The sequence below is a fragment of the Hyaena hyaena genome, unplaced genomic scaffold (assembly GCF_003009895.1).
Source record: "Hyaena hyaena isolate Hyena2069 unplaced genomic scaffold, ASM300989v1 scaffold_726, whole genome shotgun sequence".
In the NCBI taxonomy this organism is placed as follows: Eukaryota; Metazoa; Chordata; class Mammalia; order Carnivora; family Hyaenidae; genus Hyaena; species Hyaena hyaena.
The window spans coordinates 326,243-902,958 of record NW_024081358.1 but is presented as its reverse complement, the minus strand read 5'-3'; the positions used below and the strand labels follow the sequence as shown (position 1 = coordinate 902,958).

At 36.4% G+C, this 576,716-nt stretch overlaps 1 protein-coding gene, 1 long non-coding RNA gene and 1 other non-coding gene across 3 annotated transcripts; all 3 read left to right on the top strand.

Moving 5' to 3' along the window:
* Nucleotides 1–111,289: 111,289 nt before the first annotated feature.
* Nucleotides 111,290–111,362, top strand: TRNAE-CUC. The gene has a single exon. It is a non-coding gene; the product is annotated as a tRNA-Glu (tRNA).
* A 15,469-nt stretch (nt 111,363–126,831) lies between these two features.
* FER (FER tyrosine kinase) lies at nt 126,832–546,733 on the top strand. The gene is made up of 20 exons (XM_039217958.1): nt 126,832–126,861; nt 146,478–146,623; nt 169,838–170,104; nt 191,254–191,427; nt 199,122–199,221; nt 215,177–215,360; nt 218,776–218,913; nt 219,704–219,823; nt 234,970–235,092; nt 242,979–243,168; nt 303,086–303,178; nt 314,272–314,475; nt 323,135–323,257; nt 389,990–390,046; nt 395,528–395,643; nt 398,079–398,173; nt 440,555–440,678; nt 524,227–524,381; nt 544,986–545,108; nt 546,478–546,733. Exons 3-20 carry the CDS (start codon nt 169,898–169,900, stop codon nt 546,621–546,623), a joined length of 2,472 nt encoding a protein of 823 aa, XP_039073889.1. The 5' UTR covers nt 126,832–126,861; nt 146,478–146,623; nt 169,838–169,897; the 3' UTR covers nt 546,624–546,733.
* Nucleotides 247,420–266,178, top strand: LOC120220793. The gene is made up of 3 exons (XR_005525661.1): nt 247,420–247,475; nt 259,390–259,391; nt 266,164–266,178. It is a non-coding gene; the product is annotated as an uncharacterized LOC120220793 (long non-coding RNA).
* Nucleotides 546,734–576,716: the final 29,983 nt, after the last annotated feature.

Genomic DNA, 576,716 nt, shown 5'->3' with positions numbered 1-576,716 from the left:
GTTTAATAATGACATAAGTGAGCTAAGAAAGAAAAATAAACAATTCTACTACCATCCGTACTTACTTTAGTCCAATTTCCCATAGCTGGATTAAGGTAAACTGAAAAGAAAATTAAAGACAAAATTAATTTTAGGAATGAAGACATTTTAGTAAAGCACTTCTCAAACATATGACTAGCAAAAGAAGAATCTTCATTATGGATAATAGTATCCAAGTTTTAAAATCTAGCTTCTAGAAGCACACTCTTCTGCCAAAGCTAGGAGACTTAGAGAGCTGCTGTTTGGCTCCATCTTTTTTTTTTTAAATACCAGTCAGGACACAGGCTGTGTGATATCAGTGCTTTGATATCAGTTCTCTTTGATAGGATTCTGGTCCATGTTCAACCATATTACAGCCCCGATGGAAAAGTAAAATCTATAAATGTTAATTTTAATAACTTAATTGTAGGTCTTTCATATTTTTAGGTTTTTGTTTTCTCCAAAGAAAATATTCAGGTTTTGTCTAATCAAAAATCTGTTTGGGAATTCAATAAAAATAAATGGAAAAAAAATAGGCAAGTGGAGAGAATAATAATGCCTTTAAAAGTGTAACCATAGAAGACTGGTCAGATTTTGTTTTAGTTGCACAGTGAAGCACAATGTAGTCATTTAAAAAAAATTTTTTTTTTAATGTTTTTACTTATTTTTGAGAGACAGAGAGAGACAGCATGAGCAGGGGAGGGTCAGAGAAAGAGGGAGATACAGAATCTGAAGACAGGCTCCAGGCTCTGAGCTGTCAGCACAGAGCCCGAAGCGGGGCTCGAATCCACGAACCGTGTGGTCATGATCTGAGCTGAAGTCAGACGCTCAACTGACTGAGACACCCAGGCGCCACAATGTAGTCATTTTGAATGATCCATATAGAGGCATCTGGTGACTCAGTTTGTTCAGCATCCAACTCTTAATTTTGGCTCAGGTCATGATCCTAGGGTTGTGAGATGGAACCCCACACTGGGCTCTGCACTGAGTGTGGAACCTGCTTGAGATTCTTCTCACCCTCTGCCCCTGCTTGCACTCTCTCAAAAAAGAAAAAAATTTAAAAACCTATAAAAACAAAAAATTATCCTTATATATGTTTATTGAAATTAATTTTTCACACAATATCATGTTGGGCTCTGCATGAGTGTGGAGCTTGCCTAAGATTCTCTCTCTTTCTCCTTCTGCCCCCTCTCCTGCACTCACACTCTCTGTGTCTCTTTCTCTCTAAAATAAAAAATTTCAGGGCTCCTGGGTGGCTCCATTGGTTAAGTGTCTGACTTCAGCTTAGGTCATGATCTCGTGGTTTGTGAGTTTGAGCCCCACATCAGGCACTGTGTTGACAGCTCAGAGCCTGGAGTCTGCTTTGGATTCTGCATCTCCCTCTTTCTGCCCCTCCCCACTCACACTCTCTCTCAAAAATAAATAAACATTAAAAAACATTAAAAAGCTCATCACTATGAGTTACTCAGAATGATCGACTGTTCTGAGGGATCTTCTCAAGACACAAGACATTCAATTTAAAAACCAGGAGAATCAATGGCAAATGAGGATAAGCTGATCACCCTGTACCCATGAAAGAACTTAGGGGTTAAGTAAAATGGCTTGGCAAAATATACATATATACATATATAGACATAGATAAAACAAATGTAGTAAAGTGTTAACAATTATTGAATTTGGATGGTATATAATTACTGAATTTGGGTAGTGTGTGTATGATAATTATCACTCTACTCTTTCACCATTTGTGTATATTTGAAATCTTTTAGAATAAAATGTTGGGGAAAATAAGCTACATAACAAAAGGTAATGCAAATATGAAAACAGGATTGAGATTCTAATAGAACTATACTCATTTTTAAAAATACTAGAAACTGGAATGCCTGGGTGACTCAGTCAGTTAAGCGTCCAACTTCAGCTCAGGTCATGATCTCACAGTTCATGAGTTTGAACCCTGATTAGCACATAGACCACTTTGAATCCTCTGTCTCCCTCTCCCTCTGCTCCTCCCCTCCTCTCAAAAGTAAATAAACATTTAAAAAATATTAGAAACTGAAAACCTATTAAAAACTGAAAATATAGCAAAAGTGAATAGCTTAATAGAAGGATTGAAAGATAAAATTAAGGAACTATTCCAGAAAGTAGAGCAGAGGAGCAAAAAAATAGAAACTAAGAGAGGAGAAAATAAAAGCACATTAAGTTTAATATTCAAATAATTGGAATTCCAGAAAGAAGAAAGAAAAATAGAGAGGAAAAAATCATCAATGAAGTAATTGAGGAAGAAATTCTTAGAATTACACAACCTAATTTCTAGATTGAAAGGGTACAAGGGTACACCAAGTATATAGCACATGTGAATGAAAAGAACTATACTGAGTTTCATCACTGTGAAACTTTAGAACACAAGGCACAAAAAGAAACAAAGAGAAGGGGGAAAGTTGATCAAATACTAAAGAAGCCAGATTCAGAATCCTTCAGACTTGTCAACAGCAGCATTGGAAGCTAGAAGTTGATCGAATAGGGCCTCAAACAATCTGAAAGAAATTGGTCCCAATTTAGATTTCTGTTCCCAGCCAACAATGTGTTAGGTCAACATAAAGCATCTTCAGACATGCAGCTTCCTCAAAACATCACCTTCCATTTCTGTATTTTTAGGACTCTTGGAGATTAAGTCAAGAAAGAGAAAAACACAAGATGAATAGACCAGGAGAGCCAACTGATGGGGAGATCTCAGGATAAGAGCTCTCCATCAAATCTGGTGTGCTATTATTCCAGACTGGAAGAAGACAGAGGCTCTGTAAGGCCCTTTATTAGGAAGAGAAAATTGAGGTAATGCTAATAAATCTGATGGTCTTTTTTTTTTAATGTTTATTTATTTTTGAGAGACAGAGCACAAGCAGGGGAGGAGCAGAGAGAGGGATACACAGAATCCAAAGCAGACTCCAGGCTCTGAGCTGTCAGCACAGAGCCCAATGCGGGGCTCGAACCCATGGACCATGAGATCATGAACTGAGCTGAAGTCGGATGCTCAACTGACTGAGCCACCCAGGGAACCCTAAATCTGATGGTCTTGAGAGGAGCTTTTGACAACTGATGAGGAGTCAGGGGATGAATTAGTGAAAAGTAAATTAAAAAATCAAGAAAACAAAACAATCATTAATTCCAGAGAAAACAAAAAGTTATACAGGAAAGAATAAATCATCAGACTTTAGATTTTTTTCTCCTAGAGCTAACTTGTACATAATCATAATAAAATAAACTGACATTACTCTAATTAAAATTATGATATAATCATATCAGAAGGATAAGATAAAGGAAAGGTAATACATGTATGTTAGGAACATGGGAGGAAAAGGTGTAAAACTTTCATCTTCCATAATGGAAAGACATTGCATAATGTCTAAAATAAAAATCAATAGTAGAAATTCAAGTACATTATTTCAATTCATGGAGGTAAATACCAAAATACTAAGCTGAGATCAAATCTGTTGTCTCTTGGAGAGGTAAATTCTGGGGTGGGGATGGAAGAGTATTCCCTTTCATTACAAACGTAGAACTGTTTGATTCTAAAGTATATCCATTTAAACTTAGGTTTTATTAGTTAAAAATAGAGAAAAAGACAAAGAACTGGAAAATAATATAGTACAGAAAGATAAAACCAGTAATAAATGTACAGATGTATAAAAGGGAAGATATGGAACTGTTTTTGAAGTCTGGGGAAAAATATGAAAATTAACTCTTTTCAAAATGCAGTCTGAGAAAGTTATAAGACATTTATGTCATAAATCCAAAATGACAATGATGTGACATACATACAAGCATAAAAGGAACTAAATGGTGTTAAAGAAAAATACCAACTGGCCACTTCCATGGAGACTAGGGCATATTGCTAAAAACAAAGAGAGGAATATGGTAGGTGGAAAAATGAATATAAAACAAAACAGATGTGTAATCAGTTTTTAAGAAACAAGTGTGATTCAGGTCACTATCATCTGGTTGTTCTTATGTCAACAGATTAAAAAGTTATGGTGCAGCTATTGAAAGAGAAAAATTATAAACAAGTATAATAAACAAGTATAATAAAATTATAAACAAGACACAGCAGTGCTATGTCTAACATAAAGCTTAGATCTTTGGGGAGGGTACATCCTACCAAAAAAAACTCCTAAGGAGGAAAGAAGGAGAATGCTGCATAATTGATGGATGTAGGTGTCAATTGATCATTGTATGTGAGCCCTCCAAATTTTATTTGCAAAATTAATTTAAAACAGACTTGAATAAGAATCTAGTTATATTAAAAATGCTTGGGTGATTATAAACAGTGGGCAAATGATTAATGATAGCATAATTAACTCTAGGGCAATGTGTAGTCAGGTGTTGCAAGGGTCTGTGTTGGGTCTGGTCTAGTTTAATGCCTTTAATGATCTGGAAAAGGGAGTGAATAGAATTTATAGATGCTACTCAATTTTCCACTGAGTTCATGGCCCTAAATAGAATGTTTTCCTGGCATGGTATGGATGGCACTCAATCTGGCATAGAGAAGGATGGATTACAGTCTCTAGTCCTTCACCCTTGAATGCTTGTCTTGTATATTAAAATTAATATTCTTTTCACCTGGTCCATTTTGTAAGACTTAGCTTTTTCTGAAACATTTATCCCTCCGATTCCCTTTACTATACTTTCTGCTGAAAGAACATGTAAAACAGCTCTCCTTTGTCCTATATGTCAGTTACTATTACTCTCTCAGGGCTTGAATTTATGCTCTGGTCTCTTATATGCATTTAGCATACAATTCTACTGGAAATTTAGTTCAAATCTGACCGTCTTGTTCTGTGAGTTGGACAAGCAACTTTTGTATATATTTGTATACATTTATAAGTTGTATATGTTGTTTGATCTAAATACTTTTATGTCCCTTTGAAAACCTGATTCTTTGAAATCTTTCCCTTTAATCATGGGCTACACTATGCCACATTATCTGTTGATAAGACTTTGTAATCCAATTAGGAAACATCATTATTCTCTGAGAGGTTGTGCTATCCACTTCCATCTTAGTTCCCTAAGAGAGGTTATCAACTTGATTTCAACTTCTGTTTGCTTTTGATGGCTTATTGAATAGGCCTATTTTATCAAAATGTTCCAGTTATTTGAAGATTATGACAGTGCTTCTGTTTTCCACACATTGAGTATTCAGATTGGGGAGGAAATCTAATACTGCAGGGCCTTCATTTTAGGGAGAAATTTTAACCAAAATCAACTTTTTCCCACAGCGGGTGAATACAGAAGCAAAAGTGGTATTTGATTTACATAACTGTCTTCTCTCTGTTCTCTTTATTTAGGGAGCAAAGGAAGAAAGAACAAAAATTAGGAGAATGGAGGGATGGGAATAATAACTTGAGAATTAATGAAATCATCTGCTTGTAGACAGTTGACCCTAATTGCAAGAAATCTTGATGCAAAGTTAAAAGAATCAAAATAGAAATGAGAGCAAAATAGTGGAATGAGCACATGCATTTCCTTCTCTCTTCCTACCTCAAATCCCTTTTAGCAATAGAAAATATATTTTACTATGAATAAATCTTTAGCAGCACAAGAGAGCAAATCTACAAATGGTGCTATCAACATATAAAAAAAAAAGTGGGAAATTCCCAGAATGTAGAAAGCAGATAGGACAAAAATGGAGAAAAAAATAGCCTCAAACACACACACACACACACACACACACACACACACACACACCATCACCACCACTACCACCAGCAGCAGCAACAGCAACAACAACAACAACACAACTTTGAAAGTAAGGATACATCCAGAGAAACTTCAAGCACAGACTGAATAAATAGCAAGCTATGCTAAGTTTTTCAATGCATCCACCTATTGTGAAATCTAAGGGAAAAAATGGATGCCTCCAGGAAGAGAAGGTACAGGAGCACTGATTTGCCTGGGGCAAGACACAGAGGAACATGGGGTCACTCTACAAATGAGTTTACAATTTCAGATCAAAGCCTTAATGAATTGCTGAACATTGAGGGTGAGCAAACTTAAAACATGTGGCCTCTGGGCACCTCAAACATAAAGGCTGTCCTAGCACTTCCAGCCCGTCTCACAGATGTCATGGGTGTTTGCAGAGACCAGGAGCCTGGCTCTTCAAAAACACAAAAACAACCACAAAAAAAAAAACAAACAAACAAAAAACAAAACTGTACAACATTACTGAGATAAAGGAAAGTATGAATACTTAATTTGCATAAGACACTTAATTTTTAAAATATAAGAATAGAATTGTGGTTATGTGGTGCTTATGTGGTCATGTCCTTGTTCTTAGGATATACATGATGAAGAATTTATAAGTGAAAGGTAGACGTGTCTACAACTTACTCGTAACTAGTTCAGTTAAAATGAATATGTATGTGGGTGGACAGAAAGAGAGAGGAAGGGAGGAAGCAAATGTAAAATTTTAATAACTGGTGAACATAGGTCTACATTTTATGTGTGCTTACTGTATTAACAATCTTTCAACTTTTCTGTAGGTTATAGGAGAGAGTAAGGACCTGTTAACATTTAAGCTCAGATCTTACTTGATTTTTAAAACTTCTTACTGAAGTATAACAACTCTAACAGGTGTAAAACATTTATTACAGAGAAGTAAACAAATTGTAAGTGCACAGTTGCATGTGGTTTTACAAACGGAGCCCACATGGATAATAGCTGCTAGATAAAGAAACAGTGCATTACTAGAACCCCAGAAGCCCAGTCAGTTGAGCAGCTGACTCTTGATTTCAGCTCAGGTCATGATTCCAGGGACTGAGGCCCACATCTGGCTCTGTGCTGAGTGTGGAGCCTGCTTAAAATTCTCTCTCTGCCCTTCTCCTCTGCTCACTGTCTCTCTCTCTCTCTTAAAAAAAAAAAAAAAAAAAGGAAAACTCATACGTTTCACATTTGTATGTGCAGCCCTCTTAGAATTTTCTTTTTGTGTATGGTTGGGGAGGGATTATAGATTCTTTTTTTTTTCTTCTTCCATATGGATATCCAGTTTATCCAGCACCAGTTATTGAAAAGAGAATCTTTTCCTCCATCGCTCTGCAGTGTCACCATTGTGATGAATGAGCCCTTGAAATCTACTGTAGAACATGGTGACCATAGTTAACAATAGGCATTGTATACTTGAAATTTGCCTAAGTGTTCTCACCATTAATAAAAAGACAAGAAAAAGTATGGTAGCCATGTGAAGTGATGGATGTGTTACTTACCTTGATTGTGGTGATCATTTCACAATGTATACATATGTTAAAACATCAAGGAGTACACTTTCAATATATACAATTTTTGTCAGTTATCCTTCAATATATCCATTAAAATATATATAAGTATCCTATACAATAGATATTATTCAATGAAAACCCATTGATTCATACTAGTTCTAACAATTAACTATCTCACATCACAGGGTAGTCAAGGCAAATAATGGTGAGAAAATAGAAAGTAATTAGAGCTCAGAGTTCACATGAAACTTGCTAAAATCAGATATCTTTGCAATTCCAATTGATAGGTTTCACTTCGCTTTATTCTGCTCCTTTACACTCGTGTTGAAAGGAAACAAGAGTGCCTGGGTGGCTCAATTGGTTGAGCGTCCGACTTCAGCTCAGGTCACAATCTCACGGTTCATGGGTTCAAGCCCCGCATCAGGCTCTGTGCTGACAGCTAGCTAAGAGCCTGGAGCCTGCTTCTGATTCTGTGTCTCCCTCTCTCTTTAACCCTCCCGTGCTCACGCTGTCTCTCTCTCTCTCTCTCTCTCTCTCTCTCAGAAATAAATAAAACATTAAAAAAAGAAGAAGAAGAAGAAGAAGAAAGGAAACAAAAGTGGAGCCATGTCCCAGCATTATTGCTCCTTATGCAGGTCATTGCTGCTGTCAACATCTCCTCTAAGGAGCAGGCCCTCAGTCCCAGCTGTTCTGTGTTATCACGGTCTGTGTATCTTCACTGTCTTTCGTCCTAATTTTCACATTCCACTTGCTGTTCCTGAGTTTGCTCTGTATCATTTCAGTGTTGTCTCTCAGTGACATGTGAGTCTTGTAGTTACTCTCTTTTCATGAGAGTGGTAGACCAACACTAACGAAAAGCTGTACTATCTTTGTGAAACTGGTGGTAATACTGTCAAACCTATGGACACTTTCTTTAGACAAGGGAATAGAGAATATATCTTTGTCAACAGGCTTCTCTGTTCATTAGACTGAGAATTTCATGCCAGCCACATTTAAAGTCTTGTATGATATTAATACTAATCAGTATTTAATAACATTCAGATATGTTCACAACTGTTGTAGCAGCTGAGTGCCTGTAAGTTAAATTGATTTCAGTCCTTAGATACCCATTAACAGCACTGCTTCCCATTTCAGTAATGGAGTACAGTTGTTTGGGGGTGTTTATGAAATGACGTCTATTTGATTTATAAGTAACCTTGACTAGGAAGTCTCTGTGTGTTAGAATGTAAATGATCACCTCCCCCACTTTGATTGCCACTCTGCAGCTGTGCATTCCCATTTGCAAATCGTAAGAGGCCAAAAAAGATCTGCAAACACAACAAATATTAAGTTAGAAGAGTCTTTCAGCTTCAAGCAGATATAATAGAGGCGATAGCATTCAGAGTTGCTCTTAACCGGCCCAACTCCGAGTCCTCTGTAGGAGACTGTGTGGTGATGTAGTGAGGAGACCTCAGGACGTTTTCTGTATTCAAAAGAAGAAAATTTTGAATTCTGGCTCGATATGCTGGCACCCTGTTCTCAGGCACAGTTTAGTCCTAAAGAACTTTAGAGTGTGACTTGCACTGTATTGATTTGAAACCTTCTATCAAAGCCTGCTTCAGAGCTTTAGAGGGAAGAAAATACCACCCTCTTGATTTCTGCCTCAAATGGGACTTAGAGTTGGTGCAGAGACTGGCTGGAACCAACCTGATTGCAGAGCCCAGGGTCTCGAGACCTCTCTGGTGCTCTGATGAAGTGTGCACAGAGTGAAGAGAAGGATGGATGTACAGTCCCTCTCTTCAGTGATATTCCTTTCAGGGCACATGTATTTGAAGAATTTTTTCTTCATCTTGACAGAGCATGTGTGCATTGGCCAAGGAAAGATAGCTCCAAGTGATACTCTTCTCCAGGGAGAGGTGCAGAATCAGGCAAACACTTTGAGAGGGTTCGCATTCCAACCTGAGTCCACCTTTAGGTGGCAACAATCTACTTTTCAAGTTTTAACTTAAGAATTACATCAGTTTTGGGGTCCCTGAGTGGCTCAGTTGCTTAAGCATCCGACATCAGCTCAGATCTTGATCTGGGGGTTCCCGAGTTTGAGCCCCACATCGGGCTCTGCCCAGTCACCCACTGCCTGGGTGACTCAGCCAGTTAAGTGTCTGACTTTGGCTTAGGTCATGATCTCATGATTCGTGAGTTTGAGCGCCGCATCAGGCTCTGTGCTTACAGCTCAGAGCCTGGAGCCTGTTTCAGATTCTGTATCTCCCTCTTTCTCTGCCCCTCCCCCTGCTTATGCTTGTCTCTGTCTCTCAAACATAAACTTAAAAATAAGCTAAGTTTTTATTAAAAAAAGTAAGAATTGCATCAGCTTTATTTTGAGCATAACTGCAGACTCCACAATGTTTTGTATTTCAGTGTTTTATTATTCAGTGTTAAATCACAATGTTCCTTACGTAGGTGTTGAAAAACAAGTTTATAATAGTACTTACTTAACGTCTAAGGGGACTCTTTGTGTACTAGATTATTCTTTGTGTAACACTAAAATGGAATGTTCTTATAAGAGGACAGGTTTCCATGGGGTCCATGGCTGGAGAATTATCTCCATGCTGACATCCTGAGTGTCTCCAACTTGCTTTACAGGAAATAATGCACTGTTTCCACAGACTGTAAATTTTTTTTCAGGGAACTTTGTGAGTAGGAGGCAGAGGAATGATTGTACAACTAAGTAGAAAATGGAAAAGCATGCAAGTCACATTTGGAATAATGTAGATAATAGAAAACATGGCAAGAAAAGGAAGGTAAGAAAATATGTAAGACTGAAGTACAATGCCCTGTGTGCATTGGGAAGATTATCCTCACAGAAAGGAAAAGGACAAATGTATTCTCCAGGGGAAAGAATGGAGCTGTTAGTTGTTGAGATTGGGAAGTGCTGACCTAAGTTAATATGATAACAATAACAACAACAAAACCCACTTGTATTTTATGGATGATTTTTGTGAATTTCCATTTTAGGTACATGTCCTATCTAACACATACCACCCACCATACATGTGGTATACTTTACAATTGAGCCACCGCAAAGTGGAAAGGTTTACATATTCTTCAAAGCTTCATGGTGATCGTCCTCACTCTTTTTCCTTTAAGTTTATTTATTTATTTTGGGAGATACAGAGGCAGTGCGGGTGGTGGAGGGGCTGAGAGAGAGAGTGAGAGAATCTCAAGCAGGCTCCATGCTGCCAGTACAGAGCCTGACACAGGGCTTGAAGTCACGAAACCATGGGATCATGACCTAAGCCAAAACCAAGAGTGGGACGCTCCACCCACTGAGCCACCCAGGTGTCCCATGATCATCCTCACTCTTATTCTGTCCTCCTCACACATAGATCTCTGCTTCCACCAGATTCTAACCTCTTGGCTCTGTAATTTCAGCTTCAGTCCTACCTCTGACCCTGTCCTGCATTTCTCCTACAGAATGTTAGCTGGCTTCCCTTATCCCTTGGTGCTCTAAACTCTGGGCTCCCTCAGGATAAACCCTCAGATCCACCCCAGCAATTTGAGGAGTTGCTAAGTCAGCCAAACCACCATTTCCTTCCAATGTGAGCTCCTCAGTTTTCCATGAGGTCTCAGACGAAGGATTTCTTTCCATAAGGAGTTTACCAGGCAGGTTAGGAGACATAAGTAGAATTTTTCTTAGGGGTGTATATGTGTGTGTGTGTGTGTGTGTGTGTGTGTCTGTTCCTACCTATTGTTTTGTTTGCTTGTTTGTTTTCTATTTGTTTTTTGGAAAGGTCACTTCGATGAGGGAAAGAATTATATGGATTCTCCTGGGCAGCCACTTGTTTAGAGGAATATCATTACATTTCTCTTAGAATTACTGCTTTTGCTCTATTGTAAATCCCCATGCTTATGCAAATAGGAAAAGGAAAGAGAAGGTTTTAGAGGTGGGAAAACAGAAGAGAAAGTTTTATTATTTGAAGTATGAGTAATTTACTCCTCCCAAGCACAATATTCCCATATAGTACTTACTCTTAAAATTGATCAGGCCCACAGTGGGAAAGGTTTACTTACATCTACTTTCTTGAAGTCATATGCCTGAAATTGAAATATGTAATGAAAAGAGCATAGAGCTAGGCTGTCAAATTCTAGTTCACTCACTGTCTGTGTAGGAACTTGGGCAATTTAAATACTGTCAACTTCACTATTCTTACCTATAAAAATGGAAGTTATAATTCTTCTCTAACAGGGTTTTCTAGGACTATAGGAGATAGTGTATTTGAAAATCCTTTACACTGAGGCCTCACCCCAAATAGGCACACAAATATTTCCCTTCCTTTCACCATCTTTGTGGATGCCAACTAGTACACTTTGATTTATTGCTCCTATTCTTGTTGGAGCTAACAGTTACCTGAGCATATTACAATGAACTCGTTGTAGATCTCCATTGACTGTCCCTTGGCAGATGTCTTTAATAATTAACCCCTTTCCCTCCAGTCATGAGACTGTATAATATGGGTATTTTAAAACTAAAGTTGTGTCTAAACTGAATCGACTGAAAGGGAGGATCTTTAAAACATGTTCTGAATTTGCCTAAAGAACACTATCAAACAGAGAAGAGCAATAATCCCAAGGAAATATTTAGTCGGAATGAAGGAGTAGAAATCTGGTTGGAGCCAACTGACATGTTACCAAGCTTTGTGACCCCTCCCCTCTTAGGGCTCTCAGGCCATCCATGCCTTCACCTCACAGAGAATGTCACAATTGGAAGAGGTACTGTGTGTCCTCAGACCACACAGCAAGTCTCTGCTCTATGTGTGTTTCTGGCCCATACTCCAAGCTGGGTGTACTGGATTTCCCCAGTGCAGTCTGCTCTCTTGGGTGCTGTTGACAATTAAGATTTTACAGCCTGGAGTGATTTGTTTGAGGGAGGGAGCAGCAGCTTTGGGTGTCCTTTGCTGTGATTGGAGGAATGGGCTTTCAGCCTCCATAATAATGCACAACAGCTGCTGAAGGACATCTCATTCTAAGTGACACCACATTGGAAATGGAGAACCAGCCTCCACAGTCACTTGTACAGTCATTTGTATGATTGAATTTCCCATTTTGAGGGAGGCAGATGACATTTTTATCTAAAAACAATTTAGCTTTCTTTCTGTGTTGAGGAGGACTAGATCTACCAGCAGAATACAAAACAGGTTATAGACAGAGAGAGAAGGTCTTGATGGGAGGAAATGAAGCAAACCAAACAAAGCAATAAAGTGAGGAATTTGCATCCACCTGTTTTTGTGTACAATGATAACAAAATAACTATGTCTTCCCTTGAATGCTTATTCCCTTAAATTGGCTCCCCCCCATGTTCGTAATAAAGTTGGGAATAGCCAAAAGTTTAATTTGTATTTATCACATGGTTGAATTGCTGGGCATTTGAGCTGCTTGGGAGACAGGAGAGATATCTGGGAGAGGAGTGAGAGCTGTCCTGAGACATCGAGGGTGCTATACCACCGTAGCCTTGAGCCATTTAGATGGTTGTCCATTAACAGAACTCCAGCTCTACCCAACCCAGCAGGGGATGGACAGTCTTTAATCTATTGTCATGACCAAGGTGGTGTCAGACTGCATTCTGCTTGGTTTTAATCTCTAAATCAAGAAGGGCATTGTGATGGGGAAAGGCTGGGTTGTAAGACCTAACTCCATGTATGGTCTCAAATAATGGCATTTTGGGAGAGAACTGTGAACACGAAGCACCAAATATAATATTCTTTGCTGCAACTTCTGAGCTACTTGTGTTGTGTTTTCCAAATTTCCAGATTCCTTTCTGCTCTTTCTCTTTTAGAATTTATCAGAAATTCTCTTAAGAAGGAAAACGCATTTTCCCCTGACCTCCCTTAGGCCTTCTTTCATCCACCTCTATACATTTCAGAGACACAGAGTCAGAGGGTTGGACCCCTGCCTTGGGAGATTACTAAGTACCACTTTGACTACACCTTCCTCTAATCTGTTTTATTTCCTTTTAAGTTGAGCATGTGGTTGGATGTTTTAAGTAAACCCATATTACACATGAACGTCTAATACTTGAGTCTGCTCTTAAGGAAGTGGTTTGAATTCTATTTGAAAACCATAATATGTTTGTCTATGCCTTAGTGAAAAGGAATAGAGCAACAAGAGCTGATTCTAAAATTCAGCTGTGCTGCGTACAAAGTAGGGACCAGGGACCCTCTGCAGAGCTGGCATAGAGGTAAAGGAGCAGATCTCCTCACAGCAGCCAGATATCAAAATTCCAGGGTGTATGTGTAACGTGGCAACATCATCCCAAAGCTGTTTGTCCTTTAGGATGACTTGTTCCTCTTTCCATTGACACCTATTAGACCAGGAGTAGAGTCATAAAGGAATAAGTAGCATAATAGAGTGTTCTGCCCTGGGACAACTTTCTCCCAAAGGTTTTCCATTTTTACCAACCACTGTGTGTCCTCCTTGCTCTCACACATCAATTTGGAAATAAGAAAAACTGTCCTATTTGAGGGCAAGAAGAAAATTGAAATGGGTCTTAAAGTCTGGTAAGAGAATACCTGCTTAACATGAAGTATCCTGAAATAAAATGCTTGTGAAAACAGGTAAGTGGACTGAGATCTCCTATCTCCTTATTTGGTGAAGGGATTAGATTTTGTCTGAAGTGCCTGTTGAGTTAGTACAAGAACATGTGGAAACCATTAACTACAACCTAGTTGTGAACCAGAGCTTCTGTCTCTCTATCGTGTGACATAGGAGATGTGAAATTTAGAGAGAAATCTGTTATTTGTAAACAAGAAACATGTAGCCTTGGTAAGCACTTCACTACCATGAGAGAAGACAACATGAAGACCAAACTAACACAAGGAGAAGGGCAGAGCCAAACACCACAGAGAAATGGAGTCAGAACCCTGATCAAACCATACCTGAAGCCTACATTACCACCGAACCATCTATTACATGAGGCAATAATCACTTTTGGTGTTTAAGTCATTCTGCACGTTATAACTTCCAAACAAATTATATATATATACACACACACACACACATAAAATTATTACATTATTATATTATATATAAATGTATATGTATATAAATTATTATATTATATATATATAATTATTTTATATCTTTGATATAAAAGATATAAATGCCCGATGTGGGGCTCAAACTCACTAACAGTGAGATTGCAACTTAAGCCAAAATCAAGAGTTGGACACTTAACCAACTGAACCACCCAGACGCATCCCAACTAAATATATCTTAATGGAAACAGAATTTGTTCCCAGAGATAAGGTGTAGAAAATAACAGACTATGGGGGTGCCTGGGTGGCTCAGTTGGTTAAGCGTCCGACTTCGGCTCAGGTCATGATCTCACAATTTGTGGGTTCGAGTCCCGTGACAGGCTGTCTGTTCACAGCTGGCTCAGAGACTGGAGCCAGTTTCGAATTCTGTATATCCCTCTCTCTTTGATCCTGCCCTGCTCATGCTGTCTCTCTTTCTCTCAGAAATAAATAAAACACTTACCAAAAAAACAGACTATTAAAGGTGGGACTTGCTGAGTGGAAATTAGGTAGAAGGCGCTGAAGACATCATTAAAATTGGCAGTCATTGTCATGTAATAGCAAAAGCAATTAATTAAACACAGAAATTGTGACCATGTGCCTGCTGAGTCTATGGCATTAGAAAACCTGATAAGAAAAATTCAGTAGGTTAGGGGCGCCTGGGTGGCTCAGTCGGTTAAGCCTCCAACTTCGGCTTATGTCAAGATCTCGCGGTTTGTGGATTTGAGCCCTGCATCAGGTTCTGTGTGGACAGCTAAGAGCCTGGAGCCTGTTTTCAGATTCTGTGTCTCCCTCTCTCTCTGCCCCTCTCCCACTCATGCTCTTGACTTTCTGTCTCAAAAATAAACTACAAAAAAAATTTTTTTTTAAATTCAGTAGGTTAGAATGCCATGCAGTCTTCGATATGATTCTAAAATAAAAAGGCAAGCTTAGGCTTAAGAGGGCTTGTATAAAAACAAAGCAGAAAGTATATACTTCCTTTTTAAAGTTTATTTATTTATTTTGAGAGAGAGAGAGAATGAGTGGGGGAGGGACAGAGAGAGAGAGAGAGAGAGAGAGAGAGAGAGAACCCCAAGCAGGCTCCATGCGGTCAGCACAGAGCCCAACATGGGGCTCAATCTCACAACTGTGAGATGAGTGAGGAGAAGTTCCTAAGAGAAGGGGAGAGGGGAACAATCTCTTTAGTAGTGAAAGGAATGTGCATAGTAATATAATTGGTGATTTACATACAATAGATCCTCAAAAAATGCTACTGAATGGATGAACTGACTCTGTCTTGAGTTCTCCAGGCTTAGAAATGATTTTTACTCATTTCTCTTAGTGTGGGGATGTCTGTTTAACTTCTTTCTCACCCCTGTTCTTAGCGTGGGGTCCTTCTGCCTAACTTCTCAAGAAATCTTTTTGACTCTTTCAAAAGTAAAGCCACCAGTAGGTCAGGCATTTACTTCTCTCATCCCTTCTGCAAAGTGAAATCACTTCTCTTTCTTTGTCTTTAGTATCCCTCAGGCTCAACTCTTGGCTCCTCTTTGAACTTTCTGGTTTCTTCAGCCAGTCATGAGAATTTTTTAGAGGAATCATCCTGTCTTCCACATGCCATGCAAGATTTACTTAAGATATGTAAACCCCAATGGCAAAAGTGCAATCATACACATGGTCTATATTTGGGAACCTAGGCTACCATTCACATGGGAATGCCTCCATTTATTGTAAGTCTCTGATGTGTTAGTGCTGATAAGTACAGAATGAGTACTTCCTGAGTCCTATTTCTAACCAACAATAAACATGGAAAATCCTGAAGCCAGTTTTTGAGGGATTTCCTCATTGAACTGTCTTGCCAACTGACTGCCTTATTCCAACCAAACATGTGGAACACAGACAAAGTTCCGGAAGAGTGATCATTAGTTGACTATAAATAACTGGGAGACAAATGTCCACTGAAAGTACAGGGAAGATTAGCTTGGCAACTAATGTGACAAAGAAGAAATAGAAATGGATAACTGCTTCCTTCTTCCTGAGACAAATATAGAGAAATGGAATAGTTTCTCAATGTCTTAGAAATTTAAAAAATTCATTCTTCTAAACAATAAGGCAATAAAATCTTTGGGAGAAAAAGAGACTCAGAATCACACCATCTTGCAGCATAACTACAAATAAGAAACTCAGATAATTTCAAACAGAAACACATGGCGTCTAGTATTACCACTGTGAATCCTGCAGTCTGAAACCACACAAGAATTTAAAATATTGATTCTGGCAACACTTGTATGACTTTCCATCACAGCAAAGTTACTGAAATGGAAATGTGGACTGCGATTTTGCAAAAAGGATAATCTCAAAAATATGGCCATCTTGAGAACAAGAACACACAGACATGGGACTCTTTATTTCTTGTCTATTATTGCTGGATTTCTCAGAATTTACAAACACAAAACAAAATACTTCAGTAGCATTTACAACGATGGAAAAAAAATAAGAATCTTCTATCTGGCATGTCAGATTAGTCATTGAGAAAAATGCAAATTAAAACAGCTTGTGAGGAAAATGTGATATTCTGTGAATATATCTAACAGATTTAAAAAAGGAAAGTGATAGAGGATAAAAGGAAGTTTATAATATTAAGAATAGCTGATGTGAGTTGTTCAAAAATATCTATCAGGAACTTGTATGCTGAGAGATTCATAGCTAAGCATTGGAAAATGCCATAACCTCTTTTATTAAACAATGGTCATTTAAGGTTAATTCCAAATACTAAATGTTTTGTTACCTGTATTTTAAAGCAAAATATATTTCATGAGAAAATCATGAAAACTAAAAACTCAAGATAATTTCAAATGTCAAACCAATAAGTTCATAAACTATTTGTGAAATTAAGGATATTTTTTCCCAAGAAAGTCCTATTTTAAATGCATATATGCTATATTTCTCTTATGGTAAGAAATGAGTGTTAATGTCAAGATTTGTGTCTAGAAGATGGCATAAGTGAGTATTGGCATGTTCTCAGATAATTCCCAGTCCTCCAAAAAAATGTAGGCAGGGTAGGGGGTGAGGAGAATCAAAGTCAAAAGAAAGAAGTAAATGACTTTGAACTTCCAACAGTCAGGGAGAGAGAATGGTTGTGACCAAAGCTACAGCATTAATAGAAAGGCAGTGGCAGAAGGAGTGATATGTTGTGCAGGGGCTTTTTATCTGGTGCCCACCCACGCTGGTGGTGTAAAGGGAGATCACGAGTTGATTTCAGGAGTGTGTGAAATCATGGAACATTTGCCCTGGAAGAGACCTTTGATGAGCTCCCGCCCCGCATTTGACAGACAGGCAGAGCAAGCTGGGCTGGAAGGTTAACTCTGGGCCACAGAGTGTCTTCAGCTCCTGTTAGCTGATGACCATTTATAGGTGAGAGCGTCTTTGGTTCTCAGCACCACAGACACAAAATCTTTGAGGGCCCTGCCCCTGGGCAAGAAGCATAGGTTTAGTTTCATTTTCTAAATGTTCATTTTCTGTCTTTTAAAAAGCAGCGTCAAAACTGTACAATAGAAAATACGTACTTTGAAGAATTCTAAAGTAACCAAGATTTTTCCTGTGACTTGAATTTTGGATCCTCCCATGGGCCACAGTGAAATTTAGAGGTGAATTTTAGAATCGCAGAATATTTGCTTTTAAAAGGCCTTAGAGAACATTTAAAGCATATCTTTTTTAAAACTGGAAATGGCTGTTTTTACAGGAGGTCTCCCATGCCAGCATTTCTCAGGAAGCTAAGTGACTACAGCGCATAGAGTGGGGCTGTCTCTCCCGGCCTCCATTCTGACACTACTCCCTCTGTTCCCTGATTCCTCTCTGGCTCTTCTTTCTTCCTTAGCAAGAAAAGAAAAGAGAGAAATCTGAAATTCTCACAGTCACCTCTAAAAGTATTTGATTTTGCTACTATATAAAGCCTTTTAATTATCTGACATTTTTGCCAACCCGTCTGTAGTCACTGTTTGGGGAAGTCATTCTTCAGGCACCAAAATCACTAGTCTGGGCCTCTCATTTACAAACCCTTGTGCACAGACTGTTTTGGAACTGCACTTTAAGGACATCCGATGAAAAATGATTCTTTCATTCATGCATTCATTCAGCCAATGTTTATTGAGTACTTACTCTCTGCCAGAAACTGCTAGGTATGGAGAGAACAAAAAGTCAAAACACAAGCCCTTGCTCTGAGGGGCTTACAGTCTAGTGGGAAAGAAAGACATATGTCAAACATCAGTACTCTCCCATGCTATGGGTGATGTGCCTCAACAACTGTTGGTATGCCTCGACATCAACATGCACAGTGGTTAAACGTGCAGATACTTAACTCACACGGCCAGGGAGGCTTCTCACTTGTAGGCACTTCTTAAAAATTACTTAATCTCTTTAATTTCAATTTTCTCATTTTCATCCTGGAAACAAATAATAGTTCCTAGGGCATAAGATGTTATGAGAATTGAGTGCTATACAATTTGTAACATGACTAGCACATAGTAAATGCTCAGTAAATGTTAGCCATTATCATTATGGTTTCTATAGTAGAAGCACAAAGAAAAAGTGTCTGATTTGTGAGGGTCTAAAGATGCTTCATGGGAAGATTCTACTCTACCAAGTCTTGAAAACGTACCAAATTTCTGCCAGATAATTGTGGGGAGAAGTAGATTGTGGGCAAGAGGAGTTATATGAGTAGGATGCTACAAGTAAGACACAAGCTGACACACTGGAGAATCTTCAGGCCTTAGGGAGTAGCCAGTGCTCAGGATGGAGGCCTGGCTGTTCTATACATAAGACGCCAACAGGGACTCGGCACCAGAATGCTTACAAGAAGGACCTGGTTCTGTCCTACTCTCCATGCCCTATGCCAGCCACTCCAATGCTGTGGCCTTAGGTTACTTTTTGGGGAATTCAGGTGGTAAAACTAGATGATTTCTACTGTCCCCTAGCTCCAAATTCTATGGTATTAACTTAGCATCTAGTCAGGTCAAGCCAGAAGAGTTATCTTGCATTCTGGGCAAAACCAATGAGTGTTATGAGTTGGGATACTGATTAACAAAAGTATCAGTGCTTTAAGGAAGTCTTTGTGGGGAGGTGGGGAAATATGAGGAAAGGATGGAGGCAGACTCCTTAAAAGTCTCTTATGGTTTGCTTCCCTCTCTGTTTTTATCTTATTTTTCCTTCCCTTCCCCTATGTTCACCTGTTGAGTTTCTCAAATTCCATGTATAAGTGAAGTCCTCTGATATCTGTCTTTCTTTGATTTATTTCACTTAGCATAATACCCTCTAGTTCCATCCACATTGTTGCAAAAGGCAAGATTTCATTCTTTTTTATTGCTGAGTAGTATTCCATTGTATCTATATACCACATCTTCTTAATCCATTCATGGGACTTTTAGGATCTTTCTATAATTTGGCTATTGTTGATAGTGCTGCTGTAAACATTGGTGTGTTTGTACCCCATCAAATCAGCATTTGATAAATTCCAAGTAGCACAATTGCTGGGTCGTAGGACAGTTCTGTTTTTAATTTTTTGAGGAAACTCCACACTGTTTTCCAGACTGGCTGCACCAGTTTGCATTCCCACCAACAGTACAAAAGGTTCCCCTTTCTCCGCATCCTTGCCAACACCTGTTGTTGCCTAGGTGGTTACATTTAGCCATTCTGACCGGTGTGAGGTGGTATCTCATCGTGGTTTTGATTTGTATTTCGCTAATGATGAGTGATTTTTTTCATGTCTGTTAGCCATCTGGACGTCTTCTTTGGAAAAATGCCTATTCATGTCTTCTGCCCATTTCTTCACTGGATTATTTGGTTTTGGGGTATTGAGTTTGGTAACTTCTTTATAGATTTTTGGATACTAACCCTTTATTTGATATGTCATTTGCAAATATCTTCTCCCATTTCACCTGTTGCCTTTTAGTTTTGTTGATTGTTTCCTTTGCTGTATAGAAGGGTTTTTTTTTTTTTTTAATTTTAATGTAGTCCTAATAGTTTATTTTTACTTTTATATCCCTTGACTCAGGACATATCTAGAAAAATGTTTCAGCTGATGTCAGAGAAATTACTGCCTATCGAGTCTCCTAGAATTTTTATGGTCAGGTCTCATATTTAGGTCCTTGATTCATTTTAAGTTTATTTTTTTGTATGGTGTAAGAGAGTGGTCCAATTTCATTCTTTTGCATGTCACTGTCTAGTTTTTCCCGCACCATTTATGAAGAGACTTTTTCCCATTGCATATTCTTTCTTCTTTTCTCAAAGATTAATTGACCATATAACTGTGGGTTTATTTCTGGGTTTTCTATTCTGTTTCATTGATCTATGTGTCTATTTTTGTGTAGAACCATACTTAATAAAGCTTTGTAATATAGTTTAAAGTCTGGAATTGTAATACCTCCAGTTTTGTTTTTCTTTTTCAAGATTGCTTTGGCTATTTGGGGTCTTTTGTTGTTCCATACACATTTTAGGATTATTCGTTCTAGTTCTGTGAAAAATGCTGTTGGTATTTTGATAGAGATTGCATTAAATCTGTAGATTGCTTTGGGCAGTATGGACATTTTAACAATTTGTTCTTCCAATCCATGCTCATGGAATGTCTTTACATTTCTTTGTATTTTCTTCAATTTCTTTCATCAGTGTTTTATTGTTTTCAGAGTACATGTCTTTCACTTCTTTGGTTAAATGTGCTCCTAGATATCTTATTATTTTTATGCAATTTCAAATGGGATTGTTTTCTCAATTTCTTTTTCTGCTGCTTCATAATTAGTGTCTATTTCAGAATTCTTGCACTGAAGATGCTAATAATGTGAGAAGGATTATGGACTTTCTGTAATCAGTCCCCACCTCTGTGGTTTGGAAGCTCCCTAAAACACAATTTGCATAAAAAAGATTTGCATGGTAGAAATTACACCAGACTCTGATTGGTCCTACTTGGCACTGACTTCACATTTCAAAAGCCCAAGTGAGCTCCATGTTTAAAGATAGGATTCTTTCGTTGTGGAAACTGCCCTAGGAAGGCTGCTGAACATAGGTCAGAATCTCCAAAACAGTCTTTACCTTAATCCAAGGATATTATCCTCCCTACATTAGGCACATCTCAGAATATTCAGAGAAATGGTATTCTGGGATGTTCAGGCTCCAATATAAGAAATGCAGAGTGGTAGTTGGGGATTTGAGACTGGAAGGGACAAACGTGTGAAACTCACTTGTTAACTGGGGCTAAAGTGACATGCATCCTTCAGTCTGTGCACAGGGTTCAAACTATGAGCTGGAAAGTGGTTAGCATTAACAAAAGGCATTGTCTACTCCCACCACCCCCACCCACCTGTGGTCTTCTCACAGGTTAAGCAAGCGTTCTTCTCTTTTTGCCTGGTGACCTATCCTCTCAAGCAGATCCTTCTCATCTCCTGATCCCCCTATCCTTTACTCTGTACTAGGCAGAGCTGGATTGTGTTATGGGCAATGCTTACCTAGGAAAGCAAATTAGTTTGGTTCTGTGTATCGTCAGAGGATGGATTTAGAGCCATTTGAATGAATAGACCGAAATCAGCCTTGGCTCCCTAGTTGGATATTCACTTCTAGATCTCTAGAAGGTCAAATGGGGATCTAGATGACCACTGACTGGTTGTAGAGATTGCTGAGGAAAACATGGGCCTCTGGCTTTATCACCTTTCTTCCAATCCTAGTCCATGACTTAGTGATGTGTTTCTTTAATTTAAATCAGTTGAATACTAGATAAAACTTAGGAAATGCACATAAATAAGTTAAAAATAAGGCAATTATTGAGACTTTCTCATCAAATTTATTCCCTAAATGTATGCACAGCGACAGGAGAAAGTCTAGGCAACTCAGAAATAAAAGAAATTTCCAAAATACTGTGGTTGGAAAAAAAGTCCAGGGATTTGGAGAGAATTATCAGCATCTATTTAATGGAAGCACAGAAGGATGAGCACTGTTTGGCAGATACTCCCAGCATTGTCTAAAAATAAAAAACAAAACCAGAAACCATAAGCCCATCCTAATGATACATTTGTGACTATGTCATTCTTCTGAACTAGTGAACTCTAGAGGCCTGTGATTTGGTGTATGGGAACTTTGCTTAAATTATACAAAGATTTTATTATTACAATTTCCTCATCTTTATGGATTCTTCCTAGCAACCGCCCATCTTTGACAAGAATTTAATCAACAAATAAGTTCTTTTCTCTTCAAAAATCTCAATTGAGGTCAGCAGCAATTTTTTTTAGATTTGAAGAGGTTTTTTTCCCCTCATTTCTACTTATATAAATAATTCAAGAATTATTGTGAGTTTTGGTCTTGTTTTTTTCTTTCTTAGAAAAATCTTCTGTTTGTGGTCAGATGACTGAGGTCCTGGCTGTGTCTAAACTCTGAACCAACAATTTGGTGGAGTTCTCACTCTGAAGTCATCACAGCTTACATATTTGATAATCCACAATGTTTCATACTCTGAAATACAGAAACCACAGAAACAAATCTTGCTTTGGTGTTAACATCATATAGATGCTTCAGGGTAATAGGCAGCAAGTGTGTGCAGATTCCATTGCATTCTGGACTGTGTACTAGCTGCGGGGGAAGACATCATAAGTGAGATGTGGGGAAAAAACAGAACTCCCCATGATGACTAGCACTGCCACATAAAGAAAGCCAGAAAGTCCTGGAGTAAATGTGCCAGAAAGTGAGAAGATGGGTCTCAAGCAGACATACACAATTTGCATGCTTTATTTAACTTAATCTTTACCCTAACCTCTACTGTTTTATAAATGAGGAATCTCGTGTGTCCAGAGATGAAACAACTTTGCCAAAGAACTAAGAAGTGACAGTGCAAAGATTAAAGTCTTGCTATAATTTCAGGTTCACGAGAAAGAACTTACTGGGAGGAGAACAGGTTTATCCCACTACTGACTGGTGCACAAAATTTTGTTGTTTCAATTTAACAAACTTTATGTAGTAGTTTTCTAAATACATTCTTAAAATAACTTCTATTCTAAAACTTGTTCAGTGGCTCTGGAATGTTTTATTTTAGTTTTGTTCATAAAATCATGTTCTACTGTTGAAAAAAATGCATACGTTATATACCAATGCCTAGGAAAAATTAGTTGTTTAAATGATTACTGGTGAATTTCATAAGTAAATATAACACATTGTGACTTATGAAGAAAGGATTCTATTAAGAAAAAGACAATTTTTTGTTGCTGTGCCATTGGAATTCTGTCACCATCCCCTTTCTTCTTTTTAGCAATACTTATTGAAAGAATTAATATGGTTTGATTATATCTTCTGAACATGCTCTCTGCAACCCACACCAGTCAGGGTGCAATATCTGTCATGTCACCCAATCTAGTCTAGTCTGTCACTACTTTGTTGGCCAAATTGAGCTAGCCAAATTCAATGTCTTTTTTCTCTCTCTCATTATATGTGACCTCTTAGAAACATTCAGCATAGATGACAGCTCCATTCTGCAAACCCTTTCCTTCCTTATCTTTGAGGATAGTCCATTCGCCTGGTTTCCCTTTTGCTTCCCTAACACCTCTTTCTTTTTTTAAAAAATGTTTATTTATTTTTAAGACTGGGGGGAGGGGTGTCAGAGAATCTGAAGCAGGCTCCATGCTTACAGCAGAGAGCCTGAGGTGGGGCTTGAACTCACAAACTGTGAGATTGACCTGAGATGAAGGCGGACACGTAACGAACTGAGCCACCCAAGTGCCCCCCTAACATCTCTTTCTCAGTGCTTACTGGTGGATCTTCTGCCTCAGTGTAGCCCCTAAATATGGAGAGCTCAGCACTCTCCTCTCTGTTCCTCTTACCCACCCCCTCCAGTCCCATGGCCTTAAATATTATCTACATGCTCTATAACTGACCCCTACCTTTAGTTTCCAATTCACATATTCATGAATCTCCACATGAGAAGTCTACCAGGTCTTACATTTAATGTGCCCAAAATAAAATTCTTGATTTCTGCCCTCCAACCTATTAATTGCCTATTCAGTCCCATCTTGGTAAATGACTGCATTGTCTACCCATTTGCTCAGAGTGAAAACATGGGAGTCATCCTTGACTCCTTTTTCCTTTACTTCCTACAGCCAGTTTATCAGCAGTACTATTAACTTTATCTCCAAAACTTTTCCTGAGTCACTTCACCTCTCTCCAACCTTGTCACTAACAGTCTAGTCCAAATAACCATAATTTCTCCTTGGTTCCTGCCCTAGCCTTCTGCTTCCACTCTTCCCCCTTCCTGAATAATCTATTCTCCATACCATAGTTCAGGGGTTCTCAAACATAGCACCACTGATAATTTAGACTAACTGTTTGTTGTGGGGGCTGTCTTGAGCATTATGGGATATTGAGCAGCATCCCACTAGATGTCAGTAGCATTCACCGGTTGTGACGACCAAAAAGTATCTCCACACATCGACAAATGTTCCCTAGGGAGCAAGATCACCCATGTTGAGAACCACTGCTGTAGCCAGAATAATTTACATCTAAAAAATAAATCATGATTAATAATAATAATAGATAATAAAATAAAAAAAATGAAATTAAAACTGTGTCACTTCACTACTTTAAATCCTCAAGTGACTCCCCAAGTCCTTCATCATGTCAAGGAAGGCTCTGCATGATCTAGCCTGTGCCAGCATCAGCTTGACTTTAAGGTCCCTGTTAGCCTTATTTCAATTCTTTACATGAATTAAGCCCATTCTCGCCTCAGGGCATTGCACTTACTATTCTACCTAGGATGCCTCTTCTGTAACTTTCAAACTTCTTCATGGCTATTCTCTCCACATATTGGATTCAGCTTTTCAGCAAGTCATGCCCTTACCACCCACTTTACATTTCTAGGTTTGCTTTCTTCATGGCCTCTGTAGTTACTTGAAATTACTTTATCTATTTGTTTGATTCTCTGTCTCCCCAGCTACAACATAAATTCTGTAGACGAAGCCCCTGGTCTGTTGTATACCCCTATTACACCTCCAGCACCTACAACAGTATTGGGCACATAAGTCAAGTGCCCGAAATATATTCCTTGAGTTATAAAATTCTCCACGTCTTGGCTTAACATATTGATATGGTTATATGTGAAGCTTCACAGTCTAATGTTTGCAGGTGTTTTTAATAGAACAGGACACTAGTCACACAGAGCTCAAATGAATTGCTGTGTTTGATGAAAGTGTGGAGAGTACCCCTTTTGTAAGTGAAAGCTGCTCATGTGATTAGATTGTGATCGGTGCCCACATGCCAGTAAACAAAGTTTGGCAAAGTTAACACCACGAAATTCATCTTTTTCAAATGACCTAAGCCGTGTTGAAACTCATTCCCAGAGGTGAAAGCCTCATGAATCTATCTATTGTGCTATCGAGCCTTATGTTTGATACAAGCTTTGTCAGGGGAATGAGGTATTGACGTTTTAATGTCTGTGGATTATGGTAATGCGCTTAACTATATTGATCTGTTCAGCATTCTGTACTTGCTTTGGCTGCCATCCCAAAAACTCCGAGAAGGAAGTGTCCAGATGGCCATAACATGGGCTATGAAAAGGGATCAAAGAAGTAGCACATCAGTGTAATTCATAAAATAGAAGTCATCAAATTTTGACACCTCACTTAAGCCACAAGCCTAATGGGAAGGTGCTTAATGAGCTAAATTAATCCTACCAGTGACAAAATTGGTGTGTGTGTGTGACAAGAATGAGGACTTCTCAGCTGATCTGCAGTCTGGGAGCTACAGAGAAGTAACTTTCCATGGGTAAAACCTGGGGCTCTGCCATTCAGACAGGGACCTCAGGCGCAGAGCATTGGTGAGTCAAGGCTGGCCTGGCAACAGAACCAAGACAAGAGTTAGTGGAGTGAAAAGTACTGGATGTCCAAAGTTGGGTCGGCCTGGATTTACCCCCAAAGGTCTGCTGCTTACTAATAACTTATTTTTGCTTTACTACTAACTTCTTATCTCTATGCCTGCCCTACTTCGGTTATTTCCTTATACCTTGCTTTTTTTCATCTATAAAATTAGGGAAATAATATTTTTTCCCTCCTAAGATGGTAAGAGAATAAACTATGCTAATATAAAGTACCTGGACTGGAATAAGCATATAGGTCTCCTTTCCTTTGTTTTCTATTCCCTTCCAGGCTTTGCAGCATCTGCCCTAATAAAGACACTCTGCATTACCTACCTGACCTTGAAACAGCAAGGACCTTCAGAGAGGGAGCCCAGAGTCAATCTTCTGTTCTCAGCAGCTTTTGTCAACTGCCTCAGAGGAAAGATAAGCCTGTGTGAGTTGCTGACATTGAGTTACCCTCTGTTCTATAAAGGTGATCTAAGGTTTGGCAGGAGCTGTTGGGGAGGGAACGCTAGGGGACCATCTGTGCCCACCTGCCAGCCCACAGGAGAAGAGCAGGGAACAGTAGACCCCTGTCCTGCCAGGCTTATCCCCATCACAGATGCCACAGACACTTTACAGCCATTATAATAAAAGCTGAATCTGCCAGCCCTGGCTTCATGAGACGAGAGGATAAACAATAGCTAGCAGATTAAATAACACGGGACATTTTATATTCAAGTTTGAGAGTTTACTAGAAACTGAGAGCTTAATAAATAAAAAGGACTGCAATAGACTTTAATACAGCAAACAGACCAAGGAGTCATTCATTTACAATATGAAGGATTTGTTTTCCAGGGTAATCATGCAAAAAGGCTTAGCCTATCCTGCAGATGAAAAACTAGCCTGACCCTATCCTGCCCAGCTGAATGAACTCTACAAACAGGATTTTCAAAGTGCTCTTTTTCAATTAATGTTTTAATATTTTGAGCCTTTTCATGGAAATTATAGCTTTAGCTGTTCAAGATGACTTAGCGACTGCCTGATTTACAAATGCACCCAAGCAATGCCAATGGCCTTTGCAAATTAGATTTTTAAAATTAATTCACATGGTGGCTTTTTAATGTACTCGAGTGCTTCCCATATGCCGCCTTCCAGCCTCATTCTGAAGCACAGATTTTTCAGAGCCTCATTGCAACTCTTCTTTCATACTTTTCCCTCTCCCTTTCAGATAGCTCCAACACCGCTTTTATTTATCACATAATGAAAAGAGAATCACAGAGCTCAAGATGACAAGATGTTAACATTAAGGCTTCCTTCCCATTGAGTCTCAGATCATCACCAGATCTTCAACCCTGTCTCATCATTTTGCATTTATATTGTTGCTGTAGTGTCTTGCTGTTTTGATCCACTCTATATACTGTGACAAAAGTGTTCTTAAAACATTGTTCTTGCCACATCATTCTCTGCTCAAGAAATATAAGAGCACCTGCTGTTTCTGGTCCAAATTTTCAATTCCTCATACTGACTTATTTCCCCCACTTTTGAAAGAAGACTATTTTCTAGAGTCATTTCAGGACCACAGCAAAAATTCAGCAGGAATTATAGAGTTCCCATATACTCCTTGACTTCACACAGTCTCCCCCACTATCAACCTCCCTCACCGAAGTGGTGATTTGTTAAAATTGATGAGCGTACATTGATGCGTTATCACCCAAAGTCCATAGCTCAGTCACGATGATGCATGTTCTTTGGGTTTTGACAAACGTACAATGACTTACATCCACCATTGTGGTGACATATATTTATATGCTGCCCTAAAAAAGCTGCGTGCTCTGTCTCTTCACCCCCTGCTTCCTCTCCAATCCCTGGCCACCACTGATCCTTTTACTCTCTCCATAGTTTTGCCCTTTCCAGAATGTTGGAATCCTACATCATGCACCTTTTCCAAATCGGCTTTTTCCTCTTAGTAATGTGCATTTCAAGTCTCCTCCATGTCTTTTTGTCCTTTTTAGCACTGAATCCATTGTCTGAATGTACCAGAGTTTATTTATCCATTCAGCTACCAAGGGACATCTTGGTCACTTCCAGGTTTCCACAGCTATGAATAAAGCGGCTATAAACATCTGTGTGTAGGCTTTTGTACGGACGTAAATTTTCATCTCATTTGAGTACTTTCCAAGAAGCACAACTGCTGAAATGTGTGATAAGAATATGCTGAGGTTTCTTGTAAGAAATTGCCCGAATGTCTTCCAAAGTGGTTATTCCACTTTGCATTCCTACCAGCAATGAATGAGAGTTCCTGTCATTCCACATCCTCACCAGCATTTGGAGTTGTCAGTATTTGGGGTTTTCATCACTTTAATAGGTGGACAGCATGACTTTTAAATCCATCTTTTGGGATACCCAGGTGTCTCCATTGGTTAAGCATCTGACTCTTGATTTCAGCTCAGATTATAATCTCATGGTTTGTGAGTTCCACCCCACATCAGGCTCCACGCTGACATTGAGGAGCCTGCTTGGGATTCTCTCTCTCTCCTTCATTCTCTGCCCCTCCCCTGCTCCTGCTGATGTTCTCTCTCTCTCTCTCTCTCTCAAAAATAAATAAATAAACTTTAAAAAATCCTTCTTTCAATTCACTTTGTCTTTCCAAATGTGTTTTCACTCTTCTAAAAGAAGAGCATTAACTGTTGTCTAGCTTGTGTTCTGGGTCCCCACCAGCTCTGTCCCAGTTCTGTGCCTTTGCCCATGTTTATTCCCATATGAAAATCTACCCCCTCTGTGCCAAAATATCTTATGCCCTTCTTTGTGGGATCTTCTTCACTGTACCAGACATTATGCTTTTTCCCTTGCTATGAATTTCTCTAAGGATATGGTTCTCAGCCTTCAAGAACTTTAGTAATACTAATATCTGGGTCCCATCCCCAGAGATCCCTATGTTATTGAATTGGGTGCATGGACTTTTAAAGGTCCTCCAGGTGATTAAAAATATGCTACTAATGTTGAAAACAAGTACTAGGACTTGCAGTGCTCACCAGAGAAATTGTTTACCATATACTTAGTACATTATAATTAAATTCTCTGGAGGTAGGACTCAGCACTGTTTTTTTTTTTTTTTTAAGTTTATGTATTTATTTTGAGAGAGAGTAAGAGAGAGAGCAAGCTTGGGGAAGGAGAAGAGAGAGAGAGGGAGAGAAAGAGATTCCCAAGTAGGATCCACACCTTCAGCACAGAGCCCTACACAGGGCTCAAACTCATGAACCATGAGATCATGACTCAAGCTGAAGTTGGATGTTTCAGTGCCTGAGCCACCCAGGTGCCCCTAAGCACTGGTAGTTTTCAAAGCCTCCCACATGACTCCAATGAATAGTTAAGGCTGAGAACCACTGGCATTCTACCTTACAATTTGCTTCATATCTTATCTACTCAACTAGATTGTCAATAAATAAATGGTGTTTCTGCATTTTGATGTCTAATCCCATTCCACTCTTCCATCCTTAACACATGCCATAATACTGAACACACAATAGAAATTAGTAAATAAATATGTAAGTAGGTAAGTACTTTCTGGTGGACTTTGATTTTCCCCACATAGGGTCCATGGGTTAGAGGCAAGATCATGTATTTAAATCTCAAATGGGTCACTATCTTCACTCAGATTAAATTCCCATCCCACAGCCAAAGGCTAAATATTTACCCTTTGCTAATTGCCCTGAAATGTTTCCCATCTTTTAGAGCAGGAACCAGCTGAACAAGTATAAATAATTTTGTAAGGTTTATTACACCACTGAGGAAAAGAAGAATGTCAGTAAGAGATGGGGGAAGAAGCATTTACATTCATTACTATTGTTTTTGTTTTGAAGATTTTGCTGCTGCTTGCACTGTTATTGTGTTATAATGGCTTCAATACCAACTGATGACTTAAAAAAAAAAAGATAACAGTAAGATAGTTAAGAAGACAACAAATGCCCCTTGCTGGCCCACCTGAGCTGAGTTTCTAGGTTTTTCTTGCCCACTTCAGCCCATCCTGAAAATACGATTCAGCCTTCTAGAAATTAGTCTTCATTTCTTTCCCAAGTGCAAAGTAGATCAGGAAAAACCCACTGATGGTCAGTCACAGCAATGCAGCTAGGGGATGAATTCTTCCCTATATAGTGAGGCCACAAATTAACCTATTGACTCAGTTGTCCGCAGTAGTGTTTGGACTTTGCCTTTCCCAAAATTCACTGCTTTTCAAGTTCCCTGTTCATTATGATACCAGAGCAGTAAGAAGGGTTATTTTGTGAAAATATATTGTTTTCAAGGATGTAACTGATGTTGAAATGAACTAAGCTTATCAAAATGCAGAAGCCAGGTTCTGGTTCAGGAGGTTGACTGAAAACTTGTATTCATTTCTCCTTTCCAGTGTCCCAGAGAAGTGACAGTAAAAATATCTGAAGAGGGATAAACCCATAATAATATGTGAGACTCATCCTTTCTTTTCCTCTTTCAAAAAAAACTCCTTCAAGAATCCTTCACACATTTCTCTAAAAAGAGTTGATAACATTTACCAATACCACAAGGATGTAGAAATCCTCCCTCTCCTTCACCATTTATATGCTCTTCTAGGACATTTTGCTGATCACATATGTCAGCTCTACATGATGAGCTGGCTTGTCCTTGATGGGTCAAGCTTGGAATGTCTGCCATGCCTACAACCTTTTTCAGAGAGATCATCCCTAAAAGGGTCATGCTGGTGCATAATGCCCTAGGGGAATGAGGCAGGGTAGTCAGTCAATAAACCTCCTGACTGGAGACACTTTAGGGGGCCATCAGGTGAGCTTTGGCTAAATGGATCTTTCTTAAGGAGTTCTGGGCTTATGGCGTTAGAATGAACCGTTCATTTTGGGAACAAAGTGAAATGCACAAAGAGAGAAGGTAAGACACTGAAGTGGTGAATACTCAGAAGCAATAAGGGGCAATAGAAGCCACATAGTAGAGAGAAGGAAAGTAGAGAGAAGGTAGTGGGAAGCAGCAGGAACAGTAAAAGCAAAGATAACAAGTAAATGAATGAGCCAATAGCAGTTAGATGGGGCTTTGGGGAATCCTTTTAAAAGACAGCCTTGGTCAGCATGCTTCTTAGGCTTTAGCCTTTCATAAAAATGAAAGTTCTTTATACAAGAATATCAGTGCAGGAAGAGATAAGGAATCTGGTTCTTGTTTAAGTCACTGTAGTTGAGTTTTCCACTATCTAAAAATGAAAAGTTTCAGGTGATATGTTTTTCCTTTTCGTCTTTGTTGTCCTTTGTTGTTGTTGTTTTTTAATGTTTTATTTATTTTTGAGAGACAGAGAGAGAGACAGCGTGAGCAGGGCAGAGTCAGAGAGAGAGGGAGATACAGAATCCTAAGCACGCTCCAGGCTCTGAGCTGTCAGCACAGAGCCTGACGCAGGGCTCGAACCCACAAACCGTGAGATCATGACCTGAGCGGAAGTCGGACACTCAACTGGCTGAGGCATCCAGGCGCCCCTGTTTTCCTTTGTTTTTTAACTCTGGACTTCTGATGTACAGAATTGAATTCACCTTAAATCTTGGTTAATGGCACTACCATCACTGGCCCATTCATAGCCCTGTTTAATTTTCTTTTATTTCTTGGTAATAAACACCCACAAACTACCACACAATCCAAGGATTAGAACATTAACAATGATTTGATTCTCCCCATGTATTCCTCCCCATAGTATGCTCTTGCCTTTCTGCCAGAAATGACAAGTTTTCTAAAGTTGGGGTTTATCATTATCTCGCTTTTCTTAATCATTGTGTGAATGTGTGGTTAAACAAACTCTTCAATTAATTGTTTTTGAACTTTGCTAAAAGAGTAACAGGTTGTGCACAGTCTTCTAAGATTTGCTTTTCTCATTTAACAGCATGTTACAAGATTCATATATACTGTACGTGTAGTTATAATTTTCACTGTTTTATAATATTCAATAATTTGTACAAATTCCTTGCTTCTGGGTATTTTGGTTTTTTCCAGTTTTTGTGTATGTTTATTGCTGTTATAAGGCTGCTATCAACATTCTTGTATAGAACTCCTTGGTATATACTAAGGAGTATAGTTTCATGCTACAGGGTATGTGAATGCTTGACTATAAAAGATAATGCCAAATTACTTTCCAAAGTAGTTTAACCACTTTACACTCCTACTTGCAACATACAAAAGATGCTCTTTATCTACACCTTCTCCAATACATAGAACGTCAGGTTTCTTTAATTTTGCACATAGTTATAAAATGCCCATAAAGCAGTTAAATGGTATTTCATTGTGGCCTTGCTTTTTTAACAGTGAGTATGTATTGCTTGTAAAATCAGGTAGAAACAGTAAACATTTGAGTTCAGACACTCACCTCACATACATGTAAACCCCAAACTTACAAGTCCCCCATGTTTCAGTGTTGGTAAGAAAAACATTTCTCAATGATATTATGAGCTGAATATGGACAAGAGCATAGACTATCTAGAGTTTCTTTTCTAAGCTGCTTACCAAGACAAGCATAAATTGCCTGATTTTTTTTCCCCCCTGGCTTAACTGCAAGGCAGCTCTTCAAGGGGATGGAGCCTATGGCAGTGAGGAAAAGAAAGGCCTGGATTTCAGTCCTAGGATTTCTTTTGAATTCAAAGTCTGATTCCATAAGTTGTGTTTATATGACATTGAAGTAGCTATTTTGATTTAAGAGGCAAAATGTGTGTCTTCAGCATCATGTAGACAAGAGACTCAAGGCGTCGGATTGGATTTTTCATGTTTCACCAGCCCATTAGCATTTATAGAAAGAGCCCCTCTTCTGCCAGACTATAGTGTAGTTACTTTCCTCTTCCACAGAGGAGCTAAAAATCATTCATAAGCTCAACTGGCAGGTGTTCTACAAACACCAAATGCAACTAAAACATTCATTTCAAATAGTGCCATAGTAAAACCAACAAGGCTCAAACAATTGCAGTAGTCTAAAGTAGAAAGCAAATACAAAACCCTCAGAAATGCTAATATCATTTTTTAGTGAAATAAATCCACAATACTGAATTTGAGAAGAAAAATCCCAAACACCAAAACAATGATGACACGAACAAAAGAACAACAAAATCTCTATGTCAAAGGAAGCACCCAGTATTAAAGTAAAAAAAATGCCTTCCTGTAACCATAAGGACTGCAGCTTCCCACACGTTCAAACTAAAGTGCTTTTATGGGGGCGCCTGGGTGGCTCAGTCTGTTAGGCATCCAACCTCAGCTCAGGTTATGATCTCACAGTTTGTGGGTTCGAGCCCCACGTCGGGCTCTGTGCTGATACCTCAGAGCCTGGAGCCTGCTTCAGATTCTGTATCTCCCATTCTCTCTGACCCTCCCCTGCTCACGCTGTCTCTCTCTCTCTCAGAGGAAAAAAAAAAAAAACATTAACAAAATGTTTTTAATAAAATATAAAGTACTTTTATGCTGCAAAATTATAGTTTATAGAGGCATGTGTGGTGAAGGAAGTGGCAGTGAAAATGTCCATCTATCTGCTGGAAGAAACAAGAGCCAGGTATAATGTAGAAAGGATAAACTATTTCCTGTTGTTTTCCTCAGGACATAAAGTCAATTCAATCCAACAAGTGTTGGCTTCATTTCTATGTGTGAAGACCCCTCCTTTTTAGTCTGATATAATTCACATGAGTTTATTGAGCATCTAATATGGGTCACTGGTGATAGATGTTAAATCTTTAATGGCACAGAAGGTTCACTGGCAGTGGGACGAGTCATCTGGGGGCAACACCCTATGTGGCTGGAGGGCAGAAAAGACATCAGATGGGAGTTAACATCTGAAAGGGACCTTAAAGGATTGAGCTGGTGGAGATGGCTGCAGTGCTCCAAATAGAACGCACAAGCAAAAGCATAAATATGTAAAATCATTATACTTTGAGGCAAGAGCATAGTTTAGCATAGCTGTAGAAGGGGAGGTGGAGACATTCAAAAGGACAAGTGGAAGCTGCATTGGTCAGAATTCTTTAGACTGAAGGTCACTGCAGCACAAAACTGAACAAACTAAGAAAGACATGCACTGGCCCACTTAACTGGAAGGGCCAGGGAATGCTCTGGCTTCAGTCAAAGCTGGATCCAGGGACTCCCACCTTGCTCTCTAAATACCACTTCTTTTCCTTCTTTTGACTTCATTATCATGTAATACTTGTTAACTCCTGGCAGCTCCAATCCTTTTTCATTGTTACCCCTAGCAGTGTCAACATGAAATGAGTTTCTCCGTCTCCAATATTTAGGCAAAAGCCTCAGAATAGAGACTCATTGTTCCAATTTAAGTCATGTCTGCCTCTCCCAGAACCAATTATTGTGTTTTGGATGATAAGTCACATGTCCACTTTTAGAGCCAAGAAGAGGGATCAGTGCCAATCAATTATATGCATTAGAGAGGAGGGGGTCCCCACAAGGAACCTTAAAGGCATCTACCAAAAAAAACCTGCCTTCTGGGTAGGAAAAATTGCAGATGTCCCATCCTGGGGCCATATTTTGGGGGCTCTGAAACCAGTCTGAAGAGCATGCATCTGATTCAGTAATGAAGGGTCATTAAATGTTTTTATGCAGAAAAACACCAGAGTTAGAGCTGTTCCAGAATGAGCTGGTCACAGGATGGAGGACGAGGAAGAGTTGGGAGGAACCAGTTTGAAATGTCTGAAGAAAATAAGGGTATGAACTAGAAATGTGGCCCTGATGTTTGAAAGGCAGTGGATTAAAGAGACATTTTGTAAGTCGTTCAAATTGGTTATTGGCTGCATTCTGTGGAAGAGAAAATGAGGCATCAAAGATAATTGTTGTTTTCAAATCTAGTCAACTGGAGAAACAGGGATGTCAAGAGGAGAAGTTATTTGAGAATGAATCTAGTTTCGCTTGTCAGTGCTGAGTTTGAGGATAAGTGGTGCTCCCAAGTAGAGATTTTATCAGGCATCTGGGAAATGAAGTCTCAGTAAAATGCAGAAACAGAGCCAAGTGCACACAGTGAGAAGCACCAAGGTAATCCCAGGAGGCAGAAAGGAGGGGATAAGCAAGAGCATTTGTGAAGCAGGGAGTGAGCAGTCTGTCTGTTTTCTTGTGTTCATGGCCAGCAGTTGTGTGTAGGGTCCCTGCAGGTACTGAAGAGCAATCAAGAGCCTGGAGTTTTGCCCAAGTGGTCACTGTGGGATTGGTAACAGAGACAAGGCAAGAGTAGAGGACAGACTGTATGACCAGATGATTCTTTTCTTGAGGTCTCCCCTAACAACTGAAAGTTCTCATTTCTTCCACCGTCTTTTCATTCCTCATGTATGTTCTTTTTTTTTTTTTTTTTTTTAAGTTTATTTTGAGAAAGAGAGAGGGAAGGGCAAAGAGAAAGAGGAAGAGAGAGAATTCCAAGCAGGCTCTGTGCTGTCGGTGCAGAGTCCACCGCAGGGTGATGTAAGGCTAGAACTGAAGAACCATGAGATCTCATTACCTGAGCTGAAACCAAGAGTTGGACGCTTATCCAAATGAGCCACCCAGGCGCCCTGCCCTTCTGTGTGTTCTAATCCTGTGAGCCAGTCTGCAGAATCTTTCCATTCCCTGGTGTCTAGTTAGTGTCAAAATAGCTTCTCTATGGATGATCAGTTTGCCCATGCTTGCCCCATTCATTTAAGTAGCTCCTGAGAAGGAAGACATCCCAATGTGGGGACTAAGATCTTTGCTGTGGATCAGAGTTGCTGGGTGACTGTGGCCGAGTTATGAGCCTTTTGAAACCTCTATTTCCTCATCTGAAAACCCTACCTCATAGGGATGACCTGAAGATTAAGTAAAATACATATAGCGTACAAGCAATAGTGTTATGTTTAACTTGCCTGATTTTATGTCCTGGTGAATAACAATTAGCAAGGGAAGAGTTCAAAGCTGGAGAATATTCAGTTTTTCTGTTTTTGAATTTTTCACTTTACTCCTTATAGGACCCTCCTCCATCCCAGAATCAGAGGTACACAGTTTGAGAGTCTTATCGACAGTCTAGTTTTAATTTCCACAGGGTCATTGTGCCTGAACAGATGGAAGCATGAGATGCTTCCCCTTTTACTTTTATTGTGAGTGCAGTGAGGTTGTTGTCATGGGGAAGACCCTCATCAGACTCAGGGCGTGCAGAAGCAGAGGAAGTTAGGAGGACCTTCAAGCCCATGAGCTGTTATCTCTTTCTCTCAACCTTCATGAATAAATCAGAATATTATGTTAGCATTAGTTCTAACCAAGAACATGGAGGTGGGGGGGTAGGGGCCATATTGTCATTGGACATATTGTAGGAAGGAGTCTCTGGCATATAATAGAAAGGGGGATGGATGCAGAAGTGGAAGTCCCAGAGTACTGGGGAAGAGGGTTATGAGCTCAGGCGTACGGGGTAGCTGGGAAGACAGGTGATGGAAAGGAAATGGTGCCATCTGGGAGAGAGGCAAAAGGCAGGACTTTCTCCTCTGTCCATTTGCTGCAAATTAGTGTCAAAGTCTACTTCCTCATTCTCTTTTAAATGGTGTGGTACCTCACCAAAAGGAGTGAAGCAGCAGGATGTGGAGAGCCACCATAGGTGACCTTGCAGGGGACCAGGAGGTGTGCATATGCTACCAGTGGGGACCATGCACAGTAATGCAGGTTCCTCATTCCTACGGTGGGACCAGGCCAGCACCAAGTGCATGTATAGGAATGACTCTTTAATGAATCTTGCTGTTTTGAAAAGGCTGTTCATCTGTCAGGCTGACCAAAATAAATAGTAGGAAGCCCTAAAGAAAGCCCTTCTCTTTGGCACTCTGATTACAGCTGGAGCTGACATTCCACAGACTGTAATGATTTATTCAGCCAGCAGATGACTGGCTTCAGGGCAACAGGGGGATTTTCTTCTGCAAGAATTTCTGTCATGGCCTTTTTTGACCCTTCACCCTGGTGATTGAAATTTAAAAGTAAAATGAATGCCTTTGCCATGAGTTATTGAGTTTTCCTACCCTGCACTTAGCATAGCTTGCTGTTTGGGGGGAAATGGGATAAAGGGCTCTGTTCAGTCAAATGTCTGAATTAATGATCTCCCCAAGTGTCATGGATTTAGATGGTGGATTTGAGGATGTAGAGAACATGGGTATTTTGAATAAGGGATGCGGCTTTACTGGGGCTTGTTAGAGAAAGAGAAGTGTATTGGCAAAGTGGTCATGAAGCTTTAGTGAGGAAGGCATTTGCAGTTGGAAGGATGATTTTAGGCTGTTCCAGGGAACCAGACAACTGCAGTTTCCAACTCCCTCTGCTCGTGTTGACCTGGTTTCAGGAAACTGATTCACAGAAGCACCAGCCCTGACCTTGCCAAATGGGTGGTAGAAAGACAATGAATTGTACTAACCTTAGATTTGCCAAAACAAGTCTGGTGATTTAAATGAAAAAGAGTGAGTATCAATTAGATCATGGGGCAGATAAGGCCAAAAGGAACCATAAAGCAGTTCTTCATTTCCCTGAAATTGCTTTAGTGATCATTTTTAAATTTAAACCAAAATTTTTCAAGATTTTTTTCTAATGATAGTCATCTGATGCTACAGGAAAGGCCACATCAGGAAGTTGGAGAGAATAAATGTATATTGTAAAAAATAACCTGTAATGGACAAAAGCCTATGCACTGAGGACCCTGTGGTTGGCATTGTTTTTTTCTGGCTAGAAGTTTTTCCTGAAGCCACCAGCATCAGTGACAAGGCAACTTAAAGACAGTGAGGCTAGAAAATACCGATATCCACATTAAACAGTTGGGACAACCAGCAGAATTCATGGAACAGCATCTGATTGGAACTATGAACACCTTTTTATAAGATGGCTGTTTGAACAACAATTACCACAGCAGCCTCACCCTGGAAGGATAAAAAGAGAGCTGAGAGATTTCCTACAATTCTTCCATCTACTAAGCACACTTACTGTGTATCAACTGCCAAGGGACTGTACATAGAAGCCAGGCATTTAAGAGTTTAACAAGTGAAAAAAATACATATATAAATACTTATAGTATAACACTAATATTGTACATTTCATAAACATACACAATCTCACAGCTAGCTCTCTGAAAATCTTCAGGACCCACTGAGCTGATGAGTGACTTCCTGGCAAATCTAGATTTGACTAGAGTATGCAATAAACATTTATTTAGTAGTGCCCATTAGAAAGTAAACCCTATGAAGCAGGGCATTTTGCCTGTTTGGTACACTAATATTATCAGTTACAGTAAGGACAAAGACAGCAATAATAGGAGCTCCTCCTTATTGAGGGCCTATTATGGTCAGCACTGTGGTACAAAGTTTACAAATATTAGCTCATTTAATCTTTCGCCAGCTTTATGAAATAGGTATTATCCCCATTTCGTGGCTGAGGAAGTTGTGACTTGGGTTGGAAAATCAACTTCCCTCAAGTCACCCACAGCTGAAAGATAGAGAAGCAAAGATAAACGCTAGCCAGCGACTAAAGAACAGGTAAAAGGGCAGGAAGGTGGCTGAACAATAAGAAATATAGATGAAAGTACAAGATTAGCTTGATGCAAGTCACAGGGCAAGTCATGGTCGTCAGCCAAGTCCATATAAGAGAATCATAGGTAACAGAGAATGTTCCTGCTGGAGAGCATCTGGTCTAAAGCTTCTCACACTTTAACGTGTATACAAATCACGTGGGGATTATTTTAAAACGTAGACTCTGAATTCAGCAGTTCCAACAAGCTTCCAGATGATATGATGCCCCTGACCTAAGGCTTCAATTTGAATAGGAAGAGTCATCCATTGGTCTCAAATGCTGGTCTAAGAACCCACGCTGAACAGTGTATACAGTCCATGGTTAAATGAAAACAGTAAAGATAATAAACTGAATGTTATATAGTTAACTCTATTCAGTTTTTTTTCTTGTTATTTATTTTTACTTTATTTGCAACACAATACTATTAAAATAGACTATATGATTATCAGAATTAATCATAGACTAAAACTCTGGCAACCCTACGTCAGTCTTCAAATTTTTTTTTCCAAAACAAAACTGAGAGTCTTCTGGCCCTAAAAGGCAAAAGCTAAGGCTACAAAAGTAGGTACATTAAAACACACTGCAGACAGCATTATTTGTCACATTGAGAAACTTAGATTTAATCATACAGGCAAAGGCAAATTATTGAATATTTGGATAAGGGGAAGTGACATAGTGAAGATTATGAGTTAAGGCAACTGATCTGACAACAAAGTACAGCCTAGGTGCCTAGAGGCAAGGAGATGAATTCAGAATCTAATGCCTGATTACCTCCATTTATAAAATAGAATCTAAGGTGCCATCAGTTATAAGAAGCACTTACGTACCCCAAAGACAGGAAAATCCCTATCAATAAAATTGTAACAAAATGATTTATCATTTTGGAATTTTATCTTATGTGTATTTAACTGCTCTTATACGCTTATTTGGACAATTGTTTTCATTTTTATCATGTTACTCTTGAGCATTTATAAAAGTAAACTCTGAGCCAAATGGATTGGGTAAGGCCATGGTTCCCATAACATGTACCAAGCCACCTCAAGGAACTCACAGTATTGTGGGATTTTTTATATTTTCAGGGGAAACACAGTGATATTTGGACATCTGTTATACATAGTATCAACTACGAGCTTGAGATTACTAGCAGTTTCGTCGTTAAATCAGGCTACATTCCTTTTGATGACATTGTATTTTGTGACGGTGGGTTATTGCCAATCGCTGTGAGGAAAAAGTAAGTACTGAACTTTCAGTTATGAAATACATTAGTCATGGGGATACAATGTACATCGTGGTAACTATAGTTAATAATACTGTATTGCATATTTGGAAGTTTGCTAAGAGAGTAGACCTTATTAGTCCTCACTACAAGGAAAAAAATATAACTGTGGTGGTGGATATTGACTAGACTTATTGTGGTGATCATTTTGCAATAAATATATAAATATCAAATAACTATGCTGTACACCTGAAAATAATATAATATATGTCAATTATACTTACTTTAAAAAAAGCAAGTAATGCAAAAGTAATGTGGAACAGGAAATGAGGGTGGCAGTGTCCAGTCTAATTTTAAGGACTGATAGTTGTGCAATGTCCTAAAGCATTACCCCATTAGAAGGTAATTCTAGTTATTTAAGAATGAAACAAAAATATTATTTTTTAAAATTTTCAAATGTCTACTAAATTGTTGGACCTAAGCAATTAATAAATGTAACTATTGGCCTTGGCGTGCTTGAACAAGTACTGAGACCCTAGGCTGAGAACCAAGAAAGTTTGGGAATCTCTGGGTTAGGGTGTTCATAAAACTTCTTCACATTCACAGTGCAACTCTTCTGGATCAGTCTGATTCAGAGTAGTCTGCACCCATGTTTTCTCTACACATTATTAGCCTCTGTGCCAGTAGATACATTGGTGATGCATCATCTTCTAAAGAGTGCTCCACTCAAGTCTCTGCAAGTTTTTTTCAAGCCCCATTCATTCTCAAAATGTTGTTTCTGGAAGACATCTCAGAATGTTTAATAGAAGTATTTAGATAATAATCAAGACTCATATTCCTTTCTTAAACAATCTGTTAGGAGCTAGCAGTTGAGAACAGTGAGTTCCATTCATACCATCAGGAAAAATATGTCAGACTGAGCTAGCAAGTCAAGGACAAACCACACCACAACTGCCATCTGGCCAATAGCAATTGCTAGTTGCCAGAGTGTAAAACCTACTTCACTTGCAAATAGGTTAAAATGTGAAAAAAGATACATGTATCAACAAACCAACAAGATGTATTGATATCTATCTCACATTGCTATGGGAGTTGGGGTAATAATGTGAAAAGCTGATTTATAAACCATAAAGCTCTTTGGTAGAGTTGGAATAGTTTCTTGTGGGAATTTGTTCCAATGCCTAAAATTTTATTTAGAAAAGTTTCATGAACATTTAATAAACAGAAGCAAATGTGTATCTTATGCAAGATCTTTCCACCGTTTCCGTCTTCACTTCTTTGCCCTAGACTATGCCACCATCATGTTTTTTCCAACTCAGAATTCTTCTAACTGGAAATCTTGTTTCCACTCTTGACCCACTGGAATCTGTTCTCCACCCTCATTTCTAAATGTTCTTCCAATTCTGTCACTACTCAGGTTAAAATCCGTCCAACAGTTTCCAGTTTCAATGAGAATAAAATTCAGATTCAATACTTAGATTTTCCAAGTCTGACGTTCCACTTCACCTCCTACAACGTCACTTCTCTTCAGCCATGTCGATCTGCCTTGTTTCTTCAGTACACCAAGATTGTAAAGACTTGTATGTTCCCTGTGCATAGCACTTTTCACTCTGTGATATTTTTCTTGTTCCTTGGTTTATTTACTAGCCATGTTTTCTCCATCTACCCCCAGCCCATCCTTCAGAATGTAAACTCCATGACAGCAGACATTGTCTTGTCCTTTGCTATATATCCAGTGCCTAAAGCACTGCCTGGCACATACCAAGTGTTCTATAAATAATTGCTTAATCATAAATGAACATATACAAATTAAACATTAGCATAGTGTCATTATATATTTAGCCTTTGGGCTGTACATTTTTTAAGAGACAACATTCTATAAGCAGTAAATAACAGCATAGATTACAGTTTATATCTCGTAGTGAAGGATTGAAAGAATCCTGCCCAGGTATTGACAGACTGAATTTGCACAAATGATGTCTTATTGTCATTTCCTTTTGTTTTAAAAGTATTCAGTAACCAAGAGCTCTCTGTAGTATGTTCCCTTTTATATCTAGAAGGCCTTCTGTTTCGAGTTCCTGAAAGATTTCCTTGTCAGTTTATTTGAGCAATCAATACATCGCAAAGATTTACAAATTTCCATAGCAATTTGAATCCCTTATAGTTACTTGATTCTTCTAGTATTTAACAAATAAGCTATTCTAAGATACCAGACTAGGGACATCTGGGTGGCTCAGTTGGCTAAGCGTCCGACTTCAGCTCAGGTCATGATCTCACGGCTCGTGAGTTCAAGCCCCACGTGGGGCTCTGTGCTGACAGCTAGCTCAGAGCCTGGAGCCTGTTTCAGATCTGTGTCTCCCTCTCACTCTGACCCTCCCCTGCTCATGCTGTCTCTCTCTCTCAGAAATAAATTAAAAAAAACATAAAAAAAAATACCAGACTAGAGTGTGCTCTGAATAACCATCAAATGGAGGAGACATTTGTCTCTCTATGTATCTATACACATGGGGGAATCAATCTCTCTCTCTCTTTCATTTCTTCCATTAGTTGTTGGTAGAGAAATTTTCAATTTACAATAGAAATGTATGTTTTTGAATTCTTTACTCACAAAGCTGGCAAAAACTGTCAGCCAAATACATTCATTTGGGTATAAAGAACTAGTCTCTTTCAAGTATTCAGCAGTAACAGCTTAGAAATCTGTCTGCATAATAGTAGTTATTCAGGGAAAATCTGTAACTTAATTACTGGGAAAATACAGAAGAAGGAAATGGTCCTCAAATTCTGAATCCATGTGAAAAGATTCTATTTGACTTGTTGAAATTAAAATGTTTATTGAGATGCTTGGGTGGCTGTTGGCTCAGCGTCTGACTTCAACTTAGGTCATGATCTCTGGTTCACAAGCTCAAGCCCTAATTCAGGCTCTGTGCTGACAGCTAGATCCTGGAGCCTGCTTCAGATTCTGTGTCTCCCTGTCTCTCTCTTCCCCTCCCCCACTCCACACTCTGTCTTTCTCTCAAAAATAAACATTAAAAAAAATTTAATAAGGGGCACCTGGGTGGCTCAGTCGGTTAAGCGACCGACTTCGGCTCAGGTCATGATCTCACAGTTCGTGGGTTCGAGCCCCGCGTTGGGCTCTGTGCTAACAGCTCAGAGCCTGGAGCCTGTTTCGGATTCTGTGTCTCCCTCTCTCTCTGCCCCTCTCCCACTCATGCTCTGTCTCTCTCTGTCTCAAAAATAAATAAACTATAAAAAAATTTTAAAAACGTGTAAATGCTATAAAAAAATTTTAATAAATTAAAATGCTTATTGAACAACCAGTATTATTTTCCAGTTATAGGCAGTCAACAAGTCAGACTCCCAAGGTGGAAGAGTCTTGGGAACAGCATGTAAAATGTCAAGCATAAGACTAGACACAGGAAAGGTACTCAGCAAATATTGGCTTTCCCCTCAGTTTCTTGGTTCCTCCTGTGATTCTGGGGATGTGTCTTCAAAGGTGCTGTAACTCAACTCAGACATACAGTGAGGCCCATAAAGGTGGGGGCAGCAGCCCAGTTGGATAGTGTACTGTGCCCAGCATCAGGCAGGACATTTCACATACATAAAATCTCATTTCCATCTTTGTAGGTAGGTATTTTATTCCCATTTACCAAAATAGGAAATGGAGGCATCAAGAGATTAAATAGATTGCCCTATAATATGTGGAAGACACAGAATGCCAATTAAATTCTGGTCATTCATAGCCATATTCATTTCACTCAAAACACATGTATTGATCACCTTGAATCCCTGAGGCTGGGGATTCAAACAAACAGGACATGCTCCAAGTGCTCAAAGAGTTTTTACCTAATGTGGGATGAAACATAAAACAAGTTACTTTTAAAAAGTGAAAATATTATAACAGAGGTATGCTTGGTAGGACAAAAGAGAAGAAATGTATGACTTTGCAAGGGTGAAGTGAGGGTGAGTGATAGTGAAGATTTTCCCAGGATGTGATAACAGATGAATCTGAAAAAACTATAGAAGCACCCATAGAGCAATCTACAAGAGGAGGAGAATGAGGAGATGACACACTGTGGGAGTGAGAGGGGAGGAAGACAGTCTGCGCATTAGGAACTGCAAATGCTAGGTCCAGGGGGTTTTAAGGGCCAGCAAGTTTTCCCATTTGGTCTGGAATGAGAGTGTGTGGTGACCATGGCAGGAGATGAGCTTGAAGAAGGGAGGAGCTTCTTCTCTCTTGGCAGGAGGGGTTTGTGTCAGGATAAGGAGTTCAGATCTTACCTTTAGGTAATGGGGGCCCAATGAAAGATACCATTCATTCTCAGGATGGTATCACCTAAAGGTCCCCTATCAGCATATGGAAATAAGACTTGAAAGAGACGTATTCAAGGAGGCAAGGAAACCTGAGAAAAGGTACCTGTAGCTGTCCTGGCAAGAGAGACGGAAGGTTTGAATCAAAGGCTCAGTAATGCACCTCTCTGGGCACTTTCCACTGTCTCATCTAGCTTGGTGTGTTCTTTGATGAATCTGTGACCCCTTGAAAATGTTAACCAACTTCAAGGGACAGGAGACTCTGTTCATAGCCAGTGTCTGCCACTCACTAGTCTGTTGAGTCCTCCAGTTGGATTTTATGTAGCTTATTGTCCCAGTGATGTTGACCTCACAAGGGTCCTAAATTAGTCCATTAGTCACTCTTTGCTTTGAGCTAAGGGGACTCCTATTAAAGTATAGCAGATTCCCTGGAAGGAACGCAGCATTATCAGCCATTAATGCCTTGCCCTTAATTGCTTCATCAGATTAATTGGGTGACTCCCCAGCAGGGCCCTAATCAAAGGGCGCACAAAAGGTAAATGGTGATAAAGTGATGGACTAAATGAGATTCAAAGCATTTGGCAAAAGCTGGGGAGAAAGAACTGTGCTCAGCAAGTGGGCAGAAATGGAGCATCAAATACATGGAAGGAGAAATTCAGGAAAGAAGGAAGAGCAAAGAGCTTTAAATATGAAGGAGGCCAGATGGGCTCATCAGGCAAGGAACCTACTTAAGGTATCCCTTTCACCATCTATGACAGGTCACCTGTCCTAAAGAGAGGCCATCACCTGATGGTGAATATGACTAATCAATGTCATTTCTTCATTTCATCCAGCTCTTACAATGTGCTGACCAGAGTACTGAATGCTTTCTATGCATTTTCTCAGTCAGCATTTACTATCATGCTATGAGCTAGGCTTACTGTTTCCAAGTTTCCCAGGAGGAGACTGAGGCTCAGAGAGCTTAACTAATTGCCCACAGTCATTCAGCTGAGTACCAGAGTCAGAATTTGAGTCTAGATGTATCTGGTTCCAAAGTCTCAACCACTAACTCAACTGCTTTACCACTCCAGCAATCACGACCTTGACTCTTCTGAATGGTATGGGGTCAGCCTGTAGAGGTAGCCTGGCCTTTAGAAATCATTGGATGCATTTTAAAAGATTCCAAACCCAATCCAGCTCCCATTTACATTGACTCTAGGCACCTTAGTACATCCTTACCATAGCCCAGAGCTGTACTCTGTGGCTTACATTATCCCTACAGTTTGAATATTAACAGAAGAGTTAACATCCCCCCAGAATGCTGCTGGATTCTTGCAGCAGTAAATCATAGAGTTGGGATTACAATCCAGGTCTGTGTGACCTTAAAGCAAAGGCATGTCTATTTTATGACTCTCTCAGGAGAGGATGCTTGCACTGAACTTGAAGAATGGGTCATAGAGGTGAAGAGTGAAAGCTGTAGGCAGAGGCAATACCATAGGCAAAGGTGTGCAGTCATGATGCAGCAAAAAATGCTTAGAGAATGGTGAGAAGTTTAAGGTGCTTGGGGGTGGGAGAAGATGGATAGATAGCAGGAGATGAGAATGGAAAGGCCATTTGGGATGACGTTGGAAATGTGATGACCTGGGAAACACCCAGGGTAAAAAAATGCCCTTGTCAGTGAGATGACACAAAACCATCTGATAAATATTGAGAGGACAAAGACTATAGTGGAGTTGGCTGGTTATTACTAAGTTGTAGTGAAGACTTACAGAGGGATAATTAGAAATCCTAATAAGAGCTGTTAACAAACAGTTAAAAGCTAATGTAAGAGCTTACCTGAAGTTTACAACAACAGCAAAAACCAAAAAAACCCCTTATCTCCTGCTGTGTGGAAGAGCAATCACAGCTGAGGAGCAAAATCAACATCTGATAATTGAGTTTGCTGAACTCTAGTGATATTTAAATGCCCAAAGTAGGTCTTGTGTACTAGGGTAAGGGCTGAGATCTGGAAAAGCTGGAACCCTGAAACATGAAATGGAAACATCCTGAGTGAGTGTTTCTGTGGATCTTAACTCTGTACAACCCCCTGAAATCTCAGAGTTTGAAGATGTGGCCCACCTCTCTGGAGGAAGAGTTCCCAAGAGGGAATATTTTGCTGAGCTCTTTTCCTTATGAAGCAATAGATAACACCCTCAGGAGCTCATCTCACTTTCACTCCAGGCTGCCAGGCTAATTACTAGGATTAAATCCTCACATAACTTTGCTGGGAACATAGTGAGCCTGAGAAGGAGGAAAAGAGATTTCTGTTAAAGAAGTTGGAAGAATTAAGCAATTTGTATACCCATGGACTGGGAGAATAATCCTAGGATTGAATTTTGAGGATTCTTGATCAAAGGGTCAGAGCATAAAACTGGATAAGCAAAAAGTCAGCGACTGATGATGCTTTTTCAGGACAGAATTTACTACCCAGGCATGGATCCAAGGGGATGAGACAAACTTTCAACTTGGGTGACTTTTAGAAACCTCAAAGAAATGATGCTTTGTGCTAGACATTGGGAATACCTGAGCTTCCCTATATATGGCAGAGGAGGGGAATACAAAGGCTGTAGAAAGTGGGATGCTGGAGTAGATACATTATGTGAAACGAGAAGACGTCCTGCAGGATAACATAACATGGAGGGCCCAGAGGATATAGCATTCTCTAAGGCCATCAGGAATGTGCTGGTGAGAGGGACACCAGCAGCATTCAAAGGCTCAGTGGTGACCTACTATGCAGGCCAGAATGATGGTAAGAGAGCTGGTCACAGAGCTGGACTCATGATGGGAAGTGAAGTAAAGGAAGCCAAGCAGTGATGATCAGCTACTAAAAGCCAGCAGGGCACAACTATCATAGCAACCAACAAGGAGAGTGGGGCAGCCAAGGACGCTTGAGTTTAGGGAGTTGTGGAAAATTAATAGAGCAAAATTGGCCAGTTTGGCCTAATATCTATAATCAGAAGCAAGACCAGAGGGCACAAATAAGCTTCATGAGCAGGTAGTCTACCTACTCCTCCACCACAGCTGCCCCATAACCACTGTTCCAGATAACATCTATGACTATATGTGGAGCTGCTTATGACCAGCTATAGGTGGAGGCAAATGTCTAGGCTTGATCTGCATATGGATCAGCTTAGTATGTGGGTACGAGCTAAAAATGGATGGCAGCTGTATAGCCACATTCAGGGATGGCCTTAAAATACAGGGGAAAGGGAACATCTTCCCCATAAGCAGATTATATGTCTCATCATTTACTTTGTGTGCAAGAACAAGTGGCCCAAGGCAAGAGTATTGATTCTTGGGCAGTGACCCATAGCCTAACCAGATGGCCAGGGGCCTAGAAGAAAAAAACCACTAGAAGATCAAGCATAAAGAGTTCTAGGGTAAGAGCAAATGGATAGCATATGGTAGTGGGTACAAAGTATGAAGATTTTCACACATTAATACCCAGAAGACAGCATGTACTATGGAGGAGACCATGACCAACTAAACAGAAAAAATGACAGTTAACATTCACCAGTTGGCATTCACTTTCATCGCTGCCACCTCAGAAATGGAATGATGGGTATGTAATGAGAGTGGCCCAGTGGCAGAGATGGAGACTACACAAGAATCTAACAGCATGTATTGTCATTTGCTAACTGCCACTGCCTCTGAATGTCCAACCTGTGAGCAGCAGAGAACAATCAGTGTTGATCCACCAGTCTGACACTATTTCAGCAAACTGACTATCTTCTTGGTAGCAAGTGAATTACATTGAACCCCTTTAAAATGTTCACCCTCACAGGAATAGATACTTATTCTGGATATGAGTTTACTTTTCCTTTCCATATGTCCTCAGGCAGAATCACTATCTGGGAGCTTACAGGATGCTTTGTCCATAGGATAGAATCCACATAAGATAGCATCCAATCAGGGAAACCACTGCTCAGCAAAGACTCACTGCTTGCATCACCCATTGCACCTTCCAGATCTGCCAGCCTTATAGAGTACTAGAAGAACCTACTGAAGACACATCTGAATTAACATTCTTAGATGCAGTACTCTACAAGGATGGGGTGCCGACAGAGACCTCTAAATGGCCTCAGTATGAAGAATACATGGATCTGGGAACCAAGAGTAGATATAGAAATGGCCTCACTTACCATCATTCTCAATGACCCACTTGATATCTCTGTGTTTTTCATTCCTTCAACTCTGGACTCTGCAAGGTTGGAGGTCATGGTCACAAATGGAGTGCATTCTTGTAAGGAGACAGAATAAGGATCCCCATGAACTGTAAGTTATGACTACTGCCAGATCCCTATGGACCCTTTGTGCCCAAGTACTGACAGATAAGATATGGAGATACCATCTTGGCAGAAATAATTTAACCCAACCAGCAGGAAGAGGTAGGGCTTTGACAAAATGAGGGCAGGAAAGATGTATGGAACCAAGGTGGTTCTCTTAGGTGTTTCTTGATACTTTCTTGCCCAATGGTAATTGTGAATGGACATGTGCAGCAGCCACAGCCTGAGAAGTTTATGATTTCCGAGAGATCAGACCCCTCAGGAATGATTTTTTAGGTTATGACACTAGATAACCCAATACGGCTGGAAGAAGACAGCTTAGGATGAGAGGAAAGGTGGGGGATGATTATCATTGAGGCTTGAGATCGATGGTAGTCACAGGGGTGGTATATGGTAGTATATGTACCATATATGGTAGTATTCGGGCACTGCCCCTAATGACTGAACACAGCAGGGTCATAGAGCCAGCCTACTTCTGCTCAACAGGATTAGGATTCCTCTAACAGGAAACTTTTGCTCAGTGATGTCTCATCATCATCAAAGATGAGATTTTTCTTAGAGCTACACTGTGGTCTTTGGCTTTTCCTATCCAACCTTTCCTTCCTTCTCTCCTTTCACAGGTATCAGACCTTGCAATGACCAGTAAGACCAGTAAGACTAGTCTTACCTGAAAGACCGGTAAGATTAGGGGTTGAAGGTGACTAGAAAAAAAAAAAAAAAAAAGGATTGAAAGGGGCTTTTCTTGAATTAGAGAGACTTAGTCATAAAAGCTAAGGAAAAGTCAGTGAAGAGGAAAAGACTGAAGGTACTCCAGAAATAGGATAAAATTAAAGACATGAGGAACAGAGTGAAGATGAGGGCAAGGGAAGGGGTAGGAAGTTGAGCAACTGCCTTGGAGTCTACTTTTTCTAATGTTACAGGACAAAAGATCATCCACCGGGCGAGAGAATGCAGAGTGAGGGGTAGTAGAGACCAAGAGGGGACTATGAAATAGCCCCTGATGATGAATGGACACAAGAACATTCCAGGACATGTGGAAGGTTGAGGGGAGGGGCCTCTGGTGGGGCTGGAACCACGCATCTGTAAAATCAGCAGAGGGATTTTCTTCAACATCCCCTAGGGGCCCCTGTGTGGAACTGGAGATGTCAGACAACATGAGAATACAGGTTAGGAGAGTGGCAGGCTCTGATGGGTACTCTGAGGTGGAACAATGGTGAGCAAGGGGAGAATGTTGGTAACTTATTTAAAAGAGTGATTTCCCAGAATCCAGATTTGGAGGGAGAAGACCTAGTCCCACTTGATGGAACAATAAACTAACTACCTTTACTACTGCATCTTGTCTCATTGTACCACATGGAAGTATTTTTTACCCACAGATGAAGTCCTGGAGGCTCAGAGAGTTTTAAGGAACTTGCCCAAGTTCCCTCAACTTTTGTGTATGGAAAAACTCTTCCAGGTTCGGAACTGGGTGGATAAATCTCATCTAAATATTTTATACTTATTTTTAAGATTGTGTGCTTATTTGAGATTTTATACTTATTGTTAGGAATATTCAAGAAGGAAGCTATGACTTATTTGGTTAGAATCTAAGGTCATTAAATAAATTAAAAGTAACTACAGTCACTTTTTAAGAAGTGATGAACAAGTATTTAGGCTGAATTCCATTTTTTCCTCTCATTTAACAAATATTGAGGCTATTTTACATATAAATTAAAAAATATTTCTACCAAGCACATGGAAAGGGTTTTGCAGCTGGGTATGCCAATCTTTACCATGTATGGAATGAGACCCCATATTTTTATGGTGTGGTTGACAATCTATATGGATTTCAAATGTCTTCATCTGCACTTTTTAAGTAAGTTTATGGTTTTGACTGGTGTTCTCATTACATGTTAACTGTAACATATCATAGATAATAGCTAGGTCAAGGAGGTTTTTCTTAAAAGAGAACAGAAATAATTGCCCTGGCTTGTTCAAAATGGGCCCTGACAAGAATTTTAAGAAGTTTGGCAAATGAAATTGCTCTTGGAAACTTGTTTAGTCATTATGAGAACTCTCATCCATTATCTGATAAAGATAATTTGAGTCAAGTAAGGGGGAAGTTCAAAATGAAAGCAATAAAGGATTTATTTTCAAATCTGATGATGACTATGTTCCCATAAGCATTCTAGTGAATTTAGATTTATAGACATATGTGACTCTGCAACATGTCTTAAAATTATGGTGGATTCCCTGTGGTGCCATCTTTGACAGCTGGCCCCGTGCAAATGTGAGACTGGACTATTAACCACACACCATCAGAGACAAATGTGAGAAGCATGGTTCAGGCTGTCATTCTCTTTTTTTTATTTTTTAAGAAATTAACTAGAAGAAATGTGAGAAGATTCATTATACCCTAAAGAGGCAATGGAATTGCTTTCTTCATGTTTTTCCTGTTGGAACTCAAAAGAAAAAGTTTGCCAAATTACGTGTAATGAATAAGCACTTCTAGGAGGAGAAATAGTATTAAAACAATATTTTAAAAATCTAAAATGAATCAAATCTGCCAAAATGCTTGTGAATTTTTAAAAGAAAAAATAGCTCAATAACAGTGCCAGGAAGAATTTGTGCAGCAGGTTGATTCTGGACCCCTGTTAACGAGGTAAGACCCTCACATATGTAACACACAACTTACAGTGGGTATATGTGTCCATTTGTTTTGTAAATGGACAGTTCAGAGCTCAGGATACATCTTGCTAAAGATAAATAAGTGCCACAAAACCAGTGTGGGCCAGATTCATATCATGCATTCAAATTAGGAGTTTTAGACACCTAAGCCTTCAGACACCTAATCCCACAAGGCTGCCCATTTTCTAAGTGAGAATGGAGGCCCAGAGGCAACCTGCTTGGAAGTACTGTCAGGACTAGCGGTATCAGTCTGTGCTGTGTGTCCTGCGAGAAGCCCACGACACCCGAGAGGAAAGACGCGAAGCTCAGAGAAATTCTACCCAATTCTTAGTTCAGGGAACTGCCAAAATAAGATAGTGACTTCCACATGCAAATCTTTCCTTGTGGCCTAGCCCTCTACAAACCGTGGCATGGCAGCTCTGACACCTCCCAGCCTCCCTTCCAGAAAAGCTGAAGCTGTTTCTTGTCCAGGCTGGAACCCGATTCCCCGGCAGCCTCCCAAGGAGGAGAGTTCTAAATTTGTGAGTTCTAAAATAACACACACCTGTAAAGACTGATCAGAAACGGAACCCAACCCAACTTAACTTTAGTCCCCAGAGAGAGAGAGAATCAGGATTTGGAGAAGTGGGACCAAAACTGACAGTAAGAACGCTCTACAAAGAAGATGGGAAATGGAAGGGGAAGAAATTTCCAAGCCAGAAAGGTTTGCAGCAGCAGCCTAGTAGTTGTGGGTGACGCACAGAAGAAGGATAACCAAACTGAGAAAAAGCTGTTTCTTCTTTCCCTCCCTTCCTTCCTTCCTTCCTTCCTTCCTTCCTTCCTTCCTTCCTTCCTTCCTTCCTTTCTTCCTTCCTTCCTATAAACTCTTGGGGTGGTTTTTAGGTATATTCACAAGGTCGTTCACTCTCCTCTCATCAACTGGTGAAATCTGTGGAGTCTCCCTTGAATTTGAGTGAACGTTCGTGACTACCCACATGAACAGAATCCCCTGGAAGCAACAATGAGTCACTTCCAAGGCTAGATTAGAAAAGCCCATACAGCTAGTGCTGGTATCTCTTGGGATATTTGCTCTACTCACTCTGGGAGGCTTTGGCCACCTTTTAAAGATTCTGCTCCCCTAATGTTACCTGACACCACGTGGAGAGACCACGAAAGAGAAAGATCCCCAAGGAGTCCAAACTGTTCTAGCTCCAGCTGTTGGAGTTTTCCTGGTCCAGGCAATCGTTTTGCAAGTGAAAAAGCTTTCACGATGACGCCAGGCTCAGTCACCTTTTCACTGCAGCCACATGAGAGACCCCAAGTGAAAATTGCCTGAGTCCTGTCAACTCCATATTTGAATGCAAAGTAAAGAATTGCTGTTGTTTTGACTCAGATTGAGTTTCCTAGCAGTGGAAATCCTGAACAGAATATTTCTATAAAAGAAGCATTTACTTTTCCTTTCTCAAAAGGGCAAATATCCTTTGCTCAGGAGGAAGTTGAGAAGTTTTCGTTTTCAAAAGCCTGCCTTCTCCCTTTTTAACAGCAGTATTATCATACAGAGAGGGAGAACTCTGTTGACTGATCAAGAGAGAACCAAGCTATTAGAATGGATGCCCTCCAGAAATTAGAGAAATGGAGGGTTGGTGGAGCCTGGAGGCTGACAATTATGCCAGTGGCTAACTTGGCTGCAGAGGTAAGAGGTCGTCATGATTAGCAGAAAACCACATAAGCGCTGAGGATCTCAGTGCAGCTGTGATGAGCACAGCACCAGACTCTCCTCTCCACATTTCCTGAACAGCATAAGCTGCCTGGGGTTCTTACGTAATGCTAGATGGAGGAAGGCCTCCTACACATGACTGATACTGAATTTCCCACCATGTGATATCATTTTGAAAACTTAAGAAAAAATTCTATTCATTAAAAAAAATTGTTTTAATGTTTATTTTTGAGAGACAGAGTGGCAGTGGAAGAGGGGCAGAGAGAGAGGGAGACACAGAATCCGAAGACAGGCTCCAGGCTCTGAGCTGTCAGCATAGAGCCTGACGCAGGGCTCAAACCCATAGACTGTGAGATCATGACCTGAGCGGAAGTCAAACACTTAACCAACTGAGCCACCCAGGTGCCCCCCAAAAATCCTTTCTTGTGCCAAAAATTTGTTAAGGCAATCTCACCCAATTATATACAAACATATATAAATGCCACAGATTCCTTTCAGCATCCCAGATGTATTTGTTATCCTTGCAAGAGGCTTTGATGTTAATAAATTTAGTTAATTTCTCATTGAGGAGAATTTTAGACAATGAAAACAAATGAAAACCTAAGAATAATTAAGTCATGGAAAGATAGTTATCTGGGGCCTTGGAAGATCCATTAAGCTGCCCTTGCTCCTGAGGATCCCTGTTCCTCCGTTTCTGAAATGACAAGGTCTTTCAAAACTCCAAGATGGTTTGAGCTTTTAAAGCTCCAAGGTGATATTTGTTTATTTGTGGAGATGTCAAATGTGAAGTTCGTTTGACACAAAATGCCCAGCCACACATAGCTGTTGCGATGAATCATATCCTCTGTATACCGGGAAAGATATCTCAAACTGTTCCCATTTGATTTCCAGATAGCCTTTAAAATAACCAAGTGAGATTAGTCATTTAGATTTAAAGACCCAGAAACTGATTGTTGGAAGCCTTTAATCCTTAATGTTGCCTCCTCTTCCTTCCTGGTCTCCTTAACTAAAATATCTAGTCATTTGTCTTTGTCCATGAAATAAAATTAGATCCACTAAGGTCTCTTCTCAATATTTTTTTCTGTCTTAGCCATGTATGACAATTGACCAGAGTAATTAACAGCTATCCCATCTAGGTGGGAAGGTATTTTGATAACCTGACTACTGATCTGAATTCCAATTCCAGGAAGGAGACTTGGCAGAGTGTTGTTAGGGTGTTCAAATACATATGCACTGTTCAGAATCAAAGAGGGAAAAAATGTAATTCTCTTAAAGGTGGCCCAAGATAAAGGCATTGAATTCCTGTTCCTCAGAAGTGCTGAGGGGCTCTTTTCAAGGTGAGGTGTGCCCTTGCATGCAGACAGGACATAAAGGTATCAAAAGAATAAATAAACAGCATTGTGTTCTCAGAACGGCCAGGCCTGATTGTCTCAAATAAGAAGTAGAAATAGATCAAATCAAAGCATTTTTTAAGAGATGCCAGAGGTGGCTTTTTAAAGATAAACATCCTAAATGCCAGATGGCTAATGAAGGTCAGGCAGGTGACTTCTGTAATTTGTCAGTATGTGTTTAGTCATGTGCCTTTGTTAGGAAATGATGGATAACTTTCTCCTTAGCAACTGCTGGGAAGTATTTTTTCTATAATATGTAAAAAATTCAAAATATGACCACCAAGGTATAGCATGAAAGCAATTTAAAGTTGTTGTTGTTGCTTTCTTGTAGAGCTGAGGGGGCAAATGAGCCTCACAATAGCCACATTTATGCAGCCAAATGAGTTAATTGTTTGCTTACACCTGGAGGAGTCTTAGTGCATCTGAAACACATTTTTATTAACTTTTGACTTCAAGAACCAAAGTTGAAGAGGATGAAGCCGAAGCAAACACTGTTAAAATGGCTTTTGTAATACATATTTTGGAGACTAGAGGGCATAATTGTTTTAGCTGATCCAAGACGATGAAAAGCAAAATCTATTAATCTGTTTATTACACAGTGACCTAGAGGTTTTAAAATTTGGATCATGCATGCGAGCTTGTTTTTCATTAGAAATCCAAATCACTGTCTCCGGAAGCAGCAGCAGAATAAAATGTGCATTTTCTGTGGCTCTTGTGGATGTTTCAGCCGAGGCCCTGGGCTTGTCAGTGAAAATAGAACACACTTCAAGAGATCTTTTGCTTTAGCATATTTTCCTGTCTGAGATTTATCAAGCTGTCCACTCAGTCTTCACTTGAGCTTTTCCTCCCCCAAATCACAGCCTTCTTCCCTGCAAAGAAGATGTATGTATATATGTGCATATGGATGTATGTATACATTGTACTAGACAAGGATCTCAATAGTTAATTGAGTATTGTTATGAAATTAAAGGGTTGATTCTAGGTATTGAGATTATTTTTTATGAAAAAAATTTTTTTTTAATTTCTGAGAGAGAGAGAGAGAGAGAGACAGAGTGAGCAGGGGAGGGTCAGAGAGAGGGAGACACAAAATCTGAAGCAGGCTCCAGGTTCTGAGCTAGCTGTCAGCACAGAGCCCATGCGGGGCTCGAACCCATGAACCATGAGATCATGACCTGAGCTGAAGTCGGACATTTAACCGACTGAGCCACCCAGGCGCCCCATTTTTTTTTTTGTTTTTGTTTTTTTAATGTACACCCCACAATAAATTTTTGTTTCCAAAGAGGTTGGCTAGTTGATGACATTGTGTGGTCCTAATGCTGTTTTCACCTTCATTTGGCCTTTTCTTACTTAGAACTTCCTGGTAAAGACTTCTTTACTGTTTTAGCTTCTTTAACATGAAACACTTCTGGTTTCCCCTCCTCACATATTATATGTGACCCCAAGCCCCAGTTCACTGTCCTCTCCATTAATTTCTTCTGTTTCAGTTCATGCCGGTACACCCATACAGAAGGAGAACAGTGGAAAAGTGACTTACACACTTTCAAATTCCTGCTTAATTTCACCATGTCTTTGCCTCACAAACCACAGTTCTTATTACCACTGTTAAAAAAGCAAAATTCAACTAAATAAATTTAAAGATCCAGTTGGTTTTACTCAATGATTCATGAATTGAATACCATCCTATCTAACAAGTAGAAAGGAGCTCCTAGGAGCTGTTCAAAATGGAATGATTTGTAGAAGCAGAAATAGGGCAGGCCAAGGAGGTTATTAGCAAAAGAAAAGACAGGATTGTTTCAGACAGGGCCACATTCCCTTAGGGGCAAGGGCAAGGATAAGGGTCTTATTTTGCAGATTACCTCACTAGTGCTGATCAGGAAATTCCCGGCTGATTGGTTTTAAATCCACTCTTGGGAGAAGCTGAAACTGCAGTTCATTAGATATGAAGTCTTGCAGGGGCTTAGCAAAAGTGACTCCATTTGGGGTCTCTTATTTCTTTTTAACACCACATTCAAATTTTCCTTGAGTGATAGTTTGTCTTTCCTCTTTTTCTGCACATCGAAAGCCTTCAAGCAGGATATTTGTCAACTAATGAATGCAAATACTGAAGGAAAGGATGGGAGCCTTTAAGAAGTTTCTAGATAAGGGATAAACATCTCATTAGATAAAGGGGGGGGGGGGCGGATAGAGAATCCAAAGCAGGCTCTGTGCTGACAACAGAGAACCCGACATGGGGCTTGAACTCATGAACCGTGAGATCATGACCTGAGCTGAAGCTGGATGCTTAACCAACTGAGCCACCCACGTGCCCCTTAAATACTTTTTGAAACAAACTTTTTTCAAAAAAAATTTTTTTACGTTTATTTATTTTTTAGAGACAGAGTCAGACAGAGCGCAAGCAGGGGGATGGGCAGAGAGAAAAGAGACACAGAATCTGAAGCAGGCTCCAGGCTCTGAGCAAGCAGTCAGCACAGAGCCTGAAGCAGGGCTGAAACCCAGGAAACGTGAGATCATGACCTGAGCTGAAGTCAGACTCTGAAACGACTGAGATACCCAGGTGCCCCGAAACAAACTTTTTACCTCCACCTCCAAAGTATATTTTAAATCTGTCTATGGTAAGCAGAATTTTGTTCCCTATGTCCTCCCCACCCCAATTTTACTCTTGTGAATGTTACTTTCCATGACAGAATGGATTTTGCAGATGTAATTAAGGTTACTAATTAGATGACCTTCAATAAGATTAGCCCGGATTATGCAGTGTAATCACGTGAGCTCTTAAAAATGGCTATCTCTCCAACTGATAGTAGAAGATGAAATCAGACATTTGAAGCATGGGAAGGATTTCATATGCCATTGTTGGCTTAAAGATGAAGAGGCCATATCAAGGAAATGGGAGCCTAGTTTTGTAACCCTACCAACAACCTGATGGAGTTTGAAAGCAGAAGCTTCTTAAAGACCTCAAGATAAGAACCTAGTGCAGGTGATACTTTGATTTCAGTCTTGTGAGACCCTGAGTAGAAGACCCAGTTGAGAAACGCCGGGCCAGACTTCAAGGCCATGGAACTGTGTACTCATTATTTACAGCAACAGTAGAAAACTATTGTATCATTAATTTTTGTTACGTAGGACTTAAAAAGTCTTTACTGTTTAAGCTGTTTTCATTTCAGTTCTTCTGTTGTTTATAATTGAAAAGGAAAGTTTATACCTCCTTCTCTAGCTGTGAAAAATAAGTCCTTAAATTAGATTTTTTCTTTCCTTTTTATTTAAAATTTTTTAATGTTTGTTTATATATTTTTGAGAGAGAGAGAACAGAGCATGGGTCGAGGAGGGGCAGAGAGAGAAGGAGACACAGAATCCAAAGCAGGCTCCAGGGTCTGAGCTATCAGCACAGGGCCCAAAACGAGGCTTGAACTCACAAACCATGAGATCATGACATGAGTTGAAGAAAGGCTTAACTGACTGAGCCACCCAGGCACCTCTAGATCTTTTCCTTCTATACCAATGGGCTTTTGAATGTATTAACTTTGATGAAAGAATGCAACTCTCTTTGCATTGGCTGAATGGCTGTCAAAGGCTAGAGTTTGTAGTACTATTCAATATATAGATCTACTTTCATTCCTTGTAACAATGTTTATGTCCCACAAGGAAATATAAATGATCAAATTGGGAGAAAAATAGTAACCTTCTCTGATGATGAAGAACAAGAAACATTCTAAAAGGAAGTAGGCATATAAGGAAACAGTTTATTTTTGAATCTGACTCTAATATGCAAAATATCCAGGATTTCAGAAGCCAGCTACAGAGCAGAAGTATTTCTATTTTTAAGGCTTATGAATTTCAGGCCACAAACTGAATTGAATAAATAAAAAAAATTTTTAAGAGAGAGAAAGAGAGAGAGTGTGCACGGGAGTGGCAGAAAGAGAGGGCGAGAATCCCAAGCAGCCTCTGCACTACCAGCATGGAGCCCAATGTGGGACTCAAACCCACAGACCATGAGACCATGACCTGAGCTAAAATCAAGAGTCGGAAGCTTAACCAACTGAGCCACCCAGGCACCCTGAAAATTTAAATTTTATATGACAGCTTAATTGTTTACTTTTGAGTCCTATAAAAGAAAAATTGTGCCAGGCCAGTTAAACAGGCAAGGAAAGCTTTATTCAAGATTACTATTGCAAAAGAGGAGAGAGACCATTGCAAGAAAGGAGGGAAATTGAACTCCTGAGACAAAAGGTAGGATTTCTAAATGCTGGAGTGAGCTAATGGAAAAGTACTGGAGAACTTGAGAAGTTAGTCAATGAAATTAGACCATCTGTGTTTTTAGTGTCACTTATCAAAGTTAGGATCCTACTCTCCACCAAGACTGAGACAGGGGCTCTGTCTTTATGATTCCATTTCAAAAGGATGGCTCCCCTGTTCTCAAGAAAAACATTTTTTTGGTTGTAGAAAATGTACATTTCAAAGAGAAGGAGAAAGAATTACAATTGCAAGATTTCTAAAGTAAACCCCTAAGAGAAAAGCAGCTGGGGGCACGTGCCTGGCTCAGTTCCTGCAGCATGCAACTCTTTATCTACAGGTTGTGGGTTTGAGTCAGACGTTGAGGGTGGAAATTACTTTTAAAAAAGATAAAATCTGAAAGAAAGAAAGAAAGAAAGAAAGAAAGAAAGAAAAGAAAAGAGAAAAAGACCACGAGAAACCTGTAGTCAGGAAGAAGTTTGTCTAAAGTTTGGTCAAGTTAAAGGGAATGTTAGGGCCATCTTGGTCCGTCCCCATTTTACTTAGCTTTCAAAAAATTTAAACGTAGTTTTTTTGAAGAGTTTTATTTCTCAACTGCTGGACTCATCCCAACCCCTACCTACCTCCCACCAGTTATTTCATGGTCCCAGGCACCAAGGGCCAAGGGGGACTCCTCTGAGTATCAATTGTCCACGACCCAGTTTATGGCAGATTGGGCCACTGTGCTGGTTGACACAGCTCCTTGCAAAACCTGTAGCTGTCTGATGCTTCTGTGCCATATTTAGGGCACAGGACTTTTACTTATTAGTGGTCTATGAGCCAGTCTGCCTCGATAACCAGGATGGCTCTCTCTGACACATTCTTCATCTGATCAAACTAACATGCCTGAATGGGGCAAAAGCGGGTAGAAGAAATAAAAAAGAAAGATAAATAACTTCTCAAACACAGTTTCCTGCCACACATCCTAAAATGTAGGCTGATTCATTCAACAAACATGAAAGCATTAAGACGCTAGGGGAACCTGGGTGGCCCAGTCGGTTAAGCATCCGACTTTGGCTCAGGTCATGATCTAATGGTTCGTGAGTTCAAGCCCCGCGTTGGGCTCTGTGCTGACAGCTCAGAGCCTGGAGCCTGCTTTGGATTCTGTCTCTCCCTCTCTCTCTGTCCCTCCCCTGCTCACTCATACTCTCTCTCTCTCTATCTCTCTCAGAAGCAAACAAAACGTTTAAAAAAAAAAGCTAATGTGCGTTTATGTGCTAATTAAGGAAAACAAAGAAAATGTATCTTATTAGTCTAAAGTCATTAGAGTCTGAGTTTAACCATCCATATAGTTTATATATTATTTAAGGACTTACCTGAATTGAAGCAGAAAATTTAAATATTAAATATTTGTTTTTCTGAGCACCTATACTAGAAACCATAGTAATCATTCATTTTTTAAGTATGCTTTTACTCTCATATTCTTAAAAGTTTTGATTATAGGCTATTGCTAGCTGTATGGGGATTTTCATTTTTCAAGTTTTTGTCTTGACCTTTCTGATAATCACATTCAGTGAAAAAAGAAAAAGAGGGTAGTATATAATGTACCACACAGAATCCATCTATTTGTGTAACTCGGCAAAAAACAAAGTTTGGTTTTGCATGTAATCTCTGTGCATAGGAAGAGGCCTATGCCAAAATCCTGAGAGATCATTTATGTGTTGCATATGGCTCTGGTGTTCCTGTAAGGAATAAGCATACTAATAAGTCCATGAAATGATTTCTGAGGAGATTGAATGATAAAATATCAAGAGGTGTGTTTTTTTGGTTTTGTTTTGTTTTTAGAAAACCTTGCAGTTTTAAATAACGTAGCAGATATCAACAAACGTTAAGGTTGAACTACTCAATTCATGATGTTGCCATGACAACAGATTTTGAAAACTGAAAGTGAGGGTGAAGATGAATAAAATTTTGGGTTGTGGACCTTATCAAAGGATCAAATCCTTAATTTTTTTAAAAAAAGAAATTTTCTAATACACCAAGTTTCTGTAGATCCCTGGACAAACAGGCCCCCTTGCTACTGCATTTTACTTCTCTCTTTGCCGCCTGAGGGTTTCCTGATGCTGCCACTCCACCCAGCCTCTTGAGTCTTTCTGCTTCCCTTGACTCTTGACTGAAAAGTGGGGGGAAAAAAATTAAATTCCGTTACTTAGCAGTGCAACAGAAACAGACTGGAATGCTCCAAGGGAGATTTTAATAAGAAAACAGAGGAAAACAAAAATAATATTTTAGCCTCCCAAGTCATTTTTCAATGATTTCCAGGTGTGGCTCTCTTGGCTTGAGCAGTTTATGGAACTGTGACTGGGGAGACCAAGCCCTCCCAGCCTTCCCGGTCACTCCCCGGTTTTAGCACACAAGTTGGGAAATCTCTTGATTTTGGGAAACTGCGATGATTGGTCACCCTATCTGTCTGTGAGGGGAAATACCCTAAAACCTTCTTTCCCAGTTCTTGGACTTTTCCTATCCAACTCCTCTGGTATCTCTTTAAGGTAGACACAGATGATAAGAAGCTTGAATGAGCTGGTCTGTCTGATAATGAAAGGGTTCCACTTATTCAAATATGTTAGTGTGGCAAGAGCTAGTCAGAAGGCCATTGAACCATGGACTTATAAAGGAATATTTCACCACCTTTACCAGTATTCTTAGCAATAAATGTCCTCAAGCCCCCATCGTGGATAGCTTCCCAAAAGCTTATCACAAGTGTTGCAGGGGCTGATATCAAAGATAAACTAGATCTTTGGATAGTGTGAATAGTCCAACAACAGCTATTCAACTGAGTCCTGTGTAAACAGTCAAAACAAAGTATCTTTAAAGACCTCTTGATCTGGGGCACCTGGGTGCCTCAGTCGGTTAAGCGTCAGACTGGCTCAGTTCATGGGTTCGAGCCCCGCATTGGGCTCAGCTAGCTCAGAGCTTGGAGCCTGTTTCAGATTCTGTGTTTCCCTCTCTCTCTGACCCTCCCCTGCTCATGCTGTCTCTTTCTCTCTCTCAGGAGTAAAAAACAATATTAAGAAAAATTTTTTAAAAAGACCTCTTGATCAAATAATCCAGCGCACATGATCTATTGTAAACCCAACCTACAAGTATAGACAAAGAGAAACCCTCAAAAATGTTAAAATATCATATCCGGTGAGTAATTGGAGGTGAAGAATTAACTTTTCTAGAATTAGAGGTACGATTAACCTCAAATATGAGAGAAATTTTATAAATAACTTTTGTTCTTTTTAAAATTTTTTTGTTCTGTTTTAAGTTTATTTATTTGTTTTTAGAGAGAGACAGAGAGAAAGAGGTGGGTAGGGACAGAGAGAGAGACTGAGAGAATTCCAAGCAGGCTCTGCACCATCAGCATAGAGCCTGGTGTGGGCCTCAAACTCACCTACTGTGACATCATAACCCAAGCCAAAACCAAGATTTGGATGCTCAAATGACTGTGCCAGGCACCCCATTTAACTTGTATACTTTTTAATGTATATCCATCCATGTAGAAAGCAATGAGAAATACAGAAAAAAAATTGAGAAGACAATGAAAACCATCAATAATCTTATTACACAGAGATATCCACAGCTAATATTTTATCATTTTCTCTGATGTCTCTCTGTATATACCAACACATGTACATGTATGTATCATATAGCCATAATGTGTGTGTGCTTTCCTAATCTTTTTTTGATTTGATTGAACATTTATTTTGAACAGAACATTGTATCTCCCTCCAAATTCATATGTTGAAGCCCTAATCCCCAGTGTGATTCTATTTGGAGGTGAGGCCTTTCAAGATGATTAGGATTGAGGTCATGAGAGTAGGACCCTCCTGACAAAATTAGTACTCATATAAGAGGAGACAGCAGAGGCTTGTTATCTCTCTCTCTCACTCTCCCTAGCATGTGAGGACAAAGCAAGGAGGCAACCAGGAAGAGAGCTGTCAGCAGGAACTGAATCAGCCAGTACCTTTGGTCTTGAACTTAACAGCCTTCAGAACTATAATATAAAATTTCTGTTGTTTAGGCCACCCCTTCTATAGTATATTATTATGACATCATGAGCAGACTAAGAAAACATTATATAATAAAAAAGTTTTTCTATGTTAAGCATTCTTCAAACACAATGTTTATAATGGCCAGTCATCCATCATACAACACTAATGAGCTGTACTTATTCTACCAAACTGCTCATTTAATTCATTTAGATTTATAATATATACTTTGGTTGTCCTTTCTGCCTTCCAAAAAGAACAGCAATTTTGTTCAAGATTATATTGCTCCTCCATGTAACCATGCACCTCAAAGAGAAATAATTCTACTAGGAGCTCCAGGAGTGGCTCTCGTTGGTAAAAAGAATCCAATTCTTTTTCCCAGTGATTGGTTCAGAAATGGCATGTGGCCACTACTAGCCAATAAGATGTGAAAGGAAATTCTGATGAAGAGATTTGGGTTTTCTCACATCCAAGGCAGAGCCATCAGAAGAGATAGTCTCTCTTCTTGTAGACCTCGTGAATTGTGGATATACAGACATTTTACTTTCTGCTATCTCTGAAGATCACAGAGAGATGAATGAAACCTAGTTTGCTGATGGCATTGATGAACCACTGAATCACAACCTGAAGCCGAGCTCCTCTGTTCTTCCTGTTGTGTGGGATAACATTCCTTTGTGTTTTAAGTCAGCTTGTGTCATAGGATTTCTAGTACTTGTATTTGGACACAAAATATTTTATATATCTTTCTGTTACAGCCATCTTTGTGCATAAATCTTTGTCCACATCTCAGATTATTTCCCAGAATGGAATCTCTAAAGAGAAAACCCTGAGTCAAAGATAATGAACATATTTAATATTTTTCATAACTATTGCTAAGTTTATTCTGAGAAAGGCAGCATCAGTTTACACTGCTATCAGCAACACGTGAACAACTATTTCAGTGTACCTTTACTAGGATCAAATGTTATCTTTTTAAAACTTTTTATTAATGTGGTGGAGAAATAATGGCACCATGCTATGATTAGCCTGCATCTTTGTTGACGGGATTAAACATGTTTTCATATACAGTACTTATTAGTCACTTATAGTTAGTCATCTGTACACTGTCTATTCATGTCCCTGGCTACTTTTTCTTACTGTTTTCTTAAGTTAAATTTAAGGGTAAGTAGTCATTTTTAAAAGTTGGTCATAATGTACTTGTTATTTTGATATATTTCTGGTTTGGATGGAAAGACATATTATTGCAGGACAGAAAATGATGTTGGCTTTTTAGTTTATAAAATGAAAAAATAAAAAAAAATCATGAAACTCACTAGAGACACACACAAAAAGCTTCTCTTCTGTAAAAGATGTTCATATCTTTGGAGTTTGCATAAATTCATGAAAGAGTTTAATAGTTTTAACCCAAATTCACATGGAGTCTTCTAACTTTTTTGTTTCTCTAATCAGTACTCTTGGGCTATTTAACTGCTCATTTTAAAGCTTCATTTATGACCAGTTCAGCAATATTTAGGTTTTCCTCCACTGCTTTAATAACCCACTATGACTACCCTCATGCACCCTCTTGCTAAAAATTGTTTTATGTCAGGGTTGAGCAAATTTATGATCAGCAAGAGAGAAATATGGGTATGTGAAAGAAAAAAATGAGTTCTAATAATAATACATATTTGAGGTATAGGAGGCAACACTTGTTCATTTTTGTTCTGAAAGAGCCAGTTTTCAGCATTTCCGCAACCCTGGAAAATAGCATAATGCAGTCTTCATTATTAATGTGTTCGATTATACCTTTTTATTTAGCTTGGCATTAGCTAGGTACTCTCTTGAGAGAAAAGGGAGACATGATGAATGATACTCATTCCCTCATTGCCAAACTCTTCCCATAACTTTGGCTGGACTGTAAAGAAGAATATTACAAAGTACAGCAACCTGCTTTGCCCCACAGGAAAGTCTGTATCACTTTTGAGTCTGGCTTCCATGTAGAAAGAGTGGCAGCCTCTTCTGTGTGATTCAATAGGTCCCTGTTAGGCAGGAGAACAGGAGTTAGGAATCCCGAGTGGGTGGTCCTTGAGTTAGCTTAACCTTATCCTGGAAGTCAGGCAAAAGGGCTGCAGTCACTGAGGTTTGGGGGCAGGGCTTTAGAGACCCAGGAGCAGCTGGCAAGGGGAAGATGAGTCGCGGAATGGGAGAGCAAAGCAAATCCTAGAAACTGAAATACGCAGCGGTGGAAAGAGCTTCAGTCAGAGGACAACAGTTCTCTTCCAGATTTGACAGGCAGCAAAAGATACTTAGAAATGTGGGGTCCCAGGGGTTCACTCTGGAAAACCCAAATTCCAGGTCTGTTGAAGGGTCAGAAATCTCTATAAACTTGCTTTGGCAAGGAGAAGGATACGAAAGGGTATCATAGGACCCAAAGTCAGGAATTCAAGAAGAAATTGGAATCAAGAAGAGGAAAATCACCAGTAACTCAGACCATGATCTGCCATTTCTCTTTTCAATGTATATCTGATATATTCTTCTCTCTGCCTGTGCATAACTCATTGTGTCCACAATAGATGTGGCATCTCCCAGCCTCTGAGTTTACATATCATATTCTAGCCACACAGATTCTGATCTCTTTATTATCCTTAGTCTCTTGCAACTTTTTCTCTCTAGGAAGGTAGATAGATAGATAGATAGAGTCTATTTCAATTTCTATTCACTAATCAGCCCAGCTCTAGTCCACTCATTTGTGTTCATGACAGGTAGGGTCACAGTGAATAAACATGGGAACTCATGGGGATTAGAGTGAGAAAGGGGTAGCAGGATGGGCAGTTAAAGGGTTATGGTGAGCCATCTACTCAACATCTGAATTTCATTGGATTGGAGAGGAAGAATGGGGCTCTCAGTGTACTACCTGCTCCATATTGAGATTGGCTTTTGATATATGGACCCAGCTATTGTTGAGTTAAAGACAGCAAACTGAGTTAAGTTCAGTTAAGGACAGTCTTAAGAAAGTAACTGACACAGTCCCTACCTTAAGGAATACTTCTGAGGAGTGGTTATATAAGCACTTATAAATTCTTCTAGTAAGTAAGTACATATATTTAATATATTTTGTTTTTATGCTTTAATAATTACTGAAAACTATCTGCTATGATGGACTAATAAGGTATCAATTTGGCCTCCTACCTTCAACAGTTAAAAACTCAGATGAAATATCAAAAACAAATGGTTTTCAAACATGAGATAATGGATAGTCCCTGGACTGCAATCCATAGGAGAGGAAACCCATGATTACCTCAGTTTACTCCCTGGAGAGGCTACCACACAGATAAGGGAACCCAAACAGGGCCTGGAAGTTTCATGATTGAAAGTCCAGGGAGGCCAGAGTGGCTAGGATTTGTGGGACAAAGTAATGAAGAGAAGGCAGCTGCAAAGAGAGAGACCTCTGGAGATCTGCAAAGGCCTTTCATCAAATCTTCATCTGAGAAATGATCTGAGCAAGCGTGCATGTGAGGAAACTACCCAAGGCCAGGAATGAACCAACAAAAAGGAATAAGAACAAGCATAAACATCACTGGGATGAATGCATAGTTAGGAGTAAGTCGTGTTCACACCAGCCCAAATGAAGATTTCCTAATATGTGAGACATTGGGTAGTCCTCTCAAATGGCTATTGCCTTAGCGGTGGGGCCCAATTAGCTCTATGCCAAAGACTGTTCTGGATCAAAAGTTAAAAAGCAAACCTCTAAATGATCAAAACAAATCCCAAATGTCCCTAAACAAAGCCCAACAATAGTTAAATGAAGCAACAAAATATAACACTCAACAAAATAAAATTCAAAATGTCTGGCATCCAATAAGAAATTACCAGGCATGCAAAAAGCAGGACAATGAGACCCTTAGAGAGGAGAAAATCAATCACATATATTTTAGAATCAGCAGATAAAAACATTAAAACAGCTATTGTAAATATATTCCATATGTTCAAGAAAGTGGAAGAAATATGAACATGGTAAGAAGAGAAATTGAAGACTTAAGAAAGATTTAAATGGAACTTTTAGAGATGAAAATACAATATCTGAAATGAAATCTGAAAGCAATATCTAAAATGAGAAATACCTTGGATGGAATTAACAACAGATACACACTACAGAAACAAAGATCATTGGATTTAACGACTAGCAATAGAAATTATTAGCAGAGAGAAGAAAGACTGAAAAAAATTAATAGAGCATCAATGACCGGTGGAATCCTATCAAGCAGTCTCATGTACATGTATGGGAGTCACAAAAGGAAGAGTGGGCTGCAAAATGGGAAAACATTTTTTTTGAAAATGTATTTTCCCAAGTTTAATGAAACTTAAAACCCACAGATACAAGAAACTGAAAACACTTTAAGTTAAGAAATATATAAAAAACAAATACTTTGGTAGGCAGAATTGTGGTGGTTCTCCAAAGATATCCTTGTCTTAAATCCTGGAACTGTGAATATGTTACCGTATATCATTTACAAATTAAGGATCTTAACATGGGAGATGATATATCAACTATCTGGGAGGACCGAATACAAAGGCCTTGTGAGATCCAGGCAAGAGAGTCAGAGGGAATCAGATGTGACAACGGAAGCAGAGGTTGCAATGATGCAACAGCAGACCAAGGGCCCAGGAATGTAGGCAAGACACTGAAAAAGGCAAGGAATGGATTCTCTCCCAGAGCCCCTAAAAGAAGGCAGCCCTGCCACAACCTTGATTTTAGCTCCATAAGACTTATTTTTTTAAAATGTTTATTTATTTATTCTTGAGAGAGAGAGAGAGCATGCAAGCATAGGCGAGACAGAGAGAGAGGGGAACAGAGGATCAGAAGCAGGCTCTGTGTTGACAGTTGAAAGCCTCATGTGGGATTCAAACCTGTGATATCACAATCTGAGCCGAGGTCAGATGCTTAACCTACTGAGCCACTCAGGTGCCCTGCCATAGGACTGATTTTTAAACTTCTGACGTCTAGAACTGTAAGATGATAAATTTGTATTTTTTAAAATTGAAGTATAGTTGACACACAGGATTTGTATTCTAAGCCATTAAATTTGTCATCATTTGTTGCGGCAGCAATAGGAATCTAAAATGAATACCAAAGCACATCATAGAGAAATTACCAAAAATAAGTGACAAACAGAAAAATCTTAAAAGCAGTGAGAAAGGAGAAAGCAGCACATTGAATATTAAAGAAAAAAAAATCTTAAAAGGAACAGACCCATTCTGAACACCCCTGACTTAATGTTGGAGTTCACTCACTATGCTTCCAGTATATATTTCAGTTTGAATGTTGTCCCTTTATGAGTAGTAGTAATTACTCTCCTTTTTTTTTAAATTGTTAACGTTTATTTTATTTTTGAGAGAGAGAGAGAGAGACAGAGTATGAGTGGGGGGAGGGTCAGAGAGAGAGGGAAACAGAATCTGAAACAGGCTCCAGGCTCTGAGCTGTCAGCACAGAGCCCAATGCGGGGCTCGAACCCACGGACTGTGAGATCATGACCTGAGCCGAAGCCGGCCGCCTAACGGACTGAGCCACCCAGGTGCCCCTAATTACTCTCCTTCTAATGATCCCCTGGTAGAATCCAGGCTTTTTGGGTAGATTATTACTATCGTCAGCTAAACTAACCAGTGAGTTTGGACCCAAATGTAGGTGATTAGTAAATGAAGAGCAGGATTCAAATCCAGATCCTCTTGAGAGGATCTGCTCATCTCACCATGAACAGTTACTTTTCTCTCCTCAGGAAGAGCCCACACATCCTCCAAGCCTTACTTAAGTCCCATCTCTTCAGTGAAATGTTTTCCTCAACAATCCTAATCACAATAAATCTTATTGTCATCGAGCTATGGTAGGTTGTCTTTAAGGATTATGCTTTCCCCTTCCCCACCTCTGTGAACCAGACTCCTGCTATCAAGGTCCTGTGGAGCCCTCCCCTGGGATGACTCTAACTGGCTTTTGGCCAATAGAATGCCATGGAAATGGAATTGCATAACTTCCAAAGCTAAGTCATGAATAACCTAGTAGCTTCTCTCTGGGTCTCTGAAACGAGTCCCTCTTGGAATACTTGCTCTGAAGGAGGCCAGCCATCATGCAAAAATACCTGACTACCCTTACACCGCCAGGCTGTGACTACCACCAGGCCAAGGTGGTAGTTGCTTGAAGGGGAGTCAAATGTCTGACTAACCCCAAATGGTTCCAGCATCCCAATCCCAACTGAGACAAAAGAGCATGGTATCAAATGGAAATCTGAATGTGGGCAGAGAAATGGGGAGCATCAGAAATGGTAAATATGTCCAGAAATAAAAAATTACTATTCTTTTCTCATTTGAAAATCTTTAAAAAAAAATAGATAATTGACTTTAAGCAAACATAACAGCAGTATATTAGGAAGGTTATAACATATGTAGAAGTGAAATTTATGATAATATGACAACAGCACAAAGGAAGAGAGGCAAGAAATGAAAGCACACTGTTAGGCTCTAAAAAGATACTTTGAAGTGGTACAATAGTATTTAAAAGTTTACTGTGATAAATTAAGGATGTATATTGTAAACCCCAAAGCAGGAGTTGGCAAACAAAGGCCTGTGAGCCAAATTTGTTTTGCAAATAGTTTTATTGGAACACAGCCAACCCCATTTGTTTTCATATCTGTATGGCCGACAAAACCTAAAATATTTATTCTCTGAAATTTAGAGAAAAATTTGTCAACCCTGCCTTAAACAACCACTAAAACCCCCATAAAACAAAGAAGTATACTTAACAGGTCAATTGTGGAGAGAAAACAGAAACATAATAAAAATTCAATCTAAAGGCAGACAGTAAAAGAGAAAGTGATAATCTCCCCCACTAAATGCCACACAGTTGAGCATGCTAACCTTGAATTTTCTTCTCCCCTTCTGGTTGCTCCTTCTCAGTCTTCTCCCCCTCCCTCTGCTCTTCTCTTAAATGTTGCTCCCCTGCCCCCAACCTCACTAGCTTGTCTGCCATTTGCCACGTGCATCTTCTTTTCCACACACACAGAATCATCTTCAGTTCTAAATACTCCATGCTGTTTCATGCATCTGAGTCTTTGCCCAGGATGTTCCCTCTACAGGGGCCTCCGCACTCCTTCCAACCCCAGTTCTTACCTCTGCTACTGCCCAGTGCCCTTGCTGACTCTAGTTAACTCTCACTCAGGGGATTCACCTTAGACATGATCTCATCCATCCCGCAAGCCTTCGCTCATCCCACCCCACCCATGCCCAACCTGCTTTATGCTATGAAAGTACTTACTGCACTGAATCTTAATTATTTATTTCCTTGCTTGTCTTTTCCATGAGACTCTCGGATCCTTGAGGTCAGGACTAGTATCTTATTTGACTTTATTTTTTTAATCCCTGATACCTACATAGAGTGGGTGTTGAATAAATATTTGTTAAATAAATGAAAGAAGAAATGAATATCTATTTACAAAATGAAGATATAAAATAGTAACAGAACCTAACATTTGTTAAAGGACGCTTAGGTGTCAGACACTGTCCAATGTGCTTTACATGCATGGGCTTATTTAATTTTTATAACAACCCTGTTAGGTACGTTATTCTCATCTTCACTAATTGATAGATGAAGTAAGTTTCCTAAGGTGGTGAAGGTTTCAGACCGAGGCGTTCTGATGCCACAGCCTAAGTTCTGGAATGTTGGATCAAAAGAAACTGCAGAGACTGTGCGTCCTACCCCTCACTTTACTGATGGAGAAGCTGAGATTCACAGAGCTGGTGTGTCTTGAACTTCAAAAATGATAACTGAATATTCAGAAGTATTTATAAATTCTTTGTCTTAGTTTATAAACTTAGTATCTTCTAGCCATTGACACCTCTGGAAAATGGCACTGCGTGGGGGCCCCTGGGCAGCTCAGTTGGTTAAGCACCCGACTCTTGATACTGGTCAGGTCATGATCTCCCAGTTGTGAGATCAAGCCCTCTGCACTGAGCCTGGAGCTGGCTTGGGATTCTCTCTCTCTCTGTCTCTCTCTGCTCCTTCCCCTTCCCTTCCCTCCCCTCCCCTCTCTCTCTCAAAAATAAATAAATAAACATTTTTTAAAATCCAGCACTCTATGATTACAATTGGGTAATAGCTGCAGATACAGAAAGCTTCTTCTAGGAACTACCGTCTTAATGAAAGAGTGGAGTGTGCACAATGTAATAAATGTCTAGAAATCCTGGGAAGAAAGGGAGATGTTGCCAAAGACAGAGGAAGAAGCCTCATTCGAAGAGAACTGGTAGGTTAAAACACAGCTGCAGAAATGTTTGTGTTAACAATTGAGAGCAAAGGAGAATAGAGACAGAAATATAATAACTTTGTTATCTGTAAACAGACACTCATCACTGACACTTTATGAACCCTGTTTGTGCTTGTGTTTATGCAGATGTGATGTCCTAAAAGTCTATATGCTGGAGTCCTGCCTTCTGGCGCATTCTACTGTGTTTAGGTTTTGTGTTGTCGGCTTTGAAAATAATTAAGACAGACTCTGACATTGGCAATTTTTACCACCCCCTAAAGTAGAATTTAAAATTTTTATTGATGTTTTTGGAAATTATTATGTTCTATTATTTCTAGCAAAGCTTTTTTTTTTTTTCATCTCAAGTATTTATTAAGTATCTATATCTGGTTAGCAGATATTAATAGTAAAATAATTCTACATGATGATTCTAATGGTGAGATGGTTAATATTAGTTGTAAAGAAGTAGGATATGTTTTGTATTCCTGGTGTTCTAACATAAACAGATCATAAAAATAAGTGGCGACTGAGACCTAAGAAATCAATACAGACAAAGCAGACAAGCAGAAAATTTCTCAGGAGGAACCTCGTATTTACAGGGTACAAAGTCTGGTGGTTGTAGATTAAGTTTTTGCCTAACGAACTTGAAGCAGAAAGAGTCCGCAGATTCCCAAAGGGTAGGCTGCGTAGGTAGGTTCAAATACTGAAAGCTAAATTAGAAACATGATTGGCTTTGATTACGATGGAAATATATCTTCTGTGAAATATGTCTTCAATTATTTATTCTCAATTTATTATTAGGAGAGAGAATCCCAATTTATTATTCAGTCTAATTGTCACTGAGGTAGTTTTATAGATTTAAAGAAAATATCCATGGTGACAACCATATAGTAAATAAAAATTACATCCTAAAGCACATTTGGACCTTTTGTCCACTTTTATTATTAGAAAGCAAAGAAACAAAAACTAAAACAAAATTCCTTTGAATGAGCCCGCATTTCCCATCAACAAGTATAGTTTTCAACTTTCCAAACTCTGAGGACTTTTAGTCCTCTGGGACCCACTTCTGGATTAAACACCAATCTCTCTCCTTAAGGAGATAGGCTGTGGATGCTTTCTTTTTATGAGGCAATAACTGCAGTCTCTACTGAATAAACTCAGGGGCTGAGGTATTTGTAGGAAATAAACTCAAGGCTAAAAAGCTAAGGGTGTTTTTAGCCTAGGATATAATGATAATTGAGTATTTCCAGGAATGCACCCTTAGGTTAACTCTATTATACTCAACTGGCGTCTCCCTCTACCTTTCCATTTTTCGTCAAGCTCTTTATTGAGTCCCTACATTTAGAAGGCAGCTCAAAATTTTGTAATAAATTTCTCATTTTTACTATAACAAATGGTTTATTTTTAAACTGTCAGCCCTTAACCCCACTATGAACTCGCTAATTATTAGGTCATCACACAGCATTCGAAATGCAAAAACAAGGGCTAGGGTCTCCTTTTTCTCAGCGGTAAGAAGCACAGGGAAAACATTAGAACCAGCGTTTTTGTTTTGTTTTGTTTTGTTTTGTTTTTATTTTTATTTTTTTTTACAAATAGTTTATTGTCAAATTAGTTTCCACATAACACTCAGTGCTCATCCCCACAAGTGCCCTCCTTCATGCCCATCCCCCCCTCCCCCCCACATCCATCAGTCCTCAGTTTTTGTCAGCATTCAAGAGTCTCTCATGGTTTGCCTCTCTCCCTTTCCCCCACCATTTCCGCCCTTCTTCTCCCAAGGGATACAGAAATGCTGAGGCATAGGAGCACATGGACCCCAATGTTCATAGCAGCACTCTCCACAATAGCTAAAACATGGAAAGAGCCTAAGTGTCCATCAACAGATGAATGGATCAAGAAGATGTGGTTTATCTATACCATAGAACCAGCGTTTTAAAACCAATTAAAAACTACAGTCATAGGATAAGAAAACAAAGAAACAATTTTAAAACACCCTTAGGCTCTGTGCTTTAGGGAAATTGTGATTTGACTGTTTACTACCCTAGCTTAATTTCAGTTCTGAAATCCGGTTCATTACCTATATAAAATAAATTAGCTCTCTGTAAATAAAATGGAGTCTCTCTCTCTCTCTCTCTCTCTCTCTGCTTGCTTCACCGTGAAAAAAGTAGCTGAGCAGATCTCACCAAATTTGTAGGGTCTATTTCGGGTGGTCTGATACAAGCAAAAGAAAACAGAAAACAGAATTAGGTTCCAAGTATGCCCACACAATTCAAGCTGAAAAGTCACTAGAATGGCACTTTAAAGACAAGAAATCACTCTCTAGAATAACTGCAGGCTCTCTGATTTGCAAGGGTGATCTGATCCCATGTACACATATATTCTGTGCTCTTCATTTTAATCCTTAACCCCGTGCACTGTGGTGGTTAATTTTATGTGTCAATTTACCTAGGCCACAGCACCCAGGTATTTGGTCATAAATTATTCTAGACGTTTCTGTGAAAGCGGTTTTTAGATGAGATTCACATTTAAATCAGTAGATTTTTGAGTAAAGCAGATTAGCCTCTATTATGTGGGTGGGCCTCATCTAATCAGTTGAGGGCGTGGATAGAAAAAGGCTGAGCTCTCCAGAAGAAGAGGGGGATGAGGAATTCTGTCAGTGGACCGCCTTTGGACTTGAAATACAACACTGACTATTTTCCTGGGTCTCTAGCCTCCTAGGCTACCTCGCATATTTTTGGATTTGCCAGCCTCCATAATCGTGTGAGCTGACGCTTTAAACTAACCTATCTCTGTCTAAAATTTTCTGTTGGTTTTTTCTCTCATTAGAATACTGACTAATAAGATCTTCATGAAGTTTTAAGCACGTTCAAAATTTAGTGTTTTAGGAAAATGATATAATAAAAACCATCTTTGGATGACATTTAAGAACCTATTTACTAATATTTAATTGCTGAATAAAATTAACTTAATCCATTTAGAATAATATAAACATTTAAGACAATTATATTACACAGTAACATAGAAATTATTTTTTCTTAAGACTTTTTGATGAAAGTTAATGTTTCAGGGTCAGGAAGACACGTTATGTCGGTAATAAAAGCAACGTTTATTGTTTATTACTAGAAACACACAACCTGTAGATATATTTTGAACAATAAAGAAATAAAATGAATTTAAAAAATCACAACGTTGGATATCTGGGATGATCAAGGACACTTACAGAATCTTAACACGGGATGAGATCGCATGGGTCCCCCCTCACTGTAAAACGTGAATGAGAAACTTAGGCCTATAAGGGTCACTTAACTAGTAACGGGCGGTGCTTGAATTAGAACTCAACCTAATTCCGGGGCACCTGGGTGGCTTAGTCGGTTGAGCGTCCGACTTTCGCTTGGGTCATGATCTCGCGGTTCGTGGGTTCGAGCCCCGCGTCGGGGTCTGTGCTGACTGCCAGCTCAGAGCCTGGAGCCTGTTTCAGAGTCTGTGACTCCCTCTCTCTCTGACCCTCCCCTGCTCACGCTGTCTCTCTCTCTCTCTCCTAGAAATAAATAAAAAAGAAAAAAGAATTAAAAAAAAAAAAAGAACTCAACCTAATTCTTTTACTTCAACCTAACACCTCTCTGTAAAGCAGGGGGCACCCAAGGACCTGCCAGAGGTAGCCTGGAGCCCTTCCTCTTGCCACTCTTGTTCATAGCAAGGACCCAAGAATGTTCTTCAAGCCCTACCACCCACCACTGCCTTGGAGACCCTGCCACTCAGCACTGGCAAGCCCCTACCCCAAAGTTCCCGAACATCCTGTTCCTCTAGATTCTTGATGGCAAACAACAGCTACTGATTCTGGCTAATTTAGTCTAAAAACAAACAAAATGAATCTATTGCAAGGTTATTGAATAGCCCACGGAGCTGGCTGGGCAGCTGGAGTCTCGGCCGCTGGAATCCTGACCTGGAAAATAAACGGGAACCAAGAGGCTCAAGTTGCAGTCAAAATCACATCACGTAGCAGCCTGCTGCCGTCAGACACGCGTGGCCTCCGCCCGACTCCGCGTTCCTGGGCATTGGCGGCCGTGAGACAACCGTCACAGGCCTTCCCCTGACTCTTGCCTCAAATAGGAGTATCTGATTAGCCAAGACTGGTAAGGACCCCTCACCCTTCTTCCTCCCGAAGAGAATGACCTGCTGGGAGAGGGAATATTTGTCACTCTCGATGTTCAATCATGGGAGTTGGGGCCTTCTTTAATTTTTGTCATTTTTACGGGAACTTCTTACTAGTATATTTTGAAAAAAATCATTATTGGCTTTAGTAGAGACTAGAACTAAGATGAAAAATACCTGTAATTTTCATAGAGGTAAAATCGATCTGAGCATATAATAATGCATTGCTGGTTACTCCGGTTGTGCTCAGACCTTAATATATTCACTGTCAGAGTCACTTTATTATTTAAAAAAATTTTTTTTAATGCTTTCTTTATTTCTAGGAGAGAGAGAGAGAGAGAGAGAGAGACAGCGTGAGCAGGGGAGGGTCAGAGAGAGAGGGAGTCACAGACTCCGAAACAGGCTGCAGGCTCCGAGCTGGCAGTCAGCACAGAGCCCGACGCGGGGCTCGAATCCACGAACCGCGAGATCATGACCTAAGCGGAAGTCGGACGCTTAACCGACTAAGCCACCCAGGAGCCCCCACTGTCAGAATCACTTTATAGGTTTTTCCCCTATCATACGACCCACAGTGGTAGGTTAATAAAGTTACAAACTGTAACTTTGATAGGATTGTATGCAGGAACATACTTAAAATGATGTTAAAAAATTAAAGTGTAAAATATTTTTTGTGGTTTTTTTGATGTTTTTATTTCTATTTTTGAGAGACAGAGGGAGCGCACGTGCACGCACGCAGGGGAGGGGCAGAGAGAGAGAAAGATGGACGGAGGATCCAAAGCAGACTGCGCTGTCAGCAGAAAGCCTGATGCGGGGCTCGAACCCACCAACCGGTAGATCATTAGGAGCCAAAGTCGGATGCTCAACCGACTGAGCCACGCAGGTGCCCTAAAGTGTAAAAGTTTAAAATTTCATGGGATATTACAAAGATGCTGTGCTGTCTTTTACTGGAATTGCTATTCAGATGTTTGGTGTATAATTATCTATTCTCTACAAAGTGACTGCAAATTCCTTGAGAGCCTAAGGGAGGCTGCAGCTTGCATTGTTTTCTTAGTCCCCACAGACCTCCAGGACTCTGTGAATAGCAACCAGTTAATGAATGAATTACTAGCTGGCTGGCCAACTAAACCAATACATACATGTACTATGCATTGCTTTTCCAGCAGTAGATCTGTTATAATCTGCAGGTACTTCCTTGCTCGTCCTCATAATGAGAACCATTGGTCTGAGGTGGACTTTGTGGCTGTAGAACATGTAAATATTCCTGAGGCTGGGGTTCCATCATGTTTGGGTACAACAAATATTATTAGTTCCTTTGCCTCAGCCAGATTCTATTTCATGAATCCCCACTTAATCAGGGGAAATAGAACGAATTCCCACTCTAGGGGTGTGGCCTTGGCCGTAAGCAAATTCTTCACCTCACTAGGGATTATTTCCTCATTTCTACATAGGGATCATAAAGGTGCCTATTCCTCACAGGACCACCCTAAGCATTAAAAGAAAGAGTAGGGTCTGACCTGTGGCAAACACTCCAAGAATGCTAATCACTGATATTACTTCTGCCTGTGGGTGGTGTAGGTGGTAAGAATGCTTTCTGCCCTAATGGCCTAGTTAATTTTGCACTGAATTGTTGGCCACACCCTTTTTGGGCCGTCCTTAGGGCCGGATTGGTAAACACCATGAAACCACAGAGGAATGGAGATTTTGGTGAGAAGCAGGAACCTGTAGACCTAGCCCTACTGTAGGTGTTAATACAGGGGAAGAGGGTGTTTCTAAAACATTTCTGTACATCACAGGTGTAGGGGAGCAAATGGGAGTGTGGGGCATTCTTCTGTATGATTTAAATATTACATGATTCACATTTTAAAAATGTAAAAATCTACCCTCCATGACATAATTGAGCTAGAATGCCATTTTGTGTTTCAGCAGTGTGGCATGTGTGTTTTCTTTTCTTACTATGTAAAGATGTATACAGCCAACTGACATTGGCTGATACTATGTAAAGATGTATACACCACTAATTTTACTGCTTTGAATTTGTTGTATTCTCCAAGATACTCAAAGACATATTTAGACTGACATTTATTGTTTCAAAGTTTGTAATGCAAAATACTATAAGAGGCCTACCTTTCACACCCCTTCACACACACACACACACACACACACACACACACACAGAGCACAACCACAACGCAGATGGATTCTGTGGAACACTGTTGTTTATAGTCAATTAGCCCTCAGCATCCATTTCTACCCCTTTCTACATTCCTTCCCACAGGATAGAACTACTTTTCTCAAACTCTCTTGCAGCTGTGGTTCTGGATGAGCCTTTGCTTCCACCAATGAGAAGCACGTGAAGTTGGAGGTATGAGGGAGGCCTTCTTCATAGTTAGCTGTCAGCTCATCAATGTTTGCAGTCAGACTCAGCATTCCCATGTCGACTTACCAGCTTTGCCTTTGAAGGGCAGTGTCCCAGAGGCACCGGTCCCCACCTTCAGTGGGAACCGAGGAAGTTCAGCCTTCTAGCAGTGGAAAAGCAGCAACTTGCCGACCTCTGGATTAACGTGGTGTGCCCTTGAAATCAATATCTAGTAGCAGAACACTGTCTTCTACTCCTTGGACTCATCCCACAATTTTGTAAGTACCTAGTTTCTGGCCTCAAGTTCCTTTCTATCTGAAAAATACCTGGAGTGATTTCTCTTTCCTGTACTGTATCCTGACAGATTCTATATGGATATCAAGAAGAATTAATATCTGTATAGCTGTAGAACGATAAACTATGAGAGTAGAAAAATAAAAATAGAGACACATATATGCTTGTTTATGCATGAAAAAAATCAAGAAGATTTTAAAGAAAATTAAATTAGTAATTGTTTCTGGGAAAACAAAAATAGTCTGAGATAGAGGATAGATTTACGTTTCATTTATATACCCCTTAAATTGCTGACTTTTTTTTTTACCCTGCTCATGAAATACATTTTTTTCAATCAAAAGATTTTAAAATATAAGAAAATGTCAAGTTTCCAAAACAATTTGCAAACAGAAGAAAGCATTCATTAGCTCATCAATCTAACATAATATCATTTCTGTTCTTACATATTCCCTCTAAATCTTTGTTAATGGTTTACATTAAGTGAGATCTGTACACAGACAATGTTATAGTCATTTTGGGGGGTTGGGTCTTTTGTTTTTTCATTTTTTTGTTTCTTTTTTGCTTGTAACACTTAGGAAGTACCGACCTTGTGCCAGCCATCATTTTCTTGAATTGTATTTTATTGAAATCGAGCTAATATTGATTATAAGATGCACCATTATCTTAGAGATCATTAAGAAAGAACTTAAAAATACCTGCTCACTAAACTCACACAAGCAACACATAGGCTTTTCTCCTCTCAACTGAAGCTCACATCTCTAGAAGTTAAGCAACTTCTGTCTCAAGGCGATAGAACATTTCTGATACTACTCACACTTGACACTTTAATGATGGTTCCTCACAAGGCAAGAATTGGTTACACCAGCCTCTATTACTTTGAAATTTCTTTCATCTATTTCAAGGGGTTTCACAGTTCTCTTGCTTTCTATGGCTTTGCTAGTGTATGATAGGCTCATATTTCAGTCCCAAAATGTAACACAGCTTCCTCTTCAAGGTTGCTTTTCATGAATGTGTGGAATTGCAATCTCTTTCTCTGGGACAAGTAGTTGTTTGCTAATATCAAATCTAAGTCCTCTTACTTTGCTTCTGTGCCTTTGTCCTCATAAACACTAGCCTTCATTTCCATGCTGAATCACAATGTAGTTTTAAGGTATTTCAAACAGCAATTAAATTAAAATTATAGAGTACCACAATGTATATCATTCAGGTGATGTGACAACCACACGAACAGCAATGGTCAAGTTGACATGTGTGGGGAACGATAACTCTGTGATTGTAAGATACCATCAGTTGTCAATGACAGCCCAATACCAGAGATGTTAAAATGTAAAAAATTCTCCTTCGAATAGATAAAACATTGTCCACTTGATCCTGAAACAATCTTTTAAGTCCTCAAATGAGAAAACGGAAAAACAAATCATTTATCACGGTGCTTGGTTATGATGGAGCAGGTTTTTCTAAAATGCAGTCAGTCTGGTTTCAATGCTCACCATCCTAACCATTAAGTTCTGTTGTCTCTTTGTTGTTTTAAGACTTTTCCTTTATTGCTACATAGTATTTCATATTATAGCTGTTTAATATCCCATCAAAAGGACAAACCAGAACTTAATTAACCATTATCAAATATTAGATAATTAGATTGCTTCTAATTTTCCCATCATAAATTATGCAATTAACATAATTTATGCAATGCATAGCTTTTCACAACCCAAAGGGATACATTCTATTTTTTGATAAAAATACAATACTGACTCCAGAAGTTTTAGAAAATACAGAAATTATAAATAAGCAAACAATAGTTACTGTAATTTCATCATCTAGGGACAGTCATTGCCAACAAGGTGGTGAGTTTCTTTTCAAAAAATTTTCCATAGATCTTTTCATTTCACTGAGATTATAGTAGAAATGTCTTTCTGTGTTCTACTTTATTCTCCCGGAGTGTTGTGTTAGTTTATGGTGGCTGCCATAACAAATTAACACAAACTTTGTGACTTAACAACAACAAAAATTTATTGTTTCACAGTTTTGGAGGCCAGAAGTTCAAGATGTGGGTAGGGCCATTTTACTCCCTTATTTATGACTGATCAAAACCTGTTGCTTTTATGATGTTGTAAGATTATAATCATAAGTAAAGAGAATAATAACTGGTTGTGAATATTGGCGTCTCATTGCATTCTCTTTGGGAACTAGACACTCAAATTGAGGGAGACTAATTCTCTATCATTGGTAAATAACAGTTTTGTTGCTTTAAAGAAGGCTTGGAGAGATGACACATGAGGATGTGAGTCTTCGTCAAATTGACAGGCTCTGTGTATGCCACTCTCCTAAATGATACTAGATGTGTTCACTTCAGGTCACCGCTAAGAAGAAATGAGACTCTTCCAATGTCTTGGTGATTATCTTAGTAATAATGCTGCTTTATGGGAAGATGCAGAGGGTGGGAAGAAAAAATAATGTTCCTTTATGAGGAGACTGATTCAAGTGTGTTGGATTTATGAGGACAGCTGTCCTGTATATTCAGGTGGTTAATTTGAATGTAGAACTACCACTTTAATCTAGAGAACAGATCTGGTGGAAAGGCAGTGCCATATGGAAAAAGGCACTGATCTGAATCCAAATGCCAATTCTGACTGCTTTGTCTTCTGTAACATTGGGCAATTCAACTTACTTTTGAGATTAAAGGCCTTCTGTGGTAAAAGGAAGATTTTACAAAGATTATTTTAGACAGTTATGAAGATTAGAGATAGTGTATGTAAAAAATATTGTGCAGCCAAATTATCTTATACAGCAGATTATTCTTACAAAGAATAAGGCAATGCAATGGACAGCTAAAGTTCTTGTTCATTCCTGGGATGCCATTAGGCTTCACAATGAGTGCTATGTGCTACCTTAATGCTGTTGTTATTTGTTTTGCTTCAATAATATCAACCAGTTAAATCCATGGTGACTCATTTCCCTATAGAGAAAGAGTGTATTCTCTTTCTCCCCCTTGTAAAATAAAAACTTTCTGGAGTGAGACACAATCATGCAGTCTACATTTAAGGGTATATCTATACTTTAATGAATGATTCACTATTTGTAGCACATTAGAAAATTAACTTGACATGGATGCTATGACCTTTCAAATAAAGTAAATAAAATAATGAACAATAAATTGAAGTTTCTAGAACAGCACAGCTTAGTAGAGTAAATATAATTAGCAGACCAGCCTGTGGTACTTCAGTGCTGATAATCTTGATTCTAGGGTGATCTTGAAGTGACTTATCAGTGAATGAAGCATTAATGAAGACACGCTATTCTTTTTCATATTGTGAAATGAAATTATAATCCTGTTACATTAAAGGTCTTTTGATACGTTTATTATATGTTGCTTTAAATTTATAAAATTTTGTGGTATTTAGAGAAGTCTAACTGCTCATTTGGGAATTAAGCCAAAAAAAAAAAGCTTTGTCAAGGGGAAACCCCTGAGTTCTTCAGTCTGACAAGGGACTGACTTGAAGAGCAGCTGAGGGGTCATGGACCAGGGACTTCTGAAGGAACAGCAAGGACAGGATTTCTGAATGCAGAAGTTCAATACCCCAGAGTCATGAGTTCTTTGAGAGCAGAAATGTTGTCTTAGGTACATTTGTTCTTTATATAATCTGGAACGTAGCACAATGGGGATGGAACAGAGTCAGTGCTTCATAAATGTTTGTGAATGAACAGTCTAGCTAGTGAGACAGTTTTTCCACTGTGGGGCAGCATCACTGTTTGGGAAGTTTTTCACATATAGAACCTACAAAAGTAGTTATTTAAAAATATTTGCATTTTTATTCTCCTCCCCTAGCATTCTCCATGTGATGGTGATTCATTAGATAGAAAAGGGAAGCATATTAAACTTAGAATTAACCTTTTCTCTTGACATGTAATTAGCTAGGATTTATTAGATGCTAAAGGCTGAAGTGTCTGAGAAAAGGAGCATAAATAAGGATATTTTTGTTTTACTGAGCTTGGAATAATACAGCAATTTATTCTCATTGAAAAAGTATTTATCTTATATATTTTTACTTTAAAGTGGCTAATGATCTTCTGAACAACTTTAGAAATATTACTCGGTCCAATCCAGGAATAGAGATCTGATTTTAGCTTTCTCCACTAAAATTGAGGATCTGATAGGTCAAGTCTATGTAAAACATTGTCAAGTGTGAATTCATTTTTCATCCTCATTTTGTTAAGATAATTTTATTATTGTGCTTCTATTATAATTCAAAATTATATTGTCGATAGAGTAACGTTTTAGATGAACCAAATAAATATTAAAGGAATGATATATTAAAACTTACATTGAAGTAGAACTTGTAAGGGTTTGCAATGTTTTACACTATGTTGCAAACAAACTTACCAACTAATTAATTTTTAAGTTTGCTCCATTTTTTAGGAAGAAACATCTTTTCCCTCAATTATACCAGGCTACCTTAAAGAGAAAGAAGTGACTTGTAGTAAAGAAACATTACAAAGCATCTAATTTTTCCCTTATATGGAAAAAAATTTAATTGGCTTGTGAAATGAAATATGAGAGATTCTTAACTTTTGGAATCTTTCTCCTAAACTTAAAAATGGATCACATTCTCTGTGTTATCAAGAACCTAGACAACCAAACTCATCACCAAACTGTCTCTTACTTTATAGTTCTTAGGCTTCTTTTTCTTTCTTTCTTTTTTTTTTTTTTTTTTTGCTTGTTTTTTTTAAGTGGGCTCCATACTCAGTGTGAAGCCTAATGTGGGGCTTGAACTCTTGACCATGACTGACAGAGCCTAGACACCCCTGGGCTTCTCTTATGAAAACCTCTCTAACATCACTTAGATCACATATTTCCATATACTATACTTTGTCATGTCATCTAACTATGGAGGCTAAAACAAGTAACTGGACCCCTGGTTCAAAGCATCACTTTTCCTTATCCATACTATAGTAAATCACTCTTTTAAAAAAATCTTTTTGGGGTGCCTGCATGGCTCATTTGGTTAAGCACTGAGTCTTGATTTCAGCTCATGTTATGATCTCAGGGTCATGAGATGGAGCCCTGAATTGGGCTCTGGGCAGAGCATGGAGCCTGCTTAAGATTCTCTTTCTCCCTCTCCCTCTGCCTCTCCCCCTGTGTGTCTCTCTCTCTCAAAATAAAATAAAATAAAATAAAATAATAAAATAAAATAGAAAAGTCTTTTAAATTCACTTTCTTTTTTTAAAATATAATTTATTGTCAAATTGGCTTCCATACAACACCCAGTGTTCATCCTACCTAAATTCACTTTCTAAAGTTTAAACCATTAAAAGGAGACCTTTGTATTACACTTAACAGTCCTCTGTGGCTTTCTATTTATCTCAGTTCTCAAATAGGAGTTTTCCTATAATTATTGTCATTATGACCATAATTACTATTGTAATTATTACTATATTATTACTATTATCACTTGTATTTCATAAGTACAACTTATGTTCTGCTAATCCCCCCTCCCTTCTTGCTAGTTAAAGATAGGTGATCTTTTGCTAATAGGTTTTTATTGTAGTCTTCACAACCCTCCTTTTGCATATTTGCTTTTCCCAGTCATTTGAATAACATTTATTTATTGTTTTCCGTGATTTAACAATTGTTATTGCAATGACTTTTATAGTAGACTTTTTAATAAACATAGTTTAAAGGCATAAAATATGTGAGTTGAAGGAAGTAAAAATGCAATAAAAATAAAAAGGTATAGGGAAGAAAGAAGCAAAGTTTAGTTAGCTGAACTGTGGTCTCTTGCTGGAGAAGTTCCTTATCTTTCTTGAGACCTGCCGTAAGTCAAAGATAGGCTGATCTAGGTTCTTGATCTGTAATGAGTATTGGCAGGAAAAATGGCTTCTAATTACCTGTTCCATTACCTGGTCACCAAGAATCTAATCTGGGTATCAGTTTTCATTCTGTATTTTGAACACTATCCTTGGAAAATTTCCTGTTTTCTGTGACAGGAATGGTTTCTCTCTTTTAGAGTTGCTGCTCCAAGGTTAAAGCTAATTATTTCCCCAACCTTTTTATAAGTGTTTTTATTAAATGGCACCTGTCTGTGCTTATATATTAGGTACCAGAGCTATTAGGAAGGAAAGCCAAGAGGATGGCAGACATAAATATTTTTTTCTCTGCTGCCAGGACAAGGTGACCTAGAAGATAGTCGCTGTGTTAATGCTAATGAGGAAAAACAAGCCCTGCAACAAGACTCAGCTCACAGAGCCCCGGTCACCATGTTTAGTTCCAAACACACTAGGCTCTGTAGTCTGAATGTAGAGATGAATGAGATGCTCTGATCCCAAGAAGCTTGTGTAGCTTCTTATTTCCTGTGAGGTTGGGAAACCCCTATAGATCTGGGGCATCACTGTTGGAATAATCTAGTGAAACCCTTGGACAAAGCCAGTTGAGTGTATCTCAGGAGGAGAAAGGTCAGACTTTGTGTGGCATAAATTTTTAGAAAAGGATGGGACTTTTTGCAACTAATACTATCAATCTCCAGACTTTTAGTACTAGACTTACCAAAGAGCTGGTATGACACTGCCATCTTTATTTCCTCACCACTAAATTCCTTAACCTCATGAGATCATCTACCCTGATCACTCCTTGAAACTACATTCTGATCACTTAACTGAAACTCCATACTAAAAGGACATAATTTCCTGATTGTTAATTTAATGGTAAAATGTAGACAGACCAGCAAGGTAGTTAATAGAATGGGCTTGGAAGCAGGCAGACCTGCATTTAAATTCTGAGTCTACTGCTTACTAACTAGCTCTGTGACCTTGAGAAAGCACTTTAAAACTTCCTCTGTGAAATTGGGATAATAAAATCAATTTCATACCATTATTATAAGGATTAAGTGAGATAAAATATGTAAAGCACCTGGCACAGAGCAAGACACATAGTTGTTGTCCAATAATATCATGATTATTATTTTTCTTTCACAGTCTTTATTTGATCTGACATTTGTATAGCATGTGAAAAACATCGCCATTTCATACTCACTAAATTTTTTTCTTTCTTCATCTAGGCCCCAAACCTTAAATAATCTTTAATGTCCAATCCTTGGACTGCTATTCTTTATTTTATAAGAAGTTGTTATTGGTCTTTGCCCAAAGGAATGAAGGGAGAGACTTAGAAGGAGAGAAACTTGTACCACTTTGAGAGAGTAGCCGCTCTGTCAGTGAGACAGAGCTAACTCTAGGCAATCCTGCAGGAGCTGGAGAAGTCAATGATACCCTGACCTCACTCTTCTTTCTGCCCTCCACTTCTGGGCAGCTATTGACTGAATCCAACTGGGGCAGAGAGCATAAGGGGCTTGGATGTAGTCCTCAGAGGTCAGAGTCCCAGAATAGAAAGGAAAGTGGAGAAGAATAAGGAATAGACATGGAGGGCCAAATGGGAGATGCAGATACATAGAAATAAATTTAAAAATATGTGTAAGATGTTTATGAAAAAATAGAACAGTTTCTAAACAAAAACCCATGTTTATGGTTAAGTAGACTCAATATTCTGAAAATGTCAATTTTCCACAAATGAATTCATAAATTCAACGCAACTTGAAAAAATACCAAGAGTATTTGATAGAAGGTTTTTGTAATGTTTATTTCTTTATTTTGAGAGAGAAAGAGAGTACACACATAAGCAGTGGTGGGACAGAGAGAGAGGGAGAGAATCCCAAGCAGGCTCAGTGCTGTCAGTGTGTAGAGCCTGACATGGGGCTGGATCCCATCAACTGTGAGATCATGACCTGAGCTGAGTCATGAAGTCACAAGCTTAACTGACTGAGCCACCTAGGCACCCCAGAACTTTTTTTTTTTAAATTTTTTATTTAACTTCAAGTTAGTTGACATTCAGTGTAATATTGGTTTCAGGTGTACAATATAGCCATTCAACACTTAACATATAACACCTGGTGCTCCTCAGAGTAAGTGCTCTCTTTAATACCCATAACCTATTTCACCCATCCCCCCAACCCACCTCCCCTCTCTTAACCCTTTATCCTCTGTAGTTAAAAGTCTTTTTCTTAGTTTGCCTCTCCCTCTTTTTTCCCCTTTGTTCATTTTTTTTTTGTTTCTTAAATTCCACATATGAGTGAAATCATATCGTGTTTGTCTTTCTCTGATTTCTTTTCCTTAGCATAATACTCTCTAGTTCCTTGATGGAAGTTTTAAAGTTAAGTCTAAAATGTATATGGAAAAACCAGGGATGCCTGGCTGGCTTATTTGGTGGACCATGTGAGTCTTAATCTTGGGATTGTGAGTTTGAGTCACAAGTTGGGTGTAGAGATTAAAAAATATATATTAAAAAATATATAAAGATGGGGCACCTAGGTGGTCCAGTTGGTTGAGCTTCCCACTTTGGCTTAGGTCATGATCTCCTGGTTCCTGAGTTCAAGCCCTGCATCAGGCTCCCAACTGTCCACATGAAGCCCACTTTGGGTCCTCTGTCCTGTCTCTTTGCCGCTCTCTCTAAAAAGTAAGTAAACGTTAAAAAAATGTATAAGGAAAAACCAAACAAAACAAATGAACAAGACAATTTTGAAGAACAAACTTGACCTAGAACTCTCATGCCTAATTATAAACTTATGGCAATTAAGACATTACCAAAGCCCCCAAACAAGCCCACATATATACGGAAACTAATATATAACGAGGTCATATTATAGAACAGTGAGTAAAAGATGAGTGTTAATGGTGCCAAGAAAACTGATTATCCATGAGGACGGAAATTTTTTTTATTTCCTACCTCACAGAATATACAAAAATTATTTCAGGTTAAAGACCTAAATGTGAGAAAAATGTAAATATCTAATAAGTAAATATAGAAAAATATCCTTAGGATCTTGGTACAAGGAAGAATTTTTTAAAATCCTAAAAGTGTATCATGATCTTTGATAGAAAAAAATTCTGAAACAATTCACAAAATGTATAACCCATAAAGGAAAAGATTTATTTATATATTTGGTTACCTTAAAATTTAAGAACTTCTGTTTATTAGTAGACATGGTAAACATAATAAAAGACAAGTCATAAAGAAGGCAAATATTTCTAATACAAATACTGGCAAAGAACTTGTATACAAAATATGAGACTAACTACAAAACAATAGAAAAACATATGTAGCCCCCTAGGAAAATGGGCAGATGACTTGAGTAGGAAATTCACAAAAACTCAATGGCTAATTCAATTAAGAAAAGATGCTCAGTTTCATTAGTAATCAGGAAAAGGCAAATTTAAATAGCAAATCTGACAATACCAAATATTAGTGAACACTGGAAAACTCCTAATTCTATTAGTAGACTGTTAACTGGTACAATTCCCTTGGAACAATGTTTAGTAATACCTAGTAGAGTTGATTCTACTCATATTCTACCCCAAAGGAATTGTTCTGGGTAAGTGACTTAGAAGAATTCTTCCCCATGTGCACAAATAATTATATGTAATAACATTTATACCAGTTTGGTTTATAATATGTGAAAGCTGGAGATAACTAATGGATCCATTACCATGGAGTGAATAAACTGTGATATAGTCATATAACTGAATACCCTCCAGGAATGAAAATAGACCCTTAGCAACATGAGAGAATTTCACAAAATATTGTTGAGTGACAGAAGCAAGTAAAAACAAAATACACAAGATAGGATTCCATTATATGCAGTTCAAAAATCAACAGTATGTCACTAGAGATGCATATATAGGTTATAAAACTATAAAACAAAGCAAGAGAACATTATCATAAAAGTAAATGTGGAGGTTACATCTGGAGAGAGAGAAAAGGATATGTTGGGGCAAAAAGCACCAGGAGCTTCCAAGTATTGACAGTAGGTTTTTGTTTTGTTTTGTTTTGTTTTTTGTAACCTGAATAGTAGATACTCAGTGTTTACTTTATTATTTTTCTTTGAATTTTGTGTATACATTTTATACACTCTTATGTATATATACTTTACAATTAATAAAAAAACATACTTTCTCCCTTTGTTAAAATAGGCTTATGTATAATATTATACCATCAGCCCACTTAAATACATTTGGATGATTTTTTAAATTAAAAAAAGGAGAAAAATATATTTAATTTACATATATAATAGTTGTATATTACTTATGAAGGAAAGTATTGGTAAATCTAGTATAATAAAATTTTAAAAACTCATTGTTATTATCTGTATTATGTATTATGTATATCCTATATTTTTGTGGTTAGGAATAATACATAATAATATATAAAATTTGCTCAATTATGATTAATATTTGCATATATAATATATTTCTTTACAGATTATTTCTGATTCTTTAACAACCTGAAAGCTAGACATCATTATCCTTATTTTTATTTTTATTTTTTTTAAATGTTTTATTTATTTATTTCTAGGAGAGAGAGAGAGACAGTGTGAGCAGGGGAGGGTCAGAGAGAGAGGGAGTCACAGACTGAAACAGGCTCCAGGCTCTGAGCTGGCAGTCAGCACAGTGCCCGACGCGGGGTTCGAACCCACGAACCGCGAGATCATGACCTAAGCGAAAGTCGGACGCTTAACCGACTAAGCCACCCAGGCGCCCCTATCCTTATTTTTAAAACAAAGGCACTGAAGACCCAAGTTAACCAGATTGACACCAAATAACCTAGCCATTTGGCTGACAGCCCAGTCATACCAATAATGTCATTTGTATCTGATTTCTGAACTGCATTGTGTTCAATTATATTACAGGGTGGACCTGTTTTTCACTCTCCTGTGGTCTTTGGATATGTTTTTTCATAAGTGTAATCTGAGGAAGCTTTAGGACTTCCTAGGAAGAAATGATACCAAAGCTATGGACACTGGGATTAATTACTTATTCCAAAATTCACTTTCTTAATGTTCAAAATGAAGAGTCCAACAACAATTCCTTTTTCTTAAATTGATATATAATTGATAAGCTGTATAATATAACAAGATGTATAATAGTTTCTTTAAACATTAAAAGTCTATGTTATTTAATCATGAAAAAAACTGTCCTTCACTTTTAGGTTGATGGTGTCCCTTTTTTGGATAAGGATAGGAAACTGGAAAGTAGACTAAACTAGAAGAAAAGAACATAAATACAAGCCAGTTTCTCACATCAGAAAGCCATTTTTTAACACTTCTTTGTTAAGGTAACTTCTCTCTAAATCACCTTAATTATGAAACACCCAGGATAAATTTATGAAAAGTCTAAGTTATATGATATGCTTGACAAACTATCTTTTTTCCAAATTCAGTTCAGAATTATTTGATCAACGTAAAAGTACAATACCTAGTAGTTAAGTTGCCTTCATGGTCCAGATATGATGAATGATATGGAAAGATTTCCACTTAGTATATCAGTTGCTAAAGTTTAAATGGTCATTGAAAGTACTTAAGGATACTTTAAAAATTATATTCTTAATAATTAAAATAATACATAAGAATTTAAAAATTCTTCTCACCTATTTACTCTTCACTTGTTAAAAAAGAAAAGGCTTACTAAGTAAGCACTGACCTACTTCAACTTAGGCTCCATTTGAGTACTGGAAAATTTTTAGTTTGATGCAAATTAATACTTCCACTGATACTACTTTTAATATGCTCTGTAGGAAATGTATTTCTGATTTTATGAATGCCTGAGCATGGTATATAAAACAGATACAATTACAAATAATTACAGCAGTGATGAATGAATGATTCTATTAAAGAATCTGTTATTTTAAAATATTTTAATCTCCTATTTCTCACTGATAAATTTAACAGGTATATATAGTCCTCTAATGGTTCTCAAGCAGAACTGATTTTGCTCCCCAGAGGACAACTGGCAATGTCTGGAGACATTTGTATTTACTATGGTGGGTGGGGGTCAGTGCTAACAGTGGGGAGAAGCTAAGGATGCTTCTAGACCACCTGCAATGTACAGGCCAGTCCCTCGAAGTCAAAAATTATCTGGCCACAAACCAAAATAGCAATAGTGCTAGAACTGAAAAACCCTCCTCTAGGCCCAAACTAAAGGACTCACTACAGACTTTTGTCTCTAAAAGTTTAGGATATATAAAAAGATGAAATAGAAATTATATATACCTATATATGTATACATATATATACATACAATCTACATATACATATATATGTGTATATATGTGTATATATTCACACTGCATACAAATGTATGAGATGTGCTTATAAAGTAATGAGACCACTTTGTTAGCATGTGAAATTCATCGTTAATATTTAGATAATGGTTTGTTGTTTATAAGATATTCTCTTGACACTGTTTCCCAGGTAATATTATTGACCCATAGAGTCGATTTTCATCTCTATGATTATGACTTTCAAATATTTATCTCTAGTCCAGACTTCAGTATGTTACCACATCCTGCTGATTTTCTGTCTTCAATATTCCCTCCCTCCTGCCCTCTGCCCTCAGCACCACTGTATTGGTTTGGCCTCATTCTTATTTGTTTGGATTACTATGTGACTCTGTTGTCCACAGTCATACCATCTTGTGGTTAGAAAATAAGGAAATCCCTTTTTCTTAGTGCAAAAATTAGAATAGCTTCAATCCTGAGTAATTCACAGAAATCAGCTGTCATCAAATTACCTGCCAGCTGCTTCTACAATGTCCCAAGTTTCTGTCACGTGGTCTCCTGAGGAGGCCCACAGGGTCCTTGTGTCCACTAAGGCTGAAGGCAGCCGTGTCTGGCTGCAAGGTCTCACTGACTGCTCAGCCGGACATGGCTTTCTGCAAACTGTTACTAGCACATTAATCTCAAGGAGGAGGTGTACTGCTCTCACGTTTTCATCTCTTTTTGAAGCACAGGAGGAGCCCTTCCCAAATTCCCCACACTATAATTGAATCCAGACTATGACTTTTGACAAAACTTTGCTACAGGTTTAAGAATAAAAATAAAGGGTGTAGAATGAGGTAGTTATGCACAACGTGCACAGGCCCAGACCCATGCAGTGATTCCATACAGGGATCTCATTCTGAGCCAGTCTGCCCTGGCCAGGATGGCTTCTGGTCTAGAAATGCCCCAGGAATCTCCGTGACTTGGAATCCATTCCAAACGGATGCTGGTGCCATAAACAGATTTTCCTCTCACCTGCCTGAGAACTACTGGTTTCCATTCTCCATATGATTGGCAGAATTTAAATTCCTTGCAGACAAAGCTTCACCACCTCTCTAGGAGGGATATGACTCAGCCCCAAAGATAATCATATCAGAATATACTGGCCAATATCAGTTCGCTTCCTAAAGTCTGGATAATTCCATTTTAAATAATTTCTCCTGGGACCTCAATAACCCTGTGGAAGCTGGGCTGCATTAAGCTCAGTCTAGTTCATTTTCAGTCTCTCCTCATGAAGCTTTAAGGTCTTGGTGTGAGTCTCACAAAGAATCACGTTGTTATAACAGGTGACTTTCCAACTCATCTTCTTCCATTCTGGCCTCATCCTTGCTGCTGCCAGTGGTTCCATAAGGAATACACATCTGATCACTTGTTGCTGCTGCTGCTTTTCTTTCCAGTTCTATTAAAATTGTGCTAATCTGAATAGCAGTTCAGGAGTTTAAAAAACAGGAACCTGGGCAAAAGTTGTAGATATTGTTGATAAAGGGCCTCACCCTGACCCAAGAGTGACCATTTATTTCCAGGGCTTTGAAGACATGGTAGTGGTCTCCAAGTAATTTAATGGATGGGAATGTGGGCCCGGAGTAGACAACTGATAGGAATGGCGTAGAGAAAGAAATTCCCCAGGATGTCCCTCCTCCTCCCCCAGTGGGGGAGGGATTCAACAGGTTCACCCACAAGGTACACATAGACAGGAACTTGGTGTTGCTGTTACAGCCCTAAGTCAAGACCTGACATGTGCTAGCAGTCATTCAGCTTCTGAGCCGACCTTCAGCTGGCTGTACAATCATGGGAGGCATGAGAACATCAGGCAGGGCTCATCAGAGATCTGTCCTTAAGCCACCACCTGGGCCAGGCTGAGGAAGCTCCCCTGCCCACCTGCCTCTGCCTGCCCTTTGCTGTGCCCTGCTGTTCTGGAGCTCCTCTCACCACCTACTTGGTTTGACTTGTTGAGTTTTTAAATTTCAGTTAAGTGGGAACTTAATGCTGTATTCTCAACTAGTCTTTTCTTTCTGTAAGACTCCGCAATGGTTTGGGGCCCACGTCTGGTTCAGTTGGTTAATCATCAGACTCTTGATTTTGGCTCAGGTCACGATGTGTCAGCACAAAGCCAGATTGGAATTCTCTCTCTGCCCCTTTCCCGCTTGTGCTCTCTCTCTCTCTCTCTCACTCAAAATAAATAAAGTTAAAGACAAAAAATCTCCACAGTAGTTCCACATGGCCTTTCTGACTCCCCTCTTCTGTTTCTTCAGCCCCATCACTTCTCTTTTCCCCACCTACAGCCTATGTTCAAGTGCAGACATTCAGGACTACTACAAAACCCTACACTTGGATTCTCTCTCATGTCTCTGTCTTTGCTCTTGTGTACACCAGGGAATGCCTTTTACCCCATGATCAGTTTCCATCACCTCCAAGAATTCGTTCTTTGTCTCTTCCCCAAGCCTGGGTTAGGAACACCTTCTCTCTGGTCTAGAGCACATTGTACTTACCCCTGGCACACCTCTTAACATGCCAAAATTGTTTGTCTTTCCATGAGTCATGAGAGCTTGCTAAGGCAGAGGAAATGTTGTCTCTGTATTCTCAGGTATCTGGCACAGGGCCTGCATTAAACTAAATGCTCAGTTAAGTTTCATGAAGGTTGACTCAGTATTTTCATTTGATCCTCTTGAAAACCCTTGGAAGCTAGTGTTGTTTCCAACAGTGCTTGCAAGCATTGAATCCATTTAAGACTAAGATTAAAACAACCATGAAAATTATGGTTACAGATTAGAATGTAAGGCATATGGATCATGACAATGTAGAAACAATGTAACAAATAAAAGAGGAGAGGAGAAAGGGATGAAAAAGTAGGGTGTGTGGAAGATGCTGATTTTCTCTATAGTGCAGCCGAGGTTATAAAGTCAGGTTTTAAAGCTGACAGTTCAAGTCATAAATGTACAACCACCTTTCAAAATATAAAATTAAACATTAGAAAACATAGAAAAATAATGAGTTAATTAAACTCAGGTCTTAGAGGGCAGGAGTGGAAAGTGGGGCTATTATTCATGGCTGGGAATATGTATAAAGGAAAAAGAAATAGCAAATAAACTATATAAAGTTATAGTAAATTTTGGCCTAAAGACAACCTAGAATGCGATTTTATTTTACATTTTCAGAAGACACACACATGAAATATAAAATACAAACATAAAAATGCAGAGATCATAAACAGGAAAAGATAGAAACTAGAAAACATAAGGTTGTCTATTATATCAATAAATTTACCTATGGAACAAAATGACCCTCAAAAAGATTATGAAACAAAATCTAACTAAATGCTATACACAAGAGATATACCTAATACAAAGTACCTAGATAAGTTAAGAATTAAAAAGTGAAAAGTCACAGAGTGAAACAAACAGAAGTAACTCATTGAGAAAATATTTACTACTTTCCACTTTAAGAAAAAAGACTGAAGGAAAACGCAATAGAAAAGTGGGCAAGAAATTTGACCAGATACTATCAAAGACCACATTTTTCATAAATACATGGAAAGGTGCCCTACATCATTATTAATCAGGAAAATACAAATTAAAGTGTTTATAAACCCACCAGAATAGCTAAATATTAAAAAAGACTAAAAATACCAAGTGTTGGCAGAGACACTGAGAAATGAGAACTCTCACACACTGATGGTGGAGTATATAAATTGGTAGAACCACTTTGGAAAGCAATTTTGTGTCATGCCATAAAGTTGATGAATGTGTTCCCTATGATGTAGCAATTCAATTTCTACCTATATACTCAGCAGAAATGTGTGCATATGGTTACGAGCACATGTGCATAAGAATGATCATTGGCCAAAAGCCTGAAACAATTAAATGTTTGTCAAGTGTCATGATATATTCATACAGTGTAAAACAATACACCAAATGAAAACAAATGAATTCTAGTGGAAGGCATGACACAGATGAATCTTAGAAACATAATTGTTGAGCTAACAAGAAAAGTCTACACAGTGTTGATTCCACATATATAAATTTTATTTTTTTATGTCTTTATTTTATTTACACAGAGAGACAGAGACAGAGACAGTGTGAGCAGTGGCAGAGAGAGAGGGAGACATAGAATCTGAAGCAGGCTTCAGGCGCTGAGCTGTTAGCAGAGAGCCTGACGTGGGGCTCGAATCCATAGACTGTGAGATCATGACCTGAGCTAAAGTCAGATGCTTAACCAACTGAGCCACCCAGGCGCCCCCATGTATATAAATTTTAAAAACAAGTTAAACTCTAATGTAAACAAATGCATGCTTAGATGGTAAAAGAATAAAAAGAACAAGGAAGTAACTACATAATGTTTCTCATTAAGAAAGAGGAGAATGAGGAAAGAGAGAGAAGGGAGACGGAGGAAAAGGAAGAAGGGAGAGAGGACTCTGCAAATGGGAACGTGGGAATGGATGTGGAAGTAAGGGTGCCTCTTGAGCTTTATCAGTGATTTATTCCTTTACCTGAGTTGGTGATTACACGATGTTAACAGTAGTTTGTTCATTTAACCGCATGTTTACATTCATGCAATTTCTAGGTATGTGTTTTATTTAGCAATAAAACATTTTTTATGTAAAATATCACAAACTCTAAAAACTTCCCCTGAAATCTTTTAAAGGCTTTTGAGAGATGTTTTTGAATATTTGGTATAAGAATATCCTTACTGGGGCACCTGAGTGGCTCACTCTGTTGAGTGTCTGACTCAGTTTCAGCTCAGGTGATGATCTCATAGTTCGTGGGTTTGAGCCCCATGGTGGGCTCTCTGCATACGTTGCAGAGCTTGCTTGGAATTCTCTCTCCCTTCCTCTCTCTGCCCCACCCCCACTCACAGTATCCCAAAATAAATTAGTAAACTTTAAAAAAAGAATATCCTTATTTTAGAGGTCTTGAAAACTAAAATATAAAAGAGGCTATAATGATAAAAATAAATCTGTCAAATACATTATATGTGCGCATGGAAACTTTATCACTCATTTAGCAAATTCATTTCTCTCAAAGGCTATCAGTCTTCATGCTCTTATAATGCTACTAAGTCTTTGCTTTCAAATAATTTTTCCTTTGTTGACTCAAAATCAACTTTTAAATTTTAAACAGTAACAAATATACATGGGTCATCAAGAGGACATATTCTAAGATGATAAAAAAATTTCCCCGAGTCTGGTGGCATTACTTTAGTGTTTAACAAAAAGTGTTGGAGAAAAGAAGTTGGAATTGAACATGGGTCTTTGGTTTGAAAGAGAACTTTTCCAGCAAGTTTGTTGTTTATACAGTAGTCGCGCCCTTATCCTCTGTTTCACTTTGTGGTTTTACCTACCCATGATCAATTGTGGTCCAGAAGTAGATGTTCCTCCTATTGACTTATCAGGTTAGCAAGTAGCCTAATGCTATGTCACAATGCCTGTGTCACTCTCCTCACTTCTTGTCATTTGCCTCACTTCATCACATCGCATAGGTATCATCTCACATCATCACAAGGAAAAAGGGGAAAACAGGACAAGAAGGTATTCTGAGAGAGACCACATTCACCTGTTATTACAGTACATTGCTAGAATTGTTCTATTTTATTATTAGTTATTGTTAATCACTTAGTGTGACTAATTTATAAGTTAAGCTTTATCATAGGTAGGTATGTATAGGAAAAATCATATATATATGTATATATACATATATATATGTAAAGGGTTAGGAGGTTTCAGGCATCCACTGAGATCCTGGGCCTTATACAGGATAAGGAGGTGACTACTATATTTGATTTAGAAAGCAATAAGAAACCATAGATGATATACTATTTTTTTTCAGATTTTCAAAAATATTTATTTTGAACAAACTGGAGATAGGAAGAAACTGCATGGTACTTACTATAAGGAAACACCATTACAACCAAAATTAACTGCCAGCTTCACTGCCCTACTATAAGGCCACGGAAGATAATGGGCAGAGAACATTCTGGGTAGAGAGAGTCCCACTGTTGGTGCTAAGCAGATGCTGGAGTCCTCCGGCTTAAGTCCTCACACATTCTACTCCCTACGTCTAGATGACCATTTAAGGCTGGCTGATTACTCCTCATCGTTCAGTTGTCAGTTGAAATAAAACTTCCCCAGGAACATCTTCCGTTTTCTCCTCTTTCCCATCTCCATCACGTACCCATAGGTATCTCCCAGTAATAAACTTTCAACGTTGTAATTAAATAATGTGTTTGGTGGTTAATTAGTCAGTTCCCTCTTCCATGCTGCAATCAACCTCTCATCCTTAAATAAGCTTTAGAAGGGCAGAAGGGCGGGGACCCTGACAGTTTTTCTCATCTCCAGGGCCTTGCGGTATTGATATATGGTAAGTAATCAATAAGCATGTATCGAATGAATGGATACGCTTGTGTTAACTGTTTAACAACGGCAGGCTCATAGGAAGCACTCAACAAATAAACAGCATTTCCTGAAATAACACATTCATGATCTCATTCCATCTGCACAAAACCTGAGAAGTACTAAACCTGGCATGGCTGTCTAGAAAAAGTTAAGCAGCCCTCCTGAGGTCAGGCGACCCCACAGAAACGGCAGCGGGCCTGGGAGCCAGCCCTGTTCATTTCCCCGGCCGGGTCCTTCTCGGTTACCCCAGGCTGGCTCTCCGCGGCTCGGTCTTCCCCGCCGACCTGCCCCAGCAGTTCCTTTCCGCGATTCCACGGAGTCCCCAGGCGGGAAGCCGCGCCGTGGTCGCGCCGAAGACCTTGCAGGGCCCGCGGGGCAGGCGGGAAAGCCGCTCCTGGAAGGGAACCGTTTCGCCTGAGAGTCGCATCCCGGCGTGGGGACTCAGGTGAACAGAGGGCCCCGATGGCCAGAGGCTCCGCCACCTCGAAGACCAGGAACGGACTGCGGAACCCCGGCTCAAGGTTCCCCAACCCGCGACCCCGGCCCCACGCGTGCTCCCCGCGGCCGCTCTAGGACGCCGGAGGGGCCTCCTCTCTGTGGTTGAAACTGGGCCGACCGCCGGGAACCGCCCACCTTGAGTCCCGGGCGAGGCGCAGGCCCTGCGTTAAACCCCAGAGCCGCGAGCCGGATGGAGCAGAAGCTGTGAGAAGGCCGGGAGGCGAGGGGGAAGCTCTGGCTTCTGTACTGGGCTCCCTGCCCTGGCTGTCTCTGGAGTCTGTTTCTAAGTATCTCGAACAACGCGGTCAATTTTGCCCGAAATTGTACCTCTTTTGCTACGTGGCTGAAAGAAAACAACAACAACAAAACCCTAGCAATTTTTAGTTTGTCTTTACTATTTTCCAGTGATTTCTTGGGTGCACCTGGTTTTATTTCCAGTTGTTTTTCTAGGATCTTTGATGTGATGGAAGCATTAGAAAGTTACCCTTCTGCAGTTCCCTAAGCACTGTGCGGAGTATGGCACCTGGACTTCTTTCTACAAGCAGAGCTAACAGCCTTAGAGAAAGGATCAGCCGTTGCTCTACCACCTATACTGTGGCCAACTCGGCTACGTAATTAAGACGTTTTTTAAATACATAAGGACAGAGGAGAGGGTGAAAAAGGCTACACCATTAGAACGACAAACATTAAAGATGAGCAGGGCGTAGCGCCCAAAGCACAACACAAATGCAAACAGAAATAAATGGTAATGAAAATAGAGGTAAATGGAGGAAAAATGAACTGGTATGTGTATTTCTAAATGTGCAGTTATTGACTAAGAAAACCTTTCATGAGCTAGTATGTGTATTTCTAAGTGTACAGTTATTGGCTAACAAAACCCCTTTCATGACTAGGTTTGCTAAGAATTGGAGTGCCTGGCTGGCTCAGGAGAGCATATGACTCTTGATCTCCGGGTTATGACTTCCAGCCCCAGGGTGGGTGTAGAGATTACTTGAAAAAAATGTGTATTAATTGTTAATAATTCTTAAACGTTCTGCAGTGAGAGGACTTTCTGAGTTATGAAGGCAACGTAGATGAATTTAACAAGATGGGGACGCATGACTTCATATGTTTATTCTTTATTGGAAAGGCTTTTGTCAGTTCCCCAGGTCTTTAAGAAAAAGCCTAATTCCATTTATTTTCATAGTTGTACTCTGAGAAATACCAATCCAAAAATCAAATATTTCTTTATGTCTAGATAGATTGAGGTAGAAATATTCTTGCATGGGTCAGCAAAGAGATGCGGATAATTTAGCTAAACAGAAAAAAATAAAATTGATGCCCCTGACTAGTTAAAAGCCCCAAGGAATTCAGTTTCAGTTGGAAAGTCCTGGAGCTATTTCACAATACTTATTAACGAGCTTATTATATTATCCATTTTAGGAATCTGTCTTGGCAATCTTTTATTCTTAGTGGTTCCCTCTAATAACGTCCTCACTTTACTGCTGTGTGCATAATGATGTTCTTTAGTATATCCAAGAGAGTTTTTGATGTTGGAATATGCAATGACTCAAGTTTCACTCTAGCAGCTTGAAAGAGTGATAATGAGGTGCTCTCCTTTTCACATTTATACTCCCCTTCCAGGCGTATAATTTCATTTAAAAGTTGGTATTATTCTTCTAGATTTTCTATTCAATAATGAAATGCAAAGCAATGATTGTTCCCCTAAGAACAACTTTAAGTTTTCTGAAAGCTATGATAAGAACTTTGCAGCAAACTCTAAAGGTATCATTTGGGAATTTAACACAATGTGCTTCAAACCCAGATAAAAGGAAAGGTTCTAAATTAAAATGTGTGGATGAAGATCTATAATCTGGCACTAAATCAATGGAGATGTAGTGGGTGGCAAATAGAATTGCAGGAGCAAAGTGAAGATATCTGGTTGCCTGGAGCTTTTATTAGTAGGGCTCAAGTCCAGTTCAGCATTGCGGGAAAAATTACTTAGACCACAAACACTGAAGGAAAAAAGGGTGTGAGGGTGTGAAGCTCAATACTAAAAATAATAGTAACAGTGACTAGCATTTATGGAACATATATTAAATGCCAGGCACCATGATAAACATGTGCATTTGGCCATTTAATCCTCTCAACATCCCTATGAAGTTGGTACTCTTATTATCCTCACTAAGATTAGTTTAGTTTCGGGGCGCCTGGGTGGCTTAGTCGGTTAAGCGTCCGACTTTCGCTTAGGTCATGATCTCGCGGTTCGTGGGTTCGAGCCCCGCATCGGGCTCTGTGCTGCTCAGAGCCTGGAGCCTGTTTCAGTCTGTGACTCCCTCTCTCTCTGCCCCTCCCCTGCTCACGCTGTCTCTCTCTCTCTCTCTCTCCTAGGAAAAAAAAAAAAAGATTAGTTTCCTCAAGGTGGGAAATTGTGGAGCATGTCCTCAAATTTAGGTCTGTCTGGTTTTTAAAGCTACAAAGGGATTTTTATATCAGCTATGTTCTTTTTTACTTTAAAAGATTTGATCTCGGGGCACCTGGGTGGCTCAGTCAGTTAAGCGTCCGACTTCGGCTCAGCTCATGATCTCACCATTCATGGGTTCAAGCCCTGCATTGGGCTCTGTGCTGACACCCAGCTCAGAGCCTGGAGCCTGTTTTCAGATTTTGTATCTCCCTCTCTCTCTGACCCTCCTCTGCTCATGCTGTCTCTCTCTCTCTCTCTCAGAAATAAATAAAAAACATTTTAAAAATTAAAAAAAGATTTTATCTTCCTTACTGTTTCATCATTTTGCACACATGCTTCTTTCCTCTCAAAATCACTCCTTTTCTTCTGAATCAATAGGCCTAACTGGAAGGAAGGATGGTGACTAAGTGATTCTTGCATTATATCACCTGGATTCAAATCACAGTGCCCCTACTAACAAGCTGTGAGACCATGAATGGTGTATTTAACCTCTCGCTTTTTTTCACATCTGATAATATTAGTGCCTACCCCACAGGGTTTTAAATAACACTTTAGTGATACTGTGTATAAAAACGGTTGGTAAGTATCTGAGCACATAAGTACTCAGTTTATATTATTTTTACTAGAACCCAGTAGTGCATGTGATAGCATTCTCTAACAAGACCCTAGGAAGACTCAGAGGCGTAGCTGGCATTTTCTGTAGGAGAAGACATAAAACATTTACCTCTGTCTGCTTTTGGAACATGTGAGTGGTTCACTCAGGGTTGGGGAAGAGGAGATAAGTAAAAGTTTGTCTGGGACTAAATCTAATTTATAACTGCTATAGAAAAGGCAAATTCTGTGTATTGTATATGATTAGTGATGGACTAAGTACCTAAGAGTTCTTTCTAAATTTGGACACTCATTAACATCACTAAATACCCAGTAAAAGCTCAGGGTCACCCCCTAAAAAAAGATTTATAAAGAATGCCTTTGTCATATGAATCAAACCTGGCTTATTAAGGTTTCCTGTAGATCTTTCTTTTTGTATTTTTTTAATGTTTATTTATTTTTGAGAGAGAAAGAGAGAGAAAGACAGAGCACGAGTGGGGGAGGGTCAGAGAGAGGGAGACTCAGAATCTTAATCAGGCTCCAGGCTCTGAGCTGTCAGTACATAGCATGATGTGGGGCTTTAACTCACAAACTGTGAGATCATGACCTGAGTTAAGGCGGATGCTTAACTGACTAAGCCAGCCAAGTGCCCCACTGGTAGATCTTTCTTAACACACATAATATGGATGGTCATTATTGCCGCATTGTGGTTTGAATCATTCTATGAACATCCAGATTCAGAAAACAAATACATATGGATATGATTAGTCTAAGTTTATTTTTAAAAGGATTCACAACAGGATTTCTTTAAATATGTTTTATGTAACCTTTTTTAGGCATTGGCATTTCACTGTGAATCAAGAGTGCCACTGAAATAACAACAGCAAATGTTTAATGAACTCTTACCATTCTAAGCTTTTTATTACATATTACTGTATGTATTTTCAAAACCAAATAAATTTGAAGTTGTTTGTGTTATTATCTTCATATGACAGATTGGGAAACTGAAGTACACAGTTTAAATAATCTGAGTAAGATCACCCAGCTATGATTTCTCCGGGGCCGATTGTCTCCAGAAGCAGAGCTTTGACTCAACCAATTCTCCTTAGAAAAGTGTGCCTTATTGTACACAGCCATATACATTATCTTCCAATTTCTCATACAATTTTATGGCACATGGACTCTCAGAAGTCCAATTGGAAACCCTGTGATAAAACCTACTACACATAGTGATTATCTCTAATACACAAAGGCACACACACACATTCTAAAAATACAACTTATAGACAGTCTTTTAGGAAAAATTTAATTGGAGAAATGTTCTAATGTTCCAAAATGGAAAACACCATACAGAATCCCCACATTATCAGTCCTCTTAGTGAACCATGATTAGTCTTTCTGTAGCTGCTTGTAGTAGTATATGGTAGTGATTAGCTGTTCTTTGGAGAACAGCTTTGTCTACTTAAAGTGTGTGATTCCAGCAGAAGCTGCCATACACTAACCTTCTAAGGTTGTCAGATTTTAGCTTGTGTGTAATCTATTTCCTAATGACACATTATTATCCTTTGACATTGCCTATTGCAAGCACCATGCTGCTACAGCTTTGATTTTTTTATGGTACTTCTAAATATATCTCTCACATTCATTTGTCTATTTTATTTTTCTTTTTTCTTTTTTTCATTGTGTTAAATCTTAAAAGATTGTGTTTATTTTATATTGAAAATACTATTGAGCTGAAATTATGAGTGTGAGTCAATGCCTTGGCTTATGTATAAGTTTGCTAGGGCTGCCATGACCAAATACCACAGACTGTGTAGCTTAAATAGCAATAACTTACTTTCCTACAGTTCTGGAGACTAGAAGTTCAAGATCAAGTTGTTGGAAGGCTTGGTTTCTTCTGAGGCCTTTCTCTTTGGATTGCAGATGGCTGCCTTCTTGTTATGTCCTCACATGGTCTTTTCTTCTGTGGCTATGCGTCCAAATGGCCTCTTCTTATAAGGACTCCAAGTCAAATTGGATTAGGGGTCACCCTAATGGCCTCATTTTAATGTGATCACCTCTTTAAAGTCCTATCTCTTAATACAGTCATATTTTGAGGTACTCGGCTTCAACATGTACATCTAGGGGAGACACAAATTAGTCCATAACAGCATAACTTTTGGGTTTTTGCACATTGCAAAACCAAGTTTATTTTCTTTCCAGAGCATGCCATGGAGCTTCTCTCTAAAGATTGCTTAAGATAAATTACATATTAATTTTGTATATTGGACTCCAGGATTCCCGGTGACTATTTAGAATTCTGTGAATTTTCAGTGTACCCAAAAAAAAAGCACCTGAATCTCCTTACATGCCCATAGTTTGACAGTTGGAGAGAGAGAGAGAACAGAATTCAGACCTCTTTTCCTAAGGTTTTATTTCTTCTTTTAGAGACAGACTGAATAAAGTTATTTATTTTTATTTTTAAGTTTTTAATGGACTTTGTTTTTGGACAACTTTTAAAAATTGCCCTTTATTGGACATTATTTTATCACTACAGAGATTCCACAAATATCATACTTCTTCTTAAGCTTCTTGACAGCAGAAGTACTTTGTAAGGATTCATACAGCAGAAAACTAAGGACATGTTATATAATAAATCATTGTTGAATCAAGTTGAATTATATTTGTAATCTTTTTCAATAAAATTATCTTCAGTTATCTTAGAATCTATTATTTTACAATAATAATGTAATCTTAAAGATAACTTCTTTTTTTTTAAGTTTTTTTTTTTTTTAAATGTTTATTATTTTCGAGAGAGAGAGAGACAGAGACCAAGCAGGGGAAGGGCAGAGAGAGGGAGACACAGAATTCAAAGTAGGTTCCAGGCTCTGAGCTCTCAGCACAGAGCCTGACACAGAGTTCGAACTCACAGACTGCGAGATCATGACCCGAGCTGAAGTCGCCATTTCACCGACTGAGCCACCAGGCACCCCTTAAAGATACTTCTTAATACCTCCTTTGGTCTTTATGTGTTTTCCATCCTAATGTTACCAGGGTAATCCAAATCAACCACCATCACTGCTCCCTGGATCACCTCAGCAGTTTCCTTGTTCTGCTTCTTGCTCTTCTACAATTCAGTCTTCATGTAGCAGCATAAATGATCTTTTTTCAAAAAAGTAAAACTGATCATTATTAACTTGCTTTGAACTCTCTGTTGGCTTCTCATTGCAGTTAGAATAAAGTGTAAAGTCTTGTTCTTATAAAGCCATGCTCAATTTCCAGTGTATATACTTGCCTCCTTTCCGCTACGTTCGTTATGTTCCAGTCACTAGTCCTCTTTCTGTTCCTGAGACACTTTACATTGTTCCCATCTCACTCTGTGCTGACAGCTTGGAGCCTGGAGGCTGCTTCAGATTCTGTGTCTCCCTCCCTCTCTGCTCCTCCCACGGTCACACTCTGTCTCTTTCTCTCTCACTCAAAAATTAAACATTAAAAAAATGTTTTTAATTGTTCCCATCTCAGGGCCTTTACATAGGCTACACTTTGTAATCATTGTTAATCATTGTCTAGAACATTCTGTTTCCAGACCTTCTTATGGTTGGTTCCTTTTGTCCCTTCAGATCTCATTTCAAGTGTCACCTTCTCAGACTCTTTATCTAATATTAACAAGGACCATCTCTGCACCTAGTAACACATACTATTTGTCCTGTTACTTTGTGGCGTTTTCTGCATAATTTTAACACTAACTGAAAACAGTCTTATTTACTTAATTGTTTATTATCCTTCACCCACTATGGAAGGTTTACTACTGCTACACATTAGAAACTTAATAAAGTGTCACTTGGTAAAATAATAAACATAAAACGCAATATAGATTTCAAAGTATTTAAGAATGAAACTTCCACAAAGCTTTAGTAGTTAAAACAGTATGGTACTGGCATAAAAAGAAACACATAGACCAATGGAATGGAATAGAGATCCCAGAGATAAGCCCCCACATATGTGGTCAACTAATGTTTAACAAGGGAGCCAAGAACACTCATGGGGAAAGGGTAGTTCTTCAACAAATAGTGTTGGGAAAACTGGAGAAATGCATGCAGAACAATGAAATTGGACCACTATCTTATACCACTCACAAACATTAACTCAAAATGGATGAAAGACAAACATAAGACCTGATTCTGTAAACTTCCTAGAAGAAAACATAAAGAAGAATCTCCTTGACAAGAATGATTTTTTTTGGATGTGTCAATAAAAGCAAAAATCAACAAGTGGAACAATATCAAACCAAAAAGATTTTGCACAGAAAAAAAATTAAAAAATGAAAAAGTAACTTACTGAATGGGAGAGAGTATTTGTAAACCATATATTGGATAAGGGGTTAATATCCAAAATATATAAAGAACTCATACAACTTAATAACAAAAAGTTTAATTAAAAGATGGCAGAGGAACTAAATAGACATTTTTCCAAAGAAGATATTCAAATGGCCAACAGACACATGAAGAGATGCTCAATATCACCCATCATCGGGTAAATGTAACTCAAAAACACAATGAGGTATCACCTCATACCTGTTAGAATGGCTACAATCAAAAAGACAAGATAACAAGTGTTGGTAAGGATATGGAGAAAAGGGAACCCTTGCATACTATTGGTGGGAATGTAAATTGGTTTGGCCACTATGGAAAACAGTGTGAAAAGTTCCTCAAAAGTTAAAAATAGAACTGCTGTTGATCTACCAGTTCTATTTCTGGGGATATAACCAAAAGAAATGAAAACAGGATATTGAAAAGATATCCACATTCCCATGTTTATTGCATCATTATTTACAATAGCCAAGATATGGAAACAACCTAATAGTCTGGAAGTGGATCAATGGATAAAAATGTGATATATATAAAATATTATTCAAGCCATAAGAAAGAAGATCCTGCCACTTGTGACAACATAACCTACAGGACATAATGCAAAGTGAATAAAACAGAGAAAGGCAAATACTGTATGATATCACTTATATGTGGAATCTAAAAAAGCCAAATTTGTAAAAACAGAGTAGAGTGGTGGTTACCACAGTTTTGGGATGGGGAAATTGGGGAGATGTTGTTTAAGAGCAAAAAACTGAAATTAGTAAATAAGTAAGTTCTGGAGAGCTAACGTATAGCATTGTGATTACAGTCAACATTACTGAATGATAAACTTAAAAGTTGCTAAGAGACTAGATCTTGATTGTTCCTACCACAAAAAAGAAATGATAAAAATGTGATGTGATAGAGGTGTTAGCTAATCATATTTCAATGTATAAATGGATAGAGTCAACATGTATACTTCAGACATTCACAATGTTATATGTTAATTATAGCTCACTAAAATAAAAAAGGAAAATTCCATTAACTACAATCAAAAAGCACCTCTCTGGGGCGCCTGAGTGGCTCAGTTGGTTAGGCGTCCGACTTTGGCTTAGGTCATGGTCTCACGGTTTGTGGGTTCGGGCCCCACGTCGGGCTCTGTGCTGACAGCTAGCTCAGAGCCTGTTTCAGATTCTGTGTCTCCCTCCCTCTCTGACCCTCCCCTTCTCATGCTGTCTCTCAGAAATAAATAAAACATTAAAAAAAAAAAGCACCTCTCTCTGTAAATTAAACATAATGATTTCTGGGGGGCAAATTGCAGTTTTGGCAGGGGTGGGGAGGAAGGGATAGGCAGAATGCAATTTCGATAACTCAGGTTAATACTTTCTGATGAATTAAAATTTTGAATATGAGTTGTTTAAAGATATTCATTTTGCATCACTTACTCAATTTCTTCTTAGCAACAATCATGCTGTTACAGAGCAGACTATGTTTCCAGTAAGGACAAACTCAATTTTTTTCCTCAAAAATACCCCCAGAAATAAACAATGAAAAAATAATCCTATATTCCTTTTGATATTCAAGATATCCTACACTGAATGAGATGATGTAGATAAAATTAGAATCTCAATTTATTTCTTTTTAACTTAGAATTGGAAGTGCAATCAAACACAAGCTACTGAGATACACATTTCCCCTGCCCTCTGTGAGGCTTCTGTATCAATCCAAATTGTAAATTATGGCTATAAACTACATACCAGCACAGACAGAGTGGCTCAGGTTCTGTCAGTACCTTCTCTTTCTCAGTTAAGCTGATAGACCTGTCAATACCCCGCAGTATAAAATGAAATTCTCCCTTTACTCAAAAAGCAGGAAAAAAAGCTTCATAATGTTAAAATAAAAGGGTTTTTCTTTTCTTTTCTTCTTTAGCGTCTCTCTCTCTCTTTCTCTCTCTCTCTCAACTTGTAATGGTGGTTTTAATTTACTACGTAAAGAAAATCTTTAATTTTAAATTATTAGCATGACTTTTATTGCTCATCTTTCTATTGTATAATGCCAATTTTAATGCAAACGTAAGAACACTTGTATGTGAAATCACCAAAATTACAGAATTCATATTTTGTAGCTTGTATACGAATATGTGTTTCATTCCTACCAGGATAATGAAAACCACACAAAACTAACTCAACATTTTTATTTCATTTCTTGATGTATGTACATCTATCAACCCCGCTTAGCTTTCACTGATAAGTAAGAAAGGCCAGATGGGAAGTTAACTCTATGATACTTATCTTTCCTCTATGTCTTCATTTTAGTATGAGTGGTTGGCCAATACAGGAAGTGGCACAGTAAGAAAGAATATAATAGCATTCCTTGGGTGCTCACGTTTCTTAGAATGCCACTGCCTTCTTTCTGCGTTTGAAGCAAATTCTACTTTGAATGACAAGTATGGTCTCTCTTCGGATTGTGAGTGCCTCTGTTTATTCAGTCACAGACATAACACACTGAACCTTAGACTTGCTTCAAACTTGCTAAATCTCATGCATTGTGGGTCCACTGGAATGCTGTACTCATGAGGTGCTGAGAATACTAATGAGAATAGAATGGAGAGGAAGGTGGTCATACATACTGTGCACATCTTCGCTGTTTACTTCTGTGCTGTGTTGTCCCTTTAGACTTCATTTACAAAATGCAAGTTCAAAGATTAAATCATTACACATTTGAAGATGACGGGATGCCTGGCAGGCTCATCAGTGCAGCATACGATTCTTAATCTCGGGGTTGTAAATTCGATCCCCATGTTGGGTGTAGAGATTATGTAAAAATAAAATCTTAAAAAAATTCAAGATGGTGATCAAGAACAGGGCCTGAGTGCGGAGACCTGTACAAAGGCACTGTACTGGTGTTAACCTCTCTGAATGTTCCCACCTTTCCTTTAATGTATGTATGGGGAAACTGTGTATAGTAAACCTATTATCTTCAAATCTTTTGTTTTGTTTTGTTTTTTATTTATTTCTAGGAGAGAGAGAGACAGCGTGAGCAGGGGAGGGTCAGAGAGAGAGGGAGTCACAGACTGAAACAGGCTCCAGGCTCCGAGCTGGCAGTCAGCACAGAGCCCGACGCGGGCACGAACCCACGAACCGCGAGATCATGACCCAAGCGAAAGTCGGATGCTTAACCGACTAAGTCACCCAGGCGCCCCTATCTTCAAATCTTTGAGGGGAACATCAAGATTACATATTTTCCAGGGCTCCTGGAATACCACTGTCCAAGGTATTAATTTATTAAGAGCTCTTCTGTTGATCCTTAGTAAAAGAAGCTGCATTTAAATTTAGCAAATCAAGGTTTTTTGAAAAACAAGGTCAGAATAAATGGTCTCCACAAAGCCAAAGCTTTTGATTGTAAAAGAAAATAATAATGCAACCGTATATTTGGTAAGAGCTAAAACTGAGTGGGAGAGTTACTATTTCAACAAAATAAATGAAATATATGTTACATTTTTTCCATTTTTTAAAAATTTGTATAACTGTATATAGACAAATACATATTCACAGATCCATGCAAGACATTATACACAGTTAAAAATATATATCTTTTCAGCCTTGCCTTCATTAGATATAAACTTCCTAGAGCTAAGCAGTAACGAGCAATGGGGGTTCTGTAAGGCGAGCCCATCAATCCACGGTACTATTATCTATTTCCTGTCATTCCATGGTAACATACTGCAATGTGACAAGCATCTGCCAAATACATAGAAGGTTTTGGTCAAAAAGGGGACCAGAATATTAGTGTATGTTTATTAGAGTATATTTTATAGAAAAGTAATAATGGCTGAGAAATATTGATTCACTTACTAGTGGTCCAGACATGAATTCTACTTAATCTGATCATCGATGTTTTCATAGAGATGAAATTTGAGTTGAGCCTGAAAGAATGGAAAGTATTTCTTTAAAAGTAGATAGTTTTATACTGGCTACACGCCCTTTGTCATATGTGCGATTTGCAAGTATCTTCTCTGAAGCCAAGTTCATTTTCCTGCCAATATCTTTCACAGAGCAAAATTTTCTAGTTTTTTTAGGGGTGCCTTGGTGGCTAAGTAGTTAAGTGTCCAAATCTTGATTTCGGCTCAGGTCACCATTTCATCATTCATGGGTTTAGGCCCACATTGGGCTTTGCACTGACAGCACAGGCCTTGCTTGGGATTTTCTCTCCCTGTCTCTCTGCCCGCCTCTTGCTTATGTGCACACTGTCTCTCAAATTTTTTTTTTCTAATTTTTTTGTTGTTGAGTTATAGTTAACAAACTATGTTATATTAGTTCCAAGTGTATGACATTGTGATTTAACAATTCTAGACATTACTCAGAGCTCACTATGGTAAGTGCAGTCACCATACCATGTTATTATAATATTATTGAGTGTATTTCCTATACTGTACTTTTCACTTTCATGACTTATTTATTTTATAACTAGAAATTTATACCTCTTAATCCCCCTTATCTATTTCACCCAACACCCCCACCCATCTCCCCTCTGGCAACAGCCAGTTTGTTCTCTGCATTTAGGATTCTGGTAGTTTTTGTTTCTTCATATTTTAGATTCCACATGTAAATGAAATCATATTTGTCTTTGTCTGACTTATTTCACTTAGCATAATACCTTCTCGGTCCATCCATGTCATTACAAAAGACAAAATCTCATTCTTTTTTATGGCTGAGTAATATTCTATTATATATATATCACATCTTCTTTATCCATTCATCTACATGGATAATTGGTGGCTTCCATATCTTGGCTAGTATAAATAATGCTGCAATAAACATAGAAATGAATATATCTTTTTGAATTAGTATTTTCTCTTTCTTTGTGTGAATACCCAGCAGTGGAATTACTGGATCATATGGTATTTCTATTTTTAATTTAAAAAATTTTTTTAATGTTTTATTTATTTCTGAGAGAGAGAGAGAGAGAGCGAGCAGGGAAGGGTCAGAGAGAGAGGGAGACACAGAATCTGAAGCAGGTTCCAGGCTCTGAGCAGGCTGTCAGCACAGAGCCCAACGTGGGACTCAAACCCGCCAATGGTGAGATCATGACCTGAGCTGAAGTCGGCCGCTTAACCGACTGAGCCACCAGGCACCCCTCTATTTTTAATTTTTGAAGAACCTCCCTACTGTTTTCCACAGTGGTTGCACCACTCTACATTCCTACCAACAATGCACAAGAGTTCCCTTTTCTTCACATCCTTGCCAACAGTTAGTATTTCTTGTCTTTTTGATATTGGCAATTCTGATAGGTGTGAAGTGTTATCTCCATTGTGGTTTTGACTTGCATTTGCCTGATGATGAGGGATGCTGAGCATCTTTTCATGTGTCTGTTGGCCATCTGGATGTCTTCTTTGGAAGGATGTCTATTCATGTCCTCTTTTTTTTTTTTTTAATTCAAAACTGTCACTCTTATTATTTACATTCCCACTCAGAATATTCCCATTTGGTATTACCTTTGAAATTCTCTTCCCTTTTTTTTCCCCTTTTCATCTTTGATGTTTTTAAAATTAGTTTTTTAGTTTTAATTCCAGTATAGTTAACTTTTAGTGTTACATTAGTTTCAGGTATTCAAGACGGTGATTTGAAAATTCTGTACATCACTCAGTGCTCATCATGATAAGTGTACTCTTAACCCCCATCACCTATTTTACCCACCTCCCTACCCACCACCCCTCTGGTAACCATCAGTTTGTTCTCTATAGGTAAGAGTCTATTTCTTCGTTTCTGAGTGAGTATTTGTTTTGTTGATGTTCAGATGTATGAGTTTTTATATATTTTGGATATTAATCCCTTATGGGATATATAATTTGTAAATATCTTCTCCCATTCACTGGGTTGCCTTTTTGTTTTGCTGATAGTTTCCTTTGCTATGCAAAGCTTTTTATTTTCGTGCAGTCCCAATAATTTATGTTTACTTTTGTTTCCCTTGCTTGAGGAGACATATTCATAAATATGTTGCTAAGAGCAATGTCCAAGAGATTACTATCTATGTTTTCTTTCAGGAGTTTTATGGTTTCAGGTCTCCATTTAGGTCTTTTTTTTTTTTTTAATGTTTTATTTATTTCTAGGAGATAGAGAGAGACAGCATGAGCAGGGGAGAGTCAGAGAGAGAGGGAGTCACAGACTNTGTCTGATTATATACATCAACTTATTTCTTTTTAATTGGAAAAATCGACTTTATTCCAGTGTCTTTTTTCCTCCCTTCTACATTAATTTCACTTTTAATATTACAGGGTGAGATAACCACTATCTTATTATCTTACTGAATTTATTTATTTATTTATTTTAAATGTTTTTATTTCTTTCTAGGAGAGAGAGACAGCGTGAGCAGGGGAGGGTCAGAGAGAGAGGGAGTCACAGACTCTGAAACAGGCTCCAGGCTCTGAGCTGGCAGTCAGCACAGAGCCCGACGCGGGGCTTGAACCCACGAACCGCGAGATCATGACCTAAGCGAAAGTCGAACGCTTAACCGACTAAGCCACCCAGGCGCCCCTCCATTTAGGTCTTTAATCTATTTTGAGTTTGTGTTTGTGTATGGTGTAAGATAGTTGTCCAGTTTCATTCTTTTGCATGTAGCTGCCCAGCTTTCCCAACACCATTTCCCTCATTGTATGTTTTTGCCTCCTTTGTCAAAGATTAATTGACCATATAGGTGTGGGCTTATTCCTGGGCTGTCTATCTTGTTTCATTGGCTTATCTTTTCATTCTACTGCCAGTATCTTTTACAGAGAAAACTGTCGAATTTTGATCAAGTCTCATTTACCAATTTTTTCTTTTATGTTTTGTGTTTTTGATTTTTGTATCTAAGAAGTCTTTTCTTGAGTAAAGGTCACAAAGATTTGTCCTGTTTTCTTCTAAAAGTTTTATTGTTTTAAACTTTGTATTTAGGTCTAAGATTTATTTTGAGTTAGTTTTTATATACGGGGTGAAGTATGGGTCAAAGACAAGCCACAGAAGATAATTGCATATTAACATTTCAATTGTTCTGGCACTATTTGTTGAAAAGAACATTCTTTCTCCACAGAATTGCCTGTGCACCTTTGCCAATTATCAATTGACCATATTTACATGAGTGTATTTCTGGACTGTGGATTCTGTTCAGTTGATCTGTGTGTCTGTTTTCCCCAATACCCCAATCTCTTAATTACTATAGCTTTATAAGACTTAAAATCAGGTCATAGGAATCCTTAAACTTTGTTCTTTCTGTTCAAAATAACAACCCAGCTTTAAAAATGGGCAAAAACTTTGATCAAACCCTTTGCCAAAGAAGATTCATGGACTGGAGTGCCTGGCTGGCTCATTTGGTGGAGTGTGTGACTCTCAATCTCAAGGTCATGAGTTCAAGTCTCATGTTGGGCATGGAGCCTACTAAACCAAAAAAAAAAAAAAAAAGAAAGAAAGAAAGAATGAAAGAAAAAAGATATGTGAATTGGATTTGAAATAAGCACTTGCAAAGATGTTCAACATCATTAGTCATTAGGGAAATGTAAATTAAATACTGCTAGACATCTATCAGAATGACAAAGGAATCCCATCACTCCAAGTAAAATGAAAATTTATGTTTACACAATAAAACCTGTATGTGAATGTTTATGGCAACTTTATTCATAATTGCCAAAAACTGGAATAGAAATGTCTCTCAACTGAGAAATGGATAAACAGTGAAATACTACAATGCAACAACGTGGAAGAAGCTACTAATATACACAGTAAGAGATGAATCTCAGTTGCATTCTGTTAAGTGAATGAAGAATCAAAAGGATATATACTATGTTATTATATTTATGATGTTTTTGAAAAAGCAAAACTATAGAAATGAAGAATAGATAAGGATTCTGTTAATGGGTAGGGCTGACTACAAAGGGGTAATGTAAGGAGATTCTGTGTGTGTGTGTATGCATGTGTCAGGCACCCAGATTTGAAACTGTTCCACATCTTGATAGTGGTGCTGGTTATATGGCTATGCATTAGTCAAAACTCATAGAACTGCACACCAAAAAGAGTGAATTTTGCTGTAATGTAAGTTAAAAATGAACTACATGTAGAGGCACAAAGTATTCCATTGCTGGAGGGGAAGTGGGAAGGGTAAGAGTGAGGAGGAAAAAAAGTCCAGATAGTTATATTGCTTGTAGATTTCTAAAGGGCCCTGAAGCCAAGTTCAGATACTAGATTTACCTCTAAGCCAAAACTTGAATGTGAGAACATCAAAATGAAAACAATCATTAGGTGTCTGAATCTGTTGGCAATGTGCACCATAGAACCCTAAGGAAACAGGCAAAGAAACCAGTTAAGAATTGACAGGGGCTCCCCTAAGGGTAAAAATCTTATATATTAATAGGGATTTATAAATTGAAAATTCACTCATCTACTCCATTTAAATTAATCCTTGTAAGAACCAGTGAGGTTAGAAGTATTATCTGTGATTGATAGACCCAAAACTGGAGGCTCAGAAAGGTGATGGGATTTGCTGAAGTTCATACTACATAACTGTGAAGCTAAGACCTGAATCTTGGCCTTTTGATTTTTCCAGTTGTCTCTTTATTCACTCCTATCATTTTATTTCTTTCCTTCCTTGGATTTATAACAATCTGTAGATGTTTTGTTAATTTGTTTTCCTTGCTTACTGTCCCTATCTCCCTCTGGACTCCAGGGGAGGAGCCTTGACCCTGCACTTCCCTGTTATATACTCAGAACCTCTCACAGTGGTTGGTACATAATTGGTGCTCAACAAATTTATTGAATGAATAACCATCAGAGTTAGAAAGCAAAGATAGAGCATAATTATGTCTAGTATTATCCTTTTAAAGGTGTATGCTAGCACTTTCAACAATAGCCAAATTATGGAAAGAGACAAAATGTCCATCAACTGATGAATGGATAAAGAAGATGTGGTTTATATATACAATGGAATACTACTTGGCAATGAGAAAGAATGAAATCATGCCATTTGCAGCAATGTGGATGGAACTGGAAGGTATTTTGCTGAGTGAAATAAGTCAGTTAGAGAAAGACAGATATCCTATGTTTTCACTTATATGTGGATCTTGAGAAACTTAACAGAAGACCAAGAGGGAAGGGAGGGGGGCAAAAAAATAGTTACAAGGAGAGTGGGAGGGAGGCAAACCATAAGACTCTTAAATACAGAGAACAGTCTGAGGGTTGATGGGGAGGGGAGCAGGAAAATGGGAGATGGGCATTGAGGAGAGCACTTGTTGGGGATCAGCATTGGGTGTTGACATAAATGATGAACCATGGGAATCTACCCCCAAAACCAAGAGCAGACTTTACACACTGTATGTTAGCCAATTTGACAATAAATTGTATTTTTTAAAAAAGAAAAGAAATCCTTCTATAAATAATAAATTGACTGCATACTTTCAAAAAACCCCCACAAAACCACAGAGGTGTATGCTATCTGCAGTGATGGGGGACAGACGGTCGGTCCTTGCCCTGTCCTTTCACCCAGTAGTTCTCAAATCTGGCTGTACAACAGACAACAGATCTGTACCTACAGATCTTTTTAACTATTGATTCATTATTTAAAAAATTTTCTATTAAAACAGTACAAGTGAAATGACACCCTAAGATTTATAACAGAAAGGATCCCCCAGCCCTGCTACTTTTCAGTTCTCATCACCAGCCCCATAGTTGGACTCTCCTCTCAACACTCGTGTTTATCCTTCCTGTCATGAAGCATGCTTATAGTACTTTTTATTGATTTTTCAATATTAGGAATTATCTGCTGACTTCCTACTATGGAAAAAGTATACTTAACTCTCTCACATTACTTCCACTCAAAAGTTTCTCTCATCCTGTTCTTTAAAATATTGGAGTAACTACAATATTATAATATGGGACTAAATAGTCAGTGCTTAGATTAGGATGATTATGTAATTATTTTTTAAGATTGAGTCACATGTATACAATGATTACATTTTTGACATATAAAGTTACCTGTAATTTTTTCCTGTAGGTGAATAATTGTTTCATTTTCCATTTGCTTTATTTCTTAGATGTTTACCCTTTAGTCATCCCCAGATTGTGTTACAATGCTAATACATCTCTCTGTGTAGTGAAATACATTGATCCCACTTTTTTTTTCTCTTGGACACTTCAGTTCTGGAGAGTTTTGCTCTCTTGCCTCAGTCTGTAGTGGCTGCTTTTTGGGCCCATCATATAGTTGTAATCCTAGAAATTTTCTTCATCATCCTTCTGGGTATTCCCTTTTCCTTTCTCCTGTGTTGGTTCATGTCTTCATCTTTTTCTTTTTTTAAATTTTTTAATGTTTTTCATTTATTTTTTGAGAGTCAGAGAGAGAGAGCATGAGCGGGGGAAGGTCAGAGAAAGAGGGAGATACAGAATCCAAAGACAGGCTCCAGGCTCTGAGCTGTCAGCACAGAGCCTGATGCGGGTCTCGAACCCACAAACCCCGAGATCATGACCTGAGCTGAAGTCGGACGCTTAACCGACTGAGCCACCCAGGTGTCCCTGTCTTCATCTTTCTTAAATCCCCTTTTTTGGTGGAAAACATACCTTCCTGAGAAAAGATTCAATAGGAATAAAGCTTTTTGTAATCTTGCATGTCTGAGAACACCTTTATTTTATCTTAGACTGGATTGATTGGTTGTTTTTTTTTGGGAATTCTAGATAGTAAATACTCTCCCTTTGGAGTTTAAAGATATTTCTCCGTTTTCTTCTGGTTTACAGTATCATTATTGAAAAGTCCAATTTCATTCTTTGTTATCATGCCTAAACTTCTGTCTGCAATCTGTTATTCTATGTGAAGCATTTAGAGAATTTTATCTCTGCTGTTCTGCCATTTCAGGATTAAATGCCTTTCTGTGAGTCGTCTTTCTTCATTTTGCAAGGCACTTTCTAGATGGATTTCAATCTGGAAAAACACCTCTTTTACTTCCGGGAAAATGTCTTTCTTTGATAATTCCACCCCTTCCCCCACCCCCTCGTTTTGTTTTTGTTTTTTTTTGAACTCCTATGGGTTGGATGTTCAATCTGGATTGGGTTCTAAGGTAGTTTGCCATAAACATCTTTGTGGTAGACATCTTTGCTGTAAGCATTTTTGCCACAAACTTTTCCACTGCATAACTAATTGGCTCTGGGGCAATTTTGCCATAAAAGATAAAATTAAAAAACAAAACAAAACAAGGACACTTAAAAAGGTCATAAGAAAGCATGGAAATATTAATAAAATTAAATATTGATTTCTTCATTCATTGAGAGGCATCAGTTTTCCAAATACTAAGATGTAATATTTTTAACTGAGCTTTGTATTTCATTATGAAAGCCTTCTACACTATTGTTTGTTCTTGGCATATACTCACATGCTCCTTGATGGATGTTCTAAAGTTCCATGAAAATTGTGGAAAAGGGGCTCCTGGGTGGCTCAGTCGGTTAAGCATCCGACTTCAGCTCAGGTCACGAGCTCACTGCTCGTGGGTTCGAGCCCTGTATGGGCTCTGTGCTAACAGCTCAGTGCCTGGAGTCAGCCTCAGATTCTGTCTCCCTTGCTCTCTGCCCCTCCCCCACTTGTGTTCGCGGGCACTCGCTCTCTCTCTGTCTCTCTCTCTCTGTCTCAAATAAATAAAAAGTATTACAATTTTTTTGGGGCGGCTGGGTGGCTTAGTCGGTTAAGCGTCCGACTTTCGCTTAGGTCATGATCTCGCGGTTTGTGGGTTCGAGCCCCGCGTCGGGCTCTGTGCTAACTGCCAGCTCAGAGCCTGGAGCCTGTTTCAGAGTCTGTGTCTCCCTCTCTCTCTGACCCTCCCCTGCTCACGCTATCTCTCTCTCTCCTAGAAATAAATAAAATATTTAAAAAAAAAGTATTACAATTTTTTTAATTGTGGGAGAAATGTTAATGCTGTAATGCATTTATAACTGAGCTTTGTTATTATTGTAACTGATATGCTACCATTTTCTAGGATAGTATGTAATGTGGCTTTACACTTAACACTTCCAGTAAATTTTATCACCACATTTCCTATCACATAGATATATGTAGTTGTTATCATCCACTGTTTTAAGACCACCACGTCTACTGCATAAACCATTATGAGGGCTAGCTAAGATTTATATAATATGAATTATGGGAACTTTGTCACTAGAGAAATAAAAACAAACTGGCAAGTTGCTTCAATACATTAACTCTACAGAAGACCTCTGATTTGTCATGGAGAAATGGAACCAAACTTTCAGCCAGTTATTTTATCTTTTATGGCAAAATTGCCTTACAGCTTATCAGTTATGAGAGAAAATGCTTGCAGCAGTGATGGCTACAGCGAGATGTTTATGGTGATACCATAAACCAGACACACCTGGATTGAGCCTAAATTTTCTTTTCTCTCATGTTTTTCAAGTGTTTGTCTTTTTGTTCTTCTTTTGAGACTTCTTCACTTTGAGATAAACTTCACTTTATTATCTGCTCCTGAATTTAATAATTTGTTATTTTTTAATTTCCAAAAGATCATTTTTTCTTTGAAAGTTTCTTTTATTTTATTATTTTTTAAATATTTGTCTAAATTATTTATTTATTTATTTATTTTGAGAGAGAGAGAGAGAGAGCGAGAAAGAGCGCTGGAGGGAGAGAGAGAGAGAGAGAGAGAATCCCAAGCAGACTCCTCACTGTCTGTGCAGAGCCGGATGCGGGGCTTGAACTCATTTAATATGAGATCATGACGTGAGTTGAAACAAAGAGATGGATGTTTAACTGACTGAGTCACCCAGGCTTTCCAAAAATTTCTAAAAAAAAAAAAAAAAAAAGTCATCCTGTTTTCATCATGGATCTTTTCTTTGTTTAAGGATATCACCAATGGTTCTGATTTTTTTTTCCTTCTGCTATGGTTCCATTCAACTCCCTCCCCCTACCTCTGCAATTTTTGTTTGTTTGTCTTGTCTCATTTTCATGACTATGGGTTTCCTCAAAAGTGTGGTGATCCGAAGATGTCTATTCATATTTAAGAGTGAGAGAAGCTGCCTGCATGGTTGGAACTGATGGCTTGGTGGACCTCGTTTTGATGTGATTTGGCAGGTGATCACACTGCTGGAAACCACTCCCCCCAACAACACTATTCCCCCCAGTATCCATTAAAGTATTTTCCTTAGGCAAGTCAGTTTCCTTAAGAAGAAATCCTTTAAAATCCTCTCTGAGGGATACAAATCTGGAAAGGGCGGTGTAGGAGCTAAGTGGGAGAGGAACTTGCTTTGTTCCGTATGCAGACTTTCACTTGCTCCCTTCATCCCACTGTGCAGTAAGACACTTAATGCTATACTCAGTCAGCTATCTCCATGTCTTCAAGGCCAGAGCTTTTCTAGTTCACCCCCACCAGGGAGTCCATCTTACTGTCTCTGGATTGGGCTAGGGCAGTGTTGTTGGGGAAGTGAAATGAGGGTTTATCTACTCTTTATTGGATTATCAACCAATTCTGTTGTTTTCAGCCTCGCTTCTCACTTTATGTCTTCAGAGATCCCTGGTCCTTGAATCTGGTGATCTGTTTCTGTACCTATTCTTTGCCAGGGAGTTTGGGGAATGAGCAGTTATGAGTGTCTGTGTTCAATCCACCGTATTGACCAGATTCACTGTTCTCATTCCAAACAGACAGATTTTCGTAATTCCTCCCAGACCTTTCAAGTTGGCATCTTTGGGGGAAATATCTAGTAGTATGTATTTTTGAAAAGGTTCTCAGGTGATTCGGATGAAGCTATTGCATAAACCCACATTTGGAACTCATTACTCCAGCACTGTTCCCTCCCCCCCCAACTCCCCACCCCCACCCGACTAGCACACACTTGATGGTTATCCTTAAAGTTCCAATGAACTAAAAATAAGTAAGTGAGGGAAAAGACAGGTAAATTCTGACATAAAAAGGGACAGGCCTTGAGCGATCCAGGTTCATTTTGGAGAAGGCATGTCTTGATTGGGAATGTTGCTGGTAGTATTTCTCAGCGGTGAGCGGGTCAGGGAAGCAGAGGAAGAAGTATCAGAGTGCTTGGAGGACAGCCAGTTTGTTGCTAGGAGGGCTGGTTGTGAGATGTGTTAATAGACTTGGTATCTAGTTGGAAGACAGAATAGAAATTTTCCTCCTCCAACTCTACTTCACCTTTTTTTCTCCCCTCCTTTCCCTATTTTATTTTCCTTAAACACACTTATAAAATAAAGGAAACCACATAGCCATTTGGAAATTTGGAAAGCCAAAAAACAAAAACGAAACAAAAGAAAAACCAAAAAACCCAAAAAACAAATCCAAAAGAAAATCTCAAATGAATGTGACCACTAGTGACAGTATTTATTCAAGAGAACAGTTTTCAAAACCAAAGAAATTTGTAGTACTGAAAACAGACACTGCAGCATGTAAGACAGTTATGATTTCCATATTGGATGGATCATGATCTTGTTTTAAGAGTGGTTCATGGGGCGTCTGAGTAGCTCAGTCACTTGAGTGTTTGGCTCTTGATTTGGGCTCAGGTCATGATATCATGGTTTGTGAGATGAAGCCCCAGGGTGGATTCTGCACTGACAGCATGGAGCCTTCTTGGGATTCACTCTCTCCTTTGCGCGCTCTCTCTCTGCCCTTACCCCACTCATATGCATGTGTGTACACTCACGGTTTTTCAAAATCAATAAACAAACATTAAAAAAAAGAGCGTTTTGTGCTCGTGGTTAAGTAAGAATTGTGGATTAGAAAGAGCAGGGAGTCATAAAGCAAAGGAGCTGGCAAATATGAGGAAAAGAGAAGAACCATAGATTAAGGAAAAGAGGGAAGGGTAGGTGTGGTGACTGTTGAACCAGATGGCACATAGCCAAGGATTCTCTTGAAGCCAGTTATGAGAAATTGTTAAACAGGAAAATGGGAGTGGGAGGGGGAGATAGAGGGGAGGGGGCCTTGCGGGGTGGGTAATGGTGGAGAGAACTTTTAAAATAGTTTTTAATTAATTGTCCACCATTTGACATCCACATTGTTGTATTCATTTGTCCTGGTAAGTAATGCTATTAGAACAGACAAAAATTGTTATTTGGTAAAATAGAATATATACTGAAGACTTAAAAAATTTTTTTTTAAATGTTTATTTTTGAGAGAGAGAGATAGAGTGTGAGTTAGGGAGGAGCAGAGAGAGAGACACACACACAGAATCTGAAGCAGGCTCCAGGCTCTGAGCCGTCAGCACAGACCTGGATGTGGGGCTCAAACTCACGAACCTTGAGATCATATCCTGAGCTGAAGTTGGACACTTACGTGACTAAACCATCCAGGTGCCCTTATGCTGAAGACTTTTTGAAAATCTATAGCTAGGCAGTACTGTGGCATTTAAAAAGTCATGGTAGGGGCGCCTGGGTGGCTTAGTTGGTTAAGCGTCCGACTTTCGCTTAGGTCATGATCTCACGGTTCGTGGGTTCGAGCCCCGCGTCGGGCTCTGTGCTGACTGCCAGCTCGGAGCCTGGAGCCTGTTTCGGAGTCTGTGACTCCCTCTCTCTCTGACCCTCCCCTACTCATGCTGTCTCTCTCCTAGAAATAAATAAAACATTAAAAAAAAAAAAGTCATGGTAGTACTTGGTATTGATCTAAATTTTAATGATAGATGAGTGTCTTAAATCTTATGCTACCAACTTCAACTGAGATACATATCCCTCTAGGCCCTAGGGGGATGGCTAGTATTTTATAAAGTCTATGGATCATGTAGACAGGAAATTACTTTCTTTTATTCTTCCATACATTTTTCCTACATTTACAAGATGTAAGAAAAGTTACACAGTATTTTTGAAATCAGAAGAAATCAAGTGTTTATTAAATTTGTGGCAATGCAAAGTGATAATTAAAACAGATGGAAAATTTAACTGGATTTGCTGTAATTGCTTTTTTAAGCTTCACAAATACAGCATAGGTTTTTGCTACATTCATTTACTTCAAGTACATTCTCAAAACTGCTTTTCTTAGCACAGTGCTTGGCATATGGCAAGCACTTTTTAAGTTTCATGAGTGACTTGGTAAGAACCAAGAAAATTTTTGAAGAACTGGAAAGATTCTTATGTTTTCAGAGACTTGAGTTTATCATACGCATGTAATCACACACACACATATACACAATGTGAACCAAACAGTTCTAATTCACCATTAGACTTTTATCTGAAGCTACTTTCTGCAAATATGTAACAATTAATTTACCAGACACATCTTTCCTGATTTAGATTCCCTTTATATAAAGTTAGAGAAATTCTCAGGTTCTTGGAAAAGATAGGACTTGGCAGAACAATCCCCAAACTTGTATTTTGACTTTATCTAACCATTTACATTTTTTTTAATGTTTTATTTATTTCTGAGAGAGAGACACAGCATGAGCAGGGGAGGGTCTGAGAGAGAGGGAGACACAGAATCTGAAACAGGCTCCAGGCTCTGAGCTAGCTGTCAGCCTAGAGCCCGACGCGGGACTCGAACCCAGGAACAGTAAGATCATGAGCTGAGCCGAAGTCGACGCTTAACCGACTGAGCCACCCAGGCGCCCCTTTATCTAACCATTTGATCCACAAACATTCATGGATTTCATTCACATTGGCAAGATATAACATTTAATGTTCTTGGAAAATTGATTTCTATTTTAAGAGGTTAATTCACATATGCTTAGTTTGTGCAGTTAGCAGTTGCTACACAATACATACCAAACATTAAGCTTATTATCGTTTCTGATTCTATTAGAATGCTTTTTGTAGTTCAGCAATTAGGTATCATCTAATCTGAGATCATTTTTGAGAACAAATTAAAAACTAAAGTATAACGACTTAGCTTCATAGTCTCAATATTTTGGGCATAAGTATTTATGGGGAAATAGAATTTAAAACAAATCTTCTCCCAACTTAGAAATCCTCTCCTCAAAAGTAGTGAAGGAATAAAACACAGGATTAAACCAGAATGTGATGTGCATTATTACAGACAATTAGGAAAGAGATTGTAAAGACAGAAAGAAATCTCAGCCCTCAGGCAGGCAGACAGAACCCATTACATATGTTTTCAAGATAAACAGTAACAAGTTATCAAGAGGCCTTGACAGTACCACTTGCACACAAAATTCATCCTAATCTTATTTGGTAATTGGAGTGACCATCTGTGTTAGCTAATTAGTTTCATCCAAAGGAAAATGAAACTTCTATCTTTAAGACAGAAGGTAGTTTTGCAAGTTGGAGTGGTTTGTCTATTGAAGTTAGACTCTTAGTCTCCCATGGAAAGTGGGTGTTATCTCCCTTTACTTTTTATGGCAGTATAATTGACATATAATATTATATTAGTTTTAGGTGTACAACAAAATGATTTGATATTTGTATATATGGCAAAATCATCACCATTGTATGTCTAGTTCACAGCTAAAACCAAACGATGAGGACTCTTAACATATACTATCTTAGCTACTCAAATATAGTATTATTAACTATAGTCACCATGACATACATTACATCCCCATGGCATATCCATTTTGTAACTGGAAGTCTGTGTGCTTTGACCTCCTTCACCGATTTCAATCTCACTCTCCAGCCATCAATCTTTTCTTTGTATCTATGAGCTACCTTTCTTTCTTTTTTCGTTTTTTTTTTTCTTCTCAAGATTTGACTTTAAGTGAGATCATATGGTATTTGTCTTAACCTGCCTCACATTTCACTTTGCACAATGCCATTAAGGTCTATCCTCAGAGTTACAAGTGTCAAAATTTCATTCTTTTTTTATGGGTGAATTGTATTTCACACACACACACACTTTATCAATTTCTGGATGCTATGTCTGTCTCGTGATGTTCACATTTCAAAGCATTATCTCTCAAGTATTTAAAGACATTCCTGGGATGTAAAGCTGACAAAACTAGCTGACAGAGATCTAACTAGTTTTAGAAAGGATGTAGTTACACTTCAAAGAAATAAAGTTCTTAACAATTACAAGTTTTTTAAGGCAAATGTTCTGAGAAAGGGAAATCTCTTCCCACATCTTTTTTTTTTTAATGTTTTTATTTATTTCTAGGGGAGAGAGAGGGAGAGAGACAGCGTGAGCAGGGGAGGGTCAGAGAGAGAGGGAATCACAGACTCTGAAACAGGCTCCAGGCTCTGAGCTGGCAGTCAGCACACAGCCCGACGCGGGGCTCGAACCCACAAACGCGAGATCATGACCCAAGCGAAAGTCGGACGCTTAACCGACTAAGCCACCCAGCCGCCCCTCTTCCCACATCTTTAAGAGGAAGAATTAAGCCTCTTATTTAAAATTTTTATTTGTCTTTACAGCATGTTTTGCTTTCTTTGACTTTGAAATAGCAGACAAGTCCAATGTTAAGGTTTCTCACTGTGTAGGGCTATTGACTATAGTGAAACAACCCTGTTGAAAAAAATATTCACCATTCTTCTTTGGCTCCCATGTAATTCAAAAGTTTTAGAGGGGGAAAGTGGAGATGGCGTTGACGTTAATTTCCTCCAGGCAAAGAATGTGGTTCAACCAATGTACAAGATACAATGCCTTAAAAAGTCGGCTACAGGTACACACCCTCGAATAGTGACTAATAACACCTATCATACTGTTACAGATCACGTAGTGATCTTTGTTTTGGTCACATTAGTCATTTTCCACTAAATTCTTTTGGTGAAGGACGCTTCTGAAACAACCCTCCCTGGAAGAACCAATTTGGGTTCTTTGCGCATTCTAGACTCTGGAAGAGGTTAAGGGCTTATTATTACAGGGCATCCCTGCAACCTGCTGTACGCCTAACCGTATCCACCACAATTCCAGCATTGAGTGCCTAAGCCTTTTTTAAAAGACAGTCTCAGGCACTGGGAATTAATGAGAAAGACTCAGTTCCTGCTTTTGCTGAAAACCATTCCCAAAGTATCAGTGTTAAAACAGATGCAATTAAAAGGTACAGGAAAAGGTGACTGATTCCGAGGGTGAGGTGCGTACTGAGAGGTAGGGAATCCGCGACTCCAAAGCCGCTTCCGTTCCTGGAGATTTCAACTCCCGGGATCGCCTAGCACCCCGCGGGCACACTTAACATTTTAATCACGCCTCCGCCCCCACCCTCCGAATTCCTTTCCGGCTGCCTACCCGCCGGGTAGTTAGTCCCTTCCAGGCGGCCCCAGCTTATCACCCCCGGCCCGGCCACTTCCCGGTCGTAGCCAGGCGAGCCTCCCAAAGTTTCCTGTGACGCCGCAGTCCGCCTCCGGCCCCATCCCGCCCTCACTCCCACCCCCGCAGCCCTGGACTCCGGGTAGAGAGGAGCGGGTCACAGGAACGAGGAGGGGAGCGCGAACTGGAAGACCTCGGGACCCCCACCGCGCCGGAGGGCGGGCCCAGAGAGCGGCAGCCACAGCTCGACGCTTCCCTTCGCTGCGCCGGCAGCCGGGAGTCCGCGTGCGCCCACCCGTCCCGGAGCCTGAAGCCCACCCCTCCGGGTCCAGGGCCAATTGGCCGCGCCCCGCCTCCTGGGAGGTGGGGGAGGAGGGGGTTGGGGGCCGGGCGGCTGCGCCCGCCTTCGGCTCGTGTCCATTGGCTGGAGCCTCGAGGGTGCCCGAAGACCGGAGTGTAGTTTGATTGGCCGCAGAGGCTCGTGACAGCGGCGCCTATTGGTTGTGGTGGTCCCCGTGACGCGGGGTGGCGACTGGCTCCCGGGTCTGAGGGGCTCCTGCTTGTCAGGTTCTAGGTAGGTGAGTTTCGCGCCGCTGGCGGCTGGCGTTGTTGCCCGGGGCAACGCCGAGGGACGGGGGAAGAGGAGGGCAGCCAGCGGAGAAAGGGGGCAACACCCCCTGCCCGCAGGGGGGCGCCTGGGACTCAGCCCGGGCCAGCGGCGGCTGCGCCGAAGGCTTTTTCTCCGCCCTCGGCCACCCCCACTCCCGCCCCAGGCTGCAGGGTCTCCCTCCCGTCCTCCACCCGCGGCGGAGCATTCCTGGTTGGGGCTCGGGCCGGGCTGCACACCCGGCCCGGCGAGGCCGGCCCCTCCCACCACCCCGGGACTGGAGGCTGAGGGGGCGGGTGCCGGCGCGGAAGGGCTGAGGCGGGCTCGGCGGCCCCGCCCCATCGCCGGGTCGGTGGGCTGCAGGGTGTGGGGTGGGCTGTGGGCACCACCCAGCCCGTCCGCACCCCCTTCTCTCCGAGCACTCCTTTTCTGGTGCAGCCCTCCGGCTGGGGCGGCCACCCCCAGCCCCTAGGTGTTCCCTCAATCCCATCCTATCTCTGGGGCCCTGCAGTCCCCCTTGACCCTCGGAGCCCACCCGCAGCCCATCTCCGATGGATCCGCTTCCCCACCTCCCTCTTTTATCTCCCATCTTCGGTCGCTGCTCCTGTCTTGGCCAGAGGCGACTCCCGAGACATAGTCAAGAGTTAAATTGTTAAGTGTGAAGCTAATGCAGCCGAGGCAGTTTCTGCTCTGTACTCTCTTTGCCATTTAGGGTTGAGGAGGTGTTTGGAGGCACTTCTGGGGCTGCTTCAGAGTCTTCCTTAGTATCAATTTTCGGAAACGATAACTGGGTTGGTGTTGGTAGAGCCGGTGGGTACGTCGTGCACAAGTTGAGTTAATTGTGAAGTTGTCGTTTTTTACTCTGTACATTTGTCATTTTGATAAGTAGTGCTGTCAGTCCCCAATCCAGTAATTTATTAAGGCTGGTAGCCTTTCATTTTCGTTTGCCTTATGGTTGAGGAAAAAAAAAAACACCTTAATCTTTTTAATTCGTAAAAAGCTGCATATATTCATAGTGGTCTTACTATTACTTTGATACAAACTGTTCTAAAGGTGCAGTAGTACCATTTTCCTTTTTCTCGAGGCATTTTAAGATAAAACAATTTTTCTAGTGGAGTCACCATGTATAAAAGTGTTAAGGAAAATTAAATAAGAAAAAAAAACATTTTAGTGATTAAAGACTGGAAAACACTTAACCAGCGGAATGGAAATAGGATTAGAAGAAAACTTGCAAAATGTAATTATTTCATTGATATACCTTCATGGTTTTGAGAAAGAAATATTCAAGAAGAACCACATATTTATCAGAATGCAAAGGAAGGCTGAATGTAATCTTTGGGAATCCAGGAATCATTTTTGCTACTACTCTTGAATTGAGGGAACTATTCTTCCACAGATGTTGGGAATATATACAGAGTATATAGAGGTACTTGGAAACCTTTTCCCTCTTTTCTTCCCTGAAAGACATTTGCTCAAGACCTGTTTCTTTTCTGCACTGATGGTCAGCAGCATTAAATACATACCATATAAAATTATTTAGGGTGCAGTTAATGCAGGTTCTGTACTACTTTAAAGACTGATATCAGTAATCCAAAGTTCACACTTTTGGTAGACAAATCACTTTCATTTCATTATCAACTTTTACATAATTAGAACTCTGGTCAGTGAACATTTCAAGCTGCCATTTTCTCCTTTATTTTACTATGAAAAATTTCAAACAGTGAAGTAACTAGCCACCCACCTACACAGCAGTAACATTTCCAAGATAACTGTTACATGGTAAATATTAAGGAAAAGAACTGAAATGATCAAGTTTAAAACCATCAGAAGTCCATAACATACCAATATATTGTAAGGAGCTCTTTCTTTTTGCAGATAGAAATAGTGTTTATAAAAAACAATACTAAGTTAATTTCCATGACATTTACAAAGCAGTCTTGTGAGTGACTAGGAAGTCATCATGTTTGTAAATCAAGGCCCAGATGAGTAAGTTGCATTTTGGTAATAAAAAAAGAAATGAAATGAACTTGTACAAATACAAGTTTGTTTTAAACTTGGACTCCTGTATTAATAGATGACAGTTTTGTACTTGATTTTTAAATGACCGTTTTCTTTTGAAGACAGGTCCAAAGGAACATCAATTATTCAGTGTTTCAGTAACATACTTAATAAATTGGATCAATCATACGTATGTTGTTTTGGAATAAGCATATTTTTATAATGGAAAAAGAAAGCCTATGAATGGGAACTTTTTAAAGAACTCTTTCATGGCAAATGAAGTAATTGTCTAGAATCATCTAAGTCAGTATTTTGATAGGACTCAAAAGTATCTTGGGTGGTGTTTCATAGTGTTGCTAGCGGAGTATTTTTAGACAGACCTTCAGTTTATGGTAAAATAATAACAAATGGGTTTAAGTTCACATGTACATATTATATTTGGAATTTTACCATATTTAGGAAATCCCTGCATTCTTCTTTAGATATTTGAATCCTGCTTTTCAGTTTTAGTATACCCTAAATTTGTTTTTCTTACTTAACCTCATTTATATAACTAATTTCTTAAATATTAAAATTAAGAGCTATGTCTCAGAATTTATAGATCTCAGATTGCCTTGTTATTATTTCTCCATATCTCATTTGGCATGCTTATGTATGGTTAATTTACCACGTATCACACACAGAGAAATTAAAGAGAACATGCAGGGCATAGTTTTGGAACTTCAAAAAAATAAGATGTTTACATATGTTTTAGTTGAAGTTCCAGTTTTTTTTCTCTACCTCCTTCTGTCTTTTCTTCTTTCCTGTTTTTATTTTTATTATAAAAGTTAAATGCTTTAAAATCTTTTAAAAAGACTATAGAGAAGAAAAGTCCCCAATAATTCCATGATAGTTAATCTTTTGGAAAATAACTGAAACTTGTTTCTCCTGTAATGCTCTACCAGTTGTTGCAGTTCTGTGGTCTTTATTGCAATATATCTGCACCTGCACCTAAACCTGCAGTTCTTGAACTTGAGACTTGGTTACTCTAAATTAGAAGAGGCCTCCAAGATCTGGAAGAAAAATGGAAAAGAATAAATAGAAAATAGAGGGTAGATTAGAAGAACAACAACAACAATGAAAAACAGAGAAGCAATCTCCCACTTTTTCTTATTTTGTAAGTATAAATGTAATTAGTTGCCCATGTGAAACTTCAGTATGGCTGATAAAATATGGGACCTCCCAAGATTTTTCTTTATAATTCAAAGTATCTAGGTAAGAAGGAGTTTACTTAGTGTGTGTCTACAAAAATTTTCTAATTTCTCCATTTTGAAGGCTATTACATATTTAGCTTTATGAAATACAATATGGATGATATTATTTCTTAAATATTCATGTATACTTATCAAACTAGGAAGTATATAGATTTAGTCTGTATATCATCACATACTATAAACTTGGTATTGTCTGTCTCTTTTAAAGGTTCTAAGTAAAATGCTAAAATTTTTACTGTAGGTGTTTTTTGCCAGGTTGCAGGGTGTAGTGAAAGAGGATTCATTACTTTTGGAGCCAGATAATCTGGATTTCAGTCATAAATCAGAATTTTCTTCTGTGGAACTTTGGGCAAGTTACGCAATCTTTAAATCAGAGTTTCCTCATCTGTAGAATAAGGATAAGATTGCCTCACAAGGTTGTTATGAAAAAGAATGAGACAGTGTAGATAAAACACCTGAATTTAGGGGCACCTGGGTGGCTCAGTTGGTTAAGTGGCCGACTCTGGCTCAGGTCATGATTTCACAGTTCTGGGTTCGATCCCTGCGTCGGGCTCTGTGCTGACAGCTAGCTCAGAGCCTGGAGCCTGTTTCAGATTCTGTGTCTCCCTCTCTCTCTGACCCTCCCCCGCTCACGTTCTGTCTCTATCTCTTTCAAAACTAAATAAACATTAAAAAAAAAAAAACCCTGAATTTAGCAAGTCCTCAACTTTCATATTCAGTTCCTTACATGGTAGCTTTAATATTATCTCTCCTAGTATTACTTAATGTAAATTAAGTTTATATAAATTGAATGACATTTGTATTTGTACAAAGGAAATAATTATTAATATCTGATATTAGCTCTTCTGTGTTCTTTAAATTGCAGTGTCTCAGTAGGCGTACTTGGAAATTCACTTTAAATGCTTTTTACCTCAAAATATGTCTAGTTTGTCTGAATTCCTGAATTATTTTTCTTTCACCTTAGATTATCATCTGTTGGTAGATGGTTTCCCCAAATTCCTTTTATTTTGACCACAAATATTTGCTTAAAAGTGGTACAGAAAAGCTAAATGTTACTTCCTTAAATCTCTAACTAGTATTCTTCCCTTCCTTAAACCGCATTTACTTAATATGTTTAAAACTTGAACTTTATTCTCCCGGTGCCTGGGTGGCTCAGTCAGTTAAGGGTCCAACTTCGGCTCAGGTCATGACATCACAGGTCATGGGTTTGAGCCCCAGATTGGGCTTTGTGCTAACAGCTTGGAGCCTGGAGCCTGCTTTGGATTCTGCATCTCCTCTCTCTCTGTCCTTCCCCTGTTCATACTGTTTTCTTTCTGTCTCCCAAAAATAAATAAACATTTTAAAAAATTAAAAAAAAAACCACCTTATTATCAGATGTATTAGTACATAAAACTCTTACGTGAATGTTTTCCTTCTACTCCTGATATATATGATTATTTTTTAGGGAGCATTATTTTATAAATATCCACATTTTAAAATGTGTACTCTCTAAGTGTAAGATTCTAATTCAAAAAGCACACGCTTAAAACTTAAATGCAAAGCAGGCCATGAAGCAAGCAGTGAGCTGAATAGAGTTAGGAGTTGGACCACATAGTTTTTATGTCCTACACAGAAATAAAACAAAATTTTGTAATCTAAGTCAGTGATTCTCATTTTTTCCCCCATACTAGTGTAAGATATTTACATGTGTGACATATTCTAATGTGCGATTTCTTAGTATGCTGTCTGTAATTCTATCTCACCCTCTGTGACTCAAGAAAGCATATCAGGGATCCCTGGGGAGCTCAGTTCATTGAGCGTCCCACTCTTTATCTTGGCTCAGGTCATGATCTCATGAACCTGGAGATTGAGCTTTGTGTTGGGCTCTGTGCTGACAATGTGGAACCTGTTTGGGATTCTCTCTCTCCCTCTCCCACTGCCCTGCCCCCTTGCTTGCTCTTTTACTCTCTCTCTCTCAAAATAAATAAATTAAAAGAAGAAAGAAAGCATATCAGAATGCAAGTAATTGTGAGTGACATCATCGTGGGGATAAACTTGAATCTACTCTGATTTACCAAGGAAAGGGAGGCATTTAAAAATGTGTATAACTGCTACTAGGAACAAATCCTGAGACACAACCTTATATAGTACTATGATTGATACCCGAGTTACTTCCACATTTTCTGGAAATGAATGCCTCTTCATTTGTCAGTCTTGTAATGCTACTGAAGAAAAGATTACTGTATTAACTTTATGTAACTGATAATAAAGAATCTTAAATTTAAAAGAGTGACTGATAACGAACATTTAAAAATATGTGAGTGATATAACACCATGGTCTTTATTGTAAATAAAATAATACTAATTATTATTGAAAAATTGAAATTAGTTTTCCAGTAGAAATTATTTTGCTTGCCAAAAAAGTATTTCTGTAGTGGGACCAATGGTTTTAGGATAATGGGAAGCCCTTAATGCTAGAATATTTATATTCTAGATGTTTAGTATATAAAAATGCTCTTTACATTTGGCTCAGTCAGAAAAGTATCTTTAAAATTACACTGCTGTGAATGAGATTGCTTTTAAATAGCTCATCCTGTATGGATGTAGTATATATAATATACAGTTAGAAGTGAAGACTGAGCAAACCCATGTTCATTAGACCCTTGACATTAGCAAGTGGTATTTCTCCAAAACTTTGTGGATCTAGGATATAACTATGCACATAAAATACATTGAAACTTAATTGAAAATTTTAAGTGATCCCTTCAGGCCCTTAACAGTTCTACTGTTCAATAATTTTTTGTTTCTAAAATGAAGTTTGGATGATGTTGCCTTATATCATTTGTGTATTTTACAGCAAAGGTTCTTATTCTTGGTTTTTGTGACCTGGGCTTTGTAGAACAAAAGAGTGTTTCTGATTTGATCTCAAAGTCTGCTTCGATGTCACAAGGATGAAGAGTTAGTTCTTGGTCACTGTGATGCCTAATTCTTGCTGCTTTTTCTTGAATATGTTTTGTCCTTGGAATTGAATGCTTCTGTAGTGTGTACATCCTTTCTGCTCTTTGAATGTCCAGCTCGGGAGTATTTCCTAAGCTTCCCTTGTTACTTGGTTGGGACTTTTTTGTTAATTTCATATTCTACAAAGGAAAATGCATTTGACTCTTTTACTAATATTCAGTTTGTGTAATAACTGGGTCAGTAGTTACCCTAGAAGCACTACCGCCTCTTACTTCATGAAAATGTTTATACAGTGCCCTCATTTCCTCTTGAATTATATTCCTTCAGAATTAGATTCCTTCAGAATCATATACTTTCTATATACTTTCTTATACAGATTAACTGTCATTTCAAGTTTCACTGAGGTTTTAAAAATTTTGCTTTGCTCAGAGCAAAGGAAACATATTTAGGCATCACTTTTTTTTTCAGTATAGAATATGGTTTATGGTAGATTTTCTAATTATGCAGATCCAGTCACTGTCATATTTCATATCGATTCAGAATTTACTATGAATATATGTATTCTGGTTAAGTACCTTCACTTTGTCAGGCCTCTTAGCTTTCTATGTAATACATAGAATAAATTGGTAATAGTAAAGTTTAAAAATTAAAGAGACCTAAACAATGTAGTTGTCTCGGATAATTATTAATGACAACTTGTTAGATTATGATTCCAATTATTTTTAAACATTTATATTGGACAAAATATAGAATCTTTATCCAGATTTATATATATTAGAAAATTTTTACAAAGCAAGAATGATTTGTTTCTCTTACTGTTATATAAAATGTATTGTTATGTAACACAATATAACATGTTGTGTTATAATTATTCATATATATTACTTTTTTCTCCCTTCTTGAACATTTTTTAAAAAATTTGTATCCAAGTTAGTTAACATATAGTGTAATGATGATTTCAGGAATAGAAGTTAGTGATTCATCACTTAGTTATAACACCCAGTGATCATCCCAACAAGTGCCCTCCTTAATGCCCATCACCCATTTAGCTCATTACCCCGTCCAACACCTGCCAGCAACCCACAGTTTGTTCTTTATATTTAAGAGTCTCATGGTTTATCTTATTTTTGCTTTCTTTCCCCTATGTTCATTTGTTTTGTTTCTTAAGTAACACTTATGGGTGAAATCATACAATCTTTGTCTTTTTCTGACTGACTTATTTTGCTTAGCATAGTACATTATAGTTCCATCCACCTTGTTGCACATGGCAAGATTTCATTCCTTCTGATTTGCCTAGTAATACTCCATTGTATATATATACCACATCTTTATCCATTCATCAGTCGATGGATATTTGGGTCCTTTCCATAATTTGGCTATTGTGGATAGCACTGCTATAAACATCAGGTTGCATGTGCCCCTTCGAATCAGCCTTTTTGTATCCTTTGAAGAAATACCTAGTAGTGCAGTTGCTGGGTCATAGGGTAGTTCTATTTTTAATTTTTTGAGGAAACTTCATATTGTTTTCCAGAGTGCAGCACCAGTTTGCATTTCCACTAGCGGTGCAAAAGCATTCCCCACCCTCCCAACCCATCTGTTGTTGCCTGAGTTGTTAACTTTTAGCCATTCTGACAGGTGTGAGCTGGTATCTCATTGTGGTTTTGATTTGTATTTTCCTGATGATGAGTGAAGTTGAGCATCTTTTCATGTGTCTGTTAGCCATCTGTATATCTTCTTTGGAAAAGTATCTATTCATGTCTTTTGCCTGTTTCTTCACTGGATTATTTGTTTTTTGGGTGTTGAGTTTGATAACTTCTTTATAGGTTTTGGATACTAACCCTTTATCAGGTATGTCATTTGCAAACGTCTTCTATTCCTTCAGTTGCCTTTTTGTTTTGCTGACTGTTTCCTTTGCTTTTTATCTTGATGAAGTCTCAGTAGTGCATTTTTGCTTTTGTTTCCCTTACCTCATTGGACATGTTGAGTAATAATTTGCTGCAGCCAAAGTCAAAGAGGTTGTCGCCTATTTTCTTCTCTAGGATTTTGATGGCTTCTGTGTGACGTTTCGATCTTTCATCCATTTTAAGGTTATTTTTGTGTAGGGTGTAAGAAAGTGGTCCAGTTTCATTCTTCTGCATGTTGCTGTCCAGTTTTCCCAGCACCATTTGCTTAAGAGACTGTCTTTATTCCATTAAATATTCTTTCTTGCCTTGTCCAATGTTTGTTGGCCATAACATTTATGGGTCAATTTCTGGGTTCTCTATTCTGTTCCACTGATCTGTTTTTCCATTGATCTGTTCCACTATGTCTGTTTTTGTGCCAGTACCATACTGTCTTGATATTATAGCTTTGTAATACAGGTTAATGTCTGGAATTGTGATGCCTCTAGCTTTGGTTTTCTTTTTCAACATTATTTTGGCTATTCAGGGTCCTTTGTGGTTCCATACAAATTTTAGCATTGTTTGTTCTAGCTCTATGAAAAATGCTGGTGGTAATTGGATAGGGATTATCTTGAATGTAGATTGCTTTGGATGTAAAGACATTTTAACAATATTTGTTCTTCCAGTCCATGAGCATGGAATACTTTTCCATTTCTTTGTGTCTTCTTCAATTTCTTACATAACCTTTCTGTAGTTTTCAGTGTATAAATTTTTCACCTCCTTGGTTAGGTTTATTCCTAAGTATTTTTTGGTTTTTGGTGCAGTTCTATATGGGATCAACTTCTTGATTTCTCTTTCTTCCATTTCATTATTGGTGTACAGGAATGCAACCAATTTTTGTACATTAATATATATCCTCTGACTTTACTGAATTTATGGATCAGTTCTAGCAATTTTTTGGTGGAATGTTTTGTTTTTCACATACAATATTATGCCATCCATGAAGAGTGAAAGTTTGACTTCCTTCTTGCCGTTGGATGCCTTTTATTTGTTTTTGATGTCTGATTGCTGAGGCTAGGACTTCCAACACATTGTTGAATAGCAGTGGTGAAGATGGACATCCCTGTCGTGTTCTTGACCTTAAGGGAAAAGCTCTAAATTTTTCCCATTGAGGATGATGGAAAAGAGCTGTGCATTTTCATATAAGTCCTTTATGATCTTGAGCTATGTTTCTTCTTCCCCTACTTTCTTGATGGCTTTTATCAAGAAGCGATGCTGGCTTTTATCAAGAAGCGATGCTGTATTTTGTCAAATGCTTTTTCTACATTTTTTCAAAGAATCATGTAGTTATTATCCTTTCTTTTATTAATGTGATGTATCACATTGATTGACTTATGGGTATTGAATCAGACTAGCATCCCGGGAATAAATCCCACTTGATCATGGTGGATAATTCTTTTAATGTAATGTTGGATCTGGTTTGCTAGTATATTGTTGAGAAATTATACATTTATGTTCATCAGGCAAATTGGTCTATAGTTCTCTGTTTGAATGGGGTCTTTGTCTGGTTTTGGAATCAAGGTAATGCTGGTCTCATAGAATGAGTTTGGAAGTTTTCCTTCTATTTTTTGGAACAGCTTCAAAAGAATAGGTGTTAAGTTTTTTGTAAGTGTTTGGTAGAATTCCTCCTGGAAATCCATCCAGCCCTGGACTCTTGTGTTTTGGGAGAGTTTTGATTACTGACTTAGTTTCTTTACTGTTTATGTGTCTGTTCAAATTTTCTATATCTACCTGTTTCAGTTTTGGTAGTTTATATGTTTCTAGGAATTTGTTTATTGTGCCCAATTTGTTGGCATATAATTGCTCATAATATTCTCTTATTGTTTGTATTTCTTCAGTGTTGGTTGTGATCTTTCCTCTTTCATTCTTGAATTTATTTTTTCAGGTCCTTCCCTTTTTCTTTTTGTTCAGTTCGGTTAGGGGGTAATCAATTTTATTAATTCTTTCAAAGAACCAGCTTCTGGTTTCATTGATCTGTTCTATTGTTTTTTTTTGTTGTTGTTGTTGTTTTGTTTTGTTTTTTTACTTCGGTAAAATTGATTTCTAGTCTATTCTTATTATTTCTCTTCTTCTGCTGTTTTGGGGTTTTATTTGCTGTTCTTTTTCCAGTTCTTTAAAGTGTAAGATTAGGTTGTGTATTTGAGACCTTTATTCCTTCTTTAGGAAGGCCTGGAGTGCTATTTACTTCTCTCTTAATGATTACCTTTGCTGCATCCCAGAGGTTTTTAGACTGTCATGTTTTCGTTATCATTAGCTTCCATGTAGTTTTTAATTTCCTCTTTAATTTCTTGGTTAACCCATTCATTCTTTAATAAGATGTTCTTTAATCTCCAAGTATTCATGGTCTTTCCAAATTTTTTTTTGTGGTTGATTTCAAGTTTCATAGCGTCGGGATCTGAAAATATGCAAGATATGATCTTGATCTTTTTGTACTTGTTTAGGGCGATTTGTGACCCAGTATGTGATCTGTTCTGGAGAATGTTCCATGTGTACTTGAGAAGAATGTGTATTCTGCTGCTTTAGGATAAAATATTCTGAATATATCTGTTAAGTCCATCCAGACCAGTGTGTTATTCAAAGCCATTGTTTCCTTGTTGTGGGGTGTTGAAGGCTCCCAGTATTATGGTACTGTTATCAATGAGTTTCTTTACATCTGTGATTAGTTCACTTATATATTTGAGAGCTTCGTGTTCGGGGCATAAATATTTACAATTGTTAAATCTTGGTGGACCAACCCCTTAGTTATGATATAATGCCCTTCTTCATCTCTTGTTACAGTCTTTATTTTAAAATTTAGTTTGATATAAGTATGGCTACTCCAGCTTTCTTTTGATGACCGTTAGCATGATAGATGGTTGTCCATCCCCTTACTTTCAATCTGCAGATGTCTTTAGATCTAAAACGAGTCTCTTGTAAGCAGCATATAGATGGGTCTTGTTTTCTTATCCATTTTGATACCCTTTGTCTTTTTAAAAAAATATTCTATTTATTTCTGAGAGAGAGAGAGGGAGACAGACAGACAGCGTGAGCAGGGGAGGGTCAGAGAGAGAGAGAGGGAGATACAGAATCCAAAACAGGCTCCAGGCTCTGAGCTAGCTGTCAGCGCAGAGCCCGACGCAGGGCTTGAACCCAAGAACCATGAGATCATGACCTGAGCTGAAGTCAGATGCTTAACTGATTGAGCCACCCAGGTGCCCTACCCTTTGTCTTTTTGATACCCTTTTTGGAGATTTAGTCCATTTAAATTTAGAGTGAATACTGAAAGATATGAATTTAGTGCCATTGTGTTGTCTGTAGAGTTGGTGTTTCTGGTGATGTTCTCTGGTCCTTTCTAATCTTTTTGTTTTTGATCTTTTTTGTTTTGTTTTGTCTTTTCGTGAAGAGCCCCCCCTTAAAATTTCTTGCAGGGATGGTTTGGTGGTCACAAACTCCTTTAGTTTTTGTTTGTCTGAGAAACTCCTTACCTTTCCTTCTATTTTGAATAGCAACCTTCCTGGATAAAGAATTCTTAGCTGCATATTTTTCTGATTTAGTGCATAGAATACATTCTGCCACCCCTTTTGGCCTGCCAAGTTTCTGTGCCTAGGTCTGCTGCAAACCTGGTCTGTGTTCCCTTATAGGTTAAGGACTTTTTTCCTCTTGGCTCCTTTCATAATTCTTTCCTGATCTGTGTATGTTGTGAATATGACTATGATATGCCTTAGTAATGGTCAGTTTTTCTTGATCTAATGGGAGTTCTGTGTGCTTCCTGGATTTTTTTAATTACAATTTTTTAAATACTTATTCATTTTTTTGAGAGAGAGAGAGAGAGAGGGAGAAAGAATGAGTGGGGGAGGGGCAGAGAGAGAGAGGGAGACACAGAATATGAAGCAGGCTCCAGGCTCTGAGCTGTCAGCATAGAGCCCAATGTGGGGCCCAAACCCATGAACCATGACATCATGACCTGAGCCAAAGTTGGACACTTAACTGACTGAGCCACCCAGACAACGCTTGCTTCTTGGATTTTGATGTCTGTGTCCTTACCCAGATTAGGAAAGTTTTCTGGTATAATTTGCTAACGTAAACCTTTTGCCCCCTTTTTTCTGTATCCAAGAAACAGAAAGAAAAGAAAAGAAAGAAAAAAAGAGAACAATTTAAGTAAAAACAGAAACAAAGAAAATGAACAAATAAATGAACGGGCAAACAGAATGAAACCCCAATGAGTTTACATCCAGTTTCCCCTAGTAATGAAACTATGAAGCACTTTATAGCCCATATACATAAGCAGTTGGAGTGACTTGTCTTTGGGGGATGTGCTTGGTGGGCACTTTTGGGTGGAGTTGGTGTAATGACTTTGTTCTCCACTAGGTGGCACTACTTAGCTTCCTCTGGTGGCTCAGCATTTGTGCATGTGCAAACGCCTCTCCTGTGTGGGAGAGGTAGAAACGGCCTCACCCAGCTCCCTAGTCTCAGGTGCAGGAACTTTGTGCTCTTACTGACCTGCCATCAAGCACCCCTCCTTTGTCTCAGGCCTCCATCCACTCCCTGCCTCTATCCTGTTCATGTCTAAGCTGTTTGCCTGTCAGGTGGCACCTCCCTCCAGAGTTTTATCTCAGATGGGATTGTGTTTCAATCCTGTGGGAGGGTCCCTCTGAACAATGGGCAGGTTCTGGCTTGCCCCGGTTAATGTTTCTGTGATCACACAGTGGCAGAGGTTCAGAGATTATGGCAAATCACAACACACAGCTGGTGCAAGGGTTTACCACACTCTGGCATTTTTGTCCCAATACCAGCAAACATGGCTGCTCTCTGGGATCTGTTGGGCCCTATGCCTTTGCAGAGACTGTATGGCCTCTTACCAAATGTACTCCAGGCAGGGGAACCGCTTCTCCCTTTGTGTCACTTGGACTCAGACCCTGCTGCCTGCTCCTGGGGATTTGTCCTACTTCCTCAACAGAGCACCACCAGGCACTGAGCTACGGAACTTCACACTCTGTGCTCCACTGTTGATAGAATGCTAGTGGTATTGAAACCCTCTCCTTTCTTCCCATCAGTGGTTTTGTGGAACAGATTTCTTGTTCAGGCTCCTGTGAGTGTTTTCACTCTTTCTCTCCAGCTACTTTCTCAGGGAGTGAGTGCTTTTCTTGCACAATCCCAGTGTGCTGCAATCTCCCCCTTTCTCTTTCTCTCTCTGTCCTCTCTGTCTGCAAAAACGGCTGCCTACCCTCCACGGCTTTTCTCTCCCCCAGTTCACCTCTCCATACCATGTACAGCCAAGTTCTGTGGCTCACGTTATGCACATTGTTGTGTTAATCCTCAGATCAGTTTCCTAGGTGTTCAAAATGGTTTGGTCCTGATCTCACTGCATTTCAGGGTTGAGACAAGCTCTGGGTCACCTGAGGTGCTCCACCATCTTAATCCCTCTTTCCCCTCTTGAAAATTTTAACCTCCAAGGAAGAAACAATTTCTGTCAGGAAAAAGTTTTGGAGTAAATTACATGGATTCAGATACTGTTATAAGGGAGGGACATTAACGTTTGTTTGGTGGCTGCTGTGAGTGCTATACACTTTTTATGTACTTGTTTTGATTTTCTTGACAACTCTAAATTGGATAGCTTGTATATTCTTTTTGTGATCTGGAACCAATGTTGTGTCACATCCTTTATCCATGGAGAACCAGCTATAAAGTGTTAACTGGGGTTTGGACTTAGCTCTTTCATATGCTAAACTTGAAGTGAATGCAAATATTAAATGACTAAATATAATAAACTATTAGCAATCTTGGTCTTAACAGCAGTTTCAACTATCTGGGAGTGATTCTAAAGGTGCCTGTTGAGGGACGCTTTGGTGACTCAGGTGACTCAGTCGGTTGAGTGTCCGACTTCGGCTCAGGTCATGATCTCATGGTTCATGGGTTCGAGCCCTGTGTCGGGCTCTGCTGACAGCTCAGAGCCTAGAGCCTGTTTCGGATTCTGTGTCTCCCTCTCTCTCTGCCCCTCCCCCACTCATGCTGTGTTTCTCTCTGTCTCAATAATAATAAACATTAAAAAAAATTAGAAAAAACTAAAGGTGCATGTTGAAATATTTGCGGCTTTGCTGCAATAATTCTCATTGGAAGTGAGATTCTAAGATGTACGTGATTCTAGCTACCTACAAATGTTCACATCTTGTCTTGGCTTCATTTTCTGTTGGAGGTTGTCCTGTGTTAGAAGTTTTGTCAAGTGATGAAACATTGTTTCATTGTAAAAAAAAAAGTTTCTGAAAAAGAAATTCAGCTACTAGAAATGAAGAAAAAGTAAAGAAGTCTAAGAAAGTGGTGGATCTTAGCCAGAAAGTAATTATTTTTGAAAATGGAATAAAAATGAAATGTTAAATCCAGTGTCTTTTACCTGGTTGTGAGTCAATCCGCTACACCTTCTAGGGAAACAAAAGTTGACATGAAACTGAGTGTTCTGGTTGTCAGAAATTCTCCTAGTTTTGGGGATACCAGGGTGGCTCAGTTGAGTGTCTTACTTTCGATTTTGGCTCAGGTCATTTTCATTTTCCTGGGATTGAGCCCCGCATCAGGCTCTGCGCTGACAGTGGGGAGCCTGCTTGGAATTCTGTGTTTCCCTCTTACACTCTCTCTGCCCCTGCTATGCCTGCATGCGTTCTCTCTCTCAAAATATACATTTATAAAAATTCTCATAGTTTCCGACAGATTTCTTGAAAATATCAGGGATCTTATATTCATGAATCCTTTTCTACTTCCCTTCTGTCTCCCGCTTAATAATATTTGAAAGAGATTTGACTTTATAAATCACTGTTACTTTTGGAAGTTTGTGTAGTTGTTATAAATATCTTACTTAAAATATTAACACAGACAGCAGTCTCGTCACTTACAGGGTAATATAGGTGTCCTTTTCTGGGTTTCACAATTATTACATAATAGTAGCTAGACCTTGGTGATGGCCTCTTTCTAAACTTCTGATTTCCCATTTGTGTTTTGGAGCCTGATTTACCTTATGGCTGGAGCTGGCATTCTAGCATCAAAGTGACTTGGCTTAGAACCACTTGCTAGTTTATATAGTAATATAGTAGTTGGAGGAGGACGAAGGTGGTAAAGAAACAGACATGTCCTCGAGTTGGCCTACATTATAAAAAAAATTCTGGGATGTTCCGTGTAGCACAAGCGGTGAGTTGTGCAGGGATGGGTCAGAGAGCAGGAGGCCACATGACTCTTCCTTTTTTGGTCACACAACAAATGTTAATAGAATACTCACTCCAGGGACACCTGGGTGGCTCAGTTGGTTGAGCGTCTGGCTTCGGCTCAGGTCATGATCTCACAGTTCATGGGTTCGAGCCCCGCATCAGGCTCTGTGCTGACATTTAGCTCAGAGACTGAAGCCTGCTTCAGATTCTGTGTCTCCCTCTCTCTCTGACCCTCTCCTGCTCATGCTGTCTCTCTCTCTCAGAAGTAAATAAAGCCTTTAAAAAAAATTAAAAAAAAAAAAAAGAATACTCACTCCATAGGTATTCATGGCTCCATGATAATTATAAAGTAAGGAGAAATTTCAGACTGTTTTCCTGAAAGACAGTATGATGTAGTGGAAAGAGCTTGCATATTAGAACCAGATCTGCCTGGGGTTGAATCTATACTACCAGTAATTTGTTGTATGAATTTAGGCAAATCATTTAATTCTTATAGCTTTAGTTTTCTTCATTGGAAGACTGGATATCAGTTTCCTCTGATAACTGATAAAAATATTAAAGTTTTCAGTTGCTTTCAGTTGCATGAGTTCAAAACCCTACTCATTAGCTTAGCCACTGGCTCAAAAAGTAGAACACTAGTGTGCTTTCTTCAGATGCAGATGGATTCAGGGGCTCAAACACTGGCCTTAGGACATACTCAGTCGCTTGCTCTTGAATTACATGTATTTTCAGGTAGAATTGCTTTATGTGGAGCCCTCTGATAGATCCAGGCTTATATTCTTTTACTTTAGCAGGGCCAACATAAAAAGCATTTCTCTTATCACAGTTTTTGTATAGGTCCTGGGATTATATCTCATTGAATGAATTGGGTCCTGTTTCCGTCCTTGATCCTGTGGTCAGAGGGATAGCAGAGGCCAGATCTGGATCAGGTACTAACTATGGGAGTTGGGAATAGGAAGTATGGTCAGTCACATGATCTGAATCATGTGGACTGAGGTCACTGAAAGAAAAAGACTGCAGTGTGATCATGGGAAGGGGCAGTGGATAACCAAAAGATTCACTATAATCTTCCCAGTGTGCATACGTGTCCTTCTCTGTACCAATACAGCCTTGAAAAAATGGCCTCACCTGACTTAATGTAAAATTTTCACTTACAACTTCCACTACATTTACCACCTGCCTCCCAACAAAAGAAGGCAAGTCAGAAACTTATTTAAATACTGCATCTAAGTTTAGGTCTAAGATCTGTGGGTAATTCTCTCAGTTCTATTTGAACAGATAGCCTTAGGGTCTAGGAAATTATGGTTACATGATAAATATAACTAATTGTAATAAGGCTTGTGTGCAGTGGTAGAAGGAAAATAGCATAAAGACAATAAAAACTGTCAACTAAAAGAGAAAAAAGAGAAGCCACAGAAAATTTCCATTCCATACTGTGTGCATATTTCATTAGATAGGTATGGCAAGGACTTTTTGCCCTGGCAGTGGAATAAGATTTTTGATCAGGCAATATGGCTATCTCTGCTTCTACCACCCAGGAGGGTCTTTTTGTTTTCTTTCCTCCTACTTACAGCCAAGTTGAGTACTGAGAGAGATTCCTGTATGGGGGACTGTACTGCCTCAATAGCTTACTTTCTTTTGATGAGGTGTTTGGGTCCTAGGAACGATATTCGGGATTAAGCAGTAACAAATCTTTGTTGAGAGTTTCATAGGCAATAAAATTCTTTATAAACTTAGTGTTTTATTTATTTGCATTTGATCACCTTCTCCCAAATATCTAAAGTCTGAGCCTAGTCCATGAATCCGATCATTGGTGTACCTCTAAACAATTTCCCCATCACCGTAACTTAGTGGTTCTACAACATGGGGCAATTCTTAACCATAGGGAACATTTGGCAACATCTGGAGTTATCTTTGTTGTCATAATGAAAGGCTGGGACTTGGGGAAGTAGGCATTTGTTGCTAGCATCTAGTAGGTAGAGCCCAAGAATACTGTTAAACATGCTATAATAGATAGGATAGCCTCCAACAACAGAGAATTTCCAGTTCAAAATGCTGGTACTACTGGGGTTAAGAAACCATGCATATCCTAGACTTCTCAGTTTCCTGTTGGCTTCTCTTATAGCCATTGAGAGCAGCTTCTCCAGGTAATAGTGCAGAGCTAATTTGTCCCTGTTCCCTGGCTGTTTCACAGTACATAGTTCTTTATAATGGGTAAATATCTTTGCTGGGTTGCTGGAGCTTGGAGCATTAGGCTTCTCTCATATTTTGGGGCGCTTGGCTGGCCTAGTCAGTAGAGCATGTGACTCTTGATCTTGGGATTATGGTTCGAGCCTCATGCTGGGTATAGAGATTACTTAAAAATAAAAACTTTTTTTAAAAAAGGGCTTCTCTCATATTTTGTTTTTGTGTGGTTAAAGGCTCTAATTTTGTTTAGAGATACTTGATTTTCATCCCTGTAAATTATAAGATTATCAGCCATCTTGGATTTGTAATGAAAGACTGAAAAGATTTTCTTTTATTAAAATAGACTTCATTCAAAGTGTGCTGCTTTTTTGAATGAACTTACTGAAGACTGCTGCACAATTGGCAGTATGTTTTTTACTAAGTATCCTTTAGTTCCATCCTTAGTAGCTGCATAGTCGGATTTTACAAGAGGTGCCAATTTACCAGCTGCTTTTCTTATTAAGGATTGCTGACTTCTCATTCTACAATAGAGGGATACCAGATACCCTTCACTTTCTATTATTGACTTGGTTCCACATTTTAGGGCTGTCAGTTGTAGTGCCTGATTTCTGGCATACATTTTATATTTGTCAGGCTTCTTTTAGATTCCAGTGGTAGAAACCTACTAGTTAAAAAATTAATCCTTCCCATATCTCTAAGTGGCACCTCCATCCTTGTTTTTGCTCAGACCTCCAACCTTAACTCTTTTTCTTTTATTTCCCACCAACAAACTTTCAGCATATTCTGTTGGCTTCAAAATATATCTGAAATCTGAACAAGTGCTCACCACTTCTTTTTGGGGTTCACTTTGGTTCAACACCATCCTCTCTTTCCTTCTTTATAACTCTTAACAAGGCTCCCTGCTACTGCCTTGGCTTTCAGAATATTAGCCTCAGAATATTAATAAGAGGCTAATTAGTAATATTATACTAACATTAATATAATTTCTTTGCTCAGAATCTTGCAGTGGCTTCCCACGTAACTTCAGAGTAAGGCCCAAGTCCTCAAAGTGAGCTAGTTTTTGTGGTCCTGTTGTTCCTCCCTAATGCAGGATCTTTTCCTGAACTCAGATTTTTCTATTGTCTCTACTATGCAGGCCTCTTGCTCGTCCTTTAATAAGCGCTTTGCACTTACTGTTCCCCCGGCCTGGAATGCTCTTCTCCCGATGTCCGTATGACCCTTACTCCCTTAGGTCCTGGCTCAGATATCACTTCATGCTTAAAGTCTTTGATCAACCAACATCAGTTTAAAATCGCTTACCTGCCCCTATACTTCTAATTACCTTTTCCTACTTTTTCTTTATAACACATGTCAACACTTTATGCTCTGTGTTTTATGTGTTTATTTTGTATTTTATTTCTTCTGTAGAATACAATCTCCATGAGGGCAGGAATTTTTGTCCGAGATATTTTGGAGGAAAGTGCATGGCACGTAACTTAGTAGTCTGTCAGCAAATATTTGTTGAATGAATTAATAAATAAAAAAAAATAATTTGTTGCCTCATGTAACTGTTAAGTCTGAAACACTGGTGGGACTTTAATTACCCTACAGAGGGAGAGAGATGATTCATTAAGCAAATCTCTCTAGGGGAGAATGGGAAAGTGTCTTTAGGTTTAGTGTCCTAGAATATAAGTAAATATAAATTTAAAAAAAATAAGGTAACATAAGAAATAAAAGAAAAAAAGAATATAGGTAAATGTCTTCCAGGGAAAGGATGGAGAGAGCTTTATTTCTCCAAAGCTCACTGCAGCTCTTTATCTTTAGAGGGACATGATCTCTAGCTTCTAAGGCTGGCTATTGTGCAGTTATCTTTGTAGTTCCTTTTGCTCAGAAGCCTCTGATTGTGCAGGAACATGAGAAGTCCAGAGGGAACTGTTTTTCAATAGTAATTCTAAAGTTCTAGAAGCTACATCTATTCAGATCTGAATTCATCTGAACAAAGGTATAATTAGATCTAGGGACAAAATATTTTCAGAACTTTCATTCCCTTTCTGTCTCTTGGCTTTTGTTTTCTCTGGGATGGCTCTCTGATAAGTGGGTACTTACCGTGTTCTTTCAGCCAAAAGAGAACTTTCTAATTAGTTCTGGCAAAAATTTTGGGAATGAATTTTAGTTGTCTAATTGTGTCACATACCCATTCCTGAACTACTACTTGGGGAAGGAAATAGGCTGACTGTCCCGGCCTGGGTTATGCACATATTCTAGGAACTTTTTGCTTGTTTTAGGAACCTGACAGTGGGAATGATTAGTGTCATTCAGACTGCCTAGATTGAAAATAAGAGAAGAGTAGTTCAACAGAAGAAGATTGAGATGCTGCTACCAAATTAAGGGGAGTGAAAAACAACATAAGTCTGTCTCTTGTGTTGCATATGCAACTCAAACTCATTAAAAAAACAATTTAGAATCTTATCGCGTATAGGCATACTGACATATCTGTCTAGATGCCTGAGACACAAAATTTAAGATGGTACTGGCTTTCAGTGTCATGCAGCTAAAGGGTGGCACTTGTATGACCCTGAGAGTGAAGGTCTCCATTAATTGTGCACCCTAGGCACCCCTCCTACCTCCTGTAGTCTTAGTCATGAAGAGAAGCCTATTTAAGGAATAGAAACTATATTTTTACTCTGAATGTGAGTTAAAGATGGTAGCCTGTGTAGTTAAGAAAGTTGGTGAGGAAGATTAAGGTATACTACAAAGTAGTTATTATACATTTTCAACTTATCTATAGAAATCTTTTTTTTAAAGTTTATTTATTTTGAGAGAGAGAGAGAGAGTGAGAGCGAGCAACTGGGGGAGGGTCAGAGAGAGCAGGAAACAGAACCCCAAGCAGGTTCTGCGCTGTCAGCACAGAACCTGTTGTGGGGCTTGAACTCACAAACCATGAGATCATGACCTGAGCTGAAATCAAGAGTCAGACACTTAACCTACTTAGCCACCCAGGTGCCCCAAACTTGTCTATAGAAATCTTTGCTGAGTTCTGAAGAGGGTGATAATATCTTTGAGGTAACACAAGGAATATATTTTTTGTTCATAGGTTTATAATAAGTTTGAGGAAAGAAATGTTGCATTTAGAGATGCTACCAAGGAAGTTGTTATTTATTTTTGATCCAAATGATTTCAGTATCAAATGGAAAATAGGGTCTTCTTTTCATTGAAAGTAAAAATTATAGAAATGAGTTGAGTTGCAGAGTGACACACAAATAACACATAGATGCTTTGACTAGCTTCCTTGAACAGGACACTTGACACTGCTCAGTGTTGGCCATAACACCTTAGTTGAATAGTTATCCTTCTTGTTTTTATTTTTTTTAAATTTTTTTTAAATGTTTTATTTATTTCTAGGAGAGAGAGAGAGAGAGAGACAGCGTGAGCAGGGAGAGCAGCGTCAGAGAGAGAGGGAGTCACAGACTGAAACAGGCTGAGCTGGCAGTCAGCACAGAGCCGACGCGATGCTCGAACCCACGCACCGCGAGATCATGACCTAAGCGAAAGTCGGACGCTTAACTGACTAAGCCATCCAAGCGCCCCTATCCTTCTTGTTTTTAGATCTTTGAAAATAACTTTCTATACTATAGTGAAAGACCAGAACATGAAATTCTAGGTGATTCTCAGCTGTCTTTGCTGATTGATAAGTGGCTAAAAAAATTCAAATTAAATGGATTGTCTGATAATTTTATGGTCTGTCTCGGGAGTGGAATTTAGATAACACAGATAATATGTACATTTAAGTATACACTCATACATTTTGTTCTTTGGAAACTTTTATAAGTAACCCTGTTTACAGTATCTAAGGGGTTTAATTGAAGATATGCTATTGATAGCAGTAGAAAAGAGAAGCATGATTAAAATTTTCATTTGTCACTTGAAGTCATAAATTCTGTCATTTAATGTGGAAACTCTTATGAAAGCATTACTTTACACCAGAGTACAGAAATCAGGGAAAGCCATAGTTTACCTTGGAATTTCATTAATTCAGTACTCATTTGTTTGGTGGCTGTAGTGTTTCATGTATTATGTAGGATGCTGGCTATATTAGGATAATTATCCCTCTCCTCAATCATGTCACACTTTAATGGAGGAAGAGGGATGTGATAATACTCTCATCATATGTAGATTAGATTTCTACCAGTTATAGCTTTGAGAACCTTGCCCAATCTAGAGGAGAAGAAATACCTGTCCGGAGGACTAAGAAGGAACCCTTTGGGAATAAGAAAAAAAGCACAGAAGAGTAGGAGACTTGGAGGATACTCTGAGACTTGTTTGGTTTGGTCAGTTTGTTGACCAGAAGAAGTAATCTTATTACTACCCTCTTTGAAATGTTCTCTGATACTTGTGAAAGTCAAAGATGCAGGGGAAATGACAAGAAACAGAATAGGCAAACAAAAAAGAGGAGCTTGAAAGAAGGGGAGAGCTTCATTTATAACCTAGAAGTCAAGATTAGAGACACAAGAGCTTGAGTTTAAAAATAGCTCTGTGACAGAGCTATAAACAATATATATGGACATCAGTGATAAAGAAGAGGACCAGTGACCAAGAAACAGCTTAGAAATTCTTGTAGTTCAAGGATTGAGAGAACAGCTGATGGAAGAATCAGGATTTGGTGTACTCAGAGAAAATATGTGTTTACTAGGAGAATCTTTCCTAAACCTTCCCAGCCTTTTGGACGGTTTTTCTTACGTTGTTAATTAATTCTTTAAGCTGTAATAGTATATATTTTAAAATGTTTATTTTTGAGACAGGCAGGGGAGGGGCAAAGAGCTTGGGAGAGAGAGAATCCCAAGCAGGCTTTGTGCCGTCAGTGCAGAGTCTGACACGGGGCTCGATTTCATGAACCATGAAATCATGACCTGAGCTGAAATCAAGAGTTGGAAGCTCAACCGACTGAGCCACCCAGGTGCCCCTAAGTTGTAATAATATTTTAACAAATGTGCTTACTTGCTTCTTTTGATATGCTTCAAACCTGAAATTAGTTTTATGCTGTGAAAATGGAGAAAAACATGAATTGCCTATTCAAAACTGAGGGAATAGGTTAAAGGAGAAAGTAAGGTGTGTTACTCATTGAAAAAGTTATGGAAAGAAAGGGGAGAGGGTGAACTGGGTAGAGAAGCTAGGTAAGTATAGCATTCTTATTCTTAATGTGGTGACTCTGATACACTGTCACAATTAATTTCCAATAGTAGCCTACTATTTTATTTTACCTTTTTCTCTGTAGTTAACATTTCTGACTCCTTGAATTTCTTCTTGCAGCTCATGTTTTCTGGCCAGACTTATGGTCATTCCCGTGAGACTTCACTGCACATTTTCTCAAGTGTGTTCCTCATCCCTAATGTGTAATCCTTCAACATGGACCTGCTACTTTAGCTAAGATATGACCAGCAATGAATAGTAGTAAGGTAGGAGTTCTTTACTCTTCTCAGTGAATTGCTGAAAACTGAAACTGTGAAACAGTTGTGACTTGTCTAGGTCTTGTAGTATTTATGTTAGAGTATTCTGCCTAGGCAATCATTTTATAATTGTGTTGTTTTTGCGTGTCATTTTTCCTACAGAATTCTTTCCCATTTGTGATGTAATTATTATTTTTTTCAACTAACATTTACAATCAGCAGAATCCCAGTCTGTATCTCTTTGCAGCCTGTGTGTCCACTAGTCCTATATTTTCAAGCACCTGGCACCAAACTATATATATCTTATTTTCTTCTCAAACAGATGCTTCTTCTTCTGGTTTCTGTGTTTCCATTAATAGCATTATTAGTTCCATTGTTTAACACAGTCCTATTTTCATTTACTTTTTCATTCATTTGTTTGATATACATTGATAGGTAGGTTTCTGTTAAGTATCAGACAGGCTGTTGCTTCTGGGTATATGATGATGAAGAAGCTGCATATTCCATCCTTATAGCTTATGTTTTAAAGGAGGTGGGACAGGCTTAAAAATAAACTGACACAATAAAAATTAATTTGTAATAAACTTTTTTGAAGGAAAGCAAAAAAGCAGATAATTTGTAAATAAGGAAGTAGGAGCTACATTAGATAGGGTGGTCACAAAAGGAGTTGATATTTAAGATTAACCTATATATGAGAAGCTATTTCAAGAGTATGTGGTGAGTATGTATGTGTATGGTGTTTTTGATAGGGAAAGCATTCTCATGAGAAGGAGTAGTGAAGTGAAATAAGTCAGGCAGGGGAAGAAAATACCGTATATTCTCACTTATATGTGGAGTCTTAAAAAGCCTAACTCATAGAAATAGAGTAGAATGGTGGTTGCCGAGTGCTGAGGAATAGGGGAAATGGGGAGATGCTGGTCAAATGGTACAAACTCTCAGCTGTAAGATAAGTAAGATCTGGAGATGTAAAGCACAACGTGGTGACTATAATTAACAATACTGTATTATATGCTTGAAATTTGTAAGAGAGTTGATCTTAAATGTTATCACTACACACACAGACACACACACACACACACAGGATCATAATTATGTGAAGAGATGGAGACGTTAACTAACCTTATTGTGGTAATTATTTTGTAACATATACATGTATCTAATCATCATATCATATACCTTAAACTTACGTATGTTATGTGTTAGTAATATCTCAGCAGAGCTGGAGTTGATGGAGGGAATGCGCGATTATGCGTACAGAAATTGTGGAGCAGGAGAGTTGGTGGGTTTGAGGAACAGAAAAAAACCCAGTGTGGCTGACTTAGTGAGGAAGGCAGAGATGAGCAGGAAGAGGTTAAAGAAATATGCAGGGCTTTGAAGGGTTTGGAAAGAAGTTTGTATTTTATTCTAAATGATATCATCATTTGAGCTGCTGTGTGAGGAATGGACCAGCCTGGTGAAAGTGAAAGCTGGCAGGTTTAGTTGGTGAGGTGAAAAATAGTGGTGGCCTGATCAGGTGTTAGCAGCATGAGACAGAGAGATGGACGGATTTGAAATGGATCTGAATCAGAATTTATGGGATTTTGAATAGTCTGGGTGTGGAAACAGATCATTCTGAAGATGACTCCAAGATTTTTGGGTTTTGAGCAACTGGGTGGATGCAGGAAAATTGTCCAGAAACCTTTTAGTCAACTATCTCTCTTTCCCATCATGTCAAAGATTGGTTCTTTCACAGAAATGGAAATTAATAATAATGTTAGAAGTGATGTTAATGCTGGAAACAAATCATCTGGCAAATTTGTAATATGTACTGCTTAATACTTTGTTTTGCTTTTTTCCCTGATATTTAATTTATGTGAGTTTTTGTTTTTATTTTTATTTTACTTATTTCTTTTACTAGTAGTTCTGTATTTTTTGATAAAGAATTTTTATTATATTTTGAAATATATTACTATTTGTGTGTGTTTTATGTAACAGGCGTTTGGCTAGCTGTTTTAACTACTTTATTTTATCCTTATAAGAGTCCATTGAGTTTTTCCTCTTTGCATATGGGTTACCTTTTGTTCTAGAGCTGAGAAAAAGTAGTAGAATAAGAGAAATATGTAGATGGAAGTATCTTAAAGATCATTCACTTCCCCCTTTTTCATTTGAGAGCTAGAGAGGTTCGGTGACCTGCCCCAGGTCACACAGCTGGTTTTCACATTTGCTGAGACTAGTGCTGCTTATACTCCTTATGTTTCAGTCCAGCAGGCCTCCCCTCATGCCCTCTGTCTTTGTATTCCTTCAGCATTTCATTATGAAAATGTTCAGTGTGTAGAACAATGGAAAATGTAGGGCAGTGTGCACCCATATTACCTTTCATCTGTATTCACTCCCTGTTGAAATTTCACCACATTGTCTTTTTATATATTTATATATTTTTAAAATCATTTGAAACTCTACTGGATAGATTATAATATACAGTTTTTAGCATGTGTATCTTAAATAGGAACATGTATAATTTCCTGCATGTTCATAATATCAGTATCACAAATAAGGAAATTAACATTATTTAAGAATATGTTTACTATAATGGTCCTACAATTGTCCCTACAATTTTTTCTTGAGATTTTTGGATCTAGGCTTCAATCAGGTTTCATGCATTGCATTTGATTCTTTATTCTCTTTTAATTTTGAACAGTCCCTCTTTTTTGTTTTTCTTGATCAATATTTTCTTTAAGAGATACAGTGTGTGTATACTTAATGTCTCTCTAGGAATTGCCCGGTTGCTTAGAACATTATTCATCTAAAACTATTTGCAGTTTGCTTCTTTCCTTTCAGTTCTCTGAGGTTGCTGGAGATAAACTTGTTTATTCCAAGCTTTTTTTTTTTTTTTTTTTAACCATCATTCCAACCTTAAGTAGAGAAAGTAGGAAATTTACATTGTATTTGATCCAGTGGCCCTAGTCAGCAACTGAAATTCATTTAAAACAACAGAAGTCTGAAACAAGACAAAACAAAACAACAAATCATAATTCTGAAAGAGTTCTACTACTCACCATTGCCCACTTCCCCTTCTAACCAGCTGGTATAGGGATGTATATCTAGTCACCATGGACATTATCATGATACATTGTAAAGCAGTAGCGGGCTAAGATTTTGTCTTGGAAAAATGCACTTTCAAGTGGGAAGCAGATTAGAATGCAAAGGATAAATAAGCACATTAGTAGAGATGACCAGAGCTTGGCACAGTGAGAAAGGATTGAAGTACCTGCTCTGTCTGGTCTTTGTGTAGAGCTGGTATTCAGTGAGTGCTCTCCTTTCCTTGCTTGCTTTTCACTGTTACAGACTTGGTTGGTTTTCTTTATGTGTTATATGGCACTTAGGAACAAGTGGTATTGGGTGGGGGGGGGGGGCAGTGGGAGGTAAATTTTAAGCAATATTTTTAAAGAAGGGAGAGTGACATTTTACAGTTGAGAGGAAAGAACAAAGAGTCAGCGAGGAAGGTACTACTCAAAGTGGTTTAGGGAAGTCTCTGAAGTTTTTTCTTCATTTTGCTCCAGCCTGGCTTGGATTATACTTCTCTGCTTTTACTACACTTTGCACACAGATTCCTTTTGGTAACTATTGTTATTTGTTAGAACTGCTTTTCTACTAATAAGCTCCCTGAGGCTTATTAGAATTTTTTTTTCTTTTAAATCTATGTGTACCCAGGACCTCACTCAGTGCCTGGCATAGTATAGGCATTGAATAAATACTTACTGGGTGGATTAATGAGTAAGTGAATTAATGAAAGACTTTTACTAATACCTAGTGTAAAAGGAAAGATTCCTTTGTGGGGCAGCCACAGTAATGGTGGGATCTGGTGTGATTGATTCATTGTTGAGGTGTGCAGTTAGAGCAGGAATTGGTTTAGGTGTCTAGAAGAAGGACCATAGATGAAACCAGAGCATTCCATGAGTAGGAGTACAATTGGGTTACTTTTCGGAGAAGTAGCTAGCATGATGTAAGCATTGTTGTCATTTTCTAAATAAAATCAATATATTTGAAAGAGAAATATTTTTTAATATTAAGTATTTCATCCGTAAAATTTGATTTTTACCTTCTTAATATTCAGACTTAAAAAGTTTGTTGGGAAGTCTTTTCTTTTCCTTATATGTTTTTATATTATAAAATGAATATATGCTTATGATAAAAATACAAACTAGAAATACATAAAATAGAAAGTGACATTCCTTTTAGTTCCAGGTCTTACTCTTCAAAAGTAGCTAATGTTACCAGTTTGGTGTACATTAATTTGGACTTTCAAAAAATATGTATATTTTAAAGCACACATATTTATGTTTGTATCATTTTATTTATTTATTTATTTTTAATATTTTATTTATTTCTGAGAGAGAGAGAGAGACAGCATGAGTAGGGGAGAGCCAGAGAGAGAGGGAGATGCAGAATCTGTAACAGTCTCCAGGATCTGAGCTAGCTGCCAGCACAGAGCCCGATGCGGGGCTCGAACCCACGAGCTGAGAGATCATGACCTGATCCGAAGTTGGACTCCTAACCGACTGAGCCACCCAGGTGCCCCAATGTTTGTATAATTTTAAAAATAGAATCATTGAGGGGCGTCTGGGTGGCTTAGTCGGTTAAGTGCCCGACTTCAGCTCAGGTCATGATCACACGGTTCGTGGGTTTGAGCCCCGCATTGGGTTCTGTGCTGACAGCTAGCTCAGTGCCTGAAGCTTGCTTCAGATTCTGTGTCTCCCTCTCTCCCTGCCCTTCCTCTGGCTCATGCTCTGTCTCTCTCTGTCTCAAAAATAAATAAGCTATAAAAAAATAAAAAAAAAATAGAATCATTGATATCCATGTTCTGTTATTTGCTTTTCCTTTTTATCCTTTGATTTTTACCAATCCTCCACATAATTCCAGAAGTTATTGAATATATAGGAGGATGCAAACACTAGCAGAGAATAATAGCCTAAAATCAGAGTAATTGAATGTATAGGGAAGTTAAAATTTAGGGAGCTCAGAATAAGAAAAATACCTGTTAATTTATATTAGTATAATTGCTGTTAATTTAAAAGTAGTTTTTGACTTATTTAACCTATATGAAATCATAAAAGTGATCATTTTTCATATGCATTCTAGAATAAGCACATAAGAAAGTACAACTTTAAGATTTATTGAGTATATGAAGATATAATCCTGAATAGGACATATTGGCATTACTGAGTGCTGTGATAACAAAGAGCAGAGGCCAAGAAACCCGCCTGGAGGAGGCGATATGAGCACACTCCTGAAGTACTGGTAAGAGTTAGCTAACTAAGCTTTTTTGAAAAATGGCAAGAGGAAATGAAGAAGAATTGAGTCAGAGCTGAAGGCTGTTAGGACAAATGCAATAATAAGACAGAATGTCAGGGAAGTCATTTTGATTTAATATGTGTAGGGAAAGAAGTATGGGGGTTTCATGCCGTGGTGTTTGGGACAGTCCAAGTTTATATCTCTTGTCATGGAATAATAAAGAGTAGTATGCCATTTTACTCATAAATATACCCCAGTTATAGGTGATAAGCGGCATCACCCTAAAATGGAGAGAATATAAGGGGGTCCTAATAAATTTTTGGGAATATAGTTTCATCAGTGGGTGGCTAGAGATCTTTCTGAGATTGAAGAATAGGTATAGTAAGAGTTAATAGTACCAAAAAGATGATACATAGTAGTTTATGGCCTAATACTGGAATATTAAAATTTGCCATTGCAGAGATGAAACTGTTTTGTATTTAGGCTGTGGGCAATAGTGGTGGATGGTTGGAATGAATTCCGATTGAGTGGATCTTTGGAGAAGAGAAAGACTATAGAGTTTAGAATCTCCATGGATAAAGATAAAAGTTGGGTTAGAGGAGAACACTGGCGGCCAAGTGGAGACTGAAAGGAAGATTTGGAGACAATAAAGCTAGATGGGGTGGGATTTGGTAAAGCAGAATAAGGAGAAGAAAATTTTGAATGAGATTAGAAGAGCAGTAATTTGGAAATGGCACTAAGGAATCAGGATAATGTGACCCATCTTTCCATTACTGCCTTCTCCCACCCAGTTCCCATGGGTATGGATGGTAGAATGCAGGGAAGAGGTAGCCTCCACCTGTGAACACTGTTTTTTGGGGGAGTCAGATTTCAAATAGGGTAAACAATTGAAGTGTACAGATTTAAGAGTTTATTTACAAACTGAGTGGAATTCTAGAAGAACAATTTTGGAAGACATGACTATAGAGAAAGAATGGAGCAAGAGCGGGGATTGGGCCTTGCCTTTTGGGAAAAGACTAGATTATAAAAAGAAGCCAAGAATGGAATTGATTTCCCTCTGTGTTTGAAACAGTGGTGCAGGGTTTGCCTAACCTGGGTTCTATGAGAGGCTGCTTGGCTTTGGCTTAGCTCATTTAAATTATAACTGATGAAATGTTAATGAATGCCATTCTGCTACTGTATGCCTTTAATGAACCTATTTGAAAGTGCACATATGCATTTTGAAGTTTTTTTTGATTTCTCCCTGTATTGCTAATGTCTTTGAAGGGAAAAAGATTGTTTGGCTTTAATTTGAACACTGAGCTCTTTTATAATAATTGATCACATAATAAGAGTTAAAAGGTTAAGAGGTATCTAGATAATTGTTACACTTCTAGAATTTAGACCATGCAAGATAGTATGCACTGTGGCCATACTTAATTGTTTTAAGTTTATGTCTGTACATAATCTTTTAACCTGTTCCCTGTTTTCTTTCAGATTAGTAGCGCCTCATAAACCTGTCCTTCATTTTTCTACCTGTATAACCTTGCTTATGTGTAAACTTCTACTTGAAAAGTCACCCTCCTTCATCACCTGCTCCTCATGTTCTATCTTGTGGGGGTGCTCTCCTTCTTTCTCTCATGCTTATTAGTAACTACTTCTTAATAAGTCTTTCTAAAGCCAGGCACATTCTATACTTTATCTCATCTAACCTTCATAAACAACCCTGCAAAGTAGGTATTACTATCCCCATTTTACAGATAAGAATACTGAGTTTCTAGGTTAATTAAAATGCAGTTACACAGCTATTAAATGGTAACTGTTTTCAAAGCTGTCTCCTGCATACATTTTTGCAGATAGATAACATGTGTATGTGCTCTTTTCATATATATCCCTCAAGGCTTGTTGGAGATATTCTTTTGTTTTTAATTAAACATTTTTTACCAGCTTTCTTGAGGTATAATTGACATATAACATTGTCATTTAACTTAAGTGCACTATGTGATACATGTATATATATTGTGACATGATCTCTTCTTTTTTTTTTTTTTTGAGAAAAGTTTTTAAAAGTTTACTTATTTAAGAGAGAGAGAGAGCCTATAAGTGAGGAGGGACTAAGAGAGGAAGAGAGAATCCCAAGCAGGCTCTGCACTATCAGTGAGAAGCCACACACAGGGCTGGAACTCATGAAACCTTGAAATCATGACCTGAGCCAAAATTAAGTCAGAAGCTCAAATGACTGAACCCCCCAGGCGCCCCTTTTCTTCTCTTAATAAAGGCTTTTTCAGCTCTCTTACTCAGTTGTGCTCTTTCCTTCCCCTTTGTAGCACTTTATACCTTATGCTTTTGTATTGTGTGAAGCCTTCCTCCATGGCCTCTAGAAATGTGCATGCTTCCTCTGTATCCCCACTGAGTTCATAACCAATTTGTATTTGTGAACCTGTTGAATTATATGGATTTGTTAGTTTCCATGTTTGTCACCCTTAGTAAATTGTGAGCTTTTGAGACTAAGGTCTGTAATCTTATGGGTCTTGATATTCCTGGCACTGAGAAATATGCCTTTACACATAGATGCTCAATACATAAATTAATTTTGAATGAATTATATCATCATTACCTATGAAGTTATCTATTGATTCTTAATACACTGTAAATTGTTTGCAGGCAGTATTCCAGATTTTATTATCTTTGTACCCTAATAGTATCTCTTCCATGTTTATCCAATAAATACTTTTTGATTTATATTGATTCTTTAAAACAAAAAAATTTCTGTTAATAATTATGCTGTCCCCGAATAATTACTTCAAATACATTTTTTAAATTAAAAAAAGTTCTTTTAAAAGCAAACATATTATTTATTTGTTGATGGACATGCACAGTGTTCTTTTTCAGTGGAATGTTATCATCCATTAATGTTGTTCCAGTAGGCTGGCTGGACAATCCAGTGCTGTTTCTGGTGAATTAATTTTTATTTTCAATTAAGCTAAAAACAACACTTTCAAATAAAGCATAAGAGGAGTTTTAAATACTGACTCTGTAAGATGGCCAAGGTCAGCGTACATTAACTGGTAATGAATAATTTTGTCTTCATAGTTACACTTTGGTGCCTATTCATTCCTGCCTATTTAATGCTTATGAAAAAAAAACCTCTTTGTATTTATATGAGGTCATTTTTTTGCTTTTATAATCCTGTTTATTACTTGCAAAATTGGTGGCTTTTTGTGATTTTGTTTATGTCTTGCTGCAAGCAGCTTAATATTTTGTTCAAATGGAGTCACTGTTTCTGACTTCTGTCAGTATTGAAGATATGAAAGGTAAGAAATACCATTAGGTAGTTATATTTGTACTTTAATCAATGATTTTATAGTTTTTATCAATGAACAAACATTCTGATAAAAGAATTTGAACCATAAACTGATTTTGAGAGGTTTTGTTAGTCAAGGATTATAAATTCAAACACAATTGAATTTCTTGCCTACTTATGAAAATATCTCTTGGGGAAAGAATAAAATATTTCTCATTTCTATTACACAGTTATGTACTTATTTGCAGATTTTTAAAATTTATTTATTCATTTTGCATATTTTTAAAATTTGGCATACCTTCATGGTATACTTAAATTTGTCAATGTTAAAAGAAATAATTAAATAAATAGTTTTGACCATAAGACATCATCTCTATTAAAATTAGCCACCCTAACTTGAAGGAGAATATTCAATACAGATTAAACTTTGTGTATACTATATACAAACAATATTTCCATCCATATACTTGGAGAATGTAAACATTGCCGTTGTGGAGGCAAAAGTTGAAAAGCAGGAGATGTTTTAGAACAAATACTTGCATATACCCCTACACTTACAAGAAATAACTTAGGAATTCTGTTATCCTACTAAGGAAACTAGTTATCTGTTTTATATTTTGCTATTTAATAACTTCCATTTTTGTTTAAAAGTATGTATATATTTAATACAACATGAACTTCTAATATTTGAAAATACAGCAATTTTTAATAGTTGTTTTACTTACTTATTTAATGTTTTATTTCAGAGAGAGAGAGACAGCATGAGCAGGGGAGGGTCAGAGAGAGAGGGAGACACAGAATCTGAAACATGCTCTAGGCTCTGAGCTAGATGTCGGCACAGAGCCCGATGCGGGGCTCGAACCCATGAACCGTGAGATCATGACCTGAGCGAAGTCGGACGCTTAACCGACTTTAATAGTTGTTTTAAAGTTTTTAATAACAATGGTGAATTGAAAAGTCAACTTATCTCACTTGATTCTCAATAACAAGCCGAATAAGACAGATTTGAATAAACCTAGTCAATAGTTCATTAGTTTCATTACTTTCACTTTTAATTAAAAAATTTCTTTTAAATATTTATTTTTGAGAGAGAGAGAGAGTGAGCACTCATGCAAGCAGGGGAGGGGCAGAGAGAGGGAGACAGAGGATCTGACGCAGGCTCAAGCTGTGAGTGCAGAGCCTAATGTGGGGCTTGAACTCATAAACCTTGAGATCATGACCTAAGCCCAAATCAGGAGTTGGCCATTCAACCCTCTGAGCCACCCATGTGCCCCCGTTACTTTGTTTTTTAAAAGATGCTATTTAAAAGTAGACATCTTTGCTAATAACATGTACACACTTTTGTATAATATTCTGTTCCTGTCTGATTTGTACTTACTATCTAAGTTATAGATATTTTTATTTTGAAATTTCATTTACAAATCTAAAACATGGGTTCATTCTTGGAATTATTTGTAATGAATTGAATGCATACTGTATTCTTAAGTAACTTAAGCCCCAGTGATATAAAGATGAAAAATATGTTATATTCTTATTTCCATGTAGCTCATAATTTAATGGGAGAAATATATTTTAACAAATGGCTAACATATACCATGATAAGTGTTATATTCAACACAGATACATATATGACCCGTGAGATCTGAGAAAAGGAAACGGGTCAGCCTGGGTGATTGTGGTTGTGGTTGTGAGGATAGTCTGAAAAGGCTTCACAGAGAATGCTTTAAAGTTCAGTTGTTGATAATTCTCCAGGAAGACAAGGGAGGAAAAGCATTTATACGGAAGGAACGTCTGCAAAGGCACAGAGACATTTAAGGAATCATAAGTAATAAGAAGTTGTGGTGCTGTTGCTGGGGCCAGCAAAGATTGTCTGGGGCCAGCTTTGATTACCAGGCAGAGGAGTTTGAATTTGAACCTGTAGGTTAGGATTGTAAAATTAATACCTAATATTATTAAGTATCCTAAAGAATGAAGACTGCAAAGTACTGCAGAGTAGGGACTACCTTGTACAGTGCTGTGTAGCCTCAACCACCTAATTCTTTTAAGAGATTTTTATTGCAACTATATGCAAAGCACAGTTGTAAGCACTGGAGATACAGTGGGGGAACAGAGCAGAGTACTTCCCTGACTGATTGAAACTTACGTTACACATCAGTCTATAAAGTAACCACCTACCTGACCCCACCCTGTGTCTCTGTCTCTCTGTAATTTTTGGCTTCAGCCTAACTGTAGGCTTTCCTTTCGATTTTTTTCATTTTCCTCTGGGTTAACATAGACAGCTCTGCCTTATTCTGGAAGAATGTAGCTAAATGTGTGATGCCCTCTCCATCTTGTTCTTCCTCTGAGCTATAGTTTGAGATCTGGGCATTACTTTTTTAAAAATTGGAATTTCTGTTGAGGTAATTGTAGATTAACACGTAATTGTGTGAAATAATAATCCCTTGTATATTCTGTCCAGTTCCCCTAATGGTAACATTTTGCAAAACTATATAAAATGACAACCAGGGTATTAACATTGACATATTCCACTAATCTTATTCATAGGAATATGATTTTTCATTGTACTCAGTTTTAATTGTACTCATTTGTTGTGTGTATATTAAGTTCTATAAAATTTTATTACCAGTCTAGATTCATGCATCCATTACTACCATCAAAGTACCAAACAGTTCCAACATTAATAGATGTTGTGTTCCTGTTTTATAACCACACTCACTTCCCTCCTCTGTTCTCTAAGCCATAAACCCCAGCAACTATTTACTCTGTCCTTTTTCCAGAATTTTTTCATTTCAAGAATGTTAGATCAACATGTAACTTTTTGGGACTGGCTTTTTTCATTCAGCAGGATGCTTGGAGTTTCATCCAAGTGGTGGCCTATATGTATAGTTTTTACTGTGGGTAGTATTCCATGGTATATATTCACTTGTTGAAGGATCTCTGGGCTGATTGCAGTTTTTAGCTATTATAAATAGGTCTTCTGGAAATGTTTGTGTTCAAGTTTTCATGTGAAGATATGTCTTCATTTCTCTCCCATAAATGTCCAAGGGTGCAATTACTGGGTCATAATATAGTCGAGTGTTTAGTTTTCTCAGAGCCAGAGTTGGCTGTACCATTTTGTCTTCTGACCAGTAACAAATGAATGGTCCAGTTTTTCATATTCCCACAACCATTTGGTCTTGTCATTTTATTTTAGTCATTCTGATAAGTGTGTGGTCATATCTCATTGTAGTTAAAAAAATTTTGTTTATAAACATATATTATTTATAAACATAAAATATTTTATTAATATTTACATCAATAAAATATTAATATACACATTAAATATAAAAATATGAACATAATTTTATTTATAAAAATAAAATTATTTTTTAAAAAAGCTCCATGTCCAACATTAGGCTTGACCTCATGACCCTGATATCAAGAGCCACATGCTCTAACACTGAGCCAGCCATATACTCCTCCCATTGTAGTTTTAATTGCAGTTCACTGTTGGCTAATTATGTGCTTATTTGCCATTTTTATATCCTTTTCTGTGAAATGCTTGTATATGTCTTCTGTTCACTTTCTTTTTTTCCCTTAGTTTATTTATTTTGAGAGAGAGTGAGCATGTGGGAGGGGCAGAGAGAGAGGGAGAGAGAATCCCAAGCAGACTCTGTGCTGTCAGCACATGAGATCCATGAGATCATGGTTCATCCTGAGCTGAAATCCAGAGTTGGACACTTAACCAGCAGAGCTGGCCAGGTGCCCCTGTTCATTTCCTAAGTGGATTGTTGTTGACTGTTGAATTTGAGAGATCTTTATAGATTCTAGATACTAGTCTTCTGTTAGATATGTTGTTTGCAAATATTTTATCCCAGCCTGTGGCTTGTCTTCTCTCCTCTTCACGTGGGCTTTCACAAGCAAAAGTTTTTACCTTTGATGAGGCCCAATTTGTTGATTTTTCTTTTGTATGCATTGTTTTTTTAACAACAATTTTTAATGTTTTTATTTATTTCTGAGAGAGAGAGAGACAGTGTGAGCAGGGAAGGTCAGAGAGAGAGAGGGAGACACAGAATCTGAAGCAGGCTCCAGGCTCTGAGCTAGCTGTCAGCATGAACTGTGAGATCATGACCTGAGCTGAAGTCAGACACTTAACCGACTGAGCCACTCAGGTGCCCGTATGCATTGTGTTTTTTTGTGTGTGTGTGTGAGGTCTAAATACTGCCTAGCTTAGATCCTGAAGATTTTCAAAGATATCCTCCTTTTTTTTTTTTTTTTCTTTCAGTTTTTTAGTTTTATGTTTACATATAAGTTCATAATCCTTTTGAGTTAATTTTTGCGTAAGGTGTTAGGTCAAGGTTTTCTCTCTGTCTCTCTCTTTTTTTTTCTCGGATATCCAGCTGCTCCGTACCATTGAATTGTTTTTGGATCTTTGTCAAGAGCAGTTGATCATAATTGTGTGGGTCTTTTTCTGGGTTCTCTATTCTCTTCCGTTGATCCTGTACCATGATTACAATTGTCTTGATTTCTGTAACTCTGTATTCTCTCATTCTCCAAGATGGATATATTTGTTTGAATAATTTTTCAACCTCACTCTCTTTCTCCTCTCCTTCTAGAACTCAGATGATACAAATGTTGGATCTTTTACTGTCCCACAGGTCCTCAAGGCTTTATTCTTTTTTGTCCATCCATTTTCTCTCTGATTTTTGGATCAGTTGAATTCTCTTGCTCTGTGCTTACTTTCACTGATTGTACCTCTGTCATCTCCACTCTTCTCTTGAGTTTACTTAATGAGTTTTATATTCCTGTTTTTCATTTTTAGCTCTGTAATTTCTATCTGGTTATTTAATAACTTCTATTTCTTTGCCTAAATTTTCAATTTTTTACATTTGTTTTTAAGAGAATTTATAATTGATGAAGCATTTTTAAGATGGTTCACTTAAAACCCTTTTCAAATGATTCCAACATCTAGTTCATCTCAGTGTTGGCATTAGTTGATTGTCTTTTCTCATTCAAGTTGTAATTTTTTCTTGGTTCTTGGTATGAGAGGTGATTTTCAATTGAATCTTAGACATTTTATCTCTTATTTTAGGAGACTCCAGGGTCTGTGTTTTATTTTCACAGGAAGTCCCTGTTTAGGTTTAGCATGCAGGTCTTTTGGTCTATTTTTATGAGTTGTGGTTTCAATGACAGTTGATTTTCAGAGTCATTGTGCTGTTATTTTAGTTTGCTTTGTCTTATATCACTAGGGCTCCCACTGGTTCCAGCTGGTGCTGCTTGACAGAGTAGAAGATGTTTTTCTTAGGCTGAGCTACTAGAAGTCTATTGGTAGAAAAGGGCTAAGGTAGGATTTCCTTATTGTGCCCCCTAGCTGTCCCTCTGGGCAGGGGAAGAAAGTCTTGGAGAGTAGCCGCTTCAGCTGAGTTACTTTTGTTAGTTCTGCCATCCAGTTCTGGTGTCTCTGGCTGAGGAATGAGAGGCCCAGACCTCTGAGGACAAAGGTTTCCTGACCTGATATCTGGGTCTTGGTTGCTGGTTCTTCCTGCCTCATTCAGTTTCTCTTGGAAAAGGGGATTCTCAGGCCTAGCAGGTAAGGAGAGTGCTTGCCCTGGCTGTTTATTTTTGGTGAGGCTCATAAATGAGCCTCTTTTTGGGGGTTTCTGGCTCTCTGATTGTTGTCACGGGGACTCCTTTGGGATCCTTGGGGAGTTAGTCTGCAAATATGGGCGGTCTTTTGTTACTAGACTGGAGGTTGGGAAAAGTCGGGTCTGGGTGACTTTTTCTTTCTTGGGTGAGGAAAACATGAGACACTCTGCCTCTGTACTGTTCTTCTAGCCCTAGGGCCAAAGGAGGCTGCCTCCTTTCCTTTCCCTTCCCCTTCCCCTTCTCCTTCCCTTCCTCCCCTCCTCTCCCCCCTCCCATTCCCTCTTCCTTCCTTCTTTCCTTCCTTCTTTCCTTCCTTCCTTCCTTCCTTCCTTCCTTCCTTCCTTCCTTCCTCCCTCCCTCCCTCCCTCCCTCCCTCCTCCCTCCCTCCCTCCCTTCCTCCCTCCCTTCCTTCTTTTCTTTCTTTCTATTATTTTTAATTTAAATCTAAGTTAGTTAACATAGAATGTAATACTGGTTTTAGGAGTAGAATTTAGTGATTCATCACTTACATCTAACACCCAGTGCTCATCCTACAAGTGTCCTCCTTAATGCTCCTTGCCCATTTAACCCATACCCCCACCCCAACCCCCTCCAGCAACCCTCAGTTTTTTCTCTCTATTTAAGAGTCTCTTATGGTTTATCTGGCTCTCTGTTTTTATATTATTTTTGCTTCCCTTCTCTTATGTTCATTTGTTTTGTATCTTACATTCCACATATGAGTGAAATCTTATGATATTTGTCTTTCTCTGACTGACTTATTTTGTTTAGCATAAAACACTCTAGTTCTATCCACATTGTTGCAGATGGCAAGATTTCATTCTTTTTGACCTCTGAGTAATAGTCCATTGTTGTCTATACCACATCTTCTTTATCCATTCATCAGTAGATGGACATTTGGGCTGTTAACATACTTTGGCTATTGTTGATAGCGCTGCCATAAACATTGGGGTGCATGTGTAGGAGACTGCCTTCTATCCACTCTTTTCAGAGTTCTTCTTTGGTAGTCTCCTATGGTATTTCTAGTTTTTATACTGGTGTTTTGTGCAGTGAAGCTGAGAAAAATGATCTCTGCAATCTTATCTGTACCAGAAAGCTGGGTATTACTTTTAATTTTGGTTTCTTTGTTGTGTGAGCGTGGAGGTGGTACAGAGATATAGGCTGGGGCTGAGTTTGGCCTTGCTGGGGACCCGAGTTACATGTTCTCTTATGAAATTTCACTAAGTATCCTGTACTCCTGTGTTTAATTTCTTCAACAAGTTCTTCACAGAGCCCTGGAAAATGGCAAGCCAACACTGCCCTCTCTGCATTTTCTAAGGTCCTGTCTTGGTACAGGGAGGATTCTCTCTTTAGATATTTTCTTGATTTTCCTAGGTTGGCCTGTTCACTCTGCCTGCTCCTTTTCGTATTGGAGTATTCAATGTGTATTCTCAGGTTTCTGTTAACTCTCATTCCTTAGAATGTCTTCTGGAGATTAGGGTACATTGCCATAGTATCTAGAACATCGGAATTTTCTCTTTCTTTTCTTTGAAACCATGTTGTGAAAGTTGTGGCATACAGTTGGTAGTCCTTTATTTCCTGATTATAAGTTTAAATTTTTGCTTTTTCTTAAAAACAGTTTTTTGTTCTTTTTATTAGTTATTGGTTATAGAAACTTCTGAGGTACTGTTTCAGTATATTGTCTTTACTGCCAAATTCCAATAATGACTTTTTGCAATTTTCACATCTTCCTCTGCCTTTTGATGTTGCAAATTATCTTCTTTTTCATCTTGACATCTGTTACTCTGCAGACCTCTTTTATTTGTTTACTTAATCTCCGCCCTTTGACTTCTCTTCCTTCTTTGTCCTTTACTCTGCTTTTCTGTTGATGTTCAGTCCATGAGTTTTATCTAACACCTTTAAGCAATTGACTCTCAAATTTGTATCTTTAGCCTTAATATTTTACCTAAGCATTTATTTCCTCCTGAGATGAGGTATTTTCTTTAAAGTAGTTCCATATTCTCATTGTTCCTATTCTATCGGTATTGTCATCATATCTTAGTAAAGCCTTGAAATTGTCACTGGATCATCTGTCTCTCTTTTGTCCCCTAAATTTATTCACCACATCAAGGATCTTTCTTCTTAATTCTCACTGATATTGTCAATTATAGATTCTTGTTTTTCAAGTTACATATTGCTATGACTTATTAATTTGTCTTATGTCTCATGTCTCATCTTATGTTTTTTTTCTTCTCTCTTCAAGCTAATTTTATACCTAGCTTTCAGGTTAAAATCTATTGCTATGTCTCTCTTTCCATTTTTATTGCTATTACGTATAGATGGAAAAGTACATGATTCACAGGTGCTCAGCTTGGTGAAATTTCACAGACTGAACATACTTTTATGTAAGTAGCACCAGTAAATTAGTACCTTAAAAAATTGTATTTGTGGCCATGTTATTTTGCTCTAAAAAATGAATTCATTTAAGGAATTTGATCTGTATTAGTTTTCTGAACAGTAGAATAGCAGATAAATTGACATTGCATCTCCCTTTGCGTGCTGTATATAGCTTGGGTTTGGGAGGCATTTTATTCTTTACCTCATATTCACTTTTTATGTCCCTTAGGGCTCCTACTTCTTGAAATACATTTCCCCTTTGACTTTTTATACTCTAAATTATGGTCATTTTCCAGCCCTATCTCAAATCTTGCCATTTCTAGGAAACTTTTCTGGGCTTAGTCCAGCTTTAATTACTTTTTAAATTTCTCTTAAAAAATTCCTAAATTAATTTTTTGAATAGGTAATATCAGTACGTTTATTTAGCACAAAATTCAAATGTATAAGAGCATATATAACGAAAAGTCCTTCTCCTACTCAGAGCCCCAGCCACTATGTGTCTTTCTAGAAATTTTTTTGCACCTAAAAGGAAAATTAATTTCTATCATTCTTCTCCTTTTTATAGAACGTAAACATATCAAGTTCTTTATTTCACTTTTTTCATGTAGTAGCTTTTAATGATAGTTCCAGATCATTACACAAAAGATTTTCTCATTTTTTGTTAGGACTGAATGATATTCCACTGTTGGACACTGAACAGTTCACATAGACTCTGATTTGAATGGTACTCCCTAGAACTGTTGTTATTATCAGATGCAGCAGCCTTGATTGTAATTCACCTAGTCACTTCTTTTTGATGGATAGTTCTGGTTTCTTTTGTTGTAATCTCAAACAAAATTACTGAAATGAATAGTCTAATATTTATGTCATTTGACATCTATGGGAAAATTGTAGGATATCATTTCATTAATTCCTAAAGTATTTGTAATCTTTACCAACTTTACCATTAGACATAGTCTTAATTTATTATGGAACTTTTTTTTTTTTTTTTTTAATGTTTTATTTATTTCTAGGAGAGAGAGAGACAGCATGAGCAGGGGAGGATCAGAGAGAGAGGGAGTCACAGACTGAAACAGGCTCCAGGCTCTGAGCTGGCAGTCAGCACAGAGCCCGACGCGGGGCTCGAACCCACAAACCGCGAGATCATGACCTAAGCGAAAGTCGGACGCTTAACCGACTAAGCCACCCAGGCGCCCCTATTATGGAACTGTTTTTAAAATTTTTATCATTTGTCATTCCTTAAGGAGAGGTACCATAAATAAAATTGTTTTATATTCCTAGACCTAGAATACTGGTGTAAATAAATAAGCCCTTAGGATGGTCTGGAGTAGTTCTCAGGTAGCGGCCAGATTCTATTTCCCTTTTTGTTCTTTTGAGCTCTTTACAGTCTTTTGAAGTTCTTGATAATGAAAGAAAAAAAATTATCAAAGTTTAGATCAGAGCTAGATGTAGTTGGAAGTAGAAGTGATATTTACCCCAGTTAGGGGGTAAAATGAACCACAATCCTAGATATAGTTCAAAGGAAAGGGAAATGTTTCACATTTCTTTGGCCTCAAAAATGATTCCTGTTCTTCCATTGAAAACCTGAGATGAATCCAAAATCTATAAAGAACTTGTCAAACTCAACACCCAAAAACCAAATACTCCAATTAAGAAATGTACAGAAGATATGAATAGACATTGTCCCAAAGAAGACATACAGATGGCTGACACATGAAAAGATGCTCAACATAACTCATCAGGGAAATCCAAATCAAAACCATGATGAGATACCACCTCACACCTGTCAGGGTGACTAAAAGTAAAAATGCAGGCAATGGCAGATATTGGTGAGGATAAAGAGAAAGGGAAACCCTCATAGGCTGTTCATGGGAATCTAAACTGGTTCAATCACTCCGGAAAACAGTATGGAAGTTCCTCAAAAAGTTCAAAAATAGAACTCTCCATATCAACTGCTCTACTAGATATTTACCCAGGAGGATACAAAAATATTGATTCAAAGGGGCACATGCACCCCGATATGTATAGCAGCATTGTCAACAATAGGCAAATTAGGGAAAGAGCCCAGATGTCTGTTGACTGATGAATGGATAAAGAAGATGTGGCATCACTGAGATACCACCTCAGGCCAGTCAGAGTGGCTAAAATGAACAAATCAGAGGACTCTAGATGCTGGCAAGGATGTGGAGAAATGGACACCCTCCTACACTGTTGGTGGGAATGTAAACTGGTACGGCCCCTGTGGAAAATAGTGTGGAGGTCCCTCAAAAAATTAACACTAGAACTCCCCTATGACCCAGCAATAGCACTGCTAGGAATTTACCTAAGGGATATAGGAGTGCTGATGCATAGGAGCACATGTACCCCAATGTTCATAGCAGCACTCTGAACAACAGCCAAAACATGGAAAGAGCCTAAGTGTCCATCAGTGGACAAATGGATCAAGAAGATGTGGTTTATCTATGTGATGGAGTACTACATGGCAATGAGAAAGAATGAAATTTGACCATGTGTAGCAACCTGGATGGAACTTGAGGGTGTTATGCTGAGCCAAATAAGTCAGGCAGAGAAGGACGGCTACCATATGTTTGCACGTATAGGAGGATTAGGAGGAACTTAACAGAGGACCATGGGGGAGAAGAGGGAGAAAAGAGTGGGGGAGAGGGAGGGAGGCAAATCATGAGAGACTCTTGAATGCTGAGAACAAACTAAGGACTGACGGGTAGGGGGGGAGGGGAAGGGGGGTGACGGGCATGGAGGAGGGCACCTGTGGGGATGAGCACTGGGTGTTATATGGAAACCAACTTGACAATAAAGTATTTAAAAAAAAAAAGAGGATGTGGCATATATACAGTGGAATATTACTCAGCCATCAAAAGAATGAAATCTTGGGGCGCCTGGGTGGCTTAGTCGGTTAAGCGTCCGACTTTCGCTTAGGTCATGATCTCGCGGTTCGTGGGTTCGAGCCCCGCGTCGGGCTCTGTGCTGACTGCCAGCTCAGAGCCTGGAGCCTGTTTCAGTCTGTGACTCCCTCTCTCTCTGACCCTCCCCTGCTCACACTGTCTCTCTCTCTCCTAGAAATAAATAAAACATTAAAAAAAAAAAAAAAAAGAATGAAATCTTGCCATTAATAACAATGTAGATGGAGCTAGAGTGTATTATGCTAAGCAAAATAAGTCCATCAGAGAAAGACAGATACCATATGATTTCACTCATGTATAATTTAAGAAACAAAACAAGATGAACTTAGGGGAGGGTGAAAAAAAGAGGGGGAGGCAAATCATAAGAGATTTATAGTTAAGACTCTCTTAACTATAGAGAATAAACTGGGTTGCTGGAGAGAAGGTAGGTAGGAGATGGGGTGAGTGATAGATACTTGTGATGAGCACTGGTTATTATACATAAATGATGAATTATAAAAATTTATAAAAATTATAAAAATTATATATGTATCATCATACATATATAGTGATGAATCACTAAATTCTATTCCTGAAACCAATATTATACTATATGCTAACTAACTAGATTTTAAATAAAAACTTAAAAAAAAAAAAAGCAAGGGCACCTGGCTAGCTCAGTCAGTAGAGGATGCAACTCTGGATCTGAGGATTGTGAGATTCCATGCTGGGTGTAGAGATTACTTAAGAAGAAAACAGACATGAGATGATGAGGTAGAATGTATCTTCCACTGAGACTTAGATGAGTGGTAGGTAAAATAACAAGAAAATGTTCATTGTGAATTTTTGTGTTGTGTAAAGATATAGTGCATCAAAGTAAAAAAAATATTATTTATTTATTTATTTATTTTAAATTTTATTTATTTGAGAGAGAAAGAGATAGTGTGAGTGGGTGAGGGGCAGAGAAAGGGAGAGAAAATCCAAAGCATGCTCCACGCTACCAGCACAGAGCCTGACTAGGGCTTGAACTCACAAAACTGCAAGATCATGACGTAAGACGAAACCAAGAGTCAGATGCTCAACTGACTGAGCCATCCAGGTGCCCCTCAAAGTTACTACATCCAAAGTGAAAAAATTGGAATTATGCTACTCCATATTAAAGTGAGTAAGTCAATTACTTTGTATTGTAATTTTGTGTCCTGGTTGCTACTTTGGAAACTTTGATGAGGCATAGTTTTTCACAACCTTTTTTCTCCCCTCTGCTTATTTGATTGATCATGAAATTGGACAATTTTCACTTGGAGAAAAATTGTAATTTGTTCTCTACCTGGAAAACCTACGTTTTTATTATCTCTTTAGATGTTTTCTCTGGGGTTAGACACATAAATCTGTTCTCATTTTTCTGTCTAGCTTAGAGGATCTCAGCTGAATTAACAAGAAAGTGACTTCTGGTATGGATGAGCCAGAAGTGAAAATAAGAGGTGTGTTTCCTCATTTCTTCTAACTGGTCCTAGATGATTCACCTGAAGTTAGGAGTCTGGAGAGCAAAATAAATGCTATTATAGTTTTGGGGATTTATAGCAAACAAGCAGGATATTTGGGGGAGGTTTTGAGAACTGACCTTTAGATGATCACCAGTTATGCTGCAGTGATTTTTTCAAGCAATTTTATTGAGATAAAACTCACATGCTGAAGAATTCACCCACTTAAAGTGTATAGTTCAGTGGTTTTTATTTTGTTCACAGAGTTGTGCACCTATCACCACAGTCAGTTTTAGAACATTTTCAGCACCCCAGAATGAAAGCCAGTAGCCATCGGCAGTTGCTCCTCATTTCTTCCCAAATTTGTTAGTACAGGCAGCTACTAATCTACTCTCTGGATTTTGGACTTTTCATATAAAGAGACCATACAGTATGTCAGTCTTTTGTGTCTGGGTTTCTTTTACTTAGCATAATGTTTACAGGGTTCATCCATATTGTAGCTTCTATCAATACTTTGTTCCTTTTCATTGCTAGTAATATTTTGTTATATGTATGTATCATGTTTTATTTATCTGTTCATCAGCTGATGGACATTTGGATTATTTCCACTTTGTAACTATTGTGAATAATTATGCTTCAACATTCATGTGCAAGTTTTTGTGTGGGCCTAAGATTTCATTCCTCTTGAGTGTATACCTAAAAGTGGAATTTCTGGGTCATAGGATAGCTATATGGTTAACTTTGAGGAACTGCCCCATGTTACATTTATAATCAGCAGTGCATGAGGGTTCTAATTTCTTCACAGTCTCCCAACTCTTGGTATTATCTATCTTTTGTTTAAAGACACCCTGATGGTGTGATGTGGTATCTCATTATGGTTTTGATTGGTATTTTCCAAATGCCTAATGATACTGAGCATCTTTTCATCTGCTTATCGGACATTCATTTGGAAAAGTTTCTATGCAGATCCTTTGCCCATTTTTAATTTGTTTATTTGTATTTTTATTATTGAGTCTTAATAATTTGTTATATATTCCAGATAGAAGTCCCTTATCAGATAAGTATTTGCAAATATTTTCTCCCATTCTATGGTCTTTTCACTTTCTTAATGAAGACTTTTGAAGTACAGAAGTTATACATTTGATTAAATCTAATTTATTATTTAATTTTGTTGCTTATGCTTATGGTGTCTCATATCTAAGAAACTGTTTCCTGAGCCAAGGTCACAGAGATTTACTACTGTGTTTTCTTTTGAGAGTTTTATAGTTTTAGCTCTGATATTTAGACCCATTATCCCTTTAGAGTTAAATTTTTTTGTATCTGGCCTAAGGAAGGAATTCTGCTTCATTCTTTTGCATGTAGAAATTTAATTGTCCCACCACCATTAGTTGAAAGACTTTTTTTCTGAATGAATAGATAGACACTCTTATAGAAAATCAGATAACCACAAATGTGATGATTCACATCTGGACCCTGTCTTCTATTCCATTGATCTCTATGTCTGTCCATATGCCAGGACCACATTGTCCTGACTGTTGTAGCTATTCAGTAAGTTTTGAAATCAGGAAGTATGACTCTTTTAGGCTTGTTTTTCTTTTTCAAGAATTTTTAAAGATCATCATTCCAATTTCTGTGGAAAAAAAGCTAGCTTATATGTTAATATGGATTAAATTAAATCTGTAGGTCAAACTGGAGAATACTGCTTTCTTAACAGTATTAAGTCTTTTGGATCCATTAAAATGAGTATTTCCATTTATTTAGGTTTTCCTTAGTTTCTTTCAACAACATTTTATAGTTTTAAGAACACAAGTTTTAATTTATTTTATAAAATTTATTCCTAGACATTTTATTCTTGTTAATGCTGTTGTATATGAAATTGTTTTTTAATTTCATTTTTCAGATTGATCATTGCTAGTGTGTAGAAATACAATTGATTTTTGTCTGTTGATCTTATACCCTGTAATCTTACTGAGGTCATTTGTTAATTGTTAAACTTGTTTATAATTGCATTCAGTTTCACGTCCTCTTCAAATAAAGATGGTTTTAAGTCTTTCTTTTAAATTTCCATGGAAATCATTTCATTTATCTCATTGCACTGGCTGGATCCTCCAATACAATGTTCAGTACAAGTGGTGAGAGTGGACATCCTCATCTTGTTCCTGATATTTAGGTGAAAGCATTCAGTTGTAGTGATTTTTTTAAGTCTTAAAAAAATGGGCCACAACTTTGCCTTGAAAACAAATTTCCTTTTAACTTAAAAGGTGTTTTTTTCTTCTGTTTACATACACAGATATGTGCTGATTAGAAGGCTCACAGTGCAGTGTGGAGGACAAGACAGTGCCTTACAAAAATGGGGTTTGGGAGTGACTTGAAGAATTCACATGAAGCTGTGTTAAAATTGCAAGACTGGGAGTTACGATTACTGGAAACAGTGAAGAAATTTATGGCTCTGAGAATAAAAAGTGATAAAGAATATGCATCTACTTTACAGAACCTTTGTAATCAAGTTGATAAGGAAAGTACTGTTCAAATGAATTATGTCAGCAATGTATCCAAGGTAAGAAGGATAATTTCCTCACTTATTGTGTATAGCATTATAATTGTGCTTAGGGCAAATCATATTGTTGCATGAACATACACAAGTTAGCATTCTGGGGCAGTGGTTCAAAATCTTGCTGATTATCAAAATCTCATGGGAGAAAATGTCAAATATTATAAATTTTGGGCCCTACTTCCTCAATCTGAGTTAGTAGGTGTGAAAATTTTGAATTTTGAAATAAAAAAATAGATGTCTAAATTATTGTAATGATTTAGTTAGGTTTGACGGTGATTTTTTGTTTTTCGATTACCCTTCTTCCTTGGGTCTCTTGAGACCTGCTATTTTCTTTTGACACAAACTTTCATTATAACCCACATTCCCTAAATTCCTCTGTGAATCATTGATGTAGTGAATCACATGGAATATTTTAACATGTAGCTGTTCTTTGTGATCATTCATTACTAAAATACTCATGTAGTGATGAGTTAATCACACTCAAAAACTCTTTGGATAAGCAGTATGTTTTTTATGTCTAAGATTATAAAAATTTAATATAAAATTTAAAATTAAGAGCCCAAAAATAAAGCCAAAATTGTACCATTAATTGTTCTTTGAAGGTATTAAAGATGAAATATTACGTATCTTAATAGTTTTTCCTTTTGTTTTCTTCTGAATTGGGAGAAGAACATTTGGATGTTTGTGAGGGCTATGCAGTAGAAATGGGAGCTGTCTGGTCCTTAAAGACTTTGAATCAACTCTTCTGTTTCAGTATCATCTCCTCTTCCTTCATATAGGTTTCTCTAGTTCCTAAGCTTTACTGGAGTTATAGATATAACCCTATAAATTGGCCATTTTTTTTTAATTGAGAAAAAATTGACATACGTCACTGTATAAGCTTAAGGTATGCAGTATGATGTTTTGATTCACATATATTGTGAGATGATTACTACAGTAGGTTTAGTTAACATCTGTCATCTCATATAGATACAATAAAAAGAAAAGGAAAAAATCCCTTTTGTGATGAGAACTCTTAGGATCTACTCTTTTAATAAGTTTCCTATATATCATACAGCAGTGTTAATTATAGCCACCATGTTTTACATTACGCACCGAGTATTTACTGATCTTACAACTACAAATTTGTACCTTTTGACCACCTTCTTCCCTAAGTGGCCTTTTCTTCTTGACCTACCCTTTGCAGAACACTTCTGTTTCAACTGTTCTTGATATGCTAATCAGTTACCATTTACCTTACTTCATTTTCTTGTATTTTGTTGATGTGTCTTATCTGTGATTTTCTTCTTTTCTATTTTCTTTGTTATTGTGAATTTATACTTTAAATAGCTATATTATATTTAAGTGGGATTTTGGAAAGAAGTGGAGAAATAGGCATATGTTCTATTTACCATGTTCAACTGGAATTATTCTCTTTAGAAAAGTAAGGTAGTGAAAGGAACGAGAAATAGGATTAATAGAAGATTGAAGATTTATGAGGTCAGGCCAATAGAGGAATCATCATTGTAGACACTGAAGTGTTAAGTATTTTGGTTGGGGATAGTTGGAGACAAATGCTAAAATAATTAAGGAAGGCAGGAGGGTTTTTGAAATGGGAAAAGGGCCTAAGGAAAGGTGATAAAGATTGGGAGGGATGTTTAAATGGGCAGGACTGACTTTCAAAGAGGAATTGTTGAGCGGTTACAGTGGAAAAGAGTTGTAAACTCAAAAGAAAAACAAGGAATATGTCAACCTTTCCTCTTAACACCGAAAAGCCATCATTTATTCTACCTAATAAAAGTCCAGTATATCAATGTTTTTCATTAGACTGTTGTGTTTTGGTGTTACACTAAAAAAAAAAAAATTGTTGCCTGACCTAAAATTGGTGAGTTTTTCCTGTGTTTGGATCTGGAAGTTTTATAGTCTTGCTTTATATTTAGGTCTATGATCTAATTTTGGTTAATTTTTGTCTGCCAGGCAAGGTATGATCAAAGTTTGTGTTTTTGCAAACACATATCCTTTTGTTCTAGCAGCGTTTATTGAAAGAACAAGTAAGCTTTCTCCTTTGAATCTTTGTTGAATTCAATTGACCATAATTTGTAAGCCTATTTCTATATACTTTATTATGTCCCATTTTTGTTTTTGTCTACTCTGAAACCAGTAACACACTGTTTTGATTATTATTTCATAATAATCACAAAGTCAGTGGTGTAATTTTTCTGTTTTTTTTCTTTCAAAAATACTTTTGGCTATTTTATTTTTTTTTGTACTTCCATATGAATTTTAGAATTCGCTTGTCAATTTCTATTAAAAAAAAAGTCGACTGGATTTTGATTGGAATGCACTGACTATATAGATGAATTTGGGAAAAATGTATATATTGACACACTTGGGTCTTCCAGTCCATAAACCTGGCATATATCATCTTTAATTTTTTGGAATTGTACAATTTTAATTGTACATGTCTTTCAGATTTATGTGTATTTCATATTTTTTATGCTCTTGTAAATATTACTTTTTCTAAATTTTAGCTTCCCACTCTTCTTTGTTATGCATACTAATCTCATAACCTAAACTTTGCAAGACTTACTTATTTGTAGCTTTTTTGTAGATTCCATTGGATTTTCTACACAGGTGATTATGTCTTCTGCAAAGACAATTTTCCTTGTTTTCCATTTGGATGCCTTTTATTTGTTTTTCTTGCATTTTTGCACTGGCTGGAATCTCTAGCACAAACCTGAATGGAGGTATTGACAACAGACATCCATGTCTGATTGCTGATCTTAGGGGAAATGCATTTAGTCTTTCACCATTAAGTATAACGTTAACTGTGAGTTTTTTGTAGATATCTTTTTATAGGCTTGTGGAAGCTTCTACTCCTATTTAGCTGAGAGTTTTTTTCATATATTGATGTGGGGTTTTGTCAAGTCGTTTGTCATTTTCTGTTTCAATGTATTGTTTGTTCTTTTCAATTTGATAATATATTAAAATGTATCCCTTGATTTTAAATATTTCAAATGTTAAAACAATCATGTATTCCTGGATTAGACGCCACCTAGTTTTATATATTACCATTTTTTAATTTTAATTACTGATTCAATTTGGTAAAAAAAAGCTTTTCTTTGGAAATTCTTGCTCAATGTTACTGAGGTATATTGGTCTGCAGTTTTCTTGTAATGATTTGTGATTTTGGTATCAGAGTGATGCTGGCCTCATAGGACGAGTTGGGAAGTATTTCCTCTTCTCCAGTTTTCTGGAGAAGTTTGTGTAGAATTGGATTTATTTTTTACTTAGATGCTTAATAGAATTCACCAATGAAACTGTCAGGGCCTAAAGTTTTCTTTGGGGAAAAGGTTTTTAATTATACATTTAATGTTAAAAATAGAAGACTATTCAGATGGCCTTTTTCTTCTTGAGTGAACTTTCTTAGTTTGTGCTTTTCAAGGAATTAGTTCACTTTTGTCTAAGATATCAAATTTTTTATGTTGTTTTTTTATTTTGCATTATTATTCTTTTTAATATCTAGAGAGTCTATAGTGGTGTTACCTTTTTCATTCCTGATATTGTCAGTTTTTGTAGTCTCCCTCAGCTTTCACTGTCATTCATTGCATGATGTCCAGTGGCTTAGATGCTGTTGTTTCATATATTTTATCCAGTTTTTAATTGTTTTATGCAGATTGATAAAGCAATGACTGTTTCTCTCTCTTGACTGGAAGCAGAAGTCTTGTGTCTAGTGGTTTTTATGTATTTATTAAAAAAATTAAAACATCAGCAGATTTTCAAGAATAAAACAAAGATACTCCTGTAACCTCTATTCTGTTCATTCATTGTTAACATTTTGTCATATATACTCTATAGTTTGCTTTCTCTGTCCATACAATTATATATTATTTTTTTTCTAAGTGATTTGTGAGTTAGTTGAACACATCACATCCTTTTATTCTTAAATATTTATTTAAGTATTTTCTGAGACCATATCCACAATGTAATGAAATTTTAGAAATTTAACATTGTTACCGTGCTATTATGAAAAATATATTCCGTATTCAACTTTTGTCAGTTGTCCCAATAATGTCCCTTTTTGACATTTTTTTAAACTGTCATTCAAGATATAATCCAGAATAACTCGTTTTACTTAGTTGTTTTGTCTCTCAAGTTCCATCCATTAATGTAGAACATGAGTGTAAGAAATCATACTCCGTGTTTTGATAATTTCTTATTTTTACTTAAAGTTATTTTGAAGTATGTACCTTCTGTCCTTAATTCTGAGGGCATGGTTTTTGGGTGGTTTTATTTTTCTCTTTTTGTTTGTATTGTTTTGGGGAAATTTTGGAAGATCTCTGGACTGTTTTCTCATCATTCTTTGAACACTTCTTTACTTTCTGGCATACTAAGATATCCCAGACTCATTGTGAATGTTCCCTTTTCCGGTTCTGGAATAAACCCTTTCCCCTAGGAATCTTGCTTCCTTCTATTGCAGAGAATATTTACATATTCAACCAATTTACTGTGTGTAAAGTTTTATGTCTTCCAGTGTTTTGTAATCACAGATAATACTGCAACAAAATAACTTTGTTACTGATGTGTTTTTAGAAATTATGAGTATCTTCGGGGTAAATTTTTAGAAATGAGATTTCTCGGTCAAAGTGTAAATGTGCATGTCATTTTGTCATATATTTCCATTGGAATTCTGTATTTCATATGTAGATCTTACACAGTTTTGTATATCCACTACAAATATCTGAAAGTGCCAGTTTCTATTTAATTTGGGCAAAAGGGTATATTGCCAGACTTTTGAATTTGTGTTAGTCTGGTAGGTAAAAAATGATACCTAGTGTAGCTTTAGTTTATATTTCTCTAATTATGTGTAAAATTAAACATCTTTTCATGTGTTTAACAGCTATATTATTTTGAGGACCTTTAAGGTGAATTTTACTTTGTGTTTTCTTATTCATTTAAAATTATTCCTGTCAGAAATAAAAGATATTACAATGGGAAAGGAAGAAGTAAAATGGTCTTTGTTTGTAGATATTACAGTCTTATACATTGAAAACCCTAAAGGCTACACCACAAACCTGTTAGAACTAAAATTCAGTAAAGGATACAAAAGCAACATAAAAAATCAGTTGTGTTTCTATACACTGTTAATGAACTATTAGAAAAAGAAATAAAGGCAATAACCCAGTTTACAATAGCATCAAAAAAATAGTTAGAAATAATTTAACCAAGGAGGTGAAAGATCTGTACGCTGAAAAGTTGTAAAACATGGATGAAAGAAATTGAAGGAGACACAAATAAATGGAAAAATATTCTGTGCTTATGGGTCGGAGGAGTTAATGTTGTTGAAATGTCCTTAATCCCCAAAGCCGTCTATAGAGTCAAATTAGTCCCTATCAAAATTCCAATGGGAGTTTTCACAGAAACAGAACAAACAATCCTAAATTTGGATGGAACCACCAAGTCCCCAAATAGCCACAGTTGTCTTGAGAAAGAAGAACCAGGATGGATACATCAAATTCCTGATTGCAAACTTGACTGTAAAGGTAAAACAATCAAAACAGTATGGTATGGCATAAAACAGGCACGTAGACCAATAAAACAGAATTGAGAGCCCAGAAATAAACCTATGCATATATCATCAATTAACATTTGACAAGAGAGCCAAGAATAGTCTTTTCAGTAAATGGAATTGTGGGGCACCTGGTTGGCTCAGTTGGTTAAGTGTCCAACGCCAGTTCAGGTCATGATCTTATGGTTTGTGAGTTTGAGTCCCACATTGGACTCTGCACTGCCAGTGCATAGCCTGCTTGGGATTCTTGCTCTGCCTCTCCCTCAAAATAAATAAATAAACTTATAAAAAAATAATAAATGGTGCTAGGGAAGCTAGATATTCACATGCAAAAGAATGAAATTGGACCTTTCTCCTATACCACTCACAAAAGTTAATGCAACAAAAGTAAAAATAAAAAGATTCTGCATAGAAAGAAACATTCAACAAAATTAATGCGTAACCTTGGAATGGGAAAACATATTTGCAAACCATCTATCTATAGTATTCAAAATATAAGTAACCCATACAACTCAATAGCAAAAAAACAATCTAATAAAAAATGGGCAGAAGATCTGAGTACAGTTTTCCAAAGAAGGCATAACACATGGCCCACAGACACGTGAAAAGATTCTCAACATCACTAATCATCAAGAAAATGCAAATCAAAACCACAATGATATATTATTACTTCATACCTATTAGAATGGCTGTTATCAAAGAGACAAGAGATAACAAGTGTTGGCAAGGTTTTGCGAAAAAGAGAGTTCTTACATACTTTTGCTGTGAATGAACATTGGTACAGCTACTTTGAAAACCAGCGTGGAATTTCCTTAAAAAATTAAAAAAATAGAACTACCATATGATCCAGCAATCCCACATCTGGATATATATCTGAAGGAAATGAAATCATTATCTTGAAGAAATATCTGTACACTTGTGTTCATTGCAGCATTATTTACAATGGCCATGATTTGGAAATAACCTAAGGATCCATCAATGGGTGAATGGATAAAGAAAATTCCGTGTACATAATGGAATATTATTTGGTCATAAAAAAGAAGGAAATCCTCCCTTTTGTGACAACATGAGTGGACCTTGAGTGCATTATGCTAAGTGAAATAAGTCAGACAGAGAAAGACAAATACCATATGTTCTTACTTATATGTGGAATCTAAAATGGCCAACTCATAGAAATAGAGATTAGAATGGTGATTACCAGAAACTGGGAGGTGATGAGGGTGGGAGAGAAGCGAGGAGATGTTGATCAAAGGGTACAAACTTCCAGCCATGAGATGAATAATTTCTGGGGTGTCATGTATAGCATGTGAATATATTTAATAGTACCATGTTATATACTTGAAAGTTGTTAAGATAGTAGATCTTAAATGTTATCACCACAGGATAAAAAGGACCATGATGTGAGGGGATATGGAAGTGTTAACTGGCCTTATTGTGCTAATCACTCTGCGGTATGTACATGTATCAAATCATTATGTTGTACACCTTACACTTGCGTATATTATGTGTTACTAATATCCCAATACATCTGAAGAAAAATAAGTAAATATATAATTACACCTATCAGAATACAGTCAACTCTCTGCTGAAATAGTGTAGTGATACAGATAATTTTCAACACAACCTATTTGAAGGGACATACTGAACACGAAGTAGAATGAAATATTGGCTATATTATATATGCTACACAGGGATCAAAAGTAATGAAAAGTGTTTTTTTGTGAACCAGCCTTATTTAGTAGTCACATAATAAGCATACTGTAACTAGAACCTGTATAACTAGATTTTCAACTATATATATTTTAAGACAGTAATTCTTAAGTCTGAATGTAGAGTCAATCCTGCTATAAAGCTTGATTTAAAAACATGAATTTGTTCCAGTGCAACTGATATATTAGAGAACACTTTGAGCATAATGTGATTTTGTGTTTATGCACACGTCTGGAAGAAACACTTCCAAGAATGCTTAAAACTACCCAGATGAACAGAATTGCTTAGGAATATGTAAAACTCACATAGGCACACACACACTCACATAGTCATTTATATTAGCTACCTCTGTTCATGTCTTGTGTTATGAACCACACCCATCCACATGTGATATTGCAGCTTTCTGTCAGAATTCAGATAACTCTTTCTACCACTTTACAAAAACTTAACAATCTGCAGTTCTTCTGCCACCTACTTTTGATAAACAAACCTCCAGTCTTTTCAAGGTAAAGTGCCATATATATTATAGTACTTATATATTTTGTAACGATTTAATAAATCTAAAACCAAAGCAAAGCTTTTATTAGGTTTCTGTCTTTTTAAAAATGTGTCCCTGATAAATTTTTTGACTGTTGTGCATCTAACACCATTTTTTAAAATAAGCTCTGTGGTTTTTAATGTGTGATTTTGCATAGCCCAGTGATGATTGGGGACACAAATGTTTTGTTAGAGCAGAACTGGTATATTAGAATTACTTGGGAGCTTTGAGATACTGATGCTTGGACCGCATCCAAAACCTATTAAATCAGAATCTCTGGTCATGGGATTCAAGATTTGATATTTTTAAAAGGCTGCCAGGTGATTCTTATTGCAGGCAGAATTGTGAACCACTGACCTGGGCAAACTAGAAAGCTTTGAAGAAAATGTAGAGACAGGCTCTTGTGAATGAGAAGTTCTTTGCACTTGCAATTCAGTCTTTGAAATTCTCAATTTTAGGGAAATTTAATGACTTGTCTCCTGGATTTCTTTATCTCATAAGGACTCAAAAATTCCAAAAACATTCTTATGTAATAGACAGACTCTGAATAAAAACTGTTGTTTCAGATAACTATTTATTTTGAATTATTATGTGGCACAGAAACTATGCATTTTTCATGGAATTTTATTGTTGTGTCTTAAAAATATTCAGGCTGGAAAGAAAGCAAGTTGGAAGATACGATCTGTAGGGAAGGCCTATTTATAACAACTATTATTTAGGTATTTCTCAACCTTGAGTCATTTTGTTGATTATTTCCAATGCTTTACTGTAATTATAGCTACTATAGTGGTAGTAGTTTGTTCTTTGACTCGGTGTTCCAGGATAAATACTTTTTGGTACAATGAACTCAGAACTTTAAATTACTTCCTATTTATGTAATGCTGATTTACCTCACCGCACAACTGCTAGTTCAAAGGTGGAAAGCATGATTTGCTTTTCTAAAAGGTATAATTTTCCCCTATAAGTAGGGAAAATTCAAAACTCAAAATTTGAGTGTTTACTTTTTTAAAATATTGTATATTCATCCCAATATAGCTGGTAGTATTTACCTTTGTTGGTTTCCTAAGAGTCAAATAGACGTTTTAAGATTTATGCTAATTATTTTGGAAATGTGTGATGCTATGTCATGTATGCAGTGTAGCATATGATCACCCTCCTTTTTTTTTTTTTTTAGAGGGATATAGGAGAGAATAAAATTTCTGTAAATGGAATCATTATTCCTCTTTTTCATTGTGAAATATGAGATGCATTTATTTCTAGGAATAATTTTTGGACACAAAGTGACAATATAAAAATTAAATTTAGGAATATAGAAAATCCTTTGAAAAATACATTTCAGGTAAAAAACAGTATTTTATAATGTAATATTAATATCATTCAGTTTACACATTAGGATTCTGAAAAACGTTCTAAAACTAAAAGTCTCAAACTGGTAATTTTATTTCCTTGGGATGGGGAAATGTGTATTATATGTATGTTTATCTTAAAGTAGTGCTATTTCTAGTTATCCAGTGTGGTGCTGCTGTTGATTAGACAGACGATGATGATTTATTTCCTAATTGTTCTGCTTAAGGAGATTTTAAGTGTAGGTCATTATTTTAGTTAGAAAGCCAAATATTGTGTGAGGCCTCTTTTATTTTTACTTTCATATCAAGAATGACTCACTGGCCTAGAAGGACTTCTTCACTTTAGGTTACTCATCCTGCAAAGTAGGTTGCCTGAAGTGGTAGATGGGTTTTCCTTGTGGCTCTTGGCCTCTAATGATAAAGTTCCTAATAAAGATTAGGATTAATTAATTAATCATTAATTAATGATTACTGTGTAATATGTAACCAGTTTATAAAATACTCTCATTAGTTTAGCTTAGATAGTGATTCTTTAGATGCGTGTATTTTGGAGATCTAGGAAAAGATGAACATAGTCTTTTAGATGCAAGTGTCTTTAGATTCCCATACTTCTGCATCCTCCAGCATCTTAGGTTGTTTTGGATTTAGCACATTAAGAGGTAGATTTATTAGGTGTATGACCTTGACAGACTATTTAATCTGACATCATTTATAAGATGAAGATATTTGCCTCAGAGTGTTGATATAAGGAGTATATAAGATTAAGCCTGTAGTATAGAAGACGTAGGTAGTGTTCAAGAAGAGGAGCAGAGGGCCATCTAGACGAGCAAGGTTAGTTTTAATAGGGATGAAGTTTGGGAGAAGTAGGGGAGACCATAATTCCTCTTCTTGGTTTTGTGTTACACAGGTTGTGAGAGAAGAAAACCGCATTTATTTGACAGAGTTTCAGAGAGAGGGTCCTAAGTATGCAATCTGGTTCATAACTTCTGGGAGCAAATACAGAATTTTAACTTTTTTCCCCAGAAATTTATATGAGGGTTTTTTTTTTAAAAAAGATTAGATTGAGCAGTAGCTGGAAGTGTTGGTTGGATTTGGGGATGAAGAGGAAGTTAGCTTATACAGAAATGTCAAGCTGAAAGAGCCAGTCAAGGAGATTTTGGGGATACAGGAAATAGGGGATAAAAGAACAACTGCTTTGGGAACAGGAATGGGATGCAAGGGTTTGGATAACTGGAATATCACACCGAAGCCAGAGGGGAGTAGGCAAGCATTTCCAGAAGTCTTACTGTGATTTACTGTTTTCTTTAAAATGTCCAAATAGGTCAGCCCTGTATTAACAAAAAACCACTAGAGCTGGATCAGCAAAGTAATCTTCTATGGACATGAGCTATAAAACTCAAGGAGCTTATGAGGATGACGGTATAGAGCGAAGTAGCTGAGTAGAGAAAAATCAAATGATGCAAGGGCTGGAGGAGACTGCAGTGGTCTTGAACTCAGCACCTAACTTTTGGTAGGAGAAACTGCTGAGGTTATGTGATTTGCTTCTGAAGGGCAAAGGTGACTGTGGCCTGTTATCATTCTGGATCTTGTCCTGGAAGAACAAGAATTGTGGCTTTTAAGTTCGAGAACAAAAGCAGATGAAGGGTACTGAATCTAAGAAGCTGGAAGAAAAAGTAGTGAGAAAGAAAAGGTAATGTAGTTTCCTTCCTGGCCTGACCTGTGTCTAGATATCTAGACTTACTCTTTTTAGTAGCAATAGCAATAGCAGTATTTTGGTAGTCATGCGGTTTCTGGAAATGGCTATCTTCTAAGACTGGGCAATGAGTGAGCTGATGTAGCTCAGCCATCTTTTGGAACCCAACTATTGACTTTATTTATATTGATTATTTTGATTTTATTTTATCTTAATATTTATTTAATTATTTAATTATTTTTTGTTTACTTAGTATTTTTATTTGGGATTTGTTTTGGTTATTGCAGAATTTTTGACAGTCTTAGAATTTATAGTACTTGAAGTAACAGGGCTTGAAAGTTTTGACCCTTCCATTGTTAGAAAGGCTTTACTTAAATAGAGAAGCCGAAATTCCCCTGAGGTTGAAGGACATATTTACTGCAGATAATCCATCCTTCCCTGACTCACCAAATAACTTCAATTTTTGGTTCTTTAAAATCTCCCATCAGATGAGAACATACCTGCTGTTCTAGATACTGAGATAACCTATGCAGGGAAAGAGACTAGTGATTCCTCTTCCCTTTACAGGGGAGGAAATTTTAAATGCTATAAGAAAAAATCAGATATCCACGAACTCATGAAATCATTTATAAAATTGACTGGGCTTTGCATATATAACTAGCTTATTTTATGAAGATTATTATCATTATGAAATGTTTGAAATGTTCTGAAGCCATTTGCCTCAGATGTGGTACTGACAGTGTGGGTTTTTTTTTTTTTTCATGATTCTTGTTTGGATTCATTGAAGTTTTTGAATCTGGATTTTTTGGTTTTCATTGAGTTTTCAATATTTTCAGCTATTATTTCTTCAGACACTTTTCCTATCCCTCCTCTCTCCTTGGAAGTCCCTAATTACACATATATTAGATGTCTATAAAGTGTTCTGCAGCCCAGTGATACTCTGTTTATTTATTTGTACATTCTTTTTTCTCTCAGTTTCATTTTTGATAGTTTATATGGCTTTGTTTTGTTGATTTTTGTTAGGCACCACAGTTAAGTTAGTTGGAAAGAGTTTGATCCTTTTGGATCTTGATTTTAATTTCCTTAGGCAGGGTCAGAGCAGTGTTAACTCTGGGGCTAGTGACTCCTCACTACCAGAGCTCTAGCCAGTACCCATGAATTACAAGTTTTTGGCGGGTGGCTGGGGAGAATGCAGTAGCCCTGACGATATGTGAACAGCAGGTACTTTTCCTGTAATCTTTTCAGCTAGTTTTCCCCCAATTCATGTATTTCGTCATAGGCATGCATTGATCAGTTTTTGAATACCAGAGTGGGGTCACTGCAGATCTCCAGGCTTCTCTGTGTGCCTCCATCCTCTCCCGGAGTCTGTGCCTTGAACTGTAGCTGCCTTGTTTTTCTCAGATTCTCAGCTCTGTCTCCTCAATTCTGGGATTCTGCTCACACCCCCTTTGTTTTCTCCTCCCTTGCTGCAGAGTCAGCAAGTCAGGGCAGTTGTAGGGTTCACCTTGTTTTGTTTTTGTTTTTCCCCTCAGTCATCACTTCATATCTTTCATTGCCTGCTTTCCAGTATCTTGAAAATGGTTATTTCTTATATTTTGCCCTTTCCTTTCAGGTAAAAGAGCAAATTTGATCCCTGTTATTCCTTCTTGGCTGATTTTATTTTAAAATATTTTCCTAAATGCTTTTTATTTTTCTTCTGGTAAGGTGTAATTAGTATTTATAAAATCAGACTATTTATTTAGAATTGAAGATAATTCAGATCAGATGAGGCTTTGCATTATTACTAAAACAAAACAATACAAGCAGTATGAAGCTCAGAGAGTTTTCTCTTTGACTTTTAATTTGCCCCCTTTAATGGCCATGTCACTTCTCTGCTGAATCTTGTCTAATTGGACACTGTAATTAGTAGAAAGTCAAACTTTTTACTATGACTTTTAAGTTTCTACTTGTTCTGGACTTACATTCTGATTTTCTCCTTGCACTTCCCTTAGGAAAGTAACTCCAGGCAGAAAAGTGGGGCAGTTTCAGGTCTTTCACTTTTCTTTGGGGTTCCAATCCTGTGCTGCCTGTTATCCTGTATCTAAAAACAGTTTCATATATTATGCTCAGTTTTCTAGTTTCAGTGGGAAGATGAGTTTGATTCCTGTTACTCTGTCAAGACTGGAAGAAGTCCCGTACTTTTGTTGCTATTTTCTCTCCTCTTTCTAGCCTTCTTCCTAGCACAAAGGAATCATGATCAGTGATTACTGGTTTATTTTGGCTCATTTCTGAATATCTGCTAATATGCTTGATTAATTTATTAATTCTAAATTACTAATACATAGAAATATAAGCAGTTCTGGCAGGATCTGTACTTCATATTTCATACCTGTTTGCTACTGTATATGCCTTAATGGAATAAAGTGGAAATATTCTATCATTTAATTAAAAATTAACAGACTTTATTTCCCCAAAGTAAGTTCCACTAATATTTACTTTCCTTATGGAAGAGCTACTAATATTTTCCTATTATCTTTGAGTGGATATTGTTTTATATTTTCTCACACTACCAAGTAATGATAAAAAAAAATAACTCACCTTGTCCTGTATTATGTTACCTTTTTTTTTAAGTATTATTTTTGGGGAGGAAATACCAACATTTCTCTTTTTTTAAAGGTTATTTATTTATTTTGATAGGGAACAAAAGAGCATATGAAAGTACTTGTTGGGAAGGGTATGAGCTGGGGAGGGTCAGAGAGAGAGTGAGGGAGAGAGAGGATTTCACGCTGGCTCCACCCTGTCAGCACATGGTCTCACAAATCGTGATCATGATTGGAACCAAAATCAAGAGTCAGAGCTTTAACTGACTGAGCCACCCAGGCACTCCTGTATTATTTTACTTTAGATATAATTTTGGCTTCTAGTGTGATGATGGATTCCTCTTATGCATGAGAGCTATGATTTAATTTCATGGAAGCATCCGAACTAAATTTGGAGTGACACAATTGAAGCTGGTGTTTCATATTTTAGGAAGCTCTATATTTGGAAGTGCTATTGTAGTGTTAGGTCACAGTGTGCATGTATTTTGAACAGCTTGTGGATGGAACTTGACATAGTACATAAATCATTTTGTTTTTGATTAGTTCTGATGTTAAAATTTTCCCAAGGCAATTCAGGTTTGAAGACAAAAGAATATTGTTTTTTATCTTTTTCACATTTTACATATAGTCATCTTTATTTTTTCGTTATTTTTTTTTTTTGATGCATAAGCCTATACAAGATGTTTGTTTATCTTCTAGAAATAGCATTGTACTCTGTAAACTATTTTGCAGTTTGACTTTTTAACCTAATTATATACCTTGGACTTTCTCTGTAGTATTTCATATGAAGTTACCTTTATTTAAATTTTTTTTTTTTATGTTTACTTATTTCTGAGAGACACAGAGAGACAGAGCATGAGCCGGGGAGGGGCAGAGAGAGAGAGGGAGACACATATTCCAAAGCAGGCTCCAGGCTCTAAGCTTTCGGCTCAAACCCATGAACCAGGAGATCATGACCTGAGCCGAAGTTGGTCCCTTAACTGACTGAGCCACCCAGGAGTCCCTGAAGTAACCTTAAGTTTTAATGGCTGCATTTCACTATAATTCTTTAATTTCTTATTGATGGACACTTTTTGTGGTTAAAGCTGTGATAAATGTCCTTATAAATATAATCTGTATACTCGAGCAAATTTTTGTGTGAGGTAAATTCCAAGAAGTAGAGTTCCTATGTATAAAGTTTAGCTTCCTTAATATTTTAATAATTTACCTTTCTGCTAACTGTGTTAGGGAACCAGTTTCCCCAAACTCTTACCTATAGAATGTATTGTTTTATGTAATTTTGTCAGCCTGATACATGAAAAACAAAAATTCCAAATGGCTTTATTTGTATTTTTTTACTGTTAAAAAGGGTAAGCATCTTTCTTTAAAATAGTTTTACTCATTTTCTCTCTTTTAGAGGCATTTTAGAAACAACATTAAGTAACATTATTGACATTAAGTGGCCTTGTTTTCTTTGACTTTTATGGCAATACTTCTATATATAACTATTAAGTATGCATGTTTGAAATGCCCCCAAACTGATTATGAGATTATTTTTCTTTTAATGGACCATTTATTAAAATTGGCATTTATAAGAGAATTTATTTTTGTGGTATCTGCCACTTTTGATGTCTCTGTTATGGTGATTTTAGAAACTTTTTTATTCTCAGTGCTTAGAAGCATTTTAGGTAGTACAAAAGGTGTCTAATTCATAAAGGTTTGAAATTATTTATTAGCAAAACTTTTGAGCTTTGTTTCTTAGACATATTTTATTGATAATTGGTTTATGATAACCATGTAGTTCATGGTTATTGGTCTCTTTGAATTTGCTGTGTGTAAAAGTTAGGATTCATTTAGAAAAATAGAACTTACACCAGGTAGCTTGTTTCTTTCTTTTTTTTTTTTCAGTCTTTCTGTTTTTCAGTAGGTAGGGTTTGATTTGGAGAAATACGTCTACAAGTTTTGGGGTATGGGAGATAGGTGAAATAGGTGAAAGAAATTAAGAGGTACAAACTCCCAGTTATAAATTAAGTCAGTTACAGGGATGTACAGTACAGCACAGAGATATACTCACTACTATTGTAAATAATACCCTTGGATGGGGGTACCTTGGTGACTCAGTGAAGCATTGCCTTCAGCTCAGGTCACTATGTCACGGTTTCATCAGTTCCAGCCCTGCACTGGGCAATCTGCATTGACCGCAAGGAGCCTGCTTGGGATTTTGTCTCTTTTTTTCTGCCCCTCCCCCATTCATGCATGTGTTCTCTCTCTCTCTTTCTAAATAATTAGAATAATAATCTTGTATAGTGACAGTTAGAAACTACACTTGTGGGGAGCATTTCTTACTGTATTTAAAGTTGAATTACTATGTTATATACCTGAAACTAATATGTCAATTAAAGATTACAAAATGATATTTAAAAAATAAGCTAACAAAAGATAGCTTAATAGGAGAAAAACACTTTTTCTCAAAGATTTTATAATTTTGTCTTAATCTTTGGTTATTTCTTATTTCCAAGACTTAACTTTAGAAACTTTATTTTCTTTTTTCCCCATTATTGTCAATTCTCCCTTTTAATATTATTAACATTACTTTTTCTGTTTTTGTTTTTGACTAATAAATTCTTTTTGTTTTTTTCTTTTCAATTCCTTCTTTGTATTTTCCTTAGATTTTTCAGTGTTCTTCCTTTCCCAGTTTCTAAAATTGAATGTTTAATAAATTTATTTTTATTCTTACTAAAAATAGAAGTGTAAAGTTTGTGAATCTTTCAGCAAATTGAGCTCTATATCATAGATTTTGATAGTCAGTATTTTATTTACTGTTATTTTTAGGTCTTGGATTAGTTTTAAAACCTTTACTGTTGTCCTTTCCATTTTTTAGGAAAGATTTAATAATTTTTTCTTAAAAAATTCTGTTAGTGATTATTTCTTTGCTTTTTTTTTCCTTGTAAGAGACTAGCTAGAAAATATAGTTACCATGTACTATTTTCTCTTCTTGAAGAAATTTATAAAATTTTTTGTAGCCCAATATTACTTAATTTTTAAGAACATTTCAATAGATTTGGGCACCTGACTCAGTCATTTAAGTATCCGACTCTCAATTTCAGCTCAGGTCATGATCTCATGGTTTGTGGGATTGAGCCCTGCATCAGGCTCCACGCTGACAGCACAGAGCCTACTTGGGATTCTCTCTCATCCTCTCTCTCTCTCACTTTCTCTCAATAAAGAAACTTAAAAAAATGAATATTCCACAGATTCTTTAAAAATACATATCTCCTATACCTGTGGGACATGTAGCTTTTTATATATAATAGTAGATCACACGTATTTATTATTAAATTACGTACCCAGATACTCTGCATTATTTATTTTTAAAATTTATCTGTCATAGGTAGAGAAGAGTACATTTAATTCTCCCATTACTTGTGATTTCTCATTTCATTTTCTGTTTTACTTTGTGTGTTTTGATGTACTATTTTCTGGAATGGAAAGATTCATGACAGTTATGTATTTGTTGTAATTGATATTCTTTTGCATCATAATGTGCACTTCTTCGTTTCAAATTTTGTATCTGGAGTTCAATTTTAAATCATTTGAACATAATGACTACTAAATCTTATTGTTTATATTTTTCTGGGGGGTTTTTACTTGTTGTTGTTGTATGTTATTTTATTTTACTGATGTTTCTTATTTACTGCCTAGAGTGAAGTTCCTCTCTTCTCTTTGATAATGTTTACCTGAATTTTCATAGATGTTTAACAGATAATATTTTCAAATAGTGTTTAACAGATGTGTTTAGTAAAATTTTTATTTTGCAGCTCATTTTTAATTGTCAATAATTTTTTGTTTCTTTTGCTTTCTTTCTTTTTTTAATGGGCAATGTTAACTTTCCTCAAAAAGTACTTTAGATAACAGTCTAAATAGTAGTTTTTTTTCTAAACATTCACTTGCTTAACTTTTGAAACTTAAAATTTTAAATTTAAGTTCATATTTATTTACAAACTTTAGATGTAGAGCTGTCTATGCATTCTTTTATTTGAAAAGTGGGAAAATGGGCATAATAACACTTTTCTTATCAAATTCTCATTCCTGATTTCAGTCACTATCCTTTAAGATTTTTGCCTAGTTTTTTTATAGTTAGATTATTACTATATTCACATTTTATAGCCCTTGTCTCAATAGTTAGGATATATTTCTATTCTGTTTTATAAACTTAACTACAGTGGTTTTGTTTAAACATTGTGTTATTGGTCTTTGCTTTGATTATTTTTATTTGTTAATATTTCTTAACTCATCTAGCATTCAGCATCAGTGTGTAACTACTAGTAAAATCCCATTATGAAGAATACTATGGGGGCGCCTGGGTGGCTTAGTCGGTTAAGCGTCCGACTTTCCCTTAGGTCATGATCTCGCGGTTCGTGGGTTCGAGCCCCGCGTCGGGCTCTGTGCTGACTGCCAGCTCTGAGCCTGGAGCCTGTTTCAGTCTGTGACTCCCTCTCTCTCTGACCCTCCCCTGCTCACGCTGTCTCTCTCTCTCTCTCCTAGAAATAAAAAATTTAAAAAAAAAGAGAATACTATGAACAAAATTATTAGCATTACACAGGATTCTGTATAAAAAGAAGTTCAAATCCATACCCATGGCCTGTAGTGTTTTATTTATTAGGTTACAAAGAATTATGTTCCACAAATTATCCAGATCAACAGATAATTTATCTATGTCCTGGCCATTCCTATGCCATATGGAAAGAGCTGTATCTGCAAAGTGCTATACTAGTTTTATTGCAAATGTGGAAGGACACTTTTACTTTTGTTTGTTTCTTTATCAAGCATCTGTTAACATTTTACTCTTCTCTCTTTATAACACATATTCTAGTCACCTATATAATTCAAATTATATACTGTCCAAACATTTTCTTGCCCACTCACGCATTTCTCTTATGCATTGCTTCATAATTGCATTATATGCTGCCCTTATTCCTCTCTTGCAGTATCAGTTGAAGATCTGTTAATTTTTCTTTCTCTGTCACAGTTGGCATTGCTCTCATGCTGTCTAATTCTGTTTATAAATAATTAAAAAATCTTTTAATGGCATGAATTTAATCCATGGTTTTCTTTTATATTTGTGCCTCCCTGCCTCCATCCCTCCCTTCCTTTCTTCTTTCAAAGAATAATTAATGGCTCTTTAAGGTTTTACAGTAAATACCTAAATTAGTCAGGAAAGAGTTATGGCACCACCCTCATTGAGCTTGTATTCTGGTTGGGGAGAAAGAAAAAAACCAAACAAGTATACATACAGATAAATTCATTGTTTTAAGTGCTAAGAGAGAGAATAGGAAGGATTACACCTACATCAGGTTTTGCTGCTTCCCGAAGGAAGAGATGGATCTTGCCATGTGAAGGAGATGGTGATCTTTCAGAGTGAATGTTCTGGAAACTGAAGGAAAGCAGTGGTTTATTTATTTAGTTGGATAGAGAATAGCAAAACATGAAGTTGGAAGGATAAACAGAGGATAGGTAATCTGAGACAAATAGGTTTTAGAAAGAAGTTTGGATTTTTCTGTAAGTGGGAAGGAAAGACAATGTAGGGTTTTATGCAGGAGAATTACAATTTCTTTTCATACTTTAAGGACAGTGGGTTGGAGAGGAGCATGAGTAAAAAAGAAGACACCAATTTGGAGGTGTTGTAATAATTAAAACAGATATTCATCACCTCCAGAGGGTTGGCAGTGGAGATGGAGAGAAATAGGTGGATTTGTGGTAGACTGTAGAGGGAGAATCAGAAAAACTGCTGATAGATTGTTGGGAAGGATGACCTGAACTTCAAAAGAACAGGGACGTTTTTAGGAAGAGAAGGAACATTTATTAGTAGTATTAGGATATTGGGAATGGGATAAAGCCAGGTTTTTGTAAAAGCTAGAAGACAGGTGGGAAGTCCTGATAAGAGATGTAAGAGGTTTTCTAAGGAGTTGTTGAGGGTATAGAATTCTCTAGCGTGCCCTGAGAATATTCGCAAGTATTGAGGGTAATATACGATTGGTAATTGGGGTGATGATATATATCTTGGAAGGCTTGGACTTCCCACCGTGACTACAGTAAACAGGGCTATTAGGCAGGATGAGATGTGCCTTTATGGGAGGAGGAGGTCAATATGTCTTAGTTCTCTCGCCTTTAATGTTGGCTTCCAAGAAGGCTACTTTCCTAGGCTGCAAAAATTCCTACGTAAAATTGCAAAAATTTATTGCTATGAAGCACTTAGAAAATATTTAATTTTTGAAGATAGAGAATGAATCACTGATTTCTCTCTCTCTCTCTCTTTTGGTGGTTTTAACATTCTGTACTTGCTATAGAATGTTTTCCTGAAATTGTAATTTTTAGAGTGAAAATATAAAATGAAAGAGGCAAAGTCACAGAAGTGAGTAGGATATTTAGTTAGTTTTAAATTATTGTTTGTATAGTTTTGTTTTTTTACCATTTTCATCTTTATTAAATTTTATATTTTAATGGAAGAGATATATCAGTTTTAAATTGTTTTGTGATATTAGGAGCATATTATTGTTACTTAGATTTTTGAATTTGAAAGTAAATATGATTTCATACGTCACATTTTATTCGATGTTCATAATGCATTTGATAACTAAGAATGACCCTTCTCCCTAAAAAAAATGTACTTAAAGTTTAATTTAAAAAAATATGTATTACAGTTCATCAAAAACAAGATTACCAAGTTAGACCCTGATGAGTTATGACTATGACTAAGAATTTGATTCCTTTCGGCTATTATTTTGATTTAGATGCTTATTAAATATTAAGGATTATATCAGAACATTAGCCAATGAGAATAATTCTGTTCATTCACAGATCAAAAGTAATAGCATAGAAAATTATTCTAATATTCAGTAAATATCTGAAATCATACCTTGTCTACTTTTTAATCTTTAACGTGGATCTTACTTGACATGGTATATCTCCAACACTTGTTTCTGAATAGAATTTTGAAGGTCTGTAGTGAAGAGTATTCCTCCATTACTTCTTTTTAGTATCTAGAAATTTGAATGTCTATTAACAAATGACTTGTTCCTTCAGCAGTCCCCATATGCCTCCTTGCCCCCAGCCTCACTGTTATGTGTGTCGGTAATAGATGGAATGTGTTGTGCTGGAAAAACTATTGAGAGCTAATGGTATTTACTAAGAAAAGAGAATTGTTGGAAATCCATAGGCAGCAAAAGAATAGCAAGTTCAGAGATTGAGAAGGAATTTTTAGGAAAAGAAGACAAATTGGTATGTTGGAATATGAGAAGTCATGCAAACCAAAAAAGAAGAGTTTCAGGAAGAAGTGAGTCAGCAAGATCAGATGCCACAGCGAAGTACTAAGAATAAAGATGGGTGAATATCTGTTACATTTGACTATTAGGAAATAGTGACCTTCCTGAGGCATTAGTATTGTGTAGTCAGAAGGATTAGATCAACATGTCAAGAAGTGATAAAATGAAGACTGCAAGTGTGAACTCTCAAAGAGCCTTAATCCCTTTCTTTGAATACTACATAGTCTCTGATTACTAAAGTTTGAAGCATTTGTACTTGAAAATGTTAAGTATGAACCATTCATAGCTCATGGCACAATTGCTGGCATTTTTATATTAATGTAATAATTTGTGTAAGTAAAACTAAATATTTAACGTTCCTGAACACTTAAAGGACAGCCAAATGGAAGCCTGTAATACAAGTACTAATTTTCTTTCTCTTTCTTTCTTTTTTTAAGTCTTGGCTACTTATGATTCATCAGACAGAGCAACTTAGTAGAATAATGAAGACACATGCAGAGGACCTAAATTCTGGACCCTTACACAGGCTTACCATGATGATCAAAGACAAGCAACAGATGAAGAAAAGTTTTATAGGTGTTCATCAGCAGATAGAGGCAGAGATGATCAAGGTTCGTCTTTCTATTCTGGAATTCTTTTTTTAATTTGATTTTAAAACTGAAATATTTTATCTTATTCAACTTATAAAAATTGTCAGTCATCATTTATTATTAGTAATAGGTTTTCGTGTCTCTAATAAGTAATATTTTATTCTTATTGACTGTAAAACATTGATTATAAACTGTACTGTTGCTTTATGTACTCTTCTAAAAGAAAAGTGCTTTCTTATTGCTTCGATTTTTTATTTTTACTTACTGCAGTAGCCCTTTTAAGTTTTATTACTTTATTTTTTACTATGTGTATAATAGAAAAGAAAATAGAAGCAAAATAGATTAGTTATGATGTTTCTAAATTTTCATCACATTTTTGTCTTTCGGGGGGTTCTTTTTAAAATGTTTTTTATTATGAAAATTTCAAATGTACAAAAGGAGAGAGAATAGTAAAACAAACTCCCATTGACTGATCCACACATATAGTCAAAGTTTTTTTAAATCTGTACCCACCTACTTTTTTTTTTTAACACACTGAATAATTTAAAAAATTCCAGATATCATTGTATCTGTAACTATTTTAGTATATATTGCTAAAATAAATATTCTTAAAAATAACTGTATTATCGTTAATCTACCTAAAAATAACAGTAATTCCTTAATGTTATTAAATATTCTGACTGTGCTCAAATGATTGTTTCTTAAATGTTTTTTCCAGATGGTTCATTTGAATCATGACCCAAACATGCATTTGAATAATTTTCTTTTAATCTGTAGGTATCTCACCCTCCCATTTTTATAAAGTTTATTTATTTATTTTGAGAGAGAGCACATGCACTTGCAAGCATGGGAGGGGCAGAGAGAGAGGGAGACAGAGAATCCCAAGAAGGTTCTGTGCTGTCAGTGCAGAGCCCACTGTGGGGCTTCATCATACAAACGCTGAGATCATGACCAGAACCACAGTCAAGAGCTGGACACTTAGCCGAATGAGCCACCCAGGGACCTACCACTCTCAACCTTTTAAAAATGCTATTTATTTGTGAAAGAAACTGTGTAATTTGCTCTATAGAATTGAATTTCCTTAACTTTTGATTTTATTGTTAGCATCTTGTGATGTGATTTCACATATTCCTTCATCCTGCAGTTTTTCTGTTAACTAGAGATTAATTAGATCTAGAGGCTTGATAACATTCTGTTTATTTATTTTGGGCAGGAATACATGATAAGTGCTGGTATAGATACCTTTCAAAGATATCTAATGTCTTCTTGTTTATCTCTTTGTGATGTTAAACTTGACTAATAGGTTCCAGTGCTGCTAGCTTGATCAACCTATAAAATAAGTTTCTCTTCAGACATTTACCTAACAGTTTTAGAAACAATTGATATTCACTGATCAGATCCATTATTTTTCTAGGGGTTGTCAGATGGCAGTATTTTACTTCTATCATTCCTAATAAGATTGGTAGCTACAATTTTCAATAAAAAGTTTTCTTGTGTCTACTACTTGACTACCTTGAGGTATATATATAGTTCATATACAAGAGTCAGGATAAATCCTTGCTTTGTACAGTTAATTAGCCAGTTTGGAGAACAATGAATTGATTCTTTAGCAACTTGAGAAGTTAAGACTTCAGTTTCCAGCCTGGCATGTAAGGCATGTAAGACGATTGGAAGTTGTAGCTCAGTCCCAACAGAGTTAAAATTTGAACACATTGAAAAATCACCCAACTGTTCTTAGATCCTTAAGAGAAGTGATGTGACAAGGCAGATGGCCCCCTCTAAAATTGATGAGACAGATAAGCGAATACAGAGAATCACAACTTAACAGAGCAAAAGCCTCTTTGGGAAACAGTACTGGTTATAGAAAAACGTGGACTGTAACTAGCAAATTCTGGATGCTCAGTGTGAACAACTCTGACAGAACCTCCAGGAGGAGACAGTTATTGAGAGGCCTCCACACTTCTATGAGTTTTGCCTCCCAGACCTCTACTGGGTTCTCACAGTGATTATTGGAGAAAAATCTCATGCATGCTCCAGGATGGGGGAGGGGGAAAGGAAGCATTTTGATATATGTCAAAGCATTCTGTTCTTAATAAAGTCTGCTTTGAGGAGAAACTGTTTACCTGTGACCTCACTAATCTGCGGCAAGGGGGATTCATAACTCCTGCCCTGTCTGAGTGGGGAGTGTGCTAGTCAGCTGAGTAGCACATAGGAAGTTCGCAGCCAGAGGCACAGGCCCAATAAAAGACTGAGACCTAATCAGAGGGTTTAAAAATAACAAGGCATACCAAAAGCCAAACATGCACACTTGGAAGAGACAGAACAAGCATCAGAACCGGATGCAGCAGGGATGTTGGAATTATCAGACCAGAAATTTAAAACAACTATGAATAATATGCTAGGGGCTCTAATGGATAAAGTAAAAAGTGTGAAAGAACAGATGGATGATGTAAGTATAAAGATGAAAATTCTAAGAAAGAACCAAAAGGAAATGCTAGAGATCTAAAATACTGTAACAGAAGTGAAGAATGACTTTGATGGGCTTACTAGGAGATTAGACACAATTGAGGAAAGAATCTCTGAAGTTGAGGATATATCAGTCTATAAAACTGAAAGCAGAGAATAAAGACTGAAAAAAAAAAGGAACAGAATATGCAAGAACTGTGGGGTAACTACAGAAGGTGTCACATATATATAATGGGAATACCTGTAGGAGAAAAAGGAGAGAAAGGAACAAGAAATATTTGAAACAATAATGACTGAGAATCTCCCCAAATTAATGTCAGACTCAAACAACGGATCCAGGAAGCTCAGAGAACACCAAGCAGAATAAATAACCAAAAAACTACACCCTAGACATGTCTATTTTGAACTACAGATAATCAAAGATAAAAAATCCTGAAAGAAGCCTGAGTACAAAAGCACCTTACCTATAGAAGAACAAATATAAGAATTACATCTGACTTTTCCTCAGAATTAAGTAGGCAAGAAGGGAGTGGAATGAAATGTTTAAGTGTTGAGAGAAAAAACCCACTATCCTAGAATTCTGAGCTCTGTGAAATTATTCTTCAAAAATGAAATAAAGATTTCCTTTGACAAACAAAAATTGAGGAAATTTGTGGCCAGTGGACTGAGAAGGACAATAATATAGGTCAGAAACTCACATCTACATAAAGAAAGGGAGAGCACTGGGGAAGGAATGTGAAGGTAAAATAAAAACTTATTTTTCTCATTCTTAATTTAACATGTAACACTTTAATGAGAATAAAAACAGTAACAATATTTGGCTATGTACAGTCATGAATATATCTTGTGCATGTACATATTTATAGTTTATGCTTATATATATGTGAAATGATTGGCAGCAATGATATAAGGGATGGGAAGGAGGAATTAGGATTGTTTTCTTATTGTAAGAAATTCATGTGGTATAGTGGTCTTTGAAAGTAGGCTTGTATTAGTTACAAACACATATTGTGAACTCTAGGGTGCCTACTAGAAATAGTTTAAAAAGAAATATAACTGATACACTAAGAAATAAGAGAGGATGGAATTGTATAAAATACTGCCTTAAAACTACAGAAAAATAGAAAAAGAGTGTAAGACGAAAAGGACAAATAACAAGGAAAACAAATAGGAAACTAACAAATAGTGGTACTTCTTAATCAAAGTATATGAATAAGTACTTTGAAGGTCAGTGGTCTAAACGAGCCTATTAAGGGACAGTTATTGTCAGAGTGGGTTTACAAACAAGATCTAACTATATGTTGTCTAAAATAAACTCATTTTAAATATTAAGACACATATAAATTGATAGTAAATGGATGGAGAAAGATATACTATGCTAATCCGAATCAAAAGAAAGCAGAAGTTAACTGTATTAATTTCAGACAGAGCAGACTTCAAAGCAAGGAACCTTCTTGGAGATAAAAGGGCAACTACATAATGATAAAGGAATTAGTTCTGCAAGAAGACATAACAATCCCTAAGTTGTGTAAAGCCCTGCAACATAATATCAAAATACTGTTGAAACTGCAAAAACTGATAGAATTTCAAGGAGAAATAGATGAATGTTCTATTACAATCAGAGACTTCAGTATACCCAATCAGAAATGGAAGACCCACCAGGCAGAAAATCAGTAAGGACATAGGTGAAAGTAATAATACTATTAATCATTTAGATATAATAAACGTCTGTGAACTATGTCAACAACAGCAAAATACCCATTCTTTGAAGCTCAAATGGAAGATTCAACAGATAGACCACATTCTAGATTAGTAACACCTTAATAAATTTAGAAGAATAGAAATCATCCAGTGTCTGCTCTGAGACCACCATGGAAATAATTAGGAATCAGTAATAGAAAGATAGCTGGATCATAGTGTAGTTCTATTTTTAACTTTTTGAGGAACCTCCTGTTTTCTAAAGTATCTGTACCAGTTTGCATTCCTACCAACAGTGTAAGAGTGTTCCCCTTTATATGCATCCTTGCCAGTACCCTTTGTTTCTTATGTTGTTAATTTAGCAATATTCCCTGGTGTGAGGTGATATCTTATTGTAATTTTGGTTTGCATTTCCCTGATAATGAATGATGTTGATCATATTTTCATGTGTTTGTTGTCCATCTTTATGTCTTCTTCAGAAAAAATTAAACAACATACTTCTAAATGGCGCGTAGATCAAAGAAGAAATCTTAAGAGAAACAAAAAATACTTTGAACTAAATGAAAATGAAACTAAAACATATCAAAGTTTATGGAATGCAAAAGCAGTGTTTAAATGGAAATTTATAGCATTGAATGCATGTTAGGAAAGAAAAAAAAAGATCTAAAATCAATCATCTAAACTTCTACCTTGGGACGTTGGAAAAAAAAGAAAGAGCAAATTGAGTCTGAAGTAAGCAGAAGAAAGGAAATAATACAAATTAGAGTGAACATCAGTGAAAGTGAAAACATGAAATCAATTGAAAAATGAACAAAACCAAAACTAGTTCTTTGAAAAGATCAATAAAATCAATAAGCTTGTAACCAGGCTAACTAGTAAAACCAGTGTGGGTACAAATTAATAATATCAGAAGTGAAAGAGGGGAAGTCACTATATAGTCCATATAAAAGGGTAATGAGGGAATACTGTGAACAACTCTGCCCACAGATTTGATTACCTTTGAGAAATTTGCCAATTCTCTGAAGAACACAGTCTACTAAAAACTCAGACAAGAAGAAATAGACAGTCTGAAAGGACATCTATCTATTAAAGAAATTTGAATCAATAATTGATCCACTTCCAAAACAGAAAGCTTCAGGCTTAGTTGGTGAATTTTATCAAAGATTTAAGGAAGAAATCATACCATTCTCTACGAACTCTTTCAGACAAGGAGATTGAGGGATACTTCCTAACTCACTCTATGAGACAGGATTACCAAACCAGAAAAGATATTAGAGGGAAAGAAAACTTCAGACCAATATCTGTCATGAACATAGACTCAAAAATCCTTAACAAACTATTAGGAAATCAGATCTAACAATGTATAAAAAGAATTGTACATCATGACCAAGTGCGATTCATATCAGATATGCAAGTCTGGTACAACATTTGAAAATTAGTGGAACCCATTACATGAACAGATTAAAAAAAGAAAAATCACATAAGCATGCAAAGAGATGTAGAAAAAGCACTTGACAAAATTTGACAAAGTCCAGTACCCATTCATGATAAAAACTCTCAGTAAGCTAGGAAAAGAGAAAACCTTCTTTAACTTGATAAAGAATATCTACAGAAAACCTACAGCTAAACCCCATGCTTAATGGTAAGAAAATCGAAACTTTCCTGTTAAGATCAGAAGTAAGGCAAGAATGTGTCCTCTTACCATCACTTGTTAACATCATACCAGAAGTCGTAGCCAATGCAATAAACAAGAAGAATAAAATAAATATATACAGATTAGGAATAAAGAAATAAAGCTGTCTTTGTCTATGTAGAATTGTGTATGTAGAAAATCCAAGAGAGTCAACACAAAAACTTGGAATTAATAAGTGATTTTAGCAAGGTTGCAGGATACAGTGTTAACCTACAGAATTCAGTTACTTTTCTATATATCAGCAATAAACAAGTGGAATATGAAATTAAAACCAATACCCTTTTCATTAGCACCTCCAAAAATGAAATGCTTAGGTATAAATCTAACAATGTGTGTATAAGATCTATAGGAGGAAAACAACTCCAATGAGAGAAATCAAAGAATTGAAATAATTGGAGAGGTATTCCATATTTGTGGATGAGAAGGCTCAATATTGTCAAGATGTCAGTTGTTCCCAGCTTCCTCTTTAGATTTAACACAATCCCAATCCACAAGGTTTTTTTTTGGGGGGGGGGTGGCGGATATTGAGAAACTGATTCTAAAGTTTATATGGAGAGGCAAAAGTCCCAGAATAGTCAAAAGAATATTGACTATGGAATATTATTTAATGCTCAAAGAAAGGAGCTATTAAGCTACAAAGAGATATGGAGGAAACTTACGTATTACTAAATGAAAGAAAACAATCTGAAAAGGGTACATACTGCATGTTTCTATTATATGATAAATAGGTGGAGCACAGAGGATTTTAGGAGACTGAAACTACTTTGTATGATACAATAATGATGGATATATGTTGCTTTATTTGTTCACATCCATAGCATGTATACCAGGAATGAAACTAATGGATGTTGGGTGATAATGATGTGTCATTGTAGGTTCATCTACTGTAACAAACGTACCCCTCTAGTGAGGGATGGCTGTGTATCAGAGTGTATAGAAGGTGTATGGGAAATCTCTATTTTCTGTTCAGTTTTGAATAGAAACTAAATCTGCTCTAAAAATATATAAAGTCCATTAAAAAAGTTAATTATTGAGTTTTTTAAAAAAATGATTCACATTCATTTATGTCTTTATCATACTTGTTGCATTTTTGGTTTATTTTGTATAATGTTATCCTCTGTGCCATCAAGAACAATTACGATGCAGAGATTGTTAAAAGTGGACTCAGGGATATTCTATCAAGTTGCTTATGTCCTTTTTGTAAGTTTTCGATGCTACTGATATCTTAGTCTTCTCAAAGGTATATTAGAAGTTTTTCAGATACCATCTCGGACTCTTATTTTGCCCCTTAAAGGGTATTTAAATGTGTTTTGACTACAGAATCAAGGACCTGCATTTGTGTAGTCTTTCTATAGATATAATAACTGAATTCATGTATGTATGTAATGACGACTGTCATGATTATTATGTAGCCAACAGTGATTGTTAGATATGTGTTCTTTAAGGTGGTGTTATAATATCTGAAAAATCCAAAGCACAAAACCAAATAAAACTAATGTTAGAACTGGTAAAATAAAACAACTCAGAGTTACTCTGTAAAATTAAAATAAATATTTTTTAAAAAAATATTTTATACATGGAATATTAATCTACTGGTCTTTAAATTTTAGATGATGACAGCACTATTTCTTGACTTGCTTTTCTATTAAGAGATGTTTTTCTTTTTTCATATGGTGTTGAATTTATCATTGATTTTTAAACCAGTCTTTAATATATTGTCTATAATGTATATTAAGGAGCAACCCTGATCTATAAGCAATGAAAAAATGTATATCAGTTAATGCTTTGGGACTTAAGTTCTTGACAGATATAAATTTAAGCATTTAAAATTTGTTCTGCATTTTTTTTTTTTTGACAGGTCACAAAGACAGAATTAGAGAAATTAAAGTCCAGCTATAGACAGTTAATAAAAGAAATGAATTCTGCCAGAGAGAAATATAAAGAAGCTTTAGCTAAAGGTATGGCAAAATTATGAAAAATGTTTATTTTAGTGATTTTTATTCTTATCATTTGAAGATTGTCTTTGTAAATAGCAGAATAATTCCACTTAGACCAATTCACATTTAAAAAATATAAAAATATGTCAAAATAGACTGTTTGATTGTCAATACAATAGATTGTCAAACTGTTTATAAGTTTTTTTACTTTTTTATTTATTTTTTTGAAATGATGTAAAGTATGTTTGAGTAGCTCATATGAAGTTGAATTATGTAGTACTTATAAATAGAATGCAGGGAATACTTAAAAATTTCTCTCTAGCATCAGATTTACTTATATAATTACTGAGTATAAGAAAGAAAAATAAGGTTGTATTTGTTTAGATACCTTTTTTAGCCTTTTTGCTTGTGGCATTTAAAAGCCAGTAAAATAGCCAGATCATTTTATACCATTATTTTGCCTTTGTAGCTTAATTTTATGTGCCTATATTGTCCTAACATTTTCATAAGAAGCTTTGGAAGCAAATAGGAAGAGAAACATATTATTTATGTTTGAAACAAGGATTATGGTTATTAGTCTTTAAATGTGAGTAAACAGTCTTCATATTTAGATTTTTTTAATGATAAAAGTTGGAGGTTTTTTTTAAAAAAAATCTTCCTGTCTAAATATAAGCATTATTAGTAACTCTATCTTCTTTTTCTTTTTACTAATGTATTTCTTTTGGTCTTTTCCTTGTGTATTACAGTCTTATTTTGTGGAGGTAAATGAAATAAACAGCTCTTCCATTTGAATATATCTTGCGCAATGAAAACCCCATGTTTATGTTGTTAATCACAGTACACTAAAACAGACACTGCTTAACACACAGTTCTCCCTCCTTCCCTTTCTTACTTCTTTCCTTTGTAATGATGTCGTTGATTTTGCTTTAAAAAATGAAATCTACTTCTAATGTCATAATAACATTTTAAATAGTTCTTGTACATAGTACTTACACTAGGAAAGATTTTTTACAGATAGTAATTGTTCTTTATTTTTTTATTACTGTTAATCTAGATAAAATGCAACTTAATATTGTATTAATAGTAGAAAGGCAACTAGAAAACCTGAAGATTTTTTTTGTTTTTGTTTTTTAATAAAGTTTCTTTCTTTATTTTGAGAGACAGAGAGAGGGAGCAGGGGAAGGGCAGAGAGAGTATAATCTCAAGTAGGCTCTGCACTGTTAGCACAGAGCCTGATGTGGGACTTGAACTCATGAACCATGAAATCCTGACCTGAGCCAGAATCAAGAGTGGGTTGCTCAACCAACTGAAGCACCCAGGCTCCCCTGAAGACTGCAGGTGTTTTTTTTTTTAAGTTAAAAATATTTTTTAAATGTTTATTTATTTTTGAGTGGGGGGAGGGGGCAGAGAGAGAGGGAGACACAGAATCTGAAACAGGCTTCAGGCTCTGAGCTGTCAGCACAGCCTGATGTGGGGCTTGGACCCACTAACCGCAAGATCTGAGCCTAAGACAGATGCTTAACTGATTGAGCCACCCAGGCTCTCCCTGAAGACTGTAGTTTTAATTAGTCCCAAGAAATTTATTATTTGACTGAATCTCCTGAAATTAAAATATGTGAACTTATTTACACTTCTCCTTCTAAAGTTATTAGTGATAATATTTTCCTATTTTCAAGAATTTGATTACTGCTGTCAAGTCAACTTATAATATATGGAATATATATTTCTAAAATAACTTCTTATATAATTGTGTTTGATACATGACACATGTGAATTTCTCTTTTTAGAATCAGCACTGTCTTTATATTCCCATTTATGTGAAGAAGTATAAAATTATATTTTTGAATACTTTGTTTCTCTTATTAAACTTTTTAATGTTTGATATAGAAATAAATACGGGTTCTTTTGTGAAGTTATTTACTCTTTGTAAGGATAGTATGATGGCATATCTTCCAACATTTGCAGACTTTGTGTTAGAACTTTAGGCCATTGTATAGGCCAGGCCAGGGCAGTTCTGAAGTGGGTTCTAGGGACAGCTAGGCAGTGAGAGTGAATACCTTCAATCTGTTTCTGTTTTTATTTTTGAATTACATTTCTTGTAAGCAGCATATAGTCAGGTCTTCCTTTTTTAGCTTGTTAATTTCTACCTTTTAACTGGGATCATTCAAGTATATGTAATGTGACTTTGATAATATTATATTTAAATATTTCATTTTGCTCTTTGTTTTCTATTTTCCCATTTATTCTTTATTTTCCTTTTCATTTTATCTGCCTTCTTTTGGATGAATTGAAACATTTTCTTGATTCCTTTTTTTCTCTTTGTTGTCTTATTACCTATAACTTTTTGTTCTGTTAGGTTATCTTTAATTTACGATAGTATATCTTCAAGTGATATTATAACCCTTTGCTTTTAACATGGAACCCTTACAATAGTGTCATCTTCCGGTCTGTGTGCTATTGTTGTAATATATTCTACTTTTGCACATGTTGTAAGCTCCATGCTACCTGTTAATGTTTCTGTTTGTTTAAATAGTTATTTTTAAAATTACAACAGAACATTTTATATATTTATCTATGTAGTTATCTTTTCTAGCATTTTGTATTCCATCTGGCATCATTTTACTTTTGCCTGAATTACTTATTTTAATGTTTCTTGTAATGTATGTCTGTAAGCAATAAATTCTTTCAGTTTTGCATGCTTGAAAAAGGTTTTATTTCACCTTTGTATTTGAAATATATCTTTGTTGGTTATAGAGTTCTATTTTGTCATTTTTTTCCCTCTTTAGGTCTTTAAAGATGTTGTGCTAGTGTTATATCAGAGAAATCTAATCTTTATCCTTGTTGCTCTGCACATTTTATTTTCCTTTGGTAGCTTTTAGCTACTCTTTTTATCATTGGTTTTAAGAAATTTGGTCATGATATACATTGCTATAGTTTTTTTTTTTTTTTTGAGCCTCCTTTATCTGAGAATTTATAATTTTCATCAAATTTGGAAAACTTTCAGCCGTTATTTCCTCACATGTATTTTCTGTGTCCCCCTCTCTGTTCTCTGCTAGAGACTCTTGCTGCATGTATCTTAGGCTGCTCAGAGTTGTCTCACAGCCTACTGATACTCTTCATTTTTTGCCCGCTTGTCTTATTTTCTGTTTCTGTTTCGTTTTGGTTAGTTTCTATGACTCTGTTTGCAAGTGTACTCATCTTATTTTCTATAAGGTCTATTTCTCTTTAATCCCATGTAATGTAATTTCCATCTCAGGTGTCGCAGATTATGCCTGAATAATTGTGATATGGGTCTTTTCTTAAATCTTCCAGGTATCTGCTTAACACATTAACCTAAGTTTAGAGTCTTAGTGGGCTTCATCATCCTTCTTCATTTGTTCTGAGAGTTGTATGAGTTTATTCATTCTCAGATTTAAAAAATGATTTTTTTTATATTTATTTATTTTTGAGAGACTGGGTGAGACAGAGTGCAAGCATAAGAAGGGCAGAGAGAGAAGGAGACACAGAATCAGAAGTAGGCTCCAGGCTCTGAGCTAGCTGTCAGCACAGAGCCTGATGCGGGGCTCGAACCCACAAACCGTGAGATCATGACCTGAGTGAAGCTGGATGCTTAACCGACTGAGCCGCCTAGGTGTCCTTCATTCTCAGATTTTTAAAAACTCACTATAATTTTCCACTCGTTTATGTTTTTAAAAATATACATAATCTTGACATATAAGGCTACATGGAATCCCCTTGTTCATATGCCATGTAGCATTTTTTCCAGAGTTAAATTATATTTTTTTAAGAGTGGAACCATATGGTATTAAGTGAATTTAAATACAGTTTTGCTTTGAAGTTTTATAGTTTGCTTGAAGATATACTGAAGTATCAGAAAAGCTGTTCAAAATAACTCTCATAGTTACGTATTCTGATATAGCCTATTTAATTGATTCTGTGTGACTGCAATCATGCTGGTGTTTTATATTTACCAAGACTCAAAATACCACAGTAACATTTGCAGGGGTTTCTCTTGTATGAGTACAAGTGTGAATGCTTCTGCTTTATCACACATCATATTTCAGGAAAAAGAAACAGGATGAGCTCCTCCACATCACACATGCTCATAATAGTCAGTCTAGAGAAGTTTAAAAGGAGCTCTGTCTACCCACTTTTATAACAAGAGTAGGGAAACAAACTCTCAAATTTTCTTTCTTTGTGGGAAACAAAACAGAGTGCTAAGAGATTTGTAAATTCTCTGATTATGTACAGGCCCTCACTTAACCTATGCAGACAGAATAAGAAGATACCTACTGCTAGAACTGTGGGGAGTTCGCTACAAGTCTCATTCAAAAGTAAATTTTTCTGTAATTGGGAAGTAGATTTTCTTACATTGCCTCTTCATGCATTATGAATAGTTCTGTGGTATTTTATAGCCAATTAAAATTGATTAGATCCATTGAATTGTCTCTTTAGAGTACTTTAATTATGAAAAACAGTTTGAAATGAGTCCAGATTTGAGACAGATGGTTAAATTTATGTTTAAATAAATCCAAATTTTAAAAAAATGAGTAAAACTTTTAAAAGGCTCTTTTAGTTGATTTTCTCATTTTTAGTCCAACAAGAATGGCCTTCTTATTCAATAATCTCTAAATCTTGGAGTTTTTAAAAATCACCATCATGTATGCATGATATGTGGAAGTCCCCTAGACAAGTATTCTGAAACTCAGATTTACCTCTCAGTTCAACATAAGGAAGAAATGCATTTTGGATATGGGACTTGCTAAAGACGAAAGCTGAAAGTTCAAGCTATGTTTGTTGCTCATCATTTCTGTTGATGTGGCTTGAGAGTGAGAGATTTTCTTTTCGTTTCTTTCTTTGGACCTACTTATTAATAGATGATATATCAGCAGCTAATTTATGGCATGAATGCTTTTCACTGCATGGAGTTTAATATGATAGAGCTTTACAAGGTCATAAAGAGTAATGACACTCTTCATTGTTAATCTAATTTGCATTGGGTTAAAGTTGCAGAAATTGGAGTGACGGTTACAATATTCATTAGATGCTGAAATATTATGTGGGGTGGAATATGCTACATGATTCATTTATAGTCTGCAAGTAACTTCCTAAAATGGAAACAAAATTAAGGCACAATAATTTGGTTTGTCCCTATTTTCTTAGTTTTATTAAAGAAACAAAGCTAACTTTCATATACAAAGAGATTAAGAGAAATTATAATCTTTTGCTGATTTTCCTCTATATTTTGTAGGTGAGCTCCTTAACAATATTAGTTTTGGATTTGATTACTAGAAAGATGATATAAACAGATGCAGAAGGTAAAATTGTAATCTTTCTATAACTTTTAACTTTTTAAAAATTTTATTTAAGCTTAAGTTTATTTTTTAAGAATAAGAAGTATATCAATTTTTGCATTTTCTTTTCATGTGCCAGGCACTGTTATTTGCACTAGGGATACTGTAGATAACAAACCGTATAAAAATTCCTGCCTCTCTCAGGCTTACATTTTGGAGAGGAAGATAGCTAATTAACACCATAAATAAGTGAAACATAGTATGTTAGATGGTGATAAGTACCATGGAGAAAAATGGAGCACAGAAGGTAGATAGGATGTTGAGAGAATGATCAGTCAGGCCTCATGGAGAAAGAGACATTTAAATGAAAAATGAAGGAAATGAGGAAGTGACATGTATGGTTGTCTGGGGCAGAGAGTACTCCAGGTAGAGGGAATAGCCAAAGCAAATTCATTGGGAGGGGATCATGTCTGGAATATTTGAGGAGTAGTGCAAATGTCTGTGTGGCTACAGCTGGGGGACTGATAAAGGAAAGAGGTGAAATCAGAGAGAAAGAGTGATGGTGAGTGGCGAGGGAGGCACAGATTGTATAGGCTTTTGGTCATTATTTTAAAGCACTTTGGCTTTTACTCTAAGTAAAATGGGAAGCGATGGTGGCTTTTGAGCAGCAGAATTACAGGGACTGAGCAATATTTTAATGGGATAATTTGGGAGCCTTGTTGAGACTCCTCTGAGGGGTGGAGGGAGGATGGAAGTGAGGAGATTACTTCCAGGCTATTGAAGAAATCCAGGCAAGGGCAGATGCTGAACTGGACCTGGGGTGGTAGTAACAGAGGTGGTGAGAAGTGGTTAATTTCTGGTCAATATACAGTGGATTCTTGGTATTTACAGTAGTTACGTTCTATGAAATCAGTCTGAACACTAAATTAGTATTAGCTGAGTACTGAATCATTGCCCCCTGTGGACATAACATTAGGGGTTAAGCTCCTGTAAGCAAGGTCACAACATTTTTGGTGACTGATTAATACATCATCTTGTTTTATGTATGTGTCTGTTCAAATACACCTTCTTTAATGTATGTTGTTGATTCATTAACATTGAACTCAAAACCAGCAGTGTTACATCTCATGACTAAACAAAGCTATCGGTCATACGTATTTTCTCTATAAAGCACACTGTAGCCTTCTTAATCATAAGAATACTAGACAGCACTTTAGTGTTAATTTTGACCATTTTAAACAGAAAAATCATCAAGTAAAAGCACAAAAATGCAATAAATGTGGAACTAAATAGATTGCAGAATGGACAGCTTATAGTATGAGAACCGAAACAAAAAGGCAGACAGCCTTGTTTGACTTCTCTTGGGAACATGTATATCAAATGACTCTTGTGCTGTTCTGCATATGTGTATATCTGTTATTGATCTGGAAAGCATTTTGTATATTGATTTGAGGATTACAAATAATTTTAGGCAGTAAGTGAATTCAGAAATATGGAATCCATGTATGTATATATTGAATATAGAGCCTAAAGGATTTGCTGATGAATTGGAGATTGTGAAGGAAAGAAGTCAAGGATGATTTCAAGATTTTTGGTCTGAACAATTGGAAAGATGGGTAACTGAGGTAAAGAAAAATATATGAGTAGCAGATTTGGAGTTGAAGATCAGGAGTCTGATTTTTAGATTCTTTTTATCCAAGTAGATATGTCAAGTTTGTACTTGAATTTCTAGCTCTGGAGAATTCCTGGGAGAGGTCTGGAGTAAAAGTGTAAACTTGAATGTTAGTTAGTATTTAAGCCATGCTGTTTGATGATATTACTAAGGGTGTTCATTAAGACAGAAAAGAGAGGGTTCCTCAGACTGAGCCCAACATTAAGAAGTCAGGGAAATGAGGAAGAAATGATAAAGCACACGAAGATAAAAGGAAAACTAAAAGAACGTGTTATTCTGGAAGCCAAATGGGGAAGGAAAGGATTTTGAGGAAGAACAAGAGATCAACTAGGTTAAGTAATAAGATGAGGACCAAGATTTGGGTTTTGTAAAGTGTAGGTTATTGGAGACTTTGAAAAGAGCAGTTTCAGAATTGCAGTAGAGGGAAAAGCTTAAATGGGATGGGTTTAAAAAAGAATGAGAAAAAAGAAACTGGAGATCACTGGTGTAGACAAATCTTTTCAGGAGTTTTGCAGTAAAGGAGAGAGAAGGAGGTTACTAAAAGTAGTCCAGGGAGGATGGTTCCTTTTCTTTTCTTTTCTTTTTTTTAAGGATTAGGAGCAATTACAGCTTGTTTGCTGTTGAAAATGCTCTGGGAGAAAAGGAAAAGCTTATGAGGTAGCCGAATGGAGGAAGAATGGCTATGGCAGTGTCTTTGAGTAGTTAAGAGGTGATGAATTCAGTACCCAAGTGAATGGATTGGTTTTAGGTAGGGGCAAGGGCCATGTTTTCATAGTAGTAGTCTAAGAGAAGGCCAGACATGCAGCTTTGTACAGATAAGTAGGTAGATATATGGTTAAAGCTTGTTGAAGTTTTCTTGAGATTTCTTCTCTTAAGGGAGTTCACGGACTCCCTCTTCACACTTATGTACATGATTCCAAATTCAAAATCACAAGTTATAGGCCAGTTAAGTATATAGTGAAAAGTTTTTCTTCTACCTGTTACCTATTTATTTTCTTGAGAGGCGACCAATACTTTGTTTCTTCCTGTAGGTTTTAAGCCTCTTACTTAAAGGTATTCATCAACTTATTTGATAACCTTGTGTATTATAGTACATCATTTAGAGTTTGAGGTCAGTTATTGGTTGGTTTTTTATGCTAAATATTGATCTCTACACTTCCTCCTCTGTATATCCTAACATGATGGCTGTTTTGTGAGCCTTTGTTTTAATTTTTTCCTAAGCATCTGTTAGGAAGAGACTGCCTGTCCTTCACAGAGCCTGAAACACCATGGTATGTGGATAAAGATTTAAAGGATGAAAGCCCTTAATTTGCTGGAAATGTTGTTACTCCACACACTTGACGAGTCTTATAAAGCAGAATGATGTTTGTGTTTTGTTTTCATTCTGGCTATATTTATGTATTAATAATATTCATAGTGGAAACCCACCTACTTTGAGTCATACATATCAAAACCTAGTTTTCCTTTCTATCTTAGGAAGTAAATGTTTTGGTATTTAAAGAACAGCTCATTGAGATGTTTAATCACTAGACTAAATAACTCCACTGTTTTTAGATTGAATGAATATTCAGATACTTTTGACTTTTGATCAGATTTTTACAACTTTCAATTTTTAACTTTCATTTTGACATTATTTCCAATTTACAGATCTATTGAAAGAAGGATACAAAGAATACCTTCACTCATACTCCCCCAAATATCAATATTTTACCACATTTGCTTTATCATTTCTTTCTCTGTATGTGAGAGAGAGAAACTCAGAGTGGCTCCTCTGTCCTTTTGATGTGTTCTTGTCATTCATGGAGCACTTATTTTCTGGCTCATCTTATACTTTTCATGCTCTAGATCCTGTTCCATTTCTCTAAGGAACCATAGTTTCTTTTAGTAGTTTGCCATTTAGTATTTAGAACCCATTATTTGGGTAGTGGGTGTGATCACTGCTATGGGGATATCTTTGTTCTAAGTCCTCTCAGTGCACAGAGATAAGAAATAAGAAACGCACACAAGTGTATCAGTGCCTATTTCTATATCTGTTGATCTATCTGTATTGAAACTAAAGAGTTTGTAGTGATACTTCCAATTCTAGTCCAGTGTCATGTGTTCATTCTGTGTTTTCCTGTTTATGTATTTGCAACTGCTTTTTCTGACAGTGGGGAATCTGGCTTCTGTTATTCCCAATTTACTTACTTGCTCAATCCTAAAATAACAGAAAATCATTTCAGAATTGCTAACTCCTACCTCTTAAAGAAACAACAATTCATTGTTTCTTGAGAGCTCTTTTAGTCTTTAGCCTTTTGTTGTAATCAAATATTGTTTGCTTAAGTTACTTAGACTAATTCTTTTCTTCCCCACTTCTTTCAGTGTGAATGAGTTATTTACTGGAAATACAGTTTGGTTCATTTGTTTCTATTTTATCTCATGTTACATTGTTTTGTCCTCTCTTATTCTTGTTTTTTTGTTTATCTGTCTCATTAATGGTTAAACATTAATGGTTCCAAAAGTCAGTACCATATAAAACTATAAACTTAGAGAATTATTATCTTCTATAATTATTTTGAGCAGAAATCAAGAGTCGGACACCTAACCGACTGAGCCATCCAGGTGCCCCAAATTTTAAGAATTTTTAAGTATGTTACAATGAATATCCCTTCATCTGTTATTCCTGGTACATGTATTTTTTACTAGTTTGTTGGTTGCCATTTGACTTTATTTAATGGGTTACCCCCCACCACTAAATGATGATCCTCTGTTTACTGATGTTACTTTGAAAAATAAACTGCCCTTTGTTTCTGTCCCAGGACTTACGTCTTCTGCCCACCTCCGTGAAGTTGAGGCAGACTGATTTGTTAACTTGCAAGTAGAGTAAAATCTTGTATCCTTCGTGCTCTTGACAAAGATTGATGTGTCCTTTTATTTATCTGTTTTTCTTTTCATTTTTTCCTACGGGATTTTTTTTTTCCTCTCTTGCTTTTTTGTTCCTTCATAGTTTTTCAAGTTCTTTCATTTTAACCATTTCTCCCTCTGAAGTGTTACCTTTCTAAGACCATTTCTCATGCCTTTCACGTGCACTTTTAGTTCCCTTTTGAGCAGTCAGTTCTGTAAACTACCATTATGCTTTTCCAGTATTTTCACATATAGAATGAACTTGCTTTTTCTGATAGTGATTTTAGACCAGTCTTAAGCACGTTGCTACCTTTTCTCTTTCGTTCATTTTTCTTGTTTTAAGAACAGCCTAAATTATCCTTGAAAGCTTGAGGTGGGAGGGTGAGAGATCTTTTGCAGTGATTTGGTGTTTATTTTTCCACCCAGAGACAATTTTTTAAAAAATATTTATTTATTTATTTATTTATTTATTTAGAGAGACAGAATCCCAAGCAGGTTCTGCACTGACAGGTGATGCCGGGCTTGATTTCAGTAACCATGAGATCATTACTTGAGCTAAAATCAAGAGTCAGACGCTTATTGGACTGAGCCACCCAGGCATCCCTCCACTCATAGACAGTTTAAAATTTGGACATTCTCTGCCCACTATGCTGAGGATGTGAGTTTATTTATTTTTATTTTTGTTCTTTATTACATTTTCAGATGCTCTGTGGGAAATTTGGAATTATACTGTTGCTTCATCCCAGCTAAACAGAATCCTCCCCTTCACAGCTTTGTTAATTATAGAATATAGATTTGAGCATGGTATATTATTCAATTTATAGGTTATTAAAAGATTGTTGGCCAGTTGAATCTAGCAATCACTGTATGCAATGATATTGCACAGTTAGTTTGCTCTTTAAAGGTATTTTGTTGAATTTTTAAATAAAATATCACTGTTTTAGCTCCTTGAACAGTTTAAAGTCCATAACACATGTTCAGCAAATATTTCTGGATTGATATATCAGTTTTCTTATACCAGGAAATTTATTAAAAGTAGCACAGGGTGTGTGTGTGTGTGTGTGTGTGTGTGTATGTATGTTTGTATTTTTAATGCTTTATAGGAGCATATAATTAAAAGACTTTTTTAGCTCTCCAATTCTATGCTCTCCTTACCCTTTGCTGTTGCCTTTTGACAATTTTTGTGCCATTCAGTCTCCATCACAACTCAGTGAATTGAAAAGGGCAGATAATATCACTCTCAGGATTAGAAATTAGAAGCCAAATTTTAGATTATATGACTTGTTTGGGTTGCATGGCTAATCAAAGGAGAAGCTGAGACAAAACATGACTTCTTAACTTCAGTTTTGTCTGAACAGCGCTGAGTTAAACGGGAGGCTCATTCATTGTTCTCACATTGCATACTTGAATTTTAACTTCCATGTGAAAAAACATATGTGGACCTTTGTCTCATATAACTCATAAGATAGGGTGAACTCTTGTTCATTTTCTTCTTTCTCAGAGCAACAAGTATAAATTATGTAGTTGAGGAATGTTTAAAAACATTTTTTTAAATGTTTTATTTATTTCTGAGAGAGAGAGAGCACGAGCAGGGGAGAGTCAGAGAGAGAGGGAGACACAGAATCTGAAACAGGCTCCAGGCTATGAGCTAGCTGTCAGCACAGAGCCTGACGTAAGGCTCGAACCCACGAACCATGAGATCATGACCTGAGCCAAGTTGGATGCTTAACCGACTGAGCCACCCATGTGCCCTGAGGAGGAATGTTTTGACAGGAAGGAAAAATGTTAGATGGTAGAATATTTAGTTATCCAAATCAAAGCAGAATCTATGTGTAGGCATTTTGCTTTTTGAAAATAATCACTTCTCATTTATTATCAGGAGGCTTTCCGTCATAATATCTAGCAAATGGTAAATGCTTCTGAAGTTTATAATAAAAAATACTTGACTTTCTATAGTAGCTGAATGAGTAGTCTTGCCTGTCTCTTGTAAATGTCAAACTTACGTACTTGAGTTTTGCTAGCTTCATAATATTGTGTATGGCATGGCGTGTTGTGTATACACTCTGTTATTACAAACAGATTTGTCAACAAGTGGTGACAAAAGAATTATAATACAATCTTCTTGTGAAATTCATTATGTGGAGGAGGAAAAATTGGATGTTTTCCTCCCTGTTAATTGACACATAGGACAACTCCATGCCCTGCTTCAATGCCTCTTGTCATTCAAAAAATAAAAAGTCATATGGCAACAGAGATATAATTCTGTGTTTGTCAACAAGAATTTACTTACTCTTCATACTTCCTATTAATTTTAAGCTCAAATGTGGTTATTTAAAAGTTAAGAAAGAGTAATAGTGATGTGAAATATTCTGCACCAAGAAGTGATGTGGGAAGAAGAATTGTGTTACGGTTTTTTTGCAGCATGTTTTATGAAGTGAATGGAAGAGAAAGTATTTTATTTGTAACTTTGGTTTTCAGAGAGTTTTACTACTTCTTGAATTTACTTATATAGTTTGTATGGGACCTAAATAATTATTTCAAAGCAAATCAGGAAAAATTTAATAAACACCTTTTTGAAATCATAGCAAGTGAGCATGTTTTTGAAACTTTTTATTCATTTCTACAGGGGAGGGAGGATGTGAGGGAGATATAGATAGATTCATCAACTGATTGATCGACACCTGCATACACAAGCACAGCATATAACCAAATGCATAAGTGTATGTGAGCTATAGGGTACAAAAGCAGACAAACCAAAAACCTACTAAAACACACCCTCAAGTTCAGTTTTAATCCCAAAGGTCTTATTAAGGACTTTATTAGTAGCAGCCCTATCTTGATGTAATAAATTCTGCCTTAGATATTTTCAAAGGCATTTAATTTTTTATAAATTGTGTTACTGACCGCTAGTAAGCTGTTGATAATTTGATATGGTTGTAATAATCTTTTTCAGATTATTTGTCATATACTGGGTATGATAAAAAAAGTGAGAAATTCTTAACTTTTATAACATGACTTTAGGTTATAAAATCTTAGCTGAGTATTACATATGTAGTGCATCATTTTTCACCAGCTAGAAAGACAGATGGGTAGTGTGCAGTTTAAAAATCTGCACAAATAGGAGGACAGATGGGTGGTTTAAATGTCTCCATGAAAATGTTTGTGTGGAGAGCTTGACTCCTGAAGTTATACTAAAAAAAACCAAGAAATTAATTAGGAGTAATAGAGTTCATTTAAAAAGTAGTCTTTTAAAAAATGACATAAAATATGGTTACTACATAGTTATACTTTTTGACTTATCAATAACATTGAACAAATTAGAACACAGTACTTAAATATTCTTGCCTGGTAGATGCTTGCCTTATTTCCTTTTTATCAGTATGCAGATTCTAGAAAACTTTATTACTTCGAATCAGTTTGTCTGCCTAATCGTATGTGACCGTTGGAATTTCTATCAGAATTTGCTAAATTTTAAGTAACATATCCTTAAACTAGCTTAAAAATGATAAAGAAAATTTTAAAAAAAGAAAAGGGCCTTAGAAAGGGCTACTCTGGCAGCTTCTGCAGCAGGTGTTTGTGGACTTTTTCCTCTCGTTAATGTGACTTAGCCCCCAACCAGAAAATCCATTCCAGTTTGGTTGGGTATGCACTTTGGCTCTTGGGTATTAGCTTCATTATAGGAGTCTCATAAATTCCTGAGAAACTTAACAATCATTCATGATTAGTATTACTGAGGTAATTTGGTAGCTACTTAGTTAAAAGAGTTATCCCTAATATTATACAGAAGGACTTAAAATTTCTGTAGGGATTTATATTAACTGAGGCAAAAAAACTTACTAGGTTCTACATGAAGATTTAAAAAAAATTAAAATTCAAATATAACAGAACTTTTTAAAATATCAGGGCATCCTTCATAGCAAGGGGAAGAGTTATTGCATGAATTTATTTTAATTATATATTTAAAAATATATATGATAATTGGGTCATGAAATAAAATATATTATCCTGTGAGTTGTAGTCCAAAAGTGAGAAAATCCATTTCTTTAGTGGCTCATGTTACTTTTTTCTGATGCCTTCAGATCAGAACTGAGTTAATATATTTGCTCCCATCTTCCTGGTGTTAGAACCTGTTTCCAGACAGCAGTGAGAAGGCTTAGGAAAGATACTCTGGTAATTAAACTGTTTTCTCCTTGAGAAGTTCTTCATGTTATAAAGCAACATAGGTTTTCTAGGGAAGCAATTGGCAAATAACTTGGGAAATTAATAATGTCCCCGTGTGCAGGAACCAGCTGATGGGCCATGGCTAGAGAATTATGCTCTGTAAAACAATTCAGTGCAGATTCCTGGAAGTCATTGGTGGTTCTGGTACTTGGAACCACTAGAACTTGTAGGTAGCGGGGACCTACCAGTCTGCGGGAAAGATTTTGTTTTCCGCCTGCTAGATGTGGTTTCTATGTTTAAGAATTAGAGGGGAGATCAGAAAGGCAAGGGAATTCTCATTCTCATTCTGTTGCCCTGCCTGTGTATGTCTGAGGGTCTGAGGTCTCCTCTCTTCACAATACTACTGTCTGTACTCTGCTTTTGGTCCTTAGCCAGAGACATTCTCCAACAGGGAACGCTTTGCTGACTCCTACCTATAGGGAATACTTAGATTGGTGTTGAGGCTGCACCAGGTGGCAGCACAGGAGAGCCTGTGGCTTCAAAAATTCTTAACGTAGGGGCGCCTGGGTGGCTCAGTTGGTTAAATATCTGACTCTTGATTTTAGCTCAGGTCATGATCTCACGGTTCATGGGTCAAGCGCAGTGTCATGCTCTATCCTGACAGTGCAGAACCTACTTGGGATTCTCTCTCTCCCTTTCTCTCCGCCTCTCCTCTGATTGATCTCTCTCTCTCTCCTTCAGAAATGAAATAAACTTCTAAAAAATTCTCAACATAATAAATATTTTGCAAAGTTTATTCCCTAAATCTAAATAATTAACAAAAAATATTTGTTCACTTTACACTGAAAATTGAAGATGTGCTTAAAAATTTCATTTATTTAGGAGCTCCTGGGTGGATCAGTCAGTTAAGTGGCTCAGGTCATGATCTTGTAGTTTGTGAGTTCAAGTCCCACATCAGGCTCTGTGCTGACAGCTTGGAGCGTGGATCCTGCTTCAGATTCAGTGTCTTCCTCTCTCTCTGCCCTTCCTCTGCTCGTTTTTTCTTTCCATCCCTCTCTCTCTCTAAAATAAATAAATATTAACATTTTTTTCATTTATTTATATAGTTGTTTATGTTGTCAATCTGTGAATATTTTCTGATATCTCCTGGACTTTTCCCATATTGAGTTTAAATTTCTCTGCTTGATTTTTAAGTCATTCAAAACCTAAAACTGCCCTACTTACACAGACATATTTCCTTCACTTTTTAAAAACTTATTCTTGGAGCTTATTTCTTTGCTTGCCTGTGTAATTTTGCTTATTCTGTCCCTATTTTCACTCAGTGTTTCAATTCACCAGGGACGTTATGTTGAGGACTCTGTTTGCTAGGTACTGAATTCCCAGTGTTTAGCACAGTTCCTGGTGGTGATCAGTGGATAATATTCATTGAAGGGAAGAAAAGTGGAAAGGGAGGATGAGATGAGAGGAAGGAATTATTGTCCATTCTGTCTTTCTTATACCTTCCTGGACATGCCCCACCTTTTAAGGTTTGTTTTTTCTACATAGCCACCTCTCACTCCCCTTGTCTTTACTGAAACCTCAAACACTGACCTCAGAATTTAACGTTTTTTAGAAACTTTCTTGTTTTCTTGGTTATACTGTTTCATGTGCATTATTGTTCCATGTTGGTGTAAGCTTCTTGAAGATAAGAAAGATAACTTTTTTGTGTAATTTCATTAAAAAATGTACATTAACTTTCATTCATCAAACATTTGCTGTAATATATGCCTCCTTAATAGCAGCCTGTGTGCAAAATACTGACAAAGAAGCAGTACTGTGCATAGAGCTGGGTATGTGGTATTATGTTCAATAAAATTTTGTTATTATTCCTAAAATGTGTGGAATAATATAAAGTAGTGGTCACTCAGTTTGCATATAGTGAATATAAAACTTCTGTATCTCTGACTTTCTTCAACATTTTCTTCAGGGAAAGAAACTGAAAAGGCCAAGGAACGATACGACAAAGCCACCATGAAACTTCATATGTTGCATAATCAGTATGTATTGGCATTGAAAGGGGCACAGCTTCATCAGAATCAGTATTATGACACCACACTTCCTTTACTTTTGGACTCCTTACAAAAGATGCAAGAAGAAATGATAAAAGCACTGTAAGATACATTTCCTATTTGGCATAAAGTCCCTTCATGAAATGATTTTAACATTATTTTCTCTCCTAGTTAAGCTTTTGAAGTTGTCTGTGTTTTGTGAACTTCATTACTGACTTAGCCCAATGTGTATTTCAAATCTGTTTTACCTTGGTCCTTCTTGATTTTCACTTCTAGTCGCCCTTCAGTTTATTATCATCTCCTAAGCCTTCTGGCTAGCCCTAAGAATGGTCCTTCTTTTTGTATGTTTTTGTTCTACTCCCAAGCTGGAAATTTAGGTGAAAAAAAATTCTTGACTTGTCAAGTGTTAAGTGAGTATCTTCAGAAGAATGAGTGTTCAAATATTGAGCAACTGAAAAGTCCAAAGGAAAGAATTTTTTTTTGTTAAGTTTTTAATTTTAATTCCAGTATAGTTAACATACAGTGTTATATTAGTTTCAGGTGTAGAATGCAGTGACTCAACAATTCTCTACATAACTCTGTGCTCTTTATCCCTATCACCTATCCCACCCATCCCCCACCCCACCTCCCCCCTGGTAACCACCTGTGTGTGCTCCAAATTAAAATCTGTTTCTTTTAGACAGAGTTTGCTTGCTTCTTTTTCCCCTTTGCTTGTTTTGTTTGTTTGTTTGTTTTTTAATTCCACATTTAAGTGAAATCATATGGTATTTGTCTTTTTCTGACTGATTTATATCACTTAGCATTATGCTCTGTAGCTCCATCAAAGGAAAGGATTTTTTGAAGTTTTTTTGCCAGCTTATTATGTGAAGTTAGCATCAATAAATGTTTACTGCAGTTCTACTGCATGCAAAGCACACTGCCTATGAATTGGGCACAATTTTTGCCTTCAAGGAGCTAACAATCTATTTTGGCCAGTAAGTCAAGAGCACCTGTTTACCATAGACATCAAAACAAGACAGTGGAAGAAGATAAGCCATGTTTGGTAGATTTCATCTCCTTTGAGCAGGTTTAGGTGATCTCCCATCTTTCCAGGAAAAAGATAATAAAGTGTTTTTAGTTGACTTGAGTATGTAAACTTTGAAGGGTATTAATAAAATAGTAAAATATCTACTTAAAGTATTTAATTTATAAATTTAGTTATGTCTACTTTCAATTAAATGCTATTGACTTAGAAATACTTCCTTTCCTACTCTCATGAGCCAATATTATTTCAAACTCTTCACATGAATCCGCAATGGCATCTTCATCACTAGATATCTTTTTCAAACAGTAGTTTCCTCTTTTTTGAGACACAGTAGTTTTCTATAGCATATTGTCTTTAACTTCTCATAAATTATTTTATATCTAGCATTTAAAATATCCAAGCACGATGACTTCAACTGCAGTTGAATTCCGTGTCACATTGATGTAACATTAGGAGACCTCTTTTTTTAAAAATTACATTTGTCTGGGGTGGATATTAATAATAACCTCCATATCATACATGGTATTGCTTTATGCGATAGATAGGCTCATTTACATTAATATTATTCAGTACTTTCACTTAATGTGGTCATAAGCCCCGGAATATTTACTAAGTGTTTTAAATTTCTCTGCCTCTCCTTTTTCTTTAACTTTTTTCTGTAATCCTTCCAAACCTGAAATAGTTAAAATTTTTTAAAAATTTTATTATTTATTTTGAGAGAGCAGTGGAGCACGTGAGTGGAAGTAGGAGCAGAGAGAGAGAAAGGGAGAGAGAGAGGCAGAGAAAGGACAGCGAGAATCCCAAGCAGGCCCTGAGCTGTCAGTGTGAGCCTGATGTGGGGCTTGGTTTTAGGAATGGTGAGATCATGACCTGAGCCAAAATCAGGAGTTAGATATTTTTTTAAAGTGTATTTGTTTATTTTGAGAAAGAGCGGGGAGAGTGGAGGGACAGAGAATCCTAAGCAAACTCTGTGCTGTCAGTGCAGAGCCCCATGAAGGACTTGAACTCATGAATTGTGAGATCATGACCTGAGCTGAAATCAAGAGTTGGACGCTTAGCTGACTGAGCCACCCAGGCGACCCTAAATCTTTTCTTTTTCTTAACCCAGACAATATTTGCGTATTTACAATAAAATAATTGGGAGAATATTAAATAAGAGAAACTTTGTCAGTAATAAATTTTTATGAGCAATGCTTTTGGAAAAGAAAAGCAAACAATGCCTGATGTTTATTTGGGAAAAGGCAGGATAAGCTTGTCTGTCCTCACTTGTTATAGAGGCCATTCTTGACTGGTGGTATATTTTTACAGCATAGCATTCTTAAGTTGGAGATTGGGTCTTTACTGAAGAATAATTTTTCCTTTTGTATTCATTAGAGCTAATATATTAAAAATTTTTTTTTAATGTTTATTTATTTTTGAGACAGAGACAGAGCATGAGTGGGGGAGGGGCAGAGAGTGAGAGAGAGGGAGACACAGAATCCGAAGCAAGCTCCAGGCTCCAAGCTCCAAGCTGTCAGCACAGAACCTGATGCAGGCCTTGAACTCATAGACCGTAAGATCCTGACCTGAGCTGAAGTCGGACACTTAACTGACTGAGCCACCCAGGTGCCCCATAGAGCTAATATATTTTGTGACATTTTTCCTACCAAAGGGAAGTCAGGAAAAGAGATCAAGATGTCATTGCAGGTACAGAACCAGTTGAACTCTATACTTAGATACAGAAAAGAGCAGAGGCCCACGAGCAAGAGAAGAACAAAGGGGTACAGCATTTGAGGAAGTAGCAGCCACTGGAAAGAAATGTTGAAGAGACAGGAATTGATCCACAGTTCCATGTAATGGAATTGAATATTTCTATTGACAGCAGTTAGAAATAGAAAGTCATCAACACTGACCTTACATTTTGTTTTTTTTGTTTTTTTTTTTTTTACAAATAGTTTATTGTCAAATTAGTTTCTACATAACACTCAGTGCTCATCCCCAAAGTGCTCTCCTCCATGCCCATCCCCCCCTCCCCCCCACATCCATCAGTCCTCAGTTTTTGTCAGCATTCAAGAGTCTCTCATGGTTTGCCTCTCTCCCTTTCCCCCACCATTTCCGCCCTTCTTCTCCCGCTTGTTCCTCCGTCAAGTTCCTCCTAATCCTCCTATACGTGCAAACATATGATATTTGTCCTTCTCTGCCTGACTTATTTCGCTCAGCATAACACCCTCAATGACCTTACATTTTGAACATGTCAAATACATGTTGGAGAAAGTAATACCTCATTCTAGATTGTTTGCTATTATTAGGATATATCAAATGTAAATTATGAATCTCTGCATTTATATAATCCCTTTACTTTACCATTCAGGTGTATGAAATAAGGTGATACATGAAATCATCATTTATAAATATTGATATTACATTTCTTACATTTATGGTTCTGGATTCTTTACGGGCTGTGTTTCCTTTAAAAATCTTAAAAATGTTGTAAAATTTTATTTTTGTTTTCAGAAAAGGTATATTTGATGAATACAGCCAGATAACCAGTCTTGTTACAGAGGAAATAGTGAATGTCCATAAAGAGATTAAAATGTCAGTTGAACAGATAGACCCTAGCACAGAATACAATAATTTCATAGATGTTCACAGGTATGTATACTATTTTCACTCTTCTTTCCTTAGTTGTGATATTATTTTTTTTCTGCCATATAGTATTTAGCCAAATTAAAATAAGATATTCTGTTATTAGGACATAAGATATTACTGATTAATTTGTTTCTAACTATTTTAAAAGTTCTTTCTCGATGATAACTCTTTACTTTATATAATTATCTTTATTAAATTTTTAATGTTTGTTTATTTTTGAGAGAGAGACAGAGACAGAGTGTGAGTTGGGGAAGGGCATAGAGAGAGGGAGACACAGAATCTGAAACAGGCTCCAAGCTGTCAGTACAGAGCCTGATGCAGGGCTCAAAATTACAGACTGTGAGATCATGACCTGAGCTGAAGTTGGATGCTTCACTGACTGAGCTACCCAGGCGCCCGTATATAATTATCTTTAAAAATTTGTCAATTGTAACTACATCATTGCTTAAAACTGTATTTAACCTATGAAATTATATATATTTTTAACATTTCTCTTATGATAGTGCTATGACTTATATGTACATTGAATTTATGATACATCAGTTATGTACCCATGCATACTTATTACCATTGTGACAGGAATGAACAGGTTAGTATCCATATTCTACAAATGAGGAAATTAAGGCTGAAATTACATAACTAGATCTTGGTGCCTGGGTTTAATTTGATTTATTCTGTTTGTATTTGCTCTACTTTGTAAACATAATTTTGGATAATATATATTCTGCCTTTGATGTGTACTAAGATGATACTGTATTCATATTGATCAAAATTATTTGGTATGCTTTATTAGAACAACAGCTGCTAAAGAGCAAGAGATTGAGTTTGATACTTCCTTACTAGAAGAAAATGAAAACCTTCAGGCAAATGAAATTATGTGGAATAATTTAACAGCAGAAAGTTTGCAAGTAATGTAAGTATTTAGAAAATCTGATCAGTTTAAATATTAGTGTTATTATAAATTTTCTTTTCAGATTTAAAATTCCAGTGTTTATTTTTTGCAGGTAATGAAAAATAAATTAATAATGAACTGATTGTTGTTTGGTCCGAAAGAAATGTTTTGAGAAATGTGTTAACTTTATTCATTGGTAATTCTGAAGATCAAAATTCTGTGTGATGTTATATTCATTTGCCCTGTTATTGCTAATATCTTATATTGGACTAATGGTTCATTCTATCTACGTATCTGTATCTGTATCTGTATCTATATCTACATCTTTCCCATTCAGTGCTCAAAACTTTTTGGCAGAACTATTTTTGAAATTAGGACGTTGAATGTTCAAGAAGAGACTCACTCATAGATGTCAGAAGTTTTTAGTATAAAAAGTTGACTTTTAATTTATTTTCTCCTTAAGCACGGATGTCTTCTTTCTTTAAAGACATAAATAAATTCTTTCTTCATTTTGTTATTTTTGTTGCCTAATATTTTAAAGGAGTTTTGAGAAATCTTACTTTGTTTTTTCGTCCTTTCCAAATATTAGAGGCTATTAATAGCATATTTTTTAATTTAGAAAATAAGGCATTCTGCTTTTAAATATTTAACTCATCCCTTGATTGTTTTAGGAGCAACACAAAGAAACTCATATTAATAATAAGTACTGTATGTACTTGTTTTTTGGGTCCGAACCACAGCACTCATTTTCTCTTCAATATTGGACATGTTATATCATTTGACCTGTTAGCACTTTCCCTCAGAATACTCAGCCTAAAGTCCCCATCTAATATAATTAAACAATCTCCTTTCTATTGTTCAGTAATATTGTACTGTTACAGGTAATTACCTGAGTGATAGAATCCTGGAACTAGCTCTTGGAAAGGGGTTTAATAATTTTAAAGTTAGGCAGATGAGACTGAAGAAGGTAACAAATGCTTGTTGAATCACTGTCCAAATTGAAGTCTTAAAAATTATGGTGGATTGACTGTGATGAGTAGAATGGAGGTGTGGGAACATGTGAAGGAGATTTTTCTAGCAGCCATATTGGGATCCTTGAAGGTGTTCCCAGGTTCTGAAGTCATTCACAAGAGTCTCACTTTGGGTTTAGATATTCTCTTATAATGTCAGCTATCTTTAAGCCCGTGGTCCTCATTCTCTCCAGGGGACATCTGACAATATCTGGAGACATTTTTCTCTATCAGATGGGAAGGCATTGATAGTAAGAGTAGTGGGTAGAGGCCATGGATGCTGCTAAATGTCCTGCAGTGCATAGAATAGTCTCCTGCAACAAAGAATTATAGGGTGAAATGTTAATAGTGCCGAGGTTGAGAAACCCTGCTATGAACAACAGAATTGGGTTCATGGCACAAAATGAAAAAAAAAGTCTCTCAATTCTTGTACAGTGACAAATTTTATTTTTTGATTCCTGTGCTGCTTGGTGAAGGACTATCACATAAATTACTCCTGTTTTTTTAATCATTGTGTTGCACCCCCCCAAATTTATTCATTTATTCACCAAAATATATTTACTGTATATTTCAGGTTGCAAGGGTAATACCTTCAAGGTGTTTATGCTAAAATTGATCAAGTTATTTTAATAAACAGCAAGAAGGATGAGCATAGAGATATTGGAGTATAATAGGGTAAAATTAAAAATAGCTACCTGATACACGCTTATGTGAAATAAGAGATTTTGCGACTAAAGAATAATTTGTTTTATTGCTTTTCAGGGTGTAATGATAATAAAACTAGTTATTCACATAAATCATTATTTCTTAATTATGGTGATGAAGCAGTGAAGAAAAATGTAATAAATTGAGGATAATAAATCTTTGATAATGTGATAGAGATTTAATTGCTTACATCTTACTGAGGCAAAACTTTAGCTACATTTCATTGAACAGTGTCTAAATTCAGGACATGAGTTTAAGAGTGGGCTTTTCTGAAGAATTTTATTCCACGAGTGAGTTATTTAGTGTGTCTATTGGCACTGTTAAAATAATTTAAGAGATTTCCATTAAATATATGTATGTGTGTGTGTATGTGTATATATATATATAGAAATATCAATTTTTGTTTTTTATTTTTATTTTTTAAATGATTATGTATTTATTTTGAGAGAGAGAGAGCTTGAGCAGAGGAGGGACAGAGAGGCACAGAATCTGAAGCAGGCTCCAGGCTCCAAGCTCATCTTGGGGCTGGAACCCAGGAACTGTGAGATCATAACCTGAGCCAAAGTCAGTTGCTTAACCACCTGAGCCACCCAGGTGTCCCAAGGAAATACCAATTTTTGGAAAGGAATGTATTTCACCTACCAGATTGTCAAAGACTAAATAATTTGATAATACCCACTCTTACGTAGGGTATAGAGAAATAAAGTCTTATTAAGTCTTGGCAGAAATGTAAATTAGTGTAAGCTTTTTGGAGGATAATTTGGCAGTGTATATCAAAATTCAGCTTGCTCATATCCTTTCAGTTAGAAATTTTATTTCTAGAACTTTAGCTAATAAGTAAGCAAATACATATAAGCATAACATGGTGCTTTGCCTTGTTCTGAATCCCGACAGTATGGGTTATTACTTCTGTGAAATTGGACAGATTACTTAGTCCCTTTATGTGTAATTTTCCTCAGATATAAAATGGTAATAATAATGGCACCCAATGCATAGTGTTGTTGTAAAGCTTACATGAATAAATAAATGTAGAATACTTAGAATAGTCCCTGGCACAAAGTAAGTTCTATGTATTCGTTTTTGTTTTTAAATTATTGCTTGGGTGGTTTTATATACTGAGGACTCCAAGCACAATGCTTAAGGTTTTCAGGGGCTTTTTGGAATACTTGAGATCTGGAAACTTTTTTGTTAATTCCTAAATATGAAAAGAATACTATGTTATAAGTTATACTGTGTCACTTTCATTAATTATTAAATTCATTAACGCAAACATATTTCAAAATCCGTAAGTTCGATTTTCTTTTTTCTTCTAGTTAACATACAGTGTTATATTAGTTTTAGGTATACAATATAGTTAGATTTTAATATCTGCATATGAATGTGGATTTCTGAGAAATCATATTTTAGTATATATGATATTAATTTGGGTAGAGATCAAGGACTATAAAGGTTTTTAAACAGTCCTTTTGTTTTGTCAAAACACTGGAAACATCTGAAATACTCAGAAGGGATCAGTTGAATTATGGTATTTCCATAACATAGCCACAGTTTTTCTATATTATGCAGATTTTAAATAGAGTAGGATAGGTTTCTATGTATATATATTAGCCTATATGGAAAGATCTCCAAAGTATATGATAAAGAGCCAAAACAAAGTACAGAGTAATATTTATGGAATGAATCGATTAATTTAAAAAATAGTATATATATGTGTTTGTATATACGTAGATCATATGTTGGAATAGGGATGAATGGATGCGGTGAGTAGGGAAGCTTGTTGAGGCCATGTTTATAGTAATGTTAAATAAATGTGGTTTTATTTCTCAAATATTTGTAGTTTTATTGGTTATTTTGACTCTCCTCAGAATATTAGCTATTTGTTTTTCCTCCCATCGTGTCAGTTCCTTATCCTTTCCCTAAATGTTTGTCCTCGAATCACATTGCTTTATATAGTTTTAGAATAGAATGCTCTCAAAAGCTCTATTTGAAAATGAAAATATTTTATGGCCTGTGCTTCCCCAGGTTCTGTGCTTTTCCTGAGCCCATCCAAGAGCTGTAATTAGAAATAGTATAGGAAAACTTCAGATTCATTTGTTTTGTTTTGTTTTGTTTTGCATTCCTTTATGTTTGTTTAAGTGGTCTGGTGACCCTGTCCTTTGTGAAAGGTTCCATTAATTTGGAAGTGAGAATCATTAGTATTTGATTCCTGAAGAATTTTTCTAATAATGCAAGTCATACTGGCAATCTGCCAGACTGCTGATTAGTAGTGACTGTGAAACAAAGAAAAAACTGGACTATATTTCTCTTGAACTCTTCAGAAATTTTGGGTAGATGTAGGGTGTTGCAAATGGTTAATTAACATCTTTGTTGAATGAATGAGTGAGTGAAAGGGTTTTATGAAGAGATTTTAGGGAGTTTTTGAATAGTGGATCTCATCATCTCTTGCTTTATGTCAGGATCACTTAAGGAGCTTTAACAAATACTGATGCCTGGAACCTAACTCAAACCATTTAAATCAGATTTTGTGAGGGGAAGATCTGTGAATTGGGATTTTTTGTGAACTTTCCAAGTGATTTTAATCTGTGTACTGCATTGAAAATGTGTGCCAAAAACCCAGTAAAATTGTGTGTAGAAATGTGTGTGGCACTTTCTAGGGGTGAGTCCATGCAAATTTTCAGAGGGCTTCATCACCCAAAATGGCTAAGGGCTACTCTTCTACTTGAGTGTGTACCTTTCATATATAAAGAATGTCTCTTTGTTAAACCTTTCTAATGAATTTATATTCCTTAAGTTATATAGTGTTATTGAAGAAAAATTAGCATTTTTATAATAGTTTAACTGGAATTCCTTTTTGAGTCTTTGTTTTTTCTTCGCCTCTGCCATACTTCTGCATCAGTGTTGAATTGTAAGATATTTGAAGCTCAAATAGATACCCTTTCGCTTTGCTATTCTTTTTTTTTTTTTAATTTTTTTTTTTAATGTTTTATTTATTTTTAGGAGAGAGAGAGACAGACAGACAGTGTGAGCAGGGGAGGGTCAGAGAGAGAGGGAGTCACAGACCGAAACAGGTTCCAGGCTCTGAGCTGGCAGTCAGCACGGAGCCCGACGCGGGGCTCGAACCCACGAACTGCGAGATCATGACCTAAGCGAAAGTCAGACGCTTAACCGACTAAGCCACCCAGGCGCCCCTTGCTTTGCTATTCTTAAAAAGATACCTTTAATTTGGGAGGGGGAGGTCTTGTTTTTGAAGATTCCTAAATACAACATACAAATTGTTTTTATTAGTAGAAACTTACTCATAAATTTAATAATTTATATTCTTGGTTCCTGTTTATGGTATCACATAGATTTTTCTCAAATAAGTGTAAGAGGTTCTGAGATTATTACACAATATTACATATTATTATGCATATAAATATACAAGTATTTATATCCAAAAGAAGATTATGTAGTGTCACTGCCTGCCTCTTTTTCAGGCTTGATAGAAATCTATTGCTATTATAATAGTAAATGACTTTTACTGCATTTACCCATCTAAATATGTGCCACAAAGCACTTTATCGTACTCTCATTATATGTATCAACTGTATTTATAAAGCTGTGCATATATAGAAGAGTCAAGCTCAATTATTTATATAATTGTTTATTTCCTACTTATAGGAAATTTTTTGGCATGGTAGATGATAATATGGTAGAGGGCTGCTTCCTCAGCCTATAATTATTTCCAGCACTGGACACCTGAGTTTGTACACTTCCCATCACACATGCATTTAAGTTGTGTTACCTTCAGGCTTCCATGTGAGGTTGTTTTCTTTGTCTCTTTGATTTACAGCCTCTCTCCTTCCCCATCATCACGCTTCCCCCATCTGCCTCTGTTTTGAATCACTCTTCTTTGCCAAATGCTAGAAAAGAAACTCTGTTGATTTTAATCATCCATTTATTAAGATCATATATGCAAATATTTCCTCTCATCTAATCACTATTTAATTGAATAATTTGGGACTCAGTAATTTTAGCTCATCAAAATAACTTGAAGAAGACAGGTCTATAACATTTTGAACATTAGAAGAAGATATGTAAGTGTCTGTTACATTGGTTTTGGCACTTGAGATAGATGAGGCATCCATTTATGATCTGTGGCAAACTTAAAGCAGGGTAAATGGAGTTACTTCCTATCAGTAGGAAATATATTTGAATTCCAGAAGATTGTGTTAAATAGTCTTGTATTCTGAACTAAAGCCCAGCCTCAAGCTTCATGTTTCTTAGTACATTTTTCTAAATTTAAAGTCAGAATGTGTTTAGGTCCTATAATGGGATATAAATAAGATCTCTTAATTGAAGAATGGTAATTATCTATGTAGAAAGATAATTCTCTTGGATTTTATGGGATATGAATTACCAAACTACAGTCTGTGGGCCCAATCCAGTTTGCTACTTATTTTTATGCAGTCTGTGAGCTAAGAATACTGTTTACATTTTTCAGTGGTTAAAAAAGTCTGTGGAAGTATTATATTTTGTGACACATGATAATTATATGAAATTTAAACATTAGAGTACATAAATAAAGTTTTATTGGAACACAGCCATGCTCATTCATTTACTGATCGTCTACGGGTGATTTCTCACTACAATAGCAGAGTTGACATTTGTGACAGAGACTGTACTGTGGTATTCCCATCACTTCACACTGCTGCTTGGTGCCCTGCAAGTCACAGTGACACACTTATAAATGAACAGCATTTTGAATGCCACACATATTGCTGTACTACAGCATTTTAATGGCTTTTTATTATCAGCCTCTGGCTATCATGTCAAAACAAAAAGTGAGAGAATAGAGTTTGAATGTTATATTTTTTAAATTAAAAAAATTAAAATTTTAATTCCAGTGTAACTAACATACAGTGTTCTATTAATCTTAGGTTTATAATACAGTGATTTAACAATTCTATATATTACTCAGCCTTCATCATGATAAGATGATAAAATCCATACTAGAGTGTGGATTATTTTGTTATTGAGTTAGATGGCAAAGTACTGTGTTTATTATGCAGTGACAGTACGGCTGTGCTAAAATGAAGCAATATATGGTGACATTACTAGTCTAAATACTCATCTTGGTATTTCAGGCTCACAGGAGAGCACTAGTCAGAAAAATTAGGAAATTTAAAATGGAATACCTCATCGCAGCAGACTTTCTTTAAAAAATTTGAAAATAGGGATGCAACCAAAATAAATTTCTGGATGGCTCATTTGTTAACAGAGCAAGGAAAGTCATTTGCGAGTCAGTGGTAAAATAATTAGTGTTTCACTGCAGTAACTAAGGAAATAGGAAATGTGTCTAAAGGAAATAAACTTGTTTTTGTTTGTTAATCTTTCAGTGAGAACATTTGCTTGAAGAATTAAGAACATTGGGAGCTACATCATTAGTTAATTTTTAATGTTTGTTTATTTTTGAGAGACAGCACGAGGGGCAAAGAGAGAGAGGGAGACACAGAATCTGAAACAGGCTTCAGGCTCTGAGCTGTCAGCATAGAGCCCGACACGGGGCTTGAATTTGGGAACAGCAAGATTATGACCTAGGCCAACCGACTGAACCACCCAGACATCCCATCATTAGTTAATTTAAAAAGATAAATGATTTCAGGTGGTTTTCCCTGTCTATTGATAAGTTAGCAGTTGTGATCAAAACTGCTCAGTTTTGTTCACTTGAGGAGTCATTGCCAAGTTTGAAGTCACTGAAGAATTATTCTCTATGAATAGTCTATATGGATCAACTATAGACAAGAATATGTCTTTTTCCAACTATCTGTCCCAGCCACTAGGGCTTTGATTATGAGATATGCCTAACTCATAAGCCAGTCAATCTGTGGGACAATGGAGAAGCTAGAGATGGAATTCTAGCTTCACAAGTAACTGAGAGCTGACTGTGGTAAACCTGATCTTCTGAAAGTGATTTGTACCATATCCCTGACTCACACAACCTTCCATGTCTTCTTACTCTTGATTACTTAAGATCCAGGGACTGGCTGCTTCTGTTTTCTGTAACTGCTGCCACATACTTGTTGAAGGAGTCCGTTCCCTACAAAATATGGCTGATCTAAGCATATAGGACCTTAACGAGTTATAGTTCTTCAGTTGCGAGCAAAAGTAACCAGTTCTGGAAAATTTCATGAATAAAAAAGGCCGTTATGAGAAGGCCATTAAAAGTCTCCCAGAAACAGCAAGGTGAAGGACATGAAGAGAAAAGCAGGCAACTCTGTGCAGCAAGAACCAGTTGACTATAGCAGATAGCATCCACCCTGCAAGAATGAATTAGCACTCTCCCTGTATAAATAGACTCCAGAGACTTTTTCTTTGCTCCCCATACCCTGCAAAGCAAAGCAAAGCAAAGCAAAGCAAAGCAAACCAAACCAAACCAAACCAAACCAAACCAAACCAAACCAAAACAGAGTATTGTCAAAGAAGTTGAGAAAACACTAAATCAGTACAGAGTGAAGTGGACTCTCTTAAGAAGTGTTACAACTGATGGTGTTAAATGTGTGGATCAGAAAGAGGCTTAGTTGAACAAATTTACAAAGCTGTGAAGATGTTAGGTGTTCAAATCATAGGGTTATTCAGTGCATTTTTCATCAGCAGGTACTTCATGGAAAATATTTGAATCTAATCATATGTTCTTAAACTAATACTGTCTGTAATGAGCTTCATTTGCTCTCATGGACTTGACCATTATCACTTCCATGAATATTTTTCAAAACCAAATTGATAATCTCCACTTGCCCTGCCACATAGAATTTTGATGATTTAGAAGTAGTAAAGTTTTATTGTGTCAGAGTCAAGACTAAATTTTTTTTTAAATTTTTAAATTTTTTATTTATTTCTAGGAGAGAGAGAGAGAGGCAGCGTGAGCAGGGGAGGGTCAGAGAGAGAGGGAGACACAGATCCGAAATTGGCTCCAGGCTCTGAGCTGGCAGTCAGCACAGAGCCCGATGCGGGGCTCGAACCCACGAACCACGAGATCATGACCTAAGTGAAAGTCGGATGCTTAACCGACTGAGCCACCCAGGCGCCCCTGAAATTTTCTATAAATAATTAGTATTTCCCTCAAACACTGTTATTGGGCACTAAATTTCAAAAGCTTTGGAAAAATTAGCATGTGCTAAAGACTTGAATAATTTCCTAATGAATCCGAACTAAAGTTACAAGATAACTCCGTGCTTGTATGCAGAATTTGTACTGTAGCAAAAGTCATTTAGATGACAACTAATGTTATTTGAATCACAGGTAATGTCAGGCTATGTATATACTTTGTATGCCATCAGACATTAAAACATGAAGCAACATTACCATTCCCACCAAATTTGAAGCTGATGTATTTTCTAAGCTCAAACTATATTTCTAGCAGTGAGTTTTGGACCTCTGTGCAAGCATTTTGGCATTTCAAAAATCCATAGAACTATGCAGATGAGGAGTCCCCACCTAACTTTCAGTTAGGAGTGATGATGAGTCTGCAGTGTAATGACATGCTAAAAGGCATGCAATGTAATTTTATAAATGCCTTCTAAGCAATAACTATACTCAATTAAAGTCATGTGCTTATGATTGATACTGATATTTGGCAGTACCCATCTATGTGAAAAGATACTTTCAAAGATGAAATAAATTTCATTATATATCTGCTTTAACAAGTGGACATTTATAGTTGAGTTTGATGGTAAGTACTAACTTTAAACCCCAGTGACAGATATATTATTATCCTGAAAATATCCTCGAAATAATAATATTAATACACTGGTGTTACAATAAATTGTACCTCTATATTATTATAATTTGGATTTTTTAATAAAATATTTGTGAATATTTGTTTTCTCTTTTGTTATGTTAAACCTACATAATACCCATGATTTTGTCTCTTGGTGGCAAAGCCTAAAATGCTTATCCTTTCAACCTTCACAGAAAATGTTTGCTGACTCTTGTTGTAAGTAATGATACCAGTTTAACCCATTAGACTGTTTGAATCAACCTTGTCAATCAGTGGAGTGGTAAATACTGCACTACTGCCACATTTTATGCAGGACTGTGATTTGATCAAGTTTGCTTTTGGCTGTTCTCACTTACAGTCTTAGCTCAAGTTTGGTCTTTAGTTGAACATATACTGCAATTATGTTAGGTTGTGTTAGGGGAATACTTTTTTGTGTGAGTGAATGGGAAAGATTTGGAAATATGTAAGATATTTGAAGGTAGATGACATGTTAAAAGGATATTTGATTAAGGGATACAAGCTGCACAAGAAGACAGGTGGATTTGTTGGTGTGGGTAGGTTATGTGGTGTGTTAGGGAGATGAATATATTTAATAGAAACTCATAACTTTTGTTTGGTTGATTAGGAGGTGTCTTCTGTTTAATCTTCAGAAAAGTTAATAAAGCTTTGTGTCATGTTATAGAAGGTCATTCATAAATTCTATGCTCCTGCAATTATATTTTAAGAAAGAAATCACAAGAAATGTCTTATTTCTTCAATTTATGTTGCAGTAATAAAGAAAAAGAGATGCCAGAAAAATTACTGCAGGCAGCTGTATCCCTTTTCTATTTATTTTTTTTAATTAACCCAAATGTCACAATGAATGTGACAGTATTGGAAATTTATAATTTATAGTTTTTCTAAGGAAGTTAGGTCTCTTAAAGAGTGCTATAAGATTTAGATAATGATGGCCAGTGGTTTGAAGATAGATAACTTATTGTAGAAGTACTAAAATCTTGCTATTGTCTACATTGTTTTGGCTTTTGTATTTTTAAATAACATTAAATTTTTTTAAATTAACTAATGCTTGTGGATGATAAAATCCATAAAATCTTACAAAACAGACATATGGTGAAAATTGAAGTTCTCCTTAAATTTTTTTTTGATGTTTTATTTATTTTTGAGAGAGAGAGACAGAGCATGAGTAGGGGAGGAGCAGAAAGAGAGGGAGACACAGAATCTGAAGCCAACTCCAGATTCTCAGATGTTCGCACAGATCCCAACGTGGGGCTCGAACTCATGGAAGGTGACATCTTGACCTTAGTCAAAGTCAGTTGCCTAACCAATTGAGCCACCCAAGTGCCCCAAAGTTCTCCTTTTTAAAGATCCATTTCTATCTTCTGGTGTTAATTGGTGAAACAAGTCATGTATTTTTCCATACTGTATATACAAACATACACATCTTGACTTAGAGTGAGCTCATTCTATGCATGCTTTTTTGCATTATCCTCTTTTAAAAATACATATAAAATATTAATAGTGCACAGTGTTTTGGTGCTTAATAAGTTTATTTAATGTAGTTATTTATAGATGGGTATTAATTTCTAATTTTTTCCTTTTGCTAATGGGTGGATACAGGTTTTGTGGAGGGTGAAACTTACAAAATTGGGTTGTGTGTGTACATATGTGTGTGTGTGTGTGTGTGTGTGTGTGTGTGTGATATTAAAACTAATGACTTACAGTTGTAAAAGAAAGTGCAGAGTTTAGAAAGAGATCTTGCAAGTGTAATTTGGTTATTGTGATTATAAGCAGTGCTTCAATAAATATCTTTGTTTTTATATCTTTGTGTACTTGATGAAGCATATACATTAGATAAATTTTATGAGGTGAAATTACTAAAACGGACAATACTAGTTGTTAAGTCATTAAACTCAGGATCTAAGCTGCCTGGGCTCTGGCATGTTTTTCTACTTACCAGCTCTTTCACCTTGGACAAGATCCTTAATCTCTGTGGCTCAGTTCTTCATATGTAAATTGAATAATAATAATGTTATAAGAATGTTATGGGTTTAAGTATTTATAAAGTGCTTGAAACTGTTTGGTATTCAGTGAATGTTAAGTATTATGTAAATTTTATGAGATTTTTTAAGGCAGTGTCATGGCATTTAAATGTTTTGCATCACATTAAGTATAACACATTTACTCTAAAAATGTAAAGAATAAGCCATTTTTAACTGTTTCTAGTATATTTGTATACAAACATATGTAACAATCACATCATGGGAAACAGCTTGAAATTTGCAAACTATCCTAACAGGTATTATGTCATCGGTTCATAAAGTATAATTACTAGAGTGTTTTCCTCTTCACTGGATCCACTCCACTCCAGAGTTTTTTAGGAAGATGGTGGTGAAGAAAGGAAAATACTTTCCCATATAATTCCATTCTTCTAAGATCATTTGTCTTTTCTGCTTTGAATTTACAACTATGAATCTTTAGAGATTTAGAAATATTAAGAAGTTTTGACTCAAAGACTTACCTTATTCAATTTTTTTTTTTTAAATTTAGGAAGACTTTTCATAAAGGTCAGTTATGCTAAGGTAGTCAAAAAATTAAAGCCTCAAGAAGAGGTACTGATTTCTTGACATGATCAGGAGCTAGAAAAAGTAGAAACAGCTAATATTATTGTTTTCTTCCCTCTGCTCTCCTCATTTCCTTACTCTTACCTCCTTTCTTTCTTCCTCGGGACTTCTGGCCTTCATCGTAGATGTAGTAGGTGGTGAGTTCTAGCTGGCAGAACAGAACTGCCAGAGGACAGAGGTATTGTTAGCTCTTCTAGGCCTTTGAGTTTCTAGTGACTTTGCAGCTCTTTAGGGAATCTAGTAAGCTGTGATAGGTTTCTTCCTTTCTGGGTTAAAGTTGTTATAGCACTGGAATTTGTGCCAGGAATTTGAAGAGAAAAGAAATCAGAAGTACTACACCATTCTTCTCACAAAAGAGCTGACATGTACTCAACAAACTTAGCATATATAAAACCCCAAATTTAATTTCTCATTGAAGGCTTAGGTGGTATTTTTCAGGAGTCTAAAATGATTACTAAAGGAAGTGGAAAATCTTAGCAGATTTGGATTTTAATATACATATCTTGCTAGAGATGCCAATGATGAATGGGGTCTAAGGTAGTTGAACCTTGCCAGTTGACTCTGGCTTCCAGCTCATTCCTCCTTTCCTAGCCTTTTTCAGAGTCAAAATAGCAAGTAATAAAGAAGGCAGTGCTGTAATTAGCTAGGGAAACCACAATCAATGTCTTCCCTTGAATTTGTCCAAATGATAAAATAGGAAGGAATCAATAATAGAATTTCTCATTTTTTTGCTTCCTTATTGATAAGTAGTGATATTACTACTGTTAAATCACATCAAATCAGCATGTATGTGCATGTGTATGTGTATATGCCTTTGGACATATTTACTCTTTTACTTGTACCAAGGATGATCAGAAAATACAAGCTTATATTAGTTTCTCATGGAACTAAAATTTTTCACATTTCTGAAAAGTTAAAGTTGTTGGAAATTACATTGTTTTGAAGGGAACATGTTTTTTTTAATGTTTTATTTATTTCTGAGAGAGAGACCGCATGATCAGGGGAGGGTCAGAGAGAGAGGGAGATACAGAATATGAAGCAGGCTCCAGGCTCTGAGCTAGCTGTCAGCACAGAGCCTGACGTGTGGCTCGAACCCACGAACCGTGAGATCATGACCTGAGCCGAAGTTGGATGTTTAACTGACAGAGCCACCCAGGCGCCCCAGAAGGGAAAATCTTAAATATGAGTAGCTTCTCTGTTTTTTATTTTACTTGCCCTTAATTGGGATTAATGCATAAATAATAAAAATAACCTGTTCTTGAGTTTTATTTTCAACACATTCAATCCTACCTCTGCCCTGAGAGATACATAATTGTTTTGCACCTAGTGTGAACAAAATGTTCTTAAAAGGTGGAAGGCAAAACTTAAAGTTACTTCTGAGAAAATGTTTTTTTTTTGAAACCAACAAAATTCATTAATTACATAAAGTTACATTTATAGAGAACATGCCATGCTTCAAAATCTAATAGCAACCTAAAAGTGATGCACACAGTTACAAGAACTCTTTAAGTGAGATGTTAAATTGATGTCTCTCTTATTAGCAGATGAAATGGAAGTTTAGAAAAGCTGAGTAAATATTAAAAGTGAGGGTGTCTGGCTGATTCTAGAGTTGTTGTTTGTCACATAAGAGTAAGGTGCTTTACAAAATGCAGCAGATGTAAAGTTGTCATTGCAAATACTTCTCTTACTCTGAGGTGGGAAGGTGAAGTGATAGCTTGATGATACAGCTTTTACATGAAGGGAGTCAGCCCTGTCCTTCCAATTATGTTCTTTGTCTATTTTCATATGAGGTTGTCCTTTTTTCTAAGAGGGCTTTTGCTTGTACTTTGCATTACAAATATTTCCTCCCAGTTTGACTTTTGCTTTTGCCTTTCTTTATTATCTCTTTAATTTCAAATATATTTAAATTTTCATGGAGTTGGATTTATTTAATATTTTCTTTTGTATATTTTGGATTTCATGTTTACCTATTAAATACTGAAGAGAAAATTTTAATGTGATACAGCTTTGTGTGTTGTTTTTGGCAGAAATATTTCCATTCAGGACCAAATACATTTTATGCAACCAAAAGTTATCTGGGCTATAAGTTCACAGTAATTTTATTTATTTAATTGTGTTAATATCTAAGTGGAAAGTATCCCTAAAGCATTAATATACTCTATGAAAAGAGAAATAGCTTACCATGCACTTAAATTGCAATTCAGCTGAACTTCACTGTTTCTTCTTTAAAATAAAAAATATCTATCTGATTGGTGGTTGTGAGAAGTAAGTGAGATAATATATGCAACCAATCCTGGATACCATTTACTCAGTGCCTACTAAGTACCAGTCATTAAATATACATTATAATATATTATCCTCAAAACGATGCTTTGAAGCAGATATTCCTGCCTTAGATTACAAGTGAGAAAATAAATTTAATGAATTTATGCAACTTGCTCAGCATCTCATGACAAGTGGCAAGCCAGAATATAAATGTCTGAGTGTCTGAAAATAAAAACTATGGTCTGTTCACTCACTCTTCCTGCAACATTATAGGTAGTTATTTGCTTAAATCCTTTCTTCTTTTTATTATTTATCATTATTTAATGTTTGTTTATTTTTGAGAGAGCATGAGCTGAGGAGGGGCAGAGAGAGGAGGACAGAGGATCTAAAGTGGGCTCTGCTCTGACAGCTGTGAGCCCGATGTAGGGCTCAAACTTCCAAACCATGAGATCATGACCTGAGCTGAAGTCAGACGCTTAACCGACTGACTCACCCAGGTGCCCCCAATCCTTTTTTTCTGTCTCTGTTCCCCTTTTTTATCTATTGACTAAGATTCTCAGATGGTCCAAGAGCACTACTTGTGATTATTGGAAGGATTCTTTTTTGCACTGTCCAATAAGGTTTCCTGCCACCACACTTGAAATATGGTTAATGCAACTAAGAAACTGAAATTTTACTTTACTTTATTTTACATTAACTTATATGTGACTACTGCTTGGGACATCATCACCTGAGACATTTGAATGTTCACTGTGTATCAAGTGAGTATAATGTATTGATTAACAATGAGGAAACTGATCATTCTAGGTTGAAAACTTTAGCGGAGGAGCTTATGCAGACACAGCAGATGCTTTTAAATAAAGAAGAGGCTGTACTGGAGCTAGAGAAGAGAATTGAGGAATCTTCTAAGACCTATGAAAAGAAGTCTGAGTAAGTAAAACAAAAATAATTTGAAGGAAGAAAACTTAATTGATGTACAGAATGCTTCAGTTACATGGTATTATGAACATAAAATTTCTGGAAGCTGAAATCTCATTTTAAGTATAAAACTTTGCATAGTTGAGTTACTTTCTAGGACTTTGGAAAAATGATTCTGGGTTTTGTCAGTATAGTGTCCTGATCAAATGTCTCAGTGTTTTAACAGTTTGAACTATTTTCTGGAAAATCCTGTTAGAAGTTGTCTTTATTCCTCTCATCAGTGTCGACCAGATTCACTGTGAATCCCTTGTTCAGAAAGTGGCAGATCAATGTTATCTATACATTGGCTTCCCCTGTGTTAGAAGGAAGCAAATAAATTTATTAGAAAATAGCCATTTGCTTCACTTATAAAAATCCTTCTGAGATTTGCTATGCAGTTTTATCTTACTCTTGTTTCTTGACTTCTGGATCTGTAAATATCTCCTTGGATCCTCTTACTTACGTTACGTTACTTGTCTGTGGATACTACTGTTTTCACTGATTTCAATAATTATGTTTTAAAGTTTAAGTTTCGATCTGTAATTTAAAATTTATAATCTGGCTTTGGTTATTGCTTGCATCTCCAACAGGTGACTAGAGTATGTACATTTCTTGCTATCATACTCTCATAACTGGCTTGGTTTATCAAGATTCTCAAGCAAATTATGATGTGTCAAATTTCTCTGGTCTATACTTGTTCTGTCTACATTACTTCCAGAATTTCTCTACTTCTTTTGAATCTCTGATCCTCTTATCTCCCCCATCATTGTCAGCAGGTGGATATTTTCTACATTACAGAAAAAAATTAGAATCATCAGGTGGCAACTCCCTTATCTTCTGTGACTAGATATCCACATCTGCTGCGTTTGTACCCATTTTCTGTGCTTGCTTCCATAGAGGAACTGATCTTTTTCCTAAACCTATTTCTTGTGCCTATTTCTTATATCATGTCATCTCATGCTTTATCAGAAATTTTACATTATTTTTTATATTTATTATATAATATATACATATATGTTTACCTTTTCTTCTCAATTAGATCCTGTGCTTTTTATTTTTACTTTTATTTAAGTTTGTTTATTTAGGGAGAGTGTGCACGTGCATGCGTGCATGGGGAGGGGCAGAGAGGGGGGGAGAAAAAGAATCCCAGGCAGGCTCTGTGCTGTCAGCATAGAGCCCAACATGAAACTTGAACCCCACAAACCATGACCTGAGCAGAAACCAAAAATTGGACACTTAACTGACTGAGGCACCCTGGTTCTCCAGTGCTCAGTTGTTAAAGGTGCTTAAGTGTTGACTCTTAAAAACAATTTCTACATCTCTGCCCACCCCAGATGACCCTTCTATAATCATAATCATATTTTCCCCCAACTGCGTTTGCCTCCTGTTTTCTTAGTCATACTAGCTTTCTCAGAGTGATTATACTCACTCATTTCTTCAATTCCCATTTAGTTCTCAACCCACATATATCTAGCTTCTTCCCCATCACCACTGAAATAGGGATCTGTAAGATCTCCAGTGACCTCTGTATTGCTAAATTTAACACATATCTTTCTTGACATCCTCTCAGTGTCTGATTTTGTTGACTACACGTTCCTTTTTTTCCTGTTGGTGTTTGGAATCAGATCTTTTGCTTCTCTTTTGAGAAGTCTATTTTGAAATTACTCAAGGAATGGATCTATGCTGCATTCTCTCCCTAGATTGTTTCCTGAAGATGACCCACATTTATTACTCTTGCTCATATTTTTCCTCTGAACTCAATGGCCATGTAGTCAATTGACTACTTAACATGACTCCTTGGATGTCTTAGAAGTACCCTAAATTTGCCATGTCTAAGGTTGCATTAACAATCTCAATACAGGGGCACCTGGGTGGCCCAGTCAGTTGAGTGTCTGGCTTGATTTTGGCTCAGGTCATGATCCTAGGGTTGTGGGATCGTTCCCCATGGCTGGCTCTGTGTTGAGCATAGAGCCTGCTTAAGATTCTCTCTCTCTCTCTCTCTCTCTCTCTCTCTTTCTCTCTCTCTCTTTCTCTTCTCCTCCTCCTCCTCCTCCTTCTTCTTCTTCTTCCCCTCTCCCTCTTGTGCTCTCTGTCTCTCTCTAAAACAAAACAAAACAAAATAAAAGTTTCTATATAAAAAAATCTCAATACAGCCCCACCCAATTCAACCTAATACACTTTTAGTATTCCTTATTTCAGCGAATGACAACATAATCTATTTTATTATACAGCTCAGAATATTAGGGGTCTGCCTTTCCCACTTATACTATAGATCTTACTACAATTTGGGATTAAATAGTATATTGCAATCAGTGAGCTTTTAAAAGATGAGAGCAGGAAAATTTGAGTTATTCTGGGCATTCCTTTAATAAGTCTGGAAAATTTTAGCATTGCATTAATAGAAGATTCCATTTGGATTGTAAAAATAAAATGTATCAACCATTGCACGTATAAAATTAGAAAAAAAAATTGTGTTTTGCTTTTCGGTGTTTGGGAATAATCTCTTCATTGGTTTACAGATAGCCAAGTGGTTCTATTTTTTTATGGTTTCATAAATGCACACATTGGAAATGACTCCTGTTTTAAATTTAGTAGGTATAGGGAAAGACCATAAGATGGTTGACCCTCTCATTAGTATGTCTAACACATTGTTGAAGGAGACAATATTCACAGATTTTCTTAATTCACAGAATTGTGAGATTCTTTGATTTTTTGCCATTTCCTTGACTCACATCTTTGACTCTCTTTTTATCTATGTAATAAATGTGATCTATTCTCTTACACCTATTTATATTTATTGGGAGATTAGAATGGGAGTATAGGAAAGCGGGCTTAAAGAGTGGTGGATATCTAGGAAATAGCATTTCTTGAGTTCTTACTATGTTCCACATATTATGCCAGATGTTTTATATATATTACCACACTGAATGTTAACTTCACTACTCCTTTTATATATTTGCCTGTATGTTACCTTTAAGATTTAGAGAATTAAAAAAAAAAATTACAATTACTTATCTAGTCAGTAGTAGAAAATTCATGAGTTCTTGACTCCACAGCATCTGTTTTTCTGATCACAGCATCTGCTGTGTTATTATTATTATTTTAATAGTGTTCTTATGAGAGTAAGTTAGAAGAGATAAGTATGTCAAACAGTTCAGGGGATGAGTTTTGTTTAAGCCCTTTCTTATCATGGAGTTCTGATTAGCTTCATGGCATAATCTTGAAAATGTTAAGTACATTCATATAACTAAGCAGTCATTGTGAATTTTCATTAATTTAGATATTAGTAGGGTTGAAGTTTGTCTTTGATTATATGTTAAGGTTTTGTGCTGAACAGGAGTGCCTGGGTGGCTTAGTCATTAAGCAGTTGACTCTGATTTTGGCTCAGGTCATGATCTTACCGTTTATGAGTTTGAGCCCCACAGTGGGCCCTGCGCTGCCAAGCTTGCGATTCTCTGTCTCCCTCTCCCTCTGCACCTTCCCTGTATTCTCTCTCGAAAATAAATAAGTAAACTTAATATTCTCTTTTTGCTAAGCAAATAACCTAAAAGAGGGTCTCCTGGAAATATTTGTATTTCAGTTCCTTAATAATTCATAAACATTTCATTCTTTGTGTATGTGTATAAATCTATGTATATATTTAAATACACTCATATAATTAAAAGCAATTTCAGTCTAGTTTTAGAAATAGACTTACAATAATTTTTACCCTGCAGTACTTTTTTTAGCTTCATATGCTGTTAATTGGAAGTGTTAAAAACAATAAAACAGAACTACATTTCTTCACAAATGCTAAAAATATCCTAAGTTAGATATTTACACTTTTAAATTATTGCAGTTATACCAAATTTTTACCTAACAGAAAGCATTATTCATTCTAGTGAAATGCAACATAATAGAGAATTAAAGTTAAAACCTTTAAATTTGAGTTTAACATAAATGTCTCTAAAACATTTTATAGCAACAATGAAAAAAATAAATTATATGAAGAATCATTTGATAGCTTTGATTCCTATAATTGAATAATATATAGTGAAGAATAAACTTAAAGAATGGTTTTATGTGACATTAAAATCACACTAACAAGAATAGAGTTTTAGCTTGTACAAATAATGTAGGTCTCAGCTGAAATGTAGCTATTATAGAATTATATTTTAAAAAATAGAGTAAAAGGAATAGAACCAACCACGTGAAGTGGTATAATTTTAATACAACATGAAAGTGTCACTGTAGTATGTAGAACTTTACTCATTACTTCTAAAGCATATTTATTCAAATGGAAGTAATATCAATCTTCTTCTGATTTATGACTCTTGACTACTGTATTAGAAAGTAGCTTATGGGAAAATACATCAAGCATATGTCATTTATGACTCGGGCATAAAGAACAAGTAATATTACTATTGGTTTTAATGCTTGGCTTAACTTCCAAAAAGTGAATGATTATTCAATTTTGTGTTGTTTGTACCATTATCACCTAATACTTAAAAATACTTTATATGTTATAAAGTCATAACTCTTAAAGCCATGCAGAATCTTTTTTTTTTAATTAAAATTTTTATTCTTATTTACTTTACAGAGAGAGAGAGTGTGAGAGAGAGAAAGAATCCCAAACAGTCTACAGGCTCTGAGTTATCAGCACAGAGCCCCATACTGGTCTTGACCCCATGAACTGTGAGATCATGATCTGAATTAAGTCAGACGTTTAACTGACTTGAGACACCCAGTTGCCCCAAGGCCATGCAAAATCTTAAGACATTTTTTATTTCAACCTCCTTGTCTTTCAAATTATGTAACATCTGAGGCCCAGAAATTTTGAGACTTGCAAAATGTCACATCTAGCTTATAGTTCAGGTTAAGACTTAAGCCATCTACAGTATTGTATAGTGTGCAAATTCAGACACCTTTTATTTTTGTCTCAGGATCTAAAAATTATGTATATTGCAAAAAAGAATGTCCTACCTCTATAGGCAATTATTTCAATAATATTTATTGCATGTCTACTAGGTGCTATGAATACAGTGAAAAGTAGGATATTTATTGTCCCTTGTCTCATGAAGCTTACACTTTTGTGGAGTAGACTAATACAAACAAGAAATTATCATTATGATAATTGCTGTAAAATAAGGAGTTCATATAGAAGAATAATAGAGGAGCTCCTCCTTACAATAGGTTTTTCAAGCTTCTAGAGACTTTTTTCACTCCTTGGCTCTTGGCTCCACATCATAGTACCTTTTCTTCCCTTTTTTGGGGGTCACATTGTCTTCTCTGACATTGTCCTTTTAACTTTCCTCTTATCAGATGCTCACCTGGATAATCTAAAATAACTTCCCCATTCCAACATCCTTAACTTACAAAACTCCCTTTTGCTATATAAAGCAAAATATTCCCAGGTTCTGGGGAGAAGGATGTCATTTTTGGGGGTCTGCCATACAATTGAAGAGATAATCAAATGTAGGTGTTTGCTCCCATAAATATATTTCTTTGAATTTTGTTCTAATGTTTAATTCATATTTACTGTTTTGTAATTATCGCTCCTTATTAGTCATTTCATATTTTATTTTTGGAGTTTATTTTCATTCCTTTAATTATTGTTTTTTTTACTTTGCATTTTTCCTATTGGTCTTTATGAACTTGATTTACAGAAGGTTAATGATAGTAGTAATGGTTTTAGAGCATTATTTATTTTCAAGTATACTTTCCTATTAATTGGTACACATTTGTGAAATCATTCACCCTCTTTTTTGGACTCACTCTGCAAATATATAAATATGTGTTTTTACCATCTTACCTGGTACATTTTAAATCGTTCCTTACCTTTTTGTCATGTGATTCTTTTGGTGGGGAGGAGATGCCAAGAAGGAACCCTCAAGAAGCTTTAAGTTCATATGGCTGTAATCTTTTCCAGAACTCAGTACTTGTAAATTTATATTCACAAAAATTGACTTTTAAATATCAACTTTCTCTGAAGAGATTCACAGAGAAAAATATCTATAACCAATTTATTATGAAAAAGGACTTACTGCCTAATATACAAGCCAGCATGAATTTATCGGGGATCTGTGTGGATTTAGAACACAGTTCACAGATTGTTGAATGATAGTGATATAAATGATAATTGCTGTTTACTAAATTCATACTTTATGGTACGCACTGTGCTAACAAATTTTCAAATATTATCTCATTGTATTCAGAACAACCCTGGCAATTTGATATTATTATTAATGTTTCCAATGCTAAAACTGAAGATGAGAAAATCAGCATGATTAAGCCATTAAGTTGACTCTGTTCTCATTTGATATGATTATACTCTTTCCATTATGCCATGATGATTTTACTTGGGAAGTATTAATGAGCTCTGACAGTATGGTATATCCTTCTTCATTACATTGGCCATGAACGCTACTGGTTAGGGGGGTTTTTCTTTTCAACATTGCTAGGTTTCTGTTATAAATAATCTTGGGCTGCTTGGGTAACTCAGTCAGTTAAGTGTCTGACTCTTGATTTTGGCTCAGGTCATAATTTCATGGTTCATGAGATTGAGCCCTACCTTGGGCTCTGTGCTGACACTGTGGAGCCTGCTTGGGATTCTCTCTCTCTCTCTCTCTCTCTCTCTCTCTCACCTTCTCACCCTCTCTCTCTCTCTCTCTCTCTGTCTCTCTCTCTCTTTATGCCCTTCCCCTGCTCACCTTCTCTCTCAAAATAAATAAACATTAAGAAAAAATCTTACTCATTAGTTCTTTTCCCAAATTTCACTCAGTTCTCTGAGTTCTCTTTTTGTCAATTTCACTTGAAACTCATTGCAGTATAATGAGGAGATTTTAGCTCTCCTGATCGCATTTCCTGAGCTTGTACCCTGCTCAATTTGATTGGAATTGAGTTTTCAAAATATTGATCAACATCATATTTATAAACAGATCTCTTTTAGTGGGCATTTCTTCTATGATTACTTATTCAGTTAGTATTGATCCATATAAATTCCAATTTAAGAAAGTAACATTTTCTGATCTTACTGTCCAGTTTTGAAGTTTTCCCTTATTGACAGTCTGTTGTCACTTACATATTAATTACTCTTTTTCAATAGTACATGGCACAGTTGTTTAAGATATTAATATACTGTATATATGACAGTGTTTCTAGAGTTGTTCCCCACCACCACTCCCTGTTTTCTTTTGGCTTTAATGTGGATGAATTAGTTTGAAATTCCCTTTGGGGCAGATTTCAAGGGATAAGTAAGGCAACATGTGGCCAAATAATTCTTTAAGAATTGGGGAAGTGTATTATCTTTTTAGTGATGTATTGGAAATATCTGGGGACTTATGTTATGCTCATTTCCTCAGTGAGAGTTCACTCTTCAGTCCTCATCAGAACAGCTCTCCCCAACTCTAAAAACACACCCCTCTCAATTTAAACACAGCTTCCTCCCAGATTGTCATCTTGATATGATTTATTTTACTGAGGCACAGATATGACTTCAGCTGTATTCCATTTGAGATTTGAGTAAGTTGAGATTCTGCTTCAGTTATATTAATTCTTTTTAGGCCCTACACTTCTCAACCTAAGTGTCTGTACTCTGTGAGGTAGATGGCTTAGTTGTAAAATAAAATGAACACCATACATTATAATGTATTTGAAAGCATGTTGAATTTGTTTTATGCTTCCATTTTGCTAATGCTAACATTTAGTAACTATCGTGATGACATGAAAGATGTTTAGTTTTATCCTTCTAATGATTCTGAAGGACTGTTATAAAGGTGAAAATGAAAAGAAACAGAAGTGTAATACATGTATAGTTTCCTTTCGAGGGTCTATTTCTTAAAGAAGTTGAAATAATTTATATTTAATGTGTTCTTTTTCAGTATTGTGCTTCTGCTAAGCCAAAAACAGACACTTGAAGAGCTGAAACAGTCAGTCCAGCAGTTGAGATGCACTGAGGCAAAGTTTACAGCACAGAAAGAATTACTAGAACAAAAAGTACAAGAAAATGATGGGAAAGAGCCTCCTCCAGTAGTAAATTATGAAGAAGATGCACGATCAGTTACATCTATGGTAAGCCAAAGAGTAATCAAATGAGAAACTTGAAAGACAAATAGCTAGGTAATAAATGCATACAAAATTTATGTAATACATACAAAATACATTATATATTACATACAGAAATTCTTTTGCTCTGACAAATTATTATGCTTGTTAATATGCAGGCCCTATTAACCTTGTTTGTAAATGCAAAATAGATTTGTCAGTCATGTCACATCACCTGGAGAACACTTTTAGGAACTGCCTGCACAGTTTGAGGAAAAAACTCTTCTCTGGCCTTCAAAACTGAATACAAAGACTGCAAATGTTTTTATTCCTGGAAGAGAGAAGGAAGGTAGGGTGTTATTCTTAACATAGAAGCAAGAAATAAGGAGAAAGCTATTTATTATTATTTTTTCTTAAGAACAGTAGAATCTTATTTATCTGAGATTGATGATATGTTTATTGTTTTACAGTACATTTGATTTTGTTTAAAAATAATTTTTTTTCTTATATTCTTAAACTACAGTAAACACATTCAAATCCACCAACTAGAAATTCAACTTCATTTTATATTTTCATGACCTGTTGAAGAATGCCTAGTATAAATACTTTTCCTCCCCTTCTCTCTCTTCCCTCCTCTCTTCCTCTCTACTTTCCTTTTTTCCTTTCTCCCTTCCATCTTAGGCTGGTGGTTCTCACCAAGAGGGCAGTTTTCCCCTCCAGGGGACATCCATCAATGTATTCAGATATCTTTGGTTGTTACTGTTAGTGGTATCTGATAGGTAGAGGCCCCTGATGCTTCTAAATGTCCTGTGATGTACAAGACAGCCCCTTCCTTCATATTCCCAACAAAAGAGTATCCAATGTAAAATATAAGTAGGGCCAAGGCTAAAAAGCCTGAGGTACGTCCTTGGCTTTTTTATGGATTCACATTTTTCAGAATGTGGTCCATAAATAGAACTATCTTAGTTAATGATGCAATAGCTGATATTTTAGTCATTTTTAGTTTATGTGGTTCTGAATAGTACAGTTTGATTGTTAAACATACTCAAATTAAACATATTCAAATGTTTCCATTGGAAGAAAAGGCAGTATTTGAAAATGTAATAAATGAAAATGAAGTATTTAAATTATTATGGTTATTTTCATTTTTGTTATTAATTGTGCCACACTAATCTGTATATGACGTGATTCGAATTAATGGCAGTGCTCACCAGTACACTTACTCTTCAGTGGTGAATGCTTTTGTGGAAGAGTGCCTTAAGGAACTGTACCACTAAGATGGGCCATCGATTGTGTATTCTTATACACATGATTAAATTGTGTAATCAGAATTAGGATTGTATAGTCAGGTTCTTAGATATATTGATGTTTATTTTGGCTATATAATTCAATTAGAATGAAAGCCCATCTATTTATTTACAGAAATCTAAAAAAATTGTGGAGGCAGATGATATAATCATCTCTGTCAGTAGAAACCATCTTAATGTCTTTTTTTAAAATTTCAGTCTAATTTTGGCCAAATTACCAAGGAGAGAATGATAAATATTAAGTACTGTGTTAAAATTCTCTGTTGTGTGGGTGTAAGTATGTTTCATTTATTCATTTGAGCAATATTTATTGAGTCAAGCACATTTCTAGATGGCTTGAGATACATCAATGAATAAAACTAATTAAAAAAATCCTCTCTTAAAGGTGACATTCTGTGGTGAGTGGCAGTTAATAAATGAGTAATAAGTTATATACTATTTTGGAAGGTGGTAAATGCCAAGGAATAGAAACAGAGCAGGGTAGAGGGTTGGGATTCTAGAAGTTGGGATACTATTTTAAATCCAAGTCAGAATAACAGTTGACATTTGAACAAAGGCTGGAGACCGGGAGCTACTACACCCCTAATTTCTGGGGAAAGAGCATTTCAGTCAGAGAGTGCACCTGTTGCAAAGGCTGTAATGCAGGGGCATGTTGAACTATTCAAGGTATGATTAAGGAAGTCTGAGTGGAGGGGAAGGTGAAAGTATATGTAACGAGATGAGAGAAGTATTAGAGAATAGACCTTGGAGCTTTGTGGACCATAATTAAGGATTATGGCTTTTCTCTGAGTGAAATGGGAAGTGCCTGGGGTGGAGAGTAATAACGGAGGAATGACATGCTATGACTTTTTATTTAGATGGATTGCTGCAGCAACTATGTTCAGAATTTACTTAAGGGAACAAGGATGGAAGAATGAGATTATTGCAGTAACCTACATTATAGAAGATCACCGTTTGAACAGGGATGGTAGCATGGGAAGTAGCAAGAAGTGTTTAGATTCTGTGTGTATTTTGAAGGTTGAGTCCAGGAGATTTCCTGTGGATTAAATATGCGTGATGAGAGAGAATAGTCAAGAATGATTTTAAGGTTCTTAGCAGGAGAACTAGAGGGATACAATTTGTTTCAAGTGCATGGAGAGATTATACCTAAGCAGCTGTGATGAGGTGGAGTAAGATCTCAGTTTGTCTTTCTTAAAAAACAAGTCATTGTCAAAATTTGGTATTTGGGCCTTGTGTTCAAGAGTGCGATTTGGACTGGATATATAAATTTGAGAGTCTAGGTATTACATGGTATTTAAAATTATTTGACTAGGGAAAGCTGGGTGGCTCAGTCGGTTAAGCGTCCAACTTCGGCTCAGGTCATGATCTCACAGCCGGTAAGTAAGTTCGAGTCCCGCATGGGGCTCTGTGCTAAGAGCTCAGAGCCTGGAGCCTGCTTCGGATTCTGTGTCTCCTTTACTATCCTATCAGATAATAAGTAATTTCCTATATATACAAAGACCCTTTCTTGATTCTTGATAACCAACTATGTGTATATACATTCTTCGAGAGGAGCTTCTTAAGTTTTTCTATTTACTTGGGTTTTGAAAACCTTAGCTAGTAAATCTTTTGTTCTCTGCTTGTAGTTTGTAATATTTCCTTGTCTCCATGTGGGTAATTCTGTGTGTTTCTCTCTCTGCCCCTACTCTGCTCATGCTCTGCCTCTTTCTCTCTCAAAAATAAATAAACATTTAAAAAAATAAAATCATTTGACTATGGGTGGTTACCAAGTGCGAGAGAATAGAGAAGCAAAGAGAAATAAGGACTGGACTCTGGGCCCCTTCAAGTTAGGTGGTCTAGAAAAGGAGGACCCAGTTAGGAAACTAAGGAGTGACCAATGAAGTCGTAGAAAACCATAGTAATTTGGTATCCTTCAAGTATTCCAAGGAGAAATGAGTTCCAGAATTTGGGACATGCTGGATTAAGACAAAAGAAACCTTTGTACTAACTGCAGGATTTTTGGAACTTTTAATATCCACTGCCAATGAGGGGAGATAGAGCATCGAATATAGTGTCTCTGAAAATATTGACCTAATTCATTTTCAAAGAGTATCCTAAAGAGACCACTGTGGAATGGAATATACTTTTGGAAATACTGAATTGGAAGATAAATCATTTCTTATCTGATTGATAATCTGTTGACATAAAATATGCTGATAATTCTAAAGGCGTTTTGAGTTGTTTAAATGTTCTCTAAACCCAAAGGTTATTTTATTTTATTTTATTTTATCCTTTGGTTCTAGCTCTGCAGGACAGAGGAAACGGCCTTTTGGAGAATATTAGGAAGGTGAACTCTTTGCTGGCTGTCCTTGGATACTCATGGAAATACCAAAATTTTCTAATCCCTGAGTATCGTTATCTGACTTTCCTATTTTTAAAATTAATTAATTAATTAAAAATTATCACCTTCCTTCATGTTTTTTTTTTAGTTGTCTGGTTGTAAGAACGTAAGTTCTCAGTCCGTATCTGTTGAATTGAGGAATTGGATTTTCTTTTCACTCCAGAGTAATCTAGTTGTTTTACTTTATAATAGCATGTGCTATGCACCAAATATAATAACTTTTGTTGAAGCTTTCTTATATGTCGGATATATCTAGAGTTGATGGCACTATATAATGAGTTCTTACTTTTTAAATATGGTTAGCTATTCTGTAGGATAATTGCCTTTACTTTGATGTTTCTGAAATTGCTCATTTTTAAGCTCTTTTGCTAGACTGATATGCAATATATATTTATCTTCTCTGCAAATCTTATTGAGTAAGTTCTGCTTAGTTGAACAGCACTATCAATAAAATCCTGTTTTGTTATATTTGCAGCCAACAAAATATATGGTTTGTTGACTAAATATTGTCTGTCATTATGACTCAATAGTAGTCCATTTTACAGTAGTGTCTGATACATTTTCAATTTTATAGTTAAACACTGAAATGGACTGCTATCAGTTGAGGTTCACAGCATCATTGAAGCTTTTTCTGTTTTCATTATAAGGTACACTTTCTTTCTTTAAATACATAAGATCAATGTTAATTCGAAGACTTGCTCATCACATACATTGAGAAAAGTATGAGACAAAAAATCAAGAGACCTGAATTCAGCTTTGCCTCTGCTTTGTACCCACAGTCAGTTTCCTTGACCTTTCTGAGTTTTCCTTTCTGTAAAATGAGGAAATGAATATATATCCACCCTGCCTGATAAAATTTCTATGATACTGAAATGAGATAATATATATGAGATATTGTTAAAACACAGATTTTATTTGTTTTTTTCTAAAAATATACCTAGTTCACATGTAAATTAATCCGTAGATACTCACTGAGTTATAAATTACAGAATTTCCTGCAGGATTATTTTATGTATTTCTTATTTATAAAGGCAAAGCCCTAATTAATTTCTCTGAGTAGATACTACATGTACATGTACAGATAAAGGGGTCTTTGTGTCTCTTTTTTAGTTTCCCAGTTTTCTACCTCAAAGGTGACCTTCCAGAAACATTGTATGCAAATGAAAACATAAATGTTCACTATATGCTTCCTGCTCTTACACAAATGGTAGTATATACAACAGTATTGTTTTGTACATTACTTTTTCACCAAATATGTTTTAGGTATCATTTCTATATAGTGCATATACAGTTGCTTCCTTTTTTTTTTTCATTTGTTCAACAAATATTTATTGTCAGATCTCATATGTCATTTTAGTTTGGAGGATGTAGTAGTGTACAAGAAAAACACTTTTTTCTGTTCTCATGAACTTTCTACTCTAAATGGATACAGACAGTTAAATGTATATATTAAATAGTAAATATATTAAGTAACATATAATTAAATATATACATGTCAAGTGGTGCTAACTTCTTCATAGAAAAAGAAAAAAGATAGAAGAAACAAGGTGATGGGAGGTGTTTTTTTAAAAAAAAATGTTTTTTTTGAGAGAGAGAGAGCAGGAGAGGGACAGAGAGAGAGGGATAAAGAGAATCCCAAGCAGGCTCCATGCTAATAACAGAAAGCCTGATTCAGGGCTGAAACTCACAAACCATGAGATCATAACTGAGCTGAAGTTGGCTGCTTGACTGATTGAGCCACCCAGGTGCCCCGGGAGGTGTTTTTATATGTAGGGTTGTCAAGGAAGTCTTCACTAATAAAGTGGCATTTATGCAAAGATCTGAAAGAACTAAGGGAGCAAATGATAAGACTGCCTGACATGAGAATATTCTAGAGCAGAATGAGAGATAATAAATAAGAGATGGGGTTGGAAGAGTAGTAGGCATATAGATCATACAGTCATGCAGATTATTTTAGAGACTTTGATGCTAGCTGTTAGAGAAATTAGAAGCCATTGAAGATTCTCAGCAAAGCAATGACATGTTTACATGGTTTCCACACTTTTGTTATTATAAAGAAAGCTTTTGTGACTGATAACAATGTCAGTTATAGATGTTGATTATTATATTAATAATGAATTAATATATCATTTTTGTAGAATAATAAATTTTTGCTTCTAGCTTTCCTATGGCATGAATTTTATCATGCTGAACTTTCAGTTTCTCTGTAGACCATTAATATTACTGAATTATCCTAGGATCTGATACTGAAGTAGATTTATAGCTATAGTTATGCTTTGTGTTTATTTTGTGTATATATTTCTAATACATAAAACGGAGAAGTTTTATATAGGAGATGATTGTGATTATGTTACAAAAGCCTTGTTGACTTTTCTAAATGATTCAAGTCAAGATTTATTAAAATCACTAAACATCAGGGAAATGCCGATCAAAATCACAATGAGGTATTTCTTCATGCCTGTTACAATGGCTATTACCAAAAAGATGAGAAAGGACAAGTGTTGGTGAGGATGTGGTGAAAAAGAAATCCTTGTGCATTGTTGATGGGAATGCAAACTGGTTCAACCACTGTGGAAAACAATATGGAGGTTCCTCAAAAAATTAAAAATAGAACTTACCATATGATCCCAGCAATTCCATTTTTTGGGTATTTATCTGAAGAAAACAAAAATACTAACTTGAAAAGATACCTCACCTGATGTTCATAGCAACATTATTCATAATAGCCAAGATATGGAAACAACCTGAGTGTCCATCAGGGGATTAAATATAAAGAAGAGGTGGTATATATACGGTATATATACACACATACATACAATGGAATATTGTTCATGATAAAAGAGAATGAAGTCTTGCCATTTGTGACAACATGGATGGACCTTGAGGGATTATGCTCGGTGAAATAAGTGAGATAAAGAAAGGTGAATACTGTATGATACATCTGGAATCTTAAAAAAGAAAACAAAAAACAAGAAACTTACAGTGGTTGCCAAAGACAAGGTTGGGATGTAGGTGAATGGGTGAAGATGGTCAAAAGGTACAGACTTAAGTTATAAAATACATAAGTCCTGGGTATGTAATGTACAGCAGGGTAACTATAGTTACCATAGATAGTAATATTCTATTATGCATTTGAAAGTTGCTAAGAGAGTAGCAACTTAAAAGTAATATTCTATTATGTATTTGAAAGTTGCTAAGAGAGTAGAACTTAAAAGTTCTCAGTATAAGAAAAAAATTTTGTAACTATTTTTGGTGATTGATGTTAACTAGACTTACTGTTATTATTTCACAAAATACACAAATATTGAATCACACCTAGAACTAATATAATGCTTTATATCAATTATGTTTCAATTAAAAAAGAATTCTTTTAAGTATTCATATTTCTTTGGTTCATACAAATAAAGTCATTTCATTTGATGGGCCAATTAACAGGTGGTGGTAGTAATATTCTTTTGCATTAGGCTATAGTATCTTCAGTATCAGGAATAAAAAAACCCTTGACATTTCAAAATGCTCTCAATTTTTATTTTAACTATTGTCTATGCTCATATGCATATGCAGTGTATATATGGGACAAATCAAGTAAACAGTAGACGAAAAATAACTTTTTCATTTATATATGTCTATGTGTCTATATATGTGTTTATGTGTAGCACAAAGCAAATGAAAAAGTGCTTTTCATTTGTATATATGTATATTCATATGTAAAAAATGTGTATATATTTCAAAATTATCTTTTAGATTATGGATTTCATAATATCTTAGCACAAACCAATGGCCAGAGGTTAATTAGTCCTAAAAGGAAGAAAAATTAAAGGAGAAAGGCAAGAATTAAATATCTACTATGATTAATATAAATAAAAAGGTTAATCACCCAGAGGCATTCAGTCATTTGGGATTCATCAAGTGTTTTATGATTACTTAGTACATGAATATTACTTATGGTTTTTTTTTTTTTGGAAGGGTGGGTCAAAGATAAAATAGACCTTGCCATAGGGTTTGATGGGGGAGATGGAACAGAAGTAATTGATTAATAATTAATTGAAAATTGACTGCATTGTGACTTTTATGTATCCATACATTAAAACATTTCAAAAAATGTAGTTGCCTAGCAGTATCTAGATATACACTTAGTAAATGATTATAGAGGAAATGAATAGGTACAAAATTTCAAAGTATCTTTTGGCAGGTTATAATTGATGCCACTGAGTTTAAAAAAATGGATTAAGTGTTGAAGTTGGTTTCTATGAAATATTTCTCATTTTATAAATAATAATGGCGGTGATATTTTACCAGAGTGACAGAGTCTTCAGTGGTTACAGAGTTAATGATTGCAATGTGTGACTGCAATAGAATCCTTATAGAGCATGCACCAGCTGCAGAGCTGGGCTTCTTGGGTTTGTATCACTGCTCTAGCACTTAATAAGTGTGTGATGTTAGGCACATTAGGGACTTTTCCTGCCATCCTTTCCCTATGTGTACCATGAGAATTACAGTTTTAAATACTCTTGGGTTCATTGTGAGAAATGGTTAAGTTTACACATTCAAAGCCCATAGAATAGTCTCTGCCAGTTTCCAAACTACTATTGTCTTTTATTTTTTATTATTTTTAATGTTTATTATATTTTTGAGAGAAAGAGAGAGAGAGAAAACGTGAGTGAAGGAGGGACAGAGAGAAAGAGGGAGACAGAATCCGAAGCAGGCTTTAGGCTCTGAGCTGTCAGCACAGAGCCCAGTATGGGGCTCAGACTCAAAAACTGCGAGATCATGACCTGAGCCGAAGTCAGTTGCTCAACCAACTGAGCCACCAGGACGCCCTACTATTGTCTTTTAATAGCTGATACTTGACTGTTTGATTATCACAGAAATGATCATGATTTAATATGTGCACTTCTTCTTCTTCTAGTCTTTATTCCTTAGTCTTTTTAAAAGTTTTTTATGAGAGCCAGCCACATTTTATTTTATTTTATTTTTTATTTTATGTTTATTTATTTATTTTGAGAGAGAGAGCTTGAGTGAGTGCCAGCTTGGGAGATGCAGAAAGAAAGGAGAAAGAGAATGCCAGGCGGGCTCCACGTTGTCAGCACAGATGTCACTGTGGGGCTCAATCCCACAAACTGTGAGATCATGACCTGAGCCAAAATCTAGAGTTGGATGCTTAACTCACTGAGCCACTCAGGTGTCCCGATTCCTTAGTCTTGATAATTATTTTTCATTAAGCATAAATGTTTTCTTTTAAATATATATGCTATTAATTTTTAGATAATAGATAAGCATGTTTGGGATCTATTCTCTACCTAAAGTATATTGTCTCTTGATCACAATAGATTACAAAACATTTTTAAAAATATTTATTTATTTTTGAGAGAGTGTGTGAAAGGGGTGGTACAGAGAAAGAGAGGGGGACAGAGAGGATCTGAATTGGGCTCTGTGCTGACAAAAGAGAGCTTGATGTGGATCTCAAACACATGAACCATGAGATCATGGCCTGAGCCTAAGTCATACACTCAACTGACTAAGCTACGCAGGTGCCACTCAGGTCTCAATGGGATTGATCACCTAATCTTTTTTTTTTTTTTTTTTTTTTTAAGGAAAGATAGAGAAAGAGCAAGCACAGGGGAGGGGTGCAGACAAAAGGAGAATCTTAAGCATACTTAGTGTGGAGTTGGATCCCATGACCCTGGGATCATGACCTGAGCTGACATGATGAGTCAGATACTTAACTGAATGAGCCACCCAGGCGCCCCCACCTAACTTTTAAAGAGAAATTTTTAGTGTTAATAGTTGAATTACTGGAAGCTCACTTTTTCCTTCTTCTACACTATTAAAGTTTGTGTTTAAAATTTTGTACAAAGCAATTTTTATAAAAGTATCACTTACAATCACACTTTAATGCCAGTTTCCTTTTATACTTTAATGTGAGTGAAAGAAAGAAAATCCTTAAGTACCATTATATTTTATGATTATTTATTCATTCATGAAATAACATTTTACTTTTAAGTTTGCAATTATGGAAAATTAAATTAACAGCTTTTAATACATTGACTTTTAGAAATAACTCTTCTTATAAGTTTATGCAATACCATTATTCATTCTATCAGTTGAAATCTGGTTTTATTCATACTTCTTTTGTCCTTTCCTGTCAGTGTTATTTAAAGGTCCTTTTTGTAGCAGAAGGGCAGGGTGAAGAAACTGGAAATTTGAGTGAAATCATTCTGAGTTTATTTGCCTTTAGGTGATTTTTTTACCTACCTCCCACCAACGTCAGTTTCTTTATCTATAAAACGTGGTTATTAATATGCACCTGATAAGATCCTTATCAGCACTAAAGAATGAATGCAAAGGCAAAGGCAGTTACAGAGTTCTAGACACAGTTAGAAAGGTGCTTGGTACACATTTGGTTTTTCTTCCTTTTCTTTCCTGTTTTGCCTTTTCTGTCTGTCTCCTTTTTGTCTCTTCCACCTTTGCCCACATTTCTCCTCCTTTCTCCTCTGCCTATTAAATACAATTAATCAACTTCTATGAATATTGTACGCCATGTACGGAGACACCTGGAGATAATAAAGTCTCTGCATTCATGGCTCTACATATAGGAGGCAGAAAATGACAATAAACAAGTGATTAAAAAGAAAACATCTGAGTTAAATGCTGTGATGAAATTGACCATTAACACTCCTTAGGCTTTAGCCCTCAGCCCTTGGTTTTCAATCCTTTCTTTGTAGTCATGTATCTGTGGGCTTTCTTCCCTTTCTGTCATGATTTAAACAACAGACGATAACTCTTGAATCTTCATTTCCAAGGAAATTGGGAATACTGGAATGACAGTCAACATAACGATGAAAAATGAAAGCAGAGAAATTAAGGGACTTCTACAAGTTCACAGAAAAAAGGTTAAATATAATAAAACATTTAAATTTATTAACAACCATTTCATTATTATTCCCATACTAATTAGATTTTCTTCCTGTATCCCCACTCCGTCCCCAGTGAACTGTTTATTTAACTGGCATTCATTCTTTATTTAAAAAAAAAAAAAAAGGACTCCTACATGGCTCATTCGGTTAAGCATCCCACTCTTGACTTTGGTACCAGTCATGATCTCACCTGCATTTCTGTTCATGGGGTTGAGTCCTGTGTCAAGAAAATCTTTGGGATTCCGTCTCCCTCTCTCTCTGCCCTCCTCCTCTGCTCACACTTTCTCTCTCAAAAATAAACAAACATTTGAAAAAAGCAAAACTGACTTTGGACTATTACAATGTAGATTAATGCAAATATATTGTTTGAACACACAAGAAAATTTAATTATCTGGAGAAAAAGGCTATTTAGTTATGTGGCTAATTTGTTATAATAATTGTGAATGATAAAATTACTAAAAAGTCCATTTATAAATGAATACAGTTCTTCCTATTCTCCTATAGTTTTGTTTTTGTTTTTACAACCATTGAAAATAAATCAATTAAAAAGCAACTACTTGGCATATAAGCCATTGCATTACATGTTCAGGACATTATTTTTAAAAATTTGAAATTTTTTAATTTCCTTTAACCTGAAAAAATTATTACAGACTCTACAGTTTATTTTCCACTTTATTTATTAAGCTGAATAACATTTGTCTTAAAATTTATGTGTGAGATGCACCCCAATGTTCATAGCAGCACTCTCCACAATAGCTAAAACATGGAAAGAGCCTAAGTGTCCATCAACAGATGAATGGATCAAGAAGATGTGGTTTATCTATACCATGGAATACTACATGGCAATAGAAACAATGAAATCTGGCCATGTGTAGCAACATGGATGGACCTTGAGGGTGTTATGCTGAGCGAAATAAGTCAGACAGAGAAGGACAAATATCATATGTTTGCACGTATAGGAGGATTAGGAGGAACTTGACAGAGGACCATGGGGGAGAAGAAGAGGGGAAATGGTGGGGGAAAGGGAGAGAGGCAAACCATGAGAGACTCTTGAATGCTGACAAAAACTGAGGACTGATGGATGTGGGGGGGAGGGGGGATGGGCATGGAGGAGGACACTTGTGGGGATGGGCACTGAGTGTTATGTGGAAACTAATTTGACAATAAACTATTTGTAAAAAAAAAAATTTCTAGAAGAAAAAAAAATTATGTGTGAGAATGTAGTTATTTTTTAGCTTGAATTGTGAGTAGAAGTTTGACCTTGCATGTAGAGAAAGATTTATATTTATCTCTCAAGTCTTTTGTTGTAAATATTGAAAATTATTTTATGATATTAGTTTTTTAACTTTAACTGAAGGATTTCATAAAGAGAATATATGAATATTATTTATTGATTCATTTGGTGCCTAATGAAAAATTTTTAAATCCTAATAAATTTTTTCTTTTAATATGGTGTTCTGCAGAAAATTGTTTATAGTGTTAATGTTTAAAACATTAAGACCCAACTTTTAATTTTTAAAATCATTGGTTTAAATGATTGCATATCCCAGATGAATGATAAGATCCTAGATTTAGGAAGGGTTTTCTCTATCAGAATATATCTAGAGATCTTTTAGAGTCTATTCTTCCAGATAAATCTGTTTTAAAGTTGCTTAAAAGTCACTTAATTCTTGGAAGGAGAAACAATTCAGTAAGACAGAATGATATATACTTAAATAGTTTACTGTGTGGTAGAGGTTTCATGGGGGCTGAAAGAAGAATACAAATAAATGTGATCTGCTTTCATTTTGAAACTTGAATTAATACTGTCATACTGATAATAACATTTGGACAACTAAGAGGTTACATTGTTTACAACAGCATAGTTAAGGGACATCTGGATAGCTCAGTTGGTTAAGCATCCAACTCTTAGTTTTGACTCAGGTCACCATCTCATGGTTAGAGTCCCCAGTTGGGCTCCATGCTGAGTCTGTTCAGATTCTCTCTCTCTGTCCCTCCTTAGCTCTCACCTGCCCCATCCCCTTCTAAAAATAAACTTAAAAGAAAAATAAAACAGCATCGTTAAGAAACAAGATTATTCAAACAGACTAATAGAGAAAAATAGCCCAAGAAACTTTTATTTATATAGGATGTTAATATAAGAATATGACTAAAGGTGAACAAGATTATTGTATACATTTGATAAATGCCGATTTAGATCATGAGATCATGCCACATAAAAAATAAGTTTCAGATGTATTACTCAAGTTAAAAATCTAAAGGCAGAAAATGTGAGTGAACAGTTTTCTATGTTGAAAAACAAACTGAATTAAAAATCAGAGTAAAAACTGGGAACTTCTGCTGCAGATATGGCAAAGGATTAATGTTTTTAAATGTAGAAGTGAGTCACCCAAATTGGTTTATAAAATAGTAAAGTACCAATTATAAGTGGGAAAAGAATATCAATAAGAAATTCATAATAGAGAAAATATAAACTTTCATAAAATATGGAAAAAATTTCAACCCTACTGATGAAAATAGTGTTTAAAAAATGCAATTTGAAAATAATGATTTATTTAACTTGTTTGTCACTATCCACCGTGACCTCCTTCCAACCTGTTCTCCATACTCTGGTCAAAGTCATCTCTTAAGGTTTCAAGCAAGAATAAATCTGGTTATATTGAGCCCCTCAAAATGGCTAAAATGACTTCTTATGACTTTTAGTCTAAAAACCATTTCCTCTAAATGGCCTGCTTAAAGACGTTGTATTGTTTGGTCTCAACTGTGGACTCCGACCAACTAGAAACACGCTGGTCGTAACACCAGATGTGTCTCTATGGAAGGAAGAATGGAAAAAGAAATGAAGCTATGAGGTGTGAAGTCCTGAGAGAAAAATTTGGGGGACAGTTCAGGGGCTGATTGTGTTAATCTAGTTTAATTACAAGTCGCTGGAGAAGGTAGGAAGAGTTTTATAAGAAGCTCTCAAGTGTGGTCTGAAATCACACACACACAGATGAAGCAATTCTCTCTGCTAAGTCAGAAGTTAGGAATGGTAGAATGTGATGCTGAAGCTAAGCATGAATAAGCAACATTGGAGATGAAGACATCCAGAGAACTTTGAGGCTTTGGGTATAAAAATTCATGATAATGTTAGGGATTGAGCTGAAAGAAACTAATCATAAGCCACTTGCAAAGACCTCAGTAAATGAGGGCGAATGTGTGATAGGCCAGTAGATTATAGCATTGAGAATGAGAATGCCCTGGCTTCGTTCATGCTGTTATTATAAATACTTTATCTCTTATAATAATTAGGGATGCTGGTGCTTAACACAGTATCTGACAAAGTATAGGTGATCAGTAAACTTTTCTTTAGTATGCCCAATGCTGTAAACTGAAACTATCAGTGTTAGATTCCGGTTTTAAAAAAATGCTGGACTCTGTTTTTGCATATTTTGGTATATAAGCATCAAACCAAACCAAACACCTAGTTATATAATGTAGAGGGGCAGATTATTCCAGACTATGTTTTAGAAAGTAATAAAGTCTATGTAACATTGAATGAAAGAAGGAAAGAATGCAGAGAAATAGCCTTAACTAGTGTATTTATCACTTCTAGATTGGCGAAGGCAAAAATTTAGCATTTTGAATCATTTAAGCAGGGCCAAGATGCTCCATGTCCTCAATAATGTCTTAGTCACTACAACCATTTGGAAAAACTATTTGGCAATACCTACTAAAAACAGACATGCACACACCCTGTATCCTAGTACATCGACTCCTGGGCATAGATCTAATAGAAATGAATACATAGATTACCTTAAAGACATGCACAAGAATATTCACAGGAGCACTATTTATAATAGACCCAAACTGAAAACTTCCAAATGTCAATAGTAGAATAGATAAATTGTAGAATATTTACCTATCCATTGGAATATCTGTAATAATGAGAATGAACGAATTAAAACTACTTATAGCAGTCTGGATGAACCTTACAAACTTATAATCGAGTGAAAGATACCAGACAATATGTATTTTATGATTTCAAAAAGAGGCCAAACTAATCAGTGGTACTAGACTTTAGGATGGTGGTGATCCTTGGTGTGGAGAGGGGTGGTGACCAAAAGGCTTATAGAAGACTTCTGGAATACAAAAATGACTTGTTTTTTTTGATCTGTGTTCTGGTTATAGGGACCTTTTCAATCCGTGAAAAATACATAAACTGTACATTTTTTATTTGTACACCCTGTTGTATACATCTTGTACTTCAAATATTTCAGAAAAAAATTGTTCCAATTTAGCATGGGACCAATATGAAAGCATGCTCAACTCTGTATGTGTGTGTGTTAGTTTTTGTCCGTGTGTTAAGGCTGTATGTGTGTGTGTTAGTTTTTGTCCGTGTGTTAAGGCCTGTCTTTTCAGAATTACTTAGAAGGAGGGGGAGTGCTTTTTAAATGACACAAACCATCCTTTTGTCTTCCTGTCACCCGTTGCCTTCCCATATAAAGGTATTTCTTCTGGGACCGTACACCTACCTCCCTTCCTATCTCTTTTCTTAATAAGCTGTAGTTAACTATAATGTTTGTTGAGAAAGTGTTGTGTCTTTCAAGTCCCTTGGCTTGAAAAAAGTTTGCTTGAGGACTTTTTGCAAAAAGGATGTTGCCTTAAACAGCTCTTTTAAATTTTGAAGGCCTCTTGGGAAAGTAGCCTATTAAGCATTGTGAAATATTAGCATATACCTCAAATCAGGGGCTTAGAGAGCCGAAGAAAGTAGGAATCACCTCGGAAAATGGGTAGTGCAAGCTTGGCAGTTCTAACACAGGCAGCCTACTGAGTGGGTGTGGTATTGGAAAGGAAAGTTTGAGATGCTGAACATGAATTTAGTCTATTTCACAATTTTGTCTAAGCCTGGCTGTTCCCTTTTCTTTTTTTTTTTTTTAAATATTTTTATTTATCTCTAGGAGAGAGAGAGACAGCATGAGCGGGGGGGGTCAGAGAGAGAGGGAGATACAGACTCTGAAACAGGCTCCAGGCTCTGAGCTGGCAGTCAGCACAGAGCCCGACGCGGGGCTCGAACCCACGAACCGCGAGATCATGACCTAAGCGAAAGTCGGACGCTTAACCGACTAAGCCACCCAGGCGCCCCTGGCTGGTCCCTTTTCAAAAGTGCTTTAGATTGAGAGAAGTATCTGGACAGACAATAGAATAGAGAATGTGAAGGAAAAGGTCTTAAAATGTTGGAAAGGAGAACCTACTTCTGAAGTATAGCCAGGAATGTGAAGGGGCTACAGGTGGAAACAAATGGGCTTAGCAAGGGCAATAAGGGTAAGGAGAAGGCGGGTAACTTGGGAGGTAATTGAAATGAAGTAGGCTATAGATTATGAAGGGTGGCTGGTTTCAGAAGTCAGTGGCCAAAGGACTAAGAATAGGATTGGTAGAGATAGAAGGACAGGCAGAATCCAGTGGGACCCTACTTGGTAAGAAAAAGCTTTGGTTGTTTTTTGAGAAGTTTAATTAATCTAATAGTCACTAGAATCTTAGTTGTTCCAAATAGGAAGTATTGAAAATGTGGCAATTTATATGGTTTATGTTCCTTTTTCTTTTCTTTTTTACATATTAGGTCCAGTCTCTATGGAGCCGGAACATTGTTCTTAGCCCACAAAGGAGTTATGTGGTTTTGACAAGTGGATAAGTTAGGCTCTTCCAATTAAAATTTGATATTGGAGGGAATTCCTCTTTCCTTCCATCCTTTGTCTCTAAGGCTGTTAAGGAGTAATCAAGAAAGGAAAAAAGAGAGAGAGAGCTCAGAAGAGGGGAGAGCAGAAACAAGAAACAGGTGAGGGGAAGAAGAAGCTAAATAGAGGTGAAGAACATTAAAGGTGAAGAACTAAAGGGACAAAAGAAAATACAGAATAAGAGGTAGGTCAGTTGAAAGAGAAAGGGACTAGGAAAAAGTAGCTGACAGAGGAGAGCACATAAATTTAAAGTAAAACTATTGAAGCAAGATAACTTAACTGTGTCAACATTTTTGCTTTAAATAGTTCAGTAAAATTGGGGCGCCTGGGTGTCTCAGTTGGTTAAGCGTCTGACTTCGGCTCAGGTCATAATTTCACTCTTGATGAGTTCGAGCCCTGCATCAGGTTCTGTGCCGACAGCTGAGAGCCTTGAGCCTGCTTCGGATTCTGTGTCTCCCTCTCTGCCGCTTCCCTGCTCACACTCTCTGTCTCTCTCTCTCTCTCAAAAATAAATAAACATTAAAAAACAAACAAACAAACAAAAAAATAGTTCTGTAAAATCTATCAATGAATACAATTTGTGGTTTAGATACTTAGTAAAATTCATTCTCATATTTTCAAGTTTTAAGTCAACCAAATTACAATAACTTAAGAAAATTGGTTTCTATGTAGTTATTTGATTAACACTAAATTAAGTTATTCATTCCCAAATGTTTTTATTGGGTGGTATTTAAGAGGAAAGTGTTACAGTGGACCATTCTGATGTTTACTCTAATAATGTATTCTCTCTCAAAAGAAATCTGAAATATAATAATTTATTATGGCATTTGTGGGTAGAAGGTGAGTATAGACTTTCATTATACATATAGTTACTTTGATTTGCTATTATGTCACAGTTATTTAGATAGAGCTTATATTAGCAATGTTTAATTATTACAGATATCTATACTTTTTGATATTGTGAGCTTTTTTCAGTTTTATTACTTATAAAATATTCATAGTCTTTGACATTTGTTAGTCTTCAGTGCAGGTGTACTGGTAGAAAAAAATATTGCTAGATAGCTCTTATCACGTTCACTCATGATTAGATAACAGATGAAATTCAAATCATCTTGAAAACTCTTACTGAGATCCTTTTTGTCCTCCCTTTGTGCATAATAGAATTATATTGACTTTCTGTAACTACAGTCAATTTCATATCATAGTTGATGTTTTCAAGGATTTAATTTCTAAACTTAAAACTAATTGAACTTAAAAATTAATTGAAGATGGGGTTCTAGATTTTGACCAGGTTGTCTTTTTTAGTATGATACAATGAATATTTTATATTATCTTTATTTGTATAATTGTCATTTATTAAACATATATTTAATCAGAAAGGCTCTTTGCCAGTCTATCTTGATAATAATTGAAAATCTATGAGATTTCTTTTTTTTAATTTCAGAGACGAATAGTATAGATCTACTATTCAAACATGTTGATTTTGACCTTTCAATAGCTATTGCACTCACCAAGAGAAGTTAATACCTATGCACTTTCTAACATCTATGACAGCATACAATTTAGAAGTCTCCCTTTAATTTAGTGATTCCTTATTAAATAATTCAAAAGTAGTGCCAGGTAATGAAAGCATAATTATTTCTATCTTGAAAGATATACCATGCTTTTAAGGTGATGGAGCAAATTGTGCACATTACCTAAGATATTTGGTATATGAGAAGTAAAACCAACATGGGCTAGATATACTGTCTAAACAACACTGGTCTTTTGTTCTCCTTAGGAATTTGAAAACCTGATTTAATTTGTGTCTGCCTTTCCTGATAGGCTTTTTGCATGATCTTTAGGGATGGTGCCTCTTTGCCAGCTCCCAAAGTCAAAGTTAGGGACAGCTTTGACTTTTAGCAACTGTATATACGTGATTTGGGAATCAAATGGTAAAAACCAAAGAACATGAGGGAGTCTTCCTGTGTCCTTCCAGTTTTCTTTCAACTGATTGGCAGGAGTTGAAAAAGATCTGATGCTTTAAGGTTCAGCAGTATCATTTCTAAGAAAGGTAGCCCAGGGGCACCTGGGTGGCTCAGTGGGTTGGGCATCTAACTCTTGATTTTGGCTCAGCTGTTGATCTGGGGATTGTGGAGTTGAGTTCTGCATTGAGCATGTAGCCTGTTAGGGTTTATCTCTCTTTCTCATTTTCTCTGAAGGGGCAAAAAAAGAACCTTTAAAAAAAAAAATAGCCCATTAGAATGACCATGGCAGGGAGCATGATGTCACCAATTATAAGTTATCAGGTTTATGTCTTACATTATTAGGAGACAAGTCTGTCAGCTCTATCAGGTTTATGTCTTAAATTGTTAGGAGAAAAGTCTGTCAGCTCTGGGAATGTGTAAATTGCAGGTTACAAGGCTATTTGTATAGATTTATATTTGCTTGTTTATATGCTTATGTTCATTCACTCATTCATTCATTTTCTGCCTTAGTCCCCTGAGTATCTGAGGTAGCTAATGGTAACAAAATTCAGGCAAAATGTAAACAAACTAAAATCAGAACCAGGAAAAATAGAGGTTGTAACATGTTATCAAGACTAGGGGAAAGACTATATAGATCATAGTATGTAGTTACTACACTAGAGCTATTATTTTGTCTCTAAGCTTCCCAAAGGCCAAAATGAAAAAGGATATAAAGTCATATAACACTTACTATTAAATAAAAGAAAGCATGTCACATTGCAGGAGAAGCAAAGCTTTTCATTGTGTTTAGCTCTAATAGAATTTCTTACTGGAGGCTTTAACACTGACTTCTGCAGTGACACTGCCCTTGACAGTATCACCACAGCAGATGCAGGAAGGAGATTCATAACCCCATTTCTTGCAGAATCTAGAATCCCTTCGTGGAGGTGGAGGCCAAAACACTAAAATCAGTTCTGTAGGGGTCTAGGAATGCAGCTGTTCATAAACTGGTTTTATCCAAGAAGTACTTGTTTGAAGGTGAATATGTAAGATTAAAAGACTTTACTAGTAGATTTATTAGCTGCTTTTTTTTTTAAATTGAAAGCCTGTTATTTTCTTTGAAAGTTATTGGAAATATTTTATATATGAAAGTAGTTTGTGTATATTTGTGAAAATATAATCCCCATAAAATTATTCAAACATTATTTCTTGTTACGATTAAAAAATATTACTAATGGGGGCGCCTGGGTGGCTCAGTCGGTTAAGCGTCCGACTTCGGCTCTGGTCATGATCTCGTGGTTCGTGGGTTCAAGCCCTATGTTGGGCTCTGTGCTGCCACCTAGCTCAGAGCCTGGAGCCTGCTTCAGATTCTGTGTCTCCCTCTCTCTCTGACCCTCCCCTGCTCATGCTCTCTCTCTCAGAAATAAATAAAACATTAAAAAAAAATTAAAAAATATTACTGATGATTTAAGGGAAGTTGTCAGTGTCAAACTTCAACTTTTGGTTCCAATCTTCATGATATACTGTACTTACTAATGTCTTACCGTTTTCTACCTGATTGTTCTTAATTTCATTTTGTAACTTTTTTTGTTGGGTATAAGTACGGTCACTCTTTGTGCAGACTTTAAAGATAAGTAGTTAAAGAGGGCTACAAATCCAACTATTATATGAAATGTGTTCTATTTTGGAGCGGGTAGTTTTCTTTTTCCTTTTGTTTCTTTTTTTTAAAGGTTTATTTTATTATTATTAGTTTTTTGAGAGAGAGAAAGAGAACATGAGTAAGGAAGGGACAGAGAGATGGGGACAGAGGATCTGAAGTGGACTCTGCACTGACAGCAGCAAGTCTGATGAGGGGCTTCAAGTCACAAACCATGAGATCACGACCTGAACTAAAGTTGGATGTTCAACCGACAGAGCCATCCTGGTCCCCCAGAGGGGGAGTAGTTTTCTAAACAATATTATAAGAATCTATTCCATTTCAAAATTTAAAAATTTTCAAAAGATTGAAGGACCCTTGATTTGGGTCATTAACATTTGGCAGTGTAAAGCCTCTAATATGTCATTTAAGGAAAATTACTAAAAGAAAGGAACTGATGTGTGCTAGACATAAAATATTGTTACTGGAAAAAAATAATGTGTTATTCCTACATTTTCTATGAGAATACTGACGCTTAAACAGGTTAAGGGGTTTGTTCAGAATCAGAGTGGCAGATTCAAACTCAAAATTTTCTGACAGTATAGCTTAAATTCTATCCGAGCAGTGTTGCCTGTTTGCTAAACCAACTGACTTGTAGTCAGAGAGAAATTGGTTCAAATCCTCTCTATGCTATTAAATATATGACCACAAGCAAAATTATGGAATCCCTCTGAGCTCAATTTACTTATGGGTAAGATGCGGTAAGTCATAGAAACCTCACAGAATTATTTTGGAAATTAATGAGATAATGTTTGTCTGAATTAGCACAGTTCCTGGAATCTAACTAAACTCAATAAATGGTAGCTATAAGGAAAGAATAAGTTACCATGATATCTCCTAAGTGAGTTTTTTCAGTATACTTTGGTTGGAGGCTGTATTTCACTGTAACATATTGTAATTCTTTTTCATAATATAATACTTTAAGATAAGAAATTACTCGACCTAGAGCTAAGAAATTACCAGCAGGTGGAGCTCAGTGTCAGAGAAACCAAATTTCTGAAATTGGGATATTTTTCACTTTCTGTTTTAAAAATAAAACTAAATAAATGCATATTGTTTTGAAATTTATATGTGACAGTATTCTATTTTTAACATGCCTACCAGAAGTCATCACCCTGCAATGTAGTTCTTAAATATGTAAAGATGATGCTTAGTTATTGGTATCGTAATGAATTCTTTGTTCTGTCGTGATTCCTGTTCACATGTATGAATAAGACATGCTTAAAGTGAACTTCATTTGTATGGGCTGGCTTAGAATTTGATAATTTCATTCAGTTATTGGACTGGTAACCTCAAATTTAACTGGTCAAAATGTGCCATTCTCACAGTTTTCCACTTCTTAGTAAATGGTATCACTTGTAATCAGCTGCTCAAGCCAAAATCTTGAGAATCACCTTTGTGTTCACTGTTTCTCAAATCCCACATCCGTTCCATCAGCAAGTTCTCTTGCTGCCACCTCGCAAATAAAACCCAAATCCCACCCCCTGTCACTGTCTCCACTGTGATCATCCTAATAAAAAAGCAGCATAAATCGTGGCCTGGACTATCTGCTTGTTCCCTTGCTCTTCCTCCATCTTGTTTTCTGTGCAGTAACAAGAGTGATCTCAATGTGATCTTATCTGTCCCCTGCTTACAACCCTGCAGTGGCTTCTCTGTGTAACTAACATAGAATTCAAATTTCTTATCATCACCTAAACTACATAATCTTGTCCCTGCCTGTCTCCTCCCAGTATAGCCTGCCTCCTTCTTACCTGCCACACTCTAGCTTTTTCTTTCCTTTCTTTCTTCTCCTCCTTCTTTTTTAATTTCTGAGAGAGAAAGACAGACAGAGTGTGAGCAGGGGAGGGTCAGAGAGAGAGGGAGACACAGAATCAGAAGCAGGCTCCAGGCTCTGAGCTAGCCGTCAGCACAGAGCCTGATGCGGGGCTCAAACCCACGAACCACGAGATCATGACCTGAGTCGAAGTCGGACGCTTAACCAACTGAGCCACCCAGGCGCCCCACACTCTAGCCTTTCTGACCATGTTGCCCCTCACCTGCCAAGCTGCATCTCATCTCAGGCCCTGTTTTCTCTCTCCATTCAATATTCTTTCACCAGTTTTTCACATGACTACTGTCTTCTTTCCATAATTTCAGCTTATATAGCATTCCTTGGAGATACTCTCTCACTGCTGTAGCTCTTACAGGCTCTCTTGTTATGTGTCTACCCCCGCCATCATTATTTATCCTACTGCCCCTTTTCACTTCTTAGTTTGTGTTCATTTCTAGTGTCTTTACTCCGTCTCCTCCTATTTTGTTGGCTAACATTTACTATGTAGTAGGATTCTTCTAAGTATTTCTATGCATCAAATACTTTAATATGTGCATTTATGTGTAGTAACTCATTTACTCGTATTTGTTTATCTGTATGTCTTTAGTATCTATTTTCTTTCCCTGTAAGTTCTGCCAGCTTCCCAAACCATAGCTCCAAGAAGACAGGCGTTCTCATTTTGTTTACTGCTGTTTCCTTAGCTTTGTGCAGTACTTGGCACATAGAACAGGGTCTCTAAATATTTTTGAGTACTGGCAAGCTCTTAGAACTCATAATAACAAATAGAGTCATCAAATATGAAAATAGTCTCCTAGGGGAAAGAGAACATTTTCTAAGGAAGAAATCACGCCTGACTGATTATTCTTAGAGTTCTTTTATATGAAGATAATAGGGCATAAACTTAGGATTTAGAAAAGACTTTGACAATACTTTTTACCAGTGATGACTAAATAGTAAGTCACCATTGGATGGGAAATATGCTTTTAGCATGACCCAAAAAAAGGGTCAAATCAAAGGGTAAGAATAAATACATATTTAGTTAGCTGGAAAAATTAAAGATCAAGGTGCTTCGGCAGTTAATAATCACTTCTATTATGGATTGAATTGTATCCTGCAAAAAAGAGATCTGTAAATCCTAATACCCAATACCTGTAAATATGACCTTATTTGGATGTGATATATAGATGTAATGAAATTAAGATGAGGTCGTCAGAGTGGGGTGTAATCCAGTACGACGGGTGTGTCAATAAGAAGAGAAGAGAGGCTGACCTACAGAGAATATCACCATGTGAAGACAGAGGCAGAGATTGGAGTTGGGCTGCCGGAAGCAAAGGGTTGACTACAGTTCCCGGAAGCTGTAATATACAAGGAAGGATCCTTCCCCAGGAGTTTTGGAGGGAGCATGGTCCTGCTGACTCTTGAATTTCAGACACTGAGCTCTAGATCTGTAAGAAAATAAATTTCTGTTGTGGTACTTCATTATAGCAGCTCTAGGGCATTAATACGACATCCACTGTGTTTGTTATCTTTATAAGTGATCTGGAAGATTGCCTGGTAAGGTCTGTAGGTGACATTAAAATTTTCTATTCTGAAAAGCAAAATCAATGGGTATTAGATGATCATAGAAGACATACCTGAATTAGCTTTTCTCTGGGCTACACCAACAAGCAAGAAATCTAGCTACCTTAGATTTTGTATTCCTTGACTGTGAACATCAGTCTTGATTTATTTTATCTGCAATATTGTTTCCAGATTTAAATATTTTGTAACTTTTTATGAGCCTGTGAATTTCTATGCCAGGTATCTAGTAAATGCTAAATGAATATTGAAAGAATAAATGAATAAGACCAAACAGGAAATGAGAGATCAAGGGAGGAAAATATAGGTGAATCTGTAGATGTAAAAATCTGAATTATGTTTAAAATGATCTAGGCAGAAAATGACACCAAAGAAAGATGTTGAGAATTGGTATGTATTGTTTCTTTGAGTATATCAGCTCTGTGGTAGAAGGACAAAATTAGCAAGTTGCTACTACAGCCTTTGAGACTCTTTCTTGGCAACAGCATACTTTTGGTGAGGTAGAGCAGTGACCTACCTTAACATGGTAGAATGGTTAAGTGCATGGATTCTAGAGTAGAGTTGCTTGGGTTTGAATTGTGGGTTACCCACTTGCTGGCCATGTAACCATGGCAACTCTGTGCCACCAAGCTCTCTGTGCCTCAGTTTTCTCATCCGTAAACTGGGGCTTGTAACAGAACCTGTTGCATAGGATTATTATAGGTGATTAAGTGAGATAATCTACCTAAAATGTTTAGAACAATGCCTGACTCATAAGAAGCTCCCTAGCCCATGTTGCCCATTATTATTTATTAAATGCATCATTTTATATAATTATTCTCAAAATTTGAAATAGAACACTTTCCTCTGATGGACATGATTGAAAGGTGAATTGTTATGGACAACAAAACCAAAATCGGTAAATTTAAAATAGAAGAATAGAGGAAATTATACAAAGAGGTAAATTTTATTCTTTTTATTTATCTTTAAATTACATTAACTTAGAAACGGAGGCTGAGGGCCTAAAGGAGGAGATGTTATGACAGGATTGTGAACCCAAGAAAGTTTTACTAAGACTTTTGTATAGTAGGCTTTTCTTGCTTTTCCTTTTCTTATTTAAGAAACAATTATTTTTTTAATTTATTTCCGAGAGAGAGAGACAGCGTGAGCAGGGGAGGGTCAGAGAGAGAGGGAGACACAGAATCCGAAGCAGACTCCAGGCTCTGAGCTGTCAGCACAGAGCCTGACGCGGGGCTCGAACCCACAAACCGTGAGATCATGACCTGAGCTGAGGTCGGACACTCAACCGACTGAGCCACCCAGGCGCCGCCAAGAAATAATTAATTTAAAAGCCCTGGGTTAAGAAAAGCTTTGTAGTACAGCTGCTTGGACAGTGTTGTTTTAACAAGTGCTTAAAAGTTTGGTTTATTCTCAGTTCTCAAGATCTAAGTTCCTGAAGCAGAAAGACTTGTTTAGGTTATATAGGAAGAAAACTACTTATTTAAAAAAAATCAGTTGGAAAATGGATCTATTTCTTAAATAATAGATCTTCACTTAAAGCATAAGGATTTTCTCTTCTATTGGATAAACAGTAACATTTGTTGGATGTATCAATTCCTCTTACGCAGAGCTGACGGGTATACTTCCATGCCAACAGGGGGAGATAGTATCAAATAGGAGATCCGATCTATGTCTTTTCTATCTTGCATTTGGCTCTGACAGGAAGATCTGTGGACAAAATGATTTCTGTGGGCCCATCAGCAGCAGCTCTTGCTAAGATTTGAGATGGAGAAGAAAAAGACATGTTTGTATTGTGAGGATAAGCTGGAGCCTGGTTGTGTCTCCCAGTGCTGTAAAAATTGTGCCTTAAGGCTCAGTTTTGAGGCTTCCTCTCCTTCCACATCAGAAGTCAAAAGAGATCAGGTAAGGGGGAAGGCTGTCTCAGGCCTACTCTAGTCAGACACAGAAATTATCCAAGGGTCCAGTGAATCATCCACTTTAAACTGCCTCTTCAAATGGGAAGAGTGGTGTTTTTGGATTGCTTAATATGATAGTAAACAAAATTCTTTTGAAGGAATACTAGCACTCGGATACCAAACGAGCTCATTAAAAAATGAAAGTGGCTTGTTTTCTATTTCTCTTTAATTTATTTCTTTTCTTTATTTACCTCTCACAGTTGAGAAAAATATGTGCTTTCTACTACGTCAAAACATGGGAAGGGAAAAAAAAGTGTACTTTTGTGCAGTATCTGAGGAGAAGATTGTTCACTTTTAAATCTGTGAGGGTATTAAGTTTTTTGTTTTCCAAATTTGACTTTTTTATCAGCTGGTAAGCTCAGTTTTACCTTCCTACTTTCAATTTCTGTGAGGAAGGGAATATAATAATATTTTTCTTGATAGGTAATAAAAATTGATGACAGTACAAGATAAGGCTTTTCACTATGACATGTAACTATATAGTTCAATATTAATTTTATAATCAATTCTTATGGTTGCTTAATTTAGTAACCTGGAACACTAATTTCTTAATATTTTAATGTATAATGTATAATTCCTATGAATAATAGGAATTGTGTCCTATCTTCGAAGTTTTATAAAGAATTATATTTACACGTTATTTTACAGTTTAAGTTTAATTGCCTGAATACTGCAAATTCCTTAATTAAAGTCCCTATATTTTAGGCTGTCATTCTTCCAGACTCACTATGTTAGGAAAAACAAATTACGGCCTTCAAACCAGAATGGAAAATGCTAAAAGAGTACTCAATGATTATATACCTTCATACATTTTTTCTTATATTTGTTGAGAGTTGTAGTAGGTGTATAATTCCTGTTTCAATGTCACCAAATTCAGCATTTAAGTTACGGTGTTCTAAAATATTACTGTCCTATAATCATTGAGTTAAGTACTATTCATAAGTGTAAGAATAACTCCTTACATTTGTAAGTTTTGTGTTATCTTGACTTATATAGTCATAAAAATATTAGAGGATGTAGAATCCATTGGTATCATCATGTCCAATCTGTCATTTTATATACAATGATGTCTTTGGAGCCCAAGATAATTAGTAACTTACAGCTAGCTAGTGACTTGTACAATTCTGATTTTCTGTAGCTTTGAAGGAATGTCTTGCTTTCATTTTATTCTTTGTTTCCAGAACTGTATATATTTTTTTATGACCCTTATTTGATTTTTTTGGTATTTATATTTTTATTTTTTATATCTCATCATTTAAAACAATTTTATGTTCTTTATTTATTTTGAAATTGTTTTTAATTCTCTTAATTTATATTCATATTTCTTTTCTTTTACATCTACACATAACTCTAATAGTTTATCTTCACTTATTAGCCATTTACCTAAATAAAATGAGATTACTTACGGCAAATCTCTAAATATACTTTTAAACACTTAAATGTTTATCATTGTTATTCTGCCTAGTCAGATGTTACTACACTCAATCAGACACACACATATTCAGATTCACATAGAATAGCTTATGTGATAATTTGATACCTGAATTTATCAAAGGAGGGTTTTCTATTTATTCCTAAGGAATCACTAACCTTCTTTCATAGGGATGTTTTGAGGCCTTGGGTTTTTACTCTGTGATATTCTTTTATGGTGTTTCCAGTGAATCCTTATCACCACAAGATGCATACTGACTCATGATGGCTCATTTTAGTCAGGAGTCTTCCATTTTATTAGGAACTCAGATTCTCCTAGAAATGGGACCTTGTCCAGGACTAGTTTGTCTTCCCTTGGTGAGCTTTCACCTCCCCCTACTCCAGCCATGTTACTTCTGTTAGCCATGTGTTCTCTCTGTTAAATAGTCTTATTTTTAAAAAATTTTTAATCTTTGTATTTATTTTTGAGAGACAAAGACAGAGCATGACTTGGGGAGGGGCAGAGAGAGAGGGAGACAAAGAATCTGACGTAGGCTCCAGGTTCCGTGCTCTCAGCACAGAGCCCTATGCAGGGCTTGAACTCCTGAACTGTGAGATCATGACCTGAGCCAAAGTCAGACACTTAACCAACTGAGCCACTCAGGCACCCCTCCTTTAAATAGTCTTATTAATGACATACTAATTCGGCATTATATATGTCAGATCTATTCTTGACTTTTTTTCACTTCCCTAAAGCATCCTCATTAGCTCTCCGTCTTATCAAAATTTTTATTATATCATCGGGAATCTTGTTTTAGTAAGCACATTTCATTTTCAAGACAAGATAACTCATTCTTCCATATCCATGTAACTCAGCATTGAGAAGTGGTCCTTTTTATTAAATGTTGCCTTTTATTCTTTCACCCTTATGTGAAAGCCTCAGTGTTTTAAAGGTTTGTGGAATTTGGCGGTACTACATTTACTCTTTCTTACTGATGAACTCTTTCACACTTCTGTTCATTCCCTGTTATTTATCAAAGAGTAAGTACTCTGGTTTACTGTCTCTTTTTTTTTTTTTTTTTTTTTACCCTGAGCCATTTGGCATGACTTGATTATTTATATGGAAGACTCATCCCAAACCTTAGTTTCTATGTCCATCTATCTAAAAATATTATTGATTGAGGGATAGTAGCTGATAAGCAAGTTTAGGTCAAGAGACCTTTTGTAAAGGTGGAAGAAGGCTCTTTGGCCCTTGTTATCCCTCTTGAATAACTGGCATCAGCTCTGCTTACTTTACAGACTTCTTATTTCATAAGAAACATAAAACCTTATTTGGTAAGTTAATTTTAGACATGTTTTTGCCACATATATCTGAATTTAACTCTGAAAGAATAAGTAAAATTTTAGTGAAAATAGAAAAATAAAACTCAGCGTAATACTATTTTCATTGTTGTTGTTTATTTGTTTATTTATATGTTTTAGAAGGTACTTGACCACAGTAGCTTATCATAGTACTGTTTATTAAGGTAGAGAAATTTTGGTGCATCTGTAAATATTCTTGTAGATTCTAATATTTTAAAATCTGTCTACCACATGTTGTCTTTAGTAAATACCTATATTTTGAAGGTAAATCTTGTCTACCACATGTTGTCTTTAGTAAATATCTATATTATTTCCCTTCAGAGCCCTAGTTTCTGGTTAAATTTTTCAGAAGGCTAATTGGCCCTGGCAATTGACAACATGTCAGAAGATGTTACTTGCTTACTTACTTATTTATATCCAAGTTTGTTAGCACATAGTGCAATAATGATTTCAGGAGTAGATTCCAATGATACATCTCGTATGTATAATACCCAGTGCTCATCCCAACTGTCTTTTTTAATGCCCCTTACCCACTTAGCCCATCCCTGCACCCCCACCCCTCCAGCAAGTTTGTTCTCTATATTTGAGAGTCTTTTATGGTTTGTCCTCCTCCCTGTTTTTATGTTATTTTTGCTTTCCTTCCCTTATGTTCATCTGTTTTGTATCTTAAAGTCCTCATATAAGTGAAATCATATGATATTTGTCTTTCTCTGACTGACTTATTTCGCTTAGCGTAATACCCTCTGGTTCTATCCATGGAGTTGCAAATGGCGAGGTTTCATTCTTCTTGATGCTGAGTAATACTCCATTGTATATATATTTTAAAGTTATATACATGTTTCAGTGTTCAGTGACATGATAACAGTATTTGTAAAAATAATTAAGTTGATGTGCTCTTGATACTTATTGCAGAATTTCCTTTTTTCATAAGAATGAAAACACAGACTTTAAGTATTTTAAGAACTACTATATATGTTAAGAGAAAACAAGGTAATTGTACATATTTCAGATAGTCCTTGCAAATTGTATAGTTTTAGATTATTCCTTTCTTTAATTTTTTTTTAAATGTTTTATTTATTTCTAGGAGAGAGACAGAGAGACACAGCGTGAGCAGGAGAGGGTCAGAGAGAGAGGGAGTCACAGACTGAAACAGGCTCCAGGCTCTGAGCTGGCAGTCAGCACAGAGCCCGACGCAGGGCTGGAACCCACGAACCGTGAGATCATTACCTAAGCGCAAGTCGGACACTTAACCAACTAAGCCACCCAGGAGCCCCAAGGCAAGAAGATTATTAGCAAAAGAAATGGATTATTTCAGTAAGGCTACTTTCTCTGGGGGAAAAGCAAAGTTGTTTTTTTGTTTGTTTCTTTGTTTGTTTTTGTTTTAATCATGCACATTACTTCTTTCTTTGAGGGATGGAGAGGACCCAGGTGGCAGACTGACTGGCACTGACCAGTATTCNGCTCTGAGCTGGCAGTCAGCACAGAGCCCGACGCGGGGCTCAAACCCACGAACCGCGAGATCATGACCTAAGCGAAAGTCGGACGCTTAACCGACTGAGCCACCCAGGCGCCCCTCCTTTCTTTAATTTTAAAGAGAGACAGAGAGCACAAACAGAGGAAGGGGTAAAGAGAGAGAGAGAGAGAGAGAGAGAGAGAGAGACACCCAAGCAAGCCCCACACTCAGCACAGAGCCGATGTTGGCTCATTTCTATGACCTTGGTATCATGACCTGAGCCAAAATCAAGAGTCAGACGCTCAACTGACTTAGCCACCCATGCGCCCCTAGATTATTACTCTCTAGACTCAATTTCTAATTAATCTTCAGTAAAAGATTTATTGTAGCTATGGATGATGTAATTTTTATATTGTATCTCCCTTGAAAGTATACATATACTAAGACTGTTTTTGCTCTTTTCTTAAAGAAGAGAATAAGAGTAAGTAGAAGTGGTAGAAAGTATGGTCAGAATTATAAAATACTACAAAAGCATAGATGGTAGGTGAACACTTTAGACTCTATATCTAGTCACTTAGTCAAATCAGAGACCCTTATAGTTTACTTTCTGTTATGCTTTCCTATGGATTAAAAAAAATATTTACATGAACTTTATTCTGATTAAGTAACATATCTACAGATGGATGAGAATATTGAATATATAATGAAAGTTCATCACAGAATATAGACTCTAGGGCCTCTGTAGGGACTGGGGAAACAGGAAGGGCATGAAAAGTTGTTTTTTGCCTTCTCATACCATCACAGCAGGTGAGGTATTTCTGCATTCCTAATGGTGTAAGTATATATCCTACAGTAATTAGTAAAAACTGACTGTTTCGTTTATGGTAGCAGGAAAGCATTGTCTGCCTTAAAGCTGCTCTTTGCCAAAAAAAAAAAAAAAAAAAAGAAAAGTCTTACATTGCAGAACCACACAAAAATAGATGGCTCTCTTCCAGAATGTATTATTGCTAATCTGCTTTAAGTGGTGACAGAACCAAGGGCAAATCCTTTATTAGATAAAGCCACATCTTGCAAGTTATTTCTTATCATCACTATATCTTTCCAGCTGGAATCTAGACAACATTCAAGATACTGTTTACTAAAATTCCAGAAATCCTTGGTGACATGGTTTTTCTACTGCATTATCTCACCCAATGAAAGATCAGCTTTTCCCTTGTATTTAAGTTAATGAAATAAGACACTTGAGCATTATTAGGAATTGATCTTATAAATATTACAGGGTGTTCGTTTGTTTGCTGAAGATAAAGTCACCAAGAATGCATGGTCAACAAAAAATGAAAAGAACTCTTTAATTCCTAATGATTGTAATGAGAGGAGCAGGAATAGAGTAAAATTTGATTGACTTAAAAGTGTTTCAGAGCATGGTCTCATCTCAAAGTTAAGAATACTTTAAATCTAGTCGTAAACTGTTTGTTTCTAAGAATGATCATGAAAAATGGTAGGTCAACTATTAATCCCTTTTAAATTATAATTCCCTACTGAATCACAAATGTATGCTATCATTCACTTGGAAATATATACAGAATCCTTACTCTAAACATAAAGACCACAGAGTTAATTGATTGTTCATATAAACATCAACATTTAGTCTAGGTTTCAGTTAGATGTTAATGTTTATATCTTATAAATTATTATAGATTTTTATAAATCTAAGGAAAAAAAGCAAGTATAATTTCAAGGGGATTAATAGGGAAGGAAAGCGTGAGTAACTGCTCTGTGGAGTGAATGGAAAGGAGACTTACAGGCATGAGTGGAGGATGGCTACCAGACACGTGGATGACTGCGGTTCTGCTGGTTCTGCTCAGTGGGTAACTGGGGCAGGAGGAGCAGACGGGAGCTAATCGTTTCAGTCTGGGATGCTAAGTCGGATGCGACCGGAACTTTCTTGTAGACATGCCGTTCTTTCTGAAGCTAGTTTGCTATGTCTTTGAAGCTAGAGATCAAGGCTTCGGAGTGATCTGTGTAATTAAGGCAGAGAGAGGACAAATAAAGAGAAGAAATATGAACTATAAAGACTGAAAAACGGGGCGCCTGGGTGGCTTAGTCGGTTGGGCGTCCGACTTTCGCTTAGGTCATGATCTCGCGGTTCGTGGGTTCGAGCCCCGCGTCGGGCTCTGTGCTGACTGCCAGCTCAGAGCCTGGAGCCTATTTCGGAGTCTGCGTCTCCCTCTCTCTCTGACCCTCCCCTGCTCACGCGCTCTGTCTCCTAGAAATAAATAAAACATTAAAAAAAAAAAAAAAGACTGAAAAGCTTTCTTTGATTTTGGCAAATTAGAAGGTTGTTCGTGACTTCAGTGGGAATAGTATCTGTGGAATAGGGAGGGCAGAGGTCAGGTTGCAGTGGATATAGGGGTGAATGGGGTGAAAAAGGGTGTTTCACTTGAAACAGTTTTAGGATATTTAAGAATAAGGTATATTCGCATTTAAGTCCAGAATGGGGAATTTCAGACAAGTTACTTCACTCTTCTGAGTCTGAGCTTTCCCATTTGTAGTATGGGGATAATAATCTTTAGTTCTTACGTTTTTAAAGGATTAAATGATAATGTGGGAAAATTGCTTTGCATTTTGCTTTATACAAAAAAAAAATTGCACCTAATAATTGTAATTACTAACAGAAGCCAATGAATGTACACTACTTAGGAGAATTTTGGATAAGCAGGAAAAGAGTAATAACATAGTTGTTTGAAAGATACATAGGGTCAAGAAAGTGTTATTTCTTAGTTTTAAAAAGATAGGAGAGATGACTTTGCTCACAGAATCAGTAGATATAGAATTACAGATGACATCCACTTACAGAATTTCATTTGTGGAATTATAGATGACTTTGCTTACAGGAATCAGGGGAGAGGAAGAATCAGTAGAGAGGAAGACATTGAAGATTCAGATGAAAGAGGGGCTAAAGGGAATAACTAATGGAGTAAGATTTAAAGGAAGTAGAAGGGCATCTCAGGATAGATAGAAAAGCTGGTCTTGAAGAGAATCCAAGCCATCTCCTGAAGAAAGGGAGGGAGGGAAGAAAGATGGGTATGTATAGATCTGTTTGAAAATATAGGGTAAATATTAAGCTCAGTGAAAATAATAAGTGATCGTAAGAGACTTTTGGTCATCTCAGTGGAGAAATCTGCAAGACAGCTGGCCATTTGAGTCTGGAACACAAGAGACAAGTCTGTCTTGGTTGTCATAGAGAAAGGAGTCATCTATGAACACTCCACAGGAACAGGATTTGTTTTTTCTATTTTTTTTTCCCCTCACCAATAGCTCCATAGAGCCTCGATTACTGTCTGGAGCCATGTAGTTGTTCAGCAAGCACTTGCTTAAAATAATAAAAATGAAAACGTAAAATAAAATAAAATCACATAGAAAGAGGAAAAAGCTAAGGTTGGAGGCATGGGGAGTGCTAGGTGTGTTGTGAAAGTAAGGCTTTCAGTGGAGACTGAGGAGTGATAGGAGAGGGGACAGAATGATCCAAGAGAACCAATGCTTCATGAAGAATTTCAGGAAAGGAGCAGTCAGTAAGAGGCAGGTGCTGGGAGAGCTTGCATTAGTTTTCCTATGCTCTGTAACCAAACACAAACTTTATGGCTTAAAAGAAGACCTGTTTATGAGTTTGCAGTTCTGTGGGTCAGAAATCCAGTCATGGCATCTGAGTTGTTTGCTCAGTGTCTTGTGAGAATAAAGTCAAGGCATTGGTTGGGCTGTATTTTCATCTGAAGCTTGGGGTTTTCTGCAAGCTTATCTGGTTGTGGTAGAATTATGTTCTTTGCAGTTGTAGAATTGAGGTCCTCACTTGTGGGGACCACTTGTAGCTTTCAGAAGCCACCAGAAAACCTGGCTCTGTAGCCTCTTCTAGCAAAGGAGAAACTTCCTCACATTGAATATCTTTCATAGTTTGAATCTCTGCCTTCAAGAAGAGACCATCTCTCTCTCTTTTTAAAGGTTTATTTTTTTTTTCAAATGTATTTTGGGGGAGAGAGAGAGAGATTAAGAGAGAGAGTGAGTGGGAGAGGAAAAGATAGAGGAAGAGAGAGAGAATCCCAAACAGGCTCCACACTGTCAGCAAAGAGCCTAATGCCGGGCTCGAACTCACGAGCCATGAGATCATGACCTGAGCTGAAATTAAGAGTTGGACATTTACACAGGTGAGCCACCTGGTACACCAGAGACAGTCTCTTTTAAGGGGTTCCCTGGTCATGTCACATACACTCAGAGTAATCTCAATGAGATTTCACGGATTAATGTAACTAAGTTCACATCATCAAGACCATAAGCTTGACTCAGCAAGAATCTTAGAACTTTTTGCTCATATTTAGAAACGGTTCCAATGAACTTACTTTCATGATTTCTAAAAGTATCATAGAATGAAAACACCCAATGGTAAATAGCGAGTGCAGATGTGGGATAGGTAGAGGAGTAAAGTCAGGAGTTGTTGGTGGCAGTAGTAATAACTTCTGCTAAATATTTTAAATAACTTCTAATAAACATTTCAATACCAAGGGAGGAATCTGGAAAAAGAAAATGTACAAAATATAGATGAAAGAAATCCCCAAGTTGAGTCTTATAGCCTTGACTCAGCAAGATAAAGTCAAATCACGTTCATTTTGAACTGTGTAATAAGCCTGAAATACATAATTCATTTTGTGAGAGGTAAACCTTTTTTAAAGATATGACCAAATGAGACATCTTTTGTCTGCCCCTCCTTCACTTGCACACATGTACACTCTTTCTTTCAAAAGAATAAACATAAATATTAAATAAAAATTAAAATTCTAAAATTTTACTCAAGTTTTAAGATATTAAATTAACTTCTTGGTTCTTTTTTATAACTTTAAAGCCTGAAGAGAATTTATGGATATTAAAAAAAAAACATTGTAGAATTCTTTTTTTTAAAGTTTTTTAATATTTTTATTTATTTCTGAGATGGAGAGAGTGACAGACAGACAGCGTGAGCAGGTGAGGATCAGAGAAAGAGGGAGACACAGAATCTGAAGCAGGCTCCAGGCTCGGAGCTAGCTGTCAGCACAGAGTCCAACTCAGGGCTCGAACCCATGAACCATGAGATCGTGACCTGAGCCGGAGTCGGACGCTTAACCAACTGACCCACCCAGGCACCCCCCATTGTAGAATTCTTAATTCTTGGATGGGTTTTAAAAATTCCAGTTATTAATTGTTTAGTCTTGTAAGTTATCTTGTTGCTGCTCAGTCAGCATAGGGAAGAGAAGAAATGATTTGATTTAGATTACATTATAGATTTGAACTTATTTTTGTCATTGGAAAAGTTATTTAACCACTCCAAGCTTTGGCTTTCTAATATATAAAATGAGGCTAACAGGACTTGCTCTATAGTATTATAGACAATTAAAAGTACAGAACAATGCATGTATATTCAGAGCACATTTACTATTCAATAAATGTTAGTTACTTTCAGTGTTAGAGCCATTTTCTAAGAAGTTCAATATTATGTTTTCAGCAAACACTCAAGAGTGTCTTCTTTTACATAGCCCTTGAAACTTAGCAATAGTGGTATAGGGGCATTTGGATGGCCCAGTCAGTTAAGCATCCGACTTTGGCTCAGGACATGATCTTGCGGTTCGTGGGTTCGAGCCTCGCATCGGGCTCTGTGCTGAAAGCCAGCTCAGAGCCTGGAGCCTGCTTTAGATTCTGTATCTCCCTCTCTCTCTGACCCTTCCCTATTCATGCTGTCTGTCTGTCTGTCTGTCTCTCTGTCTCTCAGAAACAAAAAAAAAAATTAAAAAAAATAAAGTGAAGAAGCAATAGTGGTGTTACTCTTACTTTGATTTATGTATTGGACAGTATTTAACACAAAAATAATTTGGCTTTTTACCGAACTACTATGAGATTTAATAAATTAATAAGCCACTGAATGAAGCATTTCTGAAATATGGATTCAGACTTTCCTGTATCTATATTCAAAAGCCTCTCCCTGCCTTAGTGTTTTATCTTTAATTTAATAAAAGATACTTTTATCTGTCATTAATATTTTGTTGTTTTCAGTCATGTGTAACCTTTCACCATTCCAGACCAATAATGACTCTGTATGTTTTTGTGTGTCTGTATGCATATGTCTTCATAGTAGCAGCATCCTTCAGTCTTATAATTATTTTACTTAAGTTTTATGGACTTCTGTTTCATTATATTCTTGAGATATGGTATTGGAAATAGTGAATCATTTTTTTTAGATATAAATGAACTACAGTTTTATATTTAATGTTTTAAGTTAGAATATGATCATTGTTTCAGTATAACAGTTCAATTTCTGTGTAATAAGATGCCCCCTCCACCACGCCATTAAATTTTTGAATGAGTGAGCAATGCCCTGCATTTGGATGACTCTCTGGATGAAATCTAGACAATGTGTTATAGTGGAAAGGGGAGTAAGGGAAGAGGTAGCTTTGTCATCCTATGTGTGTCATGGGGCAGGTTATTGCACACCTCTGACCTCCATTTTCTCATCTATTATGAGGTGAAAAGGTTGGAGTAGAAAATCTTTAGCTTAGAAGGTTCCTTCTGCCACCAATTCTATATGAAACAGTTTTGTTATAAAACTGCTCTTTGAAAAAGAAAGTAATAGAATAAAGACTATGGCCCATCAATTATTATACTTATTTTTAATGCTAATCTTTTTAATATATGCCCGCTGTGCATAAACTTTTATTGATTGACTTATTTTTTTGTCCTAAGAGTTAGTTGACATCGAAATTTCTTCTTTATTTGCTGGCATCTTATTATCAGAAACAATATTGGGCTCCAAAATATCAAAAGAAACTTCAAATAAGATGTGCTAATTAGTGTGAAAGTGGATGCTAGCAAAGCAATGATAAAGGTAGCCAGTGTTTCACTACTGCCCTGTAGGTGAATGAAAAGCCAGAGATAGAAAATCTTGGGACCTTGGTAATGCTGAGCTGCGAATATCTCTGTGTAGTTTCCGGAATTATTGAGATACCCACTGAGAAGAACTATTTTTGAGACTGCAACAGTACCTCTTGACAGTAGATTTTGGGGCAAGGTGTTGTTCTAATCAGAGATAAGTTTCTAAAACCTGCAGTGGGAAATGAATCATGAGAAAAAAATGGATATATGCACATTTTAATCTTCTGTATGGAATTTATGAGAATAATGCAGTCTTTGACCAGTTTTCCTGATTAAAGATCTTGTTTGTTTTTTAAATTTAAAGTCAAGTTAGATAATGTACAGCATAGTCTTGGCTTCAGGAGTAGATGCCTGTGATTCATCACTTATGTATCAAACCCAGTGCTCATCGCAACAAGGCCCTCCTTAATGCCCATCACCTGTTTAACCCATCCCGCCAACCACCTCCCGTACACTAACCCTGTTTTTCTCTGTAATTGAGAGTCTCTAATGGCTTGCCTTCTGCCCTGTTTTTATCTTATATATTAAGGGCCATTATTTATTTTTTATTGTTAGTTGTTTAGGTTAGCTGATGATTACTTTACAAAATAAATATCTGCTTGTTTCTTTGTCAGTTATGTATCAGTTTCCTAACAAATTACCCGCCACAGACTTGGTGGCTTAAAAAACGACATAAATTTATTTTCTCACAGTTCTGGAGGCCAGAAGTCCAAAATCCGGGTGTCTGTAGAATTGTTTTCTTCTGGAGACTGAGTGGGAACGATTCCATGCCTCCTTCTAGCTTCTCATGGCAACTGGCGATCTTGGGTGGTGCTGTAAAGACAAATCACTTCAGTCTCTGTCTCTTTCTTCACATTGCCTTTTCTTCTGTGTTTTTTACTCTTCCAAGTCTACTTATAAGGACCTTTGTCACTGGATTTAGAACCTACTTGGGTAATCCTAGATTATCTCATTCAGAGATTAATTTAATTATCTCTGCAAAATCACTTTTTCCAAGTAAGGTCAAATTCACATGTCTTTTGAGGAGCCACAACCAATCTATTACAGTTTTTATGTGTCTTCTCTTTGATTATCAAGAAAGTTTTTAGGAGTTAATGCTTTGATTATGGTTGAAACCTTTAATTTTGAGAGAAGCTAGTTCTTTTCGCCTTTCATTCAAGTATTTTTTGAGTACCTGCTCTGAGGGTCCCAGAAATATTACATAAATTTGCCCAAGGTCATGTGGTCAAGCACCTGAAATTTAAATTCAGCTTTGATACCATATTTTTGCTCTTAATCACTATGCTATTTCCCTTCCAGTAATTGTTTTCGCCAGCCCTTCACCTCGTATTTCTCAAGAATTCTTTCCCAAATACCTCAAGAAGAAATGTGGCTTAAATTTTGGTCAGGACATGTATGCTTTGCTACAAAGGTTCACTAAATGGGGGGCTTTCTGGGCTCAAAGTATAGATAGAAACACTTGCTTCTAGTCCTGGTTTTGATTCTAACCCAGCGTTGGATCACAAAAATCTCAAAGCTTCTGGTAAAATAGGATTATTTTTATAGCATCTTCCAGTTCTGAAATGTTATGACTGTTTTTTAAAACAGATTTTCTTTAACCTTGCAAAATTTCTCTAATTTTGGAGGTAGAATGTCTATGAAATGGAACTCTTCCTGTATTTTGATTATGGTGGCAGCAGTAGCATATTTAGAGAGGATTTATTAGTTATAGGTGCCGGGAGCTTTGTTAAATCCTCTCCATGCCATATTAAATTCTGATAGCTCGCTTATTAGGAAGAACTATTACTATTCCTAGTAGGCAGTACTATTATTATTCCCAGTTTATAGAGAAGGATATTGGTATATAGAGAACCTGGCAAGCTGTCCAGAGTCATATAGATCAGAAGTGGTAGGACTAGGATTTGAACCCTTACAGTCTGACCCCAGGATCTGTCCTCTTATCGATTACTTATATAGCCTCTGTTGTATGGTTCCTATAATTTCAGTGATGTAATATAACAAAGGTTGGAAACTATCACTCATGGGCCAAATCTGGCCAACTGCCTATATTTCTGTGGCCTACAAGCTAAGAGTTGTTTTTACATTTTAAGTAAATTGAAAAACAAAACAAAACAAAGACAATATTTTGTGAAATACAAAATTTAAGTACAATTGAGAGTTCAACATCTATGAATAAAAGTTTATTGGAACATAACCATGTTCACTTGTTGATGTAATGTCTATGGCTGCTTTCATGCTGAAATGCTGTGTGGGCAGAGTTGACTAGTGGTAACAGAGACCATATGGCCTAGAGAGTTCCCATCTAGCTTTTTACAGAAAAAAAAAATGCTAAGCAGCATAATATTGCTGGTTATTTATTTGTTGTTTTTATCTTTGTGTTGTTCTTATAAAAAAGGCATTAAGGAGAACTTTTTAGGTAATGTGCTATCATTTCTAAAAGGCATGTTTTAAATAAAGTTTTAGATTATTTTATATTTCTTTGTGTGGCTATATATTGGAGGTATAATTGACATGTAACATTACATAAATTTCTTTTAATACTGCATGACAAAATGAACATTTTTCAGTAACTCAAGGAATAGTAAAAAATTTAGGAAATTTTATCGTTGAGGATTGTGTATGAAAAATGCATGTGTAGGCATATTACCAGTAGTTTATTTTTAAATTTTCATAGACTTTTATATTAACTTCGTAATGCAGTATCCAAAAGTATATTAAATATTGTCTGTTTGAGGTAATCTCTCTCTGTAGTACAATATCCCCTTGTTTCTTTTGATGACTCATATTTAGTGATTCATATTTGAGATTCACATTTGTCATTGATGAACTTAGTTTATCTTTATTATGAAGAAAGTGAAACTGTTAAATCTCAAGTGAAAAAGTTATCATTATTTAGTAAATATAATAACAGGGCTTAAATTAATAATCCAGTTGGCTAATCACAAGTACCATTCCACACAGATTTCTCATTAAATCTGCCTCAGATATCTTTTTAAGAACACCACATGTTGTGTGTCTGCTGAAATTATATTCTTATATTAATCTACCAAATGATTCTAATAAACTGGGACATGCCTGTTGAGGGCATAATTAAGTATGAAATTGTAATAGATCTCATGCAGACTAGCCAGATGAGTTTAATCTATGTAGTTGTATGTTTGTTTTCTGTCCTGGTTTATGTTAAGTATTGTTTATATAAAAACAAAACTGGTTAAGAATGCAGTTTCTTTACTCTCTTAGGCATTCTGATTAGGAATCACCATTTCATAATATCCAATGAATTGAAGTCCAGATGATTAGCATTATATCTGCATGGCTTCTATTTTGCTTCATTTCTTCATATCTTTTAACATGAAATTTAAAACAATGAATTCTTGTTAACTTTTTTTTAACCTAATATTACCCAAATAACATTGCTTTCTGTTAAGGTTAATGGAATGTAAGGATAAGCTGTAGAATCAGAGTTATTTGCAGCTGATTTGAATGGGGTTCCTCAAAAATAAAGGTTTATTTAAACTTACTTTTTCAAGAGTCTTTACCAGTCTGATGATTCACTATGCTTGAGTACTTTGCTGGTTGAATTGCTTTGCTAAGAATTCATTGGCTGATACAGTTTTCATTATACTTTTAACTTGTTCACTCTTATGTAAAGGTTTTAAAATAATGGGAAATATGCATAATATGCCAGTCAGCTTTTTAATTTATGTATCTTTATTTAAGAAAAAGGTTTTCCAGTATTATGGTGTTTTGTGATTCAAATAAAAGAACTTCTGAAGAATAATTTTTACAAGTAAACATAAGTAAATGATAGCACAAATATCGGTGTTCATTAAACTGTAAAGAGCCAGTTAAAATACTTTGAGATTATTTCTTTATGTAATAGCTCTGGAACTTTCTATCTCAACAGCAGACATTTAGAAAATTTTATTTCATTGGAAGATTTTAAAGATAACCTTTCATGTTACTTTTGCAAAACAATCATTATAACCTATTTTTATAATAACACAGTTATTAGTTTATATCAGTCCATTAAGATATGATAATATACTAGTTTTAATGGATGCCAGAGATGGAATGATTTTAAGTCAGAGAAGGGGATATGAATTTTCTTGTAAGGAAAAAAAAGTATGGCTTTTCTTACGTCAGTGAAGGAACTTAGATATATTGAATTTTGTATTAGGAATTTGGACAAGCTTAGAGAAAGAAAGTTAAAATAGCTCTTTGAGTTCAAACTTCTCATCCAAAGAGAGATGGAAAATTAAAGATGACCAGGGAAAAGAACTTAAAAGAGTTATGGTTAACTAAAGCTAGGTTTAATGTAGATTCAGTACTTGATTATCTACTTTCTAAGTATTTTTATGGAATCATATCTCCTTGTCACGTAACTGAATATCATGGTGCTAAATGGAGATTATCATGTGAGATTCAATAGAAATACATCAGTGAACTTGACAATATCTGTAGGCTTGTGGACTACCTTTAAATGCTTGTCCATTACCCATGCCTCTATCTTGCTTTGACCACTTATTAACTGTGCTTCAGTGTCCTCATCTATATGAAAGAGAAAATAGTAGTACCTACTTCATATATTGTTGTGAGGGTAACATGAGTTAATATATGTCAAGATCTTTTAAAGTTTGTCACGTAGTATTAGCTTTGATTATTTTCATCTTCATCATCACCATCATTATTTTTTCCATTTGAGATTCATTATTCTTTGTCTAATAAATATATTTAAGATTTGTCTTGTTTATAATTCCTGTTCAGACTCTGAATTACTAAAAATTTTATATATAATAATTTAAGTTAGTTATACTGACTTAGTTTGAACTCAGTATAATTATATATATATGACAATCCAACATTTATCCTTTCCTATATGAACTATATCAGCAAATAATTATTACTGTTAAATCGGATGATAGATGAGGGAAAGCATCTTTTGATAGAAATATTCCAACTAGGGGCGCCTGGGTGGCTTAGTCGGTTAAGCGTCCGACTTTCGCTTAGGTCATGATCTCGCTGTTCGTGGGTTCGAGCCCCGCGTCGGGTTCTGTGCTGACTGCCAGCTCAGAGCCTGGAGCCTGTTTCAGAGTCTGTGACTCTCTCTCTCTCTGACCCTCCCCTGCTCACGCTGTCTCTCCCTCTCTCCTAGAAATAAATAAAACATTTAAAAAAAAAAAAAAAAAAAAGAAATATTCCAACTAATAAATGGAAGTGATAGAATTTGAAGGAAAACCACCATTTTATAATTTACAGTGAATTAGTGGATATAGACATTGAACATCAGTAGCTGCAGATACCACAAAAAGAGAGGTATGCAGACATTTTTTAATTTCCTGATACATGCCACCATGATTTTACTAAAGGTACTGAATATGAGTCTGACCTAGCCTCTGAACCCAGATGCTAGTTTGTAGAAAAGAGGACAGCAGACATGATGGACTGTCCTATGGTACAAAATTATCAAAATCCAGGCTGTGGCAAACTATGTCAAGTGGCTGATTTTTTAAACAGCTAAATTATAAGGAAAATATAGGGCTAGAGAGGGAAATTATAATTAAAAAGTGCTTAAAGATACATTAAATACAAATTTTTGAAATGATCAAAACTAAACTACAGTGTGTAGGGATATACACTAGAGACTAAAATAAGACTAAAAATAATATATGTCGTAAGGGATTACTATAGAGGTATGATAATAGTTTCTTTGGAGGGAGGGACATAGATGATTGAGATTAGAACAAGTTGCATGGAGGCCTTCTGCAGTATTTGGCAAAGTTCTATACCTGAGGCTTGTTGGTAATTACAGAGTATTTACCTTAAGCTGCATATTTTTTTGTTTGGTTTTCTATAACTGTTTTTATAGTAAAAACGGCTAAGATAATTTAAGTATGCTAATTGGACTATTTGGTAATGGTTCTCTATCCACCAAATCTAACTCATGGAGTATGTTTGATTTGGGAAATTAATTCATTAATTCATGTTTATTATTTATATGTATGTGTGTGTTGTATATTTGTGTACAGTGAATGTATATGTGTGTTTGTATACTACATGACAGGCACTGTTGTGGCTATCTACTGCTGTGTAACAATCACTGTATAACTTAAAGACTTAAAATAATAATCATCATTTAATTTCCTTATTAATTTCCATTTGGGAAGAGTTCCATGCAGAAGACTTATCGCACCTCCATGTGTTGTCAGCTGGAACAGCTGGACTAGAGGCCTTAGGATCTACCTCCAGTATGGTTCATTCATGTGATGGCAGTTTGGGCACTGGTGGCTAGGAGCCCATCTCCTTGGGGTAATCTGTCTGTGGATTGCCTGAGCTTTCTTATAGCCAGGGCGGCTGGGCCTAAGATTGTGTCCCAGGAGAACCAGGAGTAAGTTGTTTTTATGACCTAGCTTTGGAAGTCATGTAATGTCACTTCTACCACAGTCACATGTCTGCCCAAATTCAAGTGTAGGGAACACAGACCCCATTTCTCCATGGAAGAAGTGTCAAACAAAGTTTTTATTGCAAGAACATGTGTGATGGGGATATTGTTGTGGCCACTTGGAAACTGCAGTATGCCATCCACACTGTCTTAGCTTTGTGTACAAAGCTAAATGAGATGAAGGCCTAAGCCTGAAGGAGTTCACAGTTTAGTGAAAGACAAGTTAAGAGATAATTTTAACAAGAGTTTGATGAGTTTTATAAGAGTAAATGCTGGGTGCTATCAGAGTACATAAGGGTGCCCTAGATATGGGGTGCCTGATCTCAGGGTGGAATTTTGGATGTCTGTTTTGGGTTTTAAAGGGCGGTAAGAGATGCCCAACTCCCCCTTCTCCACCAAGAAAAAGGTGGAATGATATTTTAGGAAAAGTAAGAAGCATTATGTATTGCTCAGGGAAGAGAAAAAACTGTGCATCCTATATCGTCAGTATTTATATATGACTAGATTATAAGCCTGGAAGGTGGAATGGTGAGAGAGGGGATTGAATTAAGTATGTAAGGTCTGTATTATAGAAAAACCTATGTGTGCCAATTGGGACTTTATGGTGAACTTAATGGGAGAGCCATTGAAAGATGTTAAGCTGGGACACCTGGGTGGCTCAGTCAGTTAGGCGTCTGACTTTGGCTCAGGTCATGATCTCACAGTTTGTGGGTTCGAGCCCTGCGTCGGGCTCTGTGCTAATAGCTAGTTCAGAGCCTGGAGGCTGCTTCAGATTCTGTGTCCCTCTCTCTCTGACCCTCCCCTGCTCACGCTGTCTCTGTCTCTCAAAAATAAATAACAACATAAAAAAATTTTTTTTAAGATGTTAAGCTGCAGAATAAAAGGATCTTGTTGACCTTTTTTACAAAGAGCACTATGGGGCTGTATAGGGGACAGTGGCAAATGTCAGTCCAGGAGGATTGCTGATGCCTGAGCTAGTCATGCCAGAGAGTACCAAAAGGAGCGGACTGGCTTTAGAGGTACTTTACAGGTACAAATCTTTGGTGACTGATTGGATGTGGATATGAGGGAGAAGATATATAAAAGCTGACCTCCAAATCTCCAAATTGGGAATTTTGTATTTGTTGGTGTTGCTCCTAAAAGATAAAGGTCGCAGGAATAGAAGTAGACTAGATGTGTGGAAGGATGGTGAGTCCTAGTTCGAGATCTGGCCTTGAGATATAGCTTTTGGGAATGATCAGCAAGTAGGTGGTAATTGAAGTGATGGAGATAAACATGTTCACTTAGGGAGGGAGAAGAAAGGAGGGTCAAGGATAGGAGTGTTGAGTCATCAGTCTTTAAGAGGCAAGCAGTGAGAGAGGATGTTGTAAAAGAGAATGCAGTAGAGCAGCTGGATAGATAGGAGGAAAACCAAGAGACAGTGATATCCCTGAAGCCTAGGGAAAGAGGGAAGGAATCAACAGGAACATGTGTAGAAAAGTCAAAATGCCTCAAAGGTTTAGTGATGTTGAGGTCATATGGGGGTGGCAGGCTGAGCCAGTGAGATGATCAGTGTTATTGAGTGGATAACAAGGAATAAGCCAAGATGCATATAGTTTTTCCTTTTCCCTAGTAGCACTTTCAGGTAGGTAAGTTTTGGAGGAAAGGGAAAGTTAGGATAATGATCTATGTGCAGAGAGAGTTAAATAATATTTTCAGTTTAGTTGGAATTTTTAAAAATAGTATTGGAAGCAAAGAACCAGCAGAGAATAGGGGGAGCCTTCAGGCCAGAGAGGACACCCTGGTTGGCCTGTGTCCTGTGGACAGCAGGGAAAAGAGCAGAGTGAGTCAGAGAGCATTGTCTGGAGACTGGAGACCCTTCACCGAGCAGGAAGGAAGAGTTACATTTGTCAGGAGGAGGATGGGGAAAAGCAGAAAGTTCAAGGAATTCCCACCTCATCATTTCTGTTTTTCTGGGAGGCCATTAGTGGGGGATAAAGGTAGTGGTGGAACCGGTGCTTAGAAAAAGATGAAGTTTTGGGGAGAAATTGTTGGTAATGAGGAAAGTTCACAGGAATATGGAGTAAAAGATTGTGTTTGCCTTAATAACTTTTCAGTCTCTAAAGAGTTTATCCTGACTATCCTTCATGCAGGAGATTATTTGAATTGCTGAATTATTTCAATTGTAGAACTCTGTGTGGAAAATAAAGTAGGGTGACCACTATATAATTAAAGAAAATAATTTAGTTGGACCACTATACCAGTGTTGAGAATGATCATTGGAGGGGTTGTTGGCCTTTCAGCCATTGACATATTATGCCCTAATTGTGTGCTGTTGTTATATAATTTTCCTCAATTAACTTAATCTGCTTTATTTTATCAGATGAAGCAGAAAGGCAGTAGGTTAGGGCGCTTCTTATAATGCCTTTATATTGCCTCTGGTGTATGTTTGTTTTTGTTTTGTTTCTTAATAAGAAGGAAATTCCAGATTCCTTTATTAAACTTAATATTTTTTGTGAGATGACTTTGTTATTTGTTCAGGATTATTGTTTAATTAAGATCCATCCTTTATTGTTTCTCTTGGTATTATTTCAAATGAAATTTTGTGTATCTGTCAATTATATAGATATTATACTAGAGTTTGAGTAGTGCTAGTAAAAGATGAGGGTTTTACTTGGAATAAACTATAGATACGCGAAGGTATTCTGATTAGAAATAATACACATAATACAAATATAATGTAATTGTGTAATTTCAATGACTGAGACTATGGCTAAGGAAATCAATACTTTTTCCTTAAATTTTCTTAATTTTACTGAGAATTAGAGAAAGTAATGCCTGTCTTCTCCCAGCATCACATCAGTTACAGATAAAGTTCTTTACACTCTTTTCATTTGAAATGCTAACTGTGAATTTATCAGGGATTAAGGAAGTTTAAAATACTCTGTAAGAAGTGATTTTTGACTGCTGAAAAGCACTGGTTGATTATGGCTAAATGGTATTGTGGGGCTTTGGAAGAATTTTTCCACTGCCTAACGTCAGGAAAGCATGTCTTAGAATCAAATGCCCTCCACCTATAGACTATTATTCAAATTCTCATGGATGTGTAAGAAAATAAAATAAATAAATAAAAATCTGCTGAGCTTGCTGTGGGCTTTCGGGCACAGCAGCTAGTGTTAAATAGGCCTAGATTGGCTCTGAACAGCTTTCTCTTTTTCTTGCCCATCCTAGAAATTGTGAATTCATCTGATTACGACAAGACATGACTAATATTTGTAGCAGCTTTTCTCCTCCTTTACAGGAAAGTTTCTTCTCCCTAACCTTTTCTGGATTTCAGATAAAAGACATTGCAGCTGCTCATAATGTGGGAAATTAATGCTTCGCAAGGAGAGAATATTTACAGTTTATCTTGAAATAGGACAGCTTGGGGCCCCTGGGTGGCTTAGTCGGTTAAGCGTCTGACTTTCGCTTAGGTCATGATCTCGTGGTTCGTGGGTTCGAGTCCCGTGTCGGGCTCTGTGCTGACTGCCAGCTCAGAGCCTGGAGCCTGTTTCAGTCTGTGACTCCCTCTCTCTCTGACCCTCCCCTGCTCACTCTATCTCTCTCTCTCCTAGAAATAAATAAAAACATTAAAAAAAAAAAAAGAAATAGGACAGCTAGCCTGACAAAGGACTGAAGATAGTGAAAAATAATTATGGTTCCTTTAAAAGTTATACTCTATAAGATATGTAGGTCATGTGAACATAGGGAAATTTAGTTAAGACATGCATAAGAATATATACTCCCTTTGGCCATTCTTTTAATAAAATAGAGTGTCTCCATATTCAGCGCTGCCACTTTTAATTCAACAAATCAGGTTTTTACTCTAATTACATCTTGAGTCAGAAAATATATAATCAGTGCCAAAAAGAATGGTGTGGGGTTGAACTCTCAACAGGAATAAAAATTTAAGCACCATTCATAACTTTTAAGGTACTGTATTAGAATCTTCACAAGGTTTTGCTTTAAATGAGTTAGCCACAGGAAACCTTTCTAGAGAGGCCTTATTTGGGGATTTAGTCAGTCCTGAAGTCAAGCTATATAGATCCTTTGCCTCAAGCTGATGGGTGAAAATGAGATTTATTATTTTTTTCTATGAGTATTTCAAATGGTTATAGATTGCAATATTCTTTTCTGTAAGGATAGAGATGGCCATAATTTTAGTTATAAAATCACTGGGGAACTTAGTAGGAGCAAAGAGATTTAGTGAATGTTCAAATTCTCAGTATTTAAACTTTTTCTTCAATGTAATGATTCTACTTAATAAAAAATACCATTTTAAATATTAATGTCCACTTTTGTACCTTTAATAATTTTGTGAAACCTTTGATATGGTTCTGTGGTGAGTACCCATTTTTAACTTTCACATGAAAAATTGTGGTTTGGATGAAGACACTTAGTCAAAGGTTCTCTTGACTTCAAGTATGATATTTGGAGTTATGCTTGACTACTCTAGGTCAGTAGTTTAGTATGCTCTTCATTTTTGTTAATTCTACACTGCTTATTGCACATTGATTAAATAGTTAATGAGCTTCTGAAAATAACCAGTATATCCAGTGGTTGCTTTACTAGCTTAAGCAGATTAGAGCCTATTATATAAGGAATAGAGACATGGTACTGAGATTTCTAGCATAGATTTCTAGCGTATTGATAAAAAGTTAACACTGGAGGTAGTATTTAACTTTAATTGGCAAATTATGATTAAATAATTCATTTTTATTTCTGGATATATATTATGCCATTCCTGAACCTGGTTTTAATAAGTTAAATGTTCTCTGTGCCAAAATTTTGAGCTATTAATGAACATAATTACCTAGTTTCTAAATCAAAATCATTGAAAGAATCAATCTTTTTGAAAAATGTTAAAGGGAGAAATACTTCAACTCCTCAGATAGTCTTCTGTTGTTTTTGAAGGTTTCCCAAAATTCAAACAAATATAACTGAAGATTTCTTAAAATCAGTATGAGTTAGAATGTTATGTCTAATTGGAATGTCTGGTTAATTTCAGTCTGTGAGTTTTGTTTTTCTTTTAAGAGGCCTTTGAGATTCTTTAGCAAAAAAGAGTAGTTCAAATAAACCTACTCATTTTTTTATTAAATGATGTCTGATAGCTACTGTCTTGCTTAAATATCATTGATATGTAACATTTATATAATGTTTAGGTAATTTGAATAAAAAAGTGATAAGGCCCTCAGACCTTTTGGAGTTTATATTGTGAGTGTGAGTTTGGGCTTCCAGATCCTGGCTTGTATAAGAGAATGATTAATACCATTCCTTGAAATGAGAGACTCCCAAAAGAGCACAGTTTGGAAGTTTGGAAGTTTTGAGTTCACTATGAAATATGTTGACTTTTTATGTCTTTGCAATAACCAAGTAAAGAAGTCACATGGATGCTTTGATATATATATATGTATATATGTATACAGATATGTATATCTGTATATCTGTGTGTGTGTGTGTGTGTGTATATATATATACATATACATACATGTATATATACATATATACACACACACACACACACACACATACCATTGAGCTATAAACGTATATCTATATCTATATATCTATCTATCTATATCTATCTATCTATCTATACCTATATAGATATCTCTATATAGATATACCTATCTCTCTATCTATCTATACCTATAGATAGATAGATACGTTTGTAGTTTCATTTGGAGATTTAAATTCTGCGTGGTTTGGCTTAGGTGGTAATTGAAGTTGGGACATGTAAAATGTTACCTAGGGAGAAGGTATAGAGTGAGGAGAGAGGAGACCTGAGACCAGTGGATCTTAAAAGCACATGACCATGTTATGCCTGTAGGGGGAGAGTAGGTCAGGGCAATAAATGTTTCATGTAAGACTATGTGGTCAAAAGAGGAGACTTTTCCTGTGAGGTCAAGTACAATAGTAAGAAATGTCTCTTGTTAGTTTAGTAAAATGAAGTTTGTTGGTTTCTTAAAAACATGTGCTATGCTGAGTGATGAGATGAATGCCAAATGGGAGCAGATTAAAGAATGAGTGGGAGGAGAGAAAAATGAAAACAGGAAGCATAGATAACTCTTTTAAGAATTTTGTTTATGGAGAATAAGCAGTAGCTGGAGGAAGGTGTATGGTGAAGGGAGTGGTTCATCCTTTCTCTTCATTCTTCCCTCCCTACCCTGCTTGATCCTTCCCTTACTACTTCTCCTTTTTTTCCCCTGTAACAATTTAAACATGTATAAAAGCTGATGGAATAGGAAAAAACAAGTTTTCAGAGAGAGAGAGAAAGAGAGATCTTTTAGGTTCTTGTAAGGTTTAATGTTCTTGGGAGAGAAGGAGGGGATGAGGTACAAAGTATTAGCAGAGTAGTCAGCCACAAATGAGAGACAGCTCCATATTTCCAATGAGAAAACAGATTAGAAGGGAAGAAAAGTATAGATTTGTAGGCCTGAAAAGGCAAGTTGAAGGAGTTTCTGGCTTGTAGTTTCTTTCTGAAGAAGCTGGAGGAGATAGAATGGGGCAGTTTTAGGCACAAGAAGAATGGGAAAGACTTGAAATGGTTGACAATAACAATGGGAGAGTAAGAAATGAGTCAGTCAGAGAAATGTAGAGGTACTGTCAGATATTTGGGGTCCATTTGAAAGTAATAATCATGTTCTTCTCTCCAGCTATGATGCATTTCTTGAGTGCATGCTCAGAGAGAGCAGATAGTTGGATATATCCAACCATCCAGGATTGGGGTTTGCTACATGGATGCAACTAAGAGAATAGCAAAAGATTTAGAATATGGGCAAGAGCATCACTGAAATTATATATTATGGCGTCTCAGTTAGATAAAGAGAGAAGAGAAGAAGAGAGAAAGTGATTGATTGAGAGAACAAGAAGACTCAAAGCTTTAGGGTCCAGTGAGGTTGAAAAATGGTTATAGTGGTACTGGTTGAAAGCAAACTAATGGGATAAGAGATTGTAGCCAGAAAGAGAGGCACTTTAATTAGTTAATTTGGGGCTGTTACATGTGATGATAATATCCAAGAAGAAGCCATGAATGATGTAAAGTAGAAGAAAATGTTTCCCCTTTTAACCCCACAGAATGAAAGCTTTGTGACATTTCTTGAAGTGAATTTCACAGAGTAATATTTTCTTCCCAAAAAGTGGACATATACTAATGTGTTATTAAGGTTCTGAGACATACTGCATTTAAGAAACCTATTTAAATTTGATTAATAGAGCAATTCTAAAATTTATGGGACTACTGAACCTTGTGTGGTATAACATCTGTTAATCATCAAAACAGGGGCTTTTCCAAACATGTTGAGCAATTATTTTGAATTTCATGTGCTGAAACTGTTGAATTAATAGGAATAAGTAAAAGTAATTTTCACAACATAATACAACATAACACAATAAGTATTTTTTTACAAATAATTTTTATAATCATGTTAGTATATTTCAATCTCAGAAAATTTGTTTTCCTACTAAAAGTAAATACATGTCCAAAACATAAAAAGGTAAGTTAGTGTATTAGTTTGTTAGTGACAGTTGTGACAATTTTCATTGCTTATTGGAAATCTTCAATTACTAGTTGATAGTCTAGGAAACTCTGCTGTAGTAGTTCCGTGTAACAGTCAACCAAGGCAGCATAGTTAAATAAAGCACAGAAGAGAGTTTATGTACTCATGTACCTGGGTATATCCAGAGATTCCAACCATGTCACCAAGAATTTGTCTGTCATCATGTCTCAGCTGCACCCTGTGCTGTGCTGACCTCATTCTCGGGCAGTCATTTCCAGCAGTTCTGTAGGGTGGCTGTAGGGTGGCAGCTTCTCTCACAGGGCTGAGGGTGAGACAAATGCCTGGAACCTAATGGACATCTTCCTAACACAGATCTCCTGGCTGGATTGTATTTGCTGATAATAGATACACAATTTTATAAGCACCCCATCCCTGTCTTTAACATTAATTATGTTCTCTCTCTCTCTCTTTTTTTTTTAATTAAAACTTAGGATTTTCCTTTAGGTCCCACAGTTTCCAATTCTAATAATAAACTCTTGACTGAGGCCTTAAAACTAACCATTCCTAGTTACTAGTTCCAGTAATGAAAGGCGCTCTGAACTGATAGCACAATTACAGATACATGTGCACTATGAGAATACAAAAAAGTGAAACCATTCAGGGAACTTTTAGATGAAGTTGGAAACTTAAAACATAGTTCATACAAAGCTGAACTATATATATTACACTTTATACTATCCCTCTAAGGTCCTCTGCTCCAAATACAAAACCAGCCTAACTCATCTTCCCTATTCCCCAAAAGCAATCAGCAAAAGGAAACCAACCAAACCAAAATAATGTGAATGAATACTTTTTTAGATGACTGGAGTTTAAGCTTTTAAATTATCTGAGGAGTATAGGTTGAAATTCTGAAGGCCTTTTGTGGGAATTGACTGCCTTTGAAAATGGTAGTCAGTCTGTAACTTTTGATAAATTAATGGCCTTTTTCTTTGTCATACTGAAGATCCTTGACTTGTGTCTTTGTACATTTTCTTGGTTTGTGAATAAAGCTGATAAAAAGATGACTGATAGATTACTTGTCTTATAAAATGCATATGAATTTCTGTATCCAGTTTGGATATGAAAAGTCACAGGAGACCATATGTAAGGGCTGTAAGTTATCTTCTTCAGTACATACAGTAGTGGGTATGAAGCAAAGAGAACTCGCTACCATACCCCCACTACTCCCCTAAAGAAACTGCAAAGCTTGGAGCAATAGTCTATGAAGCTGGTGGATTGACTTTGAAGCTTAATCAGGATACTGGAATCTTGCCAGGGCTCAGATTCCATTCCTAGCTGAAGGGAAATTCCTGATATAGCTCTCAGAATGTTTGAAGCTGGTGGTGAACTGATTCAAACTAAATCTGCGGCAAAGGCCAGACCCAGCTTATTACCTACAGCTTCAGCCTAGTAGCCTGACAGAAAAGGGAGTATGTGCCCCTCTTTCTTGAGGTAAATATTATTGGATTCACATTCTGCTGTTCTTTTATACAAACCATTCAGCACAGAATCAAAAATAATGTAACACTGAGAGGAGAAATAGAGAAATAAGAAATGTAAATCACAGCTAAGAAAATAAACAGATGCAGGTGGCCTAGTTATTGGAATTATCAATGTCTTTAGTATAGCTATGATAAAAATGCTAAGGGATCTAGTAGAAAAGATGGGCAACATGTGTGAAGGGTGGGATATCAAAGCAGGGTTGTGGATGCTATAAAAATGGAAATTCTGGAAATGAAAAATATTAGAACTAAGGAATTAATTAAATGGAATCATTAGTAGATGATCTTTCATCAGATAGAAAGTATCCAAACTAAAAGAAAAGGGTAAAGAAATCCAGAGTATTTGAGATCACGAGGTGGTATGTGAACAACATACATGTAATTCGAATCTAAGGAGAGGAGAGTGAGATAGGAGTAAAAAACATATCTGTAGAGACATTGGTCAAGTGTTTTCTAATACTTTTGACCCACACTCCATGAAATTTAACAGATTCTGAGCAGAATAATTAAAATAAAATTACAATTAATTATATCCTTCTTTATTATAAAAGCAGCCATGGAAACATACTTATTATGTAAAGGGGAATAATGACATGAATTATAGCTGATTTCACACAGAAGAACTAGAGACCACAAGACAAAATGCTGAAGGAGAAAAAAAAAAGTCCATCTACTTTGAATTCTATATCCAGTTAAAAAAAAAAGTCCTTTAAAAATGAAGACAAGAGTATTCTCACCCACTAGGATAGAGGATAGCTATAATCAGAAAAACAGAAAGAAACGAGTTTCGACAAAGATGTGCAGAAATTGGAGTCCTCATACATTCATTGCTCGTGGGAATGTAAAATGGTTCAGCTACTGTGGAAAATAGCTGGGCTGTTCCTCAAAAAGCTAAACACAGAATTACCATATAACCCAGCAATTCCACTCCTACATATAACCCCGAAAGAGGGGAAAACAGGTACTGGAGTACATGTGGGTGTGTGGTTGCGGCAGTACCATTCACAGCAGCCAAAAGATGTTCTTGTCAGTGTTAGGAAAACTAAAATAATAATGGCTAATGTTAATAAGTATACGTTATGGGGAGGGGAAAGAGGCAGAGAAAAGAAGGGAAAATGGGAGGCCGAGGCGGAAGAGAGAGGCAAGGTAAGGAAGCTGCTGTGGGAAACACATGAGTAGCTTATGCAGGAAATGGCAAAGGGATTATTCTGACCTGATCAAAATAAGTTGTTAAGTAGAGTGGTGAGCTCGGGAGTTTGTTCGAATGTGGCTGGAGTTGGCAAAGTGCCTCAATTTATAGATATAGCGACCTCTAATGAAATAGTACTTTTGCTCTCATTTTAATGCATTCTTTGTCTTATTCATTTAAGCAAAGAAGATACATGTCTTGCCTTATTATGTCCCTTACTAGTTTTAAAGGCAGAATCTCAGTTAAGAGGAGTCTTGAGAATTTAAATCAGAATAGTATGATTTTTTTTAAAGTTCATTTTTTTGGATGTTTTTATTTATTTATGAGAGAAAGAGAGACAGCGTGAGCAGGGGAGGGTCAGAGAGAGAGAGGAAGACACAGAATATGAAACAAGCTCCAGGCTCTGAGCTAGCTGTCAGCACAGAACCCGGCATGGGACTCGAACCCACAAACTGTGAGATCATGACCTGAGCCGAAGTCGGATGCTTAACCGACTGAGCCACCGAGGCGCCCCCAGAATAGTATGATTTTTTAAAACCCTCTGAAATGCACAGTTGTTTATTGAACAGAGCCCATTTGCACCTAAATTGTAGAGTCAGTGAGGTTCTCAGAAGGAAACTGGTTGGTGTGCATTTTGCACTATTAGATAATTTTTGGAGAGTATCTATAGCCATTTTGCTTATCCATTTGAGAAAAGCACCACGGAACATGGATTATACTTAGGCATTACATAGATAAGGAGCTGAGCATAGCCTCTTGCTTGGGTCTTGTTTTTTAGAAACATCATCTTAGTTAAGAGATACAGTCAAGAAAGCAAGAAGAACAATATGACATTTTACAACCTGAGTTTCAGGGAACTGTGTTCTATTATACTGTAAATTTTCTTAGCAATAGTATTTTAAGACAAAATCTTAATAATCATTCAGATGTTCGTTTTGCACATTTGGTTTCCAATTTCATTATTTCAGAATATGAAAATGCTTGACTTAGCAAGCAGTCTGTCTTTCTTTTAATAAATATTCTTAATATGCAAGCATCAAAGAAAAACAGCATGACAAACTAGGTTACGAGGCAGTGAGTACTTCTAAATGATTTGTCTTCAGTCAGACCCCAATTGCTAAAACAAATCATTTGTGAACTGTTTCAGTACTTAAATTCTATATCCTGGTGGGAATAAAAACTTTGTATTCCTCCTCCTTCCCGGCAAATCAGCACCTGTAAAAGACTAAGTTATTTGTTTATTTATAAATGTGTTCCTTTTTATGAAGGACATATTGATATTTGCAGTATTTCATTTACATTATGGAATCATTTATCAACACATTAGAAGTTTTTTTCAGGGCACAGTCTTCTCTGAGGTCATAATTTCCCTGTAGTTATTTCTCACAAAATCCCTCCAAATTTCATGGCTGCTTTGCATAAGTAGTCTCAAAGATATTTGGCACTCAGCCTGGAGCTTAGCATGAATATTGTTATCTTTTTCTTGATCCTTATTGCCTCCTGATTTGAATATGTATCTGACTGTTCCTACAGGGCCAAATAATTACTTTCATTGTTCCTTCTAAGAATGTTATTAGATTGGCATTATTTACAGAAGTCTGTGAGAAATAATATTTGGTTATTGCTTTAATAACTTATTAGCATAAAAAATGTCCCAGTGGCATGTTTCATGTTTGCCTTCCCGTTGGAGGTCAAGTTTAAGGACACCTCACGGAGAATGTGACTTCACGCCCTCAGAGAAGTAATTCTGGTGACCAGCCTGATACATGGAACTCTTCTGGGGGAATTTTGCCAAAGATTGATGCAATGCAGATGAGTAGGGAGTTGGACAATGGCCCCAGAAATTCTGAAATGCAGATTTTATCTAGTCTAGTGTACTGTGTACTGATATAGAAACTGAAAGCCAAGGTAGTGAAGTACTTTGCCCACATTCTTACTCTATCTAGCCTCCTGACATCAAGAACCTTATTCTTTCTATCTTAGTGCCTCCTTTAGGAGCCTTGCTCTGAGAACTATTACCTGCTTTTTGGTTAAAGTCATTAATTTGTAACTTACTATGCCACGTAGATAGTTGTCATTTGGAAGAGCTGCTGATTTTTGTCAGTTACTCCAATCAGCAAAGTCTTGATTTTTGCCTTTTCTGTCTTGTCTTTGCTTCAGTGTGCAGAAGATGGAGGTAACTTGAGAGCCTCCTTTTTATTGCAGCTTGGTAGTTTTAGTGAAGAATAATTTCAAAACCTGATAGGTATACCTGAACTGTAAGTAGTTTAGGTATTGTTTTTAGAGCTCTTTTTTAAAATAGATACTAGGAAAACTTTTAATAATTATGAAATACTTTCATATATATAAAGAGTAAAGGAGACAGAAATTATGAGACACTTCCATTAATTTTAATATAATGAAAATGAAAAACTATTCTTGAATGAGAGGTGAAACTGATACTGCATCTAGAACTTTTCTTTCAAGATAGGTTTACAGCTACACTTAAGACATTTTTCTGGGCATCTCATCAGAATATTATTTCATGATATCGCCCCTCGCATTCCCTTTTCACTGAACCCACAGCTCCCTCCACTATGGGAGGTTGTCCTATTGCCAGAGCTAATAATGCCTGTGTTTTTTATCTGGAGAAAGTTCTTTACTTTGTCATTACCTGAGGTAGGTAAAAGGGGTGCATTATTGCCAGCCCTAGCAGGCCTACAGGTAGTATTAGTACTGTATCCATGGTAACTGAAAGGAAGATTTTCAGTTTTAATTTCTGAAAGTAGCCATGTAATTCACTGATACAAAAATCAACTGTCAGTGAATTCAGCACAGTTTGATGTATTATGTGACCATATTTAAAGTTTATATATAATGCTAGGTAGACCAGCTTTAGTGAGTTTCATGTTTTATTTGTGGAAATTTGGGCAATAGTGAGCTGACATTGGTTAAAGTTTTGTATCAACTTTATTTGTATTTATTTTTTCCTGTATGAAAATGTAAGGTCTACTCATTGTGATAATACATTTTTTAGATCAATCTATTTAAGGAGTACCTTTATTTTTTTTTAAAGTTTATTTATTTTGAGAGAGCAGGGAAGAGGCAGAGAGAGGGGAAGAGAGAGAGGATCCTAAACAGACTCTGCACTGTCAATGCAGAGCCTGATGTGGGGCTCAAACTCATGAACTGTGTGATCATGACCTGAACCGAAACCAAGAGTCGGATGCTCAGACGACTGAGCTACCCAGGCACCCTTAAAGAGTATCTTTAAATAAAAGGATATCTGTATATTTTTACTAATTGTATCTCTTTGAACTTAATACAAATACACTTAATACAAAAGAAGCAGGTTTTGAAGTGTTCTTTACCCTACACCTGGACCTACCCATTAGACTTACCTGGTGTTGATTTCTTAAGTATATGATTTCTTATTTGATATTAACACATGGTTTTGAGGGAAATGGTTATCTTTCCTGTCATAAAGTTTGACACCCAAGATGTAGTTTGAGGAGAGTTATTGTTGTGGTTTCTTGCATATTATTAAATCATATATAAATAAAATGCTATCTAATAGATATTATTATTGCCCGAGCTCCAGCAGGTCCAGGGGTCATGAAGGATGCACGGTGTCAGCGAGAGAGGGATGGGAGAGCCACAAGAATCTTTCTGATCACCAGCCAGGCATCTCCGCACTGTCTGAGACTCAACTTTATTTTATGATTAAGTGTTTCGGGGATGGCACAGAAGTGGCATTCTGATGATAGATTTTTTGGTCAGTAAAAATTCCCTAGAACATCGATCTGCATAACTTTATTATTATGATTTAGATAAGGGGACTCATGCTCATCATATGAGGAAGAAAGGTATCTTTAGCTTTCAAATATAAACAGGATAATGTTTTTAGCATAGTACAGGCAAAAGTTAGTTCTTTGTGAGCAGGGGTCAATAGCCTGTTTATTGCTTAATGGGAAGTATTAAGAAAAACAGGTTTTTCAGGAAACACAATGTTTGCTCCCATAACCACAAAAGAAGAAGTTCCTACAGTAAGTTCCTTCACAAGGTGCAATCAGCACATCAAGGCCAGAATAAGTCACTCCTGATAAATCAACAAGGTGCCTTGGGGGTTGGTGCTCAAGCAGTAACAGTTGAGTGGGGGTGGGTATCAATCATTATCTGAAGGCAAGAGCCTTGCAAACTTGCCTTAACCTCACAAGGAGTTTTCTCAACTAGTGAGTTCAGAATGGCTCCCAAAATATTATTTTCGAATTTTCCACTTTTCTGCATAACTGCTTTTCAGTTCTTACAGTACTTAACAGTACTTTTATGTTGGCACCATACTCACTCTAGTATTTGAAGAGCATTAACTCAAAAGAGAAGCCTAAATCTGCAGTAGAGGTGCTTCCTGTTCTCTTGTGAAGCTTTCACTGCCAAACGGGCCATTAGCACCCTCATTTCATCTCCCTGTCAGTAATAGCAGCAGGATCAACAGAAGTGTCACTGTTCCTGCTGACATCACTGTCACCTCCACAACCACTCTCAGTCACGGGGAGAAATTCCCCAACGGAAGAAATGGGGAAATTGGTCTGGGGAGTAGAAAACTGTGGCCACTAGAGTACTTTTCAGTATGTGTGCTATGTATAATTATATTACTATATAAAAACACATTATACTATATATTATACTATAAATACTCTACGTATAAATGTGTATAAACATATTACATACTATGAGTATACTATATATAAACCTATTGCTGTATCATGCATGTGTTACCATTATAATATATTTTATAATATAGTATACAACTGCTCTGTATGCCTGACTTCCCGTTCTTCTTTTTACCATATTCTGGCTACACCTATTATCAGGTTTTACCTTCCCAAACTCTTTTTATTTTTTGAAAGACTTCTCAAGCACCAGAAATAGATTTTTAAATTTGAAGATGGACATGCATTAAAGAAAGGTCACTATACTTTTTCAGTATTTCCAGGCTGTCCTTTCAGAGATTCTTGTGACTCAGATACAGTGACTTTTACTAGAGAGTAAAGTGAAGCTACAAGCTAAGATTATATCTGTAGAATGTATGCTCACATTCCTAACGTGTAGAATGTATGCTCACATTCCTAAGGTGATGACCATCTGTAGTACAGTAAAGATTTATTTTGTAAAGTAAATTTTATTTAATATGTACATGTTTTTTCCTTAAAAATTTTTTTAATGTTTATTTATTATTGAGACAGAGAGAAACAGAGCATGAGTGGGGGAGAGGCAGAGAGAGAGGGAGACACAGAATCCGAAGCAGGCTCCAGGCTCTGAGCTGTCAGAACAGAGCCCGACGCGGGGCTCGAACCCACGAACCGTGAGATCATGACCTGAGCCAAAGTCGGATGCTTAACCGACTGAACCACCCAGGTGCCCCAAAATATGTACATGCTTTTAACATGTTAATTTTTAATCAAGTACAGTAACTTGTAAGTATGCTCTGAGGAAGTTTTGTATTAATGTTTTCATTTTAGGGATGATCAAAATGAGGTATAGATAGTGCTTCACATGGAATATAAGCACATTAGTAAAGTAAGTGATGATGATGAAAAAGAAGTTGAGATCTTTTGTTCTGCTATGTTATTGTAAGATTTTTTAAATGATTAATATGATATATTTATAGAATGATAAAAATATTAGTATTGCAACTATTAGAATGAAAAGTAAATAAAGTGGGAGACAGAAGTTGAGTTTCAAAAACTATAGTGTTTATCAGAGAGCATATGGCTACAAATGCCTGCATTTACTACAGGGAGGCATACCCAGTGTGTTAGAGACAAAGGAAACAGAAGATGTTATTTATGGCTTGCTTTAGTTATTTTCTAGGGATAGGGAAAACTGAGCATCATGACTGACAGAAGATATGGAAATACAGCATGTGGCAATAGGGTCTCAAGTTCTTTTGCCAGCTGCCGATTAACAGTTGAAATGTACTCATTATTGGAAAGGTGGCCACTTTCCATTACAAGCCCTCACACATGCTTCCTTATTACCTTCTGGTTTTCATTATTGTTCTTCTTTTTCTGTTTTTCTACTCTCTTACCCAACTCTTCACTTGCCTTTGTTAAGTGGGTCTAAAGATATGAAAATTTCAGGAAAAATTTCCTTCACTTGTGGTGCATGATACTCAGAAATATGCATCCTAAAGCTAGTAGCAGTCTAGATTGACTTCCCTTAGTGGAGTTCTACCATTACCCCCTTCCTGTTTCACTTTTTTGTCGCCGTCCTCCTCCAGTGTTGGGGTCATCATCAATATCATGATCATGGTCATTGAATCTTTGTGAAATTTCCTAGCCACTTAGACAACACTGGATTTCACTGTTTAAAAAACTGTGTTCAATATACTTCTCTTCCTCTTTTTCCCCTATTATTTTCTTTTTTGAAAATCCCTTACAACTACAATGCTATCTGAAATCTGTGTTAGACTGGTTCCTTTTAGCTTGTGTCTTTTTTTTTTTCCTCCTGGTTTTTAATACTTGGTTTCCCATTAATTTTCTTTGCATTTCTTATTTTCTCTCCTCTTACGAATTTTTATTTCTTTCTTATTTTTCCCCAAATCAAGACATTTATTGAAGGACCACAAAGGTAAAAAACTATAGAGTTAAATGCATTTGTTTATTTGTCATCTTAAATATCAGGAAGGTTATGTTTAGTTGGAAGATGTGGTAAGCTGTAGATAAATACCTTAATACCCAGCACAACTGTGTGTAAACTAGTCTACTATTGCTGAAGTCTTCTTTCTTAATCTCTCCAGGAAAGAAAAGAGAGGCTATCCAAGTTTGAATCTATTCGTCATTCAATTGCTGGAATAATTAGATCTCCAAAATCTGCACTGGGCTCTTCAACAGTAAGTAGGATGAACTCTGTGTGGTACTAAAAATAGTCATTGTCTAGTTTCTTTCTTTTCTTTTCGTTTTTCTTCTTTAGCTTCTTTCTGATAAACAGTGAGTATCGTATGTAAATTTATCCTTACAAATAGAAAACCAAGTACATTATATAGTTTTTTGTATGCATAGAATCTGTTCATATATGTATATAGTAAAATTACATGTAACACTGATTTGGGGGAAAGAAATAAACTTCCTATACTACAGATCAGTAATTCTAGGAAACATTTTATGTGTTTTGAGGCTTTATTAGAAGGAGAGCACAGAAAATTTCTTTTCCAGTGAAACATTTTTATAATAGGAATTATTATATATGTATTTTTAAATATATCAGTTTAGATGCATGTTCATATTTTTTAGAACATTTTAATTATTCAAGTCTGTTTGAAATTTTAGTTTGGCATAACACTGTGCTGCATAGAATACTATAAATTTCTAGTTAACAGCAGCCATAGGAAAGCAAGATGAAAGATATTCTTTTTCCACTTACATAGCAAAATTTTAAAGTATGTTTCTTCATTATCTTTCAAGCTAAAATTATCAAACTTTTTTTTCCTAGCCATTTCTCATTCACAATAGAGCTTTAAGATGATGGTCTTATTGAATAATGGTCAAAATAACAATATTCATTACACATTAATTATGTGCTTTCCCTTCCATCTTTTCTAGTTTCTACATAATATTTTAATATTATTTCTTATTCTTTAAAGGTTTAGCTGTTTAAAATAATGTGACCTAGTCTTATTTAGAAAAACACAGTATTTCTTAACTATAGATTAGTTAATTGCTATAATTCCTTTTGAATTTGTAACACATGTTCCCATGTTTATTCCACTCAAGCAACATTCTTTTTATAACATAATCGAGGCAAAGCATCAGGTATTTTAATTAACAAGAAAGAGAATTATATTTTTATATAAAAGAGGTTTTCTACTTCAGTGTTAGCCTTCAGTGCTCCTGTCATATTTGATATCTAAAAGTGTTCTATGGCAAAGAGGGAGGGGCTGTGAACTCATCAGACCCTCTCCTGTGGCATTAATAGCAAATGGAAATGAAAATAATTATAGGCAAAAACTGCATGATAGAGGAAGCCTCTTTTAAGACCCATATATCCTACTCTTGTTTTCCGAAGTTAATGATTTACAACTTCATAGATAAATAGTAGTTCATAGGACTTAATTTAGTAGGATTTGACATTCAAAATAAAGTATAGGAGACTTGATTATGAATCTGTGGCAAATTCTAGAGACTATGAGGATAGATAGGTTTTGATGACTTATTGGAAGAAAAGAGTTCTTGAAAATAAATATTTAAAACATTTTTAAAAAAGAAAAAAATAGTTCTTAAAAGGAAACGTTCAAATCCGTTCTTCAGAAAAAGAAAGGAAAAAAAAATCAGTTCTTAAACGGAAACATTCAAATACCTCACTTGCACTTCATAAAATTATTTAACATGAAAATAGGTCAATGAAACACATGACCTAGTTGTCATTGACTCACTTTTGTTTCACTTAGGTCAGTGGTCTTTTTGCCAGCAACTAGTAGCAGTTTATGGGTGAGCTAATTTGTAAAAGGTGTTCCCCTTAACCAGTTTTCCTTTAGTAAACTATTTTAAATACTTGAGAACAAAAGAGAAAAAACTCAGAGTTTATCTTCAGCATTATTCTTAAGTGTAAAGTTAGGAGCATGGAATTTAGGGCTTCAAATTTTAGCTAGTGACAGGAAAATAAGAATTCTATGAGATAGACATGGGCAAATACTCCTCATGTTTGTTCTTTTGTTTCCTTCACGACTTGGGATGCCCAGGGAGACAGCTGTCTAGGAGCACAGCAGTGGCTTCTGAGGCTTCATGTTACAGAAGCTCATCGCTATGAAAACTTCAGCTTTTGGCTCCAGCCAGAGCCTGTTTTGATAAATCAGGGTCAATTAGAGGGTGAGAGGATTTTTTCTTTTATGTATGGAAAGACATGCTCATTTACATACAGAAACAGAAGTAATCCAGTTAGCTCAGTATGATGAAGTTACACAGGGTTGGCTATCCTAAAATTATGTGCAGACATAATATGCACAGTCTTAATGAATTAATGGTACAGATCATAACTTTTTAATCGTTGAAGGTGTTTACATGTTATTTTCTCCATTTAAGAATGGTCTTTACTTTATTCTTAAGTGAACATACCAAATTGACAGTGACAGACATGGGTAAAAGTTTGATGTTAACAGACTGCTGTTAACTAAAATTGAAGGGCCTTTCCCACAAAGCATGTACCCCATTCAAATATACAGTGTGATCTATTTTTCATAAGTCATCAACATCCTCAAAGCTATGAAATGCCCATTTCTTCTAAGAAAATATTCCTTCTGTAACTGAGAATTCTAGAGAATGTTCACTTCTTCAGGGGTCCATCTTCATGCTGAAGGTGATCCATTACTTTTATCAGTTAAGTGCCCTTTGATATTTCCTGATTTATTTAGAAATCTCATGAACCAAAAAGATTGAGGCAGTCTGCCATTTATATTATCCTTCACTAGGAATAAATGTATACAGCCTTTTCTCTAAAATGTTAGTTTTCTTAACATTTGAGAAGGGTTTTTTCCCTAAAATAAACAAGTAATTGAGATCTTGAGTCTTGATATTGAATGTGAAGGTTTCAGGTGTTAAGTGTGATAATCTAAAGAGATGATATAAGTCTTAGAGACTACTCAGTCATATTTAAAATTTTTTTCTGACACAGTATGGTATTTTTAGAGTATTCTTATTTCATAAATATAAAACAGAAAGAATATTTTATTGTTCTAAATATTTTTCTGTGTAAGAAGCTTTTTAAAAACAACCAAAATTACATAGTTAAGCATATTTAAAATATTTTATACCTCAAATATAAATATTGGTATACCTCAAATAACGTGAAATTCACCATTTTAAAGTATATACTTAGTGGTTTTTAGTATACTCACTATGTTGTGTAACCATCACTACTTTCTGCTTCCAGGACATTTCCGTCTCCCTTATAGGATACTCCATACCTAGTAGTAGTTAGTCTCAGTTCCCTCCTTTTCCCATTTTCTGGTAATCATTAATTCACTTTTGATCTCTAAGGATATGCCTGTTCTGGACATATCACATAAATAGAATCCTATAATAAGTGACTTTTTGTGTCTCGTCTTTTCCAACTAGTATAATGTTTTCAAGGCTCAACTGTGTTGTAGCATGTGACAATACTTCATTCTTTTTATGACTGGATAATATTCCATTGTATGAATTTATCACATATTGTTCATCCATTCATCAACTGATGGACATTTGGGTTGTTTCCACTTTTTGGCTATTAGGAGTATAATGCTGTAGTGAACATTTGATGTACAAGTTTTACGTGAACGTGTGTTTTCAGTTCTCTCCATTATATATGTAGAAATTGCTGGATTAAACAGTGATTCTGTGGTTTTATTTTTTGAAGAACTGCCCGACAGTTTTCCACAGTGGTTGCACTGTCTTACATTCCCACTAGCAATATATGAATATTCTAATTTCTCTACAGTGTCATCAGCACTTGTTATTTTCCATTTTTAAAATTATAGTCATTCTAGTGGATGTGAAGTGGTATATCTTTTATTTGCATATTCCTAATAACTAAAATATTGAACATCTTTTCCCATGCTTATTAGCCACTTGTATACATTCTTCAGAGATACGAACGTTCATTTTCTTTGAACACTATTTAATTGGATTGCTTTTTAATTTTTGAGTTATAAAAGTTCTTCATGTATAATGGATACAAACCACTTATCAGATGTATACTTTGCAAATGTTTTTTTCTCATTTTGTGGATTGTCTTTTCACTTTCTTGATTAGTGTCTTTTGACAAAGTCTAATTTATCCGTTTTTCTTTGTTGGCGCATGTTTTTGGTCTCATATCTAAAAAAAAATATTGTCTAATCTGAGACCATACAAATCTACACCTTTATTTTCTTCTGAGTGTTTTATAATTTATATATATAGATCTATATTTATATCTATATCTGTATATATGGCTTTGATCCATTATGTATATGGTGCACAGCAGAGGTCCAAATCCATTCTTTTGTATGTGAAAACATTTAATTAAAAATTCTAAAACAGTAACAACTATGACATTACTCTTTCTTTATTCAAATGAACATTTACAAATTAGAACTATAAAATATAACTTTAGATAAAATAGGCAATCCCTTTTTACATAGGGGAATGAAATTAGTATTAATCTTAGTATTATTCCCATTGGACTTGCCATAGCTATTTATTTCAACATTTTTATAGTGTGGCTAAAATGTAGAGCTTCTTTGAAGACAGTCTCATGGAATACATCCATCACCAGTGTTGACAGAAGAGAGAGTATAAGATAATTAGGTGATAGATGAATTTAGCTTTAACTGAATTATAGCATCTGATGGCATATGTTTAATACTTATTGTTATGATCCGAATAGTGTTTTAATATAATAGCTGTAAGAATGTGTTCTTTTTCTCAGCGTGCTAACAGCTTTAAGTAACCAATCATTAGTACCTTTGGACTCTGAGAACTGCTCTGTATCCAGCATCTTCCCATGCCATAGGAGGTTATAATTTTGCTTTGAGAACTATTTGTCAGAGACTGCTTCTGAAGTCAGGGCCAGAGATACTAAGATTAATTACATAATCTGGAAACCTACTAGTAGTCATGTGTGTCTATTTCCATTGGAAGTCTTCAAGCCATATTTTAATGAGATCTGTTTTAATCATAATCAAGAATACCTCCCTTTATCAGAGCCATCTGCTTACTGTAGGATTTCTCTAGCAAGTGTTTGAGTAAATCAGTTGTTCCATCTTACAGCTCCTTGTGAGTACTAGCTGTATCACTGGAGAGTTTAATACCTTTCTAGTAGTAGCACTGTTAGAAAAATGTACTTTAAAACCAAAATAAAGCACATCATGGTCCAAGTAATTGTTCTTAAGACATCAGAAGAATTCTTAAATTATTTAACTATTCCCTCCTCAAAATTCATATTTTTCTGTACTGTATTGGCATATATGCTCTTTCAATTTTAGAATCACTTCGTGCTAGAATTTATGAAATAAAAATATTGGAAAATAAAGATATACTACCATTATATAGAATAATATAGCAAATAAGATTTGCTTGCCTGATTCTTTTCAAAAAATTAGAAAATTACAGTTCACCTTTGTTTAAGTTGTACAGCATTATAATGTCAGTAGTGTTATACTGCTTGGCCACCACCATTGGCAGTTCTTTTCATGTATAACATAATAAACTGCTTGTGTTCTTTAGCGTTCTCCTTTAATCCTAGGACAGCAACTTTGTACTTCCTTTAATAATACATATTATTAAATTCAGGTTAAATGTTATATATTCCAAATCATAGTTGTCTTTGTTTATTCTTATGGTTTTAATTTATTTCCCTCTCCTTTTAACTACTCCTGTCACCTAGACACTCAGATATAGAAAAATAAGAAAAAAGTGAAAATAGAAATAAAAATTCTTGTATCATGTCACTGTCATACATACACTGAATTCTACTGTCTAGTCAGTCATGTTTAGGAAGACAAAGTATTCTCAGAATTGCTAGTTTTGAATCACTATCACATATAATTTTTAAGAAAGTCTTATCAGATTTATTTCCTATAAACCTATAATTTTACAGTGTAGAGAGCAAATATCCTTTTTTTAAGACTCTTTTTAAAATGTTTTTTTATTTTTGAGAGAGAGAAGACAGAGTGGGAGCAGGGGAGGGCCAGAGAGAGGGGACAGAATCCAAAGCAGCCTCCAGGCTCTAGCTGTCAGCAGAGAGCCCTACATGGGGCTTGAATTCACAAACTGGGAGATCATGACCTGAGGTAAAGTCAGATGCTTACTGACTGAGCCACCCAGGCTCCCTCTTCTTTTATATGTTTGAGCAAATGCTTAAAACAGTGATCTGATCATGTCAGACTAATACTGTATTCTTCACAAGCAATTGCCACTTGATGATGAACATTTAAATTTCCTAACACATGAGTTAAAATGATCTGGTAATCGTTTTAGTTGATACGTAAAACGTGAAATTAGCACTGAATACAGTTAATTGACTAAAATGTGTTTTTGTAGCACATTTTATATGTAATATTATATAGCTTAAGGAAAGAATATTTCTTAATGAAAAAATAGAAGTGTAGAAAACATGCAGTGAAATTATCAGATAAAAGAGGATGAATGAGAGTCACAAGTACAACTGGAAAAAGCAAATGGATAAAAATAATAAGGTGAAAAAAGAAAATGGTTACTAATAAAGAGAAGAAGAGTAAGGGAACTAAAGAAGCAAGCAAAAAAAAAGTCAGAGGAAATCAGAAGGTATAGGAGGAAGCAGAGGCATTAAACCAAAAGTAAAAGACCTTCAGAAAATATATTTTGCCTAGAGATAGTGTCTCCTATGAGAGATGCAAGAAGGTGCACAGAAAGGCAATCAAGGAAATGGGAAGTTGTGGAAGTAAGGTAATATCTGAGTTTGGCCTACTTGTCTATCTTTTTAGGTAAAGTTTTGGGAAGAATCATACAAAAATCCAAATCTCTGATCAGCCTATAATACTGCCTAGCTATGATGCTAGACAACAGTTATGTTATTAGCTAAAGACTAAACAAACGCAGGTTCTCAAAAAGTACAACAAATCAAGAAATTTGTGAATAAGAGTTTTGTTGCTAGTTTCGTCACTGAAGATGAACATTAGGTGAAGTTCCATTGTTTTGGTTAAAGATACCAGTGCATGAAAAATAATTGATCAATTCTTCTTTATTGCTAAAAACATTAGAATTTGTAGAATCCAGATAGATCTTAGTGCCTCATAAAGACAGAACCCTGCTCCAATTAATTTATATCCTGTTTAGCCTGAGGCAATGATCATGAAGCTCAAATACCTGGAATATTTTTTATTTTTCATTCTTATAAGAATGAACTCATTCAATAAATTCAAAATGGAATTATTTAGAAATTAGAAAAAAATGTGGCAAGAAGAACATTATTATTCATGTTCTCATTTTATGTTAAGTAATTATTCAACTGACAAACTCAAAATGTTATAAAATATATTTTCTACCTATGGTTACATATTCCTTTCACTGAAAATAGGTTTTACTACCACCAGGCAGATTTCTATTCAATAGACCTTTTCCAGCCTTTTGCAAATGTTTGGTGATTCTTTTACTTCTGAGTGTATGACGTTTGATACCTAATATAAAATTTTTCAGTGATAAAATTAAAGGGGCCTTTATGGAATTTTTGAGGAATGTTTAAAGTTCTGAGTTACTTGGTCTCACCCCAGTATAATACTAAGTTAGATTTGAAATAATTCTTTACTTAGATTATTAAATTAATGACTAAATTTGTATAAGAATAGAAAAAATGATTAAATGTCATTTTATGATTAAAAATTTATTAAACATTTTTATGTTTGTGTTCAAATTTTATTTAGCTAGTTCAAGTTCCTTGAAAGATTTACTTACATATTTTCCATGGTGTTTTATTTTAGTTTTTTAAAAATCATTTCTAAGTTGGGTGCCTAATTTTAATAGAATCTAGACTTTGAATTTTTTAAAGATTTTTTTTTTTGTAAGTAATCTCTTCACCAAACATGGGTCTCAAACCTACAACCCTGAGATCAAGAGTCACATGCTCTACCAACTCAGCCAGCCAGGCACTCTTGATTTTTTTTTTTAAATTTTTTGTTACTTCTCTAAAAGGACCTCATATGGAACTGAAATGTTTGACATAAAGGCATACAAATTTTCATTACATACTTGAAAATTATCCCTAAATAGGGTAAGAAAAAAAAATAGGCTCTTCCTCTTTCCTCAAGAAGAAAACATCTTCATTTTCTTGTACTGACTCCCCAATGCCTCTTCATTTACACCAATTATTTTATTTCACTAAGCCCAGTGTGTTTTTAGTGGAATTTCCTTTAAGAACAAGGCTCAGGGAAAATAACTAAACATTTAGCCCAATTAATCAGGAAAGATTATCTTACCAAGTATAAATAATTAATTAGATTGGAATACCTATAACTTTAAAAAAAAGAAGGCCCCTACTTCCCATATCTTGGGCAAAAATTTTACATAATTTACTGACAAGGAAAAAACTTTCCCTACTGATATTTGATTTACTTCAAATAAGCTCATTTCCTTTTTGATGTAATTATGACCGCTCTTGGGATATTGGATTTTGCTGCTGAAACATTCTACATTGTTTCTAACAAGCTTGCAAAATTGTATTGGAATTTAATTAAAATCATATTAATAAAAAGATTCCTTCCAATACTTGCAGAGTAGTCCCTGTAAAACCTGATAGACCAGGACAGGGAATATGTGGGGCCTTTCCTACATACATGTAATCCACATGCACACTCATAGTTGAGCTTGTATTTTATAACAGTTTTGTCTAGGAGCTAGGGAACGGCAGATCTCTTTTTCAGAGAAACTAATAAATCCAAACAACTGGTGAATAATTCCTGTATATTATTCCTGTATATTATTATTATTCCTGTATATTCTTGTATATTCCTGAAATAGTAATATAAACTCCTTCCCATTCACTTCTTTTTTTAAAGCAAACAAATAAGCAAACTTAGATGTTCTTTCAGGATGATTTTTTTCCCCAACACAGATTCCTCACATTCAGATCCTTAAATGAATTTCTTGGTGTTAGCTGAGCTTTTGTGTTTCAGATGCCCTCTGACTTGATGAATTCTCCAGGCTCTGCATTTTTCCAATTCTAAATAAATCATAATTTGGGAGGATAGGTTGAATAGGATAAGGAATCAATCACATGACATTCTTGTTTGTGATGCCTTTCTAACAGGTAGACCTTCTTGAAAGATAATAATAAAAACAAGTTCTTTGCAATGTGATAACTTTGAATTTCTTATTTTATTGATTTTTTTTATTGAAAATTTTGCCATGGGCAGTGCTTGGAAATATTTATATTACAGTAAAACTGTTGGTGTTTATTATAGTGAGATACATGGTGATAAGTTTTTGGAAAAGATATATTTAATAATTGTGGCTACCTGTTTAAGAATTATAAACTATTAGTATCAGTATACACAAGAAGTTAATTTTGTGTGGTAATGCATTTAATTTTAGGGACACTATTATCTCATAATTGTGGCTGGTTCTTTATGTAACTTGTTCTTCAAATTCATTTTGGGGAAATCGATTAAAATTTTTTTGAAATATTATTCATAATTAGTACTAAAAGAGTCTTATTTACCTTACAAAAATTTTCCATGTAAGTTATGCCATGTATATATTAAAGGAATTAAGTATATCATAAGCAGAAGAAACCAAACTGTGAACTCTTCTTTGAAGTCTATTTGGGATGTTTCAAGGTCCCTTTTTTAAATCATTAGGATGGTTTTTTTTTGTTTTTTTTTTTTTTTTTTTTTTTTTTTTTTTTTTTTTNCAGAGAGAGAGACAGCGTGAGCAGGGGAGGGTCAGAGAGAGAGGGAGTCACAGACTGAAACAGGCTCCAGGCTCCGAGCTGGCAGTCAACACAGAGCCCGACGCGGGGCTCGAACCCACGAACCGCGAGATCATGACCTAAGCGAAAGTCTGACGCTTAACCGACTAAGCCACCCAGGCGCCCCTAGGATGGTTTTTAAGTAACATAAAATAGAACTTGTACCAATAACTTTTGGGCCTCTTCAGTGGCACAAAACAATGAAGACTATCTTCAGAACTAGTTTTCATTTACCACAAAGATTTATACTTTGTCCATGTAGAGAGTTGATATCAGCATGAGAAACCTCATGTATGAATATTTGCCTTTCATTTATTATTAATTCTTAAAAAAAAATTTTTTAATGTTTTATTTATTTCTGAGAGAGAGAGAGCGCAAGCATGAGCAGGGGAGGGTCAGAGAGAGAGGGAGACACAGAATCTGAAGAGGGGCTCCAGGCTCTGAGCTGACTGTCAGCACAGAGCCTGACGCGGGGCTTGGACCCACGAACCATGAGATCATGACCTGAGCTGAAGTCAGACGCTTAACTGGCTGAGCCACCCCTCATTTATTATTAAGTTTATATAAGTTGGAGAAATTTATAAATTACTTTCTCATGAGACATTGTACATATTGTATGCTAAGAATCCTAAGAGTTAGTGCACATTTTTGTATCTTAGCCACAGAGTACTCCTAATATCTGGGGCCATTTCGTTCTTTGGATGTTAAAAGCAGCCCTTTTACTTGTAACTAGTAAATGTATTTTCATGTTATCTATTATCTATTAGATAATTAGAAAATTAGATTATTAATTAGAAAATTTATTATCTATTATCAATTAGAAAATTTCAAGGAGATATAATTAGTTCTTTAGTTGTCTGTTATTTGGTATTAGCATTTGACCTCCTAAAATAAGAGATAATTCTTCCATGCTCATGGCTAATATTTCTCCTTTGTTTTTGCCACATGTTTGTAATTTCATGTTAGTGATTTTTAATGATGTTGCTTCTCCTAAGGCTTTCTTGGTCATTGCCGTACAGGATCAGGACCAGACATGTGCAGAGGTGATGGTTATGGAAGTCAGGGGAATCAGGGCAAGAATGGAAAGGTACAGCAGCAAGGCAGCATCTAATGAAGCCCTAGATATTGCTTCTGGAACATAGCACATGGGCCGTCTACCGCCCATATCACTGAGAGTTTTTCCATTAAAATAATTAACTCAGCTTTTAATTTAAGTAAAAATGAAGTCGTTTTGTGACATTTCTCTGATAATACCTCTTTTATCTGGTTGGTAAATTTTAAATATATGGATTTATTTTATGATATGGTGAATAAGACTATAAATTCTAACACTGAATTCTATTATTGTATTCTAGGTGATATTTTCTTTAAAATTTATGAAAAATTTAGATTCATCATGTGTCTTTTGTCAGTCAGTTAAAAGGAGGAACATAAGTAAGAAGTATTTATAATTACTCTAAGTTTTACCAGCAAGAATTCCTATTTTCTCTAATTTAATCTTTTTTTTTTTTTTCCCCTCAATGTTTGCTCAAGTACTCTGATGCAGGGTGCATAAGCGAGAAGCCCCTGGCAGAACAGGACTGGTACCATGGCGCAATTCCCAGAATAGAAGCACAAGAACTTTTGAAACAACAAGGAGACTTCTTGGTGCGAGAAAGTCATGGGAAACCTGGTGAATATGTCCTTTCTGTATATTCTGATGGACAAAGGAGACACTTTATCATACAGTTTGTTGATGTACGTTTCCAGTTTAGTTTATATGTATATTTTGATATAGTTCATTGCAGTAAAATTATAATTAAGGGGTGAATAGTTTGTGATAAATTCCTGTAACACTTTATGTGTAGTATTTAGTTTTACTTTGTTCCGAATTCCTTCAATACAGTGTGCTAAAAGTCACTAAAATGTTAATCTTATTAAGGAAATAATATATTTTTAAACATTAGAAATTAAAAATAGTTGTTACAAATTTAATTTGTTTTTGAAGTATAGTAATTTATTTAAAGTTTATTCATTTTGAGAGAGAGAGAGAGAGAGCAGGGCAAAGGCAGAGAGAGGGAGAGAGAATCCCAAGCAGGCTCTGTACTGTCAGCAGGGTGTCCGACAAGGGGCTTGAACCCATGAACCACAAGGTCATGACTTAAGCCGAAATTAAGTGTCAGATGCTTAAGCCAAGTAGGTCCCCCTCAAACACTTCATTTATTAATTCATTGTTAATTTTGTATAGTATTCAGACCTCACCTTGATAATCATATTTTCCTACTTTCATGAATCCAACCTACTTTTTATAGTAGTATGTCATTCCTCACATCCTTAGAAAACTCTTAGATTTTTATGTACCTTTCAGTTACAGATGTAGATAACCTTGGCTATTATAATCGGTGACTATGTTGGCATCATTTATAAAATGGTATGTGAGTTACAGAAGGAAAGGTTATAGGTAAACTGTAAACTAAAATTTATATGAATGTTTCCATCTATTTACTAAGGTCTAACAGTGACAATTTTAAGAATATGTCATACATTAAATAATTCTGAAATATTTCCCTTATTACCATATAGTTTGAAACGTAACTATAAGAATTTAAATTATTATTCTTAGAAACAAAAGGAAAGTTCTACTTGCAAATTATCACTTGTCTTTAATGTCACTATTTTGTTTTAAGTGACTAAAATGAATAGTGTAATATATTCTAAAAATAAGACTTTGTTACATCTTCATTTTTGAAGATTTTATTCAGCTTCCTTCTGTCACTGAAATTTTGCAAAGATCTCTGTTACAGATGAGAGTGCCTGTATTTCTGTAAACGCATCAGGTTTTCCACTGCCTAATTTTATTTAGTTAATTGTCACTATATAATGTTGAGCTCTTAAGTTAGTTGAAGATAGAAGTTTTAAGGTGATATGGACTGTTTAGGGTGGTTTAAATTCTTTTCCAATTTGTGTAGGTAAATCTTTCATGAGCTAAAATTATCCCATTTCATTCCTCATATACCTTTTGCCTGGAAGGGGTCTATAAATGAGGGAATTCATTATGAGATATTTAGTGATTGCCTCCTATAGTCCAATCAAGGAGTTCATAATCCAATAGCAGGTTATAAAAGCTGTTTATAAATGAGGGGACAGGTGTACTAAGAGAGAAAGACATAAAGAAAGATGAGATTTTTAGAAAGCAGGAAAAATACCAAAAAGTGGGTCAATGAAAAAAGTACTGAACCTAGGTTTCTGGCCCACTTCTATACTTTAGAAACTCTCTGGTTTGGGCGATAATGGGGGTTATAGCCGGTACCAAGATTGTGAGAATCAAACCAGTAAATATGTATTTCATAAGGTGTAAAGTGCTATGCAAATATTAGACATTTTTTATCATTGTTTGATGACATCACTTGAGAAAAAATAAAGTGTACTTTGTATGAACTATCCATATAATTGGAAAAGTTAATTTAAAAAGTTTCTTTCTGGTTTCTATGAGATTTATTTGTGAAATTTAAATAGTAAGGATTATGTTGTTTTGGAATTTATGTATTAAGGTTTGAGGTATTCACCAATCATAAGTAATGCTGTTTTTAGTAACATTGTCTCTGTCAGCTGCAGTGTAGGATGGCAATTACTTTGAAGCTTTTTTTTTTTTTGGATGCATATTACAATACTTTTTATTATTTGTTTTTGTAGTGTTTTGTTTTTTTTTTTTTTTTTTTTTTTAGAGAGAGGGAGAGGATGGGGCAGCAGGAGAGGGGCAGAGAGAGAGAGAGAGAGAGAGAGAGAGAGAATCCCAAGCAGGCTCCACACCTAGTGCAGAGCCCAATACAGGGCTCAATCTCATGACCCTGGGATCTTGACCTGAACTGAAATCAAGAGTCAGGTGCTTAACTGACTGAGCCAGCCAGGGGCCCCCATATTACAGTTACTTTTTTTAAAGTTTATTTATTTTGAGAGAGAAAGAGAGACGGTGGGGGAAGGGAGGGAGAGAGAAGGGAGAGAGAGAGCAAGAAAAAGAGTGGGGGAGGGGCAGGCTCTGCACTCTGTACGAACCCCTACTTGGGGATTGTTTTAGATCCACGAATTCATGACCTGAGCCAAAATCAAGAGTTGGAGGCTTATCTGACTGAGTCACTTAGGAGCCCCTGCAGTGACTTTTTAACAGGGTGTGAAACTCTGCTTGCTGTGAACATTATGTGAACACTATGAATGATCAAGATGGACACAGATACTTCTAATTTTTACATGTTTTTTTACTGCTCTAGGAAAAAATATCTTTTGTCCTATCTTGTTCAAGCAAGAAGAATAGTACTTTGTTTTAATTATTTTTAATTTAATTTTTTTGTTTTTATTTTTTTTGTGTGTGAGAGACAGAGTGCGAGTGGGGGAGAGGCAGAGAGAGAGGGAGACACAGAATCTGAAGCAAGCTCCAGGCTCTGAGCTGTTGTAGGGCTCAAACTCATGGATTGTGAGATCATGACCTGAGCCAAAGTTAGACGTTTAACCAACTGAGCCACCTAAGTGCTCCGAGTTGTACTTTTTATTGGACACTAAATTTATTAATTTTATAAATTCCATATATATATATATATGCCTATGTAGGAATATCTGAATCTCAGTGTAATCCTTGTGTTGTTGACTGACTTATTCCATAGTTACTAGCCTGTTTAGGGTGATTGATGTAATAGACTTTGCATCTAAACATCTTTAGCGTTTGTAGCTAAAACTGTTTATTTTGTGTCATAAGTGTTGATAGATTTTCACAGAGGTTAAAATGGCTTTGTTCCATTTGATAAGGCATATACATAAATCTTTGTTTTTGTGTATGATAAAACAAAAATACATATAGTATGAGAAAGGTACTCCAAAAGGAACTTACTGTTAATTGGAAAGTGCCAGTGTATATTTCTTTAATTTATTTATGACAGGCATTTGCTAAAAATCCATTTTTTCAGAGTACCGTGTTATTCAGTGTAAGGACATGAAACTGAAAAATGTATGGCTGGCTTCTCAGTGATCTTAAAACCTAGTAAGTGAGACATTGGTAGAATTTATGAACAGGGAAATATTAAAGATGCAGAATTAGGAATGATTGAACCAAGAAATTTGACTTAATGTATAGTGATGAATTAGAAATAAGAACATAATGATAAATATTTTAAAACAAAAAAAATCTCTGTGTAATGGCACATCATCATCTTTTATTTCCTTATCCATTCATTCAGCAAATACTAATTGAGCGAGTAATGTGTTAGGCCCAGGAATATGAGTCAATAAAACAAAAATAACCCCAAAGTTGAAGCTTTAATTACTGTGTGAAATTGGGTAGCTCAATGTATTAAATCATTGATTTATTCAGAAGGCATTTATTGGATGTCTATCATATACTGAGTTTCAGTTAGATCTGGGAGAGTCAGTCTCGGAACTTAGCACATACGTTTACTTTGTTCTTTTACCACAATCTCTACGCTCTTTGAACTATATGTGTTTTTAAATTCATGCCATGAATCTCAAGGAAAACTAAGTAAAAGTAAATAAATCCAAAACTTGTGTGAAAGACACTTGGTTCCAAGTTTGTGCCTTATTGTCATATACTTACATACTTTGAATCATTTTAATCCCTCTACCGCCATTCAAGGACTCTAGAGAAGCCACTAAGTACCTTGAAGTCAAAATGAAACTGTCACAAGATATTGTTTTCTGTGTCCCTGATACACACTTAAAAACTTAGAAGACTTTCTTCTTAACAGTTAAAGCTATTCCAAAACCTCATTAATATTAATTTCCAGGAAATACTGATTGAGCAAATACTTTTAAGGCCCAGGGATGTAACTGTGGAGCTGATAGTCTAGGGGGTAGGTTAACAAGTCATTTTGAAATCACACGTGCTATATACAGTTATTAACTGTAATAAGAGATGTAAAGTAGATACATATCGCTATAAAAGGTTTTAACTGGGAAACTTAAGGAAGTTAAATTTGAGACAGCGTCTGAAGAATGAATAAATGTTAACTTGGCTTTTTAGGAAAGCCATATAGAAACCTTATTAATAGAATTTCCCAAGCTCTCTAACAGTCCTTGCTGTGTACTGGTTTAAGGAGTTATTTATAAGTATTCCATGAGCTGTTTTTATTTGAGAAAGCTAGAGCTTATGTTTTATATTTTCATTTTAAGGTATTTTATGAAGAAAAGGAGTGTTTTAGTTTTTTTGTTTTTTATTAAGCATATTCATCTCAGTCTCTTTCAGAAATGATCTCCCTTCCTTCCTTCCTTTTCTCCTACTGCCTGCTTGTTCTCTGTGTCCTTGTTCTCTGAGTGATCTACTCAGGCACATTATTTCAAATTATACATTCATTTAAGCCCCTTCTCATTTTTGTGTGCTTATTCTGTTCTGTCTGACTTCCTTGTATAACAGCCCTCTGGAAGTATGTATAGCAACAGAATCTGATTCTGTTGGGTTTTTTTATGTATTTTTCATCTATATGCATATTTGATACTTAAGTAGCACAGTGATAACTCAGAAACAAATCTAGATGTAGCAAATGTGTTATGAAAACATGACAGTCTCGTGTCTATTCCTTGAGATTTTTTGGATATATTTTAATTATATGTATCTATGGTATTTTTATTTTACAAAACTTGAGTTATTTTTTATTCATACTTTTTATTTTAATGATGTGACATATTTAATCATGTAATACAAATGACAGTCAACAAAATGATCTTTGGAGAAATTTGCAAAAATTTATTTTCTACTCTATTTTTTATTGTTCCTTTTGGAATTTGTCTAAGAGATCATTAGTAGCAACCTTCACTGCAAAGGAAAGTGTCTTATTTAATGATTAGTCTGGGGGCACCTCCGTGGCTCAGTTGGCCAAGTGTCCAACTTCGACTCAGGTCATGGTCTCACTGTTCGTGAATTATAACCCTGCGTCAGCTCTGTGCTGATAGCTCAGAGCCTGGAGCGTGCTTCGAATTGTGTCTCCCTCTTTGTCTGCCCCTCCCCCCTTGCTCAATGTCTCTCTCTGAGAAATTAATAATAAACATTAAATTTTTTTAATTTATAGTTTAGATTCTCTCTGTAATATCATTGTCAAAGCCATGTAGAAAAACTTAAAATCCATTTGTGTGTGAACCAAACTTCATGTTATCTGAGCTACAAGAAATATATATAGATTTATACATTATCAAATATTTGGAATTTTGAGAGTATCAAGAAATAAGTCCTCAACAGTTTTTGTGAATGTACTATTCTTGACCTCAGTTTGATGCTTAGCTGAACTTTATAATTATATGTCTTAGCATCATTTTTAGATTCATTACTTTATCTTCATCTTTAAGAAAGTGAGTTAATTGGTTTTGCACAGTTAAGACTCTGAGAACTTCACTGATGTCAGTGTGATTGCTTTCAAAAGATAATTGCTAGAAATCAGTTTCTTATTTCAGCCCATGAAGTAAGTACTGCTGGTTGTATCACTGTATTCTCTCATCATGATTATTTCTATGTCAGTGGCAGAAAACTGTCTTTAAACAAAAAGCTAGGTATGTTCTTAAATGAATTCCCATTATTCCATTCAAATGTTTCTCTAGTTAGAAATATATATTAGAATTTTATATAAGACATTATGACACTAGTGGCTGATTTGAAATTTGATTCTTTGTGAATTTTACATGTTACTTACTTTTTATTCAACATTGTACTTCAGTATCTTGGGTTTACATGTGCGTGAACTTTTCAGTATTGATTTCCAGGTTAAGTTATCTTACTTGTCTCTTTAACTCCAGTTATTTATATACATTATATTTCATTCATTCATACATGCTTATTGATCTAGGAAATATATACCAGGCACTGTTCTAGACCATGAGGATACTGTGATGGGCAAAGCAAATGTAAACATTTATCACCTCATGAGCTTACATTCTAGAGAAGAAGATAGACAATAAGCAAGATTAAAAAGTAAAATATATGTGATGTTAGATGGTGGTAAGTTCTGGGGAGAAATATTCAATAAGGAAAAGGAGATAAAAAATTTAGTTGGGGTGAGAAAATGGATTCTGAATATTGTGTGGGGTGGTCAAAGAAGACCTCGCTGAAAGATGATGTATGCTCAAAGACTGGAGAAAAAAGGGGGCCGTTACCCATATGTCCATCTGAGAAACTGTTCAAGCATCAAATGTAAACTCCCTGAGAAAGGAGTGTATATAGTGTATTTTAAAACAAGAAGGAAATGAGGGGGACTGGAGGGAAGTGGAGGGGAATGGAAGTGGTTAGAAATGAGGTAAGAGAGATGGTAGAGGACGGATTATATATAGAATCTTATAGACCATGGTAAAGACTTCAGCTTTTATTCGGAGGGAGGTAAGAATATAAGCCAAGTAATGGAATGATCTGCTGTAACAGGATCCCCTGCTGCTGTGGTAAGAGTAGACTGAATGAAGAAAAAGGGAGAAGCAGTGTATATATTTTCAACTTTATGGAGAAACAAATTGCCAATAAATATTGACAAATATAATTGTATACATTTAATGTGTGCATCTTGATGGCTTGATACACATACAATGTAAAATGGTTACCAGGATCAAGACAATAAACAAATTCATGCACCTCATACAGTTAAATACTTGTGTGTGTGTGTGTGTGTGTGTGTGTGTGTGTGTGGTGAGAATGCTTAAGATTTACTCTCAGCATCTTTCAAGTTATAATACTGTATATTTGGTTGAAATTTTATGGTTTTTTATATTGTTATCACATGTTACACTTCTATAACCTTTTACATTTCTTCATATCTTAATCAATTTCATATCAGAATGCCTTCCAGGATATTTGATTACTTACAGACATTGATGATCCCTGGAGAAAATGTAATTTACACTTTTAAGTATTTGAAAATGTTTCTTTTCCTATATCTACGTTTGGAATATTGTTTTTAATCCAAAGATTCTTATTGCTTTGGTGATTTAATATTTGAGTGTGTACCATGTGCCATATACTGGGCAAAGTGTTTTGCATATTGATACTTGGTGAAGCTTCATACTCACTCTTTGAGGAGATCCAAATATTATTTGTTTCACCAATGAATCAACTGAGACACTGACAAAACTTGCTCAGTGCACTGCATGTGTAATGATATATTAGTGTCTTCAGTATGAAATATTCCTAAACATCATTGTCAGTATATCATAGCAGGCCTGGCTTCTATGTACAAAAATTCTTTAGGCCATTTATTAACAACTGCCCTGAATTGATTTTAACACAAACTGCCTTGGGTTGAATTATATTCTCTGGTTAGGTGTTACCATAAGCTAACTCCTGTTTGTCCCTCACTTGATAAAACACATATCCATTTAAAGGTTGTACATAAATTAAATTCTGGTAAGCTGAATCTTATTTTATACTATGGAAAAGGAGCTTTAATGTTTTAAATCTTTTAACTAGGAGAGTAATCTTCCAGGAATGTAAATAATATCCAAATTTGGTAGTTTTTAAAGTTCTTATTTCTTAACATAGTTTTCTTAGGGCACATTCATATTAGTATCTGTACACATCACTTGTTTATGTATGGGCAAGCACAATCAGAAAGAAGTTTTTATTACATTACATTGCATTCCATTGTTTCCTGCATTGAAAATTGTGACCAATAAGGTATTTTTTTATTTTATAAATTTATTGCAATTCATCCATATAACTATATGCCTATTTTAAATAGGAAGACAGATAAAAGAGGTTATGTCAGAGTTTGAGAAAATGTTATTATCTGATGTTTTGAAATCATCAAGTGTAAGAGTTGAGCATGTGATACTGCAGTTTTGTCACTATGCATTTTATTAGTTTGTCAATGGTATGTGAATGACTAGGTGCTTTTAGTGAAAGAATAATACATGAATAACCCCAGTAATAGAAATACCAATTACTACTATATTGATAAGTAGGAAATAGTGATCATCTGAGGTGCTCTTCAGATATTTATTACTATATTGAATATAATATCTTCAAACTTTTGACATTTTTATTTTGGAAGATTTATCAAATGGGATGTATGTAAACCTAATGTAAATTCATTTCTTGTTCATTAACTCAAATATATCTCATGCTTTATTTCTTTTGGTTATCATTTGGCAAAATGTATTCCAGATACTTGTTTTTCATTTTCTTCCTTTCTTGTTTTTTCTCTTTTAACAATTTGAATTTTGTTTAATCATTTAAAAAGTAATTTCTTGATGGAAAGATATTTTTCAGTATGTTGGAGTTTTATTTATCTGTTTAGTTTTACTTTTACCATCTTATGCATTCTCTGGTGATAAGTACATTTATATTGTTGTGCAATAATAAGTTTTCTTATTGTAACTTAATTTATTGCTAATCTTGCTGAAGCAATGTCTTCATGTTTATTCCACTTTATTGTTCTTTCTTCAGAATCTGTATCGATTTGAAGGCAATGGTTTTTCAAACATTCCTCAACTAATAGAACATCACTATACAACAAAACAGGTCATCACTAAGAAATCAGGTGTAGTTCTGCTGAATCCTATTCCTAAGGTGAGTGCATATGTATATATATATTTTTTTTTTTAAGGAATGCTTTGTGATATATATGTATATCACATATACATGTGTGTGTATGTATGTGTATATATATGTATATATATATACAATTTTTAAGGAATGCTTTGTAAGTTAACATTTACCAATGCAAATAAAGTTCTTAGATTATTTATAGAAGTTTGGAAACATTAAGGACTGTGTGATTATCACTAGTGCTAATATAAGTAAACCAGCTAATTCCTTGGTTTTATTAGGATGGGTTGCCTTTTTATTCAGTGTTTGCTGGGTTACAAATGGCCTGTTCTTGGGGCACCTGGGTGGCTCAGTCAGTTAAGTGTCCGACTTTGGCTCAGGTCATGATCTCACGGTTTGTGGGTTTGAGCCCTGCGTCAGACTGTGTGCTGACAGCTAGACCAGAGCCTGGAGCCTGTTTCAAACTCTGTATCTCCCTCTCTCTCTGACTCTCCCCTGCTCACACTCTCTCTCTCTCAGAAATAAATAAAACATTAAAAAATAAAATTAAAAAAAAAAAAGAGAGACCAAACAACCCCCAAATAGCCTGTGCTTTTTTTTTCCTTCCCCATTTTCCTTGAAAAACTTGAGACCTTTCTTTTACTTTATAAGGTTCAGACTTTGAAAAGTTCAGTTTATGAAAGATTCTAAGATGTAAAAGTCAAAGAATATGTCCAGCAATTATGAGTAAATTAGGATTTTAATTTTGGATGTTAAGTTTACAATATGTTACAAGACATTGGAAATTTAAAAAAACTATACTACTTTCTTAAAATACAGTAAATTATAAGATTCTTATGTGGAGCCAGGCATCTAGGTGAGAGATTGTTCTAGGTAATTTTTGCCTCTAAGATCTAGGACAGAATGCATTACTTTCATGTGCTTTAAGAGATTAGTGAGGTTGGGAATGCATATGAAGAAGGTTTATGTTTTAAGATAAAATCTATGTGGCTTAGACCAAAGTGCAGCAATAGAACTGGATTGGCTTCTGAGTACTCTTGATGGTTCAGAAATCGAGCTGGGGTAGATAAAAGTCCTTTTTCTTTGAGGACCCTCTACTATGAAGAACAGTGTAGCCATAAACAGCTATAAAACCTATTAGGTTAATACCTGCTAATTTGATGTTTATATATCTAGCGATGACTTTTAATATGAAATAAGTGTTATTACCAAGAATACTAATGTATAATCAAGATTCAGATAAAGAAATTAAAAAAAACCTGTTACTATCCTTTGTTAGTCTAGAACTAATGTTATATTTGTTCTTACATTCTTTTATGCAGTCTTTACTGAGAGGCTGAGCCTTAATATTGCTTTCACAGAAGAAGTTGACAGTCATTTGCTAAACACTAAATGTGTGGCTAAGAAACTGGCCTTCTTGCACAGTTTTCTAGAACTATGTGATTGGCTTATTCTTCATTTATATATTTCTATTTACTTTCCCCCCATTTTAATTTCAGAAAACCTTATAAAAATTCTCTGTTAGCTTGAAACAGGTTGTCATATTTTTCTGAAGCAAAACAGAGGTGTCTGTCAGTGTTTCCTCTTCCATCAATAGAGAACTACTGCTTTTCTGCAGAATTCTAGGGATTCTTTTCTTTCATTAAGATGATCTGTTCCTGTGACTTCCTTCATGTACTGTTTACGTATCAGTGATTTCCATATTTATATTTCTAGCTTACATTTATACCTTTCCCAAAAGACAAGGGAGAGGTTTGTATTCTTTACCTGAAGGTGATTTTATTACCTTTAACTCCAAAATTTCTTGTTCCTTGTTTAGTAAACGTACCAGTGTTCCTCACTATCCAAAGTTAGAGCGTTTCTCTGAAATCTTTTGTAAGCAAAAAAGACATAACGCAAAGAAGCAATTACCATTTCATAAAAGTGAAAATCCCCTTTGAATTTCCTTCGGTTAGCAAGAACAGGTACTAATGTAACTCTTCGGTAAAAACAGAGTGGCATAAGGTTTGGATAATGGGGGATACCATATTTGGGGGTACCACCAAATATTTAGCTTCTCCAACAATAAAGCTGGGGGGTGTCTTCGACATCTCTTCTACCACTGACCTCTCACTAGCACTGTAAGTGACAGGAGTTTTGTATACTTACCTGTACGTGTAAAAGTATGAACTTTAATTCCAGTATAAAATAAAATTCAGTGCAGTTTTAGCCAGTTAGGACCACAAGATATAGAACTGGGTTTTCAGAGATATTGATAGCCCATTTTATAGCCAGCCAAATATTTGTATTTTATACTTGCTTAGCCCCATCTAAACTGAGAGACCAAAGCCATAATAGAGACACATAAAAATGCAGATCTGGGCTTTTGTGGGAATACATAATTTCAAATAAAGCTACATCCTTCTTTATGTAAAATTTTCCATAAAATGAGCCTAGATAAATGGAATAGTAGATTCTCTGGTCTGTTACATGCCCAATTATTCTCTTTCTCTCAAACTCCCTGGCTATGGAGCTGATTATCTATCTCATCTTTTTATATGACACTGGCTATGAAAATAACATCTATAGACTGAAAGCTCTAGAAGATTAAGGAGCTATGTATGATTGTTTTATGAGGTAGAAATTTGAAGTTTATCCAACTGACTCTTAACCTGATCTAAAATGCTGATACTTGAAATATGCAGGTCATTATCCATTTATTGTAAATATTGTTATGCATTTTATTTAATGAATCATATTATTCTTTTAAAAGAAAATCACAAAGCAGAGTTCTAAAAATTAGACAGTATTCAATTATGAGTGAAGAACAAATTGACATGGATTTTATTATGGTGGTATTATCTATTATATATCTTCCTTTGAGAAATTATTTATAGTCTTGATATATTTCTTGATTTAATTTGTGCAAGAAGTTAATATCTTTGACCATATAATATGCTGTAAAACGTCTCATTTACATCGTGCCAGTCTTCATGTTTAGCCTACATAAAGAATGCTATTTTGGTCTCAATATAATTTCTGTTTGTAGCAACCGACTTCTCACTTCCTATTTATTCTTTCTTACCCATGAAAATATATCATCATAATGCCTAACAGGACACTGTGGCCAAAGGATTATCTTTCTTATCTTCAGAAGTACCGGAAACTAGACAATCTAGAATTAGAGGAATTATTTAACTTTCTCATGATAATAAAGCTAGTCAGTGTCCAAGCCATTCCTCTCTCACCCTTCACTATGCTGCTTCCTACAGTTTCTGAAAAAGTATGGAGGATAAAAGGCCCTGTTGTAAACAGGGGTTATCGATCACCCATCACCATCCTTCTTCTGCTCACAAGCACATTGGAGATGCACAGAACTTGTTCTTCACTGAGTTCAGTTTCTGTTCCAATGTCATTCTTCACAGAGGCCTTTTCTGACTACCTTGTGTGAAATAGCACCTCACTCACTTCTGTATTTTTCCCCTCTTTTGCTTCTTAATGTCTCTTTGCTGCAGTTGTATTTACTTGAAATTATTTTATATGATATAGTTTTTTTTTTAAATATTTTTATTTATTTCTAGGAGAGAGAGAGAGAGAGACAGCGTGAGCAGGGGAGGGTCAGAGAGAGAGGGAGACACAGACTCTGAAATAGGCTCCGGGCTCTGAGCTGGCAGTCAGCACAGAGCCCAACGTGGGGCTCGAACCCACAAACCGCGAGATCATGACCTGAGCAAAAGTCAGACGCTTAACCAACTTAGCCACCCAGGCGACCCTATATGATATAGTTTTACTTGTCTGCTCCCAAGTGGAATACATTTACAATTACATTTAACAATTACATTTAACTCTTACTGCTGCTATAGCCTCAGTGCCTAGAATAGTGCTCGCCCATTGCAGGTGTTCATTAAATACTTGTTGAAGCATTGAATTTACTGAGCAGTTGGTGGAAACCAGGGGCTTGCTGAGCTTTTCATGTGCAATATCTCATTTAATCCTTACACATTCCTATGAAGTATTATAACTACCCCCATATAAGATTAGTGTTGTTTTTAACCCCATACAATATCATGAACGAGGAGCTGAAGCTTAAAATCATAAATGAGTTACAGAAGATAGAAGAACAGTTAAGAGACAGAACTGAGACGTGAGCCCATGTTCTTACCTACTATCTGCACAGACTGTAGAGTCTAGACTTGAGAGACTAGAAGAAACTGCTATTTTAAGGAACAAGGGCGTGGGTTTAAAGAAAAGGAAGTATCTTTGATTCCATAAATGTTAAATTGAAAAAGACTTTACCATATCAAAAACTATACTACAAGTCTTTATGAAAGGAAAATCAATAAACAGTAATATTGAGTGGCAGAGCTGGGATATGAGGTAAAATATAAGGGCTTGATAAAATTTAGTTAAAAAAGACATTTAGTTCAACATTAACATTTAAATCGTGACTCAAAAGTTTATTTTCCTTGTTATCTTTAATATTTCTTCAGATTTAGCTGTTTTTTAAAGGAAATTTCTTTTAGAATGGAAATTAAAGTTCATGAATAAATTCAGGTGAGTTAGGCAATGAGCCATTAAGTTGAACTTTAGACAAATGCCTTGCCTGCCAGCTTAAATCAAGTAAGTGTGGCTTTTTATCAGAATTTGGTATGTTCTGATGCCAGAACAGTAGAGGCAAGGCTTTGCAGAAAGGAAGTCTTCCTTTCTTTGTTTAGTGTTTATTTTGAAAGAGAGAGAGTGCACGAGCAGGGTAGGGGTAGAGAAAGTGAGGAGTGGGGCAGAGGATCTGAAGCAGGCTCTGCACTGACAGCAGTGAGCCTGACTCAGGGCTTGACATGGGGCTTGATTGTGGGGCTTGAACTCACGAACCGGGAGCTGAAACCAAGAGTGGGATACTTAACCGACAAGCCACCTGTGAGCCCCAAGTGTGAGTCCTTCTGTGACAGAGACTAACTTGTCGTGAGGCGACAGGTCTGGGGCCACCACGTTCATGTTGAACACATGCACACAAACAACAGTTCATACAAGAGAAAAGCTGTACTTATAATTAGGTCTTCATGTTCTTAGTTTCAGATCATTTAAAGACTATTTAATAAAGTCTTTAAATAGCTTGCTTCTTCCAGTATTACAGTTTAATAATTTTCCTCTTATAGAAGTTTGTGATACAGTTTTTGATAGGTGGAAGTCTTTCAATTTAACATTTTATGAAATTAAAGAGACTTCTTTTTCCTTAAATCTATATTCATTTTCCTTAATTATGTAACTAAGTTATTAAAATAATATAAAAATTTAATAAAGATAAGACTGGGAAATATATGTGATTTAATATTTATTCATTTAGCAAATATTTACTTAACACACATTCTCTGCTGAGCAGTGATTCATATATTATGTCGGAGTACAATAAATGCTATGAAAATGAAGCCCGTCAAAGAGATATTGACCTGAGTGTGATGATGAAGTCAGAGGTTAGGTGACGTGTGTGTGTGTGTGTGTATGTCTAGGGAACAGTTGGTTTTTAAATCATTGTGATTCAAGAAGGCCTCCTAATGAATTTTGAAGAGAAAAGTGAACCAAACCAAAGGCTTGTCTGAATGGTTATATGCGGGAGCAATAGTAAACGCATTTAACACTGCAGCATGAATCCTGGCCTATGGGAACAGATGCTGACTCCAACGTGCTAGAGCCATGCTGGTGTTTTATTGGCTCAATATCTTCCCTGAGCATCTGGGGAAAGTGTTCCTAGTATAACTGAGGAGCTGCAGAAGCTAGTGTGGCAGGAACAGTGTGTGCAAATGGGGGAGTGATTGGAGGTAAGTGCAGATTTGGATTAATTTAATAACTAACGTATATTGTCTTAAAAGGTCAGGTGTTTATTATATAATTTAAGAAATTCACTTCATTTGGGTAGAAGCTCCATATAACATTTTTTATAAGTGTTCATGGTGAATCTCTTCAAAACAAAAGATTTATGTTTCATAGTGTTAGTGAATTTCAAGGGAATATTTTTGTAGTCATATGGCCATCTAAATAGAGTAAAATCCATGTTTTTAATTTCTAAGAACTTTTTTCTTTAGCCTGTTGTTGTGGTTTAAAATTTTTAGTGTCTTTGTTTGTACCCCACCCCTACCTGCCATGCCACCAAGCAGTTAATTCACTTTGGACACTATGTGCCTGGACATAGAGTCAGATCCCATAGGTTAAAGGCTCAAGCCTACAGGATTCCCCTGTCCTCTGCCCAGCTTCAGATGCCAGTCTTAAATCCAGGTTGTCACCTATGCTTCTGATATCCTGGTGATAGATTGGAGGTTCTGACAACCTTCTCCTTAAGTTCAATTAATTTCCTAGAGTGCCTCCCAGATCTCAGGAAAACATTCTACTTAGTAGATGACCAGTTTGTTACAAAAGGACATAACTCTAGAACAGCCATATGTCAGAGATGCATAAGACAAGGTATGTGGGATGGGAAACGGCACTTTCTTGATTTCTAAGGGCACAACTGTTCCAAATGCCACACCTTTACCAACCTGGAAGTTCTCCCAACTGTGTCCTTTTGGTTTTATATGGGTGCTTCATTACATTGGCACAGTTGATTAAAGCATTGACAGCTGGGGCTTGAACTCAATATCCAGCCTCTCTTCCCTCCCTGTAGGCTAAGCGAGTGGCACTGAAAACTCAAATCCTCAAATCACAGGGTTCGTTTTCATGGCACTAGTCCTATCTTTAGGTTACCTAGCGCCTGTCCAACCATCACTCAACAGAAAAAAGACACTTCTGTGGCTCTCAGCACTTAGGAATTCCCAAGGGTTTTAGCAGCCTTGTGCCAGAAATGGAGACAAAGACAAAATACAATTTCTTACTATAAATCATAGTATCACGCTCAGTAATATTATTTTAAGAGGCATGTAGCTAGCTGTGCATTTGCAATTAATCCTCTTATGCTGTGAATTTATATGCTATTTTTAAAAAGTGCTGTGTGTTTAAAATTTGAAGACAGATAAGTGATTCGTTTATTTATTTTTAGCTCTTGAAAATGAGATATCATGTCAAATTAGGTTTCCAATTACAGAAAGCACAGTTTGGAAAAAAAAAATAGTTTTGATATAGAATGCTCACTCTTAAGATTTCTATTTAATTGCCTCTTTTAGATCAATTATTAGGTCTATTAAGAATAGAAGAACAGAAAAAATGACAAAATATCCATCTTAGGATAAATTCATTAAAAGAGATAAATCTTCCTGTGGACCTCTGAATTGAGAGGTAACAATCCACTTTTAAATGCCAATTTTCACCACTCCCAACCATGTGGTCTAGGGCAAGTCAACTCCCAAGTCATTTTCCACCTACAATAATCCTACATGGTTGTTGTAAATATCATGTAAGAAAGTCTCTGTGCATATATGTTGGAAACTGTAAAATGCAATATTCTTACTTCTTTAAAAACTTTTTCATGTGATAAATAAATCACAACAGAAGATTTGGTAAAGGTAAAATTTGGAAGATTTTAAATTATGAAGGAAAAACAAAACATTCATTGAATGCATAGTCTGGTGATAACATTCTTCTTCTGTTATTTCATTAAATCTTTTCAGCAACTGTGAATTGAGTATTATTATCCCTATTATTAGATTAGGAAAGTCAAAGATTATAATTTACCCTAAATCACATTTCTTGTAAATTTTCAAGGTGTGTCCTGAAACTGATTCTGTTCTATTTATCACCTTTTTACTACAACCTCCACTAGTGTAAATTATAATCTGTAGCCTCAGTAACATCAGTAGTTTAACATTTTTGTGTGTGCTATTTTCCAGCACTCTAGCAACTTGACAGTGAACTTGACAGTTATGGTGTCATCCTTTATGAAAATTAGTCCAGCAGGAACTATATAACATGTTGTGCTAAGGAAAATAGAGGTTAATATTTGAATATTTAGCCTTCATTTAGCATAGTCAGGGAAGTCGAATTAAACTTGGAATTTAAGCTTGATCCATTTAATAAAAGAACCCTGTCATAGTGCATATAATACATAGACTGACTTTCAGTTTTTTATCTCAAACTTTACCAACAGTTATTTTGAGGAAGAGCAATGTTTGACGTAAAAAAATTAATAGGCCTTGGAGACTACTAATCTTCCTTAAATGACCTCTCAGAGATATTTCATCTATAAACCTACCTCATACTTTCTTAAATATTAGGATTTTTCAGTGTAAGGAGCTATATGTTAGAGTAATCCTTCCATATATTTCTTATTTACCTTGTAAATATTTTAGGCATGATAGGAATAACTCATTGAAATTAAAACAAAAAATGTTTTTTTTCCAATGTTCATTTTTTTTGAGAGTCAGAAACAGAGTGTGAGTGGGGGAGGGACAGAGAGAGAGGGAGACACAGAATCCGAAGCAAGCTCCAGGCTCTGAGCTGTCAGCACAGAGCCGGACATGGGGTTTGAACCTACGAACCATGAGATCATGAACTCAGACACATAAATGACTGAGCCACCCAGGTGCCCCTCATTAGAATTTTTTTTTTAATTTTTTTATTTATTTCTAGGAGAGAGAGAGAGAGAGAGCGTGAGCAGGGGAGGGTCAGAGAGAGAGGGAGTCACAGACTGAAACAGGCTCCAGGCTCTGAGCTGGCAGTCAGCATAGAGCCCGACGCGGGGCCCGAACCCACGAACCGCGAGATCATGACCTAAGCGAAAGTCGGACGCTTAACCGACTAAGCCACCCAGGCGCCCCTCATTAGAATTTTTTAAATGGAAGTAGAAGGGCAGGATTTGGTATTAATAGCACAAACATTGTCTGAAGTGTGTCATTTCATTATTTTAAAGTATTTATGAAAAGCTTCTATGTGCAAGGACTCAGAGAACCATGTAGAAATATATTAGAAGATATATAAGAAGATTTCTGGTATGAACATGGTTGCATGACTTAGCATTTTTTTCCCCTGTTCCCTGCTGGAAACCATAGCAAAGAGAACAACAAAAGTAAAATGTCCATAAACCACATTCTTCATGAAACTAAGAACCAAACTTCGACTAGGCAGAAGTTATATCGCACAAAATTAAGACATGACCAGATAGCCCAGCTGCTGTAGATCTTACCAAGCTCCAGCAAAAAATACCTTTTGAAAGACGAATTTACCCTAAAGGTCTTGGACTATATTCTTTGCTTGCATCAATGAATGTGGAAAATGGTGGGGGGGGGGGGGGGGGGATAAAATTTTACATATAAATTAAGCGATTCAGCCAAACCTACACTCAGAAGAAAATTTAGAGCCAATGAAACAACAACAAAATAATTGGGTGAAGCATACAACTCAAAAACTTAGGAAAAACAAATACACAATTAAATAAAAGTAAACAGAAAGAATAAATTAATAAATAAAGATGACCAACTAACACATGAAAAAATGCACATCACTCATCATCAAGGAAATACAAATCAAAACCACAATGAGATACCACCTCACACCCGTCAGAATGGCTAACATTAACTATTCAGGCAACAACAGATGTTGGCGAGGTTGTGGAAAAAGAGGATCTCTTTTGCACTGCTGGTGGGAATGCAAACTGGCTCAGCCACTCTGGAAAACAGTATGGAAGTTCTTCAGAAAATTAAAAATAGAACTACCCTGTGACTCAGCAGTTGCACTACTAGGTATTTATTCAACGGATACAGGCATGCTGTTTCAAAGGGGCACATGTAACCCAATGTTTATAGCAGTGCTGTCAACAATAGCCTGAGTATGGAAAGAGCCCAAATGTCCATTAATGTATGAATGGATAAAGATGTGGTATATATATACAAAGGAGTATTACTGGGCAATCAAAAAGAATGAAATCTTGCCATTTGCAACTATGTAGATAGGACTAGAGGGTATTATGCTAAGCGAAATTATTCAGAGAAAGAAAACAGATGAACAAAGAGAAAGGAAGCAAAAATAATATAAAAACAGGCAGGGGGACAAAACATAAGAGACTCTTAAATATGGAGAATAAACAGAGGTTTACTGTAGGGATTGTGGGAGGGGAGATGGGCTAAATGGGTAAGGGGCATTACGGAATCAACTCCTGAAATCATTGTTATACTATATGCTAACTAACTTGAATGTAAATTAAAAAAATAAAAAAGAAAATGAAGAATATGAAATCATAAAAGGATGAATTAGAAAAAGAGAAAACAAAAATATATATAATAACTGCTTTTAAAAAGATTAATACATAATTAAAAACACTTGCTAATTAAATCAGTAAAACTCATACTACAAGAATGCCAATCTCTTTAATATACACAGAAGAGAAGTTGTTTTTAAAAGGAGAGAGATAACCACACAGAAAGATTGGCAATGGACATGAGTGGATATTTGAAAAAATAAAAATACAAACGGCTTTAAAAGATATGGCAGGCATTACTTAACTCAGTTGAATAAATGGAAATTAAAACTATAAGGAAATACCATTTTTTCACTTATTAGTTTGACATAAACTTACAGTTTAATAATTCACTTTCTTGGCAAGAATATGTAAAAAAGCCCTTAGATACTTTGCTAATGAGAATATAAATTAGAAAAGTCTCTGTAGAAGGCAAATTGGCAAAATCCATCAAATTTATAAAATGTATGTATACCTTTGACTTAGCATTAACACTTCTATAATGTATTCTTTAATTGTATTTTATATATATGAAATGGTGTCAGTACAAGTTTAGTCACTGCAGAATTGTTTGTAATATTGAAAGTAATTGAAATATTCATCAGTGGTTATCTAATTAAATCAACCATAGTACCTTATCTGATGGAGTACTGTAAATGAGGAGTTCCAAGGTGCAATGTAGTTTTTTTTTAATTTTTTATGTTGATTTATTTTTTTAGAGAGAGAGGGAGTGACATTGGGGAAGAAGAGACAGAGAGTGAATCCCAAGCAGTCTCCACGCTGTCAGTGAGACAAACTGTGAGATCATGACACGAGCTGACATCAAGAGTTCCACGCTTAACTGACTAAGTCACTCAGGTGCCCCCATGGTGCATTGTTAATAAAAGAAACTAAAGGGGCGTCTGGGTGGCTCATTTGGTTAAGCTTCCAACTTTGGCTCTGGTCATGATCTCCCATTTCATGATTTTGAGCCCTGCTTGTGATTCTTTCTCTCTTTGCCTTTTCCTCATTTGCATGTGCTCTTTCTTTCAAAATAAATAAATAATCTTTAAAAAATGAAAAAAAGTAAACTATGAAACAGAGTTTATTTTATGTTATCTTTTGTATAAAAAGTGTGGGGAGTATAAAATTATATGTCTGGGTTTGCTTTTTTAATGATAATCTTTAAAAATATACTCAAGAAACTACCACTAATGATGATATCTAACAGAATACACATTTTGGTGAGTCTGAAATTGTCAGCAGAGGTTTAAGGGAAATTTTTTACTGTTTACATTTATTGTATTTTACTGTTTATGTCTTTTATTTTTTTAAAACACTGTGAACGTTCTGTCCATTCAAAACTTAAAAACATATTGAAATCAGGGCACCTGCTCTTAAGGAGTTATAAGTTTTCAGGGAGATGCTTTATTTAGAAATTATTGTTAAAAGGATAAAATGTTCATGCTCTATGTTGTTAAAGAAGAAAAAGTAATTTGTAAAATTGTGTTATGGTATTATCCTATTTTCAAAAAATGAAATGTACATACATATATGAAATGTATGTTTATATGTATACAAAAAAAATTGAAAGACTATACTCCAGAATAATATGATTATCTCCAATTGAAAGAGTTATGGGTAACTTTTTTTAGCTTAAGTTTGGTTTTTAGATTTTTCTGTTGAACATGTTATTTTGGTAATGTTAAAATTTTTCCAAAACAATATTATATGATAATGTTTAGGACACTATAAAGCAGCCCTTTTTAAATTTTTATTTTATTTTTAGAGAGAGAGAAACCATGGGTGGAGGAGAAGTCTGGGGTGGGGGGCAGAGAGAAAGAGAGAGAGGGGGAGAGAGAGAGAGAGAGAGAGAGAATATTAAGCAGGCATCACTCCCAGTGTGGAGCCCGGGATGGGGCTTGATCCCACCACCCTAGGATTTTGACATGAGCTAAAATTAAAATTCAGCCGCTTAAATGACTGAGCCACCAAGATGCCCCAAGATTGATTTTTCAAGTAACAATATGTGTTAGAAGAATACAGAAGAACAAATGGGCCTGGGTTCATACAGGAAGATGGGCTTGAAATAGGTCTTGAGGATAGACAGAAGGAGTAGGAAAACTTCTTGTGTTTATGGCAAGGGAATTATCTAGAAAAATGAGACTTATTTTAAGGAAGTCAAGATGAGTTTGACAGGAGCAGATGATTTAGAAAGGTGAGTAATCTCAAAAGGTTTGACTAAAGTCAGATTTTTTAGATCTTTGCATACCAGTATTAGGATTTATCTATGGAAAATGTCATTCTATTGCAGGTTTATAAGCAAGGGGAAAAGTGAACTAAGCATAGTTCTAAAGTATAGTTGGTGATACCACATACCACCAAAAAAAAACCCCCTGAAACATTGATGCTTTCTGCCCTTTTTTTTTTTTTTTTTTACAAATAGTTTATTGTCAAATTAGTTTCTACATAACACTCAGTGCTCATCCCCAAAGTGCCCTTCTCCATGCCCATCCCCCCTCCCCCCCACATCCATCAGTCCTCAGTTTTTGTCAGCATTCAAGAGTCTCTCATGGTTTGCCTCTCTCCCTTTCCCCCACCATTTCCGCCCTTCTTCTCCCCCTTGTTCCTCCGTCAAGTTCCTCCTAATCCTCCTATACGTGCAAACATATGATATTTGTCCTTCTCTGCCTGACTTATTTCGCTCAGCATAACACCCTCAAGGTCCATCCATGTTGCTACACATGGCCAGATTTCATTGTTTCTCATTGCCATGGAGTATTCCATGGTATAGATAAACCACATCTTCTTGATCCATTCATCTGTTGATGGACACTTAGGCTCTTTCCATGTTTTAGCTATTGTGGAGAGTGCTGCTATGAACATTGGGGTCCATGTGCTCCTATGCATCAGCATTTCTGTATCCCTTGGGTAAATTCCTAGCAGTGCTATTGCTGGGTCATAGGGGAGTTCTATTGTTAGTCTCCTGAGGAACCTCCACACTGTTTTCCAGAGGGGCTGTACCAGTTTACATTCCCACCAACAGTGTAGGAGGGTGCCCGTTTCTCCACATCCTCGTCAGCATCTAGAGTTCTCTGATTTGCTCATTTTAGCCACTCTGCCTGGCGTGAGGTGGTATCTCAGTGTGGTTTTGATTTGTATTTCCCTAATGAGGAGGGATGCTGAGCATCGTTTCATGTGTCTGTTGGCTTTCTGCCCTTTTGATTGCTTAAAGAAGTTAAGTCATTTATTGGCACATTTAAAAAATAAACCAATTCCAATTTACCATGTTTCAGAAAAAAACCCTGTGTAACCATACTCAAATTACATGACATGAATAATGTTAAAGTAGAAATAGAAACAAGTTATTAGTACCAATGAAAAATAAGTAAAGGTGGACATTTAACCATGGGGAAAAAAGTTGCAGGCTCTTAAAGACCTTTAATAATTTCTGTGTTGAGCATGAAATATTTAGATGGAAACCAATATAGAAAAAGTGTTAACTAATTTCATGGTTAGAGAGGAGGAAGGATATTAATTTGTTTAAAACAAAGTGTTATTGGGGCGCCCCGGTGGCTTAGTCGGTTAAGCGTCCGACTTTCGCTTGGGTCATGATCTCGCGGTTCGTGGGTTCGAGCCCCGCTTCGGGCTCTGTGCTGACTGCCAGCTCAGAGCCTGGAGCCTGTTTCAGAGTCTGTGACTACCTCTCTCTCTGACCCTCCCCTGCTCACGCTGTCTTTCTCTCTCGTAGAAATAAATAAAAAACATTAAAAAAAAATAAAAAAATAAAAAAAAAATAAAACAAAGTGTTATTACCAGTAAGTTATAAATGAAAATTCTCTCTTGGGATTTTAGTTGTAACAAATGTCTTCAACAACATTTCTGCAAAATTTTAGGAAGAGATTTTTCATTGGTTGTTGCTTTTAGTGTCCTTTTATAATAGCCAAGGGCATAAAATAAAATACAACTTAATATAAATCATTCTGCATCAGCATTTTTTCCTCTTTTTAATTTTTGCTGAAGAGAATAGTAAAATTCCCTAGGATCCAGATTATGATTAAAATATTAATAAAATTAGCATTAAATATATTCAAACTTTTAAACAAGTTCCAAAATACCAAAAGATTACACCTATGACATTTACAAATGTCTCATCTTAATTATATACCTGAGCAATTTAACATTTAGCTAAGTTTGTGGAGGATCCATACACTGAGTGAAAAAAAATCTTAACATGGAATGGCATATTCTTGAATTTTGTTTTCAATAACACTTTACTCATATGAAAAAAAGTCCACACTGTGTTGTTAATAATTTACTTCATTTTGGAAATTAGCAGTGCTAAGTAATTTAATCTCTTTTAATGTCTTACTTTTCAAATTGTGGACTTAGACATTGGTGGCTTATTTGATATTCTCTGGGTCTAAAGTAGTGAGATATAAAAAGCAAGAAATGTCTCTACCAAAGAAAAGACAAAGGCACTCTGACAGAGAATATTGGTACTTGTGTAATTTAAGCAGAAGAGAGGGGGTCACTAGAATAGAAGGGTAAGGAAGTGGTGTGGTAAGGAGTAGGTGAGGTGAGTTGGTAAGACATAGAAGTACACCAGATGGTCTCTTCAGCCACATCACCCCTCTTTACAACTACTCCCCTCTTGCTGGCCCCACAGCCTGCAGCCTGCAACAACTTCTGACGTAGAAAACTTCTATAATGAAGTGTAATTTCCATTTTAATTTGTCAACTTTATATAATATAGATGTTTATAAAGTGTTCAATAAAAAGGTCGTCTTCTTCTGGTCTCACCTTAAACTTTGCCACTTATTCACTCAGCTTTCACTCTTAGTTTTGTCTGAGATCTCCTTCAGCTAATAACTCCCTTGAGAGCAATAAAGACATATTTACTCATTTTTATGAATCTCAGGCTCTGATTCATACTTCAGGAAATATTTGATGTTATTTTTTAGAAAGTCTGGCCATTTAAGAAATACTTGATATAATATTTGAAAAATATAATAATTGAGACTTTTTATTGTTCTAGAACAATATAGAAATTGTAGCTTTTAATGATTCCAAAGGGAAGCATGATTGAGGTTTATGAATGAGATCCCTTTGGAAATATGATATGTTCTGTTTCAGTTCCATTTGTACTATAATTTATGTTCCATATTTTCACTTTCTTCTTTCATGTTTTTATAATAGAAGTTACTTTTTCATGTGGTTATGATGCTCTTAGCAAAATTCACAGCTATTTTTAAGTACAGATGAAAAATATTTCTGGTGTACTCTTTTTTGGCTTGCCTGTACTTTATACTGTTGTGAATGATATTCGTTGCATAAAATTCATTTGACACCTTGATGAGACTTCTCTCTGATACTAACTTTAAAGCAGTAAAGCAATCTTACATAATATTTAATATTCCTTATTTGCAAATTACTGTCCTGCATTAACCCATTTTGAAAGTGGAAATGAAATATGAGAACAGACATTGCTTGTTTTTACTTTCTAAAAAAAAAAATTTATCTTTCTTTTTACTGTATTAACTAAATTAGTGTTCATCTTCTGCTACGTTGTCCTTGAAGGGAATAATTTAATTGTGCCACAAAAGACTTGTCCCACATTCTACTTTATGTAGACTAAATATGCATGCTAAGAATTTTAATCACTTCCAGATAATAGGAATTAAATTAAAATGACCAAGGACATTAAAAAGATATCTGCAAGTGATTTTTTAAAATGGAAAACCTCATTCATCTATAAGCCTTAGAGAAAATGAAACTTTAAGTTTTTCCTTCTGTATTTATATAACAACTGCTATATATTAATCAGCTTAATGATAACCCATAACCCTTGGACCAAGTATAACAACTGCTATATATTAAAACTAGACCAAAAATTGAGGTCTTAAAACAGAAACATTGGTAGAAAGAAATTATCTTGTGGGACATCCTGAAATCTTGATTGGTTACCGTGTAATGAGAAATGGAACTAAGATCAGCAAAGTTCACTTATAGTTTCTTGAGTATCTCTTTAGTGATAAAGAACTCTCATGTTCAAATCCTGGCCCTCACTGTTTTGTGGTTTGCCGTTACAGATATTTCCTAATGGTGGACTCAAGAGTTAATAATTTTACCAATACTTTCTGGCAATGCTGTGTTCTCTTTTGACTAATAAATCTGTGTCTTCTTTTGCCTCTGGAATCACTTCAGTTGGAGACCATAATAATCATTTTATAATGTCCATAAGACTGGACTGTGAGTCTGTACAGTTTTTTTTTTAATCTTCTCTAGAAATAACTTAAGAGACTGCTATTGCAGTCTTAGTTTGGGGTTCCTGCAAGGTCATCACTGTTCATCTGAAAATAAATAGGTCAGAATTTTCCAGGTATCCACAGATTTTCAGCATGTCTCTGACTGGCTCTTCAGTTAATATTCAACAAATAAATATTTAATGCCTCTTCTATGGTGGAAAGTAAGTACTAAAGATACTATGATGACTATCACAGTCTTTGTCCCAGAAGAAATTAGTCTAATTGGGAGGACAGAAACATAATTAAGAGCTATGATTGAGGTGAGAAGCCTTATTCTAGTTTATCCATCTGAAGTAGAAAATAGACTAGTAGTCAGGGGAAATGGACGAAAGAGGTATAGTAGGCAGAATAATATGGCCTTCCAAATGCATCTATGTCCTAATCCCCAGGACCTGTGGGTGTGTTCTGTACTCAGCAAAAGAGACTTGGCAGAGGTGATTATGTTAAGCATCTGGAGATGGATAGATTATCCTGGATTATCCAGCTGAGCTCAATGTCACTGCCAAACATAATCACAAGGAACCTTGTAAGGGAAAGAAGGAGGCAGGAGAGACAGAGACAGTTAAGGAAATGTGAATATAGAAGTAATGGTTGTTTGGAGTCATGTGGCCAAGAGACAAGGAATGCAGGCTGCCTCTAAGGAGCTGGAGAAGGCAAGGAGCACATTCTCCCCTAGAGCCTCCAGAAAGAGTGCAGTTCTGCCAACATCTTGACTTTAATCCTCGGAGACCCATTTTGAACCTCTGAGCTCTAGAATTGTTAAGAAATTTGTGTTGCTTTAAGCCCCTAAGTTGGTTATAATTTGTTAACAGCAGCAGTAGAAAACTAGTATAGGAAATGAGACTGGAGAAGTTAAAAGGTGCCAAATAATAAGTACTCCATGCTAAAGGCTTTGGTCTTTGTCTTGGGGGTACTAGGAAACTCAATGGTTTTATCATGGGCAAAGTCATAATCAGGTTTGTATTTTATATATGGCTTCATTGTGGAAACCAAGTAGTGAGTGAGTGACAGGCGCGAGATTGAAGTGGCAATGAATGTGAAAAGGTAGTTATGGAACTTAAAGAATTATTGGGTGTTGGTGGAGGCAATGATGGTTGGGTGAAATTGGACATGATTAGTTACCAGAGTAAACAGGACTCGTCAAAGAATGTGGTGAGTGAGAGAGGTTTTGAGGATTACTTTTCTTTTTTTCCCTTAATTTAAGTTCAAATTAGTTAACATGTAACTTAATAATGATTTCAGGAGTAGAACCCATTGATTCATCCCTTGTGTGTAACACCCAGTGCTCATCCCAGAAAGTGCCGTCTTTAATGCCCTTCACACATTTAGCCCATTCCCCCACCAGCTACCCTTGTAGCAACCCTCAGTTTGTTCTCTATATTTAAGAGTCTCTTATAGTTTGCTTCCTTCTCTATTTTTATCTAATTTTTTCCTCCCCTTCCCCTTTGTTTATCTTTTGTTTCTCAAATTCCACGTATGAGTGAAATCATACAATATTTGTCTTTCTCTGACTGACTTATTTTGCTTAGAATAATATATTCTAGCTCCAGCCACATTGTTACAAATGGCAAGATTTCATCCTTTTCATTGCTGAGTAATATTTAATTATATATATACACCACATCTTTTTTATCCATTCATCAGTCAATGGACATTTGAGCTCTTTCCATAATTTGGCTATTGTTGAGATAGCACCCCTATAAATAATGGGGTGCATGTGCCCCTTCGAATCAGCGTTTTTGTATCCTTTGGATGCATACCTGGTAGTGTAATTGCTGGGTTGTAGGGTATACTTGAGAGTCACCAACATAAGAAGGCCTTGGATAGGTAGCCCAGGAAGAAAGAGGAGACCCCATTCCTTCCTCTCTACTTCTCTTGACTTTGTAATCTCACAGGCTTTTAACACTTTAAACCTTGTATTGCTGACAGTTTATTTACCTGTCTTTCTCTTAGGATCTTTTTACCCCTTTTACTACTAGACTTATCTTTTTAAAATAACATTTTATCATATCAGGTTCCTATTTTAAACACCTATGTTACTTTTTTTTTCTTTTGTGAATTAATGCAGGCTTCTTAGTAATTCAGGACTTTCTCTAATCTTATCCTAGTTCATTTGTCCAATTTACCCTTTTCTCCTTGTCTGTATTTTTCCCTTTGTTTTAGTCATCCTGTTAGAATGCATGCATTAGAGTATAGAATCTCAAACCTATCATGATGATTCACTCCTTCATTCTGCACTGGGCCTGCTTCTCATTCTTGGTTTCTGTTAACACCACCCATTCTGGCATGAAGGCTTTAAAAAATATTTAGAACATTCATATACTGCTCATTTTCCCTTATCTTTCATAGTAATGAGTCGTGAATTCCTTCTACCTCATAAATGGCTTTCAGGTCTGTTACCTATTTACATCCTTCCTAATGCACCTAAAGTGAGGCCTTATTGTTATGGATTTGAGACTCTTGTGAAGAGTCTGTTTTTCATGCTTGCTAATCCTTTGACCTCTTGCCGTATTTATTTAGATGTTTGGAACATTCATGGTAATAACTGATCATGTCATTTAAATGTTTAATGTACTCTAAAGAATGTATACTTCCTATTGGTCAGGTTGAAACATTCTAGCATACAAGAACCCTTTGTGATCTAGCTCCTTTTAGCTTTTCCAGTTGTTTCTCCTGCTAATCCTCCTTCTTTTTTAAAAAAAAAAATTAAGTTTATTTATTTTTGAGGGAGACAGAGACAGAGCACAAATGGGAGAGGGGCAGAGAGAGAGGGAGACACAGAATTCGAAGCAGGCTCCAAGCTCTGCTGTGTCAGCATAGAGCCTGAGGTGGGCCCGAATCCACAAACTGTGAGATCATGATCTGAGCTGAAGTTGTATGCTTACCTGAATGAACCGCCCAGGTGCCCCTATCCTTCTAAATTACAACTTGTCAATATCCATTTCATTTTTCAGAATGTGATCTCCTGTCTCATACTTAAAAAAAACAAAATCATTTCCTAGAATATATTTTAAGCATCATTTCCTGCTTAAAGTCTTTCCTAACCATACCAGTTCAAATTAGGTCCTCCTTTCTCTGTGCTTCTGTAGAGTTCTGTACAAACCATGATTTTAATACTTACTTTGTAGTATCAAAATTATTTTCTTTGCAAGTAAACTCTTCTCCCAATGTGGGTCTTGAACTCACAACCCCACGATCCACAGTTGCATGCTGTACCAGCTGAGCCAGCCAGATGCCCTTGTTTTTTATATACTTGTAGTTGTGGATCTGCAAAGCCAAAGACTGTATTAATTTATTTTTGTTCTCCTTGTACTGGTTTAATGATGGCACATAAAAGGTGCTCAATAATTACAAGTTGAAAGAATATTTTAAAGAACATAGGATGATGTGACATATGCATGCAAATGTGTACAACAAGTCCAAAAAACATCTATGTTTTAAAAGGAAAGTTATAATTAATAAAACAGAGCTGATAGTCTGTTCCTTATTCAAGGCAGATAGTAGGAGCTAAATGCTTTAGATTATGATTTTAGTAACCACTTTCAAGAACGAGCAGTGAAACTGGAAAAGATCCACATTGGGAGGAATTATAGGAATTACTAATTTGGAAATGTCATAGAACCACTAATAGTTAAGGAAACAATTATTGGTCAATGATTCAGTGACTTCTTGAGTATGTCATCCTTTCATGACCTATTTGTAGATAATTGAGTAAATTTCTAGGCTACTAAGATTGTGGAAATTATTCCCAGCTGCCATAGACCTTGTGAATCAAAGTGGGGTTTTTTTTTGGATATTTAGAAAAGCCCAAAATTTGACTGATGGCAAGTTGCATTTCCTTTATTATCCCCTTAGAAATTCTGTTTTAGAATTAGAGGCAATTAAAGCAATGTTCTTCCCTTACGGGTTTTCCCCCAATTATTTCCTGGAGTTGAGTAGGCAAAAAAGACTATATATAGAGGCTGATTTCGCTTGGCATCTCCTCCACCAAATGTATCCTCACGAGATTATTTTCCTTACAAGACTTGAGACAATATGTTTGATCTCTTTGAAATCCAGATTCCTTTTCTGTATCTATTTTATATACCTACCTTGTTATGGCAAAGACAATATAGTGAAAGCATTTTGTAAACTCTCAAATACTTTAAAAATGTCACTTACTATCATATGTATACAATGCAATTATGGCTATCTGGGTTGGAAAGTGTAGTATCCATTGACTTGGGAAAATGTGTTATCTACTCAGCTTTGGAAGCTTTAAAAAAAAATCAAGATATCTGGATACTAGGTTATCTTTTTCATAATAGCACTAAAATCCTTAATATCCATTAGGTTCCTGTTACAGAAATATAAATTTGACCTAGATATATTAAACAGAAATGCTTGCAATCTGGGACAAAAGACAGGGGAGACTATATCAATGTGTGGGTTAGAGATTGAACTAATGAGTTATACTGAATTCATTCTGAAAATAGAAAAGAATTTAGCTGTATTTTGATGGCAAGCTCTCTCTTTTAATAAATAGTGGAAAGGGAAATGGAAGTCAGAGTTATTAAAATGGGAAAGTAGAACAAAAACTGGGAAATAAAGAATTTGGAAAGTTAGTGTTTGTACATTATGGGTTGAGTAACAGATGTATTTTACATTTAAATATCAAGTCAAATTCAAGAGTTCAGGTAATGTCGTACATTACTTTGAGTAAAGAGAAAGACAGCATTTTCAAAAGTTATTTTAAAAAGTAAACCATATTGTAATATTCATTTCATATCTAAGTATATCATTAAGTGTGGTATACAATCATCCCATTAATACTGGATATTAGACAGTATTAGTTCTCTCCATTATTGGTAAAAGTAATTCATACTATAGGCCAATTTTACTATGTCAACTAAGAGGCTATGAAAGACATATCACCTGTTTGGATAAACTCTTGTAATTGTTCTGATTTCTTTATCTAATAGAAACCATCCAAACCAAAATGCCATTTAAAACCATTTCGCCAGTGCCATTTCACCTGAATTACATAAACATATCAAACTTTATCCTGGGCTTCCATATCAAGAACAAGTGTATTTGAAATTGTTTTGAAATTGGTTGACTAGTGAGGGATTTTGGCAAGAGAATAGGATACATTTAGAAGTCATAGTGAAGAAAAATGTTTGAGGGTTTAGACTAATTAAAAGAATATATAAAATTTTAGAAAATCTGCAGAAGATTTGAACATATTATTATTGTCACCGTATTTCCATAGTCCTTAAGTGGTCACTGAATATCCCCAGTGGCTCCGGTTATTACTGAGTGATGTAAAGAAGCAAAAGAAACAGGTAATCTCTGACCTTAGTTACTTTGTTGCACAGACATGACATGTAACCTGATAAGGTCTCCCGCTATTTGCTTAGATTTTAGCAAATACTGAATATGTTTGCTAAAAGGGCAAAAGAATGACTTACTCACTGGAGTTTCTTATAAAAGTTTCTCTAGAAGGGATTTGGGTCATCTTTTGAATTAAATTCATGCTACAGCATATTATGCTTCATGATTGTGTCAAAGGCACTAAGGTGTATTAGTTGAAGTCATTTAAAATTTTTTAACATTTATTCATTTTTTGAGAGACAGAGAGACAAAGTGTGATCAGGGGAAGGACAGAGAGAGAGGGAGACACAGAATCCGAAGCAGGATCCAGGCTCTGAACTGTCAGCACAGAGCCCGATGTGGGGCTCGAACTCACAAACCGTGAGATCATGAGCTGAGCCGAAGTTGGCCACCTAACCAACTGAGCCATCCAGGCGCCCCTAGTTGAAGTCATTTTTTAATTCCTAATTAAAGTGTAAAATGTTTTAGTTTGCTTTTGTGTTTAATAATTTTAGTATTTAAACATTGGAAAAATCACATCTTTACTATTTACTAGCAGATTGACCTATACATAGTTTGCTTCACTCCAACAAAGGATTTGGAGGCTCTTGCAAAAATATGTTTAATAAAACAGACTAAAAATGAGGTGTTGATAAACTGGAGTACAGAGAAAAAAGGATAAAACATTTAGTGAAGGTATAATTATCATATAGAAATTTTACCAGAAGCTCCTATGTAAGTGGATTAGGCTGGAAATTGAGATTTGAGTTAATAAACAATGGAAGTGGGATAAAAAGGAAGCTGCTCAGGAGGACAGCTGTGCATAGTTCTGAAATCTGAGGAAGAGCATCAGAAAGTCTTTACTGAGAAGACCAGCTTTTATTTAATAAACTCTTATGGATTCTGTAAGTCAGACATTGTTCTAAGTTCTTTCCTCATTCAAATCTCATAAATTAACTGGTATGAGTCTTATTATCTTCCTAATTTTATACATGAGGAAACTGAGGCACAGAGAAGTTAATTTTCTCAAGAAAACCTAGCTATTATCTTGGATTCCAGCTCAAGCAGTTTGCCTTCAGGGTGTTTGCTCTTTTTTTATTTATTTTGAAGGAGAAAGGGGTGAAGGGAGAGAGGGAGAGACAGAGAGAGAGAGAGAGGAGAGAGAGAATGTGTGTACATAGGAGGGGCAGAGAGAGGAGAAAGGAGAAAAACCCAAGTAGGCTCTGCACTGTCAGTGCACAGAGCCTGATTTGGGGCTCAAACTCATGAACCCGTGAGATCATGATAGGAGCCAAAATCAAGAATCAGACACTTATGCGACTGAGCCACTCAGGCGCTTCAGGATATTTGCTCTTAAACACTGTGCCATGCTGCCTCTTCAAGTGCAATACAAGTAGTGCCTGTAATTTCAACTTTATAAGTATACTGAGTTTAATGTGACTGTTTCTCATTATGACTGTCAGTGGTGCTGGTGAAGGACCAGGGAAATTTACTTAATTTAGGAAATACAGATATTTTTCCACCTTTAGTTGTGGGTCTTCCTAAGGCTCACCTCCTAGATTTGTGGTTTTGAAAGTGCATTCCCTAGATAGACATTCTTTGGGAGCTTGTTAGAATGCAGATTTTCTGGCTTCACACCAGACCTACAGAATCAGAAACCCTGGAAGTGGGGCCATTAATAAAGTCTCCTAAATGCGTTTAGATGCTTTCTAAAATGTGCAAACCACTCATCTGGATTAAAAAAAAAGAACTATCCTGAACTATAAATTCTCTCCATTACCTTATTTCTGCAATTCAGGTAGGGAGAATATAGGAGGAATTTGGAACAAAAGTCCATGTATTCTACCCTTGGAAATAAGAGAAGTCACATTTATCAGGGAATAGACCTCTATAAACTTTAATCACCTCAAAGCATCCTAATGATCAAGAATCAGTGAAGCAGAAATGCCTGTTTTATGGCTTTTGGAGAAGTTGATGTTCCAAAATTGATTTTCACAGTCTCATCAGAATTCAAAAGAAGATATCTAAAATGATATTCTGCATGAACACTATTTTTTTGGTCTTCCTTTTATGAGCTGTATATTCACTGCAATCATTCTGAAGTGATTTTAAGGCAGAAAATGATAAAAGTCATCTCTGTAAGAATTACCATTTTTAAGCCTGTGTTTGGTCAGTCACATTTTAGATTGATCAAGAAAGCTAAACTATAAACATTAGTATTTCAGAGAAATGTCCCTGACTTCTAAGCAAAATCACATGCCCCACGACCCACTTTAAATTTCCTCTTCAATGCTTTCAATTTTTTGTAATTATGCATTTACTAGTGTGAACCTTTTTAAGCCTCATTTCCTTACTCATAAAATGGTGATGATCTTACCTTATCGAGCTCCATTATCTCAAACGAGATAACATATGGAAGGGAAATTTGTTATTGTTTTTGTAGTTATTTGTTTACACCACTAATATTGTAATGTCACTACACAGTAATCCTCTTGAGGGTGAGAATTAGTATGTATTTTGTGCCATTGTCCTCGGGAGTAGTTCATAAGTACTCAGCGTTTGTTGAATAAATTGATGGCTTGAATGATTCTAATCTTGATGAGATGCCTTAGCAATGTGGAAGTATATACAGGGCCAGAAACAATTTTAGAGACCATTGAGCATCACATTTGGCAATTCTGGGGAAGTAGTTACTAGCACAGAATTAAAAGACTGATTGCATCTCTGACCAAGATTTATACTTAGACCATGATATAATATGTTCTCCCGGTATTATCTCTTTCTGGCTTCTTCAAAACCCCTAATCTCTTACCTTACTATCTGCTTCATTAAAATGTTTTGGTGCTTAGGGGTGCCTGGGTGGCTTAGTTGGTTAGGCGTCCGACTTTCACTTAGGTCATGATCTCGCGGTTGGTGGGTTCGAGCCCCGCGTCGGGCTCTGTGCTGACTGCCGGCTCAGAGCCTGGAGCCTGTTTCAGTCTGTGGCTCCCTCTCTCTCTGACCCTCCCCTGCTCACGCTGTCTCTCTCTTTCTCTCCTAGAAATAAATAAAAAAATATTTAAAAAAATGTTTTGGTGCTTTGGGTCTAAACCAAGTTGAAATCTAATTATGTTTTAAAATTGAGCTGATTTTTGGCAGAAATCTGGACAGTTGATTCATAGAATTCTTCTAGGTATGAAATGTATGCGAAGTAGTAAAGTAACTTTTGTCGTCTTATGACAGTGAAATTTTTGACATGACAGTCGTTCTTTGCAGTTTTGTCAACACAGCAAGCAGTTGAGTGGTTTCTAAGCCATATGGAACTCCTAAGATCAGAACATGGGAGTTACTGGTCTGGAGTCTGTCTTCAAAATTTGATTTTAGTACTTTCAAATTTTATTAGCAAAGTCAAGGTCACAGAGGAGCAAGAGAAGCAGCAGAATTCAGGATTACAGAGACCAGGAGAGAAATGGTAGGTTAAAAAGTTTCAAGTCCTTTTGGGTCAACTAAAGTCCAAAAATGGGTAGGATTATAAGACATTAAGTCTCAGGGCACAGTAACACGGACGCACATTTTTCTTCACAGTCTTTCCCCCTTTACTCTATCACCTCCTCTCTCTCCCTGTGCCCTTTTCATCTGTTTCATACAATAAACATATATTTACTGAGTACTTACTATGCATCTAGTACTGACAATGGAATAAAAGACAAAATATACATGTTGCCAACTCCTGTTGAAACGTATATTGTCAGGACTGTTAAATGATTTTTTCAGAAAGTTTCCCTGAGGCCACCTAATCCTACTAGTATATGTCTTACCCTCTGAATACTTTCCCAGAAGTAAAAGATAACTAAAAGACTTCCTAGAACCTCCATTCTTATCTTTCTTATTTAAACTTCTCTTCATGTAGAGTTAAAGTTAGTGATGGTAAAGATCTAGAGGAATATTGAAAAAGGAGTTGAGACTATGCCACCACTTTTACAGAAACAACTTGATTAGTCAAGTTAATAATAACTTAGAAGATAAAAATATAAAACATTGAATAAAAAGCCCCACCAAAACCAGGTAATTACACGTTCAAGTATAAGTACCTTTAGAGATTAAAACTAAAAATATAAAATTGGAATAAAGAATTACCTAAGCATATTTGGAAGTATAGAAGAAAAATATCTAGGAAATGAGACTTCTTACCCCAAGACTTCTTACTGGAGAGTGAGTCCCTTACCAGTCAGTAGTTATTTCTATAAATTCACCAGTCAGTAGTTATTTCTATAAATTCTTCATAGTTAGATTTCATTGAGATTTATGCTCATGTCTTTTCATGATACTTAAGACACACAGATGTGACAAATTATTATTCACCTGTAAGTATGTGGGGGAAATATGAAAAAGGATATATCTAAAAGTCACTTGGGAAGGGGATTATCTCTCAATCATTGGTGGTGTGGTAAATTGATTATGCAGCAGTTAAGACACTGCTTCTCACAGTATTACCCACTTATACTCAATAAGAATTACATATAAATATCAAATCATAATGTGGAAGAAAATCAAATTTAATATGTCTAAACTTCTGAAGTTAGTGAGACTTTCAAAGGTTAGAAAAAATATAGAAAATAAAAAAGGATACTATAAGCAATTTTGAGTATCTAACAATACACTAATCTTAAATATTAGAAGAAAAATATTCCAAGATAATAAGACAAATCACCAATTAGGACTAGTGCATATCATAGAATAACTCCTGAAAATGAGGAGAAACATTGCTAAAATCCAAGATATAAATGGACAAAGGACATGGGCTCACAGCTCACAAAAGAGGGACTACAATTGTTTAACCAAATAAATACAGAATGCGTCAGTTCAATATAAATATATTTGCACATAAAGCTATAATTAGGTTTTCTTTTTAAAATTTTTATTGTTTTTTAAAAATAGTTTATTGTCAAATTAGTTTCCACATAACACCCAGTGCTCATCCCCACAAGTGCCCTTCTCCATGCCCATCCCCTTTCCCCCCTACATCCATCAGTTCTCAGTTTTTGTCCGCATTCAAGAGTCTCTCATGGTTTGCCTCTCTCCCTTTCCCCCACCATTTCCCCCCTTTTTCTCCCCCTTGGTCCTCTGTTAAGTTCCTCCTAATCCTCCTATACGTGCAAACATATGATATTTGTCCTTCTCTGCCTGACTTATTTCACTCAGCATAACGCCCTCAAGGTCCATCCATGTTGCTACACATGGCCAGATTTCATTGTTTCTCATTGCCATGTAGTATTCCATGGTATAGATACACCACATCTTCTTGATCCCTTTGTCCGTTGATGGACACTTTAGCTCTTTCCATGTTTTGGCTATTGTGGAGAGTGCTGCTATGAACATTGGGGTCCATGTGCTCCTATGCATCAGCATTTCTGTATCCCTTGGGTAAATTCCTAGCAGTGCTATTGCTGGGTCATAGGGGAGTTCTATTGTTAATTTTTTGAGGAACTTCCACACTGTTTTCCAGAGGGGCTGTACCAGTTTACATTCCCACCAACAGTGTAAGAGGGTGCCCGTTTCTCCACATCCTTGCGAGCATCTCATGTTCTCTGATTTGCTCATTTTAGCCACTCTGACTGGTGTGAGGTGGTATCTCAGTGTGGTTTTGATTTGTATTTCCCTGATGAGTAGGGATGCTGAGCATTGTTTCATATGTTTGTTGTTAGGTTTTCTTTTTAAACGTTTTTAACAAAATTAAAAACCAATAAGCTGACATCTTTGCAGTAAATGGTTATATAAATTGTTCCATTGTTTGATCTCTTAATCTTACTGCCAGCAATCAGTCTGAGGGAAATAATCTTGAAATGAGAAAAAACTGGATGCCCAAATTTACTCATCATGTTGTTATTTGTAATAGGAAAAGAAATTAGAACTAATAATTATTGAAAAGATTATGAGAGTGCATGAAAGGTTAATAATACTGATCTGTTGTTCTTTGTGGATTCCTTAATATAGAACCACAAATATCACCAAACTCCATCCTAAAATAATATTTAAGTTCAGGTTCCATATATTACAAATATTATAAATACATGAAAATAATGAAGAAATATTAAGTTCTAAATCGATATTATATCTGTAAATTCAGTGATAAATGGGCATTTATGAGCATACTGAATACTTTGAAAAATCCTAGGTCATTTGGCACATTTCTTTTCTTTCATGTGTGAAATATTACCCATCTTTCCATTTTTTAAAAGATGGAATAATGCTGCATGTATGAATTTTTATTTGATCAGTTTGGGATTTTTTACATTTTGTATTTCTTATAGGACTACTCTCCCTTTTTGCCTTTTTTCTTTTAAGCTTATTTATTTTGAGAGAAACAGAGAAAGTGCCAGTGGGGGAGGGACAGAAAGAGGGAGAGAGAGGATCCCAAGCTGGCTCCACGTTGTTGGCTTAGGGTCCAATGTGGAACTCGAACTCATAAAGCTGTGAGATCATGACCTGAGCCAAAACTAAGACTTGGACACTCAACCAACTAAGCCACCCACGAGCTCCTTCCTTTGTGTCTTGATGATTAATATAAGCCTTTGAAAACTGTCCAAGGCAATTATGCAAATATAGTTATTTTAATAGTATTTCCCTGATAAAAATTGCATGTGGAGCAAGCATGAGAATCCGTAACTATTAATATGAAGGAGTTTAATATGACATAGCTAGGCATTTCATACATTTCTGTTCATTTGAATAAGATCATTTGTACTTTATTCACCAGTATTTGTTTTAGTTATTTGTAAGGGTTTCATTGACCCTGTAAATCAGCCTAAGTTCAAGGAGTTTATCATCATAATTTTGGATCCCTGTAGCTCCTTGTGCTTAGTAGGGACACTTAATACATTTTTCAAGAACTGATTAGGTGATTCAAGCCATGCCACAGATACGATCTACTTGATATTTATCAATACAAACATAGAAAATAAATAGCTATTTACCATTAATTTATATTAGTAAGAAGAAAAACGATTAATTAGTTGGATCTGAAAGCAAGTTAATACTTACATGATTCCTTTAGTAGTCACTCAACTCAGGCAATATTAGAAGAAAAATGTATGATTTTGCTAACTCGTTTTATCATGATGGTTCTCATTTATATTCCACTTGTATAGCTAGATACTGTTATCAGATTGAAAAAGTCTGGTTGATAATAAGCCTCAAAATGTGAGACCCATATTCTGTAAAAAGTATTGTGAATGACATCTTGACTTAAAAGAAAACAGTATTTCAGCTTAGAAAAGTATTCTGATGTTTGTTATAGTATTGGTGTATACGTATGTGTGTGTGTACAGGCCATCATAATGGCCCACTTAATACAGTTCAAAGAAATGCAAACACAAAGGTAATGGGAGTTTTTAAAAAATTGCAGATGAAGAGAGAATGAAGAAAATGGATGAGAAGATAACAGAAACTATGATAATACTGTATAAATATTTTAGAGGTGTCAATAGGAAATGACATTTTTGGTAGTTGAAAAAGATGAAATGAGAAACAGTCTCAAAATAGAAATGGAACACATCTTTATAAGGCCAGAAATAAGAGAAAAAATGCTGAGAGTAATTATTCAGTGAAATTGAGAGCTGTCATCTTCATTAACATCTGTAAAAGGAAGCTTAAATGAAATGAAGCAGTACAGAGACCCTCTACCCAAGTATATTGAAGGTCTAAAATGTTTTTACACGAACATTCATGATTTTTCACATAGATAACCACTAAATAGTCTCAGTACTCTACTCTTAGCATTAAAATATGTAGATAACTTATGTGGCATGAAATAAGGCTTTGCTGAAAATTACGAGTATGTTACTGTGAATTGGATCTAAATGTTATATCTGTGTATATTTCTTAAGTTTAAATTCAAATTAGTTAAAATATAGAGAGGTATTGGTTGCAGGAGGAGAACCCAGTGACTCATCACTTACATATAACACTCAGTGCTCATCTGAACAGGTGCCATCCTTAATGCCCATCGCCTGTTAAGCCCAACACCCACACACTTCCCCTCTGGCAATCCTCAGTTTGTTTCCTGTATTTAAGAATCTCTTATGGTTTGCCTCAGTCTCTGTTTTTATCTTATATTTGCTTCCCTTTCCCTATGTTCATCTATTACGTTTCTTAAATTCCACATATGAGTGAAATCATATATTTGTCTTTCTCTGACTGAGTTATTTCACTTAGCATAATATAGTTCCATCCATGTTGTTGCAAATAGCAAGATTTCATTGTTTTTCATCACTGAGTAGTATTCCAGTGTGTGTGTGTGTGTGTGTGTGTGTGTGTGTGTGTGTGTACGTATAAAAAAAGATGGAATCAATTATTAGAAATCATCCAAGAAATAAGAGTCCAAGGCGAGATGGCTTCCCAGGTGAATTATACCAGACATTTAAAGTAGAGTTAATACCTATTCTTCTCAACCTGCTCTAGAAAATAGAAATGGAAGAAATGGAAGGAAAGCTTCCAAACTCATTCTACAAAGCCAGCATTACATTGATTCCAAAACCAGACAAAGACCCCACTAAAAAGGAGAACTACAGGCCAATATCCCTGATGAGCCTGGATGCAAAAATTCTCAACTAACATATCAAATTCAGTGGTACATTAAAAGAATTATTCACCATGCATGATCAAGTTGGGATTTTTTTCTGGGTTTCAGGGCTGGTTCAATATTTGCAAATTGATCAATGTGATACACTACATCAATAAAGAAAGGATAAGAACCATATTATCCTCTCAATAAGATGCTGAAAAAGCATTTGACAAAAGTACAACATCCTTTCTTGATAAAAACTCTCAAGAAAGCAGGGAGAGAAGGAACGTACCTCAATATCATAAAGTTCATATATGAAAGACCCACAGCTAATATTATCTTCAATGGGAAAAAAACTGAGAGCTTTCCCCCTAAGGTCAGGGACACAACAGGGATGTCCACTCTTACCACTGTTGTCCAACACGGTATTGGAAGTCCTAGCCTCAGCAATCAGACAACAGAATGAAATGAGAGGCATACAGATTGGCAAAGAAGAAGTCAAACTTTCACCTTTCACAGATGACATGATACTCTTTGGAAAAACTGCTAAAACTGATACATGAATTCAGCAAAGTCACCCGATATAAAATCAGTGTACAGAAATCAGTTGCATTTCTGTACACCAGTAATGAAGCAGCAGAAAGAGAAATCAAGGAATCAATTCCATTTATAATTGTACCAAAAACCATAAAATACCTAGGAATAAACCTAACCAAAGAGGTAAAGGATGTGTATGCTGAAAACTATAGAAAGCTTATGAAAGAAATTCAAGACACAAAGAAATGAAAAAACATCCCATGCTCATGGATTGGAAAAACAAATACTGTTAAACTGTGTATGCTACCTAAAGCAATTTACACATTGAATGCAACTCCTATCAAAATAATATGAGCATTCTTCAGAGAGCTAGAACAAACAATTTTAAAATTTGTATGGAACCACAAAAAAATCCAAATAGCCAAAGCAGTCCTGAAAAAGAAAACCAAAGCTGGGGACATCCCAATTCCATACTTCAAGCTGTATTACAAAGCTATAATCATCAAGATAGTATGGTACTGGCACAAAAACAGACACATAGATCAGTGGAACAGGATATAGAACCCAGAATTGGACCCACATAAGCTTAGCCAACTAATCTTTGACAAACCAGGAAAGAATATCCAGTGGAAAAAAGACATTCTCTTCAGCAAATGGCATTTGGGAAACTGGATGGCAACATGCAGAAGAATGAAACTGGACCATTTTCTTACACCTGACACAAAAATAAATTCAAAATGAATCAAAGACCTAAATGTAAGATAGGAAATCATCATAATCCTAGAGGAGAAAACAGGCAGCAACCCTTGTGACCTTAGCCACAGCAACTTCTTACTAGACATGTCTCAGAAGGCAAGAGAAACAAAAGCAAAAACAAACTATTGGTACCTCATCAAGATAAAAGCTTCTGCACAGCAAAGGAAACAACAAAACTATAAGGCAACCAATGGAATGGGAAAAGATATTTGCAAATAACACCAGATAAAGGGTTAGTATCCAAAATCTATAAAGAACTTACCAAACTCAACAGCCAAAAGACAAATGATCCAAGGAATAAATGGGCAGAAGACATGAATAGACAGTTTTCAAAAGAGAACTTCCAAATGGATTAGAGACACATGAAAAGATGTTCAACATCACTCATCATCAGGGAAATACAAATCAAAACCACGATGAGATACTTCTGTCAGAATGGCTATAATTAACAACTCAGGAAATGACAGATGTTGGTGAATATGGAGAAACGGTAACCCTCTTGCACTGTTGGTGGGAATGCAAACTGATGCAGCCACTTTGGAAAACAGTATGGAAGTTCCTCAAAAAACTAAAAATAGATCTGCTCTACAATCCAGCAAATACACCACTAGGTGTTTATCCAAAGGATACAAAATGCTGATTCGAAGGGGTACATGTACACCAATGTTTATAGCCAAAGAATGGAAAGAGCCCAAATGACCATCAACTGATGAATGAATAAATAAGATGTGATATATATATAAACATATATGTATCATATATACATTTTTATATATGATAAAATATATAATATATAAAATATATCTAAATATATATATACATATGTGAATATAAAGCATACATATACACAGATATGTCTTACTCTTACTTGTCAATATTGAGATTAAATACACAGTTACATATACACATACGTGTGTGTGTATGTGTGTATGTATGTATTTCACCTGACTTCGAGCTTATCACTAATGAAGTTGACTAGATTATTACATTTAATTGTTTCAGTTATTAGTAAGCAAAAGGACAAAAAGTATAGTCATATTTTGTAGTCCTGAGTAATTAGAGACAATGAGCTACAATGGCTCTTCTAAAACAAGCACACTGATAAAACTCAAATTAACCAGAAATATATTTGATCATCTAAATGTAAGGCTTTAAAATTTAATGAAAAGCTACAGGTCAAAGGAAATAAGTTTTTCAGGTGGGGGGTCAACCTTGATCTCTTATTTTTTTGAGAGTTATATATTATTTTAAAGATTGCCACTTAACACCACATTTGTGTAATCTTTGTAATCTCAAACAGAGATACATTGTTTAGGTACTTTAAGAACTCCTTCAGTATTTGTTTTTCATGCATCTATTCATTTAATAAGCTTTTATTAATGCTTTTTTTTTTTTTTAGTACTTCCTACTTAGGAAAAATTCTAAGCAATTTCAAGCCCTCAAGCTATAGCTTAGCCATAGAAATTTATTATATCATCTCATATTTTTCTCTTTCTTTGGCTGAATAATTCCAGTTCTTTTCCCTTTTCATATATCTCAAATTCAAGATGAGCATGTTCTTCTGGTATTAAATAGTTGAATGAAATGTATTGTCCTGAAACCCAAAGCTACCTGTCTTTGTATTGAAATCTTAATGTCAAACTTGAGACAGTTTCGAAGGTGAATGAAAGTCCAGGACCTTTGAGCTTGATATTTGACATTTAAATATCATTTTGTGCCCTGTACTTTGTGGGAATGCATGATGAACGCTAAACAATAGTGATAATAAATAAAATGGATAATATGAATTGAGGTGAGGCTAGAACTGGAAACAGTCTTACAGAACTGCCACAGATACCAAAATCCTTAAGGAGTAAAATCTAGTCTCTGCAAAAAAAAAAAAAAAAAAAAAAAAAAAAAAAAAAAAAAAAAAAAAAAAAAAAAAAAAAAAAANAAAAAAAAAAAAAAAAAAAAAAAAAAAAAAAAAAAAAAAAAAAAAAAAAAAAAAAAAAAAAAAAAAAAAAAAAAAAAAAAAAAAAAAAAAGGAAATTAACAAAGAGTTAAGATTAAGAAGTTAAGATTATAAAAACAAAAAAACAACAAAATAGGATGAGATGCAACTTAGATAAGGGAATTAGGGAAATCATGGCATTTTTTTCCTTTATTTAATACCTGAAAAAGAAAACAGACAATCAAGGGAACGCTGTTATCTTCTGGTCTACAAGCAGGAACATCAAATAACAAGAATATTCTAAATCTGTGAAATTCCTGCTATCCTGTCACTACCAATGTTAGTTTACTTATATTTTCATATTAGTTCTATATTAAGCAATCTGTATGAAGTAGATATAGCATTTCCTAATTGAATGTTTTATGAATGTTTTAGATTTTCCAATGAATGTGAACTTCCAAACTGCTTTTTGGAATTTAAAAATGTGAATTTCAAATTAATTTTTTGTGTATATTTACTATTTTTAAAGTTATATATAGTAAAATTAACTCTGTTATATAGTTCTCTGAGTTCTGACAAATATTTTGAGTCATGTGATCACTACAGGTCTCCAGATCCAGTATTTTGTTTTTCAACTCAAGAAGTTCTTTTGTTGGGGTGCCTGGGTGGCTCAGTCGGTTAAGCGTCTGACTTCGGCTCAGGTCATGATCTCAGGGTTCGTGGGTTCGAGCCTTGCATTGGGCTCTGTGCTGACAGCTAGCTCAGAGCCTGGAGCCTGTTTCAGATTCTGTATCTCCCTCTCTCTGACCCTCCCCTGCTCACGCTGTCTCTCTCCCTCTCTCAGAAAAAAATAAAACGTTAAAAAAAATTCTTTTGTGCTTCCCCTTTAGAGTCAACCTCTCTCCCTTAGCTTCTAGCAAGTACTGACCTGTTTTTTTGTCCCTATCATTTTGCCTTTTCCAGAATGTCATATAAACAGAATCTTGGCATATAGGCAGCCTGAGGTGAGTAGGGGACTTGGGCTTCAAGTGAAGGTCAGGCAGTTTTAAGAGCAGCATGTTGGGATGCTGCTACGTTTGCTATACTTCCATGCACTTGGTTGGTAGAGACACAGCTAGCCAGATGGATGTAGACTGTTAGTCATGGCGTGGCAGGCAGTCTGTACTTTGTTTGCATCAGTTCCCCTTAAAATAGATCATGAAAGGAGACTATTCTTTGTTTCTAAGGCTGTCTGCTGTATAAATGTCCTTAAAAAGACAGGTTAAAATGTGTAGAAATGCCATGGACAGGTGGCTCAGTCGGTTAAGCATCTGACTTTGGCTCAGGTCATGATCTCATGATTTGTTAGTTTGAGCCTTGCATCGGGCTCTATGCTGACAGCTCAGAGCCTGGACCCTGCTTCAGATTCTGTGTCTTCCTCTCTCAGCCCCTCCCCTGCTCACACTCTGTTTTTCTCTCTAAAAAAATAAACATTAAAAAAATAAAACAAAAATTAAAACATGCTACAGACATACATTTCCTAACATTATGTTATATACAAAATTATGGGATCATCTGCAGCTGTTTCCTCTTCAGGATGACTGCCATACTCTCTCATTTCCATATCTTCCATTTCTTCTGGCTATGGAGAGGCATTTCTCTTAGAGTTTCAGCTGTTTTTGCTGCTATACAGTTCCACTTGACCAGGTAAAGGGTAAGAGAAAAGCAAGAGAAGAAAATATCAAGAAATCCCCCCAGCACTTTCGGAAACACCAATTGCCTTTTCCTATTTCCCTTGGGGAAGTGGTGTTTAGGTGTTGCCCTCATTGTGACCACAGCAGTGTAGACCTGTGACTGAAGCCACTTTCAGGGACAGGTCTGCTGGGAGAGAAGCAAAAGACAAAAAAGGAAGGTTAATGCTCTCTCCACTCTCTGACTGTTAGAGGCCTGTTTTCCTGGTTCCCTGGCAGAAAGGCAGGGTTTCTCATAAGTTTTCTCTGTCCTTTACTGTTACGGATTTCCTCTCTGAATTCCTCTTTGGGTCAAAGTCAGGAGACAACAGAGGAAAAATAACCAGCAAACTCATCCTTGCTATGAGTTTTTATAAGTTTTGCATCTCCTTCCCAATCTCCCTGCCACTGTAACTTTTCAGTGTCCTCAGGTAATTGGTTTTGTGTTTTGTCCAGATGTGCAGTTGTAGGAGACAGAGATGGTAGTGAGATTACTCCATGTGTTTGTTACTGGAAGTCCACTCAGATTGCTTCATCAGTGATTTATATACATCTTATTTTGGATAAGATTTTGGAAAAACCTTTGTAGATTATTATTTTTTTGTTTTGTAATACAAGTTATTTCAAATTTGAAAAAAATACAGAGAATGAAATCATAAATACCCATATCCAAAGTCATTTTTTCCAACATTTTAAGATACTTAACGTTTTTAGGAATAAGAATTGAAACAGTATGGATGAACTTGAAGCCATCCTTGATTCTATTCACTTTTCTAGTTTCAATGTTACAACTTCTCTGATTTATCTTTCCTTATTTTTTATGCTCTAACCATACTATGCTATTTGTACTATCCTTAAGCACCGTTTGTTTTTATGTTTTGCATTTATTGCATGTTTTTAAATCTTTATAAAAGTTTATCATTCTGCAACTTATTTTTCATATTTAATAATTTTACATTTTGTTTGTTCATACTGATAGTGTAGCTCTGGTTCATTTATTTCAACTGGTTTCCATTTTTATTTTTTTTTTATTTATTTATTTTTTTACAAATAGTTTATTGTCAAATTAGTTTCCACATAACAACTCAGTGCTCATCCCCACAAGTGTCCTCCTCCCCCTCCCCCCCACATCCATCAGTCCTCATTTTTTGTCAGCATTCAAGAGTCTCTCACGGTTTGCCTCTCTCCCTTTCCCCCACCATTTCCCCCCTTCTTCTTCCCCTTGTTCCTCCGTCAAGTTCCTCCTAATCCTCCTATACGTGCAAACATATGATATTTGTCCTTCTCTGCCTGACTTATTTCGCTCAGCATAACACCCTCAAGGTCCATCCATGTTGCTACACATGGCCAGATTTCATTGTTTCTCATTGCCATGTAGTATTCCATGGTATAGATAAACCACATCTTCTTGATCCATTCATCTGTTGATGGACACTTAGGCTCTTTCCATGTTTTAGCTATTGTGGAGAGTGCTACTATAAACATTGGGGTCCATGTGCTCCTATGCCTCAGCATTTCTGTATCCCTTGGGTAAATTCCTAGCAGTGCTATTGCTGGGTCACAGGGGAGTTCTAGTGTTAATTTTTTGAGGAACCTCGACACTGTTTTCCAGAGGTATAGATAAACCACATCTTCTTGATCCATTCATCTGTTGATGGACACTTAGGCTCTTTCCATGTTTTAGCTATTGTGGAGAGTGCTACTATAAACATTGGGGTACATGTGCTCCTATGCATCAGCATTTCTGTATCCCTTGGGCAAATTCCTAGCAATGCTATTGCTGGGCCATAGGGGAGTTCTATTGTTAGTTCAACTGGTTTCCATTTTTAAATCAGTTTTCAAATTTTATGAATATAGCACAGTTCATGCATTTTCCTGTTAATGAATACTTTGATTTTTTAAAATTTGTTTGTTGTTCTTTTAATTTTCGCTAACAGACAATGCATAAAGAACATCCTTGTGTGATGTAAGATATGTGTGAGTTTCTCTTATTTATATTTGGGCATAGAGGAGTAAGATGAAAGGGTATGCACATCTTTGATTTTGTTAGATGTTGCTAAAGATGTTTCCCAATATGTATATGTCAGTTTATACTCCATGTATAGGGTGAAAGAATTCCCACTTCTTTACATCTATATAATGCTTACTATTTTTACAATTCTGGTAGATAATAGTTTTAATGGTATCCCCTGATAATTGGAGAGACGCTCCTGGTTTCAACCTCTATGAATTGTATGTTTGCTGTTTAAACTAGGGATCCTGGATCTGTTTTTAGTTCCTTTTACTAAGTAGGAGGAAAGCCCTTTATTAAAATTGTCTAATTCCTGACAGGTAACACACAGAAGCACACCAAGTTTGTAACATCAGTTCTACTTTTTGTCTTTGTTTTCTGAAAGTATTTATTTTGTTTCTGAGTCTAGCACAGCCTTTTTTTTTTTTAATGTTTATTTTGGGGAGGAGAGGAGAGAGAGAGGAGAGGAGATAGAGAAGAGAGATCTAGAACATTCCCACAATCAGAGAATATTTTATTGGATATCACTCATCAGTGGCTTCAAAATACTCATATCCTTTCCCCAACAATATTATTTCTAGGAATATATTATAAAGATATATTAGAAGTTTAGGTATCAACACCAAAGCATTGAAAACAATAGAAAAGATTTAGAAATAATCCAAATTTGCAAAAAAGGAATCAATGATTATAAATTCACATAATAGAATGTTATGCAGCCTATTAAGTATGTGTTTGTGTTAGTTAACGGTATAGTAGTATGCTCATAATAGGCTGTTAACCGAACAAATAGGCTACAAAACCGTATTTACAGCATTAATTATAAATCTCCTTTAAAACATTTTAAAATTTATATTACAAAGCATGGTAGTGTTGGCAGTTTCTCTTTGCAGTATTTCCTATCAGACATACACACACATATTACTATTATAGTCATAAAAAATGGAAAGTACATTGGGTTTGGACGCTATGAAGCAATTCGTAATCATGGCCATTTTTGGTGATTAATGTCTTTTGAAATTTAGTGTTGGTTAGTATATTTATATATTGAAGTATCGTATTGTATATGTATGGATGGTGTGTGTGTGTGTAGAAGTATGGTAGAAAACAACAAAATTCAATCCAGATTGTGGAAGGGTCCCCTCCCTAAGGAGAGGGAATAAAAAGAAGACTTCAAGGTAACCTGGCTATGTGCCTATGTTGACCGCATCTCTCATGACTTTGTAAACTGAAACTACTTAATCTCACACAACTACATGTTTGTGTGTGTTCCCATATATGGGAGACAAAGAAATAGAAAATATATTAAAAAGCTATACCGCATGATGTTTGGTGCTCAATTCTTTGGGTACGAACCCAACTGAGGGTGCTGGCACGAATAACGTTGCTTCCTGGAAATTAAAAACCCTCGGTGTCAGGACTCTATGTGTGAGAATCCTGTTACAAGATGGCTTAAATGAAGAGATTTTTAAAACTAAAGGAACTACTAATGTAATCATGGGCAGGATTAAGGGAGCAAAGTAGGGATGGTTAGTTGCCCAGAAACTCAACACAGCGAAAAGTCATTACTATTTCTAGGAGTAAAGGGATATGAGGTGGAAATAGAATTGCCAGAGCACAGAGTGTGCTGGAAGTCTACAGGTGGGGCTTCCCAGTAAAAGTTTTAATCATGAAGACATGCAGCAACTGCTGAAAACCTGGCACCATGCAAGAGTACAAGTGTATCGTGTTCTTTGTCCTTCGTTTATTGTGCTTTGCAGAGACTGCATTTTCTACAGTTGAAGGTTTGTGGCAGCCCTGAATCCAGCCAGTCTCTTGGTGTCATTTTTAATAGCATTTGCACACTTCATATCTCTGTGTCACATTTTGGCATTTCTTGCAGTATTTCAGTATTTTTTCATTATCATTATATATGTTATGGTGATCTGTCCAGAGATTATGACTCACTGAAGGATCAGATGATGATTAGTATTTTTTAGCAGTAAAGCATTTTTTAATTAAGGTATGCATATTGGTTTTTTAGATATAATGCTATTGCTCACGTACTAGATTATGGTATAGTGTAAACGTAACTTTTATACTCACTGGGAAACCAAGAAATTAATTTGACCTGCTTTATTGTGGTATTCACTTTATTACGGTGGCCTAGAATTGAACATATATAAATAAATGTGGAAAATAATTATGATGTGTATTTAGCAGAAAGCTCTTCTCTAACTCACTCCACTTGGTTAAGATCACTAAAGAAATACTGATTCCAAGAGTAAGTTTGTAGACGAAAAGCTTTGGTGAAAAAATGTCTGCATTTCTTTGTTTTAAATGTTTGACTTTGGTCTTAAATAAAATTACAATACTGTGGAATCTGTGCTTTATATACTATGATGTGCTAAGCAAATGCCATTATTATTGGAAAAGCTCTAGTTCACATTTTTTGATAGATAAGTTATTTGAAAAATTGAGAAATAATCTTTAGCTTTATGTCATTTAGGATTTAAAAAGCCAGTTTAATTATGTGATTTATTGATATTTGTTCAATGTGGTTTTGAAATAATAGTTTATATTCTAAAATACATGAGATATTAACATTATATTAGTATAGTGGTCCTGTTGTGTTTTGGCCAAAAATAGTATGAGACAGTAGTCTTTGTAGTATCATTTTATTTTGAAAAGTTCCTTTACATTTTTTCATTCATACCTATTGAGGGTAATTTACATGAGGATATATCAAAAGTAATCCTTTTTAGCTTATTTTTTAATCATTTTAGTTAAACAGGTGCATATAGTTTTGTATCTACCAGCACAAATTATAGAACAGTTCCATCACCCTCCAGAATTCTCCTATGCCCCTTTGTTGTCAACCCTGCCATTTGAAACTAACCAAGAATGTCATGTACAAAGAATCATATGGCATATTTCCTTTGAGTTTGACTTTATATCATTGAGCAAAGTGCGATTGAGATTCATCCACATTGTTGCACAGATCACTAATTTTCTCCTTTTTATTGCTGAGTAGTAGTCTGCTGTTTGACTGTACCACAGTCTGTTTATCCATTCTCTGGTTAAAAGATATTTCCAGCTTTTGACAGTTTTGAAAAATAGCAACTGTAAATGTTCATCTCCAGGTTTTCATGTGAACATACTTCTCTTGAGTATAGTCCTGGGAATGGAACTGGTGGTTTGTTCAGTACATGTGTATTTATAAGAAAGTGCCAGACTGTTTTCCATAGTGGCTATCCAGTTTTACTTTCCCATCAATAATACATGAGAATTCTAATCACTCCACATTCTTGCCAGTGCTTTATTTTTTCAATTAAAAAAAAAGTAAATTAATTACTTTTAGCTATTTCCATAGGTATATAGTGGTATCTTAGTGTGTTAATTTGCATTTCTGTAATGCTAATGATGATTAGCATCATTTCTTGTGCTTGTGATCCATATATCACCTTTGGTGGTTCCTTTACTTTTAACAGCCATAAAAGACAGAAACCAGTGGATTTATAAGGTTAGTGTCTTGTACTCAGGAGGAAAGAAATATTACCTTATTGAATTTATTAATACATGAAATTGATTAAAAAACACTATCCTTATTGTCTATTTGAATAACGAAATGGTCATTCTTCTCATTGACTACACCTCCTATCATTACAGATATTCACCATGTTGGTTGAAATAATAGTTCTTGTGTGTTCATGAGGTCTCCCATTTCCCACAGCTGTTTCCAAACATAACCTTTTTTTTTCTCAAGCTCTTAAACTATTTCCTAGTCCTCCCATGTCACCAGTTGATCTTACTTATTTTACTAAGAGCCTGGATAGGTAAGAATCGCTGGTGTACTGTCAACAATAATTTTCACCTATCCTGACCTCTATCTTTCTTATCCCAGCTGTTATTAACTCTCCTCACCTGGTTCTTTGATTGTTCATTTTACTCTGGTTTCTCAATGTTATGGACTAGATGCTTGTGTCCCCCCTCCGCCCCCAGATTCATATGTTGAAACCCTAAGCCCCAGTGGGATGGTATTACAAAGTGGGGCTTTCAGAGGTAACTAGGTTTAAAGGAGCTCATGGGGTTGGGGCTTCCATGATGCAATTGGTGTCCTTCTAAAAAGAGAAGGAGAGGCATTCTCTCTCTCTCTCTCTCTCTCTCTGCCACGTGAGGATACAGCAAGAAGGTGTTCCCAGGAGATTGTTCTCACCAGACGTTGTTTTTGCCGGTGCATTGATTGTTGATTTCCCAGCCTCCAGAACTGTAAGCATAAATGTTTCTTGTTTAAGACATCTGGTCTATGGTGTATTATTATGGCAGCTAAACTAAATACTCATCAAACTAATCCCATGTCTTCTCACCTCCCTGGGGAATTTGATATATTTTCTCTTTATTTTATAAATACTTTTGGGGTGCCTGGGTGGCTCAGTCAGCTAACTGCCGACTTTGGCTCAGGTCATGATCTCATGACTACCATGGGTTCAAGCCCCGTGTCAGGTTCTGTGTTGACAGCTCAGAGCCTGGAGCCTTTTGGATTCTGTGTCTCCCTCTCTCTCTGCTCCTCCCCCACTCATGCTCTGTCTCTCTCTGTCTCTCAGCCACTCCATCCTTCTCTTAAACAATACTATTCAAAGCTTTCACTTAGCTAGTCATTTCTTTCACTCTTTAGTAACTTGTGTCTTTCCTTTCTTATAAAGTTACTTATAAAAATATGTTATAGTACATTGATTTTTCTCATAAGTGACCCATGGGGCAAGGCTTCTCCCCTGACTACCTTACTGAGATTGAAATTGCCAAGTAACCACGATGACTTTTCCTTACTAGATTTAGTAACCTCTTCTCAGCCTTCAACCTACTGGAAACCTCAGCTACTTTTTGAAAGTTCTGATTACTTTTTCATAGAAACTCTTTTCTCCCTTTGCTTTTTGCTTTTCTCAGGATACATTCCTCTGTTGGTTCTTGTTTCGGTTATTTATTGCTATATAACCCACCACCCAAAACTTAGTGTTTTAAAGCAGTGTTTTATGATTCCTCTTGATTCTGGAGGTGCCTGAGCAGACCTGGCCATTTAGCTTGGGCTCTGGCTTGCATTTTCACTCAGCTGACAAGTTCAGGGGCAGGCTCAGGTGAGGCAGTTTAAAGGGCTGGTCTTTAATCCCAGGCTTCTTCACATCCTCATGATCTCAGGGTGGTGGTCTAAGTTGATGAAGAGGGAAACCTCAAGGCTTCAGAAGGTCTGGACTTTGCGGTATGCACGGTACCACTTCTGCCACAATCTATTGTCAAAATAAGTAACATGGCAAGCCAAAATATGAGGTGAAGAAGAGACTTCATCTCGGAAGGGAGAAAAAGAAGTCCTATTTCACACTCTACCACAATGCTTAACTTTTGAAAACTAACTTTCAGTTTTCTCTTTTGACTCTCCTTTTCTGTCCCTCTTATGTTGTGCTGCTATTACCGGTCTTGTAAGCTTTCAACAAATAATGATTGTCTTCAAGGATCAACATCTGTATTTGGGTGCCCCAAAATAAAATAGTATAGAGGAGAACTCATTCTCCATTCCTGACCCCACATCTTGATGACTTTTTCTGATTACATTTCTTGATCCATGACCCTTGGAACTAATGTCTGCTCATTTATGCAAACTAGATGTTTGGGGTATCTTCTCTTATCTCCCATGTTTCCCATTATTCTCTTTACTTGACTATAATTTTTACAATGTTTAGAATTTTTAACATATATCTCTTGGCACAAATAAAACTTATTTTGAAAAGAAGCCTGCATATGCAAAAATAAGAAATTAATCATTATCTTCTCTGTTCTTAAAATGCAGTAGTTCATCATGCTAATGTAACACTTTATTGTATTTGTTGTGAAGATGCCTATGATTATGAGCTTCTTGAATATAGACCTCCTACATTAATGTAGGCTTGCTAAAAATGCTTAACAGATTAGATTTGTGAAGATAATAACACCAAAGGTAATGGTTGCAGAGATCAATAAAACTCAGCTGGGTTCGTGATTAAATGAAGAGAGAATGATTGTGGAGAACTGGGGAACTGTTTCTTAGATTTTCATAGCAGGGATAGCAACATTGCCCTCTGTTGATTGGCAAGTTTGAGATGTGGCAATTACTTTTTTTTACTAATTTTACGTCTAAATCTGAAACCCTACTGAATTAGTTCTTTTTAGGAAGTACATGTAGCACCACCACCTGCTTTTTTATTCATTTGTTTCACAGTAAAAGCCTTCATTTGGGAAACAATAACTTTTCTTTAGGTAATGTGCTTTCCAGAAAGTCTTTCCAAAGGTTGACTTCTTTGAGACCTGTGTTGTGTTACTGTGATGATACTAAATCAGTAGTATGTGTAGAACTTGAGGTTTGTTCACAGAGATATTTTTGTCTTGATAGGACATTGAATGGATATAGGTAGGATGAAAATAAAGGCCAAATTATGAAGTGTTCCATTTTTTTGCTTTTGCCGAAATGGAAAAAGAAAAATATCAATAAGGGCAAATGCTGGAAAACTGTCTAAGAATATGATGAATAAGGAAATAAGGAAAGGTGAACAATTACACAAGTTTTACTTGGCAGACTTAAAATGACAAAAGCAAGAGATATGAGAAGTAGACACTTTGCATACTTAAGTGAGTGCTCACATTACTCGTCATGGGAAGTGGAATTCCCTATTATAAGAATAGTGGTGGTGGAGTCTTAAATGCATTTTTTGACTTTAGTATTACCTTTTTTTTTAAAGTTTTTTAAATGGAGATTTTTTAAAAGATGATTTTGTTTTAAATGTCTGTCGTTATTGATGCAAGAAGATGTTATTTGTCTCTCCAGAAATAATGTCCCTGTCTAAAGGGAAGAGGTGCTCTTGTGTTTGACAGTTACATGGATCTTGAATCTTGTGTATGTGTGATTTCATAAGCTCCTTTGAACACAGCAATACAGCATTTTTATCAAAGCAACATCTGCTAGACCCTCTGCATGTATCATAGTCGTATCATCATTTCCATTTATAAGTTTTGCTGTTCAAGACTTTTTAAAACTGCTCTGTCAGTTTCCTTTGTCATAAAACTTAAAATCTCAGTTCTTGGCATCAAATAAGTGTTTCTTTTTCTTTTAAAATTGACTTTTATATAAATTAAAAAAGGTTAAGATGGTGATGGAGAGGCAAATTCTTGACTTAAAAAAATTATATTTGGAGAGAGCATATATTCATTCCTTCATTTATGCAGTATTAATTGAATGCCTATCATGGAACAGCTTCTTGACAAACTCTGAAGCTATAGAGATGAAAAAGACCTCATCTCTGCCCTCAGAGAACTCCCGGTCTTCCTGACAAGTAAACAGATAATTTGATACAAGCTTCCAGCTGAATAATACAAGCATTTGAACAGAGAACTGGAGGAAGCACTTGTTATTATTGTAATATGGCAATTCAAAATGAAATAGGATCACGAGCAAAACTGTGTTTTTGAAAAGAAACATGGTTTTCTTACTGTAAATTGAACCCCCTTTTTGTTGGGTCCTGTCATCTCTGTGATTTAGTCTCTGTGTCTTTGGGTGCCCCTGAAGGGAAGGGAGGATTTGCAATCCCTTCACTCCTCTTGGAGAACCAGACCACATTCTGTTGAAGGTTCACTGTAAGTGGACAAAGAATAAAGACACTGTGAGCTGAGACAGCCTTGTTCTAGGCAGCCTTTTTCCTCTATTTGAGGCCTGAATTGTCCTCTTTTCCAAAGGCCAGAGAATAAAATTACCTCTTTCTGTATTTCCCTGTCTATATTTGTTTCATGAGATGATTATGCACATCAGAACTCTTATACAAAAGAGTATACAGTATAATGTTAATTATGGTCCCCTTTTATCAATCCATCTCAATTTTGTAGACTCATATTGAGCCAAAGATGACAAGGTCAGGTGACAGTTGCTGGAGGAACAGCTAAGTACTCTTAGCTAAATACTCTTTGCTAATTAAAAATGGATTGTATACCAGCCGCTCTATGTAGACATTAGCTGAAAATGAATAACCGCAAAGTGAACCAATGCTAAAAGGCAAGGTGAAGATGCAAGCAGAGCATAGAGAACACTGTTTTTACTTCACCAAGGAAACTTTAATTCATATGCCTATAAAAGTTCTTGATGTAGGCCTTACTTTTAGGTCATGTCTTTTGAAATAGAAACCTATTGTTGAGAAACAATACAAGTGTAAAATGTATATTTGTTTATGTAGTCCATGTTTAGAACGTAACTATTCCTTATTTGAGAACTGTGTTTTCCTTAAGATTATCCTAGATTTACAAGTGCTGTGGTCTGAGTGTTCCCCGACCCCGATCCATTTCATATGTTGAAACTCTAATTCACACTGTAACTGCATTTGGAGGTAGGGCATGTAGGAGGTACTTACAGGTAAATGAGGTCATAAGAGTAGGATCCTAATCCAGTAGGATGATGGTCTTACAAGAGACAGAAGACAGACAGGGGGAGACAGATCAATCTCCACGTGCAGGCACCTAGAAAAGGCTATGTGAGGCCACAGGGAGAAGGCTGTTTTCTGCACACCAGGAAGGGGGCTCTCATCAGGAACCCAAACAGCTGGTATCTTGATCTTGGACTTTCCAACCTCCAGAATTGTGAGGAAATAAATTTGTTGTTTGAGCCTTCCAATCTGTGGTATTTAGTTATGGCAGCACCAAGAAGAGTAATAAAATTGTAATAAACATGCTATTTTCCTCTATATTTCTAAATTCTCTTGCATAGTTATTTCAGGAATTTTTGTGTTACATGTCTTGTAGTGAAGTGAGACTGTTATTTCATGATGCCTTTAAGTGTATGAGCTTGAGAAGATAGCAGGGCCCTTAGGAGACGTGGAAAGAAAATTTTTCTATATTTGTGTATTTTCTAGATGAAGACATCAAATTTGTCCAAAAGACGTTACAGGTTTCGCAAATCAAAAATTGTTAGAGAAGACAATATAGTCATTAAAGGATTTAAGGCATCTTCTTGCTTTCATGGGATTCTCTATGGAAACCATATTGATCTGAGAATTGGTTTGGATTGTTTTGAAGCAAAATGTTGTATATGATTGCTGAGATAATACACAGGGGATATAATACAACTTTCATGTTTTATAACTAAGTAAGTATTGAACATTCACACATTCTGTAATTCATTTTTAGACTTTTTGAAATATAATTCACAAGAAAAGATAAAACTTTTTGCATATGATACATGGATGAAATTTTTTATTAAAATATAGTAGGCATATAACGTGGTATAAGTTTAAGGTACACAGTGTCTTGATTGGATATATTCTGTATTTTGATATAGTTACCACTGTAGTGTTAGTTAACTGCTGTGAAGTGATAACTCACTGTGGTTTTGATTTACATTTCCCTGATGATTAGGGATGCTGAGCACCATTTCATGTGCTTGTTGGCCATATGGATGTCTTTTCAAAAAGGACTATTAAGGTCCAATGCCCATTTTAAAAACTTGTTTGTTTGTTTTTTTTATGTTACTGAGCTGTAGGAATTCTTTATATATTTGGATATTAATCCCTTATCAGATACATGGTTGGCAAATATTTTCTCCCATTTCATAGGTTGCTTTGTCATTAAAAAAAATTTTTTTTGATGGGCAGAAGTGTTTTAGTTCAATCTAGTCCCACTCGTTGATTTTGCTTTTGTTGCTTATGCTTTGGATGTCCTATCTCAAAATCAAATAATTCACAGGAATTACAAAGACTTGAAAGAATCAGTAACAGTCATTAAAGTTATTAGTTTTGTTTTATCTGGCCCATTTAGAAAGAGATTTATTTTCATATTGATCATACGAAGATTTGGGGCTGACATTCAATTTAATATGACTTGAATGGAGAGTTAAAAATACTATATCTTTGGGGTTACACTTGTAGAGAAATTTAAATAACCAAGACTTTTATACCCCATGTTTTTAATGTTTGTTTATTTTTGAGAGAGAGACAGTGTGAGCGGGGAAGGGGCAGAGAGAGAGAGGTGGGGGTTGGGGGGGGGACACAGAATCCGAAGCAGGCTCCAGATTCTTAGCTGTCAGCACAGAGCCCCACACGGGGCTTGAACTCACAAACCATGAGATCATGACGTGAGCCGAAGTTGGTTGCTGAACCAACTGAGCCACCCAGACACGCCATTTTAAATTTTCATTTGCCTTTTCACAATTTTCGTTACAGTTTGGTAGTGAAGAACACAGACTTTCCTATCAAATACTTGATCTCCTATGGTAAGATGTATAGAATGGGTATTTTATCAATTACTTTATCAGTCTAAACTTCAGTGTTTTAATCTATAAGTTGGAATTATAATTATGTAGTAGGTTTCTATAGATTAAAATGGAATCCTACATTTATAAAATCATATGAATCATATACATGGAAACATTATAGTGTCTGGTGTAGCATAATCTTTTAAAATGTCATAGCTATAATAATTTCCCAGTGTTTTTAAGGATTTGTTACATTCTTCAAAGAAAATAGGTACTTCTAGAAAGGACTCAAGTTGTAGACTTAAATTCTCCCTATGCTGTTTTCTGAGTATCTTTTTCTAGACTTTGATTAGACAACTAATTGGCAAAAATGCAAAACCAGACTAGGAAAGTTTGATTCTAGTTTGAGTAATATACCTATTAAACCATGTGACTTTGACAAGCCACTTATCTTAACCCATAACCCAAAAGATGAATTGTCAAAGCTGACTGATGCAAATCATTGCTATTTTGCAATACCGAAGTATTAAAATAATTGAAAAGATAAAAGCAGAAGACAGTTACAAATAACCATTTCTTTATTAAGGGTCTTGAATCTGTCCTTTACAGCTTTAAAAGGTGTCCCTTGATTAACATTTGGATAGGTTTTGGTTTGGGATTAACAGCTTCCAGACCATGTATGCCATTTGGTTTCGGGATTCTTCATTCTATGGTTCATTAATTTCATAGAAAAACTCTTTTCTGGTACTACTCTTCTCCAACTAGTCATGCCCTCATAAAACTTCAAATTACAGGTGTACTTTTACTAAGCATTCTGGAAGACTGGGGATAGCCTGCTAAAACCCTACAAATAGGAGAAAGTTACCAGGTAGGACCTCAGTAAAGACCAAAGTGTTATTAGTAGTATTGTCAAAATGTAATTATAGATTGGCGGCATCAACATCATGTGAAAACTTATTAGAAATCCAAATTCGTGGGCCCTGTGCCAGACCTACTGAATCAGAGATGGTGGGAGCCATCAGTCTTGTTTTGCAAAGTTCTCCAGATGATTCTGATGATGTAGTCTAACTTTTGAAAGACATTCTATGTATAATTTTAGAAGGATCTCAGATGGAGTCATTCGTTACTTCTGGCATTCTTACCTACACCCCCAGGAAAGTCATAAGCCAACTTCTATAGAGTATTAAGGTCAATCTAAATACTGATGATAATAATGTAGACTTATAATCAAGATCATATTGGAGATACATTGCACACCTGAAATTTATGTAACATGTATGTCAACTATTCTTCAATTAATTTTTAAAAAAGATCATTTTGGAGGGAAAAAATTAACAATGCTTCATTTTCCTACAAGCTAAACATTTATTTCTTTTGGAATTGGCTTCAGGATAACTTTTCAGTGTAAAATGGGTCATATTATTTTGCAGTCCGATTGTTTTTCGCCAAGATGAACCACCTACCACATCCACCAGATGTGACTATTAATGCTTGAACTAATGTAACTTAAATCTGTTTGCACAGGTTGATAATCTGATATTGGAAGCCTTCTTAATTTCTGAAGGCAGTTTTTAAAATGGATTTACAAAGTTGTTTTGGGTAAGATCAGTATTAGTGGAATAAATTTACTTTGAGACTATGCTTTAAAAAATAAGTAATACTACTTTAAAGTCATGTATAACAGAGCCTAAATTTGGTAGTGTCTCTGGTATCAGTTAGAGAAGTGAGTTCAAGATCCCTATATATAAATCTTCCAAAGACCAGCTTAAAAGAAAAATGAGCCAGCATTCTTTCAGTCTTTGTTATGTAAGAGATAAATAGCCCATCAAATTATTAAGTTGAGGAATAAGGGGAGAAAATAACCAGTTTTATAAATATATTTAGATAATACCTTTTTTTTTTTCTTTAGAATTTGGAGGAGCTTTTTTGGGCTACAAAAGTTGGCTTGCTAGAAATCTTTCCTGGATAGAGAACTTGGTCTATGAGAAAGATTAATTGTCTTATCCAGCTGTACCCTTGTGGATTTTTGACTCTGAATTAGTTTTCTTGCTCTGCTTTATGACTTGGTGTTGGTGCAGCCAGAAGTTAAAAAGTACAAATTGGATTCTGGCTTTCCGAAAGAATATAAAGGCTGCTCAAAGTTAATTTTCAGCCGTTTTGCCAAACAAAAAGCCTTTTTACTTGAACTAAGTCCTTTTGTTTATCTTATTAGCTGAATAATTGTGGTGTAATCTGTTATTACACATGCCAAAATATTTTACCTAATCAGATTCAAAGAGACAAATGATTTAGATTTTTAGCAGATATACCAGAACATTGTAAAATTTAAATTTTGATTAACTATATCCCTTTTAAGTTTTCTTTTACCTGAATAAGAGTAATATCAAGGGCTGTAATATCGGACTCACTATATAGAATCTTCCTTCTAGTCTTTTTTTTTTTTTTTTTTAATTTTTATTTATTTCTAGGAGAGAGAGAGAGAGAGAGACAGCGTGAACAAGGGAGGGTCAGAGAGAGGGAGCAACACAGAATCTGAAACAGGCTCCAGGCTCTGAGCTGGCAGTCAGCACAGAGCCCCACGCGGGGCTCGAACCCACGAACCGCGAGATCATGACCTAAGCGAAAGTCGGACCTTAACCGACTAAGCCACCCAGGCGCCCCTTCCTTCTAGTCTTTAAATCAAAGAATTTATAGTCAGATAAAGTTTGTCTGAGGAGATACAATTTGATATTACAATACATAATATAGTGGTATATATACATAATCAAGTAACAATAAAATTTTAACAAATGGAATTACCTTTCATTTATAGTATTCTAACATTTGCTAAGTTTTGATTTGGCAGAGGCATATTTTCGATATGCTGAATGCAAAGTATTTTGGAACACTTTCTTCTAAAAATAGGCTTTCATATTGGAGAATTCTTACCTACTAGCCTATAGTTTAAATTGAAAGATTCTCAGGACACCTGGGTGGCTGTCAGTTGAGCGTCCGACTTCGGCTCAGGTCATGATCTCATGGTTCATGGGTTCAAGCCCTGCGTCCGGCTCTGTGCTGACTGCCAGCTCAGAGCCTGGAGCCTGTTTCGGATTCTATATCTCCCTCTCTCTCTGACCCTCCCCTGCTCGCGCTGTCTCTCTCTCTCTCTCTCAGAAATAAATAAATTTAAAAAAACATTAAAAATTTTTAAATTAAAAGATTCTCAGTATTTATCTTAATATTTCATAAGATTATTAAGGTTTTAGCAACATACACTCCATGTTATAGAGTGGTGGTTGTATTTTCATGTTATATCACTGTAACAAGTGTAACCCATATTTATTAAATACAGATTTATTAAAAGATATTTATTAAAAACATTTATTTAAAACCTACCATGAATATACCAGACATTCCAGGACAAAGCCCCTATAAGTGTGCAGCTTACCTTTTAGAGGGAGGACCTACAAAGAAAAACTAAAAGAAACAAGAAGTTAAAAGATAATTTCAGGTTGATATTGTTGAAAAGAAAGCAAGCCCAGTGATGAGGTCCTTAGACCCAAAGGAAGGTACACGGCTCCCACCGTGCTCTGCTCTGGCACTCCACCAGTTGTGCTTTCCCTATAGGTGAGGAGTTGGTAGCCCCTGGCATTTGTGCCCATGTGTAGTTTTTGCATTCCTGTTCGGGGTCTCTGGGACTTGAGCTTCCTTGTCCCAGCAACCCTAAGCCCACTTCCATCGTCTGCTCAGACCTCTAACTCAAGTCCATTTTCTCAGGGTAGACTATCTGAAGGGGGCCAGCAGAGCATACAGATGTCATGGGACATACAGATGCAGCTTAGATGCACAGGATGGAGTGTCTGTAGACGTACATATGCTGGGCTCCTTCAGCGTGACGAGATCATGCATGGGCCGGCTTAGAGTGTGAGGCCTGGAATGGACTTGGACCGTGCTTCAACCGTGCCGCCGTGTTTTAGTGCAGAACTCTGTAGAAGTGAATATTTGACCTTCCAGGTTATTAGGGAGGTATATTTGTCAAAGTACAAATATAACTTGATTTCACAGTTTAACTTGATAAATGATGTTACATAGATATGTGATACTAGGCCCCACAAATGTTAGGGTTGTAATATATAAATAAAGTACTACCTTTGGAAGTCCATTTTAGATAGAATGGTCAGATAAAATTTCTCTGAGGAGTTACAATTTGAGTCAAATACCGGGAGCATGAAAATGGGTCATCTATGAAAGAACTTACAGAAATAAATTCCAGGTGGAGTGACTTTGTAGTGCAAATATACAGAGGTCGAAAATACACCATAACCAAAGGCTTACTCCATATAAAGAACAAAAAGAGACCCTTGAAGTAGAGAGTAGAGTAAGAATAGGTATCTGTAGGAACCAGATAATGCCCCAGTATGCTGTTGAAGAGAGTTTGTGTTTTATTCCAAGACCAATGGGACACTATTGGAGGATTTTAATAAGGGGAATGACAGGCTCTTGATTACATTAAAAATCACTTACAAGTCTCCTCATGCATTTAGAATATATATGAGGGAGGTTAGAAAAAAGAAATCAAGTTAATACATTTATAGTGGTCAAGGGGAGAAATAGTGTTTGGTTGGCTGTGAAAGGTGGGAGTAGAGATGGACAGAAAGTAGATGTGTGAGTTATCTGTTGGGAGTAAATCCAACGTTTCCTGATGGATTATATATGGGGAATGAGACAGGGAAAAGACTTAAAAATGACTCTTAAGATAATTTGATCTGAGAAACTGGATGATAATAGTTACTGAAATGGAAAGCACTGTGAGAGGAACATATTTTTTGGTGGAGATAGGAATAGAGCCTTCTATTATGGACATGATAGCTGGAAATACTGTTTGACATTCAAATGGAGACATTAAGTAGGTAATCATATAGCCAAGTCTGGGACTCAAGGATTCAATATGGATTCTATTTCTTGAACATACCATCCTTTTCCCATGGCTTAGAGCTCTTGTTCCAACTCTGGTAACTGTCTGGAATATTCTTTTCCTGTATCTTCATCTGGTTTCAGTCTCTGCTTAAATGCCAGTCTGTCTAAATGGTTGCCTCCTCTTTTATTTTATCTCAGTATTTGTGTTTTGTGCCTTTCATTTGCAAATTTGTTTCCACTTTTTTCCTGTCTTCAAGAAGAGGTGCTTTACTTCTTTTACCTTCTTCAGCCAATGCCTAGCACAATGTCAATTACTGAATATTCAATAGATACAGGGTCAGAGAAGGAAGGGAGGAAAGGATATTTTAGCAGGATCATGGTTTCCTTAAAAGGAACAACAAGATGCTTAGGGCAGATGGATGTGAGAGATGACAGACTCTTCTCCTGCCAAAGGTTTGAGGATTCATGAGTAAGAAGGATGCTTAATGTTCACTAAGCACTAACTCTGTGTTAGGTACTTTGCTGAGCACTTTATAAAAATTCCGTTTAATAATTAGAACCACCGTATATGGCAGCAGCTATTTTTATGTTCATTTTGCAGATAAGGAAATTGAGGCTGAAAGAGGCAGAGTTGGTGAAAATTGCATAGCTGTATTTAAAACCCACACAGTATGACTCCACAGCCTCCCGTCTGAACCGTTACAGAGCACAGAAGGCTCGTGCTGCATTGCCAAAGGTCTTTTTGTTTCCTTAACCATCAGAGATACTACAGAAAGTTCTGATAAACTCCATGGAATTATCCTCCATGCCACTCAGCATCTTTTTGCCGTGTTAGGTTCCAGACATGCATCCACTGGCCCTATGAAAAGACCACACAATGTATGCCTTGAGGAAAAACAAGTGCCACTTCTTACATACCTCTTTCTTATGAGGCTGCTACTGCACATACGGAGTGGAGAGAGGTCCCTATGAGCGAGCCCCTGACCCACTTCAACTCAAAAACATGTCCTTTGCAGTTAGCCACTGGGAGAAAGCCAGACCCACCTGATCGAGACTTCATCTTCTTGTAGAATGAATTTGGAAGTGTTCCTTTTTTTTTCTCTATTTTTTGAATAGACTGAGAAGAAGCAGTATTAACTCTTTTTTTTTTTTTTTTTTAATCTTGGTAGAATTCATCTGTCATGCCATGTGGTCCTAGACCTTTATTTGTCATAAGGTTTTTGATTATCGATTCAATATTATTACTAGTAACAGGTTTATTCAAATTTTCTATCTTCCTGATACAGTTCTGGCAGATTGTATATTTCTAGGAGTTTATCCACTTCTTCTAGGTTGTCTAAGTTACTGGTATATAATTGTTCATAATCTCTTAGAATTTTTTGTATTTATGTAGTGTTGGTTGTTATTTGTCCTCTGTTTAAATTTATTTGAATCCTCTTTTTTTTTTTTTTAATGCTTAATGAGTCTGGCAGAGACCTTATCTGCTTAATGCCACAGTTTATGGGGGTAGGAAGGAGCAAGGAAATATGCTAAAAGTTAAAAACAAACAAACAAAAACCCAAAAACAAAACAAAAAAAACCCACCTAGAAGCCTCATCTTTTTTGCACTATAAAGATAAAGGTACTCGCTAATTTTCTTTCTCCTTTTCTCACTAGATAATAAACTCTGGAGAGCAGAATTATACTTTGCTCTCATCTTGAGGAATCATTATGCCTTTCATATTATTCGTTAAACTGAATTCCATTGACAAAAAGAATAAATGGTAAAGTATTTATAGATGAATAGGATGTTTCTTACAGGAATTAGACCAAATTGAACCTGCATATTTTTCGAGTTGATTATTTTCAGTTACTTGGTTTCTAGAACTTTTAAAGGGTCTGTATCAGCATTTTTTTTTCCCACTTAGACTAGCTGCACTTCTTCCTTTGAGGGATAGAACTGTCGGCTCAGAGTTTTAGTTTAGAAAAATGACACCTTCTAAAGTCAAGATGAATGAAAATGAATTAGAAAATATTACTCTATGTACAGAGAGTTGTGTACAGCCTTTTTCTCCATAAAAGCATATGAATAGATGTTAGTTTATTATATAAGTAAAGAAATTGAATAGACAAGAATTTTAAAAAGAATTAAGTCTCTCTAGAAAGACAGGATAAAATTATATTCTACACATACAAAAATGATCTTCTGTAACTTGCAAATCTAATGAAATAGTTTCTAGGGTTATAATGTAAGTCTTTATTACATAAAAACCATTTTGGGAGAAAGGACTTTTACATTATTTAGAATTAACTTACAGAGACTTTAAACAAATAGTCAATTCCGTCTTAAATGGATTCTATATGCAGACTATTTTGCATAGTTGTCAGTAAGGATTTTCACTCTAACATAACCCTGATAACTTTAATGACAAAGCAGATCACATTCTGAGTAATTTTTGGACTCTAAAAATAAGCTTTGGCTGAAATTTAAAATGGAACAAAGGTGCTAAGCAGGCTAGGCAGGTAATGAAGCACACTGAGAACTTGTATATAAAAGAAAAGTAGAGAGAGCAATTATTTCTGTTTGAATAGTAGAAAGATTATAGTCTTTGACAGTCATTTTACGTTCTGTATTGCAGCATTTGTTAATTATTCTAAGATATGTTGAGCTTGTGGCTTCAAAATAAAAGCTCTGAAGTGTCATGTCAATACATTCAGAAATCCTTCTACTATAAGTGTTAAATCTTCAGACTGAAATTTTTTTTTAAGTCTGTATTTAAATGTTTGCCTTAAAAAAAAAAAAACACTAATTACATTGGATGATTACTCCCATCCTTATGATCAGGGGGTGAATAAAGCTTTTTTATCATTTTAATTTCCACTATTTCTGGTAAATTCACAAGTTGGATCTACATTACATGGTCTATTGCTTGGAAATAGGTTGTAGTATTAGTGAGTTGTTTTGTACCTGTTAAAGGCAGGCAGAATTATCAAAACAAATTGAAAAGTGAAAATACTGCATTAAAATACAGTTCATCTTCACTCACACGGAAGAAAGCACTCCTTTTAATTGAATTTTGAATATGGGGAAGATCTATAGGGGTAACGTAGGTTTCTTTTGCAGTATTCTTAAAAGTATTTTCTTTAGATGGGCTTTCTTCCTGGAGAACTGAACACAAATCAAAGCGAAACATTTATTTACATCACACTAATTACTCTTACCTGCTTGAGATCTAATTTTAAATCTTTCTATATCCCTATAAAGCTCTGTGAAAGGATAACTTTAGAAACAAATGTACGGCCATCCAGAGAGATTTGGCAGCGATTGGTTTGCATAATAATGACCATCTGCACCCTGTGGCAATCTACCAAGAAGTGCAATTAGTCCCCTGCAGCCCAGGTAGACTGTGGTTAGTTGTCTTCAGCAGGTGAACAAAGGAGAGATGGCTTATTTGCTACTTTGTTCACTTCATTTAAAATAGCTACTTTTGTGAGGCCAAAGTAATTCTAAGATTTAGGTTTTAACATTTTAAAGCTGTAATTAGGTTTTATTTCTAGTTATTTTTATAGTTCATGCCTATTATTATACCTATTCATGTGTAAAGATGAAGGATTTATAAGAACAGTATTTTCATGAAAGTGGGAAATACTATAATAATGGCTTAATTTTTTTGGATTGCTTTTTGAAATTTTTCTTTAAATCTTATAGAACAATTGGTACAGAGTCATTATGGGAAAATGGATGGAATATGTGTCATATATATCCAGTGGAAATTAGTAGTCTGAAGACTGAAGTCTCTTCTTAGGTTATAAATTACATAAAGATCATACAAAATTGATTCGTAATTTTGCCAGCTATTTATATAAAACTATTTTACTTGGTTACAGCTTAAAAGTTTTATTGTAATATTTTTTGATGCCAAAGTTGTGACTTTGCAAAAATGTAAAGCTTTCCATTAGATTGGGGCGCCTGAGTGGCACAGTTGGTTAAGCATCCAACTTCGTCAGCTCATGATCTTGTGGTTCATGGGTTCGAGCCCTGTGTCAGGCTTTGTGCTGACAGTTCAGAGCCTGGAGCCTGCTTTGGATTCTGTGTCTCCCTCTCTCTCTGCCTCTCCCCTACTCATGCTCTGTCTCTCTTTCAAAAATGACTAAACATCAAAGAAGAATTTTAAAGCAAATAAATTAGATTATAATCTAGTAAAACCAGTGAATGAAGAGCAATCCAGAATTGATTTAGACAGCACTTGTTTGCTGAAAATAAACTATATTAACTATCAGTCAAATCTTTTTAAGACTAGAACTAGTATCTTGAAAGAAAATGTATGACCCATTGTGTTTCAGTTAATTAAAACTATTAATTGCATGATAGCCAATCTCTGATATTGAGTCAAATACATTGCTTGAATTATTCTTATTAGGGAGGCATTGGAGGCCCGTGTAATTTGTTAGAAAGGATACAGGCTTTGGAATAAGAAAGATGTGGGTTGAAACATGGTTTCAGTCATTTGCTGCTTCAGTGACCCCTCTCTCAAAAGCTGAGTGTCTTAACTGCCTCACTACCCCCTAAGAGTTCACTGATAGAGTGGAAAGATTCCTATAATGTAACCTCAAGTTATACTCAAGGCTAAGATTTATCACAGATATATACAAGAACAATGGGAACAGCAGAGAAGGGACTGAACACAGGCTTTCCTGCCCTACTGATGTGGGAATTGCATGGGCAGTCTTTGTTTCCACCTACAAACTGGAGAGAGATTTGTGATATGTCATTGCTCAAGAAATCCTTTTTGAGTCTTGGAGTTCAGGGTCCTTAAAGGTGGCTAACTGATCACACACCTGCCACGAGATCAGCCATGGTGAGAACCCAAAATCAGACACCACGTACACAGCATGACTCTTCATGTTTGGTTTAAACATGCTGATGACATGTTCATCGAGGAAGAAAATCCTTTTTAGGTTTATTATTGACCACATCCTTTTAATAATGCTTTATCTGAAAATGCCTGTATTTCTCCCTTCATTCTTAAGAGATAGTTTTGGCCTACTCTGTGGCAGTTGACAGTTCTTTTTCCAATATTTGAAAAATACTGTGCCACTTCCTTCTGAACTTCATAGTTTCAGAGGAGAAAAGTATGCCATTCAAACTGATGGTCTCCTGTAGGAAATGTTTTATTTTCTAGCTGTTTTCAAGACTTGTTAATTTTTAACAGTTCAATTATGATATGTTTTCACTTGAATTTCTTTGAGTTTATCCTGGATAAGTTTCTCTCAGCTGCTTGAAATTTGGTTTGTCTTTTACCAAACTTGAAAATTTTTCAGACATTATTTCCCTGAATGGTCTTTCAATATCATTCTTTCTCCTCTCCTTTTGGAACTCTAGTGACAGAGTTTTGGATCTTTTGTAAATTATTCCACAGGTCTCTGAGGCTCTGTTAATTTTTTTCCAACCTGTTTTCTTTTTGTGTAAATTGGGTAAATCCTATTAGTCTGCCCTCACATTCAGGGATTATATTCTGTTTTTTTCACTTCACTTTTGAGCCCACTCAAGTGAGTTTATTTTTGTTACTTTTTAATATTATGATTTCCATTTATTTGTCTTCATAACTTCTATTTCTGTTGCTGAGATTGAGCCCATTTGTTTCAAGAGAATTTGTGTTGGTTATGATTGGTTATGGCTGCTTTAAAATCCTTATCAAAATTCCAGCATCTGATCTGTTTCCATGTTGGTGTTAGTTAACTGTCTTTTCTCATTCAGGTTGCAGTATTCTTATATATTGGTACGATGGGTGATTTTTTTTTTTTATTGTGCCCTGGGCATTTCATCTATTTCATGAGGAGGCTCTGGGTCCTACTTAAATCTTTTATTTTGGCAGGCAGTCTCATGGTCAAGGTTTAGCATGCAGGTCCTGGCCTACTCCAGTGGACTGTGGTTTTAAGGCTGGTTGAATTTTCAGTCTGTGTGGTATTATTTTGCTCTGCTGGTTTATCTGGCTCCCACTTGCTCCTCCAGTACTGTGTAGGGATAGAAAGAGCCTATGCAGGCTGGGCTGCCTGGTGTTGTAGTGTGGAAGCAAGGAAGGTCAGACACCTGAGCTGTTTGGTGCTTGCTGGGCAGTGTTCCCTGCATGTAGGGAATACGATGCACTTTCTGAGCTGGGTGCTTATGGGATTCTTTCTGTCAGTGTCCTCAGCTGCCTGAGTCTTGACAGGAAATAGAAACCTTATGTCTTTTGGGACAAAGAGGCTTCCTGGCCCTGACTACTTTTTGTAGTGGTATTATCCTGGCAAGTACAACCCAGTTCCCTTGGCATTTCCTGCTGGAGTAGACCATACAACACTTGCATAGTATTGACTCTTCCCAAGTTTAGCTGCTTGTTGTGTTGGGGTCCATCTTGCTAGTGCTTCTGGGTCAGCCCTGTATTCTTTTGCAAAGCTGGGGAGTCTCAGGACCATAGGAAAATAGCATTTCTTGTGGCAACGTACTGTTAGCAGGGCTCTCAATCCATCTACCTGCCTCTGGTGCTAAGCTTACCTGGTATTGGGAAGGTCAGCCATTCGATCCAAGTTAATGTTTCTCTGGACTGCCTTCTGTTCTAGGTTGAGAGAGAAGCCTCCTTCTGTTGTGTAGATGCCCTGTGTTGTTCCCCTATCCCTGGGATCCCAAAGCAGTTCACTTCCCTCACCACCTTTCAGAGTTCTTTCATTGGCCTTCACTTTATCTCCATGGTTTATAGTTGCACTTCATGAAAATGAGCAGGAAGACTTGTATTGACACCAATTTGTCCAGTGGCCTTATCTTGTTAATTTCCATTTTTGAAGGTGCTGTATAATATAGATTATATATTGGTATAGTAGAACAAATGCTCACATTTAAAAAAAATTAATGGGTTACGCAATAAAAAAAGTTGAGAGACTCCTGGTTATAAGATTGAGTGAATATTTGCTTGCCATCTAAAGCACCATGGTTTGGTCAGAAAGTATATTTTTAGGTTTTCATCCAACCCTGTTCCCCTTTAAGATTTCTTTTACCATAATTGTGTATTTACTCTCTGAAAGACTCCCACTCCTTGCTATGCTTTTCCTGCACTCATTTTCTTATGTTTGTGTATCAGAGTTATATGCACGGTCAGGTTATCTCAAATTCTACCTCTTTTGTGAAGCTTTTTGTGACTTCTCTAGCAAAATATGGCTTCTTTTTCCTCTGACTCTTTATCATCTGTGATAAATCTCATTTGACATTTTCAATAACATTTTGAACAGTATACTCTAAAAGTTTATTTTTATTTCTTTTTTTTTTTAAATGTGCTTTCCTAGAGAGTAGTGCTAACAGTGACTTTCAGTAATGTAAAAAATGTATAGATCTTAACCACCATTTAAAAGGGTCTAATGGAATATACACATTTGCTTTGGGAATTCTATCTTAAAATTCCAGGACTGTATTCTTCCCCAGGCTTGCACCTTTCCCTCCGGTGTAGTTTTAATATCGAGTCCCATAGTAGTGGTAGCTTGGGACCCGTGGCAGAGACCCCCACATGGTAGACTGGGAGAAAATTTGTTGGGGGTGAAATAGAAAAAAAGAAACCCTTTTATTTGAGGAGAGTCTGGAGAGAAGAAGCGTAGAACTGGTAGATGATGACAATCATCAACCCTAGGTAATAGAAACAGGGGTATTTCTGCCCAGTCTCTATGTTCTGCTCATGTACAGATACGTATATCCTACTGCCTCATTTTTCCACCCAAAATAGTTTTAACTGCATCTTTTTTTTTTCCTTTGAAGAATGCTGGGGAGTAGCATTAGGGTTTTTTCCTCCACGAATGCTACATACAACTTCTGACCACCTAAAGCAAGAGCTTTATGGTTTTCTTAACTTAGTAGCTTGTAAAATGTTACAGGAAAGTTGCTTTGAGAAATTTTGGAAACCTTTCCATCTGTTCTGTGAAACCCTTTTTAACCGTCTTCTTTATATTGACCACATATACCCTCAGTGTTCGAGCTCTATACTATTCATACTTCTCTCTCTGACTTTACTTTTGATATCTTATGTTGAAGCCCTTGAGAATAGGACTGTTATTTAATATACCTTCTGAATTCACTTACCTTTGAATTTCTAGCATATTTTAGTTTATGTATACAATAGGATATATTTGGAACTAGTATGTTAGCTTTTTCTCAGCTTCTGTTCTTTAACTAGCATACTATTTGACTGTTTTGACTTTGTTAGCAAGTTGGCGGAGCATGGTATTTTCCAGACTGTTCATGTCTTCTTGTTGTATTACATAGTGCCACAAAGTGAGTCCTGGAAAATCTTTCCTAAGAGTCTCTTTGTCTAGGGTGAGCTCATTTATATAAATTGTGAGCTAGAGCAGACCTCTTGACTGCTGTCTTCAGGAGTCCTGCTTTGTTCAGAAAGAGTATATTTATACTTTATCAGCTTACTGCTATGGTAGTGACAGGCTAGCTTTGAACAGTGTCTCAGGTGTACATTTCTAGTTTTCACTCTTGAGTTCCTCATTTATTTTCAGTCACTTTCAGGAAAGGAACAGAAAACAAAATGAATCTTAAGTCTGTTAATTTTATGTACCATTCTGGGGCTAGCATGGATCAAGTTTAAGGTTGTAACCTATAATGAATCTATTAAATAAACTTTGATGTTTATATTACACCAGTATAAACTGTGAGTTAAATATACTTTGTGTATGATATTAATTTTGATATGTTTCATTGTATGAAACATTGATTATGTAAAGATTCAATCTAATATAGGCAACTGATTTGGAAATTACCTGATGACTTGGTTATGAATTGTAACCTCATTGTGTTTCAGAAAATTCTTTCCCTGTAATTTACTCTGTGAAATTTTTATCTATATTTACTAGTTAATTTCTGAAAGCCAGAAGTTTCTCTGAATGGTAAGAAGCAAAGCTTAAAACAAAACCTGGGTAGCTCAGCTGGTTAAGTGCCCAACTTCAGCTCAGGTAATGATCTCACGGGGTTCACCAGTTCAAGCCCCATGTTGGGCTCTGTGCTGACAGCTCAGAGCCTGGAATTTGCTTCAGATTCTGAGTTTCCCTCTCTCTCTGCCCCTCCCCCACTCACACTCTGTCCCTCTCTCAAAAAACAAACATAAAAAAAAGAAACAAGGTTTGACTTAGCATAAAGAGTTTTAATGGTATTCTACTCTAGAACGTGGTGCTAACCTTGGATTAACTGTTAAGGGACTTTCTAATATTTCTTCCTTTATTTAAACCTTTCTTCTTTGCACTCTGAAATTTTTGTGTAAAACATGAAAAATAACCCTAGATATTTGACTTCATTTCTTAGAACTAATTTTGAGTAAAAATACTGATATTTTCTTTAGTAATTACCACTTGTCCTAAAAAGGTGATTCATAAAGATTTATCACATTCACAGATAAAAAATTGACTTTTCATTTACTTCAAGATACTGTAAAATTACATCATACCTAAGAAATCAGAATTAATGAAAATATTTAATTTAATTTGGCAAATTTCACTTTATAGGCAACTTATAAGTGCCTTGAGTATTTAAATCAGTGTTTAAAAAAGTACTACCCTTGAAAGATTTTTAATAAGACACTGGAATAGTTTTCTAACAGTATTTGACATTATAATTTTTTTACTTCGTATATGATAAGACACAAATTATCTATTTAGAAATAGGTAACAGGTGCATTCTCACAGTTTTTTGAAAAAAAATTGAAAGCTATTTTATTAAGTAGTATTAAGCTTAAAGAATATGGATACTATGGATATTACTGCTAGAACACGTTGAGGTATTTGGTTCTTGCACCTGATGAAACACCTCCTTCCTCGATAATAAGAGTGACTTCTAGATGCACATTATAGCACAAATCCCACAACTAGAAATAGTAGGCACACAGGTATATACTCCAGAATAGTACATAAGAGGTTCAGGATGAGATCAGTAAAAACAATACTCACACTAAATATTAACCAACATAAGATAGAAAACCCAGATGTTATTATCTGTAAACTCTATTTGTTAAGCTTACCTATATCATCTAATAGTTGTTCAGCTTGACTAACTGTTAAATTAGAATTCCCATGACTTTTTCTTGTACAAACCCATTTCTTTCAAATTCATTAAGGTTTGTTCCATGATCCAGGTTTATGATAGGATTTACTTTGGTGTATTGTCCTTGTGCACTTGCAAAGAGGGTTTTCTTCTGCTGTTGAGAGGAGTTTTGTTATAAATGTCAATTTGATCCACTTGGTTGATGGTGTTACTCAGTTATTTTACATCCTTGCTGATTTTCTCTCTACTACCATTCATTACTGAGAGGAGTTTTGAAATCTCCAACTGTAATTGTGAAATTATTCTTCCTGCAATTCTGTCCATGTTTCCTTCATTTTGAGGGATCAGTGGTTGAAACATAGAGTTTTAGGATAATTATGTTTTCTTAGTGAATTGACATGTTATCATTACGTGCTTTTCCTGTATCCGTGGTAATTTTCTTTGCTCTATAGTTACTTTGTCTGATATTACTATAGGCGTTCTAGCTTTCTTATAATTTATAGTTGCATTTTATATCCATTTCTATCCTTTTGAGATACCCGTATCATTAAAGTTACAGTGATCTTTAAGTAGTATATAGTTGTCTCCTTTTTAAGATTCTTTTTAAAATCTTCTTTTAAATGGTGTCTTTAGACAATTTACATTTAATGTCATTATTGATTATGTTTGGATTTAGGGCTACTGTTTTATATGTTGTTCTGTTTTTTCATTTGTTTCACTTTTTACCTTTTCTTCCTTCCCTTTTGAGCTTTTTGAACAGTTTTTACTATCCCGTTGAATTTTTCTCTTATAGCTTTGATCATGTAGCTTTGTACTTTTATTCTTTTTTTCTTAAGTGGTTCCTGTAAGAGTTATAAAAACCATTTAACTCTTCACAGTTTACAAAGAATCAATACCCTCACACTTCAAGTGAAATGCAGAAACTTTATCACAGTACAGATCTGTATATCTTTACCTTTTTGGAGTACTTTTCATATGTATTACATCTAAGTCAGTTGAAAACCTCATCGGAAAATGTTCTAACTTTCCTTTCTATTTGTTGAGCACATTTTAAAGAGTCCAAGAGAAGAAATTCTATTACTTTGACTCAGGTTTTTACCATTTTTATTTTTCTTCCTTTATGCCTTCTGGCTAAAGAACTTCCTGTAGAGTGTGTATGCTTTATTTTTGATGTTTTAGCCAATTGGCTGCTGCTTTCAAAGTCAGCATATGCATTTAGGGTAACGGATCCCAAAAGGTCTGAATTTTGGGTTCTTTCTTAACCCAAATTTAACTTTTCTTATTCTGACTTGACTTTTGGTATTTTCTTAATGTAAATTTAGCCACTCAATGCTTACTATTTCACTAGCTCTTCAGGCTTCTAGAACAAAAACTTGGGACTTCTTGGCTTTTGTTCTTCCATTTTATCCAGTTTTTTTTCAGTGGTTGGGAGGAGTTGCCGTGATCCACCTATTTTACCATTATTTGAAGTAAAAAAGCTCTCAACAAATCACTTACACAACTTTAAAACAACAATTCTCCTACCTGCCAGACAATATTCTTTTAGTAGTATATTTTTGTTAGTATATGTGGAGGGGAAATTAAACCCAAAAATACTATTCACATGGAAAGTAGCCTTTTTGAAATACTTGCTTTTTTACATCTCATTTTAAAATACCAGCTTCATAGAAATAGTTTACATGGAACAAAATTCACAAGTTTGAAATGTATTCAATGAAATACCAGTAAATTGAATGTTTTCATAAACTCCCAGAATTCCTTCTTCTTGGCAATCTTCTCCAACCATGGCCTCAGGCAACCACTGCTCTGATTTATAGCATTATAGATTTGCCCATTGCCTGACTATACTGAAATTTGTTAATCAGTTCTCCTTTGGATGTGACACACCAAATTGTCTTCCAAAATGTCTGTACCATTCTAAATCCGTAATCAACATTGTCTGAGTACTCCGGTTGTTCCATATCTTCGCATCTGCTGCTACTGTTAATCTTGTGAATTTTAGTATTCTACTGGGTGTGAAGTGGCATCTTAATGCGGTTTGCAGCTGTGTGTCCCTGACAAATAGTGTCATTTTTTTTGCTAAACTTACTGTTTGTCCATCTTCTTGTGAGTTTTTAACCCAATTTTTTAGAAGTTTTTAAATTTAAATTGCAGTTAGTTAACATACTGTGGAATATTAGTTTGAGGTGTACAGTATAGTGATTAAATACTTCCATATAACAACAACAACAACAATTGTTGTGCTCTTCACAACAGTTGTACTCTTTAATTCCCATTACCTATTTCACCCAACCTTCCTACGCTCTGGTAACATTAGTTTTGTTCTCTATAATGAAGAGTCTGTTTCTTGGTTTGCCTCCCTCTCACCCCACCCCCTCCCTTGTTCATTTGTTTTGTTTCTTAAATTCCATATGAGTGCAATCACATGGCATTTGTCTTTCTGATCTAATTTTGCTTAGCGTAATACCCTCTAGCTCCATCCACATCATTGCAAATGGCAAGAGTTCATTCTTTTTTTGTGGCTGAATAATATTATGTGTGTGTGTGTGCACGCGTGCATGCCTGTCACATCTCTTTATCTATTCATCAGTCCATGGACACTTGGGCTCTTTCCATAATTTGGCTATTATAGATTTTTATCCAATTTCTTAAAATGGGATTTTTCTCAACTTGTTACTGAGGTATGTATTCTCTATATATTCTACATAAAAATTATTTGTTAGTTAGATGTAATGCAAAAATTCTCCCAGATTATAGTTTGCCATTATTTTTCAAATGATGGCCTTTGGAAGAATTTTAACAAATTTGTTTATAATTTTTTGGTTTTATAATTTTGTTTGTAATTTTGATGAATTCCAATTGTTTGTTTCTTTTATAGTTAGTGCTTTTTGTGTCCTAAGAAATTTTGCTTACTCTTTTAGTCATGGAGCTATCCTCCTATGTTTTTTTCCAGGTCCTTTATGGCTCTAGCTTTACATTTAGATTGAAAGACTATACATGTAAACTGAAAAAGGTCAATGTTCTCTTTGTTGACCTGTCAGAGAGTGGTGGTTGTGTTTGTCACATGGTGTTACTTCAAATAGATGTCCAGATTATTTTTTTATGAGACTCATATTTTTAAAAATTTTTTTTCCTAATGTTTATTTTTTAACATTAGACAAAGAGACAAAAATGACACAGAGCACGAGTGGGGGAGGGGTAGAGAGAGAGGGAGACACAGAATCCAAAGCAGGCTCCAAGCTCTGAGCTGTCAGCACAGAGCCCAATGAGGGGCTCGAACTCATCAACTGTGAGATCATGACCTGAGCCGAAGTCAGACGCTTAATCAACTGAGCCACTCAGGTGCCCCGGTCCAGATTATTTTTAAACTAGGGGTAGACATTTACTTCAGTATGTGTGATTACTTGTTACAGCTCACTCTATAGATCATACTATGTTTCAGTCTTTATAATGGGGGAATACTACACTTTATTATCTAATAAAAATCACGTTATGAAGAAAATATATCATTCTAGGATTTTTTTTTTCCCTCTTTCTCTCTTCCCCATACCTGTTTTTCATTCCCTCCTTTCCATCATTTTTTCTTCTGTCTCCTTTCTTGCTTCATTCCTTGTTCGTTTTTCTTTTTTAAAAAAATTTGGGTGTCTCTTTACCTTATGGTATTGTGTAATTTCCTAGCTGAGACTTAACATGATAAAATATTCCCTAAATAGTAATTAGTTCTTGAGATCAGATAATAGGATGTTCTTTTATAGTGGCATGTTTGCATTACTAATCTTGTGTACCCTAGTGGTATTGTGATTGATGCTTGTTGTTTTATTAACTACAAGAAAGTACTCAGGAAATAGAAGGGACTACATGCACTGTCAGAGACTGCTATAACTCATGGCCAGTTTACATGTGGAAAAATTAGCTGTTAGTAATGTAATTTTCTATGATTAATTGGGAGTTGGACATTTTGCATTATATAATATTATTCCCTCGTATACTTGTGACATAACTGTCATAAAATGACCAGTTAAGCCATAGCCTAAGCTTCATGGTAAGAGGAAAGGGCCTGCTGTGTTTTAGTTACAGGAATACTATGGTTTTGAGGGCTAAGATTTCTGATAGAAGTTAGCAACAATGTAGATTTTAAAGTCTTAGTGTTGAGTAACATTTCTTAAATCTGTGTTTTAACCTCTTGAAGTTACAACTTGTTAGCATACTGTTGATTTAATGGTCTGCATAAAATACCCCTTAGTTCTCTTTGCTATTGCCTCAGATGCATCTTACAGGAAATATACCCTTGGTTGGGCTAAAATAGTTGTTCTTTTTCTTTTCCCTAGGATAAGAAATGGGTTCTCAATCATGAAGATGTCACTTTGGGAGAACTACTGGGCAAGGTATGTAGTCAGTTGAGCTGACCGTGTCTGTGCGCTCTACAGACGTCTTCGTTTTCTTCAGAGCTTTTCTTCCATTCCAGCACACAGCAAGGCACATTCCCACATGAACTAGAAGAACACCATACCACATCTGTTACCAACACTGTGATATTCACTGACCTACAAGGGAAAATCTTCGAGAAGTTTAAGGATGATTCTGGGTTTTTAAGAATAGTATATGTTATGTTTTCCTCTGGAAGGACTAAAAGCTGTAATGATTTTATTAGTGTGGTAAAGCCAAAAGTAGCAATCCGAGACTGGAAAAGAAACTGCGAGATCATTAAAGTTTAAACACTCAATAGTCTTGTTCCATTTGTTTCTGGTTATACGTGATAGTTCAAAAAAAATGACATAGGCTCTGGAAGATGTCAGGATTGTGTGTAGAATCAGTGGCTGCATTATTTCAGTCTAACCATTATGTGGATAAGACAGATTTCAATACAGAGATCCAGTTTGTAGCCAACTCTGGTAGTGGTCAGAGAAGGCAGCTATATATGATGAAAAGTCCCTTTTTTCCAGACTAGTTAGAAGTTTTTTCCAATTCTTAGGCCAAGTGAAAGTGTATTATGCTTAATAATAATGGCAGACATTTCATAATCATTAATCAAATGTACTATTTGAAAATTTATTAATAGCTTGTTTATGATTGAGTTCTAATGGATAAATATGAACTTCTTTGTCAATGGCTTAATTAGTGATGTTTCTTTTTGAAAGTTTGAATTGAGTATAGGCTTTAATGCACTAATTATTATTTAGTGTAAGATAATATACAATTCAGATATTTGGAGAAAATTGTCATGTATTTTGACCAGTACTAGACTTACAGCTCAGCATTTTAAATAAAGAAATACATGATTATTAATTTTTTTATTCAAATGTCACCTTCATGAGTTGACAATCCTTAATTTTTTAGCTGTGAATATGTTGAGAAAGCAAATCCCTAGTGAAGTAATCCACTTTGCAGGATTCTTCACATTATTTTAAAATATCCTTCCCAGACAAATATCATATGTTTGCACGTATAGGAGGATTAGGAGGAACTTGACGGAGGAACAAGGGGGAGAAGAAGGGCGGAAATGGTGGGGGAAAGGGAGAGAGGCAAACCATGAGAGACTCTTGAATGCTGACAAAAACTGAGGACTGATGGATGTGGGGGGGAGGGGGGGATGGGCATGGAGGAGGGCACTTTGGGGATGAGCACTGAGTGTTATGTAGAAACTAATTTGACAATAAACTATTTGTAAAAAAAAAAAAAAAAAAAAAGAGAACCACAAAAAAAAATAAATAAATAAAATAAAATAAAATATCCTTCCCAAATGAAAGCATTATATTGCTGTTGGAAAGCACTTTCTATTGATTGTTAGTACTTACTTAGTAAGTAAATTCTAAGTAATGTTAAGTTAAAAGCAGTAGCTGATGTATTTATTTCATTTATGATGTGCTCATCATTCTTAAGGAAGTATTCCTTCTTTCCATTACTTTAGGTCAGTAAGTCAGTTGCAGTAATAGGGCCAAAAATTATTACAAAGAAATTAAATTTTCCTGAAAACACAACAAAAATATTGTAAAATTAAATCACTTACTGAAATGGAATGGGTTGATAAGAACTGCTTTTCAGTAGTAAGCAAAAATATTTTCAGTTACAGAGAAATATTTGTTATGTTTATGTTTAATTTTCTATGTGACATATATATAGTATGTTCAGAAGGGATTTTAACATTTAGCTCCTTACTAGAGCGTTTCAAAGAATAAGATTTTCTCAATGACAGTACAGTAATATGATGTCTGGTTAAACAAATTTAATCATTTTTAAAAGTTTATTTATTTTGAGAGCGTGAAAGTGAGAGTGAACACGTGTATGTGTGCATGACTGAGGGAAACACAGAAAGAGGGAGAGCGAGAGCAAGAGCGATAGACAGAGAATATCCCAAGCAGGCTCCACACTGTCAGCCCAGAGCCTCAGAACCGTGAGATCATGACCTGAGCCGAAATCAAGAGTCAGACGCTTAACCAACTAGGGTGCCTCAGTGGCTCAATTTAATCATTTTAATAAAACTACAACTTTAGAGATACTCTATACCATAATTTCAGCTAATATTTTTGAGTGTAAAAATAATTTATGATTTAATATTTTCACTACCTATTCTTAATAAATATTTGCAGTATATTCCTTGAGAGTGCATGAGTAAAAAATAATTAGTCATGGTTTCTGTACAGACATTGGAATTCAGCAGTAATAGAAGATTGAGACAGGACCTCTTAACTCTTTTATTCACCACTATATAATTAAACTATCTTGATATACAGTTGAAATTCACTCCTGAAATATTTATTAATGTCCCCTTTGTGCCAGGCACTCTTCCAGACACTTGGGATACATCAACCAACAAAACAGACAAATATCTTTGCCTTTCTATCTGGCAGGGGAAGATAGAAAAATAATAAACATAATAAATAGGTAAATTTTATAGTAAAGGATGCTAAACTCTGTGAAAAATACAGGGGGATTGGGAATGCTATTGGTCAGAGTTGCAATTTTTTTTACCATCTTATTTATTTTCGAGAGACAGAGGGAAGGTAGGGGAAGGGTGAGAGATAGCAAGGATGAAACTCTTTGAAGCTTGTTGCAAAAGGAAGCAGAGATATATGGCTGATCGTGTTGTTGTTTAACCTGAGAGGAACAACAGCATGCCAGATTGCGGTTGGGAATAATATGGTGAAACCTGATGATTTTCAAGGGAGAGATGAGAATTGCTGCAGTAAGACTGAGTAGGTTAAAGGGGATTGAATTTGATTTACAATGGAGGAGTGACTGTAATAGAAACATAATAGGTCATTTTTATAACTGTGAAGATCGGTAGTGAATAACTGTGGGGCTTAGAGTCTGTAAGCTTTCTTCAGATTGCTTCAAATTTCTCAGTGAAGTAGGAAGTAAGGTTATCAGCTAAAAATGAGGATGGGGGAGAAGGTTTGGGAGATTTGAGAAGAGAATAAAAGGGAGAGATTGTTAATTAGAACAATGAGAGTTTGAACAGACTAGAGAATTGTGCTGTGCTTATTATTGGGCAGTGGTAAGGGCCTTCTAAAGGATTGTGCCAATGAAATGAAATAAAATGAAACCAGTCAACATGGCTGTATATTTTCTGCAGCCACATTTAGCCACGTAAGTGCAGACTAGACAGAGCATTGAGTTAAATCAGGATTGTAGATTTGGCAAGTGAGTTCTAAGATTAAGAGGAACAGTATAGTTAATGTGTGGTTGTGTAAGCAGTTGTAATTTCTGCCTCTGGAATTGAAGCTGGATAAGGAAGGCAGAAAGGACATTAACAAAGTTTAAAGTACGATCCTAGAAAATAGGTTGGAGCACAAATTGCTGGGAGAATCATGTTCAAGAAACTGAGGGTTTGAGGTATTGGAAGGTACTCTGTCTACTGAAATTGCCAAGAATTGCAATAGGAGTAACCCTGGGTACCATGTTCCAGGAGCTCAAATTGTTAGTAAACAAAGGAAAATATTTTCAAATTCAACAGCTGGTAGCTACACTAAGGGGTCATGGATATATAATAAAATGATAAAGTTTCAGAGCTTGGTTTTTGGGGAATGCAGTAGAGAAAATGGTTTGAAAGCAGTGACAGGGAGCTAGTTGACCACTTTATTTCATCTCCAGGGCAGTGGGAGAAGGGAAGGTAGCAGGGGTATTGTCACTTAAGTTCAGAAGGTGGAAGGAAGGTCCACCATCTTTTGAGTGCTCAGGTGAAAGCCAAGTTTGTTACAACAAAAAGATGAAGAGAATGACCAAAGAATAGATTGAAGATAAAATGTTGATGATGATGGACCATAAATTCCAGATTGAATTAATTCCAAAATAGAATTACCCTACGATCCCACAATTGAACTACTAGATATTTACCTAAAGAATAGAAAAATACTAATTCAAATGGATACATATACCCGATGAATGGATAAAGAAGATGAGATATATATACATGTATGTATGTGCATATATATATATACATATATATATATAATGTATATACACAATGGAATATCATTCAGCCATTATAAAATGAAATCTTGCCATTCTTGCCATTGGCAATAACATTGATGGGTCCAGAGGGTATACTGCTAAGTAAAATAAATTAGAGGAAGATAAATACCGTATGATTTCAGGTATGTGTAGAATTTAAGAAACAAAACAAATGAACAAACAAAAAGAAGAGGCAAACCAAAAAATACTCTTAACTGTAAAGAAGAAACAGATCATTACCAGAGGAGAGGTGACTGGGGGGAATGGGTGAAATAGCTAAAGGGGATGAAGAGCAGACTTTTCATGATGAGCACTGAGTAATATTTGCTGAATCATTATATTGTACACCAGAAACTAATACAACACTGTTAACTATGCTGGAATTAAAATGTTTAAATGGAAAAAAAAAAAAAAAGCTACGGAACTTTGACAGAAATTAGACATAAATATATGTATTAGAACATTTTAGTAATTTTCAGTTTATTAATATAAAACTTAAACGCCTTGAACTATTGGTTAAAAATTACATTGATCTTAGACCTCAAATGTAATAACTAGCAGACCCCTAGTTCATTACTTCTTGCTCAACAGTAGCTTAAAGCTTATTATAATACTTGCATTTTAGGATTATAGTTATGTAAAAAAGACAGATGCATACATAAAAACTTGAATACTAAAAAATACCTGTTGCATTAGCTTTATAGATCATCCTTATAATTTGTTTCATCTTAAAAATAAAAAACAAATGACTTAAAACTTGAAATAAGGCACATAAAAGTCAAAAAATGTTAGAGACTTAGGACAAGGTTAGGGATTTATACATCTGATAGAAACCCAATATGGGTGACACTGGCATTTGGATTAGTACCTCCTCTTCCTTGCTACGTTTCCAAGATTGACAGTCTGCTGGCTGGTGACAGTCCTTAGTGGGCCGGGTTCGATTGCTTCTTCCCTATTGCCTTATACTCTTCAACTGACATTTGGCTGTGTGGACCCGTGCCAACAGTCACCTCATGGAATCTTTGCTTTATCTTGAAACATTAACGGATAAATTCTTAAATAAAATTTAGAGGTTGGGGGTAAAGAAAACTAGGAGGCAGGAAACTTAATGTCTTTCTGATGGCTTCAATTTGACTTTCTCTTCTTATCCTGTTTGAGTTTTTTCCCCATTTTTCCTTTTCAGTTCTCCTCATGCTTCAATCCCCTAAATGGTAGGTGGGTTGGGTAGTATTTTTAAAGTCGGAGGATTGGCAAGAGCAACATTTCCAATCTTTTATTTCTGCTTAAAACTCTGAATAAAGCTAACAGAATACTTTGATTAATTCAAAATGTATCATTACAAGCTTTCCTTGTGTGTTGCAAAGATCTATGTGGCTTTCTTACACCCCAAACAATAAATGTATTTGTATTTTCAGGGGAATTTTGGTGAAGTATATAAGGGCATATTAAAGGATAAAACCGCTGTTGCTGTTAAAACATGTAAAGAAGATCTTCCTCAGGAACTGAAAATAAAATTTTTACAAGAAGCCAAGTGAGTTTGCTAAAGGAATATTAAACATGTATTTATAAGTTAACATCACAACATTAAAATATGAAGTTTGGAATTAAATTATGATTCACTGAAATAGAAGTAAGCACTTTCAGAACCCTCACAAGCAAGCACTTATACAACATAGAAACAAAAAGTTTATTTGTTTTTGATTTGGACTAGACATTATTTATGCAATCACAGTCAAAGGAACCAGATGCTAAAAAAACAGTGAGTATTCTTCAGTGTTGGAATATTGCACTGTTTTGCTTTTATCATACCTACATACATCTATATATGTGTATATGCAGTGTGTGATTGTCTTTATAATAAAAATATTATTTTAGCCATGCACAAAATACATAATTTATGTAAATATATTTAGATATATATAATTACATCTATCCAACCCTCCTTCGAAGTTTTCACTTGATTCTCTTTTCTGAGCTGTTACATTTCTTTTCTGAGAACCTCAGATTTCTTCTTCAGCTCCTTGTTGGGCATTTGTTCCAAAATTTGCACATTGTTTCTTTTCTAACCTTCTACCATGATTTTCTCTTTTCTATTAGCTAAAAGTTAATGTTCTAACTTGCTACCCCTGTATTGCATATGGGTAATAGTATTCTGTTAGTGGTAAAACCCACAACACAGTACGAAACACATGGAAAAATGTTTGGGACAAAGTAATGATGGACTCACACTCTGAGATGCATGGATATATGGATGGGAAAGAAGGAGGATACATGGATCCATGTGGTGTAAAGGGAGAAAAGGAAAGCGTGCATGCATGTGTGTGTGTGTCTGTCTGTCTGTCTGTCATGGCATAGTGAGAGAACTAAGTGTCATAGGATAGAGCATTTTGATGGACATTTTTTCATTCATCATCTAAAAGTGAATATTGAGAGCAATGGATTAACCTATTTGGTACGCTTATTAAATATTATGTATAGAATAAAGTTGTAAACTTTTTTAATGTCCATTATTGGCAGGTCAAAAATATGCTATGATAAAGGCATGCTATCAGACTTGAATTTCATAGGCTGATTATTTTATAGGTATTCTTAAGATACAAGGTTATATAGTACTTTATTTTGTGGAGAAAAAAGCTAATTTTCTTGCACTCTAAATTGTGACTGTTTTATGGCAAAATAAAGTATTAAATTTCCTAAAGTGGAAAAGTCCATTTTCTAAAGTGGAATTACAAAGTTTTATGTTAAAAATGAGAATTGCATGTATGCAAATTCCTAAGTGTCATTTAATAGATGATAGAACTATATATTTAGATATTTAATATTGAGTTCATGCTAGCTATTTTGTGGAATTTCTTTACTAAGCAGTTTCCAACCTAAGAAATGACATTTTGGATTAGAGTCAAACATTCTAAGACTTCCTTTCTAATTCTTTGTAGAAGTTGAAAGCTCAAAGTTAGTGACAGAGTATTTTCCTTATCTCTAGAATTTTTCCTACTCTACCTTTTCAGTTATAAGTTATTATATATTTTCAATCTAAAGCATTTTTCGTAGAGTTATCTCTGTTTTAGTTGGGCTTACACAAAACATATATGAACTATTTTTTCTTTCTCCCATTGGTTATTTTTTTGTTTTCTTAGAAAACTGCATTTTTCCAATATGAGTGAATTTGTAAGTACGTCAGTAGGATAATATGGAATAAAATCTGGTAATACAAATATCCAGGGTAGATGGCTCTTTGAGGGAATCTAGCTTATTTTAACTCATGGTTGGGATCCTATGGCTGAGTCTATGCTATTTTTATAGCCTTCTAATGAAATTTTGCCTTTATCCAAACAAAGTCCCCTTTACTTCAGCTTCAGTCTATACGAAAACTGTTGCTAAATTATTGTTGAGTCTATAGTCTGCTTTCTTAAAACTTTTGAGTTTTTACTATTTTTGAAATTGATCGTGTAATCAAGATAGTATTTTACAAAACCCAATCAGATGATCAGCTTATAGAATTTACCAATATGAATTGAATTGTTATTTATGTATTTTCAATTAAGTGTGTGCAAAAAAACCATAAAATTATGCCAACCTAGCAGCTTAGAGTTTTTAGCACACTAATACTTGTCAGTTATGCTTTTGTGGTAGTAGCTAAAACCAGTTACTTGGAAGGGAGTGTAATGTTTGGGACTAAATAAAATGTTCATATTTAGCATGATTATTACTCAGAGTGGATAATAATTTTTAAATGAAAATTTTTAATTGAATTAAGGAGAATTGATTCCTTGGGTACCTATAGTTTGCTAATATTTACCTAAACTTGCATACATCCCATCATTTATCATAATTTGGTTTCATGTTGAAGTTTTAAAAAGAGAATTATGTCAACTAAAGTATATTTTATGTGGGCATGCTGTTCATGATCATAAATTAATGCTTTGTTATTTAAATGATACTATTCTGAAACTTTTTCTCCTCCAGAATTCTCAAGCAATACGATCATCCCAATATTGTCAAACTTATAGGCGTTTGCACACAAAGACAGCCTATCTACATCATTATGGAACTGGTTCCAGGTAATGATTTTAGAGGTTTCCTCAGTGCCGTTATAATGTCATGTTTGATTATTTTTATATGTTCAGTTTCTTTGATTTCTCCTTGTAAAGTTTTCAGCAATGCTTTTAAACATTTTCCTGATGACAAAGAGCTGTACATATGCTCAATATTTTTATAGTCTATAATATTTTGCTGTTGTATAGAAAATGTCATCCACCTTTTTTTTTTAATGGGGGAGATATATTATTATAGTGCATTTACACATGGAATTTCGTTAAATATGTTTTTGTTAGAAAACCTGTTATAAAAATAGTCTACTTGGTTTAACTTTATAACAATGATATGAATATCTTCTATTTTGTTCATTGTTTATTATTTTCCAAGTACAGTAGCATACATCCTCTTGTTTGGCTGCATATAAAATCCATAGTGCTTTGAATGCCTTATGAACTATGAGCATCTTTCATAAGTGAACAAAGAAGAATTAATCTTTTGAGGAATTTGTCCTGTATTTCTTTACGGTGACCTTGAACACCTTTTTGCGTCTTGTGGTTCTCGACTTTTGCCAAAAATAGAGTGTATTTTTAAGTTACTTTCACTGTATTATCATCTTGTTATAGAAAATATTATTAGAGTAAAATTTGATCTTGGTTAAATTTATAAATATAATATTAAATAATAAAAATTTGCTTTAACTAGTATTTACCCATTTTAAAAGAAATTTAAAAGAATATGAAAAATATTTCTAACTTTAATATACATTAGATAAACCTGATATTATAGATTGCCCATTAAATATTGCTCACACAGTTTGGCTATTATTTAAGGATAGTTGGTCTCATTTTTATCTGATTTGCTTGCTGTTGGAGTAGCTCTTGGTATTGCCATTTAACTGTAGGATTTAGGATAATCATCATCTTTGCCCTGATCAGAATAGCACTGCTAAATACATTGTATGTTTGCATGGTTGACACTATTTGTGATCTATATCATAAGTAGTTTTCAATATAGTTACGAAAAATATTAGAGTACATTGTAAAATTTTGAAAACAATTCAGTTGCTTATAGTTTTAATTAAATAATATCATACGGGCAACTGGGTAGCTCAGTGGGTTGAGCGCCTATCTTTGGCTCAGGTCATGATCTCACAATTCATGAATTGAGGCCCTGCTTTCGGCTCTATGCTGACAGTTCAGAGCCTCAAGCTGCTTAGGATTCTGTGTCTCCCTCTCTGCCTCCCCCCAATCATACTCTGTCTCTTTCTCAAAAAAAAAAAAAAAAAATATATATATATATATGTGTGTGTGTGTGTGTATACATATATATATATGTGAACATTCAGATAAGTCCTAATGAAGTCCCCAGTTAATAAGGGATGTCCCTGAAAAACTGAGATTTGAAAGGTGGGGCAGAGTTGATTAAGAAAAGTGATCTTGATCTTATCATGGATGACAAATGCCAGATAGAAGGTCCAAGTTGAACAAAAGAAGATAGCTTTGCTGGAGTGCCAGGGAAGTATTTATCTGACACTGACAAATAACTTGTATTGTTGTTTTTAAATGAATAAGAGTAATAAACCCCATTAGAAAATTGAAAATTAATGGAACTTAAAAAATTAAAAATTAAAATCTCCCACTCAGTAATCTGACCCTATCCCAAAGCTAATTGCTATCTAAGTGTGTGTGTGTGTGTGTGTGTGTGTGTGTGTGCATGCGCGCGTGTGTTTCCAGGAAAACATTTAATGTCTAGAAACAGACTCTTAAACTTTTCGGATCTTTTTTCTCGTTTTAATATAACTTAGGGTCTCATTGTTTCATATTTCTCCCTGTAGTTTTATCTTTGTAATGGTTTCAAAGTAGTCTATTTTATGGATTTATGTGATTTAATCAATCTTCTACTTACACCACTGTGTGTGTGTGATTATATATATATATAATCAATGTCAATGTTGAATTAATATATTTGGACTAATAATCATTTTGAACTATATAGGGTACATTTTCAACAATGGTATTGAGTGCAAGTGTATGTGTATTTTGATTTATAATAAATGTATTAGTTTTCCATTGCTGTATTACAAATAATCACAGCCTAGCAGCTTTAATCAATGTATGTTTATTACCTCACATTTCTGTAGATCACATGCATAGGCAATATTGATTGGGTTAACTGCTCAGGGTATCACAAAGCCCAAAATCAGGATTTCAGGCTGACCTCTTATCTGGAGTCACTGGAGAGGAATTCACTACCAGCCTGTTGTAGGGTGGTGGCAGAATCCCGTTCCTTGCAGCTGAGAAATGATGCTTTATTTGCTCGCTGTCAGCTCAAGGCATCTCTCATCTCCTTAAGGTTTCTACATTGTTTTTCTCATGGTCCCTCCATCTTCAGACTCAGCATGGCACATCTTTCAAGTGCTTTTTTTTTAATTTTTCAACTTCCTCTTCTGTTATCAGCCAGAGAATGAATATTCCCTCCTTTTTTGAAAGGAAAGAATGCCATATGACAACATAATTAGGGAAGTGATAGCTAATAATGTTCACAAGATCCAGGGCTTCGTGCAGGCCATTGATGGGAAGCCATATTCAAATTCTGCCTTTTGCTCAATTTTTAAATTTTTTTAATGTTTTACTTATTTCTGAGAGAGAGAGAGAGAGAGAGAGAGACATCGTGAGCAGGGGAGAGTCAGAGAGAGAGGGAGATACAGAATCTGAAACAGGCTCCAGGTTCTGAGTTAGCTGTCAGCACAGAGACCGACCTGGGGCTCGAACCCACGAACCATGAGATCATGACCTGAGCCAAAGTCAGACGCTTAACCGACTGAGCCACCAAGGCGCCCCAAGTTTGCTCAGTTTTTCAAAGACTAGTTGCAGCATGGAATCGGAAACCACATTGATAAACCTTTCATTCTCTATTATACTAACTCCTTTGCTTGAACTTGCAATTTGAATGTATCTTTTATCTGTGCATGATTTTGTAGCATCATGCTTCATCATTTAGAATATACCAGGTGACCAGGTTATGTAGCTCTCAAATAGTGACATGATTCATTATACAACATCAAAAGATCACATTTATTAATGTCAACAGTCTCATCAGACAAATAATGGGAAACTATCAAGTTCATGGTGACAGATACACATTTTCCAAAATTTTTAATTGTCACTTTAAAGTTCGAATTTTATCATTGGCAACAAAAACTGTCTTTTTTTTTTTCCTTCAAGTGTCATGCTTACTTGATTCATTTGAGAAAATGTATGTCAAATATCTAATTTTTAATAAGCATAATTTGTCATTCTTTTTGAAAACTACTTTGATATAATAACATTTTCTATAGGACACTTTGTGTATTGACTTAGTTATACACTTATCTACACCCTGTCCCAGTTAATCACTGGTTTGCCTTCTTTCCTGTATGTGGGTTTGTATTTCTACAATTTTGTAAAAATGGAATCATACAGTCTATATTCTTTTTTTTTTCTGGTCTAGTTTCTTTCATTTTACATAATTCTGAAATTCATCCATTTTGGATCAATAGTTTCCTTTTGATTGCTGAGTAGAGTTACTTCATAGAAATATAACGCCATTTATCTATTCATCTACTGATAGACTTTTGAGTTGTTGTTTTTTTCTTGGGCTATTGAAAATGAAGCTGGTGAGAATAGTTATAGACAGGTCTTTGTATAGGACATGTGTTTTTATATCTCTAGGGAAAATGCTAGGAAAGGGATGAATGAATAGTAGGGAATATGCACGTTTAAGTACTTAGGAAACTGCCAAATTGCTTTCTAAAGTGATTATATTAGCTTGTGTTCCCAGCAGCAGTCTATGAGAGTTGTGCTTCCTTTCTCTTTTCATCAGCTCAGTCTGGTTAGTCTTAAGCCATTCTAATATTTATGTAGAAATGTCTTAATGTTATTTGTCTTTCTTGACTAACGATGTTGAACATCTTTTCATGTGCTAATTTGCCATTCATGTATCTTCTTTAGTGAAATGTCTCTTGAAATCATTTGCCCATTTGTAAAAATTGGGTTGTTTATTACTATTGAGTCTTGGTCCTTAACATACTTTGGATATAAATCCTTTATCAAAAATGTTATTTTTCAAATATTTTCTCTTGGTCTGTGATTTATCTTTTCATTATAAGTGTTTTTTGGAAAGCAGAAGTTTTTAATTTTGTTGAAATTTAAATTATCAATTCTTTCTTTTATAGATCATGTTTTTGATAGTACATGTAAGAAAGTTTTGTTGCCACAGGTTTTCTTGTATGTTTACTTTCTTGTGTTTTATAGTTTCAGGATTCACATTTGAGTCTGTGATCCATCTCAAGTTAATTTTTATATATGGCTTAAGTTTATATTTTTGACATAGGGATATACAGTTTTTCCAGCACCACTTATTTAAATTACTATCTTTTTTCCCCTTCTGGTGTTTCCCTCACCTACCTTGTTACCTACGTTTTCATTTTCACTTTGTATATAGGTCTTTTTCTGGACTCTCTGCTTTTCTGTTGATTCTTCTGATTGTCTTCATGCCAATACAACACTGACTTGAAGACTGTAGCTTTATAATGTTTTGAAATCAGGTAATATTAGTCCTATAAGTTGTTTAACTGTTTTGGCTATGACAGTCCCTTAGCATTTCCAAATCAATGTTAGTATTCTTACATAGTTATAGAGTTTCTATATAAAGGTTTGCTGACATTTAGATTGTTACTGTACTGAGCCTGTAGATCAGCTGGGGGTGAATAGACTGATTAACATTATTGTGTCTTCTGACCCATGGACATGGTATATCTCACTACTAAGATCTTTAACTTCTTCTGTAGAGTTTAGTGTATAGGATTTTCTGTCTTTTGTCAGATTTATTAGTGAGTATTACTTTTTTTGTGATGCCATAGTAAGTGATTTTTAAAAGTAACTTTATTTAAAAAAATATATCCACTATGGAAGTTATAGAAGATTTGAATAACACTGTCAATCCACCTAAGCTACTGACATTGATAGGATATCTCATACAACATCACCCAAATGTACAATTTTTTAAATACACAGAACATTTACTAAGGAAGTCCATATTCTGGGCTATAAAACAGTCCCAATAAATTTATAAGTATTTATTCTGTATATGTAATAAAAATAGAAATCCAAGGACAAATCTCTAAAACCGCTAAATATTTGGAAATTACACAGTGTGCATCTGAATAACCAATGGGTCAGAGTGGAAATCAAAATATTTTGAGCTTGAACACAAATGAAAATGCAACATCTCAGTATTTATATACTCCTATAAAACAATACTTGAGAAACAATTTTAACACTACATGTCTGTATTATAAAAGAAGGTACTCGAAATAATGACTTCAATTTCTACCTTAAAAAGTTGAATGAGTGCAAATTAACTCAAACTATGTAGAAGAAAGAAAAAATAAAGGTAATAGCAGAAATCTGTGAAATGGGAAAAACACCAATAGCGTCAACGAAACTAAATGCTGATCTTTTGAGATCAATAAAAGTAAACCTCTACATAGACCAATCAGAAAAAAGAGATGACACAAATTACCAGTATCAAAAATGAGAGGTACCATTACTGCAGAGTCGACAGTAGTCAAAAGGATATTAATGGCGTATTATGGCCAAGTTTGTACAAACAAATTGAACAACTTAAATGCAATGGACAGATCTCCTGAAAGATAAAAGTACCAAAGCTCCTTCAGTCTTTATAGCCCCCTCTCTTTTAAAGAATTGGTCATTAATAAACCATTCTTCAAAGAAAACTCCAGGCCCAGATGGCTTCACTGGTGAATTATACTACACTTTTCAGAAGAAAATACACCAGTTCTATACAAACTCACTCAAAAAGTTGAAAAAGAAAGACTCCTTCCCAGCTAATTTTTTGAGACCATCATTACCTGCTTCTAAAACTAGAGAAAAAAAAAATAGGAAAAGAGAACTACAGAGTAATGTCTCATGATCTGATAAAAAAAATTCTAAGCATAATTATAACAAAGCCAGTACAGCAATATAAAGAAATACATCATGTTCAAGCAGAATTTATCCTAGAAATGCAAGTTCGTTTAACCTTCAAAAACCAATCCATGCCATTCATCACATTACCACACACAAAAAAGTATAATCATCTCAATGCCTACCCAAAAGCATTTGGCAAAATCCAACATGCATTCCTGGTAAGAATGCTCTTGTGAGAGGGGTATCTGGGTGGCTCAGTCAGTTGAGCACCTCACTTCATATCAGGTCATTATCTCATGGTTTGTGGGTTTTAGCCCCACATCAGGCTCACTGCTGTCAGCCTGTCAGGATAGAGCCTGCTTCAGATCCTCTGTTCCCCTCACTTTGCTCCTCCCCCCACTTGTGCTCTCCCCTACCAAAAAAAAAAAAAAAAAAAAAAAAGAATGTTCTCATGAGAAATAAGACTTCCCCAACATTAGGGGTTTCTAAGTAAAGCCTGTAGATGACATTATACTTAATGGTAAATGACTGAATACTTTCCTCCTTTATATAAGAAATAAAACCTCTGCCTACATTTACCACTTCAACATCATACTGGATATTCTAGCTTCTAGAACTATACAGCCAAAAAAAGTAAATAAAAAGCATCCTTTAACATGTTTAAGGTATTTTTCATCTTTGCCACAATATATACTTGTTTGCCAGTGTTTGAAATTTAAATGCTAGCTATTATATTAATATAAGACTTTGTAACACTCTTTGGAGGACAATGATGTGTCACTATAGGTTCATCAGTTGAAATATATATTGTTGTCTTTGAAAAATTATAAGGATCTATGGCTCCCTCACTTCTCCTTTCACTTAACTCCTTCCTCTGCCCTATCTGACATTCTGTGACATAAGTACATGATCAGTAAAAGGCTGGAAAGGGTAGTGGTGTAGATCTTGAGCTCTGCTTAGTGTTAGTGAGAGGGTGAAAAAACCAACTCCTTTATCATTAGTCCTGGAATATAAAATAATATAGCTTATTTGGAAGAAAGTTTTACAGTTTCTCAAAAAGTTATACATAAATTTTCCATGTATACTAATCATTTTGATGCTAGGTATTTACCCAAGAGAATTGAAAATACTTGTCACACAAAAACTGTATGTAGATGTTCATAGCAGCCTTGTTTATAATAGCCAAAAAGTAGAAATAAACTAAATGTCCATTAACTGATAGATGAATAAACAATGTAGCATATCCAAATAATATAAATACTACTAAGTAATAATGAGAAATAAGGTAATACATGCTTCAGTATACGTGAACCTCAAAAACATTATGCTAATTAAAGCAAGTCCAATACAGAGGACTACATGCTGTATGATTCCATTTCTGTGAAATGCCCAGAGAAGACATTGCAGTTTTCTAGGGCTGGGCTTTCTGATGGGATTGACTCTACAGTTGACTCTTGAACGGCATGGATTTGAACTGTGTGGGTCCATTTCTTTTACATATTTTTTATAATATGGTAAATGTATTTTCTCTAATGATCTTAAGGGTTTTTCTTTTCTAGCTTTATTGTAAAATTACAGTATTGAATACATACAGCGTGTAAAATATGTTAATCGGCTGTTTATGTCATTAGTAAGGCTTCTACTCAATAGTAGGCTATTAGTTGTTATGTTCTTGGGAAATCAATAGATGTCTCAGTAGATTTTGACTGGGATGGGATTGATGCTTCTAAGCCCTGTTGTTTAAAGGCCAACTGTATACAGGTGTGAGAGACTTTTTAGATTGATGGAAATGTATCAAACTGAATTGTAGTGCCAGTTTTACATCTGTAAATTTGTCACAACTCATTGAATCATATTAAAATGGATAAATTTTATGTATATAAATTGAACTTCAAAAGGGGTCTTTAAATAACAGAAAAATCCAGGAGCCAGGCAGTCTCATGTGACCTTGCTGAACATATTTAACCCTTCTATGTCTTAATTTTCTTGCCTGTAAAGTAAGATTAACAGAGTTGGTATAAGGCCTAATATACTGTGATTTTATGTAAATACACATATATACACATTATGTATCTCTCTAAATATTTCACACATGACCATTCTGTGTTCTCATCATAAATTTTATTAGTTTCCAGTTGGCTAAGAGAAAAACATGGTTGATTAAAATGGCTGCTATAATCCAGACAAAACTAACCCAAACTCTGTACCTGCCCCTGCCCCTAACTCTCCTCCTAACCCTAGGTGTACTAAATAGGAATGCCTGACAACAAATTGGGAAGTATAACATTTGTTTTCAGTTCTTCTCTCTCCACCATGATTGTAACTGTTCTGTTGATATGTTTTGTATTTAGCCTTCATTGATCTTTATTATGTAAAACTCGAGTGGCTAGATTAAATGGCCTCTGAATTTTAGCACTAATGTGTATTATTGTGATCGTTAGGAAAATGTTTAAGTTTGAAACCTCAATTCTCAAACTACTTGAGAAAATGCTTTTTTTGTGGTTTTCTCCCTTTATAAAAGGTATGATGGGGAAATAACCAGCTACTTTTCATTCTTATAAAAATACCATAATAATATATAATTTTTTACACTTACAAAATATTTTACAGTTGTCAAAGCACTTTGATATGGGTCATTTATTCCAACAGCTATATTGTTATCTTCATTGACAAATAAGCTAAATGAAGTTCAGAGAGCTGAAAATCACTTGTTAACATTAGTTAAAGAGCAAGTAGGAAAATAGTGCTCTATTTTTTATATCATTCAATTTATAAGTGGGTCAAAATATATAATCCTTTTATGAATTAAAAATACAAATGAAATTTCAACTAAACATCTATGCAAGATACCCTGTGGGCAAATACATTAATCCCTATTACATAATTCTCAGCCTTGTGCACAGATAAGTAAATAGCTTACGGTAATAAACAGGAAAATTTTTGTTAGAGTTACTTTTTTCTCTACTGGGAATCCAGCTGTAGAGGGAAGATTTAGAAAACTGGTAGGTTAAAAGCAATATTTAATAACTGCTTAGTGTCTAATATGCACGCTATTTCAAAACGTACTATGCAGAGACTTAATATGCTCCTGTTCTCGTCAGATAACTGAGCCCTTTGAAATCATAAATCTGAAATATACTTGAACCAAAGTAATGTTTAAAGAGATTAGAGGCATTTGAGAATTGAAGTTTAGAGTGAATACTCCAAGATGATCCTGTTTTCACTTGAATCATCTCTTGAATTATAAATACTTTATTTACTTGTTTGCTCATGGGTTGCTGGATAAGTGAAATCAAACAAAAGGCAGTTCTAAATGGCATTAAGAAATGCTTAAAAAAAACTCTAATATGCTAAAAAGACATTTTATTTTGTAAACACATTGTTTATTACGTAGAAGTTGAAATGAAGGGAATTGTGAGAGGAATTTTTTTAAAGCGACAAGCATTACTTAAAAGAATATTTATGGTCCAGGCAGGTGTCATTTATTTTCTTATGCAATTAAATTAGGGCTGTCACCGATACCCAGGTGAAGAGGAAACTAAGCAACAATGTTTCTGCATATCCTGAGTAGAAGTGATTAATTTTAGTAAGCCTTTAAAAATGTCAGTCTCCAATTTCTTTTCCTAGATACTTGTAACTGCCCCTTTGTTTCTGACCTGGATGTTCTCTTTGAGTTCAGAACTTTATGGAACGAATTGAATGATACAGTATCTGGTACATTCCATAGCTCATACAGATGCTGCCCTTTGGCAGTACACAAATTTATCTCAATTTTAAAATGACTTATGGGTTTGAAACTTTTAGAATTATTAAACTTTTTACCAGGTTTAGACGTCATCAAAATATATCTCCTTTCTAACCATGTTTTTAAAAAATAGAGTTCACATAGTTTATATAGTATAGAGATTTTGGCTTAGAGATCCCAGTGTGATTATTTTATATCTTAAATATCTTTAACATCTCAGTAGAAACATTTCTATTGTCACAATTTCTTTTCTTTAAATTCATTCAGTTGATAATTTCTGTGAGTAGTTTCACTGATTTTTGCCGGGAGGTTAATTTTTTTTTAATGTTTATTTGAGAGAGTGTGCATGTGAGCATAAGAAGGGGAAGGACATAGAGGGAGGGAGAGAGCAAGCTCCATGCTGTCAGTGCAGTCCAGCACTAGGCTCTGATCTCATGACTGCCAGATGATGACGTGAGCCAAAATCAGGAGTTGGACATTTAACCAACTAAGTTACCAAGGTGCCCCCAGGAAGGTTAAATTCTTCTAAAAAAATAAATTACCCCTTAAATTCATAACAATATTTTATATATGTATGTGATGTCACAGAACCACTTTCAGTTATGTGATTACAGCTATAGAAGGTTACTGTGGTATTCCCTGAAAATGACAGTTCCTGCTTCATTGGGAACAAAGTCCCAGTGTTTTGGTTTTGGATATTTGCCCGGTATATGTTTCTTTTGCTCATCATAAATGTAACAAAGGTACATTGTGCCAAGAAAAGATTGAGGAACATGGCTCCTGACACTCATGAAGGAGAGCCCTCAAAATCTGAACTGGCACTTGGTCTTACATAAGCTCTAACCCATGGCCAGTTGTGTAATAGTATCAAATTTTGAGCTCAAGGAAAGAGCAACATAGTAATACTCAAATTATTATTTTTTTACTAAAAATTCTAAGATGTCAACTGAATGGCTGAATTTTTTTGTTAATTACCACAGAAGACCCTAATTTTATGGACTGTATTTTTATGTTTGGAGCTCTTTACAGAATACTCTTTAAAAACAACTTTGGTGTGAATTTGAGTGTAATAATTAGAGGATTGTAAATTTCACTTTGGGAAAATGAGAAGCTTTTCTTGTAAATGTTAACTAATACTATATCTAAACTTAGATATTCACTTTATAATTCAAGCATAGTACATTAATGGAAAACAAAATAAATGTTGTCTGTTGCCATTTTATATTACAGATAATAGTTTGGTATAATGTAAAATACTTCCAAAACCTTTTGAAAATATAACATCTTTAAATTGATATTCTTTCTCAGCCAAATGATACACTGATTTGCCCTTGTGTTTCATTTGCTGCCTAATATTCCAAAGCAAATGCAGATGGAATAGTTTAAACTGGCCATTTCTTCAAATGCTAAAAGCACTAACATTTTTGGAAATGAGTTAATTTTATTTACACGTGACATAAATTGATAAGCTGGTAGTATTCCGTGCATGTGGCATTGGCATTTTCCTATTGTTCTTCATATATATATCACTTTCTTTTAGTAGTTAATATTCTTCCCCTGAGGTCGAGCTATTTGCTAAATACATTAACCCAGAAGAAGGATATGAGAAAAAGCTAAAATATAATAACTCTTACTACTACTGTGTCACTTTTTTAACTTGACTGATTCTAAAGAAGTGTACAGAGATTCTCCTTTTTTATCAATGAAATGAGAAAAAGGTTGATATGTTATAACAGACATTAAGTTTTCATGGTACATTTAAGCCAAAGATGCATTGTGTGTATCTGCACAATATTACTCCTATATTTTTTATGTTTTAAGGATCTGATGACACTGACAGCTGTAAGTACCTCTTGCAAGGAGGCAGGTAGCCTGGTGAGCAGGACAAAGTGTGTTCTGAACCATATCCTTGTCGTAGATGCTGTTTTGAAAATGACTTTATTGCAGTTGAAGTTCTTTAATAATTGAAAGGAAAGTGTGAGAGTGATGAATACATAGGCAACCTTCCACATGACGAATAGTTCCTTAAGGGACTGATAAGTTTTAACTAGTTTTTTGTGTATCATTTTTAAGGTTTTGGTATTAAACATGGGAAAGTCTTAAAATTCTCAGATAAAGTTGAAAGATATATGTAAAACAAAAGTTTGCTTTAATATCAAAAGTCTACTTATATTTGATACACATTAGAAGTGTGAACAGGACTAGTAAAACTGTAGAATTCACCTGAAGTAAAAACTAAAAATTTACATACAATGTCTTGTCTTTACAAATGAGTAGGTTTTCCCCTATGGCTTATCTACTGTATATGAATCTGAAAGTGCCTATTACCATTACCAGGGATTTTTCCTGTTATCAGGGTTATAAGGAAAACAGTTATTGAAACAGTGAAGAGCACAGACTATTTTCCCGAGATTAAAAGACAACTGAAAATTGGTTGAATTAAAATTCTTAAAAAATACTTATTTTATTTACAATGAAAGTTGAAAAGTGAATCTTGGTTTTTCCTACTTTCGTTGAAGTGCCATAAACACTCCGACTATTTTATGTAGAAACCAAATGCCTCTTGTCAGCATTAGCCAAAGATACTGCAATGCTGTCTTCTTACTTTAGTTCGTAAACTTTATCCCTTTCTAGTTGTAAGTTAGTTATTCTTTGTATTCAGAAATGATAGCCAGTGAAACTCTGGGCTCTTGTTGAATCTGTGGAAGGAATGAAAAGCTTCTCCATTAATATTTGAGAAGGTGTATCCCTGTATCCATAGCTACTCATTTACATCTAGATTTTCTATTAGGTTATTTACTCACGCTCAAAAGTTACTGAATGCCTAGTGGGATATCAAGTACTAGGGATTCAACAGTGAAGAAAAACAGACCAAAAGACTTCCCAAAGAGCAAAAATCCCATTCTCGTGAAGCTTGCATTCTAGTGAGGGAAGAAATATGTTGGATAAATAAGTAAAATAATTATTATGTTGAATGGCATGAAAAACTGGAGTCTGGAGGGAAGAGGATAGCAATATTGAGGAAGGGAGAGGTCCTAGAGAAAGTCTCCAGGGAAGGTAGGCTCATTAGGGGTGGAGCATTTCAGTGAAAGCCTGTGAGAGGGGAGAACCAGCTACACAGATACACATAGATGGGCATTCCAGACTTGGGAGTTGCAGAAAGAGCCATGTGGGTGTAGAGAGGGGGAAGGGAGAGCAGTAGGAGATGGGGTTAGAGAGGCAGTGGAGTTCCAATCCTGTCAAGCCTTGTAAGGACTGTTTCAAATGAAGGAGTCCTCTTGTTGTAATTACCTTGAACTGAACATGCTAGATTCTTGCTGTCTTTATCAGCTTCCAAGAGTAAATGATGTAGAGAGCTTCGTATTAATGACAAATTTCATGGAAAACAATGAATTTCCTCTAGGCTCTCCAGGCCACATGGTCTGTGTTTTGTTATGTCAAGTGAATGGGAATGTATGTAGTTTTACCTTCTCTTCCTTGTCTCTTATAAATATGAATAAATTTTGAGGATCAAATCAATCTTCTCCTTGCTAAATGCTCATTTTATGAGCAGCAAATTAATTACTTCTGAAAATCCATTATGAATTTTCCTTTTCTCATTTATTTACTAGTTTTCTGGTCGTATTTAATCTCTCTCTTCTCATTTAGAGATTCTTTTTTCCTTTGCTAGGTTTTCAGATGCTTATGTGTAACATAAAACATCTTCACAAATTCATCTTGAGAGCGTGCACTTTATATTAAGCATTGTATAGCCTCCTGTCATTGAAAATGTGAACATACTATTAGAAACTGTCATAACAAGGTTTTATGTGTGTGGAATTTTCCTGTTCTTTATTTGCGTTCATTTTTCCATCTCTGTAAAACCGAAGTAGGTTGTCATTGGTACCTATTTGTGGGCATGGATTTCAATACCACGAAGAATATGATTCAGTGCCTGACACAGCTGGGCCTGAGATTAAGAGTCTAATAAATACACCTAGAAAATGTAGCCTTTGCTAGAAACAATAAGTTTGCCTAAATTCTTCTGTGCCAAACTTGAGAAAACAGTATTAGATTTGACAGTATTTACATTCAAAATGACAGGCTTTCTATAGCAAACAAAGAAATTAAGGAAGTGGATTTATAAATCGTCTCTAATAATTTTGTATCTTAAGAGATTACATATACTAAATATTTTCAGTTTTGCCTCTATTTAAGACTCTGGTTTATTTTGTTTTCCTTCTCTTACTTGTCAGTCTGTCTCTGGTGGTACTGGGAGCATTTTCATGTCTCTGATAAAGACTTCCAAATAAAGTTCTCTTCTAAAATGTTACTTACTACCAGCACATGATTAGATCTGTATACTTTGTATCTTGGCTATTAAATTAAGAAACGCTTCCTATAGGTAACATCTATCATTTGTTGAATAGAAGAAAAGGCTTAGATATCTGGACTGTAGGTTTTTTTTTTAACATCTTTAAATGTGCTTTAAAAAAAAGAATAGGTATCACATATGAAATTTATACATATTATATCATTGAGATTACTTTTTAAAAAAAATTTTTTTTTATGTTTTATTTATTTCTAGGAGAGAGAGAGAGACAGTGTGAGCAGGGGAGGGTCAGAGAGAGAGGGAGTCACAGACTGAAACAGGCTCCAGGCTCTGAGCTGGCAGTCANGTCTTAAGAGTTGGTCAGTTGTTACTGACTGTTCCTTTACTTTCTCTTTTATTCTGAGTCTCTTATTTAGGTGAGATTCCTCCCTTTGCCACAAAATTTACCACTACTTTTTATTTATTTATTTATTTTTATAATTTTTATTTATTTCTAGGAGAGAGAGAGACAGCGTGAACAGGGGAGGGTCAGAGAGAGGCAGCCACAGACTCTGAAACAGGCTCCAGGCTCTGAGCTGTCAGTCAGCACAGAGCCCGACGCGGGGCTCGAACCCACGAACCGCGAGATCATGACCTAAGCGAAAGTCGGACGCTTAACCGACTAGACTAAGCCACCCAGGCGCCCCTCATTGAGATTACTTTTAAGAGTTTATATTCAATTCTTTCCAAATTGGAATTTTTAAGCCAATGTGGCAGTAATCTGAGGTAGCTTTATTCTTTCAAAATATCCTAAACTAGTTAGTTTTGACAAAAATTAAATAAACTCCTAAAATGACTCTTTTTTTATTAGAAAAAAATATCACTCTGCATTAAGTGACTTTGAAACTTAAAAGTATACCTGTTATTTTTCAAGGCTTGCCATTCTTCATAAAACATTATTGTGAGGTTTGGATTAATTACTTTATTTGATAAGTACTTACTGAGCACCAGCTATGTTCCATGTGCCGTATACCTTGGTAAAAAATATATCCGTGACCTCTTCCTTCACAGAATTCAGTGTGGTAGAAGAGATACATATTTAAGAGTAGTTGCAAATAAACATTATTGCAGACTTTGCTATTTCAGGATTTTCTCAGAGATGGTAAAAGGTGGCATCTAAATTATTTTAGAGGCCTTTGGGAAAGTGACGTCTTTGTTAACACCTGAAAGGTAAAAATAATCTCCTTTGCAAATGGCTGGGAAAAGGCACAGAACAGCAAGTGCAAAAGATGTGTTTGGGAATGGCTTTTATGCTTGAGAAACAGGAAGAAGGGTAGAGTGAGGCATGGAGGGCTTGGGAAATGAGGTTGGAAAGGTAGAAGGGACAGAATGATGAAGGGCCTCCTAGGTCAGGGCAAGCAATTTTCAGTTTAATTCCCAATACAATTGTGTTGTAAGCAGTGGAATGACTTTAAGTGTTACTCTGAGTACGCGGCAAGCACAATGAAAAGCCCATTTTCTGTCCCTGCATATGTTTATGCCCTGCTTGATGATTGTTTTTCTAGTCATCTGCTACCATAAAGAGTGCTTCAGGAAAAACTTTTGTATATCTATGTTTTCTCACGTAGAGGTAAGTTTTAGATAAATTCCACTGTTTGACTCTCTAAATAGATATGTTATAGGAAGGATTCAGGAACACTTCCCAAACTTCAGGCCTCTAGATCAGCAGTTCAGGTAGCATCCAATTTAACTTAAGAGATTTCTCTAGAAAAGCCATTCGCTCCCAGGAAACCTTTGTTTCCGGAAACATTCAACAGTATTTTGTATAAAAGCAAATCCATATAAGAGATGAGTTTATAAATGGCCAACTAAAGCCCCATGTATAGTTATAATCAGTAGAGATTTAAATCTTTATGAATAAGAGTATCAGAAAATATTCTTTCATCTCTTTATAAATGTCCCTTTTTACCAAATTAATATTGTCTCAGTGTATTTGATTATGGAGTCAAGATTTCTTTAGAGAACTAATTAAGAATGCTCAGTGTGGAAAAATACCCCCAAAGTGTTTGAGGCTTCTCACTGATGAGTTATCACAACTGATATATAACAGCTGTTTTGTTGTTATTCACTATAACATTACAGTAAAAGAAATGCTCAAAGGAATTCAAAATGCACTCTAACTCTCATTTGGGAGCAGGAATACTTGAGAGTGACTTTTGATCACTGACTTTGGAGCCGTATATGAATTTATATTCTTACTCTATTACTTCTAGATGTGTGCAGTAATAGAGAAGTTTGAGAAGTTTGAGAAAGTTACTGAGTCTCTGTAAGCCTCAACATCTTTACTTATAAGATAAGGATGAGAACAATAACGTTCCCAGAATTAAATGAAATAATATATGTAACAAATGTGGCACAGTCTACCAAATTCTAAATTCTTAGTAAATATTAGCTGCTGATTAAATTAATTAATCTGAGCTGAAACTAACATTAATTATAGATTAGATTTTCATTTCAGCTAGCTATCAGATTCCTATTGTGCCCACATACTTCAGGGTAAACAATATGCAGCCTTTGAAAACTGCCAGTATTTTCAAAGCATTAGTAGTTACTTATTGTTACTCAGATTATTCAGTGAAAATGTTAATTAACTAATTAAAAATTAATCTGAGGCATTCATTTCTTTTTCTTCCTACTAGAGCTTTGCCAAGGAATTACATTTTAACACAAGAGGGCTATTAATGTGTCATTCAGTAAGCTTTTCCTTCATATATTTAAATGTAAAACTTTACATTTTAGGAAAATAAATATGCAAACACAGTAGAATGTCAGGTAGCAGCTTTCACTGGACCAAACATTTTATCTAAGGTTAAACATAAATATATAAGGAAATATTATAGAGGTAAAATATTGATACACTTATTTGTAATCGGAAAGAGTTTAGAAAGTAGTTCAAGCAAAATCGTGGTTCAGTTTCAGAAATTTGTAACAGGAAATAGACAAGTCAAAGTTAGAAGGCCAGTGGATACTAAGTAGGTGGTTTGGAGGACAAGTCATCTTTGGAGAGCTCAAAACCTGTCAGAGATGGATGGGAATGGATCGAATAACAGTTTCTGAAATGTGTTGGGATGTATAGAAAACCAGAGTATATAAGACAAGGTTAGATGATAAAATAATTTGGCTGAACTGTCTCCACCCCCTGAGTGTGCTGAAGATAGATTTATGAAGAGTTTAATTTTAATAGTTGAGGTGGGAACTCATTAAGCTCTGAAGGGTAGTTTTTGAGTCCAAGTTAGGATGGTTTCTGGCAGGATTCCAGGAAAGATGATACGGTTTTTGCCAGAAGGAAAGATGTTGATGTCAAGCATCTTTCAAAATGTCCTTGTATCTCCAAGATAATGTTGAGGTACTTGTGTTATCCTTTTCAGCAAGATGAGCCAGATGGATTTTTCTACTTGAATAATATCTTAGTTGCTAAGGGCATAAAAATTTCTAACTGTGGTGTATGAAAGATTTGATCTGTTTTAGTTTATTTTTTTTATACAACTGAAGTTTTCATTATGGAGTGGACATGGAAGTTGTTTTATATAATCCAGATGCTGGTTAAAGCTTAGACTGTTGAATAATTCCAAGAATGTGCTGCTCCAACTTTTCACAGTAGCTCAGCATAAATAAACCTTGGGATTTATGTGTTCTCCTGTTGAGTGTAAATTGGATTCACTGACATAAGCTACTTTTCATATACAGTATGTTATAGATTAAGTGATAGAAAATGTAGGTAAATTTTAATCTATTGTGCTAAGTATTCACTAATCTTAACACAGAACTTCATTTAAAACCACATGATGATTCTCTGGCCGTATAAACAGACAAGGTTAATGAATTGATGACTCATTCTTAGTGTTCACTTTCTCTATTTATGTATCTTATGTATCATATTAAATTGTTATCTGAACCAACTATTTCTAATTTAACTGCAATCAGTTGTTAAGCATCAAAATGCCACATATATGATTAATATTCTTTTTCTGTGTCTCTTCTGCATGCTCCTCTTCCCAAACTACTCTGTCTGTCTGTCAGTTCTAATGACTTCTCTTTCCTTGGCCTTTCTTATAGCAAGGGTAGTTTTTAAAATTCTGACTGGTTAAGACTTAGAAGGGGCGCCTGGGTGGCTCAGTTGGTTGGGCATCTGACTTCGGCTTAGGTCATGATCTCCTGGTTTGTGGGTTTGAGCCCCGCATCAGACTCTGCTGACAGCTAGCTCAGAGCCTGGAGCCTGTTTTAGATTCTGTGTCTCCTTCTCTCTCTGACCCTCCCCTGCTCATGCTGTCTCTCTTTTGTCTCTCAGAAATAAATAAAACATTAAAAAAAATTTTTTTAAAGACTTAGAAAAAATTTAATGTAAGAGAATGTAGCTATTCCATTAACACCACTGCTTGTTATTTTTCTATTTTTATAGAAGCCTAGTATATTACATTACACCTGGTGGCTATAAAACTGATCCATAAGTCAATATTAAAAATATGGAAGTCCCTAACTTTTTAATATTCCTTTATAGATAATTCCTTGGGTATTATATCTTGAAATTTTCATTTGCTTAGCATTCTTAAACTTGTATCTGTCCACCACCTAAAAATATCTAAACTAATCATGATTAGAAATTAATCACTGTTGGAACTTGCTATTAATATATTTTATAATAAGGAAGAATATTATCTTTTCCAGTTTAAAATATTTCTTCTTTTTTACAAAATAGTTACCTTGGATTCATCACATTTTAGTAGCATGTATATCTAATGGCATAATAAAGTTTATAAGCATTTTTATTTTTAAAATGTATTTTCAGAAAGTAATTATAGAAAAACAATTTGGGAGCTTTTTCAGCAAGACATACTCTCTTTGACATTAGCTTTCAGTTTTCAGTTAGTATGTAGTTTACCAAAGATTAGGGTGTTTTTGAATTGGAACCTTTATAATACTCATCTAAGTTTTTATATTATTTACATGTAGAGTTGTTTTTCTTTGTGTGTTTTTTTAAATATATATCAATAAAATTTCAGACACTAAACATTCAAAGTTCTCTTCTATCATGTAGCAGAATAGTGACAAATCTATTATAAGTGCAACATTAGCTGTATATCACACTAGACGGAACAAAAATATTAGTGTGCTCTAATAAAGTAAATTGAATTACCTTACTATTTTCTCTTAGTCTAAAAGTGTCACATTTTTGTGGTAATTTTAGTTGTCATTCTGAATGGCTACCTTGTGTCAACTTGAAATGTACTGAATATATGTGCTTTTTTTTTTTAAATATTTTTATTTATTTCTAGGAGAGAGAGAGAGAGACAGCGTGAGCAGGGGAGGGTCAGAGAGAGAGGGAGTCACAGACTCTGAAATAGGCTCCAGGCTCTGAGCTGGCAGTCAGCACAGAGCCCAACGCGGGACTCGAACCCACGAACCGCGAGATCATGACCTAAGCGAAAGTCGGACGCGTAACCGACTAAGCCACCCAGGCGCCCCTATATGTGCTTTTTATAATGTTCTGCTGCAGAATTGTTCTCAAACTGGAAATCTGGGAGAAGTTTAGTATAATAGCAGTAACAAATTAGTAATAGCAACAAGAGCAAGTATTTTTCAAGTTTAGCTTTCTGTGTGTCCATCACTATGCTAAATTCTAAATCTTCATTATAGCCACCTTTGGTGGTTATTACTTGGCCACCATTATATATGATGCAACTGAGGCTCAGAGAAGCTAGAGCTTTGCCCAAGGTGGTGAGCTAGAGCCACTACACAATCTCAGGCCTTCCAACTCCACAAGTCATTTCTTTCTAGTGAGCCTCTGAATGGGGCAAGCCAGCCTTCCTCTCCTCTCCTCTCTCCCTTCCCCTCCCTTCCCGCCCCCTCCCTCCCCTCCCCTCCCCTCTCCTCTCCTCTCAGTTGTAGGTATATAACATAAAATTTTGACTTACGTATATAAGTCAAAGCTTTTTCCCTTGTGATGAAAACTTAGAATTTACTCTTATAACTGCTTTCATAGATATGATATAACAGTGTTATCCAGAGGCATTGTGCTATATACATTATATCCCTAGTATACTTATTTTTACCTTATAATTGGAAATTTGTACCTTTTAACCACCTTTCTCCTATTTCCCCTCCCCATCCCCTTCCTCTGATTACCTCAAATCTGATTCCTTTTTCTATGAGTTTGGTTTTTTGTTTTACTTTGTTTTGTTTTTAGATTCCACATAGAGTGAGATCATACAGTTTGTCTTTCTTTGTCTGACTTATTTCACATAGTATGATGCCCTCAACATTCATGCATGTTGTTGCAAATGGCAGTATTTCCTCTTTATGGCTGAATAATATTCCATTGTGTGTATATATATATGCCAAAAATTCTTTATCCGTTTATCCATTGATTAATACTTAGGCTGTTTTCATATCTTGGCTACCGTAAATAATGCCACAATGAACATGAGAGTGCATATATCTTTTCAAGTTTGTGTTTTTGTTTTCTCTGGGTAAATAACCTGAAGTGGAATTGCTGGATAACATGGTAGTTCTATTTTTAAGTTGTTGAGGAACTTCCATACTGTTTTAATTGTGGCTATATCAATTTACATTCTCATCAGCAGTATACAAGGTTCTCTTTGTTCTACGTCTTCACCAGGACTTGTTATCTCTTGTGTTTTTGTTAATAGCCATTCTAACAGGGCTGAGATGGTATCACGTTGTGGGTTTGATTTTCCTTTCCCTGATAACTGGGGATGTTGATCATCTTTTAATGTATCTATTGTCCTTTCATCTATCTTCTTCAGAGAAATGTCTATTTAGACCTTTTGCTCATTTTTAAATTGGATTATTATTATTTTTTTTTTTTTTTGGTTACTGACTTCAGTTCTTTATATATTTTGGATATTAACTCCTTATAAGGTATACAGTTTGCAGATATTTTTTCCCATTCTGTGGGTTGTATTTTCACTTTGTTGATGGATTTTTTGGCTATGCAGAAGCTTTTTACTTTGTTGCAGTCTCAAAACAAAAGTTGATGTATTCTCACTTGTTCTTTTTGCTTTTGTTGCTTTTATTTTGTTGTCTGATTCTAAAAATCATCATCTAGACTTATTTTAAATAGTCTACCACCTATGTTTTCTTCTAGGTTTTATTATTTCAGGTCTTAAGTTTAAGTTTTTAATCCATGTCAAGCTAATTTTTGTGTGATGGTACAAGTTGGTGGTCTGTTTTCATTCTTTTTGATGTGAATATCCAGTTTTCCCTGCACAGTTTATCGAAGAGACTGTTCTTTCCCCATCATATATCCTTCACTCCTTTTTCATGAATTAATTGACCATCTGGGCTCTTTATTCTGTGCCATTAATCTGTGGGTCTGCTTTTATGCCAATACCACACTCTTTTATTTTATTTATTTATTTATTTATTTTTTTTTTTTTTTTTTTACAAATAGTTTATTGTCAAATTAGTTTCTACATAACACTCAGTGCTCATCCCCAAAGTGCCCTCCTTCATGCCCATCCCCCCCTCCCCCCCACATCCATCAGTCCTCAGTTTTTGTCAGCATTCAAGAGTCTCTCATGGTTTGCCTCTCTCCCTTTCCCCCACCATTTCCGCCCTTCTTCTCCCCCTTGTTCCTCCGTCAAGTTCCTCCTAATCCTCCTATACGTGCAAACATATGGTATTTGTCCTTCTCTGCCTGACTTATTTCGCTCAGCATAACACCCTCAAGGTCCATCCATGTTGCTACACATGGCCAGATTTCATTGTTTCTCATTGCCATGTAGTATTCCATGGTATAGATAAACCACATCTTCTTGATCCATTCATCTGTTGATGGACACTTAGGCTCTTTCCATGTTTTAGCTATTGTGGAGAGTGCTGCTATGAACATTGGGGTACATGTGCTCCTATGCCTCAGCATTTCTGTATCCCTTGGGTAAATTCCTAGCAGTGCTATTGCTGGGTCATAAGGGAGTTCTATTGTTAGTTTCCTGAGGAACCTCCACACTGTTTTCCAGAGGGGCTGTACCAGTTTACATTCCCACCAACAGTGCAGGAGGGTGCCCGTTTCTCCACATCCTCGCCAGCATCTAGAGTTCTCTGATTTGCTCATTTTAGCCACTCTGACTGGCGTGAGGTGGTATCTCAGTGAATACCACACTCTTTTAATACTATAGTTTTGTAATGGACTTTGAAACTAGGGACTGTGGTGCCTCCAGCTTTGTTCTTAAGACTATTTTGACTATTCTTGGGATTTTGTGGTTCCATACAAATTTTAGGATTGTTTGTTCTATTTCTGTGAAAAATGAATGCCATGGGGATTTTGATAGGGATTGCATTAAATCTGTAGATAATCTTAGGTAGTATGGACATTTTAACAAAATTCTTTCAAGCCACAAGCATGGAATATTTTTCCATTTATTTATGTATTTTTCAGTTTTTTTTTCTTAATACCTCATAGTCTTCAGAATTAAATTATTTTCAGGTTAAATTTGTTTTCACATATTTTATTTTTTTGATATAATTGTCAGTGACATTGTTTTATTAACTTCTCTTTTGATACTTCATTATTAGGGTAGAGAAATAGCAGATTTTTGTGTACTGATTTTGTATCCTGAAATATTAGTTCTAACCTTTTTTTGATGGTGGCTTTTGGATTTTCTGTATATAATATCATGTCATCTGCAATAGTGACAGTTTTACTTTTTCTATTTGGGTTGCATTTATTTCTTTGTCTTTCCTAATTGCTCTGTCTAGGACTCGTAATACTATGTTGAATAAAAATGAAAAATGTGGGCATCCTTATTTTATTCCTGATCCTAGAGGGAAAACTTGCAGTTTTTCACCATTGAGAATGATATTAGCAATGGGCTTTTATATATGGCCTTTATTATGTTGAGATACATTTCCTCTATGCCCACTAGGTTGACAGAGTTTTTTAAAAATTTTTTAATATTTTATTTCTTTCTGAGACACACACACACACACACACACACACACACACACACAGCGTGAGCAGGGGAGGGTCAGAGAGGGAGGGAGACACAGAATCTGAAACAGGCTCCAGGCTCTGAGCTGGCTGTCAGGACAGAGCCCGATGCGGGGCTCGAACCCATGAACCGTGAGATCATGACCTGAGCCGAAGTCGGATGCTCAACCGACTGAGCCACGCAGGTGCCCCCACAGAGTTTTTAATCATAAATGGATATTAAATTTTGTAATGGTTTTTCTGCATTTATTGAGATGATCATATACTTTTTTTCATACTATCAATGTAATGTATCACATTGATTTCCATATGTTGAACCATCCTTGCATCCTAAGTATAAATCCTATTTGATCATGATGAATGATCCTTCATATCTCTAAAATGTGCTGCCTTTTATCCACTTGACTGAATATCATACACCTCATTTGCCTTTTAATATCAGCTACCTTCTTCAGAGGAAGAAAGAAACTACATAGTGTGAGATTTTAACAATGTGGTAAAGTAAAAGAAGTTGAGACCTTGTGGGAAAAAATGGTTTGTGAGTCACTCTATCAGAGAATCAGGTGTCACAGGAAAATTGTATTTAAGGTACAGGATCAATTATGATAAAGTTTTGTTCAATTTTCACACCATTTTGATTGCTATTTAGTATATAAATTAACTCCTAAATCTATTTTAGTTTGGCCACTTAACCAGAAAGCGTTTTTATAAAAGTACTTAATATATCTTGTAACATTAATAATTACTGTTTTTAGAATATTCTTAAAAATTATATACATGTCTTATTATTGGAATTCTTTCCAAAAAACAGACTGTAGAATTTAATTTTTCAACAATGTTCTTTGCATTTACAACTCATTTAAAAAGTGTATCAATTCGTTATGGACCATTTACATTTTAAGAACTTTCAGAAACTCTCTGTCCTTTACCCTAATTGAAGTAGACCACTTACTCTGAGTGATACTCCTGGTTCCCTGGCCTTTTCTGGACTTCCCAAGAGTTCATTTTCATTACTTATATTCCTTTGCCTTCCATCTAGTTTCACTGTCTAGTCATTAATCTACTTATTTGACTTTCCTTCCTTTGTGGCCAGTCACTACTACGCATTATCATTTGAGTCACTGACATCAAAACAGTCAAACAGAAATAAAGTAGTAATGGCAAAGGAATGGATATCACAGAGCTAGGATTATTATTTTGGCTTTAAAAGAAAAAACTTTTTCAAATTTGACTAATAAAAGGGCTTTATTTTACATAACATTTCCAAACTTATTATCTGATAATAGTTTTTATAATCATAAATAATCTGTTTTATCCTATATAGTACTTAAATATTACTACAATTTCTGTTTCATAGAGGAGGAAATTATGAATCATAAAGGTCATTTAGTATAAACTTATAATTCAAAAGGGTTTCTGAAATAAATCAGCCAGTATCAGTGTTAGCTATCACCAGTACTTCAAGGAGTTGTAAAAATCCAAGGCAAGTTCAAAAAGTGTCTGAGAGTATTTCAGAGTGGCCCAACAGCCATGTGAGGAATATGTAGAGTATAAGAATACAAAAGGAACAAATTTAGACATAGACTACTAGTGACCTCCTTCTTGACCCCATATTGTGGAGCAATTAAGGGCTGAAGGATATGTCCACAGAATCTACAAACTATCACAATATTAGTAATCTTAAATAATGCTTGTGCATACCCTGGTGATTTATTAGTTCATTACTAATCAGAACATTTTTTCCCCACTCCTCAGTGTTAAGAAGGTTATCCAAATCTGCATGACTAACTTAATGTTGATTATTTTTAGATTCTCATCTCTGAGTAATTTCTCTACATCTGTCTTAAAATAAATAGTCATTGTCTGACTTCCAACTTATTTTTTTCTTATGCATTCTGAATAAGTCTGGAGAATTGAACCAACTCACACTGATGTCCCCTTGTCTTTGGCTTCCCTCAGGAATAGGGAGTGCACCTCTGATTGGGTCTTTTTACCTATTTTCCTTCTTTCATATCATCCAAGCATGGAATAAGAAGGTGACAAACTGATTTAAAGTAGACAACTGTTGCAGAATGTTATATATTCAGTAAATGTTTACCAGTTCACTCTTGCATGATGGACATAGTTAAACATTAGGAATATAAAAGATCATAAATTCTTTACCTTCTAGGAGTTGGCATCTAGGAGTTTATATCTGGAAAATTTTGCCACCAACAAATATGCGTAGAAGATCCACATTATTTTCTCATATTTGAATACTGTCAGAATTGATTCTTACATAACTTATTTAATCCACAAGAGAAGATAATTATAAGTTGGATTTTGAAATACAGCTATCTGGTAAATCTTTCTGCCAAAATTCTTGCTCATTTTCTGAGATGAAATTGCATTCACTTTTTTTCTAGCTCCCATATATCTACAGACTATATTTGGGATCCAAAATATTATCATAGCCATGCCCACCAAGTTGAATACCAGATTGAGTGAGTGATGGGTGGAGTTTTTAAAGATAAATTTATTTAAAATATGTACCTGTCTGTTTTCTAGTAGTGGTAGAAGACTAAGAACAGATATTTACAAAAACCTCTTTTATCTTAGCTGAATAGCACAGGCCTATTCAAAACCAACTTAATATTCAAAATTGCCCTAACCACTGCTACACCTGGGAAGAAGGCAGGAGGGAGAAGAAATAATCCATAAAAGTGAAGAAAAACTTCTATGAGAGTGATATATATATATATATATATATATGTTTTATATTTATATATATGTTTTATATTTATATATATTATATATATATGTTTTATATTTATATATATTTTATATATATGTTTTATATTTATATATATTATATATATATATAAATATAAAACACCTTCATCTGTCTAGAAAAGTGGCGAGAGATTGAGAAGTTGTTGAAGGCTTTTTTTGACATGTGATATCTTCAGATTGGTGCTCTAGAGTGTGTAATGAAATGTATCTTTTCATGCTAAGCCTTGACTACATGTCTTGTAGTGAAACATTAGACCATATTTTCTGATTGAATCAGTTGCAAAAATAGTAGTAATTTTCATTTTTTTCCTAGAATTAATAATATTTTTAAACTTTTTGTTTGAGAGAGAGAGAGAGAGAAAATCTTAAGCAGGCTTCAGGCTCAGTGATGAGCCTGATGCTGGTCTTGATCCCGTGACCTTGGGATCACAACCTGAGCCAAAATCGAGTTGGATACTCAACTGACTGAGCCTCCCAGGAGCCCCTGAAATATTTTTATGTCCAGTTGGAAGTCAGATAAACAGTGTCATGGATATAGAAGGAAGACTGATCAATGTCTAAAGTTTAAAGAAAAATCAGTTTTCACTAATACAGTGAACCTGATTTAGCTTTTCCTCCTAAGCAGTGACTTGGAGAACTTGGAGATCAGTGGTAGTGCCACTTTAGCATAAACATTTCCACGAGACAAAAATACAAACAAATTTGAGTCTTGGTTCTATGAATGTTTACTTCTCAAGAGTGCTTTATTTCTTTTAATTTATATCTATTTCTTTAAAAATAAGTACAGGTGTTCCCCTAATGAAATCCTCCATCCTTCAAACCTTACCTACCTTCTAAAGCCTGTTCAGTCCTACCAGGCACGTTTCAGTGCATGTTTATGAACCATGACAGAGCACTACTAACACACCTAGTTAGCATTTGTTTCACTATTGTTTTACTTATTATAGTTTATTTCTGAAATTTCTATCTTTCTTATTGGTTTGAGAACAACCAGAAGATAGAAAATTTGTTTTTATTTTTAGTAGGACTTCAGCAATTTACCTAGAATTCTACATAGTCTATATAATTCTATATACAGTCTTATTTTTTCTTTTCTTTTTTTTTTTTTTAAATGTTATTTATTTCTAGGAGACAGAGAGAGAGACAGCGTGAGCAGGGGAGAGTCAGAGAGAGAGGGAGTCACAGACTGAAACAGGCTCCAGGCTCCGAGCTGGCAGTCAGCACAGAGCCCGACGCGGGGCTCGAACCCACGAACCGCGAGATCAGGACCCAAGCGAAAGTCGGACGCTTAACCGACTAAGCCACCCAGGCACCCCACAGTCTTATTTTTTCTACCCTCAAATTCTTTGAGCATTATTCTTTCTTGCATCCTTTCTAGGTAGAACTCTCTGCCTAGCCTGATGTATCACAAGAGACTTTCTGTGAGATGGCTGGCAGATACACTTAACTGTCACTTGAGAGGCTACACACTGTGTGGCCTACCAGAAACCCCCCATGACTCTCTCTCATATGGAAGATTCTGGTGTTCCTCACTGTCCATATGTGCCCCACTTGACATAGGACAGATGCTTGTCCTTTCAGGACATAGTCACTGATCTATACTTGGAAAGCTGCTGTAGCCAAGAGAATTCTCAACTCTAGACAAAATACATGGATTTGAGACCCCACATTGCCCTCTTGGTAGTATATTCTTAGGAAAGTCAATTCAATTCATACTTCCAGTATTATTAAAAGGGTTCACTGAGATAATGGCTTTGACAGCACATAATCATAAATTATTAAATACATGCAATATGCTTTTAATATCAAACTCTTACACCAAGAGTTTTACTTCTTAGGGAAGGGGAGTACTTTTCCGGATCCTCATTAAAATCCCAGTGTTTGTGGGCTAAGTACTTCTTGTAATAAGATACTGCCAAATAATTATATTTGCTGCATTTTCTTAGAGTGTCAATAGTTGGAGCACCTAGGTAGGTGGCTCAGTCAGTAGAGCATTCGACTTCAGCTAAGGTCATGATCTTGTATTTGTGGGTTCAAGCCCCTTCTCAGGCTCTATGCTGACAGCTCAGAATGTGGAACCTGCTTTGGATTCTGTGTCTCCCTCTCTCTCTGCCCCTTCCTTGCTTATGCTCTGTCTCTCAAAAAATAAAATGAAACATTAAAAATGATTTTTTTAAAAGAATGTCAGTCTTCTTATATTTGCCTAAGATAGATCAAGTTAAGGATTTAATTGGCTAGAAAAGTCAATCCATTCTAGGAAATTTCAATATCTCTAAATTTTTTTTTATCCAATATGGGAAGTCATCTTTTCATCATTGACTATACCTCTTTGTGGAAATATATCAAAAGCATCATTCCTTACTTTTTTATTCTAAGTGCTAAATACCATAGCTTTCTCTTCTAAGGAAAAGCAGGACTTAAATTCTCCTGAAGCAAATATTTGAAGTTAGAAAAATAGAGTGAACCCATATGTGGGGATTTCTCATAGTTTTTCTGAAGAAATAATTTAGACATGGTATCCTAGTATACTTAAAAACAAAACCTTACTTGAAACCTGAAATTATACAGAAAATAACCAACTTCCTATTATATAAAACGGCTCTTCACATATTGGCAAGCAGCTTTGATATCACCTTAAATGTTTCTTTCAGAATAGCAGAACAATATGACTTACATTTTTGTACTATATGTAGCATGCCTTTTATATCTTCATCCAAATTCTTAATGAAAATGTTGGAAAAAAAGAAGATTAAGCCTGCAATTCCAAGTCATTCTATACCCCTGATGACTTTCTCACAGATCTCCATCAATCCTTAAATCAAGATTCCATAGGTATTACTGTTCAGCCTACAAATCCACTTAACTGTAATAATGCCCTCCTCACCTCATCTCCATTTTAACCACAGGATTTTAATGATGGGCCGAATGGCTTGCTGAAATCTTGTTGCATTATATTTATGGCCTTCCTCTGATCTATTTTTTATAGTATAAAAAAAATCTAGTAAGCTTTCTATTAAAGTATGTTGAGAGATAGTCTTCCATTGATCTCTTGCATTCCTTTTTGTCTTACTGGGGATGCCAATGTCTGACTGATCTCTACTGCATCATTTCTCAGGGATGTGTTTGTAGTGAGCAACTTTGAGAGATGAGGTAATGTCTCCCTTTGAGACAAAGAGCAGCCTTGCTTACTGCCTAGTGTCAAGTGGAAGCTTTCCCAAACTCGAAGCTCCTTTCCTGTAACACATTCTGTTTACTCTGTATGCAGGCATCCCATCTGGGCATATCCATAACACCCCCGTGTTGGGCCGTGAATAATAAAGTCCTTCGTCTCTGACCCATGAAGAAATAACAGGCTCTAACTTACTAGCTTGTAAGTAGGGTAAAATCCTAGACCAAAGAAAACATAATACATAGAGAAGAGTACACTAATCATAAGTATACAGCTCAAATTATCACAAAGAATACACACCATTTTCCTGACTTATAAAATAGATTAATCTTGCATGTTTTTGAACTTGACATAAATGGAATCAAACTTTACATATTCTTTTGGTCTAGATGTTTCTTCAGCATTGTGTTTATGAGGTTTATCCATATTTTGGTTGCAGGAGTGCATTAATATCATTTCTATATGTTCTATTGTATGAATACAACACAATTTATTTTTCTGTTCCACCATTTATGGACATTTATGTTGCTTCCAGTTGTGTTGGGGCTACTATGAATAAAGTCACTTTGAATATTCTTATGCACGTTTTTTGGTGCACATGTCTGTTAGATATGTCTAGCTGGAGTTAAATGGCTGGGTTACAGGTTGTACATGTTTAGCATTAATAGAAAGTGCCAAAAAGGTACCCATGTTGGTTACAACAATTTACATCCCCACTAATGGCATGTTAGACTTTCAATTTCTCTACATCCTTGCCAAAATGAGGTATGATTGGTCTTTTTAGCTATAGCTCTTCTGATAGGTATAAAGCACCAAGATACTGTGGTTTTAATTATCTTTTTTTTTTTTAATTTTTAAAAAATTATATTTTTTTGAGAGAGAGACAGACAGAGTAAGATCAGGGGAGGAACAGAGAAAGGGAGACACAGAATCCAAAGCAGGCTCCAGACTCTGAGCTGTTAGCATAGAGCCTGACGTGGAGCTCAAACTCATGAACCGTGAGTTCATAATCCTAGCCAAAGTCAACGCCCAACCAGCTGAGTTACCCAGGCACCCCAGTTAGCTTTTTTAATGACTAATTATGCTGAACATATTTGCTTATACTTCTTGGCCCTTTGTATAGGCTTTTTCATGAAATTCCTTGTTGAAGACTTGCTCCTCTTCCTCTTAGCTTGTCTTTTTCATATTGGTAGGAATTTTTTATGTATCTACACACAATTACTTTGTTCTTTAGATTATAAATATCTTCCTTTGCAGTATGGTTTACTTTTTCATTACCTTAATGATGTCTTTGGATAAACAGAAATTGAGAGAGAGAGAGAGAGAGCGCACAAGTAAGGGAGGGGCAGAAAGAGAGGAAGAGAGAGAATCCTAAGCAGTCTCTACAAAGCGCAGAGTCCAACATGGGGCTTGAACCCACAAACTGTGAGATCATGACCTTAGCTGAAATCAGGAGTTGGATACTGGATGCCTGAGCCACCCAGGCATCCCTAGAAGTTCCAAGTTTTAATGCAATGGAATATATCCATTTTTTTTTTCCCATTATGAGTACAACTTTATGTGTCCTATCCCTATGGTCTCATTTATCTGTGTTCTTTTCTAAAAGCTTTTTTTGTTTTATCTTACATTTAGACATATGATTTACCTGGAATCCATTTCTTCATCCATAGTATTGATTGCATGCATCAGCATACATTCATGTTTTTATTTCTGAGTAACATTCCATTGTATAAATACGCAGATATATAGAGTTTTTTTCCAGTTGGTGGCTGTTTCAATGACAGTGCCGTAAATATATTTGTAGAAATCTTATAGCCGTATGTTTTCATTTCTTTTTGGTGAATACATAGTAGTAGAATTCATTCCTAGTTCATTCTGTAGATGTAAGTTTAATTTTATTAGAAACTGTCAGTTTTCTCATGTGATTATAGCATTTAATACATCTGCATTGCAACAATATATGAGAGCTTCAGTTATTCTACAAGTTTTTTAGCTTTTGGTGTTGTCAGTCTTTTTAATTTTAGTCAGTGGAATATGTGTGAAGTGATACCTTATTGTGGTTTCTATTTGCATATCCTAATCATAAACAACACTGAACTCTTGGCATGTGCTATTAGCCACTCCCGTATCTTTGTTTTGATGTTAGTCTTGCCCATTTTTATTGTGTTGTTTATCTTTTGTTACTAAATTGCAAGAGTTCTTTATATAACCTGGATAAAAGCCTGGGAAATCTGTTGCACAAAAATGTGGATACACTTAACACTTCTGAACTGTGTACCCAAAAATAGTAAAGTTGCTAAATTTGGTTATGTGTTGTTTTTACTACAATTATTTTTTTTTAATTAAAGAAAAAGCCAATTCTATGGCTTACCTATTACCTATTCACTTTTGTAATGTTTCCTGATGAGCAAAAGTTTTGTTTTATTTTAATGTGGATGAAGTCCATTTTAATTTGCTTTCTTTTTCTTTGTTTTCATTTATGGTTACTGCTTTTTGAGTCCAAAGAAGTCTTCTCCTCTATCAAGATCACAAAGATACTTTTCTATATTTCCTTTAAGGAGCTTTGTACTTTAGTTCTAGAAGTCCTTTTAATTAATTTTGTATAGTATGTGAAGTAGAGGTTGAATTTCTGTCTTCCCATGCAATTATCTCTAGTTCTTCCACTACCAATTCTTTACAAGAATTTCCTTTCCCCATTCCATTGTTTGGTATCTATGTGGTAAATGAATCAGACACATGTAGGTGCATTCATTTCTTTTTTTTTTTTAAATATTTTTATTTATTTCTAGGAGAGAGAGAGAGAGACAGCATGAACAAGGGAGGGTCAGAGAGAGAGGGAGTCAGAGACACTGAAACAGGCTCCAGGCTCTGAGCTGGCAGTCAGCACAGAGCCCGACGCGGGGCTTGAACCCACGAACCGCGAGATCATGACCTAAGCGAAAGTCGGACGCTTAACCGACTAAGCCACCCAGGCGCCCCAAGGTGCATTCATTTCTAACTCTGTTGTGTTTTATTGATCTATTTGGTTATCCTGAAGCCAGGCACTTCCTTGAAAACAACTTTATAGTAGTACTTAAACCTGGGTAGTCTATCTCTTCCCATTTTGTTCTTTTTCAACATTTTCTTTATTTTTGATCTTTTGCCTTTCCATAAAACACTTAGAAGCAGCTTGTAAAATTCAGCCAGAAAAAGCTCGCTTGGAATTTGATTGGGATTGTATTCCTTCTGATGATCATTTTGAGGAGACTTAACTTTTAACACTCAATATTAATCTTTGATTTTATGGACTTTATGTCTTATTGCATATAGTTTCCACTCTTTAAATTTCTCTTAGCCATGTTTTATAGTTATCAGTGTGAAGGTGTGACATACCCTTCTTTAATATTATCTCAAAGTATTTTGCTGTTGCTGGTGGATTTCTTTGATGCTGTTATAAAGAATATTATTCTAATTTTAGACTATTCCTTGATTCAGTGAATTACAGTTAAGATAACCCCAGGTAGATGAAATTATCAAGAGGTCTGTCATTGAGAGAACCACTATGAAAAGATGCTTGTACAGAGACATGTGGTTCACCTAAATAATGAAGAGTTACCATTAGTGAGTCACAATGTCAGAAGAGATTCTGCTATAGGCTACCTTAGATTCCTGATGAGTGATTTTAAAATTTGTATGCTTTGCTTTTTGTTGAGTGAGGATGGCAGTTAAGGTTTGACATGAAAGTAGGGAGAGAAACAGGTAATCAGACTTGGCTTTAGTAACAGTGGATTGTGGATGGGGAGAGTGGCAGGAAATTTTATGTTCTCAATATTATGTTTCATATCTCATAATTTAACACCTGAAAATATATGTTTAATATACCACACTTCTAGAACAAAGGTCAAAAATCACAAAGTCATCTTAATTGATGCAAAAAAAGCATTTGATAAAATTCAGTGAATGGAAGGAAATTACCTCACCATAATAAAGTTCATATAGGGGCGCCTGGGTGGCTCAGTCCATTAAGTGTCTGACTTCAGCTTAGGTCATGATCTCATGTTCGTGGGTTCGAGCCCCACTTTGGGCTCTGTGCTGACAGCTAGCTCAGAGCCTGGAGCCTATTTCAGCTTCTGTGTCTCCCTCTCTCTCTGACCCTCCCCTGCTCATGCTGTCTCTCTCTCTCTCAGAAATAATAAAAAAAAAATTCATATAAAAAAACTCCCAGCTAACATTATAATCAATGGTGAAAACTGAAAGCTTTTCTCTAATATTAGGAATAAGACAAAAGTGCCTACTCTCAATACTTCTATTCATCATAATACTAGATGTTTTAGCCAGAGCAATCAGCCAAGAAAAAGGAAAGGCATGCAAGTCAAAAAGGAAGAAATAAAATCCTCTCTGTTTTCAGATAACATGATCTTATTTATAGAAAACCCTAAAGATTCCACACAACAAAACCTTGTTAGAACTAATAAAGAAATTCAACAAAGTCACTGGACACAAAATCGGCATTCAGAGGGTGGCCTGGGTGGCTTAGTTAAGTGTATGACTCTGGATTTCAGCTCAGGTCATCATGTCACTGTTCTTGAGTTCCAGCCCTGCATCGGGCTCCACAGTGGCAGTGGAGCTTGCTTGAGATTCTTTTTCTCCCTCTCTCTGCCCTTCCCCAGCTCTCTCTAAGTAAATAAAAGAAAAAATTCAGTGTGTTTTTATACAATAAGAGTGAACAATCCTAAAAGGAAATTTTCTTTAAATCTTTTTACAGTAACATCAAAAGATAAAATTACTTAGGACTAAACTTAGAGGTATAAGATTTGTACACTGAAGACTATAAAACATTGCTGGAAGATATTAAAGAGGATACAAATAAATGGAAAGCCATCCTACATTAATGAATTGGAAGACTTAGTATTGTTAAAATGTCCATGCTACCCAAAGCCATCTACAGATTCAATGCACTCCCCACAAAATTCCAGTGGCAGTTTTTTGTCCAGTAAATTTACATGGAATTTCAAAGGATCCCAAGTCATCAAACAGTCTTGATAAACAAGTACAAAGGTGGAGGCCTCACACTTCATGGTACCTAAATATATTATAAAGCTACAGTAATAAGCATAGTATTATATGGCACAAAGACAGACAGAACAAAGAGACAGAATATAGATACCAGAAATAAATTCTGGCATATACAGTCAAATGATTTTTGACAAGGGTGCCAAGACTCCATAATGGAGAAAGGATAGTCTCTTTAAGAAATGGTTTTGGAAATACTGGATATGCACAGGCAATAGAATGAAGACGGACCTTTATAAAAAATTGACTGAAAATGAATTAAGGATTTTAATACATAAGGTATGAAAATAAAAAACTCCTAGAAGAAAAGTCATCAGGAAAAGCTTCATGACGTAGGAAGGAGCAATGATATCTTGTATATGACGCCAAAAGCACAGGCAAAAACAGTAAAAATAGAAAAGTGGGTCTATATCAAGCTTAAACTTCTGCACAGTAAAGGAAACGGTCAAGTGTCAAGTTAGCCTACAGAATGGGAGAGAAATTTGCAAACTGTGTATCAGAGAAGTAGCTAGTATCCAGAATATATAAAGAATTTCTGCAAGTCAGTAGCAAAAAACTAAGTATCTCAATGGAAAAATAAGCAAAGGATTTATTTTGCAAGCATGTGAAGAATTTGGAATCCTTGTACACTGTTGGTATAATTATAAGCTGGCATAGCTACTGTGGAAAACAGTATGGAAAGTCTTCAAAAACCAAAAATTGAACTTCATTGTGACCCAGCAATTCAACTTCTGTGTATATATTTGAAAGAATTGAAAACAGTGTCTTAAAGAGATATTTGCACATTCATGTTCATTGCAGCATTATACACAATAGCTTACATGTCCATCAGTGGGTGAATGGATTAAAAATATGTGTCATCAGTGGGTGAATGGATTAAAAAAATGGATTAAAAGTATGTGAAATGTTTTTCAGCTCAGAGAAGAATGAAATTCTGTCATACTCTGAAACATGGATGAAACTTGAAGACATTAAACTAAGTAAAATGAATCAACCACAAAAAGACAAATACTATATGATTCCACTTATATGAGGTCTTTAAAGCAATCAAACTCCTAGGAGTGCCTGGGTGGCTCAGTGGTTAAGTGTCCAGCTTCAGCTCAGGCTACTATCTTGTGGTTTGTGAGTGCAAGCCCCATATCAGGCTCTGTGCTGACAGCTCAACGCCTGGAACCTGCTTCAAACTCTGTGTCTCCCTTTCTCTCTGTCTTTCCCTTGCTCACGCCCTCTCTGTCTCTCTTTCTCTCTCAAAAAATAAACATTAAAAAATTTTTCAGTAAATAAATAATCAAATTCTTGGAAACAGAATGTAGAATAATGATTGCCAGGGCCTGCTGGGAGGGGGAAATGGGGAGTTGGTCAATGATACAGAGTTTCAGTTATGCAAGATGAAAAAGTTCTAGAGATCTGTTATATAAAACAATGTGCATATCGAGGCACCTAGATGGCTCAGTCGGTTGAGTGTGCAATTTTGGCTCAGGTCACGATCTCACAGCTCGTGAGTTCAAGCCCCTCATGGGACTCTGTGCTGACAGTTCAGAGCCTGGAGCCTGCTTCAGATTCTGCGTCTCCCTCTTGCCCCTCTCCCACTTATGCTCTGTCTCTCTGCTTCAAAAATCAGTAAGCATTTTTTAAAAAATTAAATGGGAGAGTGTCAGGGGATTTGCCATCTCATTGTATGTTGTTTTGTATGTGTGAATATGTTTATAAGCCTTAGGAGTAAAATGAGTTGATGAATCTACCTTTTCAGGTTTCTCTTTCAGCATTAAGCCATGTCACTGAGTAATAAATATCTGAAAACAAGAGTTGGCAAACTTTCCCTCTAAAGGGCCAGGTAATAAAATATTTAGGCTTGGAGGGCCACACAGTTGCTGTTGCAACTCTGCTGCCATAGCATGAAAGCATCTATAGACAATATGTAAAGGAATGAATGTGGTAGTTTTCCAATAAAGCTTTATTTACAAAAATAGGCGAGAAATTGGTTTTGGCTTCCAGACATGGTTTGCAAACACTGGCCTTAGAATACCAATATTATCACCAAAATCGCCACTATAAATATAAAAGATAAATTCAGTTCCCTCTTCCATAATATGAAAAAGCTGCTTACGTCCCGAGTGCTTTCCAGTACTGACATTCTGAGAGTTTGTGAAAGTTGGCTCTGGCATCTGTTGTGGCAATTCCCATAAAGTCTGGTGAGATTATAGCTGGTGCCTCTTGAACCAGCAAGTTAAACATACTGTGAAATGCACTCCTTTATTTCATAGATCTGTTACCATGATCACTCTTGAGTTATGTTCTCAAAGAGCATCTGCAGAGGAGAAATGCAAAAGGTTCCCACTATTCTGCAGTGTTAGCAGAATAGGGCTATTAAGGAACTTTGTCGGAAAAGACTAATGTCATGTATTAACCCAGACTGGGAAAACCATACACTCAGCTCTGCTTTTGGCCTAGCTGAATTATGTTACTTAGGTAGCAAGCTGTTACGTAAGTGCTGTTTTAAAAAGAAAATGGAGTTAAGAAAGCCAGTATATTCTTGTAGTTATTTTCGGTTATTCAGTATTTTCCTCTTCCTCATCTTCACAGACTGTCCCATTTATAGCATTTTTACAGTCTTTTCAGATCTAATGCTTTAGTCTTTTTTTGGGTAGTTCTTAATATAAGCCCTCATCACCTCGACTGACAAATAGAGCATTCTCCTGCCTGCCTACTATCTTTCTGTGCTGTCCATCTCTTCCTGAGTATACCCTACATGCAGCAGTCAGTACCCTCTGCTCGGGTGTTTGTACTGATGCTTTCTTCTTCAAGGACTTGTTTTGGCTCCTCTCCTATTATATAAAATCTTTTCTTTATTTCATGGAGAACAGGATGCATCAGCATTCATTGTTTATGATTGTCATATTTATTTTCCTCTTATTTTTGATAGTCCAGCTAACAGCCATAACTTTCATCACTACAGGCTAAAGAGAAAAAAGTTTACTATTTTTTAAATAAACACTCTGAATGATGACATAAATGGGGCCCCCAAAGCAGCTCTCTACAATGTAGGCGTTGCTTTATTATCCTATTTAAATTTATAAGTGAACATAATTAAACCAAACTTCTCAGGAATAAATTTATATCCTCGGAAACAAGAGTGATGAATCATATATTTTATATATCACTAGGGACTGATATCTCTTAATTTAACAAATTTTGAAGTTATTTTAAGGTAAATTAAGATCTCTACATGATTCAATGACAAGAAGTCATTAGCGATGGAGCCCTGATGATCCCTTTCTCTAATGACAAATTGATAAATTAGTGTTCTTGTTTATATAATCATCTCTCTGAGTTTGTTTAATGTGATTAGTTCTTCCCAGTCTCATGAATACTGAAAGAATAGGTATGATCAAATTTTTCCAGCATAGTAAGAAATCTTTGAGAAAGTCCTGTTGAGAATAGCCCTCTATCCTGCTAAACGTTGGATGCAAGCAATAATAAACACTGCTATTTATTGTTTTCTACTTGTTCCATACATTTAATACACATTAGCTTTTTATTTTTATTTTATTTTTTGGGGGGGGTTATTTTATTTTATTTTTTTTTTTACAAATAGTTTATTGTCAAATTAATTTCCACATAACACCCAGTGCCCATCCCCCCTCCCCCCCACATCCATCAGTCCTCAGTTTTTGTCAGCATTCACGAGTCTCTCATGGTTTGCCTCTCTCCCTTTCCCCCACCATTTCCCCCCTTCTTCTCCCCCTTGTTCCTCAGTTAAGTTCCTCCTGATCCTCCTATACGTGCAAACATATGATATTTGTCCTTCTCTGCCTGACTTATTTCGCTCAGCATAACACCCTCAAGGTCCATCCATGTTGCTACACATGGCCAGATTTCATTCTTTCTCATTGCCATGTAGTATTCCATGGTATAGATAAACCGCATCTTCTTGATCCATTCGTCCGTTGATGGACACTTAGGCTCTTTCCATGTTTTAGCTATTATTGAGAGTGCTCCTATGAACATTGGGGTACAACACATTACCTTTTTAAATTCCCAATAATATGTTTTTTAAATTTTGTAATGTTTATTTATTTTTGAGAGAATTACATACTCCTAGTTTTTTTTTCCCTCTTCTCCCCCACCCCAACCCTTAAGAATTTCCTTGTATCTCAGTGGCCCAAATTAAGCCATGTGTCTTTACCTGAACCAGTCACTTGGGCAGCGGAATGGGCTTCGTTGATTGGATGAAGCCACTCTAGGACCATCTTTAATGTTGAGCGTGAAGTGAATACTTTCCAAAATGGGAGAAGGGCAGGAAATTGAAGGGAATAAGGGAAAACAGATATATGACAAACAACCAGTCCCAACTACAGCTCTTTCTATCTCGAGATGCAAAATAGCTTGAGCAAAAATAAGAAGTTGTAGTAGTATTGTATGATATTCTAGGCATGGGCTTAGTGTTTTAGATACATTTTAGTCTTCAAAGCCATCTTGAGGGAAAAAAATGCACTTATTTCTTGTTTTAGAGACGCTTAGAAAAACAACTTACTCAAGGCCTCTGTGGTAACCGGACTTAGGTCAGTCTGACTTCAGTATCCATGCTCTTTTCATGATGTCATGCTATCTCCCTAGTAACCAAAAAGTTGGCTATAAAAACATAGTAAGTGTCATCTTAGAAATTTATCACTGGTAGAGAATTTTCGAAAATAATCCATTCTATCTTGATTTAATATGCAGTATACCTACATAGCAATAATCTTTGTTAAGACAGATTTACAAAGGGGAGTTAATATCTTCTTTTGCCTCCTTTATATACCAAGATCCTTACTGCAGTGGTTAGGTATGGTATTCCGTGCTATATGCATATACACACATATACACACACATGCATACACATGTAAATATATGTACTGTATATATGATTATTACATATATCACAAACTCTAAGAGAGGTTCTTTAACGTGGCACTTAATGAAAATGACAGGAGAACGAATTCAAAGGAATAGACACTATTGTCTACAATAACTGACAGTGAATACTAAAAATTCTATCATCTGATGTCACTTTCCAGTTCTTCACTCAATGGTAGTAACCAAGTATTGTGCCTAGGGGAACATTTCTGGCTCTGTCTGAATTATTTCCTGGGTATCCTACCTTTAATCTCATAGTCTATCCTCTGGGGTGTTGACTTCTTGCTTCAAGGTTCTTAATGCTAACACTTGCCCGAGGCTCAGGCTTTCAGTACTGAATCACAATTATTTAATTTTTCTTGAAGGTTTTACCTCTGTGCAGTGACCTGCAAGAAGCTGACAAGGGCTGTGGAATGGTGGCTTTCCTTCTTAAGATCATTCTCTTTCTTGAATAACTAGAAAATGGGATTAAATTAAAATTTACTTTAATGATTTAATGATTTTAGGCAAGAAATTTCTCTAACGCAGAAATATTGTTGGATTAAGAAGCAATCAGTCCTTCATCTGTATCTTTGGCTGTGTCACAGCATTCGGAAACAGCTGTCACTCTGCTTTCTAGTACTTTACGTTTATTGGCTTGGCATCACTTTTCAGGCAACTTGTAACGCTATTTAACTGTTGTCTTTTCTTTATTATATCATGCATTTGTTGTTTTACAGTTTTATCTACCAAGGATTTCCTTTTTGCAAATAATTTTTTTAAATGATGCAGTTCTTAAGGTATTCGTGTTAGAGAAGCATCTGTCAAGATTAGCTCAGTCTTAAAAGCCCTAAGTTTATTGTTGGAATTTAAAGAATTTTACAGCATCTGTCCTTTGCCATTGATGAGAAACGTGGCATTATCCTTCTCTAAACATTATTTTAATATTTAACAAGTACTTAAAAAGTACAGTTCTCACCATTGGAGAGGGACTCAGGAAGAAATGTTAAAATTAATGAAAAATGGTTGTCCTCCTGGGGAGCCTAGAGCTGCAGGAAGAGATAGGTACACACTGTTTACTCATTCATTCAAGAGCTGTTTATTGAGGTATTATTATGTGCCAGATATGGTGTGGTAGGCTCTGAAATGACAATATCGAGCAACAGAGGCACAATCCTCTTCACAGGGTTTACAGTTTGGGGCAGGGGTTAGCCAGTAAAGGAAGATTCACTGAAGGAGTAGATTTAAAAAGAACAGGAGGCGGATGGAAAAGTGCTGAATATGAGTGAACTTTGAAAAAAAATAGGATTCTACAGAACACTGGGGTTATGTCATATGCTGCTTTAAATCACATTCCAGAAAAGCTCTTTTCATTTGAAAGCTATTCCAAAGCTTAAACAAAGTGCTATGTGGGTTCAAGACCAGAATTCTGAACTTTTTCTAAAATAAGCCAACATATATCTAACAAAAGAATTAATATATGTAAATATTGGTCCAAGTAATAACAAACTAAATATTGATTTCAAATCCACTTAATTGGTATGCCTATTAAAGTTAAGAAATTAGTGCTTAATTTTGCTGTGTACTGTTGTTTTTGTGTGTTTTGCTCAGAAAATTAAGTTAAGCTTGATAGAGACTATTTCAATAATCTTCCTAGTAATTTAATACATTTAATATTTTCTTTAAAGGAACAGAAAAAAGTAAATTATCTGACACTGTTAAGATTATTTTTAAGCATATAGCTATTTATTTTGTAAAAGGGCCACCTAAATTTCTGTAACATGTGATTTGTGAATAAGAAGTTAGAGAAAGGCAACATACATGATAAGTAGAGTTAGGCAAGTGTTTATTTCCCAGGTACTCTCATTAAAGAAAAGCCATTAAGTCTTCACCTCCAGAGTTTTTATATTTATGGAAGCCTGGATCCCTGGTGGAGAGGATTAAAAAGTTCAGGAAATGGCAATTAAAATGCTAATCCCTCTTGCAAAATTCTGGCTTAAAATCCAAGAGCCTAATAGAAAGAAAAAGTGGGAATGATTTTTTTTAGAGAACTTTCATTTTAATATATGTAACTTTAAAAAATGCAGTACACTATACACTAAGAAGGAAGGATAATTAGGCCTTCATATAGTCTTTCATGCTTTATGAAAAATGAATACACAGTTGAAGGGTCACTGGCAACAGGTAGCTCTTGATCTTTTGAAATGTGGCTAGTGCTTCTAAAAACTGAATTTTGAATTTCATTTCATTCTTTTTTTTAAATTTTTTAAAAATATTTTATTTATTTCTGAGAGAGAGACACACAGAATCTGAAACAGGCTCCAGGCTCTGAGCTGGCAGTCAGCACAGAGCCTGATGCAGGGCTTGAACCCACGAACTGTGAGATCATGACCTGAGCTGAAGTCGAACACTTAACCGACTGAGCCACCCAGGCTCCCTGAATTTCATTTAATTCTAATCGTCTTAAAATGGATAGGATTCAGTTATTAGAAAATATTTTAAATGTTTGAAATATTTGAGATGTCCCATGAAATGTGAAATAAACAACATATTTTAAAGACTTAGGATGCTAAAATGTAAAATAAAAACTACAGTTTTTATAATGTTACATATTGATAAAGTGTATTTGGGGATTATTTGACTAAAGAAAAAAATACGTTATCAAAATGAATTTCACTATTTTGTTCTTAGTGTTACCTTTCTAAATGTAGTACCAGAAAATTGAAAATTACTGTGTGTTATATTTTTTTCAAAACTTTTTTTTAAAGTTTATTGACTGATTTTGAGAGATAGCGGGTGTGAGCACGGGAAGAGCAGAGAGAGAACGAAAGAGAGAGGACCCCAAGTAGGCTCCACACTATCTGTGCAGAGTCCAAGGCAGGACTCGGACTCAGGAACCAAACCATAAAATCATAACCTAAACCAAAACCGAGAGTGGGACGCTTAACCAACTGAGCCATCCAGGCGCTCCTGCATGTTATATTCTTTTGGACTATGCTGGTTTAAAGAGTTGCTCAAAGACATCGCTGAAATCCATCTGACACACAAAGTGCAATCTGGGTCAGCAATTCAATCATATCAAAACTGTTGCTTTTTGTTTCCCTTCTGGCTCTACCATCAGTGACTTCAGTATTCACTGAATCTGATAACTAATTTGATATCATTTACATTTTAAACTACTAATGATTACGATCTTTTATTTGGTATTAGAGAAAACAAAACTTCACAGAAAATTTTAGTTGGGCAAATTGGTGAGAAATGGCAATCGTATGATTTTGTTTGAATATTATTGTATGTTGGGGAACAAACTGTGAGGCATTTAAAGGATTTAAACTATGTAGGAAAGTTTATGGTACCTCTTTTCTGATAGATGTGTTCTTTTCATACTTTGCTTTATGTTTACATCAAACAAAATGGGTAGAAAGTGTGGCCTGATGTGTAAAGCTTTTTGTTCTGCTGGGTGTCTCTCATAGACAGTACATCATGATTTTATCTTGTTGTTCATCTCTCAATTCTTCTAGGAGGTGATTTCCTCTCCTTTCTGAGAAAGAAGAAGGATGAACTAAAGCTCAAGCAGTTAGTGAAATTTGCATTAGATGCTGTTTCTGGTATGTCCTATCTCGAGAGTAAAAACTGTATACACAGGTAAGAAGAATATTTTTTTCAGCATTTTCTGGTTTTATTAATAGAGCGCTAGAAAAGTGACATTACAGCAACGCAATACAGCACTGAAGTTCTTTCACAAAGCTTACATATTTTCTTGTTGGTTTTCGTATTTTGTGTGGAAGCCTTCTTTGATAGTTGTTGATATAATTTACAGAAACAGTTACTGAGGTAAGTACACCTAATTAGACAGTGAGTTACCTACTGATTAAAATCTGTTGTATTATAATCATGAATGAACTAGTGATAAGATGTACCAGAAGTTAGTCACATAATCAACTACAGTCTTATAGCCAAATAAGATTGTTTCATGTGCTCTCTATTCTCATTTTGCAAAAAATTATTTATAAATTATAGCCATGGAAGAGCATAATTGTTAAACAACAATTCATGACAGTGAATTTGGCCAAGGGTAGAAGATATTAGCATAATAGTTATTTCAAAGGAGATTTTAGAAAACTTTACCAAATTACATTAAGAGCAGTGGCTTGGTTTTAATGCGTTTATAGATTGTGATTTTATTTGCTTATAGCTGAAAATGTTCTTTACTGCTAAATGTCAGTACAACTTAAGATCTCTTGCAGAATTCATGTCAGATCCTAAATACGGCTAAGTATATTTAAGCAAAATGAAGTGGTGCATTGATGCAGTTTTTATTCACTGGAAATAGCACGATCATACTGTTTAACATGGAACAGAGTTCAGTGTCAGATTGAACTGGTATGGACTTTCTCTAAATTGGTTCAGTTATTGAAGTATATTTTTCTCTGATGTGTTTCATTATGCAGGCTTCGGCTTAATACTCTAGTGAAGCTGTATAATGTATAATTAAAGCAGAACCAAGGTACCATCACCTGAAATTCACATTTATTTGAAATTCACCTGAAGTCACCTGAAATTCACATTTATTTCCCCTTACCCGTGTAGCCCATCCCCGCTTCACACAACCCCTCCAGCAGCCCTCTATTTGTTCTCTATATTTAAGAGTCTTATGTTTTGTCCCCCTCCCTGTTTTTCTATTACTTTTGCTTCCCTTCCCTTATGTTCATCTGTTTTGTGTCTTAAATTCCTCATATGAGTGAACTCATATGATATTTGTGTTTCTCTGGCTAATTTCACTTAGCATAATGCCCTCTAGTCCCATCCATGCAGTTGCAAATGGCAAGACTTCATTCTTTTTGATTGCTGAGTAATATTCCATTATATATATACATAAAATATTTCATTATATATATAAAATATTTCATTATATATAATATTTCATTATATATATAATATTCCATTATATATATATATATATATACACATACCACATCTTTATCCATTCATTTGTCGATGGACATTTGGGCTCTTTCCATGTTTTGGCTATTGTCAATAGTGCTGCTATAAACATTGGGGTGTGTGTGCCCCTTTGAAACAGCACACCTGTATCCCTTAGATAAATACCTAGTAGTGCAGTTGCTGGGTCATAGGGTACTTCTATTTTTAATTTTTTGAGGAACCTCCATACTGTTTTCCAGAGTGGCTGCACCAGTTTGCATTCCCACCAGCTGTGCAAAAGAGATCCTCTTTTCCCACTCCTTGCCAACATCTGTTGTCGCTTGAGTTGTTAATATTAGCCATTCTGACAAGTGTGAGGTGATATCTCATTGTGTGGTTTTGATTTGTATAGTATGACTGTATTGTTTTAAGTGCCTGTGTACTCAGAATTGAAACCATTCTATGTTGTAGATGACAATTAGTTTTTAAAAATAATCCGACTTAACCAAATCATAACATTAGCTGCTCTTATTTTTCCATTTTCTGTGTTAAGTATTTTCATGCATTCACAAATATTTGAATGTCAACCTGTGCTTGATCACATATCTTAGAAGGTTGTACTTTTCCTGTACTATTTGCCTGTGGGGAAGGTTCCAGATTGAATATCTTAAACAATATTATTTAGAGCAGGTTTGACAAATAGGTTTCACTGCCTATTTTCAGTGATTGATAGTGGCTTTCTGTGTTGTATTCAGAAGGATTCCAGGATCAGTCACATCTCTTAGGGAACTGATAAGCATTAACAGACCAGTCCTGAACTTGTCATCTGTGGCATAGAACATTTTCTTTTTGTCTTTATTTTAATAAATGCTTTATTTTCATAGGGTTTTTCTTATTAGCTATAATATAGCAACATTATAATATTTTTCTATAGTCATTTCCATTGATTTCTTCGAAGCAGTCTGCATATTTTACTTGTTAATCATAATTACTGGATGAATTTTATGATACCCTTGGCCAGTGGTCTTTTGTTACTCTTGAAACTTCTATAAATGCTCTTTTGGATGAATTCATTTTCTTTTTCTTTTCAATTCAGTACCTCAACAATACATGACACTATGCTGAAAAAATAAAATATTCTTTGTGTTGAATTTTTTATAGAAGTGAATTGTGCTGTTCCTCTGTGTCATCCTATAGAACTATTTCTGTGCTAGTAATAGTACTCCAATGGATTTTCATAGATTTATGGTTAAAAGATGCACTGAAGACAGGGCTTTTTCTCCTAAGAAATAGCAAATATATAAATATAAATAGATATGACATTCACTAAAGTGGAAATGTTTTTCCTCATTAGAAAAATTTCTAATGAGGTTATTTCAGAAATTGATTAATTTTGACATGATTGAATGTTTCAGTTTTTAGGTAGTGAAGAAAGGCACTAAGCCCCATTTTTGACATCCCCAAATACCACTAAAAGATATACATGTCTATGACTTGTGAAGTTTATGTCCCATGAATCAAGGCAAAAAATTTTAATGTGCTTTAAATTTTATGTGAACCTACAAATTGTGTTCTGTTCAGTGGTTAGAAGTCACTGAAATTTAAGACTTGAAAATATTTCTAATTGTCTCTCCTCAAAATAGCATCTTAAGTTTCAGGATGGGGGGTGACACATTTTCTTCCTTTAGATTTGTGGTGTTTTTTTGATTACCATGAGGAAACCAGAGCAATCTTTCATTATAGATAAACAAGTATGACAGCTATAAAATGGAAACAAGTAATTGCATAACGAAATTGGCCTGCTTTTGGAAAATGTTCTTGTGATTTCCATTTAACTTCCAGAAGGGTTCTCTGGATACTCTTAAGTTTCTAATTGAAACTATTTCTGTTTATAGCTAGTGAATTACTAGATTATTTTGTTTGAGTTTAGTTATAAGTCAACTACATTTTCTTTATAATTATTTTATAGACCAACATGAAATTTTCTCTCCTACTTGTACTTTATATGAATCTTTGAAGAATACTGATAAATTTTGGGTATCCATGCATTTACTTAAAATGGTATGTAACTAGATTGTTAGATATTACTCTTAAAAAGTATTAAGCCTGACCAATTTTGATAAGTGGATTGAAGTTTGACATTACACTAGTTATAAATGGTAATGGTATTTATGGTTTTATTGCTCATGAATCTTACTGCAATATTTATTTTTATTTGGGTTTATTTTTAAAAGTTGGTTTTCTGCCATGTTGTTTGGTATCCATGGAAAGCAAAGAAAAGATAAACTTTTTTTAAAATTACGTATTTGAGAATGAGAGTTTGAGCTTGAGCCGGGGTAGGGGTGGGGGGTGGTAAAGAGAAGGGGAGAGAAAGAATCCCAAACAGGCCCCAAGTTGTCAGCATGGAGCCCAATATGGGGCTTGAACTCACAAACCATCAGATCATGACCTGAGCCAAAGTTGGGCACTTAACCAACTAAGATACCCAGGTGCCCCAGTATACTTTTAAAGATAAATCTAAGTTGCTGCTTCTGTCTCATTTTTGGTTTTTTGTGATTTCATATTTTATGAAACTAAAGATTTGGGTATGATATTGATCATTTACATTTTCCATTGGTTCTTAAATGCTTTTCTCTATTTAAAAAAAAACTACAGCTTATTACCTAGAATTTGAGCTCTCCCTAAGCTTTCAGTGGACTGAAAATATATTCTTGTGCTTAACTCGGCTTTGTATCATTTAAATGGTAAGATAAAGCTAAAATATGCAAAGTGAAATATTTTCTTTAATGTTTTTAAAGCCTCACCTTTTATGTCTCTCATGAATTGCCATATTTTCAGTAAATAGAACCTTAAAATAAATTTATAGATTAAATAATTGAGGCTGAGAGATTGAATGAAGGTTATCTAAACAGTTAATGGCAGGGCCACTGCGAGATCTTAGATGTGCTGATTTCATTCTGACACATTCCCATCATTTGAGTGGCAGTGTTTTATTCTGTCTCATTCAAGTGTCAGTAATTCTAACAGCTGCCCTTTAATGACACCTTACTGAGTACTAGGCACTCTGCTAATTAAATGCTTTAGATGTAATATCTGATAATGCAAGCTTCATGAAGGCAATCATTCGTACCTATAGTGTTCACTGTTTCAAAAGCCTGCAACAGTGCCAGACACTTATTGGTGAATGAGTAAATCCTTGAAACAACAGTAGGTACTATTGCTAAGCCCATTTTACACATGAGGAAACTTGTGGTTAGAGAGGTTGATTATCTTGCCCAAGATCATATTAAAAGAAAGTGGCAAATCCCAGTTACGGATCCTGGCACTCTGGTTCTAGAGCCCACACTCTAAATCACTGCCTTGAACTGCCTTCCATAAGAAATGGGTCTTCTGACCAATTGGGAGATTCGGGGAAGAAGGCCAGATGGCATTTCCTGTGATATCTCTACTCATATTTAACATCTGGATGCTTTATAAACAGAAGAGGATGCTGAAGCCTGTGAAATGTAATTTTAGAAAGATATACCAAGGTGTTTTTTTGTTGTTTTTGATAAAGAGTTGCTGAAATGCAGCAGTATTTTGTTAGTGCCTCTCCATTTAATTAGAGCTTGAAAATTTATTTTTTCATTTTTTATACACTATTGTTTAGATACCCCCTTCTGCTTTATCTGTTAATTAAAAACATAGGATTAGCATAGAAATCTTAGTTGACTAAGCATTTATGACTGATTTTCTTGTTCCAACATTTGATTACAATTTTGAATATATTAAGCTGTACTTTTATTTTTAGCTTCTAAACCAATTTTGCTGCAGTACAGAAAGGACTGCTCAATAATTTCAAATATGTCAAAAATATGCAATCCTTCTCTAACCTTTCTTTTTTCTAGTGCCGTTTGGTATTTGCATATGCAATGTGATTATCATACAAAAGATATCACAAAAGCACCTTTCTAAAAACTATACTACTACTTTATTCAATGTCAGAATTTCCTGTCACTAATTTCATTCATATTAATTAAAGGATTTTTCCCTAAAGTCACATGTATGTTTCCAGGAATGAAAAAGGAAGCCTTCTCTGATATTAGAATTAACATGTTGGCTTGAGTTAATGTACGAGAATATCTAGCTGCCTTCTTAGAAAACTGAAATGAGGGATTTGGGAGAAAGTGTCAAAGGACAGATAAGTTTTGATGTATGGTTACTGGTGGGAAAGACACAGCATATATAAGACACTGTTCAGGAATTCAGGGCCATCCAGTAAACAGTCCTTGAGAATGAGAAGGGAGGGAAACAAGGGGATAGCAGCACATTAAAGCTATTTCATGGTTTGGGTAGGGCTAGCTTTGTCCTCTGTTTCATAGAAAATGATGGGGAGAAATTGGCGTATACCTCTTCTCTATTATTTCTGACTTTTATTCAGTTAATTATAGAATGTTAAAAGTGAACGTTTACATTAAACTAATACAAATGTTTAGGTAGCCATTTTTTTCTAAGGAACTCTTTGATTACAAAGACAGGAATGGTTCAAACTAACTTAAGCAATAGGAGATTTATTATAAGAAAATTATCTCACGTAACTCAGGACAGAAGTTCAGCAGCCTTGGGAGCCATTGGAATTAGGACCTGGGAAACGTTCAGGGTCCAAGACAGTATCTCTTTCTGTCTTTTCCTCTGTGTTCACGTGTTCTCTCATTATTTCCTCTTTCTATTTTGCTGCTTCGTTTCCCTCTTGATCTGAAGACTATTCCTCTGCCCCATTTGCAAAGGGTCCTCGAGTGACATTTGAATCAATAAAACTTTCCAGACCTAGCATCTACAGAAACTAATTAGTCTTTGAGGTCTAACGTCAAATTTTTGGCAGAAAGAATTGATTGGCCCAGCTTATATTATTAGGGGTCTACCCCTGTTTTAATCGATAAGATGGCTAGACAGAGAACAGTATGCAGGGTCATTGTTACATAGATTTACAGGAGCCAGTCTCAGAGTGTTGGGGGATGATTCTCAGAGGATGGGATATACATGAAGTAGGCTTGCCAAAAGATGGCTATCACACATTCATCAAGTGCTTACCATTTGGCATGTACATACACTATCTTTTTTAGTCTTCCTATTTTGATGAGAACAGTACCACTTATTTCCACTTTACAGTAAGAGAAATTGAGCCACAAAAAGAGTAAGTAATTTGTCCAGTGTCATACAGCTGGTAAGAGAAGATTCAAGTCTAGATTGAGCTAATGACAAAGCCTGGGAATCCAAGCAAGACATTTAAACTATGTGTTGGATATATTTCCAGTTTCTTTCTATTTGTGAAGATGATTAGTCATGTGGAAATTTCTTTTATGAAGCAAAACTTAAAACCATTTAATAAATACTGACCTAGAGAAAGCCTTATTATAGGGATAAGAGAATCCTTTACAGATTTTACCTCCGTATTTTCCGGGCATGATTTGTTTCCCCACATTTCCATGGTGTAGGGCTGACAGCTTGACTCTATTCTGCAGTTGGTCCATGAGGTTTTCTTGAATCCTAGCTCATACTGTGTCTATACAATAGGCAGGAGATCACGCTCAGACCTGCAGAATTGGGTTCATGATTACCCCAGAGATTTAGGTGTCAGTTGGTTGTATTCAGGTTCTCCAGTGAAACCTGATTTATGCTAGAATAGCTAGCTTTTTCTAATTAGTCTTGATCAAATAGAAATTCTAGCCTCTAAGAAATCTCTTAGAACATGGATGACACAGAAACAAGCCTAACCTTCTCACTTGCAAATTGCTTCCTCCTCTCTGACCTGAAAAGCAGGATCAGAGCAGTCAGCATATGGAATTAGGGCATCCAAGTTTTTGCCATTTACTAGGCATTGACTCTCCATACTAATTATGAGAACCACTGGGGGAGGGGGTTTGCCCAAATTTTGTTTTTAAATATTATTCATTCTTTGTAAGATACAGAGCACTATGAGAAGATTTTTCATTCTCAGGTTTCCATTTCACAGTGTTTCTGTCCTGGTTAAACTGTCACCCTCTGCGTTGCCAACTCTAATAGGCTAAAAATTTATCCTTTGCAGAGCCACTTAACTTTAGCATAGTCATTAGGACTACAGATTTAGCATTGGAATACTCTGTGTTTAAATCCTGGCTCTATGAAATGTTAGTTGTGTGACTTTGGACCCTTCCTCAACCTCTATCATAGCATTCCCTATAAGCTTTTGCATACTTAATTTTTCGTCACTCCTTATCATGACCTGACATTTATTTTATTTATATCTACCTTTGCATATATATGCATGTTTAAATATCTGTATATATATCTGTATATGTATAAAAGTGATAATACACACACACACACACATAAATATATGTATATACTGGTTTGCTTTTTGTCTATCTCTGCCAACTAGAATGTAGCTTACATGAGGATATTGACTTTATTATATTCATTCCTCAATACGGGAATGAATCTTATAAGATCCTTAATCTCATAGTTCATGGGATCAGGCCACACACAAGGCTCTGGGTCAACACTGCAGAGCCTGCTTGGGATTCTCTCTTTCCCTCTTTATCTGCCCTTAACCCCCTCATGCTCTCACCCTCAAAATATATAAATCAACTTAAAAAAAAAAGTATCTCAAGGTTCCCTACTATGAAACATCCCTAGGACATTTCAAGGGGACTACAGCATAGCTAAAGAGACTACACATGTTCACACTCTTGTAAGATTAAATTTAGTTGTCTCTTTTCAAAGGTTACAGAAACTTTTCAGGAAAAAAATGACCATGTAAAGGAAGAGCAAATGCAGGATATCTCCATTTATTTCACCATGGTTCCCAGGCTTTCTAACAAAGTCTGATCACACTAGGACCTTGTTGAATTTGAGTTTATTTTCTTGCTAACATGTATGGATCATATAATACCATTAGGGGAGTATCTATACATCTATGTGATTTTTTTTTTAGATGTTTTATTTATTTCTGAGAGAGAGAGTATGAGCAGAGGAGGGGTAGAGAGAGAGAGGGAGACACAGAATCTGAAACAGCCTCCAAGCTCTGAGATGGCTGTCAGCACAGAGCCCGGTGCAGGGTTCGAACCCACGAACCATGAGATCATGACCTGAGCCAAAGTCGGACGCTTAACCGACTGAGCCACCCAGGCACCCCTATGTGATTTTGTTTAATATTTAAACATTGGGCTAAACATTTCTTCTACCAAACTTGGTGTCAACAAGGCCAGAGTCTCACCCTAAGGAAAAGGGTTAAAGCTTAGTTATCTCTGAGCAGCTGATCTCTATCTCCAGTCCATAGTTTGTCACCTTACTCTCATTACTCTTTCAGCTATGTGTTCCCAATGCTGGGTATGTTTGGGCCAGGATTCCACTGGATACTGTAGCTACAGTGGTGGAGGATAAATAAAAGTTCTTCTAATATTCTAGGTGTTTGGCTGAGATCCCCCTGTAATAAAAAGTCAATAGGAGAAGAACAAAAGTTAAATAACATGTATGCCTCCTTTATACATGGAAGAGACCCAGGAACACTGAGTAACTTCCCAAGGTGGTCCAAGCCACTACCTTAAATACCAACTCCAGCTAAGAGAGGCCAGTTGTGGGAAGTTACCAGCAAGCTGTAAACAAGGGTAAGATTGTTTAAGAGTTTCTAGATTGTTTCTAGTAAGATTGTTTAAGAGTTTCTGGAGATTTAGAGTCAACATTCTCTTCCTGGTGCAAGAAGGGAGACAGTCATAAATGGAGAGCTCCCTTATAAATGTCTCTTACAAAACAGTAACTTCCACTCAGTTGTAAAACTTCCGCCATGTCTGATGTTTCTTAAAAATAAACAGCTCAATGAAATGCCTGGGTGGCTCAGTCAGTTGAGCATCCAACTCTTGATTTTGGGTCAGGTCATGATCTCAGGGTCATGGGAGTGAGCCTCGCCTGGGGCTCTGCACAGAGTGTGGAACCCATTTAAGATTCTCTTTCTCCCTCTGCCCTTCTCCCCCAGTCACAGTCTCTCTATTTATAAAATAAAATAAAATAAAATATTCACAATATAATCCTTATGCCAAAGAAGCATATTTTAGGGTGGCAAATTCTCTCTTTTCAACAGCAAATGAAACAAAGCCCTGCCCTTGTGGGGCTTATAAAAATGAGGGAAAGCAGGGGCTCCTGGGTGGCTTAGTCGGTTAAGCGTCTGACTTTCACTTAGGTCATGATCTCACGGTTCGTGGGTTCGAGCCCCGCGTCAGGCTCTGTGCTGACTGCCAGCTCAGAGCCTGGAGCCTGTTTCAGTCTGTGACTCCCTCTCTCTCTGACCCTCCCCTGCTCACGCTGTCTCTCTCTCTCTTCTAGAAATAAATAAAACATTAAAAAAAATTTTTTTTAAATGAGGGAAAGCAGATAATGCACTTAAAAGTAATAAGCAGGGGGCGCTGTGGTGGCTCAGTTGGTTAAGCATCCAGCTTCGGCTCAGTTCATGATCTCACGGTTCATGTATTTGAGTGGTGTTGGGCTCTGTGCTGACAGCTTAGAGCCTGGAGCCTGCTTCGGATTCTGTGCCTCCATCTCTGCCCCTCGCTGGCTGGAGCTCTGTCTCTTTTTCTCTCTCAAAAATAAGTAAACATTTTTTAAAAATTAAAAAAAGTAATAAGCGAGTAAGCATAACATACCCCACATGGTAATAAATGATATACAAGGTGACAAAATAGGACAGAAGGGAATGAAGGGCAGGGGTGGGCACTGCTGTGTATGGTGTGCTAAGAGAAGGCCCCGAAGAGGTAGAGGAGTGAACCATGTGAGAATCAGTGAGAAGAACCGTGCTAGCCGTGGGTGTAGCAAGGACAAAAGGCCCTGATATGGGAGCATGGTAGGTGTGTCTAAAGAAGACCAATAAGGGAGACAGAAAATGAGGTTAGATGATAACTAGCTGGCCAGATCATGAAGACGTTGCAAGTCATTGAAAGGGCTTCACCTGTATTCTGCATGATGTGAGGGCTATTGAGAACTGACTTGATCTGCCCCAGGATTTTCAAGGATCAGTTGGAATTTTTTTTATAGACTCTAAGAGGGCAAGTACAGAAGCAAGGACAGTTAGAGAGCTATTGAAATAACCTAAATGAGAAACAGTGGGAGTTAAACCAGGATGATAGTGCTGGAGATCATGGGAAGTGGTCAGATTCTGCGTGTATGTTGTAGGTAAGCCATCTGGGTTTGCTAATATATGAGCTACAGTATGTAAGAGAAAGAGTGAAAGAAGACTATATTCTCACACAGATTTCAAAAAACAGTCTTTCTGTATTTTCCTCCTAAATTCAGGCATTTCTAAGACACTCTCCAATGTTTTATTTTCTGTAATTCTAATAATTCTAACATTACTGCTTCAAACTACAATGAGCCAAATAAAAGCATACCATGTAACTTTAATTTTATTGGTAGCCTGCTCTATGTGGAAAGCTTTGCTACAGGAGGTGATGGAGCCAAGGGTGGACAGGGTACCACCACTTCTGACATTTTCACTGTACCAGAGCCTTGTGTTACAGTTTTTGTAATGGAATAAAATGACAGAAAGTGATCTTAAAATGAATGGCACTCAAAATCTCAGCTGCAGTTTCTTTGCATTTACACTGAATGTTGTTTTCTAAATAAGTTCCAGACCTTTAAGAAGTGTACCTTGCAAATAATATCCTACTTTACAGACCCATTGATTTAAATAGATAGGTAAAATTAAATCTATGCATAATATATGATGGGTCATATTTTCCCCCAGGGGTCTCTGGGCTTTCGACTTGTCAATAAAAATATTTATTATTTATTATTTACTGAATCAAATAGCTTGGTATTGTTGCTAGCTAATAATGCCAGTACATAGTGCCTGGTTCTTGGAGAAATAATGTCATCTTTGGAACTAAAGTGACATGAAAGAGAAGATGTCATGCAATTGCTGTTTTGTTTAGTATACAAAAGCTCGTTTCCTTCTAATATAAGGTTGTGTATTGTAAAATAAAATGACCTCTGTTATACTAAGTATTAAGTTTTTATAAAGTGACTTGGAGAGAATAGGTACTGTTTGTGGTCTGGCACTCATTTCTGCTTCTTGTGGATAGATATTTTTGTTATGGGAAAGAAATCCTTGCCTATTTCGTGTCCTTCAATCGACCTTTTAAGGCTGAACTTTTTTTTTCATTGCACAGTCTGATTTGCTTTTTTTTTTATTTTTTATTTTATTTATTATTTTTTTTTTTACAAATAGTTTATTGTCAGATTAGTTTCCACGTAACACCCAGTGCTCATCCCCAAAAGTGCCCTCCTCCATGCCCATCCCCCCTTCCCCCCACATCCATCAGTCCTCAGTTTTTGTCAGCATTCAAGAGTCTCTCATGGTTTACCTCTCTCCCTTTCCCCCACCATTTCCGCCCTTCTTCTCCCCCTTGTTCCTCCGTCAAGTTCCTCCTAATCCTCCTATACGTGCAAACATATGATATTTGTCCTTCTCTGCCTGACTTATTTCGCTCAGCATAACACCCTCAAGGTCCATCCATGTTGCTACACATGGCCAGATTTCATTGTTTCTCATTGCCATGTAGTATTCCATGGTATAGATAAACCACATCTTCTTGATCCATTCATCTGTTGATGGACACTTAGGCTCTTTCCATGTTTTAGCTATTGTGGAGAGTGCTGCTATGAACATTGGGGTACATGTGCTCCTATGCCTCAGCATTTCTGTATCCCTTGGGTAAATTCCTAGCAGTGCTATTGCTGGGTCATAAGGGAGTTCTATTGTTAGTTTCCTGAGGAACCTCCACACTGTTTTCCAGAGGGGCTGTACCAGTTTACATTCCCACCAACAGTGTAGGAGGGTGCCCGTTTCTCCACATCCTCGCCAGCATCTAGAGTTCTCTGATTTGCTCATTTTAGCCACTCTGACTGGCGTGAGGTGGTATCTCAGTGTGGTTTTGATTTGTATTTCCCTGATGAGGAGGGATGCTGAGCATCGTTTCATGTGTCTGTTGGCCATCTGGATGTCCTCTTTGGAGAAGTGTCTGTTCATGTCTTCTGCCCATTTCTTCACTGGGTTGTTTGTTTTTCGGGCGTGTAGTTTGGTGAGTTCCTTATAGATTCTGGATATTAACCCTTTATCTGATATGTCATTTGCAACTATCTTTTCCCATTCCGTTGGTTGCCTATTAATTTTCTGGGTTGTTTCCTTGGCTGTGCAGAAGCTTTTAATCTTGATGAGGTCCCAACAGTTTATTTTTGCTCTTGATTCCCTTGCTTTTGGGGATGTGTCAAGTAAGAAGTTGCTGCGGTGGAGGTCAAGGAGGTTGTTTCCTGCTTTCTCCTCTAGGGTGTTGATAGTTTCCTGTCTCACGTTCAGGTCCTTTATCCATTTTGAGTTGATTTTTGTGCATGGTGTGAGAAAATGATCTAGTTTCATTCTTCTGCATGTTGCTGTCCAGTTCTCCCAACACCATCTGTTAAAAAGGCTGTCTTTTTTCCATTGGATATTCTTTCCTGCTTTGTCAAAGATCAGTTGGCTGTATACTTTTGGGTCCACTTCTGAGTTCTCAATTCTGTTCCATTGGTCTATGGGTCTGTTTTTGTGCCAATACCATACTGTCTTGAGGATGACAGCTTTGTAGTAGAGGCTGAAGTCTGGGATGGTGATACCTCCCGTTTTGGTTTTATTTTTCAGTATTACTTTGGCTATTCGGGGTCTTTTGTGGTTCCATACAAATTTTTGGATAGTTTGTTCTAGTTTTGAGAAGTATGCTGGTGCAATTTTGATTGGAATTGCATTGAATGTGTAGAGTGCTTTAGGTAGTAATGACATCTTAACTATATTTATTCTTCCTATCCATGAGCATGGAATGTTTTTCCATTTCTTTGTGTCTTCTTCAATTTCCTTCCTAAGTTTTCTATAGTTTTCATCATACAGATCTCTTGTATCCTTGGTTAGGTTTATTTCGAGGTATTTTATGGTTTTTTGTGCAATTGTGAATGGGATCAGTTTCTTGATTTCTCTTTCTGTTGCTTCATTGTTGGTATATAAAAATGCAACCGATTTCTGTACGTTGATTTTGTACCCTGCAACTTGGCTGAATTCTTGGATCAGTTCTAGTAGGCTTCTGGTGGAGTCTGTTGGGTTTTCGATGTAGAGTATCATGTCATCTGCGAAGAGTGAAAGTTTGACTTCCTCTTTGCCAATTCTGATGCCTTTGATTTCCTTTTGTTGTCTGATGGCTGGTGCTAGGACTTCCAGCACTGTGTTAAACAACAGTGGTGAGAGTGGACATCCCTTCCGTGTTCCTTATCTCAGGGGGAAAGCTCTCAGTTTTTCCCCGTTGAGGATGTTAGCTGAAGGCTTCTCACAGATGGCTTTTATGATGTTTAAGTAGGTTCCTTCCATCCCGACTTTCTCAAGAGTCTTTATTAAGAAGGGATGCTTTATTTTGTCAAATGCTTTTTCTGCATCTATTGACAGGATCATATGGTTTTTATCTTTTCTTTTATTGATGTGATGTATCACACTGATTGATTTGCGAATGTTGAACCAGCCCTTAACCCAGGAATGAATCCCACTTGATCTTGGTGGATGATTCTTTTTATGTGTTGCTGGATTCAATTTGCAAGGATCTTGTTGAGGATTTTTGCACAGTCTGATTTGCTTTTTGTGGGAAGGAAATAGAGCAGTTTTTTTGGGTATCTTTCATATAGTAAGACTTTAATAAACATCTGACTTGTGAATGAATGAATACATGGATAAATTAAGGAAAATGAAATAGGCCTTTTATCAGCTGTCCAAAGTGCTGACTGAATGCCATTAGATGACTAAGGACTTTCTCGAAAAATAATCCTAAGTTGTTTCACTTTTATGTTCGTTTTACATTTTTGTTTTTCACTGATTTTGATTCTTTCACTGATTCACTTTATAGTGCATAAATGAAGAACTATATCTTATGCCAACCTGTATGCATTATACAAACAGACCAAAATTCTTTGCCTGCTGTGCATTAGTATGAAACTTTTAGTATGCTTAGTGCATACTAGTGCTTTTTGACTTGTTTGAATGTGATTATTTCAGAGTTTTAGTGACACAATATCACTGCTCTTCACAGAATACTCTCCTCCTCCCAATGTCACAGAAGGTGAATATTCTCTTCTCTCAATCTGCTTCTCCTCTAAAAGGAGTTATTTGTTATATTGACCCTGTCCTATCTGAGACAATAACCAGGGCTTAAGCAAGCAGTAGTTTATAATATGTCAGCAAGTATTAATTTTTAACATATACTTTGAAGTATTTAGCAGTAAACAACAGATGTGTTATTATGTATTATAATGCTCAGTAGGCACACGTTTCATTTAGTCCCTTTCTCCCTTCCCTGTCTTCTGTCCATTCACTATGTAAATAATGTGAGCATGTAACTGTTACAGCTAAAACAGTGCCAAGCTACTTCATTCATTACCATTAAGATCAAGAGTATGTAAGAAGGAACTTTAATTCTCAGGGGGTAGTATTTCTCCCTCCATTCTTAAAATTCCCATTATGCCTCTTCAAAATTAGCCTTCTAGACAAATATCATATGTTTGCACGTATAGGAGGATTAGGAGGAACTTGACGGAGGAACAAGGGGGAGAAGAAGGGCGGAAATGGTGGGGGAAAGGGAGAGAGGCAAACCATGAGAGACTCTTGAATGCTGACAAAAACTGAGGACTGATGGATGTGGGGGGGAGGGAGGGATGGGCATGGAGGAGGGCACTTTGGGAATGAGCACTGAGTGTTATGTAGAAACTAATTTGACAATAAACTATTTGTAAAAAAATAAAATAAAATAAAATAAAATTTAAAAAAAAATTAGCCTTCTATTTACTTACATAAATGAGTGAAGATATCAAATTACAATGATTATAACTGCTATTTGAGATTTTTTAAAACGCAAGGCAGGACATAACCATATGGCATGATTCGTAAATTTTCTGTAAACCACTTTTTAACCAAATGAAAGCATAATTGATATATAATTTAAAATTTATCCTTTTTTTAATCACACCATACCATGTTATAAATTTTTAAGTCTTATTTTTTCTTAGTAGATCTCATGTGAAGGAAAGAAAATGATAATTTTCATGTGAAATATGGGCTTTACTACCTATCTTGCTGGAAACAGGTTATTGGACTTCGTGTATTTTTGCTCTTATGGTATCGTATAAGCTTGCCTGGTGAAATTTCTCATTTTATTCATAATTTCTAAGGCTTCTTTATATACCACAAATTAAGTCTGTCATAAACCATGTATTGAATAGCCTTGTTTGTAAAAGACCCTGTTTAGACATGCTTCCTACTCTCAAGGAAAATGAGAAAAGTAAGTTAAAGATATAAAAATATCTTGATAATTTGATAAATGGTACATTGAAGGAGGGGGATGAACAAGAGGTAAGAATAGGGTTTCCAAAGGCCTTTCTTGGTAAGGAGAAAAAAAATTAGTACATGGCAGTCAAAGTTGTAAGAGCCGCCCAACAAATATTGGGGCATTTGCTGAACTTCTTTTATGTGATCACCTATTTTCACAATAAGCTTAATTCCCAAGGAATTTTCTAACTGACCTTTTACCACATTTAGCAGAACTCAAAAAGATTTTATTTTTTTCCCCTAGTTTTCTTAAAGAATGCTTTATCTACATTGTAAGCATCTGGGTGTTGTAAAGCAGTCACATGGCTAGTGTTCCATAATGTTCACCTGAGGTTATTACCTATTTACTTAAGAACTTTACATATCAAGCACCTGGTTTGTGTTTGGGATAAAGTGCTGAGCAAAGCAGATAGGGGTCTTTGTCCTCAGGGAGCTTAAAGTCTAATGAATGAGACCTACATCAACAGATAATCATATTCCAGAAAGTATGCAGAAATGGGAAATGACTCCATCACAAGGCCATGGAAGGCATCTCTGAAGAAGTGATACTTGGACTGAAAGTTATATAACTAAGAAAGGGATGACTGGGTGACTCAGTCAGTTAAGCATCCAACTTCTATTCAGGTCATGGTCTCATGGTTCATGAGTTCTAAACCTGCTTTGAGCTCTTTGCTGAAAACTCAAAGTCTATAGTCTGCTTTGGATTCTGTGTCTCCCTCTCTCTCTCTCTCTCTCTGGTCCTCCCCCACTCCTTCTGTCTCACTCTCTCTGTCTCTCTCTCAAAAATAAATAAGACCTTAAAAAAAAAAAAAAAGAGGTAACTAAGAAAGAGGTGCCTGGGTGTCTCAGTTGATTAAGCATCTGACTTCAGCTCAGGTCATGATCTCGGTTTGTGAGTTCAAGCCCTGCATCTGACTCAGAGCCTGGAGCCTGCTTCAGATTCTGTCTGTGCCTCCCTCTCTCTCTGTCCCTCCCCTGCTTCTGTTCTCTCTCAAAAATAAATATATTAACATTAAAATTTTAAAAAGAAGTAACTAAGAGAAGGTAGAAAAAGAAGAAACAATCAACTGGGAGTGAGAATGGCCTTTCAAGGGAACAAAAGGCAATCAAAGTATTGCTGAGTGAAATGCTGAGTTGAGATGTACTGAAGAGGTAGCAGGGATCAGACCCCAGTGAAGGCAGGCCAGGTCCAGGAGGTTGGTCTTAACCCTTGGAGAAATGGGAAGCCATTATAGAGTTTTGGGTAGGAATGGTTGGATTTCTGCTTCATGCAGTTTGCTCTGGCTGCAGTGTGGAGACATGCCTGTGAGGAGGAGGGAGTCTTTCAAGGGAGTCAACGTCGAGACCCTTTCTGGGTTTCTGGCTTGTGCAACTGGATGACAGGTTTCTATTCATTCAGGAAACATGGGAAGAGGAGTGGGGTTTTGGGAAGGAGAGACGGAGGCAGGTTGTAGATGGAAATGAGGAAGTTTATTTGGGGACACGTTGAGTCTGAAGTGCCTATAAAATACCTAAGCTGTTGAGTAGGCAGATGAGTATCTGGAGCTGGAACTCAAGGAGAAGTCTGACCTGGAGATAACAATGTGGAAATTATGAAAGAAAAATGAATAAGTGAATGAATGAATTTGCAAAACCTTAACTTAATTGTGAATTAGTGAAAGAAATATTTGAAGATAAGAAACAAACATAAAAGAATATATCAATGATATTCTGAACTCTACACATAATCCATTTAAGAGCTAACAATTCATTTTGCCTCCAGATTTTTAAAATAAGGAGGCAGTTTCAAAAATTTCTAACTTTGATGGTAATACCCAATGTTTGTCATTTCTAGTACCTCTAATCTAGTTTGACAGTACATGAACTCTAGAACAGTGTTTATTTAACTTATTTTCTTACTTAAGGAATCACTCTGATGGTTAAGTGCTTCCTTTAAATCTTATATCAGCCTTGATAACTTTATACTCCCACAAATAAGAATGACAACTAGAGAATGAAAAAGAAAAATAAATTTTCATTGTATTCAAAAATAACTCTAATTCTGTACAAATAAATTACCAGTGGGAAAAAGAAATTTGTAAATGCATCATTCTTAGCAAGAAACCTATTTCCTTTGTAAAGTTTTCCTTTCTGGGAAGAAAACTAAGAGAGTAACTGTTTTTTCCTTCTTGAAATTCTTACTCTCTGGCCAGTAGAACTCATTATAAACTGTAGAATAACAATGAAATATGTGAACACAGATTACAGCTTTGTACTCTTGTCCAGCGGATATGATTTAACAACAGCAATAATGAAAGTGTCTCTTGTTTTTTTCACAACTCAAGGCATGCATATTTGTTAAAATATAAAATGCCATTTCCCTGGCTTTTTTTATGTTATAAAAACAAAGACAAAAATTACTGTCGTGTGAAAAACGAGTATTGCTTGACATCCAGATTTTCCCTCCTCCTCTGTTCAGAGAGGATTAACAAAACTACCTCACAGCCAGTGTCTGTAAGGCTAAATTAAAATAAGAGATATGAAAGCCATTGAGAAAACTAAATGGCAATTCAGATTATACATAGTGTTAAATTACCATCCAGTTAGAAAAAAGGAGGACTTGTTCACCAAGGCATATGAGAAGATGGAAAGAGAAAGATGAAGGAATAAGTGGATTAAAGATATCAATTAAAAAGGTTTAAATGAGGCACAAGCAGATGATAATCATTATTCCATATTTAGAATGTGGACTCTCTGTATATGCACTGCCAGAGACCACAATGTCACCCATGATGGCCTGAGGTAGAACTGGCCATCTCGGTAAGCCTTCTCAGGGCTGAAGCTCCAAAGCAGCTATAGAAAGAGCTTACTCTGCCCGCAGCTGTTTGAATAAATATACCTTCTCTCTTATTTTCGTATTTCCAGTTTCCAGGCTTTATGTCTTTAGAAGAAAAACACTACAACATTGAAAAAGTTTCCCCTGATGTGTGTATACCTGTTAGTTTTCTTGATGAGCAGAGAGGAATTCACTTTTTCTCCATCATCTTTATTAAAGCTCTGTTTTAGAGCTGAATTGAAACCATTTTATGAAACATTTGAATATTGCTTTAAAAGGAACATCTAACACAGAAGGGCCTTTGCAGTTTTTAGCAGTGCATGTTCCTATTTCCTGTTCATGATGATGCCATTTGTCTCTATATTGTCTGATGTATTAGACGGACTGGCTCTTTGTGGTAGCATGAAACCTTTCACGTTGTCATGGATATCCATGCTCATTTTTTCTTCTGTCCTCCCTGATCCACCTGCCTGTTCATCTTACCCAGTGCAAGAAAACATTGCATTGGTGGTCCAGAATCCTCTAGATTTGGAGAAGGAATGGGAATAGACACCCATCGCTGCTGAATCTAACACCAGCCTGGTGTTACCAGAATTCACTGCCCATCTTCCACTCGCTCAGTTAACTGTTGCAGAGTGAATCACCGGGCAGGGCTTGTTAACATCATTGCTGGAATGAAGAATGCTTCCCTCCTGCCCCATCTCGAGCTACCCTAAGATCTGTGTGTGTATCTGTGACTTGACTATATCAATGGTCCTCTATTTAGCAAGAGGAAAGGATACAGAAAAAGTGTTAAGTTATATATATCTTCTTCTCATTTTTTTAGCATTAAGAATCAAAGGAAACAGGATATTTCAGGAACCTTTTTACATTACCTGATAAAAAGTTCTAGGAAACGCTACTTTGAAACAGTATTTGTTGAAGACTGTCTCCTTTCACCTGTTGAGGCAACAGAAATTTACTTAAATTTTTCATCTGAATCTTCTCTTCGAGTTACTCCATTCTTCTGAACTTGTTTAACTGTTATTACTTTATATGTACATACATGCACAGCAAAAGCTAGGAACCTCTTGAGGTGTGAAACATACTTTATTCATGGTAAGGCCCTATTTCTACTGCCTAGCGCAGTGACTGGTATTTAATACAACTGAGTGACTCATGCAGCAAAGAATGAAAGGTACATTTATTGTTGAGGAATCTTAATTTTTTGCAACACAAAGTATATCTGACCTTTATAAATACTTGTTCTTTGATAATGATACTTAGTAGAAAAAAGCAAAATTCCCTAATTGTTTCACAGAGCATAATAAACTCAAAATGTTATCTAATGTTAAATTATTTAATATGCCAGAGAAAAATCATGGAAAACAGGTAACAAATGAAACAAGACACCAAAAAGAAAAAATATGAATCAGAAGCCTACAAATGGCTTTTCTAAGATAGTATTACCCTTATGCTTTCTAGTGCGTGTGGTAATGATGGTTGGTACCAAAGGACATTCTTAGAAATGATAGTCTATTGTTTGTGCACACAGTGTGCCAGTTATAGGCAGTGATGCATGTTCCTTCCCCCACCCACTGCATTAATGTCCCTCACTTGAAGGTATAAAGACTCGTCATTGATTCTTTAAGCCATGTCTTTTGTAACTTTCCATGAATGCAAATGGTGAGCACGGCATACTGAGAGCTAAGTTTAATATCACTAATTGATTTCTTGTACGGTTACTAATAGGCATCATTTAGTTAATTTCTCATTTTCAAAATGTACACTTTTGAATTGTACAACACTGCGAATGCCTGAATAGATAGAAGTAAACGATTAAAGTGATATCTGTAAAAGGCACTACTTTCCTCATTTTCCATATGCTAATATGAAGACCTCATTGCATACAAAGATATCTATAATAATGTGTGCAAGGTTTTAATTTGGATCATTGAAGGATAATAAAATGATTAGGTAAAACAAGATGATCCTTGTTCTAGAACTTTTTCTTTAGAGCTAGATATTAAATATTTGAGGCTTTCCCGATTATACTAGTGTCCATCACTACTCACCTCAGCCATTGTAGCCCAGAAGCATCTATAGAAAATACATAAAGAAAAGAGTGTGACTATGTTTCAATAAAATGTTATTTGCAAAACCAGGCAGCAGACAAGATTTTGCCTGGAGGCCATGTTTTACTGACCCCTGCTCGAAAATAACTAAAGAAAATTAAAAGAAAGTTACAACCCTCTTCTTAGCCTTTCTAGTCTGATTTTCCTTTGAGACCATGCTCAAATGGTAGTCCACACCAACTACCTCTCCCTCTCTGTATCCCTGTTACCTAGTCTATATCTTACGGTCTTCCAAAATGAACATCTTGTTTATTTATCTACATTGTTAGCTATTGATTTCCTACTTTCCTTCCCTCCATCTTTACTCCTTCCTTCCTTCTTTGCCATCCTTCCTCCTCCTTAATAAACGAGCCCATAGATATTTGTTGCTAATAATGACTATCTTAATGACTATCTTAACTATCCTTATAGGAGATATTATGAAAATAATTATATTTTAATTGCTCAGGCCCTCGCAAAGTAGTTATTAAATGCTTGTTATTGATAATGAAGATCTTAAATTTTTTTCCAAGTAGTTTTTGTTTTTGTTGTGCTTTTTCATTCCCAACACATAAGACAAGGGAGATCAGTTAGGCAAAATTTTCCACAGGCCTAAATTATAGGAGAGATGGGAAAGACATGTAAAATTTAAAAATATTTGGTAGCTAGAATTCACTTTGATTTATTGATAGGAGTCTTTTATCTCAGAGCCAAATTGAATGGTTTCCAAGTAATAGTACCATCCATATTAAGCAGCTTGTGTAGTGATAAATACAAAGAACTAACATGGGCATAGCACAGTGAGTGGCCTATTAAAGTTATCTCTACATTTAGGAGTTTTTGAGATTCATCTATAATAATGTTTGTCTCTTCCTTAAGGTTTTCAACCTAAAGTTGTGAAAACAGTACAAATTATTTTTAGACAAATCTGTAAGCAAGCTTATGTTAATGCTTTATCAGATAGATTTTGTGGGGACTGATTTGCCAGGAAAGACTCTGTTCTTTTGGAAGAGTTAGAATTTTCAGCTTCCAATGACTTTTTGTGATTGGTGATATTTTTATTCTTACATTTGGTAGTTAGATGCTTTTTCTCTATAATTCGAAATTATAAAAATGCACCTTAAAAATACTGCTTTAAATTCCTTCCTTTTCTGCCTAGTCCTCTTCTTCCTTTCACAAGCCATGTTGATCTACTCTGCTGAAGGCATACTCTGTTCTCATAGAGAATTCTAAAATGAATGCAAAACTCCCATCTAAAGTGTTTTTCGTATAAATGAACATTTAAGACATATACATGCAATGAGAATATAACCTAGAGAATGCTGAACTATAAAAGAAGCCATAAGTAGTTTGAATTGGGGAAATACTTATTTCATCAGGTCAGATGAGTGTGCAAGAGAGACACAGGACCCCGTGTAAGTTACAATGTCTGTTTCCTGGGCTACCTCTAATGGTACTGGTTTCCTGAAGAGGTCGCCACACATCCAAAAATGCTTTTAACCTACACTTGAGGTTAAAGTGGAAACCTGTGAAATATGATTGTTGCCAGTTTTCCTAACTGGTAGATATTGACAAACAATACAATACTGTTGATTCTAAATATAGTTATAATGCAATTATTTTAGCAATAGCCTTCATCAAAGCTCTGACTGCCACTGTTGCTTCACAGATTTTCTTTTTGCCCTTTTTAAGGAGAATATTTCATCACATCATCAAAAGCAAAATAACAGTGTCAATGGATTGCTTTAATTCTGTTTGCAAATATAATTTGACAATGTGTTCTGTAAAATGTTAAGAAATGAATCACTCTTCTAGTTCTAAAGCATACCTGATGAACTAAACCAAATCTGCATTATTTGTTTAAAATGCTGCTCTTCTATTTTCTTTTGAGAAACAAATGGATATTTACATTCTGCTTGTACTGATGTCCTTGATTGTAAGCTGCCACCATATTTCAAGTTAATTGTTACCGATGCCGCCTGTCTTCATACACATAAAACACTTGCATTGCATTTTGCCATTTGAGATGTCACTCTTTGTAAGTAAAGACAAACACATAGTTTGAGTGAAGACAAATGGCATTGTAACCATAATGTTATTTTCTACTTCATGTATGAATTGAAATTATTCAGCTGTTCAGAATAAGGGCTAAAGCAAAGTGAACAGTTAAAAACTACAGCTCTATATCATCATGCTTTTAAGAAATATCAGAGAACTGAAAAGTAAACCTAGAAATTCTTTTATGATAAAAGATTTAGCTATATGTATATTTAACTACATGTATATCCTGTCAATATACATGTCATCCCTTTTGGACAGGAAGCTATTGTGGACAATTTGTCCCAATTTTCTGGTTTTCTTTTCATTTACTGCATGGGGTTCTACCTTTATTTTAAGGTACTTTGTTGATAATACTGCTTCTTTCTCAGTTGTGGTGTTTATGCTCACAATGCTCCATTATGCTCATAATGTTACAAATTCAGAAAGGTTCTCTTCCCTCAAGGACAATGTTCTAGAATGTCATAGGAAATGTTGAGCTTATTACTGTATACATTGGATGAGATCCTCTAGGTCAGAAGGGTCATTACAACATACTGATTCATATGTATTTTTAATCTTGTACACCCTATAGTTCCATGGTTTCATGCCAAACAAGGAAAAAGGAAAAATCAAGCTTTTACAAATCATAGGGGCATTGTGGTATATATACTGTACTGAGGTAGAAGTAAATGTACATCTGCCATTTTGTGAACTTTAAATATAAATGGTTGTAAGTTTACTTAGGCAAAGTGAGGTTCCTGAGAGTAAGATGTCAGATGCCTGAATTTTTGTTACAATTAGCTGTATACTTTTCCAACATCTTCCCTCAGTAGTGAAATTTGCTAATAGCACTGCCTCTTAGTCACTTAGCACGGGACTTTGCTAAAGTAGTAATCTACCAAATGTTTATTGACTAAATGATAATGTGAGAATGTAAACAAAAATAATTTATAAATGGTGAACTATAACAAATAGGTAATGTTACTATTTTCATTGTGTAGGATCAGCTCTAGAGGCCATCTTATTGAAATAAAAATAGAAAATCAAAGTATTAGGTATTTCATATAGAGTATTTATTTGTTTTCATATACCCACCAGTACCTGACATAGTTCTTATACCCATGAAGAACACAGTTTAAATACTTCCTTCTTACTTCCTTAATAGCATTCTATTCACATTTGCTTTTCAGATTCAAAGCTGAGTAATCATTCTGTGGTGTATATAAAAAATTAAAATTGAATTCTAAGATTAATAGCTGCTAGACAAAAGAAGGTGAATTTACATTTTAATCACTTTTCCTTTTAGATAAAGAACATTTTAACTTGTTTACCAAACATCCCAGTCAGTATCTGGCTATACTTGTGGGCTTATGTTAGCAGTAATAGTGGCCAGAAAATCCTCAAAGGAAGAGGCAAGTAGGTGCTTGGCAGTTTCCTTCTCCCTTGTTGTAATAATCAGTTTTGAAGGCTTTGAGAAACCACATGTAGTGGGAAGTTATCCGCATGTTTTCCCAGTCAGTGGCTTATGCAAGACCAGTAGTTCATAGGGGTATGAACACTTTGTGTGCTAGTGAAATGGAAGAAAGTTTTCTTTAGGTACCTATGTAAATTCGTAAAATCACTTTGTGGATCCTTCTCCTTTCCTTTGTATTCAGAAAGGCATCGGTACTTAGAAATCTAATACCAGTCAGCTACAGGATTTTGCTTTGTCCTTTCTTAGAAGAAAGACCTTTGTTAGTGTTTTTCTTTGCTACCTTCCCTGATGGATAGCAGCCTTAAATTGAGATCTCAAAACTGTGACTCTGAGCCAAATACATAACCTCTTGTGGAGGAAAAGCCTTTAATAGGAAGAAAATATAACATTAGAAATATGAGATCTCCTTTCAAGACAGAGGTTGACTGCTAATCAGTAGGGAGAGTCTCAAATCAAATATATTTTTTTTCTGCTAAACTTAACTGTTCTCAAGATCATAACCCCCCAGGAAACAAAGATTTTGAATTACTGGCCGTACTTTCTCTTATATACATCAGAACTCTTTACATAATAGAATGGAGCCAGGGGGTTTGGCTATGTATATAATCAAAAGTAATAGTCACTGTGAAAATAATAATTTAAACACCTTAAAGGTTTATGTAAATTATTTTATGTAAATAAGTTTACTAAATTTTTCTTAGAGGTGCATTATGTTTTTCTAAACATATATTTTATTTATTTTGAGAGAGAGAGAGAGAGCAGGGGAAGAGGCAGAGAGCGAGGGAGAGAGAGAATCCCAAGCAGGCTCCACACTGTCAATACAGAGCCTATCTCAGGGCTCAACCTCACAAACCGTGAGATCATGATCTGAGCCAAAATCAGGAGTTAGATACTACCCGACTAAGCTATGTAGGTACCCCAAGAGATGCATTATATTTAAACACTGTAAAAGCATCTGCAGTTAAGTTCAGTATCTCTTCCTATTGCAGGAAGATTTTTTAAAGAACATAACCTTAGTATATCTCCTCCCCTCTGCCACCCCCCTGTGCCCAAATTTCATACATAACACAGCCTGTAAAGTTAGGATAATGATAGTTCCTAATAGAATTTTGGTGAAGGTATTTTTAGCACAATGCCTAGAAATGTTAATCACTCCATAAATGTGAGCTAGTAGTATTTGTAGTAGTACTGTTTCTGAATAAAGTAACAGAGAAGAAGAACTGGATTTTTTATTTCTTCATATACTTCTAAAAACTTGATATTCCTTAAGTATTTTGTATTATAAATCATGCCAGAGAAGATTTTGCTACTTAAGAAGTAGGTGGTTTAGGGTAATAGCATCCACATGTTGCCCTTAGTACCCTTGTTCCTAAATTACACGTTCTTTTTAGGCATCACCTGACTCCCTTAGAATTCCTTGTTCAACTGACTTGTCAGGATAAAGCAGTGAGGGCTGAGACCACTTCATCCAGGGGCAGCTCATTCATTTCTTGGTGGTGGGAACCTCATATCTACGGCTGTTTTTTCTTTCCTGATGCAGCTGGTAATTGGCTCAGTTCCAGAAACCACGTTTTCAGTCTGAGAGACTCCCTGACCTTTAACTGAATTCTCAGGTTACGTGCTTAGAAATAATTGCACTTGTTACCTTTGAAACATAGAAAAATACTTCTAAATATTCATTGTGTGGACTGAGATAGCTACTGAAGACCACAGGACACTTCCTTTCCCCTTCCCTTGCACCCTGCCATCTAGTCATGTGAGCCCCCTCTTCTGTGCACAGTGGGGGATAATGACCCTGCGGTTTCCCATGTTTGCTTTATCTCTGAGCAGTGAGGCCTCCATTCCTCTTGGAAGGGCCGGAGCCACACTCCCTCGCTTTGCTCTCTGTCTCCTTATTTACCTTTGCAATTATATATGGAGCCACCACACAGAAGGTGCTTGAAAAAAAGCGCTTGAGTCCTTGATGTCAGAGCTGTGCCTTTCAAAACCCAAACATGGATACCAGGAAAATGTATAAAGTCAAACTAATAATGTCATTGGCATTTTCAATAAAGGGATTGATTAATGGGTAAGAACTCATTGCCTGTAACATCTCCGACAGCCCTGAACCTAGAGTCAACAGAGACAAACCTCCCCAGACCTAGTTTCTACCTTGCGGCAACTGACCAGATTGTTAACTGTGCCAAGAACTGCACTAGGTACTAGCTATATCATTCTTTCTAATTATGTAGTTTCTAATCAGCTAGGGGAGACAGATAAAAAGGTAAAGAAACACATAATGAAGTATTCATTAGTTCTGATAAATGCTATGAAGGAAGTAACAGCATGCGGTGATGAGAATAAATCATATGAAGTGTAGAGAGAAATCAACTCACAAGGGGAGCTGAGAGGCTTGAGAGGATTTTGTGTTTTGGTGAGAACCGAAGGAATTAGCGATGTGAAGACTGAGGGGGGACAGCTTTACAAGCTCTGTCTGAAAGGTCAAAGGGCCAGCCAGCAGAAAACATTGTAATCTCTCTCCTCTTACCCTCCGGAAATCACATACTTCCAACACACAAACTTATTTTTTTTTTCACACAAACTTATTAATAACTGCTGCATTCTTACTCTGAGGAAGTTTCATGATTACTTTTTAAAGTGTTTACATATTTATTGGCATATATTTATATGCCCTTTTGTATAATCTGGACCACCTTTCAGTATAGCCACTTTGGAGAAGTGAGAAGGCTTTGTCACCCATCTGTACTGAATGCCAGTAGAAATATCCAAATATAAATTATTTTAAGATTGTCTCCCTTTGGGGATTATCTATGCTACTGTTGAATTAGAACACATAATGAAAAGTTGTATGTGCATTGTGTACTTGTCACACCTAAAATAAATGATTAATTTTAATCCATACAAAGCATGCTTCAAGTCTGTTCACATGTTTGTTTTTAAAGATTATTGTTTTAAGAAATATATTCCTAATTAACCACATTAGGAGTTACAAAAAGTGAAGGGTATTACCCTTCATGTTTTTATATTCAAACTTAGTTTTTACACTTATTTCCCTAGGGACCCACTACTTTCAGAAGTAGGACCCTGAAATCAATACATATGTTCTCCAGATAATATTGTTATCTTTCCTAATAGGATTGAAATTCTAATTTATGTTGTCACTATTTTTTTCCTCCTCTCATCTTCAGAGTTTGGTTTTTGCCTATATTATACAGAAACTAATAAATGTCATGATAGAATAATTCATCATTTATTAAATGGATACATCCCTGCTATGTACAAGGGACTATGCTGTATGTCAAAGGTACAGATACTGAAATAACTCGTATGTCATACCAATGTAATTTTTCTTGAGTCTACTAAATATATACTAGTATTAGGTGACTGTAATACAAGCAGATTGTTCATCCATTCATTGTTGCTATAAATTTTTAATCACTTTATAACTCATCTGTCACTGTGTTATGAAGGGTCACTGCCAGCAGGAAGAAATAACAGTGTTTACGCAAACCAGGCATTTTACCTTTTTTTTCCCCCAGCATTGCTTCATCTGTGTTTGGTTTTAACTTTTCCCAGTTTTATTGGAAGTTATAAATCAGAAATTTTATAAGCCTCTGGTTTAGCATTTAAATTGATGTGTGAAATATAAAAGTGGCCTAGCCAGCTGCAGGGCAGTGGCGTTGAAGGTTAAGTGTATCCTAGCATGGACAAAGAACATCTATTTCCTCAGCTTTTCCTTCCCCACCCAATGATTCATCACGCATATCCTTGTCATACCTTTGTGAGAGACTCAAGTTTTTTCATGAGAGAAATATAGATAACTATTTCTTAATTATGAAGTAGTATGATTTAAGTGCCCAGGTCCTCAAAGCACATTTTGTAGATGTAATCAGGAATTTTGGCATATTATTAATGTCTGTGACCACTTTCAGTTGTCAGTTTTGTGGGCATAGAATAAGTCTTCATCTAAATAAGGCATACACATTAAACATGTTTAATATCAATATGTGGTTTTAGACTCTTGTCTCTAGCCTCATTAATGATGTGATATTTCTAATTCATATTTGCAAGTTACATAATCAAAATCAAGAAAAATGTGGTTAGGATAGCTTATCCTCATTTGGGCTACATACACTTCACTGTGTGTTTAATCCCAAATGCAGCAGTGCGGAGTGGGGATTGTTAAGTATTATGATGCCCACACTAACACTCAGCAATACCCATAGGTTAATCAAGTGTAAATTTCTAGAGTATGTAGGTGGCAATGTTTTTACAATAATAAATTCATATAATATGCAAATAAAGATGAGTCATTTTTATTTTAATATCTGGAATGTGCATTTAATATACTTTGTGTCAATCCAAGTGTGGTTTTGGTTTGGAAACTTTATGAAATGAATCTAAAGTATATATTACAATAATGAAGAAAACATTGTAAAAGAGGGGTAAGGAATATTTCTTTTGAAAAATTTTTTTACATTTATTTATTTTTGAAAGACAGAGAGAAAGAGCACGAGTGAGGGAGGGACAGAGAGAGAGTGACACACAGAATCCAAAGCAGGCTCCAGGCTCTGAGCTGTCAGCACAGAGCCCAATGTGGGGCTCGAACTCATAAACTGTTAGATCATGACCTGAGCTGAAGTTGGACGCTTAACCGACTGAGCCACCCAGGGGCCCCAAGAATATTTCTATTTACATGATAAAACATTGTATAAAGCTATAGTAATTAAAACAATAAGGTGAGGGCCTAGATATATGCAAAAATATTGATGAAAATAGAATATAATGTCAAGAGACAGACTAAACTATAGGTAGAAATGTAAAATACAGTAAAGGTGGTGCTTTAAATGAGTAGGAAACATTTATTTCAATAAATAGTATTGGGACAATTAGCTAACTATTGGTGGTAGGGCTCAGTGAGAGCAGAGCAATACAGTTAGATTCTCAGACCTCATCTTAGGACAGAATAAACTCTAGATGGAAAATCTTCAGAAATAGTCTGGTAAGGTTAAACAATAATTATTTGTTTATAAAATAGAATGCCACAAAAATGCACCTTAATATTCCCATTAATTCTTCTAAAACTTTCCATATCTCTATACTCTTTATCTTTTACTTCTTCTCTTTAATCCTAAATGTGATGTGTTAAAGTCCTCTGTTACTTAATAATTATATCAGAACTTCCTTGAATTTCCAAGACTCTTTGACTTCTGTTCCACTACTGTGTACTTCCACACACCAATCAACCAATCACTGTCAAGTGATGACCTGGAAACCTGGAACAAAAGGTTTGAAATATATGTGATAACCTAAATCTTAATATTCTATAACCTATAAAGAGCTCTTATAAAACAGTAGAAAAGCAAATAGAAAAATGAGTGGAGGACATGAACAGGCAATTAATTTAGAACATGAACAGGATAATTTCTTATAAACATTTGAAAATGAAAAAAATGCAAATTAAAAACAATGAAATACCATTTTCTATGAGATGAGTAAGATTTTTACAATCTTTATTTCCCATGACTAGTAAGTAGAAAAAAACACATACTCTCATAAACTCTTAGAAGTATAAATTGATCCAAGTTTTTTGTTTTAAAAGTGTTAAAATGTACTAAACATCTGTAAGAATGCATGTCCTTTAGCACGGTAATTTAATTATTTACCACAAAGCAATTATCAAAGAAGATGTCAAATATAAATGTATACAGTTAACCTTGAACAACATGGGTTTGAACTGAGCAGGTCTACTTATATGTGATTTTTTTTCAATAAATAGAATCCTGTACTATAAATGTATTTTTTCTTTCTTGTGATTTTCATAGTAACATTTGCTTTTCTCCAGCTTGTGTTATTGTAAGGACACAGTATGTAATATATATAAAATTATGTGTGTTATAATTTGTGTTATAAAATGTGTGTTAGTCAACTGTTTGTGTTATTGGTAAGGTTTCCAGTAAAAAAAAAATATGCTTTTAACAATTAAGTTTTGAGTGAGTCAAATATATATGTGGATTTTTGCCTGAGCGGGTTTCAGAGCCACCAACACCTGAGTCGTTCAAGGATCAACTGTATATCACATCATGTGTGTAAGAGCAAATTTTGGGAAACATCCTAAACCTCAACATGTGTGTATGGGAACCTACTTTTAATATTGATAGGCATAATCACAATACTGAATAACATATGGTATGGAATTTTTATAAAAATTTATATATCCATATTTCTGCATAAATATTTTAGGACATATAGCAATATATTAATAATTGTGCAAAGGTGGGTTTTTTTCCAAATTTATACTCTTCTCTGATTTCAAAATGATTCAGAGTGAGCGTATTTTATAATAAAAAGGCCATTCCCATGTTTTAAAAACAAAGATGATTAGAGATTTTATACCTTAGTAAATAGCACAGTTAAAATATATCTGCTTAAGAAGCAGCTTGATGTTTAATATGAGGCTTATATAATATTTGATGAATTTAATTGATTTTCTCATTTTGATGCTTAAGAGAGATCAGTTTTCCCTAAGAAGGCTTTTTTTATATTCTTTACTGTCTCTGTACTACACCATCATAGTCATTATCAAATGTGATATATTATGATCCCCTATTACTTTTCTGTATCTTCTATTAGATATGTCCAGTATCTATGTAATGTGAACCACTATGCTATTTACGTTGTTCCAGTAGCCACACGGAACATGTGAAAAGAAAAAGGTGAAATTGACTTTAATAATATTTCATTCACTCAGTGTTATGAGAAGTTTCTCATTTTACACGTAGTTAATATGAAATTCGTTATTGAGGTATTTTACATTTTTTGTTGTGCAAGTTTTCAAAATTCACGGTGAGCTTGATACTTGCAGCACAGCTCCACGGGACTAGCTGTGTTTCTATGTCACATGTGGCTAGTGTTTGCTGTACTGCCCAGGGCACCGTTAGACTGTTACGCTCTCTGAGGACCAGTGGATCTCTTTTATATCCCCAGCGCATGGGATTTAGTGAGCACTTTTTAGAAAGTTTTTTAAAATTTTTTATTTATTTTTGAAAGAGAGACACAGAGAACAAGTGGTGGAGGGGTAGAGAGAGAGGGAGACAAAGAATCTGAAGCAGGCTCCAGGCTCTGAGCTGTCAGCACAGAGCCCAATGTGGGGCTCGAACTCACAAACTGCAAGCTCATGACCTAAGCTGAAGTCGGATGCTCAACCGACTGAGCCACCCAAGTGCCCCTAGTGAGCACTTTTAATATTTGGGGTGTTTTTGCTACTCCTAACTCAGTAGTATCACTTGCTCTCTTGTACTTTTCCTTTACATGCCTGACTCCTGCATTAAACTGTATGCTCCTCAAGGTAGCAGCCATGATTTATTCAGCTTTTTATCCTTGACTTCGTGGACACACAATATGCTTATTGGAAAGAGGTTGAAGAAGGGAGAAAACTAATTTATTTTTTTACTTCAAAGAACTTTTTTCTAGTAAATCACTCTCTTGAAATATTATGTTAAATCTCATAAGGTCAAACTTACAGAATTATAAAGTACTTGGCAATAGAAATTGAAAAACCTCAACTCCTGATTTATCCGGGCTTTAAATTAAGCCATCCAAAATAGCTGATTGCTAATTTTCTTTTTGAAGATCAGTAGGGGTTAGAGAATCAGCAACCTTACTTAATATAACCTTGTCCCATGTTGAATGAATTTTATAGCTGCAGAATTCTTCCCTGTCAATCCTAATAATCCCTTACTGTAACGTAAGACTTTTCCCCTGTGATTCTCAGTGGAGACAGACAACAGTTGGTGGGCATTAATCATATAGTGAGCTTTCACTATCATGTTCCTTATTGTATTTTCCTTATTATACTTTATAATAAGTAATGTTACTTCTTACATTTTCCTTCAGCTTTCTTTTTCTGAATTATAGAACACTAATTTTTAAAAATTTACACCATGGAATTTTTAAAATCCATTTTTCTGATAGAAAAGATGAGATCAGTAATGTGTTTATTGAGTTTGTGAGCCATCTTCCCTACATAAATGATGTTATAAATAACACTAGTGAGTACTTCTAGTCTGTCAGAATAATAAGTAAGGAGTCATCCTGTACCAATATGGTATTAGTTGCAAGAAATTGCCTATGTTTGTTTTCTGATGTGCTCGTAGCTAATAGTTTTATTTTAGGTAGGCCCTAGGAATCATTGTTGAACCATGTAAGCAATATGAATACTGCTTATTAGAGGAGTCAGATGTGTAAATTAAAATAGCTTTGCTCTCAGACCCAGTTCAAATCCTGGCTTTGCTGCTTGTCTGGCATCTTTAAATCTCATCTGTATGTTATCAACCTCATAAAGTTTTTGCAAGAATTATATGGGCAAAAGTACTTGGCCATGATAGATATGCAATTATCAATTGCTATTATTATCATCAACATTATCATTAGTAATACTGTTTTCTTTGAAGAATCAACCAAACATGTTTCTGTTGACTTTGGAAACAAAATGCTGAGATCTTCAGAAATTTAAAAATTACCAAAAACATGAAAGTAAAACAAAATTAGGCAACTAGTAGTACACCACATGCCATATTTGGAATATGGACTGTGACTTCTCAGTCTTTCCTCATAGGAAAGATGCAACATAAGGAAATTTCTGAAAGAGGAGAAAACTAAAATATACAGGTAAGTTGCTACCTCAGGAAGGTATTGATTCATTCACTCGTTTAGTCTTATAGCACTCGTGGAGTGCTGTATTATATGTCAGGCACTTTTCTAGGAGCTTGGGAAATAACAGTGAAGAAAACAAATATATCTACCTGACAGTTTTTCCAGCGAAACTCATACTCTTAGCTTTAATCCCAACAGGCTCTGCTGTGAGGCCAGGATAGGAGAAGAGTTAGTTAGAAGCAGGTGCAGACAGTGAAAACCGGTCAACCCATCAACTCTCCCAAACTGAACACCATCAGGCCAAAACCCAGTGTCCAGTGTCTGAGGAAACAAGTGCCTTCATTCCAATTCAGGCTGATACTGATACCCCAGAGGCCTGTTCCACAAAAAATGCCTGTCTGGGAGGGAATGCCAGGAACAGTTGGGAGGTAGAGAGGGTATGGATTATACTTCCTGAGAAAGAACAGTGACAACTTAGAATATACCCTAAATGGCAGCTCCTAGTGAAAGGGCACTGTCAAGTCATCTTGACAAGTTAACAAGAATCAAGGATAGATGTCAGACTTCTTGTAGTAGGGAACTGAAATAAAGAACAAACCAGGAACAGACACTGACTGTATAGTGGTTGAGTGAGAGAAGGGCTGAAGGGAGATTGAAAGGGAAGGGAAGCCTGTTGCTAAATAGCCAAGGTATGTTTACTTCTATGTAATTTCTTTTTTTTTTTTAATGTTTTATTTATTTCTAGAAGAGAGAGAGAGAGAGAGACAGCGTGAGCAGGGGAGGGTCAGAGAGAGAGGGAGTCACAGACTGAAACAGGCTCCAGGCTCTGAGCTGGCAGTCAGCACAGAGCCCGACGCGGGGCTCAAACCCGCGAACCGCGAGATCATGACCTAAGCGAAAGTCGGACCCTTAACCGACTAAGCCACCCAGGCGCCCCTACTTCTATGTAATTTCTAAAATGATGTTTTTTAGTAACACGTATGTGTTGGTACATAAAATATGAGTAGTATTTAAGTTGGAAATCTTTCATGCTAGAATTTTCATTTTGTTTTTCTTGTTTGTTTTTGAGAGAGAGAAAGAGGGAGAGAAGGTGAGGAAGGGAGAGCAGAGAGTGAGGCTCCAGGCTCTGAGCTGTCAGCACAGAGCCCAATGTGGGGATATCATGAGCTGTGATATCATGACCTGAGCCGAAGTCAGATGCTTAACTGATTGAGCCACCAAAGCGGCCCTAGAATTTTTGGTTTAAATGGAAAGGAAATAGTGTGTTTGGGAGGGAAAGGATCTCTAGTTCAATAAAGTAAATGAATAAATTTGTAAGTTTGCAGTGAACTGTTGCAATTAGCTGTACGCGAGAAGCAATCCAATGATTTCCTACCCTTCATTTCAAAGAGTGTCCCTCTTAGAGAAGAAAAGCATTGTTATGAAAATATGCAAACAATGTTAGAAAATTATTAAAATTCGTCATGCAGCACCAGCAAAAACAATTGAAGTTGTCAGCCAAAATTATTGTTAGCTATTGCAAGAATAATTTCTAAATAATTGTAAATGATAGTAGTTTAGTGACTTTGGCTATTTTACTAGAAAACTTAAAGAGTAGTAAAGTCACATTTTTAAAAATATTTGTTTATAATTTTCAACATTAAAAATTCCACCAGATACTGCATCGTCAGGGTCTTAAAATATATCTCTAACATAAAAAGAAAACATGTTATCTTCATTTGGCGATGTGAAAAATTAAAGTAAGACCTGTCAAGGAAAATTGATGCAATTTCTATCTCCACTGTTGGTCTGATGATTATTCCGTAGATCCAGATTTATGTACCCAAACTACATTCAATGTATTTGCCATCAGTCCACTAGTTTCTCTGTATTGTCTGCTATTTCCAGCTCTGGTAAGAGCTGTAAACAAAATTTAGTATAAAACAAAAGTTAGGTATTTGTTCTTAAAGATTAACACTTTAACCAGAGATGTTATTTTTACTTCTGATTAATAATTGGACCCTTAATAGTGATAGCTGAAAGATTTTGACTAAGACATCACGAATAATTTTTCTCTACTTAAATTATGGTGAGTAATAATTTTTCTATTTTTAAGGAAGTGCTATCCACTCATGAATATCTACTTTCTCTCCTTTGAAAAGACAAAATAATGTTTCCTATATTAATTTTATTTTCTTATGAAGTGGAAACATGGAAAAGTTCCTAAGTATCAAAAATACTTTATTGTGTTGATATAATAATGAAACTTCAAATACTAATAAACAAAGAAGTTCCACACTAATCCTGTATTTTCTGACTTGATTAATTTGTAGTGCTTTAAAAACTAAGAACAGAACAATGGCATATCCCAAATAATCAGTGTTCTAGTTTTATTTTTAAAAATGAAGATAACCACATTCAGATTAAACAATTAATTGAATTTCTTTTACAGCATCAAAAGTGAGTAAAATAGAAATGTAACATTATGAGGTTTTACAATCTTAGGTTTTTCTTCTGTTGTTTATTAAAAATAATTTTATATGGCATGCTGATATGATTATGATCCTTCTTCCCTTCTCAGCTGCTTAGAGGCCTGCCCCACACAAGTAACTTAAATTGAGATTGTTCTTTTAAATTTGAGACTTGGCTCCGTGCAGATTTAACTTTGGTAATTAAACCAGATAGTGACTGATGATACTTCTATTAAGATCACCTAAGCGAGGAATTTTGCTCAGTGCGAGGCTCCTAAGAAGAGGGATGTAAAAACTGTGTTCTGGCAGGGTCCATAGTCTTTTCTAGAAGAAAGAAGACCATATGAATGTGTCAGTGAAACAAGTACAATCGGACTGTAAAAGTACATTCTTGGAAATAGAATTAATACACTGGAGGAATGATTCACATTGTCTGGGGACATCAAGGACAACTGTATAGGGGACATGGCTCAGGGGATAGAGTCCAATGTCCAAATGCGAGGTCACCAACAGTCTTTAAACAACCAAGTTTCCCTTAATAGATTGTGAACTTCATAAAGGCAGGGACCATGTATAATTTATTCACCACTATTTCTTCAGAGACTAGCATACTCATTAGTGCTCAGAGAGGCATTCCTAAAGGAATCGAGTGAAGACAGGAGAGGTCATATCAGGCAGAAAGGTCGTCATCTACATGAGGTGTTCGGGAGCAGGTCAAGACAGGTGGGAGAATGATTAGAGGTGAAACTGAAGGGACAATAACAATGATAGGTAATACTTACATAGTGCTATGGCACCACACATTATTTTTAAAATATATGTTATAAATTTTACATATATATGTGTGTGTGTGTGTATATATATATATATAAAATATCTATAGATGCACTATGTAGAGGGCTTTGAGCAGGGGAAACAAGGTGACATTTATTTTGGGCAATGAACTAGAGATTCCCTGACTCAACAACACCTTATAGATAAGGACACAATAGGGTTATTCTCCAAAATTGTCCGAGACTATCTCACTCCAAGTCTGACATATTTCCATTTCTTTATAAATTGGCCTGTTCCTCACCCTGTGGTCTCATTCCGTTAGTGTTCACTGTCCCGTGGACGTTGGCTGACTTCTTGCTTTGCTAATGACGTTGACCACAGCAAGGTGGGGTTCTAATAACCAGCACTTCAAAGTGGAAAAGACACCAAGGAGACTCTTTGTAAAGTTCTCCTATTGGCCTGGGACATCCAAGGTCTATTCGTGAGACATATTGATAAAAGATTGGATGGGAGATAATTCCAGCTGTAAGAGATGAAAAAAAAATTAGTATACATGTATTAAGTGTTTTTATTGGGTCTTTTCGGTTTTGGAAATGTTTCCAAGTATGCATGCATATCACATACAAAATAATCTTGGATTGTTTCTCACAATTATTCTCTAGGCCATACTCTTGAAAGGCAATCTTGAGACTAATGATAGCAATTACATTTATTTAGCTAGTTATAGCTTACAAATTACTTTCATGAACAGATTCTCATTTGATCCTTATAGTAACCAAGGGAGGTAATTATCACCATCTTATAGGTGAAAGAACAGAGGTTTAGTTAGAGTACATGTGTTTCTAGAGCTTCAATCTACACTTCCTACTTTCAGATCTTTCCTTTTTCCCCTACAATGCAAAATATGGCCAGTTTCATAAATTTAATAAATCAAAATAGTATCTTATTGATCTTGAATAAATGCATGGGTTTCTAGTCCAAACTTTAACTTAGTTATCTCTGTTGTATTTGTATAAACCAAGTCACCTCTTAACTCTACTATAAGTACTGCGGTTTCTTATAGCATTTTTATGGTCATAAAGCAATTTTTATATTGTCAGTATGAAGCAAAGAAGTCTCATCCTGAGGCTAACATTCACGTAATACAGGCTGCACAACTTGTCATTATAATCTAATACTGTAACTTAAGTTTTCCAAAGTTGCTGAATTTCTTGAAGAAAAAAAAATGTTAAGTGTATCTTAGTTCTAACATTGGCTTTTATAAATTGGGAGTCCAGTTTGTTCAGTTGTACCCTTACTAGGCTCTCTAGGGAAGGGAGGCATAGAGAAGGAAACCTCCAACTTACAGCAAGTAATTAAGGGCCTCAGGATTTTCTCATGGCTTTCAGAAGAAGAAAGGGAGTGTGCTAGAGGCTGCTGTGTGTCTTCCTCAACACCGCACCAAATAGTGTGCACGTGCACCTTGCAGTCATTGACTCTCCCTTAATGTTAACTGAAGTTGTATGGGGAATATAGGAGAGAATGTCAAATGTAGGGCTACAACAAAGGACATGCAGGAAAATGAGGGTGGGGAAAAGGGGAACAGCTGCTCTGTCTCTCAGTTTAAAAGAGGAAGGGGTGCCTGAGTGGTTCAGTCAGCTAAGCATCCAACTCTTGATTTCAACTCAGGTCATGATCTCAGAGTTGGTGACATCGAGCCCTGCATTGGGCTCTACACTGACAGCACAGAGCCTGCTTGGGATTCTCTTTCTGCTTTTTCCCTGCTTATGCACATGTGCACATGCACTCTCTCAAATTAAGTAAATATGTTTCAAAAAAGTTAAAAAAGGAAAATAATTCAACTCCTTATAATGCCAGCAGGATACCTACAGGTCTTTGAGAGTTTTTATAATTCATATTTAAATACCTTCCATGTTTTTTATAGTGGCCATTATCAAAAGATAGTAAGATGTTAGAAGAGAAATTCAGTGAGGTCTTAATGTCAGAAGCCTTAGACTTAGTTACTTTCCCCCCAGAACTTCTCTTTTTTCTTGTTTGAAGCAGTATTATGGCCTCAAAAATTCTTCATATCTCTAGTTCCTCCCACTCTCTTTAGTATGCAATTAGCTGTCCTGAGTGAGGTTTCATAGGTTAGGTGTTGTGAAATCACTTACCCTCTCTGAGTGGTTAGGTTACTCTTAACGTAGTGCCAGAGAGAAATAAGGGCCTAGACTATTACTTGAACAGTGTGAGTGCCAAGAAAGGGTTTAACTAAAGAGCTTTTTCAAAGGAAGAACAGTTAAAAATTGATGTGATAGAGTGAAAAAGAGCAAAGAATCAAAGAAGATTCTGAGACTAGATTTCTCGCATGGGTAGGGGCCCATGACAGCTCATGAGCTGAGATAGGAACAGGTTTTAGGGGGAGGAAAGATCTCACATTTGTTTTGGACTTGTTGAGTTTGAATGCTTGTGGAGTATCTAGGAAGAGGATGTAGAAAAGTCCAGGTGAAATACTGGAGGGAAGATTTAAAACTGGGGTCTGTTAATGCCTATGTGGTCATGAAAGCCATGGGAGAGAATGAGATTGCCTGAGGAGAAGGATAAGTTGGAGTAAGCTAAGGCAACATTAAAAGAGTGGGAAGAAGAGTCATTGAAAGATACTAAAAAGCACAGAGGGGCCAGATAAGTGAAGAGATGAACCACAGATCTTTAATATTGTTTATTGAAATCTCTTTCCTTGTGTCCCGTAGACTCCCACCACCACCCACCACATCCCTAAAGGAGAGGGCCCATGTCTTTACTTCTCATTGTTTATAAATTAGGGACCTTGCTAAAGGATGGGAAAATTGTCCCTATTGAATATTCCCAAGAGAGCGCTTTTAAGGAAATACCATTTGACTGTCACTTTATTTTCAGATGTCAGAAGTGGTTTTTAATTCATTTTCCCCCCATTAAGATTTAGAGGTATTTTGGTTCAAAGCAGCATAAAAATAGTAGTAGCTTATATGCCCTGTTATGGAAGCAAACCCTCAGTTTTCTTCTGAGTACGATGCATTGATGTGGGAACACACATTTTGCTGACACGTTCTGAAGCTTCGTATTTTGATGAATTGACCGGAGAATAAGAATTGATCAAAAACTTCTCATTTTTACAATGGCTGAAGTAAGTATCAGTTAGAAAGATGGGCAGCCAATTAGCTGACAGGGTCTACACAGTACTCAATGGATTGCAGTGAAAAAATTGAGTTGAGGAGAGAACACTGCTATCAATTACCAACTGACTGGCAAGTGTGTTATTGAACCATATCAGAAATAAAAGCCAAAAGTTTTTTTCTCTAACTTCCCCAAAAGCTTCAATTGCAGAAAACTCTAGTACCCAGTAAGCAAAACAATGCTATCTTATGTAATGTGAAATATTATTGTAAGTAAAGAAAGCACTTGTTTTCTTGTTACCAGCAGCTTAAGCCTCTTTTTATTCTGTGCACACAAAAGCCATATTCATATTACATGAAAAAGCAATGCATTATTTTAGTGGTTCTTAATAGCCATGCAAGTAAAGCTTTAACTAGGAAAGAATGTGTTAGAGTTGAAAGGAATTTCACCTGTAGTAAAATAAAATCACATTTCTCTTTTTTCATTATATTGGATAATTATACCAGTACTACAAATAAAGAAATAGTACAGGATATATCCTTTCTGAAGCAATATTTAAGGCATCTTGAACTGGGCTGCTTATCATATCATTAATCATGAGGTCCATCCATTTCATGCTCATAGGGAACAAATTTTTCATTTAAATCCCATGGGAAAGAATTTGGCTGTCCTTTGTAGGAGTATGTATGATCAGTAGTATTTTTACTAGGAGCCCAAAAAAACAGAAAAACAGTATTATGAAAGTCCTGTGTATCCAGAAAATATGTCTTTTTAAAATTGTCATCACAAAGCTACTGATGTTTGAGAGAGCAAGAAAGAAACAATTACCAAATCCTAAAGCCTGTTGAAATGATTTTAGAATTTGATTTTGCTTCTTATGAAAGTCTTGGACTTCAAATGCATTTTCCTTTAACATTACTGCTAATGATAGAGTAATGTTAAAGCCTCTGTCTTATAACTGGAGACATTAGGAATACACAGAATGTGCCTTTCTCAGTCTGAGTCACCTAATAATAGGGTGGAGTGTACTTTAAATTGTAATAAACTGGGAAGTGAGAGATTGTTATGTGGTAGACATAGACATCCTTATCATTTATGTAAGTGGAGAATTTGAGAGTAGAGCAGTCACCTCATGACTTATTAATGCCCTTCAACTCACAGGCATTGCTTTTTTTTTTACATTTTTTTAATGTTTATTTTTGAGAGAGAGTGCAAGCAGGGGAGGGGCAGAGAGAGAGAGAGACATACACAGAATCAGAAGCAGGCTCAAGGCTCTCAGCTGTTGGCACAGAGCCCAACATGGGGCTCGAATTTACAAAGAGATCATGGCCTGAGCTGAAGTCGGACATTTAACCGACTGAGCTACTCAGGCACATCCAGGCATTGCTTTTAAGAAGCAAAAAGAGTCTCACAAGCAAGAGTCCAGTGAGAAGTCTTACTAAACAGAATCCTGAATCCATGCTCTATAATAGTTCCTCCTCTTCCACATCTCATGAGCATATCACGTTTAGAGAATAGCGAAAGTTCTAAGAACTAGTCCTAATGTAAGCAACTCTTAGGGTCTACATTCAAGCATAGGACTTAATGAAGGCCAAACTATATCAGCATCTCCAGAGGGCATACAGGTGGCCTGTCTTAACTTAGATCCCTAACATGATACATTTAACTTCCTTTCTCCATTCTCTCATAAGCCATGTTAGTATCCTGTTTCATCAGGAGTGTCTGAAATATTTCTTAGGAATAAAGAAAACTCAAAAGAGTTTCAAGTTATGATAAAATCATTAAACATAAAGACAGTGGTTTTGAGGGGTTTTTTTTCTGCATTGGACTTGACTGAAGATTTGCTAAACTGAGAAGCTGTCATAGGTACTATAGACAAACTACAAATATCACCCATGCTCTAGGCATCACAGAGGGCAGGAAAGTTTTCCCTTCTGTATCAGCTGGGACAAGCTAGATTATGCTTCAGTAACTAACAGCATGAGAACCTTAGAAACTTAACATGACTAAATTTATTTCTCACTACCAGTCCATCATGGGTCAGAACAATTGATCTGTTCATAATACAGGAAGGGACATAGGAAGATGGAAAGTCTATCATTTCCACAGTTTAGAGACAGAGAACTTGCCAAGCCATGTGCTGGTTCTTAAAGCTACTGCCTAGAAGTGACAGGCATCACTTCTGCTCAGATTTCACTAACTAAATCAAGTTACATAGCCACACCTGAGTTCAACATGGGGAGGATGTATAATCCTTCTACAGACAGAGGTACTATGTACTTATGCCCAGTAATAGAACTACCACACCTGCCATTCTATCGGCTCTGCCAATGGAGTGTAGTTTTCAGAACAGTTTGTTTGTGTATTTTTTCAAAAAAAAAAAAAAAAAAAAAAAAAACACCGACTTAATCTAGATATGTCAAGTGGGAGAAGCTTTGGATTTTGGGACCTACTCTTTCCATTATGGCTACCATGGTACATATGGATTCCAAGGTCTTTTCTTCCCCATTTAACAGCACCAGTGAATTTTCCATAAAAATTACCACCTCCTCCATAGTAGCTTTGGGCTTAGGGTGCATAAAGCATTCGTAATCATCTCTATTAGGAGTCTGATGGTAAGAGAAGGGCATATCAAACCGCCACAAATGCCCGTTTACCTTCTGTTATTGTGCTTAATGGGATTTGTCACTGGGAATTGCTTTTTCACATGTTTTTCAAAAAACATAAAAAAATAGTCATTGAACCACACTAGAACATTTGAAAGCTCAGCTCCACTTCGTCCTTTGCTTGACTCTCATAAACTGACCCCACCTCCATTCTCCAGTGTTTTTATTATATAAATTATATACATGCCAGGGGTAGGTACTGTTTGGTGGTGAGCTACTGGGCAAGTGTGGGAATTACAGAAACAAAGGTGTCTTTTATCTGGAAAGTTTTTGTAGATGAGGTAGAACCTGAGGGACTACAAAATTTATTTTTAAAATTTAAAATGATGAAGTATACTTGGGGGAAGGAAAAAGAATGACATACTTCTGTGCAACATTTATTTAAAAACTCCTGTGTAACAGGCTCTGGGCAGGGTGTCCGGGAGCCAGAGCAGAATAAGGAGTGATCTTCCCTTGAAAGACTTAGAAAAGAGCACACCTAGCATATGGTATGGTTTGCAGGAAATTTGGAGGGAGATTTATCAAGGGGCAAATTCAGCTAACAAAAAATGAGAAAATGGCCCGGAGAATAGGAAGAAATGAAGCAGCAGACCTCTCAGTAACTAATCAATACTCCGCGCTCCTTTTACATTTTTTTTTGACCTCTTCTGTGAAGTGCAGCATTTTGTTTAAACATGTGAGGAATATAGAGTATTAGAATTGTAGGTTGTATTCTAGTAGCAGATGCTAAGGGAACCTAGAAAGTTCACGTCTTCAGTGTTACAGAGATTGATGGCCAGACAATGACAAAATGGTCATTGTTTTTGGTTTGTTTTGTATCCTGTCACTGAAGGTGGGACATGATTACTTTATGACAAAAGCAACCTCCCTGCTTCGCTTCTGGCCACTCCAATTTAGGCAAGAACCCATCTATGTTGAGTGATCTCTCCCTATTTCATTACAAAGGAGTTCAGGGTCAGTGACAAATGCTAGCAGCCCCGTCGTGCCATTAAGTAACTGGGACAGTGCCAGCCGGCACTTGCAGCAACCTTGTGAGCATCAGGAGGAGTTACGTAAAGGAACAAGACATTGCCCTGCTCAAGCCAAATCCGCTGTGGGGCACAAAGAAAACAGCTTGTTGTATGCAATAAAGTGCTTGATTGTAGACATAAATTTAGTAGTCTTCTTGCCAATCTAAAAGATGGATGGTCTAATCAGCCTTGTGAGAACCGAGTTAAAGAAAGGACAGGCAAAAACATTTGAGGAAAACAGAGCCCTAACGAGGGTCCAGTGTGAATAAGTGTTTCTTTAACCTGACCTGTTTTTCATCCCAGACCTTTTCACCAGCCGGACCTCAACTCACACTTCCAAATTTAAAGGTCTCCTCCTCTACTCAAATATCACCTCCTAAGAGGCTTGCCTCTCTGCCAACCCCACTAAGAGTCTCCATCCCCCCACCTCCCTTTACACTCTGTGACACGGCTGCTCTACTTTTCCTAATAACAGGTATAACTCTCAGCAGTCGCATTGCTTACGGCCTCGTTTACTGTTTTTGTGCCCAACCAGCCTGTAAGCAACATGAGGAGAAGAATTGACTCTGCTTATTGCCCTATCTCAATAAATATTTGTTAGATTGTCAAAGTCGTTATTCAACACAAAAGCATATTTGGTACAGCACATTTTCCCTGGTGTTTCATATAGCTCAAAGTAGAGAACTCTCTGGACCCCAAATTCCTTCTTCCTTACCCTCTTTTTTTCCTACCATTTTTACTGACAATTGTTTTTATAGAAGTAAATGGTATTAACATATCGGTCATATACAAATCGAATATGGACGTAGCTCCTTTGTCTCAGAGGCATTGTGAGGGTCCATTATGAAGTACCCACAGGAAGTTAGTAAACATGCATTCTGGCCATGGTCGTTGGTGCCTCTTACCAGCCGTAGGGCCCTGGCTTCCTTAACAACCCAGTTTTCCCTCATTCCAGAGGAGCTTTGCGGGAATCTGACTAGGCCTTCCACTCGAAACCCTGCAAGCTGTGGTTATCTACATTGAGGTGGTCTTTTCTTACCTTTATTCAGATGAGACTATCTGAGACATGGAATTTGCATGTTTACAATGCTGTAGGGTTTGGTTTGGTTTGGTTTGGTTTTCCTGATGCTCAGCTAACCACAATATGAGAGTCTTTTAAGGACGTTGGCAATTTCCCTTCATTCTTGGAGTTGCTAAGAGCCAGGGAAATGCTAACCGAATGTTTTGACATACCTAGAACACAGGGAGATCCTTTCAAGAGTTTGCTGCAGCCATCCAGCAGAAAAGGAGGTGTGACAAGTGCAAAAATGAATGTGAATGTCTTTTGTATTGATCGTACTTCTAAATTAAGAAAATTGGAGAATATAAGAATGCATAGGGTATTTAATTTGTAAGAGTTTCTCTTTAATTCTCTCCTCTGTGACTTGTTTTCAGGTTGTAAAAAGACAAGTGTTGCATCTTTTCTCCATCCAACCTCCTTTTCTTGTTCTGTCAAGGCCTCAAAATATCTGATCAGAATTATGTCCTTTGTTTTATTTTCTTGACTGAGAACATAACCACGCTTTTATTGATATGTTTCTTTAAGACCAGAGTATATGTTTGTGCTCATAACTTGCAGCACACCCAGCTATAGGAAGCTTTATCTAGCAAAACTGTACCTTTTTCTTAGGTGTAAACTTTGTAACAGCTCCAGTGTTGCAAAGCAACTCTCTTCTTGAAGGAAATGCTTTCTTTGAAATCACCAAGCTTAAAAATAGCAAAAACATTCTATTGCAGAGCTTTTTACTACAATGATATGAAGAAGGAAACAGGATGTTTAAAGAAAAATTTTTTCATGTCATTTGATGAAGCTAAATTTACCTTCAAATTATGTGCTTCAGTGCCTTACGGTTGCCTTACAAATGTTTCTTTGCCTGAATTGTAAAAAATCTTCCCCACCCCCACCCCTGCTTAAATCACTCACTTGTTTTTGCATTACTTGGGAATCAACAAATATCTTCTGGGGAAGCAGACTGGGAGGCAGCCTGATTGCTAGCAACATCTAATATTCAAAAGCAAAACAGTATTTTTCAGGGCATCTTTATTCAAGTGTAGTAGAAGACTTTCTGAGATTATTCAGGGTTGAGATTTGTGGAAGAGAGGCTGTCTACACAGAGAATGTTGTTACTGGGGCCTTACTATTGTCACATTGCTGTTGCAATTCTCAGGAAATGTATGCTAATGTGTTTCTGTCTGTTTTTTTTTTTTTAACACCTTGAGTAGATAAACTAATACTCAAACTATTTGGCTACCTAGAAAACAGACCTTACAATTTATAAGCTCTGTGTTATTATGTTTAAAAAGTAATAATCTCCCAGAACCTTTGTATAAATAACAGAGAAACACAGAAACTTAGGTGATTTACATCTCAGTATTTAGTTTTTAAATTCTGTGCAGATGATATACCAGGAAAGCAGTAAAGAACTTTATGAAACAACCATTCCTTGATAAAACTAGAATTTTTTTACATCTGTTTTTCCATTTTAGTTATCTGAATTTAAACAACACAAGAGGAAGGCTGATAGAAGTGCAGCTATTTGTAGAAAATATCTTTAGTTTTTAGCATTTTTCTAGTGATTTTCAAATAGCTTTTAGCCTCTAATTAGAGACGAGGGCCAGCCTCTTCCCATTTCAGAAACACCCCAGAAAACTCCTGATCTATTCCAGCTGACAGTAGAGAGATTAAGTGTGTGCGTTCCACAGTTACTGACTTGAGCAATGTTATTGACTACTAATCGTTTCATGGTTATAGCCATATTGATCCATCTATTATATCTCATTCCTTATCATAATTATTTTATCAGGCTTCTTCTTTTATTTCTGCATGCAGTGACATTTACTTTATGTCAGAAATTCTAAATTATGGTTTTCTGACCTTTATCCATGTATTCAACATGTATGCAGGGCCTATGATTTATAAGACATTATATGCATCATATAATTATGTGTGCTTCACAGAAGACAGAAAGCCCTTCTCCATCCACATGTCATAGATGAAGTACCAACAGAATGAGCCACAGAGTTTAAAGTGTTGCTCCATATGGCAAGTATGGCATTGGCACGACTTTACTTGCCATGATGCATGCGTCATTATCTCAGAACTGATGCTTTGGGAGGAAGTCCAAAGGAAGTTAAACAACAACAACAAAAGAAAGCAAAGGAGAGCCTTAGAAAATCTATCAAAGGATTCAGCAATGTGATAAAGGAGCAATTAAGAGACCATAGGATTTTTTTTTTTAAACACCAAGAATAAATTCAAGAATTAGGAAAATGTTGGGGAAACATACAATGTAGTTGGGGAAACATATTACATATATGATAAATGACAGTTTTTAATCATTAAGATTGTTTATAAATCAATAAATAAGGAAACAACCCAGTGGAAAAAAATGAAAAAGACAGTTGAAAAATGAGGAAAAAGCAATTTCCAGGAAAATGATTATACAAACACCCCCATCCTTAAAAAATGGAGGGGAAATTGGATGTAACAAAAATTTAACATATTTGAAAAAATTTTAAATTCCTTAGTCTTAAAAGAAATACAAATTCAAAATAAATGAGCTATCATTTTTCTCCTACAGATAAATTAGAAAGAATGCTATGAGTCAGTGTGGATGAGGAAGTAGGAAAACAGCATGTGCAGCTGGTAGGGGTATAAATAGCACAGCCTCTTGGGGCAGTAATTTAGGAATAGTCTCTAAAACTGTGCGAGTTTGCATTTACTTTATCCCAGATATTTCCCTTCTAGGAATATATTGTATGAAACTCACTACAGATGTCCAAGTACATGTGTGTGCCCAGGTGTTCATTGCAACATTATTCATGGTAGCCAAAAAAAGGAGAGGGAAATCTGGAAAAATAAACTAAAATATCCAACAATCATGTGTTAGTTATATAAATTATGCCCATTAATGGAACACAAATGCAACATTATAAATCCTGTGATATAGGGGTGTTTGCAGCAGAAAAATTTCTCTGTATATATTCCTAGCTTAAACAGGCAGGACAGATTTCAGAATCTACAGGATACCAATTTTTTAAAAAGTACATAAACACAAACACAGATTCAGTATACAAAGAAAGATATATATAGAGAGAATAATACACACTAAAATATTGAGTGATATCTCTAGTTAGATTCTAAGTAATGTTTTCTTCTAATTTGACATATTTTTTCCAGTGGACAGTAGCTTTTGTAATTAGAAAAAAATTAATTCCTCCAGCCATACACAAATGCATTTCTTTTGGATTTATATATATTGTCAGTTTTCTTCAATTATGTATTTGTTTTATTTTTTTATGTTGTCCATATATATGGTTAACCATAGTAAGGACATCTGTGGTAGCTGGGCCCACGTGGGCATTGGAATCTATATACAGTAGCTCATTTACCTGTGATGCAAGGATTTAAGCAACTCCAATTATTCAGAGAATAGTTAAGAATGGGAACTAATCTATGAAAAATTGCTAAGCCCTAAATAAATACCATCAAGTTCCCGGCATTGTAATCCTGACACTTGTGGGAGTTTTCCTTTGGAGCGTCTTTATTTTTACTTTAAACATTAAGCTTCATAGGTTTGATTTTCAGATTCTCCTGGATTTGAACCATCAAATTAGAAAGGCCATGGTGAAGGGTATAGACAAGGCAGAGAACAAACAAACGTGCTTGGGAAACACACAAGAAATCCAAGAAACAGGCAAAGTTCTTTTTTTTTTCTTTTTTTGGTTTTTTATTTAAATTCCAGTTCGTTCACATACAGTATAATATTAGTTTCAGGTCTACAATTTAGTGATTCAGCACTTACATACAACACCTGGTGCTCATCACAGCAAGTGCCCTCCTCAACCCCCCACCATTCTCCCCTCTGGTAACCATCAGTTTATTCTCTATAGTTAAGAGGCACAGTTCTTAAACAGCTGAGAGCCTCAGAGAAGAACCCACTAGAATGTCTCACTCGGGTGTCACACTTTGATACCAGAGTTTAACCATTTTCATTCGTAATGATTCCTTGAAGCTTGGAGGACAGAGAGAGGATCCTTTCATTCTTCTTAGGAAGATAAGAAAGTGTATGCTGCATTTTAGAAATTTTCTCATTAAATTTAGACGTTTTTCTCAAAGCGTTATTTAACCCTTAGTTTCTTGGATATTTTCTTGATATAAAATACCTATTTCCTTGGCAAAGCCAGCCAAAATGAGGATTTGCCATGTGCGTGTATTCTTACTGAGCAAGAAAGTCGGCTGCAACATGCCTTAATGTTTGGGATCGTAAAATACCAAAGTGTCAGTGAGTGTGAGACAGATTCTTGGAGATGCTAAAGATTAGAGATCAGATAAAATAAGAATTTTACATATCTTAAAGATCCTTTTAGATCTATTTTAACCTAAGTAAATTGTAATATTTAGGAGAGTAAAATATGACTAAACTGATCCATTGCTATCAATTATCACCTAACCAAGTTCAATTAGAGTCTTATTCAGGTCACTTTGATTTTTTTTTCTGCTGTTTTAAAAAAATAAATGCAAGACCAGGTCCTAAAAATTATAACATCTTCTTAATATCTAATCAGAATGTCTCAGTGACCGTATGTGTAACCTCACTGAGAGATGAGGAGAAAAGTCAAATTTGAGGTCTTTTCCTAAATATAAGGGCTCTGCAAATGACTCTGCTCTTCCCCTCCACCACTTTCACAAAAAGCACAGAAGACTAAAGTAGTTTACTTGCAATGTAGATGAGAAAAAGAAGACATAAAGCCTTGGGCATGGGATACCTCACACCTTTCAGGGCCCACATGTTATCTGAGAGCTCAGATGTCTCAGGCTGAAAGACCTGATCAGCTGGCCACTCATTTCCTGTGGCTCAGCCCTGCATTCCTCCAAGTGCGGTTGGCCCAGTATACCTCTCTCTTGTCCCCTGGACTTCAAACATGCTTTCACTTCCCTTGGAGCCTTCTCTACCCATCTCACCTCATTACTTCCTTCAAGTTCTAGTTAGACCTCAGCAATCCCTGCTTCTCTACCAGATCTTGGTTAGTTGCATTTCTTACCACCCTATCACAGCACTTTCTCCACTGAATTATGATTGTTTACTTAGTTATCTGTCTCCCCCGTAGACTTCTACGATGCTGCTCTAGAATATAAAATACTAACTCCAGTTAATAAGGAAGTAGAAAATCAACAAATAAATCCATAGAATAGCATGGAAGACTGCTAGGTGGTTCTTGAGAGAGGAGATGGAACAGTAAGTTATCCCTTTTCAGGTCACAGAAACCAGTATATCTTTCAGGTGATTGCTGTTGTTGTTTTAGTCCCTGTCATTAGTAGTCTCCTGGCATATAAATTTACTACAAAGCTATTGAAAATGAAGTTTCATGGGTCTTTGCTATATTATTTTCAAAACAACCTGTAAATTATTTGTGACATTTTTAATGTTGGACCTTGAAGTAAAGTCCATTGCAAATTTCTCATCCTTAACTCTGAGTCACATCCTAATGGAATACATTAAGGTTGAATTATAACTAAATGATTTTAAGGTAATCAAAGTGACATTTTATAAAACTGCTCTTGTATTGGAAGTAAGTGATGGGTTCCATGAAATAATGATAGGGAAGTATTTGTAAGAGCTTCTATCTTTGACTAGTTCTTTTTACCTCTGAAAGTGGAAAAATGGTCTAAAATGGCCTCACAGCACCGAAAATTGTTATAATTCACTCAACATCCCTCTCCTGCTGCGCTATACTTTTTTTTGATGGAAGTCCCCAGTTTTTATTAAAAAAACATTTTCTATGTATCTCTTTTCTGTTTTTGGATGTTAGGGATAATATATTTTCCACAAACCACTTGAGACACAGAAGTAGAATCATAATGTTAAATTTAGTCAAACTGAGTTGGTGGCAAACTACTAAATTCAAATTAAAAGTTTTTTTTGTTTTACATACACTATACTGAATTATTGAACAAGAAAAACTTGTTCAGTAAGGAGAGAAAATGCAGAGATTACTAAATTTACAAATTGGTATAAAAGCCACATACATTTACGTAGAGAATAAGATGAGTAAAATATGCCATGTTAGAAGATATGTTCAGGGTGTATAATTTCTGTTTTGATAGTGGAATGTCTTTTCCTTCATTGATAAATTATGGCGTTTGCTGTATTAGAAATTACCAAAGACCTTGACCCCAAGAGAGATTGCTTTTCAGAATCTGTCACCTTTTGGAAAGTGAGTCACAATGACTGTGGTCAATACATAATCTGATACCAGCTCAAAACATGTTTCATACTTCTGATGTTTTACACAGTTCAGTGCACATGCTTACAGCCATTTAAAGAGATTTTCCAACTCTTGTCCCATAATTAACTTGCAAAATCAGAAAGCAAATAACTATATTAATTTTAGCTCCTTAAAAATAAATCGTCACAGAGTTGCAATTTACTCTGGTGCCTCCTGCTGGCAGGGAGGGTCAGTGCCAGAACTGTCCATTAGTGTAGCATTTCTGAAATTTTTGGCCAACCAGAATGGAAGATAAAGCTCTTTTATTCTAGTAGATAATGCTATCTCCACATGAGTGTAATTGCAGGAAAAAATTTGCATGCACAGATGATTTTGTATGTCCCATGAGGAAAAGCTATGTGATCCCCATATATCTCATTCTGCCTTAGCCCTCAAAACATGTAGAATCAGAATAGGTGTCTGAATATGAAAAATCTGTTTTATCATCAGCTCCTTCTTCCATTTAATATGGCCTATATTTTTTTTAATGTTTATTATTGAGAAAGAGAGAGCGTGAGTTGAGGAGGAATTGGGGGACGGGGGGCAGAGACACAGAATCTGAAGCAGGCTCCAGGCTCTGAGCTGTCAGCACAGAGCCTGACATGGGGCTGAAACTTATAAACCATGAGATGATGATGTGAGCTGAAGTTGGATGCTCAACCGACTGAGCCACCCAGGCACCACTGGTCTACATTTTTTTAAACATCACATCTGTGTTTTAACCTACCAGACAGTTGTCAGTAATAGTTACATACTCTGCTCTACACCAGAGTTGCATGGGAACTGAATGTGGCCTGTGATCAACCCAAATTCGCACTCAGGTTTTGTCAAAGACACCATAAGGCTAGAAGTAGTGCCAGTACCATAAGCCCATTAGAAATAGGCAGAACATAAATCATTAATAAATATAAATGTTAGGTTTAGTAAAAATGCAGCCCTCTGGAAAAAGGATTGAATTATGAATACTGTCAGAAAAAGGTCAATATATGTCTCTGATTTATGTGTGTATAACATATATAAAACAAATGTTAATAATTCAGATACATACTGAACTCCAAGCATTTGTGGAATAATTTCACTGTGAAATTATTGGCATATATATGCCCCTCTCATACTTAGAGCTATATTTTCTATTTAATTATCATGTTCAGGAAGGTACAGCCCTTTCAGTATACCTATAGAACCGTGTCAAGGAGAGAAGTCTGAAACCTGCAGCTTTATTTACTACTCAATTTATCATTTTAATAAAACTTATATTGTAAATTAAACCATTAAAACTGCAGTTTTGCAGATTTTATTTTATAGTATTGAGCTTTAAGACCATTTATGTTGTCTTTAACAACAAATTAATAACGGATTAATAAAGTATAGATTAAAAAGAGAAACAAAAATATAGGAAGAGGGTGCTATAGCTCTATATGTGTGTAGAGCCAGTGAAAACAAACTTGAGCATGATGCCTTTTTCATGACCTCATAAAGCAAATAAATGCCATTACATTGTGTTGGTGCAGTTTCCCTAGTGAACTGTTAACTCAGAACTTCAGGGAGTAAAAAAGATGCAGATATCCATTTGAATTTTTGTTAAAAACTAGCATTATAATACGATTAATCAAACTACCTACCCATTGATTCAGTTACGTTTTCTGGGTACATGAACACCTAGGGAGGTTTTCTAACCAAAGGGATTTGAGGTGAATTTTTTTTCTTTTTAGTTGTCTCTCTTTGTTTGATTTCTTTATCAAAATCATGTCTTACCTTACCAAAAACAATAAAAAGCATTCTGCAGTTTTTAAAATTGGATTATGGTTGCATTTTTAGTAATAAAGCATCCTACCAAGCCAAGTATATCATATTTGGCTTTAAGGATCCAGAATAGGATGGTGCAAAGAGTACCAGATTCCCTTCTAACACTAACTTTATCACTAACTTGCTGCATAGTAAAATAGACTCACACATTTATGTAGCACTTACTATGTGCCAGTACCCATTTTAAATTTTACTTAAAGTGAGATGGGTAGTAATACTTTGCCAGTTTCACAGATCAGGAAAATGAGGCCGACAGATAGACAGGTAGTAGAAAAGTGAACTAGGATTCGAGTCATTGTTCTTAATCATTAGCAATATTCTATGTCTCACCTTAGGAGAGTCCCTTTAGAGCCTGTTTTCTCATTCCAGTAATTAAGATACGGTCTACAAAATCTTATGGACAGTTTGCCTGGAAGCAGCAGAAAGAATCGAGTAGCAGGGGAGCAGTGAATGATCCTTCTCTGTTAAGGTTTCTTAACAGACTTCAACAGATGTTTCCTCTAGTCATTGTTTCATATTTAAGTGTATTTAGCTCTGCACAAACCAGCAAGAGTACAATTAATAATGACACGTATTTGTGGAAAGTACAAAAATCACATACTGCTGGAAAGGTGGACCTGCCCTATGTAAGAGGCTAATCTGAAAAGTCCCCCAATTGGAACCAGAAAACAGATGTAACCAATATTTTGCCATTATACATCTTTTCTTCAGGTGTCATGTGTGAACGTTGACAGAAGTATGAAGGCTGCAGGAATGGGAATGGTCCTTCAGAGACTGTACCATGTGCGTCTTTCTGCTGGGGGACACCCCTGGCTCTGGGAATATTAAATGCAAGGTGATCTTAACAGTGTAGAAGGTGAAATGTTTGATGAATGGATCTCTGTGTTCCAGTTTATTGGGGAATATGGAATAAGCAATTCAGAAATGGAAGTAGGAAAGAAATCTTGTTATAGCAAATAAAGAAGAAGCCAAACCCATGCCTACAAGAAGAAAATGATAGGGGCGCCTGGGTGGCTCAGTCAGTTGAGTGTCCAACTTCGACTCAGGTCATGATCTCATAGTTTGTGGGTTTGAGCCCCACATCGGGCTCTGTGCTGACGGCTAGCTCAGAGCCCTGAGCCTGTCTTCGGATTCTGTGTCTCCCTCTCTCTCTGACCTTCCTCTCCTGATGCTGTCTCTGTCTCTCAAAAATGAATTTAAAAAAAAAATTGTTTTTAAATCCAGAATTTAAAAAAGGAAGAAAAAAATGATAAAAATCAATGAGTTTAAGAATATGGAGAGAAGAAGCTCTTATCCAGTAGACCTTAACCATTAGCACTTAGATAAAGAAAAGAAAGAGGAGTATAGTTTAAGACGTAGTTTTTAGATATGTTTACCTTAGTCTTTAGAAAGTCATTTTCAAGATGTTTAGGGAAAGGAAAAGTAGTATTTGTCATCTGTATTTTCATATCCACTAACCCTGCCATTTAAAACAGCACAGATTTATTCTGTGAACAGTTCTGAAGGTGAGAAGTTCGAAAGAGGTCTCATAAAACTAAAATCAAGGTGGTAGAGGGCGACATTCCTTCTGGAAGACTCCTGGGTGGAATCTGTGTCCTTGCCTCTGCCAGCTTCTAGAGGCCCCCACACTCCTTGTCCCATGGCCTCCTCCTCGGTATTCAAACTCCATCACTCCAGCCTCTACTTTCATTGTCACAGTTCCTTTTTCTGACTGACTCCACTTCTTAAAAGGATGCTTGTGATTTCATTGGGCCTTCCCAGATAATCCTGGATATTCTCCCATCTCAAAATCCTAAATCCCCTTTGCCATGTAATGTAACATATTCCTAGGTTGGGAGGATTAGGACATAGGCAACTTTGTGGGTGGGGAATGGCTAATTATTCAACTTACTGTAACATCTTAAAATCCTAAAGGGGGAAAACCTCAAATTACAATGAGAGCCCTTTAAAACTGAAATTTTGAAAAGTACTGCATCTCAGTGGCTTTTCTTTGCTAATGGAGACTGTGGGAGCAGTCCTGTAGCTCTGCAGAGCAGCTCCCTTCAACACAGTGACTTAGAGATCCAGGAATGTCTCATCTTCCGCGTTTTCCATCTCAGTGTGTGCGCTTGCCTTGGCAAGGAGAGAGCTAGATGGCTGTATAGGAGTTTTTCACTCCCTTAGCCACAAAGTGACACACGTCACATAGTCCCATGTCACATGACCCACCTAATTGTGGCCAGGAAGTGCAGTCTTCACATGTTCAGGAATAGAAGAACCAGATACTAATGTAACTTAAGTAATTCATGTGTTGCTGCCTGGAATACTCTCTAGTGAGAAATTCTGTGAAAATAGCATTAGCAAGATAAAAATTCAAATGAGCTGAGGCCACTGAGAAATATGACGAGTAGTCAAAGGAGATGGACATATTTTTGTTGGAGAGTAATGTTCAGATTAGGAAGAAAAGAGCCAATACTTAGAAAAGATGGGGTCATTTTAATAAGTGACAGGGAAAGTAAGGAGCAAATAGGAAAAAGGAGAACAGAGGTCTTTACAATTCAGGAGTGATGAGGAAAGTGTGACTCTTTGGGATGGGTTTCCTAGCTGAGGTAATTGTAGCCCAGGAGGCAAAGCCTGCTAGTGAGGTCACCAAAGTGCTGATGGCCATCTAAAGATTCATAGTGAACAGAAGAGGAACGAAAACACTGGGGTCTGCAAATTTCATGTTAGTTTTTCACAAGAATGAAAAATAGATTTGGAATACTTCAAACCAGTGAGCTTGATGATGCTTTTACAAAATTTCAAATGGGTTATTAAATATATGGTGAATCCATACAAGATGAGGTGTTGTCAACAAAAGCCAGCATGAACTCATCAAGAACACTTCTTTTTGTTCATTTTTTGAGAGTGCAAATGCTGGTAAATTAGGCACATTGTGGTCATATCTAGATTTCACCAAGGTATTTGATGAAGTTTCTCATGATATCTATGTGGACGAGATGAAGAAAGGGTTCTAACTGATAGGTAAGTGGGTTTGTAATGAGTGAGAAATGGGAAAACACTTGTTTAAAAAGTACAAATGGAGAAATAAACTAGAGCCAAATCATGAAAATCCTTATAAAAGGATAAGATATTTTAAAGAGATTTAGATGTTTTCTTGAGAGCAATTTGGACTCATTAAATAAGGTTGTGAAATTATTAGATTTGTTTTGTAGAAATACATTGTCTCTGCAGTGGAGACAACTGGCGGGAAGGAGCCTAATACCAAAACAAGCTAGCAGGTGAGAGGTGATGATGGTCTGAAATAAAGGAATTGCTCTGTGAACAGATAGTAGTTGATGAATTTAAACAATCTTAAGCTGGTAACATGAATTAAGGTTTTGTCACCCCTTAAGTAAAATTTAAGGATAGAAATGGAGTGCAGTATCACAACACTACCCAGTATAACTTGAGCAACTGGGTGGATGATTGTAGCATTCTCTGTTAAGGGACGACAGGAAAAGAAGCAAGTAGGAGTCATGATCAATTTTAGGTTGCTGAAGGGTAGTACAGTGGAGATGTCTAGAGGCATATGGGTAAGCTCTGTAACAAAGAAGGGATCTAGGATGGAGATAAAGATTTAGGAGTCATGAGCTTGTCGATGACAGAGCACTAAGAGTGTATGAGATCATCTAGAGGGAACCTATAGTCTGAGAAAAAAGTGCCTGGGACCAGACCTTGGGGAATATCGATATTTCAGGATTTCATCGGCAGAAGACATCAAGAGGGGATAGTTGAAGATGATCTGGTATCCTGGAAGCTAAAGGAAGAGTTTCAAAGAGGTAGCAATCAGTAATGTCAAGTACCAAGAAAATTGCTACTGTGTTAAGAGACCAAGAAAAATAAGGCCTTAGAGTGTGCATAGCATGTAGCCACAAGGAGACAAGAGCACTTCCAATAAAGTGATGGTAAAACTAGATTATAGTGTGAAGAAAGAAGATGAAGGACTAGAGACAGAGAAGAGAGAAACGGAAGCAGGGTGTGAGGTCAAAGGCAAGGTTTTTATGTTCAGATTTTAATGGAAAGAGTCAGTAGAAAGGAGGAGGGAGAACAAATTTGGTAAGTCACTGAAATTGAGACCCAGCCACTGAAGTCTCATAGACCATTTAAGCCAGAACCAGCATAGTATTTTTTGAAAACTGCTAGGCTGTGTGGATTTCATACTGGTTGCATCATGATGAAGCTCATTGTAGCCTCCTCCAATCTCCACAAGCTAGTCAAGCCTGTGGAGTTGCTGTTTTTCAATGAATTGAAAATATATACACAATTATATTGAATTAAGTCTTTAGTAGCTTCTCAGAGACACTTGTGTTTTAAAATCTGCTGGCGGTTCAGTGTTACACAGATTTTCTTAGTGACTATTTTTATAAAAACACTTTAAAATGCGATTTACTGCTGTGATCAGCAATAGGGGAGGGCTGTAAAATTTCCACTGTTCTAAATTCCATTCCCCTTGATCTGTCGTGACTAGACTGTAATTTTTTTAAACCATTTATCTTCTTGTTAGGATTTTTGGTGGAGTGTACATTGCTAGTGGTTTTATTTGATCATTGGCAACGATCTCTGATATTCTTTTTCTGATATTGAGCATTTCAAGCAATTCCCTAATGAGTCTGCCTCTGTGCTCCAATGCTGTTAACTTTGATAGATTTCCTGTTGTGAGAATAAGCTTCCAAAAATAATTGACTTGTTTTCCTTAGGGATTTTCCATTTCTATGGAATTTTATTATTTCTAAATTGTAAATTTTAGTTTGTCTATCCACATTTTCTCTCCTATAAGTTTAGCTTCCCAATTTAAGTAACATATGAATACTGGGGACTTGGGGACTTTGATGCATTTGTTTAGCAAATGTATGGAGAAGTACTTGTCACAGGGACTTGGGTGTTGAGGTGACAGTCTCTCGTAAGAGGTTCTACACAGCTATCATTTAAGACAGAGTCAGACAAGTAAATCTGTGATCTCCACAGTGAGATACTTGCTGAACTGTGCTCTGGTCCACATCCATGAAGAAATTGGCAAAGGTAATTATGCTTGAGTTAGATTTTGAAGAATGAGTAGGATTTAGCTAGAGGAAGAAAGGAGGGAAGATTTGAGTTAGGAGAACAAAATGGTTATTTAAAAAAACAGTTTATATTTTATATAAAGCAGCTAGGGAATCTGTGAAATCAATGAATTGGAAGAAGGATGGAGGGGAGAATGCTTCACTTTAAAAACACTAGTCACATGCTGGGTCATAGGGGAGTTCTATTGTTAATTTTTTGAGGAACATCCACACTGTTTTCCAGAGGGCCTGCACCAGTTTACATTCCCACCAACAGTGTAAGACGGTGCCTGTTTCTCCACATCCTTGCCAGCATCTAGAGTCCTCTGATTTGTTCATTTTAGCCACTCTGACTAGCATGAGGTGGTATCTCAATGTGGTTTTGATTTGTATTTACCTGATGAGGAGGGACGCTGAGCATCGTTTCATGTGTCTGTTGGCCATCTGGATGTCCTCTTTGGAGAAGTGTCTATCATGTCTTCTGCCCATTTCTTCACTGGATTATTTGTTTTTCGGGTGTGGAGTTTGATGAGTTCCTTATAGATTTTGGATACTAGCCCTTTATCTGATACATCATTTGCATCTATCTTTTCCCATTCTGTCAGTTGCCTATTAGTTTTATTGATTGTTTCCTTTGCTGTGCAGGTTTTTATCTTGATGAGGTCCCCGTAGTTCATTTTTGCTCTTGATTCCCCTGCCTTTGGGGATGTGCTGAGTAAGTAATTGCTGCGGTAGAGGTCAAAGAGGTTGTTTCCTGCTTTCTCCTCTAGGGTTTTGATGGTTTCCTGTCTCACATTCAGGTCCTTGATCCATTTTGAGTTTATTTTTGTGTATGGTGTGAGAAAGTGATCTAGTTTCATTCTTCTGCCTGTTGCTGTCCAGTTCTCCCAGCACCATCTGTTAAAGAGGCTGTCTTTTTTCCATTGGATACTCTTTCCCTCTTTGTCAGAGATTAGTTGGCCATACATTCGTGGGTCCCATTCTGAATTCTCTATTCAATTCCTTTGGTCTATGTGTTTGTTTTTGTGCCAATACCATACTGTCTTGATGATTACAGCTTTGTAGTAGAGGCTAAAGTCTGGGATGGTGATGCCTCCTATTTTGCTTTTCTTCTTCAATATTACTTTGGCTTTCGGGTTTTCTATGTAGACTATCATGTCATCTGCGAAAAGTGAAAACTTGACTTCTTCTTTACCAATTCTGATGCCTTTGATTTCCTTTTGTTGTCTGATGGCTGATGCTAGGACTTCCAGCACTATGTTAAACAACAGTGGTGAGAGTGGACAAACCCTGTCATGTTCCTGATCTCAGGGGGAAAGCTCTCAGTTTTTCCCCATTGAGGATGATATTAGCTGAGGGCTTCTCCTAAATGGCTTTTATGATGTTTAAGTAAGTTCCTTCTATCCCAACTCTCTCAAGGGTTCTTATTAAGAAGGGATGCTGTATTTTGTCAAATGCTTTTTCTGCATCTATCGACAGGTTCATATGGTTTTTATCTTTTCTTTTGTTAATGTGATGTATCACATTGATTGATTTGTGACTCAGCATTGCCATCTTATGACATTTAGAGTCTAAATCCAGTCTTCATGGGCTTAGGGCCTACAGATGATCCTCAAAACCCCACGTACTTACTATTCCCTGAACCCACTGCACTTTTAGGTCTCACAGCTTTGCTCAGATTGTACCCTATGCTCAGAATGACCTTCCTTTACTTCCCTCTCTCTTCTCTATCTTACCTGGTAAAAATCCACCCAACCCTAAAAGCTAAAATAAATTAAAAAAATATATACCCATGCAATGTAAGTCATTAAAAATATTTTTTCACCAAAACAAATTTAAGTCATTAAAAACAACTTTATGGGATGGATAATTCTTATGAAAAGAATATTTAACATATTTATAGGTAAAAAGCAGTATAGTATGTTGAAACTACATGCAGGATGCAGTATAGTATGTTGAAACACATTTTTTGAACATTCAGAATAAACTGCTTTGAGCATTCTCAATGTGACACAGTCATTTTCTCTGGCTAGTTGGGTAATGGCTACTCTTTTTTCCCCCTACTTTTAGCTTAGTCTTTTTTTTTTTTTAATGTTTTATTTATTTCTAGAAGAGAGAAAGACAGCGTGAGCAGGGGAGGGTCAGAGAGAGAGGGAGTCACAGACCGAAACAGGCTCCAGGCTCTGAGCTGGCAGTCAGCACAGAGCCCGACGCGGGGCTCGAACCCACGAACCGCGAGATCATGACCTAAGCGAAAGTCGGACGCTTAACCGACTAAGCCACCCAGGCGCCCCTAGCTTAGTCTTTATATTCAATTTTTTTCCTGATAGTAAATATGTGGTGCTTTTATAGTTAGAAATAAAATAAGAGATGTTATTTTCAACTTTTAAAATAGTTTTTAAAGCACTACTCTTTCAAGGGGCCCAACTCATTGTGATTTCTTCTTACACTATGCTGCCATCCACCAATCAGAAATGATCTTTACCTTCTGTCTGCTACCATCACATATTTTTGTTCTGCTTTTATAACAGCATAGCGGGTTATTTTATGTGCTGCAAATCCCAAAGTGATCACCTGGTGCTATGAACAGAGATCACCCTATTTGTTGAATTAATCAATGAATTAAAGAATGCTTTTGAGAATTAAGAGTAGGACCATTCTTTTCTTTAGAGCTTAAAATCTTCCTGGGGAGACAATACATGTAGTCAACAAAACTAGGAACATTAATTTATCAGGCAGTAGGACAGTAATTGTCAAAAAGCATATAAATGTGGAGTGTGTGACACAGTGATAGAGGAATTCTGTAAACAGTGTCAAAAGAATCCTATCTCCAAAAATGAGATTCAAGGATAGTAGCTTAGATAGACAGGTGCCCAGAGAAAGCACTTTCACTGAGAAACATACTTCAGTGACATTTGAAGGTCAAATTATGAATGCAGAGTCACAGACTCAAGTCTGTGAATAGTCCCAGCTCCCCCTCCGAAGCTTCTCACACTGGCTCTGCACGAAAACAGAATGTGCCTGCAATAATCCACAGAGCCGATCATCTGCCCTGATAACAGGCCATTGACTGGTTTTAATTTACCTGCCGGTTGAAATTCTGTTTTCCTAGTGGTGGCTATTAAAGTGACAAAAAGAAGAACTGCCTTTCTTTTTTTGTCCCAACTTGAATATTGTAAGATCATCTGCTGGGAGGAAAGAAAATGAACCCAAGACATCTTTCTGTCTCAAATCAAATATTTTGTGATAAATTGGAATGCCATTCATGCTTACTTTTTTCAGATGTGATACAATAGAAATAAGGTGTCCCATATAGGTTTCTCCCCCTAACATTCAAAGTGAGCCTGTGAAGCTCTACAGCTATCTCCTAGGGATTCAGTCAGATTCCAGACTTCGTGATACTAATTTTTGTCTTCAGACCACATGGGAAGAAACCAAGATGAATCAAATGACAGGCAGGAGGAGAGATTCCTGAGGCATCCTCTCCGCCAGGAATCCCTGCTGGCTGCCGAATGCAGAACTGGCTCAGTTTTCTCTCATTTCCTTTCAGTGTTGGTAACTTAGTAACTTTCCTTAAAGGCATATTATATATGTAATCACAAATAGTCTTTGTAAATGTTTCATAAGAAGAAAAATCCTACTCCGGAATCCTTCAGTCATAACTTGCAGTGCAGTATACTAGCCCATCACATACAGTTTCTTCCCTGCTTCAGGTATTCATAACCCAGGGCTGTTAAACTCTGGTTCTCTTTACTTCGTAAGTTAACCCATCAAGATCTGCTTCAAACCACCTCTCTTCTCTAGCTCTTGACGTTTTGTTTTCATTTCTATTGCTTTAATTTTTCTGTGGTCTAAATTGAAAATGAGAAGTAGACACACCTTGGCAGCCCTTGGGCAGCACCACACGCACTGTTCTGAGTCTCACTTCGTAGGCACAAAGTCACCTGTCTAGGTTCACAGATAAAGACAAACCTTTGGGACCAAAACAATTGTGTGACCTGGTAAAACACACTGAGAATTTATTTATCTGGATTCTGGATTTAAGCTAAACATAGACCTCACGTACTCGAACTTTCTCTTGAGAATCTGATAGACTGATGGATGCAGCATGAGAGACTGGGGTGGGGAGGTGAAGCACACAGTGATGTGTTATTTTCTTTTTTGCCACTCTGAACATAATGACGTTTTTCAAAATCTATCTCTTCAAGGTGCACTTAAAGGCTTTGGGGGATTTGTCATACACACCAATACAAAGATCATGAGCAAAGTAAATATGTAAGGTTAAAAATGGAAACAACAGAACCAATTGCATAATGCAAAGTATGACATTGATAGTGTGAGTGTATTCCATTCCAGCATCATTGTAAAAGGTTCACTGTTTAGTTGTTCTCTAATCGTTTCTTTTTTTTTTTTTCAAATGTTTTATTTATTTTTTAGAGAGAGGGAGAGAGAGAGACAACATGAGCAGGGGAGGGTCAGAGAGACAGGGAGACAGAGAATCTGAAGACAGGCTCCAAGCTCTGAACTAGATGTCAGCACAGAACCCAATGTGGGGCTTGAACCCACAAAACTGCGAGATCATGACCTGAGCTGAAGTCAGATGCTTAACTGACTGAGCCACCCAGGCACCCCTTTAATTGATTCTATAGACAGGATTTTTTATTCATATAGTGCTTAATAAATAATTTTTAATTAACTTTTAATTTCAGTATATTTAGCATACAGTGTTTTATTAGTTTCAGGTGTACATTATAGTGATTCAACATTTCATACATTATTCAGTGTTCATCATGATAAGTGTACCCACAGTCCCCGTCACCTGTTTCTCTCATCCCCCACCCCACTCTCCTCTGGCAGCCACCACTTCTCTATATTTAGGAGTTTGGTTTTGCTAACCTTTTTTTCCTTTGTTCATTTGTTTTGTTTCTTAAATTCCACACAAAATGAAATCATAAAGGATTTGTCTTTCTCTGATTGACCTACTTCATTTAGCATTACCTTCTCGAATCATCCATGTTGTTGCAAATAACAAGATCTCATTCTTTTTTATGACCAATATTCCACTCTTATGTATCCATTCATCTGCAGGTGGACACCTGGGTTGCTTCCGTATCTTGGCTATTATAAATAATTTGGCAATAAACATAGTAACTAATATTTTTAAACTTTTTAATTTTCAGGCCATGAAAATCTTGAAATAATTCATTAAATGTTTTTAGTGGTCTAAAAAAGTATATACTCTTCCAGGAATGCCTTGCTCTCAATTTATTTTTGTAATGTTAATATCTTTTAAAGTTATGAAATAGATAAATGATGAATTATATAATACTTACCAGGATAACTCAATCTCTGCTTGAGTTTTGAGAGTTCTAGCTCTTACTTTCTTTTGTAGAGTTTGGCATTATACACACTTAAAAGAAAATAAAGGGATTTTCTTTGGATGTAAACACTATCTTTTTTATGGGATAATATCCTTAAAGTAATACAAAGGTAGTTTATTGAACTTCAGTATGTTTTACCAAAAAAAAAAAAAAAAAAAGTCACATTAGAAAATGTAAGCACCATATAAACCAGTTAGCTCTTCAGTACTGGAAAAAGCCACTCTTGGCCAACCTTTCCTTCTTCTTCTTTTTTTTTTTTTTTTAATGGTTATTTATTGGGGCATCTGGGTGGCTCAGTCAGTTAAGCATCTGACTGCAGCTCAGGTCATGATCTCACCATCCGTGTGTTCAAGCCCCGCATGAGGCTCTGTCTGTGCTCACAGCTCAGAGCCTGGAGCCTGCTTTGGATTTTATGTTTCCCTCCCTCTCCACCCACACCCACATCTTGCTCATGCTCTCTCTCTCTCAAAAATAAATAAACATGAAAAAATTTTTTAAATAAATGTTGATTTATTTATTTTGAGAGAAAGAGAGAGTAAGCAGGGGAGGTCCAGAGAGAGAGGAGAAAGAGAATCCCAAGCAGGCCCTGCACTGAGCCAGATATGAGGCTTGATCTCAGAAACCGTGAGATCATGACCTGGACTGAAATCAAGAGTCTGGCACTCAACCACCTGGGCCACCCAGGTGCCTCTGAGCTTTCCGTCTTCTAACAAATGCTCATCCTAGGGGGTGCTGGTCCTGTGAAAATGACTGGACAAAAATGTTACCAAAATAATAAAGCAGAATATTAATCCTCAGAAGCATTTTCATATATTAAAAGGAGGCAATAGTTTAATACATTTATTTGCTTGGTTTAACTTAAACTTAATAAATTATTTGTGTGGTCCCAAAATTATTTTGAAATCGCATATTAAGATATCCCATGTTATCACGTTCATCCAAGTTTTTTATACACAGTAATACCATTAACTTTGGAGTGATAAGACATACTTTTAAGACTCGTAAGGTACCTTACATACTTTTTTACCTTTATTGTGATATAATTTAAATACAATAAAATGCACCAATTTTAAGGGTACAGTTTGATGAGTTTTACCACACGTGTACAATCACATAACCAGCAGTACACCTTCATCACCCCAGAAAAACCTTGTGCCACTCTGCACTCAGTCCCCTTCTACCCCTGGCCCTGGGACACTAATCTCTTTTCTCTCACGGTAGGTTAGCCTTGTTTAAAACCTCATTTAAATGATACCAATCAGTATATAATCTTTTGTTCTAGATTTTTTCACTGAAAACATACTGCTTTTGAGATCCATCCATGTTGCTGCATATAATTTTGCCTTTTAAATCCTGAGTGGTATTCCATTGTATACTACAGTTTGATTTTCTAGTCACCAGTTGATGAACATATGGATTATTTCCATTTGGGGGCTATTATAAACAAAGTTGCTATGAATATTCATATGTAAGTCTTTGTGTAAATATATATGTTTTTGTTTTCCTTGGGTAAATATCTAAAAGTTGAATGGATGGGTTGCATGGAAAAAAATTCTGTTTAACATCATAAGAAACTGCCAAGTTGTTTTCTAAGCCACAGTTCCATTTTGCATCCCCACTAGTAATGTATGAGAGTTGGAGCTTTTCCATACAGTTAAGTAACACTCCTTACTGTTAGTCTTTTTTTAGTCATTCTGGGAAATGTAGTGGTATCTTGCTGTGGTTTTAATTTTATTTTCCTAACAACTAATGATGTCGAACTCCTTTTCATAGGCTTACTTGCCATTCATATGTCATTTTTTTGTGCAGTGTCTATTCAGATCTCTTGCCCATTTTTTGTTAATCAAGCTGTTGTCTTGTTATTTAGTTACAAGCATTTCTTTGTTGGTTTGTATTTTTGTTTATGTATTTTGAGAGGGAGAGAGTGCAGGGGAGTGGCAGAGAGAAAGGGAGACAGAGAATCCCAAACAGACTCTGTGCTGTCAGCAGATAGGGGACTCAGTCTCATGAATTGTGACATCCTGACCCAAGTCAAGATCAAGAGTGGTTGCTTACCTGACTGAGCCACCCAAGCAACCCTTGTTGCATTTTGCAAATCCTGTATCAGATTATTTTGCAAATATTTTCTCTCAATCTGTAGTTTGTCCTTTTTTTTTTTTTTTCTCAAGAGACGTTTCTAATTCTAATGAAGTCTAAACTTTCCTTTTATGGATCATGCTTTTGGTAGCTTATCTAAGAACTCCTTTATAACTCCTTATAACTCCTTTATAAGGTCACAAAGATTTTCTCCTAAACTTTTGTTTCTAAAGTCTTGTAGTTTACTTCTGGCTTCCAGATCTAAGACCATAGTACCTACCTCTTGTCCTTGATGATTCGAGACCCTTTCTCTTCCCATTTTGTTCTTTGCTTAACTTACCTGCCTTATTTTTAATTTCGTACCTTCTGTTCAGAATATATTCTGCTGCCTTTTCCGGGAACTCCCAGTTCCAGTCCTATCCCATCTCTTACTGCAAGTCAAAATACATTGGAAATCCCTCTCCTAAATTATCTTTTTCTTTTCCTTTTATATTTCCATAGGATTTCTAAGAATATTTCCTTGGGTGTCTTATATATAGCTTTTTCATACCAGCCTGTAGAAAACAATGGCAAATGTTATATTTTTGTGCCTGGCGATATATGTGAGAGTTCAGACATGCATAGGGCTTGAAACAACAAACATGTAAATGTGACTAGACCTGAGTGTGAAACCAGCGTTAGAAACAGTGTTAATTTGATAACACTGGAAGAGTGACTGAGTCAATCTTTTATGTAAGGAGAAGATTGAGAGATTATTTTTTTCCATAGGTCATGTCAAACATAGTTTCCATGTGTGGATAATTACCCTAGCAAATGAGTAATTATTTAGCAAGGTTTTCCTCAGGCATGAAGCACTTCTGATCATCTTTCCCCACCTACTTCCCCTGGTGCCCATTATGCCCTCTGCAGACCTCTATTATTTCTCCTGCAAATCACTTTTTACTTCCACAGTGTAAACTCCTTAAGGACAGGAACCTGGTCTTTTCTACCACTGACTATGTTTGTTACAAATTATGTGTCCAGAAAATGTTTGCTGAATCACTGATCTTACCCTTTCTTTAACATTCCCAGTGGAAGAGGTTCTGTCATCTCCCTATAGACTAACATCCTAAAAATTTCTATGCACAGGAATTTTGCTATCTCATTTGCTATATAATTTAGACCCACTTTCTTAAGCATTGTCTGTTTTTCTTGCTCATAATCACACTATCAACTAAAATGTCCAGTTATCCATTGACTATCACTCTCTTGAATACTATTGGCATTTTACTAAACACACCCATAGTAGATACTTTGGAGTTGTGTTTTCTGTGTGGATTTTTTTTTTTTTTTTTTTTTGGTTTTTAATAAATGATGATCCTTTCTTTGAGTTTGGGCTTTATCTTTCTGCCATACATCTTTTACAATAGGAAGACTTTTCTTTTTCATAAATCATCTTCCTGAACCATTATTAGTTCAGCCTGAGTGGAATTCTTTGTTATTATTGTTGGAAAAAACTTTGGTGAGGCAATTTTTAGGGAAGGAAAAATGGGATATTGGTATGAAAAGGACCAGATGCTCTTCCACTGTGATCAAACAGGGATAAAATAACGTTTAGTATGAACAATTCAACTTTATTTTAAAGAAAATACTCAACATTCATTTTAAAAACATTACTGCTTAGTATATTCTTTGATAATAGGACATAAATAGGATCCAGAAGATGAAGAAAACTTTTTATAGAATAGTTGGGGTGCCTGATGATGGTTTTAGACAATAAAGTCATTATTTAGCAATGGCAGTTTGCTGAGACTTACATGTCTGTTCTATATTTAATAGTCTATAGAAACATTCAGAAACTAAAACAAATTCCTTATCTGCATAATGGTTCTTTTGCCTATTGGTGTATTAAAAGAATCAGTCAGCAAGATAACTGAAGTGCAAACAGTCTAAACTAGTTAACTTTAAAGAAATAATTGGCTCTGAGATTACAGCTGGAAAGGCCTAGTAGAAGACTTACCCACTCTTTCTCAAAGACACATTTACTCCCAATAAGGTGTTCCCAGAGGCCTGGATCACCCTTGCTTTAAATAGACCAAGCAGTGAAGCTGGCACAACTTCTACACAAAATGAAATCACTGCCTGTTTAATAATCAGACCACACACTGCTATAGTGTGGGATTCCATAATTACTCTGATTGTTTCCACATGGGTCGAATCTGAATGACCTTCTCTTCCATTAGTGATAGTATTATTAAAATACTCAAAGGTGGCCTCCATTTTCCTTTATTAGTGTTTGTTAACTTGCTGTTTGTGTGGAAAGCAGGTCCTCTGGTCCCTGTTTGATATTCACTGCTGCTGCTGCCTCACTCCATCTCTGCGGGTATTACTGACACCCCATCTATTACATGTTTTATACATCACCCCCTTCTGATTGGTTTTATGTCTGTATTGTGCTTTTGTTCTTGCCCTTAACTCACAATGTGTCTAAATTCCATTTTCACTGTTTGCCACATTTTTCATTTAGTATATGAACACATATCTTTTTGGTGAGTTCTACTTTTTAGGCATATAGAATAGTTCCCTTTATTGAAATGATGCTCTTTTTCCCTAAATTCTACTTTCTGGTGGTAATACAAAGTACCACCCCTGCCTTTTGTTTGTTAGCACATGCTCCTTCCATCCTAATCCTGTTCTCTTCTAGTGTGAGCTGCATGAGGACTGGAGCATATTTTTCCTTCTATTCTCCTCCTCCCTTCCCACCTCCTCTCTTCCACTAAGCAAGTTGAAGCCATCTAGGCTTTTGTCTTCATTTTATTTAATATGCTGACAGTTATTTAGACATAACTGTGTCACTCATTTCTTTGCTCCCTACTTCTTCCCATTTTGTGGATTCCCATTTTACATTATATGGAATATGTTCTTGAGTAATTGTTTTACATGTGTCGTATTTGACAGTGCATCATTTTACTAGTTCATTCCAGAGGAATGTACATCCCCTGAGGGCATGAATTTGTGTCTGTTTTGTTGATGGTTTGTCTAGGACACTGCCTGGCAAATAGTAAGTACTAAATAGATATTTTTTGAAGCAATCAGATCAGTTCTTCTCTGGACCTCCTCCCCATGGATTTTAAATATTTTCAATGAAAATAGTGATAAACTGCCTACCACATTTTTCTGCTTGCTGAAACCAAGTGTACTCCCATAATAGTTAACCTTTATTGATGTCTCAGAGCCTTTATTATCCATATCACTTACTGTGATTTGTTCTAATCTGATATCAAAATTCCCTGAAAGCATCTTGGGGAAGTTTACTTCTAAACTAAACGAGCTTCCATATGTCAGTTGTTTAAAATTTATTCTTCTTTTCATATCTGGTTAAAAGTGGTAGTGCACAAGCTTGATGGCCATGTAGAGCCCTCTGGGAATGGCATTTGGCTGGACACAAAGATATCCCAAGAATCAGCATTTAGAAGAGAGAGCAGTCAATAGCCTTGAAATCATTGGTTCAAAAAAGCTTGAAAGAGGGAAAACTCTGCTCATTAAAAGCTAGATGAGAAAACAAATTCAAAATTGAAGATCAGAAGCTAAGCCAGGACAAATCATTGCACCATTAAGAAGGTGCCTGCCACAGTTTTCTATTAGGGATAGATGAGAAAGAAGCAGGCGACCTTTCATGAACAGTCAAAGTCTCTTACCCCCAACTCTGCCCTTCCTATCCTTGCTGTCAAGCTATCATTCTCACTGTTACTAACCTGCTATACCAATTATATATTGCTTCCTGAAAACACCACCCCAAATACAGGGACTTAAAACAACAAACCATTTCTTTTTGTTCCATCAGTTTGGGTCATTGGTTTGGTCTGGACTCAGCCAAATGGCTTTCATCTTTTCTCTCATGGGGTCCCTTTTGTGGCTTCGGATATCCAGTAGCTAGACTAGGGCTGGAGGGTTTAGTTTAGTTCACTCACATGTCTAGAGCCTTCCAAAGGAGTGTAGGTTGCCCTACACCACACCCACACACCCCCCCCCCCCCCCCCACACACACGCATTTCTCACCCAGGCTTCATTACATGGTATCGGGGTATTCCAAGAGGACCGAAGTGGAAGCTAAAAGCCTCTGGAGGCCTACACTCGTGAAGTTCGTAATATTACTTACGTTACATTCTGCTTGTTGAAGCGATAGGTTAGCCTAGACACACGGGTGGAGAAGTCATATTTTTCATACCACCTGTCTCTGAGAACTTACTCCTAACCTATAAACTTGTAATTTCCAGTACTGTAGTTTATGTGCTTACATAGCTGTCTCTCTTTATAAAATTGAACTACTTGAGGACAGGAATTAGGTTATATTTGCACACAGCACAGGCCCTGGTATCTAGTAATGCCTTATTAAAGGAAAGTTGATCCATTGATAGGCTGATTGGTCAATATGTACGTAGATGTGTATGGATGGATATATGTATCCTTGTTTATTAGTAGCTAGATTCTATAATTATAAGATCAATGGAACATTACTTTTAAAAGCACAAAATAAATTAGAAGTATGTCTTTTGGTAGAAAATACTAATTTTTTTTTGTATGCCAAGCGGCAGCCCTGAAAGACTGTGTTCTTAGAACATAGAAACTTATCTGTGTAATACTTAGCAGTGTTTCCTTAATCAGTTCTCAGGTCAAATAACCAAAAATGATCTCTTTTTTTCCACCATCATTATTATCAAATGTGCTGAGCCTCATAGCCTATGGTATATATTATCTTGTAGCCTGCATTCAGAAGAATGACTACCTGTGCCAAAATAACAAGGTCTTAATAAGGAAAGTGTCAAATGTAGCCCTCATTACTTTGCTTTAAAAATACTTTGGATAATCTAAAAGGTGAATCCATAACTTCATATCAGCTCAGATTTAACTGATGGCACTAAAATGACAGTTTGGTATTTCATGGAGTTTAAAAATCCTGTGCCCCAATTAAGTTCCCACACAGGTAACCATTACTGCGTAATTTCACCAAGATACCGAGATATAGTCACTTTGGTGCATGGCTGTCACTGCACGCTGGCTCTGAATGCCAGTAAGCAGCTGTCCCTTTTTCCTCTGGTGGTTTGGAGATCACTCTAAATTGGTCAAAATTTTTTTGGAATTTTGGGTGAATAGGCTTGATGTTTTTATAAATTGTTTTGTCCACTTTGAGTCTTTCAGACACTTGTTTTATTTAACTGTGGTCTGCAAATTGGTAAAAGAAAAATCTCATTAAGAGACCAAAGGACACATGTATATGCAAAGTTACTATTTGCTCAGACAAGTAATCCTTCATGAATACAAAATGCAGATTTTGTGTGAATTGCATCGAAGAATCACAGTGTGAATAACAACTGATTATAGAAGGACATTTGGTGAATATTTTTTAAAGCTTTTATCTTGTAGAATTCTAAGAAGTGAAAAACAGCTACATATATGAAATCAAGCCTTAAGACCTTATTTTTATGGTATTATATTATCAAACAGAATGCAGAATTAAAATTGAACGAAGATAAAGTGAGCTCTCCTGACTATGGAAAGAGAATGTAGAGAGACAGAAAAGAAATTGAATTTCAGATATTTGTTTCAAGATAAAAATGAATTACTATACAATAGACCTGTATTCATAACTTAGACTCTCCTATTTGGATTTCATACACTGAAAGCAATCATAGGACTGAAGGGAAATTTATTATAAAGTCACCTGGGATATCACTTCATAAACACAGAAAACATTAGAAATTGAAATGGGAATAATGAAAATTTCATTTTAAACGAATGTAAATGGAGGCAGGGAAAGAACTGTTGATGTACATGAGAGAAAGGCATTACTTACTTCTCTTGAACTCCTATCAATACTGAAAAGTGTTTTCCATTAACAGGATCCTGGTGCCATAGAAACTATGATTGGATGTTTCCCCTCTGTATGTAGGGGCTCAGAATACTCTGTGTTACTCCAGTAGCTGAGGCGATCGTCCTGCCTCAGGGGCACAGCCTACTGTCAATCAGGGATCGCCAAACCAAAGGTGCAAGTGCAAGCCGGCCAGTAGCTCTGCCTGGGTGGGGAAGACTAGGGGGTTGCTCACTGATGCATTTGGTAGGTGGCATCCATTACTGGCCTTCTCAGCAAGTTGCAGAGTCAGTGCCATCCGCTGCACAGAGAGGCTGATCCTGCAAAGAGTTAACCACAGCAGATCACTCAGTTTCTGCATCTGGGTGCCTTCCAGCATCATTAGAGTGTGTGCGCTCATCAGTAGCTGAACAGTTTCGCAGACAGTAAAAATGTAAATGATCCTGAGGCTCATTATGACACCTTGTGCATCGCAGATTACACAGTCATTCTGCTCCTTTATGTGTCTCTTAGATCTTAAGTTGAGCCCTAGTGGGAGTCTGGATATCACATCGCAGAAGTACAAACTATAACAAAAAGATGGTGGAGGAATTGTTTCGTGCCTTGATACAGAATGGGAAAATATGCATATTTTAGTCCTCTCAAAGTATTCTATATTCCAGAGCCTAAGCATTGAGTCAGGGACTCCACTGCACAAAACTTAAATGGGAAAGAAATCACATCTCAGGAACAAAATGTCAGACATCTTTTGTACCAGGTATCGCAGAGTATTACTTTTATCAAGATAAAATTAACAGTATTTCAAAGAAACCAAAGGAACACTCTGCTTTGTAAAATACTAAAAGTACATGGTCTTTGGAGTGAGAGATTCTACACTCAGCCACTTAATCATCTCTGTGTTCTTGGCCAAGTTACTTAATCTCTGAGCCTCAGTTTCTTTTTTTTTTTTTTTTATTTATTTCTAGGAGAGAGAGAGAGAGACAGCGTGAACAGGGGAGGGTCAGAGAGAGAGGGAGTCACAGACTGAAACAGGCCCCAGGCTCTGAGCTGGCAGTCAGCACAGAGCCCGATGTGGGGCTCGAACCCACGAACTGTGAGATCATGACCTAAGCGAAAGTCGGACGCTTAACCGACTAAGCCACCCAGGCGCCCCTCTGAGCCTCAGTTTCTTTAGCTGTGTAATAGATATCTACACTCAAATAGAGATTAGGGATAGCCAGTAAAGCACTTGATACCTTCTAAATTCTTAATAAACTATTATTCGTACAGCATTGGAAAGTGCTTGGTTGTACACGCAGTTACTCAGCAGAGGCAAGGGAGAGGATGCCTGCATTGTGATACTTTGGCCCTGGGGTGTGTGAGACCCTGGGCCATATGGAGTGGCACCCTTGTAACTTACACTCCTTGCTTTACTTCTATTCATCAGCTGTTAACACTCATTGTTGCACTGGAAAGGTGGAAAAGTCTTCACCAGGACTATTTAGCACCACTGTGTGTCTAGAGCTATCCAGCCAGTTATAGGAAGAAAATGCCTTTAACCTACAGTTTAACACAATGTTGGAGTTTATATGTATGGGCGGCTACCAACCGGCAAACCATGGACCCCTGGTTCCTCCAACTTAATGCAAGTTTCCCAAGTGTACATCAAGACAGAATAATATGTTGGGGGGGGGGCACTATTTTACTTTTGTGATTAACAAAATAAAAATTCATCTCAGAACATTGTTAATTCATAGTAGCCTTTTATCGGGTTGTATTTCTTCTGTCAGCCGTTCTAAAACATACAATTCTTATATCAGGGTGGATGTGGTACAAAGAGATCATAAAATATTATAGAGGAGCCCTCGTATTCAGAAAAGTCACAAACTGGTGCTGTCCTATCCGAGGTCCAGGAAAATATTGTGTGATGTACTCACTGACACAACTTGTTAAGGAAAACACTGTTCAGAATTCTGGTCTCCTGATCTCTAGTCCAGAACTCCCAACAGTGGGAATGTTTGCATTGTTGCTTCTGGAAAAATGTGAGATGTGTTTAATGTTCAGATTAGTATGCAGGAAGTTACGTATTGACAGAAAAAGGGTTATGTGAAAAACATTTAAAACAGTACCAGTATGTGACACACAGAAAGCCCTCAATAAATGATGGCTGTTATGATGGCTATTCAGTAAGGAGTGGTTTTTGTCACTTCTATCTGTTGCTCAGAGTAATTTATCCCATTCTGAATGTAATATTTTAAGTGATATCATTTGTCACTCAGCAAGTGGCTTCCATTTTTACTTCTCACACTCTCAGAGTGGGAGTGGTGGGCATTTAAAAAAATATCCCTTCTTTTAGGAGTAGGGGCTCTTGCCATCAGTATTGAGGCTAACTTCGGAAGTAAGTCCTCACAAGGCATCTTATCGCTGCATCAGACAGCTATTGGCCTTTAATGTGCATGCTTCAGACAGAACTCAGTTTTGTTGTTGAATTACCCAGTGGGAGTTGGTATATTTCTTTGCCCTAAGGAGATTTAAACATTTACTTTCCATCAATATTTTTAAATTTGTCCTCATCTGTTTCCCTGTTACTCTGGAACAGATTCTTTATTGCTTAAGAGATGTAGCATTAGGTCAAGATTTATTTAAATTGTGTCCCCAAAGCTAGTCTCTAGAGAGTTGGTGTCTCGTTGCACAGTGTGGCCCACAGGTGATAGCAGACAGTGACTGAGGGAGATTTACTTCTGACTATACAAATAGAGCACGCATTTCATAAAACTATAAACCATCCAGGCTAATCACAGAAGTTAAATGCAGGGGAAGTTTCCCTTGGGTTCTCAGGTAAATTTAGGACTAAGACAAATGTTACCGTGATATGTGTTTGGTTCTGAATTTTTTGTCAATATCCAGATATCATATGAGTCCCTTTGTTTTAGCTAACCGCCTAGGAATTTGATTTTTAAGCTAAATACAAGAATATATAGAGTTGGTGTATGTGCATTGCCAAACAGAATTTTCTCACAGAGAATTCACCCGAGGGATGAAAGAGCCAAAAGAAGTAAGCGCTTGTGTGTGTGGTCAACATGTCCACTTTTAAGTAAAGGCAGATGATTTACAGTAGCCTTCATAACTGGCTCTCCATCAGTCAGCCGTGCCAGGCAAGGACTTGGTTGCTTCTGTCCCAACTATAAGGAAGCAGCGTCCTTAGAGGAAGTCTCCAGAGGTCTCGGTTTCTCCACAGGTGCAGCCCAGTGGAGCATTTCTCCTGTATAAATAGATCAAGCCCCCAGTGATGATCTTCCCCTGCTATTGAGAAGAAGGTGACTTGGTTTAGAGTAAATACACTGGAGCTAGCCCTAAACAAACTTTTTAGAAGTTACACTGGCATTGCTGCCCCTCCCCAATGCCACGGCGCACCTTTGCATATTCACCCGGTGACTTTTCCCACAGGAGCCCACTCACTGTGTGCCTTGTGCAGACTGCTCTTTGCCAGTTCCCTGTGCTGATCCATTTTCGCTTTCCCCCTCTTCTCACACACCTGCTCTATCATCCCATTTCCTTAAGACTTTGTATGTCTTTTTACATATTTATGCGTTCAAATAATTTATACCAAAATGTGACTCAAAGGTAATATGTGCCCCCTTCCCCACAGGTAATGAATTTGCATTTTAGCAGTGGCTTTAAGTAAATGAAGACACACAAATAGGATTCTGTGCCTCAGCAGGCAGCAAAAGGGCAATTTTAGGAACAGGAAGTCCTTTGGCTCTTACCATGTATACCTGTAGGGCCTTGGGCCAGCCCTGAGCAGAAAAGGCATAAATTATACTCTAACCCTCCCTCCAGCCTGATCTGTTACTGTATTCACAGAAGCAACACTTTTGTTTCCAACCTCCCAGAAGTCTGTGATACCGAACAATTTTTCCAAGGAAGAGAAAAAGCAGTTTAATATATAGGACTAATTTTCAGTTTTGCATTTGGGACTTCCTTTGGAGCTGTACTTTTAGAAATAAGTGCCTCAATAATAATGGGTGGAGAAGTCCCCAGTTGACGGGTACAAAGTTTGATGGAGAAGGTTATGAAGGGAAGAGAGACCAGTGGAAAACGAGGAGTGAAATCAGGGTGTGCTTGAAAATGAGAAATGTAGGAAGATTTTTGTATTTACATGTACTTTATTCAAAGGAAAAATAAGGTAGATTCTGAAGTGGGAATGAACAGCATCGGACTTGCAGAAGAGTCTGCTGGTCATCTCCTCGTTGGCTAATCTCTGATCCCTTCACTGTCAGCTCAGTAATGGCTTTGGTATTGCCCAGTAGAAACTGGTCCCCAATGTGTCAGCTGTGTTGCCAAAGACACTCCACCGTGCCCAACCTCAGTGTCCTGGTCCATTCTATGAGACAGTTGACAGTTCTATTTTCTGTTATTGTGTGCAAAAATTTTCAATGAGAAATATGCATTCCTACTCTCCTTCCGTTAAAACACTCACATACATTGTTTTAAAGCAGTTGATGACTTTTGGCTTTTTCAGAAAATAGATCTTTCATATGCTTGTTAATACAAACAATTTCTGGGGTTTGGGGGAGGTTTTTTGATTTTTTTTTCTTGGGGGTTTTTGAAGGGAGGGAGTTTGAAGAGTCTCTTCTTAAAGGTAACCAATTTTGGCTCTTTTGTTATTTCAAATTCAAGAGTTGTAGCCATTGGGCGTGGATTAAGTGGTACATGATGTGATACATCAAATATCTGGTTCATTTACTATCCCCTTCTGCCACCATTGTTGGTTTTATGCCATGTTTTAGTCAGATATATAAGAAAACCTTAGGGCCTTAAAGAGGTTTTCTCCTCCTGAATGTTGCTATTTATTTGTGTCTCAGTATTGGCCAGACCCAATGGGAATAGTTTCTGTACAAAACAAAAACAAACCACAAATATTTATCTAACTCCTTTCCTATATGAAGGATAAATTCTGACTTTGTGTAATAATAGCTACAAGCAGTAAATGATGTCCAGTTTAACTCATCCAGACAAAGAGAACCCTGGCCCAGCCTCCTGGATGTTCCTGGTTTACCATAGTATTTGCTCTAGGAGACATCTTCACAGAACAAGATGCCTACTATTGTGCTTTCCAAATAGCAAAGAAAATTTACTCTGCTTTATTTCCTGCTGGAGTTGGGATTCCTATAACTGCTCTCTGTTCTCATATTATCCTTAATTAGACTGTCTCATCTTATGTATGACTTTGTAAGACACCTCTGGTACACACTCAGAAGTCTGACTTTGTATCTTCAAGGAAGATTACTCGGCAGACATAAGTGGAACATTTCCATAACCTTTTGGCAGTCAGCAGTGTTTGCTGTTCTATTCCTCTGCATGTGGTGAGATATAGCTATCTCTGATACCTCCTGTGAACGACACCACCAGTCTATTATGAGATTTCTCATCTCGGAGTTCCTATAGGATTTGCAGTCTGTAACACACTAGCTCATATAAGCTTGTTCTCTAGCAGTTTCATGCTTGAAGAGGCAGGGATAACCAGTGTATCTCCCAAACTCTCTGACTCAGGGCAATAGCAAGCTTAATAATGAAAGGTATGGAGAAGAAGAAGGGGGAATGGTATATGTCTGCCTTACCTCCCAAATTACATCATCAGTGTCTCAGTCCAGAGATCATATCTGCTTTTCCTATCTTCTTTGAGACTTATTAGAACATTAGGCAAGCATTGAGTATGCGGTGCCAATTGCTTGAAGGCCTAAAGTTTTAAATCATAGATTATGCCAAAAAAGATATTTCTAGTCACTTGAACTTCATGCAACCCCAAAAAGGTAGAGTTTTCTGTTAATGTTATTGAAATGCTATTTACATTGATTGAAGATATCTCTAAATTGGTTTTAGATTGATCCCTCACAGAACTGTAATCCTCGTTTCTCAGACAGTGGTATACTGAAGATGATTATGACAATGAAAGTACAGGTAGTTGTAAAGTGTAGGTGTTATTCTGAGGAAAGCATGAACACAGAAATTCTGTAAACGACTAAGATGTTGCAGTGAATTAAAACTCATTCTGACCAAGAGTAATGGCACTTTACTCCAAGCCTCGGCAGCTAACTAGGAGTTGGAGATGTGCACTGATGCCATTGTAATTCTGTCAAAAATGAGTCAACCATACATTTGTCGATATATTTCTGGACCTTCCTTTCCATTGAGCTATCATATCTTTGTGCATTTCCTGAGCAGTATTGATTACAATAGCTTTATATTAAGATTTAAAATCAGTTTAGGTTAAGCCCTTCGACTCTGTACTTTTTTTAAGTTTATTTATTTTGAGAGAAAAAGCATGAGTACAGGAGGGGCAGAGAGAGAGGAGGAGACAGAGTCCCAAGCAGGTTCGGCACTGTCAAAGCAGAGCCCAACGTAGGGCTTGAACCCACAAATCATGAGATCATGACCTGAGCTGAAGTTGGGTGTTTAACAGACTAAGCCACCAAGCACTCCCAACTCTGTACTTTTTAAAAATTTTGATTATTCTAGAATGTTTGCATTTCCATATTCATTTTAAAAGCAGCTTGTCTAATTTTACAAAGCTATCTGCTATAACAATGGTTCAGAGTACATTAAATTTACAGATTTGCAGAAAATGGCCATCTTAACAATATTGAGTCCTCTACCCAATGAGCACAGAATAAGTATCTTTCCACTGGCTTATTGACAATTTTTTTCTCTGTCAAATTTTGTAGTTTTAAGTATAAGGGACTTGGTTGTCTTTTGCTACCCTTATTTGTAGATGAAAAAAATTTATTCTAATTTTTGTTATGTAAATTTCCTAAGATTGTTTTAAAGTGTGTATTTAAATTCTAGTTCACATGCAGTGTAATGTTAGTTTCAGGCACACAATATAGTGACTCAGCACTTCCGTACAGCATACAGAGCTCATCACAAGTGCACTCCTTAATCCCCATCACCTGTTTCCATCACACCTACCCCACCCACCTCCCCTCTGGTAACCATCAGTTCTCGATAGTTAAGAGTCTGTTTCTTGGTTTGCTTCCCTCTCTTTTTGTCCCCCGTTTTTGTCCCCAAAACATTCATTTTGTTTCTTAAATTCCACATATGAGTGAAATCATATTGTTTTTGTCTTTCTCTGACTTAATTTCACTTAGCACAATACTCACCAGCTCCATCCATTGTTGCACATGGCAAGATTTCATTTTTTTATGGTTCAGTAATACTCCATTATATAATAATCCACATTATATGTGTGTATGTGTGTGCACGCTACATCTTCTTTATTCATCAGTCGATGGACACTTGATTTGTTCCCATAATTTGGCTATTGTAGACAATGCTACTATAAACGTTGGGGTACATGTATCCTTTTGAATTCGTATTTTTGTATCCGATGGGTAAATACCTAATAGTGCAATTACTGTATCTTACGATAGTTCTATTTTTAACTTTTTGAGGAACCTCCATACTATTTTCCACAGTGGCTGCATCAGCTTGCATCCTCACCAGCAGTACAAGAGGGTTCCCTTTTCTCCACATCTTCACCTGCACCTATTTCTTGTACTGTTGGTTTTAGCTATTCTGACAGGTGTAAAGTGATTGCTCATTGCAGTTTTGATTTGTATTTCCCTGATGGTGAGTGACGTTGAGCATTTTTTATGTGTCTGTTGACTACCTGGATGTCTTCTTTGGAGAAACGTCTGTTCATATTTTCTGCCCATTTTTAATTAGATTTAGTTTTGTGGGTATTGAGTTTCATAAGTTATTTATGTATTTTGGATATTCTTTTTTGGATATGTCATTTGCAAATATCTTCTCCCTTTCTGTAGGTTGCCTTTTAGTCTTGATGATTGTTTCCTTCACTTGGCAGTTTTATTTTGATGAAGTCCAAATCGTTTATTTTTGCTTTTGTCTCCTTTGCCTCAGGAGACATATCTAGAAAGAAGTTGCTACAGCCAATGTCACAGAGGCTACTGCCTCTGTTCTCTAGCCTGAGATTTTTCTATAGGAAAAAAAAAATGTCTGTAAATAGTGCCAGTAGGGCTTATTTTACTTGTGTGTGATATCTGGAGGGGGGGGGGGTGTTGTTGTTGTTGTTGTTGTTTTGTTTTTATGCCTTATTTCAGAGCCTAGGACCTCAAGAATAGAGGTCCTTTTGAATATAAGTGGTGAAAGCAGGCATTCTTTTTTGATTCCAAGGAAGAGCAATTTAGTCTTTCACCATTAAGTATGATATAGTGGTTGAATTTTTTTGTAGATGCTCTTTGTCAGGTTTAGATAGCTCTTTGGTCTTTCCAGTTTGCTGAGCATTTTATCATTAGCAAATAGTGAATGTTGTCAGATGCTTTTTCTGTATCAATTGGAATGATCCTGGGGGTTTCTTCCCTATATTCTGTCAATCTAGTGAATTACATTAATTTTCAGATGTAAACCAACCTTGACTTACTAGATAAGCCCTACTTGGTCATGACATGCTATTTTTGTTATGTATATTACTGGATTTGATTTGATAATATTTTGTTTCTGTCTTCATGAGAGTATTTTTCTGTAATTTCTTTGATGGTATCTTTGTCAGGTTTTACATTACAGTTCTACTGGCCTCATAAAATCAGTAAGGCAAATACTCTATTTTTTTGAAAAAGTTCCCATACTTTTGTTATTTCTTCCCTGAATGTATGACAGAACTTATTAATGAATCCATCTGGGTTGGAGTTTGCTTTTTGGGAATATCTTTTGATACCAAGTTTATATTTGTTAGTAAATATAGAACTATTATCTATATCATGTTCTGTCTATAGAATCAGTAGTAACAACCACTTCTTAGTCTAGATACTGATATTTTGAATATTTGATTTTTTTACCATTCTGTTTGATTTGATATCTTGACGTTTTAGCTTTAGCTTTATCTCTTTACACCTTTTTTAGGAGTTGCTCTATAGATTGAAATACATACATCTAACCTTCCACAGACTACTTAGAGCTAATATTGTATCACTTTATGTAAAATGTAGAAAATTTGCAATCATAAGGGTCCCTTTGCTAACGCCCAACCTTAATCTGGTAGTTGTTCTATGTATAACATTTACATACATTGAAAACCTGGTCAGATAATGCTATAGTATTCATTTTCAATATTCAGTCACATTTTAAAGAACTTAAAAGGAAAAATTTATATTTGCCCACAAATTGACCATTCCTGCTGTGTTTCCTTCCATCCTGATATTGCAGATTTCTTTCATTTCCCTGTAGCCTGAAATACTGTTTCTAGTGTTTCTGGTAGAGTAGATCTGCTGTCAATGAATTCTCTCTGCTATATTTCATATGACATCTTTATTTTGCCTTCATTTCTGTAGGATATTTTTTCTGGCTATGGAATTCTGGGTTGACAGACATCTGCTAGAATTGTGATTGGGTGTACATTAAATCTATAGATCAACTGGGAAGAATTGCCATCTTAACAAATTAAGGATGTTGTTTCACTGCCTTCTACCCCCATAATTTTTTTTAGAAATCTATGATTATTTGAATCATTTTCTGTATTGAATGTGTCATATTCTCTATCTGCTTTTAAGAAGGTTTCTTTTCCTTGGATTTTAGCAGCTTGATTAGGGTATATGTAGGTGTTTTTTTTTCTTTGATTTTTATCCTGTTTGGAGTTCACAGAGATTCTTGAATATGCAAATTTAATTCTTTTAACTAAATATGGAATTCTTTAGTCACTATTTTTTAAACCTATTTTGTACCTCAGTCTCTTTGTTCTTCTACTACTGGGACTCCAATAACAACATGTATTTCAATCTTTTGATATTGTATAGGTCCCTGATTCTCTTTTCACATTTTTCTATTTTCCTTTCTTTGTGTCCTTCAACTGGGCTATTTTATAGTGGTTTATCTTCAAGCTTACTGACTCGTTCTTCTGTTATCACCAGTATGCTTCTGATCCTATGTAGTGATTTTTCATTTCAGATATTTAAGTTCATATTTTTTATAGTTTTTATTGTATGCTTTCCCTTAAGTTCAAATGTGTTTTCCTTTATTTTATGGAGCATAGTTATAATAGCTGCTTTATATCTGATTACTATCATGTTGGCATTTGTTCCTTTTCCCTTTAATACTGATCACATTTTTCTTCTTTTCTGTATGTTTAGCAATTTTGAATTGTGCCCTAGATATTGTGAATGTTACATTTTATGGGCTCAAAGTCCCTGTTATAATTCTGCTGGAGATTGTTGTTTTTGTTTTTTTTTTTAAGCAGGCAGTCAACTCAGGTTCAGATTGCAAATTCTGTCTCTTAGTGATTCAAATCACTTCTCAAAGTTACCTTCTCAAAGCCTGTGTTTTGGTCCGCCCTGTGTGATTTTGAGACATGGGCAGTGGTTTAAATGAATTTAGTTCTCTAAATGGAGTCAGGTCTGCCCATCAAATGTGTTGCTCACGACTTGGGCTGAGACTTGTGTGGGTTCAAACATGGGACCAGGTAATACTCTTCTTTTGGCTGTTTGCCCTCTATGATTTTCCCTGTACTTCCAAGGACCTCTTTTCCTAGTTCCTCAGGGCACAAAGTTGTGCTTTCTATTACTTTTCAGACACTGATGTTGCCTACCTTGTATTACTGTGTAAGTAGAGTCCATATCAGGGGAAAGCTACAAGAGAATTGAGGGGGAAGTCTACAAAACAAGAAACTAAATAATGGTGTGCTCTAGGGCTTAGTCCCTGAACACCTCTATTTCATCTCTATACTCACTCTCTAGGTGAAAGCATTCTCCAATTCCATAGCTTCAAATCTGAAAGCTGACAACTCTTAGACCTCTTCTGATCTCCAGACTAATAGACCTAATTGCCTACTCAACATTTATACTTGGGTATCTAGTAAACACTTCATGTCCAAAACCAAGGCCCTCCCCCACCCATACTGGATTAATTTTGACTTAATGTAACAAAACACACACCAAAAGAAAAGAAACTCTCATACATTAAAAAAAAAAAAAAATCCCAGGTATACAGAAGTAGACAGTCCAGACCACGTGTAGCATACTCATTAGAGACCCATGTCCCTTATCTCCTGATGCTTTTCCAACTTCAGTATGCTTCCTCTTTGTGTTAGCAGGAGGGATAAATATAATGATAATTCCTTCTTTTAAAGAAATTTCTCTAAGACTACACCTCTTCTGCTTGCATTTCATTGTCCAGAACTTAGATTATGGTCACATCTCATTGCAGGGGTAGTTGGAAAGTATAGTTTTTAGATGGATAGCAATATATTCAGCTAAAATTAGGATTCTTTTACTAAAAAAGAAGAGGAAATGGACAGTAGGAGGCAACTGGCTCCACCAAGCTTTATGAATCTAGTCCTCAGTCCCCCCACTAATCTTCCCCATTTCAATATATGTCAGTTCCATCTTTCCAGTGCTCAGACCTAAATATCTTGGAGTCATTCATGATTCTTTTTGTCTCCTTTTCTATATGCAATCTACCAGCAAAGCCTATTGATGGTACTTTTCAAATACATCCCAAATCTGATGACTCCATCTTAGTGCAGGATATCGTTGCTTCTCCTGGGCTTCTGAAGTAGTCTTCTCTCTGGGTCTACCAGTTCATTCTCCACACAATAGGATATAGTCCTTCAAAATATAAGTCAGAGCACATCATTCCTGTGTGCAGAACTCTCTGGTTACCTCGTAGCTTACTGTGAATAAAATCCAAGGAACTTACTATGAGAAAGCTAAACATCACCTGGTCCTGGCTAACCCCCTGATTAAATTTACTATTCTCTCCCTGTCACTCATTCTATACCAGCTATACTGTCTTCCTTAATGTTCCTTGAATATACCAAGCATGTACCAATTTCAAGGTCTTTGTATCTATCACGTCTTAAATGCTTTTCTAGATATCCCCAGGGCTTCCTTCTTTAGTTCCTTCACATCTTTGATCAAATACTACATTATCAGAGACCTTCCTAGTAGCCTATCTAAATTAGGATTCACTCTAGTAAATCTCTCCTTTTATAAAACTTTTTTCTTAATATTCAACACCTTTTGAAATATTATCTGATTTTCTCTGTGTGTGTATGTATATATTTGTACCTGTATATACTTTCTCTACATATATAGATATATAAACATGTATAAACATTTATGTACATATATAGATTTGATTATTGAAGGGCTTCTCACTAGAATTAGAGAAGAGACTTCATCTGTTACGCTCCCTGCTATCTTTTTTATCAGTTAAGGGTGGTCAAGACAGACTTCTCTGAGAAGAGGGCAGTTGAGCTAAGAATGAATGAAGAGGAGTCAGCTATGCTACAGCCTAGGAGGAAAACACTCAAGGCAAAGGGAACAGCTAACTTTAAGGCCCTATGGTAGAAATAAACTTGTCACGTTTCAGGAATCTGTCCTGCATTTAAGGACATAAAGAAGCCCAGGGGCACCTGGGTGACTCAGTCGGTTAAGCTTCTGACTTCGTCTCAATTCATGATCTTACGGTTCGTGGGTTCGAGCCCCACATTGGGTTCTGTGCTGACAGCTCAGAGCCTGGAGCCTGTTTCAGAGTCTGTGTCTCCCTTCCCCGCTAGTGCTCGCTCTCTCTCTCAAAATTAAACCAAAAAATTTTTTAAAAAGGACATAAAGAAGCCCAGCATGGGTAGAATTTATAAATAATGTAGAATGGAACAAGATGTGGTGGAAGAGAGAGAGAGAGCCAGATCATGCTGAGTTTTGCCTGCCCCGGATGCAGTAGAGAGAGTCCCCAGTCTCTCTGGAACCTCAGCCATTCTCTATCTTTTCAGAAGCTCTAAAGCTACAGCAGCCAAAGGCTATCTAGTGACATACAGCTATTTAAATTTAATTCACTGAAAGTAAATTTACCAATTCAGTTTCTTGATCACACAAGTTCCATTCCAAGTGTTCAATAGTCACACGTGGCTAAAGACTACCTATTGGGCAGCACAGCACCAATAGAGAATATTCCATCATCACAGAAAGTTATGTGAAACAGTCCAGTGAGAAATAATGCCAAGTTTGCTTAGCCTCTCCTCTGATTTTCTCTTAACCCTAGAATCCAAGTTTTTCTATTTAAATGGAAATATATGCAATGCCTAGCAAATTAGCATGGGGCCTGTTCCCTATGCAAATATTCTCACTGGTGATTTTTACCTGTGACAGAAAAGATGAGAAGGACTGGTAAATCACAAGCATTCTTAACCTCATTATAAATACATTGCAAATGTAAAAATGCAAAGTGTGGAAGTCATAAATGTGAAAGGAGCTTTCAATTTGTTTTAATAGGTATTTTCTATGTCTTATTGTAACCTAGGGATCTTGCTGCAAGAAACTGCCTGGTAGGTGAAAATAATGTTCTGAAAATCAGTGACTTTGGAATGTCTCGTCAAGAGGATGGTGGAGTGTATTCATCTTCTGGCTTAAAGCAGATTCCCATTAAATGGACAGCACCAGAAGCTCTTAATTATGGTAAGAATAGACTCTGCTTTTCTTTTTGGTGGTAAAAATGTACTGCATCAGCACAAAACATTCACAAGTAAAGTTGCAGGAGTAAAACAGAGCCCAAGTTAGAATGATTTGAAAATCACGATAATGTTTAAGTGTTCATATTTTGTGCTTACACATGAGCAGAAACCTAATTCATTGGCTTTGTTGATCAAATTTCGTTATGTAAGATTGCTAGATTTAAAAGATGGATATACTTCCCAAGCACTTTTAAATAGGACTGTATATCTGAGGGGGGTTTTAATCCAAAAAATGATTATTTTTACTTTACATTCACTGTATAATTTGACTAATAAAAGGTTGTTGTGGCTCTGGACCATTGCTTTTGGATGTCTTCTAATTGGTATAATAACCTCATCTAATAACAGGTTTTAAATTTTTTTTAATGTTTATTTTTGAGAGAGAGCGTGTTTGTGTGACTAGGGGAGGGACAAAGAGAGAGAGGAAGACACAGAATCTAAAGCAGGCTCCAGGCTCTGAGCTGTCATCACAGAGCCTGACGCAGGGCTCGAACTCATGAACCATGCATGAGATCATGACCTGGGCCAAAGTCGGATGATCAACCGACTGAGCCACACAGGTGCCCCTAATAATAGGTTTTAAAATATTGTCAACTCTATAGTTTCTCACTCTGAAAACTGACATGGTTCTTTCGCATTTTAGTCTCTGGAACTTGTATAAATGTTGGAGAGAGAGATGGGAGTTACATTTTAAAACAGCAGGGAATTTCTTGTGTCATTTTAAATGGAAATAAATACAGGTTGTGTTATCTGTGGTTGAGATAAAATGGGCTATAACAAGATGGGTGACATTTCAAGAATTAAAGGGAGACAGATTGTACTTTAAGTTATAAATTACATTCTCATTAAGGGAAGCAGCATGTGACCCATGGTTTGGTGAATGGATATTGTATGTTTTTCACTGAAAAATCATAAAATGATTCTTTATTGATTCAAAATGAAAATTTACTTCATCACAAAAAATAATAAGGCATTTATAAATGTCTTAATTCAATGCCTAAATTAAAAACAAAGCTTTTAGGGGTACCCGGGTGGCTCAGTTGGTTAAGCGTCCGACTATGGCTCAGGTCATGATCTCACAGTTTGTGAGTTCAAGCCTCACATCAGGCTCTGTACTGACATATCAGAGCCTTCTTCAGATTCAGTGTTTCCGTCTCTCTCAAAAATGAACAAGCATTTATTAAAATAAATAAATAAATAAAAACAAAGCTTTTGAGTGAGGTAAAATTTATATTACATAAAATTAACCATTTTAAAGTGAATAATTCAGTGGTATTTAGTACAGTTCAGAATGTTGTACAACCACTACCCCTTTGTAATTCCAACATTTTCATCACTCCAAAATAATACCCTTTACCCGTTTACTCCCCATTCCTCCTTTCCCTGCAGCCACTGGCAAACACATGTCTACTTTCTGTTGCTTTGGATTTACCAATATTGCGTATTTCATATAAGTGGAATCATCCTATATGTGACTTTCTGTTTGTGGCTTCTTTTACTTTCATGTTTTGGAAGTTCATCCATGTTGTAGCATTTATAATTAACCTCATTCTTTTTTATCGCTGAATAATATTCCATTGTATATAATGATAATTCATTTATCCATTCATCTTTGGATTCATATTTGAGCAGTTTTCACCTTTTGGCTAACTAAAAATAATGCTGCTATGAACATTTGTCTCTAAGGATTTGAGTACCTGTTATTAGTTATTCTGGATATATGCTAAAAGTCATGTGGTAATTCTAGGATTGGATTTGAAGTTAGTTGGAGCTGCTTTAGATACTAGGATCTGTTTTGTGTTTTGGATACTAATGATACTATGGAGAATATGTTATATGTAGTTGTCATCGTGAGCAATTGACTAAGTTGTTCTAGTTCCCAATCATGAAGTTTTTTAACTTAACACTAGGGTACTAATCCTCTAATTTGTCTTCCCTTGTGCTAGCAAGAGAAATTTTTATAAGTTTTCTAATGATCACAGACTAATTCCACTATCCCATAGAATCTAGAGAAAATGGCAGCCCTGCTATTTTCCACAGTGCTACTACTCTAAGATTATATTCCTGTGAATAATCATCACAGGATAAAAGATTTTAACTTGTTTATGCAGACGTTTTCTGTAAGTGACAAAACATTGTTAACCCCTTCCTGTTCGTACACAGTATCACTGCAGAGGGGCTGGAACTGGACTGGGGAGACCCTGAAATCTAGGTCTCTAGAATTTGCTGTAACCCTGTTGGCCAGATCTTCCTCACTGCCTTTGAAAGTCTTCTTACTGTTAATCAGTTATGCCAAGTAAAATTATGCCTTTCAATCAAAATGTATTGTAGTTGAATTTCAAGCTGACTGAAGTATTTACAAATCAAAACTCTACTGTCACAATAGAACCTGACCTACAGCATTTGAAATAATAAAAAGGGGTATGAAGATCTTTGGTTGGCAATGAGGGAGATTTTGTGGCAGTCTCTAATATTAACTTAATACAATGCAGAACAATTTACATGACAAAGGAGGAGAGATTTTTAACAGTAGATGAGGAAGAAGTCTAGAATACTTATTACCCAACCCAGTAAGGGAGTCCTTCAGAGTTTAACAAGGGTGAAAAATATAAGTATCTATTGAAAAACGTATTTCTTGTTATACTCCTTTCATGTTTTATACTATTTTATGATTGGTAGTAAAATTTTGCCTCCTCTCCAAGGGTCTTTTCTTTCCCACTTTTCTTTTCCTGATTCTTCTTCTCTCTTGCCTCAGAGTAGCTGAAATACTGCCCAAGTCTCCCATGACATGTGGGAGCAAGTTTGATGGAAAAATCTTGCAGTCTAAGGAAACTCTAAGAAATTTTGCCTAATGGCCCCAGAGTTAAACTTAACTTTCACCATTATTTTGTCATTACTGTTGCGTCATTTTTTTTAAAAAAATGACAAATATACTTATTTTTTCTCAAGCAATAGTAAAGGACTTAGAGTGACACATAAGCCCCTCTCCCACCTATCTCTAGCCACACAACACATAATTGCACATACACACACACACACAAACTCCCCTCTTCCCTGCCTTTTTAAGCACAGTGGTAGCATACTCAATAGCCTTTTCAGCACATGTTGCTACCATCCTCAATATAGCTGTTACCAAAAGTACTTTGTTTGTTTGTAAAGGGCAAATAGGGTACTCCTCTTGAACTCAGAAATAATCAAAGAAAATTGCAAAAGACATTTTTTCTTTGGTCACTTAAGAATTTGGGGCTGATGCATCCTCTAATTTAATTAGCATGACATAACTGAGTTCTCTGAACTGAGAGGGAGGCATGGTTTATAGTGAAGAGTCCTGGATCAACCATCAGGGCCAGATTTCCACTAGTTACATCGTTAGTTGCATGACCTTGTCAAGTCATCTGCCTCTCTGCGCCTATGATTTCTAATTTGCAAGATGAGGAGATAGTACCTTTCCCATGTGAGGGTATTGTGAGGCTCAAATAAGATGGAAAAGTAGCAAAACTCGGTACAATTGCCAGTTACTCTTCACCCATTAAAATTGCCCAACAATGCTCTGGTTCAAAATGACAATATAGGAACATTCCAAAGTCACACCTCTTCTCACAGGTACACCAAGTCTACAGCTACATATGGAACAATTTTCTCAAAAAAACAAAAAAAAAAACCTACAAGCTAGCTAAAAGCAACTACCATATATTGGGCAAACAAGGGGGAAAATGTATCATAGCAGGTAAGACAGGCTGAGACACGGCCTCACCATAAACCTCATCCCCAGCACAGAGAACCATACGCAGGAGGGAACTAAAAACTTAGAGCTTCTCCCTGAGGAGCTAATTATTTAAGCCCACACACATCAGGCTCCCCAGCATTTCAGACCTGCACCTGAGAAATGAGCTCACAAAACAGCTACCGTTGACAACCAAAAAGGCTACAGAGAATGTATAAACAATTCTTCGAATTCCATGCTTGGAATCACCTGCTTAGGGCTCAGAGCAGAAGCAGCCAATGGACAGGTGATGTGAAGGAAGCTCATCTGCTAGTCTTAAAGTATAGGCCTTAAGGTCATCTTATTTGACACACATCTAGAGGTTTGGCTAGGGATTCTTTCTAGGGATGGAGGCTGGCAAGTGCCACCTTCACATTCTCCCTCCGTCGCACCTCAGGGCACCAGTATCTCTCATAGGGGAGGTTTTACACATGTCCAGTGCTCTGGTTTATGCAGCTGCCACACAGGGAACACCCCAGGATCACCAGTTTCTGGAGGTCAGAGGGCTTGCATTCCTGTGTCCCATGTGACTGTAACAACCGGAGATTGTTCTTGGCAGGCTACCACCATGGTGCCCTGACAAACAGCAGTGTACCCACAGTCTTTACTTGATTTTCCAGGAGCTTTGGCCTGAGGACAGACTTGATGATGGTACTCATTTACAGGCCTATGGAGGTTCTGTCCAGAAACAAAGGCCAGTGGACACCATCTCTGCACTCTCCCTCTATCTTGCTGGCTGGAGTCTCCCAGAAAGGATCCTATACTCTTGTCTGGTGCTCAGGTTTTAGCAGATGCCACCTGAGGACACCTTTACATCACCTGGATTGTGGTGGTCAGCAGGACTGACTTTCACAAATCCCACAGGACTGTAACCAATGGAGAAAAGGTTCTTAAATAGCTAGTACCCATAGCACACAGTAAGAGGCAACAGGCCCAAGAGCTCTTCCTTTCTTTGTAGGAGGCCTGTTAGCTTATCAGAGGGGCAGGCTTCTAACTGAACACACATCTAAGACCTGACTATAATTCTTTCCAGAGGCCTTAGAGGGCAATCACAATGTGTACACTCTGCCCTTGTTGTGTTCTGGAGCACCGTATCTCTCAGCAGAAAGCTCTTACACACCTGGTGCTCCAGTTTTGGGAACTGCCATCCAGAGAATGCCCCTTGATCTGGCTCTGGTGACCAAGGAGGACTTGCATTCTTGAGTCCCATAAGACTGTATCAAGAGAGAGCTCTTGGCAAGCTACCATTCCTCAAGGCACTGCGCCAACAGCTGACTGTGAAAGAAGGTTATTTGCCTGTCCAGGGATTTCAGACTGAGAGACAGCCTTCAGGTTTGTCAGTCTAGAGGCTCAGGTAACATAGGCTGTGGACCATCTTTACACTCTCCCTCTACCTCATTCCACCTTATTGGTATCTCCCATAAAGGAGCATATGGACTCACCTGGAGCCTCAATTTTTGCAACTGCTGCCCAAGAGATAACTCCAGGTCACCTGGCTCTGATGGTCAATGGGACTTACATGTGTAGTCCCACAGGACTGTGGGACCTTAGCCAGTAGCTTCAGCTCTGGCTGCAAATCAAACTCAGTGTTGGTTCTGAGATTCTTTTGGACACTGGTAGGTCTAGGAACACTTTCAACTACTGTGAGCTATTAAAAACAAAATAGACTACATGGTCAATCACAAAGGTTTGAAGACAACAAAGAGCTAGGGCAAAGTTGATAGATGACATTCATGTATTACATGAGGCTACTTCTTCAAGACTGGGAGAGGTGGGTGTTTAACCTAATGCATAAAAACCGACACAAAGTCAAGCAAAATGAAGAAACATTGAAATATGTTCCAAATGAAAGAACAAAAGAAAACCTCAGGAAAAAAAATTTTAGTTAAAGAGAGATAAATTATTTACCTGATAAAGACTTCAAAGTAATGATCACAAAGATGCTTACCAAACTGAGGAGAAGAACAGATGAACATAGTGAGAAACTTCAATGAAGAGATAGAAAATCTAACAAAGTACCAAAGAGAAGTCACAAAGCTGAAAAATGCAGTAATTGAGCTAGAAAAAAAATACACTGGAGGGGTGTGCCAGGAGACTAGATGAAACGATCAGTTAACTTGAAGATAGAGCAGTGGAACTCACCCACTCAGAGCACCAAAAAGAATTTTAAAAAGTGAAGTTAACTCAAGGTACTTAAAGGACTATCAAGCAGACTACCGTTTGTATTATAGAATTCCCAGAGGAAGAAGGGGGAGAGTAAGGGATAGAAAACTTATTAAGATACATTGGTTTAAAACTGCCCTAATTTAGAGGTGCCTGGGTGGCACAGTCGGTTAACCATCCAACTTTGGCTCAGATCATACATGATTTCCCAGTGTGTGGGTGCGAGCCCTGCATTGGGCTCTGTGCTGACAGCTCAGAACCTGGAGCCTGCTTCGGATTCTGTGTTTCCCTCTCTGTCCTTCCCCTGCTCATGCTCTGTCTCTCTCTCTCTCTCTCTCTCTCTCTAAAACACCATTAAAGGGGCGCCTGGGTGGCTTAGTCGGTTAAGCGGCTGACTTTCGCTTAGGTCATGATCTCGCGGTTCATAGGTTCGGGCCCCGCGTCGGGCTCTGTGCTGACTGCCAGCTCAGGGCCCAGAGCCAATTTCAGAGTCTGTATCTCCCTCTCTCTCTGACCCTCCCCTGCTCACGCTGTCTCTCTCTCTCTCCTAGAAATAAATAAAAAATATTAAAAAAAAAAAAACTTCCCTAATTTAGAGAAGAAAGCAGATACCCAAGATCTAGCAGGTGCACTGAGTTCCAAATAGAGTGAACCCAAAGAGATCCATACCAAGACGCATTATAATTAAAATGTCAAAGGTTAAAGAGAAGGAAAGAATCTTAAAACCAGCAAGAGGAAAGCAAATTGTTACATACAAGGGAGCCCCCATAAGACTATCAGCAAATTTTCTGGCAGAAACTTTGCAGACCAGAAGAGAGCAGCACAATGTATTCGTAGTGCTGAAACTAAAACCTTTACAACCAACAATGATCTACCTGGCAAAATTATCATTTAGAGTTGAAGGAGACACAGAGTTCTCCAGACAGGCAAAAGCTAAGGAGTTCATCACCACTAAACCAGCCTTACAAGAGATGTTAAAAGGACATCTAAACTGAAAAGAAAGGGTGGTTATTAGAAACAAGAAAACACACAAAAGTACAAATCTTACTGATAAAGGTAAATGTATAGTAAAGGTAATAGATACACCATTTACAAAGCTTGTATGAAGGTTAGAAGTAAATGTAACAAAAAGATGTCAACTGTGACATCAAAAACAAAATGTTGTAGGGGAAAGTATTTTTTGGAGCTTTAGAATCCATTCAACCTTGTTATCAACTTAAAATAGACTGTTATAAATACAGGTTGTTTTTTATAACCCTCATGGTAACTACAAAGCAAAAAGCTTTTGTTGATACACAAGTGATAATTAGAAATTTAAGCATACCACTAAAGAAAGTCATCAAACGACAAAGGAAAAGAACAAGAGAAAAATAAAGGAACAGAGAGGAATTACAAATAGCCAGAAAGCAATTAACAAACTGGCAATAAGTACATATGTATCAACAATTACCTTAAGTGTAAATAGACAAAATTCTCCAATCAAAGGACACATACTGGCTGAATGCATAAAAAGAAAAACAAAAACAAGGCTCATCTATGTGCTGCCTACAAGAAACTCACTGCAGATATAAGGACATACAAACACTCAAAGCAAACAGACAGGAAGATACTTTATGCAAATGGAAATCAAAAGGAAGCTAAGGTAGTTATGTTTATATCATACCAAATAGACTTAAGTACTGTAATCAAGGACAAAGGGCACCATATAATGATAAAGTGGCCAATGCAAAGAGTATATAACATTTGTAAATATTTATGTAGCCAATATAGACTCACCTAAACACATATAGCAAATATTAACAGAGTAAAGGCAGAAATAGGAATTATGTAGATGACTTCAATACACCACTTACATCAATGGAAAGATCACCCAGACTGAAAAATCAATAAGGAAATATGGGGCCTTAAATGACACACTAGACCAGATGGACCTGATAGACATATACAGAACATTTCATCCAAAAGCCACAGAATACACATCCTTCTCAAGTGCACATGGAACATTTTCCAGGACAGATAATATCTTAGGCTACAAAACAAGTCTTAATAAATTTAAGAAGATAGAAATCATATTGAGCATCTTTTCTGACCACACTACTATGAAATTTCACAATTTCTGGGACATTAAACAACATGCTACTGAAAACCTAGTGGGTTAAAGAAGAACTCAAAAGAGCAATCAGAAAATAAATACCTTGAGACAAATCAAAAGGAAATACAGCATACCAAAACTTAAGAGATGATGCAAAAGAAATCCTAAGAGGAAAGTTCATGGGAATAAACAAAAAGAAAACTCTCAACATTATATATCAAGTAACTAGAAAAAGAAGAATAAATGAAACCCAAAGTTAGTAGAAGGAAGGAAATAACAAAGATAATAGCAGAAATAAATGAAATAGAGATTTTAAAAAATAACAGTGAAACTAGGAGCTTGTTCTCCGAAAAAAAAAAAAACAAAATTGACAAACCTTCAGTTCAACTGACCAAGAATAAAGAGAGGACTCAAAGAAAACCAGAAATTAAAGACAAGTTACAACTGAAACCACAAAACTGCCAAGGATCATAAAAGACTACTGTGAACAACAATATGCCGACAACACAAAGTAGAAGAAATAGATAAATTGTTAAAAATATACAACATATCAAGACTGAATTATGAAGAAACAGAAAATCTTAACAAACCAATTACTGATTCAGTTTTCTTACTAGTAAAAAAAGCAACAAACAAAAGTCCAGGACCACATGATTTCACTGATAAATCTTACAAAACATTTAAAAGGATTGGTATTCATTCTTCTTTAAAACTCTTCTTTAAAACTGGCTTAGTCAGTAAAGCATGCAGCTGTTAATCTCAGAGTCATGAGTTCAAGCCCCACAATGGGTGTGAAGCCTACTTAAAATAATAAAAGAATATAATATAACTTCAAAAAAAATACAAGAGGAATAAATGCTTCCAAAAGTCATTTTACAAGGCATTACTCAGATATCAAAACCAAAGACACCACAATGAAGGAAGATTACATAAATCCCATATGAACACAGCTGCAAAATTCCTCACCAAAAGTTTGGCAAACCAAATTCAACAATACATTAAGAGGTTATATACCATATTCAAGTGGTATTTATTCTAGGGATGCAAGAATGTTTTAACATCCACAAGTCAATCAATGGGATATGCCATATTAACAAAATGAAGGATAAAAATTATCTCAATAGATGCATAAAACGCATTTGACAAAATTCAACATTCATTTATGATAAAATCTCAACAAACTGAGTATAGAAAGAACATACCTGAACTTAATATAGGCCATATATGACACAAACCTACAGCTAGCATCATAGTCAACAATGAAAAACTAAAACTTTACTAACATCAGGAACAAGACAAGGATTCCCACTCTTAACCACTTTTCTTCAACATAGTATTGGAAGTTGTGGGCAGAGCAATTAGGTAAGAATAAAATAAGGAGCACCTGGGTGGCTCATTTGGTTAAGCATCCAACTCCTGGTTTTGGCTTAGATCATGGTCTCATGGTTTTCAAGTTCAAGCCCCATGCCAGGCTCTGTGCTAATAGTGCAGAGCCTGCTTGGGAATCTCTCTCTCTAGTTCTCTGCCCCTCCCCCACTTACACTCTCTCTCTCTCAAAATAAATAAACTTAATAAAATAAAAAGTATCCCAAGTGGAAAAGAAGTAAAATTATCCCTATTTTCAGATGACAGTATTATATATAGAAATCCTAAAGACTCTACCAATAAACTATTAGAACTAATTCAGTAAAGTTGCAGGGTACAATATACAAAATACAAAAATATCTTGCATTTCCATACCTTAAAATGAACTATTAGAAAGAGAAATTAAGAAAACAGTCTCATTTACAATTACATCAAAAGGACTCAACTATGAATAAATTTAACATAGGAGGTGAAAGACTTCTACACAAATGCTGTAAGATATTAATGAAAAAAAAATCAAGACTATACAAATGAATGGAAAGATATTCCATGCTCCTGGATTATGAGAATATTGTTAAATGTCTGTACTACCCTAAGCAATCTACAGATTTAATGTATTTTTTGACAGAAATAGAACAATTCTAAAACTTGTATGGAATCACAAAACACCATGAATAGCCAAGGCAATCTTGAGAAAGAACAAAGTTGGAGGTATTTTACTCCCTGATGTCAAACTGTACTAAAAAGCTGTGGTAATCAACAGTATGATACTGGCATAAAAACAGATACATAAGCCACTGAAACAGGAGGGCCCAGGAATAAACCCAGGCATTTATGATTAATCAGTTTAAAACAGAGGAGCCAACAATATACAATAGGAAAGGGGCAGTCTTTTCAAAAAGTGGTGCTGGGAAAACTGCACAATTACGTGCAAAAGAATGAAATGAGACCACTGTCTTATATCATACGCAAAAAATAACTCAAAATGGATTCAAGGCTTGAACATAAGACTCAAAACCACAAAACTCCTCTAACAGTAAACATAGCCAGTGATTTCCTTGACTTGGTCTTGGAAACAGTTTATTGGATTTTACACCAAAGGCAAAGGCAGAAAAAGCAAAATAAAGTAATAGGACTACATCAGATTAAATGTTTCAGCACAGCAAAGGAAAGCATCAACAAAAGGAAAAGGCAACCTACTAAATGGGAGAAAATATTTGCAAATCATTTATTTGATGAAAGGTTAGTAATATCTGAAGTATATAAAAGAATTCATATAACTCAGTGTCATAAAAACAATTAAGAAATGGATCTGAATAGACAGTTTTCCAAAGAAGACATACAGTATAGCCAATAAGTATATGAAAAGATGCTCAACACCACTAATCATCAGGAAAATATAAATCAAAGCCACGATGATATACATGCCCCCAGATACCCTAGGACACTGAAAAGGAAAAAAAAAAAAAAAAAAAGGCTGTGGTTTACAAGAGCAACTAGAATATAACAGATCCATCCCTATAACTCTGCCAAAGGGTATAGATGCTGCTGAAGCGCTCTCCAGATCACAGGGGCCGGCAAGTGCTATAGTATGCATTCCCCTGCACCTCGATAGCCAGCCTACCTCATTGAACCCTGAACCCCTAGCCCACACCAGCCCAAACCCTCCTAACAAGGCAACCCCAGTACAGCATACACCAGGGTGTCCCTCATTAGTGCCCATTCCATCTCTAGCTGTTCCACCAAGATTACCCAGGTGCAATCCATCCTGAAGCTCACCAGGCCCATACTATTTTGCTTCCAGATGACTTAGTAGGGCAGTCCTGGTGCTGAGTGCCCTCCCCCCGCCCCACCAGACCACACCTTTCCCTGGTTTTAGCCACCCCACCAGGATGCCCCTTGCATAGAGCAACCCAAGACTCCAGGCCCATGCCTTCCTTAGTTTCAACCACCCCACCAGGGTACCGTCTGCCTGCATTGAGCACCCCAGGCTTGTTCCCACTCTAGCCTTAGCTCTTCAGCCAGGGTGACCTTTGTGTGCAGAGCCCAGGACTACCCTAGCCCATTTCTACTTAAGCTTCAGCTGTCCTGCCAGAGCACCCTCTCTGCAGAGAGTCTGGGATGGCTCTGGCCCATGACCACATCAGCTCCACCCATCCCAGCAGGGAAGTCCAGCACAGTGGCAGGCCCTGCCAGCCCACATCAGCCAACGCTCCAACCAGCCAGCCAAAGTCACCAGGCACACACAGTCTACAGAGGCAATGACCGTACACGAGACTATGTTCTCAAATTTAGGAGACATAGCTATTTTGCCTCATTCACATAAACACAGGAAGATAAGCAAATTGAGGAGACAGAGGAAGATGCCCCAAATGAAAGAACAAAACAAAACCTCAGAAGAAGAACTAAATGGGGAGCCTGGGTGGCTGAGTCAATTGAGCATCTGACTTTGGCTCGGGTTGTGAACTCACAGTTCATGAGTTCAAGCCTCACACAGGGCTCTCTGCTGTCATCTCAGAGCCCACTTCTGTCCCCTCCCCTATTTGCACTCTCTCTTAAAAATAATAATAATAACAAACATTAAAAGAAGAAAAGAAAAAAGGACTAAATGAAATGGGGGTAACCAATCTACTTGACAAAGGGTTCAAATGGTGGGCACCAGACTAGAAAAGACCGAATGAGCTTTGTAAGAACTTCACTAAGAGATAGAAGATGAAAAGAGAACCATTCAGTCAAAGAACACCATGACCAAAATGAAAAATCAACAGAAATGTAGAGGGGATAAAGAAGAACAGATCATCAGTCTGGAAGACAGGGTAATGGTAAGCACCCAAGCTGAAAAGCAAGAAGTAAAAAAAAAAAAAAAAAAAAAATTTTAAAGAGGATAAGGGATTGTAGCCCTGATTTTAACATCAGGCAAACAAATATTCGCATTATAGGGTTTCCAGAAAGAGAAAAGGGCAGAAAACCTATTCCAAGAAATAATAGCTGAATGGCACAAAAATAGACACAAAGACCAATGGAATAGAATAGGGAACTCAAAATGAGACCCACAAATGTATGGCCAACTAATCTCTGACAAAGCGGGAAAGAGTATCCAATGGAAAAAAGACAGCCTCTTTAACAGATGGTGCTGGGAGAACTGGACAGCAACAGGCAGAAGAATGAACTAGATCATTTTCTCACACTATACACAAAAATAAACTCAAAATGGATCAAGGACCTGAATGTGAGTCAGGAAACCATCAAAACCCTAGATGAGAAAGCAGGCAACAACCTCTTTGACCTCAACCTCAGCAAGTTCTTACTTGACACATCCCCAAAGGCAAGGGAATCAAGAGCAAAAATGAACTATTGGGACCTCATCAAGATTAAAAGCTTCTGCACAACAAAGGAAACAATCAATAAAACTAATAGGCAACTGCCAGAATGGGAAGATAGATGCAAATGATGTATCAGATAAAGGGCTAGTATCCAAAATCTATAAGGAACTCATCAAACTCCACACCCGAAAAACAAACAATCCAGTGAAGATATGGGCAGAAGACAGGAATAGACACTTCACCAAAGAGGACATCCAGATGGCCAACAGACACATGGAAAGGTACTCAGTGTCACTAATCATCAGGGAAATAACAAATCAAAACCACACTGAGATACCACCTCACACCAGTCAGAGTGGCTAAAATGAGCAAATCAGAGAACTCTAGATACTGACAAGGACGTGGAGAAACGGGCACCCTCCTACACTGTTGGTGGGAATGTAAACTGGTACAGCCCCTCTGGAAAACAGTGTGGAGGTTCCTCAGGAAACTAGCAATAGAACTCCCCTAGGACCCAGCAATAGCACTGCTAGGAATTTACCCAAGGGATATAGGAGTGCTGATGCAGAGGAGCACAGGTACCCCAATGTTCATAGCAGCACTCTCCACAATAGCTAAAACATGGAAAGAGCCTAAGTGTCCATCAACAGATGAATGGATCAAGATGATGTGGTTCATCTATACGATGGAATACTACATGGCAATGAGAAAGAATGAAATCTGGCCATGTGTAGCAACATGGATGGACCTTGAGGGTGTTATGCTGAGCGAAATAAGTCAGGCAGAGAAGGACAGATACCATATATTTGCAGGTATAGGAGGATTAGGAGGAACTAATGGGGGAGAAGGAGGGGAAAAATAGCTGGGGAGAGGGAGGGAAGCAAACCATGAGAGACTCTTGAATGCTGAGAACAAACTGAGGGCTGATGGGGGTAGGGAAGAGAGGAAGGGGGGTGATGGGCATGGAGGAGGGCACTTGTTGGGATGAGCACTTGATGTTATATGGAAACCAACTTGACAATAAACTAAGAAAAAAAGAAAAAGAAAGAAAGAACAGCTGAAAACTTACGTAACTTGGGGAAGGAAACAGACATCCAGGTTCAGGAAGCAAGAGAGCGCCAAACAAGATAAAGGAGATCCACACCATGACACATAAAACTAAAATTTCAAAGATTAAATATTAAGAATTTTTAAAGCAGCAAAAGAAAAGCAACATATAATATATAAGGCTATTGGCTTATCTTTTAACAGTAAGTCTGCAGGCCAGAAGAGAATCGCATGATGATATTTAAACTACTGAAAGAAAAAAACCTACAATCAAGAAGACTCTACCTGGCAGGGTTATCATTCAGAATTCAAGAAGAAATAGAGAGTTTTCCAGACAAAATTTAAAGGAGTTCATCACCACGAAACTGGTTTTACAAAAAAAAAAAATATGAAAGGGGCTTCTTTAAGTAGAAAAGGCCATAATTAGGAGAAAATTATAACAGGAAAGAACAATACTTATGTAGGACAAAATAGACTTTAAAATGAAGACAATAACAAGACAAAAAATGGCAATACATAATAATAAGGGGATCAAGCCAGCAAGAGGATATAATAGTTCTAAATATCTATACAAATTTGAGGCACCTAAATACATAAAACAAATATTAACAGACATAAAGGGAGAAATTGACAGTAATACAATAACAGTTGGGGACTTTAACACCCTATCTACATCAGTGGATAGATCATCCAGGCATAAAATCAATAAAGAAACAATGTATTTGAATAACACAATAGACCAATGGACTTAACTGATGTATACAGAACATTCCATCCAAAAGCAACAGAATTTAACTTCTTTTCAAGTGCACATGGAACAGTCTCCAGAATAGATCACATTAGGCCACAAAACATGTCTCAATTTAAGAAGACATATCATATCATGTATCTTTCTGATCACAACAGTATGAAACTAGGAATCAATTACAAGAAGAACACTAGAAAAGCACAAACACATGGAGCCTGAACAACATGCTACTAAGCAAGCAATGATTCAATGAAAAAAAATCAAAGAGGAAGTAAAAAATACATGGAGACAATGATGGGGTGCCTGGGTGGCTCAATCATTTAAGGTCATGACCTAATGGTTTGTGAGTTTGAGCCCCACATCAGGCTCTCCACTCTCAGTGCAGAGCCTGCCTCAGATCCTGTGTGTGTGTGTGTGTGTGTGTGTGTGTGTGTGTCTCTCTCTCTCTGCCCCTCCCCTACTGTAGTTCTCTCCCTCTCTCCCTCCCTCCCTCCGTCCGTCCCCCCCACCTCAAGATAAACATTAAAAAAAATACACGGAGACAATGAAACTTAAAACAATACTTCAAAATCTTTGAGATACAGTGAAAACAGTTCTAAGTGGGAAATTTATAGGAATACAGATCTTCTTCAAGAAACAAAAAACAAATCTCAAGTAAACAATCTGCCCTTACATCTAAAGTAACTCGAAAAATAAGAACATGCAAAGCCTAGAGTTAGTAGAAAAAAGGAAATAATAAAGATCAGAGTACAAGCAAATGAAATAGAGACTTAAAAAAGCAATAGAAAAAAAAAATCAATGAAACCAAGATCTGGCTCTAGGAAGAGATAAACAGAATTGCTAAACCTTTAGCCAGATGCATCAAGAGAAAGAGAGTACCCAAGTAAATAAAATCAGAAATGAAAGAGATGGAACAACCAAGATGACAGAAATACAAAATATTCTAACAGAATACTATCAAAAATTACACGCCAACAAATTGGACAACCTTGGAGAAACGGATAAATTCCTAGAAGCATATCATCTTCTAAAACTGAATCCAGAATAAATAGGAAGTCTGAACAGACCATTGCTAGTAACCAAATTGCATTGGTAATCAAAAAACCCCCAACAAGCAAAAGTCCAGAACCAGACGGATTCACAGGTGAATTCTACCAAACATTTAAATAAACGTTAATACCTATATTCTCAAACTACTCCAAGAAACAGAAGAGGAAAGAAATTCTATTAGGCCAACATTACCTTTATACCAAAACCAGACCAAGACACTACAAAAATAGAAAACTACAGGCCTGATAAAGATTCAGAAACTCTCAACAAAACATTAACAACGTTACATAGTAAACATTACATTAAAAGGATCATTCACCACAATCATGTAGGATTTATTCTAGGTGTGCAGGGATTGTTCAATATTCACAAATCAATCACTGTGAATGTTAGTATGAACACCACAAGTTTCTTGGAAAGAAACTTAACCAAGGAAGTGAAAGGTCTATATTCTGAAACTATAAAAAAAAAAATGATGAAAGAAATTGAAGGTGACAAAAGCAAATGAAAAGACATACCATGCTCATGGATTGGAAGAAATAATATTGTTAAAATGTCCATACTACCCAAAGTAATATACAAATTCAATGCAATCCCTATCAGAAAAGCAATAATATTTTTCACAGAACTAGAACAAATAATCCTAAAATTTGTTTGGAACCTCAGAAGACCAAGAACGGCCAAAGCAGTATTGAGAAAGAAGCACAAAGCTAGAAGTATCACAATCCTAGATTCCAAGATGTCCTACAAAGCTGTAATAATCAAAACAGTATAGTACTGTTACAAAAATAGACACATAGATCAATGGAACAGAAAAGAGTTCAGAAATAAACCCATGTTTATATGGTCCATTAATCTATAACGAAGGGAACAATAAGGAAAAGATCATCTTCTTAATAAACGGTGCGAGGAAAACTAAGTAGCTTCAGCCAAGAGAATGAAACTAGACCACTTTCTTACACCATACAGAAAAATAAACTCAAAATAAAGACCTAAATGTGTGATCTGAAACCACAAGATGGTTAGAAGAAAACATAGGCTGTAATATTTTTTATATCAGCCTTAGCAACATTTATATATGTATATATATCCATATTTATATATATATTTATATATATTATATATAATATATAATACATATTTATATTTATATATAAATATGGTTATATATATGGATAAATATATATATCCATCCTCAGGCAAAGGAAACAAAAGCAAAAGTGAACTGTTGGGACTACACCAAAATAAAAAGCTTCCTTACAGCAAAGAAAACCATCAACAAAACAAAAAGGCAGCCCACCGAATGGGAGAAGGTATTAGCAAATGAGAAGGGTTTAATATCCAAAGTACATTTAGAACTTATACAACTCAACACACACATACACACGTGTGCATGCACAAACACACACACACACACACACAGCTGATTAAATAATGGGCAGAGGACCTGAACAGATTTTTTTTCCCAAGATATACAGATGGCCAACAGACACATGAAAAGATGCTCTTTATCACTAATCATCAAGGAAATGCAAATCAAAACCACAATGAGGTATCACCTTACACCTGTAAGAATGGCTAGAGTCAAAAAGAAATAAGTGTTGGCAAGAATGTGGAGAAAAGGGAACCCTTTGCACTACTGGTAGGAATATTAATTAGTACAGCCACTGTGGTAGACAATTTAGATGTTCCTCAAATAACTTAAAAAATGATCCGTTAATTCCACTCCTGTTATCGCAAGAAAAAGCAAACACTCATTAGAAAAGATGTATGCACCCCTTTGTTTATTGCAGCATTATTTACAGAAGCCAAGGTATACACAGTCTAAAGGGGGGCACCTAGGTGGCTTAGTCGGTTCAGCATCTGACTTCAGATCAGGTTATGATCTCACAATCCATGGGTTCAAGCCCCACGTTGGGCTGTGTGCTGACAGCTTGGACCTTGGAGCCTGCTTTGATTCTGTGCCTCCCTAACTCTCTCTCTCTCTGCCTGTTCCCTGATCACGCTCTGTCTCTCTTCCTCTCAAAATAAATAAATATTAGAAAAATTTTTTAAAGAAGCAACCTACATTCCATTGATAGATGAATGGATAAAGAAGATGTGGTGCGTATGTGTGGCACACATACATATGCCATTTGTGACAACACAGATGGATCTAGAGAGTTTTATGATAAGTGAATTATGTCAGAGAAAGACAAATACCATATGATTTCACCTATTTGTTTAATCTAAAAATAAAAAAAGGCAGGAAAACACCCATAAACACAGAGAACAAGCTGTTAATTGCCAGAGGGGAGATGTTTGGGGGATGGGCAAAATGGATGAAAAGTAATAGGAAGTACAGGCTCCCAGTATTGGAATGAGTAAGTCACACAGATGGAAGGTAGAGCATAGGGAATATAGTCAGTAGCATTCTAATACCATTGTACAAAAAAAAAAACAAAAACAAAAAAACAACACACACACACAAAAAAAACACCCACAATGAGATCACCTCACAACTGTTACAATGACCATAATCAAAAAGACAAGAAGTAACGTGTTTGCTAGGATGTGAAGAAAGGGAAACTTTGTACACTCTTGGTGGAAGTATTTATAGAATAACCACTATGGAAAACTGTATGATGATTCCTGAAAAAATTAGAAATAGAACTACCATATGATATAGCATTTCCATTTCTGTGTATTTTTTTTTTTTTTTGAGGAGAAAGAAAACACTAACTCAAAGAGATGTATACCCCATGTTCATTGCAGCATTATTTACAGTAGCTACAATAGGTAAACAGTGTCCACTGACAGATAAATGCATAAAGAAAACTGTGGTATACATATACAATGGAATATTATTCATCCATAAAAAAATAACATCTTGCTATGTGTGACAACATGGATGGATCTTGAGCTCCTTGGGCTCAGTGAAACAAGTCAGATAATGATAAATAACATATGTTCTCACTTTCATGTGAAATCTTTTTTTTTGTTATGATAACCAAGGTCATAGAAACAGAGAACAGATTGGTGGTTGCTAGAAGTAGGGGATGGGTAAAATGGGTGAAGGGATTCAAAAGGTAAAATTTTTAGTTGTGAAATAAATTATGGGTATATAAAGCAGAACATGGTAACTATAGTTGATAAAACTGTATTGCACATATGAAAGCTGCTAAGGCAGTAAATCTTTAAAGTTTTCCTCATAAGAAAAAAATTTTGTAACCAAGTATAGCAGTGGATGTCCATTAGACTTACTGTATTGATCATTTTGCAGTATATACAAATATTGGATTATTTTGTACACCTGAAACTAATATAATATGTATCAATTATACCTCATTAAAATAAGTAGATAAATTAAAACTATATTTGAAAATAAATTTAAATTATCCAGCAAAACCAGGTTTAAGGTCAAGGTTGTAGAATTAGGTTATTAACTTTCACTTCTGGAGCATGATCGTGGTTTACATACAACATGCTTTTCTTGATCTGTGCCCAGATACTATCTTACAAAAAGAATTTGGCTCTGTATACCTTTTACTTTCTTCAAGAATTAATTTTAACTTGTAGTCATTGAATGACTTTCATGAAAAGTATTGAATTACTGGATGGCAAACATGAAAAGAGTTGATATGCAGACAAGAAAACTAATCTTTCTACCAAACAGCATAGTGAATTTCCATAAATATGCTCTCGTACGAAGGAAGCTAATTCGCACAGCTGGAGGAGATCATCAGCAAGTACACACTAGACTCTGATGTCACAGCAGTTATAAAAGCGTAGGCATACTCTCATTCTCATTTCACTTCGTTCAAGAAAGAGAAAAGGCCATCTTGTCTTAAAGTAACAAGACATTTTTAGCAGAGGGACATTTATAATCCTGGAGTGGCAGAGCTAGGGCTAGTGGCTTCCAGTGGGGATAGAAATGAAATCCTTTAAGGATCCTTCTACCACTGCAAATGGGGTTTTGTTATGAGAGTATATGTACTCTATGTAAAATTAAAGTAAAGAATTAAAAATACAAATACGTAGTGAAAATCCTTAAATTCTTAGCCTCTTGGAGAATGGAAAGGATTTTTTGGTTTCCCTCCTTGATTTCACATCTATCTCCAGAAGGCATCTGGAGCTTTTATCTCCATGCTTCTCTAGAAGACTACCCAAAAAAGAAAAAAAAGAAAAAAAAAAAAAAAAACCAAAGAGCTTAGCTCATGTAGCTCAGTACAACAGGTGCACCAAGATATTTTGACAAAACAAGGCACCATATAATTTAAAGAAGTTGTTTTTATCAGCCAGCTATGTTAATTCTACCCTATTCAAACTACACAGGAAAAAATGTATTTTCCATAAATAAAACAGTAGAGAAAATGAGACTTTTAAGGATGTAGGAATATCTGTAAACAGTGACGGGTAAAAAATTGAAGTTAAGAAACTTTCATTATTGCTTTAAGTCTGCTTGTAATTTTAATGGAAAGAAAATAATGCAGGCACAAGATAAAATTGCAGAAATCTGACTCAGTCTCCTAGGCATTGATATGTACAAATTTATATCTTATATATAAAATTATATATATAAATTAAATATATTATATATTTAAACATATATTTATATAAATATATAATTATATGTATATAGATACATAAGTAGAAATATATATTATATATTGTGTATATATATATACACAATATATAATATATATATATAAAATCTAGTTTTCTCATTTAGATAACACAGGGAAAGTTAGCCTCCATGCTGGCTAAATATTTGTTCTTGGTGGGGATAAGTGCTTTGAAAGCTGGTTTTGTTAAGCTAGCAGCCTGAAGACTATTCATTTAGTTGGTAATATTACTACTAGTCTGGAAAGCTAAACTAGTGAAGAAGTAAGATCATTAGTTATTGCATTCCTTTGGTAAGTTTAAATATGTGAACATGAGACTGACAAAGATGTTCATCACCAGAAATATTCACCTACTTACTCACTTACCGGGGTATGGTTTCGTTCGCCCCCCAGGGAGATACAGTTCTGAGAGTGACGTGTGGAGCTTTGGCATCCTCCTCTGGGAGACCTTCAGCCTGGGGGTCTGCCCGTACCCTGGAATGACCAATCAGCAAGCACGGGAACAAGTGGAAAAAGGTAAACCCAAGACCCCGGGTAGCAGTGTTCACATCCAGCCCCCAGGGGCAGTGCTGATGCCGTGCGCGTGGATTTCTTAGGGGAAGGAAGGTACATACTACTTGGGTGTGTAAACAGACAGCAGAGGTGTTGTTAAGACTGCTTTTGCATCCCATGGATGGTGTGGCTCTTGTATAACAAATACCAACAACTACAACAGAAAAACTTTTAAAGATTCCAACAGTTTACAAATAGAGCTAGACTTGTCTTCCATTCTCCCTGCCTGGCATGACATCTGCAAGGTGTGCCATTCACGGTCTTCAGGGAAAATAGACTAGTGTTCCTTAACCTTCTACTTTTTCTTCTGTGCCAAATAAACACTATCAGTAGTATTGTAAGTTGAAGTGTAGTTGGGCTTTAGAGAGAAGTTTTTGAAAGTTTTGTAACATGTCTTTTTTTTTTTTTAATGCTTTTTTATTTTTGAGAGAGAGAGAACACAAGTAGGGGAGGGGCAGAGAGAAGGTGGGGGAGGGGGTGGTGGACACAGAATCCAAGCTCCAGGTTCTGAGCTGTCAGCACAGAGCCAGATGCAGGGCTCAAACTCATGAACTATGAGATCATGACCTGAGCCAAAGTAAGACCCTCAACCTACTAGGTCACCCAGGGGCCCCAAAGTGTTGTAACATTTCTGAAGAAATCATATGGGTTCCCAAAACAGAAAGAGGAATAAACCGGCGATAGTGACATACTAGTCTCAACGGCAAGAATGCTTTTGACAAACTGGTAATGTCCTAGCTTTAGGCCCCTCCCGAGGAGGCTGGGCACAGCACGAGGCCTTCCCAGCTCCCTTCTTTCCTCTCACGGTATCTAACTTCCTGAGATAACACACACAGGCACATAAGTGCTGCCCCCAATAGTGCCAGACCGCTTTGAATTAAAGATTCTTCTCGGGCTGTGCAGGAGTAGAACTATCATTTTTAAATTAGTGTTTCTGAAATCCTCATTCTCTCTTCATCTTCAAAAACCTGGACTGTACAGTTTTTTAAAACTCTCCCCACAGCATCTGAAAGCAAGTTCTAAAAGCAAAAGCAAATATTTAGAGCAACTAAAATATACATTTTAGTATATGATCTTTCTTACCTCAGACTTTGTGAAAAATGAACACATGAAAAATAACTTATTCAGGCTAGGAGATAATTTGATGGCTCTGTAATACTGAATTCTGTATCCCTTGTAGAAAACGAGAGTCAGCTTGCCCTGAAATAGGTTTTTGTTTCTATTCCACCTACACATAAGGTACTCAAGTGTACAAACTGCATAATGCCCTGTGTGAACATTTGTATCTTCTCCCCATTATAAATTCTCTGTTCTGTTCCCCTTGGGTCTTCAGGATACCGAATGTCAGCCCCTCAGCATTGCCCAGAGGACATTTTTAAAATTATGATGAAGTGTTGGGATTATAAACCTGAAAACCGCCCCAAGTTCAGTGACCTTCAGAAAGAGCTGGCTATCATCAAGAGGAAAATCACTCAGTGACGGACCAGTGCCAACAAGCTCCAGGACCTGGTCCTCCAGCAGAGTGACATTGTTCTTCTCGTTAACGTTGAGTTTATACCACATTACCTACAACAGTTTTCTAAGGTGGTTTTTGTTATTAACTGTTTTTTAAATGTGTGCCACTTACAAAAAGGGGGGGCGGGGCAAAGGCAAATGTATTCAAAAAACAGACACTCTCACCAAGGGCTCTGTGTGCTCACCACAGCAATCCTGCCATTTCAGACCATTGTAAATAGATAAGCACAGTCTCTCAGTGTGAGGGAAGATCAGATCTTATTCTCACCAGAACCACTGATGTTTCTCAAAGGTTCTCTACTTCAGGCACAGTTCATGGGCCACTGTCCTATGCTACTGACCCTACTCAATCGGTGCTAAAAGCAGCATTGGTGATGCCATGTTTGCAGGACACATTCCAACCAAAAGTGGCTCTTTGCTCTGCCAAGGCAAGATTCTATTTGTAAACATCATTTTATATTGAGAATTAGTTGGATCTCTTAGGGTTGTTTTGTTTTTTTTTTTTTCTTTTCTTTCTTGGCCAGAAATAAGTACAGTGTGAGCAGCATCACACTCCTGTTGCCCTGCTCCTTTGTCCTGGCTTTGGACAGTGATGCACAAGATGTCCCCAGAGAACACACTCTTAGATCTGAAGCAGCAGCTGTTTCTGAGAGTTGTGCCAGCATGAAGGAAACTTGAACAGGAGGGAGGTCTGGAGGAGGAGCAGCTAGACTAGCAATCTAAGGGAAGAGGAAATTAGAAAATCTGCCTTCTGATCAAAGTTAGGCCTTTACACACACACATACACACACACACACACACACAGTTTATGATCTGAATATACGAGAAAAATTCTAAGGAATGTTTTTCAGAAGTTCGTACTTAGAGATTTCTTAATGGCCCCAAAAAACTTTTTCGAGAAACTACAAAGCACAAGTCCATGGAAATCACAGCTTACTTTTGGTTCCGTACCTTCACCTCAGAGGAGGCATTCTGGAAATACATTCCCTTCACTTGTGTCAGTTTCCACGGCTGAAAGAATTTCATGATTCTAGTTCATGCACACATTCGTGTGTGTACACACGGGCATTTGCACCTGCACACGCATACACACACACACACACACACAACCAATACACAGGAGTAATGGTTAATAAGTCAAGGGACATCCTCCTGTTTCCGCTTCCCCCTCATGTACCCTTACACTGCTGCCTGGAAATCCTTATCCTCGTTGACAGGTATGCAACCACCGTTCTGGAGATGCTTCCTGTGAACAATATGTGACACAGATAAAAGCAGGATTCTGTACGGCTGAATATTATCTGCATCCAGGGAAGCTACCCCATGTCATGTAAATAGTTGCTGCTCAGGATAAATATGTGGATAAGAGATGGTCACGCTCAGGGGTCAGTGTGGCTTGGGAGTTTTTAATAAGTGCTCAGGCCTGTGTCCAGATAAATAGCACCTTAGTGATCATTTGGTTATATCCATTGGAAGAGCTGATGGGATAGAAAATCCCTCCTGCCCTCTCTGGCTGTTTGCTGCCTGTGAAGATCATGGCACAGAACCAGTATTTTAAGAGTATAAAGGATAATACTGCAGAGGAAAAAAAAACAGCTTGTGTCTGTCATTTCAATTTCCTTGCAAGTTTTGTTCACATTAGTTATGACACCCAGACTAAAACAAAAGCCTTATAAACTTGCCCTCAAGAATACATTGCAATATACAAAGCAACTTTTTAGAAGTCAGCATTGTCTTCCCTTCTATCAAATGTGGTAAATAGAAGCTTCTTTGGATGGTATATACTGTGGCAAATCGAAGCACAGACTCATTAATTAAGTGCTGTGGTCTTCAGGCACTTGCCAGCCTTCAAAAGAAATAGTAAGATGGGACATTTTTACCCTTTGTCAGTATTTCCAAAGGAATCTCTTCAGAATATTCTTTGTTTAAAGAAAACAGCCTCTCATCACTTAGCAGCCTTAGTGCTAAGCTCTCAGCAAGGAGAGAGAATGACAGTTTTGGCTTTAATTTTGTGAACAAGACCCGAAGCTTAATCTTTGCATTCTGGTGTAAAGAATGAACATGGCATTGATATTTCACTCATCCAGGCTGTTAGAATTTGCAATTCACATTATAACTCTGTGCTTAAATTAAAGAAGCTTTTCAAAACATCATGACATCTGCAGCATTTAAATTCTATTTTATTCTTTGTCCCAAAGCAGGCAGTGGTATAGTTCAGGATTAATAACACATTGGGAGCCTTTCAGGATCAGTTGTATGGAATATTAAATTTAATATAGGCACATGCATTAAGAAAAACTTATGCAAACCATTTTTTTACTGTTAATTTTGTTGTGCTTGGAGCATAATTTATTCATCCCTTCTGTCACTGATAATTATTGGAATTATGTACTTTAGGAGGCTAATCCATACCCAGAAAGCACACATATAAATACTGTTCTGAATTTGCAAGTTGATGGAGGCAAAGAAGGCTTAAGAAATGCACAAAACCCTATAACTTGTTTAGTAAGAAAACAGTAACCAAAATTGCCACTAGATGGAATGTAATTAAGCCAGGTCACAAATCTTTGTGTTGTTAATGGATTTTCCAGGAGTTGCATCTATCATTCCTATACGGTTCCTGTCGTAATTCCTTCAATTTATGAGCACAGAATGGGGGAGGGGGACAGATAAGCCCAGGCATTTTTCTGTCTTGAATCACTAAGGAAACTTTATGACAAATATTTAGGTAGTTCATCATTTTTCAAGAAAAGAAATCTTTTAATGTTAACATTTATTACCAGTATTTGAAACCTAAAATTAATTTTGTATTCCATTCAATCTAAGGTTACTTCTCAAAGCCAATGTTTTCTCTTCCGGGAAGATAATAATAAAGGATTAATAGGTTTTGTTTAAACTTAAAAAAAAAAAAACGTTTTTTAATGTTTATTTATTTTTAAGAGAGAAAGAGGGAGAGTGTGAGCAGGGTAGGGGCAAAGAGAAAGAGAGTCACAGAATCTAAAGCAGGCTCCAGACTCTGAGCTGTCAGCACAGAGCCCAGCGTGGGGCTCCAAATCACCAACCATGAGATCATGACCTGAGCTCAAGTCGGACACTTAACTGACTGAGCCACCCAGGCGCCCCCATGTGTTTTTAGACTTTTAAAACTAGAGGCCTCATTTTAGCCCATCCTGCCACTGAATCCCCAGTGAGAGGTCTCGTGCAATCATTTCTTTTACCTCCCAAATTTAATATAGGCAATAGAGTTCTTCATAATTCACCATTTTATCACAAATACAATATTATTGAAATATCTTAACTAGCAAATCATTATAGACCATGAGCTTAACTGTACTAGCTACTGTTCAGTGCATATTTCACAACTCTTTTTCATTTGAAGGTTATGTTTAGAAGAAAAGCTGATGTGTAGTCATTGGAATAGTTTTACTTTCCTTTAAGCCTCAGTGCGGTTTTCCTGTCTGTGTTATAATCCTATTTTGGTTTTACCATATAGTTTTACATAAAATTTGGCCAATACCACTAAAATAACTCAGAATCTGTCAAGAAGAAAGCGTTTTAATTATAATATATGCCCCACACCGAGCACCTTGTTAGTGGGATAAATATACAAATTACAATGCAAAACTCAATGACAGTACACTGCTGTCATTCAGAGTTATCTCAGGCGCTCCACTTGAACATGAATTCTTGTGAGTCGTCAGCTGTTCTGGGAGTGTTCCTGACAGCCTTAGTTAGTATACTCGGTGGGCACTCTTTTTTGTGGTCCTGGGTTGTCTGAGGGGAGATTGATATAATCAAATAAGAGGCTTTTTGCCTCAGCCCTCTTCTTTTTTACACATACTCCCTTGAGTGATCAAGGGATATTTGATACCACTGATATTTTAGATGTTTCTTATTAACAGAACTGATTGTCCATAAGCACTGTTCTGAGTCATGTAAAGACTGCTATATTTAGGTCAGAGCCCTCACACAAAACAGAGAATAACACAGAACAGAAAGAGCAACAAAGGGGGAGACATTGAAAACGACACGTCTTCTTTATGTATTAATATGTTAATTAAATGGAAACAAAGATTTTATATAAAATGAGTTTATATTACATTTCCATTATACTATTAAGTTAGCATAAAAGTTTACCATTAAAATAAAGTTACCTCTTTTATTACTAACTCTGATTTGCTTATGCATACCAGAAATCTTTATTAAATATTTTATTTATTTTTCTCTGTTTCGATTAGTTTGACGTAAAGCCTGATACTATATTATTTGGGAGAATCCAGAACTGCATATTCATTTCTGCACAATACTCATGTACAAGATTACCTACTTGAAGGAGATACTGATAGTCTCAGAGTCCTATAAAATTCTCCTTTCAAGAATAATGCTATAATACAGAAGATATACGATAAACTATGTGTCTCAGTCATAATTCAATTTAAGGAAATATTTATTACCCCTTGAAAACCAGCCTACTGCCTCATACTGACTCCCAAGATTAAATTCTGGATCGTTGAGTTTAGACCTTAAGACTCACTTAGCTTGCTAATAAGAACTGAGAGTCTTGGGTGGTAGAGGAATCCTGCTGAACTAAATTCCAGTCACTTTGAACTGCACAGAAGCAATGAGCATAGGCTTTAGTATGTCTGTGAATAAGGAGCTGGGGCGAGCATCTGCAAAGGCAAGAGAGGAAACAGCCAGTTGTTCTCAGGCAGGATGCTGCAGCCGCTAGCAGAGTGCGGAGAAAGTCAAGCCGAGTGGAGACTTGGATAGTGTCACTAGAAAGTCTAAGGAGACCAGTGCCCCCAGGGCAGAGCCATCCCCATAGAAAATTAAAGATACTGGAGCAAAAAGAAGCCAAAGAGGTCACCTGCCAGTATGGACTGGGCCTTAGTGTGAGCAAAGCAAACACCTGTCCCTTGCATTTGGAGCAATTTTACATCTGGAGCTCAGAGATGGTGCTGCTGGGTGACACTCGCCTTCACAGTCTTGACGACTAGGATTTGGTCGTAGATGTTCACACATTTCAAAGACACTACTCAAAGTCTCTTTACATTTGGATTGGCTGTATTTAATTTTTTTTTTTAACTAAGGCCACTAATTACTCATATTTTTATGAATTTCAAAGTGTCTCATACTTTGTTAGAAATCCTCAGTTGCGACAGGGCGTGGTCTCCTAAATGAAAGCACACTTGGATCAGCTGTATTTCACCTTGTGACTAATGTTCACTAATTGGCTTTTGGAGTTATACCCAGAGGGACCTTCCTTGGGAGGACCTCTACTCTGGGGAACCATGGAATTCAACAGGGAGGTCGGAAAATGCCAATTAAACAGCAACATTTCTTGTCTTGCTACTAGTAACATTTGAGGGGAAGGAATCCTAGAAACGTCCTCAAGTCGGCCGTGGTGCAGCATAGCTAAGGTGACACAGGCAGATCAAGAGTCTTCCAAAACCGAGACTGAAGGCTAACCTTCCAACAAATAAATTCAGTGTCGATAGGAGAAAGCTGGGCCTCCAAAGGGGGTGGGGGGCGTTGAGAGGCTTCCTGCAGCATGTTATTAAACATTACATTCCTCTCAAGTCTCTACAACATTTTTTAAAAGACATTGAATTAGATATTGATTTGATTTTCTTTGACACTCCTGATAATCTCAGGAGGTAGCCACTGAGGAATGAGAATTACCCTGCCCCGGGGTTTCGGCTCAGGCTGCAGACCAAACGGCGGCTTAGTCCTCTCCCAAAGCAGCACGCGTATGCGTGGGGTAGGCAGCGCTGGAGGAACACTGCTGGCAAAGCGCCTTTTTATTTTATTAAAGAAATCTCGTAGTAGGTGTCTGTGCCTGCCACGTGAAGATTTAGCTTCCCTCCTTGCCAGCAAACTTGTAAGAACCCTGAAACATGAATATTTATTTTATTCTAAATAGATCCAAATTCTCAATTTCTAAACTATCTTCCCAAGCATTACAAGTGAGACCAGCAGATTGAAGTGTCATACAAAGTAATGTTCAAAGTGTTAGTAATGACCGTGGTAGCAGAATCTTACAGTACATTTTCTCTCAGCTTTATTCATTTAGGAAGTTTTTCCTGAACATCTGCCATATCAGGTACAGGGAACCATGTGGGAGGTACTTTTTCTGTTCTGTTTGTTTGTTGTTTCATTTCAGTTGGTATTTCCTTTGCTCACATTCAGTTTCTCAGTCCTCATTTAACCAAAACTGAAGGGCTTTTCTTGGATAGTGTCGTAAAGACCAAAACTTTATCATCAGCTTTTATTTATTGCATAGTGTCGTAACTGCCCTAGACCAAAGAGTTTCTCCTCAGGTGCTCAGATGCCTCGTTAGGGAACTTCCAGGCATCCATGTACTGAGGCCAACTGCACACCCACTATGGGAGAGGCCCCATGGTACATGCAGCTTAGAATACAGCTTAGTTGTTGTCCTGGTGGTACAGACAGGACAGTTAGGTGGCAGATGTGTTTGATGAGTGACACTATCAATAAAGGATCTTGGGAGATTTTTCCCAGGACACAAAGACCACTGTGAGCAAGCATGTTCAGGGAAGGAGCCTGTTGACTTGGCCAAGTAAGCTCATTAAGTGACCTACTTGCCTCCAAAGAAATGTTGAAAACACTAGCAATGATCACTTTATCTTAGAGCCCTGGACATATTCAATGTTTCCATTCCTGTCTTCCATGCCGATAATTTTTGTCATTTTCTTCACTTTCCTCATCAGTAAATGTCTAAAGTTAAAGAGTTTCTCCATAGATTCAGAAAACATGAAGACAAGTTCAGAATAAGGCCACCTACCTAGATATACAGACTCAACAGCACCACTGTGTTAAAACCTCAGCTCTGCTCTACACTTCCGCCAAAGCAATACCTCTCCTAAAAAGCAAAACATCTCACCTTTCTCCCATTTGCTAAGAACATCTTTAATATCAGATTTAATCACATTGCCGATGCTATCCAAAGCAGATTCTGAAATGACATACTAAGAAGCCAGACTTTAGTCATCAGACAATAGAAATACCACTTCACCCTATGTGCTCAGTTAAAACACCGTTGCAAAAACTACAACCATGTAGGCAATCCATCTGGCCATAGGAGATACTACCTTATTTTGAAAGCATATGACAGATATGCATGAGAAATGACAATGTTCTGGGCAGCACAGGGTAAGGGCGAGAAGGCCACAAAAACAAACCCCAATTCCCACATTGGAGCAGCACAACATCGTATATGAAAAATGAAGTGCAGGAGTCCAAACTCTCAGTGCTGTCTTCTCATAGCTCTTGTCAAACTGTAACAAATTTGGGGTCTTTCGAGTTGCCTCCGTAATCTTTATGAAGATGAAACCTGCCTCCACTCCAAACGGGAGCTCAAATTTCTAAGTGCCCTGGACTGAAAACTGAGCATCTAAGAGATCTGGAATCTATTATTCCCGAGACCCCAGGCAAAAGGACCACCCTAGCAGTCTTTGCCAGCTCACTCATCCATGCTTTCGTTCTTTTTTCAACAGAGAAGGGGAAAGAGTTAAAAAGCAAAACACCCTATTATATAGGAATTTTCCTTTCACAAATAGCTTGACTTGGTAGAAATAAGCTTGCCTGCCTGCTCTTAAGAAACGCCAGACTGCTGTAAGGAAATGCAAAAGGCACTGTGCCCAGAACCATGCTTAATATGACTGTGAATGTTCTTTCCTAACCCAAAGTGCTGCAGACTTCTCGTAGTTAGATGCAGGGTGCTTCGAAGGCCCGTGCCCTGCAAGTCTGAATTGCTTTCCTGTAGCTTCAAGCAAAAGACCATTTCCAACAGAAATGAACTTATTTGCTAGAATTCTTCCTCAGGTGCTAAGCCTTTTACACTTGCAATGTACAGAAAATATACATGTTGTAATGGAATTTATTGTTTTGGCTTTAGAGAAGAAGAGATTGGCTCCCCCATAGCAAGTAGATCCTACCATTCTAAATCCATCCCCAGGTATAGATTTTGAGTATCCAATCAAAATCATAGATAAAGAGAAGGTAATAAAGAAAAATCGTGGTTATTTTAGATTTGTGACCAAAGTGGCCAAAGATGTGAAACTCCGTTTCACGTGATGAACATTTCACTTCACCGTTTGAAATGTCAGTTACCCAGTACCATCCTGTGACATAATCAGACTCTCACTGTGGGCCAGTGGCCAGGAGCACACTTTTCATGGACTCTTACCATTTTCCTTCAGGGAGTATTGAGACTTCTCACTTGAAACAGCTTTGTTAGCCAGACATCTATAGATTTCATATTTGTTTAAATACCTTAGATGGCCCAATTAAGCATCATGAGTACAACGGGGGTTGGTGGGGGTGTGAGTTCTGCTGACTTTATGTTATGGCTTTCTTTGTGTGTGTTTTTCTTGGTGTGTCCTTGTGAGTACCCTGGAAGGTTGGGACTCTCTCGAGTTATAGCCATACAACCGCATAGGGTTAGGTAAAGCCAGATAAGTGCGGGAGAATAAAATTCAAGTTGTCAGTGTTCCAGGAACAGCCCTGAAACAGGAACAGTGTTTCAGGAACCCAAACAAATTAGAAGCAAAGATAAACTCTACAAATGGTGTGCAGGCCATTTGTCGGTAGCCCACTGGACGAAGGCACTGCCATGTTCCTGGCACAGGTCCACAGTGAGTGGTTGCAGGAATGTGATTTTCAGGGTTACTTCATCTCCCCTTTGCACAGATGATTTTGAGATAACGGGGTCAGAGGGGGCCCTCCCCTCAGTCCCCCCAAGGTTTAGATGTTCCATCTGCAAGCATCACTTTGAGCTAAGTACTCCTGTGGTTTTCCAAGTTTCCTTTTAGTGCCAATATTATCAGGTTAAAGCACCTTTAATCTTTTCTGTTGCTGTTTTAAAATAATTTATTTGTGAAGTGGATAAAAGAAACACTGGAAATAGGGTGCTTCTTATTAAAAAAAAGTTCAAGTGTAAAACATACAGACAAGGCCTTTGGTGAGTTTATCTGGCTTTGTAAACAAGTCTGAGAATGAATGACAGCTAAAGATATAAAGCAGTTAGTTGTCTTTTACCATTTTTAACTCAGATGTATTTAACACTTATTTATTTGTTAGTTTTTACATTCAGAAGAAATACACTTTCCACTTTGGCTAACATTGTAGAATGTTTTTCAATTGCCTTCTGTTTTTTAAAACATGATTTCATCATTTTTGTGAACTTAGACCATTTTTGAATAGCCTTTTTCTTTTCCAATAGACCAACTACCACTCACTGGTCTGCAGAACCTTTCTTTTTTACTGTATTCTTATAATAAATGTAAAATATTTGTAGCAAACTGTGCCATGTCTTGTTTAATCTTTCCATCGTGTTTATATTTCACTTCCTCTTCCATATAAATATGCTTGGAGTAGAAGAAAAGGAAGGAGAGATTTCCATGGTAACTGGCCTCCTAGGGATGTAACTGTGCATAAAAAATTATTAGCTTTCAGTTTCTCTGTAATTAAGCTTATGAGTTCTGATGATAATGGGTGTGTGTTGCTTATAGTCCAATCACTGCTCCCTCTATTTGGAAATCAAAACTGAAATGTAATTCAAGTCCCATTTCTCTGTGTGGACTGGCGATTTGCCAGGTTTTCTGTTGTTTCATAACAGGATTTGTTTGGACATAACAAAGGGATTTAGGGGAGAAAGGTGGCTGAGAGGGATGTTTAGAAAGAGAAGCTGGAAGCCACCACAGCACAGCATTCAAAGGCGTGCAGCTTTGCCGGGCTTGGGCACGGGGCTGAGCTGGCCACCGCACCAAGACGCCAGACTTCTGTTTACCCTTCCGTCAGCAAATCAATAACCTTTCTAAAACGGCATGCTGTTATTTACACAGATCTCCCTGCATTAAACCAAGTCCTCTCCTCATCCCTGATCATGGATGAGAAGACTCAACCACCCCCTCTCAAAATCACAGGTGTTTACCATTTGTGGGACAGCCCCCAGGCTTCTTAGGATGGACGAATCCAATCTACACAGATCTTTTCTACCCCCCACCGCCTCCCGCCTCTGGGACGCTCTGACCAGAGCCTTGTGTTTCCGGGCCCTTGGTGAATTCCTGTTCATGGCAGCTCTTAACTGTCAGTCTGGGATTGCATCCCCCGTCTCCAGCAGGTTTGATTTCTGACACGCATTGGAGACAACCTGTGCTTTTGCTGACTTCAATTAATTAAGACCAGCTGCATCCATCACCAAGGAAGGCTGGCTATCTGAGTGCAATGCCATTCCCCAGGGGGATGAACAGCGTCTCTAAAATCCCCTGGAGTTCTCATGGTATTTAAAGTACCACATTTCACTCTCCATCCTCCTCTAGCTAGTGAGTTCTTCAGGCAGATGGTGATGATATTGCCTATAAAAAAGCATGCATATAAGAACTAGTTTCTATTAAAAGCATCAGTGGTTGCTCCTTCCATTAAAAGCTGAGTCCAAATGAAGTGCCTTTTAAACTCTTCAAATCTGATACAACCGGACTGACCACCACACTGAGGCCAAACTCTTGTGATTACGGCTGAGCAAGTCTGTTGGCACTTCTTCCAAAGGCATCCGGTGCTGAAACAGGCATCAGGCTGGGAGCTAGGAAACCCAGGCTCTCATCCCTGGCTGCACTCTTACTAGTCTGTCAACTTGAACAAGCCATTTCACTCTCTAAGCCACAGTTTCCTCATCTGTAAAATGAGGTTGGACTAAATAATTACCTAGTATTCAACTTTTTCTTTTCTTTCCCCCACTGTCCCCCTCTCCTCCCCCGTTTATTTTGCTTCTCATCAGCTACTCTGTCTTCCTAAAAGGTTCTGATTTCCAACAGAGGAATTTCCTTTTCAGTATCTGGTGTGATCTCTTTGCTGGTCTCCCACTACGGAAGTCAACGGATCTATATTTAGCCAGTTGGATCTCTTCTCCCAGGACTGAAGCCTGAAGGAAGGAAGGAACAGCTGGAAAGTGTTCTTCCTAGGAGAGTGTTGCTGTAACCCCTGCTTCCTGGCCCTGCAGAGCACCCTTGGTTTCTTTGCATTCCCCAGCCTTGCTCTTCAGCTCCCATTGGCCTTGGAGCCTTCCTATAGCCTTCCAGCTAATTCCCTTCTGCCCACATTACCCATAGTCCACATCTGTTGCCTGCAGCCAAGGATCCTGACTGACACAACCATCTCTAAGGGAAGGCCCCTTCCCACTTTGAGATTCTGTGATCTCCCAAGTGTTTTCAGGGGCATTTTGGAGTCCCTGAACAGCAGCACTATTTAGGATGGGCTCTGTTCCTTTGCTCATCATGGTGTAGCTGTCAGAATTCAAGAGTGACGAGACAAAGGAAAACTCTCTAAAGGTTTAGTCATTTAATGTGCTACTGATTATCCAAACTAAGCCTTTTACTGTTCCCGTAGCTCTGGACCTAGGTAATTCCAAATTATAAATGTTTCTTTTACAGTCTCCCTATGGTGACAGTGGCACCATAGGATAGTTAAATGATAAGGTCAATGGGCTAGAACATTTTGAGAGGCTAATTGATCTATCACAGTAATATAAATGCCATGAATTAATAGAAAGAATAAATGTCACAGGGAGCTAAGGTACTGACTATCTTAGAAGCTATTTTCTTCTGGCCTCCACCTCCCACCTTTCAGTAGGGTTTGGTCTTATTACCTATTCAGAAAGGTCTTTCCCTTTGCTGCAAAACACGCATGCATAAAGCCCAAATGATTCCTTCTAGACCTGGATAAAAGCCAATGAATAACTTAAGCTTGTTGGATTTTCATCCCAACCTGATTTTCCAAGCAGCCTCTGAAAACCATCCCTGTTTCCAAGCCTCCTCTTGCCCTCCCCCAAATGTCAAAGAATGATCATGACATTGTGTTGTAGCATAGGATGTCTCTAAGGGACACACTTATGATGCCCTGCCTTATGAAAGGGAATGAGTACGAAGTGGGAAGTTTTGCTCACTGGTGTCCAATCAGGCTCACGGTGGTACAGACTTAGAGCAGTGAAGCTCCTGGCACAGCCAGCCCCAAACCCAGAAACTGCACATTCCAGTAGTCTTCCACAGGATACCAGAGATGGGAATATGTCATCTATTATGGTTGAACTATTGCTTTTCATCTCCATCAAGTAAGAAGACCGGCAGCTATCTGCCCCAGCCAGGTGAATCCCTAAATTATTATTATTTTTTGCGTCAAACTAAACCCAGCCTTTCCTCTACTTAGCTCTAATGCATACAGAAACGGATCAATGGAAGGTCAGCAGATTTACAATACTATCCCTCCCCCAGTTTATAGTCCCCTCCTGTTCTTCCTCCTCTTCTCCCTCATATGCACGCTTTCTCATTGTTTGAAATGAGTCCTATATCAATATTACCTCACATACTTTTACTCCAAAACAGATGACCCATGAATATAATCATTGATGTATTTTAAATGTGTATTCCTCAATACTATTTTGGGAAGGCGAGAAGTCATCTACAAGATTAAACATAAGGTAAAAGAAAAAAATTATAAATAAAAACAATTCAATTATAAACAGCAGAGAAAGAAAGGAAACCAAATATCTGTAATTCATTAATTAAAGCAATTAGGCAATAAATTCACTGAATTTCCTGACAACCAGTCAAAAAATGAAAGAAATAAAAGGGAGTACTTATTATAAAAGCAAAAGGGGCGAAGATTCAGGAGCTAAGCATTCAACTTAATTGTTTAGCAAAAATGTGATTTTTGGAACTTCGTTTTCTAAGACTGAACATAATGGTCATGACACCTATTCTCAACTAGAAGAAATTTTGTTCCCCAGGGGACATTTGACAATGTCTGCAGACATTTGGAGTTGTTACAACTGGTAGGTACCATTGGCATCTAGCAAGTGGAGGCCGGATGGCCGCTACACACCCTACAGTGAATAGGATGTCCCCACAGTCAAGAACCACCTGCCCAAACCACTCTGGAAAACAGTATACAGGTTTCTCTAAATGTTACAAATAGAACTATGACCCAGAAACCGCACTACTAGGTGTTTACCCAAAGGATACGAAAATACAGATGTGAAGGGATACGTGTACCCTGATGTTTACAGCAGTGCCAGCAACAATAGCCAAACTATGGAAAGAGCCCAAATGTTCACTGACAGATGAATGGATAAAGAAAATGTGGTATTTATACAATGGAATACTACTCGGCCATCAAAAAGAATCAAATCTTGCCATTTCCCACAACATGGGTGGAGCTAGACTGTATTATGCTAAGCACAATGAATTAGAGAAAGACAAATATCATATGATTTCACTCATATGTGGGGTTTAAGAAACAAAACAGATGGATATATGGAAAGGGAAAAAAAGAAGAGGGTGAAGCAAACCATAAGAGTCTTAACAACAGAGAATAAAATGAAGGTTGATGGAGAGAGTTGGGTGGAAGATGGGCTAAATGTGTGATAGGTATTAAGGAGGCACTTGTTATGATGAGCACTGGGTATTACATGTAAGTGACGAATCACTAAATTCTACTCCTGAAACCAATACTATACTATAATAATATAATAATAATATAATAATATAATATAATATATAATAAATAAATATATATAATTATACTATATATAAGAAATATATAATTATATATTATAATATATAATAATATAATATAATAAAAATTTAAATTAAAACAAAGAACTACCTAACCCAAAATGTCAATAGTGCCATGTTTAAGAAATCCTTAGTTATGTGGCTTATCTGAATTTCCAGCCAGGAGCAGTGGAAGCCTTTAACTGGACAAATTTTCTAAAAAAAAAAAAGGAAAAAAAACCCAGAAGACCAAAAAAATGCCTTTTATTTCCTTAAGTTGAGATTTTTGACATACTGCTTACAGAGAAAACAATCTAGAAGATCAACAAAGCCAGGAGTTGCTTCTTTGAAACCATCTCTGCTGAGATTTTCTAAGAAAAGAAGAATAAACATCTTAGGAATGAAAGAGGAGATGTAAATAACCTTTGAAACAGAAGGGCCTATAAAGGTAGTAAGTGAATATTATGAACTTTATGCTAATAAATATGAAAATGCAATTAAACAAAAGTGACAAATTCCTAGGAAAAATAAAAGTTGCCAGAACTAAGTCAAGAAATATCCAGAATAGGTGTAGAACAGCTAAAGAAATTAGGAGTTTAAAATCTTCCGATAGCATTTAACCCAATGAATTAAGAGTTATTTCATGCATAAATGTGTACATAAATGTTCATATTTTTTTCCACTACTTAAAGGTGGAGAAATATAATAATAATACCCTTTAACATGGTTCAAACTATTATAAAGCTATTCAAGGATTAAGTTCCTAGGTTTGGGAGAGAAAGCATAGAAGTATGTTAGCAAGATGAACTATTACATTTTAAACAATATTCTTTAAACCCTCAAGATCATAGAAGCATTCAAAAAATTGTAACCATGTGCTATTAACTTGATAGTAGCCTTTTTCTGAATAGCCAAATACTGGAAACTACTCAAATATCCTTCAATTGGTGAATTGTTAAGAAAACTGTGGTGCATCCCTACCATGAAGCACTACTCAGCAATAAAAATTAAACTATAGATACTCATGACTTGAATGGACCTCAAGAAAATTATGTTGAGTGAAGGGTACCCAGATGGTTCAGTTAAGGTTAAGCACTGGACTCATGATTTTGGCTCAGGTCATGATGTCATAGTTAGTGAGATTGAGCCCGGCTTCAGGGTCCACACTATGTGCATGGAGCCTGCTTGGGATTCTCTCTCTCCCCCTTTCTCTGCCCTTCTCTTGGCACTTGCACACATATGCACTCTCTTGCTCTCTCTCGCTCTCTCTCTTTCTCTGTCTCAATAAATAAACTTAAAAAAAAGGAAATTATACTGAATATAAAAAGCCAATCTCAAATGGATACAAACTGCATGATTTTATTTTGTAACCTCCAGTAAATAACAGAGATGGAGAATAGATGTGTGATTCTAGGAGGAAAGGATCGAGAGAAAGGATGGCTGTGGCTATAAAAGAGTACCAGAAGGGATTCTTGCGGAGATGGTATCAATGACTATCATAATTACAGTGGCAGTTACACACATGATAAAGCTGCATAGAACTATACGCACACAAGCACATGAATGAGTACATAGAATACTGAGTGAAATCTGAGTAAGCCCTATGGATTGTACCAATGTCAGTATCTTATGGGAAATAACAGTAATGTACATAGAATTTTCCTACATTTTTGTAAAACCTCTTGTAAATCTGTAATTATTACACAGTAAAAAGTTTAAAAAATCAATCTATAAGAAGATAAAAATCTTCTCACAAAGTCAATACCAGGCCTACAGGCATATGCTTTAGATGTGATCCAATATGGTTTCAAGAAACAGGTAATTTCCTCTTACAAATTCTTCTGGAGAGAAGAAAATCAACAAAAACAAAGAAGACCCCCTAATCCACTTCATGAACTAATACAAGCTTGCAAACAAGGAGCAAGAAAAGTACAAGAACATTATATGCCAGGCTTCACCATGAATATGAATGAACCTCCTCCCAAGTAAAGGCAAACAGCCTAGCAATGAATAAAATATGTGAAATATCAGTTTTGGATTAGATTTATTCTACAAATGAAAGAATGGTTTAATTTTATAAGATATATTAATGTAAATCATCACATTAACAGAGAAAATAGGAAAAAACACAGAAAATTCTGCCAAGCAGTCAAAAATATTAGTGAACTGGGGAGAAAAATGCAACTTCTTTAAAATAAAGGAATCTACAGGGTGCTTGAGTGGCTCAGGCGCGTTGGGCTCCCTGCTGGCAGCCTGGACTCTGCTTGGGATTGTCTATCGCTCACTCGCTCACTCTCTCTCTCTCTCTCTCTCTCTCTCTGCCACTCCCTTGCTTGTGCTTTCTCTTTTTCTCAAAATAAATAAATGAACATTAAAAAAAATAAAGGAATCTACAAAAAAAATCCTACAGTAAACATTGGTGAACTAATATAAGTATTTCTTTTAAAATTAGAGACAAAACAAGGCAACATCTACCCTTTCTGGGAAGTCTTGGACTGGAGGCTCTAGCTAGTACAGAAAGCAAAGAATAAGAAACATATGATGTCATAACTGAAAAGAAAATAACTTCTTATTCACAGATGATATGCTTGTTTACATTTCAAACCCCCAAATACTAACAAATTGTTTTAAGACAATTTAGCTAAATCTCTGTAGATACAAATCAACGCGCAAAAAAATTAATTACCATTCTGCATCATTCAAAAACTAAGAGTAAGAATATTTTTAATATATTATTACAATAGCAACAAAAAATATAAAGTACCCAGAAATAAACTAATGACAAATGCAGCAGCCCTCTATGGACATTAACTGTCTACTATTTCAAGACAGTAAAGATGATCATTAAATAAATGGAGAGTTATATCCTTTCATGGCAAGGAATACACACAATTGTAAAAATAGCAATTCTTTCTATTTATAAAAATGCAGTTCTTAATGTTCAACTGAGATCCTTTTATAAATTAATAAGATAATTCTCAATTTTTAACAACAAAAGGTCGTGAATAGCCAAGACATTCCTAAAGAAAAATCACGAGGTACAAGAGATGGAGACATGGCCTATTTGGCAAGACTTTTCATAAACTATAGTATGGTATTATCAAAAAGAAACAAACCAAAAAATGTACCAAAATAGACAAGAAATAAACCCAAATCCAAATAACTTCATACATTTCAAAGGTGGTACTACAGATAATTAGGGAAAAGCTGCACAACTCATTATCTAGTGCAGGGAGATCAGGTTATCCATGAGGGGAAAAAATTGTATTAAATCATTACTTCTATGTGCTAAAAAAAAATTCAAAGTGGATTAAAAACTTCAATGTAAAAATCAAAACATTAAAACTTTTAGAAGAAAATTTTGGAGATATCTTTACAACTTGGGAGCAGGGAAATGCTTCCTAAGCAAGACACAAAAAGGAAAAGTTTCCTAAATTCAAAATATTAAAATTAGGCAATTCACTTCATCAAAGGACATTATAAAAAAGTGAAAAGACAGGGGCTCCTGAATGGCTCAGTCAGTTAAGCATCTGACTTTAGCTCAGGTCATGATCTCACAGTCCATGGGTTCGAGCCCCATGTCAGGCTCTGCACCAACAGCTCAGAGCCTGGAGCCTGCTTCAGATTCTGTGTCTCCATCTCTCTCTGCCCCTCCATTGTTTGTACTCTGTCTCTCTCTCTCAAAAATAAAAACATTAAAAAAAAATTTTTAAGTGAAAAGACAAAACTGTAAGACAATATTTATAATACATATACCTGACAAAGAATTAATAATCAATAATATATAAAAGAGTCCTACAGATCAAAAAGAAAGGACAACACCAAAGAAAAATGGAACCTATTTCAGAAAGGAAAGATAAATGACCCATAAACATGAAAAAAAAAACACAACAAAACACCTTACCATCAGTAATTAGAGAAATGCAAACTGAAACTACAAATACATATAACTTTAAACCTACAAAGTTGGTGGGCATCTAGGTGGCTCAGTCTGTTAAGCAGCTGATTTTGCCTCAGGTCATAATCTCACGGTTTGTGAGTTGGAGCCCCGAGTCAGGCTCTGCACTGACAGCTCCAATTCTGTGTCTGCCCCTGCCCCACTCGTGCTCTGCCTCTCTGTGTCAAAAAATGAACAAACATTAGCAAATTTTTTTTTTAATTTGGCAAAATTTAAAATTTGGATAATTCCAAGCATAGAGAAAGATGCAGAATAAAGACTAACACACAATCATGAGATGTACCAAATGACTCAACGATTCCTTTCCTAGGTTTATGTCTAGAGAAACATTTGCACAGATATACCAGGAGACATTTAAAATAAAGTTTGTAATAGCATTACTTATAACAGAAAAAAAATGAAATGTCCATCAACAGAAGATTGTATCTTCTCACAATAAAAATGAATTTCAAAAATAACATTTTGGAGGCTTCTACTGCTTCAGACGTAGAAACCCACAAGAAGATGTGACTCCCACAGTAAACAATGAGGAAAAACTCAATCATCTATAAAATCATAAATTTTTTTTAGCCCATCAGAGAGCTGATGTCACAAGATAACCAAGTAAAGTAAACTGCAAAGAGAAGCGGGTCCTTCGTGGAGACATGGGACACACAGACTGTTTCAATTTTGGCAGAGCACAGAAAGAAGGAAGAGCCATTGTAAAAGCTGTTAAGTAGAAAACTGAAATAATAACATATCTTAAAGGCTACACGTGAGATACTGTGACAGTCTCAGAGCCCCAGTCACAAGCCACATCTGCATCCACTTGCTGTCCCTTCTATGGGTATCCACAACATGTTCATGAAGATGGGAAACCTGAAGAGTCCTTCCTGGTGACACAGGCATGAGCAAACTGCCAAGATTTGAGAGTGGAGCCAGAGTACTAGAGAAGCCCATCTACAATCTTGGCTCAGCTAAACAAGGTCACAACTGGCCGCTGCTAAGGAACAAACAAGAACCTGTCCGTGCCCCAGACATTAAACATGTTTATAACAAGAAACAAAAGCTGTCTGGCACTGAGGCAGAAGGCCCCTATTCCACAGAACCTATACAAGATGTAGAAGTGCTCTGTCATTGAGCTGGAGACAAGAATGATGAGAAAACCCCATCCTTAAACTCAAGGAACCTGGAAAAACAAAATCATAAGCTTTCTAGCATAGCATCTGAAGCAATGTTTATAGGAAATTTTAGAGCATTTAAAGCTTTTACTGAAAAGTAAAGTTTTCAAAGTAACAGTCTAAAGAAGGTGGAAAAAGAAGAGCAAATCGAGCCCAAAATAAGCAGAGGGAAGGAAATAATAAAGAGGAGAACTCCAAAAAAAAAAAAAAAAAAAAAAAAAAAAAATAAAAAAAAAAAAAAAAAAAAAAAAAAAAAAAAAAAAAAAAAAAAAAAAAAAGAGAGAGATTAACAGGTAAACAAAAGAGAAAAATAAATGAAACTAATACTAATTTCTCTAAATGATCAATAAAATCAACAAAGGTCTACCACATTGATCAAGGGAAAAAAAGAAGATACAGGTGACCACTATTAGAAATGAGATATGGTTACAACCACCACAAACTCTGTACATATTAAAAGGAAAATAAGGAACTATTAATAATTAATCATTACCAACTTACTTAAATTCAACAAATTTCTTGAAAGACAAAAAGGATGAAAACATTAAAAACATTGTTAAAAAGGGGGGCGCCTGTGTGGCTCTGTCTGTTAAGTGTCTGACTTCGGCTCAGGTGATGATCTCGTGGTTCATGAGTCTGAGCCCTGCATCAGGCTCTGTGCTGACAGCTCAGAGCCTGAAGCCTGCTTCAGATTCTCTGTCTCCTTCTCTCTCTCTCTCTGCCCCTCCACTCATACTCACTCGCGCTCTTGCTCTCTCTCTCTCAAAAATAAATAAAACCATTTTTTAAAAATTTTAATAAGTAGAAATATGAAAGCTCAATCAAGAAGTAGATAACCTGAACAATATATTTCCTACATAAAGTGAACTTGTAGCAAAACCTTTCCACAAAGAAAACTTCAGGCCCAGATGGCTTCACTGCTGAATTCTACCAAACAGTGGTGGAACAAATAATAACATTACAGACTTCTAGAATGTAGAAATGAGGAACTTGCAAGTCATTTTAGGGCCCGCATTATCTTAATACAAAAACCACACGAGGATATTTCAAGAAAACTTCAGTTTCACTCAGGAACATAGATACAAAAACTCAACAAAATGTTAGCAAATCATATCCAATGAGATGTAAGGAGGATAATAAATCATAAACAAATGGGTTTTATCCCAGGTCTATAGGGTTGGTTCAACAATCAATACAAACAAACAAACGAAGGCAATGAAACATGTCAACAAAATAAAAAAGGAAAATCCGTATCCTCATTTCATTGAATACAGAAAAACATTTAACAATTCACTGTCTCTTGATGATAAAAATTCTCAACACACTAGCACAAGGAGGGAATGTCCTTAACTGAGAAAGGGCACCTAAGTAAAATTTACATCTATCATATTTAATGATTAAAAAATGAATGTTTTTGCCCCTAATATTAGGAGTAAGTCAGGATATCCACTCTCACCATTTTTACTCACTACTATCCTGGAGGTCATAGCCACTACAATAATGTAAGAAAAAGAAACAAAAGTAATAATATATAAGAACAAAGCAAAATCATCTTTCTTTGCAACAAAATGACCCTCCACATAATATGCCCCCAGAAATTACAAAAGTTACTGGAATTCAGTAAATGAGTTTAGCAAGGTCACGGGATAAAAGGTCAACATACAAAATCAGTCTGGTTATATATTCTAGCAACAAACAAAAACTGAAATCTCAAAAACCCATCTATAATAGTATCAAAAAACATGAACTATGAGGGACAAATTTAACAAAAGTATGTAAGAACTGCACACTAAAAAATACAAGTTATTGTTGACAGAAATTAATGGAGAGAGACCTCATGCTTGATTGAACGATTCAATATTAAGATACAAATTCTCCCCAGATGATCTATAGGTTTGATTTAATCCCAATCAAAGTTAAAGCAGGCTACTTTTAAATAGTATTGAATTGATTCTATAATTTGTGAGTAATAGAAATGGACCTAGAATAGCCAAGAATTTTGAAGAAAAAGAAAGACTCACTGTACCTAATTTAATATATAAAACTACAGTAATCAAAACAGTATGGTATTTTCATAAAGAAAGACCTGTAAATCAATGGAATCAAACAGTGATTTCAAAAAAGACCCACATACAGTGTGAGTGTATATGTGTATATATATATGATCATATATATAAATAAATGATCAACTGATTTTTGACAAATGGCACAAGAGTATCAAATATCTCGATGCAAAAATATGAACCTTTACCATTACCTCTCACCACCTAAAAATTAACTCTAAATGGATCATAGATCTATATATAAAAGTTAAAACTATAAAAACCCTCAAAGAAAATACAGGAGAAAATTTTTGTGACCTTGAGTTAAAGAAATTTTCAATAGAATACAAAAAGCACAAACCAGAATTTCAAAAATTGATAAAGCGGAGTTTCTCAAGATTAGAAAATTTTACTCTTTGAAAGACACTCAATAAAATACAAAGGCAAGTGATAGACTTGGAGAAAATTAAAAATTGGAACAAATACTTTACCAAAGAAAAATCACAACCAATAAACTCATAAAAAGATGCTCAATATTGTCACCATGGAAATAAATATTGAAACCTTAAGGGAATGGCAATGCACAGCTAGCAGAATGGCTAAACTTGAACATTTCCACCACTGGCAAGGATGACAAACTTAAAATGTCATATAGTGCTGGCAGGGATACAATATGGCATAGAAAACATTTTGGCCTTTTCTTATAAATTTAAGAACATACCTATCATATGACCTAGAAAATTCACTTCTAGATATTTTCCCCATAGAAATGAAGCAAAACACCACAAAAGAACCTATTTGTAAATGAGATATGCTAAGTGAAATAAAGACTCTACAAGGAAGGAGTAATGTCACCAATATGGTGACATGGATTGTTTCTGACTTCATTCCCCCTCACAAGAACAACAGCTAACAACTATTCATGGACAAGACACCACTAAGAGAATCCTAAAATAGAAGAGCAAGACTGAACCTCTCCGAGCAACACGAAGACAAAGGCAAACTGCATTACATATGTGAGGAAAGCATTGGGTACATGGCCCCATTGCCCCTCCCCCAGGCCAGCAGAGTGCCATGCAGAGAGGTCTCTGAGCCTCTGGTTCAACCAGTAGGAAAAGAGAGCCTAGGGTGGACATCTAGCTTCCCACAGCATTTTCAGTCATTTTTTTGGAACCCCCTGCCTCCTCAACTCCAGTCTCATCCCACAGGGATTGCAGGGGAATTTGCAAATCTTGACCATTGGGAATATGAAGAAGATAGAAGAGGCTTCCAATAGCAACAACTGATCTTAGCAGACTGAGTTCCTACCTGCAGTGTCCAAGTAGTAATCCCAAACCAATATCTTTTTCATCCTCAGAGCCAAGATGGTAGCACAGTCTGACCAGGGAGTTCTGTAGGGTGCAGGTCTTCCTGATTCAGGTCCTCAAACAAAGAGACAGATCTACCCTGCCTGGGACCGCTGAGTGACACCTTGGCCTTTTGCTGAGTGCAGCTTTCCAGTCTTGCCTGACCAGAATGCCTGGCCAGAACACCTAGAGTCTCCCAGGCAGGAGAGCTAATTCATAGCCCTACCTCCTGCTGGGTGTAGCTCCTGGATGCTCCAGACCAGAAAGCCTGACTGGGAATCCTTGGGAGGCTGCCTGGAGATGGCCCTCCCCACCTTCCCAAGCAGGAAAACTAATTCATAGCCCCACCCACTGCCCAGTATAACTCCCAGCCTTTTTCCAATGAAAATGTGATTGAGAACACCTGGAAGTTGTGTAGCCCAGCAACACTAGAAAGTATAGCAAGCAGAGCTAATCATCTACAGAGCAAAACCAGTGGCACCATTCAGCCTAGGTACAACAGGAGTGTAAGATCACAAAGAGCCTTACCAGGCTTGGAGGTTTCCCCTACTCACAAAGGCAGGGGAACTAATTCATAGCCTGGCTCATATCTCAGTGTAGAAAGCCTCCCAGCCAGAAAGCCTGATCAGAAGCACCTACAAAGATTTTTCAAGCTGGTCTTCCTGAACCTCTCAGGCAAGAGTGGTAATTCATAGCCCAGCCCACTTCTGAGTGTAGCTCTTGGCCTCACCTGACCAAAAAGCCTGGCCAGAACACCTGAAAGCTGCTTGACCCAGCAATGCTTGAGCAGAAAGGATAGAAGGTAGAGCTGGTCATCTGGAAAGCAAAGCACCATTCTTAGCATGGGTTGGCTTGAGTCAAAACTATAAAAAAAAGAGCCTTTCCGGGCATGGGACTGGTTCTCTTATTCTGCCCTGCCAGGGAAACTAACTCAAAGCCCTTCCTCTTTCTGAATACAGCCTCAGCCCCACCCCATCCCCTGCCCCCAGGGAACTGAATCACACAAGAAGCTGTATAGCCCACCCAACAGCCCTGCTTATAGTGGCACTGGAAAAAAGAGTGCAACCAATCCTTCTTAAACTCTTCCCAAAAATATCAAAGAGGAGGAAACACTCCCAAACTCATTTTGTGAGGCCAAAATTACCCTACTACCAAAACCTGAAAAGTTAAATATCCCTTTTGCATACAGATGCAAAAATTCTCAGAATAATAGCAAACGGACTTCAATAGCACATTAAAAAGATCATTCACCATGACCAAATGAGATTTATCCCTGGGATGCAAGGATATTTCAACATTCATAAAGCAATCAATGTGGTACATGATTGAAAGAATGAAAGGAAAAATCATATGATCATGTCAATAGATGCAGAAAAAGCATTTGGCAAAATTCAACAACCATTTATAACAAAAACTCTTACAAATTAGGTAATTACAAATGATGAAATTACCTCAGCATAATAAAGGTAATATAAGACAAGCTCACAACTAACACCATACTCAAAAGGCTGAAAGCTCTTCCTCTATGATCAAGAACAAGACATTGATGCTCACTCTCATCACTCCTACTCAATATAATACTGGAATTCTAGGCAAGCAATCAGGCAAGAAAAAGAGATGAAGTCATCAGAATTGGAAAATAAGGAGCAAAATTGTCTCCATTTGCAGAGACATGATTTTATATAGAAAATCCTGAAAACTCCACCAAAAAACTTTTAGAACTAATCAAAAAACAGTAGTTACAGGACATAAAATTAACATACAAAAATTAGTTTCTACATAGAAGAAAGTAGTTTCTTTTTTTTTTAGTAGTGTTTCTAGACACTAATGAATTATCTGGAAAAAAAAAAAAAAGAAAATGACCCCATTTACAATATCACCAAAAACAATAAAACTTTTAGGAATAAATTCAATCAAATAAGTGAAAGATCTCTATAATCAAAACTATAAGACACTGATGAAAGAGACCAAGAAGATACAAATAAATGGAAAGCCATCCTGTGCTCATGGATTGGAAAAATATAGTTAAAATATCGAAACTACGAAAAGCCATCTATAGATTCAATGCAATCTCTATCAAGATTCCAATGGCATTTTTTACAGAAGAAACAATCCTAAAATTTATATGGAACCACAAAAGACCCTTAATAGCCAAAACAATCCTGAGAAAGAACAACAAAATAGAGGATCACACTTCCTGATTTCAAGCTATAATAATATTTATATTAGTATTATCAACAATAGCCAAACTATGGAAAGAGTCCCAATGTCCATCGACTGATGAATGAAGAAAATGTGGTATATATATATATACATATATAATGGAATATTACCCAGCCATCACAAGGAATGAAATCTTGCCATTTGCAAGGATGTGGATGGAGCTAGAATGTATTACGCTAAGTGAAATAAGTCAAAGAAAGACAAATATCACATGATTTCACTCATATGTGGAATTTAAGAAACAAAACAGCTGAACTTATAGGAAGGGTGGGGGGAAGAGAAGGAGAAACAAACCACAAGAGACTCTTAATGATAGAGAAGAAAATGAGGGTTGATGGAGGGAGGTGCATGGGAGATGGGCTGGATGGGTGATGGGTATTAAGAAGAACACTTGTTATGGGCATGGAGGAGAGCACTTGTGGGGATGAGCACCGGGTGTTATATGGAAAACAACTTGACAATAAACTATCTGTAAAAAAAAAATAATAATAATAAAGGCTTTCACTTAACTATAAAAAAAAAAGAAGAGCACTTGTTGTGATGAACACTGGGTGTTGTATGTAAATGATGAATCACTGAATTCTTCCTCTGAAACCAATATTGCACTGTATATTAACTAAAATATAAATTGAAAAAGTTAAAAATAAAACATGCTTTATTATTAGAAAAAAGCAAAAACAAATTAAAGCTATAGTAGTAAAAACTGTATGGTACCAGCATAAAATTGGACACACAGACCAAAAGAAGAGAATCAGGAGCCCATAAATAAACCCATGTATTTATAGTCAACTAATACTTAACAAGGGAGCCAAGAATACTCAGTGGAAAAAAGATGGTCTCTTCAATAAATAGTGCTGGGAAAACTGGATATTTACAGTTTAAAAATAAAACTAGACCTCTATCTTACACCCCTCGATTTTAATTTAAGACTGGATACCATGCAACTCCTAGAAGAAAGCAGCAAAAATATCCTTGACATAGGATTTGGCAAAGATTTTGGGATATGACACCTAAATCACAAGCAAGAAAATAAATAATAAATAGGATTACATCAAATTTTGAAACTTTACAGCAAAAGAAACAATCAACAAAATGATAAGGCAACTTATAGAATGGGAAAAAATATTTGCAAACCATATACTTAATAAGGGGTTAATACTAAAAATATATAAAGAACCCATAGAATTCAATAACAAAAAAGACTCACAAATAATCAAAATTTAAAAACAGTCCAAGGACCTGAATAGACATTTTTCCAACGAAGATACGCAAATGGCCAACAAGTACACAAAAAGATGCTGATAATTCATCATCAGGGACATGCAAATCAAAACCACAATGAGATATCACCTCATACTTGTTAGAATGGCTAAAATCAAAACGACAAGAAATAACAAATGCTGATAAGGATGTGGAGAAAAGGGAACACTTGGAGACTATTGGTGGGAAAGTAAATTGGTATGGCCACTATGGAAAACATTACAGAAGTTCCTCAAAAACTTAAAAATTGAACTACAATATGATCCAACAATTCTACTTCTGGCAATATAGTCAAAGGAAATGAAAACACTATGTTGTAGAGGTATGTACTCCTATGTTGGTTGCGGCATTACTTACAACAGCCACAACATGGAAACAACATAAGAGTCCATTGATGGATGAATGGAAAAAAGTTATGATGTATATATACGTGATGAAAATTATTCAACTACAGAAAGAAGGAAATCTTGCCATTTGCAACAACATGGATGAACATGGAGACATTATGTTAAGTGAAATAATCAAACAGGGTAACATACAACATGACAACTACAGCTAGCACTGCTGTATGGTACACATGAAAGGTAAGAATAAATCTTAGGAATTCTTATCACACATCGGGGCGCCTGGGTGGCTTAGTTGGCTAAGCATCTGACTTTGGCTCAGGTCATGATCCCATGCATGGTCCATGCATCTGAGCCCCATGTCAGCCTTGTGCTGACAGCTCAGAGTCTGGAGCCTGCTTTGGATTCTGTGTCTCCCTCTCTCTCTGCCCCTTCCCCACTCACACTCTCTCTCAGCTTGCGTACTCTCTCTCAAAAATAAATAAATATTTTTTAAAAAGAATTTTCAACACACATAAAAAAATTTTGATATCTATATGGGATGATGGGCATTAAAAGTTTATTGTGGTAATTATTTCACAATATATGTAAGTCAAATCATTATGCTACACACCTTAAGCTTATATGATTCTATGTATCAATGACATCTCAATAAAGCAGAAAAAAACTTCATACCATAAGATTCCATTTATAGAACATTCTAAAAAGGCAAAAAAAAAAAAAAGATAGTAACAGAAAAATATCAAAATGATTGCCAGAGATTGCAGGTTGGGGAAGGGACTAATACCTACTAGGATTACAAGGAAACATTATGAGGTGATGAAAATGCTATTCATCTTGATTGTGGAGTTACTACGCAGCTGTATACCTTTATCAAAACTCATCCAAGGTATACACTTTAAAAGATAAATTTTGAGGGGCGCCTGGGTGGCTCAGTCTGTTGAGCGTCTGACTTCGGCTCAGGTCATGATCTCATGGTTCGTGGGTTCATGCCCCCCGTCGGGCTCTGTGTTGACAGCTAGCTCAGAGCCTGGAGCCTGTTTCAGATTCTGTGTCTCCCTCTCTCTCTGACCCTCCCCTGCTCATGCTGTCTCTCTCTCTCTCTCAGAAATAAAACATTTTTTTAAAAAAGGTGAAATTTGTTAAAAAAAAAAAAAAAAGATAAATTTTGACCACTGGGTGTTTTATGGAAACTGGTCCCCCTTAGTTCTTCAGTGAATACTTGTAAAGATGATAGAATAACATTTGCTTTATTTATATTCCAAAAAAAGGATAAATTTTATTGTATGTAAATTATACCTCAATTTCCTAATGCAAAAAACTTGAATGTAAAAACAGAGAATATATAAGGTACACACCCATAAAGATAAAAATTTTACATAAAATCTACAATATTGTTTTAGGATACAAAAATATGCAGTAAACATAATATTCCAAATGGTGGTTTTCCATGAGAGGAGAGAAATAGAATCAGGAAAGGTATACAGGTTAGGTGGCCTCTACATTGGTACCTATATTATTATTCTTTATTTATTATACGGTATATGCTTTTGTATGAAATATTTTATTTCATAATAAGATGGAGATTAAAACAAAAAATGAAAGTGAAAAAGAATAATAAACTGTGTTATAAATTTTTGTGTTGAGTACTTTCCCTATACTCAATCAACCACAAAGACATTTGATTGAAGTTTCCTTACAAAAACAATAAATATTTATTGGTTTAATATTTCTCCAATATTAACAATTGGGAAACAATGGAAACAATGCCTGTAGCACAATGTTTCTCTAGGCAGTGTCTCACATCTGCAGACAGCAGAGTTTTCTACTGAAATTGGACAGCATATCCATGGAATGATATGTTCTAGTTCTAACATGTCTTTCTGGAAACCATCTCAAGACTTCATTCATGTTAAAGAGCACTATCTTTACGTGGCAGGCCTGGGGGACAAAGAGGACACTCGATAGGGCTGCCCTCTAATCTGAAAATAATTCCTTGTTTTCTCACAACAATGGGTAGAACGTTGCTTAAACAGCTAGTTCAAAGTCCTGAGCATGACATGTTGTTGACCTTTATTCTAGCACTCGGCCTAAAATGTGTTTGGTTGTCTTGGTTCAGGCAAATCCAGGGACTGAATGAGCCCATGAGAAACTACACAGAGCACTGGGAACTCCTACGCAGATGTCCCAGGTTAGATAGCTCACAAGGAACTTTCAGCATTTAGTTTTTCTTCCCACTTCCAAATCTCCACCCAAAATTCTGATTTGTGCCACCTGATCTGTCCCCAAAGTTGTTCATCCTTCCACATATTTTTAAGCTGGCTGTTGGCTGAGCTGCCATACAGCACCCTCTGTTCCCTGAAAAAGATCGGATACTTCACACACATGGACGAGGACAACACAGGCAGAGACCAAAGTCATGAGCATAGCACAGTGACCACAGGGCTGGCCAGCCAAGCGCAGTTTCTAGTCTTCTTATAAACTAGGTCTTCTGTCCAAAGTCTGCCATACCCAGCCCTCTAACCTCTCCTAAAGAGTTAAAGTACTGCAATAATCTTAAAAATTTGATAATTTGATTTCATCAAAATTGAAAACTTACACTCATCAAAAAAGACAATGAATAGGCAAGCCACAAACTGAGAGAAAATAATCACAAAATACTTATCTAACAAAAAACTTCTACAACTCAATAAAAGACACCCCAATAATTTTATTTTTTTATTTTTTCTTTCATAGTTTATTGTCAAGTTGGTTTCCATATAATACCCAGTGCTCATCCCAACAAGTGCCCATCACCCCCCTTCCCTTCTCCCCCACCCCCATCAGCCCTCAGTTTGTTCTCAGCATTCAAGAGTCTCTCATGGTTTGCCTCCCTCCTTCTCCCCAACTATTTTTCCCCTTCTCCCCCACGGTCCTCCATTAAGTTCCTCCTAATCCACCTGTATGTGCAAATATACGATATCTGTCCTCTGGCTGACTTATTTGGCTCAGCATAACACCCTCGAGTTCCATCCATGTTGCTACCCATGGCCAGATTTCATTCTTTCTCATTGCCATGTAGTATTCCATTGTATAGATAAACCACATCTTCTTGATCTTTTTGTCAGTTGATGGGCATTTAGGCTCTTTCCATGATTTGGCTATTGTTGAGAGTGCTGCTATGAACATTGGGGTACATGTGCTCCTATGCATCAGCACTCCTGTATCCCTTGAGTAAATTCCTAGCAGTGTTATTGCTGGGTCATAGGGGAGTTCTATTGTTAGTTTTTTAGGAACCTCCACACTGTTTTCCAGAGGGGCTGCACCAGTTTACATTCCCACCAACAGTGTAGGAGGGAAGACACCCCAATAATTTTAAATGAGCAAAAGAAACAGACAGTTCACAAAACCCCATATATGATGCTGCATAAACACTGAAAAACATCACTGATTATCAGAGAAATGCAAATTAAAGCCATAATTAAATACTGCCACACATCCACTAGAATAGCTAACATTATACCCCAACCATACCAAACGTTGACAAGGATTGGAAGCAATTGGAAGTCTCATACACTGCTCCTGGGTGTGTAATATGATACAACCACTTTAGAAAATGCCCAGCAGTTTGGAATAAATGTAAACATGCACTTTCTCTACAACTTGCCACTTCTACTTACTGCTAGGTATTTACCCATGAGAAATGTAAGCACGCATAATATATTAACAAAAAACAAATAGACTATTCATAGCATGTTAATTGCCATAAACTAGAAAAGGACTAGAATAAATCACAAAAGCATTATGATACATGAAAAATAAGCTTTATATAAAGTAATACATATGATCCCATTTACACGAACTTAGGCAAAACTCCTCTGTGGTGGGGGAAAAAAATCAGAGCTGCCCCTGGGGTGGAAATAAGGATTGATAAAAGTCATGTGGGAACATCGTAGAGAAATCATACTGTTCTACAACTTAGCAGGGGTTTGGGTTTCCCAGGGACATTCATTTGTCACAACCAGCAAATGTACACTTAAGATTTGTGTACTTCATTGTAAATTTTACATCAAGAGAAAAAATATTGAACTCTAATGATCTTCATGCGGAACTACATAGCAGTAGGATGATGTCTGTAATTTATTTTGAAATACATTTTTAAAAAGGATGAACTGAT

Coding starts and splice junctions, on each gene's coding strand:
- FER (XM_039217958.1), top strand. CDS start 169,898: ATGGGGTTTGGGAGTGACTTGAAGAATTCACATGAAGCTGTGTTAAAA. Junction 303,179..314,271: donor CTGCACTGGGCTCTTCAACA/GTAAGTAGGATG, acceptor TGTTTGCTCAAG/TACTCTGATGCAGGGTGCAT. Junction 395,644..398,078: donor AAATTTTTACAAGAAGCCAA/GTGAGTTTGCTA, acceptor TTTCTCCTCCAG/AATTCTCAAGCAATACGATC.